The 576,716-nt window shown below is 41.4% G+C and overlaps 4 protein-coding genes and 1 long non-coding RNA gene across 36 annotated transcripts; 4 read left to right on the top strand and 1 right to left on the bottom strand.

Moving 5' to 3' along the window:
• The first annotated feature begins 34,147 nt into the window (after positions 1-34,147).
• SLC39A12 (solute carrier family 39 member 12) lies at positions 34,148-72,698 on the top strand. Of its 3 annotated transcripts, none has more exons than XM_005308123.5 (13): positions 34,153-34,328; positions 35,484-35,833; positions 40,523-40,804; positions 43,484-43,691; positions 49,391-49,593; positions 54,369-54,540; positions 56,999-57,171; positions 58,897-59,049; positions 60,315-60,422; positions 62,733-62,793; positions 66,833-66,991; positions 69,034-69,221; positions 70,498-72,698. In XM_005308123.5, the coding sequence occupies exons 2-13, from the start codon at positions 35,561-35,563 to the stop codon at positions 70,624-70,626; spliced, it is 2,109 nt and encodes a 702-aa protein (XP_005308180.2). In that variant the 5' UTR covers positions 34,153-34,328; positions 35,484-35,560; the 3' UTR covers positions 70,627-72,698. The 3 variants fall into 3 exon arrangements, with proteins under 3 accessions (XP_005308181.2, XP_005308180.2, XP_008161020.2); XM_008162798.4 differs by having other exon boundaries at positions 60,312-60,422; XM_005308124.4 differs by lacking the exon at positions 60,315-60,422 and having other exon boundaries at positions 34,148-34,328.
• Positions 72,699-115,192: 42,494 nt separating this feature from the next.
• Positions 115,193-497,330, top strand: CACNB2 (calcium voltage-gated channel auxiliary subunit beta 2). Of its 12 annotated transcripts, none has more exons than XM_005308116.5 (14): positions 115,193-115,569; positions 132,765-132,857; positions 373,202-373,321; positions 446,487-446,609; positions 449,274-449,410; positions 456,396-456,472; positions 462,146-462,279; positions 465,481-465,561; positions 465,922-465,980; positions 468,655-468,764; positions 486,440-486,591; positions 487,612-487,707; positions 490,417-490,602; positions 495,557-497,330. In XM_005308116.5, exons 1-14 carry the CDS (start codon positions 115,462-115,464, stop codon positions 496,046-496,048), a joined length of 1,968 nt encoding a protein of 655 aa, XP_005308173.2. In that variant the 5' UTR covers positions 115,193-115,461; the 3' UTR covers positions 496,049-497,330. The 12 variants fall into 12 exon arrangements, with proteins under 12 accessions (XP_005308173.2, XP_005308175.2, XP_065439070.1 ...); XM_005308118.5 differs by lacking the exon at positions 462,146-462,279 and adding an exon at positions 462,426-462,445 and having other exon boundaries at positions 115,218-115,569; XM_065582998.1 differs by lacking the exon at positions 462,146-462,279 and adding an exon at positions 462,426-462,445 and having other exon boundaries at positions 115,229-115,569; positions 132,765-132,848.
• Positions 247,423-255,162, top strand: LOC135981287 (uncharacterized). Its single transcript, XR_010598244.1, has 2 exons — positions 247,423-248,091; positions 252,316-255,162. It is a non-coding gene; the product is annotated as an uncharacterized LOC135981287 (long non-coding RNA).
• A 6,335-nt stretch (positions 497,331-503,665) lies between the features above and the next one.
• Positions 503,666-545,883, bottom strand: NSUN6 (NOP2/Sun RNA methyltransferase 6). Of its 12 annotated transcripts, none has more exons than XM_065583002.1 (13): positions 545,751-545,866; positions 542,700-542,799; positions 541,529-541,684; positions 539,327-539,406; positions 537,903-538,012; positions 534,911-535,064; positions 529,107-529,253; positions 528,910-528,991; positions 521,025-521,144; positions 514,811-514,955; positions 512,664-512,812; positions 510,241-510,366; positions 503,666-506,463 (listed from the first exon to the last, which is right to left on the bottom strand). In XM_065583002.1, the coding sequence occupies exons 2-13, from the start codon at positions 542,772-542,774 to the stop codon at positions 506,251-506,253; spliced, it is 1,557 nt and encodes a 518-aa protein (XP_065439074.1). In that variant the 5' UTR covers positions 542,775-542,799; positions 545,751-545,866; the 3' UTR covers positions 503,666-506,250. The 12 variants fall into 12 exon arrangements, 11 of the variants coding, with proteins under 11 accessions (XP_065439074.1, XP_042713446.2, XP_042713455.2 ...); XM_042857512.2 differs by having other exon boundaries at positions 545,548-545,807; XM_042857521.2 differs by lacking the exon at positions 545,751-545,866 and adding an exon at positions 545,548-545,633 and having other exon boundaries at positions 542,700-542,740.
• ARL5B (ADP ribosylation factor like GTPase 5B) lies at positions 544,968-563,560 on the top strand. Of its 8 annotated transcripts, none has more exons than XR_006176167.2 (7): positions 545,189-545,395; positions 552,958-553,018; positions 554,354-554,501; positions 559,073-559,156; positions 560,910-561,061; positions 561,191-561,283; positions 563,362-563,497. XR_006176167.2 is itself a non-coding variant. In XM_008162802.4 (6 exons), exons 3-6 carry the CDS (start codon positions 554,358-554,360, stop codon positions 563,408-563,410), a joined length of 429 nt encoding a protein of 142 aa, XP_008161024.1. In that variant the 5' UTR covers positions 544,968-545,102; positions 552,958-553,018; positions 554,354-554,357; the 3' UTR covers positions 563,411-563,560. The 8 variants fall into 8 exon arrangements, 6 of the variants coding, with proteins under 6 accessions (XP_008161024.1, XP_042713476.1, XP_008161025.1 ...); XR_010598243.1 differs by lacking the exon at positions 545,189-545,395 and adding an exon at positions 546,012-546,195; XM_008162802.4 differs by lacking the exons at positions 545,189-545,395; positions 561,191-561,283 and adding an exon at positions 544,968-545,102 and having other exon boundaries at positions 563,362-563,560.
• The last annotated feature ends 13,156 nt before the right edge of the window (positions 563,561-576,716 follow it).

Genomic DNA, 576,716 nt, shown 5'->3' with positions numbered 1-576,716 from the left:
AGGTGATAAAAATTGCAGATGATACAGGTGAGCCTGTCCTTAATTAACTCTCTCCAGCCTAAATCTCCCCTGCTTGCAGCCTAATTAGCTGATTGGGCCACCTGGCCTAATTCAGCTCTTCCAGGGCTAGTGTGGGGAAGTCCACTGCATTACATGTATCAAAACAAAAAAAGAGTGTAAAAGAAGTGCAATGGTTAGTTAAAGTTAGAGCTCAACATTCATTCGTCAACATACAACTTTTTTGTTTTTTATTTATTAATATATAGCGAAGGAAGACAGTGGAGCTGTGTTGCCATGAGAACTGTGCATACAGGGGATTAGGGAATGTACAGAACTGTAAAGAGAAAGCAAAATGTCTTTCCAAACAACTAGCTGAAACTCGTTGGAATTCAGCTGGAGCAAGTAGTGGTGGCAATGTGATCTGGGTCCCTCTCTCGCTGGCCTGGTCAGGGTATCTCTTAGGATTAGGATGAAGCATGCCCAGGGTCCTGGGAGACAGTGGGGGTGCCAGCCTTGATGGCGAAGGTCACTCCAGGAGACTCCATCTGTTCTTCCCTCTTTTCCTCCTGAAGTCTCTTTTTTTTAAGGGCCCAAAAGGGAGTGATGGGCGGAATGGTCCATCCCCTAATTATTTTATCTACCAATTAGGCCTAATATCTGACACACCAATTTTGGTTAATTAATTTCCGGTTCCACTTCTTCAGTTTTTACCAAGCATGATTTTGGCATAGTCCTTAGTCTTTCTGCCTGGCTCTCTTGCACCTGTTTATAAAATTAATTATTGAAAACAACTTGCCCTACTTAACATCAACATTTGTCTGTGAGTATCATAATGTAGGTGCTAGGCACCAGAGTATTAGGTTTAAAACCCTAAATGTTCCTTTACATCTCCACCATAGGTAAGATATTTTTATAGAGAGCCTTCAAAGTTGTTGATACGATGCAAGTCATAAAACTGATTGGTCCTGATTCTCATTTACACTGTTACCTCACAAACCTCTGGCAGCGTAAACCCCTTACTCTGCCAAAGTGGTGAAAAGGGGCCTCAGCTTGAATGAGTTGTGTGTGAAGACACATAGCCCTTGTCTATATTTATATATTATTCTATATAGAGACTTTTTTTTTTTTTAGGGAGAAAGGCCTGTCACTTCAGCCTCATTCCTTGAATATGTATGTTTGGAGTGATGGCTCTCCAGTGAGTATCTCATGTTTTATTTCACCATAGCTGTCTTTCTAAATTTATAATCCTTTTAGCAATCTTTTTTCTGTATATTTCTCCTTCCCTTCCCTCTTCAGTTACCCTAGTCTAGTTCTTTAACAACATTCATATTAAGGAACATGTGCGTCACTCACAGTTGCAAGCTTCTTTATAGTGAAATGTGATCAGTGTTCACTGCTGTTCTCAGCTGCATATTCATGAAAAGTTTTTATGTCTAGAAGGAATCACTATGATCACCTAGTATCACCTCCCTGCATCACAGAGGCAGAGCTCTCACGTTTCTGGATTTTGCAGGGCATTCTATACCTAGGTTGACACAGGTTCCCTGTTCTGCCGCAACACAGCCAGGCATTGTTCTATTGGGGAGAACTCAGAAAGGGAGGGAGGCCAGCCCTCCCTCATGCATTATCTTTTGACCTAAAGGAAGATGCACTGTGGTGGGAGCCAGGGGTCATGTGTTCTAGTCTCACTCTTTGGTGCTTTCTCAGTGCACTTCATAGTCTTATTATTCACCAAGGCCTCATACCCATACCATAAAAGGCAGCCAAGTACCAACCTCTACTTTTACAGATGATAAAGAAAATTGCACAATACTGGAGGTGAGGCTAGAACCCTGATCGCTAATATGACAGAGCCACGTCTCAGCCATGCTCTCCTTTGGAATGAATATACTAGTTTATGGTGTTTAACCACTAGACATACTCACCTCCCTGAGCCCAGAGTAGAGCCCAGGGATTCCGATCCTCAACATTCTACTACTGTCTAGCAAATAGTTTTGCAATCCACTTGAAAGGTGCTTTACTTCCACCTCAAGTGGCTTCTCCAGATAGAGATTTCATAGTGTTTCTTTTAGTTCAAATGACAATAGTCTGTGTTGTAGGGTCCAAGGGTTGAAGGTCCAAGGGTTGAACTCGGATTGTATTTGACAAATCATGTATGGGTCCTTTGGATTGTGGAATTTGGATTCTGGAATTTGGTTTTTCCTAGTTTTTTGTTTGTTTTTAATGGTTTAATAAAACCATTAAAGTGGGGGGAAAAAAACCTGCTAAGGTTGTTACATCTAAAAACCAATGTGAGCTGCCCATTATGATGCGATATGCAACAATGCACAGGTCTTCTATATTTCAGTCATTTGGCATACATTTTGATTGCTTGTGACACACACTGGCACATTTAAATGTTCAGGCCTTTAATTGCAGGCCATAGAATTTCATCCATGGATTCCTTCAGGGGAAAGAGAGAGTATTTTCTACTATGTAAATCAGCTTTGTAAAGTTCAATAATTTGTCATGGAGCTAGACCATATTTTTTAGGAAATTATAAGAGATTTTTCAGAAGCATCCGAGGGTCACAAATTCACAGAAGAAACTGGTGGTGCTCCTAAATCCTTATGCACCTTTGAAAGTCTCCCTTGCAATTTCTGTTGAAAGACACCAAGTGATAATTTACTGCTTCCCTTGGTAAGCTGTTCCAATGGATAACTATCCTCACTAGTAAGAATTTGTCTCTTTATTTACAATTCTAATTTTTCTACCTTCGATTTTCAGACATTGAATCTAGTTATGTCTTTGTGTGACCTCCTATTGTCAGATATTGTGTACCTTTGTTGGTACTTTTATACATTGTACTCAAGTTGCCTCTTTACTTTCTCATGAATAAGCAACATTTATAGAGCTTGTTGAGTATGGAAGGTTTGTTGAAAGGTCTTAGAATCCATGACGTTTATGATTTTTCTCAATGTGAAAAAACACTTGTGTTTTATTATGGAGAAAGTGGAAAAAAACTAAAATACCCACAAAGGTTTTATGAAATAAAATACAAAACAAAAACTACATGATTCATTTGGTAAGTATGTTTATTCCTTAAATATAAAAAGAAACATTTCATTTTGGACGATAAACATGCAATACTTCAAGTGAATCGCAAAAACATAATAATCAAGTCTGCAATTTACAAACTAGCTAAGAATTCCTCACTTGATGCCACAAGTGGTTGAGCAAAGTTACCTAGCATATCTAGAAATTACATCAGCAAGTTTGTCACCAGGTGAAAGACAACTAAAGGAGAGAGAATATTTGCACCTTTTTGCCCTGAGCACAGTGTCTGATATCTGTCACTGACTGAATCGCATGTCTGGAGCTGTAAAGTAGATAGAATACTCTTCAAATTAAAATACTGTACTTCATTCTGTTTCCAAGTAGAGGCAATTTGGATTTACCACCTGCAAACTTCCACTTGTCTAGACTTCACAAGTGCTGTACTTTGAGCAGGGGGTTGGACTAGATGACCTCCTGAGGTCCCTTCCAACCCTGATATTCTATGATATATATATATATAGTAGAAAAGAATAACTTGTCCTCCACCACATACATGGCAAAGGAATGTTTAAAAAAAAAAAAAAAAAAGAAGTATTCTTCATCACTTGCCAGTCCAGTATGTCATGATGTATGGAATCATGGAACCACAGTCCTCCTTAAAAAAAGACCTTTATTACACAGAACAGTTATACAAAGAGTTTAGACAAACTCAGGCTCTGTAGGTAATCTAGCTTTATATATAGGGGCCATTGTCTGGGATATATATTGTCTGGAACGCTGTACAGCTCACAGTGACATCTAGTGGTTTAATAAAATACTGCAAGTACATATAATTATAGAGCGTACAACTACTGTCCTTTAACAAGAAACAACAATTAAAGTTGTGTTTATACCATAGGCGAAGTATAAAAATTAGCAATATACCTCCAAAAATAAACTCTGTGGAGTGGTCAGAACAGCATTCCATAAAATGGGATGATATGGCACATAGATATTTTCTTAACTGGATTTCTCAAATAAGAAAGGTTGATAATGTTCTATTTTAAATTAGAATACTAACAAAAAGAAATCAATTAGCTGGACTAATTCAAACTAAAATAGGTGAGAACCTCAGAATCACTTTTTTTCATAAAGCGAGATGCAAAGGGAATGAAACACAATGGGGCATCACATGTAGTGAGAGTTGATTCAGACCTCATAATTAACTTCTGAGATTACAAACACAGGGGCATCTTGCTATTATATTTATGGTTAACACATTCTCTTTCTATAGCCTGATGAGAGGTATAGTCTTTTTCCAAAGCTCACATGCTTAATTTATGAATATAGTGAGTGTAACAAAACAGGCATCATCTTCATTTTGTGCTGTTTGCTAATTCTTTGCCTACCAGACTAACAGAATTATCACATACACATCCCTCTTTAGGTTGACATTTGTCCATCATATATACACAACATTACTTGGTATGCAAAACACTACTTTTCTCCAAAGGTGTTTAATGGGGGAAGCAAGTGTAGTTCCCTGCCCACCCTGACAGTTGATTCGCTATGTGACACTGGGCAAGTCACAAACTCCAGGTGCTTCAGTTTCCCCTCTATAATAAAGTGATAACACATATCTAGCTCACAGATGTACTGTGAAGATTAATTAACTGTTTGTAAATTGATTTGAAATCCTTGAATTACAAAACCTATAGAAATGCAAAGTACAGTATTACAATATTTTATTATTATTAATGATGTGGGACTCGCAGGAATTCTTCTAGCTTGATTTCTTAACTTTTTATACAAGCCATCTCCTTATCCCTTCTGAGGAGGTTTAATGGCTTCCAACTCTCAGTTTCTTTCTTACTATTAGGGGTAAAGGAGCTCCCCTGTGTCCTACTTTGCCACAGCGAAGTTAGTGCATAATTCACTAATTCTCCATTATTTAATCTTAGATTTTTACCCCTTTTCATTAGCTCTACTTTTCCCATGCAGTTTTTTCCAAAAGGTGAAATGACACTGTGAGCTCTGAGGCAGGCTGGTTTGGTGCATCACAGAGTTTTAGTTGCTAAAATTCCTTTAATCTCCCCCAGGTTTTCCTAAATCTTAATACTGGTATATATCATAGCCTTTATATTGCTTTGTTGGGTCTATTTTCCCCTCTCCTTGACTCTTCAGGATTTCAGCACGTAGAAAAAATTAGCTAGTGGCTTTTTAAAAATTGTCATGAGTGTGGTCACAAGATGTTTGTTATGAAAAACATGAGAGATGCCTTAAATGTTTCTGAAAGGATTGTGACTGTCTCAGCTGTAGCATCTGCGCCCAGATTTTGTGGGCTGTGTTCCCTACGCCAGAAAGCACTGTTGACTTCCACAGTGTTTCCAATAAGAGCAAGGGAGTTTTGTCTGTGTTACTGGGGTGTTAGCTCCCCAACACAGCTAGTCTGTCACTTAAGCACTTGCCTCTGCATACACCTGAGCATAGGGTCCCCCCCATCCACTGTTTACCTTGTCCTATTAGTTTCTTTAGGAAGTCTCCACCAGCTCTTCATTAACATTTGACTTAGAATGCTAAGAGACTGCTATTGTATATTACATACAATACACAGTGGAGATAAGTGTCTGGAGGAGTTTATCTCAAGGCATGCTACCTTCCGGTGACCTGTTTTTAACTACAGACCTAAAGAACATAATTTTGTGTGTGTGTGTGTGTGTGTATATATATACACACACACACACATATAAAAATCTTCACATATTTTCTGAACATACATCTTGCAAGAATTATGATAACCAGTGTGACACAGGATTTCATTAAAATCTTATATGACATACATTTGGCAAACCCAAGGGATCCGTCTAAGAACATCCGAATGAATGGCCATACTGGTCAGATCAATAGTCCATCTAGTCCAGAATTCTCTCGTGACAGTGGCTAGTGCCAGATGCTTCAGAGGGAATGGACAGAACAGGGCAAGCAGAAAGTGATCTAACCCGTCATCCCACACCAGCTTCTGGCAGAAAGAGCATGGGGTGTATCCTTGTCCACCTTGACTAATAGTCACTGATGGACCTATCCTCCATACACTTACCTAATTCTTTTTGAATCAAGTTATACTTTTGGCTTTCACAACATTCCCTGGCAATGAGCACCACGTGTTGACAATATGTTCTGTGAAGATGTACTTCCTTATGTTTGTTTCAAACCTGCTCCTATTAATTTCATTGGGTGACCCCTGTTTCTTGAGTTATGTGAAGGGGTAAATAACACTTCCCTATTCACCGCCTCCATATAAGTAATGATTTTATAGACTTCTATCAAATCCCCCCTTAGTCATCTCTTTTCTAAACTGAACGGTCCCAGTCTTTTTAGTTTCTCCTCCTATGGAAGCTGTTCCATTTCCTTAATCATTTTTGTTGCCCTTCTGTGTACCTTTTCTAATTCTGATATATCTTTTTGAGACAGGGCAACCAGAACTGCATGCAGTATTCAAGGTGTGGGCACACCATGGACTTAAAGAAAACATCATAATGCCACTATTTCTTATTTTCTATTCCTTTCCTAATGGTTCCTAGCATTTGGTTAGTGGTTTTTTTGTTTGTTTGTTTTGTTTTTTTGACTACCACTGCACATGGAACAGATGTTCTCAGAGAATAATCTATGATGACTCCAAGATCTCTTTCTTGAGTGTTAACAGCTAATTTAGACCCCATCATGTATAGTTGGGGTTATGTTTTCCAATGTGCATTACTTTGCATGTTCATTCTACAGTCATTTTTCACTTCCTTTTCACAACCCATGAATCTGAACAATTACAATATTCTGTGGAGAATATCAAGACTATTAAAGCATTTGTTTGGATGAAGCAATGTTTAGAGAGCTTCCTCAGCTGGCAGCAGCCCCAAGCAACTCCCACGATGAACTGGGAACTTTGGAAATGTAATACAGTCTTTTGCTAGATTTGAGGCTATCTAGCAAGTTCTAAAATCTTTCATAATTCTTCCATGCAACTTCTCTCTATTTTCCCTCTCAAGTCTCCCAAAGATGCATGTGAGTTTCCTCCCATGACACACATTTTATGACACAAATTTAGAAGAGACAAAGTGAGATAATTTTCTTTATTGGACCCACATCTGTTGGTGGGAGAGACAAGCTTTCGAACCACACAGAGCTCCTCTTCAGGTCTGGAAAAGGTGCTCCCAGTGCCACAGCAAAATGCAAGGTGGAACAGATTGTTTAGCATAAGTAGCTAGCACATATTGTAAGGGACCATTCAAGGCAGAGGCAGCATCAATTACACTGCATAAAAATTTAAAATTAAGTTATAATGTAGAACTATCATCCTACTTCTCTGAAAACATCATGCACATTAAGGAAGACTGCCAAAACATCCCGGATCCATCCTGCCAATACCCATCAACCAACAGCCAATCCACGGTCCCAGAGTTCAGTACATTACTCAATAACAGTAAATGAATCTCCACCTAAGACTTGTGAAACTGACCAATATCTGTCCTGGCTGATGAAGGAGTCATGAGCAACCAATGCCATTCATGAGTGAAATAGCCAATGCATCAAACATGCAATAATCTAATCAGCAATCCACCCTACATATATTGGTTCTAGCCAATTACCTCCTAGAAAGAAGCTTGCCAAACCCCAACGTCAAGCATATCTAAGATTATGCATTCCTTTATGGTAGCCTGTAGAGTATGCACACTGCATGCCCCCCAGCACAGGTATAAATAACAGTGTAGAGGGTGAGACACTGCATAGGTGAGTAAACACATACCAGAACCTTAGGGTATGCACCCTACATGGCTCCATACATGCCCATGCAGTGCCTCCCACATCTACACTGCTATTTTGTTCAATGTAGTGTCCTGCTGCCTACCCACTACCAGAGCCTTTCTGTATACAGGGAATGGCTCTAGCAGCAGAGAAAGGCTCTGGCAGTGGGGAGGCAGTGGAGAAAGGCTTTCCTCACTGCCTCCCCCGCCAGGGTCTTTCACTGCTGTGTGCAGATACACACCACAATATGGATGTAGCCTGCTTTTCACTGTGGCATGTGGGCAACATGTACTCTACATGCCACTACCAGTATAAACAAGGCCTAAGTGAAGCTCCACAATATGGATGTAGCCTGCTTTTCACTGTGGCATGTGGGCAACATGTACTCTACATGCCACTACCAGTATAAACAAGGCCTAAGTGAAGCTCATATTCTAGACTTGTCACAATCTTGATTCAGGCCAGGAGATGGAACTGAACCCATTTTAGTGTCACTAATGGATGATCTTCTGACATTAATGGATAGAAAGTGGACAGTCAATCTCAACCTCTTAGACCCCTCTGCAGCATTCAGCACTATTGGCCATGAGATACTGTTGTCTTGCATGAGGGAGGTAGCAGGATTTGAAGGTAACATGCTAAAATGATTTGAGTCCTTCCTAGAGGGACAGACCCAAAAAGTGGTGGGAAACTACACTTCCATTACTATACCCTTCACTTGTGGATCCTACAATAATTAATTCTCTCTCTAGTCTTATGTAACATCTACGTGCAGCCACGAGATGAGCTGGTCAGTTGTCATGGACTAAACTGCCAGTAATATCTATGACACACACATCTACCTATTCTTTACCACATATGACCCTAACACTACCAGTAACATAGTCCAATCCTTAGTTGAGATCAGTTTATGGATGAAGTACAGCTGATTGAAGCTGAACCTGAGCAAGACAGAGACTATGCTGGTCAGCATAGGACAGCATTTTGAAAAATTTGCAGTCACTTTGGTTGAAGCTACACATCCACAACTGGTCAGTTCAACCTGTAACTTGAGAATGATTCTAGATTTCTGGTTGACACTAGCTCTCACATAGCAGCATCTCACATAGATGGGCAAGCGTCGACCTGTCCCAGCTGCTCCTAGGCAGAGGCACAGCAGGCAGCTCTGCGTGCTGCCTCCATCCACAGGCGCCGCCCCCGCAGCTCCCATTGGCCATGGATCCTAGCCAATGGGAGCTGCAGAGCTAGCACTCGGAGCAGGGTGGGTAGCTCATGGAGCTGCCTGCTGCGCCTCTGCCTAGGAACAGCCAGGACAGGTTACTGCTTGTGGAGAGCTACCCAAAGTGAGCACCCCCAGCCCCACACCCCAACTCTGCACCCCACCCCCTGAACCCAAACGCCCTCTCTGTTAGTTAACTGGCATTTTTCACTTATCGGCAACCCCCATTCTCCCGACATGCCAGATAAAACAGCTTTTACTGTACTTACAGATTGTAATCAAGTCACCCCTTTACCTTTTCTTTCTTAAGCTAAGCAGATTGATCTCCTTATAAGGCAGGTTTTCTAATTCTTTAATAATTCTCCTGGCTCTTCTCTGAACCCACTCCAATTTATGAACATCCTTCTTGAATTGTGGGCACCAGAACTGGACACAGTATTGCAGCAGTGGTCACACCCATACCAAATGCAGAAGTAAGATAACCTCTCTACTTTTACTTGAGACTCCAAAGTAATTCCAAAGATTGCATTAGCCCTGGTGGCCACAGCATCTCACTGGGAGCTCATGTTCAGTGATGATGTGCTGTGGCCCACAAATATTTGTCAGAGTCACTGCTTCCCAGATAGAGCCCCTGCTATGCTGTAAGTATGGCCTATGTTCTTTGTTCTAGAGCAGTGGTGGGCAACCTGCAGCCCGTCAGGGTAATCCGTTGGTGGGCCGCGAGACAGTTTGTTTACATTCACCATCCACGGCACAACTGCCCGCAGCTCCCAGTGACTGCGGCTCACCGATCCCGGCAAATGGGGGCTGCGGAAAGTGGCATAGGCTGCAGGGACGTGCTGGCCGCCGCTTCTCGCAGCTCCCATTGGCTGAGAATGGTAAACCACGGCCACTGGGAGCTGCGGGGGACCGTGCCTGTGGACAGTCAATGTAAGCAAACTGTCTCGCGGCCCGCCAGCGGATTACCCTAACAGGCCATGTGCAGCCCGTGGACCGCAGGTTGCCCACCACTGTTCTAGAGGTATATGTTTTCATTTAACCATGTTAAAATGCATATTCTTTGTTTGTGCCCAGCTTACTAAACAATCCAGATTACTCTTTATTAGTGACCTGTCCGTTTCATTATTTACCACTCCCCAATGTTTGTGTCGTCTTAACACTTTTTCAGTGATGACTTTCTTTTCTTCTAGGTCACTGATAAAAATGTTAAATAAATAGTGTAGGTCCAAGAACCGGTAGGACACACTAGAAACACACCTGCTCAATGACAATTCCCCATTTACAGTTACTTTTTGAGATCTTTCAGTTAACTAATTTTTAATCCACTTAATGGGTGTCATGTTAATTTTATATTGTTCTAGTTTTTAATCAAAATGTTGCATGGCATTAAATCAAATGCGTTACAGAAATCTAAATACATTACACCAACACTATTACATTTATCAACCAAATTTGTAATCTCATCAAAAAAAGGTATCAAGTTAGTTTCACAGGATCTGTTTTTCATAAACACGTGTTGATTGATTATATTCTTCTCCTTTAATTCTTTACTAATTGAGTCCCTTATCAACTGTTCCATTATCTTGCCCAGAGAACAATGTAAGGTTTCAGGCCTATAATTACCCCAGTCATCCAGTTTACCCTTTTAAAAATTGGCACAACATTAGCTTTCTTCTGGTCTTCTGGAACTTTCCCAGTGCTTCAAGATTTATTGAACATCAACATTAATGATCCAGTGAACTCCTTGTCCAGGGAGCTCCTCTATCAGCTCTTTTAAAACTCTTGGAGACATGCAGTCTGGGCCTGCTGATTTAAACATTTCTAATTTTAGTAGCTGCTGTTTAGCATCCTCCCAAAATACTATGGATTAAAAAGAGTCTTGTCATCATCATATGATACGACCACATCATCTGTATTTTCCCCAAATAAATTATGTGAGGGTAGGGACTCCGTTATTTGTTCAGCACACGTCACCCATTGTGCAGTGCTATATGTCATACATGTATTATATAAATAATGTTAATAAATTTAAAAAGCTCATGTGGCATTATTTGTCTATTAATGATAGGAGAAAATTGTAGGCTACAAATTTAAAATTATATAGTGATGATTACTCAAAACTACCAGGTAAGGTATTTTAATTTATTTTGCTTTTATACAGATGGAAAGAACAAATGGCTTGATAAGTGGAGAATGAGGTATATTGCTAAACGGGCCAGAGAAGAGCCAAAACAAACCATAGATTGTGTCTATATGGACCTTGATGGAACCAGGAAGAAGGCATCTTGAGATGAAAATTATTTCTGTCTGCAAATCGTCTGATGGTAAGCAATTGGATTTAACAGTTTCAATTATGGGACATGGAATTTCTATAACTGTACTAAACACTGGATTTAATTATTGCTATATTAACAATCAGCTATAATATAAGCCTTTGGGGAAAAAATACTTATATTATGGTTTAGGACTGGGTTTTTTCAAGAGGGAGGTCATTAGTCCAGATTTCTGTTTTGAGATTTGAGGGCTATCTAGCAAGTTCTAAAATCTTTCATAATTCTTCCATGCAACCAATCAATGCATGCTCATTCTACAGTCATTTTTCACTTCCTTTTCACAACCTATGAATCTGAACACTTACAATATTCTGTGGAGAATAGCAAGACTATTAAAGCATTTGTTTGGACGAGAGAGAGCTTCCTTAGCTGGCAGCAGCCCCAAGCAACTCCCACGATGAAGTGGGAACTTTGGAAATGTAATACAGTCTCAAGCTGTATTCCTTCTTCTCCAGTAAGCTTTGCTGTGTATAGGGAAGGGGTTGCTGTGCATCTCCCCCAGCTTGTCCAAAGATTACCCATTTCCCTTGTGTGGATTTTTAAATGCAAGTGGCACCCAGTGCAAGGTCTGGGTGACATGGGGAACACTATCACAGAGGCCACTGCCCTCTTTCCAATTCATGGCACTATCAGGCCCAAAATTAGGACAACCAGGAATGAAATCAAGTATCAGAAGGGTAGCTGTGTTAGTCTGGATCTGTAAAAAGTGACAGAGTCTTGTGGCACCTTATAGACTAACAGACGTATTGGAGCATAAGCTTTCATGGGTGAATACAAAGTGGTTATTCACCCACGAAAGCTTATGCTCCAATACGTCTGTTAGTCTATAAGGTGCCACCGGACTCTGTCACTTTTTACAGGAATGAAATGTAATGATTCAATGAGCTACATATATTAAGGATGCCAGCTAAACTATACACCCAGAACATCACAAATGGAATGCACTACCTCCTGCTTAAAAACACACAAGGAGAAGATAGGTATCTGCTAGTTCTAATAACACAGAAGAGCTTATCTAGAAATATACGAAATGCTGCAGTTAACAGGTGTCTCTTTTGTTGTTGTCATTCACCTGTGAATTCATTGCCCATGGCACCCCAGAGGTCACTTGGCACTTGATGTATGAGCTAGCCAAAAATTCAGCGAAAAGCACCAAGCTTCATTCCTTTTGGGGGTAAAATTAGGCAAAGCCACCACATTGCGCATGGTTTCAAACAAAACCATACATTCTTTCTGGAGATGCATGGGAAGAGATGGGTTTTACTTAAAATTTGCAAACAATAAGTAAACTTTTGATAAACCCGGGACAAATTTTGGATTTCAAATCCAGAAACCATGCAAGTTTTCACATGGTGTAAGACTTCATAACAGAAAGTCCATACAGTTGTTTATAGCCTGTTTATAGGCAGCACACCAGAGAATGCCAATCACAAGCACCTAAGTAGGTCTGATTCATACCCAGTAGAGGGCAGTGGTACACATGCAAGCAGTACATTACATTACATTACATCACCACTATATCATCACACTTAACCTACAATGCAAGTTAAGTCTTTCCAGAAGATAGGTTTTGATTATTGTTGCTATTATATATTATAGTATGAATATAACCCCTGCTCCCAGCATATAAAATCTAAAGAATGGATATAATGGAGACAAAATGCACTGGGAGATCCAGAGAAGGATATTGATTCACAGTAGTGTTTTGTTTGGTTTTTCTTCTGATTTTACTCTCTCCTCATTTATGATATTGGATTAGAGAGGACATTTAACTTGGATTAGAGACTGTCGGCATTGCAACATGTTCAAGAGAGTTAAGATACCCGCTGAATATTCATTTAACTAAAAAGTCATTTTACCTTATAAAATAAATACATGAGAGTATTTTATCTTTCTTCTTCTATTTATCAAAACAAATACTTCCCTTTGGCAACTATTTTAATAACTGGTAGCCAAAAACATAGACAGCTTGGTTGTTAATTAAACCTCATGCATGAGTCTTGGGAATGAAGGCATGACTTTTTGCTTCAGAAACATAGGTAACTACTCTAGAGAAAATAATAAATCTCCTCTAGCTGTCGGTTGTATTAGACTTTCTTTTTTTTTAAATATCAAACCAGCTATAGCTAAAGAATGGGACTGTCACAAGCATTTGAACAAGTCTGATTCTACACAGCAGAGGCCAGTGGTGCCACATATTATAGTATATGAATAATATAAAAATCTACTTTCCTTTTTTTTTAAAGATGATCATACTATCAAAATAGAAAAATAAAACATAAAAATGTATCCCAAATTAGAACCTTTTCTCCCAGCTTTCACTCCAACAGTCATGGTGGTTCTCATCAAATTGGACTCCAGTTGCAAACTACTTTGTTTTAGCTTTCATTTCACAAAATCAAAATTTCATTGCTGAGGTTTTAGAGGAACCAGAACTATTCTGATTTTCGCCTTAGGTTGCTGGGATGAGATTCAATTCTGGACCCCTGACATATGCGTGCGTGCGTGTGGACGCACACACACATACCCTATCTCTCTTCTCCCTTCTTAACTAACTCATTACCCAGTGAACACCTTGCCAGACTAATCCTCTCATACACCATTTTATGAAGACTCCTGAAGAGCTTTTGAAAAATCCTAATCTGAAGATTCTGTGCCAAGGTGTTTGGGAGCTATGATGTGGCAAAAATAAAAAAGCATAAAGATTGCACCAAATGTGATTTGGACTTTTTAGATGCCCATAACTTAGAAGTAGCTTGCCGAAATCACCACAGACTTGGCCAAAATGTCCTGTTCTAGTCACATTGTAAGCTCACAAATTTTGAAGTGGAAAGAACCGTACTTATGTTTGATGTGGCTTGGGTGGGAAAATAGGCTTATAATGAAGAACCAATCGCATCTTTTAACTAATGAGAAGTTATTGCCTTTTCATAATCATTTAAAGTTGTCAGACGCTGGTCCTGCCAATAACACGTGTTTCTAAGAAGCACATAAGCATGTACTTAACTTTTAAGAATGTGCTTTGGTCACATTGCTTTCATACAAGTTTAAAGTTAAAGCAAGGGTTTTTGCTAGATTAGGGCCAGAGTGCTCAGCACCTTGCCAGATTTGAGCCCTTAATTTTTGGCCAATATGTTTCAGCTAAAGCAAAAGCGGAGAATGCCATTTCTGGTTTACTGTAAAATTTGAAGCTTGTTTTAATTTTAATCAACCTTTTTTTTCTATTGAAAGAGAGCCACTACGCACTTTATCTCAAACATCGAATTTAGATTAATAGAAACACGAAGAAGAAATTACATATGTCACTCTCTATGAGAGTGTATATCTCCCTATTACATGCTGCATGCATTCTGCCACACCGGCTACAGGAAAACGACTTTATCTTTTAATTCTTTCTGCAGTAAAATATCCAATGGGAATAAATCTGTAAGTGGTTTCTGTAGTTTTGATGCAGTTGGTCTGCTGTGAAATTAGTCTTGGTATGTATTACATTTGCATGTGGATCTGGAACTGGGCCTGGACTCAACTCTCTGTCCAAAGTTAATGTGTCTCAGCTGTATCCCCATTTTTCAAAGATTAACATTCAGTTTTTAATAAAAAAAAAATCTGAGTCAAAAGTAATGTAACATCCTGATACAGATTAAAAAAAAAAGTTTAACCTCCAGGTACTAAGGCAATTAATCCACTACTATGCTTTTCCTGTTAAGCTAATGGGTGCCAATTGATTTGTCCTGCTTTGTGTGGTTATTTTCTGTTTTTCATTTGGGCTATAGGTTGCATTCAAGTGCATCTATTTGCTTTTAAAATAAAAAAGAATGGTCATTGGAATAGGCAGTGAAAGCTATTAACGTTGATGTTTATAGCACTCTAACACAGGCTTTGCAGGCCTCTGAGCACAGTGCTGACTCCCATACAAGGGGGCCCAGGGATGGCTGGTAGCGAGAGGCTAATAGAGCTACGCCTCACAAATTTAATCTCCTCCCCTTTATTTCTTTAAAGCAAAAAAACCCTTTTGTTGCAGCTGCCTTTCTTTCCCTGTTCTTCCCAGCAGCACAATGGAGAGAGTAGCAGGGAGAGTGGAGGAGAGGCTGGTAGATTCTAGCCCCTTCTGTATTGCACAGAAAGTGTAGTCACAGTGAGAGGCTCGAAGTTCTTGGCACCATCCTTACATCAGAACCATAGAGAGCAATCTGGTAGCTGTACTGCAGATGGTGACTTCTAGGCCCAGCTCCACAAAGGTATTTATTCTCCTAAATACCTCTGTGGCTCTGAGCCCTAGTTCCTAAGGCCCAGCTATAGAAAGAATGCGCTGATTCAACTAAGTCCATTTCTAAATTGATTTTGTTAAATTGGTACAGCTCCTTTGTGTGGATCGTCGCATGGTGGACTGGGCCCTTTAAGTGGGACTGGGTTGAGCCGCTCTGTGCCTTATTAACAGCCTGTCAGTCAGGGCCGGCTTTAGGAACTGCGGGGCCCGATTCAAATAGTTTCAATGGGGCCCCAGCAGGGATGACTCACCCGGCGGCACTCCGGGTCTTCGCTCTGGGTCTTCCGCGGCACTGAAGGACCCGCCGCCGAAGTGCCGCTGAAAACCCGGAGCTGTCGGGTGAGTAAAAATTAAAAAGGCACCTAAGTTAGCATGGGGCCCTCTTAGGCGCAGGGCCCAATTTGGGGGAATCAACCTAAAGCCGGCCCTGCTCTCAGTGGGACCTCATAGATCACAGCTGGTCCCTATAAGAGATAACAGGAAGCTGCAAAGAGTATAGTGATACTCAGGGAGAGACAACCAGAGGAAGTTGTGGAGAGGCTGCAGAAGAGCTGCAGTGAGTAGGAGGATCTTTACTAGGGGAAGGAGTTTAGGCTGGAAGCCAGAGCCAGAAGGCTGACAAGGCTGAGAGCCAAGGAGAGCAAATTTCATGGGATTAGAAAAAAAAGACACCAGCCAGGTGGGCCTGGGCCTGGAAAGGAAAATTTTTGTTTGTGTGGACTTTTGCTGGATTTTAATTTGGGATTTGAAGTTGCATTTTGAGTTTAATAAACTTAGGCCCCAAAGAAGGGTAATTTTGGCCATAAAAAGCCTGTGTGGAGTTTGAGGAGAAAAGTGAAGGGGAAACTGAGGCAGGCTGCCCACAAAGCCACCCCTAGCAATGAGTGGGTGTTTGGAAGGTGGTTGGTCCTGTTACATGGACACATAAGTCAGTTTAAGAGTGGCTAATATCACTTTAGATTAAGCTAAAGTGCCAACTTCAAACTAAAGGTAGAATAAAAGTAAAGAATCAAGGAATGTAAACAGACAAAATTCTTCAGTTTCCTATTACCAATGCTAGAAGTCTGAGTAATAGACAAGGAATTTGAAAAACTCATGTATTGAAAAAATGTGATCTAACTGGCATTACTGAAACCTGATAGGATGATTCACTTATGGGAATGTTAAAGTCACAGGATACACCCTATTTAGGAAAGATAAAGTGGAAAGAAGGGGAGTAGAAGGGCCTTCTACATTCAGAAGGACAGGAGTTGCCATGCTTATAGATCAATGAAGCAACTGATAAATCACAAAACAAGATATTGGTGGGATCTGCTATAGACGAAATCAGAAAAGGAAACAGCTTCCTAAACATATATCTATAATATGTGGGGGAAATGTGTTACCGTAGTATGGGGAATTAAAATCTATGGGCACATGCTGCTACTATTAAAACATTCCATTTAAATAGATGATAACTTTCTAACACAAAAATTATTGCAACCAACTTGGGATACATCTATATTAGCCCAAATTCTGATGGATAAAGACGAATTGATCACTGAACTAAAAATTGACGGTAGCCTAGGTGCAAGTGATCACGTCCTAATTTAATTTTTTATGTGCAAACAGAATACAGTCGCAACCAGTAATATATATACACCGGTGCTTTTCAAAGGACAGTTTCCCAGAGCTGAAAACAATCATGAGCAAAACTAAATGTGAGTAAAAAGTTAAACATAGCATATGAATGACAATTTGGAATTGTTTGTTTTGTTAAATGCCCCAAACCTCCACAATTCTGCAATCACAAAAGAAGACTTGTTTGGTTAAAAATCAACCTGGGTAAGAGGGTCAGTGAAAGCAGCATTAAAAAAAATAATATATATAACATCTAAAAAGGAGGATTCTGGTAGCATTGAACACAAATCAGTAGTTATGAAATGCATAGCATGGGTAAAGGAAGCTAAATATATCAAAGCGAAAACTATGGTCAGTATGGTAAAGGACAACAATAAGGAATTCTTTAAATATACCAAGAACAAAGAAATCCTAGCCATAGCATAGGTCCTGTTGTAAAAATTGGGGGCTAACAGGCCTATTTTAAAAGTATTTTAGAAAAGATTTCAGAGACAGAAAGACTAAGTTAATTTAAATAGAGAAGGTCTAATGATACCACCAAGGACTGTGTTAAGATTATGACTAGTAAATAGGATTGCCAACTTTCTAATCGCAGAAAACCGAACACACTAGCCCCACCCCTTCCTCGAGGCCCCGCCCCTGCCGTGCCCCTTCCCTGAGGCCCTGCCCCCGTTCACTACATTCCCCCTCCCTCGGTGGCTCGCTCACTTTCACTGGGCTGGGGCAAGGGGTTGGGGGAGGGGAGGGGGGAGGGTTCTAACTGGGGGTGCAGGCTCCGGGGTGGGGCCAGAAATGAGGGGTTCAGGATGTGGGATCCAGGCTGAGGCAGGGAGTTGGGGTGCAGGAGGGGATGAGGGCTCCAGCTGGGGGTGGAGATAAGCCACTCGAGATAAGCCCACGACCCAACCCCCTACCCCAGCGGTGCTGACCGGAGCCTCCAGGGTCCCTTTTTGACTGGATGTTCCAGTCGAAAACCGGACACCTGGTCACCCTACTAATAAACAGGGAAAGGAGGAGACCAGAAATTAATGGACCAAAATTGGTGCTTCAGAAACTAGGCTTCGCTGGTGAACAAACTAGAGGATGGATTATTCTGCCCAATACCCCTTTCTGGGGTCCTTAAAAAGAGACTTTGAAAGGGGATTACTATCACTCCTGCAGCTGTGGTGGTCAGATATTCTTTGCGATATCCAGATCTTGGCACACCAGTGGGGATGCTTGACCAGTGAGGACCCCCAGGCTGCTAGATGTGACATCATGCTCTGTCTTCCTCACCATCATGTCCCCTTTTCTATCCCCCTCTATTTTTCTCCTGTCCTATCTCTCAACCTGAGAGGCCTGACCAGACCAACCACATGATGTCCCTGACCAGCAAGGCGAACTGGCATCCAGAGCCAAACCGGTATATGTGGCAGATTTTGCCTTTTTGCACAATTCAGGTGAAGGTTGTACCTAATGACACTTAAGGTGGGAAAAGATACTGATTTTTGTACTTGGTATAACACAAAGGTATTCCTCACCACTATTGCCTCTTCATACAGATTGGGATCAGGTTGCTGGGTAAGAGGATTTTTTCCCAATGAACTTCTCATGTCAGTTATTATTTTCCCTACTGTGCTGAATATAAGAATTGCTGTGGAGGATTAAACATATGGATTTTACAAGTTTTGAAAGCACAGACAATCTTGCCTGGCCATTGGGTCAGTCATATGAGATATTTTATGCCAAAATTAATCAATTTTCATAGTGCTCTCATATTCAGGAAGTGCATCACGGATTTGATAATTGCTAAATTCAGAAAGCAGAGAATCCATTTGTTGCACACTAGTCACATCAGGAAATTGATCAATTTCACCTATATATCATGGAAAGATGCTGATAAATGACTTAGCAGAAGCCAGGTTCTTAAGTACAGGGTCTTGTAAAGGTGTTGCCTCTTTCATGTAATCCAGTGCTTTGCAAAAAAAATTGCACAGCTTCAATCAAGAATGTTTTATATGCTCCTTGTATTGCTCATGTTTTTCCTTGCTGCGTAGTTACATGTCTCAAAGCCCACAAGCACTTCACATGTCAGTAACTGCACAGAAGAGTGTAATTTAGTCCCATAGCATTTTGACTTGCAGCTATCAAAGAGGGTTGCACAGATTTCAAAAGAATATCTTTGTATAGCGTCATCATTGCTGAGTGCAAAACGTTTGGAGGAGTAAGTAGAAATTTTTAAACATGGGCAACACTGCATTCAAAAGCTATAAATACACCTTTGTCAAAGGATTCTTGAAGCTCAGATGTATTATTAGTTCCCATGGTCCAGCAGTACCTCTTTGCTCTTCCTCATCCAAGATACTGACAAAGTAGGAATTTATCCATCCCAAGTAGCCAAGGTACATTCAGTAGTTCTCTCCAAAGACATCCAGTGCGTTTTCTCATGCTTCACAATTTTCTTTACACTGGTATTGCAAAATGCCATGTACTCATTCAGTGATGCCACTCCTTTGACAGTTCTCTGAAAGTCGTAGTAAATGTCAGTGATCAAATCCTCATCTGCAGTATTTCAATGAATGTTCTGCCATTAAGTACACTGAGGTAGAGGCATCTCACTGCATAGACTCCCTGGTTTGTTGTTTGGTTGGTTTTAATTCAAGACAATATACTGTTGTGCTTACTCTGCCTGTTTGCAGCATTGTCCCCCAAGTATGTAGCACATTTATTCCAGCTAACATTGTGTTTTGATAACACATTATTAGTTGCATCAAACAATTTCTGAGATGTATTCAATAAAGAAGAAGAAATTGTATCTAAAAAGTCAGTAACTGTAAGGCCAGTTTCTGGATAGTCATATGTAACCAAGATTGGAAAATACTTCTCGATCTCATCTGAACTAGCATCCAGTGCCAAACCAAAATATTGTTCATGGCCTTCAGTCACATTCTGTATGTTTTCAAGTACTTTAGGTGTGACTGCCCCTTTATAATATGTGTTGTTTTTGTGGAGGCACACGCATAGCTCTCAGTAATTTGGAGCCTGGGAACATTTCTTTGAATAAAGGTCTAACATGATCACTGCTACCAAGAGGAATGTTATTCTCCAAAATAAATCCTGTAAATAAAACTTCAGCTTTGATTATACTATCACTCATTTTGCTCCAGCGGGGGTGGAGGGGAAGCTGCCAATGATTTTGACTGTGTCACAGCCTTGGCACAGCTTGCCTGTTTCTCCATAACAATGTGTCTTGAAATATCATTGTATCCACCATGACTAACAGAAGAATCAGCTCCACATTACAGAAATCAAATGTTTGTCCTCGCCTTGACTTTTGTAGAAAATGATGCTCATGCTGTGCTCCCCAGAGCCCTTAAACTGACCGTCTTTTCCGATTTTTCCTTGGTGAAGCCTCAGGTGACTTATCAGTCGTTGCTCCTGTGGAGCCTTATCCAGGGCTAGATTAAGACATAGGCATGTGCCTGGGGCCTAACTTGAGCTCCAGCCGGTCTGGTTCAGATGCTGATGTAGGAGTCTCTGTATCTGGCACTGGTGTGACCACTGCTGGACTACTGTGATCACAATTCAAGAAGGATGTTGATAAATTGGCAAGGGCTCAAAGAAATCCACAAGAATGATTAAAGGATTGGAAAACATGCCTTATAGTGATAGATTCAAGGAGCTCAGTCTATTCAGCTTAACAAAGAACAGGTTAAGGGGTGACAGTCTATAATTACCTACATGGGGAGCAAATATATAATAATGATCTCTTCAGTCTAGCAAAACAAGGTATAACATGATCCAATGGCTGGAAGTTGAAGCCAGACTAATTCAGACTGGAAATAAGGCGTACATTTTTAATGGTGCGAGTAATTAACCATTGGAACAATTTACCAAATGTTGTAGTGGATCCTCCATCACTGACAATTTTGAAATCAAGATTAGATGTTTTTCTAAAAGATACATTCTAGGAATATTTGGGAAAAGTTCTATGGCCAATATCCTTTCTGAGATGGAGTGACCAGTGCAGTGCAAAGTACTCTAGATGAGGCCACACCATCAATTTATATAAAGTCACTACAGTATTATCCATATTATTCTCCATCCTATTCCCTACGCAGTCTAGCATTTTGTTTGTTCGTTTGTTTTAAATACAGCTGCCCATTGGGTCAAGGTCATCACTGAGCTATCTACAGTGATGTACAGGTCTCTTTCCTGAGTTGATATAGTTAATTTAGAACCCTGTACTCTGTATGGGTAGTTTCAGTTTTTCCTTCCAATGGGCATTACTTCACATTTATCAATACTGACTTTTATTTGTCCCCACACTTCCCTTTCACCTAGCTTCATTAGGTCCCTCGGAAGTTGGCTAACTTAAATAACTTTGTCACATCCACCACATGCTCTTCTCACTGCTAATCTGGCTTCCATTCTGGAATTTTAAATACTTTTAAGTCTTTGAACATTGTGTTTCATTCTCTACGGATAAATCATCATCTAATCTTCTATTATTCATAGAGTTCCCTTTAACACTAGGCAAGTGATGATGGATAGACAACACTGCAATGGATTTTGTCAACTGGAATGAAGGAGAGCCTTTTAAGCAGTGGGATGAGCTCTGTGCCCAAATGTATGCATCATCTGGATACTGGAATAATGCTTAGTATTCTCACAGTACAGGCTATATTTGGTTTAAAACAAAATTGATTACTATATACTGGATATATGATTATCAATGCCTATATAGGTATGCTATGAAATGTATGCTGTACAGTGTATATTGTGTATGTACCTATGTATTATTGATATTGTGTGTGAAGACAGAGTATATTTGACCATTATACTGTGTGTGTGTGTGTGTGTGTGTGTGTGTGTGTGTGTGTGTGTGTGTGTGTGTGTGTAAAAGCATACAAAATGTAGTACCTAAGACATTAAATGTTCTATTCTCAAACTAGGTCATCTAAGGCCAGCTTTTACCCATGTTAAACACAAAATATCCGAAGAACACATTGCAACCCTTAGGTGTTCCTTTAAGTTAAATAACTATCAGCTGCAGTTATATGGAGGACTGGAAACGTTTGGCTCACTTTCTTTTTTAAAATATTTCTGTGCATCTTTACATTAAGTGATGCTACTAGGAAACAGAGAAACCATAATACTGTGAGCAATGACATGCTTGTGGTAATTCTGACCTAATCGATACAAGAGATGAAAATCCTCCTGATTGCTTGCCCAACATCTCAACCAAAGAGGTTCAGGTACTTAGGAGAAAGAGACATCCAAACATTTGAAGTTCACAAGATCTTAGCCTCATCTCTCAAGGGAGGGCAGTGACAAGAGCAGCCCATGCAAAGGTTTCTGCTTTTCAGGCTTCAGTAGTGGCCACATCAACACCATTCACATGAGTGCTCCATTCACCCACACATATCAGAACAGCAACAGTTTCTGACTATTATGCAACACAGAAGGCTTCATTTTAGTTTCTGAATAGGTGGAAACACCCAGACAGTGATGAAATAGGTTTATCTCCTTTATATGTATGAAAGGGGAAGGAATCCCTCTGTTCACATTTGAAATATGCATTCAAGAAGACAGCCATCCAGTTGTCTCCCAGATGTTGGGGAGTGATGCTAGTCATTGTCCAGGCTAAGCAAATTGGGAAAAAAAGTAGAAACTAGTGAAAGTCATGCATTTGAGAATACCGCCCTGAAGGTCTAATTGCTGTTGGCTTCAAATATTGGAGGACATTTAAATTAAAAATCTGCTATTTCTTGAAGAGGCAGCAATATATAATGAGCTGGGATTGATGTTTTGTATGAAATTAACATTTATATCTTGTGTCATCTGCTTGGATTGGAATTACTTTCAGATTTGACTGATGTTGCATGTGTTTTTAGTAATTTCCATTTAAACTTGCCAGACAAACGTCAAAATATTTCTATATCTAGAAAAATAATTGTCTAAATATTATATAATTGGATTAGTTAAAAATGAAGGGGGGGTTCTCTTTGGTGTTTTGGCCCACTTTCACTGCCTATTAAGTTCAAGTTTTTGTCACATTGTTCATCTTCATTGGTTTCAGTTCATAAATGCACCTACACTATGAACAAATGATTAAGTCTGTATTTGTTGTTGTATAGTTTTCTGTACAATGAAAATATTTATAAACTCAGTATAAATGTATTTTTTTCCCTTTGAAAGTTAATGAAGTGGAACCAACTGAGAAGCCACCACAGGAGAAAGGTTGAGGTTATTTTATTCTAAATAAATTAAAGAGAAGTCTACCTAGAGTAAGTGTGATATGCATCCCTATTTGGAGGCCCAGAACACAAGCTATGCAACACCTAAGTCTTACTAAAGTCCTATTTTTGTGGCTGAGTTTCACCCTCGATGCACATATCTGAAGAATTAAGTGAGATTCAAGTGGAGTATAGGTCTCCCTTCAGGGTGACTTCCTTACATGGGTAAATTTCATCCTTCAAACAAAATCTTTTGATATTAAAATTATAAAAATCCTACAACATCTTTATGCCTCATTTGTTTCTGAATGCAGGAAATTAGATTTCATTTTTAATTAAGCTTAGTTTTATTTACATTTCATATTTCCCTTTATATGTTGCCTTATTTTAAAATGTTTCCATGGACTGGAAAAATACGAGCATACTAAACTGCTTTTATGTTAAGATGAGAGGTATTGCTTTCCATTGTCACTGTCAACATGTCTCCGTGTGTCACAACTGAGACTACCAAATTCAGGACAAACTGCTGAGAAATAGGGCAGACACACCCCAAAGCTGGTGGTTATTCTTCCATGAGATATACCAAACCAGCAACAAAAGTAAACTTCTGTCTCACCACACTGGCTAACAAGAAGACAGAAATGCAGCTTCCTTAGGTATTCCAGTCCTGGATTCAACACCTAGACACTAGATTTAAAGATGAGAAGTTATTTAAAACCAATTTCATCAAACAAAAGGGTTCTTCTGATCCCAAAGGACCAGCCACATACCCAGGTCAATATACAACTAAGATCTTCCCCAATAATCGCGTTGTTGCCAATCCTTTAGTATCTAAAATCTAGAGGTTTATTTATAGAAAGAGAGAGCGAGAGAGAGAGATGAGAGTTAAAATTGGCTAAAGGAATCAAATACATACAACAATTGCAAAGTTCTTGGATCAGGCTTGTAGCAATGATGGAATAAACTGGTGGCTTGTTAAGTCTCTGGTTGCTTCTAAATCATTGGAAGGTTCTCAGTCCCTTGGTTAGAATGCTCTCATTAGTATAAGTTCATAGTCCAGAGGTTTGAACAGGAAAGAGGCAAAATATAGATATTTCCAGGGCCTTTTATAGCTTCTGCCATGTGGAGGGAAATCCATTGTTTCAGACAAAACCCTCAGCACAGCTAATGGAAAATTACAGGTAGCAAGATGGTGTTTGGAGTCCCATGGACAAGTCACATGTCCACGCATGATTTCACTTAGTCACAGTAGAAGCCATTACCTATACTCCAGATTAGGGGTCGGCACCTTTGGCACGCGGCCCAGCATTGACTGTTCACAGACATGGCCTCCCGCAGCTCCCAGTGGCCGCAGTTTGCCATTCCCGGCCAATGGGAACTGCAGGAAGCAGCAGCCAGCACATCCCTGCAGTCCACGCCACTTCCCGCAGCTCCCATTGGCCGGGAATGGCAAACTGTGGCCACTGGGAGCTGCAAGGGGCCGTGCCTGTGAACGGTCAACGTAAACAAAATGTCTCGTGGCCTGCCAGCAGATTACCCTGATGGGCCGTGTGCCAAAGGTTGCTGACCCATGCTCCAGATGGAACATTCACAGGAAAGTCGATTAAGTGTAGATAGGCATCCCCCATGGTCCATTGTGAGTTAAGTGTTTCCTGATGAGCCACTTAACTTGAATAGCCCCTTCAAGCTGTGCAGACTAAATACCTTGTGGGTGCTACCCAGAAGCAAATATATTAGAAATACTGGTATAGAGCCAATACTCATAACTTCAAATACAAAAATGATACATGCATGTAAACAGCATAATCATATTCAGCAAATCATAACTTTTCTATTGACACCTTACTTGATACACTTTGTATAAGATCTGTTGCAATTATATAATAGTGGTAGCAACAATGAGCTACATGGCCATATTTTAATCAGATAACGTCACAGTCACATTCCTAGAATCTCCCATATTCTTTAGCAACTGCTTTGCACTGATTTACAGGAGGGAAAAAGCATGAAGAGGCTCCTGAATCTACTCATAGTATGATTTGGTTTGTAGATATTCTGGTCCTTTTTATTCTAGTAAGAGCTGGATTCAGTCTATTTCTTCTACAGAAAAAAAAGGACACAGCCATCTACAAACAGATGATAGATTCTCTGGCACACTGGTAAAATATGGCTTTGTTGTTCCAGGAGGTAGAAATGCAAAGAATTCTGTGTCCAACACTGAGTGGAATGGACAGTCTGTCCTCTAGTGTGATAAAATAAGAATTGTTCCTGAGCTTGATAAAATTATGCAACTACAAGACAATAAATTGTATTTCATCAGTTAAAATAGTAGCTGGTTTTGTGCCTTCTGTATATTTTTTTAAAAAATTTCAGCATAAACAGTTATTCTTTTTACAGTCATACTTATGAGGGGATATTTTATGGAACATTACATTCAGTCTGTCAAGTAGAGCAAATATATAAACAAGACTTAAAAACTAAAATGTAACCCAGTAATTCTTAAACTTTTTCATATTGTGGGACCATTTCGTAAAATTAATCAACTCCTCCTTGGCTTCCTCCTCTCCCAAATCTTCCAGCAGCAGCTATAATGCTTGGCTACATGAATAAGAAATATTAGCACAATATTGTGGAGAAAAAGTGTGTGTGGGGGGGGAAACCTTGCTTTAATGCAATGAGTTTGGCTGCTTGCAGTGCTTAATTTGTGCCAGGGCTTGCCAAATTACAAATTAAGCACTGGCTGCTTGGTTACATTTCCTTCACGTATAGGTGTTGTTTCTGTCATCTCCCTGACTGTAGGACTTTGCATTTATTATTTAATCTCTATTCATTGCCTGTAGCCCTATTGCTCTAAGCTTTTCAGGTCACTGTAATTTGGTTCTGTATGCTAAGTATCCAATTTAATATTATTTACAAAGTTGATCATGGGTAAAAGCCCTTGAGAAATGTAAGTTCTGCCTTGGGCAACAACTAGCAGCACACATCACTGTATAAAGACAGACTCCTTCCTGTTGTGATAGAGGTATCTTCTTAAATCACCTATAAGTGCTTCATGAGTCAGACTTTGAGAACAAGTGCTGTAAGGCAGAGCATTATGGATATCCTCAGTTTTTATTAGAGCTGATTATTTAGTACAAACGTGATTTATGAATGTTTTTGTGAAGTAGCATAGGCTGCACAAAGGAACTTTTGATTTGCTCTCAAACACATTATGATGGTTATCCCACAGCACTGACTTTCTGAAAATGTTGTGCACATTGCTTAAGTGGATTCCCTTTCAGGTGGGAGGGTGAATCATCGAAATATAGGGTTAACCATGGATTTTTCAAATGATATGTGATTTATTTTTCATTCAAAATACAACTCAAAGCTCTATAATGATATGCTAAATGGTATAATTTTGTATTTGGTATATTAAAACTCCCCTTTTCTGGAAATGTGCCATTAAGGTATAAATAACTTATGCTAGATAAAACATTGTTAATTAAATCAACTTTCTTTATTTGCTCATTAGAAATAAACTTGTTTGGAAACCTAAGGGGGCAGACACTTGTTTGATATTACCAATCAATCAAAACTATGGGACCAAAGTAAACCAAAACCGAGAAGGAGTATAAACTCATTTTGTACATCTATTTAACTTAAATGGCTTTGAGATGGTGCAACCAGCTGGCATGGTTGTTTAATGACCATAGTATAATATTTGGATCCCTTTCAAATAATTAACTAACTGTGCTGCCAAAGATGAGGCAATGAAGAGCATTAGAACATAATTACCCTAAAAAATGTTGTGTGAACTGAAGAATAAAAATGAGCAGCAACATCCACTTGCAAATGCATGATATTGTCCCCTGCTGGTATAAAAGGCTTTTCAAATAGATATGTGTATATATATTATGATGAGTTCATTACAGCTATAACAAAGGTAACTGAACAGTAGTCTCCACAGATAGATTGGGCCATGTTAACACTGGATGTATACCAGTTTTCACCAACATAAATCCTGATGCAAATGCTCATCAGTGGAAAGGCCATCAGAGAGGAAATTTCAGTGGCATCAATATGTCACAATGTATGTAACTGTAGATGATCTCACTATCCGTATACATGTTCAGTCCCTTTATTAGTCCCTTCTAGATTCTTGTTCCAATGATATCTTGTGGCAATGAGTTCTACAAGTTATTTTTTCTTAAAAAAAAAAAGTAATTGTGCCTACCCTTTCTGGGCATGAATCTCCCAGAGCATCAGAGGCCATGCTTACCTATGAAGGTATAATAAGGCTCTCTTCAGCAAGTTTAATGAATATGGTCTCTTGGCTTTATTTTCAGCAGGTCTTCCTCTTTGCCCTTGTTGTTTTGGAGGATATAGGTGACATCTATTCCTCTCCTCCCTTCTTGTTGTTCTGGCTGTGGGGAAATGTTGATGTTAATTACTTTGTAGTGAAGCCTATAATAGTGGGATTTGAGAGGAAGAAAGGTCTTGTGATTCATTCACTCTGGAAATTCGGGTCTAGTTCCCTGCTCTGTCACAGACTTACTGTTTGGCCTTGGGCAAATCATTCCTTCTCACTGTTCCTCAGTCTGAACAATGGAGATAATAATACTTCCCTTCTCTTCCTTGTTTATTTAGTTTGTAAGCTGCTTGGGACAGAGACTGTTTTGTACTATCTCTGTGTACAGTTACCTAGAGCAATAGGACTTTGATCTCAGTTAGGAACAACTGTAATACAAATAAATAACAACTTGCCTATTGATGAAAAGAAACTTCACTACAAGTGCAAAGTTAGTCACCTGAAGTTCACTGCAGTAAACGTATTTCTTTTCCACTTCAATATAAGTAGAGATTTCCTATACCTGGTCTGAAAAGCTCATCACCTGCTGACCAGAGGGATAGGGAATCTCTACTTATATTGAAGTGGAAAAGAAATACGTTTACTGCAGTGAACTTCAGGTGACTAACTTTGCACTTGTAGTGAAGTTTCTTTTCATCAATAGGCAAGTTGTCAAGAATCCTGGACTAATACAGGGTATGCTCCAGAACCATCCATAAATATGTACTTCCGATAAAATGCATGTCAATAGTATTAATTCATTTTAACTCACTGACAAACCTTAAAATATAACTAGGCTTGGTAAACTCTATGCACACAAACCAATGAAAAATATTTCAATTTATAGTCATCTTAATTTACAAACAGGCACAGTAAGAAAAATGGTGTTTGAGAACTTATTGGAGTTTGATGTTAGGATATTTACTTTGTGAATTTTGACATGGGATGTTGACAATTTGTGTTTTAATGATGATAAAGCATTAACTTTTTGAATCTCCATATCTGCTACCATTAAATAATTGTCTGACATGCACACACCCTGCATAACTTCCTGCAACTGTAAATGTTTAATAAAACCTGGAAACAATGTTTACAAATAAACATTGATATTATCTGTCAAAATTATAAAAAAAATAAAACTGGAATTCTGCGGAGCCTAAGTAAAACATATTGGTAGGACTGACTAAACAGGCCAATGAAGTGAATAGCCTAGGGTGATGTTAAAGCGCTGAAATCATTTATGGGAGCACTTCCAGATTAATTTATTGAAAAAGATGTGATTTGCATTGAAACACAACTTGTATTGTGCAGAGAATGAAATCCTTTCATATTACAATACACTCCCTATGGATCTAATTACAGCAGACGTTCACACATCACACTGATAACATGGAGGAAATCTGCAGTTCCACAGGGTTCTCTCTTCATTTGATGTAATTGCTGTGATTAGTAAGGGGGCTCATTTGCGTAGTCCATCAAAATACATTATTCAGTATTTAAGGAACAAGAGTTCAATATCAATAGCAGTTTTCATCAGTAAGCTGCAAGGTTTTTTTTTTTGCTAAGATGTTGCATAGATCCTCTCCCACTTTGCCATATAAATAAAATTAAGCTGTTTGCTAGGTTGGTGGCACTTACAGGAATGTTTCGGTTGTCTAAGAGCACAGTTCTATAAAGAGTTTTAATATTCCTACATTGTGCAATCATTGATCTTTTGACAACCATAAAATTGCAGAGTGCAGCTGTAAATGGCATTTAGAAATGGCTAACCTGCTTTTGTTCTGACAACAGATGTGTAGGTGGGAGAAGTCTTACTAGTTCACTTTTGCAAAAATGAGTTACAAAAAATAATTCTTTAGGAGAAGAGGGTAGCTGCAGGAGCTTGTCATGCCCCCTATCTGGTTACATTACTTTACATAACTATCCTCTCTCACATTCACTAAAAATAGAAGTTTTGATCATCTTATACAAACTCTTTGGGCCAAAAGGATGTGAGAGCAGAATTTAGCCCTTTACGCCTGAAACTGGATCCAAATTTCAAGGAATTGCTGGTTTTTGTCACTCTTCTTGAGTCACATGTTTCTGTTTGTGAACATCTATTAGATTAGTAAACTCCTGCACTTTCCAGACATTTTTCCATGATACCTGTCCAACACTGACTGTATTTTTCCAAGATAGAATATCCCACCTGCCTCATTCTCAACCCTGGTCCTTACCATGGCCTTGCTATCTAGAAAGATCTCTAGCTAAGTGTGGATCAACAGAATTAGAATAATATCTCATTTATTCATAACTTGTCTATCTTAGATCAGATATGATGATAACAATTCTTTATAAGAAGCGGCAAACACAACAATCTGATGCACACAGTCAACATCACATGCTATACTAGAAAGTCTCTTTGATTCAGAACATCTCAGTTCTCTAACATCAAAGTATTTAATACTTAAACATTTTAAATATAAAATACTATGTACAATGGAGCAGCAATTTACCCATTACCCAGAGGCTAATGGGTAAATTAGAAAACCATTTAAGAAACTAAAAGAGTTTGGAAGGCTGCAGGGTTAGCTATTACTACCAAAAAAAAGGGGGGGGGGGAACGTCCATTGCAGTTCTGAATTACAGAACTAATTTAAGAACAATTGTGCTAAAGTACAATCAATTAGGCAACAAAATTTCCTTCTCTAAAGTAAATTATAAACGTGACCTGTGACAAAAACAAGTGAAGTTTGGCGGGTGTTTAATGAGGGAGGAGGAGAAAGGAACGGGATGCAACGGGCTGTGATTTAAAGCCAAGTGGCTGCTTTATTACTGTTAATATGGGACGGTTTACAACTTGGATTGGCAGGGGACAAGTGGGAAAGATAATTCATCAATTAAAAATGGCATCTAACTTAAAACTTTTACAACTCTACTCGGGGAAGGGGGTAAAACATCAACTAGAAACAGTACTAGAACTTAAAACATACGTACCGCACTCCAGACGCAACTGACCAGCAGTATGGATACCGAGTACATAACAGAGATGTGGGACGTAGTTTAAAAAAAATAAAGTACAAAAGAAGAGAAGAAACACACGACACGAGCCGGCAAAATCCGGAGGAGACCCTGGCCGATAGGGTGATCAGTCCGTACGGCTAACACGCAGGCACTCCTCCCGATTTAGGTGCGGGCTTCTGGTTTTGTATGGGGACACTTAGCTCATATTGGTGTCGGATTGGTTCCTTGCTCCTTCACCTTCCGGGTTCCAGACTGGTGCCCTGTACGCAAAGCTAGGGACTGCACCCAGCACCTCTTTTTCCCCCGGCAGGCTTGTATCTTTGCACACGGTACACTTGTGACCGACAAGCGGCCAGAACTTGAACTCCGGGCTAAGGGTTGCGACAACCTGAAAGCTCTCTGCCATCCATAGCGCTATCCTACAGTAGCTACAGATTCACTAATTTATATGTATTTGCCATAGTGCCCAGAGTCCCTATCAAATTGGATTTAAAACACACGCAAGAGGTGGTTCCTGCCCATTGTTATCAGTTGGCACTTTCCAGTAGGCATGATGTTGATAGTGGGCCTTGATGAGGGATTTGAAGGAAGAGACAGTAGTGGTTTTAGAGTCTAGTTCACAGAGGACATTGTATGTGCACAGGGTGGGATGGTAGAAGACACAAAGAAACTGTGGGGAGAAATGAGCGATTGAGTGGCAGAGACTGGCATCAAAGCAGAAAGGGAAGCTCAGTATAATATTAATTTGATCCATAAGTGACATTGCCGCAACACTAGGGAAAAATTCATTTAATAAGCAGTATGACTTGCGATAGGAGTTGACTGTTCCTTTGAAAATCCCAGTCTCCATTGCCTATAACATTTATTATCCATTACTCTTTAACATATAGTAAATTTAGTCTTAGTAGCCCAATGCAAATGTTAATATAATATATTACCAATATCCACATTTCTCCACATCTCCTTTCAACACCTCTCTGCTGTTATAGTTTGTCAGATTTATACCTCTAAAAATACTGGTTTCTCTGAAAGAGTTAAAAAAAATCACCCTTTGTGTGTATACTCTTATCTGGACAAAACAAATTCTCAATTTTAGTTTTTAAAATAAGTTCAGAACATCTGAGATCACTGAGATTTCTATGGACAAATTTGACACCTTTTCCATGTTTACTCTCCATGTGAGACTTTCCTAATATTACATTATGCAGGCTATTTACTTGTTAGCTTGTTATAGGATAGAATCATAGAACTGGAAGGGATCTTGAGAGGTCATCTAGTCCAGTCCCCTGCACTCATGGCAGGACTAATTATCTAGACCATTCCTGACAGGTGTTTGCCTAACCTGTTCTTAAAAATCTCCAATGATGGAGATTCCACAACCTCCCTAGGCAATTTAGTCCATTGCTTAATCACCCTGACAGTTAGGAAGTTTATCCTAATGTCCAAACTAAACTTCCCTTGCTGCAATTTAAGCCCATTGCTTCTTGTCCTATCCTCAGTGGTTAAGAAAAACAATTTTTCTTCCTCCTCCTTGTAACAACCTTTTATATACTTGAAGACTGTTATCATGTCCCCTCTCAGTCTTCTCTTTTCCAGACTAAACAAACCCAATTTTTTCAATCTTCCCTCATAGGCCATGTTTTCTAGACCTTTAATCATTTTTGTTGCTTTTCTTGGACTCTCTCCAATTTGTCCACATCCTTCTTGAAATGTGGTGCCCAGAATTAGACACTACACTCCAGTTGAGGCCTAATCAGAGTTGAGTAGAGCAGAAAAAATACTTCTTGTGTCTTGCTTACAACACTCCTGCTAATACATCCCAGAATGATGTTCGCTTTTTTTGCAACAGCGTTACACTGTTGACTCATATTTAGCTTGTGGTCCATTATGACTCCAAGATCCCTTTCCGCACTACTCCTTCCTAGGCAGTCATTTCCCATTTTGTATGTGTGCAACTGATTGTTCCTTCCTAAATGGAGTATTTTCCTAAATGGAGCATCATAGTGATGATGCTGTAGGAAAGCACTGAAGGTAGAGGAAGCACTTAAAATTGTGAGTTCTTGTTTTCAATTACTTATAAATTTCTGAAAAAAAATCTCTTTGGGTTGAAATTTCCGTTTGTTCTGAGCACACAGATGAATGTTTGTGGGTGTATGGTATAAATCTGTTCATTCATTTGTGATTTATCAAGCTTAAAATAAAATGTACTTTAATAAAAATGTCAGATATCTTTGCATTTGAATAACTAAAAATTAGGTCTGTTTTTAAAATATTAAAATGTCTAGTGAGCACACAAGTATTTGTGCATGCTCTTGTTTGCCATTACTTTATCTTATTGAAGTGGTTTGTTTGTATTTTGCTTTTTTACTCAGGTTCAACTGGCCAGTTTCACTTTTGTTTATAGTTGATTTCACTTGCAGGTTCTCAGGAACTATCACAGTGCTGTTGTTAGCTGCTTAGATCCTATAGTGATAAGCACAGTATAAGAACCAATATAGAATAGAATAGAATTGTCTTTGTGTAGGAGAGGGTTTTCATTTAAAAACACATGCTTATCATTATTTATGGTAACATTTCTGTTCATATTAAGTTAAATCCATCCTCCTTCTCCAAAGGTTTTGGGGACCCTACTCAGGGAGTATAACTCACTCTGCATCCCCACACAGCAGGTTTGGGAGATAGGACAAGGATGAGCTTGGTAGCTCTGCCCCTATGAAGATCCATTAGTCATTGACTTCTACCCCTTTCTAGTGCAGGGACCCAGGAATGACTTGGGCTACTGAAACTGGAAGATTGCAGTTTCAGCCACAGAGCACTGTAAGAAGGCAGGGAGGGTTTCTTTCGCCTTTTTTTCCAATTCACCATCTGCACCAAGCGCAGCTGTTCAAGTTTGGTGCAGGTGAGAGTTTTGATGCTCTTTGATTTTGTTTGTTTATTTTACCACAGACTCTGTTTAGGGCCCATTCTCCATGGAGAGAGTCCCTTTAAGAAAAAATGTGAGTTTCTACAGAGGTGCCAGAAAATATTTCTACTCTGATTTCACATTTCTGACCAGAACAAAGATTTCAGTTAAAACAGAAATTCGGGTTTTCTTCAGATGTTATAAAACTGCTTACGTATTTTAATATTGTAGAGAAAATGTTGTTCTCATGTGTATTATCTACCATAATGAATATTGTTAAGCAGATACCATACATCCTGCCATCTGCTGATGTTAATTAGGGAATGTTTACATAAAATGATAACTACCAAAATAATTAGCTAAATACACTCAATAATGTGGTGCCTAAAACCTGCCAAGAAGAACATGTACTAATTCCTATCCACCTCCATTGTTACCTTAAGAACAGCTCTCTCCATAGCAACTGAAAACTTTTCAAGGCAGCAATAAACTAATCCTCTCCAGCTTCCAGAGCACCATCAAGGAATTTTAAAAACATCGGACTTTCCAGCAGCTAAATACTTTTGGGGATTCAAAAGGCCACAAAGCTAGAGATACACAATCATTCATTTTTTTCTGCTGAAGGTAAGAACACGGTGTTAGAAATGGTTGTGTCCCTATAACTGTGATGCTTTTAAATGCTAACCTATTTCTAAATGTTAACTTAAAGCTAAAATAAATTTTGAAACATCAAAACCTTTCAGAGTGTGCTATCCCACGCTAACTTTTATCTGAATGCATGCCAAGTTATAACTCAGCAAAAGTTTTTAGTTTACTCTACTTTAGCAATCTGTTAGCACAGCATTTTTAAAAAGGAAATCAGATCTGTATTATTTTACAGTGAAAAGAAGCAGATGTTGCGTGTGGCTATTTAACATATGTATGTATATTTCCAAAGGCCTGCTCCTCAGTAAAGGGAGAACTCTTTAGTGGAAAACTAAAGTTAAACTCCTTTACAACTGGCATGCTCCTATATCAAGATAGATTACAGTAAGGACAGATCCTAAAGTACGTTAGGAAAGATATGTCTAGGATCGTTTGCTTTTACTGTTCGGAACACTATCTTTGCATCTAGGATTATTAAAAGTGAGAACTAGTTACTTTTGAGACATTTCTACATTTTTCAAGTTGTATGAATGACATAATTACAGCAATTTTGCAGCTCTTTCCTCTGACCATAAAGCAGCATTAATTTCCAGTTAAAATGTTTTGGGTTTGTTTTTCCCCCTGCTTTATAGCTAATGTTAATTAATTAAGATGAAAACTACTGTAAGTCATTGCTAGGCATCAGTACTACTGAACATGTATGTCAGAATTCCTGCACAATGCTTTATTTGCTCCTCATATACAAGTACATCTACTAGCCCTTGGGAATCTGTTTCCTAATGGAGTAAAAGAGAAAGCAATTATATTTGTTCCTGTACTTACTAAAGGAGATTATAATCAAATATAGTAACATAATAGGGAAATGAAAAATGTGTATTATACTCAAAACTTTTAATGTGAAGGAAGGGCAGTCCGATTTAACCACTTACCAGTAATTCTACAGAATTTTTAAGGCCACTGTCATCTTAGTTTCCTGCTGTTTCAGGCTGTAAAGTCCCTACAAACCCCCTGTTGTTCAGAAACAGCTTGTCACTGCAAATCAGCTTAGCCAACCAATTAATAAATCCTTTCAAACATATTGCAGTCACTCTAATTAAATGGTTTTTGTTTTTCTTTACCATACAAATTCCTCAGGGTTCAACTTTAAGCTGTGAACTACGAACCACCATTCAACTCTCAACACGGACACGCACTTACAGGAAGAAGAGGAAATGTGTTTTCTGACCAAGCATCCAGCTTTTTGGGTGGCATTTTCAGCTTTCATATTTGGTGTGGTCACTGCAGAAGCACAGTCTGGGAAAGAGCACAAGCAGGAAAGCAGCTACGCTCCCGGCCAAGGCTATCTGACGGAAGTTTTACGCATTCTCTCAGCTGACAACTACACTGAGCTCCACAAGAATCACTCAAGAAAACTTATCAAAATGTTACTGGAGAGAGCTGAATGTCCACAGTGGATTTATGGGATGCAGGAGGATTGTAATCTGGTTAGTGTATCAATTAATGAAGGGTACATTTAAAAGATGAGTTCAGAAATCATTTATTCGGGTGAAGCCATCCTAATGCATATCATGGGCACACACGACATTCATTCTTTCAAACAAAAATGAACTGCCACAATTATTTAATTGCTAATGATTTATATTGCTTATTTATTTTTGTAAAGAGGGCCCCCAAGTACTTCAAGTATACCTTAAAAACTTAGATCAATTTATCTTTCACTTATTGCCAGATATTTCAGATATTTATTTTCAAACTAATGTTTTCCTCTTTACTTCTTCCTACAGTTATATCGTTAGCTTGAATTTGAAACACAAAAAGAAATGTCTATTGTAGTTAGAGATGGATGGGGAGAAATAGGAATGGTTTTGTGAAACCATTCTGATTGTTATTTTGCAAAACTCAAACCCAACCCATGGTTTGTTCAGCTCCATATGCCATTTCCCCCAAGCCTGCAAGGTTTAGGGGTGGTTTTGGAAAAAAATGTTCTGGTCAAGATAGCTCAAGAGCAGATAAAGGATTCTGCAAATCCAGACTCTGGGATTGGAAGAATTCCAGGGTATTAAAATGTTTGCAATCACAGCTCCATGCAGGGGCTCAATCCCCTAGTAAATTCAGACTACTGACTGGGCTATTTCTTCCCACTGGTTTGACCATGGAAGGAAAAGGGGAATAGGATGCCAGATTCAGGTACGAGGGAGACTATGCTGTGGTCGAGGGCCCAGATGGAAGGAAATGTAGATTTGGAAGATGCTCCAAGTTTGGATTGGGACCCCAGAAAACTGATGGATTCTGGCTCCAATTAAGATTAATCCAGCTTGTTCTAGGTCTGGCTTATCTCTAACAGCAGGGAATTATACAGAGAGTATTGTGGCTTCATGTCAGAATCAAGAAGCAGCAGGTGGTGAAGGCTAATGATGGGGAAAGCTGACGTTTACTGTGAAAGTAAAATGCTCCCTGTATTCAACAGGACCAATGTGTTGGAGAGGAGATTTCAGTCCTCTGCCGTAGAGTACCTACTCATTTAAATAGCCATAGTAACAAATGCTGACATTTTTTATAACTGCCCCAGGGTGAATGAGCACTGGTAAATAATGTAGGGCTCCATGCTCTCCTACAGGGGTTATTCCTGCATAGAGGAGTGGAAACTTCCTGGGAATTCTTCCATCATAGGCCAAGGTTTTCCTTGTGTTTTGTGACCTATTTATAGAAAGCACAGGGATGATGGCAAAGGAAAGATTTTCTGAACCCTTCTCACAGTTTCAGCTAGGCTAGCCTGGGCAAATAGTAAGTCCATGCAGTACAGTGGCTTTTTTATAAGCTTGAAATCCTGCAAGAGCTAACAAACACCCAAAATGGAGAAAAACTCATGACAGCAATTGTTCTTGAAACATCTGCAGTCTTTATAATCAGAAATTAGCTCTCCTTCTTAGCACTGGAGCTAACTTCCCAAACAGTGGGGATAAGGAAGCCCCAGATCCCTCCTCCCCACCAACAAAACCAAAAAAATGGATCAATCAGACTCACATTTCCCTTCTGAATCTGGGATCCCAGCCATCACAAACCATTGCTTTTTCAGATTATTTAATTTGCAAACAAGACTCCATCCTGCATTTAAACCATTGCCCTGAAGTTCTATACCTTTATTAGACCCTTTCTTTTTTCTTTACTAATTGACCCTCCAAATCCATGGCCATGGGTTTGATGCTCCTTAAGCAGTATCTGGCATTATTCTATCTCCCAAGTGCACAAAAAAGGCATACCTGCTTCTGTATTGATGGAATCCTTACTAATAATCATTAAAAAATAGGGAGTTCAGTAAAAAACATTCTGCTCCCATATTCAGAAAGGGACTTGTTTGTTTTAGAAAATAAGCATTCTGAAAGTAAGGTCATGCAGGTGTTTGTGACTCTAACATGCTGATAACAGCAAAATAACTAGTGATGAATCAATCTATATTCCCCTGACAACTTCTTTAAGTACTCCCGTGGAGGATCCCACATATTCTCCAATAACGGCAACTCTTTCAGTGCACCTGCTGCCCTCCCAGTAGCAATTTCTTTTTCAAACATCTTGCTTGCCAGCACCAACAACCTTAGTGATTTGAAGTTATCCTTACTAGACCTTGAGGTGTAATTATAGAAATCTCTGAAAAGCCTCCACCCCATATAGTATGTTTGTCTTATCACCCACTGGGTAAATTTAAAAGGATAGATTGGCTTAACATGAGGCCTTTAGGGAAATGAGCTAGAAGAGTTAAATGTATTCCTCCTAGTCCAAAACAATAATACACAAAGACAGTCATGTTAATACATGTTATCAATTCTTTGTACCCTTGGGAGATAGAGTAATGCCAGATGCTGCTTAAGGAGCATCAAGTACATGGCCATGGATTCTGAGGGTCAATTAGTAAAGGCTAGTATTGTAGATGTTGAGAGCCATATTAGACAGGAGACAGGGACCAGATCCTAATCTAATTTACTCACCAGTGTGAATGTTTAATTTGGCTATTGGCACCCACAGTGCATAACCTTTTCTAACATTCCTCTTGGTGTAGATTTAGGTTGGGAATATTTCTATTAAAATGTCTATGAAATGTCAACTCACTCACTTGCTTATAGTTGAGGGAGTATATGTAACCTGAGCTCCATAATCTGCATTTGATTCAAGTTTTTTAGGGGGTAAACATTCAAGGAATGGGTTTTGACATATACGGTGTACCAGATACACCAGTACACAATGTCTGTAGCCATAAACATAGTTTAACCCAGTAAACTAGTTTTTTTGGCTGCTTTGAATCATTGGAATGTGGCAAAATAGCTGAAGTGTGTTGGTGTCTTGCCTAGTGACTACGATTTAGGTGCTTTTTTCTATTTTAGAGTCATAGGTACTGGAACTAGGGGCACTGCCGCACCCCCTGGCTTAAAGTGGTTTCCATTACATACAGGGTTTAATGGCTCTCAGCACCCCCATTATGAAAATTGTTCCAGCACCACTGTTTATAGTCCTTATGATCTGCCAGGATAGTGGAGATCAACTCAAGTGCTCAAGATATGATTGGATTTAAACAGGAGGGAGCTATTAGCATCCTTCCAATGGGACCAGCTGAAATGGCCTACAAATCACAACAGGAACAGGATATTTTCAGGAAGGGGCTTTCTGTTCTGGAACTTGCTCACCCACTTACCCTAGTCTGAGAGCACTTGCTGGTTTTCTAGGCCTATCTGCTCATAAAGCCTTTTGCCTGAGATGACATTGGAAGGGGTCTGAGTGTGAGGAGAGATGGTGCCTTATTGGCATTGAGCTATTTTGTTTTTAAAATATTATACCTGCCCTTAGGGGGGGAATTCACCCCTCTGTAGAGAGCAACACAGACCCATGCATGACTTCTGTCTCTCTTGAGTCCCATTCTGACGACTTAATTGATGCAGAGGCTTTGTGCTGACCAAATGTTCTGACAGCACAATTAATAAATATAAGATACAGGGCCCAATTCTGCTCTGTTAGCTTGTAAATGTGGAGTAACTCTAGTGTTTCCTTTGACTGGGAGATGATCTAGATGACTTCTTGCAGTTCCTTCCAGCCCTACGTTTCTATGCTTTGTATGATTCTATTACTTACACTGGGACTTTTCAACCTGTGGTTCATGACCCAAAGTTGGGTCACCAGAATGTTTCAAAGGGTCATGTGGCAGCTCCTGTGGCTCTGGTCCCATGGGGCTTGCTAGGCTCAGTGCCCAGCTCCAGACATTGTGACCTCTGGGGTTGCAGTGCCAATCAGGTTTATTCCAAGTGCTCCTCCATCATGATGATGGGGGAACTGACCAGGCTCAATTTGAGTAAGTGAACAAGGTCGCAATGCTACTCAGACAGATTTGGCCCAGCTGGCTCCTCATCGGGGGCTGCAGCACCACAGGATGAAACGTCTGGAGTAGGGAGCCAAGCTGACCCCAGCCAGCCCCACAGGACCTAGCCTCTTCCAGGACTTCCCACTACCACCCCACACGGCCTATTTACTAGGTTGCAATAGGCCATCACCCACCTCCCCACAACCCTCTGGAGCAGGACCCAACCCTGACCCTTGGCCTATTTACTGGGTCGTGACAGGCCATCAATGTTTACAAATGGATCCTGACCAAGAAGGTTGAGAACCACTGCCTCACACTGATATAACTCAGGTCCAAATTTGGATTTTTCTGGCCTTCATTCTGCAAACCCACACAAATGCAAGTGGAAGCCTTGCAGCAGTTAAGGTAAGGTTAAGCACTAACTGTAGTCCTTTGAACTGAGGGCCAGAATTAATGTCTAGTGATGTCAATGGGGGTCTGTAAATGGACTACAACAGTCCTGAGTGGGAGTAAGTCTTAAATCCTTTGGGCATCTGCCCCCTTGCTCACAAGCAGGCACGGTTTATGAAAGGCAGCATGGAGAGTGATTTGTCAGCCATGCAGCAGCCCTCGTTACTGCAAGATTGGATTTCCATGTGCTTCCCTTGCTGTCCCTATTGCTCATCACATTTTACCGTATACACACCCCACTATGCATCTGTGTAGCCTCAAGACCAATCTCTTCAACATAAAGTTGAATTCTCCTATTCTGTTCTCTAATCCTATTTTCAGTAGAATAATAGTGACATGTAATTTGAAACTAATTTCCATTTGTTTTAATTATTTGCAGTGCCTTGAACCAGATGCTTTATTATTAATAGCTGGTGGAGATTTTGAAGACCATCTCAGTGAAGAAGTATTCCAGAGAATTTCCCTCATTCTTCTCTATTATATTATTCATCAAAGAGACATCTGTTCTTCAGAGCTCAGTCTGAGTAACAAGGATTATAAATTTTACCTACACAGTATGCTCAGTTTAAGGCGTGATGAAGACTGCTATTATTTCTCAAGGAATGAAACTGAAGACATTTTGGCTGCAATAAGGCAACATTTTAAAACTCCTGAAAGCCAGGTAAACACATACCCCCAGCACTCCAAAACACTTACCAAAGATCTAAAGGCTAAAACCTAGTTCTGCCATCAAATTGCAGTCAAATAATATGGTCCCTAGGGGACCAGACCCGCTTGGGACAAATAAGAGCAGCCCCTTTGTTGATCTAACCTGTGCTGGAGCTGAAGCTGGAGAAGAGAATCAAGTTTCTGTAACCAGTTCCCTGCTGGTCTTTCACTGTGCTACATCCAGCAGATACTGGATGTAGCAGGGAATCTGCCAAAAGATGTGGCTGTTTCTTTGACATGCCAGATACATCTGAAGCTAATCTACCTACCATAGTCAGTTCCTCCAGCAGAAAGAGTCATCCAAAGAAGACTAAACTTACGTTAGGAATGGCAAATAATGTATTCATTATATTTAGCTGTAAAGACCCTTTTAAAATCAGGAAATCCATGGCAGGTATAACTCACCTAGTATTTATTGTTATTTATCTATGTCAGTGCCTAGGGACCAACCAAGAATAGGGCTTCATTGTGCTAGGCACTGTACAAACACAGAATGATAGACAGTCCCTGCCCCAAAATGTTTACAATCTAAATACATCTATTCTCCCTACAATGTACAGTAGCCAAAACCGCTTACCAGATTTTCAAAGTTAGAGACTTGTTATAATATATATATTGACCTGCTGTGAAAAGTTCATCAGCCCTTTGGATGCTACAGGATCAGACTCTGTCCTGGTCTGATGCTGACTCTCCAATTCTTTTTTTCTTTTCCATCTCACTGCTCTTTAATTTACACCACACAGTGGTAGCAGCAATCAAGGCAAATGGAAGATTGCTAGAAGCCACTAGCTATGCAGCATAAAGCAGAAGGCCTGCAATTCCTCTTTCTCTTCATGTGCTTTGTGTAATCTTTTCCCGTCATAAATTATTTATTGACTAGTACAGTTGGTTCTAAATCTCACTGAAAGTGCCGATTTCCAGGAACTCAAACAGTATCTCGGCAGCTATAAAGAGGCATCGGTGGGTATTTGGCATGTCAACATGGAGTAACAATCCATACAGCGCTTTACAGTGTTGTCTATTTGTTTATACTGGCAGTGCACTCAGTATGTCTGTTTAGTGTCTGTGATTTCATCATTCACAGAGAGGAGAGTGGGGAGACTCTTTGTCATAGGTAGTGAAATCATTACAGCCTATCTAATGCTTTGAATCACAACATTTGTGGCTAGGAGAAAGGGTAGTGATCCAGGGGAAGAAAACCATTTTGGTCAGTTTTTAAATGTTATGATTGTTTAAAACTTGTTTCCTTCTCACCATAGCAACTAATATATTCAATTTGGTAGGAAAGAAAAGTCTTCAGCTTGTATGGAGATATATTGGCAGTGAATTTGACATCAGAAATACTTGCTTTTCTTCATGGTGCACAGCGGCGTCCTGGTTCAGGATTGGGGCTCCTAGGTGCTATGATGATACAAACAAATGATAATAATAATAATTAATAATTAATAATAATACATGAATAATTAACCAGATAGCCATTAGCCAAGGCGGGGTTACATGTGTATGTGTCTATGGCTGCTGTCTATGTAAAATGGACACGCCACTCAGAATGGTGCGCTTATGAGGCTGCAGCACATTTAAGGCAAAATGAAAAACTGGCCTTAAAGGTCTCTCATTCACAGCTGGACATGAAGACTTGAGCTTCATGCACAAAAATGCTCACACATTTACAGAACTATGTCTGTGCACATCTCTACTGCAATGACACATGCAATTACTAGGATATTTTGATGGCTAAGTACACTTTTACTCATGCAACTGTGATAATTACATGTGCAGCTGAACTAAATGGACATGGAAACATAGGCACACAAGTAGACACTGGAAATCAATTTCTTAAAATTGATCTCATACATTTCTTCCTTCTTCATCTTCTTCTTTGATTACAGTAACTTAGAGGTCCCAGGCCAAGATCAGGGCCTCACTGTGCAAGGCACCATATACAGTGCAAGGCACTGTAAGAAACAGTCTCTGCCCCCAAGAGACTGCAGTGTAACTAGATAAAAGAAACAAAATGTCAGAGAAAGTGAATGTTATCACCCCAATTCTACAGATGGGGAGCTGAAACACAAAGGTATTCGGGGAATTGCCCAAGGCTATACCTGAAAGCTGTGGCAGAGCTGGCAATTAAATCTAGATCTGCAGTGTTGCAGTCCAGTGCCTTAACCACAACATCCACTTCTCTTCTTCCTCTTCTGCCACTTTTTGGGATTGTACTGGCTACACTCTAGGCAGCAAAAATCTTGAAGAAAAAAATTAAGCCGAAATTGCATGAAAACAAAAATAAATAAAAATAACTTAAAGTAGCTAATTGAATGTGGTGTTTTTAACTGTTGCCTCAAGTTCCTTCTCCTCCTTCCCAAACTGGCTTCCTCCCCATTACATGGCTGAAACTGATCTCATGTTGGTCTCTAACCACCTCTTCATAGCATAATCTCAGGTCCTGCATTCCATTCTCATTCTCTTTGAGTCTCTTCTGCTTTTCATGCTGTTGATTATACACTCTGTCCTAACAACCTATCCACCCTCAGCGTCTGCAATACTGTGTTCTCTTGCTTCTTTTCCTGCCTATCTGATGATTTACACTAATGTGACCAAGAACTGCTTAACTAAATTTTTATTCTGTTTGCAGTGTGTTGATGTAACCGTTCTGGAGAAAGAAGCTGCCATATTGGACAGTGCCGGTGCTGATGAAAATACACTTCCTCGCCTGGCTGCTACAATCATTACTTTGGCTCTCCAAGGAGTCTGCCTCGGGAGAGCAAGTTTACCCACCCCAGAATTCTTTATAAAATATATTTTCAGTTCTCTAAACAGCACTAATGAACTCCAAGTAACAGGTAGGGCTCTGTATTTCAGGTTTGCCTTTTGTGTCAGTACATTTTAGGTACTTCTGAAATCAGGGTTTGAATCACTATTTCATCATTTGTATTTGATAGGTAGACCTCTTCTAAATGTAAAAAGAAGGCTGGGAGACAAGCTCCTTCTTTATTTTGAAAATCATTTTGGGCACTATAAAATAAATAATAATAATCATATATAAAGTGACCTCAGTTTGCCTTCGACAGCCATTTTCTGGAGATTGTATCAGTAGATGTAGACTGGGACACGGGGAGCTTCACAGGGCAGATGAAGTTTGTTCACCCTGTCTTGACTGGATGATTTCTGATCTTTACTCATAGCTCCTTTATGTATTATTTTTCCCTACCCACTTTCTGAAGTCACCACCCTCCAGTGAGACTGGGACATGTAAAGTCCATTTGGTATAGAAATTCCACTTCAGTTCTAAAAGATCTTTTGCCAGATGCAACTCAACTTAAGTACAAATAAGTAGGCCCAAGATTTGTTTAACTGGGCCTAAAATTAAATAATCTAAACAAGTAGCCTCATTTTCAACAGTGTTGAGCATCCATCTCCCATTATGTTCACTGGGGAGCTGCAGGATGCTCAGACCCTTTGAAAATCAAACCACTTATTTAAGTGCCTACCAGGGCTTTAGGAACTTAACTTTAGGCCCCTACTTTTCCTTGTTTGTGCTTCATTGACTAATGGTAGCTCTTTACAAGGATCTCAAAGTGCTTGAAAACATTAATTAATCTGTGTGATGCACCAGTGAGCTAAGTAAGAATTAATATCCCTATGATGTGTATATTGAGTCACAAGGGGCCAAGCGATCCCAGGTATGGTAACACAAAAAACAAGCTGCGTGCATAAAAGAATTCAAGCATCTTGACTCTTAGACCTGTTCTCTAATTCATAGATCACACTCACTCCCATTAACCCTGGTTATGTAACAAACACTTTCCCTTAAAAAATGTCAGTGTAGAACTCATAAAATAATTGATGCATGACAATGAACAGAGCCAGTTAGAATGCAGAGAGGCACTGTGCTATTTAAGTAGCTATCAAGAGTGAAATCCAGATCGGGGCCACGGATGTCAATCACAAAACTCCTGTTGACTTCAATGGAGTCAAAATTTCAACCACAGAATCCAGAGGATATATTTAACCAGATTGGAACAGTGCCAGCATATTTTAAACCAAAACTCATTGGCATTCCTCTTTTAAATATATTTACATTTCAAATATAAACTGGAGAAAAGGGCTAGAATTGGCAGCATATAGGAAAAAATGAAAATAAAGCTGATTACAGTGACAACTTTTAGAAAGAAGCTTTAGCTGACTTCAAAAGTATTTTTGCTCAAGAGAAAGGAAGTAAATAGAAATCTTAGCATACATTTTTCTTTAGGAAAAAGGTCTAAATTTCTTTTTTCAAGCACTGATGGGGACAATTGTTCTAAATAACAATTTTCAGAGTAGCAGCCATGTTAGTCTGTATCCGCAAAAAGAACAGGAGTACTTGTGGCACCTTAGAGACTAACAAATTTATTAGAGCATAAGCTTCGGATGCATCCGAAGAAGTGGGCTGTAGCCCACGAAAGCTTATGCTCTAATAAATTTGTTAGTCTCTAAGGTGCCACAAGTACTCCTGTTCTTTTTGCTAAATAACAATGAAAGTTATAAAACAGGGGTCGGCAACCTCTGGCACGCGGCTCACCAGGGTAAGCACCCTGGCGGGCTGGGCCAGTTTGTTTACCTGGCACATCCGCAGGTTCAGCCGATCGTGGCTCCCATTGGCCGCGGTTCGCCACTCCAAGCCAATGGGGGCGGCAGGAAGCAGCGCGGGCCAAGGGATGTGCTGGCCACAGCTTCCCACCACCCCCATTGGCCTGGAGCGGCGAACCGCGGCCAGTGGGAGCCACAATCGGCCAAAACTGCAGACGTAACAGGCAAACAAACTGGCCCGGGTTGCCAGGTTGCTTACCCTGGCGAGCCGTGTGCTAGAGGTTGCCGACCTCTGTCATAAAACAAAGTATTGCCATCATGTGGAAACATTCTTAACATCTGTTTGATAGTGTGTAGCGGGGCAGTAACCCCGCTCCTGCCCTGAAGGGCTTAAACAGCCCTGGGAGAGGACTGTGGTAGGGGAAAACCTGGGCTGATTGGGGAAGTAGCCACAGCTGGGCCATGCCCCAATCAGGCTGCAGCTGGCCCTTATAAGAGGGCAGTGGACCAGGGAGCAGTCAGTCTCTCGCTGCTTTCAGAGAGAGAGGGGTGCCTAGAGTAAGACAGGGCTGGGGAAAGGCCAGAGGGGCTAGGGAGCTCCAGGCTGGCAACTCCCCAGGTTGCAGGGCCTTGTCCAAGGCCCCATAGAGGTACTGGGTTGCAGAGAAAGGCAGGAGGTCCAAAACCCCCTTGCCTGTGATGAGTGGCTTATACTGCAGTCTGCCCCAGGGAGCAGTGGGTAGTTGGTGACTGGCAGTAGCCTACGACTGAGGCGAGGTGGGGATAGGGGGTGGAGGTTCCCCGGGGAGAGGAGACCCTAAGAGTGAGGGGTTACTGTCAGGAGCAGCACCCCAGATAGCGGGGCATCAGAGTCCAGGGAGGGATGCGGGGGCCAAGCGGCAGCGGGATACCGGGCTGCCAAGGGCACTCCGGAGGCTGGAGAGCTAATTCCCTGAGATGACCAGCAGGAGGTGCCGCCGGGGTGAGTCCCGCACTGCTACATAGTTAAATACCCTATCTAAAATTAATTGGTGGGCTCAGCCCAGTTCTTAATCGACAAAGTCTCCATTTCACAAAAATCACCACAATGACCCTAATTCTGCAAGTTATTCCATGTTGGCCCATGGCATCCATCCACATACAATAATTTGCAGGATCATGGACACTATTTATCAGTACCTTGTTGATGATTTCAGCAGAGCGATCAATGATTATATGGCCACAAAGGGTGAACTGCCTTCTTATCTCTTAGAGATCGTCAAGAGGAAAACATTAATGTGGCAGTGTGGAGAAGTAACTGCTTACTGTATAGGTGACTTCATACTCTAGAGCTGTCAAGATGGGATCTTCGCATTTACTAGAGAAAAAAGTTATTTAAAAAATATTGTTAAATAAATCCTCAGTGCTGATTTTCAATAAATATTACAGCACTGGGGAAGTTCAGAAGACTGGAAGAAAGCTAATGTTGTGCCAATTTTTTAAAAGGGTAAATGGAATGACCCAGATAATTACAGGCCTGTCAGCAAGACCTGGGCAAGATAATGAAGCAGCTAATATGGGACGCAATTGATAACAAATTAAAGGAGTGTAATGTAATTAATGCATATTAGCGTAGGTTTATGAAAAATAGATTCTGTCAAACTAACTTGATATCTTTTTTGATGAGATTACAAGTTTGGTTGATTCCTTACAGAACTCTTAGTATTTTATTTTGAGTTGGTACCACACAACATTTTTTATTAAAAAAATAAAATGTATGTTAGGCAATATTTTGATTGGACCAACTTCTGTTGGTAAGAGACAAACTTTCAAGCTTACACAGAGCTCTTCTTCAGGTCTGGGAACCCGTACTTAGCGTGTCACAGCTAAATACAAGGTGGAACAGATTGTTTAGCATAACATATTTCAAGGGACCAGTCAAGGTGAAGTGGCCCGTTAACACCCCTCCAGTCATAGGGTGGAAAGAAAGGGAGGGGGGGAAAGACAGCTCGGGGGATGGGATGGGGGCTACAAAAATAAACGAGCGTCTCCAAGCTCATCATTAGAAGCAAGCTCCCCAAAGACCCGGAGACACCACCTTAAAGCTGCACCAGACCCTGCCAGAATTACAGATGCAAAATCTGTAGACATATTTCCACTGCCATGATGATCAACACCCCCAACAACACACTTTCAAGATCCATGGCTCCTACACATGCCTATCATATATGGTGTACCTCATCCAGTGTGCTAAATGCCCCAATAACAACTATTTGGTCAAACCAGACAATCATATGCTCTTGAATGAACTCTCATAGGAAAATAATAAAAGACAAAAACTCCATCTCACCTGTGGGTGAACACTTTTCACAAAACATTCACTCTATATCTGACCTCTCAGTCCTCAATCTCGAAGGACCTCTGCATAAAACTTCAAATGATGAGCCTGGGAGTGTTGATTCATAACTTTGCTAGCCACTAAAAATCATGGAGTGAATAGAGCCACTGGATTTATGGCTTATTACAACAGTGTATAACCCACTAACAGCCCCCCTGCCCTGCCTCCCAAGCTGCCTCCCTCTTTCCTCCATCTTGACAGATCTTCACGTTGAATGGTCCCTTGAAATATGTGGTAACTGCTTACGCTAAACAATGTGTTCCACCTTGTATTAGGTGTGACACTTTGAGTACATTTGCCAGATCTGAAGAAGAGCTCCGCGTAAGCTTGACAGCTTGTTTCTCTCACCAACAGAAGTTGGTCCAATCAAAGATATTACCTCACTTACCTTGTCTTTCTAATATCCTGGGACCAACATGCCTGCAACAACAATGCATGCATAAAATTTACATGGCACACAACAAATGGATTAAAAACTGGCTAAATGATAGGTCTCAAAATATAATTGTAAATGGGGAATCATCATCAAGCAGATGTGTTTCCAATGCGGATCCACAGGAACTGATTCTTGGCACTACACTATTTAATATTTTTATCAATGACCTGGAAGAAAACACAAAATTGTCACTGACAAAAAGTGCAAATGACACAAAAATTGAGATAGTGGTAAAAATCACTCATTCAGAGCCATCTGGATTGCTAGGTAATCTGGGCACAAGCAAACAATATGTGTTTTAATATGGCTAAATAAATGTAAATGTATATATCTGGGAACAAAGAATGTATGCCCTATTTACAGAATGGTGGACTCTATCCCGGAAGCAGTGACTCTGAAAAAGATTTGAGCTGAACACAAACTCCCAATGTGATGCTGTGGCCAAAGAGGCTAACGTGACTCTGGTATATATAAACAGGGGAATCTTGAATAGGAGCAGAGCTATTATATTATCTCTGCATTTGGCACTGATGCAACCACTACTGTAAAACTGTGTCCAGTTCTGGTACCACAATTCAAGAAGGACGTTAATTAATTGAAGAGGGTTCAGAGAAGAACTACAAGAATAATTAAAGGGTTGAAAAATATGCCTCACAATGATAGACTCAAAGAGCTCAATCTATTTATTTTAACAAAGAGAAGGTTAAGGGGTGACTTGATTGCAGTCTGAAAGTATCTACATTGGGAACAAATATTTAATAATGAGCTCTTCAATCTGGCATAGGAAAGTATAACATGATCGAATGGTTGGAAGTTGAAGCTAGATAAATTCAGACTGGAAATAAGGTGTAAATTTTTGACAGTGAGGGTAATTAACCATTGGAACAATTCAGCAAGTGTCATGTTGGACTCTCCATCACTGACCATTTCTAAATCAAGATTGGTTTTTTTTTCTAAAAGATACACTCTAGGAATTTTTGGGGGAAAATTCTATGGCCTGCGTTATACAGGAGCTACAACTAGATGATCACAATGGTCCCTTCTGGCCTTGGAATCTATGAATAAGCTATATTTTGACATTTTGAACAATTGCTATTTCATCTTTCTCTTTAATTTGTGTTTATAATGAGGTAACAAAACATTTTCTAATAAATTCTTAGAAATAGACCAACTCCTAAGCATGCTGAGGGATGGAAAGACCTGCAACGCAAATGGACAAATGTACAGCCACAAAGAAAGACGTCATGGCATGACAATCAGAGATGTTGGATATTTAAATATTCCACTCACATCAAGACAAAAGAATGGGGAATATATAAGTGGTTATCATGAAGATAATGAAAACACTGCTGATTGGGATCAGGTTAATTTATTATTTACTATTCTTACCAACAGTTGGAATCGGATGTCAATTACAAAAGTTCAGGTTGGTTTGCAAATATATAGTACAAAGAATAAATCACTTCAACAGGTAACATTTATGAATTTTGTGAATTTCTAAAATTCCTGGCCTTTATGCTTTAGACTCCAGTCAAAGCAGCCAGGACATATCTGATGACTTATGACTGGCCTTTGTGCTTTAGACTCAAGTCAAAGCAGCCAGGACATATCTGATGACTTAGGCTTTTCTTCTTCTTCTTTGTAATCCAGACCTGAGGTATGGTTGCAGTCTTCTCCCTTTTCTCCTCTGGGGTTCCTGTGTTCACCTATAAGTCCACCGGGTGCCTCTACCCAAGGAAACCCCTCCTAGTGCAAAGAACACAGAGGGCCTGTTTGTTGGGAAAATTCCAACACCCAACTCACACAGAGCCATGTTAGTCACAGCACAATAAAATAAAATAGCTATCACAAATTCCACAGTAATAAAACAGTAACTGGGGCTTTGTTAGGTATGGGTAACTCAAGTGAGAGGAAAATGGAAAAGAGGAGTAGGATAATAAAAGATAAAAACAACAGTACATAAACTCTACCACCTTAACGTTTTTTGGACAATTTATTTAGGAAGTTTTAACAAGTTTATAAATCTTTGATATGTAAATATCAGAAACAAAATACCCCTCCTAACATTTACAGCCAATAAAAACCGCACTGTGCTCCCTCCTAGCACCTGCTTAGGCAAATAGTTTAGGCTCAGTCTTTTGGTGGGCAGTACAGCGCTGAAATCGGTGGCCGGCTTAAAATGCAATATCGAATTAAATAAAGTCTTCACGTCAAGGATGGTAAGATTGTTCTTGTGGCTCTCTGGTCCAGATTCAAATGTGCAGTTAGACAGACTCTTGGTAGTTTGGCCCCAACTCTCCTCAGCCTTTTGGGTTTCTGGTCTCTACTGAGATGACACTAATCAGTGTCCCAGAAATCCCAAAGTCTTTCCTTGGGAGGAATGTGGAGGGTCAAAGGGTCTTCCCTGGCTGTGTAGCTCCTTTCCCTACTACACTGTCTCCAAACAATACCAAAAGTAATATTTCCATACTGAACCCTTTGTCTCTGATTGGTTCTCACAGTGTTCCTTTTCAGTTCTGTCTCTGGCCTGGACCCCAGGCAATCTGGGAAACGGAGTCTGAGCCTCTGTAGCCATTGTTGCTGTAGTACAGCTGCAAATCCCCTATAGGCTTAATGTGGTATTTCAGGAGTAGCCCTTCCAAAGGGGTTACATTTTTTAATAATACATTTTAAGATGATTCAAAGCCTGGTGGTTTTACTATCTTGAGTGGATAAAAGATGTACATCTGGCTTTAATTTAGTGTTCATTTTATGATATGAAGATGACACAATTGCCTTTGGAGTCAATGCCATCCTGACAGTTGTTTAGCTGAATGATTTTATTTTTTTATTTTGAATTCATATCCCATCAGTATAATTATTTTCATTCTGCTGGACCTCAAAGGAGAGTCATGCCAATCAGCCAAGTAGATGTTTAAATCAAATGTGGCCCCAAAATAACTTAAATGAAGGTCATAGGACAGTAGTGATGCCAGGAATACAAGGAATATAATTCCCCTGGGCAGAAGGCCAATTTACAAAACTGAGCACTTTTTAGAACTTTTTGAACTTTTGGACTTCCAAGACTGTCCTTGAATCAAAGGCCATGCATTATTCCAGGCATGGCAGTCAAGCTGAGAGCCAAAATATTTTTGTGTAGCCTTTGAAAGGTTATAAAGATACGTTTGGAGAGAAGAGATTTGCCATCCTTTTCTGATATCTAGCTTCTATTTTTCATTCCATTTTTCTTCTTACTAACTATTTACATTTTCCTTGACAGATCGTTCCTTTAGAAGAATTTGTATTTGAATGTTATTGCTAATTTTATCTTCTGTTTTCCACACGTCCCTAAGATAGCCATTGTATTCCATTAGCAACAGATGCTGTTACGTGTCAGAAATGGACTGGTTTCTTGCTTGCTTCTGCCAGTTCAGTTAAGGGCTGTAATTTAGTTTTTCAGATATTAGCTTCATATTTTGATATATAATGCCAGAAAAGTAGGTCACTGCAGTCTTTTTAAAAATCAGCTTTGTCTTCAATGATTTTTAAAGTGCATATAAAACTTAAGTAAATAGTAAGATGAACTAATAAGAGCTATAAAATTTAGTCACTTAAAACTATGTAACTCATGTCTGTCTATATGTTAATGTATGGCTTCTCATTAAAGAAATCTATGTGAGGGGAAAGGAAAGTCATGCATCTATCTGGTGTTTCATAAGAGAAAATGTTAAGCTCTATTTATCTTTTTCTGTATTATTCCCCTCAAAGACAGTATAGATTTCTTTCATTAATAACAAAGGCCCTTATCTTTTCGTCCTCATGTTAAAAGGCACAGAGAAGCCAGGGTTTATGGTAGAAGATGCAAAGGTTCTAGTCACCTACATTCATTTGGAAGGGATATAAACCCTCATGCTTCAGGGCTTAAGACAACTTCTAATAAATAGGAGTTAATAAAAATTTCCCCATAGACAGGTTACGCCGGAACTGCCTGCTGCAAAGTTTCTTGTACCTTCCTCTGAAGCAGCTGGTGCTAATCACTGTCAGAGTCACCATACTAAACTAGATAGACCTCTGTTCACAGTGGGGCAGTTCCTGTGTTCTCCTGGTGGCAGGGCCACCTATGCTCATAGAAGACAAGGATCCTCAGGACTCATTGATTGATTGATAGTCCTTTATTCACTCAAACTGTCACTAAAGTCCAAAGAGAATGTTGCCTTCGTAAGGGATGAGCAAGGACAGAAGGATTTCTCCCATTATTTGTATTACTGAAGAATAACTAGAACCTTCTTTCATTTACATGGTAATTTTCTTCCTAAAAGAAGCCAAATAGTTTTATAAGTTTAACTTATAAGTTTTAATTAATAAAACTTATATATAGGGATCATTTCATCATTAGTGATATGCAGCCACCTTTGGGGTGAAAAGAACACGCATTTAACAATGCACAGCAATGGGGACAAGAAATGAAGAGTACCTTTACTCTCTTCAATTCAGGGTGTATATATGTAGTCAGAATATAATTTCTTGAGCTGGAATTTTGTCAAGATACTGGAATTAGCAACCATGTTCTTATGAAAAGTATCATGTGAACTTTAATAAGTACAAATGATCAGGACCTCCATTTAATATCTCATCTGACCAATGGTGCTGTTCCCCTAGCATTATACTGGGGGACTGGTTCAGTTCTTCTGCAAAATAAAGAGTGACATCAGCTAAGTAACGTTTCTGCAGCATCTAATTCCCTCCCTGCCACACACATACACAAAGTACTGACTCGGGCAGCAATATGGAAATCCATGTTGTACCTGAATTGATCCTTATTACTGTCATGTAATGAATGAGGATTAGAATGCAAAATCTTTAGTCATTGTATTAAAACATGCCCCTAAAAATAAATCTTAATACCAAAACTAGATTATCTCACTAATACTTGCCGGAGGTAAAAACAACAGGGCATTTTCTAAAAGTAGTAGTAAACTCTATGCAATGCTTAGTATATCTATGTTATGATTCAACTAGTAAAACTTTATAGCTTTAATTATCTCTATGTGTTATGAAGGGCACAGATATGCAGCACAAATACAGACTTCATTGCAATACTACCGCAAACTCTGGCTGCTAACTTCCAAACTTTGTTCCAAACATGCAAGTAGAAAGCCATAATGTAATGGGTGTGGTTTAATTAGGTTGCAATTTTACTCATGTAACCTATCTGGAAGTACCCAGCTATAAATCATACAGTGGGCAGGTCATCATTCCGGCCTCACTTGTTTCTACCTATCTGGGAGAGCTGCCATCAGCTCTCCCCCTTCCCAATTTGTCTCAGCCCGTTGCTGGGATCCTGCTGCCCTCCCCTCATATGAGGATAAAGGGAGGCTGGGGGGGGGGGGGAAGAGGGGACTATCTCCCTACTGTACCAGATGTTAGGAGCCCACACCCTTTTTCCAGCTTCTAAGTAAGGCTTTATAACTTCCATTAGCCCGATTTGTAGGGTGACCAGACAGCAAGTGTGAAAAATCGGGACAGAGGGTGGGGGGTAATAGGAGCCTATATAAGAAAAAGACCACAAAATCAGGACTGTCTCAATAAAATCTGGACATCTGGTCACCCTACCTATATGTTAAGAAGTACACAGACACACAGCACACATATAGACCTCACTGCAAATATCCGGCCTGCTAACTTCCTAATTTCTACTGACTCGTAAAGGGTCAGCAGGTGCCATCTTTGAATACTCAATAGCAGCAAATGCCAGCTGCTGTTAATAGTTTTAGCACTAAAAATAGTCTTGATTGAGAAATATGCTATACACATATTTAGATATAGTAATGGGCCAGACCCTCAGGTGATGCAAACTGGCTTCAGTGGAAACTACACTGACTCACAGCAGCTGAGGATCTGGCCATTGAAATGTGGAAGTGAAGATGATGTATAAGGTTTTCATCAATAAACACAAAATTCATTGTCTTGTATTTTAAAAGATGTAACCAGGAAGCAGAAATGGAAAATGCGACTTTTCTTTGGATCCACTTTTCGTTTTTTTTTTAAAGTTCATGATTCCATGTCATTTAAAAAGTCCTGCAAATCCGCATTTAACCTGATCATCAGACTCAGTTAATGGTATCTATATTTAGTAACCACATATCCTTTCCCACATAGGCTTGCTTCTCTGCCAGTGAGCTTGTGAAGATATTTTTACAAAAAAGTCCTTCGTCCATTTCTAAGGAACATTTCAAGCAAATCAGCCCAGCGATCATTCAGCAACTACTGAGCTGTTCTTGTCAGCTTACAGAATCCAAGCAAACAAAGCTGCCACCAACAACTCTGGAAAGTGAGTTATGTTGCCATTGTGCAGTATTGCATTGTGCTAATTCAGCTGAAGGGTTGCAGGAGTTTAGCTTTCTGGAGCTTTTGTATTCATTAGTAACTAAAAAACAAAACACCCAGATGTTTATACACCAAAGAATTTCATGGTGTGCATGCTACACAGTACTATACAATGAGAAGTTCAGGGATCCAGCTCCCAGTAACTATTTCACTCTCTTATCCAAAGAACTCTCATTTGGGCTGATTTTTCTTCCTTCTTAGATGCTTGTCAGAGATACAGACAGTAGGTATAATGGCTATGGTGCTATAAGAGGCCCTCCCAGTAGTAGAGAGGGGAGCCTACTTTGCCCCTGTTTCTCCAGTTTTACACTGGTATAACTTTATTGGTTTCAAGTGGGATGCTCTGGCATAAAACTGGAGTAACGCAATGATGAATCAGGCCTTGGTGCTGTAACATCTGTTATTTTATACCATGATATGCTGAATTAGTGGTGTTAAGATGCTCTCCAGAAAATAAATGTGTATGAAAAGTGCAGATTTTCACTTTGTGAAATTTTAACAGGAAAAGTAAAGGTTTTTGTGAGATGTTGTTGTGAAAATAAAAAATAGCAGCTTTTCAAGATCATCTACTGTCCTGTGCCAAGCAAAAATGAGCTCCGGACTTTGTACACCTTGGCCTGTAGAAATAAACCAGTTAGAAAAATTTCTCAGGGCACATATCAATCCATTCAGTGCCTATGTCTATTGTATTGTGCCTTACTCACCTGGTAGCTTGCCAGATCCATTGGGGGCTAATAAATGTTCCCCATGCATCCTTCCAGCCAGTCATCTGTCTGGGATAGAGCTTTAACTCCCTGGACTACAATTGTTGGTCAAGATGGTCAAGGATGCAACCCCATGCTGTGGGTGTCCCTAAAGCTTTCATTGCCAGAAACTGGGACTGTATGGCAGGGGATACATCACTCGATAATGGCCCTGTTCTGTTCATTCCCTTGAAGCACCTGGCACTGGCTGCTGTCGGAAGACAGGATACTGGCCTAGACGGATCGCTGGTCTGACCCAGTATGGCCATTCTTAGGTTCTTAAACTGGATTAATTAGGCTGCTGCTGGGAATGGACTGAACCACAGTTCCACATTGTACATTTGTACTATCAGTGTGCATTGATTAAACAACATGGTAGATCATTGGCTGGAAGGAGGTTTGTAGACATCCCACTAGTACTCAAAGGAGACAGGAACCTACAAAGTAGCAAGAGGTACTGAGACTCCCCAAAAAGAGTTATTTATTTTCTTCAAGCCCCTGTTACTATAGTGTCTCACACTCTTTCAAGTATTCATCCTCAAAACATCTCCATGAGGTAGTGAAGTACTATCATCCACATTTTACAGCTGGGATACCAAGGCACAGAGGGGCTAACTGACTTTCTAAGGCCACACAGGAAGTCTTTCGCACAGCTGGGAATTGAACAACAGTCTTTTACAGCTCAGGCGAGCATCTGAACCACCAGATCATCCTTCGTCCTCTAATGGTGATCTCTTTGGAGTGAAAGAGACCATGTGTGAGAGATGAAGGCCTTTATGAGCACATAGGTCTCTTTGCAGGATTAAGGCCTAAATTTGAGGAGTTTCCCAAAAGAGAAGACAGGCAAATGGCCTGATGTAAGACAAAAGTAGCCTAATGACCTGAACCTAAGACTGGGAGTTTCATTCCCAGATTTTCAGTTAGTTGCTGGTTAGTCTTGGGTAAGTCACTGAGGCCTAAGTTTTCAAAAGTGTCTGCTAATGTAGGGTGCCTTAGTGTTTGGGTATTTAACTGGCGTTACCTAGGATCCGATGTTCTGAGGTGCTGAGCACTCTCCGCTCCTGGTGTGTGGAAAAAAAACTTGATGCACCCAAATTAGTGGATACTTTTGAATATTTTGTCTTTAATTTCTTTGTGTCTGTTCCCCATCATGTGACTTACCTACCTCACAAGGGTGAAGGGTGTGGTATGGATTGGTTAGTTCATGTTGTACAGCAGCTTGAAAATGTAAGCGCATACATGTGAGTAACCTCCCAATCACTCTATTGAATTAGGAAAAAGAGGTTATCACTCCTGATTGCATCCCTAAAGGAAGTGTGTCCACACCGCACAACAAATACAATTTGGAACAGTAGGCATGGTGTGTTCACAGGAGGCCGATGACCTGTCTATTAAGAGCATATTTATCTCTTTAAGGCATGAAATCCAGTGGATTGGGCTTTTTTACCTGCAGGTCCTTGGCCAATGAATGCTTTGCAGACCTTGAACCCCCTCTTCCTTCTGTTATGCTGTCTGTCCCTTATATATAGCAAGAGAATGTGGTACAACTCAAGAATTTCCTTCCTGTTTATTCACACAGTTCAGAATAAAGGGCCTCAAGTAATTAGACACTGAATTGTTAAAGCTGGACTTGGTTTTATTTTGATTCCTTTTCCGCAGAGTATGGCTACAGCACTGTTGCCGTTTTACTTATTACTATTGGATCTATGTTTGGTACAACCCTCATTTTCTTCAGTTCCTGTCAAGAAATCTATACACTCATTTTACAGCTGTTTGTGGGTTTAGCTGTTGGGACGCTCTCTGGAGATGCTCTGCTACATCTTATTCCACAGGTAACACGCCAGTTTGTATTTTCAAAATGAAGTGTTCCTATATATATATAAAGAAATGCGTACCTAGTGAAGCTGCATTCCTTTGATTCTCCCACAACACTGATTGACAGGAGCTCAGGTGCTCTCATCTTTTTTTAAAAATAAAGCTGTCCATGAGATCTGAGAACCAGAGGGCCAGCACTCTAGTTATACTAGGAGCTGTGTAAAATCAGAAAGAGATTTCAGGTTGGGAAATAAAGAAGCAGAAGCCAAAGAATGATGAATGCTGAAGAAACTCAGGTACTGTTTTAATACATAAGTACTCAGTGATTAAAAGAAATGGCGGGGGTGGGGGGGAAGTATATGATAAACAGGTAAGACAGGGCTAGCTCTAGGTTTGTGTGGGGCTGTGTGTGAAGCCAATGGGTAAGGTCTCAGGCATGCTTTAGTAACCCACTCAACTGGGCTAGGGAACAATCAGGAGCAGGCTGGTAGATAGTTGGCTTGTGGTCACTTGTCAGTGGTAGGTGCCAGCGACTTTTCTCAGCGGGTGGAGTCAGGGAGGCTGGACTGTCAGGCCTCCCTCCTCCCGTCCCGGGTTTGTTGGAATGGAGTTCTGTAGCATAGAACCCATAGAAAATACAGGGCCTTATGCAAGCTGCACATTCCACATATGCTTAAGGCAGGTCATGTAAGGAGAACTGATTCAGGAGAATGCTGTTAAATGTTTTCCCTGAGCATCAGCAGCCCCACACCCAAGTTGTTCTAAAATTCCAGGGGCTTTCAGAGACATATAGTTCTGCTGTCATGAACTGCAATAAAAACACCTCAGTGGGAGGATTTTCTTTTAAATTCAAATATATATTTTACATACATGACAGTGTAAAAGAAAAGACAAGCCTTTGATTAGTATTCATTTGGTTTTGCTGCTTTTTCTCTGCATTGCACAACTCGAAATAAGTAACTGAAGGGTTCTAACAAAAGGGGGGTTAACAATTTCATTTACTTGGTAAGTTGGGCAAACACATTTCTGATGCTTCTCCATCTTAAAATGTTCATTCTGGTTTAAGAGATAGTAAAAGTTCTTTGAGGTATTCCATATAACTAAAAATGGGAAAAACCATCAAAACCAGTAATATTTCAGGAACTAGAGCTGGGAGAGATTTTCAAAAGCACCAAAAGGATTTAGGAGCACTAAGTCTCATTAAAAGTCGGTAGAATTTGTGCTCCTAAATCCCATGTGTGCTTCTGAAATTCTTCCCCTCAACTTTTAATGTGCTGTGTCCAGTATGTATCTCTTTTAAAGTGACAACTTTCAAATGAAGTCAGAACACTTCCAAGGAAGGTTTTTATGTTCTTTCACAGCATAGAAACTGAAGCAAAGACCATGAGCAAAAGGGTTAATTGATTATTTTCTGTATGAATTTGACTTTTGAAGATGATCCGAACAATTTTTTAAACTGTAAAAGTCTAAACAAATATACAAAGGAAAATCCTCTTGTCAATACAATTAAATCTGCCTCTAGAAATAATATTACTTTTACCGGCAAGAGATGACAGAAGCATAATGGAGGCCATTAATAATTAATTTCATTAATCTATACTGGTTTTCCAGCACAGCAATTTAAAATACAATTAAAGTCTTGAGAGTGGTAATAAAAGGAAAGTTGAGAGATAAAGCTATTATAGCTTACTCTAGCAAAAGTCAAAACTATTTTTCCCCTTTTATTTCACCTCTTTATCTAGATTCTTGGTTTACATAAACATGAAGCTCAGGAGATGGAACACATCTATGAAGGGAAAGAATATGTTTGGAAAATGTTGGGAATGATTGGAGGAATTCATGGATTTTTTCTGATAGAAAAATGTTTCTTTCTTTTAGTATCACCAAGTGATCAGGTAGAACTTTCTTTTTACCCCTTTTAAAATCCTTTTTGTTTTTGAGATTATAAACTGCACAGTAAATTTTAAAAAAGTTTTTGGAAAAATAATTGCCTTGCTTACAAGTGAAATGAAGCATAAACTGCCTCTTCCCAAATTGCTCCCATCAGACTGATTTTGCTTTGTACCGTTTTGTTTTGGTGCATAGGTTTGATGTGTTTAACTGTAAAAAGGCCAGTTATTTTAATTATTGTATTCTATAAGCAGACTTCCGTGGCTGGCATGGGAACAGGTAAAGAGCATGTCTCTCTCTGAAAGAGTAATGAGAGTTTCTTTACCTAGGCACTGTTTGAAGAGCTCAAAGACTCACATGTTATCCAGGCTTTTTAAAATGACACTTTAAAGAATTATACTTTAAAATTTACCAAATTGCTGATAATTTTCTACCCCAAAGGATTTTGAAAATTAGTATAAATGTTGAGCTCTGTAGACTCCTGCATTATATGGGTACTGTCTCCTTGTTGGCTGCTCTGCTCTCAGTAATTCTATTATTTTATCTCAGTGTGCCTTGTGTTTGAAAATGTCATTATGTACCAGATATAATGCAGTACAAAATGTGACGCTTCATTAAGTCTCTGAGCATGGGAGACTATCTTAATGCCACTTCAAATGGCATTTGCTGCTGCTGTTTTACAAAGGATGCTTAATCAGAGGCCTAATTTAGATATCTGGGTCCCAATCCTGTATTCTTCATGCACCCAAAATACCTACTACCTTTGAGGAATACAGGATTGAGCCATACAAATTATGTAAAATGAATGTAAAGTGAATATTTTGCTAACTATGATATTATGTGGGTTTGCTTTTAAGATGTTAAGAGCAAAGTTGAAATCTATTATATAAAGAATAATGAATAATGAGAAAGGGACTTTATAATTTTTTACAAGACTTTAATAAACCCATTCGGTTGGGGCCATCTGAACACTAAACATTAAATAATTTGTTTATCCCAGCTTGTAACTCTAAAATTCAGCTTTACAAAAATAATTTCCTATAATACCCTCTGGTTCTCACATACTTTTCTGGTTCAGTTTGCAGTTTTCTGAGCTGAAAAGGCATTAGCAAATGTTTATCACAGCTAGCATTCTTTTCAATTGTTTTTATTCTCAAGTCAACAACTTTCATAGGTCAAATAAAAGCTAAATCTGAACATGAAACTGACAGAGGCTGCACCTGTGTTCATCTGGCTTCAGAAATAATTGCAAAGCATCTTCATCCAGCAGGGCCTTTCATTAGTTAATGGGCACTTGGGGCATTCCCATGATCTTCCAGTGGAATCTGAATTAAATGACCATTCAGGCAGAGGCAAATCTACTTCAACCATACAGTTGGTAGGTTACTGATATGAAATGATTTACTGACTTGATTTCCTTCTTTCTCTGTCTCTCAAAAAATAAACCCAATTAACTTCATAACTGAATAATATTTTTCAGTGTTTATTGATTTTTTTCCTTACTCCATGACCTCAAAAAAGAATGTATTGTCAGAAATCTGTAGATTTGTTAGACCACAATAAGCATTTTCAGACATATTTTATTCACAAATATTTACAAAGCCAATCTATCGATATATGTCACGTTGATGTAATAAACCTCCTTATATGCCATTTCCCCAGAAGATCTTTAAAACATCTACTGTCTTCCTGGTTTTCCAATGTAAATCACATCTCTGAGGAGCCAGATCCTTCAGTCCTTATACCAGCAATACTCCCTTCAATCTTCAAGTTGGAGTAAGGACTGCAAGATAGTGTCCAAAGAGATTACAGTGTATAAATTAGTTACCAGCTGAAAACTTGGACTATATGCAGTCATTTTTCCATTAACATGAATAATATGTAAACAAATTCAGATGGGCTGAAAATAGTGCTTTCCCATTAGCAATTCTGTAGGTTCCCATTAGACCTATGGAGAGTGCCCAAGCAAGATGTTCGATAGATACACACACACACACACACATGCACACATACTCAACTACATAAATTGATAGGTTTTAGCATTTTTGCAAGCACAGTTTGTTCTTCATATTATATGTAGTTTCAGGATATGCTAATTGTAGTCTTGTTATTTTAGTCAGAGAATCTCAAACTTTCCCATATTATGGTCCACATTTAATGAAGAGATGGTTATCAACAAGAGCAATATGAGCCAGTATTGGTTCACAGAACACAGTTTGGGAACTGTTGACTGAATGCCTGTTAGCAGACCAGTGAAGATAATTTATTACATTTTGACCCATCTGGTCACTTCCTGTTTCTTCATTAAGTAATTAATCATTCCTTTCAGCTGGCAAACTGCAAGATCATCCTAAAGTTACATATTGATAATATGAACTAGTGTGGCTTGGCTTGTTTGGATGAGAACTACCCATTTTTTTCAGGATCATATGGGTAACAATGAGAGAAAACACTGGCTGACTATGAGGAGATATTAAAAAGACTGGCACTTTTTAGCTTGGAAAAGAGATGACTAAGGGGGGAGATAGAAGAGAAGTCTATAAATCATGAATGGTGTGGATAAGGAAGTCAAATCCTCTGTCTAGACAAAGGCTGACAAAGCAGAGGAGACACTATGCCACAGTGAAGGAGATATATATCACTTCTCACTAATCATTTTATCTCCGCTTTTATTGTTTTTTGGAAGGGGTCAGGATGCTCTAGCAGTGACTGTGAATTCTGATGAAATAAAACTTGCTGTACTACAATTCTGATGCAATTAATGAATTGGATACAGGGGAGTTTTCTATTTGCATCTCAAATAGGGTGACCAGATGTCCCGATTTTATAGGGACAGTCCCGATTTTTGGGTCTTTTTCCTATTTTTCACATTTGCTGTCTGGGCACCCTAATCTCAAATAGCCCTATTAGCACATTTTGAAGGATAGAAGGGGGAAATGGGAAGGGAAGAAGTATGTGAGGAAGGGCTGGAAGAGGGAATAGAGTACTAAAATCAGGGACCTTTGTTACCTGATCATATGTGCACATTTTTGCTACCTACTGTCTCAATATCCAGGTGGCCAAGCATCTTAATATCTGCCTGGTTGCTATGTATTTGTTTTCATCTCCTCAAGTCTTGCAATTTCACAGAGAAACTAATAAGAATATCTTAGGCCTGGCCTACACCTAAAACTTTCTATATCACTCAGGAGTGTGAAAAATTCATTTGCCTCATGTGATGCTGTAGCATCTGTAGTGTAGACAAGCCCTTAGTTATGGACTCCAATCTTCACCAGTTTTCTTTCAAGATCCTGTAGCTGCATACACAGTCGTGCAATACAACAAAACCCATTATCCCATGAGAAACTGTACCAAAATGCTGAATTATAACTTAATCATTTTTCAGCTCTGCATTTCCAGCTCAAAAGTTTGTTTCATCCCTGAAATGTATTTTTCTCAGGGCACCACATTGCTACTGAATTGTTTTTGTTTTGATCTGAATTAGACTGTAATCTCCTGGGGGCAAGGACAATCTCTCATGTGTGTGGAGTTCAGTAAATAACTCTAATGATAATAATGGTATATATTGTAGATGGCAGCAGCTAACTTTTCTTTAAAGAACAGTAAATCTATTTAAGTTGTCACTGTTTAATAACAGCAGATCAAAACAACCCCTCTATGCTGATCCAATATCTTTCCTTTTAATTAGAGAAGTCCCGAAGACTCTGAGTCTGAAGTTCCTCCAGACAGCAAGGCGACAAACAGAAAGAGTAAGTATTCATACAAAGATTAAACAAGCAGCATGAAAAACTGTAAGCCTGAGATGGGATTGAAAGTGTGAAACTGGCTCAGCTCTGTGTTTTCTATGTATTACGTCACCACATCTGATTCTGCCTGGCTACATAATTAAATCTCTGCTTAAAGACCTGTTTCCAGCCAACCAGACCCATAATTGTAAAGTTCATTAATCTTATACTGTCCTTGCTTCAACGTTTGTTTACCCACCCTTGCAAACTACTTTACTGAAGCCTTTTACTTAAAGGGAAACCCTCACATATTTACCACCAAACATCTTTTTATAATTGTAGACCTTGCTTGGGCCTTTCCTTATCGCAAAGATATTAAAATTGTCATCACTTCTCATTTTCTGGCTCTCTCGCCACACTATAATTTCCCCTCTGACTCTTTCTGTCTCCTTTATGGTAATGAAATCATGGTTATTAAAATCAGTGGTGACTTGTTCCTTATATGGGACTCTGGGCTCATAATACGTCTCAATCTATCAGTAGCTTTAGACTGAACTGATATCCCATTAAATAATTTTGAAATAGTTTTTACTTCTCTGCTCTGCTTTTCCTTATTTTAAAAAATAAGAAAAAATGGTGTGGACCTAATTCTGCTCTTGATTGCATGCATGTAACCCTGCTGAATTCAACAGAGCAGCAGGAATGCTACTGGGAAATAGCATTTTCCCTAAAATCTAGATATTTATCTTATTCTACTCCCTTTTGTCTAGTGACAATTAATTTCAGGACATGACCCTGAATTCTTGGTAGTCTCACTGTCTTCTGCCAGCCCTTTAGTGTTATTCTCTGCTATTGTGGAATTCATTTCCATTTCAGGGCATAGATCTCATTTTTGGAAAACTGGATTTCCATTGCTTGAATCTGACCTTCCCTTCAGCATACAATCTAGTCCCAGTTTCACTGTCACTATCTACTCCATCTGTCATTGGTTCAGTGCTGTTCAGTCATCACTCTCTACTAATCATCTAAAACATATTCCACACAAGGTCAAGATTATCTGCTTCAAGTACAGCATGCCTGTATTTGGGGAAATTTCCCAGTTATCTCTTTATCAGTATTCTCTGTTTGGTTTCATATTTTGGACATAACTATTAATTCTCCTCTGCATTAGAAGTTTAGGAGTAATAGTTGACTATAAGTATGTTTTGAAAAATAACTAACTTTCAAAGGTTTTGTACTGATTTTTTTTATCATGATCCCATCTGTTAATATCAATAACCAATATTATGACTTTGTAGTTGTATTTCCTGATTCACATTAGACTAATCAGAAGTCCTATAGGCACTTAGTGTTAGCCCGGAAAACATTGAACTAGATCCCTATGCATGAGCAAATGTAAGGTTTAAGCCATTACCTTGTTAGTCAGAACTTCAGAAGTGTGATCTATAGTAGAAATGCTACCCACCAGTAGCTCTATGAAAATTAAAGAGCAAAATTCCAATCCCTGGTTTTATGCAAAGAATCAATTGAAATTTGCAAGTTAAATGCAAGGTTGTACAAAGAAGAAGAATTTGAATCCAAATACTCATTTTCTAAGAGGTAGTATAAGAAGTTTTACAGTCACAGCAGTAAAGTGCATTGATATAATTGCTAATAACATGATTTAGATTTAAAATAGAACTAAAATAAATGAGGTTAAAAGCACTCCAATGTTTTCGTGTATGTATTTACTTAAATTTCAGTCAAGTGTGTTCACATAGGTTACATTTGCACAAGCTTTAAAATGCCTAGCACTTCATAAAGTTAACCTGACTCCCATTTTATATTATAGATAATAGGCTAGAATGAGTTCCAGACATTATAGTATGTTTTTTTCAACAACTGTTACTTAAATAAAACAGGCTAATAACATCTTGTGCCGAGCCACAATTTCACCCTAGCCAGTGCAAATTACAAATCACAAACTTAATGTAGTCCAGCAATCTGTTATTTCTATATAATTCTTGTCCTGTACTATTGAGTATAAACTGCCTATAGTGTTTAGAAAGAGCTATGCAAGATGGGGACAGCCACGTCTGGCTCTGTGAGCTGGCAGGAAAATCTACCAAGCCTGCCAATATTACTGAATCCACAGAGCTTCCAGGCAACTGGAGAGGATTTTCTGAATACAGTTGTAAGACTTTATTTTCTGTGTGTTTTCTTTTATAATAGTTTTGAAGGCTTCAGTTCTAGCCAGTTTACGTAAGAAAAACATCTCTCCCATCTCCTTAAAAACAGTCTCCTCTACAAAAATGCCACTGCAGTAAAACCTCATAATAACGACATTCAGCGGGGTCTGTGGAATGCCACATTACATCTCCAGGTTGTCATGTTGTAGCTAGGTGGGGGGAGGAAAAGTCAGGAAATAGATGAGTTTATGGGGGCAAACCCTGCCACTGCCTTGACAGCTACAGAGGCAGACCTTGGCAGTGGGACAGAATCAGTAGAGTTCCACTCTATGTGCGGAGTGGAGGGGCAGTAGGCAGGATTCCTTGGAGGCATGCAGGTAAGCATTGTAGTCAATTGGGTAAAATGGATGTACCAAGGGAGGTGCAGGATTTGGGGAGCCAAATATGGGTTGCAAAGTCCACTCAGTGTTGAGCTGGAGTAACCTCCATGGAGCAGTTCTGCAGCTGCTCTGCAGCTTGGGGAGATGGTTCCTTCCCTCATCCATCTGCTCAGCATGCAACCCAGCTACTTGGGTCAGGTGCTGGGAAGAGGATTTGCCCAACATTGCTTAACTGTATTTCAAATGCAAGCTACAAGATCACTCGTTTTCAGTGCCCCATCGCACACAAGCAATATGAGCTTCAATGCTAAAGGGAGGTCAGGGAAAAATAGTGGAAAGAAAAACAGCTATCTGTATTCATGAGTGATGTTACAGACAGCAGTGCTAGGGATGAACAAAACAGCTATTAATTGATTAGAACAAAGGTCAGAATTGAATATGATGTGACACTATATCAGTGATGATGATTTGAGGTTGATTACGTTTTGGATTCTATCTCCTGTGAAATACTATGCTTAAAGATGAGAACATGAAAACAAAATAATTTTTCCCTTATTCACGACGCTAAAAGTATCGTTTACATGAGGCCTGGCAGGGATAAGGCCATGCAGATGCACCTTCTCAGTCTGTTGATGGCCCACCTGATTGACTGAGGAAGCTAGCAGACCTGTCCTTAAGCTCAGTGGCAGCTCCCAGGCTGCTCAATTCACATGCCTGCAGATTCTCTGCCTCCCTGTGCTCACCTTGCTCCAAGATCTGCTTCTGCCCTGCCCATAGCCTTGACCCAGCCCTGCACCTGGCCTTGTTTCAGTCCTGTTCCCGCCTTGCACTCACCTTGGAACCAGCCTTGCTTGTGCCTTCCCTGACTCCAGGTAATCTGGTTCGGACCCTTGACTCTGATTTCTGGCTCTGACTCTGTCTTGGCCTTTGACTCTGGCATTGGGAGTCTGACTATGGTTCTGATCCTGATTCCGACTCTGTCTTGAACCTTGGTTCTGGCATTTTGGACTCCTACTCTTGCTCCAACCCTTCTGCTGGACTGCCTAAGATCTAGTCTCTTGACAAGGCCAAATTCTTCTCTTACTTATAGATGTGCAACTCTCTGACCCCCAGTGTATAAACGCCTACCTTTTAAGAAAGAAACTATTTGAGTTGGGAAGGGGAGGGAGAATATGAGCTTTAGCAGCCTAGGGTGAGGTTTATGAGATGCATTGAAGGTAAATTACTCAACTGGACTCAGACCAACCTTTTGTCTCAACAATCTACCTAGTAGAAAAGACCCAAAGGAAGCTACTTCCTAGTGTTTGCATCTCTGAACGATTCTATTAACTATTTTCTCATACTGAAAGTCTTTGAAACCTCTGTAATAAGAACAAATTGGGTAGGCTGTATAGTCCTCTGCTTGTCTTGGCTTTTGGCAACACAAAAACTAGTCCATTGAGAAAAAAATGTTTGTAGGAAGCCTAAAGCCTAGGAAGACATGTTTTTCTTTTTACTTTTGACTTTGTTCCCTAGGCAAAGGAATTAGTTTGTTGGCAATAATGGTGTTGGTGGGTGACAGTCTTCACAATTTTGCCGATGGCCTGGTAATAGGAGCAGCATTTTCATCCTCAACAGAAACGGGTGTTACCACGACGATTGCTATCTTATGCCATGAAATTCCCCATGAAATGGGTAAGCAAATATAAATACACATTTTTCCTAACTGGCTCAAGTAAAGGAGCTTATGGCTCGGTGTTTCTGGATTTACAGAGACATTTAAGGCTAGATCCTGCCCGGTTCTAACACAAATGCACTGAGCGGATGGGGTAAAGAGGGCATGTAGCTCCCTTCATCCCATCCCTGACATAAGCAGTAGAACAGGAGCTCTCCCTAGTGCTTGGTTACTACTCCAAGGCACATCCCCAAGCATGCATGGTCTGTCAGCTGGTGAGGATGGGGTTGGCACAGCCAGTGCATATGCTATGGTTTGTAGCACAATTTTTCCTGCATGTTATTTTTGATTAAAGAACTGCTGACATCACTCTGCTTCCTGTCCCTCACAGGATAGCTCCCTAATTGGGCACGGGATGTTCTTTCCACTACACGTTAAATTTGTTTCAGCCCAAAGGAAAGGAAAGAGTAAGTAAGGACAGCACAAGCCCTGATCTTTAAAGTCCTTTCAGAGTGCACAGCAGGAATCCCAACAATGCTGCGCTCTAGAGCAAGTGTGAATGGAGACTATGCAGGAGTACATAGGCATAATCCTCCACACAGTGGAATTGCCCTCTGTTCCCTTATTCTCGAGCACACAGGCAAAAAGAGTGGTGAGATGTGGATGCAGAATGGGCATGTCTAAGGAAATATGGGGTCAAATGAGACACTTACCAACTCCCCCCCACACACATTGGTCTTACTCCTGCCATTAGGAGTAACCTAATGTGACCAGACAGCAGTGCTCTCAGTATTGAGGATGGGTTCCTGGCACTGCTCCTCCTGCTTATTACCTTTGACATTGCATATGTATGCGCAACACTCCACTTATGCACTGTAAAGAATCAAATCCTTAGTGAACAAAATATCTGGTACCAGTGATGACAAATAAATGAACTGTTTTTCTAGCAGATAGCTCTTTTTCAGATCTTCTTTCTATGTTTAGTTCAAAAGCTTGTGTCTTTCACCAAGAGAAGTTGGTCCAATAACTGACATTACCTCACCCAGCTTCTCTTACTAGCAGACAGGCCAGCAAGATAAGATAGCAGTTTCACTGGAGATAAACGTTCCCTTTTTCTCCATTGTTTCCTCATACTACGTCTTTTCAGAAGTTTGAGGCTATGCCTGGCATTGCATTGACATACATATATATGGTGGTAGGTGGATCAGAATGTTGGATTTGTTTCCTTTCTTATGGATTTACAACACAAATGTTGGTTGTGTGAATAATTTACCAAAACCTGTGTGTGTAGCTGGGGATTCCTGGAAAACAGGCAGGTTTATAAAAACAAAAAAATCTGACAAAAATATTGAATGGCTGATACTGGTATCAGACCAACTGTCCCAGTGGAGTTACACCAGTGTAAAATTGGTGTGAGATCAGAATCTGGTGCTCAGATACTTGTGCTATGTATTTGTCACGAAGTGGGTTCTTCTGCAAGAGAAGCATCCTGAGGGCTGATTCTGATCCAACTTAGACCAAGGAAGAAAATTAGGAGTAACTCCACTGAAAACTAGGGAATTACACAAGTGTAAAACCTGTGCTGCTGAGATCAGAATCAGCCACTGTGTTTCTCTTTCTGACATAAAGACCCAAAGACCATGTTAAAGACATAATCACATGATTTCTACTGGCAAGTTCCCAATCAAGAAAGATTTAGAAACTCTGGGAAAGCATGTGACTTCGCGTTTGCATGTATCCAAGTTGGAAATGTCACAGAACATTGAGAACTAGTAGAGAGCCCTCCCTGTATACTGTATGCTATCTTTAGGAACAACTGAACAAATATGACTGGATATGTAACTTTCTGCTAGCTGCACGAATTTACAATAATTTCTACAGAAATGTAAGGGCAACCCTCCAGCATCCAATACTGTGTGTGTGTGTGTCTGTGTCTGTGTCTGTATCTGTGTGTAATTCTATCTAAACTATTATCATCGATGTCTTACTGCCTGCCATGCAATCTTGAAAATGCTTTATCAGATAAATAATATCTTTTTTCCCCTCTATTTTCTCTATGCAGGTGATTTTGCTGTGCTGTTAAGTACAGGGCTCTCCACAAAAATTGCATTATTAATGAATTTTATAAGTGCCCTAACTGCCTTCATAGGGCTTTACATTGGCCTTTCAGTATCAACTGACTCCTGTGTTCAGAACTGGATTTTTACTGTCACAGCCGGAATGTTCTTGTATTTATCATTAGCAGAAATGGTGAGCACTGCAGTTTCTTCTATTACATTTTCGTTTTGAGAACAGTCATATCATAAATGAATATAAGAAAGGACTGTGAGCTCTTTGGGCAGGGATGGTTTTCTACTCTGTGTTTGTACAGTGCCTTGCACAATAAGACCCCATTTATGGTTGGTGACTAGCCACTAATGTAATAAACATGATAAATAAGAAAAAGGGAAAAATAAAGGATATAAACTGTAAGAAATGAGATGAAATTGAGGGATCTACATTTTATAGTCCAGGAAAGAGTACAGAATAGTTCCAATTCTGGTTCAAAATTTGAACTGAAGTGTTTTAAGTATTAAGATCGCGGGCTTTTGGTTTTGCTCTTTATTGAGATTCAGAACTTTAATTTGGAGCCAGAATTTTGAGATAGGGTTTTGATTTTGGCCCATCTCTCGTTTAAATATTTTTATCAAGTTTTGAAGCATATAACAACAAATAAAAAACCAAGTAAATACAGTAAAATATCATGACTCTAGATTTATGTTCAAATGTTGATTTGGACCCACACATAAGAAGTTAACCAGAAGAGATTCATATGATACTGTTACATGAAAATAATAATAAAAAAGCTGAATGACATGCATCAGGCTCAGAGTCAAGTATTTTCACAGGCTATTGTCGGACATACAATTAAGATACACTATCCTCAATATTGTGATTTGAGAGGTTCTGTAGGGTGAAAAGTCAGTGTGTAAATAGCTTTTAATCTGATGCTAAACATTTGGTGCCTTTGTATCTGATCTAAACCTTATGGAGAAAAATATAAAAGGTAATTTTTAAAAGCATAGTTGAGGGGTTATGCTTTTAATTTATGTACCCACTAAAGGTCAAGTCAATAGGAATTTTTCCAATAATTTCAGTGGGAGAAGGATTGGTCCCTATATATAGTACAGAAACAAAATAATCAAAACTGCTTTATTCCCATAAAAAAGGAACACTAATTTTACCAAGTGTTTCCTTACATGAAGTTTCTTTAAAAATATTGAGAAGTTAACACATTTTGGATCCTCATTTGGTAATTCTCTCTAATGCTGGTAAAAGATTCACGATGATAGAATTAGATCAATTGAAATATTTCACTCTGAATAGTTATGATAACATACAGTGTGTGCTACAGATCTGCAACTATATTCAGAAACTCAGGATTTAAGTCTTTTTATATGAAGTTTGTCAAGTTTTCCCATAAGACTTTTTTTTCCCAGAGATGAATATATCTGGCTTTCATTCTGGTATCTTATTCTTTTTTTAGCTTCCTGAAATGACACACATTCAGACACGGCGACCCTGGTTGATGTTTCTCCTACAGAACCTTGGATTACTATTAGGTTGGCTTTGCCTCTTTCTTTTAGCTATATATGAACAGAAAATTAAGATATAATGTTTCTACTGGAAATCTCTAAATATCAGTCATGAATTTGTATAGCATTATTTCCATTTTTTCATGCCTGCTATAGTCATTTATAAATTAAGTCGGTGGGATTTTTGTATCTACAGTTAAGTAGGTAACAATTTCACTTTATTAACTTATTGTTCAGATTTTGTAATTTTTTTAAAACATGAATGTTTAGATCGATGTTTTATTTGTTATTGAGTTTACCAAAACTCTTATGATCAAACTCACAGGAGCTTCTCGTTAGTTTATTGAGTCCGTTCTAGTTAAATGCTTCAAGTGATCTCTGCTACTCTGATTGAAGAAAAGAATTATATACAGTAATCCAACTGAAAAGGAACATAGTTGAAGAGTTTGAAGCATAAAATCTTGTTACCTCTTAATGCCAAGAATAAATTTCTATGAAACTGAAAAGTATAGTCAAGCTGATTTACTGAGTTAAATACCACACAATCTCATTCTAATACAATGTGCATTATCTACCTTGCTGATGTACTGACAAAGTTTTGTCGTCTTGTCTTGCTGGCCCACTGTCATACAGAAAACACTGGCAAACAAGTGTTAAAACCTGTGACAGTATTAGAACACAGTTGAGCAATGTCAGAATATCCATTAGTGTCTGCATTGTATCATGTTAATGTTATGCATATTGGCATCTATGGAAGCCAATCAGATCATTAGATAATGTCATCAGTCAGAAAGTAGTTTATTCATACAAGTACAATATGCTTTTAATGAAAATCTGTTCCTACTGTCTGAAGTGTACATTGATCCAGCAACCCCTCTCTCACTCGAGTGGTTTTATGCAAGTAGCCCTTATTGACTTCAGTGGGATTATTCCTCTGAGTAGACCACTCAGTTAAGTAAGGACTGCAGAATCAGGCCCTAAACACATTTTGACAATAACAGCCTGACTCTGAGGTGCTGTGTGACTTCAGTGAGGTATTTTATAATTAAACTCTGTAACTTTGGCATAAGGATTCCCTCCCGCATTTAATTTCTTTTCTGTAAACTACGTAACAGACTTGCTTTTTGATTGAAAATGCTTATTTCTCTTATTTGCTGAAGAGGGAGAGCCAGTTACTGAACAAAATTGTATTCTGTGTACAACCAAATGCACATCTTTCTTCTTTTCTCTGTCTTCGGTACTCATACGGCCTGCATTACCATAGTATTGGAGTGTCCCCCAGTCTTTCATGTATTTGTTCTAACATCTCTGAAGTAGGAAAGTACTGTTATCCTCACTTTACAGATGAGGAACCGAAATACAGGGGGACTAAGGACAAGATTTGTAAAGGTATTTTAGGCTACTAGGGATGCAGACAGGCACCAAATGGGATTTTCAAAAGCACCCATGTGCCTAACTCTCATTGATTTCAATGGCTGTTAAGTATCTATGCACTTTTGAAAATCCTGCTGGGAATTTATCTACCTAAATATCTTTTAAAAACCTGGCCCTGAGTGACCTACACAAGTTCACACAGGAAGTCTTTGTCAGTGCAGGGAACAGCACCCAGGTGTCCTGACTCCCATGCTAGCCCTGAACCACTTGTGCTCAAGGGACATAAGATTCTGATGCTGCCTATTCTCTTACATTAACTTTGAGAGATTCTAGTTTCATTGAGAAGCTGTGACTGATGGCTCTCTGTCCCACTTCACATTTTCTAGGCGTTTGTGTTTAATTTTAGTAAGGTGAGATTTCAAAAAATGGATCTCCCAATATTTCATCTGCTGGTGATGGAGCTGAGTCACTTCATGACCTTCAACAGACAGTCAGTTCAAGCAGTTGCAGGACACCACTGGATGTAAGAAAATCTATTCTTGTGAATATTGGAAACATTTGTTATTTCAAAGAGCAGAGCTACTATTTTGAGTATGTGCATGCAGGCTGTTCAGTACCAAAGAAAGCAAAGCTACCAACTGAACAAGATTTTGCATCATGGTTTGAAGTTGAATAATGAAATGTTTTTCTACCTGTTGTCAAAAAGTTTCTGGAAAGAACAAGGTTTATATTTTTGTAGTATATTTTCCAAAATAAAATAATAATATTTGCTCAAGTACTTGTGTGTGCTAGCAAGATTTGTGCATATAAATGTACCTGCACTTGCTTAGAAAATATACTCTTTTGACTTAAATTAAAAAAAAAATCAAATACCCTGGTCTCACTGAATAACCAGCCATATTTACACACTCTCTACCAAACACAAAATCTGATTTGTCAGAATACTGGGTAGCCACCTGGTGTAGTCACTCAGATTCTATGACTGTGATATTTTCAGTAGATGAGCAATACATTCACCAATTTTCACAACTGCTGACTGTATCTCAAGCCTACAGAAGAGGATTTGGGTACCTGTAGTACCCAAGAGAGCTGATCTACCTCACCATTTCATTAAGACCGATCTTTCAACGATAATCTTTTTCTCACCAAAGGAGACTTCAGTGGATTTCAGGAAACACTGAAGATGAAATATTACTATGATGTAGAATGCTAAACTGTAGTTTTTTTAAAAAGGGTAAGTTTTCCTTGATCATGATTAATATACTGCGTAGATTGATAGGAATTTGTCACATAGACATCTACAATAAGTCAGTCTCATCAAAAAAAGAACCATTCACATTACTCTACTCTTATCTTTTTTTGTCAAGGTGACCTCCAAGAACTGAAAAAGAAATAAGAGAGTCCTGTTTCACTGTCCATTTAAGGGAGAGTATAAAACTACTGTGGAACTGAATTCATTCTTTTGATGGAGACTTTGTTTTGTCTGGCTCAAATTTTGCAGACCTTGCTCAAAGACAATGTTTATTGTCTTTAATGGGCTCAATACTGATGACCTTAGATAGTTCTTTCTCAAACAAAACTCCAATTGAATTCAAGGGGTGAGATTCTTCTCTCTTACTCCCACTTTATACTGACAGAGAGTAGATTTTTCCCCCCTTGACTTCTGTCAAAACATCTATCAAGGCAAATCCCAAGGAAATACTGCAGAACGTTATCATTTGTAGTCCTTAAATCAAGACTGCATAGTTTTCTAAAGGATACACAATTGCTCAAACAAAAATTATGGACTTGATTCAGAAATTACTGGATGAGGTTCTCTGGCCTGTGTTATGCAGGAGGTCAGACTAGATGATCAGAGTGATCATATCTGCCCTTAAAATTCAAGAGTCTATAAATCTACTAACTTTGTTAGCAGAAAGGGGTTAATATTTCTTTTGTTCTTCTATACATCCTCAGTTTTCAGCCATTCTTAGGATGAAACACAAGAGAGGCTCTTCCTCACATGCGCGTGCGCGCGCACGCGCGCGCACACACACACACGGAATATCTGTTTGGTAGAATTGTTTTTCCTGAAAGTTATATGGCAGAAGAACTCATAAAAAGTAGTTCTAGTTCCAAGATCTTGAGTCTTCTAAGTGTTGGAGGGTTGACCCTGTTCGTCCGTTCTTGTTTATGTTATGCATTACTCACTGGCTTCTAAGATAAATACTACCTTCCTTACAGCCAGCTTTCTTAATGCCTTTGGAACATTTCTGGAGTCTGTCCTTAAGTGTTAAACACAACTGTCTATTCCATCACTGAACTTTGTGCCTTAAACATGAACTTGGCATCTCTCCAGTGATAGAATAATGTACCAGCATGGCCTATAATGTAAGAAACAGGGTTAATTTTGATATTGTAATCCAGCAGTAATACATACAAATAGGCTGACATAACTCAGCTTTGTCACTCATTCTTAAGAAGACTGTCATGACTTCAATAGGGTTGAGTGTTCTTAGGCCTAGGAACCAATGTGCAGCAGTTTTATTTCAAAGGGCAGGGTAGAGCTGAGAACTTTATAATAAAGATGGGATGTACTTTTGTGCAGTGTCATTAGTTTTCATTGCTTTACTGTAACCTTCTCTCATCCCTTCCTCTCATCTTAAAAAGAACCTGCTTCCTATTTTGAATGTATTCTTGTGTTATCTATAGCCAGATGCCTAAGAAAAGATTACACAATGTTTTAAACCAAAACAAGAAAATGCAGTTTAGTTCAAAAGGAAAATTAATTGCCCTAGATCCTCAAAGTATTTAGGGACCTAATTTCCATTGAAATCAGTGGTAGTTGGGAGCTGAAATGCCTTTCAGGATCTAGACCTTTGCACCTAGCTCCTGTCTTGGGGCACAAAGGAGGACAAAGGTGTAAAAAGCGTCTTCCAAGATAAGTACGGTAAGAGGTGTAGCTAAGTATCTTACGTAGATAGATTTCATAAGATGTAGGGAAGTAGCCTAGATGACCTACTGTGAGATTCTTCCAGCCTTAATAATGAACTCCTCACCATACCAAATCCTGAGCACTCTCTCCAGGTGGATTCTGACACTTCAGTAAAGGCACATAGAAACCATAAATCAGATTTTATTCTCCAAAAGATCTTGCAGGAAACTACTTAGTGTGCTTATTTCAAGTATTTGGCTACTAGAGAATGCCTGAGACTCCTGAGTAGATCTATCCTTAGAAGCAGATGCTTGTTGATGTTGTGTGAGAAAGTGCTTGAATCTTCACTCTGGACAAAATATTACCAGAAAGTCAGGAACATTACTATTGTGTATGCTTACTGCTCTGAAAGCAAAGGTGTGTTTTACCAAATACCAACAAGCACCGGTGTCAGTATAACATTTAGGACCTGTTTATAGGATGATTTAATACTCAGCAAGCCTGTGTGCGAAGCTAGAACACACAAGCCTGCACAGTAAGTGACCTTGCCGCTACATGTTCAAAGCTCCATAGTACATTTTGATATGGTGTTGTTTCAAACACAGTTTAAAACAGCAGTAGAACAAAGCACACTATGGAACTTTTAGTGAACAGCAGCAGGGTCCACATGGCCACTTAGGCCTTGGCTACACTTGCAGATGTACAGCGCAGTGAGTTAAACCTGACTTCGTGCAGCTGAGTAGGGAAAGCGCTGCAGTCTGTCCACACTGACAGCTGCCCAGCGCACTGTCGTGGCCACATTTGCAGCAATTGCAGCGCTGTTGGGAGCGGAGTATTATGGGCAGCTATTCCACAGAGCACCTCTTTCCATTCTGGCGCCGTGGGTTGTGGGAAGGGGACATGGGTGCAGGGCATTCTGGGTCCTGTCCCAACATCCCGTGATGCATCACTTCACATCCCAGAAATCCCTTTGTTTCCGTCCACCTTTGGCACCAACTTTCAACGGTTTCTGTGCAGCGCGATCTGTCTGTGGGAAATGGGCCCGAACTGCTGAGGCGTATGCTGACTTATCTCGCCAGCATGTCACGTTTGGCTGTCGATCTATTCCTTAAGATCCAAAGTGACAGTGAGAGTGAGGGTGAGGAGTCCGATGATGCTATCGAGACGCATAACGCGTACGACACGAAATTGCTTGTGCCATTCACGGACATGCTCAGCACCGTGCAATGCCGCTCGGGAAACAAGCACCGAGAGGTGGGATCACATCATCATGGAAGTCTGGGATGATGAGCAGTGGCTGCAGAACTTTCGGATGAGAAAAGCCACTTTCATGGGACTGTGTGAGGAGCTCGCCCCCACCCTGTAGCACAAGGACACGAGATTGAGAGCTGCCCTGCCAGTGGAGAAGCGGGTGGCTATTGCAATCTGGAAGCTGGCAACTCCAGACAGCTACCAGTAGGTCGCAAACCAGTTTGGAGTGGGAAAGTCGACCGTTGGAATCATGTTGATGCAAGTTTGCAGGGCCATTAATCGCATCCTACTCAGAAGAACCGTGACTCTGGGTAACGTGCAGGACATAGTGGATAACTTTGCACAAATGGGGTTCCCTAACTGTGGAGGGGCGATCAATGGGACACACATTCCTATTCTGGCACCACCCCACCTAGGATCCGAGTACGTTAATCGGAAGGGGTATTTCTCTATGGTTCTCCAGGCGCTAGTGGATCACCATAGGCGTTTCATTGACATTAACACAGGCTGGCCCGGAAAGGTGCGTGATGCACGCATCTTTCAGAACACTTGGCTGTTCAGGAAGATGCAGGCCGGGACTTTTTTCCCAGAGCGGAAAATCACGGTAGGGGAAGTTGAAATGCCCATTGTGATCCTTGGAGACCCCGCTTACCCATTAATGCCGTGGCTCATGTAACCCTACACAGGGAGCCTTGACAGCAGCAAGGAATGGTTCAACTACAGGCTGAGCCAGTGCCGAATGAGTGTGGAGTGTGCCTTTGGCCGTTTAAAGGGCCGCTGGCGATCTCTGTATGGGAAGCTGGAATTGGCCGAAAACAGCATCCCTGTGGTTATATCCGCGAGCTGTGCCCTCCATAATATTTGTGAAGGGAAGGGTAAAAGCTTCTCTCAGGCATGGACCTCTGAGGTTCAACACCTGGAGGCTGAATTTGCTCTTCTGTTTGTCCTCCACCAAGTACTGACCGCTGCAACTGGCTACCTTCCTCCTAGCTTGAGAAGAGCTCCTGGCTGCATGGCTCCAGGGATTCCGCGGTGTCTCCATCCGGCCCACCACCTTCACTCCCATTTTCCTCCTTCTCCTCTCCCTCCCTCCCCACCGGCTCTGAAGTGTCCATGGTGGTGCTCGGAGTGGAGGTGGGGTTAACCCCAAGTATCGCATCCAGCTCTTTGTAGAATCGGCAGGTCACAGGGGGAGCACCCGAGCGGCTGTTTGCGTCGCAGGCTTTGCGGTAGGCACACTGCAGCTCCTTCACTTTAATCCTGCACTGCAGGGCATCCCGGTCATGGCCCCTTTCCATCATGTCCTTTGATACCTTCCCGAAGGTATCGTAATTCCTCAGCTGGAGCGCAGCTGGGACTGTACAGCTTCCTCCCCCCAAACACTGATGAGGTCCAGCAACTCGCCATTGCTCCATGCTGGGGCTCGCTTGGCGCGTGGAGGCATGGTCACCTGGAAAGATTCGCTGATAGCACTCCATGCCACGCCAGGCTGAGCAAACAGGAAGGAGATTTTTAAAATTCCCGGGGAATGTAAAGGGTGGGTCACATGGTTGGTTACCTGAGGCCAGGGCAGTAGAGTTTGAACTGATGACCAGAGTGGCTAGAACAGGCATTGTGGGATACTGCCGAATAATTCTGGAGGCCAGTCACAGCACATTGGGCGGCCACACTGGTGCCGAAGCGCTGCAGCGGCAGCGCAATACACGCTATTCCTCTCGGGGACGTGGAGTACATGCAGCGCTGCAAATGCCTTGCCAGTGTGGATGGGGAGTGAGTTACAGTGCTGGGGGCAGCTTTACAGCGCTGCAACTCGCAACTGTAGCCAAGGCCTGTGTGTGTGGCAGGCTAAGGTGCTGTAGATTAACACCCTGACTTGCTGGACACAAAATAGAAATGCCCAGTCTACTGTTATTTTCCTGGTGGTGCCAGTTACATACCTTGGGCTGGATTCCCCAATACATTGCAACTTGTGTAGTCATTTACATATTTGCAAACTGAATGCAGACTGTAAAGTACTACAAAATCATTTTGCACTAACTTTGCACAAGTGGAAATGGTTTCAAAAGGAGTGAGGCACTGGAGAATCAGGCCCTTTTTGAAAACTACTGGGACAATGAGTACAAGTGAAAATATATTCTAAATTGCACAGTTTTATCATTCTGTGATAGTGCAAAGGAAGTCTCATCCTACTTACAGGTAGAAAGGACAAAATCAGAGTATGGCAAGATAAGGTGTGTGACTAGCCAGAACAAAGGTGTGTCAAGGAAAAATCTTTAAACATATTGCAATAGTACAACGGGCCACAAAGAAAATAGCATGAATATGTAAAATAAAGCTGTCCCTCCTCATTTCATTCGTTCGCAGCAGCATACACAAAACCCACACACAACTTCTGCCAGTGCTGCTAAAAAAAATCTCCTGTCTGACCAAGCACCATTTCAATATTTTAATCATTATGAAACAGGCCCTTTTTATAACACTTAAATGAAAGACATATATTGACAATATGATCCACATGTTCATAGCCATGTATTTTGGAAAATACATATTCATGCCTGATGTAACCATAATTTTGTATATATTATTGGTATTTAGTAATTAAAGATGGAAAAGATCTTCTAGGAGATATAGTTCTTCCCCCAGCACCTCCTAATATTACTAAATAAATAAAACTACTTTTTAATATGCCATTTTGTACTTGCAATTAGTAAGAGAGAATATGCCATTTCTCTAGACAGCAGTGTTTTACTGTCTAGCATAATGGTGTCTGGCATTATAAAAGTGAAGTGAGAAAGTACATGACTAGCCATTGTAAATTATTTACTGGTGTGTGATATTTTAACATACCATGAAAATACTTGTGTTGGATTTTAAATTACTAACTGTCCCTCTTCAATTGCAGTTCTTTCCCACAGAGCTATGTCTTTTAGAATAAGATATGGTGGGATCCTCTTAAGGTGAAATCAAGTGGGTTTTCTTTTTCTTTCTGTTGTTTTTCTAACCCCAAAATTCACTATGTGTTGAGTTTCACTATAAGTGGGGAAAAACTATCCTGCAAAAGATCTCCTTCCACGTACTCCAGCAGTGGTGACAAGACCAGTCTTCCCCACTCTTCCCACCTTGAGTTTGCACTGACAGCTGTTGATGAGTTCGGGTAACATCTGAAAGAACAGTTCTTTGCTCCCACAGGAAAATAGTTATAGCAAGAGCAATTCCTGTTCACTTCTTGCAGGGAACACATGAAGTAAGCCCTTGTCTACACACAAAACATGCCCCAGTTTAACTAAAATTGAGTTAAAAAATTGGCACCCCTGTATTCACACCCTATACACGACTGCAATAATATTTGTACAAAATATGCTTGTGAGGTATCATAGGAAAGCTAATAATTATTTATATCATTGTAAAATGCATGTGTTAATGTTATATGTGACGTTATTAATTCTCTTTGTATCCTGTTACTAGAACATGCTTAAGACCAGACAGCCTAGCTTAGGTAAAGGTGATAAACAGGTTTGTCCTAGACAAAGGAATGTGGGTTTACCTCAATTTACATGTTTGCAGTAAAACACAACCATCAAGCTTAACTGTAGGGGTTTAGCCTGATCCTGAACTTGAGAGTCAGAGAATAAACATGGCTCCTGCACTCCAGAGATTGAATCCCCAGGAGGCCTTCTTGACTTGTAAAACAAAGGCAATGCCTTTGGGAATATGAGGAACAGAGAGAAACTCCATCTTTATCCTTACTTAGGGGACAAGGAAACCAAATGATCTGATCTCTGTGAGGGGTCCTGGCCAGGCGGGCCAGTAAAAATCTGGTAAGGAGACTGTGGATGAAAGAAACCATCTTGAAAAAAGACTATATCTTGCTAGATTAAGTTTTAGACTTTTAGGGGTGTGTTTTCACTTTTATTTACTTGTAACCATCTCTACCTTTATATCTTTTCCTTGGTATCATTTAATCCATGCCTTTTGTTAATAAACTTATTTTGCTTTAATTATAAATCATCAGTGCTGCGTAAATTCAGTAAACTATGTGCTTCTAGAAAGCTAACAGGTTGGAGTGTTTTACTGTCTCTGTAAAGGCAGTGAACCTAACACTTCCTTTGTGAGTGTCCAGTGAGAGGGACTGGTCCCTGCAGTAGGACAATTCTGGGGAGAATTTGGGGCTGGAAGGGTACTAAGGTCAGCCTACAAGGAGCAACCAGGTTGGACAAAGCCAGGTTGAGGTCAACTTGTGGGCTGCTGGCAAGCTGTTTGGATCAGAGTCCTGGACCAAACCTGCACAGCCACAAGACAACCAGGGTTACAAGGCAGACGGTGACTGACCCCCTTACTAGTCTGGATGAACCCCAAAAAGTCACAAAAGTGAGCTTGTGGAAACCTCTTTGTTGATGCTCTTAAATCAATTTAGTATTGTGTATAAAGACAAGGCTCAATACAAGAAGCAAGGGATTCTTTCTCTCCCACTCTAGACTCTAGCTTGGCGGGAAAGGTGCTTTTCAAAAATGAATTTGCTGTTTGATTTAGGTAACATTATCAAGCATGTTAATTATGGTCGAACCTAAGGGCCAGCTGAGAATGGGGCCTCGTTGTGCTAGGCCCTGTGCAAACACAGAGAAGTAGATGGTCCCTGCCCTGAGGAGCTTACAATCTAAATCGACAAGATGGACAGGGTGGGGGAAGGAGTAGAACACACAAGTAGAGTGAACAATGCTACGACACCAAATGTCCTGTTAAGTTCCATTTGGGGAGGGGATCAGCTCAGCGGGAAGAGAAGGTGGGTGAGGGGAACAGGGCAGGTGAGAAGAAGATAAGAGGGAGAAGAGACTGTGAAGAGGGAGGAGAAGGGTTGGAGGAAACAGTCAATCAACACAGAACAGTCTAACATTTTCACTGGAATGTCAAGAGGTCCCTGCTTTGGCTGTTTCTGGTCCTATTGGCTGGAGTCTCTGGCTGGCTGCTCTCTACAGCTCTCCCACAGGGTCACTTGGTGCAGGGAGTGGGGGAACCATCTCCCAGAGTCTGTGTATGGGGGTCTTCCCTACACAATTCTGGGTCCATGGGTGTGCTAGGGGGAGGGGTGTTCCCAGCTGGGCCTCATTTTACTCCCTCCCCCCCCCATGCACCAATCACTGCTTTGTTCTGTCAGCTACATAACCTGAAACACCCATTATACCTTGTGTGAATCCAGGTGAACACCTTTACAATTGTGTTAGCTGGCTGGGTTGCATATAGACTCCCTCCTATATTTTTATTCCTTCCTCCCTTTGTGCTCCCCCTCATCACTTCACATCCATTATGGGCACTGCAGATTCAAAACACTAAGAACGAGGCAGCAGGCTCCCGGGTTTCTCAAGAGTGACAACAGGAAAGGAAAAAAAGGCAGAATGTAGCATTACATTTGTGGTAGACTAACAAAAGTAACAGCTATAATATCCTTTTAGTATTATTTTTTTCTCATGCCACATTCCTGCATTATGCTAGTCACGTTCAGATAGGCCTGCCCCCACATTCACAGGGAGTACATTTCTGAAAAGTACATTTTAAATGGTTAATTGCACGGCAAAAGGACCCTTTACTCTTTCTGCATTCATTTATGCCACAGAAACTGCCAAATATGATGTCAGGTATTAAACTTGCCCTCCCCCATAATTCAGCTTGGTTGATGGAGTATGTTCTCCTGTGTTTAAAACCTGATGAGAAATAGACAGGTTTTGTGATGTAAACATATTCATGTTCATTTGATTATAGAACAGCATAAGATCAAGTGCCTGTTAGACTGCTCTCTACTGCTTATTTCAATCAGAAATGTTTACTTCTTAACATGTAAATGCATAAATCATGAGCCAGAGTCAATTTTTCCTCACAGTTTTTTTGCTGATGTAACTCTATTGACATCAGTGGAGTTAGTCCCAATTCACACCAGTTTAAGTGGAAGTAGAATCAGGCTCCTTCATGCCTTTGCAGAGGCTCCCATCTGCCTAGGGTGTCCATTACTTTGATCTATGCTATAAGAAATTCACTCCAGTTCTGTCACATAGCTGAAGACCAGCATTGCTTATGAAGTACTGAAGGTTCTCAGGCATCAATCTGATGAAAAACATATTGCATATTCATTTATCCCCAATGACTATTTAAAACATAAAATATAAACATCTCTGAGATTAATGTACTCAGTTTAGCAAACCTGTATCTGGTTTACATCCCTCAGTCACCACGCTGACATTTTGTTAGCTAATTCATTGAGCAACTGATTAGAAAGCAGCAGCAGAAACAAAAATCAGCACTTCACCATTTTCAGCAAAGTAGGAGCAAATTAAATTTGCCCAGTCTAACCGGATCATGTAATATCCCTCTGATAAGTATAACACTCCAGTTCTAGCTGCCTCATGTTATTGTTTTCTGATGACAGATAAGCTGGCTCAAATACTCCTGCCATAATTCATCTGTCGTAAGAGAAAAAAACAAACTGAAAGTAAACTTGCAAATCATACACAGCCACACCTTATTATACTGTAATGTAACTGAATCCTGGTGGGCTTCAGCTTTCAGCTTTGAGAAGGTCAAATGGAACAAAACAAATGCAGCCCCAAATAACAATAGAGACAGACTAATGTCCTTCTTAAATATTTGTGGATGCTAAGTAATGACCATTGGTGGCAACATAGCATATCTGGCATTACACTACTTCTCGATAGCACTGTCTGTTTGCTACAATAAGAATGGTACAAAAATGTACCCACCTGCTGAATCATTGTAATTGTCCAATAGTTCCACTTATACCAAGTTACAACCATAATGTATTTTAAATAAAAAAAGGGATTGATCATCATCTCCCACAGGAAATCCAGTGAGAAAGGAAGAGTTACTCACAAAATATTGTATCTTGCAATGACTTGTTCACCACATTACCCCATCGGTTATGCCTGATAGAAGGGGAAGCGGGTGGAGAGCCTCAGGTCAGGAAACAATGGGAAACCCAAACCCCATGGATGCCAGACCAGTTGCACAGAGCAGTTGTGCCCTCCAGGCACCCCTTATCCCTTGGCAACATAGCTAGCTCAAAGTTGCCTACTGTGGTTATACACTGCTACCCCTTTGGTCGATGGTTAGTGTCAAAATAGAAAGGTAAATGCTGGTCCAATCAGCATTAAAATTCACTGTAAATGCATTAGACTTTTGACAAAGGGACATGAGGCACAGAGCAATCTTTCCCTGGTTCTCTTTTAGCCAACCTTGATACACACAGAGCCCCCTAAATACACAATATTCATGTAGCAGAACTGCTGCAGACTCCATGGGAGGGGTGGCACATTGCATAGGGCTATTGTTTACCTCTTCAACGCAGGCCCAGCCAGCCACTTCCCAGCACATTATTGCTCCTCTTGGTATCAGAGTTGAGGAGCATTAGGACCATGTGGCCATTTACTTTTTAAATTTTAATCAAGTAAGTAAATGTTTATGTGTGTAAATCCTATAAAATCACAGTCCTGAAAAGGACATAGGAATAGAGCTGGTCAAAAAATCTGTTTAAACTGTTTTTTGATGGAAAATTGTTTTTTTGATGAACTTTTTTGCTAAAAGTGTCTGCCATGGAAAATTCTGACTTCTCATAGAAAAAACAAACACCTTAAAATATACCATTTTTGTATTCAGAAAAGGTGCATCATTCCTGCATGCTCCTCTGCGAGCTGGGGCTCCCCAGCCAGACTATATTTGTCATGATGCATGGCAGCCGTAGACCACCTATCCTGCACCCTGGAGGTTCAGCAACAGGGGCTGCCATGTTGTATCATGGGAGATGTAGTCTGGCCTGGAAGAGCAGCTCATAAAGAAGAATGGGGACATGAGGCACTCAAATTACAATTCCTATGAGATACTGTGGCAGCATTTCTGAATAGAAATTTTTAGTATTCAGCCACAAATTCACAAATTTTCAGTTTCTGGATGAATTTTTCAGTTTTTCTTTCTTTTTTTGGGGGGGGGACAAAAAATCAAAAATTTCTGTGGATGGGGGGAAGGGTCAGAAACATTTTCTGAACAGCTCTACACTGAAATTGTGTCTCTGTCTATTCACATCACGCAGGGATCAAGCAATAAATAATACTCCTGGTTATTTTAGGTTTTATTTCTAAGTATTGGTCGGACAATTACCAATAGTAATAGAATGATATACTAATCCAAGGGTGGCCAACCTGTGGCTCTGGAGCCGCATGTGGCTCTTCAGAGGTTAGGCTGAAGCTACAGATACTAACTTTCCAATGTGCTGTGGGGTGCTCACTGCTCAACCCCCTGCTCTACCCCAGGTCTTGCCACCACATCACCCTTCTCCGGCTCCGATGGCCACTCCTGTACTAATCAGATGCATATACTTAATTTCATTCCAAAGGAATATCGCAATATAGTGTGTGTATGATATATAATTAACATCTTATGTGGATTCAAGGCTCCCCCCAAAACTGACAGTTCTTACACCCTTCTCCGAATCTGCTATGGAACCTTCTGAAACATTCCCCTGCAAACTTTAATTCTCTCTCCCAGCTCCAGTTGACTCAGATTCAGAGTCTTCTTGCTGGATATGTATGGACATGTGAAGTAACTACACATCAGTTCACTAACAAAATTAATTGAAATTGTTAAATCCAAAGCATAAACGGTTCTCAAGGAAAATATCTGGCTTTTAAAAATAAACAATCACTGCAATTAGTAAGCTTCCTCACTTTCCTGCCTTCACCATATGCCTGCTACGCTTTTGTTAACCCCAAAATGTGCCCATCAGATAAAATTTTCTGCTTGAACAGGGTCGCTTCTCTTTCTAAAATTGTTCTCAGTGGAGCATGAGCTTAAAAATGCTCTGTTACTAAGATATCTGTTTATCTGAGTGACTTCTCCTTCAGTTCAAGCTGCAATACCCTCCAAGCCATAGACTGCTTCAGCTCTGATAAGAACAAAATATAAGTTATACAAATATAATTTATTACAGCCATGAAACAGAGAGTCCAGTGTATATAGAATATTATGCAATTAATACAGTTTAATGATACTTGATAAGGCAAAACCTTTACTATATTTGTACTCAGAGTGCTTGATTCACTTCTGTATTTACACCAGTTTTATACCTGTGAGACTCCATTGACGTCAGTGGGGTCACACCAACATAAAACATAATAGAGATTCTGTACTCCAGCATTGGCTCATAGGACCATTGTTAATAAAGGCACAAGCTAGGGCAGGCCATATTCTAGTCTTTGCCAATGGCCAAATGCAAGAAAGAGTCTGGCCCCCTCAAAGGGAGCTAATTGGGTATACATAGATTATATGCACAGGACAACAGTGCTAGTTAGCTGTAAGAGAACACCGGACAGGCTGCTGTGTTCTCAGGAAACAAACAAATTAGCTGTTGTATGTAGGATTTCAATTAAACTGTAATTATATAAACACTAACAGAAATGTACAATGAAAGAACTGGAGTGGACTGCAAAAGGGAAGCAGAGATAAAATCATGTTGGGATGTAGTTTTCCCAGTGGTCAAAACCTACCAAACTACTCTAACGTCAACAAACAACTTCTCTCGGCTAGCTTGGAAACTTTGTTTAAAATAAATTCCGATTTCTATTGTATGTTTTTATGCATCAGACTACCCACACTAAGGCACCTATAGCGCCTTAAATTAGCCACAGCTGGGCTGGCTGGGGTCTAATGAGAGCTAATTATCAGAAAGCTCCTGACAGAGTCAGGATCCTGCTGGCTCAAGCTAGAGTGAGAACTCCTACTATTTCTCTTCCTCAAAGAGGGGCTTGCATTTTATAAAGTGGAGACGAAAAGGACTAAACTAGATTTAGTTCTTTCTTTTATTAGGAGACAGTAGTCTCTTCTCTTAGCTCTAGCTTAACTGTCTCTCAGTCAACTCATAATTTTTTAAAGAAGGTAAAGAAAAATGTTTCTTGTTTTGCTCTAGAAAAGAGTTAGCACAATAAACTGGTGCCATAATTGAATAGGAAGAAGAGAAACTCTCTTGCTAATCTGCATCAAGTTCACTCATATGCATATCCCAAAACATGTGGAAGGTAGTTGAGGTGAATGAAAAAAGCTCCTAGTCTCTGCCTTCAGGAGTTTTGATCTCAAGTATCCCTTGACAGAGAGAGAGAAGGAAAAGATCACAGTGACAGCAAGAAGACTGAGGAGTACTTGTGGCACCTTAGAGACTAACAAATTTATTTGAGCATAAGCTTTCATGGGCTAAAACCCACTTCATCAGATGCATGCAGTGGAAAATACAGGAGGAAGATCTATATACACAGGAGACATGAAAAAAATGGGTGTTGCCATACTAACTATAATGAGAGTAATCAGTTAAGGTGGGATATTATCAGCAGGAGAAAAAAAACTTTTGTAGTGATAATCAGGATGGCACATTTCCAACAGTTGACAAGAAGGCGTGACTACCAGTAGGGGGAAAAATAGCATGGGGAAATAGGTTTTACTTTGTGTAATGACCCATCCACTCCCAGTCTTTATTCAAGCCTAATTTAATGGTGTCCAGTTTGCAAATTAATTCCAATTCTGCAGTTTCTTGTTGGAGTCTGGTTTTGAAGTTTTTTCTGTGGGAATATTGCGACTTTGAGGTCTGTAATCGAGTGACCAGGGAGGTTGAAGTGTTTGCCGACTAGTTTTTGAATGTTATAATTCTTGAAGTCTGATTTCTGTCCATTTATTCTTTTGCATAGAGACTGTCCGGTTTGGCCAATGTACATGGCAGAGGGGCATTGCTGGGAATGACAGCAATGCTGGGAGTGACAGAAAGGAATCTTGTTCTTTGCTCTGCAACTTACTGACAACCCTTCTTTTCCAGGTAAACAAAATAAAACATAAACAGTTACTTTAACAACCAGATGACTTGATTGGAGGCCTATAATGAAACCCTGGCTTGTACATCAATAAGTTTTCTTCCACTCTATTTTAGGTGTCTCTCATTTGGAGCACGTACTTCCCACAGGATTCCCAGGTGACTAAAGCCAGCCAGGCATGCTTTATGGGAATGGTAAAACAGAGAGGTGTGCTTATATTTCTATGTGCTCCTAATTACTCATCTGTTCAAAACTCAGAGTTACTGTCAGGAAAATCCATTTTTCATCTCAACATTGATCATGCTTTATTGTGGTATAAGAATAAAAGATGATCTCTCTCACGTGGTATAAACAGCTATTGAAGTGCAAACCATTCCAATCCAACCCTGGAATACTGTGTTATATTAATGTCTAAATCCCAAAGAAATATGTCAAAGGAATTGTTTAATATCAACCCTCTAATACATTTTCTCCTTAAGACTAGAACATTTTTCTTCCCCACAGTGTTTAGTGAGTTTAGCATAAAATGTATTATAATCACACCGACTTTCAGTTTACAGTGAAATTATTCAAACTTTGTTGCTTGAAATCTGTAAAATAATAACAAAATGAAAATTGGGACTACTAAAGATCTCCCTACCTTTTCAACATTGTTATTTCTTCTTCATTGTCAGCTACAAATTATTAATACTTTCAGTTAAAATATTTGATATATTTTAAGTATTTTGCATGGTTTATGTTTTCAAATGCACTTGCCCCTCACTAACAATACAAAGAGAGAGAGACCTCAAAACACATTTATGCTCAGAAAAATGCTGGAGGTAATAAAAATGCTAGTAAATGTGCACTTAGAAATACTGTACATGTTGTACTAGCTATTTATTTAAGTTATGGGTCAGCTCCAAGATAGTAGAATAGAAAATTAATAGCTATTTTCTGGCAGGAGAGTTAATGTCATTATTATATGCACTGGATAACACATCAAAGACAGATTGTTTCTTTTTGGGATCTCCCAATGAATTAGCGAGACATTTGGCTGTCATCCTCAGGATTTTTGGAATATACAGAACCCTCCTTTTCAGTAAATATTTACATTTGTTGTTTTATATAAAACACAGTGCCAAGCCCAAATGAGAAAAAGGATTCAGAGCTTCAGAAATACTGGAATAACATTTTACTATTTATCCCACTGTTAAACATTCTTTTCTTTTAACTGTATTTCTGTATCCCTTGTAAGTCTCAATCATCTCTGGCTCTTAAGATAATATCTTAGGACATCTGGAAGCTGTTGGGCTATTACCTAGTTAATTCATTTTCTACCTTTAATATATATTCAACTGCAGCTAAGATTTTAGGGCTAGAACCTTCAACTCGACCCTTGTAATAACTTCAGCGAGGTTCTGCATGGATGAAGATATCCAGTTACAGGCTCTGGCCCTTAAATAGGACCTGATCCAAAACCTATTGCCATCACTGGCAGTCTTTTCTGGACTTCAGTAGGCCTTGGCTCAGACTCATATTACTTAAGTTGCACCACGGATGGAGGTAAGTGCAGCTAGGAAATCTCCCACTTGGAAATGTTTTCAGCAGCATACAGTGCTGTCAAAGTAACCGAGAGTAGCATAGTGATAGTGCTGGACTTGAATGGGGGATCCACTCCTGGGAGATGTAGGGTTTCTTTCACAGACTTCAGAACCTTTCAACAGAAAGTTACATCTGGCCTGGAGTGAAATAAAGGCATGACTCCAAACTAGCTGCCTAAAAGCCACTTTGGGAGTCTATCAATGGGGTTAAGATATGAAACTATGAAGCATATGTGCCTGCAAACTATATGCACTCTGTGTTGTAATATACTTCCTGTGTTATATGAAGAGGGCTATTTAGCAACATTGTGCATGTATTAAGCATTATATTAAGCTCTCTGAAAAACAATACTTCAAACAAATTCAGACAATCATAATACACCAGCCACATTTTATTGCAGTTTTAATAAAGGTTTTTCTGCCTGATCGCCCAATAGCTGCCAAGAGCCTTAGAACAATAACACGGGAAACATCTAATCACCCTCTTGGGAGGCATACCTGGCCACACTCACGGTACCCTGAGCTATGTTCCGCTCCTCCCCTGTATACTCTCACCATTCTGAAATAGCACAAGACCATTCAAAAGCCACTCCTAATAAAGTCTTAGAAACAAAAGATGGTACAGAGCTGTATTCATCTCACCACCTTAGGGTAGAGTAAAATTGATATATTGATCCATATTTGCTTTAATCTAAGCAATCCCATTTCTTAAAGGCTGACTACAATATTCAGCACAGATTTAAAGTGTGCATAGTGTACTAATTCTAATGTTTTGCTGTGGTTGCTAAATATGAAGAGTGCTGTAAGTATAAAATTGTTTACACTCAATTCTTGCCAGTTTCTTATAGGAAAGAAAAAATATGGTATTTGACCCCAAAAATTCCCTTGGGAAAAAAATAAGTTATAAAAAAGAGCTGTGTCAGAAAAGGGTTAGCTGTTTAAATGGTCATTAAAACATAAATAACTACGGCTAGCTCGGTCTCCTCAATTCAAAGCTCCCAGGTTTATCCATCCAAGCAGTTAGCCCTAATTGTATCTTATTCAGCTTGACCATGTCGGTGACTAAGCCTTTTCTAATATGCCTGTTTTTAGTTAATTTTATAAAGATAGATAACACTGCTCTACAGCCAAAATGCTTCTGAAATAAATGTAGTCAAACTTTACAAATTCTGGGTCACAGAGAACGAAAATGATGCTTAAAATTGTTGATTGGCTCTAGTTTTCAAGATATGCTATTGGGTCAGTATATACAACCCTTGACTTGGGAATGGCGGAGGATAAGTGAGTTATAAAGGGAAGGGATCTCAATTTAAACCAGAAATGACTAAAATACATCTTTGACTGGATCTATGAATAAATCTATGACTGGGTTTGGACAGTACTTGCTTTTTAGGCAAAACAATGAATGATGCAATCTGAATCGAATTGTCTCACCCTCCACCCCTGCCCCGACTCCGCCCCCTCCCTGCCCCATTGGATCCCTCCCCAAATCCCCACCCTGGCCCCGCCTCTTCCCCAAGCACGTGCATTCCTCCTCCTCACCCCTCCCTCCCAGGCTTGCGCTGATCAGCTGTATGGCTGTGCAAGCACTGGAGGGAGGGGGGAGAAGAAGGACGCGGCTTTTTTTTTTTTTATTGTTCCGCCAGCAGCCCCAGACATTGCGGGGCCCTCTTAGGCGTGGGGCCCCATTCTGGGGAATCGGCTGAATTGGCTTAAAGCCAGCCCTGCCAGCAATTGTTACTTCTGCATGGTGCCTCCAGTTGGGAAAGGTGTGTCAAAGAAGAAAAAGTGGACTGTGCATTATCCAAACATTCCATCAGCTATACACCCAGTACCCCACGGAGAAGGACTGCCGGTTCCTGATGCACCAGAATCATGCTCACTTGAGTCAGATGAGGAAGAGGATGAAACTTCTGGTCCTGAACCATCAATGTCACAGGACCCACATTTTCTCCCATCCTCCTCCTCTGAACCACATCTAATAACACAAGGTGAACTGAATGACCTTGTCAGGGATTTGGAACTACCCAAGAGTAAGGCAGAGCTGTTGGGCTCCAGACTACAGCAGTGGAATCTCCTGGCAGGTGATGTTAGGGTTTCCATGTTCCGTGACCGTCAAAAGGATCTTGTCCCATTCTTCTTCATGGAAGGTGATCTTGTAGCCTGCAATAACATCGATGGTGTGATGGCAGCTCTCAACATCGTTCACGATCCAGATGAGTGGAGACTGTTCATCGATTCATCGAAGACGAGTCTTAAAGCTGTTTTACTGCATAATGGCAATGTTTTGCCATCAATTCCAGTTGGTCATGCAGTCCATATGAAGGAAACCTATGACAACATGAAACAACTTTTGAGGTGCATAAACTATGACCAACATCAGTGGCAGCTTTGTGGCGATTTGAAGGTTGTTGCTCTCTTGCTTGGTCTGCAGACTGGATACACAAAGTACTGCTGTTTTCTCTGCGAATGGGATAGTCGTGCAAGAGATTCCCACTACATCAAGAAAGATTGGCCACTCCGACAGTCATTGGAGCCTGGGAGGAAAAGTGTTCAGCATCCACCACTTGTTGAATCAAGGAAGATTTTGTTACCACCCTTACACATCAAGCCGGGTCTGATGAAGAACTTTGTCAAGGCCATTGACAAAACACAAGCAGCTTTCGAGTACCTCTGTGGAAAATTTCCAAGGTTAAGTGAAGCTAAGATAAAGGAAAGTGTCTTTGTTGGTCCTCAGATTCATGAACTTCTTCGAGATGATGCATTTGACCATGCACTGCGTGGCAAGGAAAAGACGGCATGGAAAGCCTTCAGTTAGTGGCAATAAATTTTCTCAGAAACAACAAGGCAGACAACTACAGGTTGTTGGTGGAAAACCTCCTCAAGGCATACAAAAGCCTTGGTTGCAACATGTCACTAAAGATACATTTTTTGCAATCTCATCTAGATTTTTTTCCACCAAACTGCGGAGCAGTGAGCGACGAGCACGGCGAGCGATTTCACCAGGACATTGCAACAATGGAGAAACGCTATCAGGGCAAATGGAGCCCATCAATGCTTGCAGACTATTGCTGGACTGTGACAAGAGATGCTCCATTTAATGAATACAAGAGACAAGCCAAGAAGCGCCGAGTAGACACTGAATAGGACTAAACTATGTACATAATAGTTTTTTGCCTTTTGTTTCATAATACATTTTATTTATATAACCCTTTTGCTGATTTTTAAAGTGTTACATAAACAGGACAGGTGAATTATTATCATGTAAAGCAACCATAAACACATGAAAAGACCTAGGTTTACAATTTATGATTAAAACTCTACTATCTACACAATATACATAGACATAAAATGGAAAAACTTAAATATCTTAGAAACAGTAGCCAATCAGTTGTTTTAATTGTCATATTTGAATTCAGCACATCAAAATACATAATAAATAGCACATTTTATCTCTGAAGCAGACGACTTCTCAAAAATTGTAGACCAGTGTTCATATAAAGGTCTTATTTTCTATTTTTTTTTGTACACTAGTATGTTGGATCAGATCTAATTCACTATATTCCTTTAGTATGAAGTTGCAAGAAATAGCCATACATTCAAGAATCTCAATATGATGAGTCTAGAATTGGTCTGGCCAGTGCCAATCCACCTCAAACCTTGTGGGAGGTTTGGAAATGTCATCACTGATAACATGGGCATATTGCTTCCTGGCCTCCTGGATAGTGTTTAGTTTCTCAGAAGTACTGATACTGAAATATTATTTCTGGGAATGGCATCACAAGTTCGGACAAATGTGATGCTGTGAACACCCTCCTTGAAGCACTATCACCAATCTGTAGATCCTCCAAGACAGCTACACTCCATAGGGATGCTAAGAAAGCTGCAACTCAAACCACATCAGGCTATATTGAATGAAGTCAATATGTTGAACCGCATCCTTAATCCAAATCAAAGTCAGTATAGACACTGGTACACATGTGTGTTGTATTCCCTGCAGGAAATGGCACTAAGCAAGAGAGCAGCTACATTCTGCTCTGGTGGAAGTTCACTTAGTCTTCAAACTTAGCCCAGCGAGCGCACCACTGCAGTAATCCAATCTTGAAATGATATTCAGACTAACTAGACATGAAACTATTCCATTTATTTTGCTTCCATTTACTTCAGTGGGAGTTGGAGAAGGCACTACGTTTCAAGGATAGACACTCTTGACTGGTTGTTACAGAAGCTTAAATATATCAACTGTTTCTTTCTTAGGCAGACACGATTTAAAACAACTAAAGGGGAAACCATACAGAAACCTGTCAGAGGACCATGGTCCTGTTCATGCTGCCACTGCTTATTTATCTAAGGTTCTTCTATAGCACCTGTCAGCACAGTATAGCTTTTCAACATTTTACCTTTCCTGTTAAGTAGACTTAAATCTCTAGTCTGTTTCTTCTTTTAAAGCTTGCATGAGGAATCTGGGGAACAGTAGAGGCAAAGATCTCTTGGCGAGTATACTATTTTACATTTTACAACAGTGAAAGAGAATTAGTTACTTCAGCCAACATTTTAAAATACTCCCCAAACTAAGATTAATTACCAGATCTTCCAGGAAGCTTATCATCATCATCCCCACTCAGTCCCATTGTCCTTGCCTTGCGGTACACATTGTAGTTGCCCTTTTGACATTTTATACAATTGCTTGGACCGTTTCAATGAGTAACACTTAGATTGCTCTTTGAATTAATTGGTTTTACAGTACAACAAAAAACTGAATACCGTTTCAGGCTGCAGGAAAGATGAGAACTCTGTATAGTTTCTCTTGATTACAGTGCAGATTCCCTCAATCTGGATTTCAGCTGGAAAGCAGCACCACAGGATTCTAATCTTCCTTTGCTCTCAATGCACAGGGATTAGTGTTAATGGAAATGATATGTGAGACTCTCTCACAATGTCCAGAGAATAGTTTCCTTTACAAACATCACCTCCCCTATTCATGAAATCCTTCTGTGTTTATCTTGGGACATTTTGAAACATACAGTTCCCATGAATATAGCCGTAGCCACATAAACAGGTTTTTAATTAAACCATCTTCCATCAGAAATAATAAGCAAATTAGAGAGTGGAAACTACAGGAATATTCTGCAACACTTATGTGTTGTGTAACTCATCTGTAAATTTCTCATTTAACTAAATAGCAACACCACAGGACAGTCACAGTGTCTGCCACACTGGGGTTCCAGTTACCTTGCCTCCACAAATGTGACTACTCTTGCACACATTTATGTGAAGACAGTATCCCATCCACCTTCATGAGTTACAAACTGCTTCTCCAAATTGCCCTTTAAAAATATACCTCAGACTCCCAGCTCTCTCAGCAACTTCAGCTAATGGTCAGCAACAAACCATTGATTGGCGAGCACTTGGCAATTCACGTTTTCTGTTCATGTGTGTCCCCTCATGCCCCTAATTATGTCTGTATACTGACACACACATCTCTTGGGGTATTTTAAAAGAAAACAATTTAAGTGAGTTTAGTGCTCATGAAAAATACCTGACTCATAGCTCTGTAAATTGAAATCCTCCCTAGGGCATATAATTTGGACAGTGGCACTACAAGTTTTCCCCCACTTCCTGGAATGACTGTGTCTAAGCTGAAAGGACACTTCACTCTCAAAATTAATTCAGTCCTTGGCCTGCCTGCTGAGAATGACATCAAGGGTGCAAGCTGTGATACTGGGTCACAATATTGTTAGAAGCACATCTTTCAGAAGGTAATGTTTTCAGTAATAATGTTATGTAACCTGTGAAGTTTGGACAATTCATTATCATGTCAGATCCATTGGGTATATGCTGTTGAGCCAGGAGACCAGTTCACATGTTCTCCCAGTGTTATCAGTGAAATATCCTGGGAACATATTGTTTCTACATTATTTCTGTTAATGGTCTGATACACAGCCTCTGCTGCTCAGGTACCTTTGGTAATTACTAGAGCTGGAAAAGAGCTGCTGACAGATATTATTACTTCTAATGTTCCATTGTTGTACAGATGATACAGACTTGCCTAGTGCTTGCATCCAATCATACCTGAGCTGTCTCAATCCTGATGGTTTGGTTGTATTAAGGTTTATGCAGCCAATCTCTTTCTCTCTTATATATAAAATAAGTTTATAAAAATTCAATCTTTATATATACATAAATATATATATAAAGATTGCATTTTTATAAACTTCTTTTAGACAGTTGTTGCCTATGACTCCCAATCTGGCAATTAACTTCAAGTATAATGCAGTTCTACCTTATTCAACTTTAAGGGCTTTGGAGGGTTAATATCTAATCTCAGTAAACTTTCATAATCATTTTGTATCTGTTACCTTGTCTACACTACCTAGGGTTTGCTGTTATAGCTATACCAGCAAAACCTCCTAGTGGAGACACAGCTTATACTGGCAAAAGAGCATTTTTGCTGGTACAACTTATATTAGTTCCTCAAGTGAAATAACCAGTGAAAGGATTTTTTTTCCTGGTATAACTGCATTTACACAGGGATTTTTCTGGCATATCTATGTTGATGGGTTGTTGTTGTTTTTTCACACTCTGACATACCTATAATGACAACAAAATTTTAAGTGTAGACCAAGTCATACTAAGCAGTTTTATTATGCTACACTACTTTAACCCAATGTTTTCAAATATGTTATTTTCTTATGAACCATGCCATCCTGGTTTGGAGAGAATGAATTGACGTTGACCTCTTGACACAAAACTTGGAGAAATACCAAGCTAAAGAAGGAGCTTTTCAGAGACAAAAATGGCAGTTAGGCATTCTACTCCTATTGGCTCACAGTGGGAAATTGGCCCCAAACTGACCTTTGTACTTTTGAACCTCTCCCCAAAATTGTCTAGTACCAAGGCTATTTGCTTCAAAAGCAAGACCTGCACACTAAATATATATATATTATAATTGGGAAGCAGGTTTTAAAACTGATGAGATTAATAAAACATATTATAGCATAAAGTTTGGTCACAAACTGCTAAAATGTTGGTCTATACCAACCATCTTCCTGTGGTTACCTGCCATTTTGGTTTCTTAGTTGTTGTTTTAAGATGGGTTTCTTTACCTTCCAGTCAAGGCCTTTTACTCTTTATACGAAGATGCTGGTACAATATAAATCAGTAGCAGAGTGAAAAGAAAAACTTGGGGTGGGGGGGAAGTGTGACAAAGTCACTAAGGGCAACATTGCAAACCTCTTGCTCACATTGGAAAAAGTAACTCATATTGGTACAAGTAACTCATATGAATAGTCCATGTGAAATCAGTGGTGCTGTACATATAAGTAGCTACTCACCAAAGTGAGCAATTGGTTTACAATCTGGTACTAAATATTTAAGCAGTTGTTAGGGTCTCTTATTTGAGCTAATAGAGAAAATATTTCTGTGTACATCTGTTTTTTATTTTACATATTTTGGGTCAGTCCATAGCCAGGAGTTTCTTCTTTTTGTTACATGGGTCCCTGCACATGTTTTAGGTTAAACTGTATTAGCAGATGGTCTTTCTGAAGGCCTCAGAATAGAACATGTTTACAATGGTATTTGTTAATGAATGTTTGATAAGTGCTTTGAGACCCTTGTATAAAAGGTAATATGGAAGTGAAAATTGCTTTATTGCAATAAATTAATGTTGAGGTGTACAGTTGAGGTGTATCTGATTTGAAAAAAGTGGCAGCTGTGTTTTGGGATGAGAACTATGGAGCTGAATACCATGGAACCTAATTAAAATTAGTTTAGAAAGTCTAATAACGTGCATGGGACTCATGTCTAAGGACTGAGCCCTATACTTGTAGCATTAATTTATTATAGACTTCATTCACTAATCCAGGACAAACACAACTGGAGAGATGTCATGTCAAACAGGAGAATATCTCTCTTGACAAAGTGTCTGGTCCTGCTTCCTTTACATCAGTCTTTACTGTGGATAGCCCTTACTTACACAAATAGTGCCATTGAATTCAAAGGGACTACTTACAAGGGTAAGGGTTTCAGGATTGGGTCCAAAGTCCTCATTCCTGGCAGTGAATGCAGTTTGCTCTTTTTTCCCTTTTCTCCACACAGTCTGGACAACAGGGCACAACAGTGGTCATGTGAAAATAGGACCCTGCTGAGATAATTCTACTCAAATTCTACTCAAAAGCTAACAATATTAAATATTTAGTTAGTTAGCAGTTAGAAGAACACCTGCTTTCATCAGCAATTTTTAGATATGCCTTTGATGTGATTTTACTAAGTGAATTTAAGTTAACAATTTCAATGAGATATTGTCAAGCACCTTAGGACTCAAACAAGATGCACCTTAAATTGCCTTTGACTAGTTAGAATGTCCCCTGGGTCCTTTTTTAAAAATCTACTGGTTTGAAGCCAAGTTGAAACAAAATAATAGCTGTGGTGTTGTGGGCTCTGCAATAGCTGTGTGACTGGGGAGCACCAATTACCAAATGCTGTTTTCAAAGCTGTGATAATTGCTTTAAAAGTGACTTTTCTCATGGCAAGTTTTACACAGTAGACAAGGTGTCAATGTAAAAATTGTAAAAGTTTTCAGAAATGAGGTAGTTTAAAAATTATTGGTGGCGGTTGGTACTCAACTAATCATTGATCCCCTTCCCACCAGTCTTTAGTGTATACATTAAGAACAATATATATGCACTGTAACAATAAATAGTTTTGAAAATAGGCTTCATTATGGCAACTGCTCTCTTAAGGACTTATTAAAATGTGTACTGATGGCCTGGCAGTTCTTACCCATATAAAAAGCAATTATGAAATCAGTGGGAGTTTTGCATGAATATGGGCTGCCAGATCTGACCCTGAATTTGTAAGAGGAGCTTGATAAAAATCAACCAGAATATGGAACAAACACTGGAAGTTCATCCCGCTCAGTGCTCCTGTCCAGGATCAGCATTATATTCTCCATTAGGTAAAACATTTCAAGCCTGGCCCATCCTGGCTATCTAAAATTTATATTTTTCTTGTCTTTCATGCTATAATGAGGGAAGTAATATATTATCTCCTTTGGAGAATTAAAGCTCTCACTGAGCGTCTGCTCTCCCTGTCCTTGTTGCCATGGAGCTCTTGCTCTCTAATAGCCTCACATGCAGCCCAGGATTTAGCTTTGCATTTCACATTCAACTTTATCCAATTTGTCACTAACACATGTACTTAGTGACCTGCTCATACATATAAATCCTCAAGTGTCAAACATGGATGTAAATAAAAAACAAACAAAACCCCTACTAGTAGACAGTCCTTGTTAAGAGTATCTTAAGATGCATGATAAGTTTTCAATTTGTTTTCCATTAAAAGTTTGTGCAAGAGCTGCAGTTCTAACATTCTTTCATTATGAGGTTGAACATTTTGGTTGAATTATTATTTTTTTGCACACCTATTCAGGAAATTGTGCTGAGGGTATCATATTATGGTTCACAGCACTGGCACCAATTCACGTGCTACCCAGTAGGTGTAGCACTGTATTATTTGGTTTTTATGTCTTACTTATGACAGCTGGGATGGCAAGGAAATAGGTGGTGTTCAAAGTCAACAAATAAATACATTTTTTTAAAATAGGAAAATAGGTAATCCATGCCAGAAGTTTGTTCTTATTTGTCCATTAGTGTAATCAAATAAGTTAGTAAACAAGTACTATACTTATTTTAAGCTTTGTTATAAGCAGTGAAAACACAAAACTTACAAAATGGACAAGGACAAAACTGGACAGCAAACACCTTTTTTCAAGCTTCTAAAAGAGGATTTTATGTAATGCAGACTTCAGAAATATGCTATAAAGAGTACTTGCCAGTGTAGTTTTAAGTACATGCAAGTCAAAATAATGCTAAGGAGCCCTTTTAACCTCCAAAAGAAAGGCAGTTCTGATTGAAGGTTAAGACAACTTCCTTACTGTGCATGTGCCTGGGTACATAATATATATCACTAATTTTATGATCCACAGAGAATCATACTGTATGTTTTGTTATAGGTAAAGCTAAGGTCTGAATCCAAACCATAACTCCCTACTGTTTGAGGGCAGGGTAACTGAGAAGTAAGTACAAGCATCCTAACCAAACAACTCTACTCATATTAAAGTCCAGGGGAGTTTTACCATTGACTTTAATATTACAAGGATAGACCACCACCCCTCCCCCCCATAGCTAATTAGCTCATGGCTGCAAGAATTTGTAGGGGAGGGAGGCAAAGAGCTGAACTAAATCTTCATGCACCAACTTTTTAATGTATCTAGAAGGCCAAACTTTCCTTTTTTTTTTTTTCTATTTTTTTTTCTAAAAGCTTTTTTTTTTTTATCTTGCAGGGACAGAGGTTTTTTTGTGGCATATAAGTAACTTTATGTCAGGGGTCATATTGGGCTATACACTAGTACCTCTCAACTGCTATCTTCTCCAGAATTTCAGTTATGATTTTTTTTTTTAAGTAAGTGTCTAACTGTTATGGTTGTGAAGAAAATCTCAAAAATGTGAACACAGAAGGTTGGTTGAAATTTGTCATCAAAACATTGTTTTAAATAAAAAATGGCATTCTGAACAACATTAAATTGTTCATTTTGGTCAAAATTTTCTATTTTTTGGTTAAAAAAAAATGAAACCAAAATCCAAACATCTTTCAGTCAGAATTATTGGTTTTTGAAAACTGAAAATGTTGACCAAAAACAGCTTTCAAAAATGTATGCAGAAAAACTAAACTTTTCCTAGGAAATTTGGGGGTTTTTTTTAAAAGAATGTTTTCTAAATTTCCTGCAGAAAAATAATTGACATTTCGTGAACTGCTCTAGAACTGAATGTAACTGATGCTCTTATAGATGAGAATTGTTCCATTCAGCTCAGCCAGGTGTTACCTGAGACACCCAGTGATGATGAGTTAAATGTCAACAGCATTAACTATTGCATTTCTCATGTAAGAAAGGAGAGCAAGGATCACCAATATATACAAATTATTGTGATTGAGGTCTCATTTTGGTTCCACAAGTGGGTAACATTTCGGAGATATCACCGCTTATTTTTTCTCCAGTCAAGAAGGAACTAAGCTGGGTATTTCTACACAGGCCACGGCAGGGAGTCTCAGAGCTTGGGTTGATAGACTCAGGCTCACAAGGCTTGTGCTACCACACTAAAAATAGCTGCATAGCATTGCCACTCAGGACGGAGCGCAGGCTCTGAAGCCCGCCCCCATCTCTAGGCTTCAGAGTCCAAGTCCCAGCCTGAGCCACAATGGTTACACAGCTATTTTTAGTGTACTAGTGTGAGCCCAGGTCTGTCGACCTGGGCTCTGAGACTCTGCTGTTCGCTATGTAGACATCCCCCCCGTGAGGGGGATCCAAGGTCAAGTCGTTGAGGAGAGTACACCGAGCATGCCTGACAACACTTTGAACATCTGGATAATCTACTGTGAGTTGTCTCTCATATTGGTGACTCACATGGGCAAAGCATATTTTGTGGGCAGATCATAGAAGAAAGCCATCAGTGTATTTTCCCCCCATTTGACTCCTGCTGTAAGCTTTTTGGGGGGCAGGAATCCCTTCTTAAGTTTGTACAGCACTTAGCACAATGACACCCAAGTCTGGCAGCACTGCACTATTGTGAATCAAATATTACTATAAATTGTTATATTATTACTCTAAATTGGAAGACCCGAGTCAGTAAGGACTGGGGCATACAAAGGGAAATGTTTAGGCTCAATTATGAAGAGAACAGAAATATACTGAGTCAAAATGTAAATCTCTGAATATAGTCAACCTAACAATTTAAAATTCCCTCTGGGCAACGTGAACTGTATGCAATCAGGAATATTCCCCCCATTTGAAAGGGGATGAAAAGGTGCTTAGTGCCTGCTATAGATTTGCGGTAACATCCACCTTTCTGTCTGCTAAAATTACGTTTTTTGTCAGTATTTTTGCCATCACATAGTATGCTTACTCTCTTAAACCCACCAGTCTCTCCTGCACAGAATCAGTCATAAGTCTAGGCCGGAACCCTTACTGTATCTCATCAATGCTCTGTAGATTAAAGTGAACAGAGGATACAATAAACAAAAGTTGAAAGTACAGATCAGTTTATTAAAAGCAGTCTGTGCTGCTTTCAATTTTACAGTGTGATAACAGATTTATAAGTAAGGTTGCCTGACTGTCTACAGAGTGTTTTTGTTCAGTTGTGTAATGTGAAAGATTAAGTAAGGAGAAAACTATTAAATACAAAAGTAAGGGAAACATCTCTTTACTTCTCACTTGTCAGCTAGTACAGAAACAGTAATCAAGGACGAAAATGTATTATCTGAAATCTGAGACACAAAACCCAGGTGACTATTAGTGATTTTTTTGTTTTTCACTGTATTGCATTTATTAGCTATAAAACATTTTAAGAGGTATTTGGCACAGCGACTTTGATAATTAGCCCTTCATTTCTGCAGACCTCCCAAGACCCTGATATAGCAAGGTCATTCATTAAGCTTTGGATTAATTTTAAGCATGATGTTAGTTCCATGGAAATCAATGGTTAAAGTTAGGCACATGTTTAATGGTCTTGTTCAACCGGAGCCCAAATGTTAAACTCTTGGCTTTATTCACATATGAAAATGAGTTGGGTATTCTCCTCCTCACCCTTTCTGCACAACAAAAACAGGTTGTAATAAATCCTGTACTTCTTCTTAGCATATTAGCAATGTGCCTCAGGTGGCATGTGACCAGGATTCATCACCGCATTTGGTCCACTGCTTGAATCATTAGCTTCCCTGGCTTGGGCTGGGTACTGACGGGGAGTGTGATGTGAACACTGATCCATGCCCCCCAATCCTGCACTGACCAGAAAAAGATGGAAGATTTACATATGCACAAAGGATCACATACTTTGCTGGACAAGAGATTCTCCACTGGCTGCCTTTGTTAACACTACCTGTCTTACTCCTCTAAGGATATGTCTACACTACAATGTAAGCATAGGGTTAGTGGGACTTGGGTCAGCTGACTTGTGTTAGGGAACCCTGGGCTTGAACATCTACATTGTATTTTAACCCTAGGTTAAGAATTTTCTGATCCATGCTCGAACCTAAGGCTCTGGCATCCACACTCCACTGCGGAGACCTGAGTCAAAGTAGCCATATCCCAGAGTCCCTAGTGCTCCCCTTCCTCTCCCCCTCCCCCAAATGTGGCCACTCTATACCTAGGAACGTGGTGCACTGTGCAAAAACTCTACTGCTCACTCTGCACATTACAGGAAGCTTGATCTGCCTGCCAACACAATCTGTTGAGCAGACATTTTGTTCTGTGCACTCCCAGACACCAGAGCCAGCAACATGGACAAGGTATGTCTTGATGAACTTCTGTTGCTTGCGCTTTCTCTCATGTGTCAGGAAACTAGCAGAGTATCCATGAGGCATTGGTGGACATTTTGGTGGCATTTTCTGTCCTACCAAAGGTACCTGACAGATTTCCTGATGGATCTGCAGGAGGAGGAGGAGGAGGCGGAGAAGGAGGAGTATCCTGGTATTGGAGACTCTCACTGGTAGATGCTGCTCAGTGTAATTGGAATACCTGCTGATGATTCCTAGATACACTGCTGCTTCTGGAGCAGAGCCACGAGCATAGACTGGTGGGACCACATTGTCATGCAGACCTGGGATGACCATCACTTGATTCAGAACTTTCACACGAAGAAAACAACATTTCTGGACCTTTGTGAGCAGCTTGCCCTGACCCTACAGGTTAAAGAGACACATCTGAGGTCACCTTTGCCAGTCCAGAAGAGGGTTGATATAGCTGTCTGGAAACTGGCTATCCTGAACTGCTCCAGGTCCATTGCTAACCAGTTTGGGGTTGGAAAGTCAACTGTGGGTGAAGTGGTGTCAGAAGTAGCTGAAGTAATCAGGCATGTGGTTTACCTGAATGTGGCAGACATTAAAGATATTCCAGAGATATTTTCAGATATTCCAATGTCTTTGAGAGAGTGGGGATTCCTAATTGTGGCAAGGCTATTGATGGGACTCATCTGCTCATAGTTTGCCCACCTCAAGGAGCAATGAGTACATAAACCACAAATGGTACTACTCCATAGTTATGCAGGCCCTTGTGGACTACAGAGGAAGATTTATGAATGTCAGTATTCGCTGTACAGGAAAAGTTCATGATGTCAGAGTTTTTTACTGCTTGGGAGTCTACATTCATGATAGTCTGGGAAACCATTCCCACCAAATTACATTGACATAAACTGAGTTACTATCCTCCACTGTTATTCTCAGAGACATCACATACCCCCTTTTGCCTTGGTTTATGAAACTATACCCTGATTTCAGAGGCCCTGGCCAAAAAAAAAAAAAAAAGGTTTAATTACGCTCTCAGCAGGTGTAGAATGGTTGTTGAATGTGCTTTTGGCAGATTGAAATCACTTTGGAAATGTCTACAAACCTCTTTGGATGTCAGAGAATCAATGCTGTCCACATTACTGTAGATTGCTGTGCTCTTCACAACATTTTTGAAGTCAGAAGTGAGCCATTTCCCCCTGAATGGACCTATGACAGTGAGGGGATGCTGGATTAGTACCCTCAGACAGAACATGCAGCAACCACCGTCGGGGCTGGTTGCACCCAGGCAACAGAAGTAAGGGATGCTCTCTATTCTGATGTTATGGACTTGCATGACCCAGTGGCAGATTAAGGTCTCCTGGGTCCCTGGGATAGAGCAAATTGGTGGACACCAGCGCCAGAACCATGGCCCTGCCCCACCCCTTCCACCTACAGTCCTGCCCCTGTTTTGCCCCTTCTGCCTGCGGCAATGCCCATGGCCCAACCCTGTTCTGCTCTTTCCCCCACAGCCCCGCCTCTGTTCCACCCACAGCCCTACCCCATTCTGCCCTATTCCCCTATGGCTCTGCCCCCGTTTCACCCATGGTCATGCCCCATTCCTTCCCACTCACTGCAGCCCCACTCTCTGTTCATTCTTTTCCACCCCCAACCCTGGCAGTCCCAAAACTGGAGAAGCTATATCCCCCAACCATGGCCCCAGGGCCACAGAGGGGATTGAGAGTTCCTCCAGCCCTGAGGCCACAGCAGGGAGCGAGAGCTCTGTCAGTGCTGGGGCCGCAGTGGAGGGTCCAGGCACTGGGGCTTCCCCCACCACCCTGCACTTCTGCCAGGGACTGGGGTCGGGCGCTGGGGCCCTGTCTGCCCTGCAACTTCTGCCAGAGCTCCAAGCTTCTGCCACTATGTGGCAGATTTCTGCTGTGGTGCCCATGTTTTTCTGTGTCCCCTGGGCATGGGCCCTGGGGCCCATTGGATAATCCACCACTGGCATGACCCAGTGGAAGAGGGGGAATAGTACCTCTATAAATGTGCTTCGGGGGGGAAGTGGCTCATTTATTTTGGGGGGCGGGCAGTGCTTGTGAGTGGGGTAGCCTTGATTGCCATGCAATTTAAGTTTGAATGACATGATGAAAAATGAATTTGGTTGTGGTTACGGGGTGGGAGGCTGTACAGATGGAATTTATTGACATTTGAATTGCTGTATCTAGGTAAATAGAGGAATACTGTTTGCTTTATAATGCTTAATTACTTCTTAACACGTTTTTAACTTTATTATCTCAAATCATGATTGTATGATGTGATGCACTGATAGCAACAAGCTTTCTTGAAAACATAACATGCTTTACTTGCAATCGGGTCTTAAAACTGTAAAGCACTCACACAAACTAGGGAAGGCCAGCTGCTATTACAAAACCACACACCCAAAAAGAAAGGGCAGGAAATAATTAATACCCAACACAATCCCCCTATTGCTGCATGTCCCCTGGGCTGAAGTTCTCCTTTCCCTTCTTTACACCTTTACCCCTCACTTGGCGGCAAGGGTGGGAGATTTACACCAGAAACGGGTGGAAGAAAAAAGGCTGCATTGTGTTTAGTTGCCATGCCCAGCCGCTCATCAGTCCTGAATGTATACGCTGCCCCGATATGGAGTTGCCCAAGCTACTGCTGGGCTGAGGGTACATCGCTGTGGTATGGGGGAGGCAGCAGGAGCCAGTGCTCTAGCAGCCATTATATTCAGGAGTTGCTAAAACAGTCCTATCTGTTGAACTCTCTCCTCCTCCCTTAGCCACCATTCCTGTTCCAGAAACTGCTTTGCAAGTGTCTCCCTTGCTGAAACACTGTCATCCACCCGGGCAGCGAATCTCAGCTTTTCCTCCTGCCTCTCAGCATGCTGTTATTCCAGGCTTTCATCCCTCTTCTTCTGGTTCTGAACATGCTGGTCTCAAGAACATTGACCAGAACTTCATCATGGAAATGCTTCCTTTTGGAATGATCCATGAGGGTACATCTGCTCAATGTGCAGCAGTAGTCAAAAAAGCAAACAGAAATAAATGTTGGGCATCATTAAGAAAGGGATAGATAATAAGACAGAAAATATCATATTGCTTCTATATTAATCCATGGTAGGCCCACATCTTGAGCACTGCATGCAGATGTGATCATTGCATCTCAAAAAAGATATATTAGAATTAGAAAAGGTTCAGTAAAGGGTGACAAAAATGATTAGGGGTATGGAACAGCTTGCATATAAAGAAGTGTTATTTACACCTTCTCATAACACAAGAACCAGGGGTCACCAAATGAAATTAATAGGTAGCAAGTTTAAAATAAACAAAATGAAGTATTTCTTTACACAATGCACAGTCAACCTGTAGACCTTTTTGCTAGAGGATTTTGTGAAGGCCAAGACTGTAACAGGGTTAAAAAAACCTAGATAAATTCATGGAGAATAGGTCCATCAATGGCTATTAGCCAGGATGGGCAGGGATGTGTCCCTACCCTCTGCTTGCCAGAAGCTGGGAATGAGTGATAATCACTTGATTATTACCTGTTCTGTTCATTCCCTCTGGGGCACCTGGCATTAGCCACTGCTGGAAGACAGTATACTGGGCTAGACAGACCTTTGGTCTGACCGAGTATGGCTGTTTTTATGTTCTTATGAATGTCAGGCCAGGGATCGAGTTCCAGAAGAACAGCAGGTGGTAGAGGTTGAAGGTCCTGAAATAGGACAAGAAACAGAGGGTTATTGTTTAAAGTAGCTCTGGGGGAGCATAGAATTAATTAATGTGGAATCTCAAGGACATAAAATGTAACAGTTCTAAAGTGAATCTACACATATTGTGAAGGGGATGCTTCAGTCCTCACACTGTCTCTTGCCATAGCCTTGTTCATCGTAGTTACCAAAGTGCAGAGGCAATGGTAAGTTTAAAATTAAAACCTTTATTCTGTTTCATAAAAAATTCAAAACTAATTGCCATATGGGGGCAGGAATGCGTGGGCCAGGTGTGTATAGTTGGTATGCATGGTCCTTCCTGGTGCTTTTGCTGAAGTCCACAGTTTTACTGGCCTTACGCCAGAGATTCACCAAAATCTGGCTGTGCTCATGTGACCAGGAAGCAGTTCACTTTGCAGAAGACTTGATAGGTTTAGTCTCCACTGCAGACCCTGGAGGATCTCTGATAGTGTGCTTGCAGATTGGTGATCAGAAGAGAATGGGTTAATGCTGACCTGAGCTGTTGCCATTTACAAAGGGGCGTGGTTTTCATTTTTAATAGAGTACACTGCAGATTGTTGGGATAGAGAGGACTAAGGAAGTTGGGCCAAGGAACTGTGGGATACATCTGGATGACTCCTGGGACCTGAGTCAAGCTGGCACCATGTTTACACTGTGAAGCAATAGGGCTCAGACCCTAGGTCCTGGCTCGACTTGAGCTTGGACTCAGCCCTGCAGGGTCCTGGGACTCTGAGTCCAAGCCCTGGGTTAGCGCAACTACAGTGTAGATGCAAGGTGAGGGGGTTGCCTTAAACCCAGGCTTACATTGGAGTGTAGACATACCCTCTTGTACATTGCTACAATGCCAGTGCTTTCAGTACCTCACTTTCATGACCACCAAATTTCTCATACATTTGTAGAAGGAGTGAAACTAGCTTTATATGGTCCCTGAACTGTTGTTTGAAAAAAACTAAATCTTGAAAGTGTTGTCTCTTCTGTTATTGTCTTCTACTAGCGCCCTGGCCATTTCACAAGATTAGAAATGTCCTTATATGAATACTCAACATTTGTCCATTATAAATATTAGATAATGTATTGAATGTAATTGGGTTGGCCCCTCTGCTGAGCAGTAGCAGATGTGGATCTGGCAGGTTGGCTTCCCAGCAAGGAAAAATCAATGGTGCAGAGTTTGTGTATATTGTAAGTGGGCCTTGGCTTATTTTCACACACAGCCTTATCCTGGAATGGAGGTAGTCACAGACAGCATGTAGGCAGTCCCTTCTTTCAGGAATCTCTGCCCATCATGCCTGGTTCCCACAGAGCAATTCACTGCAATCACAGAACAAAGCAGAAAGCATTCACACAGCTCCCTTTATACAGAACGTTGTATAACCAAAACTAACACAGCATGTCTTCTTAAGACTAAACATTTGCTTTCTTGCTAATAAATAGAACTTGGAAGACTTTGTGTAACAGTACGACTTCATGACACATACCATAATGCATAGTTTAAAAACGTTTATCTGTGTACAATTGTCTGGACTAATTCCATGTACAATGGACAAAGGATCTTGTATTTATATAACTTGTACATTTTCAGAGCTATTAATTTATTTATAAATATATTCTGCAGCTATAAGTATTAAAGGTTAGTCAAAAGAAAAGATATTTTGAGACTGACTAGAGGATAAATGCTAACAAATGTGATCTAGCACCAGCTGCATATGTTACTGTGTTTGATGGGTATAGTCCCCATCCTCACTTTACTACGATCTTAATAAGAGAACATCTTTACTCAAGATCCTTGTTCTGTTTCTCTTCTTCTGAGGTCCTGTGTTTTCTACAGAGCAGGCACCATCTGAAAAATGGCTGTACAGAGGACCAATAGAAAAGCTGCTAGCTCTTTTGGTGGAATTCAAAAAGCAAAGGGATAAAATTCTGAAATGCAAGAAGTTTGAAGTGAATGTTGAGCTTTCAGATAAACTTGGCTGAGAGATAGATCAAGCAGAATAACAGCCTAGGATCGGTGTGTGCAGGGTGGAAGAGGAGGAGAAGAAATAAAGATTGCCTACCACAATGAAGATTATGCAGTCTAATTTGCCTGATTAAACCAGCTTTTACTGAGTCTGAATGTGTGGTGCTCCCGATATATACACACTTAAAAGTGCCTACATAGAATGTTGCCCTCTGTGATTTTTTTTAAAAAAAAGGAAAACACAGCATGTGACTAACATGGTTAATTCTAAATCCTATTTCTTCAAACATGTAAAAGGCTTTAAGTCTTTGAACACTTAGGACTTTTTCTGGCAGTAGTGCACACCTGGAACTTCCATCAAGGCTGGGAGTTGCAGTGTGAGAACTTGCTGGGTCAGCCCTGAGCCCATGGCACGTTTGAAATTTTTAAAAAGAAACTATTTAAGTGATCCAAGATAATCAAAAGGTCTGAAAATATCTTCAATAGTGAAAGCACCCACTTTAGCATGGTTAGAGAGCTCAAAAATGGCTGAAGTTTGGTGGATGGGAAAGGGGGCTTTAATTACTTTTACATGCCTGTATACTCGCTCCACCACTGCCAGTAAAAAAAAGTCCTGGGGCCATATTTCAAATCCAGAACCCATAAGTGTTTGTATGGGAATCTGATTCTGAGAACTATGTTCATCCATTTAAAGCATAAAATATGACCAGTTTGTCCAATCAAACAGCTCAGATTTCAAATATAAAATATTTGAAATGAACTACCAACAAATAAGCTACAAGCTAAAAATAACCTGCAGAACTTTTCTGCTGAATCATTCTAAAAACTAAATTTAAGTTTATAGTGTTCTGTTCCTGGACAGTTAATGCACACAAAAAAGGGGGGAAATGAATTGAGTAAATTATTCATGCACTGTTCACCCAGATTAAGTCAGAACTTCCTCACTGCATCATTCTTCCGAGAATCTTTCTTTCAGTGGGGAAGACAGCTTTCCAAAGTCAAGAATCCCTCATAGAGAATGTTCTGCCAGGAGCTACCTCCAGTTCGTAGGGAAGATGCTTTAGCTCAAGCACCTCTATTTATCTCCACGAGAGTATTATGTTAGGGGGAGAGAGACTATTTCTCTGCTAATCAAATCACAAACCTATAAAGGCTTTATTGAAAGCCAACATCTTCTATGCAGCTGAAAAATCTATGGCAGCCAGTGTAGATCTTGGAGGACTGGTGTAATATGCTTCTGCTATGAAATGCCACTTAATACGTAGAGTGTGGTAATCTAGCTTCATTTTCACAGTGGTCTCAAGGAGTAACTCTATTGCAGAAATCTAATCTGGAAGTGAAAAATGAATAGATAATTGTTGCAAGGTTTGCACTGGAGAGAAAAGGATGGATTCTTCTCACCAAGCACATAGGTAAATAAATGCTCTTGATCATACCCACTACCAGAACATCTAGAAGCAGTCCAGGATCTAACAGCATACCTAAGTTGTGCACTTGTGTTACAAATAATGGTTATACTTCCTCACAGATTGTAGCTTGAAGCCACCTCAACCTCTTCACTTCTTCATTGACCAATACTGGATGAAACAAAATGACAGTGTTTTCTCCTCGAGACCACTGTTCTGTTTCCCCTGCAATAAGCAACTTGGTTCAGCTCCCAGCAACTTTTTTCTACAGAGTAACAAGAATATTCTTCGCAGTATGAAAAATCTGACTCCAGAGTGACGTAGATGCAGTAAGGATTCACTAAACGCCCAATCATTCAAAACTGTTCCACTGTGCAGGTGCAACGATAGAAGCAAAGAGACTTATCTTCACTTCCTTCATAGATAGAGCAAAAGCAACACAGTCTTAAATCTGTATGCCACAAGCAGCTGTACCCAGCAAGACACTTCTTTACTAGCATTGAACCATTTGGGAACCTCTAAGGACCAAGCCTACAGAGAGCGTGTTTAGGGATCACAGTATGAATAACGGAGGGCACAAGATTGTTAATTGTTTGATAGGAATTGGGAGAAAGTTTGAAGGTATATTCTTGGATGGTGAAAGGTCTTTTCTGCTGCTTTGATTTGTTAGCTGAGTTGATTTATTTCCTATATATCATTATTTTCATCCTGCTGGTTCGTTATCATTGTATCTATAATTTTAAGGAAGTTTTAGGGTGCTCGGCATTTTTGTGTGGTGCTTTTCATTGTCTAAAACTAAATACATTATTGATTATTTAATAGGATCTTTTAAGTGGGCAGTTGGAGTAACAACCTTCATGGACACCAGAGATCGGGGGGCAAAGGGCCATTGCTCTTAATTTTTTTAAACGGGGACAGTGTCCCCATCATGTACTTTTGTACCAGATATGGACTGGTCAAAGAGCTTGCTTATACACACCAGATGTGTTCATCGTAAGATCCTTTAATACTCTGCAAGGTATGACTGAGGTGTATTTAAATAAGATATTTTACACACAGTGCCACCTATTGGCTGAACAGTATAATTCAATTTAGCATGCCATTACATATCCCCCTTTAAGTTCTACATTCCTACCATTTATAATATTTATACTTTCACACAGTCTTTGAAATTCAGTATGTACCAGTCTATTAAGTGTCTCTAAATTGTACTGTTTTCTAATTACGCAACCTGAACGTGTAACAACTTGGTGATATGGCTGTCCATTAGTTGCAATGACTGGCTGTGGTCAGTTTGGAATCTTTGAGTCATCTTCTTTGTGTTCTACATCCGCCACCTGTAGCGTTTGCTCTGTTGATTGTTCTTTCTGAGGAACAAACTGTTGATGTCAATTATTTCTGTTGAACCTCCCGTTGGTCTTGATCACATGTGATCTGGATGCTGAATTATTTTTCCTTTAGGAGAGCTGGAGTGGTCCTTCTTTTTCTTTGTCCAGTTGGATACATACGTGGTCACCAGGTTCTAGATCCAGCAGTTCTCTGAGTGGTATCTGCTATAAAAGCGTTCATAGGCTTTTTTTGTCCTTTTATCCAATCTGGCTACTCTTTTTCACATCTGGACACTTTGCAAATAGATTCTTTTCCAAAGTTGGAACAGCAGTTCTGAGTTGTCTTAGCATCAGGATTTGTTCTGGACTATATCCAGTAGTAACTATTGGTGTTGATCTGTAACTCAAGAGCAAAGAATGGATCTTCCTGCTGTAGGATTTTCTTGGCTGTCTGTACTGCTCTCACAGCCTCTCCATTCACTTGTGGGTAATGTAAGCTGCTAGTAATATGATCAAAATCATATTTTGTTCAGAATGAATTCAATTCTGCCACAGTTAATTGTGGTCTGTTGTCTGTCACTAGTTGTTCTGGAATACAGAAGTGAGCAAAAGTGCACTTCAGTTTCTCAATAACATTGTGACATGTTATGTCCTTCATGTACATTATTTCTATATACCTGGAAAAATATTCCACTATGACTAAGTAATTATGTCCTCTGAATTCTCATAAAACTGCAGCTAGTCTCTTCCAAGGTCTCTCTGTTAGGAGTGTTTGTACATGGTTCAGTATTGTTTCTTAAGCTGATTTGTACTGGATCTCCTTTCAAAAGTCCAATACCATCGAATCCTCCATCGAGTTCTTCCACCTTTCTCATTAGGCTCATCATGGCTGCCACGCTGCAGCTGAGAAGGTTGTTAGGCTTTGATCCTGTGATCACATGTACTTTGAATGCACATCTTTTGTCTTTATAAGTTGTTTCTGTATAGTGAACTGGCCCATACAGTTCAGAATATCTGCTGGGATCATCAGAGTTGTGTCAGGTGATTTCCACTCTGGAGGGGGTGGGGACTGAATGTGATTGGCCCCTTCTGAGATGACTGTGATGTCAACTCCTGAGTCAATTTTAAAGTCAGTAGTCTTGCCATGAATATTAAATTTTACTTTCCAAGCAGGTTCTGTAGCTTCACATGCTATTGATCCCCAAAACAATGACTCTTGATTGTCAGTAATATCAGTCAACTCCCTGACTGCTTTAGTGTGGCAAACAACTGCAAAATGTCCACATTTCATGCATTTATTACACCATGCATCTCTGGCTGGTCATTTTCCCTGGTTGTTGAATTTTGTGATAGAAACATGCTCTTTCATAAACCACATTTCTCTGATGTATAAAGTATGCACCAAACATAGTCAGAACCCTTTCAGGGTCATTTTTGTGGCTGTTTTCAGTAAGGTCAAGGGATTTAAAGATATTCTCTGCCTGCTTCCCTATAACATAAATTAAAGAAGATACTTGTATATCTCCAGCTTCTCTGTGGAGTTTGTTTGCAATTCAAAATCTTGCAAAATATGCTTCCAGTCTGTCCATTGCAAAGATTTGTCAAAGCTGAAGTTCTCCGGGGCATTGAAGAGTGGCATGTTGCTAGATCTTGCGGTCTTTGTTGCTGTTTTCCTTCCATCTGCAACCTTTGTTGCTGTTTTCCTTCTGTTTCTGTTCTTAGTTTACTTCTGACACCATGTCATGTACTTCTGCATCAGTTATGGACTGGTCACAGAGCTTGCTTATACACACCAGATGTGTTCATCATAAGATCCATTAATGCTATGCAGGTATGTCTGTGGTTCATTTAAATAAGTGGCTGAACAGTATACAGTTTAGCATTTCATTACAACCCCCACTTTTGAAAACCTCCAATTGGCAGGGGCACAATAAGGGATCCAGGCCCTACCTTGGCCCTGAAAAAAGCTGGGCAGCATGATGGTGGGCTCAGTTGCTCCTTCATCAAGGCAGCAGGGCAGTCAGGCCACTTTTGAGTGGCATTGCACCTCCATACACCACATCACAGTGGCACTGATTCAAATTTGGCCCAGCTACCCCTCTGTCATGACTGAGGAGTGGCCAGGCCAACGTTGACCAGCCGCCCCCACACTTTTGCAATCTTTCCAGTGCCACTGACACCTTATCCATTGTGTTGTCTGTCTGGAACCTCACTAGTTCCATCAAAAAAGATCACTCATCCAGTCAGGATAGATATACCCCAAATCTCAAATCACATGAGACAATGGCTGGCACATGACACCAGTCATTTCTATCCCTCCAATCTCCACTTCTGTCCCAAAAGCTGGATCCAGAGTATGGCCAGCCTCATGCACGGATTACTGCAGGGGGTTGCAGACATCAACCATTGTCATGGCAGACATAAAATTCGGAGTTGGTCCATAAGAAGTGTCATACACAAGTGTCCATAAGAAGTGTCATACAAATTAAATCACCAATAATTTTATTCATCTTGGTGATTCCAGCACCACTATAGTGAGAAACCTGGTCAACCCTGATAGGGTTAATGTGTGTTATTGGTATATAGGTTGTCCCACTCCAAATCTTTTCCTTTCCCCATCCTCTGACGTATGTAGCATCCATGTTTCTGCTGGTGAGATGGCAGGGCGAGAAAAGTGACTTGTGTGAACTTTAAAAAAAACACAAAAATTATGGGATGGAGGAAAGGGAATCATGGGCTCTCATAATTCCCTGGATGCAGTGCATTGTGGGATATCAGCACTGCATCCAGGGAATTAAAAGGCCCACAAGGCATTGAGGTGGACTGTGCCTCAGGGGACATGGGGATGCTTAGCCACAGTGTACCATGTCTTCTATCTTGTGACAAATATGGCAATTTCCTACAATTGAACAATCTTACTGAATTAAGTTTAAGTATCTTTGGAGTCCATTGTATTAAATGCAAAAGTTATGTGTTGTTGTGGGCTAGAACTGCACGCAATTTCTCTAGTGGGTGGCTGGGTTGTGAATCCTGGGAAGTGTTATGAATTTCAAAGGACTATACTGAACAAAGTGCCAGACAAGAATGGACTTTTGGGACAAACAGTATTTGAGTGTCCACCCGGGGAATTTTTAGGGGGAGGTGAATGCAAATTCCCACCTTGGGTTATGCAAAAACCCAGGCTTTTGAAGCTACACACGAAGGAGAAACCCATTACCTGCTGATTAACTGTTCCTAGAGTGTGAAGATCAAAGGCCCAAGATGTATAAAAGACTGAACTATTTGTGGCTGTGCTTGTTCTGAGCTGAGGCTGTTATGAACTTGTAACTATAGAAAGCCCCCTTGGTAGAGTTTGAAGGACTGACTCCTACCAGAGCAGAGTCCTTGTGGAGTTGTCGGGGGGCGGGAGAGCGGGGTGTGTAAGCTTATTAATATGCATGTAGGTTCACTTACTGTTTTTAATGTTTCCTTTATAATGCTTTCATTTTAAGAATAAATGTACTTGCTTATAAAGGGCTGTGTAGTAAGTTATACCTGCTGGCAATTCACTATTTGTGAGCCTTTGGCAAGAAAGTGAAGCACAGATGTTGGCCTGTTTAGGCAGTCTGGATTGCTGGAAATATCACAGTGAAGGTGATGTAGGAATTGTGGGACCTGGAAAAAATTGAGGGAGAGAAATGCAGGAGAGGTAACAGAACTGGAAGCATAGAGTGGGTGCCGTTGGTAGACCATGGAGGGGGAATGCAGCTGCAGTTGCCCTGAACTTTGACATGCCAGACACAACCTCTGGCAGTGAGGATGCACAGCACCAGCAAAAGCAGCCAGGTGTGTACAGGCATAGCAATGATGATGGCTGCAAGCTGGCAAAAGTTCTAGTGGCGAAATTTTCTAGTGTATACATGGCCTGGGATGCCAGTTGCCTCTTAAAATCAGTATCACTGTGGAGAAGGAGTTATCTTCCTGTAGTTTCTATCACCTACAAACAGCCAGTACTCCCTGATCTTCCTTTTCCGTACTTTCAACTGTATAGCTGGCTAGAGATGGACTATGCCAACAAGAGTCCTGCATCATCATCCAGGTCTGCTGAGATATGTAGAAGTTTAGTTGGTGGGGGAAAGGAGGAGGACATACTGTGCTTCACGAGCTGCCTGGATACAAAACATTGAAAATGTATTTGGTCATTTGTATTCATCATTAAATAGAGGGAACATGTTTGTGGATAATGTTAAACAGGAGATTGGGGGAACCCGGGATACTGCGGTCACTCCCCCCACGAATCCAGCAATGGCCACGTTTTAAAAGTTGTGACATACAGCAAAGGAAACTCGACCTTTGGGTCCAGTGGCGTTTCGGAAGTGAGCTGTGCTGTCATTTAGAGAGGATGGAAATATAAGGAATGTTTTAAATTGCATCCTTTCCCCCCCCCCTTTTGTCAACAGTCGTGTCTTTAGACCGCAAACTCTTTGGAACAGGGGCACCCACGTCCTGTGCCGTGTGGGGCACAGGGGCTGCACTTCATAAATACCAGCAATGCCCATAAAAGGAAGCCCCGGTCGCAGCGAGGTGCTGCCTCTGTCCCGCAGCCGGAGTTTGCCCCCGCTTTGCAACCACTTTAGAGAGTCTCTGGCCTTTGGGAGGTGACAGATGTGGCTGGGTGTGGCGGGGACTGGGCTGCATCCAGCCCTTACCAACCTGCCTCAGCGTTAACGCCCCACCCTCCCGCCCGTCGGGAGAAACTTTGCTGGGAGGGGGTCAGTGATTGCCCCGCCGGACGCCGCGTTTGCAGCCAGCCTCCCCCGGCCGCTCGGCGCGGCTCGCCCCTTGCTGGGGAGCTCGCGTGGGGGGAGACGGTCATTGCCGCTTTCCCTCTTCCCAGCGCGCCTCCCCGTCTCCTCCCCCTCCGCCTGGCGGCGGCGGTGCCCGCTCCCCGCGCTCCAGTCTCCAGCAGCAGCTCGGGCGAGGCGAGCAGGGCAGCCGCGCGGAGTCCCAGGGACCCTCCCTCCCTTCGCTCCCGCCCGGCGGCCGCCGCCTCTTCCTGCTCCCAGCCAGGCGTTGAAGGCTTCGCGATGGCACGGCGCTGAGGGAGCTCCCCGGGCAAGCAGCGGCAGCGGGCGGTGCCGGCGCGGGGCTCTGCACTGATTCACTGCGGGGCTTGCGTGGGGCGAAGCCGGCTGGTACTTTTCTCCAATGGTCCAAAGCGACATGTCCAAATCGCCTCCCACTCCGGCGACGGCGGCGCAGGAGCTGCAGATGGAGCTGCTGGACAACCCCCCACCCGCCGCAACAGCAGCGCAGGTACCTGGTGGGGCGAGGGGCTTCTCCGGGCCTGGGGTCCCTGGCTGTGCCTTTGGTGTCTGCCGGCTCCCTTCAGCTAGTCTCTGGCTTCTATCTTCCTCCCCCCCATCAGGACCCTGCACTAATAAGGGGCAGGGGCAGCTCTGGGGGAGGGGGAGTCACTCGCCCCCGTTCCCGTAGGGACAAATCTGCAAAGGTAATCCCTAGCTCCTAAGAGTGGCCGTCTTGACTAGAACATCCATCCTCACCCTCGAAACAGAGTCCTCGCTGCAAAGAAACGGTTTGAGCCGTCGGATGTCCCAACCCTTCTGAGCTAATAGAAAAGCCTCAACGAGATTGGGAGGGGAACAGCTGGATTTCCCAAATTCCTTACCCTCTAACTTCAATTCCCATTTAGAAGGGAAGTTTGATAGCTCTTAGAAGAGATCTGAGATCCGTTCCCCCCCCCTTTAAATGTAATTTAATTAAAACATATTCATGCAAGGAAGTGTTCAGTGAAATAGATATTTTGTAAATCAATGTAGATGAATGTAAGAACACATTACTATGACTCTGTTCAGTGCCTTCCTTTCTAAAGCAAAGGGTTGTTTCCCCATCTCTAACAACCTGTTGTATCTGGTGCGAGGTTGTGAAGGCTAGGACTATAACAGCGTTTAAAAGAGAACTGGATAAATTCATGGAGGTTAAATCCATGAATGGCTATTAGCCAGGATGGGTAAGGAATGGTGTCCCTAGCCTCTGTTTGTCAGAGGGTGGAGATGGATGGCAGGAGAGAGATCACTTGATCATTACCTGTTAGGTTCACTCCCTCTGGGGCACCTGGCATTGGCCATTGTCGGTAGACAGGATACTGGGCTAGATGGACCTTTGGTCTGACCCAGTACGGCCGTTCTTATGTTCTTATGATATACATGTTGCTTACAATATTACTCTACAGCCTGTCTCCCCCCTCACATCCAATATGTGTCCATAGATTAGGAACCCCGCTTTATAGGGGAAGACAGAATTTATACCATATAAAGCAGCAGGAGTAAGGACTTCGGCTGGGCTAAAGGTGTTCCCGACCTTACAGATTCTAGCTTCTAGAATAAAATTAGGAAGCTGGGTCATGCACCATCTTGTCCCCCCAAGGATGCTGTTAAAGTATAATATATATTGTATACAGGTCGGCGAGTGTGCATGTTTGAGATAGAGCAATGGAGGTTAACACATCTATTGAAGATCTTGCATTTTGAGATAAAGCTTTGGTTTAGTATGTTAATGTTGTCTAATATCTCTCTTAGCTTTACCATACATGTCTGCATAGATTCATTTTGCTATTTTTAAACCCAGTGTGTGCACATATCTGATTGTGTGCATTTGAAATAATGAACACTCCAGTTCTCTTTGGGGTGATACCTTTTTGTTGTTATTGTCAAAACTGTTTCTGATCCTTTATTTTAGTTGAAAAGGTGGTCCATTAGTATCACAAAAATGTTGGATTAGAAATGTTGTCACATGAAAATGGTGTCAGTCTGTCAAATTGACCTTTATTGAAGATCACTAAAAACAAATAACAATTGAGCTATTGAGAAACCAGTTCATGTTTAAAAAAAGAAGAAAAGAAAAGAGAGTGTATTTTTTTTCTTTTTGCTTATGAATAGGGCCCTACCAAATTCACGGACATGAAAAACGCATCATGGACCGTGAAATCTGGTATCCCCCCATGAAATGTGGTCTCTTGTGTGCCTTTACTTTATACTATACTGATTTCACGGGGGAGACCAGCGTTTCTCAAATTGGGGGTCCTGACCAAAAAGGAAGTTGCAAGGGGGTCACAAGGTTATTTTAGGGGGGTCGTGGTATTGCCACCTTTACTTCTGTGCTGACTTCAGAGCTGGGCAGCTGGAGAGCAGTGGCTATTGGCCGGGTGCCCATATCTGAAGGCAGCGCCCTGCCAGCAGTAGCACAGAAGTAAGGGTGGCAATACCACAACCTCCTCTACAATAACCTTGTGACCCCCCCAAAACTCCTTTTTGGGTCAGGAGCCCTAAAATTACAATACCGTGAAATTTCAGATTTAAATAGCTGAAATAACGAAACTTAAAATTTTTAAAATCCTCTGACCATGAAGTTGACCAAAATGGACCGTGAATTTGGTAGGGCCCTACTTCTGAAACTACAGTTAGAAATATAGCAGTGTGGGCATATGCTTTGCAAGCCTTCCCACACAGTGGCGTCCTGGCACCTAATTCCTAACCTACAAAAACTTCTGCTTTCTGCCCTACCCTGAGCAGAGACTGACAACTGTACCAAATTCTGTAGTGGTTTTCTGATGTGGACAAATGACCATTATTGGTCACAAAATTCATTCTTATCTGTGGTCTTAACTAGGCACAAAAGAATCTCTCCTGCATTATTTGTCTCTCAGGTTCAGTACAGTACTTGTATTCTGTTTTATATAATTGGTTTCTGAATGGCTAGAACACAAATGGTGGCTTTTTGTGTGTGTGGTAAAGATAGTGAAGCTTTTTAGTAAATGCAAGGAGCAAATTGCACTTCTCTGTACCAAAGTCCATCAGACAAAACAGTCTCATCGCCTTTAGACACGTATCCTAATCATATGTAATCCTTTTATAGCAAAGAAATAACATTATTGGAATAGAACACCCCTTTGTCTGAATAGTAACATTCAATTAATTCTTTAGCATTTTATTGTATTGAGAGACCATTATCCTTTTGTTCCATTATTTCTGAAAAATTAATACAGTAAAAACTTGATGCTATTATGAGTAGTCACAGTGAGAAAGAGGCTGAATATAGGGTATGTGATCCATCACTTACTGTAGTACATATATTCTAGTAATGCCCATTTACCCACACATTTAAGGTACTTGGGGCTATCATGTTTTGTGATACTGCTAGAAGTATTCCATGCCAATATTCCCAGCGGTGAGGTCAGGAGAACCGTTCAAGTTTTATGCAGCAATGTCACTCCTTGAAGTACTTTCAGGAGTGTTACTTCCAGGAATGATGACTTCAGAAAATATCATTCTACAGCTTAGCTTAGCCTGTATGGATGTGACCAAACTTTGTAACCAGGTTTAAAACTGTGTCCTATTTTAGGATTTTACCTATGCTAGGCATATTTTTTTTTATTTTGGTTATATATCATGTTCCGTATCGTGGATCAACAAAGGCTGGCCAAACCATGTTATAGCAATTTTGAGGAACACTTATACTTAATCGTTTGTTTCCATATTGTTGAGCCACCAACATCCTCTGTAGTTAATCTGTCGCAAGATTTTTATATTATGGTTTTCCAACATGGTTTGCAAACAAAATAAAGTCCTTGGAGGCATTGATCAAGGAAATTATGCTTGAAACCTGCTAGTCCCTGTCCCAAATAGCGTGTTATGTCTTTGTTTGTGTTTGCACAGCACCTAGCATAATGGGGCTCTGATTCTGACTGGGACCTCTGGGTGAGTGCTACTTTAAAATAAATATTAAACATAGTAATAACTAGCACACTCTGATCCTAGTGTAGATAAGATTTTAGATAAAAGTTTAGGTCTCCAATCTATAAATGGAGATTCCCTATGTCCTAATAAGGAGGAGAGGATGGAAGATGAGAAAATACAGGTAGGATCTTATGAGAAACAGTCAAATGAAAAAAGTCCCATACAATTACATTATATAATGGCAGGCAGCTAAAAAGTGACAAGTTGTTAAAGTGCTTATATACCAAGGCTAGAAGTCTAAATAATAAGATGGGTGAACTACAGTGCCTCGTATTAAATGAGGATATTGCTATAATAGGCATCACAGAAACTTGGTGGAATGAGGATAATCAATGGGACACAGTAATACCGGGGTACAAAATATATCAGAAGGACAGAACAGGTCATGCTGGTAGGCTGAGGGGCATTATATGTGAAAGAAAGCATAGAATCAAATGAAGTAAAAATCTTAAATGAACCAAACTGTATCATAGAATCTCTATGATAGTAATTCCATGCTCGAATAATAAGAATATAGCAGTAGGGATATATTACAGACCACCTAACTAGGATGGTGATAGTGACTGTCAAATGCTCAGGGAGATTAGAGAGGCTATTAAAATAAAAAAACTCAGTAATAATGGGGGATTTCAACTATTCCCATATTGACTGGGTACATATCACCTCAGGCAGAGATGCAGAGATACAGTTCTTGATACCTTAAATGACTGCTTTCTGGAGCAGCTAGTCCTGGAACCCACAAGAGGAGAGGCAATTCTTGATTTAGTCCTAAGTGGAGCACAGGATCTGGTCCAAGAGGTGAATATAGCTGGACCGCTTGGTAATAGTGACCATAATATAATTAAATTTAACATACCTGTGGCAGGGAAAACACCACAGCAGTCCAACACTGTAGCATTTAATTTCAGAAAGGGGAACTACACAAAAATGAGGAGGTTAGTTAAACAGAAATTAAAAGGTACAGCACCAAAAGTAAAATCCCTGCAAGCCTCATGGAAACTTTTTAAAGACACCCTAATGAGGCTCAACTTAAATGTATACCCCAAATTAAAAAACATAGTAAGAGAACCAAAAAAGAGACACCATGGCTAAACAACAAAATAAAAGAAGCAGCGAGAGAGAAAAAGGAAGCCTTTAAAAACTGGAAGTTAAATCCTAGTGAGGAAAGTAGAAAGGAGCATAAACTCTGGCAAATGAATTGTAAAAATATAATTAGGAAGTGTACATATTGGGTTCCGGGAAGTGCTAAAGGATCCTCCCCCAGCCTAAGGGGAGGATCCACAGGGCCTGGAACTCAAATAATTACGGGGGACAACTAATGTAAAAACAGGGACAGGAGTGCGGTCAAAGGGTCAAAAGAAGGGAACCTGACGGGGACACCGAGCAGAGAACCCCGTAGGAAGTGTAGCAGGATAGGTACCTTGCTCCTAGGGAAAAAGGGTAGGCTGATTGGAAAGGCAGCTACAGCTATGGCCACACCCAGTCAGGCCACAGCTGGCATTGATATAAGGGCTAAGGGAGGCACTGGGTAGGTCTCACTCTAGCCTTGGAGTGGGAAGGAGCTAACTGTCTGAAGCAGCACAGGGTACCTAAAGCAGAGCAAAGCAATGCAATGCTGGGGAAGGGCAGGCAGAGCTGGGGAGCTCTGGCCTGGTGAGCCCCCAGGCTGAGACCTTGCTGAAGGCCCAAGGAAGTACTGGGGCTGCAGGGAGACAGCTGGGCCAAGAACGGTGGCAGGTCCAACTCTCTTGCCAGTGGTGAGTGGCCATTACAGACTGCAGTTTGCCCCAGAGAACGGGGGCTAGATGATGACTGATAGTAGCCACTGAGGCAAGGTGGGCATAGAGGGTTGGGGGTTCCCCTGGGAGGGGAGATCCAGAGTGGGGGGGTACTGCTGTGAGGCAGAACTCCAGGGTAAGGGGCACTGGGATCTGGGAAGGACCTGGGGCCTGAGGCAGGAGAGACACTGGTCAGCAGGAGGCACTTCAAGTGCTGGAATTGAGCTAATTCCCAGACTGACCAGCAAGAGGCGGTGAGTGCTCGATCTGCTACATGAAGGCCAAAAAGAATCTGAAGAACATTCTACCCAAAGACTCAAAAAGTAATAACAAAACATTAAGTAATCAGGAGCAGGAAGTCTGCTAAACAACCAGTGGGGCCACTGGACGATCTGATGCTAAAGGAACACTCAAGGATGATAAGGGCATTGCAGAGAAACTAAATTAATCAGGGCTTTGGCGCTGAGCTCCAGGCAAAAACCTGCAGCTCCAGAGCTGCTCTGCGTTCCAGTTCTGGGCTCTGCTCCAGAGCCCTGAAATTAATTCTGTGCATTGATCTTCACGGTTGAGGATGTGAGGGAGATTTCCAAACCTGAGCCGTTCTTTTTAGGGGACAAATCTGAGGAACTGTCCCAGACTGAGGTGTCTTTAGAGGAGGTTTTGCAACAAATTGATAAAATAAACAGTAATAAGTCACCAGGACCAGATGGTATTCTCCCAAGAGTTCTGAAGGAACTCAGATGTGAAATTGCAGGACTACTAACTGTTGTCTGTAACCTATCATTTAAATCAGCTTCTGTACCAAATGACTGGAGGATAGCTAATGTGTTGCCAATTTTTAAAAAGGGCTTCAGAGGTGACCTCAGCAATTACAGGCCAGTAAGTCTGACTTCAGTACTGGACAAACTGGTTGAATCTATAGTAAAGAACAAAATTGTCCGACACATAAATGAACATAATTTGTTGGGGAATAGTCAACATGGTTTTTGTAAAGGGGAAATCATAACTCACCAATCTACTAGAATTCTTTGAGCAGGTCAACTAGCATGTGGACAAGGGGAATCCAGTGGATGTAGTGTATTTTAGATTTTCAGAAAGCCTTTGACAAGGTCCCTCACCAAAGGCTCTTAAGGAAAATAAGCAGTCATGGGATAAGAGGGAAGGTTCTCTCATGGATTGGTAATTGGTTAAAAGATAGGAAACAAAAGGTAGGAATAAATGGCCAGTTTTCAGAATGGAGAGAGGTAAATAGTGCTGGGGTGCTGAATTATATGGGCCCGTGGTGCCCATGCTCCAGCAATATGCGTGGCCCAGGGCCCAGCTCCACCAATGTTTGTCAAGTCCCGCTTGCTGCCCTGGTGCGCCTCCCCCAAGCGCCCCTGCCTGGGCAGCGGGTAGCTGCCCCCTGCAGCTGTGCTCTGCTCTGCCAGCTTCTGGCATCAATTGCTCTCGCAGGGTCTTAGTGCCCCCAACCACTAGTGCCAGGGCAGGCTGACCTGACCCTGCCCTTCTGCCTGGACAGACATCACTGCCTGTGATGGACAGACCCTTCCTTTTTCTGATGGGACCCTCCACCAGAGCAGGGAGCCCCCCACCTGCAGTCACCGCTCCTGCCCCATGCTGGGCAAGGGGCAGCCCCATCCCCCCACCCCCCAGTGAGGCTACAGTGAGGGGCAGCGGCAGGGGAGGAGGCGCACACATGATGCTAGGCCCCCCCCCCTTGCACCTACCACAGGGGAGGTGAGGGGACTTCCAGGACCTGAGAGGGGCCCTAGGAGCATGTGCAATAACAGTGGTGCGAGGTGAGTGTGCTGCTGGGGAGGAGAGAGGGTCCCTCCCCTGGAGCTCACTGCTGCTGGTGAAGAGAGGGTGGGGGGAGTCCTCCTCTCTGGCCCCAGATGGGGGCAGCCTGCCTGCTCCCCAGACTCCTCATCCCTGGCCCTGCCCCACCCCAGAGCCTACATTCCCCAGCCAGAGCCCTCACATCCCAACCCTGAGCCCCCTACTGCACTGTATGGCCCTGAGGATGTCACATGGGTTGCAGCTCCGTTCTGATTGGGCCACAAGCAGACCGCAGGTTGAGAACCATTGACCTAGTACATTATCCTGTCTCTAGCAGAGGCCAGAGTGGGATACTTTTAGAGGAAGGTTCATGAAACCCTGTAATTGGCAATTATGAAATAACCTGCTGAGAGGGGAAATATCTTATCTGAAGTGAGTTCCTTCCTAATTATTTCCTTCTCATCTTGCCCTCTCTTTACCTCCTTCTATGTTATCTGTCAATTAATTTCCTAATGGCTTGACAAATTGTAAATGAAAACAAGTTCCTTCTTCCTTGTTTCCTTTTTTCTTAATCTCTTTCATATCCTTTTACAGAGCCTCAAACGTCTAGTCTTATTGTGATGGCTTTGTAGTGGCAATAGGTGCTCCCTTCTTTCTATTTCAAGGGACTTCGGTCTTCCACATTTCAGGAGTTCTTGCTTTTGTTTCTAATTTTTATACCTAGGTTATCCTCTAATACAGGGGTCGGCAACGTTTGGCATGCGGCTCGCCAGGGTAAGCACCCTGGCGGGCCAGGCCAGTTTATTTACCTGCTGACGCGGCAGGTTCGGCTGATCGCGGCCCCCACTGGCCGCGGTTCGCCGTCCCGGGCCAATGGGGGTGGCGGGAAGCCGCGGCCAGCACATCCCTCACCCGCGCCGCTTCCCGCCGCCCCCATTGGCCCGGGACGGCGAACCGCGGCCAGTGGGGGCCGCGATCGGCCGAACCTGCCACGTCAGCAGGTAAATAAACTGGCCCGGCCTGCCAGGGTGCTTACCCTGGCGAGCCGCATGCCAAACGTTGCCGACCCCTGCTCTAATATAAGAATTCTCTATGTGTGTGTGTGAATGTGTAATGTCACGAGGCTAATCACATTTGATTTCAGGTCCTTGCAGTAGTTCAGTTTCAATTTTTGGAGAGAAACTGATGTGGAGTGAGTATTGTGTAATTTGTTTTCGCACTTTGTGAAGATTATCTACAAATGTGTACGTACATCCTGTTATTCTTAAAGCAAGATAGATCCATTGGCACACATGGGCCAGAACCTCAGCTTAGTCACCTGAGCAGTCACCAGGAACCAGCTGCCCTCATTGTTTTCTCTCAGGTTTCTCACCCATCATCCATCTGCCACGCAATCTTCCCATCCTTATTGACGTATCACCCTCTAGTGAGGAATCAGAAGAGCAGCAGCAGATTTAACCCGCCCTGTACTGACAAGTTACAGTTGAGTCGATTTACCCCATATATACAAAACATACCCCATTTCACCTATTCTTTAAATATATTCTTCTATTGCAAAGCCTTAATTTGTTAATATTAACTCACAAACTAACTTTATAATTAATAGCCAAAGAGTTCCTATTACTCTTAATTTAATTAAATACAAACAATAATTCTATCACTGCTTACCATGGAGCTATTGAAGGCTTTATTCTCATCTATCAGTATTCCTCAACTGCCAACTCCAACATTGCAGTGCCTGAATAAAATAGATTAGAATTAGGAGGCGGTAAGACCAGATTACTTCCAGCACAATCACCAGCATGAGGCAGTGTTTTCGACCCTGATGGCTGGAAGTGGTAACCTCCTTCCCGTGTTGCACTCTTTTATGGTAGAAAAACATGTTAATAGCCTTAAATATAAGCCAGGGCAGATTTCAAGAATTATTTCTCTCTTGATTTCCCCCCAAACTGTTGAGGGGTTCAACCTGCATCACCCTGCTCTTTGTCAGCAGTAGGCATATTTTGAGTGCTCAGTCGCTACTGGAGGCATTTGTTTCTCAGTTGTATACAGTATGCCATCCGTTGTTGCCCTTGTTCTTTAGATTTTCCCCACTGTTGAGTCCATCTGAAGCTCTCTGGTGATTTCAATCCCTACTTTCCTTTAAAGCCTGCTGACTGCCTTCTAGAGGTCACATTCCTGGTTTTTATAATGCAAGCCATTTTGAATGGGAAGCTCCAGCAATATTTCACCCCTAAATTCCTAAGCGCTTCAGTGGCCTGGCTGTAAATTGGTGGGCTTCACCAGCTGGAGAAGATGGAAGCATGCTCCAAACAACTGCACCTTTCCAGTTCCTTTGCTTTAGGCTTTTCTGCATCAACATAGAGATAAGATTCAAAATTGTCTCACTGTCCCTATGGGTCTTGTCTTAGACTTGTCTTCGGGGCTCCACAGTCCTCCTTAGCTGAGGCTTCACCAGTTGGCTCCTGCTCTCTGCTGGTATCTCTTCCTCAGGCCTTCCATCTGACAGGTGCAGAGACTCTTCTCCTCCCTCTTGGGATTCCCCAGACCCTGGTTTCTCATTTCTGCTCTCCTGTTTGAGTCAGGAAGCCTTATATGCAAATTCCTATTGGGCACATGAGTAGGAGCAGGCAGGATCAGACCTCCAACAACAGCTCCCAGTCTTAAAGGGCCCAAGGGTTGTAAGAGGCTTGCTGGGATGAGCACATGTGCCCCAAGAACCACTCTTACACACTCCTTTCACTCAGACTGAAGGCAGAGAGGTCTTAATCTATGGTGGAATGAATCTAATGAGCAGCAGACTCATTCCATTCCATTGTCACCTCTGGAATGTAGTAAGTCAGCAGGAGGAAGAAGATTCCCTGGCAGTTAGGGAGACAGTTGGTTTGAGTGAGGAGAACAGGCCTAGTCCCCTCTCCTGGCTAAGAGGGTGAGGGTGGCAGAAACTCTTTGAAAGTGTCTGTTGTGGGAAGGGAACTGGCCCTCTTGAGATCCAGCAGCAGAGCAGAGGTAGCCTGAGATCTGGGAGACTGATGAGAAGCAAAGTGTCCCATAAGGGAGAGGCTGTTAGCAGTGGTAGTGGCAAAAGCATATTGCAGGCTGACACAAGGCCAGTGGGGAAGGAACAAAGACTTGACCCTGCATCCGGGTTTCTGAATAAAAGGGGGCTTGGAGGGGTCTGCCAGGGGCACTGAAGCAGCATCCTTCCAAGCGACTAGTAAAAGGGCAGGAGACTGTGGGGTGGGGCTCGCAGCCTAAACATTGTTACAGGGAAAGCAGTCTGCACAGCAACTGGACAACTGCATGGAGGAGCCCCCAAAGAGCTATCACTATGGAATTGAACCCTACCTAGCATGTTGGGAACTACTGACTGATACCCCATTGCACCTATTTGGGGCATTCCAGGTACTGGGCCTGAGTTGGCCTAATCCTCTTTCAGAATCCCTCCTATGGACTAAGGAAGAATTGGGATGTTTATCTTTTGTTGTCGTTTAAGCTGTTGTATGTGGGATATTTGTGACCTTCTTTTCTGCCTGCCCTACTAAACAATTGATTTTGTCTGAGCTGTGTGTCTGAGTGCTTATTGGGACTCACCAGATGCTAGAGTCTATAGAGTGTACTGACTGAAGTGCTTGTAGTACTTGCTTCTGAATCGTGATATGGCTAACATGCTACTGAATATCAGAGAGGGTTTGATATACCGCAGCACTGAACAACCCCGTTTGGTGGGGATGATTACAGTGGCAATGGATTATTCTTGAACGGAGTGGTAGGATTTGGTCAGTATGTCCTGAATTTTCCTTAGGTTTCTGTTCTTTATCTAGTGCATGTGCACATTTAAGTCTCTTGGTCTTGAATAGGGTTACCATTCGTCCGGATTTACCCAGACATGTCCTCCTTTTTGTGCTAAAAATAGCGTCCGGGGGGAATTTGTAAATAACTCAAAATGTCCGGGATTTCCCCCCTCCCCCGGCAGAGCAGAGCGAGCGGCTGGGAGGGCTGCAGGAAAGTCCCAGGCTGGACTCCAGAGCAGCTGTAGAGGAGCTCCTCCTCCCTCCCTGCATTCTGAGCCGGCAGCTCCTCCCCTGCAACCCGGCTCCGGCAGCACTGTGCAGGGCCAGGGACCGGGTTTTGTTGTGCTGGGGAGCGCAGCCACGTGTCTGGCTCGCACAGAGCCCAACACCCTGTTCTGAGCAGCAGGGTAAGGGGGCCAGGGGGCAGGAGAAGGGGCAGGGAGGTTCTGGAGGGGGCAGTCAAGAAACGGGGGGGGGCTTTTTGGGGGGAGTGGAGAAAGTTTTGGGCAGTCAGGGTACAGGTAGGGGGTAGGGTCCTGGGGGGCAGTTGGGGGGGGGTCCCAGGAGGGGGCAGTCAGGGGACAAGGAACAGGGAGTCTTAGGTAGGGGGTGGGGTTCTGGAGGGCAGTTAGGAGCAGGGGTCCCAGGAGGGGGCAGTCAGGGGACAAGGAGCGGGGGGGATGGGGGGCTGGGAGTTCTGGGGGGGGAGCTGTCAGGGGGCAGGAGTGGGGAGAGGGATCGGAGCAGTCAGGGGACAGGGAGCAGAGGGGTTTAGATGGGTTGGGAGTTCTGGGGGGGGCTGTCAGGGGGTGGGGAGTGGTTGGATGGGGCGTGGGAGTCCCAGGGGTCTGTCTGGGGGTGGGGGTGTGGATAAGGGTTAGGGCAGTCAGGGGACAAGAGGCAGGGAGGCTTAGATAGGGGGTGGAGTCCTGAGGGGCAGTTAGGGGCAGGGGTCCCAGGAGGGGGCAGTCAGGGGACAAGGAACGGGGGCAGGGTTGGGGGTTCTGGGGGGGCGGGAAGTGGGAGGGGCAGGGGCGGGGCTAGGGCGGGGCTCCTCCCGTCCTCTTTTTTGCTTGCTGAAATATGGTAACCCTAGTCTTGAATCCTTCTGCAGGGGGAGGAAAGATCACTTGATGTGTTCTGTCTGTTAGAATAGGAACATTCTCTTCTCACTCCAGCAATTCTCTATTAAGAGATTCTACAAATCTTTCAGGATTATGCTTCTCAATTACTTTAAGTACTCATTTGTTCCTTATGTTAGTCCTTCATTCCCAGATCTATCAGTCATCTAATCTGCATTCCAGCTCTTGATTTTTGTTTTCTTTCTGTTTCATTCTCTCCAGCTCATCATTTTTGTACTGAGATGTTATACTCCTGAGGGAATTCTGCACCAAAAAATTAAAAATTCTGTACACAATATTTTAAAATTCTGCAAATGTTATTTGTCAATACATAAATGTGGAGGCTCCAGCATGGCAGTGCGGAGCACAGGCCACTGACTGCACAGAGGTGGGAGATCACCCTGCAGTCCCCACCCCGGGACATGGACTCGGCAGTGAGGCTGCACCTGACCCTGACAGCGCAAGGGCCAGGCCTGCCCCTCCATGCCAAGCACACTAGATGTAGACAGGCATGCTCAACGCAGCAGGATCCAGGGGCTTAGTGTAGGGAGATCCAGGTGGGGGGTGATAGGGCTCTGTGTGGGGCAATCTGGGTGCAGGCAGCTTGGAGGGGCGGGATCCAGATGCTGGGAGGGATTGGTAGGGGGGTTCTGAGTGCACAGACAATGGGTCTCTGCAGGGGGGTCCAGTGGGTGGTTGGGGCTCAGCGGGGGTGGGGAGGTTGGGGGTGGAGGGCTCAGCAGGGTGGGGGTCTGGGTGCTGGCTTGATGGGGTGCAGGTGCTGGTTTGGTGGGATTCAGTGGGATGGGGGGGTCTAGTGCAGGGGGCTAGTGAGGGTGTTCCAGGTGCAGGTGGGGTAGGGGGTCTCAGTAGGAGGAGTCTGGGTGCAGGGGGTGAGGCTTGGTGGGGCAATGTAGGTATGAAGTGGGTTTGGGTGCATGGGGGTTGGGCAGATAGGGAGCAGCTCCCTGTACAGTGACCCCTCCCCTCCATGGCTGAGAAGCAATGGGGGCAGGAAGGAGGGGGTCCAGAGCTTCCTGCAGCCAGAGAGGTTTGGGGGGGTCTGACCCTGGCTGCTCCTTGCAGGGGAAGAGGAAATCCCATCCTCCCTAGCCCTGCTGGGGATTAGCAGCTGAGCCTAACACAGGGTAGGAGCCACTGGCTGGGGCGTCTGCATCCTAGCCCCTCTCCCCAGGACTTACCTCTTTGCTGGCTGCTCCAGATGCCCGAAACAATGCACCCGTGCTGCTGGGGAGCGGCGCATGACCCTTTTGCGGCTTCCCTTTGCTTCCCCATCAGAGAGTCATTTTTCTGCAGGGAAGCAAATAAATCTGTGAGGAACATGAATTCTGTGCACGTGCAGTGGTGCAGAATTCCCCTAGAAGTAAAGTTAGTGACTGCTGTCTGAATCCTCTGAATCTTTGAATGAGGCAAACATGTCTGGTTTTTTAAATTTTAGCTCTGCCTCTAACTCTTTAATATCAGTCTTAATGACTAGCACTGTATTCTCCATTATAGGTTGGGGATGAGCTGCTACTGAGAGCATTACACATGCTGCCCTTTTCTGCCTTGGTGTAAAATACAAATGAATGGTAGCTGATTGTTCATAGATATGCATTTAGGATTTACCATAGATTCAAAGGCCAGAAGGGACCATAGTGATCATCTAGTCTCACCTTCTACATAACACAGGCCATAGAACTTTCCCCAAAATAATTACCTGAGCATACATTTTAGAAAGACATCCAATCTTGATTTTAAAGTAGTGAGGGAGAATCCACCACAACTCTTGGTAAATTGTTCCAGTGGTTAATTATTGTCACTGTTAAAAATTTACACCTTATTTTCCATCCACACTGACTGGTTTTCTGGTTGCGGATTGAGTAATTTGATGCCATTAGGTCCACTTTTCCAGATGCAATTTAGCACAGCATTTTTCCTTTGGTGATCAACCATGTATTCTGTTTGTCATGTACGTTGGAGAATTAAGTATTGTGGATGCAGGCCTTCTGTGCATTGGACACAGCAGGGATCTTGTTAAAATCATAGGGTTTCATTGTGGAAAAATGAACACTCTTCAGCTCCTAATAACTTAGAAATAATTGTTCATATATGAAACAGTGTTAATTTTCAGGGAACCGCTGTGCATGTGTAAGATGATTAATATGATTTTCATGGTTTATTAGATACGGTGGATTTAAATAAAGGATGAGTGACTTATTTTTAGGTAAAAGTGAGACTGAAAAACATGTCTTCATCACTTTTCATCTACCACACTCTTTAAGAAGAACAATTTTTACAAAAATACTTGTAGTTAAAAAAAAAGTCTTACACAGCCTGACTGGTATTTTAGGAAGCAACAGAATTTAAACATGTGTGTGTTGTGTTTCTTTGTCTATAGCAACGCAGCCCATTTTAAAAGAACTTTACACACCTAAGTAACTAAGTAATAAAGCAAGCTAAGGTCCCCATTCTATATAAACACTTAAGAGCATGCATAACTTTACTTGTATTAGCAGTCCCATTGAGTCAATAAGACTGCTCCCATGATTGAAGTTATACCCATACTTAAGTGTTTGCAGGATTGGAGTCTTACTAATTGCAAAATGAATACAATTACTTTGTGCCAGATTGTTGCTGACCAGTATTGAGGAGCATTGCCTTTGTGCATATAGCATACAAGTCCAGACTACAGGGACTGTTCCCTGCATAAATACTACTGTGTACAAGCCTATGGAGCAGGCTGCCCCGGTGGGTGCATGCTGGAACATTCAGAAGTATGGTAAAGCATATGCAGTACCTTGGCGCATTGGGTTCAAGAAAGGCTGCCCACCTTGCCGCTTATTTAGGCCAATAGCCATGTGTCACAATTCAGACTGTTATTTGTAATTGTTCAGTTATAACCAACTGTTATACACTTCTTCCTGGAATATAAGCAAAATGTAGATAAATACCTAATTTTAATACTGAAATTTCCAGCCTAGTATTATGTACATTGTGAAAAATCAGTTTACTATTCTTCCAAAATTATAACTCCAGAAACAATTGTTCATGCAAATAAAGAGTTTGATCTTGCACAACACAGCTGTGAGGAAATGCACAGGAAGAGGCAAAATATAATAAGACCGAATCAGTGACCCCAAATCTCAAAATTTTATCATATTTGGTGTTTTTCTTAAATTCACAGCTCCTGGAGTCATATGATTATGTGAGAATCTCAGCTCTCATTTAAAAACAAAAGCAAGTTTCTAGCCTTCAAAGTTTGGAGAAAAGCTTGAAAATTTGAACCCTAACGGCTCAAATACCAGAGGGCAATTAAAAAGAACCCAAAATGTATTGACTTTAAAATCATGAGAATTTTAAAAATCTCGTGACTTTTTTTGTGGGGAGACTGACTCAGGATTTTTGAATGTTTGGGGTGGCAATGTTGCAGAATATTAGGAAATCCGATTTTTTTTGTTAAGATGTGCTGCCATGCAGTTACAAACATATACATGATTATTAGCAAGAATAAGTTTAAGAGGGGATTACGTGGCCCACCACTTCTTTAGCATGATGAGTTTACCTATCAACCTCCAGTTTCCTGAGATGCCAAAATCTTTCCTTCTTTTATTTTGTTTTGTTTTTTACTCTGTGCAGAGTTTACGGTATCAGACAAGAAACAAAGACAGATATAGATAAATATATGAGGGAGTAGAAGGAAACAATGAGACAATATTGGTCAACATGATAGGCAGTGGTATCCACACACCAGAGGCTGTTGTCACATTTTTGTAGGCATCACAGCAAAGGAGAGTTTTAAGGATAAAGAGGTAGCTTTTTGAATGTTTATGGGGAACTCTCAGGTGTGAGGGGTAGCATGGGAGAAAGAACTGAGGTGCTGGTTTGAAAATTTAACAAGTGGGAGATGGAGGTTGGCATTACTGGCTGATTGGAGGCAGGAGTTGACATCTTGATAGTGAATGAAAGATAATAGACTGGGTGAGGATTGACTGTGAAGGGCCTTGAAAGTGAGTACAAGCAGCATAAGTTTGATGTGATAGAGAAGAGGGAGCCAGTGGAGGGATTCAAAGAGAGGGGTGAAATCGTCAAAGTAATGGACTAGAAGAATAATCTTTGCAGCTGTACTCTAAATGGATCTGAGCAAGGCAAGATTGCATTTGTCAAGGCTAGAGAAAAGGATGTTGTTGTAATCAAGAGTGATATAGTGAGAACCTGGACAAGAGTTTAGCTGTGTGGATGGCTAGAAAAGGCTGTATATTAGTGGTGTTACGTAGGAAAATTTAGACATAGCCTAGATGTGAGGACCTAGAGAGAGGTCCAAGTCAACAATGATGCACAGGTTATGGGCTTGAGTGACAGGCAGGATAGTGGTGTTGTGTACAGTGACCAAGAGGGAGGTGGCTACTGAACAGAAATATTGATTGAATGTCTTCCTTTTGAGCATTATTATTGACAGTTCTATCATATCCAACTAGTAATGAATCAATACCATTGTTAGGAATCCTTTTGTTTCTGATGTATTTTAAAAAGCTCATTTTTATTATCTTTAACTCTGACTATAGATGTTACCTGGTGTTCTTTTGCTTCCATTATCAATTTTCTACAATTCCTTGCTTTTAATTTATGTTCATTATTATCAACTTCCCCTTTTTTCCATTAGTTATATTTATTATTTATTTATTATGGCTGCTTTCACTTCCCCTCTAAGTAAGGCTGGTTTATTGACCAGTGTAACCTTCTTTCTCAATTGTATGATTGTGGATTTTGTAGCATTTAGTAAACTGTTCTTAAACAATTATCATTCGCATTTTTCTGTTTCTTTCTCCCAGCTGATTTGGCTCATAATTAGGATGTACTGTAGACTTCTCCAGCATCTCTCTTATTAGGAAGTACATTTAAAGTAACTATAAAATAAAACCATGCTATTCTGACTTGTGAATATAATATGACATCGTATTAGTTTGTAAAACTGCTTCACTGAACCTGAAAGGAGAGAGAGAACCTTTCAGGGCTTGACTGTGCAAACCTTATTCATGTTGGTCAGCACTTACTTATGCAAGTGTCCCATCAATTACTTGCGTAATTGCTCACCAACTTGAGGAAGGTTGCCCAGTTGAGCTCCGAGCAGTCAAACATGTCATGTTACATCAGTAATGTTTGTATTTGAAGTTTCTGTGTAAGGGAAATTAACAGTATTCCTGTTTTATTTTTTTACAGTCTTACGGAAAAGGAGCTAGAAGAAAAAACCGATTTAAAGGATCAGATGGGAGTACGTCTTCTGACACTACCTCTAATAGTTTTGTACGTCAGGTATGTTATGCTTTTTTTAGTTTGTCATTCAGTTTTCAAAGGATATTGCAAACTTTTTGGTGTTCAGGACAGACTAGACAGACTTTTTCTTGCAGTATTAGTGATCAAGGCACAGTGTGGTGTTATTGGACACAGAACATAGTAGCTTTCAGTTAGTCTTATTTGCTGTTGCTGAGAGCAGTATTTACTTTCCTTTTATCACATAAATTCCATGAGGTGATTAAGTATGTAGGGGGATGGGGAGACTGGTGGGAGGGCCTCTGCTCTAGCAGAGACCTCATAGTCCCCCCATCCCCAGGGGGATTTCCTGCTTAAAATATTGCTTTTTTTCATTCTTCCCAGTGTTATTTCAGGAGCCCAGCTGGAAAGGAAATCCTTGGCAGCATGGGTCCCACCAGACTGCCATGGAGCTGGAGAGGGCTGTAAAGGACAGAGAACCAGTGCAGAGTCATTCACACTCTGTGAATCCACCAGATATGTGCAGATTTCGAGTGGATTCATTAGTTTTGATGGAATAATGCCAGGGAAATTCTGAGGGGGAGCCTGTAGTTAGATGTTGATAGATGTTTGGCTGCATGTGTGTTTGCTCTGTGTGCCGCTCCAGCGCAGACAAGCTGGCACGGCAGACCTCGAGCGAACCGCCCAATGACCACAAGGTCCGTTAAGGGACAAAGGTTCCTGGCCAGGTTTATTGTCAACGAAGTATGGTACTAGTATCCTGCAGACACTACTGGTCCACTAATACATGTATGCCCATAACAATGGATCAGCTCAGTGACTGGCGGGACTTTCTATTCCTCCCTAGGCTAGACAAAGATACTCCCTCTGAGATACATCTTTATACTCGATACAAACAAGTTAATACTGTAAAAGCAGCAAAGAGTCCGGTGGCACCTTATAGACTAACAGACGTTTTGGAGCATGAGCTTTCGTGGGTGAATACCCACTTATTCGGATGCATGGGTATTCACCCACGAAAGCTCATGTTCCAAAACGTCTGTTAGTCTATAAGGTGCCACAGGACTCTTTGCTGCTTTTACAGATTCAGACTAACACGGCTACCCCTTTGATAAGTTAATACTGCCCCTCTGACATAGTTACCGTAGTTACTGCCCCCGACGTGGCTAGTTATCACTCATCACCTTGTACATGTTGGTTCGATCAAAACATCTCCATTACGTACTGTCATCCTGACCTTATCTTTTAGGAGGGGTCAGTGTGTTCCTGTTATCCTTGGGGAATGTTTTTGTACCATCCTTGATATCAGGATGTTCTGGTACCACTTGATATCGGGATGTGTTTGCGTGAGTACTCTGTGACTAGCACTTCTTAGGAATGTGTATTTCTGCAATATCAGCCCTGTTCTTGCCAGATTCTGTCACGCCTCATACCAGATCTCTAATACAAGAGCTTAAGGTTCAGGCTCTCTTCCTACTACAGAGCCTTGTAAAGTTTGCAGTACTTATTGTGGGTTTATTGCGTATGGGTTGATTTGGCCCACAGAGTTAGTGAAAACCACAGTGACAAAGTATATCCAAGGCACAGTGTAGTCTGTGGCTGCAGAGTTTACCCTTTGTTGCAGAATTGTGCTCCAGAAACTCAGTGTCTTTAGATAAAAAGTAGCTGTTATGGTTGAGGACAGAATCTTGAAAATGTGAAGCAAATGTTAACAATGCAGTGACATGTGCCTGAGTCTGAAGAGAACCTGCAACAAAGCTCTGATAAATGAATTTTCCCATCCATTTCATTCAGGATTTTGCAGGTGCAGAATTTGACATTTTTTCTGCAGAATTCTGCATGCCTGTTTTACTACAACGAGGCATGCAACATTTTGTTTTGTCTCCTTTCCTTGCCAGATTCCCTTGCTTTTTCCTATACTTGAATGCAAAATCTTAACAGTGACCTCATATGCATTTATTTCAGTTATATCAACAGATCAGCTCATCAGACCGTCAACTATTCCGTTCATTTGGGAAGCTATTCTGCCTTAATACCATTGTGGTTATGTTAAAGTTTTGTGTCAGACTGCAAGTTTGATGAAATTAGAGTATATATTGAGATGGATGTGAAAGCCTTATGAAGCATTGGAGTGTGTTATCAACGGTGTTCTAGGCAGTGAAGGTGGAAAGATATGCAAAAGGAAGGGTTCCCCTTAATTTCCTGTGTCCCTAATGTTAAGATTTTGGGTTAATGGAGTGCGTCCTGCTGCATCCTTAACTGCCACTAAAACATAGTTTTTGTTTGTTCATTTCTTGGGGGATTTTTTTTTATACTGCTTTGGTGTACCTCAGTGTATGACTCGCCATAGTCAGGGAGAAAAGGAACTGCCCCTGCCTGAAAATCAGAGGGAAAAAAATGTGCTGCTGGAGCTGCTTCTGACTATGTCAACCCACCTGAAGAGTATGAGAGACTGTGATGTGTGTCGGTAAATTCTTTGTAACATTGTATCCTGTTTGGTTTTTTAAAAACCCCAAATGTTACAAGTAAACACACTAAGAGCAGTCCTCTGGTTAGTAGTGACAACATCATCTGTCAGCTAGAGGGAACCTTCATAAAGGAATCTGTCAGCACTCACTTCCCAAAACACTCTTTAGCCTCTCATGTACTTCTGGAAATTGGGTACAGCCAGGAGCAGCTTCAGCAGCAGGGTGCACATGCGTGCATTATATTAGCACATCTGCATATTAATCTCCTCCTTCCCTGCCAGTATGAGACGTAACTCTCAAATTTCAAAGATGCTAGTGTGATAGCTGTTATCTTGTCAACACCAGGGGTTGAATCAGTGACCTTCATAGCTAAAGGAATGAAGGTCTGCTTTACTGCTTGTGCTAAAGAGTCAGGTTGTCACAAATTCACATTACTGTGGATTGGACATCCGGGGTGGGAATCGGGTAAGACACATAACACACTAACTTTTGGGTTACTCGAGTAAATAAGTGACAAATGCATAAAATGTAAAACCTGTGTATTTTGATCCTTCACATCATAATTTACAGATTATCATAGTGTTTAAGTGGAAACCTGCTTTGAACTGTCTGTTTCACTGTGGATAGTATATTCCAGTAATAGTTATAGTATTATTCCAAAAAGATGCAGCAGCTCTGAATAACACAGAGAGGAATTGTTAGAGTCATAGCAGGTGTGTGGGAGAAGTGTTTCTGCATGAGTTTGCTCACTGCAGTTTCTTTCGGAGCTCAAGACTGCACCCTGGGCAAGCAGTTTTTCTCTGACTCTCTTTCCTACTTGGCTAGCTTGATACCCTAGCTCAAAGAGGAATCTCTAGCAGCATTACTGCCATTAGATGCAAAAGCATAGCAGACATTGGATGTCAAATGCTGATAGCACGTTCAGGCAATAGGTGCAACCGCTCTCCACTACTTACATTTGTGTGTGGTATTCCTAGAATATAACAGGATCTCTTTCTGTACTTGTGTCTTTTGTAGAAGACTGCCATTTTGGTATAAACTAACTATTGTTTCCCCTTCTGCAGCACTAGTTACTTTTTGGGGCACAATGAGATTAATTATCCTTATTCTAGCATATGAAGACCTGTCCCATTTGCAAAGAATGAGCAAAGGGCTAGCAGCCCAGCATTTCAAGGTGGCATTTGGACCTTGAGGCAGGTTAGGTGGACCTTAGGTTAAGTATATGGTTATGTATAAATTGTTTTAAAATATGCAAATTCGCTCTTTTAATGTCACACATGGAGTGCCTCAAAACTTGGCCTATAAACAAGTTCAGTGCTACAGGGGCTGGACAGCCATAAGGAAAGCTCCTCCTTTGGATATTAGATGGTATCTTCTCAATGGTTGTTTCTGCCTGTAATTGTCTCACACTCGGCCACAAGCAGAGAAGGACAGAATGAAGCAGTGGAGAAGGGCATTTTTAACATGAAGTAGCATTTGAAAATTGACTTTAGGACCCCCATGAGGCAGAAAAGGGCCATTGAAGAGTTTATGGAGACCAGTTGGATGGGATATACATTCTCCAGCCTTCTCCCCTCCAGTCAGTATAGCCCAGTGAGTTTCAAGTCACTTTCCCGTGTCCACAGAGCAAGTCAGTGGCTGAGCTGGGAAGTATATTCAGGAGTTCCTATATTCATCCACCACAACACTCTACTTCTAATTGCTTTATCCATTTTCCCACTGCAGATTTTTGTATAGTTTAGTCTATAGGTGATATTTTAACAATAGACATAAAAACCAGTATGTACAAAATATTCTTTTAATTGTGGTACTAACAGTACTTGTGTAAATTCTAGTCCTATGTTACACACATCAGATGCCACTGAATTTGGTCCCAAACTGGTTAATGTTGCCTGATTAATAGGATGTCTGAGCTGAAGACTGTACATTGCCATACACTTCCCTCAATCTGTGAGTTTGGCAACCCCCACTGATGGCAGTAGAATGTATGTGTACAGGAATCATTGCCTGTATGTGGACATTAATTTTAGGGGGGTTATTCAATTTTATTTATTAATTTGGGGTTGTTTTATTTATTTTAATGTGGTTATTCCCACTAAAAAGAATTGCTAAGGTTTAGAACAGTGGAAAATCTGTGAGAGTTTAAGACAATACAATTAAAGATACTCCAAAATATAATTTAATTTGTTTAAAATAATGAAATGTAAATATACATATTATATAATACTCCAACCCTACCATCTGATACTCAATGTGGGGTAAATGCATCCCTTGTATTGCTCCAGTGAACTCAATGGAGACATACCAGGAATGAATTTGGCCTAATACAATAACCCAGTAGTGGTAGCCTGATTGTGCGCCAAAAACTGAACACAATCAAGCTAAGCAAGCCAGCAATGATATTTTCCTATGCTATCCTGTTGAAATCAGTGCTAGCACACTGTACCTGAAAAATATTAAGACATTATTTTGAGATATGAAGAGTAAAAAGTTTAGCAGGGCTGAAAACTTCCTTTAATCTCTATAATCACCATGTAAGCTCTTAGGGGCCAGCAACATCTCTTTATTTTGTATTTGTAAGTGCCTAAAATAATGAGTACCTGATTAATGACTGGGCCTGTAGGCACTACTGTAATATAAATAATAAAGTATCAGAGGGGTAGCTGTGTTAGCCTGGATCTGTAAAAAGCAACAGAGAGTCCTGTGGCACCTTTAAGGACTAACAGATGTATTGGAGCATAAGCTTTCATGGGTGAATACCCACTTCGTCAGACACCGTGGGTATTCACCCACGAAAGTTTATGCTCCAATACATCTGTTAGTCTTAAAGGTGCTACAGGACTCTCTGTTGCTTTTTATAAATAATAAAGAACAATAATCATTTTTGTCTTTGACCTGAAGAAGGGAATTAAATTTTTATATTTTTATATATATATATATATATATATACACACACACACACACACACACACACAGTACAGATATATTATACACAAAAACTTCATTAAAAGTACATTATTAAGCTTGCAAAGTCAAGCACTGAAAAGTTGGGAATTGCCAGAAGTAAAGTTGATGCATAAGCAGAGTGAGGTATATGAACAAACATGATACAGTCTTTAATTACATGACTACATACTATTTTTTTCCACCGGATACCTCCTAATTCAGTGCCCAGAGTGGATGGTGTTCTCCTAATGAATAGCTATGAAGTATTTTTTCTTCTCATTATTCAATGTATGTCCTCACGTTCTATTTACTGCATACTATTCAAACCTGCTCTGAGAAATAATTATTAATTTTTTCATGGGCTTTTCTATGGCACTCATCTTTACAGTATCTGAGTGCTTCACAAACATTATCTTCACAACATCCTTATTAGATGAGATGATGCATCATCCCCATTTTATAGATGAGGAAATGATGCACACAGAAATTAAGGTAATAGATTTCCATTCATTTTGCGTGCCCAATATGAGAAGTATAGGACTGGATTATTCAGTGTAAAGTGCTATATAATGCCAAGTACATGTTTAAAGCACAGGTCCCACTGACTTCAGTTGCAGCTATAAGTGCTCAGAATTTCTGTAAATCACACAATTAGGTCTGGTATACACTAAAAAGTTAGGTTAACCCAGCTATGTCACTCAGAGGTGTGAAAAGTCCACAACCCTGAGCAGCGCAGTTAAGCCAACCTAAACATGGGGGTAAACAGTGGTAGGTTGATGGGAGAATTTTTCTGTCTACCTAGCTACTCCCTATCAGAGAGGTGGATTACCTATGCCAATAGGAGAACCCCTCCCATCGGCATAGGTAGCACTACATTGACGCGCTACAGCGACGCAGCTGCAGCACTGTCACTTGTAGCGTTTCAAGTGTAGACAAGCAATGAGTGATACGATTTGGTTTTTGAGAAAAGTTTGGTTTGAGTTATGTAATAATAGTAGGAGGGTTTTCAAGACTTGAGTCAAATGATCTATTATTATTTTAATATCCCTTTAAGGTTGTTTTTACCTCATCACCATTTGATCAGAGACCCAGTTTGCAGTATTTTTTGTAACTTTTATTTAAGAACAGAAAAAACTATAAGGTTAACTAATTTCTTATTCATACCTAAAGTACTAAAGAATATGAAAATTAGATTGATTACAGTGTAAATCAAGTTAGTCAAATCAGGCATTAGCAATACAAATAGTAAATTAAAAAAGCATAATTTAAGACCAACGATCGGTCAAGTCTTTACATGAGCACAATCAAGAATCAAATCACAAAGTTAACACCATCAATGATTGAATGTCTGACAGTCTTTCTGTCTCTGTACGTTTTTGTTTCTTTGCGAGGGGTGGTATTGCTGCTGTTGTAGTATGCATGTTGGTCCCAGGATATTAGGGCATATCTACACTACAATCATAAATTGACCTATGTTAGCCATGACATTGACAAGAATGACAGCCCACAGCCGATGTAAGGAATGCAGTGTCTACACAGACATTGCATCACTCTAAGTACACCAACATGAGTCCTACACCTGTCGGGGAGGTTGAGTTGTGATGACGGTGTAGTAGAGCACTTACATCAGTGGGAGCAAGGCTGTAGTGTAGATACTGACATACTTAGGTCGACATAAGATGCCGTATGTTGCCCTAACTGCAGTGTAGACCAAGCTTTAGAGAGTCACAGTGGGTCAGGTAATATCTTTTATTGGACCAACTTCTGTTCAGGGCCAGCTCCAGGCACCAGCCCAGCAAGCAGGTGCTTGGGGCGGCCAAGGGGAAGGGGTGGCACGTCGGGCTCTTCGGCGGCAATTCAGCGGCAGGTCCCTCGGTCCCTCTCCGAGGGAAGGACCTGCTGCTGAATTGCCGCCGAAGAAGAAAGCGGCGCGGTGGAGCTGCCGCCGATCGCGATCACGGCTTTTTTATTTTATTTTTTATTTATTTATTTTTTCGACGCTTGGGGCGGCAAAAACCCTGGAGCTGGCCCTGCTTCTGTTAGTAAATGAGACAAACTTTCAAGCTTACAGAGTTCTTCAGGTGTGGGAAAGGCACTCCGAACGTTGTAACTGAAAAAAAGAGATTAACATAAGGAGTTAACTCGCGTTGCAAACGACCATTCAAGGTGAAGTGGGCTGTTAACTCTTCTGCAGTCATAGGACAAAGGAAGGTTAGTTGGTTACAGATTGTTGTAATGAACCATATATTCAGTGTCTTTATGGTCTTACACTTGCTTATCACATGTGGCGTACCTAATGCACTAAATGCCACAATAACAGCTATGTGGATGAAACAAGAGAATCACTATGCTCTCAAATGAACTCACCCAGAAAAATGATAAAACACTTTTCACAAAATGATCACTCCATGTCTGACCTCTTAGTCCTCGCCCTCAAAGTAAAGCTGTACAACACCTTCAAAAGATGAGCCTGGGAGCTTAAATTCATAACTTTGCTAGACACAAAAAATCATAGATTCAATAAAAACACTGGATTCATGGCTCTTTACAACAATCTGTAACCCACTAACCCCCCTTTGTCCTATGATCTCAGAGGTGCTAAATACCCACTTCACCTTGAATGGTCTCTTACAGCATATTAATTCCATATATTTAATCTATTCCACCTTGTATTTAGGTGAGTACTTTTCCCAGGACTGAAGAAGAGCTCTGTAAGCTTGAAAGCTTATCCCTTTGACCAACAGAAGTTGGTCCAATAAAAGATATTACCTCACCCACTTTGTCTCTGTATCTCAATGCAGTTTATTTAGGAGCTTATACTTTCCTTTGTGTAAACAAGGGGTTAAAGTTTGCATCGTTATGTATCCGGGTTAATTTGTTCTATGATAATATCTGCTTTGAACCTAGGTTAATTAATGGCCAATGGTAATTTGTACTATGCTATTAATAGACATATACACATACAGCGGCACCTAAAAAAGGTTAGGACAAATTTTCCCAGGCAGGCATCCCTACAGGTATTCAGATGTCCTGTTAAGGAAACAAAAGGAAAAGGTACTCAGAAAAGAAAAAGGATCTGCTCTTCAGTTTGAGTCATTCAGGAACTGCAGTTTGAGAAACTAGGCAATGTCTTCTGGTTCAGGTACTGTCACTACCGGGCATCATCCTTTGATCAACTGGCAGGTCTGCAATGTTTGTCCCTACTTTCCTTAGAAGGGAAAGTAGGAATATCAGCCTCTGTTTGTCATCATGGTGACCTTGAGAGGAGCAGACACAGTTTCTTGTTTATCTGGTTTTTATGAGTAAAATTCAACCTGGCATCATACCAGCAATCTTCTGACCAAATCAGGAGACCACAGGTTTCTTACCTCAACCACACAGTCCAGTCCTGAAGTGAGGTCAGTCTGACTTTTGTTCTGCCATTGGGGCCCTCCTTCTTAGGGTACTGTTTCTTTGTCATACCCACGGGTGTGGTTTTTCCAAAAGCAATTGTAGTGACTAACAGGACACGAGGAATCCACCAAAATGGATTTCAACTCCCCTTATCTAGGTGAACAGCCCTGAATAAGAACGTAACATAACATAAGAATGGCCATACTGGGTCAGACCAAGGTCCATCCAGTCCAGTAGCCTGTCTGCTGACAGCGGCCAATGCCAGGTGCCCCAGAGGGAGTGAACCTAACAGGTAATGATCAAGTGATCTCTCTCCTGCCATCCATCTCTATCCTCTGACTGACAGACAGGCTAGGGACACCATTCCTTACCCATCCTGGCTAATAGCCATTAATGGCTTAACCTCCATGAATTTATCTATTTCTCTTTTAAACCCTGTTATAGTCCTAGCCTTCACAACCTCCTCAGGCAAGGAGTTCCACAGGTTGACTGTGCGCTGTGTGAAGAAGAACTTCTTTTTATTTGTTTTAAACCTGCTGCCCATTAATTTCATTTGGTGGCCCCTAGTTCTTATATTATGTGAGCAAGTAAATAACTTTTCCTTATCCTTATTTCCTTATTCCTTATTCACTTTCTCCAAACCACTCATGATTTTACATACCTCTATCATATCCCCCCAGAATGGCCTCCTGACTATTAGGGCCTGGTACCTTCCTGGTCATAATGTATGACTCTTTGTCCTTTGGCTTAGAAAAGTTGTTCCCCACCCATTCATGTCTCATGCTTACATTTTCCCAAGTCAGACAGGGCCTCATGAGCAAAGTAAGAAATTACAGAACTGTCACTCTATCGGGAACACTAGGGAACTAGGTGAAAGATTATTTTGCTTTATCAATCTCAAAGCCAAGCTGCTTGTTAAATTCATTAGCATAAATTTACTGAAAATATCATAAATTAAAGTTTATTCTTCATGTCCATACTACTATAGGCCTATATATCGTATATCTTCCCCACTTCACAGATGGAATGAGGAAGCTGCTTAAGAATTTTTTCTTACATCATTACACAATATGAACTTTAAGCATATCACATTCGTATTTGAAATTAAATTCATAACTAATTTCAATAGTCTAACACTTAAGTTTAAGCTTATTAGTAAAAATTAATTTTCTCTGTTATCACTTCCACCAAGTGATGTTGCTGTAGAATTTGTATCCAGTTCAGTACAGACATTTTCTTTCTGCATTAACTCATTTGTCTCTGGGTCTTCTGCCACCAGTAATGGCAGAGATCTCACTGTTCTTTGACTAAGATTTTGTAGGGCACAGATGAGGAGAAAGAGAACCTTGTAATTTTTCAAAACAATATAATATGAAGGAGAAGTGAGTGAGTAAACTGGATGCGAGGGCCAAATTTAGGGACAGGAATGCATGATAATCTTGCATTTCTCTGGGTTAGTATCTTTCTCTAAACCATATATGACCTTTATAGTGTTAACCTGTGCAAACCCAATGGATCTCTTTTATAGCATGACAGAGGTTCAAATGGGGAACTAGGTACTGTTCTGGGTCAGCAGCCCTATACGCCACAATAGGTCTCATTTTGCAAGTATTCCACATTTGAAACTGATTTACTCTTTTATGCATTTACAGTCTCTACAAAATGTAAATTCAGCAAAAATGTCTCTTCCATTCTTCCTACAGTCACATAAATAAGGACAGCACTCCCCAGATCATAATCTGCATGCACCTGGTTAGGTAGGATGCCTTCAGGATTAATTTGCTGGGGGGATTAAACCACCCCCCATTTTTGGAAACAGCATCACATAGGAACTCTGGCAGAGGCAGAGATAGCATTCAATTCTCCAGGGTGGCATTCAACTGCCTTAACCATGAGACCATCCCTTCTCTTCTTGCAATTCTGTCTCACACTTTCCAACTTGTGCAACAAATGAGGCAAGAGTCCTACAGACAGCAGCCCCCTTCACTACACAACCCTGATTCATCCCTGGAGCAGCTGCACTCTGTGCACTGAAAGAGGCGAGATTCTCTGTAAAAAATAGTATGTGATCATATAATTAAAAACGCTATCAGACTGCATATGCACAAGGGGGGGGCGCAAATTCAGGTTGCACTGGCAACCTTAATTCAGGCATTTGCTAGCTTTTGAGTGCTTGAATTTGCAACCTTAATGTTATATTATCATACTTCGTCTGTAATTTCCTAGGTTTTTAAAAAAGAAAACTGAAATCCGTCCCAGAAATTCCATTAATTGGCATCATTATTCCATTAACTGACACCTATATGGGTCATCAGCAGGATTGGAACCTTTATATCCACCACACAGACCTCTGTCACCTGAGCTAATAGCTTGTCAGTCTCTACATAGACAAGCACTAGAAGGGAATGAGAGAGTTTGCCAGTGGGTTTCGCAGATATTTTCTGCCAACAGAGGAATGTTGGGACTCAGAAATCTTGGGTTTCATTTCAGATTTTGGAGAGGGGCATGCTCTCATGAGGTCATAGAATCCTTCTGCCTATTCCTGCCAACCTTAACCCTTTCTGCCCTGTCCTTAACCACCTGTCCCTTTCCCCATTTCTAGCTCCTTATCCCAGTCCCGTTGTCCTGGCCTGCCTAGTCCCAGTCTCCACTCCCATGGCCAAGTGAGTACCAGTTTGCCCACTCCTAACTTCTTATTCAATCTGTCTCTTCCCTCCCCTCCCACTGTCTCCCAGTTCCAATCTCTTCCCCAGCTTCCTTATCCAATCTCTGCAACATATTAGCTCCATGAAGATGAGTATTGTAGTTCCCCTCCTGGCTACCTCGCTTGCCAAATACATGGAAAGGACAACCAGAATTTGGCCTTATGTCTGAATGTAGGAAGAACAATAATATTTTTGACAATCTTTGTCTCTGCTGTACATAAGGTTAAGTTGTCTGTTTACAAGCAAGAGTAATTAAAAACTTCTATACTCACAAGTTATTTTTTCTGTAGGTTTTGGTTTTACCATTCACAAAATTCAGTCAATAACTACAAACTAAGACAAATGTCTTTGAGGGAAGGCAGAAGGATAATAAATTCATTACATCATTATTTATAGTTATGTTTGTGACTGAAGACAGTGCAACAGGCATTGAGCCAGTATTTAAAGGCTGAAAACAGATTTATAAAACCTTCAGTATATCAGTCTAAGCAGGCCTGGAGTCTGCAGTCTATATCACAATTTAATCTGTCTTTGCAACACAATTAAAAAAAAAAATAGACTGTCTCTGTGGTTAATCATTAACATTTAAAATAAAATCTGAACAAAGATGGGTCCCGGAAATGCAACCACAAAATATGTGGTGCCAACTGAACATGGAATTTGTTTAAAAAATCATTGATTGAAAGTGCCATACCATTTTCTGACAAATATTTTGTTCATTCCAGTTTGCCTGATCTGTATTTTGCAAACTCTTGAAGTAAAAGTATTATTGTACTCCAGTCAAAACATTGGTCAGTACAGACCAGATCTTATAGACTCTCAGATTTTGAGGCCAGAAGGGACCAGAATGATCATCTAGTCTGACCACCTGCACATTGCACACCACAGAATCTCACCCACCCACTCCTGTAATAGACCCCTAACCTCTGGCTGAGTTACTGAAGTTCTGATATCATGATTTAAAGACTTCAAGTTACAGAGAATTCACCCTTTATACTAGTTTAAACCTGCAAGTGACCTGTGCCCTATGCTGCAGAGGAAGGCAAAAAGCCCCCAGGGTCTCTACCAATCTGATCTGGTGGATTCCTTCCCAACCCCAAATATGGCGATCAGTTAGACCTTGAGCATTTCAACAAGACCCAACAGCCAGACTCTTGGGAAATAATTCTCTGTATTAACTCAGAGCCCACCCCAACTAGTATCCCATCACCAGCCCTTTGGGTTATTTGCCACTAGCAGTCAAAAATCGGCTACATGCTGTTGTAGGCAGTCTCATCATACTTTCCCTCCATAAACTTATCAAGCTCAGTCTTGAAGCCAGTTGGGCTTTTTGTCCCCACTGTTCCTCTTGGAAGGCTGTTCCAGAACTTCACTTCTCTGATGTTTAGAAACCTTTGTCTAATTTCAAGCCTAAAATTGTTGATGGCCAGTTTATAGCCATTTGTTTTTGTGGCAATGTTGGTGCTTAACTTAAATAACTCTTCTCCCTCCCTGGTATTTATCCCTCTCAAGTATGTATATAGAGAAATCATATCTCCCCTCAACCATCTTTTGGTCAGGCTAAACAAGCCCAGCTGTTTGAGTCTCCTCGCATAAGATATGTTTTCCATTCCTCTGCACCCGTTCCAGTTTGAATTAACCTTTCTTAAACGTGGGAAACCAGAATTGCAGACAGTATTTGAGGTGTGGTCTCACCAGTGTATTATATAATGGTACTAACACTTTCCTCTCTCTACTGGAATTACCTCGCCTGATGCATCCTAAGACTGCATTAGCCTTTTTCATGACCATGTCACATTGGTGGCTCATAGTCATCTTGTGATCAACCATTACAGGTCTTTCTCCTCCTCTGTTGCTTCCAACTGATAAGTCCCCAGCTTATAGCAAAAATTCTTGTTGTTAGTCCCTAAGTGCATGATGTTGCAGTTTGCACTATTAAATTGTATCCCACTTCTATTACTCCAGTTTTCAAGGTCACCCAGATCTTGAATGATATTCTAGCCCTCCTCTGTATTGGCAATACCTCCAAACTTTGTGTCATTGGCAAATTTTCTTAGCGCACGCCCACTTTTTGTGTCAAGGTCATTAATAAAAATGATAAATAATATTGGTCCCAAGACCAATCTCCGAGGAACAACATTGCTCGTGTCTTTCATAGTTAATCTTTGAAACAAGGTGATTATATCCAAAACTCAAAAAAGCTGATGAAAACTATATATAATACAGTTTTCTTTAGCTCCCAAAAACCTAAAAGACTAACACTGGCTAATGGTATGGGCCGAAGTGTGTTTCTACTGTAAAAGTGAACTAAAATGGGATTGTAGGGTTCCATCTTTATTGCTGCTCAATGACTTCATATCTTTTGCTCAGTTTACAAGATGTTCCCTCTTTCCCCCTCCCCTGCCCAACTCCTCGCCCTGCAAATTATTTCGGGCACTGACATCACTAATAGTAAGGATCCTGAATATGGAACTTAGTTAACAATTCTGCTAATCCTCAGAAACTACAAAAGGATCCAACTCACTCACCCAGGGCTTTATATGCTCTGTAGCGTTAAAAAGAGTAAAAGGCAGAAAAACAAATTTGTCAATGAAGTCAACAGATAAGGTTCACAATACATTTGGGGAGTAGATCTGCTGAGTAAGAAACTCCAATTTTATACAACATTTTATTAAGCAATGGTTTCGATGTAATTGTATCTGAAGACCTAAAAGGGTCAACAAGTGGGAACATCATCCCACTCTGAACTTCTCTATTTGTGCACTCTAGATGAAGGGTTTAAATAGCACATACTATTTTCTGGGGCCCTCTGCACAAGGGTCAATTTCATCCCCAGTGTACAATAGCAGGGACTGTCACATAATTTGAATGAAATGTTACTAAGCTGCTATTTCATTCAAATAAAATGAAGTTGGCATTCTCTCCTTCCTACTGTAGTATTTGGTATGCATCTCAGGAAACTTTCCAGGTACATAGTGGAGCCAGGGGTGCATATGTCCTTAAGGACACAGACAAACTGAGGCACAGAAAACTGGGTCACACAAGTAAGCAACAGATATTAACATTCCCCTCTAAGCAGTTTTAATTTAACATGCATCTGTGGATCCATGTTGTTTTCACTGACTTTTGCAATACTAAAAAGCCCTATCTTCAGAGAGTTACGCTGTGTTTGACAGTGCCCCCCACAGTATCATGTACACACGTGCTTTCCTTCAACATTAGGCACATGCATCTTTTCTAACCAAACACATATTTATCCATTAAGTAAAATATCACTCTCCAATAGTGATTACATACAGAATTTGTATGCCTTTCCTAGACTATCTCATCTTAAGAACAAGAGACAGCTGGGTGGCTAAGTGGTGAGTAACAAGGACCTTTGTCACCCTTCTGCTAAACTTTTTAAGTTGTCACCTATAATTCTAGTACCTAAAGCCATTTACTAGCATTAGGTGCTAAAAGCACTATCCATATTATTACATTTCTTCAGCAGAGAGCATTTGGAGAGAGGTACATGAAGAAAGATTCACAAAATTAAAAAAGAAAATAAGAAGCCTGGCAGGAGATGGGGAGAAAAGAAAGAGATGAATAAGAGGTAAAAAGAAAAACAAAGAAGGCAAAGAAAATATAGCCTTCATGAAACAGGATATTTGCCCTGTAAAACACAGACAAGAACTGCCACCAGAATAGCCAGGTCAGGCGTTAGGAGCAATGGGACAAGGTTCAATCACCTAATTTAAGTCAAGAAAATGCATTAAAATTTGACTCTTAATTTTTACATTCATCCCCTGTTTTCCACACTCTATGCTTCTTCCAACCCCTCCTGCCCCTATTTTTTTCTGCACTAATTCTGTAAATTAACTTCAAAACTAAGTAGCTGTGAGGAGGAGGAGGGGGCTGTATATATGGGTGCATACTGGAGAGTTTGGGGTGTTGCTATGTAAGATGGGTGGATGGTACAAAGCATGTGTAGTCTACTAGCATGTGTGGGAGGGTGCCTCTGGGATAAAGTGGAGTGGAAGTTGGAGGCTGAGGGGGAAATTGGGATAGCTTTGGGAAAATGTTGCACCCCCTCACCTTCTGTCTCTGCTGCCTGTGCCTTTGCTGCCATTAGGTGCTTCTTCCGTCTGTTCCTTGATCCTTTGGATCCAGCAGAGAGCTCAGGGAGAGGGAAAGTAGAAAGGGCTGTCTGGATGCCTTACTCAACAGGCATCACAGCAGACCCTCGTGGCTGACAGCATTAACAATTTCAGGTATTTCTGCAGCCCAGATGGAGGTGTCACATCTCTGCTGAGCTATGGACTGTGACAAGCCTGCTGAATGCATGTGTTATGTGAGATTTGTGCCACTTGGCACCTGCTGCTGCCCTGCAATGGAAGAGGGGAGCCACTCTGGCTGGTCAGGGATCGGGATAGGTGTGGATTCTTTTAAACCATTGTCCTAAGTGATGAACTTTCTTCGCAGCTTTGTTTAATACATAATAAGAAATTGATCCTTAATCATCCTCCGTGGTCTAAAATGGGAGCAGAGGGGCTTTGTGCATCACGGTTGATGTGGAGAGACAATTTAGGTGTCCTATCCAAATATCTGCATGATGTGCAAAAACCCTCTGCAACACTTCATATACAGTTTAAGTTTGCATCATGTGTAAGGAGAAACAGAAGTGCACTGCAGAGGAGGGGGCTGGCTCATCGTTCAAGGTGGGAAGTAGCACTGACATTTTACTCCCTTGTTTATTTTATTCCCGTCACTGCAGGATCTGTCTTTCGTGTACAAGGGTTTCCTTACTTCTACTACCTTTACTGTCAGATAAATGAAAGGTTCCCTAAGATTAATTAAAATTCAAACTCACAGACTCTGTTAAAATCAGGAATGAAATAAGCTACATATATTTAATTGCAGCTAGTGCCAAAGCCATCAGCCTTGCAGAAATAGTTTTTTTCTGAGAAAAAGTAATGTAATCAGCCTTTTTTTTTTCAAGTGTCTATTTAGCAGCAGTGTTTTTATAATTTTTATTAAGACAGCCTAATAGAAAACAACATTTCCTTAAACCCTATAGGTTGAATTTTTCAAAAAGAACACATTTAAAAAGTTGTACTTAAATGGTTAAGATTGTAAGTCCCTAGCAAAATACAAGTTCAAATTTGAAGTTTACACACAAATACATTATAAATACAATTGTTTATTTAGTTCTTTCTGCAAAGATGTGAGTCTGAGATTCTTCGTTTTCCCTTTAAAATTATCTTTAACATTGAATTCAGGCCTAGTTTAATGAAAATGTAATGGTGTTCTGGGGCATGTGTTAATGTGGCATAGAAGATGACACCTAGATGATGGTCTAACACTGTTAATATTCTCATCTTTTTTTAAACAAAAGCTTAGGCCTTGTCTACACTACGAGAGTAGTTCGATTTTACTTGCATCGAATTTTTGGAATCGATATTGCAAAGTCGAACGTGTGTGTCCACACTAAGGACAGTAATTCGACTTTGTGCATCCACACTAACGGTGAAAGCGTCGACATTCGAAGCGGTGCACTGTGGTCAGCTATCCCACAGTTCCCGCAGTCCCCTCTGCCCATTGGAATTCTGGGTGTAGCCGGCAATGCCTTCTGGGTAACAAAATGTGTCGAGGGTGCTTTTGGGTAACTGTCGTCATCCGTCCATCACTCCCGCCCTCCCTCCCTGAAAGCGCCGGCGGGAAATCAGTTCGTGCACTTTTCCAGTCATTGACAGCGCGGACGCCACAGCACTGCGAGCATGGAGCACGCTGCGACCATCGCTGCAGTTGTGGCCGCTCTCAACGCCTCGCAGCTTATCATACAGCTTTCCCTGAGGCAGATGCAGAAAAGTCAGGCGAGGAGGCTACGGCACCGCGGTGATGTCCTGAAGTCTGAGAGTAGCACAGACCTCTCAGAAAGCAGGGGACCCAGCGCCGAGGACATCACGGTGGCAATGGGTCATGTTGATGCCGTGGAACGGCGATTCTGGGCACGGGAAACAAGCACTGAGTGGTGGGACCGCATAGTGCTGCAGGTCTGGGATGAATCCCAGTGGCTGCGAAACTTTCGCATGCGGAAGGGAACTTTCCTGGAACTTTGTGAGTTGCTGTCCCCTGCCCTGAAGCGCAGTGACACCCGGTTGCGAGCTGCACTGAGTGTACAGAAGCGAGTGGCCATAGCCCTCTGGAAGCTTGCAACGCCAGACAGCTACCGGTCAGTCGCGAACCAGTTTGGGGTGGGCAAATCTACCGTGGGGGTTGTTGTGATGCAAGTAGCAAAGGCAATCGTTGATGTACTGCTGCCAAAGGTAGTGACCCTGGGAAACGTGGAGGCGATCATAGATGGCTTCGCAGCGATGGGATTCCCAAACTGCGGTGGGGCCATAGATGGAACTCACATCCCTATCCTGGCACCGGACCACCAGGCCACCCAGTACATTAACCGAAAGGGCTACTTTTCCATGGTGCTGCAAGCACTGGTGGACCACAGGGGACGTTTTACCAACATCTACGTGGGATGGCCGGGCAAGGTTCATGACGCTCGTGTTTTCAGGAACTCTGGTCTGTTTAGACGGCTGCAACAAGGTATTTACTTCCCGGACCACAAAATAACTGTTGGGGATGTGGAGATGCCTACAGTCATCCTCGGGGACCCAGCCTACCCGCTAATGCCCTGGCTCATGAAGCCCTATACTGGCGCCCTGGACACTGAAAAAGAACTCTTCAACTACCGGCTGAGCAAGTGCAGAATGGTGGTGGAGTGTGCTTTTGGCCGTCTCAAGGGGAGATGGAGAAGCTTACTGACTCGCTGTGATCTCAGCGAAACCAATATCCCCATTGTTATAGCAGCTTGCTGTGTGCTCCACAATCTCTGTGAGAGCAAGGGGGAGACCTTTATGGCGGGGTGGGAGGTTAAGGAAAATAGCCTGGCTGCTGATTACGCACAGCCAGACAGCCGGGCGATTAGAAGAGACCAGCGGGAAGCGCTGTGCATCCGGGAGGCTTTGAAAGCAAAGTTCCTGAGTGAGCAGGGTAACCTGTGACTTTGTGTACAGAGAAGCTAAACCTGCCCCCGTTTCTTTACCCAGTTAATGTTGACTATCCTATCCAGTTACATACCCCCTTCACCCCCCTTCCAACACACGTTTCGAAATAAAAATAGTTCTACTTTGTTAATGCACACCGTTTTCTTTAATACTGTTTTCGCGGGAATTTTTTAAAACTGGGACGCAGACTGTGGTGCGGAGCGGGTGTAGTGTAGTGACGCGAATGCAGCTTCTAAACTCAAGGATTGACAGGCTCCGCTGCGGTGGGATGGTTGTTTCAACGGAGCCTGTCACCCCTCCTGATCGGGACTGTGTGTATGGGGGGTCTATGTGACTTTGTGGCAGGGGGAGGACGGTTACAGATCCCCTGCTGTGTGGCTCTGTGATCCTGCATAAGGACCGCCGCTTAAGATCTGTAACTGCCCTCCCCCGCCACAAAGTCACAGAGCAACCCACCCCCCACCACATAACATGAAAACAACCTCCCAGACTAACCAGGGTAACTAGTCACTGCATCACTGCACTGTGTATGTGCCCTGCTGCTGTGCCTGCCCCCGCGTATGTACCCTGCCAAAGGTGACTGTCCTGTCCAATTACCAACCCCCTTTCCCCTCCTCCTCCAAAAGAACATGATTGAAACAGTAGTTAACAGAAACGTATTTTTTATTATCAACTACACATGGAACTGGGAGGTGAAACTTGGACGGGGGCTTGTGTCAGGCGGGAAGGAAAGAACTTTTCAAATTTTGGGGAATGAGAGCCTTCTGCTACTAGAGCTCTCTGCAGGGGTGGAGTGAGAGTTAGCAGGGACTCTGCCGCCTCTCCTTCTTTGCAGTTTGGGTGAGGTGGGTATGGGACTTGGTGGCGGGGGAGGGCGGTTAGAGATGGACTGCAGCGGGGCTCTGTCCTCCTGCCTCCGTTCCTGCAGAACATCCACAAGGCGCCGGAGCGTGTCTGTTTGCTCCCTCAGTAGTCCAAGCAGCGTTTGAGTCGCCTGCTGGTCTTCCTGCCGCCACCTCTCCTCCCGATCCATGTTTGCTTGGTGCATTCGGGTCAAGTTCTCCCGCCACTGGGTCTGCTGTGCTGCCTGGGCTTGGGAACAGGCCATAAGCTCAGAGAACATGTCCTCCTGTGTCCTCTTCTTCCTACGCCTAATCCGCGCTAGCCTCTGGGAGTGTGATGCCAGGCTAGGTTGTGAGACAGTCGCAGATGGGGCTGTGGAAATGGGAAAAAGGGAGTGAATTCCTCAGAAAGATAAATGTAGTTGTGAACAAAGAACATAGTCTTTCTCTGTGAACAAGACCATGCACAGCACCTATCACATGCGCACTCAGCACAAGGTCGAATTCTCGGCCTTCGCATTCAGTGCCTGGGGTCTTGCACAGCACATTTGAGAAGCGGGGCAGCACAACGGAATTTCTGTTGCAGGCAGACATGGTAAGCCGTAGACTTGTGGCAGTTTAAAACTTTTATATTACCACTGGCCTCATTTCACATTTAAAGCAATGTCAGTTCCTGCTGCCAGCAATCCGGCAAGCGGGAACTCTGCCCCTGTCCCACCCCCTCGCGGCTGTCCCCGGGAACGATCCCTTTCGGCTGCCCCTCTCCCTCCTCCACCGCGTGGCTACAAACCAGCGGTTACAGTTCTGTAAAGGAACGGGCAAGCAGTCCCAACACTAACATTCCCCTACCTAATTCAAAGCAGGTCACCATGGGCGACATCACCCTGATGAGGATCTCTGAGAGCGAGAGAGAGAGAATGCTCCGGGAAAGCCTCCAAAGACCAGGGCCGTATGCCGCCCTGCTGTGCAGAGCAATGATTCCCGAGTACTTGATAGTCTCGTGGCGCGGCAACGTGTCGTACTTCGGAGGACCCAATAAGGCCGCTCTCCCCAGGAACCTCATGCAACGGCTTTCCAATTACCTCCAGGAGAGCTTCATCGAGCTGTCCCAGGAGGATTACTGCTCTATCCCCGGACATATAGACCGCATTTTACTGTAGCTGCAGTAGCAGGGAATAAACAGTAGAGCGGCTTGTGCAGGACAATCACGGAAAACCGGACATTGCTAGATTTTTTTTCAAAACTTGCACTGCCCATGACTAAACCGTTAAGCGCCTAGGGCACAGTAATCATGAACAACCCATTCTTTTAATTGTTAATATTCCTGTTCTGTTAAAAATAAATGTTTAGATGTTTACAACACTTACTGGCTGATCCTTCCCCAGATTCTGTGTCCGGGGTAACGGCTGGGGACGCTTCGTAGGGGATCTCTGTAAGGGTGATGAAGAGATTCTGGCTGTCGGGGAAATCAGCGTTGTGAGCGCTGCCGACTGCCTCGCCCTCCTCATCTCCTTCCTCATCTTCCCCGTCCCCTAACATGTCCGAGGAACCGGCCGTGGACACTATCCCATCCTCAGAGTCCACGGTCACTGGTGGGGTAGTGGTGGCGGCCGCACCGAGGATGGAATGCAGTGCCTCGTAGAAACGGGATGTCTGGGGATGGGATCCGGAGCGTCCGTTTGCCTCTTTGGTCTTCTGGTAGCCTTGTCTCAGCTCCTTGATTTTCACGCGGCACTGCGTTGCATCCCGGCTGTATCCTCTCTCTGACATGTCTTTAGAGATCTTCTCGTAGATCTTTGCATTCCGTTTCTTGGAGCGCAGCTCGGAAAGCACGGACTCATCGCCCCACACAGCGATGAGATCCAAGACTTCCCGATCAGTCCATGCTGGGGCCCTCTTTCTATTCACAGACTGCACGGCCATCACTGCTGGAGAGCTCTGCATCGTTGCCAGTGCTGCTGTGCTCGCCACGATGTCCAGACAGGAAATGAGATTCAAACTGGCCAGACAGGAAAAGGAATTCAAATTCAAATTTTCCCGGGGCTTTTCCTGTGTGGCTGGTCAGAGTATCCGAGCTCGCACTGCTGTCCAGAGCGTCAACAGAGTGGTGCACTGTGGGATAGCTCCCGGAGCTATTAGCGTCGATTTCCATCCACACCTAGCCTAATTCGACATGGCCATGTCGAATTTAGCGCTACTCCCCTCGTCGGGGAGGAGTACAGAAGTCGAATTAAAGAGACCTCTATGTCGAATTAAATAGCATCGCAGTGTGGACGGGTGCAGGGTTAATTCGATGTAACGGCGCTAACTTCGACATAAACGCCTAGTGTAGACCAGGCCTTAGATTCTGGATCGCATTATGGCAGATTCCAGAAAATATATACCAGTTTGCTGATCTCCCACAAGCCAGCCCTGTTTCACCCCTGCATGAAGTCTAGCCATTTTTGGCCACAGATACTATATTGGAAAGGAGGAAAGTGCATTGCAATTGGCCATATGGGTCCACTGGATCTCTTCCAAGCATCCCAGGCAAGTACACTCTTGCTCGAATGCAGGAGTGTTTGCTCTTAAGCATCAGTCATTGGAAATATTAGAGTATGTGCCAGGGCCATTTCATACCCAGTCTGCCATACAATTGCCAGTTTTACACTTACAGCACAGAGGCACCTTTCTGTACATTTATTTAACCTGTTGTTTCCAATCTCAATAATGTGTTCATGAAAATCTTAGCATTATTTTTCCTTTGATCCCATTCAGGCTTTTATGTAGTGGATTATGAGGTTCATTTAGAGCCTGTGTGTGCGTATAAATATATATATACACACATATATTATATATGTATATATATATATTATATATACCTAACGTGGAGATGTCAATTGGAGTGTTATTTTCCAGCAAACCTCATTACAGCTCTGGAGTACATATATACACACAATATTGTTCCATTTGTACCACATGTTGTTTTGTTTTTTACATCGGTATCTATGTTTTGTGTATAAGTTCAATTAATATTCCAGATAAGCAAATTAGATTGTGCTCTACTAATAAGTAAGTTGTAAATAAATTTAAAGCCATTATTGTTAATGAATTTGAAACTGCTCTGTTGCAGCTTGTTCTGTATAATGTTATCCTTTTTATATTATCTAGGTTTGTGTATTTAATCTACAACTGAAAGTGGTTTGTGTATTTAATTTGCAATTGAAAGTGTAGTAGGAATAAAAACATTCCACTTTTGAATGTAAGGACAGGTACAGAAAATCAGTGTGCATATTTTAAAAAAGTGAACATTTGCCAACTGCTATCTCATAATTAACATAAAATTTCCTGTTTCAAATATTACATAGGGAAATATTGTGGTTCGCAATGTGTGAGACTAGAATTCATGTTAAAATAACATTTCTCTGAACAAGGTTGTTAGATTAAAGGGAAGAAATCCAGGATGTGAGAACTTCAAAACACATTATTATAAAATTATTAGTACCCAACTGTGTGATTACTTAAATTTCTAGTGCCATTGAAATCAAAAGGGCCTTGTATATGAATAAGGTGATCACAGGCACATAGCAATTGTCTTATAAATAAACAATAACAATTAATGATGGTGATACTGCCCTTCATTTGAGCTCTCGCCGTTATCACCTTTCGGACAAGTAGTGGCCTTTACCACTGGTCCATTTTGGGGAAGGAGCAGAGCTGCACAAGCAACATAGGGAGAATTTGTGCCTCAGAGACCAGCAAATTGTGATTACTTTACATTGAAGGCATAGTTTTTATTCTAGCTACCTTGTTCAGATACATGTTGCATAATATGAATGATGATATCACATATTGGACTCTGAAGTGATTGGATACAGACTATCCTTAATTACAAGTGTCATTATTATTAATATTTATTTATTAGCTACCTACTTCTGTGCCAAGTTGTGGTCCCCTGACTTCAGTGGGACCTGGCATTTAAGATGATCACAATTTGGCTCCATATGCTCTATGTGTTGCATATTTTCTTTAATTCCCATATTCTTGAATACTTTCTCAGAGAAGCACTGTGCCCACAGGAGTCTGCGTATTCTTTGGATGGTGCAACAGCTCACCTTATGAGCCTGGGCAAGGTGGGTGGTGTGACATGGCCTTGCTTCCTCGACATCCATTCTTCCCTACTTTGTGACATAGCATGCTCTTGCGGAATGGTTCCTGTAGTTTCCTAAATGCAGGGATTGCAACTGGGACAAGCCTTTGTCCAGGGTGGGAGGAAAAGGAGATGAGTACCTAGTGAGTTTTGCCCCAGTCTTCATACTATAAAAGCCTGTCACATCTAACCCTTCTTTCACAAATAAAAAATCAATATTATGTATCATTATGTCATCTCAGCTGTTTCCTGGTTAACATGGCATAGTTTATCTGGAATTGGACATATCTATAGTTTGGGTGCAATTTGTTAATCCAGTAGACCCAAGTTACTGTTCTGACAACTATTTCTGGAATACCTTGCAGCAGATAATTTGCTCCTTTACCAAGCACGGTTCTGTGAAATTAAACAGGATCGTCTATTAACATTGCCTTGAGGAAAAGTCTGAACAACCAACATTGCCTTCATTCTCTCTCATCAACAAGCAATGTTTATTCTTAATTAATATTGTGTACAAGTCACCAGTGTTTCTAGGTGGAACCATGTTAAAAGAGACTCCATAAAATGTGTCCAAGAGAAATAACAATTATTCTTAAAGTTGGTGGGCTCAATGCTACTAGAGTAATGGCTGGCTAAAATATCTGAGTTTATTTATTAAACAGCAAAATTTCTTTATATTTTATAAACCATATACTGACTTCAGAATATCTTCAGTTTATATTTACAGAGAGAGCAGTAAAACCAAATTACAGATTGTTAGGCCGATACTGTCATTCTTTTTGTTATCGACATATGCGTTCTTAGCATCTTTGCGAGGGCAGGGGTGCCTGTGCGCAATACTCTTCCTGATATTATCCCCTGGTGACATCACTGTATGGTACCACTAACCGGTATCTATTCACTATATTTTTAATTTGTTGGTGGAAGGAAGCTTCTGTAATAAACATTTCATTCACACAGCTATTGAAAGTATTTTTCTTGAATAAAAATGACAACATATAAATCTTTGTTTAGTTGAATAAATGCTTTTAAATTATATTTAATTCCTCCTATTAATTTTAAGAATGCCAGTTGCCTGTACTGTCTTTACTTAAGCACATGTTCAACAAATGTATTTATTAAAATACTGTGCTTTCATAAATATATTTTAAAACAATGTAATGTACACGACTGAAATTAGATGAAGGAAATATAGCATAATGAAACAGAAATTTTAAACTTCAAAATTAAGTAGAATTACAGGATGTCCTCTTTTGTTCTCTGTCTGTTGGACTACATCGTTTAATTTATATAGCAGGGAACTCACACGTGTCTCTTATTTACTTTCAGTTTGTGCACTCAGTCTATAAAAATGAGCATGTACTCTTTGCGTAAGCACTTGTTTTAAAATATATCTGTACAAATAACTATACAAGGAAACACCTTCACTTAATAATTAATTTAAATATTTTTTAACCTACTGATAAGTCAGACTCTTTCTCTCTTTATCTTGGCCTGTTTGGCGGTCTATGAGCAAACTTCAGAGCTGTAATTCATCATCAGTGCAGCTCCACCAGTTGTTGCAGTGATGGAAGTTGTAGTGTGGACATGGCACAGATATTTTTACCCCAGTATCATTTAACATTAGGCTTAGATAATTTTAATAAAAATGTTTGAGCCCTGTCTAGATTAAAACTTCCACTATTGCTACCACCAGTGGAGCTGCACCAATGGTGAATTTTGGCTATGAACCTTACTAATGTTAAATGACCCTGTGATAAAAATGCCTGAGCCATGTCTATGTTGCATCTTTTCCACTGCTACCAGTGTAGAAGTGTAACTATGATGTTTTCTAGTACAGACTGGGCCTTTAACAGCAAGTCACTTTCCACTGTTTTGCTAGTTCTTTTCATGAGCATACATGCCATCCTTCACTTACTTACAGTTGTACCACACAGGAACAAACCCCAAAACAGGTTTGCAGAGAAATTAATCTTTGTCCTTAAAACCTCAAGAGAGTTCTATCCAGTATCCAGATTTTCTTGAACTGATATTACAGGTTAGTCAGGTTATATTTAGTTTTAACTGGCACTTCCTCAAGTTCAAACATTCTCCATCTATAGCTGATTTCAGAGTAGCAGCCGTCTGAAGTACTCCTGTTTTATCTATAGCTGAGTTTCACTTGTAAAGGTGTGGAATTCTGTCTGACCTTTGAAAAGGTGAAAGAAAAGTCAAAGAAATAATTTCTGATCTGATCTTTAAAACTAAATTTCCACCAGTCACTATATGTGAAGGGCAAATACATCCTCACTGATAGGAAATCGGTTTGGGAAAGTTAGCTTTGCTCCATATAGTTGAATGACTACATAATTGAATGCCAATGTACCACTTGGAAATTGGAGTGGGGAATTTGTTAATATGTTATGAATGAGAAAAGAAAGGTGAGATCAAAAGATCAAGGGGAAATTAGTAAAGAGTGAAAAACCAAAAAACCAAAAGGAACCCTTGTGTTAAAATCTTCTACCAGTAGTAAAAATAATATATAATACTTTATCATCTTACAATTAAAATGTTCAAAATGAATGCACTGATGACCACAGTGAAAATATACTTTGCTATCTGCTTTTCATATATAATTTTTTGTCAATTAAAGGAAAAACATGTCCTAGTTATTTTTAATTCTTCCTTCTCCCTAAGGACATATTATAGAATGAAATATATATATATATATATATATATATATATATATATATATATATATATATATATATATATATATATATATATATATGCATGCACATGTTTAGGTATTAAAATGTAAACTTCTAGACTGACATTCTTTCTATCATCATTTGAAGAGTAACTGTGGTTCCACTGTGTAACTTGTCCTTTCATTTCAACAACTGTTGTAGTTATTAAATATTAATAATATTTATAAAGTGCATTACAAAATAAGTTTAGCATAAGTAGTTAATACATATTCTGAGGGACTAGTCAACATGAAGTGGTCTGTTGACACCCTGTAGTCCTAGGACAAAAAGGGGGATTAATGGGTTCCAGATTGTTGTAATAAGCCATAAATGCAGTGTCTTTACGAAGACCATGATTTTTAGTGTCTAGCAAAGTTATGAATTTAAGGTTTCGGTCTTGTCTTTTTAAAGTTGGTGTAGGTTTCCTTTTGAGGATAAGGACTGATAGGTCAAATATAGAGTGATCATTTTGTGAAAAGTGTTCACCCACAGGTGATATGGTATTTTTGTCTTTTATCATTTTCCTGTGTGAGTTCATTGAGAGAATAGTGATTGTCTGGTTTCACCCACATAGTTGTTGTTGGGGCATTTAGTGCACTGGATGAAGTATACCACGTGTTGCGATAGGCATGTGTAGGACCCATGGCTCTTGAAAGGTGTGTTATGGGTAGTGTTGATCATTGTAGCAGTGGAGTATGTCTGTAGGTTTTGCATCTATTCTTCTGGCAGGGTCTGGTGCCACTTTGAGTTGCTGTGTCCTATCTTTGGGGAACTTGCAGAGATTGGGGGGTTGTTTGAAGGCCAGGAAAGGTGGTTTAGGAAAGCTTTCTTTCAGGAGAGGGTCCACATCGAGTATGGGTTGTAGTTGTTTGATATTATCTTGCAAGGGTTCCAGTGTGGGGTGGTAGGAGACAACTAGGCATACACCGTCGGAGAGAGTTTTATTTCTGTATTGAAACAGGTATTTTTCTTATGACATGCTGAAAATGAAACCCTCATCAGTATTATGCTGGAGGCATTGGTGGCTGCCGCAAATGTGTCTTTGATCTATGGGCAATCACGGACCTTGCTGGAATTGATGGGTGTGCTACCACTTTCCCTGCAGATTAAATGAGAGAGCAATTACATATCCTTTTGTTTAGCGATAGTTACAGGCACAGACCAGCATGGGAAGGCCTGAATAGAAGCTTAGCCATCTGGTATCGGCATTTCCCTGGAGACTGGTTGCAAATACAGGGGCTAGAGCAGTAGTTCTCAACCTATTTACCATTGTGGGTCACATATGCAGCTCTCTGTGTGTTTTGTGGGCCGCATCTACATAATATATGTATTACCTGTATGGCCCTGAGGCTGTCACATGGGCTGCAGCTGTGTGCTGATTGGACCAAAGGTTGAGAACCACTAGAGTGTTGATTTGGTGCAGCTGTGGCTCTGTGTGTGAAAGGAATCAGGAAGTAAGCATATAGCAGGAGAAGCAGTGTGAGGGTGGTCCTAGGAGGAAACCTAGAGAGAGTGTTTCTTTTGGGTACACCACTAGCTAGAAAGGTGGTCTTAGAAATTGTGAGCAAGGGAACTGCCTCCTGTTGTTTGTTCCTACTGTATTCAGGGAAACAAAACTTTGTGTACATTCTTTGTAAATAAACAGGTTTGTACCAAAGAAATACCTGACTCATATAATCAATTTCTTATCCTAATGGCAACAACCCTGTGAGGACCCGAATATTGGCTAGTTGCTCAGGCCAAGAGGCAACAATCTGTATTTTTTGTGCATGTTCCTTTTGAAAGACTCTGTAGCATATGTACAGGAAAATGGTTGCCATGGTAATATGTACCTATATTGGAAGCTGATAGCAATGAAAACGCCAGACAGCAAGTTAGATCTCCTTCAGACAGAATGAATTTAAGCACTGTTCTTTTTGAATCATGCTCTTTTAAAAAAAAAATCCATTGCTGCAACTAAAAAGTATATCACCAAACATTTACAGTGCTGTGCTGTTTGAAAGTTGTGCCTTTTGATTTAAGTGCAGCAGTATTGAAATATGCAGCATGGGTGGGCAAAATTTATGAATATATTTTTACTAAAATTAGTGCAGAATTTTTTACAGTTTTATCTTGTATGATTTAATCTGCAAAATATCAGTGGTTGAGAAACGTTAAGAGATTGGACATTGTTTATGTTGAAATATGTGAACAGTTGAAAATCTACTTGTCTTTGAAATTTTCTGATGTGATGTGTCCCCTAAAGATAGTCTACTTAATGTGTCTCTGAACTGTGAGGAAGGAATTTCTGAATTCTAATTCCACCTCTGCCTGCAGAGTCGTTAATAATGATTTGCACACACATAGTACTAGTTATAAACATGTAGTTAGAGTTCATCCTCTCTATGAGATAGGTAAAATCGTTACCCATAGTTTACAGATTGGGAAATCAAGTCTTAGAAAGAAAAGAGGCCTGATTTTTTTCAAAAGTATTGAGGACCTGCAGCTCCTGTTGTCTTCAGTGGTACTTTTGAATACCAAGCTCTTCTGAAAATAAGGCCAAAAGTGACTTGCCCAAAGTCAGGAAGCCTGTGACAGAGCCAGGATTAGATTTCAGTTCTCCAGACTCCCAGGCCCAGGCCTAACTGACTAGACTACAGAGTCTGTAGGCAATTTGGTTAGGGTAAGAATGTGGCTTTGAACCATAGCTCATGTTCTTGGAGGGGTTGAGCCAAAGGTAGCCACAGATACTTCAGGAGCACTGAGACAGGCTGGGCTTGACTGGCTCTTACTACATCTTTTGCAGGATACAGTGTGTGTTCATGACCCTTCGCCTTTTCAACATCTCTTAAAAAAAATGGTATTTTATGCACAGTTCTTTTGAAAGTAGGTCCCTGTTTACCTTCTCTGGTCATATTTTTCAATAATCCTACTGGACCTAATATACATATCAAAGAAACATTCCGTTAGAATAAGTTACTTAAAAAAAGGCAAAACTGCAATCTCAACATTTTTGCTAGAGATAATGTCAGAGTAAGTTAATAAAGAGTTAACTGTAGAGTATACATTTAATCAACAATTCATCTTTTTGAGGACTAGAATCCAAAACCAAAAATCAAATTCTCATCACTGTGTTCATCCATATTCAAATCTCTACTTGTTTAATCTTTTTATTTTCCCCATCAAATTTTCGGTTGTCTTACAGTCCAAAAGAATACATGCCTCTTGATTTGATGTAAGTCCAGTGTTTCAAATGTTGCTTTTATGGATCATTTTCTTCAAGAGTGAGTTCTGAGCACACAGAGGTGCTTGTGATGGGCTTATTTATGAGAGCATTGGTTGCATAGCTATGTGGGTTTGGAAAAACTCCAGTTTAGCTGTTTTGTCTTAATTGTGATGTATTATTGTTATTAATATCTTTTGCATAGTGTCATGGAGCAAATTTTCAAACTGTTCCCAATTCTTTAGTCTGTTGCATAGATTCCTAGATTAATAGATTCCAAGGCCAGAAGATATGATTGTGATCATCTAGTCTGACCTTTTGTATAACACAGGCCACAGAACTTCCCCAAAATAATTCCAAGAGCAGTGGTTCTCGACTTTTTTCATTTGCAGACCGCTAAAAAATTTTGAGGTGTGGACCCCTTTTGATATCTTGGACATAGTCTGTGGACCCCCACGGGTCTGCAAAACACTGGTTGAAAACTACTATTGTATGGTAACAACAACCTTTCGCAGATCCCTTAGACATAGTCTGCGAACTCCCGGGGTCCGTGGACCACAGGTTGTGAACCACAGGTTGTCTTAGAGCATTTCTTTTAGAAAAACATCCAGTCTTGATTTAAAAATTGTCAGTAACAGAGAATCCACCATGACCTTTGGTAAATTGTTCCAATAGTTAATCAATCTGACCATTAAAAATGAATGCCTTATTTCTGATCTGAATTTGTCTAGCTTCAACTTCTAGCCATTGGATTGTTATACCTTTCTCTGCTAGAATGAAGAGAATTATTATTAAATATTTGTTCCCCATTCAGGCACTTATGGACTGTAATCAAGTCACCCTTAACCTTCTCTTATGTTAAGATAAAAAGATTGAGCTCCTTGAGTCTCTCACTATAAGGCATGATTTCTAATCCTTTAGTCATTCTAGAGGCTCTTCTCTGAACCCTCTCCAATTTATCAACATCCTGCTTGAATCATGGATACCAGAACTGGACACAGTATTCCAGCATCAGTCATACCATTGCCAAATATGGAGGTAAAATAACCTTTCTATTCCTACTGGAGATTCCCCTGTTTATGCATGCCAGAATCACATTAGCTTTTTTGGCAACAATGTCCACTGGGAACTCACATTCACTGATGATCCAACATCGCCCCCAAATCTCTTTCAGAGTCACTGCTTCCCAGGATAGAATACCCCATCCTGTAAACCTGGCCTTCTTTCTTTGTTCCTAGATGTATACATTTATATTTATTTGTATTAAAATGCATAGTGTTTGCTTGCATTCACTTTACCACGTGATCCAGATCACTCTGTGTAAGTGATTTGTCCTCTTCATTATTTACCACTCCCCCAATTTTTGTTTCATCTGCAAACTTTATCAGTGATGATTTTTGTTTTATTCCAGGACACTGATAAAAATGTCAAATATAGATAGGGCCAGGAACCAATCCCTGCAGGACCCCACTAGAAACACATCCACTCAATTATGATTCTCTGTTTACAGTTACATTTTGAGATCTATCAGTTAGCCAGTTTTTAATCCATTTAATAGGTGGCATGTTAATTTTATATTCTAGTTTTTAATCAAAATGTTGTGCAGAACCAACTCAAATGCAATAACAGAAGTCCAAGTATATTATATCAACAATATTACTGTTATCAACCAAACCTGTAATGTCACCAAAAAAGGATGTCAAGTTAGCTTGCCAGGATCTATTTTCCATAAATCAGTGTTGAAGTGCATTAATTACATTACCCTCCTTTAATTTTTTTATAATTGAATCCTGTATATCAGCCACTCCATTATTTTGCCTGGGATCGATGTCAGGCTAACAGTTCTAGAATTACCTGGGTCATCCCATTTACCCTTTTTAAAAATTGGCACATTAGTTTTCTTTCAGTCTTCCGGAACTTCACCAGTGCTCCAGAACTTATTGAAAATCCACATTAATGGTCCTGCAGCTCCTCAATCAGCTCAATGAACTCCTGAGCTAGCATGGCACATAGTATACAAAAAGGCTCATGTGCCATTTATACATATCTCTCTGCTGGTGCTATTTCTGTGGCTTTACATTACTGCATGCTGATTACAAAGGGAAACAGACATTATTAGCTATATTTATTATCTTGGCCCATTTATTGTCTAATATGAATTGCATATGATAGATAAATGGCAGTGAATGCAACTTGTTTGTATAAAAAAGGCTTCTCAATTGATAAATCTGGAAGTGAAATAAATATCAGGAGGAGGATGTTAAAAAATATAACTAGACCTCATTCTTAAAGTGATTGCTTAAAATCCAGCCTGGGGTATATACCTTTGAGACTTTGGGGATGATTTCAAAGGGTATCTAGTACAAATTTAGTAATTGGATTTTGTGCATGAGATTTGTGTAATTAACTTTGAGGATTTTCTCTTGTACAGGTTGTTGATGCTTTGAATTAGGCAAACAATATTTAAAATGCTACCATGCATATTGTGAAGAAATTGAAGCAAATGAATGGATTTAACCACTTGTAGTGTAATTGCATATTGAAATTTGAATTGGAAGAATGACCTAATGTCTCAGCTGATACAGAACAGTAGTGAGATCTCAACCCAAAACCTCATAGAAGCATAAGCAGATGACTCATAAGCAAAGAGGAAGAGGCACATCCATCAGGTACAGGGTTGATGGAGGAAGTCATGAGCCATGGTCCCCTAGCCTTCCCTATTCCAGGACCCTGCACTACAGCTATGGACAAAATTGCCTGGGCCACTCAGCTCCCCTGCCCAGCGGCTGGCCAGGGGCCAGGCCCCGCTCTCTTACCCTAGTGGTGGCTCCTCCAGGCCCACGCAGCAGCCAAACTGGCCCCGCTCAGGGGCCAGGGCAAAGCGGAAACAAAAGCGCCTCCGACTGAGGGTGAGCCTGCCTCTCCCTGCGCTCCTTGCTCCGGTCCAGCAGGTGCTGCTATGCCCTGGGCTCTGGCAGATGCTGATGGGCCCGATCCTATGTGTGTGTGGGGTGTGTGTGATAGCACTGGGCCCAATCCTGCACCACCTCATTTTTGCATTCCCTCTGCCAGCTCTGTGCCTGGGGCAGATGCCCCTCTCACCCCACCCTACTTACAGCCCTGGAAAATTGTGGTAACTGGACTTTTGGTGTCCAGTCTATACTTCTGGCTGGAGACTGTATGGGTCCCCTTAAAACTAGACTTTCCAGTCAAAAACCGGACACCTGGCAACCAAAGCCTATAGGTATGTGGATCCATCATTGCTGACAGGTCCTATAGCATATAGACCCCCAACAGATACAGTGAGAAAAACGTAAGGATAACAATGGCACTTAGACTTCACAAAGGCTATGCAAAAATGCAGCTGCATCCTTAGAAAATCAAGTTTAGCTGATTCCTCTGGAGGAAGGTAGGATCAATGGAAATTTACCAGGAGTAGACAAAATACTCTACATGACCAAGAGGGGGTTAAATAAAGAAACACACAGGAACAGCCAGCCAGACAGGAAAAAGAAGTGTGGGATAGACAAGAGCAAGGTCACAGAAGCTAGATAAGGGGCTCCAGGAGTGAGAGGTAACCCAGCATGTACCAATGTCATGGGGCAGGAGGGCTTGCTTTCCTGAGTTCAGCTAGCCCCAAGGACTCCGGACAAGCCAAGCGTTATGGACCCCAGCCCAAAGAATGCCGTGGAATAGTGAGGAGCTGAAATAGGGACATGTGTTTAGTGTTTGTTTTCTATGATCCGAGCCTCATTACCGAGAAGGGATAACAGACTGGGAGTCAGTGCCTAGGAAATGTGCCAGCAAGGTAGTGCTGTGGCCTGCTGAGGCTCTAGAAGCTTGACACACCACAGGGGATCCAGAGCAGCAGAGGCTTGGATCCTCTCACAGCAGTCCTAGTGGGTGGCTGCAAAGGGGTGTCCACTGTGGCACACAGTATTAAGCCCCCTCGTGGCTTTATTTTGCTTACTTTTATTTATTTCTTTTTCATAAATCTTCATGTAATTTAAAATAATTTCAGTTTGCATTGTCAGGACAAGCACTGTTGTTTGTTTTCAAGGGAAGGAAGCTGACCTGAGATGCAAGGCTGAGTCAGGAGAGAGACGGGGAACTTTAGGGCTGACCCTAATAGGGACTGTTTCAACCTCAGGAAAGTTTAAAGACCTTAAGAACACGTGATTCTGGTTACATGGATACGCTTGGAAACAGCATACTGCTTATAGTGGGGGAACATGTTCTGCTAGAAAATTGGTAAACTGTTAAAATGGGAAAACTAGCAGAATCAATTTCCCAATGTAACAAGTAAAAACAACATTTTTTATTTTATAACTAATATAAAAGCTTCCCATAAGTTACTATTCAGCAAAGCACTTAAGCACACACTTAACTTTAAGCAAGTGCATAAAAGCCATTTACTTCAAGTTAAGCACATTTAAGTGTTTTGTGGCCAGTGGTTAGGGCATTAGCCGAGGACTTGAGACCTGAGTTCAACTCTCTGCTCTGCCACAGACTTCCCGTGTAACCTTGAGCAAATCACTTAGCTTCTCCATGTCTTAGTTTCCCAACTGTAAAATAGGAATAATAGTATTTCCTTATTTCACAGCGGCATCATGAGAATAAATTATAGGTTGTGAGAAGGCTCAGATACTTTGTTAGTGGAAGCCTTTTATAAGTACCTAACAGAGACAGATTGATAGAACTGGAGCCATAATCAATATATATGTACAGAGAGTATTTTAATTTTACCTTGTAACCAGTAAACTCAAAATACCCGTATGACAGATATGATGAACACAGGCATATCTTGAGACTATTATAAATGTTATCTCTATCTCTGTGAGCCAGGGTTTGCATGAAGGCTGGTTGTGGAGGGTTACTGACCTCTGTCCAGGAACTAAAATCAGTGAGGGGTAATCACTGCAGACCTTGGAACAGGTAAACAACTGCAGAGAAGTAACACCACTTGCGATAAATTGCTTGTACTGGTTCAGACTGGATTCAAGAGACCCAGAAGACAATGAGCTTGTGGTAGGGCCAGTGGTAGAGCTTGTGGTCGGGCCAGTGTGAACTCATTAGGGGTTAGTGTGGGGACTCGCTTTGGTCCAACAAACTGACAAGAACCTACAAGCAGACCCTGCTGAAGAGTTTGAAAGACTGGAACCTGTCAGGAGCTTCATAGGACAGATGGGGGACCTCTGGTAAGCTTGAGGATGCATTTATTATTTTATGATAAGTTTTCTCTGTAATGCTTTTCTACTACAATAAATGTACTGTGACCTGGGTAAGACTGTCTGGTCTCTGGTAAAACTGTTTTAGCCATTGACAGAGAGAGATCAAAACTATAGGTGCTGAGCTAGACTGCTGAGATAATTACAGTGAATTTCAGGAGGCTGCAGGTCCCTGCTCAGAGAGGTAACAGCTAGAAGCATGGGAGCATCCCCTGAGCAGACCACAGCAGAAAAGTGGGGTGTTGGGTCTTAGAGATCAGAGGCACAGTTCCCCGAAACTGTGACAACCAGGTTCTAAGTAAAACAATTTATTCTTTGTAACCAGATGAATTTTACCTCTGTACTTAGTATAGTAGGGATTTCTAACAAGAGCTGACTGATATTGTTACCAGCAATCTGTTGTTTGTTAGGTCTCTAGGCACCATAAATGAGAGTGATTTTGAAGCATTTGGGTAAACATTTCCTGTTCCTTTTTTGGAGCATCCTTACTGTCAGAAGGCACATCCACTAGTTACTGCTCACATTGCAAACATGCATACTTTTAATGGAAAGATAGCACAAATTGCATTCTATCCTATCTCGAAGTACCTTTTTCTCTTACTTGCTTTTCTGTGAGAAAAGGAGAAAATTGGGACAAATTTTGCCCTGATTTTCCTCTCGCACCCCCACAACCTCCCACTCAGGTCAGGAGGGATTCGTCCTGCAGAGCTGGGGTTGGGAGTTGCAGCTATCCGACATGGGTAGGAGACGGCCCTGGCTGAGTAGGGGCTGGCATGGGTGATGACCCAGCGCATCCCCGCCTCCCCCGCCCACAGTAACCGGACATTGGGTGTCCAGTCCCTTTTTTGACCAGACTTTCCATTGAAAACTGGTCACCTGGCCACCCAAAGTCTGTAATGCAACCACTTGTGGGTAGAACATTGCAGCATGTAATGTATTCTCTAATCTTATTCACATACTGAATTTATGGATCACTCACTGCTCTGGAGATTCAGCAGATAAAAACATTCACACCTCTCATTAATCTAATACTACAAATTCCAAGAAACATTGCTGTGTAAGGGCCTGTCATTCAGATGGTGTTAGGTGGGTTATTCCTTTACTGATAATACTGCAGTCCACATGGTAACAGTCCTGGATTTTATTTTCATACAGCAGAAAATACAATACAGGGACTCTGTTATGGAGTCAGAAAAGTGGGCTATTGGTTCTTAGAGCTCAGGAGTTTTGAAAGAATGCAGCTTAATTCTGTAAATCACACCATTCATTGCCATATTAAAACCAAGCTTGAGGCTCTTTTTAGTAATAAAATTTTTCCCTGCTCTTCCAAAACAAAGCTTGGAAATTGGCCACAGCCAGCTGTCTCAGGAAGATATCAGCTGGTCCATGGAAACATACTTTTTCTTAAAAGCTTTTATTTTATGCAATGCCATTCTATAGAGAGATGCAGAGTAATATGAGAAGTGGCAAACTCAGGAAATCCAGCTTTTGTACAATTCATTAATCCTTGTTCAGCAAGAGTTTTAATTTCCCTACAGTGCCATTCAACCACTTTTTAAATTTAAGGTGGTTGGAGTAATTTATCTTCTTGATTCACAGGCCATTTCAGCCAGGAAGCAATTTAAAAAAAAATAAAATAACACAGGGTGCATACTTTTGCTTTGTAGTAAAAAGGTGCAGAAAATTCAAAGATCCACAAAAAGTTACTAGAAAACTAAGCAGCCAAGGTTAACGTGTATCTTGCAATCCAGTCATTGAAAAAAATAATAGTAATGAGAAGTGGCTGTAGCTAGGAACAACTATGAATAGAGAAAAACAAAACCTTTGACTACTGCATTAGGAAAGATATGGGGAAAGGCTGCAGAAAGAGTTTTAGGGAGGAAGATGCTGTTGGAAATACCCATAGGCAAACCACACACGCTTCCCCTCAAGGACTGTAATATTAGAATAGGGTGACCAGATGTCCCGATTTTATAGGGACAGTCCCGTTTTTTGGGTCTTTTTCTTATATAGGCTCCTATTACCCCGCACCCTCGTCCTGATTTTTCACATTTGCTGTCTGGTCACTCTATATTAGAACATGCTCAGAAACTCATTGAGTTTCCTTGTCTCTATGCAACCTGTATCCACACAAGGGATGGATGTATCTATTTATCCAGAATAGTATAACTAGTACTTTCTGTTTGCTTTGCTTCTTCCCACACTACTTCAAAAAGTTTTGGAGTTTGCAGCTTTTGTACATTTTCTGTATGGGACCATTTTTGAGTTGTAAGTTGTATGGCAACATACAAGTGTAACCTCTCTTTCCTCTCTGGGCTACTCGGGAGCAGGCAACACTCACCTGTGTGCCTGAGCACCTGACATTGACATTAAAGAAGATCCTGAGTATCCCAGTGGTGGTGTTGGATAGGTGGGAATCCTCTATTCACCCTCTGCTGCAGTCCCTTTACTCCTAAAGGAATTTAAAATTGGCGGTGCCTCCACTTTGCTGGCCCCTGTACACACTCAATGGTGTGACTTGGGACCCACCAGGAATAAAGCTATAATAATAATAATAATATAATCTGTGGCATGGGTGATGAGTTTCAGAGGGGTAGCCATGTTAGTCTGTTTCAGTAAAAACAACGAGGAATCATAGAATATCAGGGTTGGAAGGGACCTCAGCAGGTCATCTAGTCCAACCGCTTGCTCAAAGCAGGACCAATCCCCAACTAAATCAGTACGCAGGCATAAATATACAGCACGAGAAAAGATGGGAGTTGCCTTATCAAGTGGGGAGTCAATGATTCAATGGCTGGGTCACTACAAGAAGTAATCTCCCATCAACTGAGTATGGGTCATCCACCCTTACAGAATTGGCATCATTAGCACTATGAAAAGTAATTTTTACTCTGTTGACATTCACACCTTCTTGTCAACTGTTGGGAATGGGACACATCCACCCTGATTGAATCATTGACCCCCCCCCCACTTGGTGAGGCAACTCCCATCTTTTCTTGTGCTGTATATTTATGCCCGCCGACTGTAATTTTCACTCCATACATCTGAAGAAGTGGGTCAGCCCACAAAAGCTTATGCTCTAATAAATTTGTTAGTATTTAAGGAGCCACAAGACTCCTCATTGTTGTAGCATGGGTGTAACTCAAAAATACCAATTATAAATAATATACATCCAATATACTTAAATTAGAGTTAACACACCTTTACTTAACAACTTAAAAAAATCAGGGTATAACAGTTTAAGATTATATGTCAATACTAATTTAAATCCACAGAGGGCAGTTGAATAAAATCGATTAACAAATATAATATACAGTAATAAATGAAATTTATCTAACTGGCATTTACAATGCTACCATTCACCCCACCCCGGAGTGTACACGACTCTGAATTTCAGAGTCCTAGACGCTTGCGTGGGTGCGCTTGAAAATCTGCAGCTGGAGACAGCACTCTTGGTTCTGTGTATCAGTCCAGCCAAGGCAACAAGCTGCACAACCCCTCTGACGACTGGAGTTGGCCCCACCAAATGTTAGCAGTTCTGGGTCCTGGTTCGGAGGGAAGATCACTTTTTGCCTTGACTCAGACTCGGTCTCTGTGCTGTGCCCCTTCCCTTGCAAGCACTTTCCCAAACAAGAGTGGGGGTTACTCACAGTCCCTTCACTGCAGGCTCACCTCAGTCAGCTCTAGGCACAGCAACAGTCTCTGCCCTGGCTCCAGTGAAGCCACCAATAGCTTCTGATGCTCCCTGCTTGATAAAAGCCCTTGCAGACTCTCAGCAGCAGCTTTTGGCTTCTGAGCAGCAGCTCCTGGTATGGACAGAGTTTCACAGCAGCAATCTCACTCCTTTTTCCAAAATGGAGTCCACCACCTCTCTCCTACAGGAGGCAGTCTCTACCTCTTTCCTCAAGGCATCATGGGAGTTGTAGTCTCTAAGGTTAGATTGCTGTACACAGGCTTTTCCCCTAGAACACTCCCAATAAAGTTCAGAGGCCCCTCTAGTAAAGGGGGCCTACACAAGCTAAAACCTGCTTGTTGCTATGTAGAATTTGCAGACAACTTTCATGTTAAGTCATGTAATTGTGAATCTTATTTCCTGTTAAATAGTGGTATAACTCCTAAGTTAGAAAGTCAAGTTCTTCTCTACATATTCTGGTTCATAATTTTTCTGCACATACTCTGCCATTAATTTTTTCTGTGTACTATGGATTTTCCTACAATAAGAATATATCACACTGAGGTGTGTATATACTGAAGTAAGGTTAATATTTACTTTTTTAGGTCGCCCATTGTATAAATTCTTTTCTGCAGACATACAAACAGTTCTTTGCAGAATTACTGTTGCCTTGAAAGTTCTGTGTAGACTCTCATGTCTGGTATATAAATTGCTACTTAACTCCTGGAGTAGAAAGATCTTTGAATCACAGCTATTTGGCTCATGCAAGTTATATAAACTACGGCTGTCTTCCTCAAGATCTTACAGATTCCACGGACCCAGCACATCACAAATTTAAGACCAGGCACAGAAACTCCAGCTGTGGAAATCTTCATTTAGGTCCAGACCTTCAAAGGTATTTAGGCACCTAGCTCCCATTGATTTTGGTGGAAATTAGGAGCCTAAGTACCCATGAGGATCTGAGCCTTAGCTCCCCAAATGTCAGAGTTCAGACTTTGCTGTCAAAGCTAATGTGGAAGTAGTTCCCACAGAAATGACCTTCTTCTTAAATCTGTCAGCTATTTGGTTTAAAATGGAGCAATGAATGTGGTACTTTTCCAGTGAAATAGTGAACTGCAGAAAAACCTTGAAATTACTTATGTTCAATTAGTGCAAACATAAGATGAAAGTCACACCTCCCTGCACACACTCTGATTAAACAGATTTTATATGGGTAAATAAATAGTGATTGGAAGGGAGAGATAGAGTTCATACACATGAAACCACAGTTGGCCCCTCCATGACTCCTTTCCTAGTTTATGAACTATAATAGCTTCTGCAGCCTCTCTACATTCTTTATTGTCAGTGAGCTGCATAAGTACAAATCCATTGTCCCCTTCCTTATTTGTGACTGTTCTGCCCAGAATCTCCCTCCCAGGCAGAGCCTTTTAGCAAGGCTTAAGTAGTGTGTAGGGCTGTTTGCTACTGAATTTCCTCTATAATGAATATTATTCTGGCAGTAGTTTTTTGTGACTGGAACAAAACGGGAAATTTATCAGAATTTGTGTCATGTCCCAAATGTTTGTGTGTTTGTAAATAAGTAGAAAAATTCTGCATTTAATACATTGCTGACATGTAATAGCTAAACATTATTCTGAGAAAAATAAGTCATTATAAACAAAATATTTATTTGAAGATTACATTTTTATCCAAAGCTTCGTTCTCCAAATTTTACCTTTGTATAGGCTGCTTTTGAAGTTTCTTTTATTATTGTACACTTGATTCAGTCTGTAAACAGTAGCATAACTTGTCATATAAGTATTCTTTGTAGCAATTTTCTAATTTAGGTAACACTTCTAAGATTTAATGGATGTGTACTCTCGTTATTCTCTTCACTAGTCCTATGAATTAAAGTAATAGCTCATTTGTAAAATTATTTTTACTGGAAGCGATTTTGTTTTACCTTTCTGGTTAGAATAGTCCAGGAGTTAAGTCTTAGCATTTACTTTAGATATGCTGGTACACAGATGTGTGAAATTGCATTAGGTGATTTTTACAATGTAGCTGAAGATTTGTCCCTGCAAATCCGAAGATGTTAAATAATATCAGTTTAGCTTTATATAGTGCCTTACATCCCAAAGTATCCAAACATCTTAGAAATTTTAAAAATATGCAAATTGTACAAAAATCATAAAACCACCCACATCATATTAAAGTGTGACAGCTATTTCAGTGAGTGCACATGCACACGTTTTAGGACAGGGTATGAAGGAGAGTTACATGCAATGCAAACTGCAAGAGGAATTGTAGGAAGGCAGGATGTAATTATGAGTTAGAGTTAGACTAGAAAACTGAGATTTTGTATATGAGATAAACATATGAGAAATAGAGCTGGTCCTAGGGAACATGCAAAATGTGTGGTCTTTTTTGGCATCTCCAGGCCAATCATTTGGCTGCGCGACATCAAAAAGGTAGAAAGAAGCAGCTGGTAACAAAATGCCTGTTCCCAGAGGGGAAGCAAGAACTGAGGAACTGCTGAGGTCACTCAGCGGTTTAAGGAAGAGGTTGTGGAAGGGAGGGGTAAAGATTTTCCAGCAACTCTTCCTTCCCAAAGCTCCCTGTGCCATCCTTTCACTGGTGATGGGGCTAGGGAGTGAAAATTCCTGTGGCCCAGCACTCCTGCTCCTACTCCTCCATTTTACTCTGAGGAAGAGAATAAGGGTCCTCCTAACTTCTCTTAGCAGTGAGTCTTTGGCCCTTACTCCATTAGCTGGGAGGAAGTCCTGCAGAAGGAGGAGTCCAGGAGGCGGTGGCTGGTGAGGACTGTACTGTAGTGTTGTGAAGAGTAGGGGAGGGAAGGAAGTTGGGGGATGGGAATGAGTGGTGCAAAGAAGGTTAATTCAGGGTGAGAATCACAAACAAGGGGGAACTGTGCAACCTGTGCAAGTCTTGCACATACTACAAAATTATGTAAATAACCAGGCATTTTCATTTCTAAATGATCAGGATAGCTAACATTTCTGCACCATGTCAACAGGAGAGCTCCTTGCAATGTGAGAAAGTCAAATGGGGTGACGCATGTTTGCCACAAACTGTCCACCATTTGTGTAGAGTAGAACTTTTTAAATGTAACCCTTTCTCTCACTACTAACAGGAAAAAAATATGGAGGATTTTGAGAGCTGCCAAGAAAGTTCAATACATAAGAGCCTTTTTATTTGCTTGGGAACTTGAACGTGATGGAAACACAATTTGGCAGTTAGCTATCTCCTGTCATGGAGCCGTCTTCTGGGCTGTATGTGCTGGACTATTTTGAGGGGTGGGGGGGGAATGGCTTGAAGATACATCCCAAACAAAGTATTTGTGTTGTTGCTTCTGTACCCTACATTTTGCCACATTTTGAATTCTTCATACCATGAGTAGTTCTTTGACTGGCTCTGCATACTCCCACTTTTGGCACCTAATGGTAGAATCTTCTCTAAGTAGGCCATTTAGAGTACACGTGCACCTCCTCCTCCTTTCGGAGTTTCCAAACATTAAAAGGGAAAGGCTATATAGGGTGATGCTGTGCCCTCTACTGTTTCAGTTCCTTCCAACCGCTGTGCCAGACAAAAATGAACCACTCCAGTCCTTCAGATCTGGGGTTTTATTCCATTTATAGTGCTGTGATAGTTTATAGTTGCTGTTCTTAATATAGTTTCTAAAATAAGGGTAGTTTTAAGAATAATGTGAAGCCAACCCCCAGCCAAACCAGGGCTGCTCACTCAGTTGCCCCTCCAACTCCTATGGCATCCGACTAATCCCATTCTTGGACCACCATCTAGTGGCTGTGATGGTCTTTCTTACCTCTGAGAGGCCAGGACTGGCTTAATGGCATTTCAACAACAGCTTGCTGGAGGATGTGGGCTTCGTGGCCTCCTTCTGGGAGTTCTGGCTGGCCTGGCAAGGGCAGAGGCACACCTTTCCCTAAGCGCAGCGGTGGAGGGATGTGGGGAAAGTCTGTACCCGGCTCTTCTGCCAGACTACAAACAGGAGGAGCTCCAGGCCTTGTTTGGCCACATCCACCTCCTTCAGTAGATGGATCATGGCTCCCACTTCTGCACCCTGGCAAAAAAGAGGTGTGGGGCAAGAAACACATCACCTGCTTCCTGGCAGAGGATGGCACTCCCCTCATGGATCTGGGAGAGATGCAACAGAGGGCCAGGGCCTTCTATGCCAGCCTTTTCTCCCTGGATCTGGCCGATGCCTGTGAGGTCCTCTGGGACGGGCTCCTGACTGTCAGCATGGGTGACCAGGACTAGCTGCAGCTGCCTCTCACTTTGGCCGAGTTCCCAGAAGCCCTCTATCTGATGCCCACCAGCAAATCCTGGGCATCGATGGACTGACCATGGAGTTCTAACGCATGTTCTGGGACGGCCTGGGCCTGGACCTCACCATCGTCTGGGTTGAGTCCTTAGAGATCTTTATCTGGTCTGGGACCACCTCCAGCTTGGGTGTAGAGATGGTCTGTCATTCACCTTCCTGGCCCTGGACCAGGAGAAGGCATTCTTCAGGGTGAAACCTGGTTATTTCCTGGGTACTTGGTGGGTGTTTGGCTTCAGGCCCTGGTTCATGGGCTTTATCCAGGTGCTGAACACCTCTGCAGAGTGTTTGGTCAAGCTCAACTGGACCCTTCCTGAACCTGTCTTCTTTGGTCGAGGGGTGCGTCAGTGCTGCCCACTGTCTGGCCAATTGTGCTCCTGGCCATTGAGCCCTTCCCCCGTCTCCTCCGCAATAGGTTGACCGGTTTGGTGCTCCACAAGCCAAAGTTGTGGGTGGTCCTGTCAGCATGTGCTAATGACATGCTCCTCGTGGTCCTGGACCCAGGCGACCTGGAAAAGATAGAGGCATGCCAAGCCATCTACTTGGCAGCCTCCTTCACCCAGGTCATCTGGATCAAGAGTTCTGGCCTGATGATCAGTGATGGATGGAAGGAGAGCTCCGTCCCACCTGCACTCCAGGCCATCCAGTGCAGCATGGGCCTGCTGCTCTATCTGGGCATCTACCTTTCTGCCATCCATCCCTTCTCACTGGAGAATTGACACGATTTGGAGGGCAGGGTGGCTGAGCGGCTGTGGAGGTGGATGGGACTCCTCCAGTGCCTCTCCTTGTGGGGGAGGGCACTGATGCTTAACCAGTTGGTCCTGTCCATGCTTTGGCAATGGCTCAACACACTGACCCTGCCATTGGTACCCTGGTCTGCCCCCAGGCAGAATTTTATTCTGGAATTCTTTTGGCCGGGGCTGTTCTGGGTCTCTGGGGGGGTCCTGAGTCACACCTTGGAGGAGGGTAGACAAGGCTTGCTCTGCCTCCGCAGTCAGGTCCACGTCTTCCACCCCTAGGCTCTGCAGAGACTCCTTTTTGGAGTCTGGCATGGAGTGTGCTAGCACACCTTCCTCCACTGCCTCCGAGGTCTCCGAGACGACTGGCAGCTTTTACCTCCATCTAAGGGGTCTTCCACGAGATCTCTCCTAGCTGCCGTTCTTCTACCAGGACCTCCTTGGTGACCAGACCTGTGACCAAGGGGGAGTAGCTCCTTGAAGAGCCTCTGCTACACAATCCCCATCTCGGTGTGCAGGTGTTGGAATCTCTCACAGTGCACCAGAGGTTGGTCCTGGCAGGTGCCACCAGGATCGGAGACCTCCTGGACTAAGACCATAGGGACTAGGTGGACCTCCTGGTGCTCGGCTGATACATAGGGCTTTCCATCCCTTGTGTCCCTCGGCGTATAATCCAGGAGGTGAGGGCAGCCTTACCACCTGCCTCTCAGACCTGCCTCAAGCAGGCCTTGCGGGAGGGTGCTCCCCACCCGCCCCTCACCCCTGGCCCTTTCGACCTTGCCATCGGGACAACACCTCCACACCACCTGAGCTGGCTATATGACCTCCAGCTGGTCTGTTTCTGAACCACACCTCGGAAACAGCTGTACATGCATGTTCTTCATACCCTTCACTTTCTCACCCTTGTGTCCTGCCATGACACTAGGTGACGGGACCTCCTACCATCTGTGAAGGGTGAGGAGCCCCAGTGGGCCAGTCTGTATTCAACCCTGGTCCCCTGGCTTGCCAGGGCTATTAGTTGGTGGCTCCTTCATGGAGCCATGAGCATGGGCATGTACCTGGCACAGTTCACCCCCCTCCCCGCCGCTTACCCTTTCTGTGGCGTGAGGGAGACCATGGCGCACATCTACCTCAACTGTACCAGGTTGCAGCCCCTTTTCTGGCTTCTCCAGAACCTTCTCCTCACGTTCTGGCTGCACTTCTCCCCACATCTACTGCACTTCTCCCCATATCTACTGCACTTCTCCACCCCATCCATGGCCCCATGAAGTCACAAGACTTCCTCGTCAACCTTCTCCTGGCACTGGCCAAGGTGAGCATCCACTATACCAAGAGGAGGATCCTGGATGGCAAAGTGTTCTGTGACTGTGGAGCCTATTTCCGCTCCTCCCTTCGGTCATGTATCCGGGCAGAGTTCCTCTGCACCACGTCCACTGACTCTCTGGATGCCTTCAAGAAGCAGTGGGTGCTGTCCGGGGCTCTCTGCTCTGTCTCCCGCTCTGGCTACCTGCTTTTGACCCTGTAACCCTCGCTCCCATCCCTGGTTTCTCATTTGTTGTCCCCCAACTTTAGTTGAGCCCTAGGTTCAGTGGCTCTTCCCCTTAGGCTTGGGTAGTGGCCTTTAGATGTGGGTGGGCTTATGCTCGCCCACCCCCTGGGAACTCCATTGGTGCACTGATTTACCCTTCCAACAAAGCCTGCAGTGACTCAGCCTTCAGGCATGCAGGAGCAGCCTGTCCCTCAGCAACGGCTGGGTCAGATGACCCCCAGGCTCAATATTTCACAACTCTGCAAGTCAGTCTGTGCAACAGCACTACCCAGCCAGGAACCTGCCTGCTGCTTTACAGTGTAACAGACTCTATAGACTGCCAGCCTGCTCTTGATCTGGTTCCTGTTCCTGCCCCAGCCTTGCCCAAACGTGCTCCCGTCTGCTCCAGCCTTGTCCTTGCCCTTCTCTGACCTTGCTCCAACCCTGCTACTGACCCCACTCCAGCCATTCCTCTGCCTCCTGATGCCCCTCAGACTCTGATCACCTGGCTTCAACCTTGGGCCTGTATCTGGACTTTGGCTACGGTACCGATTTGGCTTGTCTTTGGACTCTGATCTTGGTTTTGACCCAGTCTGTCCCCGGGCCCCAGTTCCAGTGCTGCCCTTGTCCCAACCTCAATCTGACCCTATGTTCAGCTTCGACCTCTGCTCCAACCACTAGGCCTGACTACTGTGAGGCAGTGCCTGACAAATAGTAATAAGTGTAGATAGTTTAGTATAGTTTGTAAAGTTGGTTCCGTATGATATCAGAACTGCAGAAGAAGAAGAAGCTGGGCTTTAAGAGATTTGCATCAGATGAACACGTTAGGTGCTTTAAGTGCCTGGAAAAAAGCCACTCTCCTTCTGGGTGCTCTAACTGCTGCACTTTCACTCCCAAAGCATGCAAGGACAGGCAGAACAGACTACAGGTGCCTCCACTTAAAGCTCTTTCTATTAAGCTGTCTGGTTCTGGAGGGTCTTTAGCTCCGAAGACTGAGGGGCTTGTTTTGGCTCCAGTGGCTTCCTCCAGCAAGGCTAAGTTGTCTGAGGATTCCAAGTCATTGAGATCTTTATTGGTGCTGGTTCATGATCCTTCAGTTAAGGCTTTGAAGGCAACTTTGGTAGAAAAAGGGCCGACTGCCTGCTAAGAAACATAGAGCCATTTTGATTCTGACTATATTGGTCCTAAAGAAGAAAGCTGAGGGAGAAGACAGCCACCGTTAGCAGTGCCAGATCCCATACATCAGACTTATCCAGGGCCAGCTCCAGGCACCAGCTTAACAAGCAGGTGCTTGGGGCGGCCAAGGGAGAGGGGCGGCACCTGCGGCAATTCGGGGGCGGCAGGTCCCTCACTCCCTCTAGGAGCGAAGGAACTGCCGCCGCGGATTGCGGCTTTTTTTTTTTTTAATTGCCGCCGCTGATCGCAATCGCGATCGCAGCTTTTTTTTTTTATTTTTTTTTTTTGCTTGGGGCTGCAGAAATGCTGGAGCCGGCCCTGGACTTACTGAATCCATCTGATTCTGACATAGCCTCTACAGCTCCACTTTGAAACTCAAATCCGTTCCGGTTTCCACTTAGAAGTCCAGTATTTCTCTGTATCCAGTACTCTTCAGGCCTCCCCTCCTGTTCTGGGACCATCCTCAGATCTAAAACGGGATGTTAACAGTGGGAGCTGATGTGCACTTTCCTTCACCGGAGCATTCTGAATGACAGGAAGTTGGCTATGAGGAAGAGACAGTCTGCTTGGGTTCTGCCATCTGCTTCTTCTTCACCTGAACAAAGGAGAAGAGCAGTGGAGATTGCTAATCTTTCTTCGGATCAATCTATGCCTTTTCCTTCAAAGAGTCCTATGGATCTTTAGGCAGATCTTTCACATCTTTTCTCTCTCTTCGCCTATGGTTCTGTTGCTGTCTCTGGTGCAGTCCACAGCGGATCCAAGGTCGGATCCTCCTTTCAAGGAGGCTAGAGGAAGAATTAAGAAAGCTGATTAGTTCCTGGGTTGTGCTTCTTTATCCTTTTGCTCCTCCTCTTATTGGCATGTTTCCAGATCTCAGCTACTGGTGAGACAGGTTTCATCTTATAAGGATCTGGTGGCTCAACAGTCCTTGGATCTGGTTCCTCTGGATCCATCGGCAGATCGTCATATCTGATACTTTTCTGAAAAAGAGGATGAGGAGATAGCTTCTTTTCTTTGAGTGATCCAATCCACCTTCAGTGCTCTAGGATTACTCATCAACAACATGGCTAATGTAACTCCATTAAAGGAGTACCACTGAGGGAAAAAACTCAGTACAACAGTACACTGGGCACACGCATACCTGAAGTGGAATGGACACGTGCAACACATCTTAAAGAACAACAGTTACAGGACAGATTAATAACAGTCTCTTTTTGAGCAGGAACAAATGGATACTAACTTTGATTCTGATTTATCACCTCATGAGCATGTTAGGTGTAGCTTCTGCTTCCTCCCTTTCTGAGGATGCTTTGCAGTTCCATGACCTTGTAGACCACATTTGGTAGCCACATTGAATTACCTTTGATGGCTCTGGAGGAAACCTCCCATCCAGTATTTAACATTCTTTGGGCTATCTCCATGAATAGGATGTTGCTCCCTATCCTGGATAGTCTTTTGCAGCCTGCTAACACTGTTTGGTCAACTCCTGCTTCCTGTCAACATATTTCCAAGAAACCAGACAAACTGCATGATTCCCCATGAAGGGTTTTCTTACTTTAATATATACATCATGTGCCAAATTCACTGCTTGTGGGTGCTGCAAATAACAGGTTTATGTCTGGCCAAACTCACTCCACTCCCGCTGATAGAGAGGGGAGAAAAATTGATGCACTTGGGAGAAAAGTTTTTTCTTCCTCTTCTGTGGAAATTAAAATGGCTAATTATCAGGCGGTGATGTCCCATTACCAATTCCACTTGTGGGAAAGGATGTCTTTCTTTGTCCAAGATTTGCCAGATGATAAAAGGTTAAAGCTATTTTGACAGAAGGTCAGAGTGTGGCAAAGCATGCCCTCCTCAGAGCATTGTTTGATGCTTCAAACTCTTCCACTGGAGCATTGTCATCCACAGCTATCTTGAAGAGGTATACTTGGCTTCATTCCTCTTCTCTGGCCATGGACACCAGAATTAAGGTGGACGATATCCCTGTCAAAAAGATGGTCTTTTCAGCAAATAAGACTGATGAATTTTTGGAAAAATTAAAGGAAACTAGATCCACTGCTTTTTCTTTAGGTCTTTATTCCTTGATCAGAAGGAGACCTTTTACTCCTCTTCAGCTTCAAATCTGCTTATTTTTGCTCAAATCAGAGATGTCAGAAACAGCACCAGTAATCTCCCTCTTCATTCTAGACCCAGCATAAAAAGAGGTCTTTCAGACCTAAGATTAAACAATCTGCTTCACTTTCCTGAATACCAGGTGTCAAGGCTCCTTCCCCACTCTGAACTTTAGGGTACAGATGTGGGGGCCTGCATGAAAACTTCTAAGCTTAACTACCAGCTTAGAACTGGTCCGCTGCCACCACTCCCAATGTGCTAATTCCCTTCCCTGGGTACCCTTGAGAAACTCTTCACCAATTTCTTGGTGAATACAGATCCAAACCCCTTGGATCTTAAAACAAGGAGAAATTAACCATCCCGCCGCCTCTCTCCCACCAACTCCTGGTGGATCAAGATCCAACCCCCTTGGATCTAAAAAACAGGGAAAATCAATCAGGGTCTTAAAAAGAAGGCTTTTAATTAAAGAAAAAGGTAAAAATCATCTCTGTAAAATCAGGATGGAAAATAACTTTACAGAGTAATCAAACTTAAAGAGCCCAGAGGACCCCCCTCTAGCCTTCGGTTCAAAGTTACAGCAAACAGAGGTAAACACCCTAGCAAAAGGTACATTTACAAGTTAAGAAAACAAAGATAAAACTAACACGCCTTGCCTGGCTGTACTTACAAGTTTGAAATAGCAGAGACTTGTTCAGAAAGATTTGGAGAGCCTGGATTGATCTCTGGTCCCTCTTAGTCCCAAGAGCGAACTCCCACAAAAACAAAGAGCACAAACAAAAGCCTTCCCCCCACCAAGATTTGAAAGTATCTTGTCCCCTTATTGATCCTTTGGATCAGGTGTCAGCCAGGTTCCCTGAGCTCCTTAACCCTTTACAGGTAAAAGGATTTTGGAGTCTCTGGCCAGGAGGGATTTTATAGTATTGTACACAGGAGGGCTGTTTCCCTTTCCTTTATAGTTATGACACCAGGCCTCAGGTTTGATGGGAGGTTTGAGAGTAATGGACCAATCAAACAGGATCCATCCCTTGTATTTGGGGACAGAATAGCCCAATTCCTCAACCCATAGAGGCTGATTACATTGGACTTGTGGGTACCAGAAATTATAAAGAAAGACTATGTCATTAAAAGACTGCCCCCTTTCAATCCCCCCTAGCCTTTCCTTTTCAGGAAACCTTCTCATGAGGTTATTCTTCTTATGTAAATACACAAGTTGCTTCAGATAGGAGCTGTCGAGGTGGAACCATAATGTCTATGTGGTTATAGGTTCTATTCAAGATTCTTCCTGGTACAGAAAAAAGATGGCGGTCTTCATCCAATTTTAGATTTAAGAAAATTGAACAGATACATCCAGAAGTTCTGGTTTCGTTTGTTAACCTCACTTGCATCTATGGATTGGTTCGCCACTCTCGATTTATAGCATGTTTATGTTCATATCTCTGTTCGATATGGTCATCGAAAATACCAGAGTTTAATGGTGGTGGGATGCCATTTCCAGAATAAGGTGCTCCCATTTGGCCTGCCTGCAGTGCCACGTGTCTTTTAAAATGCCTTTCTGAGCTGGTGGCACATCTGAGAAAACAGGGTGTTTTTGTTTACCCGTCTCCGGAGGGATGGTTGCTAAAAGCTCCTGCACGTGAGGTTCTGTAACTTCACAATGCATTTACAATCTTGCTTTTTTCAGGTCTGGATCTGCTTTTCAGTGTTAAAAAATAAATCAAATTTCTCTTCAATGGAGAGAATTTTTTATAGGTTCTATAGTACCAGGGAAATCTTTTCTTCCAGAGGACAGGTTTCTAAAAATAGGGAAAGTGGTTTTGCAAATTCAAGCTTGCCAATACTCTTCTTGGCATCTACAATTTATGTGACTTCATTTGCTTGTCTCAAAATGAAACCAATGCAGCACTGGATGTCTTTAATCTACAAACCCAATATGGATAATTTTCAAATGTTTGTCACCATGCCTCAGGGTGTTCTAAATTCATTGAGGTGGAGGACAGACAGATCAAATGTTCTCAGAGATATCCTGTTCAGTTCCCGTTCACCATAGATTAAAATGCTTCCAACAGTGAATGGGGAGCCCACTTAAATGGGTTTACAATCCAGGATCACTGGGCTTTTAAAGAAAAGTGTTTACACAAAAATGTGTTACAATTAAGAACCATTTATTTGGCCCTCAGACCCTTCCTTCCTCATATAAAAGGGATGGTTGTTCAAGTAGTAATGAACAATACAACCGCTGTTTATTACGTGAACAAACAGGGGGGGCCTCATTCTTTCCAGTTATGTGCCAAATTGGTCGAATTATGGGAGTGGTACATTCTTTCAGTGTCCCTGCATTTAGAAGGCACAGCACTGTACTAACAGATTGTCTCAGCAGGGACACTTCTCAGATTCACAAGTGGCCCCTGAAGAATCAAGTAGCACAATATGTTATCTCCTATTGGGGTTAGCCTTATGTAGACCTGTTTGCTACAAGGATCAACAAAAAGTGTGCTATCTTCTGTTCAACAAAGGGGAGGGTCCATCTCAGATGCCTTCCTTCTGTATGCCTTTCCTCCCATTCCATTAATTCAGAAAGTGGTGAAGAAGATGGGTGAGGACAGCACAAAATGATATTGATTGCTCCAGGTTGGTTGAGACAGCAATGACATATGGACCTCTGTCAGGTCAGATAGCCTTTACATGTTTCTGTGTCTCCAGATCGCTTGGCACAGCAATAAGGCAGGATCTTTGATCTGAAGTCTGTCTCTTCAGCTGACACCCTGGGCTATTAGACTTTGTGTAGTCTTGAACAGTCCTATTCCTTGTTGGTACAGAATATTGGTACTGGTTAATTATAGAAAACTGTCTCCTAGAAACTGTTACTATTTTAAATGGTCTAGATTTTTTTGCACGGATGCTTGGAAAATCTGATTCTCCAGTTTCAGCTTCCATACCATGTATTTTGGAATATTTAATGTACTTAAAATTTGAAGGGTGAACTAATACTTCTTTAAAAGTTCCCCCAGTGGCTATTTCAGCATATCATGTTTTGGTCAATGGTAGATCACTGTTCTTGTGTGATTCTGTTTAAAAGGTTTATGAAGGGGTTATCTAACATGTATCCTCCTTTAAAGGTCCAATCCCATCTTGGGTTCTCAGTCTGGTCTTATTGTGCTTATTAGGCCACCTTCTGAACCCCTGGCAGAGAGTTCCTTATTTTATTTGTCTATTTAAGCAGTCTTCATTATTGCTATAAGGTCAGCCAGAAGGGTGAGTGAATTGCACACATTGATGGCTAACCCACCGTTTATGGTTTTTCATAAAGATAAGGTGGATCTTAGACCTGATCCCAGGTTTTATCAAAAATAGTTTCTGAATTTCATATCAATCAGACAAGTAATTGGTCATTCCCACATTTAAGGCTTGTTTCTAATAGTACCTACTTCATTTGTATCTTAAGTGGCTGAAATGCTTTTTAAAATAGATTCAAATAATAGTTTGAGGCTAAACCGATAATAGAATATAGTATATAAGTAAAGTTACAGATTGCATGCTAAAAGAATATATTAAAAAAAATATTTCCTGTTTTGTTTACCTGCCAAGACCTGAGTTCAGGTTTCTGTGTTGTTGGGGTTTTTTTTTGCAAGAGCTGATGCTATCAATAACACTAAAGTCTTGTAAGGAACACAGCTCCTTGTGCTACTTTAAGTGTGAATGATGGAATCAACTCCTGCCGAAGAAACACAGGACTCTCAACCTGAGAATGGGCAGGTAAAACAAACTGAAATTTAAATTTACCTTTAAACTTTTATTTTAAAAATAAGGTTACCGTATCATATCTTTATTAATAATTTCAGATTTTAAATAGTTCTTGTTTTAACTTATATTTTTAGAAAAACATTTCACTTATGTTTTATGGATTCCGTACAGAGATTCCAGAGAGGTAAGATTGCTGATGACCTTTTTCAGGGTCCATCATTACACACTATATGACCCTCATTGCTATAGGGTGCATGAGGCTAGTATATATTTCCACATCCCTCTCTAGTTTTCACTTGGAGGAGCAGCGAGAGTGTAATAAAAGTAGCCTTATGCTCGCCAACATGGTGGTCTCATCATATTTGGCCAGAGGCTATCACTAGGGTTGCCATCCATTGTGGGTAAACTGGGTTCATCATAACTCCAGGCAGGATATGAAACACCAACATTCTCATTTACTGCAGACCTATACGCTCTGCCTCCCACAGTTATGCTAGCATTGAGATTGCCTCTTTCTCTCAGCTCTACCTCCTGCTGTCCCTGTAGCAGTTTGTGTGTGTTCCGGGGGGCTGTGCGGAGAGACATCTGGTACACATGCTAGGGGAGAAGGAAGTTAGAATACATGTCAGGGTCTTCAAGATCCTGCAAAAATGAGAAGCTCCTTCCCCACAGAATGTAGGAGTAACTGGGGCTCCATGAGACAGGGAACATTTATAATACAATAAGAACATCAGGAATGTTCACACTTTTGGAAGAAACAATGCAAGAGTCTTAGAGGTTTTGTTCAGCAGAATACCTTTAATCAGTATGTGAGCAAAAATTTTTTAAAAAATCTCATACTTTTTGCCTGCCTTGTTGAGCTTTTGTTTTTACTGTGTAGAGGGAAACAAAAGATACGGTAATAACTATAAACAGGGGGTACTTGCAACCATGACAGTCTGCAATTTAGAAACTCAGCAGCATCATTTGGATGTTACACTGGAGAAGAATAGTCCTATTCTAAGACAGGACTTTTCTTGCCCTTTTACTTAAAAAAAAATCACTAATAATACACAGATATTGTGGTAAATCAAATTCTATAACATTTGTTGAATTTCTCTGCTTGATAAATTATAGATACCTTGATCAAAGAGATGAATTTTATTATAATTTCATCTAAATTAGAACTGAGAAGAAATAGGTTTTAGCAATATGTCTGTTTATCTAGTTATTATTTCTATAGTGCTTTACAATTAGGCTTGCAGAATTCAATTTTTTTAAATAATTTCAACTGAATAATATATTTATTTTTAAATTTTGTTTATTGATTAAAATTCACAGTTTTGCTAAATTATGGTTTTAAGCATTTTTTTCATTTATAAATTTAAATTTTTACAGTTGCAGGAAATTATGGGCAGGTCAAATGATGGAACAGTCAGACAATTATTTAATGACAGTAGACATAAAAATTCAAAAAGTTATAAAAACTGTTAAGACACAAATTGTCAACATCACATGGCGAGTTATACAAAGTAAATATCCCTAAATCAAACTCTAATAAGTTCTCAAGCAGCATTTTTCCCCCTTTGCCTACCTGTCTAGTTTGATTATTATCAATGGAAATATTTTTTGTCCGTTTGCATGTGTACAGTGAAATCAACTTTTATTGACACTTACTGATAAAAATCTAATCCTTCCAAGCCTATTTAAGATGTAAAGTGCTATACAGTACAACTGCTTATTATTACAATGGTTTAGTCATTATTGTAATATTACACTCACTGGTTTTGTTGTTTACTGCAGTGTATTTGGGTTGTGATAGTTTTACACAGCTGTGCAATTTGTGCAGGTTACACCCTAATTTCTCCTCACTGACCTCACAAAAGCATATGTGCCATTGTTATAGCTCCCTTTTAGCAGAGCATATGGCAGTGTTCTGCTCCGAAGCTTGCCCTTACAATAGTGCAGAATGCAATAGTATGCTTGTTTAATGAGCAGAAGTGATCATATTACGTGTCCTATATTCTTTACACTAGTTTGCAAAGTGGCAATTGACATAAAGTTGGCTCTGTTGGTCCTTTCAATCCTTAATAGAATAGGACCTTGGCTATATTCAAGACCTGCTGGCTGAGTCTTGACTGCTTTCTTTGCTCTGTCACTACCAGGGCCGGCTCCAGGCACCAGCCCAGCAAGCAGGTGCTTGGGGCGGCATGTCTTGCTCTTTGGCGGCAATTTGGTGGTGGGTCCCTCGGTCCCTCTTAGAGGGAAGGACCTGCCGCCGAAGTGCCCCCGAAAAAGAAAGTGGTGCGGTGGAGCTGCCGCCGAAGTGCTGCCATTCGCAATCGTGGCTTTTTTTCCCCCCGCCGCTTGGGGCGGCATAAACCCTGGAGCCGGCCCTGGTCACTACCCACCACAGCCATAGGCGACAGAATGTTTACCCTGGTGGTCCATAGCATGCAAACTACCCTTATAGCATTCACCTCAATAAAGCACTTTCCACTTTTAAATAATATCTGGAAAAAGTCCCTTTCTTGATCAGAGTTTTATGATACTTTAATTATAGTTTTAAAGCCTATTATCAATGCTTCAGACTGTATGTGCAGCCATGCCCTGGTATATGTGCATATCATGATTTAAAATAAAGTTATCAATCTCTGAAAATATTACTGAAATATCAAAATTTTGATAAGAACTTATTTTTTGCTTCTTGTATATGTAAATCAAAATATTTATATTTCATATAGCTTTGAAACCCTTTTATTCTTATGATTTAAAATTCATCCAGAGGAGTGTTGAATACAGTAATGTGTTAACATGAGCATTCACACACAACCGATAGTCAAATGTACCTCAAAAAAGCATTAAAATATTAGATATTCATTATTATAATAATGAATAATCCATTCTATTTAATTTACCATAACAATTTAATCAGAGACTTGCTGATTTAAACCTTTGATATTTGTAACATTATCAGAAAGATGATTTGGTTTAATGATGCAGCATATTGAAAGTAAACAATAACAGATGTAAATAAGAGATGTGAAAATGAGAACTATGGGAGATTCTTAATTTACCTTCTTTACTAACCTGTCCTATTTAAAAGGTAAATTGCAAAGGTTTGCATAGAATTAGTTAATAGTATAGCTAAATGCTGAATGCCCCGAATAAAAAGGGTGGAGTAATATGTGCACTGAATGCAACTAATCTTTTAAAAATCTTTTTTGGTTATGCAAAAACCTGCTGACGAACTCCCAACTGCTGTGATATCTCAGCAACTAGAATCTTTGTTAGGAACAATGGAGTTAGATATCAATATTTAGGAAAAAAAATCAAAACCATTCTGATGTACTTTATCACTGCTACTTACCTTACAGCATGTTAGCCAGGTCTTTTGCTCCTGTAGCATTTCTGGTAATTCTCATGTCCCAAAATGCTGCATTCTGGAATGTGGTGGTGATTGGAATCAGTCTGAGGAATTACATCTTGGAAATGACAAAGAAATAATAAAAGAAAAGGTTAGCTGAAAATAAATTACGTCTAGTACTCTTCTGACCCTTGCTATTTAAAGCATTGAGCACATAATTGTGTGGTTAACTAACTTTCCAAAGAAAGCCTATGCAATTCACAATCAACTCAAACCATGTGGTTGAGAGTAAGAGATGGAATTTTTATTCAGACACTTAAACCAATTAAAGTGGCTACATAAATTCAGGATTTGGGCATGCAATGTGCACACAGATGGATTCTTAGCATGCCATTATCTATTTCATATGTGACAATGCAGAATTTGTGTCTATCATTTAGATGGCAGTTTGAAAATTGGGCTAAAATACTGAACTATATTTTTCTACTTTACATTTTTAAAAGTTAATTCTCAAGAATTGGAAAAGAATGTAGTATAATTCCTTCTGAGAAAAATAAAAAGGCCCTGAGCAGTCTCTTTATTCAGCAAAGTTAATTAAAAACAACATTATTTCTTCTGACATTTCCTAGCTTCAGTACTTTTCCTAGTCTGTCTTAAATACAGTGCAGTGATGTTTTTTTAGTGTTTTAGTGTGACATAAATAAAAGTAAAAAGCCCTTTATTAAGACTGAAGAAGGCTATTGTTATTAACAATGCAAAATGTTCAATCTATACTTTTAAAATATTTCTGCCTTTTTAGGAATGTCAAGAGGGAAACTTACAGCGTATTTTGGAAACTAAGCACTTCCATTATATGATGATGTGCGTGTAGTTTCTTGAACTTTAAATAATGTTTGGTTTATGAACTTTTCAAATTGATATAGAGCAGATTCTGCTTGATGCTAGAAAGTAAACAAAAGTTACAACCTGCAGTTTCATTAGATGTCTGGACTAAGTACAAATCACTATTAATGCCATTCATCTTTTGACCTTTATGTTCTAGGGGGACATATGATAGATTTACGGACCTACAAGGTCTTCGTTAGACACCATTGTGTAATGTGTTGTTTTGTCTTAAGTGAATGTAATGCTTATGAAAACCAGCAGATTAATAGACCTGGAAACTGAAGACTCTTATCTACAGAACAGATCCAGCATGGGCAGTGGCAATCCCAGTTTCCCACAGATGATAGTGATTTTGAGCACTAATAATCTAGTTTGCATTAACATTTGTAACTAAGAAGTGAAAGGGTTATCAAAGGTAAACAGAAACCCTACGGGCAGCACAACAAGGTGGTTTCATGGGGGGTCCAGACTGCAAAAAGGCGTGTGACCCAGATGGCAGGCAGATACTTTCCTGCAATGGACAGATTCAGAGGCCTACACAGAGAGACTTCTGACCCTATGCTGCATGGCCTTGTCTCCTAAAGTGCCATGAGCCTACATAAAGTGAGTGAGATCCTGTCTCTAGACTGAAGCAACTCTGTGCTGATTCTTGGGATAGACCTCTGTCTATCCCTAAACAACCCAACATGGTTGCCAGCTTATTCTTTGGTGCCGCTAGGCCTATTGGGTCTGCATTAGGTGCTGTAGATTTCCCTGGCTGTTTGGTCCCTGAATGGAGCTGCCTTACTCCTCACTTTCTGGCTCTTAAGATTTGTCTTGGATACTGCCTGGCAGCATTTCCCAGTTTGTTCTGCTTGGTTTGACTTTATGTCCCTCAAAAGGACCTTGCTAACTGCTATTCCACTAGCCAGTCCAAATAGGTCTCACACAAGGAAGCTAGTATTGGCTCCCCTTTGATGCACTGATTGATTCATTTACAACCTGGTGGAATGTTTCTTTTACTGCTCAAGTGGTTCGTGATCTCTGCTTCTTTCAGGCATTCACAAATAGAAATGACTCTTAGAAGGATCTCAGGTCTAAATCTCTTCAGGCTCATCCCCAATTTTGTAAAATTATCTTCTTCAAGGAACAAAACTCCATGTCCATGCCCACGTATATCTCCTTCACTATGAATTCCTGATACCTCTTAGAAGCTCCGTGTATTCTTTAGGAGCCTTTTTGTGATTGAGATAAAAGTTGAGGTTAATATTTTTTTTCTTGGGAGCAAAATTGTTTGCAGTGATGGACATCACCCATCTGAAACAGATGACTTTCTGTTCTCGCATCTTGAGGAGGACTCATACCTGTCAGAACTCCCAAAGTCCATTGAGACTGCCTGCCTCTGTTAGGTGCAGTGTTATTGTAGACATGTTGGTTCCAAGTTATTAGAGAGACAAAGAGGGTAAGGTTCTATCTTTTATTGGACCAACTTCTGTTGGGGAGAGATACAAGCCTTCAAGCTTACACAGAGCTCTTCTTCAGGCCTGCAAAACATATTCAGGGCAGGTCTACACTTAAAACGCTGCATGGGCGCAGCTGCACCACTGTAGTGCTTTAATAAAGACACTAAGCCAATGGGAGAGAGCTCTCCTGTTGGTGTAGTTAATCCACCTCCCTGAGAGGCAGTAGCTGTGTCAGTAGAAGAAGCTCTCCTGCCAACATAGGGATGTCTACATGAGGGTTAGGTTGGTATAACTATGTCACTCATGGGTGTGAATTTTTCACACCCCGGAGCAATGTAATTATACTGATATAGGTATGTAGTGTAGATCAGACCTCAGAGTGTCACAGATAACTACAAGGTGGAACAGATTGTTTAGCATCACAATTAACATAAGTTTCAAGGGACCTGTAACAGGTTGTGCACACCACCGTGGCACCTCCTGCTGGTTGCTCCAGGAATAAGAATTTATTGAGATATCCTATCTCCTAGAACTGGAAGGGACCCTGAAAGGTCATCCAATCCAATCCAGTCCAGCCCCCAGCCTTCACTAGCAGGACCAAGTACTGATTTTGCCCCAGATCCCTAAGTGGCCCTCTCAAGGATTGAACTCACAACCCTGGGTTTAGCAGGCCAATGCTCAAACCACTGAGCTATCCCTCCCCCCCGATAAGCGCTGTCCATCAGCAGGGCACCCTCCTCTTGTGGTGTCTCACTCTTTGCCACTGCTTCTCCATTTTCTCCGTTGTCTGTGGGCACCTGCGTCGCTCCCAGACCACGGTGTTCTCATCATGGCTGGCTCTCCGGCTGTGCCCCAACTTTCGCCATAGTGACAAACTGCAGCCCCTAGTCCAGCCCCTCACTCAGAAGCTAACTGCAGCCCTTTGGCTGGTCAATTCCCTCGGCGGGGCAGTGGGGCAAAGGGGGGGCCCAGGCCCACCTGCTACTCTGGACCCTGACATAGGCACCCTATAGTTGGCTCACTGCCTCTCCTTCCCCTCTGTCACTATCTGCTTTCCCTGGTCTACTTCCCCATAGCCCCCAGCACCGACTTGGCCCCTGTATCAAGGCCACAGTCTGGGAGCCAGCCAGGCTGGAGCTCAGCTTGCTCCCCTGGCCAGCACTGCTCTGTCCCAGGTATTTGGCCCTACAGCCAGTCCTCCTCCCTCAAGCTTCAGGGAGAGACTGAGCTCCTCTCTTCCCTGTAGCCTTCGTATAGGGCCCAGCGTGGCCTTGATTGGCTCCCAATAAGTCCTTCCAGGATTGACTGGGACTCTGCGCAACCTCTCTGGCTTGCTCAGTGAGGGATAGCTCAGTGGTTTGAGCATTGGCCTGCTAAACCCAGGGTTGTGAGTTCAATCCTTGAGGGGGCCACTTAGGGATCTGGGGCAAAATCAGTACTTAGTCCTGCTAGTGAAGGCAGGGGGCTGGACTCTATGACCTTTCAAGGTCCCTTCCAGTTCTAGGAGATGGGATATCTCCATTAATTAAAAAAAAAAATTAACCCTTTCCACGCCAGAGTGGGGCAGCTGCCCCACTATAGGACCATTCAAGGTCAGGTGGCCGGTTAACACCCCTCCAGTCATCGTGATTAAAAGAAGGCAGGGGGAGCCACTTCACCTAGAATAGTCCCTTGAAATACGTGTTAACTACTTCTGCTAAACAGTCTGTTCCATCTTATATTTATCTGTGACACTCAGAGTATGTTTCCCAGGTCTGAAGAAGAGCTCTGTGTGAACTTGACAGCTTGTCTTGCTCACCAGCAGAAGTTGGTCCAATCAAAGTTATTACCTCACCCATCTTGCTTCTGTTAGGGGAATTCATGTCCCAATTTTGTTGGGATGCCTCACCCTCTGAGGTTTCCTACTGTTTTTGAGGGAATGGTTCCTCTGATTAGGATACTGCTTCCATCTGGATTTCTAACTACTTGTGCTGGTATGTGTGGTAGGGTTACTGTACAGTAACTCCTCACTTAAAGTCATCCTGGTTAACGTTGTTTCATTGTTACGTTGCTGATCGATTAGAGAACATGCTTGTTTAAAGTTGCACAATGCTTCCTTATAACATCTTCTGCAGCTGCCTGCTTTGTCCACTGCTTGCAGGAAGAGCAGCACGTTGGAGCTAGCTGGTGGGGGCTTGGAACCAGGGTGGACCGGCAGCCCCCCTATCGGCTCCCCGTTCCCCTAAGTTCCCTGTGCAGCAGCCGCCCAGCAGGCTATCAATTGCCGGGCAGTTCAGCTGTCCCTCCCTCCACTGCCATGTGCTGCTCCTGCCCTCTGCGTTGGAGCTGCCTCCTGCTTGCTGTGCACGGGGGGGAGGGGGAGCTCAGGATGTCCCCCTCCCACCTGCTCCTGCACCCCGCTTACCCCATTTCCATAGAGCAGGGGGCGTGGGAGGGGGACACGACAGGGCTCAGGATGGAGGGAGCTTGCCGGTAGCAGCTGCTGTCTCAACTTGATGATCTACTTAAAAAGGCAGTGTACTTCGAGTGGGGTCAGCGTACTTAAGGGGGTAATGCATATCTCTCTCACACACATGGTGTGTGTCTCTGTCTCTGTCTGCCATGCTGTCTCCCCTCCCTCCATTTGTGCTGCCTTGTAGAGTGTGAGGCTACATTAACAACAATGGGATAACCCTTGAGGGCTCAGCCGATTAGTAGTTCATCATTTAGCAGTAAGGCATTCCCTGGGAAATATCCCACCCTCTGACTTAACCACCTCAACCAAGCTTCACAATCATCATCGCTGTGTTACAGTATTAAATTGTTTGTTTAAAACTTATTCTCTCTGTGTGTGTGTATATATATGTATATATACAAGAGAGTCTTTTATCTGGTGAAAAAAATTTCCCTGGAACCTAATCCCCCCCATTTATATTAATTCTTATGGGGAAATTGCATTCGCTTAACATCGTTTCGCTTAACGTCGCATTTTTCAGGAACATAACTACAGTGTTAAGCGAGAAGTTACTGTAGGTACCTGAAATGTAGAATCTCCTACTTATCCTGGTTGGGTTTTACAAAAGCAGCACTAGTTCCTATTTTTTGTAAACTACTTCCTCGTTGAGACTCAAGTAAGCTACTGAAGATGAGATCTGGAGCCTTATTGGCAGGGTGCTTTTGTTATCTGTGCATGAGCAGACTGCTGTGAGACAGAGTATTCCACCAATCAACTGTTACCTCTTCTAGACCAGATTTCCCCTCCTGTAGTCTGTACCAATAACTACTGCCAAAACAAATGCACACAGATGGCAAGGCCTCATCTTAAAATAATAATAAAAATGCTTTATTATTTCATCTGGGCATTGTGCTCGAAGCTCTGTGTGAGGCCGGAGTAAGTTGCTGGAGAGGTGTGAGTCATTACTGATAATGAGTGGTCATAGTTTAGGCAGATACAAGAGCTGTGACTCAACAAACCTTTTGAGTGGTGATCATGAAGAGAGCAGCAAACAGATTTCAGAGGGAAAGGTAGCAAGGTGCCTTAACACAGAGATCTCAATAGGTTAAGGAACATGAAATGAAATATAGATACCAAAGGATATAAAACATGCCAATGTGGATTATATGCATGGTTCCAGTTTCTGAATAAAAATTAGGAAAATTACATTTCAGTAAAGAGCAATCTTTTTGGAGAAGATGGAGAAACTTGAGCAGCAAGCAGGGGCTGCGCAAGCCTCTTCCCAGTGGGGGAGCTGGAGGTAGGCTAGACAGAAAATTGGGGGTGAAGGCTGCGCAGAACTGCAGAAGTAAGGGTGGCACTGCCATACCATGCCACCCTTACTTCTCCACTGCTGCGGGCAGCGGCTCTTCCTTCAGAGCTGGGCGCCTGCAGCTGGCTCTGCAGCTCTGAAGGCAGCACTACTGCTAGGCAGCAGTGGAGAAGTAAAGTTGGCAATACCATACCATGCCACCCTTACTTCTGCATAACTTTTTACCTTTGTACTGGGAGGGGTGTCTATGGGGAGGCAAAGGCAAATTTTGGGGTGGCTATAGCCCCTGCAAGCTCTCTCCCTCCCCCTCCTCCCCCAGCCATGCCCTTGGCAGCAAGTGAAGCTGCTGAGAGAAACTTGGGAAGCTAAAGTAAGTGGCATATAAATGGAGAGATACTTGCAGACAAACGATGGGTTAATTGTGGAGAAGCTGAAGGAAAATGGAAAAATGTGGAAACTAGAAAAAGAAATAAAGACAGCAGCAGGAAATAGTGTTAAATATGAGCTTTAGTTTTTCATTCATCAGTATTCTTATGCATTCACAATGATAGTGCTTCTAATTTTATACTACAAAAATGTCTCCAACTCTTTTTTGCACACATTTTTCTCTTGTGGGCCAAGTAACATATGCTGATAAATGCATACAGATTTTTACAGAAATGTAAATTTTTTCCATGTAAATTACTGAAGAAAGTGTATTATATAATATAATTGATGAATAAGGTAGATATATATAACTAATATACAGTATCCTTGTTTAATTTGATAAGAAATAGATTTTTGTCCATGTTAATAGCGGTTCTATATTACCTTTGAACTTAGAATATCTTCTTCAGCAGCGTCGGCCAGTTAATGTTCTTTTATAGAGAATTCCACAAAAAACAACTGTCTTTCAAAATTGGGTGCCATGTACCCGTCTTCTTAATGGGACTGAGGTAATAGGTGTGTTCTTTTAAGATGCCCTTTTTCATAATGTCCTCTAGTTTCCACTGTTCCCAGTGGGAGTAAAGGTCATGCTGCCCTCAAAAGAGATGGGTAGCCCTTGATTGAATAGTGGGTCAGATAATTTATTATACATTACCTTTCATATATTCATAGATTTTAAGGCCAGAAGGGACCATTATTGTCACTTGATTTGACCTGCATAAAACAGGCCATAACATCTCACTTGGTAATTTCTGCATCGAGCTCATAATTTCTGTTTGAGGTATAAGGTATCTTTTACAAAATATTCCATCTTGATTTAAAGACTTCAAATGATGGTGAATCTACTACATCCCTAGGTAAATTGTTCCAATAGTTAATTACCTTCACTGTTAAAAATTTGCATCTTTATTTCTAGTCTTAATTTATCTAGATTTAGCTTCCAAACATTTGGTCTTGTTATATCTTTTTCTGGTAGATTAATGAGACATCTACTGTCATAAACCTTTTTCCCATGTATGTATTTGTAGACCATGATCAAGTCACCTCTTAACCTTCTCTTGGGTAAAGTAAATAGATTGGGCTTCTTTAATCTCTCACTACAAGGCATATTTAGCAAATCTAAAAACATTATCATAGCACTTTTCTGCAACCTTTCCACTTTCCACAATTCAAAAAGGTTATAGTACACTAGAACTGGACATAGTATTTCACTAATGCCCTTACTCAAATCCATAATGCCACTTCCTACTTGATAATCTCCTGTTTATATATCCAAGGAGCACATTCAAATTCTTAACTACAGCATCTCACAGGGAGCCCATGTTCAATTGGTTATCTATCATGACCCCTAATTCTTTTTCAGAATTTCTGCTTTCCAGGATACATCCCCACCATTTTAGAAGTATGACCTATATTTGTTTTTCATAGATATGTAACCTTGTATTTGGCTGTATTAAAATATATATTGTTCAAATAAACCCGCTTTACTAAACGATCCAAGTTGCTCTGCGTAAATGACTTGTCACCATCATTATTTACCACTCCACAGGATTGTGTGAACATAAGTCACAAACAGGATGAGGATATCATGAGTGGTGATTATATATGCTGGTTTCTAATCATATGTACTATATAATGAATACATTTTTCAGATACTGCATTTTCTACTGAATGTTGTTTGTTTATCAAGGTAATATGCATCCAGAGCCATAGGAAAAATAGGCTTTAAAGGCAAAATTAAAATAAAAAACAAACAAAACCACAAGCTGTCTGCTTGTGTAACATGCCCCCTACTTGCGAGGGGAAAATAGTAATAAGCAATGAGCCTGGCTAGAGACGCCAACTCACTACTTCCAAAACATTTAGAAACATTGCTGGGGATGAAGTATGGCACTGTACTACTTCATAGTATATGGTAACATCTGGAATTGGGGCAGGGCATGTGTGACTACGGTGTGACTTTACAGTCTGAGATGCAGCATACATGCTCCAAATATTTCCGTATAGATCCCGTATGCTTAGGCTACTAATGAAAAATTTATATTATTACACAATAAGGTGTAGATTTTCTTGATAGCCAGTTATTGCTGCCTGTAGTAGCAATAAACTACAGTACTGGGTCTTTCCTGCAATAAATTGCCTTGGAAAAACATGAGAAGTACAGTGTACAAATATTGAACATTTTGGACATTGTCCTGTGCTGCTCAGGAGGCCACAGTGCTGTTAAATGCACAAAGTAAACAAATGGCAATAAGAGAGAAATCACTTTTTTCTTTCATCTTTCAATTATAGTAATTTTAAGTGATGCCTGTGCCATTTTATGTTAAAAAGAAAGAAAAATCAGACAAAGTTTAAGTTTACTGCGTCCCTTAAGAATATTCCAGATAAATTGTAAATAAAAAAAATTATTAAATGAAGTATGGTAAAATAGTCAGCTGTACTTGATCATATTTTACAAGAGGTTTTGAAAAAATGTTTTTGGGTCAGGTTATCTTTACATAACGTTTTGAACATTTTCATTGCTGATGCATCGTTGAATAATAGCTTCTAAATTTACATCCATATATATCATTATCTAGAAGTTAGCTTGTACTGGAAGTGCTCTCTAAATGATTTTTCCCCCTTTCTCCACTAAATACGCTCACCCAAAGCTGTCTGAATATAAATATTTTGCTGGTGTCAAAGCACTATTCAAATAAACTTTCTAATAATGTTTGTAGAGTTTTGACATCACAGAAGAGTTTGTTGTTACATCACAGAGGTGAGATTTGATCAGATTGACACTTTGGAGTCAAACTTCCTAAGAACAGGTTGAAATGTTTAGGGGTGTGTGTGTGTGTGCATGTGTGTGTATTACACTATTTAAAACATTACATTTTTGTAGTACATTTTGCTTGTTATTATAATGAAAATAATGTTAGAGTGAAGGTCATTTTGTAATGCATTATTATGTAGTAGACTGTGTTTCCCTTAAGGGCTACAGAAAATATCATTAGGACAACTATAGCATTTTTTTCCTGACCTATGAATTTACAATTATATGCAGTTGCCATTCTGTTGGTTTTTTAAATCCTTGCTTCTCAGCAGACAGCTAGCTGGTCTAGTAATGTTACCTGGAGAAGCACTGGGAATTCCCCGTGGGACATGTATTATCTTGTTTGTGTTTGTACAGCACCTAGCACAGTGATGTAGAAATCCCCACTGGGGCCTTTGTGTGTTATTGTAATATAAATGTTTACTACTACTAATCAGGTGGGAGTATGAACTCATACTTTCCCAATTTATTTAATTTCCTGGCCTGACTTTTACCCCACAAATATTGTGTGACCACTGCTTGGTTTGCAGGAGTTGACAAAGGAACCCTTCTATGTCAGTTTGGAGATCTAAGCAAGTGATCTCAGACCTTCAAGGGGAGGTTTCCACATCTTTCCCAATACAGGTACAGTGGCTAAACCGAGCTGGTTATCCTGTCTCTAACCACTATAAACCACATTCCTCTATCATAGGTAGGGAGAGAATCCAGGATTCCTGATCACCTGTGGTGTTCTGCTGACTAGTGAATAGTAGGGTTACCATATTTCAACAAGCAAAAAAGAGGACGGGAGGAGCCCCGCCCTAGCCCCGCCCACTTCCCGCCCCCCCAGAACCCCCAACCCTCCCCCCGTTCCTTGTCCCCTGACTGCCCCCTCCTGGGACCCCTGCCCCTAACTGCCCCCCGGGACTCCACTCCCTATCTAAGCCTCCTTGCCTCTTGTCCCCTGACTGCCCCAACCCTTATCCACACCCCCACCCCCAGACAGACCCCTGGGACTCCCACGCCCCATCCAACCACTCCCCACCCCCTGACAGCCCCCCCCAGAACTCCCAACCCATCTAAACCCCTCTGCTCCCTGTCCCCTGACTGCTCCAATCCCTCTCCACACTCCTGCCCCCTGACAGCCCCCCCAGAACTCCCAACCCATCTAAACCCCTCTGCTCCCTGTCCCCTGACTGCTCCGATCCCTCTCCCCACTCCTGCCCCCTGACAGCTCCCCCCCAGAACTCCCAGCCCCCTACCCCCCGCTCCTTGTCCCCTGACTGCCCCCTCCTGGGACCCCTGCTCCTAACTGCCCTCCAGAACCCCACCCCCTACCTAAGACTCCCTGTTCCTTGTCCCCAACTGCCCCTTCCTAAGACCCCCCCCCAACTGCCCCCCAGGACCCTACCCCCTACCTGTACCCTGACTGCCCAAAACTTTCTCCACTCCCCTCCAAAAGCCCCCCCCGTTTCTTGACTGCCCCCTCCAGAACCTCCCTGTCCCTTCTCCTGCCCCCCCTTACCCTGCTGCTCAGAACAGGGTGTTGGGCTCTGTGCCAGCCGGACACATGGCTGAGCTCCCCTGCAAAACACAAAACCCGGTCCCTGGCCCTGCACAGGGTTGCTGGAGCGGGCTGCAGGAGGAGGAGCTGCCGGCCAGCTCAGAATGCAGGGAGGGGGGGTGGGAGGAGGAAGCTGCTCCGGAGTCCAGCCCGGGACTTTCCTGCAGCCCTCCCAGCCGCCCTCCCAGCCGGGGGAGGGGGAAATCCCGGACATTGTGAGTGCTTTACAAATTCCCCCCGGACGCTATTTTTAGCACACAAAAGGAGGACATGTCCGGGTAAATCCGGACGAATGGTAACCCTAGTGAATAGTTGTGTAACCCACTAGGAAAATGTGTCAAGTCCTCTTCCAGTGGCTGGTCTACAGAGGGGCCAGCAATTGCTCCTGTAGTTTAAGTAATGGGGTCTAAAGAAGGAAGCTAAAGGTCAAGGGGTTCAAACCCTGCTTCTGATTTATATGTGGGGATGGTATGGTTGTCTGTGACTTATGCAATGAAAAAGACCACTTCAAAATAGTACTTTAAAAATGCTGATAATCTGTACATGATGATGTGAATCACCAAAATTCAGTTTCTTCTTCAAATGATTTCACACATTCATTCCACTTCAGATGTTCATGTGCACCCGGTATACTGCTGTTGGAGATTTTTCCCTCAGTGGTACCTGTTACTTGCTTGCCACTATGCATGAGGATATTGCTCCAGTGAATCTTTCCTTGGAGATAGCAGAGGAGGCTCCACCATAGCCAGCTTTGGCTTCATCCCCATATCACCTGATGAGGCAGTGGTGTCAGAAAGATCTTTGCTTCTGCCCAGTGATTATTGAGCCCATCATGACCTTTTAAAGAGGGAAGTTTCCACCTTGGATATCCAGGTGGAAGTTAGGGAGAGACCTCACAGGCTGGTTGACCTTTTAGTTGCTGTAGAACCTTTTTAAGTGGCACTTTCAATTAATGAAACTGTTCTGGAGCCCACCAAAGTGCTGTAGAAGACTCCATCTTCCCTTCCCCCCCCACAGCAAAATGGGATGAACACAGGTATTATGTCCCCTCACAGGGGAGCATATCTTTAGCCACCTCACTCCAGGCTCACTGATGGTCTCAGATGCCAATGAGAGAGAGCACCAGGGTCAGCATGCACCTGCCCTGAAAGCAAAGGACATAAAAATACTTGGTCTCTTTGTCAGAAAATTTTATTTAGTAGCTGGCCGGCAGGTTAGGATTGCTAATCTGCCGGCATTGCTGGAGTGTTATGATTTCCAATTCTTAAACAATATCCTAAAATTTAAGGACACATTGCCAGAGGAGGCAAGGCAAGAAGTCCTCACTGTCGTGGACGACGGTTAGTTGGTGGCTAGGCTCTCACTTCAGGCTGGTTTCGAAGCCATCAACTCTGCAGCCAGAAACATGCTTGGGTCATACCTATAGCTCCAGAAATAAGTTTCTATTTATTTTATAACTTATAAGTATATAAGTTTACATTGAGGAAAGTAATAATGCAGTATAAAACATTTCAAATGGATCGAGATACAAGCAGATAAAATTGTCTGCCTTCGAACACTCCTTTAGGAGATGCCCTGAAAATCATCCCCATCTTAATATTTAAGTTTTACTTCAGTGGCTTGTGAGAAGAAGAGTTCAGATACCAATTTAATTAATCATACATTTATCAAAATGTTTAAGTGTCAAATGCTAATAACTATGCATCTATGCTCAGGGATACCTGAATGATTTTGAATTATTACTGCCCTTTCAGGATGTGCATTGCTTGATAGAGTGAAAAAGTCTGACAAGTTTGAGTAACAAGTGTTATCAGTAATGAGGATCACATTGCCCTTATGCACATATTTCTAAAAACTTTTATACTTTTACTGGTATTCTGTACCTGTCTTGAGAATTCAACATTTTAATATAATCATAAATGTTACCAAGAGCCACTTACACAACTTCCCAGTGCAGCATGAATTTAAATTTTCAATGACTTTATTGAGAATGTTCTGTAAATTTTACAATGCAAAAGTTTTACTGCTGTTACACAACTTACAAATATTTCAAACATGACAGAAATTTTCTAATTATTTAAATTTTTTTCTTCCATGTTCAGGTTTTGAAATGGGTTTTCTTCCTTAGCTTCATTTTCATCTTCCTATAAAATAAACAAACAAAAAATTACTTGAGTTACTGAAAAGACACATTCTGCAGAGTTGTTCATATGTTCTAAAAAACATAAACAAAACCAAACCTGCCCATACCTTTCTTTGTGATTCTTTTTCATGACTGATAAACCCCAAAGTTACCATAAATGCACAATTTTAAAGATTAGAAATTTGATCTTAGTCAAAAGTTAAAACAGAAAATGGTAATAGATAGCTTCAAAGATTTTAAGGAGAGCTCATCACCAGGATTTATAGCAAAACAATTTATTGATAAGCCCAAATTTTTATCTGGAGGGTCGACTAATTTAGCTGCTTTGAGATTCATTATTAGGGCCCTACAAATTCCTGGTCTCTTTTTGTAAATTTCATGGTCATAGCGTTTTAAAAATCTTGAATTTCATGGTTTCATATATTTAAATAATAAATTTCACAGTGTTGTAACAAAGCATGAATATGTATTTAAAAACAGAAAAATATAAACACGCAAAGCCCTTAAGTTAACAAAAGCAGGTGAAAAACAACCTTCTGGTTTCAAATGTTATTAATTATATGACAGTAACTCAAAAACTATTGTGAAAAGTTGAGCATTAACAGGTCACACTCTTTATTTACTGAAGTCAATGGTTGAAGTCAATGGAGCATCCTGCAACTGTGTCTTTCTTTATTCCCATGTCTGCGCTGAAAACACCTGTCTGTCTTTAGACACAGCTCTTTCTGCATCTACAGAGTTCATCGGAATTGTCAAAGAATGGCTGAGCGAGCCTTGTGGGATGGGGGATTCTGCCTTCCACTGAGTTCCAAAACTGTACCACAGGCAAAATACAGTCCGCTTCTTTCGCGATATTTTTGTAAGCAGGAATCTCCAGCCTACAATTCTTGTCAAAGCCAGGACCTGCATTAAGCAAGGTTAAATCTACCATCAACAGGTACATTTGTGCAGGGTCAAAAATATGAACAGCTTTTAGGACCCTGCTGCAGGTTGTTGAAACTTTTGAGTTGTTTTTTGTGTGCGTTGTTTGACTCTTCCCCATAGCAGGAATATTGTCTGAGCTTCTTTGCCATGCGAGAAAACACCTGGTGAGTACTGGCATTTAACTCAGCGTTAGAGTGATTTTCATTTGACTGCGCTTCAGCCCAGAACAGTACATCCATTACTTTGTTGTAAGCTTCAAGGACTGTGACGTGTCGAGATTCGAACCAAGTGATTAAGTCCATCGGTCCTGTGGCATTCTTGGCAACAAACTGAACTTTCTCGTTCGGCTGAGCAACAGAAGGGTTGAAAGGTCTGTTAAAACCTGCATTTTTGGTGTCAGTGTGAGCTCTTCTGAGATGAACTCTGAATAGTACTTCAGGTGAGCTGCATGGTATTGTACAGCCCGAAACCAGGAATTCCAATGAGTAATTATTGGCTCTGGGGGAAGTACAATTTTTTGTTCCTCAATTTCAGTCATTTCAATCATGTTTGCGATGTTCTGCTTGTATTGAAATTTGCAGCTAGGGCAGTGTTTAAAGATCTTTTTATGTAGCTGACCAGGTTATCAGCTTTACCAAACTTGCACCTCCACAGCTCACTGACAAAAGAAATTACATGTGCATTACATGTGCTATGGACAGCATTTCGCATTAGACCTTGGAGAACAGATTTGAAAGATTTCATCATGTAAGTTGCATTGTCGCTTATGAATGCAGATCCTTTGTCAAAGTCCGCACCATATTTTGAAATGGCTTTAATTATCACTTGAGAAACTGTACTGTAATTAACAGCATCCAAGTGAATGTGGTTGGTGAGCACTGTTAGCTTTCCTGTCTGTACATCTTCAGCCTTGTCAGAAATAAAATCATATAGAACATGCAGAACATAATTGTCTTGCTTATCAATGGATTCAGCAGCAATAATTGCAAAAGACTCACATGTGTTAATTAGAGACTTTCTTTCCTCAAAATGTGTAGCAAAAACCTTTGGAAGCTAGCCCTGTCATAGCTTATTCACAGTTGGTAAGCAACCAGCATTTTGTACATTCTGTTGAATGAATTCACACAGCTTTGGGTGATCAAGTTTTTCCAATGGTATATTAGCACTTGCAAATGCAGCCACAAGTTCCATTGTAGCTAAATGATGGGTCTCAGAGCTCTCTGTCATCTTCTTAAAAAGAGATGAAATTGTTTTTTGTTTTGTTTTCCAGCCGTCTTTCTGCTTTGATGACTTTCAGAGTTTAAGCGGCGCTAAATTGTTGCCTGCCGTGTGATCCAACAAAACATTGCAGCTTGTACAAAACAGTTTGCCACCATCGGCATGTAGAATTTGGCTTCCAAATTCTTTCACAGTATCCACTGCAGTAACGATTGTTGAAGTCTTTTATTTACTCTGGATAGTCATTTTAAAATAATTTCACTTGTCTTATGGTAGGCTTCCAATTGATATCACTGTGATACAAAACCGTCCCAGTTGCCCATATCTACCAGTTAGTGAGTTGAGCTCCGAGTTTTATTTGCTGCTGTAAAGTGTCAGTCAATATATCCTGTCAAGTTCAGTACTTTCTATTTTTTATATTGAAACAAGTTAATAATCACATCTGGACCCTGTAATGGTACATATAACTGCACTGGATTTTACTTTAGGGTAAAAGTACACAATAGACCAGATTTCATGGTCCATGACACGTTTTTCATGGCTGTGAATTTAATAGGGTCCTACTCATCACAAAAAGAAAGAAGCTACTAAAACATAAAAGGTGAAATTTGATATTTAAATTTTTGTAGTGGATGCTATTTCATACCTCCCCATGGTTCTCGACTGAGGTTTCCACTAAATTGCTTTTAAAATTCAGTAACTTTCATCACTGTTCTAGTTACAGTTATTTCCTTTCTTGGTTGAAGGCTCACCTTAGATCCCTGCAGATGCAAGGTTTATGGTCAATCAAAGACTTAACTTTAAATATACGTGTCAGAGAATTGAAGGCCATTCTGCTAGCTTGTGAAGCCTTCATTCCTCATATCAAGGAAAGAAATCTGCTGCTTCTTACAGACAATGCAGCACCCATGTTCTATGTGAAGAGGCAAGGAGGAGCCCAGTCGTCTCTGCCATGCCAAGAAGCAATGAGCTGTGGGACTTCTGTATTGCCAGCTCAATCGACCTCAAAGCTTTTCACTTTCTTGGTGTCCAGAACAATCTGACAGACCAGTTGAGCAGATCTTTCACCATGAGTGGTCTCTCCACCCAGATGTTGCCAGATTCATTTTCCAACCAGAGGCTTGTTTGCAACAAAAGTCAATAGGAAGTATCACTAGTTTTGTTCTTGAGCAGGTCACAGGCCAGGGTCCTCATGGATGCTTTTCTGTTGCCCTGGGCATTCAGATTCCTGTATGCATTTCCTCCAGTTCCATTCCTGTCCAGAGTGTTATTGAAATGCGGGCTTGTGAGTTCCCTGAAGTGGAATGGACATGTACAATCACACAAAGAAAGAAGAAATGGTTACTAACCTGTTCTGTAACTGTTGTTCTTTGAGATACATGGCACATTGTCCATTCCATGATTCTGCCTCCTTCCCCTCTGTACTGTTGAGTAAGAAAGAACTATGTTGGGTTGGTGGCGGTGCTGCTGTGGCACAAGGCAGCAAGACATATGTCACTCCAATGGGTATTTCAAACCACAGTGCACTGGCATGCACACTTGAAGTGGAATGGACATGTGCAAGATATCTCAAAGAACAACAGTTACAGAACAGTAACCACTTCTTTCACATTTCAGTCATTGTCAAGCATTTTGCTGGTGCAACCTGCAGGTCCGTGTGGGTATGTTGTCTGTCCCCCACTGTTCCCAGTCTTTAGAGGATGTGGGGTTCAAAACATTAATAGTGACTTCAGCATTGTCAAGGCAGAATAATTTCTCAAATGCGTGGAATGTATGGCAGATGGATATGCTGTCTGTTTATATAATTGATGTATAAGCATATACAGTCACTATTAAAAGTTTTTTTGCACTAGAGTGCATGTTTGATGTAGAAGGAGTATATATTGCTTTTTGGTGTCTGTTGGAGGTGGAAGTGAAAGCCCTATGGAGCATTGGAGTGCATTATGGACAGCGTTCGAGGTAATATATGAAGGTGGAAAGACATTCACACAAGGTACAACCTAAGGTGTGTAAGGATGTCAGAATCTTGCCTTAAATGATGGAGTTGGGTAAAAATTCTTTCTTCTTGAATCAACCCATTTGAAAGGCCATGGAAGTAAGATAAAATACATCCTACAGAAAAAGGAAGAAAAATCATATAAATATTACTGTTTTGGTTCTAAAATGTGTTTATCTCATTTTCAGTGCAGGAGACTTCTTTTTTATTATTGTGGTCACAAAAAAACAAAGCTGAATTCATTACAAGGATTCAAGAGAAATATCAAGATAAAAAGAAAGAAAGAAGTGGTTACATAAATCACAACTTGAGTAGAGAGTACAGTGAACACATAATACAAAGGAAATGAGAATTCATAGGGTCATAATGAAGAGTGTTGGCTTTTCAGTTGAAGCCATTGTCTCAAAATTAGTGATGATATCTATCATATGAGTTGTTCTGTAGGGTGGTCATTTTTTCCGAGGATAAGATTTCCCACATTTTTATAAGCCACCAACAGAGTGAGGTAGCATTAGGATTTTTTCCAGCCCACAAGTATAGTCATCTGAGCACCTAACAACAAGAGATCAAGTACCATATCATGATTGCTCCTGAGATCCACAGGTGTCAAAGGGTAAATCTCCTGACACTTCAAAAGGGGATGGAGGGAGCAATTAGGTGCTTATATGTCCTTCATTGAAAGAAATATGATTTTAAATTACTGATGAGAAGTTAGAAATAACTTATCCTGTGTTGAAATATTTCTCTTTGTTCAAATTGGCTGTATTTAAATACACAGATATATAGCAAAAACAAACTTAGATTTAATAGTAAATATATGAGTAAGCAGACACGGCTTTGTGGTGTTATATTAGTTTGTAAAATTAAACTTCTGAAAAATATTTTGATTAATTCTAAAATTGTTAACATGCCAGCAGTCTATTAAAATTTTATTCTGTGCCTATTTTGCTAAAATAGTGTATTATAAGCGGTCTTTTTTCTTTGTTTCTTGATTTTGAACTTATTTTGAGACTATATGTTATCAAACCAAGCAGGAAATTAAATAGCAGACTGAAAACCTGTTATATGAGTTCAATATTCTATCAAAAGCTGCAGTTACTACATAGCTACTTTCCTTTGTTGCCATCACTGGCACTTTTATCTGTGTTGCTCTCAAGATTAAAAATATTGACTTTTAGAAAAGAGAATTGGCTTGCATTGCTGATGTCAAATTATCCTGACAACAATATGTAGGGTCCATTAATATAATGTTCTGTCCAGCATTCTAAGTGAGCAGCACAACTGGCCCCCTGTTAATAGAGAAACACTGTAATTGAAAGTGTATTTGCAGTTTTCTCTTCTTCTCATTTTCTCATCTTCAACATCTTTCTTTCACTATTAGGAGTAAACGATGAAGTGCTGGATGCATCTTTATATTTTAGAAAGAGATTGTTTAAGCATAATTCTGAAATGACATTTTACAGGAGCAGTTCTATGTAGGACTCATAAGAAGAAATACTTTTGTATCCATTTTGCAATGTTTGAATCTTGAGAATGAAAATAAAGTCACTAGTTAATTTATTAGCACTTGTTTTTATGAACATCCACTGAAGTAGAAAACACATTAGCTTTTATAAGGGTGACTGTTTATATATTTAGAGGTGATGAATTTTAATAGTAATTGAATCATTGAAAGACATTTTCGCTGAAGCTTATGTACCATAGCTAAATAGATATCTTGTGATATTACTTCAAAATCTAAATATTACACTACTTAAATGTTAAAGTCCTATATGTTTTAATACATAAATAATCATCCACTATGCATAATCGTCCATTTTGTGTCCCATGCTATGAATCCATTTGATTACAGATGGTCTATCTGATAGTTGCTATAGAAACTAAACCATTTTACTTCAGTCTCTTCCTGTTGCTATGGTGTATTGAGAGCTGCTATGTGTTAAGTGCCATTTAAATTTCTTGTGACAGTCTGTGTAAGAGAAAATATAGATTGCAGGTTAACTAACAATGTATAGCGTAATATGTCACACTAATTAATGCTATCTATTAACAACTGTTGGATACAACAGGTAGGCAGAAATTAATTGTTAGTTTATTGTAATTCCCCAGATAGTGCTTTTTTTTAATAGCTGGTGGCATTGTTTTTCTCTATAGAGAATAATTAAATTAATAATTAGAAAAACTTTACCTTTCAAGGACCAAATTTTTTTCCCTGACATGCCATATCTCCAAGCCTGAGTAAGCAGGTTTTGTATGGGAAACCTACCAAGAGACTCTGAAGAAAGAACCTTCCCCAGCCCCCAAAGGAGCCCTCCAGCAACCATGCAGCTGCTTCATGGTTGCTATTGTAGTCTGTAGCTTGTAGTAGCAGGTGTGGCCTACTATCCATTCCTGTGAGCAAAGCAGATGAGCCAGTGGATCTGTATAGTAGGGATGTAAAATATTAAAGGGTTAAATGGTTAACCAGTAAACATTAGTCTTACCGGTTAACCCACCCTAGCTGTTAACCCCAGCCCCAGGCTGGCTCACTGACCCCAGCCGCGCTGGTCTGCCGACCCCAGGCCCAGCTGCACCTCCCGGAGCAGCCTCAGCCACACTGGCCCACAGACCTCAGCCCCAGGCCAGCTGGAGCAAACCCAGCCACAACCCCGGGCTGGCCGGAGCAGCCCCAACCCCTCTCCCTGTAATCAGTTAATGATTAAACACTATGATTTTAATCGTTTAAACGGTTAACTTTTTAACGATATTTACATCCCTACTGTATAGTTTGTAGATGCATTGTCCATGCTCCAACCCATCTCCAACTTAGTTGTGCTCTGTGTCACACAAGATTTGTGGAGTTCTCATGTGGTGGTGTTTTGCATCCTATGTCCCTTACCTGGTTTGACACTGACTCAAAGAGTGGGGAAGCTTGTGTATAATTTCAGCATCTCAGTAACTTTTTTTTTAAATAAGTAAATAGCTGTGAGGAAATACTTTTTAAGATAATGTAAGGCCAAAGAGGCAGAGTGTAACAGTGAAAGTAAAGAAGCAGTTTTACATTTCTGAGATGTAGGTGCACGTGGTTTTCTATCACAGAACAGCCATGTGTCAGGACCAAAAGATGCGTTTTTGTGATTGCAGAAGGTGAGTGGCTGCATCCCGAGCAAATTGTAGATTCTTGGGGTTTAGCTGCCTGTAGTCTGACTTTTGATGAGTGGAATCTATTCAACATTCTATTTTGACTTAGACATAGAATGCATGAAGATAAAATGCATTTCATAGTGCTCTAGATTGTCTTCAAGTTTCAGCTCTACAAGAATTTCCATATTCTTCATTCCATTTTGTCCTGCACAAGGGGAAGGATGAATAGTAAACAGCATTTAGCCAGGTGTAGCATTATCCAGAAGTGTGGTCACACACTTGCTTTGGAGATACATTTCTCAAGTGGGGAAGTGATGCAGTCAGGGATACGTCTGAGCATGGTTTAGACAGGTGTGATTTCCAGTGAGAGACTTGAGTAATTTCTGAAGAAGGAGAATGAAATGATGGACCCCTTCTCAGTTACGTGTGAAATTCTTCTAATATTATATAAGTTCCGGTGGATGTGAATGACTTTCACGCCACAAGTGTAGCTTGTCCCAGAAAGAAAGATTTGGGGAAATCGTGTTTTGATAACATCGTTCTTTTTTGGATGATCAGCGAAGAAATCAATAATTGAGTCTTTTGAGTGGCTTATGCCAGCTTTATGTCACACATTGAATCCCATGTCGAGAGAATCCCTGGTTGCCCTGGCAGGGGGGCATCGTTTTGTCCCCATTGTTGTTCTCTGATGGCATAAGGGGACAATGCTGTGGGCTAGAATCTGGTCCTTAATGTCCCCATTTTCACATACTTTGGAGATGTAAGAAGAGAGATCATTGAGATTCTCTCAATTCTCTTGTCAGTTATCGGATTGTACAGTGGTGTAATTCCCTTGACTTAAGTAGAATTATTCTTGACTTACTTGGGTATAAGTGAGATCAAAACTATTCCCTGCTCAGTTTAAGTGAGAAGCCTAATGACAATTCACATTTACTGAATTATCTTTTTAAGTTTTGTAAAGCTCTTAGAGGCCTGATGAGACTCACATAATAAGTGCAGAGAACTTGGTATGGTAGATTGAATTGTCTTAGATAGCATTTCCAATGCTGAAATTAAGTAGGGCATGTCCAGTATTAGATACCATCTAAGTAACTGGAACAGGGGATAAAATGTTGCTCCTTTCACCTACACTTTCCGCTCTCATTTTTCCCTCTGCCCTTTTTGTCTTAGGTTCCATTATTTCTCTTTCTGCTTGTGACTGAGCTTGAAACTAATTATTGTCAAATTTTCATAATTATTTGCTTTTTAAATTTTGCATATGAAATTGAAGTTGGAGAACATGGGCCACGCTGGAGCATAGAACTCTCTTTATATAATAAATGCACCATAGAGCAATTTTGGTGATTTACATACAAACTGTACCCTTTCCAATGCACATACATGGAAATAACTTTTAAATGTGTTTAAATACACACACAGAAAGATATGCCCAGAAATACAAAGCCTTTGGGTACCTTCTGCTCAGTGAGAGGAGTCAGACCAGTCTAATTGAACCCAAAATGGAAACAGAATTTGTCCCAGACTTTAACTAGGATGTGAATGTTTTTCCTGTTTTATTCAAAGTAAGTTCTAATAGGATATGTGACTTTAGGATTTCAATGGGCCAAATTCTACTCTTGGTTTCACAGATATGAAGTAATTCCATTGAAATCAATAATCTCGTTGACTTTTTATTTCCAATTAGAACTTAGTTCATCCTGTCTCTAGCCCTTGAATACACATCTGCACCCACATTGCAAAGAACAACAGTTACAATACAGGTAAGTAACCATCTTTTCTTGCAAAAATCCTAAAATGGACTGTGGCCCTAGTTCTAGTTTTAAGCATGTGAGTAGTAGTCCCATGGATTACTTACATTTAAAGTTAGATGCATGGTTAAGTGCTTTGCTGAATCAGGGTCCAGATGAATATGGGCCTGATCCTACAGAGTGCAGACATAACTCATCATCCTGAAAGATCGGGTTCATAATAATCATTTCACTCTAAACTTGGTTTCATTATAAATGATCCTATAGAGAAGTTCTCCTTTCTGCGGCTGTCTATAGAGCTGTCTTCACAATCATTCTTTATGTTCTTCTTTGAGTATTTGTGCTTGTGGATCCCACTCTCGGTGCACATGTGCTACATGCATGCAAGATCGGAATATTTGAATACCCATGTTCATTCGGCTACGCCTAAGTGCTGCATATTTTTGTGCCTCTCTCCAGCCAAGAGCATAATGGGCAAAGTGACCGGAGCCATCCCTCAGTTTTCTCTTACTGCCAGTGGCAGTGAGACGGTACCAGGTTGTGTTGACCTGGCAATCTTTAACATTTATTCTTTTTGGTTAAAAACAACAACGCCCCCCTCCCGCCCCCCCCCCCCCCGCTTTCTGTTTTTGGCACTCTGTGCCACAACTGCTTCAAATGGCAGATTCAAACCCTGCCTGTTTGTCTGTTTCTGGACAGGCACGATCTTCAGAACCTCATCCTTCACGGAAGATACCAGAAAGAAGTCGATGATTTCTGATTCCTTGATTGGAAGGGAGAAGAGATAAATCTCTTCAAGAGACATGATTTTCATATCCTTGACTAGGTGACCAAGTTTGGTGACAGGAATCCATTCTTTGTCTTCAGCTTTGTCTTGTGACGGATTTATTCCCTTCACTGAAGAAGATCTACAAAACCCTGCCGTATGCAGATGTACGATAAATTGTCCACTAATTTCACCTTAGCCCCCTAAGACAGAGTGAGTTAAAACCTGAGGCATATGTTTTTATATCATTTCCAAAAAACGTTTTAAAATATAAATTATAACTCTTTTATGAAAGCCCATATACATTTTTTATTTTGTTTTTGGATTACCTACATTTGTCTTCCTTTCTATTGAATGACTGTTGTGTATAGTGTAAGTCTATTATCCCAGTCTAATTCTCTATAGGAAGAGTACAAACGCCATCTTACTATACCCCTTTTTGGGGGGAAAAAAAAAGAGATGAGTTTGATCCACAATATTTGTATTCAGACACACTCTTCCCTGCAGTTCAGGGATGTTTGTGTCCAGCAATTGATTCAGGTACATCTCTTCTTTGTTTAATTTTTAAATTATTTAAATTTACATCAAAGAGAAAAATAATCTTTGTTATGGACAAAACAGCAAAATAAAAAGTGATGCAAAGATAAAAAGCTCAGGGTAACTACATCTTGACTGTGAATGGTCTGGGGGCAGGGACTGTTATTTGTGTTGCAAGAGTGTACGGTGTGCAGTACAATGGGGCCTCAGTCCTTGGTTGGGGTTGGTAGGTGCTTCTTCAATATAAATAAAGAATGGAGCTTATTGGGAACTTTTCAGTGAAACAGTTTTCTGTTGAAAAATGTCAGTTCATCAAAATGCAAACTTTTTATGTGAACATGCAGGTTTTGATTAAACTTTTGTCAGGAAAGGTTTTCAGGTTGGGAGAAGGGGGGGGGACGGCGGGGAGGGAGAGAGAGAGAACGTGAACGTGCGCCTGTGCCTACCTGTTGGTCCACTAGCCAGGTGGTAACTGCACTAACAGGGGATGTGGGAGTCTCAGGTTCAAATTCTTGGCCTGACTTAGGCAAGCAGGGACGTCGGTCTGGGCCTCTCACAGCCCAGTGAATGCTCTCTGGGTTATTCTGGAGTGGCATCTCTCTCCCCTCCCTGATTTTTCATTAAAAATCAGAACGGTCTTGATTTTGTCTCAGTGCGAAACAGGAAATCAAGAATTGTTACAGGAGGGGAAAAACATTTCCTTCCCAGCTCTAATGAAGAATAACAATACTGAGAGAACTGCTGCATGGCCTCCCCTTGCACACTCCTGTCTGGCAGAGTCCTCGTAATCCCAACAAGGCTGGGCCCAGGATTCCTGGGGGGCTCGACCCCCAACCTTGCAGTGATCACCTAGGTCAGGGGCTAGGGTGTCCCCACTCTGGGGTACTCTCTCTGCACTGGATGCTTTCCTGACCCACTGATCATTACATACGATTTAAAGCAATACAGTTTATTTAATTAACAATTACAGTACTTTAAAAAGGAATAAGGAAGAATGGGAAAGATTAAAGGAAACACATCATCTTGCTCTGTGGCAGGGAACATCACAAACAGTGTCTCTGGAATGTCAGGGCAGTTCACATTCTGTTTCTTGTAGGTCCCAGGCCTCCTTCTCAGGCCCTGGCTGCGCTGCAGAGATGCTGTGGGTTGGACACTTGCTCTGGCGGTGGCCACACGCTCTCAGGCTCTAGGTGGCAGGACCCTTCTTCTCAGAGTCGCCCCCGCCCAGTCAGGGTTACTATCCCCCTCCAAATCTGGCCTGCCGAGCCTCTTGGCTGAGACGTCTCCCTGTGCTGGGCCCACTGCCCGGGGTCCCCCTCGCTCTTCCCAGCTGCTCACCATACCCGGCTGCGGACTGCTCCACTCTGCCTCAGCACGGCTGCTGCTGCTGCTCTGCCTCCAGCTCCCTGGGCTGCTTCTCTGGCCCCTCTAGTGCTGGTTGCTGCAGCTCTGCTCGCAGGGCAGGTCTGCTCTCTCTGGCTGTGCTCTGGCTTTGGGGCTGCAGCTCTGCTTCCAGCAGGTTAGCTTGGGCCCCTGTTCTCTCCTTAGCTCGGCCCCACTCTGTCTGACCCAGGCAATTCCAGCTCACATGGAGGACGGGACCCCTCTGGCCTCCTGACTCCTTGATTAGCCTGCCCGCCCTGTCAATCAGGCTGACCTGGAGCGTTGGCCTCTCCCCATTGCCCCTGGGGACTGTCAGTCTCAGGGTCCTGATTTTCCATTGACCCTTCCCCTTTTGGTATTGGGAGCTAGCCAACCAAAACACCCCCACTGAATGTTAGTAAAGGGATAACAGTCCCCTTATACCAGGAGTAGTAGTAAGGTCCAACAGGAGAAGACACATCTGACTTCCTCATTTGGATAAGGATTGGATTTCAGTTTGCACTCCTTAGATGTGTCCAATCTCTTCCCACGTCACCCATTGTACCCTGTGCATATTAGTAAAGAAACGGATGTGCTTGAGTCTTTCACCCAGTGCAGAGGATCACACCTAGTATGTAAACTTACTAGTAGTCCTGAGTAATCCCTGCTTACACTTATCTTGGAGCATAACAGCCTTTTATTGCATGAAGGCTTGCAGGACTAAGATCTAAGTAGGAACTGAGTACAGAAGCTGTTTTTACTTTACAGTGCAAAGTTGACTTTTCCCTTAACTTTTCGATATAGTGCAAACTGCCTTTCCTACTTCCTCAGTGCTTGGTCCTGCATTACCACAGCCTGCTGGTTATGAAGCACTGTGGAAGTGGGATATACCCTCCAATTTATTTCTAACCCCCACTCTTCCTTCTTCTCTTCTCTCTTCAGGGACTTCTCTTAGGAGGAGCTCTTAATCCAGAAGGTTCAGTATCTCTTTCAGGTGGGAGCCATAGAGGAGGTTCTGCAGTGTCTCAGAGGGAAGAAATTCTATTCCCATTATTTTCTAACCCTGAAAGCAAAGGGAAGTCACACATCTATTTTAGACCTGTATCAGCTCAACAAACATCTCAGAGAGATAATGTTTCTCATAGTCACCCTGGCTTCCATTATTCCCTCCCTGGAGACTGGTATGTCCCCCTTTACTTAAGAGAGACCTACTTTCACGTGTCAATATATGAAGGTCACAGAAAGTTTCTCAGGTTCATAGTGAAGCACTCTCATTACTAGTTCACTATGCTACCTTTTGGCCTGTCGGTGTATGTCTGCGGTAGCAACATTCCTAAGGAGACTAGCCGTGCAGGTCTACCCTATCCTTACCTGCATGACTGGCTAGTCAAGGGCAGGTCCAGGGCTCAGGTTCTCTCCACTGTTCAACTCATACAATCAACCTTCAAAGCTCTAGGTCTACTTATCAGTGTAGACAAATCTGCTCTTTGTCCAGTGCAGAGGATAGAGTTTATGGGAGCAGTGCTGGACTCTACTCGGGCCAGAGCTGTCCTTCCAGACACAAGATTCCAAACCAGTTTCTTGTCTGGAAGACCTCAAGGTTTATCCTATCACAACTGTATGAGGCTCCTGGGGCATATGGCCTCATGTACATATGTAATACAACATGCTGTACTGCATCTCAGGCCTCATCAAAGTTGGCTGCCTCTGTTTATTCACCAAATCACCATCGTTTGAACACTGTGCTCAAAGTGCCCTCACAGGTACTGTCTTCTCTAGCTTGGTGGATAAAACCTGGCCTTCGCGCCCTCGCCTCCCCCCACCCAGGGCAGTGGGCTCAGGCTTTGGCCCCCCAACCTGGGGCAGCGGGGCTCGGGCAGGCTCAGGCCATGGTTCCCCCTCCTGGGGTCATGTAGTAATTTTGGTTGTCAGAAGGGAATCACGGTGCAATGAAGTTTGAGAACCCCTGACCTAGCGACATGCTCCTAACTACACCTTTCTCTGGATGTGGCTTTCCTGGTAGCTATAACTTTGGCCAGGAATGTGGCTGCATTGTTGGCTCTGACATCTGAACTACCTTATACAATATTTTTAAGGGAAAAGTGTACTTACACCCTCGTCCAATGTTTCTCTCTAAAGCAATATCAAACTTTCATATTAACTAATCAGTTTACCTACCTGCATTTTACCCCAGACCACACACCAATACTACACTCATTAAATGTTAGAAGGGCATTGGGATACTACATAGGACTAAACAATTTTGATTATCAACCCAACTATTCATGGCCATAGTAGACAGAACGAAAGGTCTTCCTGTTTCTTCACAAAAATTTTCATCTTGGATAACTTTCTGTATTTGTTATGATCTGGCAGCATTTCCTTGTGGGCAAATTGACAGCATATTCCACAAGATTGCAAGAGGCCTCGGTGGCATTGCTTGTGCAAGTCTTTATCCAAGGCATTTTTAGAGCAGCAGCTTGGTCTTCAGTTTACACCTTCACATCTCATTATGCTATCACTCAGTACTCAAGAGATGATGCTAAATTTGGACGAGTTGTACTCCAGTCTGTGTGTGTATGAACTCCAATCCCTCCTCCTGCTTGTGAGTCACCAAAAGAGGAATGCATGTGTGCAATACTTGAATAAGAAAAAATGGTTACTAACCTTTTGTAACAGTTGTTCCTCGAGATGTGTTGCACATGTCCATTCCACAACCAAAATGAAGAGGACAGGTCATTGTTACAGAACAATCTGGATTGCTTGGTAGGATGGATGTAAGCAAATAATATGCATTTGAGTAAGGCCAAATGTAAAGTTACACATCTAAGAGCAGAGAACATAGGTCATTCTTACAAGATGGGGGACTTTATCCTGGGAAGAAATGACTCTGAAAAAGACATGGGTGTCATAGCAGATAATCAGCTGAACATGAGCTTCCAGTGTGATGCTGTGACCAAATGGGCTAATGCAACCCTTGGATGTATAAACAGAGGAATATTGAGTAGAAGTAGGGAGGTTATATTACCTCTGTATTCGGCACTGGTATGACTACTATAAGAATATTATGTCCAAAATTCAAGAAGGATGTTGATAAATTGGAGAGAGTTTAGAGAAGAGCCATAGGAATGATTTATGGATTGGAAAACATTCCTTTTAGTCATAGGCTCAGGAAGATTAAACTATTTAGCTTAACATAAACAAAATTAAGGAGTGATTTGATTACACTTCCTCTACATGGAGAACAAAAATCGATAATGGGCTCATTTAGCAGTGAAAGGTATAACATGATCTAATGGCTGGAAGTTGAAGCTAGACAACTTCAGAATGGAGATAAGGAGTGAACTTTTAACAGTGAGTGTAAGTAACTATTGGAACTATTTACCAAGGGTTGTGGTGAATTCTCCATCACCGGCTATTTGAAAATCAAGATTGGATTTTTTCTCTCTAAAAGGTATGCTCTAGTTCAAACAGAAATTAATTTGGTGAAGTTCTATAGCCTGTGTTATACATGAGTCAGACTAGCTGATCATAATGGTCCCTTCTAGCCTTGGGATCCATGAAAATCAGCCTGGAAACCAATAAGCAGGCAGTGCAGATGATAAAAAGCAAGACTAAACCACTGAATTCTGTACTAGCTGCATTGTCCAGATAAATTGAAGATGTAGCCTCATGTAGCGCACATTGCATAGTCTAATCTTGAGATTACAAAGATATGGATGACCGGTACAGGAGGGAAAAGAAGTGCAATCTCATAGCTGTACATGGAAAAGTGTTAACTTGGCTCTAGCTGCTTCCTGGACTCCTAGTAGGAACTGAAAGTCTAACCAGACCTGCCAACTTTGTTGTATTCCCTTCAATTTACCCCTGCCCGGTCCCACCCCACATCCTTGTGACCCTAGCCAATGAGGGCTGGATGCAGCTCCCTCCAAATAATTTTGCTCTGTTGCTTGAACTGAGTGGCTTTTAGGGCTGAGCATGCTGCTTGTACAGTATTCTTAACACCAGGTTTAGGACTCAGACTCGGAGTTCCTATGTAGCATCACTCACATTAGCACTGCCAGTTGCCCTAGTCCAGATATACATGTTGTTACTGGAAATATCAAAGTGTTGAGCAAAATACATCTCTAGCCTCCCACAAAGATACATGAAGGCAGGAATCCAAAATATGTGCAGATAGTCAAGAGAGACTATTTTTGTAAGTGAAGTACGGTACAGATTGAGTTGGCTATGGAAGAGAGGAAGTCAAAATGTCTTTAGATGGTACTTTTAAAAAATCTTTGTAGTGCATGTTTCTCATCCCAGAATCTGAGCTGGTTTAACGTTATTAAAAAGAAGTTTTAGGATTGAACACTGAATTGAAACACTGTTACTGAAATTTTGTTTTAAAATTTAAACCCTGAAAAAAAGCACTTGGATCAAAAAATTTGATTTTAGCTTGTTCAGTGCATATTGCAATTAATATCAAAGCCAAAAAATGATTTTCTTGTCTTCAGGGAAGAAGATAGATTGAAAGTGACAAGCTGTTTTGTTTTTTATTGTTGTACAGTCATTTATATTTCTACTTGCAATACATAATATCTAAAGGTATTTAGGATGATTACATGTTTTGAGGTGTCCTACAAAACATCTGAAGGATCTGTGGTGCCAACACTAAATGAGAAATGATAATTTCTATAATTAGTAAGGTTCTAAAATCCACCATTTAACAAAAAAAGTGCAAGTACAAAGGAAAACAGAGAGATCCAGATCAACATATCCGTTGTAAGGCATCAGATACCATAGGGATGGAGATAGTATAAATACCTGACATATAATAGATGAGACAGGGATGCTCTTCTGTGAAAAAGAGAGCCATCCATAAATAAAGCGATACAACTCCAGTATTAGTGACAGTTTAGATGATGGTACATGGTGAAAACTAGGTAAGAAATAACTGCTAAAATTAGCTATTAATTTTTTTTGTTCTCTTTCTATTCCTCAACCCTTTGTACTAGCATAGCACTTATTTATATAAAAAGTTGATTCTGTTTTTAGCTTTCACATAGCAGTAAATCTAGATACTGTGTTTCTGTTCCAAAGGCTCATGTACACCTTAGTAGTGTGAAAGAGAATGTATATTGGGCTGAATTAGTAGGAGCATTGCCAGCAGATCGAGGGAAGTGATTATTACCCTCTATTCGGCACTGGTGAGGCCACATCTGGAGTACTGCATCCAGTTTTGGGCCCTCCGCTGCAGAAAGAATATGGACAAATTGGAGAGAGTCCAGCGGTGGGCAACGAAAATGATTTGAGGGCTGGGGAACATGACTTATGAGGAGAGGCTGAGGGAACTGGGATTGTTTAGTCTCCAGAAGAGAAGAATGAGGGGGGATTTGATAGCTGCTTTCAACTACCTGAAGGGAGGTTCCATAGAGGATGGAGCTCGGCTGTTCTCAGTGGTGGCAGATGACAGAACAAGGAGCAATGGTCTCAAGTTGCAGTGGCGGAGGTCTAGGTTGGATATTAGGAAACACTATTTCACTAGGAGGGTGGTGAAGCACTGGAATGCATTACCTAGGGAGGTGGTGGAATCTCCTTCCTTGGAGGTTTTTAAGGCCCGGCTTGACAAAGCCCTGGCTGGGATGATTTAGTTGGGAATTGGTCCTGCTTAGAGCAGGGGGTTGGACTAGATGACCTCCTGAGGTCCCTTCCAACCCTGATATTTTATGATTCTATGATATAAATTAGATATCCTTAGACCAACTTATACCTTTTTCTAGCTGATTAGCATGTACATTAAATCATTTAGGTTAATCTAAAAGTTAATAAAGTGGGTGTAATGGAGTCTAACTAGTATCAACTTACACATGACCTCTGAGTTTGATCCCATGTGTGTTTTCATATGACACTGCATTTTGTCAATAATGCTAATGTTTATTTTTTTTAAATTAACAAAGCTATTGACCTTCAGAGGAAAGTTTAAAGCAATGTTTCCTTCTCCCCATCTCTGGTAGCTGGAGCAAATTAAAAGTCCGTGGGCATGTATCATAAAAAGTAGGCGTTAATCCTGATGTTCTGATTTCAGTAAGACTACATGCGCGATGACATACAGCTCAGTTTAAGGGAAAACTGTGAATTCTGCAGAACAGGAACATGTCTGTGTGTTATCTCAAGCACCTCACACACTTATGAGCATTATAAAATAATAAAGAATAACAACAGAGAGTCATGGGTCAGTGAGTATTTTATCTACATAATACGATTCCAGGATTGTCACTCTCTGTGTAGCTCTGAAGCCTGGAATGTCTGAAGAGTCATTGTGAAGATATAGAAACAGCTACAATATGGTTGAGAACTCTATTTGTTCACCAGGTTCAGTCTTCACTGGGATTCACGGTCTGTTACTGTCCAGTTTTTATAAGTTCTCAGCCATTCTGAATTTACAGATTATACCTGTGTGGCAGCACGGCATGCTATGCCAAGAGTGCTAGACCATTGTGATATCAGAGATAAGTCAACCAATCATCACCCATACTCCAGAGTTAATTTGCATGTAACAATTTCAGCAATTGTATAAGGGAGACTTCATAGTGTATTACTTGGTCCAACAAACACAGTTCTTAAAAACCATCCCCACAACAACACAACCAGCACCCTCAATAACCCTAAACACTCTCAGCCCTGCACAGCAGCACACATCTCTCATTCGCTGCCTGCACAAATTAACACAGATCTCCCAGCACAACCCCCTAGACAAAAATCAACACACCCAACAACACAACCAGCATACACAATAACCCTCAACAACACTCTGAAGCCTAGAATATCTGTTGAGTCAGCATGAAGTGATGTAAACAGATACAAGCATGGCTCAGAGTTTTCTTTTTATAGAATATCATCAGGTTCAACCATCAGTGGGCCCCATGAGAACCAGATGGAATCCAAGGGTTCTGTTGGGGTTGTAATGGCACAGTTGTTCAGAAAAATTAGGAGTAACAACTTCTTGGAGTAACAAAAATATGATTCTGCCTCTAGTGAGTGGACAACTCTGTGCATAAACATGGGGGAATGTACACAAAAAGGTACAACACAGTGCATGGAAACAAATGCCCCATTTCTGACCACACATGACTATATGAATTATACTTGTGTGACAGCATGGGCTTTCAGCTACTTATATACATAGTAGAATTTTAGACCCAGAGTTCTCCAATGTTTCATTTACAGCTATTTCTTATATGGTAAGTATCGATCAAGTAATTGTATCTGAGCGTCTCACAATCTTTAATGAATTTATCCTCACAACATCCATGTGATGTAGGGTAGTACTTTTATCCCCATTTTACAGATAGCCTATCTGTGCCTCAGTTCCCTAAAAAAACCAGGAGTACTTGTGGCACCTTAGAGACTAACAAATTTATTAGAGCATAAGCTTTCGTGGACTACAGCCCACTTCTTCGGATGCATCCGAAGAAGTGGGCTGTAGTCCACGAAAGCTTATCCGAAGAAGTGGGCTGTAGTCCACGAAAGCTTATGCTCTAATAAATTTGTTAGTCTCTAAGGTGCCACAAGTACTCCTGTTCTTTTTGCGGATACAGACTAACACGGCTGCTACTCTGAAACCTGTCAGTTCCCTAAGTGATTTGGCCAGGGTCACACAGGAAATCTGTGGAGGAGCAGGGAGTTGAATGCGGGTCTCCCAAATCATTGGCTAGAGCCCTAACCACTGGACCATCCTTATAGCTGTATAAATCCAAAGTAAATCTATTGTTGTTCGTAGAGTTATCCTGAATTTACAAGGATTTGTAACTTAGATCAGAATCTGGCCCTTGGCATTAGTATTTCCAGTAGGGTTAGTTACACAAGGTCAAGCAACCCACCCCTATCCACCAACACCAACAAACTCAACTGATGGACAGAAGAGGTTAAGAGGTTTTTTCTTCAATTATTTTTAATCTATATTTTGAACTTTCCTCTAAAAATGTGTCTTCATCTTAATTATTGTGCCTTATTCCTTCCTCAGAAGAAAATTATTATTCTACTGTTGCTATTTTTTGTTGCCACTTCATACCTAACTCAATTATAGTTTCAGGATTCAAAGCTGCAGCTTCATACCTAACTCAATTATAGTTTCAGGATTCAAAGCTGCAGCTTCTGAGGAATGTACAGATATCATGCAGTACAATATATTTTATCTATTGTACATGAATCTGGAAACAGCAAGCAATTTTAACTGAATTATTTCTCCTGGTGGGATGTATAGAGTATAACAAGTTAAACACAAAATGCAGTGAACCACACTAATTTTTTATATTATTAAAATCATTGTATATAAATGAAGCTGTTGTGAAATACTCAGTTCTTCTTCAAGTGCTTGCTCATGTCCATTCCATATTAGGTGTGTATGCTCGCCACATGCACCAGTGCTGGAAGTTTTTCCCTGAGCAGTATCAATAGGGGACTGGCTCTGGAGCCCTCTAGAGTGGCGCCCGCATGGTGCGGTATAAGGAGCGCTGCCGCCTCCCCCCACCCTCAGTTCCTTCTTGCTGCCAGCGACGGTGCTGGCACGTCTGATGCTTCAGCTAGCATTGTTTCGTTCTCTGTTCTTGCGAACTTTGAAATCCTGTAAAATAATTATATATAGTTAGTAATATCTTAGTTACCTTTAGCAGTAGTTCTTGAACTTTTCATTAGTCCTGGATGGGACCCAGCCGGGGGTCGGGGCATGGCCCGGTCCCCAGGCTTTAAGCCCTGTGTTTGCTGCTAACGGCCTATGCCCGTCAGTGATCCACATTCCACCTGCCTAAGGTGCTTAGGCGAGGGGCACATAAGTGACAAGTGCCATATCTGCAAGTCCTTCAAACCTAGGATGAAGAAGGAGCATGATATCCGTCTAAGAGTCCTCCTAATGGAGTCGGCACTCACTCCGGCACTGGAACAGCGGTCCAACTCCTCACTGAGCACCATGGCCTCCAGTGCTCCACGAGCTGGCACCGGTCTCCCTCCATGGCTCCGGTCGAAAAAGACTGCGAGGGGAAGATCTCCTACCTCCCGCAAGGGAAAGGAAAGGAAAGGGCAGGAGGAATGCTAAGATCCATGTCAGGCAGCCCAACGTCCCCAGCTCAAGTCGAGCGCTGCAGCCCATCCCATGCTTTGCCTGCGATTCCAGATAACGGTGCAGGCCCCAGCCAGCTTCAGGTGCCATTGATGCCTGAAGCCCTTCAAGCAGCTCAAGAGATCCTGACACGCCCGGTGCCACCCTCACTGGCTCCCGCAGTACCCCGGTCTCAGGAAAAACCTGCATTAGGGCCTTTGCATGTGTCCCCACCTCAGCGGTACCGTGCCCCATCGAGAGGGACGTCCCGTCAGCGTTCACCCGCTTGCAGAGATTACGCCTCGGGTCAGGCGAAGCAGGCTCAGCGGAGCCCTCTTCGGTCCCCACTGGCAGGACCTGCCCTTTGATGGCCGAACCCTATTTGTGGAGCAAACAGACAGCAAATTGCATGGCCTCAAGGACTCCTGCACCACCCTGAAGACCCTGGGTCTCTACATCCCAGCCCCAGCACATAAGCAGTTCAAACTGCAGTACCCACAGGGCCAGGGGAGCCAGCCTTGGCAGAACCAGCCCCATAAAGCGCCAAGGGCTACAAGCGCCATCGGAGCCACTCGCCTACACCCTCTGCCCAGAATAAGCAGGGGGCCAAACAGTTGTTTTGATGGTGTGCCCCAGCGCGATCTACCAGACAATTCCACGGATCCAACTTTCCCAGTGTTCTCCAACCGCCTTTCCCTCAGCACAGTGGAACAGGATTATATCTTCCAGTTCCTTTCTATGCCCCCGTCCCACCCGCATTCGCTTTTCCTCTTCAGGGACCCCTCTCACGAGAGTCTCCTCGCGCAGGAGGTAAATGGATTACTACAGGTGGGTGTGGTGGAAGAAGATTCTCTCGAGTACAGGAACAAGAGGTACTATTCCTGGTACTTTTTAATCACAAAGGCAAAGGGCAGTCTAACGCCCATCCTGGACTTGCGAGACCTCAACAAGTACCTAAAGAAGTTAAAATTCCATATGGTTTCCCTGGCTTCTATTTTCCCCTCCTTGGATCCAGGAGACTGGTATGCTGCCCTCGACTTGAAGGATGCATACTTCCACATAGCGATCTTTCAAGGCCACAGATGTTTCCTCCAGTTTACAGTGGGGCCTCACCAATACCAGTTTATGGTCCTTCCATTCAGCTTGGCGACAGCACTGACAGTGTTTACCAAGTGCATATCAGTGGTAGCGGCTTACTTCAGGTGCCGGGATTTCCAGATCTACCCGTACCTCGACCACTGGCTCGTCAAGGGCAGCTCCAGGTCTCAAGTTCAAAGGGATGTCATGGTAGTGCAAGCCACGTGCTGCTCCCTGGACTTATTGGTAAATGACAAAAAGTCTACGTTAGTGCCGGTGCAGAGGATAGAGTTCATCAAAGCGGTCTTTGACTCGACCTGCGACAGGGCCTTCCTGCTGCTGGAAAGGTTCCACACATTGACAAACGTCATTGTGGAAGTCTCCACGTTCCCTCTGACTACAGCCAGGGTCTGTCTCTGCCTACTGGGCCATGCGGCAGTGTACACTTAAGTGGTCCGTCATGCCAGGCTCCGGATGCAGCCCCTGCAACAATGGCTGAAGACGGTCTATTCCCAGTCCCGAGACCCCCTGGAAAAGTTCGTTACCATTCCCCAGGCGATACTTACCTCACTGCGGTGGTGAACCAACCGCAGAACAGTCCTGGAAGAGGTTCCATTCGATGACCCTCCGCACTCCATCGAGTTGGCGTTGGATGCCTCGGACCTTGGATGGGGGGCGCATATTGGCATCCCCCAAACTCGGGGGATGTGGTCCCTGGACGAAGCGCAGTTGCACATGAACGTCAAAGAGCTCCGAGCAGTCCGGCTGGCGTGCGCAGTCTTCTTTCCCCACCTGTCTGGAATGGTGGTATGAGTCCTGACTGACAACACAGCCTTGATGTTCTACATCAACAGGTAAGGGGGAGCGTGCTCATCAGCTCTCTGTCAAGAGGCACTCTGTCTGTGGGACTTCTGCATCAGTCACAAGATCCACCTGGAAGCTTGTCACCTCCCTGGTGTCAGAAATACACTGGTGGACCAGCTCATCAGGAACTTCTCCTCTCATCACGAGTGGTCGCTCCATCCAGAGGTAGCCTGCATGATCTTCCAAAGGTGGGGAACTCCCCAAGTGGACCTGTTTGCTACCAGACAGAACAGTAAATGCCACCAGTTTTGGTCTCGGCAAGGTCTGAGTAAGGGCTCCCTCTCCGATGCCTTCCTCCTGTTGTGGTCAGGGAACGTTCCCTCCGATTCCGTTCATCAGCAGGGTCCTGGCAAAGATCAAGAGAGACAAAGCGCAGGTCGTCATGATTGCCGTGACGTGGCCTCACCAGCACTGGTCCAGCACGCTCACAAGCCTGTCAGTAGCCCCTCCCTGGCCCCTGCCCAACCTACAGGACCTGCTCTCACAGGACCACAGTCGGCTCCTACACCCCAACCTCAGGTCCCTCCAGCTCTCAGCGTGGATGATGCACGGTTGAACCCGGAGGAGCAGACCTGTTCGGAAGGAGTCCAACAGGTCCTCTTGGAAAGTAGGAAGCCCTCAACTAGATTGACTTACCTGGCCAAGTGGACGAGGTTTTCCCGCTGGGTGTCCGAATGGGGCATCTCTCTCTCACGTTCCTCTATACGGGCTGTCCTGGACTACCTGCTCCATTTGAGGAACCAGGGCCTGGCACGCACTTCCATTAGAGTGCATCTCGCGGCCATCTCCACTTTTCATCTGCCGATCCAAGGACAGATGATGTTTTCCCATGACATGATGGTCAGATTCCTGTGGGGGCTTGAGAGATTCTTCCCGCAGGTACGGGCCCCTGTCCCGCAGTGGGATCTTAACTTGGCCCGCCTTTTGAGCCAGTAGGTTCCTGCTCCCTTTCCCACCTGTCGTGGAAGGTCACATTCCTGGTGGCGGTGATGTCAGCGAGACAGGTCTCTGAAATTAAAGCCTTGACCTCAGAACCGCCGTACATGGTCTTCTACAAAGATAAGATTCAGTTGTGGCCCCACCCAGCCTTCCTGCCAAAGGCGGTGTCTACCTTCCATATGAACCAGGACATCTTCTTCCCAGTGTTCTGTCCCAAACCGCACAAGACCAGAGAAGAGAGGCATCTTCACACGCTGGACGTCCAAAGGGCCTTGGCTTTTTACTTAGAATGTACCAAGCCTTTCCGTAAATCAACTCAGCTCTTCATCGCTACAGCGGATAAGGTGAAGGGCCTTCCGGTGTCCTCACAGAGGATTTCCAATTGGATTACCTTGTGCATAAGGACCTGTTACAACCTGGCGGGAGTTCCGCTGCCGCTGATTGTCAGAGACCACTCGACTAGAGCTCAGTCATCTTCGGCAGCCTTCCTGGCACACATCCCTCTCCAGGACATCTGTAGAACCGCAATGTGGTCCTATGTCCATATGTTTACTGCTCATTATGCCATCACTCAGCAGGCCAGGGACGACACTGGGTTCGTCAGAGCTGTGTTGCAATCTACACATCCGTGAACTCCTACCCACCTCCAGGGCTACTACTTGGGAGTCACCTAATATGGAATGGACATGAACAAGCACTCGAAGAAGAAAAGACAGTTACCTTTTCCGTAATTGGTGCTCTTCAAGATGTGTTGCTCATGTCCATTCCATCACCTGCCCTCTTTCCCCACTGTAGGAGTTTCTAGTAAGAAGGAATCAAGGGTTGGGGGAGCTGGCGGCGCCCCTTATACCGTGCCATGTGGGCGCCACTCCAGAGGGCACCAGAGCCAGTCCCCTACATAAGAACATAAGAACGGCCGTACCGGGTCAGACCAAAGGTCCATCTAGCCCAATATCCTGTCTACCAACAGTGGCCAATGCCAGGTGCTCCAGAGGGAGTGGACCAACAGGCAATGATCAAGTGATCTCTCTCCTGCCATCCATCTCCATCCTCTGACAAACAGAGGCTAGGGATACCATTCCTTACCCATCCTGGCTAATAGCCATTAATGGACTTAACCACCATGAATTTATCCAGTTATCTTTTAAACGCTGTTATAGTCCTAGCCTTCACAACCTCCTCAGGTAAGGAGTTCCACAAGTTGACTGTGTGCTGCATGAAGAAGAACTTCCTTGTATTTGTTTTAAACCTGCTGCCTATTAATTTCATTTGGTGACCCCTAGTTCTTGTATTATGGGAATAAGTAAATAACTTTTCCTTATCCACTTTCTCCACATCACTCATGATTTTATATACCTCTATCATACCCCCCCTTAGTCTCCTCTTTTCCAAGCTGAAGAGTCCTAGCCTCTTTAATCTCTCCTCATACGGGACCCGTTCCAGACCCCTAATCATTTTAGTTGCCCTTCTCTGAACCTTTTATAGTGCCAGTATATCTTTTTTTAGATGAGGAGACCACATCTGTATGCAGTATTCGAGATGTGGGCATACCATCGATTTATATAAGGGCAATAATATATTCTCAGTCTTATTCTCTATCCCCTTTTTAATGATCCCTAACATCCTGTTTGCTTTTTTGACCGTCTCTGCACACTGCGCGGACATCTTCAGAGAACTATCCACGATGACTCCAAGATCTTTTTCCTGACCTGTTGTAGCTAAATTAGCCCCCATCATATTGTATGTATAGTTGGGGTTATTTTTTCCAATGTGCATTACTTTACATTTATCCACATTAAATTTCATTTGCCATTTTGTTGCCCAAATACTTAGTTTTGTGAGATCTTTGTGAAGTTCATCACAGTCTGCTTTGGTCTTAACTATCATGAGCAGTTTAGTATCATCTGCAAACTTTGCCACCTCACCGTTTATCCCTTTCTCCAGATCATTTATAAATAAGTTGAATAGCATTGGTCCGAGGACTGACCCTTGGGGAACACTACTAGTTACCCCTCTCTATTCTGAGAATTTACCATTAATTCCTACCCTTTGTTCCCGGTCTTTTAACCAGTTCTCAATCCATGAAAGGACCTTCCCTTTTATCCCATGACAACTTACTTTACTTAAGAGCCTTTGGTAAGGGACCTTGTCAAAGGCTTTCTGGAAATCTAAGTGCACTATGTCTACTGGATCCCTCTTGTCCACATGTTTGTTGACCCCTTCAAAGAACTCTAATAGATTAGTAAGACACGATTTCCCTTTACAGAAACCATGTTGACTATTGCTCAACAGTTTATGTTTTTCTATGTGTCTGACCATTTTATTCTTAACTATTGTTTCGACTAATTTGCCCGGTACCGACGTTAGACTTACTGTAATTGCCGGGATCACCGCTAGAGCCCTTTTTAAATATTGGCGTTACATTAGCTATCTTCCAGTCATTGGGTACAGAAGCCGATTTAAAGGACAGGTTACAAACCTTAGTTAATAGTTCCGCAAACTTCACATTTGAGTTCTTTCAGAACTCTTGGGTGAATGCCATCTGGACCCGGTGACTTGTTAATGTTAAGTTTATCAATTAATTCCAAAACCTCCTCTAGTGACACTTCAATCTGTGACAGTTCCTCAGATTTGTCACCTACAAAAGCCGGCTCAGGTTTGGGAATCTGCCTAACATCCTCAGCCGTGAAGACTGAAGCAAAGACTCCATTTAGTTTCTCCGCAATGACTTTATCTTTAAGCGCTCCTTTTGTATCTCGATCATCAAGGTGCCCCACTGGTTGTTTAGCAGGCTTCCTGCTTCTGATATACTTAAAAAACATTTTGGTATTACCTTTGGAGTTTTTGGCTAGCTGATCTTCAAACTCCTCTTTGGCTTTTCTTATTACATTCTTGCACTTAATTTGGCAGCGTTTATACTCCTTTCTATCTGCCTCACTAGAATTTGACTTCCACTTTTTAAAGGAAGTCTTTTTATCTCTCACTGCTTCTTTTACATGATTGTTAAGCCCCAGTGGCTCTTTTAAAAACTGCTCTACAACCTTTTTAATGTTTAGTGCCAGCAGTCTGGTTCCACTTTGGTTTAGGTGGAGCCCATCTCTCCTGTATAGGCTCCCCCCATCCCAAAAGTTTCCCCAGTTCCTAATGAATGTAAACCCCTCCTCTCTACACCATCGTCTCATCTACGCATTGAGATTCTGAAGCTCTGCCTGCCTACCTGGCCCTGCGCGTGGAACTGGGAGCATTTCTGAGAATGCCACCATAGAGGTCCTGGATTTCAGTCTCTTCCCTAGCAGCCTAAATTTGGCCTCCAGGACATCTCTCCTACCCTTCCCTATGTCATTGGTACCTACATGTACCACGACCACCGGCTCCTCCCCAGCACTACACATAAGTCTGTCTAGATGCCTCGAGAGATCCGCAACCTACGGATACTGCTGAGGGAAAAACTTCCAGCACCAGTGCATGTGGCGAGCACACACACCTAATATGGAATGAACATGAGCAACACATCTCGAAGAACACCAGTTATGGAAAAGGTAACTGTCTTTTCTCATGTTCTACTATTAGATTTCTTCATTCGAGCCTTGTCAGAGAGTCTGTTTGAATTTCAGATGAATGTGTTATCAAAACAATACTGCATCCAAAACCTGGAAGCCAAGATTAGTCAGTCTTAAGTAATCATATATGCAATCTGTCTCAACAGACAAGAGCTTCCTGACATCAATATCAGGTCTAAAAGGAAATAGGACTGCAGAGGTTTGAAATGTTTTCATTTCAAATGAAGTACTTTGGCGCCATCTGAATTCCTACTGGCAAAGAGTGGGTGGAGGAAAGAGCTGGAGTTAGCAGGAAATAAGAATTTCATTACTAAATATGCCAGTGATGTCGTAATAGTGTTCATGAGAAGTGCCATCTGGAAATTCCTATTTATCCACATACTGTAGAATTTTCCTGGGTGTGTTGGGACTTTCCTGGCTGCACCAGGGTGCCCGGTTTGAGATACTCAGACAAGGAGGGAAATTTTCAACGCAGAGTGTCAGCAATGCTTTTTTTTTTTTAAATTGTCATCAATATAGGTTGCCCAAATTGTCTGCTTGCTCCTGCTCAGGTAGGAAACAAGCTCTGTGATTTTCAGATTCTTACTGCTGCATGATACTGTGCCCTTCAGGCACTGCTGCTCTCCCTCCCTCTAAACATCACTGCTTTCCCCACTGAGCCATGCACTAACGTTCTTCAAGGTACATCAGCAATCCCTCATGGGGCACTTGTGCAGGAATAGTACTGTATTCAAATTGCCTGATGACACAATACATACTGCTTAATGGAATTTTCAGAGTTCAGTGTGAATGGTCATTAGATATAATTAACATATGTAGAATGAGGCTTGGACACAGGGGTGAATGGTATAAAAGAAGGCTAATTTCCAGCATCGTAGGAGAGTGGCCAAACCACAGGATTTGGGGCAGGAAGAGGTGACGGGGAGTTGGCAGAGAGAATGAGAGGGACAAGAAGAAGTCTAATTACACAGACACATATGTTGACCCCATAATTACAGAAATAACACCCCCTCAGTGGTTGAGTGCCTGGCAATCACACTCAAACCCTCTCTGTACAAAGCAGAGAGTACGGGCTAGGGCTGGAAATCAGAGAAATGCTGTGGGGAGCAATGGCAGGATGACGTAGCTGTAGCACGATTCTTGGGAACTAGGCCTACAGCCTGTTCCAGTTTTTTTTCTCACATACAGCCCTCATATTCATGGTGTTGTCAGTTTCTGCAGGCTGCGTTTTCCCTCTTTGGTCTCCTCAGATGGAGATATATATATATATATATATATATATGCAATATATTTGATACAGATAGATAGTTCTCCATGGCATAAACTTCCTGCATTATTGGATGTTCAGTTGCCTGTCCATAGGGAAGCTGATGTGATCTGACCTTTGAAGATCATAGGATTTAGAAAATCCTATGGGCACACAGAGGCAGCAAACTGAGAGTCTGATGTCAATAGGGTCTCTGAGGGACCTTTGAAAAGACTCAGTGGCAAGGATGATATCTATCTGTCTCCCTAGGCTTTTATATAGCCCCATCAATGTAGTGTGCTGAGTACAGTGATAACCCTGGCTGGGATGAAGAGGATGTGGTTCCTCTGGATCAGCCTCTTTAGCACATCACAGAAGGGGTGTATGGCTTCAGAGGTGCATGCTCACCTGTGTGTGAACTGTGCCTCAGAGAGGTTAGGGAAGGTCCTCCTCTGAGTCTCGGTTTGCTGCCTCTTTTCCCTCTGTTGTCTCATGTGTAGGGAAATTCAGGTTAGATATTAGGAAAAACTTCCTAACTATAAGGCAAATTAAGCAGTGGAACATTTTCCCAAGGCATCTCAAGGTGCTTTCTAGCCCTGCAGTGATATGATACTCTGTGTACACATCCCTGGCATAGTTAAAAATTGTAGTAGGAAATTGTTTATTTGGGGGTGGGGGGTCCTGCAAAAAACTTCAGCAAGAACAAACAATTGTTTGTCAAAATTTTCAGTGTAAAAATGGACTTTTCATTGAAAAACACAAAACAAAACATTTTTCAGTTTTTGGTAACTGAAATATTTTGGGTGAAAACTGAAAATTTTCATTTTTCATAATTTTGGTTTTCTAGTAAAAAATCAAAAAAAAATTGAGGCAGTCATTTTGTGCAAAAATGTCATTCATCTGAAGTCCCTGTTTTCCACAGGTAAAAAGTTTCAATAGAAAAATTTCAATCAGTCCCACTGAGGCCTCCTTCAGCCCTGTGTGAGGGGGTCTTCTTCTTAGCATATGCGCAATGTGCCTCAGGTGAAACGTGACCAGGATTCATCACCGAATTTGGTCCACTGGTTGGGTCATTAGCTTTCCCCACCCGGGCTGGATACTGCCGGAAAGCGCGACGTGAATGCTGATCCATGCCTCCCTGTGAGGGGGTAAGGGATTGGTGATACTGACTCCATGGTACTCACTGTTTTTATCCTACACAGAATGCAGAGCAGGCAGTGAGGAGCTGCTGTTTGAGCACCTTAACTTGCAGCTCCTGCCTTAGGTGTGTCCCTGCCTTCTGAGCACCTTTAGTAACCCTGGGAACTCTGATAATACTGTTTTGGAACTCATCCTGCAGACCTCCACCCTGTCCCTTGAAGTGCTGAAGCCTCTGGCTTCTGACTATTTGGATCTGACCACACACCAGGTTTAAAACTCTCTGGGCACTCAACTCTCTTGAGCTTCTATATGGGGGATCCAAAACTATTAGCCATACTGTATTGCTTACTAGTGGGCTCCTTTTTCTTTTACATATTTTTTTTTAAACTGCTCATCAAATGGTGCAGCATATGTTAGAAGAATGAGCTAACACACCTGATTTCCAAACCTAGCTCTGCCACGGACTCACTATGTGCCCTTAAGGGAAGCTGTTTAAAATCCCAATATTGAGAAGTGCTATGTACCCTCAATCCCCACTGAAAGCATAAAGTCATCGGGAGTTGAGACCCCCTTGCTCAACACCTCACAGGAATGTCCTCTAATGATAATAATTCAGTGCTTTTTATTCACAGATTGCAAAGCACTTGCTAAAGACAGGAAAATATCATTATCTGCATTTTACAGAATGAAACTCTGAGATGCAGAGAAGTTATTTCTCTCCAAAATGATGGAACAAATTGGTGGCAGTGCTGGGAATAGATTCCTCAAGCCCAGCTACAATGAAGTAAACGCCAGCCAGAGTTGTGGACTGTTTTAACGTGCAGCTCCCTTAAATCTACTATACAGTATGTTGCAGGCTTGGTAGTCCTAGAGCATAGAAGTTTCAAAGACCACTGTCTTGATAGGCTGGCTCTCTCTCCAAGTGAACACCTGACTTTTCTAAGCTAAACTTTTGGATCAACCCCACCACCCTCAGAGAATGGGCTTTATATTGTATTGATGAGTTCATTTTACATACTGTACTAGGAAAATAATAGAAAGTTATAGATTGGATTTATTTACAAGAACAAGAAGCTGTGAGGTTTTTGTATACAAGAGAAATACTAAGGAATCTCTCTGAGTAGTCTGAATCACTAGAGAAATACTTGTTCTGCGTCAGAGTTGAACTTCTCTGTTCCTTACGGTATGGTTGCTTGCTAGCTAAAGAATGATTGGAGACAAAGTATATTAGATTACCTTTGCTCAAGAGTCCAACAAGCGTGGTGGTCATGGGAAGTATTTAAAACAAAACTTTGGTAGTTATTGAAACTTCTGTAAAAGGAAAGCTATTTTTAATTTTGTTAGATTACTTGTGTTTACTTTTTCATAACACATGGTAGAGGCTTCCCAGTATCTTTTTAATAGCTTTGGCAGATTGGCAAAACATTTTGTTAAGCCTCATGCATTTGATTTTGGAATAAATGTATTATTCATTTAGTAATGGTGCCATATTTAGAGTGGCAATTCTTTTTATTTATTTATTTTCATAAAATGAAGCTTTAATGTCCTTATATGTGTTTTGAAAAGACATAAGTACTAGAACACTGAAAATGTACATCTGCTTTTCTACTGCTTCCTGCACTAAGGAGAAAAAATATAATGCATAGAGCTGGATGCAAAATTGTCAGTGGAACAGTTTTCCAATGGAATATGCAATTTACTGTAGTTGAAATCAAAACATGGCACAGGAAAGTGTGCCAATGCAGACCCTGTACCACATTTATTTTATTTTCTACCACACTCCTTTGTGAGGTACAGCTTACCCCCAACCCTGCTGCTGGCCAGGTTTGCTGGATGGTGCATGAGAGAGTATAGTCAGGGTTCTGATTCCTTCCTGCCCCTTTTCAACACCATGCACCTGCAATGAAGTAGGCAAGGTCAGGGCAAGAAGCAGTGCCTACTCTTCTTTGAATTTCAGAAAAGGACTTTTGCCTGGTCATTATATGGGCAATGCAAGAAGAGAAGGCCACTTATATCCTTTCCTCTGCTATGAACACGTAAAGGCCAGGCAGAGTCTGGTCCACAATATACTTACAGTGAGTTTGAGGATCAGTTAGAATGGTATATGTCAAGTAATATAGTAAGCATTGCATTATTATGACTATTATTGTTATGGTTATTGCTTTATTTTTGTTGTGGTAGCCCCCAAAAACTCCAGTCAGGTTCATGGCCCCCTGTGCCTAGGCACTGTACAAACGAGTAGAAAGACATGGACTCTGCCCTGTAGAGTTTAGAACAGGGGTCAGCAACCTTTCAGAAGTGTCAAGTATCAGAGGGGTAGCCGTGTTAGTCTGAATCTGTAAAAAGCAACAAAGGGTCCTGTGGCACCTTTAAGACTAACAGAAGTATTGGGAGCATAAGCTTTCGTGGGTAAGAACCTCACTTCTTCAGATGCCACAGGACCCTCTGTTGCTTCTTTCAGAAGTGGTGTGCCAAGTTCACTGTAATGTAAGGTTTCCTGTGTCAGTAATACATTTGAACGTTTGTAGAAGGTCTCTCTCTATGTCTATATTATATAAATAAACTATTATTGTATTTAAAGTAAATAAGGTTTTTAAAATATTTAAGAAGCTTCATTTAAAATAAAATTAAAATGCACATCTTATCAATTTACTGTGATCCTTGCCTGGGATCCTTGTCTGGGGTTCCAGCCACCAGCCCCGCTCAGCCCACTGCCGGTCTGGGGTCCAGCCGCTGGCCCTGATTAGCCCGCTGCCGGGCTGGGGTTCCATTCACTCAGCCAGCAGTGGGCTGAATGGGCCAGTGATGGGCTGAGCAGGGCCGGCGGGGGGCTGAGTGGCTCAGTCCGCTGTCAGTCTGGGGTGCCGGCAGCACTCAGCCTGCTGCCGGTTTGGGGTTCCATCTGCCGGCCCCTTGCCAGTCAGGGTCCCAGCTGCCGGCCCCGCTCAGCCTCCTGCCGGCCTGGGTGAGCAGAACCCCAGACTGGTAGCGGGCTGAGGGGGGCCGGTGGCCGGGATCCTGGCTGGCAGGAGCTGGCGGACGGAACCCCAGACCGGCAGCGGGCTGCGTGGGGCTGGTGGCTGGAACCCCAGACAAGGATCCCAGGCTCTGCTCAGCCTGCTGCCGGTCTGGGCTGAGTGGGCTGAGTGGGGTCTGTGGTGGGCTGAGCGGGCCCAGTGGCTGGGACCTCAGACCAGCAGCAGGCTGAGCGGGCCCAGTGGCTGGGACCTCAGACCAGCAGCGGGCTGAGCGGCTCAGTCTGCTGCCGGTCTGAGGTCCCGGCCACTGGCACCACTCAGCCCGCTGCCAGCCTGGGGTTCCATTCACCCAGACCAGCAGTGGGCTGAGCAGGGCTGGTGGCCAGGACCCCAGACCGGCAGTGGGCTGAGCAGGGCTGGTGGCCGGGACCCCAGACTGGCAGCGGACTGAGCCGCTCAGCCCACTGCCGGTCTGGGGTTCCGTCCACCAGCTCCTCCAACCACGATCCCGGCCGCCAACCCCCCTCAGCCCGCTACTAGCCTGGGGTTCTGCTCACCCAGGCCGGCAGGAGGCTGAGTGGGGCCGGCGGCTGGGACCCCAACTGGCAAGGGGCCAGCAGCCGGAACCCCAAACCGGCAGCAGGCTGAGTGCTGCCGGCATCCCAGACTGGCAGCGGACTGAGCCACTTAGCCCCCTGCTGGACCCGCTCAGCCTGCTGCCGGCTGAGTGAATGGAACCTGACAGCCGGGGTCTCAGCTGCTGGCCTGCTCAGCCCGCTGCCAGCCTGGGGTTCCTTGGGGGTCCCCGGGCCAGCAGCGGGCGCTGAGTGGGGCTGGCAACAGGGCAACAGCCGGAACCCCAGAGCGGCGGAGGGCTGAGCCGCTCAGCCCGCCGCCCGGTGCCATCAAAAATCGGCTTGCATGCCACCTTTGGCCCGTGGGCTGGAGGTTGCCGACCCCAGTTTAGAATCTAGTTCAAAAGACAATGGAACAAGTGAATGTGACAAACAGTGAAGAGGGAAAAGGAGAAGAGAGAATGATGGTCACAATAATTAGATCACATGATTGATGTGTTTCTAAAATATATGCTATAATGCAATGACAGGTTATTGGGTTTGATTCTGCTGAGTTATGTAGTAAGGAAGAATAGTGCCCTCAACGTCAAGAATTACTAGGCAAAAGCCTATGGCTTGTATAATGCAGGACAGAATAGATGATTATAGTGGTTTGTTGTGGCCTTAAAATCTGTAAATCTATGTGATTATATAGGCTAACTATTGCACAGCTTTATGGGTCTTCTATGTCATTTAAAAGTTGCCCAACCTTGCTAAAAATTTCATAAAACTGAAAGAGAACTTTATATTATTTATATATTCTTGAAGTAAGGCTGTAGTCAATGTCACAAGTAACTTTTCAAGTTTTTTGAATTACAGTATATGGTTTAATTTTGCTGAATGTTTTTGGTGAAACTTTTTGAATTTCCCAAATGTATGCGTTTCAGCTCTAGTAAAGACAAAATTGTCTGTTAAAATTGGCTGTTGTTTTGTGGTCAACGTTGCCACCTAGTGGCAAAAAACAAATAGAACAGTTCATCCCCTCATAAAAGAGAACACTGCCAAGTGTCGTGTATTAGAATAATGCCTCTTTGCAGTGAATTTTCTATCATTACTCTCAGAAACATTAGAAAACAATGATAATACAAAAAAACTTTGGTCACTCAATTTTATCCTCTTTACATTTTATTTTGAACATTTTATGTATGAATTGTTGCATACAAAATTTAAGAATACTGGACAATTCAGATTTTTATGGAAGGCAATGGAGTTCTTATTTTGGCATGAAGAGATGGGAGGTGATGTACCCTAGCATGAAAGGAAAATGTACAAATCCTACTGGAACCAGCAAAGCAGAAAATAAGTAGTTTTAGGCAGCTACAAACCAAATTTGAAATAAGATTCACATTTATCCTGTAGTTCTCCTGTGACCTGTGTGTGGGGAGACCCATCCCTCTGTAGATCTGACTCTTAGTGTGTGGAAGGAGGGGTCCATTGCATCTGCAGTACCATCCCTTCTCCTCCTACTGCCCTTAGGAGACTCCTACATAGCCTACTAGATTTGTGCTTTGGGGAAAAGAGGAGCTGGGAACAGGAGGAGGAAGGTGGTTTCTCTCCCACCTCACTCCTGAAGTCTGGTATGGAATCTGTGCAAAATGGAATACAGCCCTAGGTTGTAAGTCTCTTTTGTGTGGTGATGACTTTATTCCTGGGAAACACCATTAAATAGGGATTCTGGGGCAGCTACCAACTTGTAATTAAACTTCCCACAAGCAAAAGAGAGAGGCAAGAAATCCCATGGCCAATGCAGAATCCTGGGACCTCTGTGTGCATGGTCCAGTTTCCTGCAGATCCTCCAAGTTTGGAGAAAGAGCGGCTGGCTCTTCCATGGGGAGAGCAATCTCCCTCAGTATAAAAGTAAGGAGGAAGTTCAGCAAGTGCTTCTTCAGGGAAGTGTTCTTCTTCCAGACTCCCTTCCATGGCTATCTTTACAGGAGGCAATGGAGCCAGAGCCTGAGTTTGTTTTTTCTTAGTTTCTGGACGTCTGATATTTTTGGCAATGTAGCCTATGAATAGGCGGAACAGGGAGAAGGAAATTTTACTTTTAAAACTTTAAAACTTTAAACTTTACTTTTAAAAGAATTGTTTTAACAGGAATGCTGAGATACTTCGTTTAAAAATGCAGGTCTACCCACCTTGTAAAAATTGAATTGTCTAATTTTTGTTACAATAAAGGTAGTGTCTTTTAATCTAGTATACTGTTGGAAATTTCATGTGAAATGTTGAGTGATGTTATGAGTCGGTGTTCTAGTCACTGGTTATCTGGTTTGTAGTTATTTTGGTTTGCAGTAAAAAAACACATGCACACCGTGCCTCTTGGAAAATTCCATCTTGCATTGCAACCAAAAAATTATACAGATAACAAGCCCAGTGACTTCCATTTGAAGGACATAATGCAGCATGTAAAGGTTTGCATAATAGCAGAAAGGTTTAATACAGAAAATTATGTAGCTGCTTGGGTGTGACCGATCAGGATAGTTCAAAGAACTTCTACGTGGGTCATGTATGTCATCTTTTTCCTTGTCTTTGTATTTTGTTTTGGTCTTCTATCTGAGACATAAACATGAGTTGTGATACAAAGAATATGAAATATTAAACTCACTGGAAAATGTAATTGCTTCTGTAGTGCATCACTGTGATGTAGAATTGTTCTGGAAATAAGCCTCAGGGCTTGAGTTTTAAAAGCTGACTATTTTGCCCATTTTGTAGCTATTGAGCCTGTTGTCTATTCTGCAAAAAGAAGAACAGGAGGACTTGTGGCACCTTAGAGACTAACAAATTTATTAGAGCATAAGCTTTCGTGGACTACAGCCCACTTCTTCGGATGCATATAGAATGGAACATATATTGAGGAGATATATATACACACATACAGAGAGCATAAACAGGTGGGAGTTGTCTTACCACCTCTGAGAGGCCAATTAATTAAGAGAAAAAAAACTTTTGAAGTGATAATCAAGCTAGCCTAGTACAGACAGACAGTTAGATAACAAGTGTGAGAATACTAACAAGGGGATCCGCCCAAGCCTTCTCCTTTCCTAGGGGCAGAGCCCAGCTCTGCTGCAATATTTGGCAAGTAGTTAATGGAAATGCACTGAAAAAGCTCATATCTTTCAATCTATGTTGGGTGACAGAACCTTTTGTTTGTTTTCTGTGTTATTCTCCAGCACTACACAACAAAGCAAAAAATACAAACATTTATCTGATAGGTAATGAGCCATTAACTATGCAACATGTGCCAGCAGTTCCACCCTCACTTGCTCCATCCCAATTTGAATTGCAACAAGCTGTCACTTATACAAAGTGTGTCTGAATCACCATGCATTTCAAACTATAAGCAAATTGCTCAAATGGAACATGTTAAATAAGCTGTCATTTATGCGAATGAAAAGCAAAGCAGGAAAAAAGTGATAGGCTGTAACAGTCTAGACTTCACACTGGCTCCAGCACTCAGTCATGTTTCTCATCCTTGCAGGAGTTGCCATGTTTCCTGATAAGTGTCAAACCAGACTTCCAATTCTTTCTTTCCACTGGACTCAGTATTAGCTGAAGGCACCTAATTTAGAAATTATTTCTCTTAGTGGTATTAGAATACCCACAACTGGTTTGAGATTTTAAAGAATTCTGTGTCTGGGTCATGAAGGGTTTTTCTGTGTTGTGAGAGACTGAAAAAAATGAATATCCATCTACATGTTCCATTGCACCTAATACCAGGAAAATGTGTCTGACCAGTCATCAGATGAGCTCTTAAACCTTCCAGCATAGCAATTATCATCTCTTCAGTTATTCATTCTGCACATATAGGGAGAGCTGACTTGCAGCTCTCTCAGCAGAATTTGTCCTCAGGCCAACGTTTGCAAAAGTGACCTGTGATTTTGGATGCCCAAATTGAAAACAACTTGGGCCTGATTTTCAGAGATGCTGAGTACTCAGAACTTCTTTTGACTCCGTTCATTGGAGTTGTGCTCAACAGCTCCCAAAAATCACATCCAAAAATTGAGATTCTCAAATCTGGGGCCACTTGGAAATTTTCGCCTCAGCAAATATGACAAACCAAGAAATGTCAGAGATGACAGCATATTTGATGTGACCTTTTTTTAAAAAAAAAAAAATGAAATCCATTCAGAATTTGTTACATTTTTAAACATTCTGACTTTTAAAAGACAATACACAACCACAGTTTGTTGAATTAGAGCAGAACACATTAATGATTGGGACACTTGTCAATTACTGAACTGTGAAAATTAGTAAGGAAGTGAAAAAGCACCAAAACTAAGCATATAAAATCCACTGTAATACACTTGATGCATTTATTTTGTCAGCCTTGTTTCTATGGGCAAAACTCAGCATTGATTAATGGCTCTTGTTGTTATGGGGTCTGTCCCAGCCATGTGAGCGTTATGTAACACAAATGTACAGCTCTTACTCTTAACATGAGTTTGTTGGAGTACACTAGGCCTTCATGGCCTCCTGCTGGAGGTCCCGCAGTCCTATACTACACCCTACCTGGGAAAGGAACAGCAAAGTGAGTTCTCCAGGCCTGCCTAGAGGGGCTGCCCTGAAGCAGCCAGCCAGAGCCCAGCTAGCTCAGATAAAAGGAGTTGCAGGACCAGTAGGACAAAGGAGGATGTGCTACTCTGGCCAAAGGAGCTTGAGGGACATCCAGAGTTTGGCTCTAGCTACATTTGCTTAAACTGGGAGAGCGAGGCCCTGAGCACTTTAGCCCTGAGATGAGGTGTGAAGATAAAGGGAGCAAGTAGGAGGAGGCCTGTGGAAGCAGCAGCAACAAATTGAAATGAGCGGTATGTGGCTGCTGTTTATGGAGGGCCTGGGCTGGAACCTGGAGTAGTGGGAGGGCCTGGGTTCCCCCACTGGCCACCAGTGAAGTGGTATAAACCCTGAGAATGGGACAAGACTCATTGGGAGCGTAAACCCCAAGAAGGGGACACGGCTTGTTGGGAAGACCAAGTGAAGGGCTGAATTTAAAGGGCCCAGAGTTGGGGCTGAAGACCCTGGTAAGGGTAGACAGATAGTTAGTTTGTTGGACTCTTTCTGACTGTGTGACCTAGCTCAAGGGCTGAACTACTGAAAATCCATTAAGTGAAGTTGACAACCTATAGGGTGTGCCAGGAGTGGAAAAAAGGACTATAGTACTGCATGCAGCAGCCAGAGGCACTTGAGGTGAGTGTCCCTCATTACAATGAGTAGTAGAGACTAGCACAAGAGTATTGCTGTCATCTGTTCATGGGCATTTAGGAAGGTTCAAACGCTACATATTTTACTGCATTTTTAATGACTTAATTTTAATAACATTCTACCAGCTTTAATCCTGACAGATTCTTACTTGACAGATAAGCCTAGAGTTTGTCTACATCCCCAGTGCCATACTTACCGCATGCACTATCTTCCTATTCACTCTTTGTTTGAATGTAGTACTGTCCCATGCTATGTGTTATGTTGTATGATGAGTCACATCTCATAACGAATGACATTTAGTGAGCTAAATTCAAATGCAAGAGGGCAACAGAGGGCATACAAGGCTTGTACAAGCTCCCACAAAATTCCCAATTTCTGTGATGCCTTCCTACTTTACTCCAGTGGTGGAGCCCCACAGATGTTTCTGTGGGGCTAAGTTTTCTTAGGCTCTTGGGCTGCTGCCAACCAGGACTCAGATCAATTGGTTATCTGCTTAATTGCCTACTGAAGACCCTGGGCAAAGAGTCAGATAAATGAAATTATATTTAAATGGATCTCCTCTCCAAGGGATCAGGAAGGTGGTAAGGAGTTATAACTCATTTTCCCAATGACTTTCTTGTGTGGTGCTTAGCAGGATTTTATCCTTTCACTCCTCTCATTCAGAATGTATGTGAGGCCATTAGGAAAGATAATTAAGTAGTTTGGGCTGTGGTGCTTTGAGTATGCTGGCATCCAGTATATCAATCCATCTCATCAGATCCAGACAGTTATTCAATCAGCTTACAGAATGTCTGGCTGGTACGAGGCCTTGGATGAGGGTGAGCTGGCTGAAATTATACCCAGATAATGCAGGTTGGCTGGAGGAGCTAATGTGAAGAAACAGCGAAGATAATACTGACTACCTCTAGTGGTGGTTTTGTTGTGTGTGAGATCTTGTTTTGTTTGTTTTTATTTACACAACTTCTAAAGTAAAGAAACCCAAAGAAGAGGAATACAGACCTCTACATCCACATATCTCATTCACTATCAAGATGTCAACTCCTATCTCTGACTGGCCCATGATGCCATCTGCCATCGTCCACTAATTAAATTTTCAAATAGCAGCTTTCTTCCATGCTGCTTCACATGGTTGGCTGGAGCTCCTTGAAAACATCTGCAAAGCTACCACATTATACTCCTTCAAAATCCTCCTTAAAACTTGATGGCAGTTAGGCAATGGTCTCGGGCTCAGCATACCAACAGCCAATCAGGGTTTTTTCTGTAAAATTATTGGATTTTGTTCTGGTAATGCTACCGGGAACCAAATGTACTGCCTTTGCAAATCCATTAATGCCAGCAGAGTTATAACCGAGATGAATTTGGCTTAGAGGGTTTTGTGTCCCCAAAAGTTGCTAAAAGCAAATGGTTTAGTGGAAGGCAGAGAAATATGTTTTTTTCAGTGTTTGGATTAAAGACACTTTTTCTGCTAAAGGATCTTATGGCATGAAGAGAAAAAAAGAAATAGATGAAACGAAGCTTAATATTCTTGGTAACGGTCAATGTACAGCTTTATTGCCTTACTCTAAATCCAGTGCTTATATGTGTAAATGCTCACTAATGAAAGGGTTGCACAACTTGGGCCTGTAATAGATTCTGTACCCCTTACTTGCAGACCTATTTGCCAAGTTTGAGAATGGTTTGTAGAAATGCAGAGAACTTTGTCTTCATTGTGGGGAATTTTAAACTTATTGCACTATTTTGTTTTCCATGGGACAATTAATTAATAATCTTGTAAGCACAATAGATATGAACCTATCTAATGGGTCTGTTACATTGAAATTACTGGCATTGACTACACTTTCTTAGTAAATTACATGAATGTTAAAAAAATATTTTTAAAAAGAGTGCATTAGACTTGAAGCATAATGTTCACAGAAACATTCACAGGGAACTGTTGTGTTTATACTTTTCCATCTTTAAATGGACAATTTATTGCATCTCATTAATTTATATATAATTTCGACAGTGAGATGTGCCCACCTTCTGAGTCCTTATTTTTCTTATTACTTAACACTGTTACTTCATTTATTAGTGATTTGACTATAATAGTTCTGGTCAGTTGTAACAGCTCTCTTTCAATATAGCAGATCAGAGGTAGAAGCGTAGGTGGTCACTTATTTGACAGAGACTGTGCGGACCCACTGTGAAATGATTGCCAGGAATTGAATAGCAGTCTGTATGATGTACCAAGTTCCCTGACTCGAGGCCTTTTCCACTACCTGGCAGGATAGAAAATAAACCTTGACCAAGTTTCAGAATGTAGGTGCCTAAAATTAGGTACCTAAATCCATATTTTCTTCCTAAATGTAAAAATGACCTGATTTTCAGAGATGTTGAGCACTTGCAGTTCCCATCGATATCAGTTATTCTCTATGCAACTCTATTAATATTGGTATTATACCCGGGATGAATTTGGCTGAGACACAGAACTGATCCCATTGATATCAGTGGGGTCTGTAGGTTCTCAGCTCTTTGGGAAATCCACTTATTTGCGTGCCTAAATATAGGATTAGGTGCCAAACTACAGGCACCCAATTTTCAAAATTGATCTGTTGGCTTCAGTACACACACCTACAAGTCCTCTTTATTAGTGTGGGGGAAATCTCCATTACTTGCAACCAGAAAGAGAACTTTCCCCAAACCACTCAGCCAATTCCTTTTTGTCTACTTGTGATAGACTGCTGAGAGCTGGTAGCTGAGCCAGCACACTGATCACTAAGCATTAATTAACTCCACCAGGAAAGGCCTGATAGAGAAGCAGAGTACTTAATGGCCGAAACAAAGTGGGGGTTGATGAGCCAAGAGCTAATTATCCCACCAGCTGGGGAGGCTAGTTAAAAGCACAGGAAGGCAGTACAAAGGGGAGGAGGTGCTAGCAGATCCCATGGGAAGCTAGGGCTCTGGCTGGTAAGATTGCTTCCTGTTCCTGGAGAAGGGGCTGAAGGACACTGTAGTTGGAAGTGCCCCACAGGGATTGTGATGGGGACTCAGTGCTGACAAGCAAGAGGCATCCGAGACTGTTGTGAGGTACCTCAGAGTGGGAGAGGAGCCTGCCCTGTCACACTACTCCTTAAGTGTTCCTGCTTCCCTGGAGTCCCCTTCTTTCAAGCCTCACAACTAAACCAATCTCTATGGGAAGGAAGTTTATTTTTCCTTACCTTGTGGAAACAGCTTATCCCTTTCTCTGATTGCCACAATTCAGTGCATCACAAGTATATACATATCTTATGCCTACACATGACTTTTGAACCCAAATTTTAGTAGTAACCTTTGTGTAAGATGGCTGGGTTGTAGGTAGTCAGGCCTAGTGGTGAGAGCAGGAGTCAGGTCTAGTGATTGGAGCTGAAGGTAAGAACCAGAGTCAGTCCAAATGTCAGGGTTGAGACAGTAATCAGAGCTGAGGGTCAGAACTAGAGTCAGTGAAGGAAGGAAGAGGCTAGAGCAAGGATGGGCACAGGGCAGCAGCAAGGCAGGAGCAGGGCTTGGAGTGTGGTGAGCATAGGGAGGCAGAGAATCCATGGGTGTGTGCTGAATAGACAGCTAGCTGCTGCTGGATTTAAGATCTGGCCTGCTAGCTTCCTCAGCTAATCAGGCAGGGTGGTCCATCAGGTCGATTAGTGTGTGTATGGTAGGCATAGGCACACCCTAATGCAGGGGTGGGCAAATGGCCCCACTTGCCTGGCGTGGCAAGCCACGGAGTCCGTGCTCCCGGGCCGGAGCACCTGGCTGAGCGCAGCAAGCCGCTGGCCCGTCCCCTGGAGCCATGCCGCTGCATGCGCAGCACTCTGGGGGCCGGGGCTGCGCGCTCCTGCGGGGCAGTGTTTGGCTCCGTGTGGAGGCAGACACGCTCCCTGCTCATCCGGAGCCATGCTGCCACGCGCGCAGCATTCTGAGGGACGGGGCTGCCTGCTCCCGCGGGGCACAACATGCTGCTAGGAGCCTCATGGTAAGGGGTCCGGGGCCAGGGGGTGGGGTGGGGGGGCTTGGATAAAGGGTGGGGGCAGTCAGGGGACAGGGAGCAGGGTGGGTTGGATAGGGGGTGGGATCCCGGGAGGGTGGTTCGGGCAGGGGGTCTCTGGACCCTTATGGGACAGGGAGGGCATCAACCTTCCCATTTCTTGCTCCTGGACGATACAATAGGTAACTGAAGTCAAACCAGCTAAAGAAGGGTGACCAGCAGATCTGTTGTTGGCTGAGGTGTCTGGCTGTTTGAAAATACTTCAGGTTCTTATGATCTGTGGACACTTGGACAGGGAATCTGGCACCCTCCATAGGTGATGCTATTTCTCGAATGATGCCTCGATAGCTATGAGTCCCTTGTCCCGTATACAATAAATCTTCTCTGCTGGGGCTAGCTCACAAGATTAATAGAGACATGGATGAACTCGACCATCAGCACCAGCTCGCTGGGACAGTACTACCCCAAGAGTGAAATTGGATGTGTCGGCCTCCATTGTGAATGGTTTTGTGGGATCTGCATGAACCAAGATAGGTGCTGTGGTAAACTTCTTTTAGCTGATTGAAGGCGGTTTGTCATCCAAGGACCAGGTGAGCTGGACTTCTTTTTATATAAATTCAGTCAGGGGAGCAACTGGGCTGGAAAAGCCCTCAATGAACTAGGTGTGGAAATTAGTGAAAGCTATGAACTGTTAGATCCTGCAGGTCCCCTTTGGTGTGGCCCAGTCAGAGATGGGTGCTACCTTGCATAGGTCCATGGTTAGCCCCTTTGGGGAGATAATGTAACCAAGAAATTCTTTTGTATCCCGATCAAACTCTCACATTTTGGGTTTTGCATATAGATGGTGTTAGCAAAGTCTTTCTAGGACGCTCTATGTATGTTGGCTGTGAGAAGCCTGATTGTTGGAAAAGATGAGGATGTCATCCAGATGAGGATGTCAGTGACTACATAATGGTCTAGCGCATCCCCAAAGATATAGTTTATGAAGTGCTGAAACATTGGTCATTGCACAGGCTAAACAACATGACTAGGTACTCCATTCATCTCCATCCCTAATTCAGAACCTGCAAAGGTCCAACTTATTAAAAAACTTGGTGGAGTGGAATCTTTCAAAAAGCTTATTAATGAGAGGTAGGGAGCATCGATTTCTAATCACAACCCTGTTTAATGCTCGATAATCAACATAAGGCATTAGAGATCCATCTTTTTTCTCTGCAGAGAAAATTGGAGCTTCAGTGAAGATGTGAAAGGACAGATAAACACATTTTGTAGGGTTTTCTAGAGGTAGTCATGGAAAGTCTGATGTTCCAGCTCTTAAAGAGAGTAGATGTGGCTAAAAGAGACTTCTGCTCTGGGCTGGAGGTTGATGGAACAATCTGTGATGGGGTGACAGTGTGTCTACATTCTCTTTGTTAAACACATAGGCAAAGAGGTAATATGGAGGCAGTGAACCAGGTTGTAGAAGGTAACAAGAATTCCTAGGAATTAGCCTGCTCAAACTCGGGATTTTGAGGAAGGCAGCCATAGAGGGCTGCCTATGTATGGTCCCCATAGGTGAGTGCCAACACTTCTGTCTCCTGAAAATGTGGGGAGCTGAACTATATAGTGCCTGCCCACCAACAAATGTATGAGTTGTGGGTGGTGAGCCAGGGCATGCCAAGGACTACTGGAGAGTGTGGTGCTCACATAAGTCTAGGCGGGAGGGTCTCATGCTGACCCTGGAGAGTAACAACTTCCAAGAGTGTGGTCCGGTAGATAACTGGGCAAACAAAAGGAGTGAGCTATTGATTTCACCAAGTTCAGAGAGTCCTTGTGTTGGGTGAGTCTTATGTACTCATGCGAAGTCATGAAACTTCCTGAGGCTCCCAAATCCACCAGTGCCTCCAGGTAGACCTCAGACATGGTGGGGTGTCAGACCTGCAGAGGGGGTTGGAGATATGTATGTACCAGGAGACAAAAGTATCAATGCTGGGTACTGATAATAGGAGGAGATGCCACCCCATCCTGGACCCCTCTGTTGGGGCTGGAATTTGGCGTTTCTGATTTTTCTCTGCATCAGAGAGGCGGGGCTGGGCTTGGTCAAGCTGCATGGATTCAGGCTGTGGGGAAGGCACTGAAGGTAGATGGGCCAAAGACAGTAGGACTAGCATGAGTCTGGAAGCTGACCTTCTTTCTTGGTGGCATTCCATCATATTGTCATTATGCATTATATTATGTTTAGTCTTTACGCCGAGGTCAATCAGGGTGTCCGGGGAACCAGGAGCTCACCTGTGCCAGCTCATCTTTGATGTCGTCATTTAAGTGGACGCAGAAATGATAGCGCTGCCTAGCTTCATTCCATTCAGTATCTGCTACCAAGTGATGGCACTCTGTGGCATACAACAGGCCAGTGTCCGTGCTGCAACACCCGAAGAGCAGTCTCATCTGTATGCTCAGAAGTAGATCTTTGAAGATCATAGCCATGACTTGAATGAAGTCTTCAGGCTGGCACATGAGTGGGTAGCTTTCTATAGGCGTGAGGATGTGCAGGACAGAGCCTCTCCAGTCAGCAGACTGACAATCAGTCCCACCCTAGATTGATCAATGGGGAATGTCTAAGGGCACAGCAGGAATAGGAGGCAGCACTGCCTGAGAAGCCCCCGAAATGTGCCCTGATCACCATTATACTGATCAGACAGGGGAATCTTTGGCTCATGGTGAGTGGGGGTTGGAGTCAGGGGCGGCGCTGCCTGTCTACACAGCACCATGTTCTGTGCCTGCAGCAACTTGTACCTGCAGAGTCTGTAAGGCACCCACTATCTCTGGCAGGGAAACATTGGCCTGGGGAAGAGATCCCTAATAGCTGCTGGGCTATGAGCCCCTTGTCAGCTCTTGTTCCGCTCTATTCTAGTTTTGGGCTGCTCAAACTGTCAGAAGACCAGGTCATAGGCGGTTTGGCCTAGTGGTCAGAGCCAAAGGTCAGAACTGGAATCAGAAGGCAGGAGCAAGGCCGGGACAGGACTGGAACAAGGCTGGGTGCAGGGCAGAGGCAAGGCAGGACCAAGGCTTGGAATGAGGTGAGCACAGGGAGGCAGAGAATCCATGAACTTGTGCGTTGCTGCTGCTGCTGGTCTTAAGCACTGGCTTACTAGCTGCTTCAGGCAGGGCAGTCCATCACGCAGCCTTATTGATTTGTTAGGCCATCAGGAGACTGAGCAGGTGCAGCTGCAGGGCCTTACTCCTGACACTTTGCCTCAATACTACAAAGATAAACTTGTACATTATTTAATCTGATTTTTTTTCTCTCTCTGCTGCTTAATAGTTTTATTTTAAATATACCTTGTACTCTGCATTTTACCATTCTAGTTTTTAACAGTGATTTTAGCAAGGTGATGGAAGAGTTAAATTTTTCTTCACTATTAAAAGGTATCTGAATCACTTGCCCATTTATTCAGAGATTGTGGTACTGAAGACATTTGAGAGTCACAGGATAGTGCCACAAAGTACTGAAGGACTTTTAATTTTCAGCCATGACATGCCTATTAAGCCTTTTCCATATTAGAATATTCAATCCACCTCTGAAGAATGATTCCTTAGAGATGGATAGTAATCACAGATAGGATAATTTAATCTGACAAGAGTTCACACATTCCCTATCTCTCTTGTTAATATATGGATAAAAACTGTTATTTCTCTATCTTCAAGATCAGTATCAAAAGGATGGATAATGAATTATCTAAATAGTTAATTAACTCAAACGTTTTAGGCAATGAAAAGTGCTAATATCTAAGTCTAAATGTATATACTAGGCTTGATGTTCTCTCCAATTCTTTTTGTCAGAATATCAACAGAAAAGATTGTGCAGCTGCAGTGCCCAAGGTAGTAAGGCCACTAAGCAATCCTGCCTACAATTCATGTGAAACACGTATTGCAAGACAAAGCATCTGACAACTTGGAGGGTGGTTCTGTGATCCAAAGAATCCAGAGTGAATTAAAGTCTAGACTTGGTAATTTTTCAGGATATAGGAGGAGGGATAAATAACAGATCAGATATGCCCAGTATGGTACAGAGGTAACATTGAATCAAGGATGCTCTTGGTAGTTTATGCATTGTGAGGAAGGCTATAATAGCAGCAGCAGCAATAACAGCAGTGGCAGCAAGAGACCTTCAAAAAGCAGGGTATTGCAGTAGCCTGAGATGTAAGGATCCTGTTAGATGTGAGTCTTCCTAAGTTCTGAATGGTTGATATGAACATTATGCCAACTGTAATAAGATTTATAGGACTATGGATGTGTTTGTCATGGAGGGATACTGAGGAAATGGATACAATTCTGTAAATATACATTCATCTAAAAAAGAGGAGTTTCATCTGCCTTCAGGACGAGTTAAAAAAATTGCTTTGGAGCTGGAGGCTGTATGTTTTCTCTACCTGTTCCTCTTACCTGGGGCAGGAAAGTGAGGAGAAATGGACCATGTCTTAGAGGAGTCGAGAAGACAGACTGAAGCTTGGTGAAACTATATACTGATTGTTTTCTGCTGTCCTCTTCATGCAGTGCTGTGGGCTTGTACACCGTCGGAGAGTACGGGTTTCCTATGTAAGTTTCAGATTGTTTTAGAATGACAATGACTAGGAGTGAACATATCATTAGTGTTTTTGATGGTGCAGTTTCCATCATTCAAATATTTTAATACATGTCTGAAGGACCATCCAGAACACTGCTCATCTGTGCAATGAGTTTTCTCAGCACAGAGGTACAAGAACAGTTCTAACAGGTACAGTTTTCCTAAATGTGTTATACATTTTGGGGGTCTACCTAGAGCGAGAATGATTACAATAATTTGCAATGTCAAAAGATTTGAAGTCTGACCTTTCTGACACTTTTATTGGGTAAAACCAAAGGCAGTTCTGTTTTTATTGGTGGCAGCTCTTTGTATGTGGGGACATTAGAAAGGGATGTCTGTATTTACCTATATATAAAATGTATATTAAAAGTCAATTTAAGGTTATAAGTAACAACTACAGACCAGTAAAAATTGTGTTTACACACAGGGGCTGGCATCAAAATATTCATGTAGAATAGATCTGTCTTTCAGCATTGTTCCACAGAGCAAACAGTAGCACAATGGCAAAAGCATGGCATGACAGTTTAATCAGTCTGGCGTTTTTCAAAACAGAATATTGTAATATTCTTGATTGACAAATCTGCTCTGTATTGCAAAATGGCTGGCTGAGTTTTAAATTCCACAAGCAAGACTATCGTGAAAGCTAAGGTATTAGTAATAAAAAAAATTTAATGATAATTGAAATGTGTCTGAACTACACTTAGCTGACATGATAGTCTCTTAAGTAATGCATTTATGCTTTAACATTCCTCTTCTAGCCTGCTATTCGGTTGTCAGAGAGATGTGATAAGAAACAGGAGGTTTATGCAATCTGACCAAGCTGCAGTACTGAATTGCTTAACATTTTCAGCAAGCAGCATGCATTATAGCTTGTCACACAAGAAAATAGAAAATATATCAGGAGAAATAGTTCTGCTGTTTCTCAAGTGTGGGCAATGTATTTCTCTGTGACATGAGAGGGTCTTGTATGAAATATTTTATTTATGATCACAGGACAAACAAGGTCAAAGGCAGTTTTGATCTAAATCAAAGTTGATATAGGGGATCAGGCAGAAAAAATAACAAATACATTAAACCCCCAAATCTATTTGTCTAATATATATCGCAGAGGTACAAAACATTGCAAATGTAAGTGTATTAGTAATTGTTTGCCATAATTGATTTGACTTCAAATGGTATTTTTGTTTTTGTTGGTGCAACAGTTGACATAATGAACTATACTAATGAAAGAGCAGACAGGTATTCTGAGTTCTTCTGCATTCACAGTCAGAATTAAAATAGCTTCATTTTCTTTGTTTGTTTAGAATAAATAAAGCAAATTCCCAATATAAACATTACTTCAAACATCTCTTTAATATTAAATAACATGAAATATAAAAACAAACACTAGAGCTTTTGTTATGCACATATTGATTTGATTGTTTATCCAAATAATCATAGATAAATCTAACTATTCTTACTCTTTAATGCAGAAGTTAAAATTTAAATTAAAAAAGTGCTAACACTATGGAGTCAGTTCTCCTTTTTCTGTTTAACTTCCTCCCACGTTAGTGGACGTTAGGCTCATATAAAAAGGAGAGGATCTAGAAAACTTCCCCCCAATATTATTGTCATTTAATACTGGCACACACTGTTTTGCATAATATTGTTTGGACAGAGAAGTAAAAGTACTCTACTTAAACTATATTTAAGAAGCTGGAACAACATGTTGGCTGAATAACAATTAAATTGACTCAGTTTTAGTTTTGAACTTCTGATTTCTGGCAGTCTAATATAGTAACACATTTACAACTCCCTTTAATCCATCATTGTTTTAGAATTTGGGGTTGGAGGAAGAAAGGTCTTTTGGGTGAAGTCCTTGAAGTCCTATTTCCTCTGCTTGGACCATACCTCATGGTACTTCTTGCCCCACTGTACTTAGCCAAAATACCTATCCTTACGGTACTGCAAGTACCCATGCACCAGTTGCCTACTATCCTTCACCTCCTGGGTGGATATGTCCTGGTGGTATAAGTGAAAGGCAACATGTCCTCCATCAATTACTTAAGCCAGTTCAGCCAAGGTCTCCTTCCCACTGGATTTACAGTAGTCAACTCTTTTAACCGACTTCCTGACTAATTTTATTAGCCCCAGGATATGATTAGCTCTCTTAACTACCTAACAGAACTCCTACACTTATGACAAACTGTATAGACTGAGCACAGTTCAGGAGGCTTGCACGTTTGCTCTTTTTATGTTTGTAACACATAGCACTCAAAGGCATTATGAAACCAGTAACTACGGTAGACACATACACAATCTTAGTTAAGTTTGTGTAACAATCATGATTGGAACCTGCTACAAAACAAGGACACCCACCCCAACTTTGGCAGTTATTAAAGCACATACTCAAGTACGTACACCTCCTTGCTAATTAGGTGCCCAGTTTCAGGAAATAGTCGATTGACTAATTTGGGTTGTCACCCAAGAAAAACTTATCAGCAAATCTTTGCTCAACCGTCAGCTTTCAACTCAGTTACTGTTCATGGCAGGAATTGACACTGCAAATACATATGGAGCGAAGGACAGACACATCTATAGTGTCTCCCTGGAGCACCAGAGCGCAACCCAAATTGCTTGAAAATAGAATGCGATAGTAAAAGGTGCCCATCCAAGATAGGTACTTGATATCACCAAAAGAGCTCCCAGGTGGCTCACTCTTCTGCCTTCCAGGTGTCTTTGACTTTTCGGAAGTAATGTGCTTAAGGAGGCAGGCCATTTAATCCCATTTCTTCTGGGTGCTCCAGCTTGTTTTCTCTTCTTGGAGTTGCTGGCATGGACCAATCAGATAGTGACCCATACTTCTACTGAAGATTCAAAATGAGAGTTGTCCTTTCTCTCCATCCAGTCAGGGAACAAGAACCTTTGAGTTCTTGCAACTGGGTCTAAAGTTTTCAGTCTTTTTGTGCAATGTGTCTTGTCACACCAATTTAGATAAGACAAATTAGGCATAGCTGTTGGTACAGCCAGGGCCAGCTCTAGCTTTTTTGCTGCCCCAGGCAAAAAAAAAAAAGGTGGACGGACTGCTGAAGCAAAAAAATGGCAGGGAGCGCATGGAAGGCGGTCAAGGCGGCTTGCTGGGGGGTGAAGGGCGGCACCCGCCCGGTCCCTCCGCCCGTGGGCAGCCCTCCGGCCTTGGGGTGCCTCTCCCAGCCGGGCAGGCCAAGCCCCCGGGGGCTGCAGGAGGTGCTGGCTCAGCCACTCCTTTAAAGGTGGCTCGGCCGGGCTGGGCTCAAAGCGGTGTGGGAGGCGGAGGCCGGTGCAGGCGGCGGGGAGTGGAGCGTCCCAGGGAGCCCGGCGGCACGGTGAGCGGCGAGGATCGCTAGTTCGTGCCCCTGCAGGGCTGGACTGGTCGCCCCAAAATTGGCCAGAATGCCACCCCTTACAATGTGCCGACCCAGACATGTGCTTTCTCGTCTGGTGCCTGGAGCTGGCCCTGGGTACAGCCATTTTAGGACACACATTGAATACTGTCTGGTTTGCTCCAGTAAGCAACTTACCTCTTTATATCACTTTCTGTGGGCCCCTCTGCGGTGCATCCTTTGGCCAACTTTGCACACTACTTACTCAAGTTGAAAGCTGCTAGCTGCTAAACTGTCCAGTTTAAAGGTCATAGTTTATAAAAAGTCCTCCACGTTATCTGATGGTCTTTAAACTTACTTTAACAGTCCATTGTACAATGCAAAGGCATGTCAAGAACTGGTTGATCAGATTTATAAATATTTCTTTATGTATCGCTGAGCTGTGTCTATGCATTATTGACCAAACAGTTACATTTCTGATTATTTCATTCTGTAATCAAGGGTCCTTATAGCACACTCTTTGGTTGCAGTTCCTCTTATTTGCTGCACAGCACAGGTGTTTTTCACAAACTTAATAAAGCATGTTTGATAGCAAATTTTAGCATTACTTCAATTTACCACTAAACGAAAAGACTGCAACCCCCTTCTTTCCATAACAGGATTGCCCATGAGGTAAACCCTGTCATTAAAGCTTACAATATTTGTTCAAAGCTGTATTGTTTATAGTTGAATTCCCTTTTACACATATCACTTCATTGAATGACTGTTGTTGAGTCAATCTGGTTTCCTGTTTTTGCCCACTATATCTGGAAACCTATCTTAATATTTGATATTTGTTTATTCATTTATTTACAGACAAGGAAAAGGAAGTCCCTTCAGCTGCACAAACAGTATGCTCTTCTGAAAGGCTGCAGAAACTCTGAGTTTACTCAGACCATTTGGAAAGTCTGAAGAAATTTTGCCAGTAGATTTTGAGGGCTTTTTTATTCTCTCAGCCTTCTGTCCTATCTTTTATAAAAGACCTTGATGCCTGGGCAGTTCTTTTGGGGCCTTAGTCATTACGTCAGGCGCAGGGAGCAGCATGACACAGAAAGGGGAGGAAAGAGTCATGATCCCAATTTTACCCTGTCCCTCTCCATTCCAGAGTTTGGGGGAATTACTGGTTTAAAACCGCAAACAGAATGAATGTTTGCTCTACTATGACAATTTCAAAGCACCAAGCTTGTTGCACTTCGCAGAATTGTGGTTAGTAAGGATATATAATCTAGACATTAATTTTTCTTTTAGAATGAGCAAAGTAAATTTCTACTTGTTTAAAACACTGCCATTCTAGAAAATGTTTGGCCTAATACATGGATTAATAACTAATCTGATGGTGGATAGATGGAAACATTCATTTTAATGAGCATATATTTCAAAAGAATACTACATTCTGAAAACTATTTAGAAAGTTTCAAATATGTCCAAAGCAGTCTTTACTCATTTGAGGCTAGGTCGTGTTTCAAAAGTGTAGTTGAATTACAAAGTGTGGTTTGCTTTTAAAGCAGTAAAAGAGCTCAAAATGATATTGCCTGGAGCCTGCCTCCTCACGACCCACAGGGACTGTGATTGGCAGCTCTGCCCATAGTAGAGGACCCTTCTTAGACAGCAGGGACATAGCAATTGTAACTAGTAAGGGGAGATTGAGCAAGTGGTGTGTGTGTGGGCGGGGGGGACGAAAGGGTGGGGAATGTGGAGCGAAAGGGCAAATGCATGTTATAATGCAGAAGAGGGCTGTGGTGAGAGCCATGCGTGAATGGCAAATGGACAAGATTACAGTTAAAAAGTAAAAATAAAAATGAGTACAGTCAGGAGCATCTCCGTAGTGGGGTTTCCTTGCTCCCCAGCTCCATCTCCCCTTCCTGGTTGCCCTCAATCCTGTATAGTTTCCACCAGCTCTATTTGCTTCTCTTCCCTTCTCTATCTTGATCTCCCCCTTACTTCTGCCAAGACAAATATAGGTCCTGCATCTGCATTCTCCATCTCACCTCTGATGACATTTGCCCTGGCCCTCTCTCCATCCCCACCTCTTCACCTTTCACACCTGTCCTCACCATCACTGACTGCAACATTGGCTGTGGCATAACAGACACAGTATCCCAGTAAGTAGTTCATAGTCTGTGATGTGATTGAGAAATCCTGGATGCGTGGTAACTTTTGTGTGTAATATATGGGTATGAAGGAGCAGAATCTGTTCACATCTGTATTGTACGTACTAAAAGTCATGCATGTTTCCTTTCTCCTGTTGTTCAGTCTTTTACTTTGGTATTCCAGAAAAACAATGACATGAAAAGTAAAACATACAGGATAAGATCCTCAGCTGGGGTAAACTGGCATATCTCCATGTACATCACTGTTGCTATTGTAAGTTACACTGGCAGAGGATCTGGCCCACAGAATATATTGTATAATTAGATGTGTTTTGTGGTATCATTGGAGGTAAACTATTGGAATTCCAGCCCTGATTCTTTCAAAGGAGACCCAACACTTTTGGCTGAGGTCATTTTGATTTAGTCAGTACCTTGTTGACTCTTCATATTTTGGACTGGCCATGAGTTTTTACTAACATTGACCCATATGTGATGGGATATATAGATCACACATTGGAATTGAAGGGATTAAGGAGCAACTCTGTTAACCAGCCCCATCTGCAGCGTATGCTCCAGCTGGCAGTAGAGCTTAAAAGGGAGCCAGACAACTCAGAAGGGGACTGATAGGGCAGGTAGAGAGACCCTGCTTGGGAGTTTCTGAAGAAGGGCACTTCAGAAATATTTCCAAGGTGAAAAAGCTTGTCTACTGAGCCCAGAGGAGCTGAAGTTTCAGTTTTTCTGTTTTTCTTTGTTACTTTGTCAAACTGTAAGACTTTGGCAGGGTAGTGAGTGGCAGGGAGGCAGCTTTAAGGCACTCTCAGGTGCTGGACATTGTTGCTTCTTTCAGGGCCCTGGGCTAGAGCCTAGTGGAGTGGAAGGGCCTGGACTCCCATACTAACCACCTTGTTCCAGAGAGCACAGAAACAATCACGACCAGACTCCCCCTTGGGGAAACGCGGACAGGGAAAGACTTTGCAAGCTCCACAGCCGGGATTGAGCACCTGTAGGAGTTGCTATACAGATTGAAGGTCCTACTTTCTCTCCCCCATTCCCTTTTGCAGGGGACGAGACCCAATTTCTTCCTTGGAACTCTGTTACCCCAGAAAGGGATACAGCTAATTGATGACCTGACTGGACAGTCATGTCAACACCCACCAAAAGGCAGACCACCACGGGAGGTGTCAGTGGCTATTGTGGGCGGGTGAGTAGAGACCTAGTACCCTAACCACTAGGTGTCACCACCAGAGCGCTGCCATCATACCATGGCCACTCTTAATAATTACTGTCCATTTTCAAAGTTTAAAGGTAGATAGCAAAGCTTTTGTAAAACATGAAGTAAAAAAAAAAAAATCTCCTTGCCTCTTGCCCTTTCTGTGTTCTTGATACTTTCCCAAGATGACAATTTAATCTTCTAATTTAATTAACTGGTGAAAGGAAACTTTTTTTTAAAGCTTTTACCGGCTTAACATAATTAAATTGAGCACGCTTTCTTTCTTTCTTGTATTTAATTGTGACTTTTCTTTTTGAAATAAGATTGTATAAATAAATGTTTAATAAATATTGTGATACTGTATGCTATGAAGTTCTCTGATCTTTATCTTTTTGTAATTAATTTTAAAAACTAATGGTTTGACACAGTGTTGAAGGTTCTTACATTCCAAATCAGTAGCAGTAGCCACAGCACATATTTTCTGAAGCAAAATACTTGAAAACTACTCTTCTCCCTCCCTACTTACTTTCCAGCTAAACACTGTGCTAAAGTTTCTATTCTATTACTATCCCCTAAATCAGTGCAGGGAGTGCAAAAATGCTCAACTAGTAATTAAATTAATTACATCATGTCTGGCACAAAAACTTAAAGATATGAATTCAGATCCCTTCAGGAAAATAAAGATTTTCAAATGTCATTTAAATAAAAAAATTGTGATTAGTTATGTACCTACAGGACTGTGTGTTCTGTTATTGTTCTGTTAGAAACAGCAATGTATGGGGTTGGCAGGGGTAATTATAAATTGTTGGATGCCAAGTAATTTTATTTTTAAAATGACTAAAAATATTTAGTTTAGAGAAGCAAGAAATGGTAGGCCGGCTCTTACTAATTGTTTCTGTTACTGCCAATTCACCCAGGTGGCTCCCACTATTCAGTCACACTTATTAACCATATCTATCATATTATTTAAAGAAAGAACAAGAAAACATTAAACAAAACAATATAAATGATAAATTAGTTACTCTGTTGTAATTTCTTTTGTATGTCTTTCTCTGGAGAGCTTTTAACAGAGATTACACCTTTGAGAGTGAATTGCCTCTGGGAGTACTTTTCTCTTAGTAAGTTAAGGCCCCAAAGTATGTTGCTGTTGTTCCAAAATAATTGTAAATTCTGTTTTAGTATCTTATTAGATAGTCAGTGGTTGATATATGGTTAAATAACTTGTTATTAATATCCTAAACAGTTTATAATTGGACAAAGTAAGCATTCATAACTAAATCCTATGAAATTGAAGAAAATAATTGCATAAATTACTTAGATTAAGCCATTTAAGGAGATGTCATAAGAAAGAAAGACCAATAATAAATATTAAGAATCTTAAATCCAAATAAGCCGACTGTTTATCTGGTTACCCAAGGTTTAGCCCTTATCGCCTCTCTAGCAAAATGTGGTCTTACCACTTGGTGATTAATAGGTTAAACTTAAATATTAAGTTACAATAGTATTTCAGTATCCCAATAAATTCATTATTCGAGTTTAAACCTAAACCCTTGACAATGCCTTAGTTGGCTTTCTCTCACTGATCCATCTTGAAGTTTTGGGGAGGATTTTCTTGAGTTAGATTTTTTTTTTTTGAGTCTTCTGTTTTCTTATCTGTCTATGGCAGCTTACATGTAGAGATGGAAAGGATGAGTTGTGGAATGCTTGCAGTCTAAGCAGAGTAGCAGAGTGTGTGTGGATGTGGGAGGTGCACACTTCAGAGTCTTTATGAGATTCAACAGTTTGTTCATTTGGTGGCTTCTATGGCTTTATGAACATAGAGGTCCTGGTGAAATCTCATGTCTGGGAACCTAAATCTTTTCAAATCATACCTAGTTGCTTCATTATTAGCCTTAGCCCTGCCTCTAATTGCAACTATCACCTCTCCACTCTGTAACTTTCATTTAACTGAAAAATGGCACGAGTATTCCAGAATGTTGATGATAATGATGAAACTCAGAAATTCTGTTTTCTGTCCAAATCGGCCAGAAAATTGTCTTAACATTGCCATAAGTGCTGGATTATTTTACAGAGCTCCTATACCTTGGAGTTTGAATGTTCTAGATTGGAGTGGCCAACCTGTGGGTCCGGCGCCACATGCAGATCTTCAGAAGCTAATATGCGGCTCCTTGTATAAGCACCAACTCTATGGCTGGAGCTACGGGCGCCAACTCTCCAATGTGCTGGGGGGTGCTCACTGCTCAACCCCTGGCTCTGCCATAGGCCCTGCCCCAACTCCACCCCTTCCCGCGCCCTCCCCTGAGCCCACCATGCCCTTGCTCCTCCCCCTCTTCCCCAGAGCCTCCTGCATGCCACAAAATAGCTGATCAGGAGGTGCGGGGAGGGAAGGGAGGCGCTGATAAGCGGGGCTGCCGGTGGGCGGGAGGTGCTGGGAGCAGGGGACGGGGAGCTGATGGGGGGGCTGCTGACATATTACTGTGGCTCTTTGGCAATGTACATTGGTAAATTCTGGCTCCTTTTCAGGCTCAGGTTGGCCACCCTATTCTAGATACTAAAAGCTTAGTATGTTGATCTTGCTGGATTGTTAGGGCTGTGCCTGCTCTTAGTTTAAAAACTAACTATCCCTCAATGTAGAAGGGAGTAGGTTTGACACACTTTTCCTCTAGGTGGAACCATACTGCTGTTCCACTTATGTTGACTTAAAAACATTATAGAGCTTGTTTAATAGTGGCAATAAATGATAAAGCTTGAAATTCAGAATTTAACTTGTGCATGCTTGGGTACACACATTTTCAAGTGCACACACATTTACAGACCATATCAGCAATAAGGAGGAGATTCTAATTTTTATATCCCTTCCGGAAAGACAGTTTTTGGAAGTGGTGCTTGGGAACTTGAACTATCAAAGCACTGAGAATATTAATACCATTCTTGGAGAGCTGCCCTATTGATTCTCACCACAGTGAAATGTCTATACAGGTATTTTGTCCCTTCATTAGCCCACTTGAAATCCCCCTGTGCTCTCTGTTTGAGAGTCTGTAGATGTCTGTATATAGAAACAGTAACACCGACTTGCTCCAGTATTATTCCACACAATATTAGTCCCTTCCTCAAAGAGCTCAGTCTAACGGCAGACAGGTGGGCAGGAGCTAGGTAGGGGAACATCAGTTAGGTTATTTTGAATATAAGTCAAATAGTTACAATTAGATATTATGCTAAATGCTTCAGTTAACTTAGAAAATATCCTATAACACATACAGAAGATCTGATACAAATAGAGTATCACCTTTGAACATAAATCTTTGGAATACCTCAGCCCAAATTTGAAGCCCTTAAATTTATCTTTTTTAGATATTGCTAGTGATAATGGCTTCATTAGAGCCCATGGCAGCATGGGGTGAACTCCTATGAATTTTAAATAGTTTGACCACTAAACCACTAGTGCATAGATATCTCTATGTAGTACTTGTATACACTTCTAGAACTTGTTGCAAAATCTAAATTTGCCACAAGTCAAAACGATGACAAAGAGAATTGCAATCAAATGCTTTTTCAGTATTGATTTATGATTTTTAAGAGTACTGTTTGTTTACTTCCAGTACAGTTTTAGTATCATTAGTAAGTTTAGTAAAGTTCAGTAATGTCAATCATATTCATCCCTGGGCTCACCCAGTATCTTCATTAAAGTTACATTTTGTGACATGCATCTGAAGAAGTGGGTATTCACCCATGAAAGCTCATGCTCCTATACATCTGTTAGTCTATAAGGTGCCACAGGACTCTTTGCTGCTTTTGTTACACTCGTTACAATAGTAGTTTTCCATGCTTCCTTCTCATGAACTATATCAGTTAAGATAGTTTCAACTTACTGCCAACATTTATTTTTCCCAATATTTTGCAACTAGCTTTGCCTGCATTACTGATAATCTTTCCTATTGCTACCTGTCTTTGAAATGGGTGAGATTATTTAACCTGTCATCTTTTTATTTGCAAATGCTGGTATAACACCTTGCCCTTGCCACCATGGGTTGAGATCTCATCAAAAATCATTAGCTAAGCAGTGTAAGACTGGTCAGAGTATGGATGGAAAATCTCCAAGGAAAGCCAGGGTTTTACAAGAAATGATATTGATGAATTCTTAGATATCTCTTCCCTCCAACTTGGTACTAAACCAGTGCTCCAACAAAGTCGGGGTAATCACTGAGATCCTGACCACTTGAGGTTATTAAAGATCCCATGGCACTTTTAATCTGCTGTCCTGACCAAATTCTATTTAGATAATTATGTTTTGTCTACATGCATAAAATTCCTCCTTCAGTTTCAAATGGATATGGCATTTCCCATAAATTCTTGTTTTGGTATTGCTGTTCACTCTGAACAGCACTCCAGAGATGACTGCATTACAGGGGTCATGGAAATGATCCATATAAATTTACACTATTTGTAAATGCTTGTATAAAGCACTTTAAATTAGTGAGTTGAATAAACCTCAAAAATGTGTGAAACGAGTGAACCAATAGTAAACGGCATTGCATTTAAAATAGAAAAAAAGACAGAGAAGGTGACAAAAAACAAAGAACCCATGAGTGGACAATAGTGCAATCCAAGGAAGATCACTAAGCACGAATCTACACTACAAGCTTATGTTGATATAACTCCGTTGTTCAGGGGTGTGGAAAATGCACACATCTGAGTGACACAGTTATACTGACTGAACTCCCAGTGTAGACAGCACTGTCGACGGGAGGGCTTCTCCCATCTACATAGCTACCACCTTTCGGGGAAGTGGAGTACTTATGCTGATCGGAGAAGCCTTCCCATCGGCATAGGTAGTGTCTTCACTGCAGTGCTCTAAGTGTAGACAAACCTTAAGGTATTGAATGCAATTTTTTTCTTTTCTCCTATAAACTGTGACTGGAGTGTGAGTGGATTCACAAGAAACCTCTCTTCTCTATGTGCAAAGTCTGGTAACAATAACAGTCCTTGGTCTATGGCACAGGAATACTGAATGAAAATGCTTGCCTTTCCATCAGAAAAATGACATGACTATAGAAAAAAATCTCAACTTTCCTAGGATGTCTGTAAAAGCAACATAGGACATCTCTAACATTAATAGAGACTTGCATTGAGCAGGTCATAAGAAATATATTTGCTAGCAAAAATATGGGTAGAGAGAAAACATGCATGACTGATGATAAAGACTAGTCAGAGAAAATTGTTCAAGAACAGTTCATCCATGTATAAATCTGAGTTCTGTAAAACTGCAAGGTCAGTGAGACCTAAAGTGATTTGCTGATTAAATGATGGTCACACATGTTAAACATAGTCCACGGGCACTTTAACTTATGCACTTGCATCCTCCAAGATTAAAAGCACATTAAAGAATTACATACATTCAACTTCACTACTTGGGGACAGCTTCTCTATTTGCAACAGTCTGTAGAGGACATTTGCTGTCTCACATACCTAAGAAGTGTCTAAGGTGCACACCAAATACAAAAGAGAGTCAGTAGTAACTTTGAAAAAAGAAGCTGCATCATGTTGGCATTTAAATGGAGCAAAAAAAATCTATAATATAAAGGAGAAATTATTTTACCACTAATTGCTTTCTGGATTCTGCCCATAAAAACAGATCAGTAACTCCTGATGTATAGGTTAAGCAGGATAGAAGCCAAAGAGAAAATGATTTTTGGCACCATTCAGCTAATCTAGGAGTGCCTCCTTGCATTGCTGTGTCCTCCAAGTATTTTCCAAACAGAAAAAATTGTTAACAACTAATGTAAAAAACTGCCCATATTTCTATATAATGGTTTGATTAGCCAGGAGGAAACGATCTGCATCAGTGGAATCCAGGATTCCAGTAAAACTTGGTTGTCAGAAAAAAATTCTTTTTAGTTCTTGGACGCTGTTATTGCCCATTAAGATTCAGAGAGGGGAAGGTGAAAGGTGCAACTACTAATATCTGAAGAGAAACGTGTCTCACCCAAAAAAAGAGAAATCACCTGGGTCCCAAACCAATTAACTGAACTAGGGCTTGAATAACCTCTAGTAGATTTCTGTGCAGAGGATGCATGTCCCACAGAAATGTTCACCCAAGCAAATATATTGTGTATGTGTAATGTGTGGAAAAGTTGTCAGGAGTATCTCTATAGCCTCCTGGCACAACTCTTCTACTGTAGTCTGTTTGTTCAGACAGGAAATTTGCAGTAGCTTGAGAAACATGGGCCGTAATGCAACCAAAACAGGACATAAGAGGTGCACAAATTTGCTGCTATGCAAGAGCAAATCCATTGTGATATTACATATCAATCTAAAAGCCATGAGGCCCTGCCTTTTTCCTCCTCAAAAAGAACAAAAAGCAGTTCATATTTACCCAGCATTTATATATTCTGCCTAAATAAAATGTTACCGTCTTGTACACATTTTGATTGCGCCATGGATTGCTTTTTTGCTTTAAGGTTCGGATAGAAGCCATTTCCGAAAGCAGGCTGGAGGTTGCATTACAGGCTGAGCGAAGGGAGCCTTCCACTACTGGGATGAACATTGCCTCTGCACTTACTGCATTGCCTTTCCCTGCCTCTTGTCTTCTGACTTAATGCCACTTCTAAAAATAAAAGAGACCTAAAGAAAAAAAGCAGGTTTTACTGCCCAAAAGGGGAAAGGCTCCCATAATGCTGCCTCTTCCCAATGAGGCAGGAGACTGGAGAGAGCAGAGCGAGGATAGGGTGCCAAAACAAGCTTCCCATTAGCTTGTATTCTTCCTTGTCTGCATATAAGAAGCAGTTACCCTCTGTTCTGCCCGAAGAAACTGGCACCCAGAAATCAGAATATAGTAGTCCTAACATCAGACAGATGTTGAGGCCTGTTGAGGATAATGAGGCTTCTGTTAAACCACTGAAGCTGTAGGAATTCTCCTATCCTACCATGTTTGCACTTCCAGCCTCCAAAAGTGTACTTTCCCTGTCCCCATACTTCCAACTGACGAGAGGCTGTGACTCCCTTCAGAGTCTTAACACTTCTTCCAAGGGCAGACAGATTGCTGCAGAGAGATAGACTGCACTTCCTTCTGGCATGTGCTATTCTCAGACAATATTATCCATCAAATCCAAAAGTAGTAGTACTAGCCAGGCCTGCTAAAAGAACATTTAATTCAGTGCACTAAAGATGATGTAACTTGCAGACCTTCTCCAATTCAATACCCCTGGTTAAATTGGATTGGTTTTGGCAGCCCAAGTGTTTATATATGTAAATAAAACACACTGAACTTTCTTACTTAATGGATTTTCATTATTTCCTATTGTACTGCGACAACTCCTTTCCTTCTCAAAACCTCACTGACCTCACTTAATTGGACACTTTAAACCAGCAGTTTTCAAGCTGTGGTCCATAGGGTTCTTCCTGTAGATCTGTTTAGAGCTGGCTGGTCATACTGTACTTTGTCGTCCTTGTTTGTAAGTGCTAAAACACAAGAAATGACATACATATATTTAATAACTTCCTTTAGCATATAATCAGTAGTTGAAGTTGTCATGGTAATGAGTGCTTATGGTGGGGTGAGGTAACCATTAGACAAATAATAACAGAAAAATGTAAGGATGAGAAGACAACATTCTCGCTATTATACCATTAAATACAAACCAATGCTAATGCAATTATTCAAAACAGTAGATACACAGAAATGCAACTTATCAAATTACTATGTAATTTATCAAAGGTAAAAACAAGTAGGAGGTGGCAGGTATACAAAAACAGCAGTAGAGAAGGCTTTATAGTGTAACTTATATTTTCTTTCCCCATATATTTTATAAAAGTTGTTCTTTAAACCTTGTATAAATTAATTTACCAACATTTCCCAAACTCACACCAATCATTGAGAGAGAAGAAAACATAGGGTTACCATACGTCCGGTTTTTCCCGGACATGTCCGGCTTTTCGGCAATCAAACCCCCGTCCGGGGGGAACTGCCAAAAAGCGGAACATGTCCGGAAAAATACTGTCCGGGCACTTCCTCTCCCGCAGCTGCTCTGCTCCTCCCCTGACTCAGACTTTGGCTCTGTTTAAGAGCCAAGCTGCCCGAGCCAGCGCTACCGGCTTCGGGCAGCCCCCGTGCCTCCGGACCCCAGCCGCCGGCCGGGCACTTCTCCTCCCCGGCTCCAGCTGCTCTGCTCCTCCCCTGACTCAGACTTCGGCTCTGCTTAAGAGCCAAGCTGCCCGAGCCAGTGCTACGGGCTTCGGGCAGCCCCCGTGCCTCCGGACCCTGCGCCACCGGAGCAGAGCAGCTGGAGCCTGGGAAGGGAAGTGCCCGGCCGGCGGCTGGGGTCCGGAGGCACGGGGTCTGCCCGAAGCCCGTAGCGCTGGTCGGGCAGCTTGGCTCTTAAACAGAGCCGAAGTCTGAGTCAGGGGAAGAGCAGAGCAACTGGAGCCGGGGAGGAGAAGTGCCCGGCTGGCGGCTGGGGTCCGGAGGCATGGGGGCTGCCCGAAGCCGGAGCGCTCAGGCAGCTCGGCTCTTAAACAGAGCCGAAGACTCAGGGGAGGAGCAGAGCAGCCGGAGCCCAGGAGGGGAAGTGCCCGGCCGGGGACGCAGGGTCCGGAGGCATGGGGGCTGCCCGAAGCCCTAGCGCTACCGGCTTCACAGGTTTGCCGGGCAGGCTCCAGACCCTGTGCCCCTGGCTGGGCGCTTCCCCTCCCAGGCTCCAGCTGCGCTGGGGAAGCACCGGCCGGGGGTGCAGGGTCTGGGGGCTGCCCAGCAAACTGTGAAGCCAGTAGCGCTTGGGGAGCCCTTTTCACGTGGCTGGGAGGGAGGAGGGGGAGTTAGGGCGGGGACTTTGGGGAATGGATGGAGTTGGGGCAGGGCTGGGGGTGGGAAAGGGGCGGGGGCAGGGCCCCGTGGAGTGTCCTTTTTTTTTATTTTTTAAATAGGGTAACCCTAAGAAAACACACATTTATTTTATGAATACCAGAGCCAGAAAATAGATAGCTGATGCTTTTTATTACTTTTACACCAAGACCTGATAAATTATTTAGGGCTTTCATTTGGGGCTGTCAGGATGTAAACTTTTCTAATTCTCTTATCTGTTTCCAAACTTGATTTATTAAGTGACACTGACAAGGTGAGTTTAAAATCTGTTTCTTCCTCACAGTCTCCTAAGCATTCTTCTGTACCTTTTGTTTACTTAGAGACATTATGGAGTTAAAATATCACTGAAATGTTAATTTAAATCAGCCATTTTTAATTTTTTCTTTTGAACTTAAGCTATCTGTAGTTTTCTACTTCTATTGGAATTCAGTGTTGATCTCAAAAGTTAGAAAATATCAGAATTAAGGTTGCTTGTGGAACTTAATAAGGCTGATGTCCTGTGGGAAAAAAAATGTGACCACGTAATTTAAAGATGGTGCATAATGCAAATGCACACAGGAAACCTTAATTCTGTTGTCTCATGATTTTTTGAGTGCTAGATTTTGCAGCCTTAATTTTTTATAATGTAGTGTTTTGGACTCTGGTGCATTGCAGAAAAAATCAACTAAAGTAAGGCTCAGTAGCTGTAAATTCGTGTGTATGTAAGAATGAATTTTATCTGTTACTTGAGCATGTATCTGGCGGACCTAAAGCAGCTGGTGCTCAGCGCTTCTGTGAACATTAGTTAATATTGCAGCAGCTCAGATGGAAAAAACTCAAATGCCAGCTGTTTTGTAGCTTGTTTGTATGAGACGGAGTTTAATAGAGTAAGCAGGGTCAGATTTTATCAGGTAATGGTTTAGGCTTCATGACAATATAGAAGTTGTAAAGCAGACGACTCTTAAATAGGTACTAACACAACAGTTCTGTTTTTACAATTGTGCTATCTAACCTTCAGACTAAATAATTAGTATTACCATCATCTTTATTTATGAACGTTATGGGTTTATTTAGCATATCTGGACAAAGCTTATTTGAATCAGATAAACTCTCTAACAGCTGAATGAGATTCTCTATCTCATTCTATAACTTGTGTTCATGAACACAGTTGCATTCCATGGTTCTAATAGAAAATTATATCTGACGTTGCTTCTCTTTCAGGAGCACCACCAACTTAGATATAATAGTTTCAATAGCGAGAAGATATTTATGGCTGACCATAGCAAGAACCGTTGTCTTTGATTCTTTGTTTCAAATCAAAATCCTTTTAAAATTAAGATAAATTACGTCATGACAATTCCTCATGAATACCTGGCTCTTGGACTCTCTAAATAGGGAGAACAACTGTCATCTGAGCACTGAGTAAACTTAATAAGAGTCACATACATGGCATATGCTACATTAACTCTATAGTGGATAGACGTTTTGGAGGTCTGTGGTTTTGGAAATGTCTTTAGAAATCCTTTATAAAATAAGGCAGTGGTGACCATTTTGAAGTTTATGAACCATCTATCTAGCTAGTCCCTATAAATAAGATGCTTAGGTCAGAAATAGGCCATTCTATTTGTATTAAAATTTTGCCTCATAGACATTCAATTGTGGCATGGAAATATAGATCTTTACCAGAGAATACAAATGTTCATTCCCAGGAAAGGCCATTTTATCTGTATAAGTACACAGCATGCAATCATGCAAGTACTTAGCTGCGGCTTTTTAGAGAAGAACAATAACTCTTCTCTTATTCACTTATTTGGACAGGATACTACTAAGTACAACCAGGACCTTCTACATTGAAAAAATAAAGTAAAGCCTCTGTTTTATGTGTTTTAATGTCTTGTCCCTTCCCTTTCCCAGCCCAGTATAAAGGTTTCATTTTATGGAGCTTTACCTTTGAAGAAGGGGAATTCAGTCATGAGTTGCCTCCTAGTGGTTCTTCTGCCACATAGAGTTTTCATATGATACAGGGCCATCAAAAGATTATATTCCCAAGAATCCACTTGTTTTCCATGTGTTTGAGGCTCCTTCCTAGGATGACCAGATGTCTCTATTTTATAGGGACAGTCCCGATTTTTGGGTCATTTTCTTATATAGGCTCCTATTACGCCCCACCCCCGTCCCGATTTTTCACATTTGCTGTCTGGTCACCCTACTCCTTCCTGCGACCATGAATTTGTGAGTTTTTCTCTCTTGTGAACTAGGGGGTTAGGGTGGGAAGCTAGTTATTATTTCCAGTCAATTAAACAAGTCTTGGCTGTGTAATATGTTTCCATTGGTGAGAGCCAACCACAGAAAATGAACAGGTAAAATTAATTTTCCATGTGTTCAGAGCTGGCCTCTTTATAAAGTAGCACTGAAGTTAACCCCTCTGAATTTTTTCTCTTCTCAGTGCAGAGGAATTCCTTTCATAATTACCAGTAGTCTCTGGGTCTTCTATTGATGGATATTTGAGTCTTATACCTGGACATTTGCTATCATTTTATGGCCAGATTCAGCCCCCAAAAGATTACATGATAATTGTAATGTTTAGTGTAATCTAATAAAAGGAAATAACGCTTAATTTGATACCAAAGTATGTAGTAACCCTACTGCAAAATTGTGTATGAATCAGGTACATGAGTGTGTGCTTTCATGTGCTCACATACACACTGTGCGTATTACAGACCACATGTTTTGTTGCCATCAAGATGAATGTCAATTCAACCCTTAACTTGATACTGCTAATTGACTAGTATGGGGATGGACAGTGCTGTATTTTTGTGAGGTGTAGTTTACAGATATATTATTGGAATATACACAGTAGTCCTATTTAACATAAAAACAGTACTGCCATATCAACATACAATGAACATGTATTCATAAGGTAAGTACTGATAATGATTTTCTGATATGAGGTGCATATATATAATGTGAACTATTCAATAGAAATTAACTGACAAATATACCAAAAACAATAAGCATACAGACACTTAGGTCCAAAATTTAGGTGCAGCTGAAATCCTCCAGTCCCCACTGAGCTGCTGCTTAACCCTACAGATGCCTAAAATCTCTAGGCAACTAAATTTTCCACTCTAAAAGTCCCCAAGATACCTAGATGATAATGTAACATATACAATAATAATGCAGAAGTGCTCAATACATATTTCTGTTCTGTATTTGGGAAAGGAGGAGGAGGAGGGAAACAGATGATGTAGTTATATTGTATGATAAGACTCTATCCTTTCCACTGGTATCTCAGGTGGATGTTAAACAGCAGCTATTAACATTAGATATTTTTAAATCAGCACATCCAGATAACTGGCATCCAAGAGTTTTAAAAGATCTGGCTGAGCAGCTTGTTGGAGCATTACTGTTGGTTTTCAATACATCTCGGAACACTAGGGAATTATCAGAATTCTGGAAGAAAGCTAATGTTGAGCCAGTTTTTTTTTTAAAGGACAAATGAGATGACTCGTTTATTATGTGTTTATAAGGCCTGTCAATCTGGCATTGATCCTGAGCAAGATAATGGAGACACTTATATGGGACTTGTTTAAAAAAAGAATTAAAGGAGGGTAATATAATTAATGCCAATCAACATGGGTTTATGGAAAATAGATCCTGTCAAACTAACTTGATATCTTTTTCGATAAGATTGTTAGGTTGATAAAGGTAATAGTGTTGACGTGACATACTTAGGCTTCTGTAAGGCAGTTATCGTGTGGTACCAAGTCCTCTGATTAAAAAAAACCTAACTAATATAAAAATAACCTGGCACACATTAAATCGATTAAAAGTTGGATAACTGATAGGTCTCAATATTTAATTGTAAATGTAGAATCATCATTGAGAGTGTTAACAAAAAGAAGGTTAAAGACTGACTTGATTGCAATCTGTAACTACCTACATGGGGAACAACAATTTGACAATGGCTCTTTTCTGTCTGGCAGAGAAAGGTATAACATGATCTAAAGGCTGCAAGTTAAAGCTAGACAAATTCAGACTGGAAATAAGGTATACATTTATAATAGTGAGAGTAATTAACCATTGGAACAATCAGGGCCGGCTCCTGGTTTCTTGCCACCACCGAAGCAAAAAAACAACAACCGGAATGCCGCCGCCGAAGCGCAAAAAAAAAAAAGCCTTGAAAAGTGCCGCCCCCAAAGGGCCGGAATGCCGCCCCTTGAAAAGCGCCGCCCCAAGCACATGCTTGGAATGCTGGTGCCTAGAGCCGGCCCTGGGAACAATTGATCATAGTGATAGTCTTCATCACTGACCATTTTAAAATCAAGTTTGGAAGTTTTACTAGGAATTATTTTGGGCAAGTTCTGTGGCCTGTGTTACACAGGAGATCAGAATAGATGGTCACAATGGTCCTTTCTGGCTTTGGAATCTATTAATCGTTGGCATCTGCTTGGGCTAGCTTAGGTGGCTCCCTGCCTAGCATCTGGCCTTTGTGCATCCTATCTCTTCCCATGCATTGTAAAAGGAAAGTAGGCACCTAACCTTTGTGGATTCCACTGGGATGCTAAAGGTTAGACAGTGTAAGGCTCAGTACTGCAATACCTAAGTCCCTTTTTGGAACTAGGCCTAAAAATATAATGTATCTGAATATGTACTTCAAACAGGAAAAAAGTATGCCCTAAGGATCTGGGCAAATGTCAGTTTTATAAGTGCTGATCAGTAAAAAAGCAGCTTCCATCAGTGGGCAGTGCTGAAGTGCTCAAAGTTTGCCTTATAGTTTAGGGTAAAAGTGCCTACATACAGTTTGGCCATGCTAGGATTTTTGTGCTGGTGTTTTTTTTTTACCTTGAAAGTTGTTGCCTATGTATCCTCTTTCGTGGGAAATACTGTGGAGAATGAAGTTCATTTCAGTGAGCAACAAAAGGCCTAAAGATATAATTTACATACCTGATTTTAAAAAAGCCTTGTAAGATTTGATTGCATGATCATTGATCCTTGTTTAAACAAGATATTCCTCCTCACCCAGGGACATTCTTAAGGACATGTAATGCCTCCATCTGGTAGCTACCCCATTCAGGACTGGCAATACATTGGCTCATGCAATCTCTTCTTCTGGAAATTAGAGGTACATAAAGCCTATTTTCCCCCCTTGACCAGTGGGACAAGGCCCACAATTTTGGGAGTCTGCAGAAGCTTACATCATATGTTATCAATTTTCCCTTCTGATAGGAAGACTAATAAAAGAAGAGGCATGCGATTGCCATACTCCTTTAACTTCCATCTGTGTGTGTACTCTTCCATCCACTTGTCACTAGACAAGGAAAAGCCTGATTCTGCTCTCACTTACACAGTTGTACATCCGAACTAACTTATCTGCAGTCAGTAGTGTTACACTTGTTTTTAACTGGTATGAGTGTAATCAGGTCTAATCATTTTAAGAGATGCTTTAAAGTAATTTTTATTATAATTAAGGTTCAGTTACCTAAAATATGGAGGGTATTTATTAATTAGGCAGTTTAGTTTGGTTGCATGTGGTCATTTTAATTGTACTGGCTTTTCCACAAAGATTTAGCTATTTCCACCCTTCATTGTAAATTTTAATCTTTATTGTCAAAGGGCGAATATTTACCATATTGTTTTCAGGACAAGTGCTATCCAGTTTCCCAATTCAAAATTATTAGTAGACTTCCATGGAAAGACCCATGATTATTATTATGACTTTGAGCAGAACAGAGAGAATTATCCCTTGGATTTGTTCCAATTAATGTATATCTTGACATGTAGTGGTCCCTCTGGACATGAGAGTGAGGGACCACTACACTCTCCCTGGTGGGTGGAGCCAAATCTGCACCACCCCTCTCTCTGGAAGTACAAGGGTAGGACAGGAAATATAAAAGGAGAGCTCTGGAACTCGGTGCTGGACCACTGGAAAGAGCAGATATCTCTTCCAGGGAGCTGAGCCTTCTGCAGGATTCTGGATCAGCCCCCGAGCAGAGCAGCGCCCTGCTGCTGGAGAAGACGGAAGACCCCGAGCAGTGGCTGAACTAGCTGCCGCCCAACTGCGAGGTGACAAGATGGCGCACCAGCTCAACAGAGCAACAGTAAGAAAGTGAACAGGAGTACTTGTGGCACCTTAGAGATTAACACATTTATTTCAGCATAAGCTTTCGTGGGCTACAGCCCACTTCATCGGATGCATAGAATGGAACACACGGAAGATATTTATACATACAGAGAACATGAAAAGGTGGAAGTAGCCATACCAACTGTAAGAGGCCAATCAATCGAGATGAGCTATCATCAGCAGGAGAAAAAAAACTTTTGAAGTGAAATTGAGATGATCCATAGAAGGTGTGAGGATACTTAACATGGGGTTAAGTATCCTCACACCTTCTATGGGTCATCTCGATTATCACTTCAAAAGTTTTTTTTTTCTATTGGCCTCTTACAGGGGATCCCACTGGTAAAAATCAGTGCTAGAGTTATGTCTTAGAACTTTATAGGATGAAGGTATTCTGTATGTCATATGCTGAGGAGCAATTAGAAGAAGAAGACGACGAAAGACCCGTCAAAGACCTCTGCATCCAATCTGAAGGCCTGTGTAAACAAGCAATGTGAATACAGGTCATGAGACTATATGTGTCTGTCAAAGATCCTACTTGATCAAGTTACATCACTTATTGCAAGCATCATTCAAGGCAGGTTGCACATTAGTTTTGATTTTGTAGTTCTGCTTGATGAAATATTGGGGTATAGTTCTGAAAGTCCAACTCAGATCTTTTTATAAGATGGAGGACAAAATGGACTTTTTCTTCATAAATTATATGTTCTTTTAAAGGATGCCTCCGCAGTAGTAAACACAGCTTACAGATATATTTGTCTGAGAGGTGCATTGAAGCAAACCACTTCAATTTGCTGCTTACTAAGAAAATGTCCTCTTCTGTAAAACACCTACAATCCCATGACACAGCCAAAGCTAACTATCAGTCAGCGAAAGTATAGTACTACATTTTATCTCTTTCTGCATTGCCCAAGTTACATTTTGGCTTAATCCTTCTCTAAAGATTAGAAATCTTTTTTTAATCTATGATACAATTGATAAGAGACAAAGTGGGTGAGGTAATATCTTGTATTGGACCAACATATGTTGGTGAGAGAGACAAGCTTTCAAGTTTACACAGAGCTCTTCAGCTAAATACAAGGTAGAACAGATTGTTTAGCATGAGTATTGAACACATATTTCAAGGAACCATTCAAGGTGAAATGGCCAGTTAACACCCCTTCAGTCACAGAGGAGAAAGGAAGGTGGAGGGGCGGGGGAAGGCTGCTGGGTGGGTGGGTTAAGTGTGTTATAGATTGTTGTAATCATAAATCCAGTGTCTCTATTCAATCTATTATTTTTAGTGGCTAGCACAGTTATGAATTTAAGCTCCAAGGCTTGTCTTTTGAAAGTGTGCATATTTCTCTTACGACTGAGTGATCATTTTGTTAAGTTTTCATCCACAGGTTATGTGGTCATTTTGTCTTCTATCATTTTCCTATGTGAGTTTATTCGAGAGCTTAGTGATTGTCTAGTTTCACCCACATAGATGATGTTGGGGCATTTAATGCACTGGATGAGGTACACCACATGTTGAGATAAGCATATGTAGGACCCATTGATCTTGAAATGTGTGTCTTGGATGTGTTGGTCATCGTAGCAATGGGGATATATCTACAGATTTTGCATCTGTTCTGGCAGTGCTTCTTTGAGTTAGTGTGTGGGGTGATTTATTTTTCTTCTGATGAGCTTTGATAGGCTGAGGATTGTTTGAAGGCCAGAAGAGGGGGTTCAGGAAAGATTTCTTTCAGGATGTTGTCCCCACTGAGTATGGGTTATAATTGTTAATGATACCCTGTATGGGTTCCAGTGTGTATTAGAGTGAATCATTTTAAAAACATCTAAGTGTGCAGGATACCATCCAGGTAAGCACAGTCTGTACATACAGAATTTTCCCTATCCTGTTTGGGCTAGAGTTCTAGAGAAGTTCAACATCATGATGAACATAAACTAAAAACTGCTCAAAACTCCTCTTGTGTCCTGGACAGTACAGCTCAACTTTTCTGGCTACCACGTACAGAGGACACATGGTTCTTTTGAGCTGCCTTAACAGCAACAAGGCTCATATTGGCGTCCTGGAAGGATACAACCTAAATAAATAAATTAAATTTAAAAATTAGCCTAGCAACAGCCTGTGGACATTTACGTGCTGGAATTAACCAAATGTGAAAGGCCTGTATTTGCACAGGTCAAGAAATGAATATGCTTGAAGCTACACGCATGATTAAATGCGTTGTGGAATCAAGGCCTAGATATATATGTTGAGTAAATATTAATGTGAAGTTATTTGGCAAATCCTATCAGATCTATATCTTCTACTCCATTACTGAATGTATCTATTGCATCTCCTTCGTGCATTTTCTAGATGTCAGTTAGCTGGTCTTAACTGAATCTTGCATAGTTGTGTCCTTGTTTTGGTTCTGAAATTCTTTCACCATCTCAGCTTGGTTGTGTGTTCCATTTCAGCAGTTTCTTTTTTACTTTAGATTTTGTTTCCTTCATTCCAGGATTTCACAGTGAACTCAAGAGAAATATTTCTATATCCTGTGACACTGTAATGTTATAATATGTTCTTAATTTTGTACTTAATAAGCATTCTATGTTCTCTATGCTTAATTACTGAAAATGTGTAATGCCACTGTATTTAAATAAGGCTCCATCAGCTTGCATAGTAACATATTTAATTAAGAATAATTTGAAATAATATACATCAATTCTTATGGCTTTATTATTTGTATAGACAGGCAATAAAATACTACACTTCTCACATTAGTTTTCAGGACTAATGCTTTACATAGTTATTCAGAAACTTTTAATAATTTTGGTTCCATATCCCATATGGGTAGTAGTGATCAGATATATGCAAAGTGTTAGCAACTTAATAATATTTTTGACATACTGTGCCTTCCTGTGAATCCCCAAAATCTCTAGCTAACTTGTCCATTTGGAAGTGATTTGAGACATCCTGCTATATATTCATATAGCTATTAAAACAGGGATTGCTGAAAAATTTGCCTCTCTTTTTAAAAGAAACTACAATCTGGGTTACCCATATTGCACTGTTTATCTTTAAATGGACTGTTCCTAATGCCGTGGTATTGTGAGGTGAAGCATAAATGGTTTTCAAATGGTACTGGCCTGCTTGCTGAGTGAGAAGGCAGAGGTCTTCCTGTATAATCCGATTTCAATCAACTCACACTAATCAGTACTGATAGTTGCAAAATTTAGCCTGAATCTGCCTTGGTAATCTAGATTGACAGGAGGTAAAAGTAAAGGGACAGAAGGGCAGATAAACAAAGAGAAATAAGCGGGGACACTGATTTTCAGCTCTTGCTTTCCCTTCTGGGGATTCTCTCTCATCTTCTAAACAAATGTTATTCGTTGTTAGGCTACCAGGCTTTCAGTGTGGAGTCACATCAACAACAGGTGCACTAAGAGTCTCTGAAGCAGCAGCAGCAGCAGCAGCAGCAGACGCTATGTAGTGAGAATGCGCAGAAGGTAGCAATAGGTATACTGTACCTGCTGGCATACATTATTTATTGAAACTGAGATCTAATTCTTATTATCCTTCCGAAGAGTCCTGGAGTCCTGGAAATATTCAAGCACAGTAGCTCTTAAATGATGCCACCAGCAACCAACCATCTCTTCAAGGTCCTCTAAATACTAGTTGCTTCCAGTATTTGTCTTAATTCTCTTGTAAGCTCTAGCTTCAAAGCTTTTATTAAAGCTTGGTGAGTAATCGGGCACTGTATTTTCACAGCAGAAGGAGGACTGCATTTGTGATATTAGATATTTGTGAATTTGCGTTTTTAGCTTTCTAACAGAAGAGTCAACTTTTGGACTTGATGGATGTACAAAAGTACACACATCTCTGCAGCTGAATATATATATTTGTATATCTCTATATATTACAGAGATATTTGTCTCTGTCTGACTGGATAATACCTTAAGAAGAAAAATGGCTTTTTTGATTGTTACTTTGCCTGATGCTCAGTGTGCTTGTATCATCCAGGCTAAGGGACTTTATACATTTGGGTAACAAAGATATTTGGAATATCCCTTCATCTGACTTTCCATGCTGGTGGGGCTGTTGTTGGTCATCTCAGCACTGCATGTTGCCATGCTAAAAACACCTAAGGGAAAAAATGTGTCCTGGGTAAGTACAAAAGATTTATCAAAACCTCTACAAATGTGCGTATATACATATATATGTGAAATGTAGACAAGGAACATTGAGAAATTGGATTGTTACAATAATTGTTCAATGGTTCTTTTAAGAAAGATACTAACACATTACATTAAAATGTTAAAAATACAGATATTTTTAAAGAAGTATGACCATGACCCAAATTCTAAATATTTTTACTGATTATTTTCTTCGTCTATGAGCTCTTCAGCAGAAAATACCTATCCATAGTACAGGGCTGGCGCTGCTTACATTGAAATCAATTGCAAAACTCCCATGGACTTCAGAGGGTAAAGGGACCAGGTCCTAAAAGTAAGAATTAAAAATAATCTTTGTAGAGTAACCATTTTAATTAATCATGTTTTCATTTCTATTTCTTACTTGGTGTATGGTTTGTAATTCTAGTTTTTTATTTGACATATATAAGCTCCGTATTTAAAATGCATTTTAAATAAATCATAGGAGTTTGTTCCAAACACATAAATAACTGATATGTTGTAGTGAAGACCTATATATGGAGATTGAGTTTGTTGGGTAAAAACTTTAGTGTTCAGGAACATCTTTCTGAAAAATTTTCCTTATTTAATTTTTATTAAAAAATAGAAACATTCTTTCCCTCACTCCTTGCAATTAATTTGTTTATCAAATACCAGGATTAGGCACTGAAAAATGTAACCTAAGAACAATATTTCTAGAGTAACAATGACCTTTTGTAAACCTAATCACATATGATTATATAATACTGTCAGTGCATAGCAAGCTGTACAGAATAAGCAGTACATAAAACTATTTGATTTCACACAAACCTTGCCAAGTCAACATCTATTCATTAGATGGTTTTAGGTTTTCTGCAGTTGGCTTGGTGAGGTTGATATCTAAAAAAAATCCCTAATCACTTGACTCATTTGTAAAGAGCATAGTCACTGAGAGGATACACCTCTGTATCTTTTATATAGCACCTACATGATGAAAATCAATGCTCCTTTAAGTTTCAGGTTATTTTGAAATGAACAAAATACATTTTAATGTACAAGATTATATTTAAACATGGTTGATATACTACTTTTGTTTGTGATCCATAGTATAGACATATGGTATAAGAACTGCTGAAATATATTTCTCTTTATTGAATAAATCAGTAAGTCTTATTGTCTAAGTTTTATAGGTATTTATAATACCTACTGCTGTTGATCAGGTTGAAGAGCTCCAAATTAGGCATCTGGGAGTGGGAGAAACTGTAGCAGATTATCTTCGTTTCTCAGAATATTTATCATACCAAAAGGAAAAATAGTGATTGGTGATTCTTTGCCTATTGGTTTTATTTCTAACCTATTTTCTTTGGATTTCTTGAAATAATACACAAAGTCACTGTAATTGTGAAGTTGTCTACAACTGGAAACTAAATGTTGTAAGCAATCACTTTAAGAGGACGAAAGCTTGAATACTCATTACAATTGTCCGATATGTAGGTGTTTTACCTTTTGAGGGGACTAGCCCTTTCAAACAAGTTTTATAGACCTTTATAACCTTTAATTGTTTTGGTTAAAATTCTTAGATTCATCTTATTATACAAATACCTAACCTGAAAATGGGAAAAATGGCATCATATGTGCTGCAAATAAGAGTAAAACAGATATGCAGTATCTAAGCTGCTTGGCTTCCATTCAGTATTATCTCTGGTTTCTGCATTCTTTTCACTCCTTCAAAAACATTCCCAAATTTTAGCTGGATTGATAAGTTAAGACAATACCTGCATAAACACCATTTAGAATAGAGCTTGTATGTGTGAAAGGGAAGAGAAAGAGATTCATAGGTCTGAAAAAGACTTAATCTGTGTATGTAACTCAACTGTATGTTCACCTCTTTTCCTTGTGGCATGCACATTCCCCTGCTCCTCATCACCTTCCTAATCAATGCTGAATAAACGAATTATACATTTATAGGTAAAGAGGCAGAGGTATATCTTGATGTCCTACTAAATATCAAATTATTTTAAAATCAATATTTTATGAGGATAAATATGCAATTACTAACACACTATTGCCAATACAGGCAAGTAATAACCTTTTAGCTCTGAAAATGTCTTGTCTTTTATGACACTCACACGTGTCTAAATCCTGCATTATTGTCAGTGGGAAATGAAGGCACCTAGCAAGATCAGACCCTCAGGCAAAGTTCTTATTAGGCTAAATCCTGACAGGTGCTGAGCACCTTCAGCTTGCAGTGAGTTTGGTATTTGTCCCAATAGACGTTTAGCCTACATTCAAGTCAATGTCAATTTTGGTGGCCCAAGGATTGAACCATGAGCAGAGTGTACAGAATTTAGGCCCTACTCCAGCAAAGCATGTTATCATATAGAACTTCATAGAAGATCAGGGTTGGAAGGGACCTCAGGAGGTCATCTAGTCCAACCCACTGCTCAAAGCAAGACCAATCTCCAGACAGATTTTTGTCCTAGATCCCTAAATAGCCTCCTCAACGATTGAACTCACAACTCTGGGTTTAGCAGGCCAATGCTCAAACCACTGAGCTATCCCTCCCCTGCTTAATTTTAAGCACATGGGACAATTCGTATGTTGAAATTTAAGCATATGTTTAAGCGCTTTGTTGAATCAAAATCTTAATGTGTTACTCCTTAAAATTTGCATTTGCCCTGTATTGTTTGATTTTTCCCAACGTCTCTAGACTACAAGTCCTGCAAAGCAGAGACCCTGTTATGCTTGTATATCTTCACGTTCATTCGAATGATTACTACTTCTACAATTAATATTTCCCCTTTTAAAGCTTGAAACTGTATGACTGGATGTCTGCTTCAATGGCAAATCTTCACTTACTACAGTGTTTTAGGGATCAAAAGTTACACAAGTCCTGATCTTGGAACCAATGTCAAACACTGCAGCACTGTTGGTCTGAGGGAGCAGTGACTGTTTTAAGACCATTATCTCAAAAATCTCAAGAGCTAGAAGTGAATTCTTTGCACCTTTCCTTGGAAAGTTGGGAATTTGTCAGCTTCCTAATAGTTTGAACAGCATTTTTGTCAAGCTTGGCAACCCTTGAGATACCATAAAACTGCTTTGTTCTGATACCATCTTTCCTTTTTCACTCCTCTGAAGTCCAAACTTGTTTTAGTGGTCTTGAGGATAGCTAGAGCTAGAGCTGTGAACCATCTGAAACTTGAAACCCCAGTTTTAACCTGTATAAGAATGTATTCATCTCTAACTCCTAGAGTTTATGAGAATGTTGCAGCAGAAATCTTGCTAGCACTGCAGTGTGAGTTTTGCGGAGCTTGTTGGGGAGGGGGGAAATCAAGGCTGATCATGGTGAAGTGAATGTAAAAGCATGGTTGTCATCTAATTTATTAATGATTCCATAAAGATGCTCTGTCAGTGATCTGCAGAATGTTTGCTTTTAATTAGCCCTGAAGAGTCATTCCCTTGAATTGAGTCCAGTGGACTTCCAGTGCACATTTTGAGAAGTCTGTCTGACATCCTCATTATTACTGCTCATCATCTTCCATATGTGAGCATGAAGGAGCTTTGTCTTTTTTGTGAGAGGTTGGGTTGGAGGCAGTTCTGGGGTCAAAGTCTCCATTACAGAGAAATGGGTGTGATTCTGTCAGTTGAGTCGGGATGAGGTGCTGCAGCAAGAGAACCTTGAAAGTCTTCTAACGTTTTTGTATTTGCCTTTCTGTGTTGATTCTAAAGGGACTTAGATTACAATTATGGAACAAGATATAGCACATTTACTGCGTGTGGCTGAAGTTTCTTAAAAATAGTGTGTTACCTGAGGGGGTTGGGGGATGGAGTGTGTGTGTGTGTGTGTGTGTGTGTGTGAGAGAGAGAGACTTTTTATAAGTTTAAAGATGCTGTTGAGTTCTGAATACTAATGCTAAATCTTATTAGTTTACAATAGGTCACTTATCCAGTTACAGTGAACACAAAATATGTAGCCTTTTTATTGTTCCTTGATATTTTTTAAAAAATAAACACCTTATACTTTTCCACAAGAGAAATGCAACTTTTGGAAACTCACATAGTCTCTAGGTATAAGATGATTTTCCAGTGTTCCATATTTAAATTCTCCTCCATCTAAAACTTCTCTGGCCTTGTGAGCCACACAAGCCCTCAGAAGGCTACAGTTCTTGGCTCTGTGTCAGGCCAACCTATTCCACCGAAAAGTATGTCTGACACAAAAATCCAAAAATAAATTCTCAGCTCTCTAGCTGAAAGCTGCGGAGCCTACTTGATGTTCTACTGCTAGTACTTGCGGACAACAGTCTCCATGTGTAGTCATAAAAAAGAGAAAAGTCAGTCTTCCTCCAGCTGGAATAACTCTTCTTCCTCTGAGGATAGGCAAAGGGTGGATGCAAAACCTGAAGCACTATTATTTCCAGAAGTGAGATGTACCTTAACAGAGGCACTTGGAAGTGTCTAAACAGAATTTTTCAATTTTGTGTAACAGTTAAATTGAGTTTTCAGTAGTTGCCAGTTACAAAGACAAATCCTCTTGACTAACAAAGTACATGTTCCCTTTACCCCTTTTTATTATTACTCTTTGTCATATATCTAATATCGTACAAACTCAAAGTGTTTGTGTGTGTTTATAGATGTAGGAATATATAATACTGCACTGTTACGGGAAGCAAACTATACAGGGATGGGGTCTGTTACTTGCTTCCTGACATTCGTAACATCTAAATGCATATAAAGTTAAAAAAAGAATACAAGACACCGTATATGATGGAATACAGTAATTGCAGTCAAAATATTTCAATGAGAAGATGGCGGTTTAGAAGATTTTTGAAAGAGGCAAGGGAGACATTTTGGATACATTGATTGATTGGGAACCTGTTACTAATGTATGGAGCAGTTTGAAAGAAAAATCCTGAAGTTTAAATTGGTTGAAGAAACTGGGAGAAGATGATGGGAAAGTATTAGGAGAGAAGGGAAGGGTGTAAGAGGAGATGTTGAAGACGTGTATGGCAAAAACAGTTATGGAGAGCTTTAAAAATAAGGGTGTTTGAATTTGATATGGAAGAAAAAAATGAGCAAATATAGAGATACAAGGAAAAGCAAATGGGGAACATGGTTAGAACAGGAGGATAGGAAGGTTCAGAGGATTTGCAATAACTTGACACAGAAGGCACAAAGTTCATCTGCTTATGTTCTAATCTATATCTTCCAGTTTTTCTCTGTGAACCTTACAATAATTTTCCTTTGAATTATACCACTGTGACTCTCTTTGTTTTCAGTGGGAGCTGCATGCACAGATCTGAGGGACATTTGGTCTTCCTTGGTGGATAGAACTTTGTTAAATAGCATGGCCTAATACGGATCTGGGATGAAATCAGGACCCTATTGAAGTCAATAGGAGTCTTGCCAATGACTTCCACAGAACCAGAATTTCAACCAGCCAGGATCTGCGGATTTTTGGCAGTGGTACTGATCAGCAGCCCACTGACGTTTTGGATAAGCTAATCCTTAGTATGTTGAGCTATCAACACCTGTGTAAGACCCTGATCCTACATTAAGTGGGTTAGCAAATGGGCCTTTGCACAGATTTAGCAATTCAGGCTTGTGGATAAAATTGCAGGATTGAGGTTTAAGGTTGGATCTTTAAAAATATGTAATTAGATTTTTTTTAAACCTCTAATACAGGAACAACAACAAAATTTAACTCTTCATTGTAAAACATCTCAGTGTTTGTTGTAACTGCTTACTCTTTATGTTTTTGTTTAAGAGCTTGTCAAGGCTGAATCCCCAGTCTGGCACTTCGAGTGCAGAAGATGGGGGCCTGCAAGGATTTTAAAAATTAATACTTGCCACTCCAGGCATGTATTAAACTCCCAAGGTTACAGCTTTTCTCTGACCTTGGCTTGGTAAATGCTGCCACCACCCAAATGCAAAAAGATCCCTTGGACTCAGGAAGGAGCATTTGGGAATTCCTCCCTGTGGGGTACCCTCAAGCCATTTCACCCCGCCCCCCCGGGAAGAGATGAGATCGAAAACAAAGGAAATTAGCTGTTGCTACAAACTAATCAAACAACATGCACAAGCCTCTTAGGACATCAAAAATCCAATCCCATTCTTAAAAAAGGTAATTTTTATTAAAAACAAAAAGGAAGAAAATACATCTGGAACTTAGGCTTTGGCTAGATTTTAAAAGAGCAACTCCAAAAATTAAGCACCCAAAATAGCTTTCTTGGGGGTTTAGCTTAAAGGTTACAAGCAAACAAAAGCATCTGGGGTTAGCACAGGAGAGATCCACAAGCCAAAATGAAGAAATAAATCTGATCACGTCTATCTAAACATTCCTAATTTACTTACATATTTGGGGGGGTTTCAAATAAGTAATTCTAGGTGTGATCTGATTATTTCTCATACCTGGCTTAAAGTTTTACACAGCATTCCTGCTGCCCTCTGTTCCCCTCTTTCCCAGAGAGAGACAACAGACACAAAGGGAAAGCTTCTTTTCCAATTTTAAAACATTTTAGCCTTCCCATTGGCTCTTTTGGTCAGGTGCCCACTCCTTTTCTTTTACCTGTGGGCTTGTTAACCCTTTACAGGTAAATCAAGCAGAGAACAGACACCAAGAGGGATTTTACAGCTAACTGGCTGGCTGGGAGTCCATAAAAGGGAGCCCCCCACTTCATTTATCACAGAGCTAAAAATGCTAACATTTATGTTTAGCAATGCTATCATATTTGTCTGACCCAGCTTTAGACAGGCTGGAGAGTAAATGAGGCTGAAGGTAGGTGTTATCATATGAGCACTGATTTCTTGAGGTGATGAAAAGGATATAACTTCCCCAGTATATTTTTACTATATAATAATATATATGACAAATAGTGGGACAATTCAAGGAAGCCCCTGTATTACAGTAAGGAGCTGTTTGCAGCTCCTGGGTCATATGGCAGCTTGCCCCTTCGTGAAGAAGCTGAGAGTGGTTCATCCACACAATCCTATATACCATCAGTGTGCAGCACAGACTGACCTGACACTGCTTAACAGAATCTCTTATCAAGTGATCAAGAAGCACACGTACACCTGAAGTGGTGCACCCAGAGGGACAGACATCTCAAAGAACAACAGTTACTGCACAAGGTAAGTATCCTCTTCTTCCAGTCTTTAATAAAGCAGGTCAAGTGGGTCGCCAGAACAGCTCTGCAGGTGGGTCATGATGCAGCAAATTCTGCAGCATACAGCGTGGCCTTTGCTGTCACAATGCGGTTCTCATCCTGGTGACACTCTTCTGGCCTCTGTCCAAAGATGAAATAGACAGTCCAGGACTTACCTTTAAAGAGCCATTGCTCTTCTCAGAAAAGATGGACAAGATCCTGTGTAGTCTCAAAGACTCTAGAGAAATCCCTGGACATTTACACCCCAGCAGTAAAGCAGAAGGCCTTCCATCCTCCTCAGTCCCAGTATTTTCTGGAGGTTGCTCCTTGATCCCAAATCCTTCCAAAGAACAGAGGTTACGGTGACGCCCACCATCACCTTCTGCTATCACAGCTGCCGGTTCATCAAGGCAGGCGACATCTTCCAGGAGCTCATTTTAATGGCAGGTCAAGAGCAATCTACCAGTTCCAAGAGTGACATCTTTTTCTTTTCCAATTTTTGCAAACCACCTGACCCAATTCTGTCATGCTTTGGCCAATATCCCAGCAGATTGGAGGGTTCTAAGCACCGTGGTGGTGGGATATATACTCCATTTTATTTCTACCCACACCCTATCCTCCTTCCCTGTTTCTTTTCAGGGACCCCTCTTATGAGACAGTATTACTGCAAGAGATACAATCTCTTCTCCTTGTAGGAGCTATAAAGGAGGTCCCTCCTTTGTTCAAGGAAGAGAGGTTTTACTCCAGATACTTCCTGATCCTGAAAGCAAAAGGGGGTGTCAGGCCTATTTTTAAATCTAAGGCAATTAAGCAAATTCCTAAAAAAAAAATCGAAATTCTGGATGGTCAGTCTAGCTTCCATTATTCCTTCCCTGGAGCTCGGGGACTGGCATGTTGCTCTCAACTTAAAGAATGCCTACTTTCACATGGCAATACATCAGCACCACAGAAAATTTCTGAGATTCACCATCAGTGGCCATTATTATCAGTTCACAGTCCTCGCCTTTTGTCTCTTGTCTGCCCCACGTGTTTTTTACAAAACATTTGGTGATGGTTGTAGCATTCCTCCGGTGGTCCATGTTTTCTTTTACTTGGAAAATTGGCTGATACAAAGTTGATCCAGGTCACAGGTGGTGTCTGCCATAAACATAATTCGATCCACCTTCAATGCGCAAGTCCTGATCAACTCAGACTCAGTCACAATACAGAAAATTGAATTTATTGGAGCAGTCCTGGACTCAACAGTAGTCAGGACCTTATTACCATAAGTGAGGTTTCATACAATGCAAAGCCTCATTCTGGATTTAAAAGCTTATCCCCTCACCATGATGAAAAACTGCTGCGGCACATGGCAGTGTGCACTTATGTGGTCCAGTTCACCAGACTGCACCTCAAACTCCTTCAGGACTGGGCGGCAGAGGTGTATTCTCCTGGAAGGCACCATGTAGACATGTTAGTATGAGTACCAAGTCACATCTTACCCTCCCTAGATTGGTCAGGTCTATCCACCTATGTCTACAAGTAGTTCCTGTCCCCCCACCTCAACAATTCTTACTTTAGTCACAGATGCCTCAGACATGAGGTGTAGGGGCTTCCTGGGATCCCTACAGATGCAGGGTCTTTGGTCTTCCCAGGACCTCAGACTGCACATAAACAGGGTATTGCAGGCTCTCTGTTTAGCTTGCTTGGAAATCCTTCCTCACATCAAGGGGAGAGGTGTTTTGGTGCTGATTGACACCAATCACGGAGGAGCCCATTCCTCACTACTCTGTCAGGAAGCAATCCTGCTCTGGGACTTCTGCATCAGCAAATATATACTTCTGAAAGTTGTCCACTTCCTGGAGGTGCAGAATATGTTGGCAGATTGCCTGAACAGGTTGTTTGTCCCTTTGCCCAGAGATAGCAAGGTGCATTTCCAGCACCTAGGGAACTCCACAAGTGTATCTGTTTGTAACAAAATACAACACAGAATATCACCAGTTCTGCTCCAGAGCAAGACACAGTCCCGGTTCATTGATGGATGCTTTTCTGTTGCTGTGATCAGAAGGTCTATTGTAAGCTTTCCCCCCAATCCCTCTTCTGCCTAGAGTTCTGTGCAAGGTCAAGCAGGACAAGGACCATCTTATACTGATTGTTCTGCTGTGATCCCATTAACACTGGTTTTCACAGCCGTTGGACCTCTCAATCAGTCCCCCACTATTACTCCTGCTTCACAAAGACCTAGTTTCACAGAATTGCAGCTGCCTCCTCCATCGCAACCTTCAGGCCCTTAATCAGGTCGCTGGAGAATTCATTGGCAGAGGAGTCCTGCTCCAGAGAGGTGCAGGCGTTAATGCTGAATAGTAGAAAACCATTAATGAGGTCAACTTACCTTGTTAAGTGGAAGAGGTTTTTCCATCTGGTTGAGGCTGAACAGAGTCTCCCCTACTCTAGCACATGCTGAGTAGAAGCAAGAATATTTTTTGTATCTGAAACATCAAGGATTGGAGATTTAGGGTACACTCAGCAGCTATATTGGCATTTCACCCTCCTATGGATAACTGCTCCCTTTTTTCCAACGTGATGGCCAAAATATTTTTAAAGGGTTTGGAGAGACTGTTTCCACATGTACAGAGCGCTATTCCACCATGGAGCCTGAACCTAATCTTAACAAAACTGATTGATCCCCCCTTCAAGCCTCTAGCAATGTGCTCTCTGTTGCATCTTTCAGTGAAGACCGCCTTTTCAGTATCCATTACATTTGCCAGGAAAGTAGGGTAGTTAAGGGCATTAGTATCAGATCCTTCATATGTTTTTGTATGCAGATAAAGTCTACCTTTGTCCCCATTCAAGTTGCTTATGAGAGTGTTCTCTGCTTTTCGTATCAACCAAGCAATTTTCTTAACAATCTTCTTCCCAAAGTCTCTCACTGCACACTATAGACATTATAGCAGAGTGTTAGCATTTTATCTGGAATGGACTAAATCTTTCAGGTCTTCATCTCAATTGTCTATTGAGTAAGTGGACAGAATGAAGGGCAGCCCAGTTTTCATGCAAAGATTTAGTCACGGATGTCTGTTTTTGTGTTTGTTCATGTCACCTGTTGATTGACATGAAGCCACGAGATAGAGCAATGTTTTTCAGTGATGAGCCCCTGAGAGCTCCTTGACACAGTTTAGGAAGGCATGAGGCCGGCCCTTGGTCTCAAAAAGGTTGAGAAACACTGAGATAGAATACTGGGTGATTTGACTAGATCCCATGCAGCCTCTGCAGCATTTCTGGCTCATGTGTTCATATTAGACATTTGCAAAGTGGCAACTTGGTCATTATGTCACATATTTTCCCCCCACTATGCAATCTCTCAACAATTTAGAGATGATGCTAAATTTAGACAAGAGGACTACTTGTAAGTTACCTACAGTGGAGTGGATATGTGCAATCACTCGAAGAAAAATCAGTTACTAACATTTCCATAACTGTTGCTCTTTGAGATGTGTTGTGCATTCCATGACCTATCCTCCTTCCCCTCTCTATCAGTCATTCTGATAGGAAGCAACTGAAGGGAGTCAGGGACAGCTTGGCCCTGTATGCCTGCACAGTGTGTGCAAGAGAGCAGAGTGCACTTGACACCCTGAAGGATACTGATAAGGGTAGAAACTCTCCAACAGTTGTACACTGAAGGGCACAAAAACCTACGGAAAATGGACATGTGCAACACATCTCAAAGAACAACAATTACAGAAGGCTTGGTAACCATTTTTTTACAGTGAAACCTGTGCTAAGTACCACCTCCAGTAGTTGGTATTAGTTTTTCAAGCAATGAGTTGGAAGGCCAAAGTTTCCAGTGTGATTTCATTTCGTCTTTAATATTTTTTTAGAATTTCCTTAAGTATACAAACAGTAGCTTAATGTTATGTGATATACAATTTCATGTTCAGAAAAGTAAACCAACTAAACCATGGAATGATAATATTTGCTATAATAAAACAAGCCAGTTACATATACGTTCCCACATGATAATCAGAAATACCAGGAAACATTTTTTTCCACTGCCCTTTTAAAAGTTCATCACTCAAAAACGAATCCCACATTTTATGGTGGAATGAGAACATATATAATGTATGCATGTATTTATTAGGATATTGCACTAACACTTGGTTACAGTTGGTTCTTACTGAAGTCCTTAAGAAATAATCTTTTAACAATAAATTCAAATATAGTATTTCCATATCACCACATGTAAATCTGCATATGGAAAAAAATCTTATATGGAACAGCAAATCACTACCTAGCACTATGTATTAACCACGTGGTATACCTTAACAAGGCATATCTATGTCTTCTTTATGACATACAACTACTAACTGCCTTCTATGGGAAGCAATCTCACAAAAATAAAAATTAGAAAGCACTGTGGACAAGAAAATTGAAGTCTGAAAAAATATAGACTATGATGTTGTGATCAGGTGCCCAAGATGGACCACACTGAGAATGCCACACTCAGGGCAGATACTCCCCAAAACCTGATGGTTTCGTCTATAATTAGATTCACCAAACCAGTAGCAAAAGAGCTAAACCACACTGGTTAACAAGAAGCTAAACACAGTCCTGTTTTGGCATTCCAGCCCTTGGTTCCCATCCAGACAAACTGGTCTAATATAGTGAGAGGTTACTGAAAACCCAATTCAACATATATGAGGTTCTACTAATTCCAAAGGATCAGACACTAACTCCCAGGTCAATATTTATCTCCTGTTTTACCCAGATATCACGCTGTCGGCCAATCCTTAGTAAATTATCTAAGAATTTATTAAGAAAAGAATAGAGTTTTAAAAGGTTAAAAGATCATATACATACAAATGATTGCAAAGTCCTTAGATCAGGTTTGTAGCAGTGATGGTGTCAAGGCTGCTCCCCCACTTTGAACTTCACGGTACAAATGTGGGGGCCTGCATGAAAACTTCTAAGCTTAACTACCAGCTTAGATCTGGTCCGCTGCCACCACTCCCAAAATGCTAATTCCCTTCCCTGGGTAGCCTTGAGAGACTCTTCACCAATTCCCTGGTGAATACAGATCCAAACCCCTGGGATCTTAAAACAAGGAGAAATTAACCATCCCCCTCCTTTCTCCCACCAACTCCTGGTGGATCAAGATCCAACCCCCTTGGATCTAAAAACAAGGAAAAAATCAATCAGCTTCTTAAAAAGAAGGCTTTTAATTAAAGAAAAAGGTAAAAATCATCTCTGTAAAATCAGGAGGGAAAATAACTTTACAGGGTAATCAAACTTTAAGAGCCCAGAGGAATCCCCTCTAGCCTTAGGTTCAAAGTTACAGCAAACAGAGATAAACACTCTAGCAAAAAGGTACATTTACAAGTTGAGAAAACAAAGATAAAAACTAACACGCCTTGCCTGGCTGTTTACTTACAAGTTGGAAATATGAGAGACTTGTTCAGAAAGATTTGGAGAGCTTGGATTGATGTCTGGTCCCTCTCAGTCCTAAGAGCGAACAACCCCCAAAACAAAGAGCACAAACAAAAGCCTTCCCCCCACCAAGATTTGAAAGTATCTTGTCCCCTTATTGGTCCTTTGGGTCAGGTGTCAGCCAGGTTACCTGAGCTTCTTAACCATTTACAGGTAAAAGGATTTTGGAGTCTCTGACCAGGAGGGATTTTATAGTACTGTACACAGGAGGGCTGTTACCCTTCCCTTTACAGTTATGACAGATGGAATAGTCTGCTTGCTTTTAAAAAGTCTCTCTGGTAACTTCCAGAAGATTGGAGGGTCCTCAATCCATTGTTTAAAATGTTCTTTTTAGTTGTAGTTTAGTCTAGGGAACTGGAGCAGTAATGAGGCAAAATGGAGATGCCTCAGGTGTCTTTTACATGCTGTGCCAAGTTCATGGAAATTTACGGTTGCAGCCAAAGCCCACAACCCCTGTATATAGAAAGTTACTGACAAAGATGGAGTCTGAGGTCACATGTCCACGTGCCCTTATGTGTTTTGCTGAATTACAGGGGTTACCATTGGCTTCTTGCTGTCTGAGGTGTCTTCAGGAAGAGCTAACTGGAGAGTTGATTCTTCTTAATGGCCCATAAAGCTTGAATAGTCCATCAACACTGGGCTGGTGAGACTGGATGTAAACTACCTTGTGGGTGTCCCTCCAAGTACAAACACATTTGAGGTACAAATACAGGGCCATTATTCATAACTTCAGATATAGTGATGATACATGGATTTAACCAGGATAATCATAGTTGACAGATTTTAACTTTTCCATTGACACCTTACACGATACACTTTGTATCAAATTTAGTGCAGTTGTGCAACAGCGGTAACAACAATGAAATAGATGGTCATCTCCAATCATACAGCATCAGAGAGGTACATCAAATTTATCTATCAGAAGAATTTTTTCTAATTCTTCATGAGTGAAAACCAAAAAGGTTTAGGTGCTGTAAATAAGAACAGATTCAAAATAGTTATTCCTGAAAAAGATGGAGAATAGATGTATCCTTAAAAAAAAACTACACACACACACACCATCAAGTTTGAATAAGTCAGAAATGCAGAATTTGATTCAAATCATATCAATGTGGTCTACGTGTAGATTATTCAGGAGTCTCCACTATTGAGACTTTTTCCATTTTCTCTGCCTTATGAATTCTTGTACTTCCTCAGGGCTTCAGTAAGTAAAAATTTGGCAACTGTAACAAATCAATTTTGTTAGATACAGCATTGTGAATTTCACTTTCCTCTCCAGAAGCTGTTGTTTCACTTCAGCAAATCCTTGGCCACTCTTCAGGGTAAATCCCAATTTTAGAGTAAGTAAACATTAAAGTTTCTATCTATCTGCCAGATGGTAGACTGATACTTGAGAGCAATAGATTCACAGACTCCAATATAATTTTAAGGATACTGAGGTTGGTTGGTAGGTTTTTTTCTAAGTAATTTTTCTGGTAGATATTATTGTAATAGCTGCCCCCCCGCCTTAAACCATTGAGCAAGGAAAAGCTCCAGTTTTAGGGCATTTTAAGTTTTTTAAGGCAGTCTCACCATTCTTAAGTTTTAGTTCATTTTTTTTATTGTTGGGCTCTCTACTTCAGCATTTGAGCTTTATTGTGCTGGAAGATACACAGCTAATTTGAAATCTAATTGGTTGAAAAGAATGAATTGAAAACAGCTTCAGATACAACTTCCCTCAAGCTTCTCAACGAATTTCTGTGGTTTTACAATCATGTTTTCCTATTTTCCTCTCCTCTGTTGCTGAGACCCATATATACAACAGGGGGAAAATGACTGACTCCGCAGAGAAAACAGTGGAAATACACACATTGCTGTCTAATGCACAGAGTAATCAAGTTGAAAAAATGAGAAGATACTTTTTGTTTAAGTTCACAGTTTTAGTACTATTAAGTGTTATTTGTAACAATTGTAGGTAAAGGCTTCTCAGACAGAAGTATGATTTTTAAGTTATCAGTCTCTCTTAAAACAAGAAGTGAGGATTTCGTTACAACTAGTATATTGCAGCTAATTTGATCTGTGTTTTATAACCTCTAGGAAAAGAATTACACTTTGTTCCTTATTGCAGTAGTATGCAGGGAAATCCAATATTTTTCATAGATTAATTCACTGCATTTATCAGAGATGCTAATTCAGTTTCCCATCAGGATCTGTAATGAATGCCCCATCTTTACTAACTCTCCCTTAGGCTAAAGAAGGAGTCCTTAGTAGGGAAAGGATTCTGATTTTAGGATAGTAGTGATCTCTGAAGTTCAACTCCCGCCCCTAATGTACAGTTACCTCCAGGGCAAACAAGGAAAAAGCCTTAGAAATCCAAATCAAAAAGCTCCCAGGGAACTGGGAGATCTGAGCTGTGTTTATCTGAGCTTGTGCATAGCTACCCACCTGTCTGATCTTCAATTAAAGTCAATCAATGAGCCAGATTATCTGGTAAATTGTGGCCTCTTTGCACTGCACCACCATCATAATCTGGTCCTAAAGATGGTCCAATTCAGCAGGGAAAAGGGGGACACTGTCATGGTGATGCCCCTGCACAATGACAATATTGGCTTCTTTTTGGCCTCCTGTAGCTAGTCTAGCTTGCCAGAAGTTAAAGCAATGCTAAGGGTGATCTAACATGGTATGGGGGACCAGCCTACACAAAGCAGAATCAGTGGAGTGCAATATTGAGCTTTAATGAACCTTTCCAGACAGCACTTTGATTTACATTCTGTATAGTTCGGTCATATACAAGTATCTGGTTCTATCAAGTAGATGACCAGTCTTTGGTGATTTCTTGGCTGATCATTTAAAACGGATTACACTGGGTTCTCTATCTATTTTATCACAATTTCTATTCTAAGTGAACCCACATTCATTTGATGATCCATACCTGTTCATTGGGATATATCCGGTTTTCATGGTAATGTTTTGATTCATTAACAATTGATTGAGAATAACAGCTAATGATAGGGAACACAACTAAAGCATGACTTCCATTCCCTTTAAATATGATCTGTTTAAGAGCACATTGTTCTTATGTTGTGGGGAGGGAGAAAAAATAAACTTCATCTTTGTTTGGCAGACAGACAAATTTGGGATTCAGCAACTTTTGTAAAAGGTGATAAAATTTATCTGCCATGTAAAGCAAATAAAACATATAATTTCTATTTGGAGTTGTACTAAATTGACACCATACGTTGTTAATGGGTTATCTATATAATTACAAAGATTCATCAATGTGCTTCTAAGTATAAAATGTATTGTCTCAGTACACTACGTGTATTAAAAAAGTGACTATGTTTACACTGTAAACAGAACTTCAGCAAGCACTTTGCCAGCTATTTCAGTGATGGCAATTGGGCTTCTCCAAGGTCACTTTCTAAAGCCCATAAACTTAATGAAGTCATTTTGTTAGCTTTGAAATGAAGAATAAGTTGAAAAGTATCAGCCTGCCAGAAAATTCAAACTGTTCCCAGCTCAGGAGCCAGCAGAGTTGGAGGAACTATAAGGTAGGGCTGTTTCCTTTGGCTTTTTACAAAATGATAAAAGGATAAAGCAGGGTCTGTAAGTGACTTTCCAGCTTTCATCTGAACAAACTGTCCTATCCATTTCAAGTATCAGCATCTATGGTATATGACGTTCTTATTGATGTCGTGTAAAGCATGAGGCATTATCTCAGAATGTTTGTCATTAAAAATAAATCAATTCACCTCTTTTTAAAGTCTGAATATGCTGTGGTTTTTCATTTAAAGATGGGACTTTTTAACAATGTCTGCATTTGTGGGACTTGTACAATAGGCACTGTTTTCTTCCAGCGGTAACAACTCTGTCAACAGGGTCTATGCCAGCACTAGGGAAGAACTGGAGATAATGTGGGTATACTGTATCTGAGATAATTTGGATAACTCCAAGCATGTGGCTACCTAGCCACAGTATCTCTTTTCTTACTTACACTTGAGATTGCCAAATGAGAAATGTAGGATTCTTTGGGATTCATTCATTCATATCATATTGGGCCCATCCATCCCACTATTAAAGCTCCTTTTGTAGGTAGCTTACAAACTGACATTTGGGAATGTGTTATACTTCCAAGCCAAGGAAATTTCTCAGAATTTCAAAGATGCAATCATAATTACACTATGCAAAAATAAAGGCAACAAATCTGACTGTTGTAACTACCACTGTTGTATCCCTGCTATTTGTAGGTGGTAAAATCTTAGCCTGTATTTTGCTCAAACAACTTGTGAAAATAGTATCAGAGAAGTTTCTATCAGAAGCCCAAAGTAGATTTAGATCAGGCTGGAGCACCACAGACATTTTTGTTATGAGACAGATTCAGGAAAAATAATTTGAACAAAACATGGAACTGCGTGCCATCTTCATTTGATCTGAGAAAAGCATTTGACACCTGTGAGCAGAAATGGCCTAGAAAATTCTAGATAGGTTTGGCTGCACCATCAAATTTGTTAATATCATAAGTCTGTTCCATGAAGACATATCTGGTCAAGCTCTCTCAGATAGTGGCCTTTCTAAACCATTTCCCATATCTAAAGGGGTGAAACAGTGTGTTGGCACTGCCCTTTATGGTCTCTTCTTTTGCAGCCATTCTGAATGGACAACCTTCAAAATGGAATATACATAAGGTACAGAACTGATGGAAAACTCTTCAGTCTCCAAAGACAAAACTTCTTGAGGAACTTGTGTGAAGCCCTTTTTGTGGATGATTATGCTCTACTTATGCATAGTGCAAATGACCTGTTTATTGTTGACAGGTTCTCAGAGGCAACTAAACCATTTCAACGCACCATCAGTCTGGAAAAAACTCAAGTCCTCTCCTAACCAGCTTCATTAACCATTATAACGGAGTCAAACGTCACCATTGATAGTACAGAACTGAAAAGTGTCAATCACTTCACATATCTTGGCAGTACCATCTCAAGAGATGGTTTCCTGGATAAAGAAATATCAAATAGAATACGAAAGTTTCTAGAAGATTTTGCCATAGGACACGCAACCAGCACACAATCAAACAGTCAGCAAAACTGATGATATACAATGCAGCAGTGATAGCACCCCTTTTATATAGGTGTGAAACCTGCACAGTTTACCACAGATACATTAAGCAACTTGAAAAATTTCACACCTGCTGTCTCTGCTCTATTTTGAAGGTCCACTGGTGAGACAGTCTCAAACATTAACATCCATAAAGAGCCAGCATGGAGGCAATGATTGTCAAAGCTCAGTTAGATGGACCGGTCATGTTATCAGAATGGGTGGTGATAGACCCCTGAAGAAAGTGTTCTCTGGTGAGCTGAAACTCAGAAAGCACAGGAGGGGCATGCAAGGCTTTTAAAATACCCTTAAGCAGAGTCTCCCCTGATGCAGCATATATATTGATAATTTCAAAGAGATAACTAAGGACACATCTGAAAGGAGAGTAATTATCAATAAAGTTTGTAAATACTTTGAGGAAGACAGATGTGGAAAACTGATCAGAAAAGAAGGCCAAGAGTCATGCAAAGTCTTCAGTGGGAGCCCAATGAGAATAGACATGATGTAGTGACATCATCATCAGATACGATAGACAGCCGTACATAATTCTGAGTCTCAGTAGGAAACTGTCCTTATCAACAGTCAATGAGGAGTCCTCAATATTTGAGAACAGTACAAGATGACACTTACAACAAAATAAGACTACTTCAGGACACCAAGGAATCCTTCGCTATGAGAGAGAATTTGATTTATAATTAAGTGAACATAACAAAATGTGCTTAATGTTGGTCTTGGCTTTTGAATAAGGCAGTGAAAATTGTGCAGAATAGACAAGTATAAGGTACTGAATACAAACAAAATAATACTACTTTGGGCTGCTCAGAGTATCACACCTAGAAACTCATGTTATATGCTCAATTTCAGTAAACAGCTCTAAGTACTATACTGTGTCCATCGAGCTGGTACGTATATGCTCTAGTTTTATGCTCAGGTATAAGTATTTCCGCCTAACCCTTTTACTACTACTATGTATTCTCTGTCTTTTCATTATTTTTATCCAGACTGCCCCAGTACAGTGAAGTGTATTGCAATGATGTCAGTAGCACAGGATGACTTAATGATGATCCCCCATTGCAATGCTTTAGAAGCCTTTTTTTCTTTGACTGCTCCCTGTTGAAGTGACATTTGGGAATTTTCTACTTCTATTATAATTCCTATGATAATATTGTTACGGGACTTGATTCTTCTCTCATATTGGTATGCTTCACGATTAACTCTCTTAAAGTCAGTGGGGTTACATTAGGTAAAACTAGAATAAGAAGGGAATAAGAGCTACAGATTATAAATTAACTGCTGAAGGTGCTGTGAAAAAAATAAAGAAGATCATGGGTGAAGTTCACTCCAGTCTCCAAATACTTAGGCATTAGGGTTCTACCTCAATGTAGTGGTGGCGGCAGGGTGCAATGCTGCCTCATAGCACATGTGTGGCTACTATTTCAGCCAATAGGGTGGAATAGTGACTGCAGCTTCTGTGCTATTTGCACAGGATATTGTGGACACTGAGGCCACATAATCCTGTTTCTGCAGCCCCTCTCATACTCCATTTCTAATGTTGCTTTATCCTGGCATAGAAATCCATCACATGATGGGTGCACAGGCAGACCTGTGCAGTGCTCAGCAGGTAGACTTCCTCACATAGCCCCTAAGTGGGGCTTTAGGCATTGAGGCCATCATTTGCCAACACTCCACTCCAGGGTGAATTTCCCTTCACAGTTGTAATGCTGGGATGAACTTAATGTAATGTAATGCTGGGATGATTTTAAATTAATACTGAAATATATTTCTAAAAGCTAGTTATTGCAGCATATTACTCACAAATAAACCAAAGTCCCCAAATACATGGTTTACTCTGCTGATCGGCAATTGTGGAGAGTTTAATGGAATTCAGCTCCTGCACCTCTGTGGAACTCTCTTTGCAAACTAACCCAGGAAAATTCATTCAAACAAAACTATACAAAATAGGGCCAAATCTGCCTGAATCTCTGCATCCTTGCACACCACAAATCCCACTAAGAGTGCACAGCTGAAGCAGCTATTTGGATTCTGCCTTCTGGACTCAAGTTTGATTTTAGTGATGCAATAGGCCTTTTTGCCGTGGGTCTGCACAGGGGCAAATTTCAGCCTCTGAGAGAAGATGTCCTTTGTATCATGGCTATGGTGTTTATGGGCATACCATTGCAGTCTCTAGGAGGCATGGTCCACGAATTTACGTGCATACAAATATGTTTTCATTTAAACCCCTACTCACAGCCCCATTTTTAAAAAAAAAAAAATCTTACTGCTGACAAGAAAAGTATCTTGAAGGTGGTTGTGCATTACAGTAGTCTAAGCCAGGATACAAGTGCACATTTAAACAGCTATTGCAGGTAAATTGAATGCTCATTTGAAGTGAATGAAACCTGTTTTAATGCTCTTGCCAGAATTTGGACATCAAAAAAAATTTAACATCAAAAATTCTCATGCAAAGAATCCCTGAAATTCTGAGTTTAATGTTCAAATAGCATCATCAAGACACTCACTTGTGCTGAGATGGTACAGCTGCTGTAGTCTTTTGTGTGTCTCTGTGTGTGTTAGATTTTCAATCACAGTCTTAACTGCAATTTCCTTTAACTTTTTGGATTTAAGACAAATATTTTGAGAGGCTTCTTTGTCTGAGATATATTTCTAAATGTTTTGAATGTTAGAGCAGCTGTATTTTTTTTAAGCTTATATTTTTCAGACTGGAGTGTCCTCTGGCATACTACTGAAAGAAAGTTTAAAAAAGGTGTACTTTGTCTATAAAACACAAATAATCTAGGTCAGTAATCTAAACCTGGAATGAATACTTTTGAGAAGTTACATTGCCATTCTCTACATGCTGAACCATGGTAAGTTAGTTAATGTTAATCAGAATTAAAAACTATTTTTTCATTTACATCTAAAACTTTCCATTTCCTCTTGCATTAATTTACTTCATTTTATTGTTGCTAAGGGAAATGCAGATTTAATCCTATGGGAAATGTGGTATGTTCCCACACTAATGGAAAAAACTGTATTCTTGTAGTAGCTGGTTTTCAAGGAACTTCTTCTGTTTGTGGTTACATCATGACTAATGAATACATTGGCTTGGGGAATTGGTGTCCTGTTAGTGATGATGTAAATTCTTCTCCTTTGTAAGTACTGAAGGTTTCAAGGAAAGAAATGAGAAGCTTCTTAATAATCAAATGTAGTAATTATAGGTGATACTTATATTGCCCCATACATTTCTGTAGACAAGTTAGTCTTGATAGACTATAGAGTACTGAGGTCTGTTTCAGTTTATGAATGGTTTTCAGAAGTCAGTGTAATTTAAACAAGGTTGTAGTCACACTAAGGTTGTGTTTTTTTAATTACTAAAAAATTGCATAGAAAATTGAATTGTTCTTGAAGAGTTATTCTTCCAAATCTGGAGACTACATTCTGTCATTAAAATGTGAAACAGAGGGCCTTTAGTAACGGAGTTGCAATTGATGCTTCCATAATACATACAAGTGATAAGATAAATGTTAGAAATTGTAATCATCTCACTGTATAGTGAATGAAAAAGATAAGTGTCTCTAAAATAATAAATTCTGTCAAGTTAGCTTCTTAGTGATGGAAAGCTATCTAATGGTGTTGGTTAATATTAAAATTATGTTTTAGGGCCAGCTTTCTCAACGGTTTTCTTAATCGCATCTGTAAATTCTGTAGAATTCTCCATTTCCAGACAGCAAGGTCCAGATTCTCAAAGGTATGTAGGCACCTGACTCCCATGGGAATTAGGTGCCTAATTGCCTTTGAGAATATGATCCCAAAAGCCTCTACCTGCAGGTCTCACTGAGGTCAGTATCTCTGAAAATCAGCCCCACCATGGATAATCCATTCCACATTTGTGCATAATTACCTATTTGACACAGGCATTTATGGGATTTTGCTCCTGCAAGCTCTGCTGATGTAATCAGTGAAGCCAACAACAACAAATACTGTTACAGAAGATTCTTGGTGGAAGAGAAACCAATGAACTGTAGCAATTTGGGAAGAAAACTGAAGACTGGTTTGGTGCCCACAATCTTCTCTTTTAGAGAGTTGGCCTATCCTAAATTTCAGTGAAATAAGGAGAAAGATGGTACTGGAGTCCAACTGATGGCATCACTAAATATTAGGAGAAGAAGATTTTGAATACATATGCTTTTGGTATCCCATCTGTTTTAAGAAGTGACTGTTTGGATTAAACAAACTCTAATTAAGTAAAAATGGCACCAAGCACCTGGGTTCAGAAATAGAAGAGCTTGATAGGCACCTTTCAGCTGGGTTGGAAGGAGAAGCAGACCTGTTGATAAATTTAAAACCCCCAAATTCAACTTGAATTATAGGATAACTGACAACAGAAAACAATAAGAATAAAAAATGTACTTTACATACCTCTAGTTAAACATAATTGTTACACATCGGTGTCACTGGCATACTGAATTTCATGACACCTTTATATTTATAAACTAATTTTCTAGGTTTGTCTACACGAACAATTAGACCACATGTGCACTGCTGGCACTTCACAGTTCTGTAAACCAGTTTGGTAGACCTCTTTATCTAGTCCTTTTTTGAAATGAGACTATCCCAAAGTGCTCTTCTGCAGGATGTACAGAGTTAGACTGTGGCAGGCTAGTGCGGATTAGACTTGCACCCCAGCTTGCTGTGGTCTAATTGTTTATGTGGAGTTAATAATTGAAGGACATTTGGGTTTTTTGGTTCATACTTTTTATTAAGGATGCATTTTATTACGGGTATGTCTACACTTCGAGCTTCAGAGGTGTGCACAGCTGCTCAGTGGTATCAGCTGGCAAAGCGTTTGTTGTTCTGTAACAGCAACTCCTAACAGGCTTGTCAAACTTATTACATCTAGTGTACCACTTTCATAGTATTTATTCATTTAAAATATCATGTGAGGTCTCTAATAAAACTTATGTAATACTGATCCTCATAGTCATTGCAATATGGATGGATGGATGGATGGATGGACGATTTTTAAGGAGTTGTGTATATGTACTGAAAATAAGCTTTAAAGTCTGTGTCCAAGGCAGAGCTGACAAACCGGTTTTGGGTCCGACAAAGGATGTTGGCTGACAGACAGGTGAACCATGTAGATTAAGCACTCTAAGCCAACACAATGGATGGGGAGGGGAAGCCAACAAGAAGGCAAGACACTGGAAACAGAACTGAACCACAGGGGATCATCCTGACTCTGGGGACGAAACAATGAACTTTGGGGATATATGGAGAAGACAAAGGACACTATTTTATCCTCCACTGAGGAAGCAAAAAGGCCAGCTCTTTTTTGCACTCATAAATGGGGGATTCTAGCCATGTTAGTTAGAGAAGCTGGGAGAGAAACTTTGACAAGGGCGTCAGCCTGTTCAAGTTAAGTTTGGACTCTAGGAAGCATGTTATACTTTTTGTTTTATGACCATTTGTAGATATTTCTGTTTCCATCATTATCCTTATTCACTGTCTCTTACAGCTGAGCCTTTGACAATAAACTAATGATGGTTTTCACTATATCTGTATCCCCCAGTGCTGTGATGTTATATTGGAGCTGATCCTCAGTTGAACCAAACAAGCTGGTGTGTGCATTGTTCCTTTGGGGACAGTTTACCTGGTAATTTCTGTGAGTGTCCAGTGGTTATGGGCTGGACACTGCAGGGGAACACATCAGTGGGCTCAGGGTTTGGGGTGCACCTATTGTTAACCTGCAAGGCAAAGTAAGGGCTGGCAGAGCCCTGAGGATATTGTTTGGGTGCCTACCAGACGGGTGGTGTCAGGGAACTGACATCTAGTTAAGCACCTCTTGCTAGAGGCAGGGGGCTAACTAGGTGACTCACAGTCCTGGTCACCCTGATAAAGCATCACAAGGTGTTACTTCCAGCGGAAGGAGACATACTAGCACTAGCTCTGATTGAATTAGCATGGCAAAAATTGAAGAGTAGCTGCCATAGGACAAGCAGCAGGAGGGGCTAGCCACCCAAATGCACACCTAGCATCTGAAATGGGATCATACTTCTGCTGCTCGCACTATGACAGCAACACTTCTATTTTTAGTGCTATAGTTTGATTGGAGTTATCACTGGTATGTCTCTTCGAGCTGGAAATTACTCCTCCAGTTTGAAGTTTAGATGTACCCAAAGGATTAATAGATGTTTTAATAGATGGTTAATTAATCTTTATAGATTTTTTATGGAGTCTAATAAGTTTATAGGTTCCTTATAATCTTGGCATACACAGTCTTTGTTACCTTATGCTTTTGTGCGTATAACCATTTATATGAATCACGGCTGTAATGTGTTTATAATGTCTATTAGTAATTTATTAAACCTTTGTACACTAGGTATAAATGTAGCCTTTATACAAAATGTGACTGTTATTTGTATTGAGGTAGCGCTCAAAACTCCAATCAGGAATGGGGTTTCTCTGCTGGGCACTACATTGATACATAAGTAGGAATTTGCCTCAGTCCTTTCCCCCCCCATGGCAGGTGGCATTCTGGGTTGAAAGACTGCAAGTGCTCCAGCCTGGTATAATGTTCTTATGTTCCATGTTGCAATAAACGTCTTATCCTTTGAGTTCATCACGTAATTCCCTGTTCTGCATGTTATGTTTGTGTTTGTTCTGATAGCATAATTTTTACCCCACTGCCGCGGTTTCTGAGTGGTGAACGTAGCCCTGAACATGACTTAGCTGGCATACTTTTCTTTCTCTTTCTATTCTTCATTCAGTTTTATGGTCTGATATTCACCAAGTGTTCGACCATGACTCTTTGGCTTTGTGATTGACCAACATAATCCATCTGCAACACTGCTCTAAGCTATCCACTAGTTTGCTACAGCACCATTTTTTCAATGTTACACTTCGCAAGTTGTTTTGTCAGCTTTGCCATAGAAAACTTTGTGCACCTGGAGAGCCAGACTTGCCCTTTCCATGCCAGTTATCACCACTAGCTACTCTGAGTAGGCACAGCATGCCAACCGAGGCAATGTCTCAGAATGAGGTCCTGCAGTGCACACACAGCTACTTCAAACTACTAGAGAGAGTTGAGTGAGTTGCCAGGACCAGCTGCAAGCAAACCACCCCATAGCTGTCTACTATGCAGAGGTACTACCTTTTGAGCTCACCCTGTATACTGTCAGTGGCAAATTCATAAGTGAGTGCAGATTTTGGTCATCAGTGTGTAATGTGCATGAATAAGTGCATCTTTAATCTGTTTACATATATCAATTTATAATGAGCCAAATGCTGTTCTCTTCCTAGCTAGGAGCCAATGCACATTGTTCATACAAATTTGTCACAAGAAATGCTGGAAGGGAATGGGGGCTTATACAGCATGCTCCAGCACTTTCCCCCTATTACCCAGTCCAGGGACAACCCTCTCTGTGAACAGCTCAGAAGATTTCTAGTGTGCAAGGCCTGCAAGAGTAATATGGATCAGTCACTCTAGTTAGTATATTCCTTTAACAAACCCTAAAGAAATATCAGTAGAGAGTAATGCTGCTAGCCTCATCTTGAAAATGGATCAAACCAAACTCCAGATTCAAATACTCCAGAACTTTTGGTACATTTGAATACAAATTAGTGGGTTCTGGCTTATCTCAATTTGAAAGGATGTAAGATCTCATAGCTCTATATGGAGAGACTCATCTAACCTTCCCCAATTATGTTTTCTGTTGTAAAAGCTAATACAGTTACAGAACTATATTTTAGCCAGCAATGCATTCTTGCAGCAGAGTATTTATTGCACTATGGTCTTAAAATGTAAATAATTTTAGCTTCCCTACTTCAACCACTGTGGATTACACTAGTGCCTCGAGGCTATTTTCCTGTGCTTTACAATTTGCCTTCCAGTATAAGACAGTAAACTGTAGTCAAAGCATCTACTGTACAGTGCTTAACCCCAAATACTGTTAGCTTTAGGGTATGGGTGAGAGGGTGGGTGGATGTACTGACATAATTTTTGGTTTTCTGGGATAGCTTCTGACTAAGCAATTATCTGAGTGTATCTGGAAACTCAAGAGATTACTGATCCAAAAATTTGCCAAGATTATTAGTTCACACATAAAGATAGATTTTTACAGTCTTTCTATGAAAATCTGAGATGGACACAGATGGAATTAAACTAAAAGGTTGTATACTGTATCTGATCATTCTGCAAAATTCCCATTTATTTCAGTGTGATTTGATTGAAAGAATACACTTTATTTATTTGGGGTTTTTATTAAAAGTGCCCATCTACATTTACTTACAGTCCTAAATGTTCAAGACTGAGCATGAGACACATCACCTTTTGTTTAAAGCTGGATTTTAGAAGTCAAGGATTTTTCACTAACAATTCTGTTACATGGAGCCCATACCACATTATTTATTATTTTTTAGCTCCAAGTGATGTGTGTGGCACTCTACAGGCAAATAAGAAAAGTCTCTGTCTTGAGCCGCTTATCTATCTAAATAAAGGCTGTACTGTTTTAAATAGGATATTTTAACAGAAGTATTTAAATGGTCTAGACCTGGAGAATGCAGGAAGGCAAAGGTCATCTGAGTCATTGTCTTCCTTAGTCAGTAGCAAAAGTTTTCAATGTTGATTTATTCTGAAGAAATTCTATCATTCAGAGAAAAGGGGCCTAATTCTCCATTGTCTTGCACCTTGTGTAGTCATTTACATCGCTGAAAAGAAAATGCAAATGGTGTAAAATATAGTAGATTGGAATTTTATTTCCAATAAATGTAGCATTTTATTTCCACTTGCACTCACTCTGCACTGAAAGCTACCCAAGAGGCAGGACAACAAAGAATCAGAACAAAGTAGTTTTAAGAGTGCCAATTGTTCATTCAATATTTTAAAATGCTGTAATTATTTACTGAAATTCTGAGTGCAATGTGATAAATATACCTGTAAATGATGAGGCCAGTTCAGCTTTGGTGTTAACAGGTGCAGCTCCCCTGTCATGTATGAATTTGACCCAATGAGCTTAACATCACTATGGTTGCCTTCTTCACTGATTCAGGACTTGCACTAGAGGTGGCTCTTCAACCCAGGCCCGTGAGGCACAGCCTAACCAAAATATTCAGAAACGAATTGCCAATCCCAGAAACTATAAAGCATGTATGTTAAATAAGTGAAAAGTCCACTACAAGAAGTGCTTGTGATCTGTCAGATTCTTCATTCTCTTTCCATCTCTGTAAATGCAGGGCCAGAAAATGGTGAGGTGAGGCTCAATTGGGGGTAAAGAGAATAGTGCCTCAGGAAGCTTGCTACCATGGCAATTTACCACACCTAGGAGTCACTGTATGAGCGTGTTGCTGTGGTAACCATGGTTTGATCAGGCTACAGAAGGATTGTAGCAATTAAAGCTTGTTCTGATATCCTACAGCACTATAGGAGATCCCTTCCACCACTGACAGTGGACCTGGAGAAGACTCCCTACGTGGCTGAGGGGTCCAGCTTCTGCTGCAGTTGTCCTGGCATGGTGAAGCAGAAACCCCCAGCCAGGTTTGCAAAGAGGAGAACGAGTCCCTGGCTGTGGAAGAGGCAACTGCCCTCCTGCGGATATTTCCTGCAGGGATAGCCCCCCACTCCTGACTCGCTGTCAGCAGCCCCTTGGCTGTGCAGGGAGTCTGAACATCTACCCTGCAATTAAATAGCCCCTTAGCCCAAGCCCTGTGAGCCTGAGTTAGCTGACACAGGCCGGCCATGGGTTTTAATTGTAGTATAGACATATCCTCTCTGTGCTGTTGCTTGCATTGCTGACCTGTGTGCACACTCCTGCATATAATGTGAAGCTTCTCTGCATGGAGGCTGAGCACATACTATGAAAGATCAAACCCTTAAATACACTGGGCCAACAGTGAACCATATCTGTCTGTAGATATTAAAACATATATAACATATGATGTTAAAAGAACGTTTATGGTTGCAAAGACAAGCATTCAACTTTAGGAAATGCCAGAACTAAGGTTGTCATGACTTGTGGCTGGTGTCCATTGTGGATAAAGCCTGACGAGCTTTCAGAGGTGAATGAGACCCAGGATCTGGCTGATGAATCTTTGGACATAAGGAAACTGGAAACCTGAAGTCTTCACAGATTGAGGTCCTCCTTGATGCCCTTTTCCCCCTAATGGGGGCCAGAGAGGCGGGAGAGAGGGTTTAGAAGTAAGTTGACGAGTAGGGGTTAGGCTGAAGAGGGTCTACCCAAAGTTATTGGTTATAAGGTGGGAGCCCTTAATGCCACACTAGACCCAGTATATGCCTGGTATATGACAAGGAATAGGTGTAGGTGGATAACTCCCCTTGCCATTGTTACATTAAAGTTGGGGCCTGCTGCTTGAATCTATCCCTGTGTCTATCTTTCATTCACTTTTGTGTCCTCATCAAAGCAAGAACTGTATATACTGAAGTTAGAGAGCAAGGCTTATGGTGTGAGTTTAGCTAATGTATCTGAAATGAAGTGAGTACTTTACTGAGTGTAGGATGAGTTAAGGACTTGAGGAAATTGACTCATTTTCAGAAACTTGTATCTCAACTAGCCCCCAGAAATAAAATCGTGGAAACTGGCAGTGCAGATGTGTATTCTCACTATTTGTATCAGTTGTTTTCCCAACCAATAAACAATTGATGAAAATGGCGAGAATTCATGTTTGCACTGCTGGTTTCCAATATTTTATTTTGGGGCGTTTGTTCCTGAAAATAAGTCATTTTCCTCATGTTCTTAACCTATCATACCACCATTAGTTCTATCAGGATTGAGCTACAGCCAGCTAGCCCTGGTCCAATCACCAATCTCTCATTTACAGCCTCCACTAACAATGTACAATATCTAACCATTGGTGTTAGTCAGCCAGAATGGACATGGATCCAACATCCAGATATTGTCCTGACGTGCTTCCAGGAACTTCAAAAACTTGTCAAACAATGCTGGCCAAAATTCAACCAGAAAAGATGTAGTTAGTCCCTCATGATATTACTCTGAATCCACAGTAGCAGGCAACTCTGTCTGAATCTGATCAACATAATCTGTAGTGACTGAAGATTATGCAGTTAAATTCGCTAGTATTGTCCATGGTTTATGCTTTTTTCAAGGTCAATATATTTCAGTCTGAAACTGCTGCTTAATAAAGGTTGGGATTACTATAACCTTAAAACCATTCCATCATGTCTTTTAAGGACTTCAAATCAAATGATAAGTATGTTTGTGAGGTCCCCATAGTATACTATATTAACAGAAAGATCTGTAGTGTTCCTCTTCTGATTTTCACAAATCTGTTTTATATGTCATTGAACAAGAGAAAAGCTGAGATCTTCAAATTTAATTAAAAATAAAAAGGCATATGTAAATGAAGGGCCTGGGTTAGTACAGTGATGGGCTGTAGAAAACCCTAAATATGGGATAAAGATAGATGAGATAGATTTGGGAATTTTAAGATCATGCATGCTGAAGAAAGATGTGCAATACTTTTCCAGTTTTGCTGTCTGATCCAGAAATGTGTTTGCGACATTCCCTCCTAACAGATGGCTTCAGTGACAGCAAACTATGTTTTCAGAAGAACACTAGGTGATCTCATGCTTTCAAGACCTGAATGATGGATTGCTCATTCTGAAATGTGAATTATGGGTAAAATTTTCAGTAGCGATTTAGGCAATTAGAAACCCAAGTCAATGAGAGATTGGCTCCTAAGTTCTCATGTTATTTTTGAAAATCGGACTTAAGTAATGTCTTCACTACCAAAAAGGTGTGGTGTTACGCTGAGATCCCTAACTCAAGACGGCTATCTTGCTGTACAATCCTAGTGGCGGCAAAGCACACGTAATTTTTACTACTGTGTAACATGGGGAGGTAAACATTATAACCCTGACCCATGTGTGACCTGACATAGTTACATTGAGGTTAAATACTAAAAAGCCTTGTCCCTGTTATGATTTTACAATGTGATAACTAATGCATGTTAATTATGTCACTGTAAAAACACACCTTTTTTAGCATTTAAAATATAACTTTAAGGTTCTGTGTCACTTAGGCATTTTTGAAAATGTTACCGTAGGTGCTTAACCATTAGTTACCACTGTTACCATAACTTTATAGTTCCTTGGTAATTTTGAGAGTTACTTCACCCTGCTCTTCTCTATAGACCTCAGTATATTGTGTTAAATCCCATGCAGCTCCCCTGAAAAAGTGCCTTTTACACATAATCCCCGCCCCCTCTCTCCCCCCCAAATAACCAATAGGGGCTTAAGAAGGTTGCATAAGGTTTTGGCGTAACGTAATGTTTTCTTTCCTGCTGTGGATAATTATAAAGACTTTACTTGTGATATGCTCAGAATCAAAAATGTATAGAACCACACCTGACAAACAGCACTAATGGTGCCAAAGAAAGTAGTATTCAAAAAGGCTTCCAGCAGAATATTACTTTCATCTTTATTAGTTCACAAATGAACAGGGAGAACATAGGTCACAGATGACAACGCTTTAGAATTAGTATTTCACTGTTACCTGTTTTGTATATTTCGATACGTTTTAATGTTTCAAACAAGTCAGAACTAATGAAAATGCAGGGTTTTTTTTGGTTCGTTTCTCTGCATGCATTCTCTTTGCATGTTGCTGTATTTTGGTTTCCTAGGAAACAGCTGTAGATGTAACAAGATTGACAAATGTCCAGGAATATAGCCAGAGTTGTGAGCAGTTTTGACTGATTGATTTTGTGTGTATGATAAATGCAATAGTTGAATACTCAACAGTATGTATTTGTCTGTTTGGCAGGTGAAAGAAATCTGGAACATTAGGTTATTGTACATTTAAAGAGTGAGTTAAACGTCTTTGACTTAGTTTAGTTGCCGTGCTGCAAACATAATTCTCTTTGCTGAGATCAAGGATTTTTAAGAAGTAATTTGTAAGCAAGTGTTGAATTAACATGATGAAAATAGACCACATGGTCCATATCCATCAGTGGTTGAAAATTAGGGACCTGCATCTCTTGGGAAGTGAAAGAAATGCAGCTGCAGCCTGATTCTCAGGCCAGTTATCACTTACTGCCTCTGGTGTATCTTCATTTACTGCTACAAATGGACAGGACTGCTGTTGCCCAAGCAGCTGTTGCATACTTAATATGAGCTTGAAGCATAAGTAGGCCCACTCATAGCCTCATCCACTGTCTGTCCATTCTATGACTTCTTCTCCACCTTATTGTCCATGACATGGTTCAAGAGTGTGCACATGTTTCAGAAATTTGTGCAGGACACAGGCTGATGGGGCCCCCTAGTGTGGTGTGAAAAGGCCACTCCATGCAGTCAGATGCAGAATCAGTCCCTTAAAATAGTGATTATTTTCACTTGTTGTGATATATGATTGTGGAAAGATAAGTTGTACCTTTTTAGAATCACTGGAAGCAGTGCATGCTTTTATCCTTCCATATTTTACACTGTCCCAGTTCCAAGATGAATTTCTAGTAATCTTACAGTAAAAATATGTTTGGATTTTTTGTTTGTTTGTTTGTTTAGTAAATTTAAATAGATTAGTATGAATTTTACTGTCATAAGAAAACTTAATAAAATCTCAAACTTGGGTAGGTTAAAATACCTAAGACACAATGTGGTCTTGAGTCTTTCTTAAAAGCTGCTTCTACCCCACCACTTTAAGCTTCGTATGCCCCATTTCTCCCTCACTTTAAAAAAATATTTTTTTCCTCTGCTACACATAAACACTTTCTGCTCTGATATCTCTCACCCCTTTGCAAGAGTGATACCTTATGTTCTTGATATGCTTCAAAAGTGTTTTTAATTTTCCTAGAGTGTGTTGTGATGTAACTGTATTTGTCTTAGTTTAATAATAACATATTGTATCTGTCAGAATTTAGAAAATAATGTTTCAATAGAATGTATTAATTAATTTACTTGAACAATTTAAAAATGTCTGTTTGATCTGTGGTAAAAATGAAATACTTGGGTATTGATCAATCTCTGCTATTCTGCTGCTCATGCAGATGTACCAGTGCTTACCCAGAAATCTCTGTAATTTCAAGAAGCTCATAGCATTGTAGTGCACATACATTACACTCAAATAAATTTCATTGTATGATATAATCATCTTGACCTTCTGTCTAAGTGATCCTAGCAGTGCACTAAAATCTGTGCAACCTTTAAAACTGAACAGGTTTAGTTATACAGCTGTGATTTAAGACATAGTTATTGCTATCTTGCTGAACAATAATACAGTGGGAATGAGTGGAAACATGGCTGTACAAAATAATTTTTAGGTATTTTTTGTCTAACTTATGAGTTTTCTTACCAAGGATTTGTATAAGGCAATTAGGGAGCATAATAAACTTATAAACCAGTTATAAATTTTATCATATAGTTTGCATGTTTTTCAAGAATTTCCAGACTCCTTTTTTTAGTTAACAAAAAGAAGCCAAAAACACATCATCTTAGTGATCAATAGAATAAGAAACTGACATTTCAGAATTCTGACAAGTCAGAAAGTTACATATGGGATTGTTTTATATAATACAGGACAGGTGACAACCAGGGGAGTTATTTCAGAAAAAATCAGGGGGGACAAAGCACAGTTGTGTCAGCATATAAAACATTATATGAGATTATATTATATCCGGCAAAACTGGGGCGGGGTAGCGGCAAAAAGGGGAGTATATAATAGAGCATATAGACCTATGAAAAGTTGAAGGGGGATAACTGCCCTGTGGTAACAACCCTTATTGATGTATGGAATTATGTGCAAACAAAACCATTTGGTTCTGAATGGCACTATTATGCTCTGGAGAGACCCGGATGAAAGGAAGTAACTGGCATGTAGGTCAAGATTTTGGGAGTCTAGCCCAAGCAATGTGTGTATAAATATAGTATAACTTACTTGTAAGAGACACAAATGAAGAGTAAGGAGAGCTATAAAAATAAGCCATCTGCGATTGTGTATAGTTTGTGATGACCCTGGCTATGCTCCCACTCAGAGGACTGAATCCCCTTAGTCCCCTGTGTGAGCTACTTGTATTGCAGGTACCAGTGTGGTGGGGTAGGGAGAAGAGCACCCACTGTAAGGTGAACTTCCCCTCCTATTTGGGGTAGGGAGAAGGTGGAACTGAGCCAGCAGAGAGGGGGAAGTAGGCAAAGGGCTAGCACAGCTTTATTCCCCCATGAAGCAAGGGGAAAGCAGGGCCTGAATTTTGACACTGAGAATCACAATTCTGTCCCTGCTTTGTCCCAAGACAATACAGCTACAAATTGCTTTATCAGAGTGGATTACAAAATGCAAAACCATCCCTAAAGTACCATGGGCCTAATCTTGCAAATACTTACAAAAGTAGTTTCTGTCAGTTCAGGGAAACTGTGCCTGTATTCCCACCTTGTGATCCACCAAGGACACCCACTCTCTGCTCCCAGCTCCTCAGTCATCACTTCTCTTGGATAGAGATCTGCGTCTCTTTCCCTCCTAAGTGTGGTGTTAAATTTGTACAGCTCCCTGATTAACACTGTGATATTCCCAGCAAGCCAAGCTGCTTATGCAGGCCAGCATCTGCTCTTGGCTTTCTCTGCGGAGGCTATGAACTGCATAATTGCCAGCAGGTACAAGTTACCGCACAGCTCCTCCTAAGCAAGCACATTTATTCTTAAGCTGAAAACACAACAGAGAAAAACATTAAAAACCATAAAAAACCTACCCACATGCTAAAAACCTAACCAGTTTGGGGTCACTGCAACCTTCGGCTGTGGTAGGTGTCAGTCTTTCAAAACCCACAATTGGTTTTCCCTGTGGATAAAAGTTCATAATTGTCTCAGATTCAGAACTGGAAGAGAGACTGGACAGATTAGCCTGTTTCTTCATATAGCTCAGGCCTTTGATCAGGGCCGGCGCTTCCACTAGGCGACCCTAGGCGGTCGCCTAGGGCGGCAGGATTTGGGGGGGTGGCATTTTGCTGCCCTCGGCGGAAATTTGGCGGTGGGGGGTCCTTCTGCTCCGGGTCTTCGGCGGAAATTCGGCGGCGGGTCTTTCACTCGCTCTGGGACCTGCCACCGAAGTGCCCCGAAGACATGGAGCGAAAGGACCCCCTGCCACTGAATGCTCAAAGGAGGAGCGCTGCCGCCTAGGGCGGCAAAAACCCTGGCGCCGCTCCTGCCTTTGATCTCTGCTCCAGCAACAAGTTATCAGCAGATGATGGTCCCCTCCTCAGGGCATAGCTTCAAAAGGCTGGGTTTTTGTGTAACTAGAGGTAGGGGAATTTGCTTTAACCCCTTCTTAGATATTCTTCAATGTCATGAGCTAGCATGCCTTTGAAGCCAGTTGGGATCAGCTGCTAAATCACGGGTAAGGCTATCAGTCAGCCTCTCTCCTGAGTTGGCAGCCTAAGAGCAAATTAGTGCCCCCAGTTGGGTGTAATGGGGCTTAATTAGAAACTGACCCCCAATTAGTCATGTTCTGCACCTGGGGTGTGATTAATTGCCTCCTGGCTTGAAGAGGTGGAGCTAGGCCTTAAATAGAGCTGAGAACTCAGTAGAGGGGAGGAGACCCTGGAGGGAAAAACAAGTGGAGTTTCTCCTCTGGAAAGAGCTGGAGGAAGATAGGCTGAGACACCTACTCGGAGCAGAGTAAGCGCCTGTGGTGGAGCCTTGGGCTAGGGCCTTGAGAGGAGAAGAAACTAGAAGAGCAGCATAGGAGTAGAGTTACCAGATATCTGGGTTTTCCTGGACTTGACCTCTTTTTTTGGTCCTTTGATCTCTGTCCAGGTGGATTTTTGAAATCTGAGTAAATGTCCATGATTTTTTATATGATACTGCCACCCTTACTTCTGTGCTGCTGCTGGCAGTGGCGCTGCTTTCAGTGCTGGGTAGCTGGAGAGTGGCAGTTGCTGTACCCTCTTCCCCTCCACCCCCCGAGCTTCCTCTCCCCTTGGCAGTGCCCTCTATTTGGAAACTTGAAATATGGTAACTCTACCCAGGAGGGGCAGAAGAGCTAGTTATTATGAGAGAAGCTTTGCAGCAGGGGGATCCGTAAGGAAAGCTGTTGGAATCTCTGGAGAAGGTAGGCAGTAGAGGAACGCAGCTGGAGAAGAAACAGGAATTTGGTGGAGCCCGACAGCAGAAGAAAGGACTCTTAGTTCGGAGTATTTGATTTTGAACTTGGAGTTGGACCCTTAAGTTAACCCCAAACGGGGACTGAACTGTGTGTGACTTGGCTGGAGGGTTGAGCCACAGAAGACCCGGGAAAAGAGTCCAGAGAAGGGACTGGCTGGGACTTATCCTTGAGAACCGAGCAAGTGGCCAGTAGAGGGAGTGTGGGAGGCAAAGTCCCCTGCAATGCTGTGTCTGGCACAGAGGGGTGCCCTAGAAGTAAGGATGTGCATCTACACCCAGGAAATCCACATCTAATTTATCATCCCAAAAGTGCATTCTTGTCTGGCACATTTTCATTGTGGTCCTTGAGCTCCTAGGCCTCCCATTACATCTCCCCCCTTGAGAGGTTACATGAAATCCTAACCCACAATAATGTATAAACTTTGTATTTAACAGTATGTACCCCAAAGATACTTAAAGTTAATTCAATAAGTTTCCCAAGGATATGCAGGAAATCACTATACCTGACATGGTGTCATTGAAGTCAATGAGATTATTCCCATGGGAGAATACTTGTGTAAGGGTTTGCAAGGTCATGTTTCACAATTCCACAAAACTTGGTTTCTACTCTCAGGGTCACTTCCTGAGAAGCAGATAAAGAGCACTCAGTGTTTCTCTGGATGGAAAGGGCAAAGATGCCTTTAAATCATCTGCATTGGGCTAATCCCATGAGGTAATTTAAAATTGCCCCAAGGCTGCTTTAAATTGTGCCATCTGCCTAGGGGATGCCCTAGCCATGCCACCTTTTCCTCCTCCACACACCTCCAGCCCCCCTTGCTTGGTAGCCAATAATCTGGTATCATACGAACTGCTGCAGCAGCTCTGGGCCATCCTCCAGTGGCTGAATCTACTCATTTAGGGCTGATTTGCACTGGGTGAGCAGCATAAAGCAAACTTAATGAACTGAAGAAAAGAGGCCAACATATTTTTTACTGGTCTGTCTCCATGACACTCTTTGTGAATGTGCTGCTTTCATATTAGAATTTGAAAGTCACATTTCAGATACAGAGGAAATTTAGGGAGATGCTGCCCTGGCAAAGGCCAGGAACAAATGTGTCTTGCTCTAAAGATGAAATATTTTGTCTATCTGGTAATTCCTTGCCCCAAAAGGTGTTACCACTTCCTTTTCCACATCGTAACATCACTTTCTTAAATGGCAAGCAGGAAAGGTGATAGTCAAATAAATTAAATTGCAGCACTGGAAAACCTGGCTCACTAGCATTGAAATGTCATTTCTCAAATTATCCAGCATATTGAAAGGGGTTTCTTCAGGAATAAACTCATGGCATGGCAATTACAGGACATGGATTACCCAGAGCTTGCACAGTGGGCCAAATTCTGCCCTTAGTTAATTGGGATTGTGTGAGTGTAGCTAAAGGCAGAAATTGTCCCACTGATTGGGTATTTTATTTTTAAATCTGTATTGCACAGTATATTTCTGGTAATGATTTTTTCCCCCAGCTAACAGGGCTCTACAGGTCTGTTTGGTTACTATGTGCAATTTTATTTGAAGTAAGACAGGCTAGCCAAATCAGATAAAAGAAAGACCATCCACAAACTTAGAAACATTTTCAGTTTCATTCTCATATTTATAAATAATCATGTTTAGAATCAGTCTCACACAAGAAGTCTGCCTGTATTTCTAATTTTTCATCTTGCTCCAAAGTATGTGTTTTCATTAAGTAGGTATCTTAGCTTGGTATTTTGCAGATGTTTGAAATTAGCTAGATGTGTAGCATCACCTCCAAGCTTGGGCTGCTGCTATCTGCACACCTTCTTTGGACAGGCAAATAGCTCCTGTGAAAGCCATGGAGAACAATGAGATACTTGGGCCTGAAGCATTTATTCCCTGGGAGGTTGATGGTATAGCTGATCTAGGAACCCTCTTCTGCCATGAGGAGGAGAGAAAGGAGGAAACATAGTAAATTACTGTATCCCACTACCAAAATTCTTTTGGGGGGAGGTGTGACTGCAGAGCGCCCCACTCAGAATACTACTGTGGGGCCTTTCCTACTTCTCAAAATGCTATTGGACAGTGACAGAATTAAATATCTGTATATGTTTTCAGTTCTTTGACAGAATGGAGCAGCCACTCTCCTTAATCTTTCCAGAGTAGTGTATGAGTATGTGGATGTCACCATGCTGATGCCTGTGTAAATAAATCCTCTTGTATAGGAAACTAGCAAATAGAAACAAATTGTAAAACAGGATAATCAAAAACTTGATCTGAATTGTACTTTACAGTTTCTAACTTATCTTAAGAAACATAACCAGAGGGAAACTATCTGTTTGGTTTAACAATGTTCATTTAACTTATTTGATGTTTGAAGTGGATGGTTAAAACTTTTTTCATTATTTCTCATTTCATATGCTTCTGTACTTCCTGGTAATGGCCAAGACTGGTATTAAGAAGCCAACATGTTATGAGAGATGTTATTAAATTCACAGCTCAACTAGAGTCAGGAAGTACCAGAAATCTAATGATAAGCCTATTTTCAAGAGCGATCCAAGTTACTTTTGCAGATTCAAAATGTGTAGCTGCGTGAAGCCCCTGAGCTTTAAGGTGATTATCAGAAATTTTCCTAAAAAGGATTATCACTGAACACTCCAATTTGAAATATGCTCTGAGAATAGCATGTTTTATTCTTCAGTTTTTCCTGTGGATTTTACATTTTTTTTCTGTGGGAATTTACTTTCAGATGTCAAGGCTATACAGTCAGCGCTCTCCATTTCCAATTGGCCTGCATGCAGAGTGAAATAATGTACTGGGGCTGTGACACGTGCTGGGGTGCAATCCAGAGCAGTGAATGGTTGTGTTACTGCCTGCCTTGTAGCTTTGGGTGCTTCAATGCTCTGTGGCTCACAGCCTGGGCACCAACAATCACAGACAAGCATGCACTGAGAGTCTGTGTGTTAGGCAGCTCTGGCTGAGTGCTCTGATTCCAGCAGTCTGTTTGTTACATCCCACCTCTACTCTAGTGGCCACCAATCTTGCTTACTATTAGACAAGTGACTCCAACACACTCCCAGTCCCGAATTTTCCCAAAACCATGTGCTCTGTAGTATCTAGCCCTTTCCTGCACCATTCAGATGAAAATACTAAGATTTCCTTTAAAGAGTCAGTACCCTGCAGTTTGCCACATTAACTGGAGTTAACAACCACTTCAATTCAAATACAGCGCTGGGTTGGTTTTGATTAAAATAAAGTTTATTAACAAGAGGATGTAGGTAAGTAAAACAAGGTAGAAAGGGTTACAAGCAAATAAAAGTGAAAACATGCATCTAAATGTCTAAAACTGAATCAAGCAGGCTACAGCCTTTGTATACGATGGCTCCTTTAATCAATCACTCTTTGTCCAGCATGGCTGATTGTCTCTCAGTCAGGACCTTCCACAGAAATGCAGGGTGCTGCTTTCTCTTGTCTTCCTAGGGGAAAGATAACTCGGGGTTCTTTGCCCCCTCTCTTTTATAGTCCAATAAATTTTTGAAATGGATTCTTCTGACGGTTACTCCCCAAAATAAAGTTCATTCAGGTAGCGTAGAAAGAGATATGGAGTGCGAAAGTGAAGAAAGTTCCATGTCGGTTTCTTCCCCCACTGGTGTTTGCTAAAATGCAAATTGATCCATTCTTGCCCTCTCCAATGCAAATGTATGGCCCCTTGACATAGGATTGCTAATAGACTCTGACAACACTGGAATGCGTTACCTAGGGAGGTGGTGGAGTCTCCTTCCTTGGAGGTTTTTAAGGCCCGGCTTGACAAAGCCCTGGCTGGGATGATTTAGTTGGGAATTGGTCCTGCTTTGAGCAGGGGGTTGGACTAGATGCCCTCTTGAGGTCCCTTCCAACCCTGATATTCTATGATTCTATGAACACCAGTCTGGAGGTGTTGGCTTGTCCTTTGTCTGGGAAAAACCTGTTTGCTCACTCCCAAGACTAGTCTGGTAAGCACATTTTAGTTGCACATGTCCTTCATATGTGTATGGTCCCTTGGGTGTTTGTTGTACACACATCACACAAGAATATTAATCAGTGTTTTGTTAGTTTTCCAATGATACCTTACCTGAGACATATCCTATGCAGTTTATGATGGTAATAAATTGGGGTATGCTGAACTGGTCAGGCCTGCTGAAACTCACTACCAGATACCAGTGAGCCCCTTGCATTGGGATGCTGTTAGGGTCATAGGCTATGCTTCAGAATGCTAGGGAATTTTGGAAATTATTGAAAATTACATTCAGATCATTCAATAATATTCTTTAGACCTGGGAATCTTTACTATTTTTGAAGAAATCAGAATGATCAATTGCTAACTTCTTACATTATTAACAGGACTCTTAGAAGTATCCCTAAAAAGATTAATGCGGCCGATTTAATGATGATCACAGGAAAGTCATGAATAGATTCTTTAAAGAAGAAACTAGGGTAAATGAGGTGCACTTAAATTTGTCATTTTACATTCCATCTACTTGCATTCTTTCTTACTAACAATTAGTTCATTAAATGGAAAGTTGATTTATCTGAATTTCAATTAGTTTTTTTTTTCTGAAGATATAGGGGAGCAGATGTGTTTGATTTATGACTTTATAATACTACAGAAACACAATATTCTTCTGAGTCTGTGATTCATTTGTTAACATGTTACAAATGTTACTATCAATAGTTAATAAATCCTTATAATAATGCATAATTATATACCTCTTTTCAATATTTTTTCTTTTTACATTCATTTATTTGTAAATTATTTGATTCAAAGAGATAGCTGTAGGGCATCGCAGAGACTATATCTAAGGGCACATAGATTCTGATTTCAACAGGTACTAAGAACATACATAAATTATTTGTTATTAACATAAAAACATAAGAGAGCCATACTGGGTCTGACCAGTGGTCCATCTAGCCCAGTATCCTGTCTTCCAACACTGGCCGGTGCCCGATGCTTCAGTGGGAGTGAACAGAACAGTGTAATGTAATGAGTGATACATTTCCTATTGTCCAGTCCTAGCTTCTAGCAGTCAGAGGTTTAGGGACACCCAGAGCATGGGGTTATGTCCCTGATCATGTTGGCTAATACCCATTGTTGGACCTATCCTCCACGAATTTATCTAATTCTTTTCTTAACCCAGTTATATTTGTGGCCTTCACAAAATCCCCTGGCAATGAGTTCCATAGGTTGACTGAGTGTTGTGTGAAGAAATATTTCCATTTGTTTGGGTGACTCCTGGTTTGTGTATTATGAGAAGTGGTAAATAATACTTTCTTGTTCACCGTGCATTCATGCAGGCATGATTTTATAGACCTCTATCATGTCCCCCCAAGTTGTCTCTTTTCTAAACTGAACAGTCCCACTCTTTTTTAATCTCTCCTCATATGGAAGCTGTTCTATACCCCTAATCATTTGTGTTGCCCTAGTCTGCCTACTCTATATTTTTTCCAATTCTAATGTATATATTTTTGAGATGGGGTTACCAGAATTACATGCAGTATTCAAGGTGTGGGAGTACCATGGATTTATAGAGTGACATTATGATATTTTGTCGTCTTATCGATCCCTTTCTTCTCTCATTAAGAAACATTCTGTTAGCTTTTTTTTTTACAGGTACTGCACATTGAGCAGATGTTTTTAGAGAACTGTCCACAATGACTCCAAGATATCTTTTTTGAGTGGTGACAGCTAATTTAAACCCCACCATTTTGTATGTATGTATAATTAGAATTATGTTTTCTAATGTGCATTACTTTGCATTTATCAACATTGAATTTCATCGCCATTTTGTTGCCCAGGCACCCAGTTTTGCGAGATCCCTTTGTAACTCTTTGCAGTCTGCTTTGGACTTAACGATCTTGAGTAATTTTGTGTCATCTGCAGACTTTGCCAATATGCTGTTTACCTCTTTTTCAAGATTATGTATTAACATGTTGAACAACACTGGTCCCAGTACATATCCAAGAGAAGACCTTCCCTCATATCCTATGACTTTTTATTGTGGTGAGGGACCTTGTCAAAGGCTTTCCGAAAATCCTAGTACATTCTATCACCTGGTTCACCCTTGTCCACATGTATGTTTGAATAATTCTAATAGATTGGTGAGGCATGATTTCCCTTTACAAAGTCATTCAGACAAATCATGTAAATAGAACATTCCAAAGTGATATTAGCAGTTTATTATTGCACTTGCAGTGGAAAATCAAGCTGGTTTGTGGTAAATCAATTTGTAGCTGGCAGACATACAAGTGAACTGATCTTACTACAGAGTTTAGTGTGACATCATTAAGCATGACTAGGCATAGATGACTTATGCTGTTGCTAAATCATATATTCCGAAAGTAGTATTTTGAGTTGGTATTTTAGTTTGAATCCAAGATCGTGTTACTTTTGACCTTTTTATTTTATACTATAAGTAGTTGATCTGAGTATGCTCATATTTCCTTGTTCCTGTTGCAGAAGAAAAACATGGAGTATACTATATATATTACTATATGTCTACTATACAATTTATCAAGGATTTTCATACCAATCTCATGCTATTTATGCCAGTTCTACTACCTTTTAGATGCCTTTTACCAGATAGTTCCTGTTAAATCTTGGCTTTTATTGGAAAAATATGAGGGCATGTGAATCAATTTTACAATGAAAATTTAATTTTTGTGCAGTAAATTAAAGAAATGCAGAGTATACAGAAATGACCAACATGAATAATTTTGCTTGTTGCCCATACCCCCTTAGAACATGGAGACAGGTTCTGGCAGCTGTTTGTGTGTGTTAAGAGGGGATGGCATTTATCTCTCTTGTTAAATCCTTGATTGACGCAAACTGCCTAAATCTCCTTACAAAGAAACAATCATTGTGAAGCATGCTAGGAAGGGCAGGCAGGAGGCAACTCATTCTGATAGAGAATGTCTCTCATATGTAGGAGGAAATCGGTACATATCTGTGATAATTGCTTGTATTTGTCATTCCACCTCATACCCTCCCCATCACCCCCACCCCAAATTGGAATATTAAATCAAGGCCTTATCCTACATTCCTTGCACACCCTCCCCCAATAACAACTGAATTTGATGACCTTTAAGATGTGCAAGGAATTCAGTTCCCTAAAGTATGATTATTTTTTTGCTTGCTTTCTGGCTGACAGAAAGATGAAGAATAAACTATGAAAATAAACAGTAAAATAAAATCCTTAAGTGTCCTGTTCTGCATTGGGAGGCCCAATAATTTTGAGCTAATTGATTTACCTTTGAAGGGAAATGTTATCATTCTGCAACATTTAAATCAGTCACCCACGTACAAACAAGGACAAAACAATTATGTTGAAATTGTATTGCATTACTTAACAACAAGAAAACCTTGCAGCCTCAGTTTAGGAAATGGTTAAATCTTGACATTTTTGCAGAGATAACATGACCTGTTTCATTATCTGGCTTGACCCAATTTGGCAGCCTTGAGTTTTGTCAGTCTTGTATGCATTTTTTCTCACTAAAACTGATGTAAAAGCTTGTCATTAAATCAAATACATGTAACAGAAAGGAAATATATATACATACACATACACATTTTGGAATACTCTGTCAAAGAGGCTTGTCACAAAATATCTTGTACATCAAATCAAATCTGAAGATATGAGAAGCACGATGGGCCCCAAACAACCTGATCTTTACAAGCACTTGAATAGATACTCATACAAACTCACCACTGCAATTTCACAAAAAATAAATTTCCCTTGACCAAATCTACTGTACATCACAATAAAAAGTAGAGGGGGGTTTTAAGAAAATTCAGTAGTGTTCCATGGAAGGCCTCATCTTAATGTGGAACTGGTACTGAAGATATAAAAAACTAAAAATGTATTGTTGTTAATTTACAGCTGCCCATCTGGTTTGATGCCATGCCAATGGGAACAAAGTTAAATTTGCATGATTCCTTATGTCCTGAGTACTTCAGAGAAATCAGGAATCTTGTGAAATTCCAGCTAGCTGACATAGGAAGAGGGCAGGTTAAGAGGAGGAAAGATGGATTGGAAGATTAATGAAAGGAAAAAAATAAAAAATGGGAGGAGGAAGTGGTGGGGGGAGACATTTGGTAAGGAAACACTAAAGTCAGCCTAAGTAAGGTTTACATAAAGAGAGCTAAGGAAAAAGGGGAGTCACAGACAGAAGGGAAATAAGTTGAGGAAGGCAAAGAAAAGAAAGAAAAAAATAGTTACAGAGAAAGAGAACACTTGGTTAAAAAGAGTTACATTTCAAAAAATGAATCTGAATAATTTATTTTTTCTTAAAAGTCCATTGGATTTTATTTATGTTCTTTTAAAGAAAATGGGTGAAATCTGTGATTTTGCCATTGACTTTAATAGATTCAACCCCTGGGTTCAAATCCTCAGTGATTACAAGTGTGAATGAGTTTGGTAGCCTCATCCTACATCCACTTGTCCCTGTTGTCAAACCACCATACAGTTCTGTAAATCTTTGCCTTTAATGGCAGCATAGTCTCAAGGCCTAAGAGCTGAAGTAGCAGGGTGTCACATGCAGTCACTGAGGTGAACAGGAGAAATATACGTTGTTCCTGAACAAACACTGGTGCAAAAAAAGGATGTTTGTCTCTGACTTTCATGTGATAAAAATGAAGAAAATGGATTAGATCTTTGAGCTGTGGTCAAGTGAAAAATTCTCTAAGTTTTATTTTAAATTTAAAACAAGCTTACAAAATTTCTTCAGCTGTTAATAATTTAGGGAAAGGATATAGAATACATTGTGGAGAGAGAGAGCTGAACTCTATTTTTCATTACAGTCCATGAACCAAAACATACATATTTCCTGTCATCTATCTTGCTGATGTTATAGCCTTTATGCAATAAATTACATATTTAGTTATTTTCATTATTATATGTTCATTATTTTATTGTCAAATTCAACATCAATCATGGAGACAATATACCTGTTTAGGCACAGGACTGTTTCTGCCTTTTGTTGTATTTGCTTTCCTGTTTCTGTTTTTCTCTCTCTTTTCCTAGTGTATGAAATTTGCGCAATTGCCTTTATAATTCACATTGTGTGTTTCTACAGTTTACTTAAGCCGCCTCCTCATGGATTAAATCTGTCCAAGGTCATGTCTGCTGTATACTAGAAATGGCGTACAGTAGCTGTGCTCTTCTGCAAGCTTCCTTCCAGCCCCCTCTTATCTAAATGCTGCCCATGCACCTAATCTGGGACACACAGTCATTGTCTTAATTACCTTCTCTGATTACTTTCTGATTTTTGACTTCTCACTGTGGCTAACGCATTTAGATTTAATATGCATGATTTATTCTGCCACTGAAATCTCTTATGTCAATAGAGGAGACTCATTTCAATGTTAGATAATAAACTAAGGAACAGATTCAAACCTGGTATAAAAGGGTGTATTTGACTCTACTCTAAGTTAATATGCTTTACTATGACTTTTTTAAAGGATGAGGTAATATCCATTTTTAGTGTAAGTCTATTGTGGAATCCAAATAATTTGAAATGTTAAATATATGACTCAAGATAAAGGCATACTTAATTTAATATTACTTAATTGTACTCTGAATACTGACTTTAAAACAGTTAATTTTAATATAGGAATATGACGGGAATGGAAATGGTGTTGGTCATAATGAGCCAGTCTTGACGTCTTTGGGAGTTTTGCCTGAGAGGATACTGCAGAAATAGCCCCAATTTGAGGGAAATAATTGTTTGCTTTCTTAGCCTAAAGATAAGTTAATGATAATGGATAACATCAATAATCTAGAATGTGCGTAACTGTGGAACAAATGGAAAGGGAAAGTCCTGCATTTAGCATGACCTCATTATGTAATCCAGCTCCACATGACTCATAAAATCAACTAGGAATATTTGTGATTTTTATTTCCATATATTGCCTGACTTTTACAGAAATAGATAACTAATAAAGGTGAGCTAAACTGAAGGAGAAAAGGGTTAGCCTGGAAATAAGCAAATATCAAAGGTGTTCAAATTTAATTTAAATGATTCAAATGCATAATTTGTACAAAAATCATATCTTAATAATATCTGGGCTGCCTAACTGGCCTAATTTATAACATGCAAGTGACTTGCTACACATTACATTAAGTTATTAAGTAGGAGAACCTTGCCCATAAGAGGCCAGAGAGGTTTACTCTTAATAAATTAACTTTGAACATTGAGGTCCCTGTCTGAACCAAAAGAATTTTGTTGTTTCTGAGAACAACACTAGGAAAAAATACCTTGTTTTGCCCATGTAGGAAAATTTCGGTGACCTCTTTAGGAAGCGCAAGATCTCGCCCATGGTTTGGACTTAAAATTTGGCAGGGGTGTGGCCTTTGTGTCAGGGATGTGACTTCTGCTGTCCCAACTGAAATTCATCAACATTTGGCCAAATTATAAATCTTTGAAAAATTGCATTTCACACATGCTTGGTAGAGATTTGCTGGAGATTCACAGCAAAATCTCCGAGGATTCCATCCTCGCTGAGCATACTCAAGCCTGGGGCTGCAGGCAGCTCAATAGCACTTTCCCTGCAATTGCAGCACTAGGTTTCTGCAGGCTGTGCCGGGGCCTGGCACTGGAATAGTGACCAGGGAGACTGTCTCTTCCATGTGCCCAATGTTCTACCCCCTCTGGGACCCAGACAGTAAGGAGGTGGAAGCTACCTAATTCAGGTAGAGAGGGGACAAGTGTTGGACTAGCGGGGATGGAGTAGATTGGGACAAGGAGCCTGGGGAGGAAAGGGGGACCGACACACAACTGAGACTGGAGGTTGGCGCAGAGTCGGGGGAGGGAAATTATGACTTGGAGTTGGGGTAGGGGGAGACTGGGATTGGCTGGGCAAGGAGCATGGGACTGGAAACTAGGGGAGAGCAAAGAATTAATAGATTCTAGATATTAACGTCAGAGGGACTGAGTAGATCATTTAGTCGGACCTCAGGGGAGACTGGGACTGAGAGATGGGGAAGGAAACATGGTGTATATATGGGGGTTGGAAGGGATAGGAGCCAGTGGTGGGGAGGGGGACACTGAGATTGAACAAGGAGCCAGAGATGGATATTGGGACTGACTGGGCAATGAGATTGGGACTAGGGATGACTGGAGTAGGCTGAAGGTACTGAGAGGAGAGGGGAGACAGATCTGACAAGGAGCTAGGTTACAGGGGTGAGCTGGGATTGGCAGGGCAAGGAGACAAAGAGCCAGGTATGTGTGAGGGAGGCCTGGGGGAAGGAGATTTAATGAGGAACACAGGGAGGGAGACTGGGACTGGGGTGCAGTGGAAAGGGATGGAGCAGAAGGGGTCAAGCACTGGCAACCTTAATTCTGCCATTTCCTAACCTTTCGGTGTTTGAACTGCAACCTTAATAGTGGTTTAACATAGAGTTTTTGTTTTTTGTAACATAGTGTAGCTTGTCTAAATTTGTTACACTCTCTTATCATTCTATGTGCTACAGATCTTTTCAGTATACATTTTAATTGGCAAGGAACTGCTTCAGTATCAACAGAGGAAGTGGTGTCAAACTGTAAACAACAAAACAATGCCTTTCAGATTAATATGAGAGGATTATTTCATTACTTCCATATCCTTATCTGATAAGAATAAATGGGAGTTGTGACTTGTCAACCTGTTAAAGGATGATTACTTTTATATTGTAAGATAAGATTTATCTGAAACTCATTATTCCCTGATAAATGATTTTCCAACAAAGGTTGTAAATAGAACACAGACAACCATGTCAGTAATCCATTTTTTATGGCATAGATGGAAGCACGATGAGAGAAAAATCACCTATTTTTAGTCATTTTAACCAAACTGCGATGTTGACCCTTTTTTATATGTATACTTTTAAAGGTTCTAATGTAATGAACACCTTGGAGGTTACCCCCACCTTTCCTGTAGGTCCTCATCTGGGCTAAATGTCCAGTGTCTGGATCTGGGACTGGTGAATCTAAGTGCACACAGCAAGGCAAATGGTTAGGGCTCAACTGGGTGGAAGAATCCTAATATGGGCCATCAAGCCCCAGGCGCCCGGTGAAGGCCCCCTTTGGACACCATATAGCTGAGTTAGCAGGTACTGTGAGGCAGACGCAGCACCCTCCAGCCATCGAGCCTCGGCTGTCCATTGGGTAAAGGTTGCCACATCCTAGAGCATGGATCCTGCTACTACGCACCGCAGGTTGCACATTAAACTATTTGCGTGGACAATCTACCGATATCAATAGCCTCCACCTTCCTGGAGCTCACCATCATCGTTCACCGACCCTTCACCAAAAGACTTGTGGCGTGAGTTTCCTAGGTGGTGCCAACAGGCCTGCGACGTTGGAAGCCAGTAGCCAATGATCTCCATGTGAACGGGCAAGGTGTGATGGACACATGACTCTTGCTCAGCAATGGGAATATGAGGTCCTACTTAGGCGAGCAGGCGGCACTATTCAGGGAAGCCCATCCTCCTTCAATTTGAGAAGCAGTGACAAAATCTTATTATTGGGTGACTTCAGTGCTCACTTTGGAGATGATTATATCACTTGGAACAGAGTCATGGGGAAATTCTGAAGTGGGTCTTTAAATACAAATGGAGAACTACTCCTAACACTCTGCACAGAGTTTGACCTTGCTGTTACAAACACCTTTTTCAACATGCCAGAAAAGTGGTTCTATTCCTGGCAGCACCCTCAGTCAAAATGATGGCACCTTCTGGGCTCTGTCATCACTCAGCGTAAAAGGCCTGAGGGATGTTTACATTACCAGGGCTATGTGAAGCATAGAATGCCTTATGGTTCGCCAACTTATCCATACTAAACTGAATATCAGGATTCATCATCCTAGATTGAAAATTGTTCCAAAACTGAACCGACATGTTGATGTTTCGAATCTTTGCAGAGAAGAGGGGAGAACCAGTTAGCAACTTCCATTCATGCTGCACTATTAAATAGTACCAATGCAAGAGTAAGCAGAACAGTCAATGAAAGGTGGTACACTTTTCAAATTTTCAGTACTATCAACAGCTAAAATAATCCTTGGTGTTCCAACTCAACAAAATGAGGACTGGTTTCATGCAAATGACAACAATATTCAAGCACTCTTTGTGGCCCATTGAGTCATACACCAAGTTGAACTGAACAACCCCTCCTCACTCATGGCTGCAGAAGCCTTCAGGAAATCAAAATCAAAAGTGCAGAAAAAGCTGTGGGAGATGGAGGACACTTGGAGAAATAAAGCAACAGAACTACAAGCTCTTGCTGATACTAATAACACCCGAGGTTTTTTCATGAGTTAAATTCCATTTATGGACCACAAAGAGCCAATAACTGTCCACTGATGGCACCCTTCTGACTGAGTACAGTATGATACCAGAAAGTTGGAAAGAACATTTTGTGACTCTACTCAGTCATGAGCTGAGCGCAAATGATCAAATAGTAGACTCAATCAAACGAATCATAGACTATCAGGGTTGGAAGGGACCTCAGGAGGTCATCTAGTCTATTGGTTCTCAAAGCCGGTCCGCTGCTTGTTCAGGGAAAGCCCCTAGTGGGCTGGGCCAGTTTGTTTACCTGCCGTGTCCGAAGGTTCGGACGATCGCGGCTCCCACTGGCCGCGGTTCACCGCTCCAGGCCAATGAGTGCGGCGGGAAGCAGCTGCCAGCACCTCTCTCGGCCTGCACTGCTTCCGGAAGCCCCCATTGGCCTGGAGCGGCGAACCGCAGCCAGTGGGAGCCGCGATCAGCCGAACCTGCGGACGTGGCAGGTAAACAAACCAGTCCAGCCCACCAAGGGCTTTCCCTGAACAAGCGGCGGACTGGCTTTGAGAACCACTGATCTAGTCCAACCCCTTGCTCAAAGCAGGACCAATCCCCAACTAAATCATCCCAGCCAGGGCTTTGTTAAGACTGACCTTAAAAACCTCTAAGGAAGGAGATTCCACCACCTCCCTAGGTAACCCATTTCAGTGCTTCACCACCCTCCTAGTGAAAAAGTTTTTCCTAATATCCAACCTAAACCTCCCACACTGCATCTTGAGACCATTATTACTTGTTCTGTCATCTGTTACCTCTGAGAACAGCCTAGATCCATCCTCTTTGGAACCCCCTTTCAGGTAGTTGAAAGCAGCTATCAAATCCCCCCTCATTCTTCTCTTCTGCAGACTAAACAATCCCAGTTCCCTCAGTCTCTCTTCATAAGTCATGTGCTCTAGCCCCCTAATCGTTTTTGTTGCCCTCCGCTGGACTCTTTCCAATTTTTCCTCATCCTTCTTGTAGTGTGGGCCCCAAAACCAGACACAGTACTCCAGATGAGGTCTCACCAATGTCAAATAGAGGGGAATGATCACGTCCCTCCATCTGCTGGCAATGCCCCTACTTATACAGCCCAAAATGCTGTTAGCCTTCTTGGCAACAAGGGCACACTGTTGACTCATATCCAGCTTCTCATCTACTGTAACCCCTAGGTCCTTTTCTGCAGAACTGCTGCCTAGCCAGTCGGTCCCTAGTCTGTAGCAGTGCATGGGATTCTTCCGTCCTAAGTGCAGGACTCTGCACTTGTCCTTGTTGAAGCTCATCAGATTTCTTTTGGCCCAATCCTCTAATTTGTCTAGGTCCCTCTGTATCCTATCCCTACCCTCCAGCGTATCTACCACTTCTCCCAGTTTAGTGTCATCTGCAAACTTGCTGAGGGTGCAGTCCACACCATCCTCTAGATCATTAATGAAGACATTGAACAAAACCGGCCCCAGGACCGACCCTTGAGGAACTCTGCTTGATACCAGCTGCCAACTAGACATGGAACCATTGATCACTACCCGCTGAGCCCAACAATCTAGCAGCTTTCTATCTACCCTATAGGCCATTCATCCAGCCCATACTTCTTTAACTTGCCGGCAAGAATACTGTGGGAGACCGTATCAAAAACTTTGCTAAAGTCAAGGAATAACACGTTCACTGCTTTCCCCTCATCCACAGAGCCAGTTATCTTGTCATAGAAGGCAATTAGGTTAGTCAGGCATGACTTGCTCTTGGTGAATCCATGCTGACTGTTCCTGATCACTTTCCTCTCCTCTAAGTGCTTCAGAATTGATTCCTTAAGGACCTGCTCCATGATTTTTCCAGGGACTGAGGTGAGGCTGACTGTCCTGTAGTTCCCTGGATCCTCCTCCTTCCTTTTTTAAAGATGAGCACTACTTTAGCCTTTTTCCAGTCATCCGGGACCTCCCCCGATCACCATGAGTTTTCAAAGATAATGGCCAATGGCTCTGCAATCACATCCACCAACTCTTTTAGCACTCTTGGATGCAGCGCATCTGGCCCCATGGACTTGTACTCGTCCAGCTTTTCTAAATAGTCCCGAACCACTTCTTTCTCCACAGAGGGCTGATCACCTCCTCATGATGCTGTGCTGCCCAGTGCAGCAGTCTGTGAGCTGACCTTGTTCGTGAAGACAGAGGCAAAAAAGTAGAAGCAGGGGCCCTAACCCTTGTGGTAGCTTCACCCACAGCAGTGGTCCCCTGCAGTTTCTATTGCCTAAATAGATATATGGACACAATCTGCTTTGTGTCCAATCAGCTAGTGTGTCTTCACCAGAAGCGCTAGAGCGTGCGCCATTGTAGATTTGTCCTGAGTGTCCCCTTGTAGACATGGCCTTAGAAAATTCTATAGCTATGTCTTCACTGAACTGTTAACTCAAATTATCTATACTCAAGTTAGTTAGCCTAGTTTGAGTGCGAGTAGCCACGTTGTGAAATAACACTCTAGCTACTGTGAAAAAGTCAGACTGGACAGCTATCAGAGAGTGGTGGAAGGCAAATATATCAGCCCTACCATAGTAAAGATTCTTATCCCCCTGAACTGAAAAGAGGTTACTTCAGGTCAACTAGGGACACCTGAGTCCAGTTAAGGGCTGCCTGTGACCTTCTGGTGAGAGAGAGGGAGAAGAGATAAGCTGCAGCAGAGCTAGTGGCAGCAAGGAGAAAAGGCTTCTCCTGGGTGGAAGGCTGCTTTCCTTAGAATAGAGCAGGGGTTCTCAAACTGGGGGTCGGGACCCCTTAGGGGGTCGCAAGGTTATTATATGGGAGGTCGTGAGCTGTCAGCCTCCACCCCAAACCCCGCTTTGCCTCCAGCATTTATACTGGTATTAAATATACAAAAAACTGTTTTTTAATTTATAACAGGGGTTGCACTCTGAGGCTTGCTATGTGAAAGGGGTCACCAGTACAAAAGTTTGAGAACCACTGGTATAGCAGAAGCAACTGAGCCAATGGACTGGAGAAGGACTGGCATCCAGAAGCCAGCATAACAAGGCAACACCCCAGAGACAGGGCAGGGAGAGAGATTCCCTTTTTGTGTTTGGCAGGAGAATACTGCTAGGGCTTACCCTGAGGTCCACCTTGTAAATATTCAAAAATAGAACCTGAGTGAGGAATACCAACTCTCTCGAGTGGGTCTGATTTATTTCAGGCCCCACCACCAGAGGGGGAAACGCTGAGGCCGGTGAGTCAAAGGAGATGCCTTGCCGCACTATATAGTCATTATTAGCAGCACAGAGTGATGGTGTTACCAGCTGATGAGTTGTGCTAACTCCAGCTGGAGTTTGTCCCCTGACAGGCCTGCCAATCTGAGTTAAAAGAACCACCACAGTTGAGCTATAGGCTTTTGTGTGTGGATGGGACGTAGTGTTGCCCCCAATTTATTTTTACAAGGAAGACAAACCCTTAAATTATATATAGTAGTCCTTTATTGTGAGCCTCAGAATTAATGATTTATATGTGGAGTAAAGGCTGTTGGAGCCTAAGCTCTGCTATGCCACTGACTCAGTGTGTGATCTCAAACTGATAGGTTAGAGACTGCGTCTGGTTGCTAACGGTTTGGGGTCTATGGTTGGAGCAGGAAGCTCAACTGTGTATCAATGTCCTTGAGCTTTGCACCATTTACAATGCCTGTCTCACTTTCCTAGACTGCATTAAGGGTTTGGTACTTCACATACTTTCTGACAAAACCACCCTGATGTATTGTGTGAACAAGCAAGGGTGAGCACACACCAGAGTGCTCTGTCAAGAGGCAATCAAGCTGTGGCAGTTCTGCATCAATGAGAGTATCACTCCTTTAACCAAACACTTGCCCGGGATCCAGAATCATCTCTCAGATCATCTCAGCGTGAATTTTTTTCCTTAAGCCCAGTATTCTGAGAGTTATTTTTGGCATCCCAACAATTGACCTGTTCACTACAAGGGACAACAGGAAATGCTGTCTGTTATGCTCTCGAGGGGGCTTCAGTTCAGGTTCCCTAATCCACTCCTTCCATCTCAGCTGGCAGTTGGCTCTCCTGTACACTTTCCCTCCAACCCCGATCATTCCACAAGTCATACTCAAACTGAAAGCAGATCAGGCCAAGTTTATCCTCGTCACCCAGCATAGCCAAGGTAGTGCTGGTTTTCTGACCACCTTGCTTGATTCAGCCTCCCATATCCCTTCCTTTCCATCCCAACCCACTCAAGCAGAATCATGGTCACACTCTGCATTCCCTGCTCAGCTCTCTGCATCTCTCAGCATGGCTGCTCCAAAGTTGAATGAGGAGGAAGAGCAATGTTCAGTGGCTGTTTTACAGGTCCTACTCAGTAGTAGAAAACCTTCTACTAAGATGGCCTGTTCGGGAAAGTGGAAGCATTATTCAGTGTGGTCATTGGCCCATGGAGTTCAGCCCACGCTGGCTAGTATCTGAGACAGCTTGAAGTATTTGATGCATCTTCAGTTGCTGGGCCTTATGCTTAGCTCGTTGAGGGTGTATCCAGTGGTGATCTCAGCCTGTCATCCTCCCATTCATGGAAGATAAGAGTTTTTTCCAATGCCATGATGGTGAGATTCTTGAAAGAAATCCTTCATCTCCATCCACTGGTGTGGGAACTGGTTCCCTTATGGAACCTTAACAGAGTCTTAGTAATTCTCATGGTACCTCCATTCAAGTCTCTGGCATCCTGCCCTTTTCCTCTCTTATGTCTCTGTCATAACTATAAAGGGAAGGGTAATAGCTGTCCTGTGTACAGTACTATAAACCCCTCCTGGCCAGAGACTCCAAAATCCTTTTCCCTGTAAAGGGTTAAGAAGCTCAGGTAACCTGGCTGGCATCTGACCTAAAGGACCAATAAGGGGACAAGATACTTTCAAATCTTGGGGGGGGGGGGGAAGGCTATTGTTTGTGTTCTTTGTTTGGGAGTGTGTTCGTTCTCGGGACTGAGCGGGACCAGACATCAATCCAGGTTCTCCACATCTTTCTAAGCAAGTCTCTCCTATTTCAAACTTGTAAGTAAATAGCCAGGCAAGGCGTGTTAGTTTTCCTTTGTTTTTCTCAACTTGTAAATGTACCTTTTACTAGAGTGTTTATCTTTGTTTGCTGTACTTTGAACCTGAGACTAGAGGGGAGTCCTCTGAGCTCTTTAAGTTTGATTACCCTGTAAGGTTAATTTCCATACTGATTTTACAGAGATGATTTTTACCTTTTTCTTTAATTAAAAGCCTTCTTTTTAAGAACCTGATTGATTTTTCCTTGTTTGAAGATCCAAGGGTTTTGGATCTTGATTTACCTGGAGTTGGTGGGAGGAAGGAGGGGGAATGGTTAATTTCTCCTTGTTTTAAGATCCAAGGAGTTTGGATTTGTTTTCACCAGGGATTTGGTGAAGGTTTTTCAAGGCTTCCCAGGAAGGGAATCCATTGAAATGGTGGCAGCCGAACCAGAGCTAAGCTGGTAGTTAAGCTTAGAAGTTTTTCATGCAGGCCCCTACATTTGTACCCTAAAGTTCAAAGTGGGGATCCAGCCTTGACAGTCTCCTAGAAAGAGTGAGGGAATACAAACTCCCGCTGTGCATTGCTTTCGTCGACTATGAAAAGGCCTTCGATAGCATCGAGTTTAATGCAATATTAAAGGCGCTCACAGAGCAGGGTATTAACACGCAGTACATCAATTTGTTGAAGGAAGTGAATACTGGATGTACAACAGACATTACTCTCCTCGAAACTCTCCTCTGCATCCCAATCGAGAAAGGTGTAAAGCAAGGAGATACGATTTCACCAAAACTATTCACCACCTGCCTCGAAATGGTTATGAACAAGATCAATTGGAGGAGTGGTGTCAACATAAACAGAGAATGATTATCTCATCTCTGATTCATAGACGACATTGTACTAATTGCTGAAAGCACCAACCAACTGCAGAGCATGCTACGAAGACTCAACAAGAAAAGCATTCAGGTCAGCCTGAAGATGAACTGCTGCAAAACAAAATACATGCGATCGGATGTCTTACAAAAAGCCAGAATAATGGTAACAGGAGAAGAAATCGAAGAAGTGGAACAGTACATATATTTGGGCCAAGAAGTTAATATGCGCCAAGACCTAAACGGAGAACTCTAGCGAAGGATTCGGGCAGGATGGTGTGCATTTAATTCCATCAAGGACATCCTCAAAGGAAAAATCGACAAGACCACACTACAAATATCTTCAATTCAACAGTACTGCCAGCCATGCTGTATGGCAGTGAAACATGGGCACTGACGAAGAGAGAAGAGCAGCGGCTGTTGGTAGCTGAAAGGGCAATGGAATGAGCTATGTTGGGAATTTCCTTTCTGGATCGCATCCCACATGAAATGATCAGAGAATGCAGCGGTGTGAAAGATATTGTCGTGGAAAGCAGATATAACAAGATGCGATGAGTGGGCCACATAGCACAGCTCACGGACAATCATTGCTGAGTGGTATCCGCAAGAACAGAAAAGATCACCCAGTCGGCCTCCAAGAAGATGAGAAGATCACATTGTTAAACGTTTCTGACGAACGTTTGGAGAAGAAAGGCGGATATGTTGTGATCGGCGCAGTCTTTACAACAGCTGAAGACCGATCGATCCAGGTGATCCAGGTGATGTCAAAACACTGCATTCCTCATGGTGATAACATCTGCGAGGAGAGTATGTGAGTTGCAGGTACTGATGGCAGAGCCTCCTTACATGCAATTCTCCAAAGAAAAAGTGGTGATGTGGCCGCACCCAAACTTTGTGTCCAAATTGATTTCTCAATTTCATTTAAACCATGCAGTATATTTGCCTGTGTCTTTTCCTAAGTCACATTCATCTACGGAGCAGCAGTGTCTTCACATGTTGGACATCAGATGATATCTGGCCTTTTATCTGGACAAGATTAAACTCTTTTGGGCTTCGCCTCATCTGTTTGTGTCATATGCAGACCATATGAAGGGACAGGCAGTCTCCTTACAGACCATCTCTAGGTGCATCACTTTCTGCATCAAGACTGCATACCAACAGCTTCGGTTACACCTCCTCTCCAGGCGTGAGCTCATTCTAGGAGAGTGCAAGCTATGTCAATAGCATTCTTAAGTGACATCTCAATACTGGATATTTGCAGGGCTGCCACATGGTTGTCGACACATACGTCGACAACCATTATGCCGTTACGGTGGTCTCCTGAGCAGATGCAAACTTTGGGAAGGCAGTCCTGCAGTTCATGTTGTTTAAATAGATTCAGAGCCCCACTCCTTGGGGATGCTGCTTGTTTGTCACGTAAGTGGAATACTCAGCTGCATCTACTCAAAGAGGAAGAAATGGTTACTTACTGTAACTGTGCTCTTTGAGATATGATGCAGACATGTATTCCATGACCCATCCTCTGACCCCTCTGCATCAGAGTCTAATATCTGGGCATTCTGTGTGAATGAACTGAGAGAGGTTGGGGCAGCACTGTCTCTTATACCCAGTGGATGGGCTGTGTGCCACCGCCCCTCTAAGGCAAAATTCTCTGGCTCCAGTACACTAGGTGCGTACACACCCAAGTAGAATACGTGTTTGCATCACATCTCAAAAAATCACAGTTACATTAAGTAACCATTGCTTCTGTAAAAGTTACTAATACTAATACAGAGGAAAACTGTAGGTTGATGCAGAGCTGTGTGATGCCACTTTCACAAACAGATCACATTTTCAGAGATAGTGAAAAAAGAAAAACATTAACATCTTTCATTTCTATTGACCTTGACACATATCAGAATTGATTGCACTGTATAAAAGCATTTATTTAAACCAACTGACCATGACAATTGAAGCCAATAATCTCAGTTTAAAAAAAAAACTCGTCATAAAATTTTTCTTATGGCCCCAAATTGGATCTAAACCCCAAACAAATATTATTATTTTTTGTGTTACTGAAGTGCCTAGGAGGGTCATGGACCAGGATCCTACTCCTACTCTGCTGTACAAACACAGAAGAAAAAGATTGTCCCTCAATGTCCTGGACTTCTGAAAGTTTGGATCTGCATTTAAACTTTGTAGCTCATCCCAGTTTGACTTGTGTAAAGAAGTACACATTAGGAGTTTGATCTTTAGAGGTGCTGTGTGCATTCAGCTCCAATTGACTTCGGCTAGAGCTGCAAGTGCATAGTCCTCTGACTTTGGGGGACATTTTGCTTTGATGGTTATGTATCCAACATACCATGATAAATACTACATTCTTTTTTACACTTAATCCACATAGTCATTTAAAGAGTAGGGCTCCAATCCTGCAAACACTTAAGCACATGAGTACCTTTGTGTACATGAGTATTCCCATTGAGTTCATTGGGACTACTCACATGTGTAAAAGTCCTCACACATAAATATTGGCAGGATTGGGTCCTTTGTTTGAAAAAACAGTGAATTTTTTGAAGTAGCTGTTTTCACAAGCAAAATAGTATGGTTGATACTCTTTGTAAAATCTTATAATTTAAAAATAACCACAGAATGAGATTTTCAACCTAATTTGAGTTGATGTTTGTACACACAACCCCTCTTAATATATCAACTTCTAATAACTGTGCATAGGAAACAATAAGTCTGCTCGCCTATATATATGTAGGAATACTTTTCAATTATTGTTTCCTTCTTAAAAAACAAACAAACTATGTTACTTCTGGACGGATAACCAATTGTTATATATTTACAGGAGGTCAGGCAACAAGTCTGTCATTATTTAGCATTCTGGCCTAAGCCTGCTCCCAGGCATGCACCTGAAAATAAAATTTTAGATCACTCCAACAAGCATGCAAGCTCCTTTTCTAAGATGATAACGGAGAAAACCCTCCTCCACCCTAACTTGTTAATTGATGTTGATGGGGTTCACTGCTGAGCTGTTACCTAGTATAGGAACTGAATTAGATCAACAGCTGAGAGAAATCTCTGAAGAACAGTAAAGCTCTGTGTAGGCAAAATTAGAACTTTAAATCAGGCCTTAGAAGGAAAAAGAACTCAGCTGATGGTTAACAAACCAGACTTGGTTGTCTTTAGTTTTTACTGGTGTGTTTGTTTTGTTTCTGAGATTTTGCTCCTGTGAGAAGTACTCCTGCTGGAGGGTCTAGTCCACATTGAAGTAGTCTGACATGCATGACAGATGTATGATGTCTCCTCAAACTAAGCACATTATTCTGGGGGTAAGCAAATGGTGAAGGAATGAAGGCCAAATGCTCAGTGTGCTTTCATTTTGAAAATGTTGCTTGTTAACAAAATTAAGTTAATTGCAATTAAACTGTTACACTTTTCTGTAATGGTTTCTCTTATCTAGCTGTGCTGAAATCTTGTTTATTAAAAATGGTACTCTTTTTACTAACAGTCCTAATTCTCTTTTTAACGTTCACTTTGCTAAATAGTGCTGAATCTTTGTTATTATGAGAAACTGCAAATACTAGGAGGATGCAGGAGCTTACAAGAGGCTGTTGCTGAGAGCACTTCTGTCTGGAACTGTAAGAAGTGTAGTCATAACAATTTAGCCTGTGTGCGTTCTACATTTTTTAGCATTGGTCTTACTTAAACACTTTACTGTATATCTCCTTCCATGTGAGAGCAATGGGACTCTCTACTGGCAATAACCTTGAAGTACACATTTTCTTTATAGACACAAGTTGCACTTTGTATCTTTTTCGTTCAGATTAGATTAGTTTATAATAGGATCATGAGTGTTTATTTTATCTATAGTTAAGGAGAGCTTTGTCCCAGAGTGGCAGATCCAAGCCAGAGCTGTGCTCTGAAATAAAAGATAACAAGATATCAAATATTTTTACAGAATTACTGTTTGTTCTGTATTGTAGTCTTTCAGCATAGAAAAGAGAGGATAGATTAAAAAAAAAGCAGGCTGAGATGAGTGACTAACATTAAATGAAATAGGAACTTGAAGCCTTTTTTTAATTAGAGATTTAAATAATGTTGGCAGTGAAGATTTGTAACATAAGCATCAGAATAGTTTTTCAGGCTCCAGTGTTTTTCTTCTAAAGCCCAGTAATGCTTTGTCTTGTGTAATGGCTGCATGGTTATGTCTCTTTCCTCAGTGAAGAAACCAAGATTGCTTTTAGTGGATTATTTAAGAATAGCTATACAAAAGATGATTTGTTGTTTAATTTTCACACCATTATCTTACTGTCCATTACTATTCTTTATCAAAGATTAAATGTGTTTGCATTGGCCAGAGTAGAGAAATGATGGTGTGCTATAACTAGGGAGATGGGAGATCTGAGGACATATTGCCCCTGAAATTGTTTTACGTATAGATGTAAAGGAGTGCACTTACATGAAAATCAGCTATTATACTTGTAGTTTTAGCCACCTTTAGAAAATGCTTGCAAAGTTTATAAAGCTACTTGAAAAATACTTTTGTTTTGGTTGAGAGGAAAATTTAAGACAAAAATATGATTATTCAAATGTGAGAATTTAAACAGTGTGCTCACAGATATACTCATTTCTGGATATAAAGATTCAGGGCCTACATCTCCATTGCTTTGCTCCTGGCCTAGTGATGATCTTGTGTGCTTCCCCCTTCACACAGGTCTAAATGATTTCACAAATTGCAAGGCAGTAGAGAACCAGACCAACAGAATATGCCAAATAGAATGAATCTTTTGAGTGCAACCCAGGCATCCAACATTTGCCAGTGTGACTCAAAAAATGCCATCTTTTGCCAAATGCCAAAAGATGCTACTATCAGAAGTAGTTATTCCACATCTTTCCATTTTAAAAAAACAAACAGTATTCATTGAAAGTAACAAGGTATGAATATGTTTCAGTGGTTTTTATTATAGTCTGTCCTATCCTCACTTCAGTTCTTAAAAATCTTTGTGTGTCATAGAAAATGAAGTGTTACTTCTAAGCTAGAACAATGAGAAATTCAAGTTTGTTTTATATTCTGTGGGTCAGTTGACCTTTATTAAAGTATTCTTAAATTCAATGCTCATTAATACAATATTTCACTACATGTCTTGTCAGAGCATTTTTTTTTCTTTTTATGATTCTGATTTTGTACTGCGCCTATTTGGAGATCTGATAACCTAAGTAAAATTAGGGATGGGGAGAGGTTTGAGGAAAATTTATAGGAGTTTCATGAAAGAGTTGCCGTGGGGGGCTGCCTCAGGGCAGAGGGGAGGGGGAGCTGCTGCGGGGGGGGGCATCTCAGGGTGGAGGGGGGGCAGGGAGCTGCTGCAGGGCAGGGGGGGGTGCAAGGTGTGGTGCAGGGCCTTGTCTCCCCCACACTTTGTGACAATTAATGATAACTTTTGAAAAACTGGCACTTATGTTGCAGCACAATTAGACAGAATACATAATTCCACACAAATTCCAATTGACCATTTCATGCATGTGAGTACCTATTCTGCATGTGAATTTGCATATATGCATCCACATCTATATATTTTGTGTCCCTAATTTAGGACATCCTTTGTAAAAAAAAAAAAAAAATTGACTATTAAAGTCAATTGAAAACTTACATATTGCACAACCACCAACATACTAAATATTGAGATACATAGGATTATGTAGTTGTAAGAATCTGTAACAGCAGACTCAGTAGTTGGTCACAGTATACTGAAGCTGTCATTCTGTCCTTAACTTACCCACTGTGGATAGGAATTGCAGAGGATTCCAGGCAGAGTGGTATCCCATGTATATACTGCCACAATATTTATCCTTGCTTTTGCCAGTTTACATAAGACCTTTCGAGAATTTAACACACTTTCCCTTATTTATACTTGTGTAAGCGGGGGAATGGTCCCGCTATTGTGGGGAACTTTCCTGGCTTCTGCACTCCCCCAGTGAAGTGGGCTAGTGAAAGGATCTGAGTCCTTGCTCCCACTTCCTTTACCCAGAGGCCTCCCTGCCCTTGAGGACTCCCCTTCCACTCTCCTGTCTGGCAGAGTCCTCGTAACCCCGACAACGCTGGGCCCAGGATCCCTGGGGGGCTCGACCCCCAACCCTGCTGTGGTCACCCAGGACAGGGGCTAGGGTTTCCCCACTCCGGGATACTCTCTCTGCACTGGGCACCTCGCTGACCCACTGATCATTTCATACAATTTAAAGCAAATACAAGTTGTTTAATAAACAATTAATTTAAAAAAAGAATAAGGAAAAATGGGAAAGGTTAAAGGAAAACACATCACCCCACTCTGTGGCAGGGAACATCACAAACAGTGTCTCTGGAATGTCAGGGCAGTTCACAGTCTGTTCCTTGTAGGTCCCAGACTCCTTCTCAGGCCCTGGCTGTGCTGCAGAGACGCTGCGGGTTGGACACTTGCTCTGGCCACACACTCTCAGGCTCTAGATGGCAGGACCCTTCTTCCCAGCATTGCCCCTGCCCGGTCGGGGTTATGATCCCCCTCCAAGTCTGGCCTGCAGAGCCTCTTGGCTGAGGCGTCTCCCTGTGCTGGGCCCACTGCCCGGGGTCCCCCCTCGCTTTTCCCAGCTGCTCACCATACCTGGCTGCAGCTGCTCCAGCTCCAGCTCCACACTGCCTCAGCACGGCTGCTGCTCTGCCGTCAGCTCCCTGGGCTGCTTCTCTGGCCCCTCTGGCTCTGGTTGCTGCAGCTCTGCTCCCAGGACAGGTCTGCTCTGCAGGCTGCTTCTGTGACTCTGCTCCCAGCTCTGACCTGCTTCCTGGGCTGCTTGTCTGGCCTCTCTGGGCTGTGCTCTGGCTTTGGGGGCTGCAGCTCTGCTTCCAGCAACTTAGCTTGGGCCCCTGCTCTCTCCTTAGCTCAGCCCCACTCTGTCTGACTCAGGCAATTCTAGTTCACATGGAGGAAGGGACCCCCCTGGCCTGCTGACTCCCTGATTAGCCTGCCCGACCTGTCAATCAGGCTGATCTGGAGCATTGGCCTCTCCCCATTGTTCCTGGGGACTGTCAGTCTCAGGCTCCTGATTTGCCATCGACCCTTCCTCTTTTAGTGCTGGGAGCTAGCCAACCATAACACCCCCACTGAATGTTAGTAAGGGGGCAACAGTCCCCTTACACTTGTATCATTTAGTGGAACTTATTATTGTAGTTGACTATCTTTTATTTATTTTGCAATCTGCTACAAGCAAGGCTAGGAATTCTTAAAGAACAATGGGATGAAGTCTGTTCTGTGCCTTTCAAGATGCACAGCCCAGGAGGAGAGAAGACCAAGGTGGATCTAAGTCACTTTTGTGCTGCCTGGATTTTCCCTGTGTCAGGAGACAGTGCAGCTCTGCTGTAAGTTAGTTTAGCCACTGGGCTGCTCTAACTTACAGCAATTGTCTTCACTGCAGGGGAGAGTTACTGAAGACATCAAAATCACTATAATGCTCATTCCAACTACACTAGGGTTACCATTCGTCCGGATTCCCCCGGACATGTCCGGCTTTTTCGGGTTAAAAATAGCGTCCGGGGGGAATTTGTCAATGTCCGGACTTCCCCTCCTCCCCCCTCCCATGCAGAGCGTGCGCGCGCTTACAAAGCAGCCGGTGCTCCAAAAGCCAGAGCCAGAGCCCTGCTTGCACTTCCCCCTCCTCCCTCCTGAAACTTGACACCACTCCCCTCCTCTCCCTCCCTCCCCTGCACTCACAGATCGCCGGCTGTTCGTCTGGAGCTCCGAGCCTGCTGCCCTCCCCCGCTGTCGAGCGTGCTAGGGGGCCGGGGGCCAGAGAAGCGGCAGGGAGGTTCGGGGGGGGGTAATCAAGAGACAGGGAGCAGGGGGGAGGGTTGAATGGGTCAGGGAGTTCGGGGGGGGCTGTCTGGGGGTTGGGGGTGTAAGGTTTTGGGTAGTCAGGGTATAGGTGGGGGGGTCTCAGGAGGGGGCAGTTAGGGGACAAGGAGCGGGGGGGGTGTTTGGGAGTTCGGGGGGGGCTGTCTGGGGGTTGGGGGTGTAAGGTTTTGGGTAGTCAGGGTATAGGTGGGGGGGTCTCAGGAGGGGGCAGTTAGGGGACAAGGAGCGGGGGGGGTGTTTGGGAGTTCTGGGGGGGGCTGTCTGGGGGTTGGGGGTGTAAGGTTTTGGGCAGTCAGGGTACAGGTGTGGGGGGGTGTGTCTCAGGAGGGGGCAGTTAGGGGACAAGGAACAGGGAGGCTTAGGTAGGGGGTGGGGTTCTGGGGGGCAGTTAGGAGCAGGGGTCCCAGGAGGGGGCAGTCAGGGGACAAGGAGCGGGGGGGGGAGTTCGGGGCGGACTTTCTGGGGGAGGGTGGATAAGGTTTTGGGCAGTGAGGGTACAGGTAGGGGGTAGGGTCCTGGGGGGCAGTTAGGGAGAGGGGTCTTAGGAAGGGGCAGTTAGGGGATAAGGAACAGGGAGGCTTAGGTAGGGGGTGGGGTTCTGGAGGGCAGTTAGGAGCAGGGGTCCCAGGAGGGGGCAGTCAGGGGACAGGGAGCAGAGGGGTTTAGATGGGTCAGGAGTTCTGGGGGGGGCTGTCAGGGGGTGGGGGTGTGGATAAGGGTTGGGGCAGTCAGGGGACAGGTAGGGGGGTAGGGTACTAGGGGGCCAGTTAGGATGTGGGGAAGGTCTCAGGAGGAGGCAGTCAGGGGACAAGAGGCAGGGAGGCTTAGGGAGGGTGTGGAGTCCTGGGGGGCAGTCAGGGGACAAGGAGTGGGGGGGAGGGTTGGAGGTTCTGAGGGGGCAGGAAGTGGGAGGGAGTGGAAGGGGCAGGGGCGGGGCTAGGACAGGACGGGGGCGGGGCTAGGACAGGGGCGGGGCTAGGGCAGGGCTCCTCCCGTCCTCTTTTTTGATTGTTGAAATATGGTAACCCTAAACTACACAGACATTTGTAACTTTTGTTACTCAATAAAATTCCTTCAACTTCTGATCCTAAGAGTCCATTCTTTACTATTTCTCTGAGTGGCTTCATACACAGGTGGCTTATAATGTGCATTTCAGGGAAACTTGTGTTTATATTACAGTACTGACTGCATGGATACTATAGCGATGGTGGTTTTGTGGAAAAAGTCACATGAAAACTATTAGGGCTGTCTATTAATCGCAGTTAACTCACGTGATTAACTAAATAAAATTAATTGCAATTAAAAAAAATCATGATTATTCGCACTGTTAAACAATAGAATACCAATTGAAATTTATTAAATATTGTGGATGTTTTTCTACATTTTCATATATATTGTATTCTGTGTTGTAATTGAAATCAAAGTGTACATTATTTTTATTACAAATATTTGCACTGTAAAAATGATAAAAGAAATAGTATTTTTCAATTCACCTCATACAAGTACTGTAGTGCAATCTATTTGTCATGAAAGTGCAACTTACAAATCTAGATTTTTTTCATTTCATAACTGCACTCAAAAACAAAACAATATAAAACTTCAGAGCCTACAAGTCTGCTCAGTCCTATTTCTTGTTCAGCCAATCGCTAAGACAAACAAGTTTGTTTACTTTTACAGGAGATAATGCTGCCTGCTTCTTATTTACCATGTCACCAGAAAGTGAGAACAGGCATTTGTATGACACTTTTCATAGCCGGCATTGGAAGGTATTTACATTCCAAATATGCTAAACATTCGTATGCCCCTTTATGTTTCGGTCACCATTCCAGAGGACATGCTTCCATGCTGATGATTTAATGTTATAGCAGTCTTATCATCTGAGACTGCTATAACATTAAATACATGGCAGAATGTGGATAAAACAGAGCAGGGGACACAATTCTCCCCCTAGGAGTTCAGTCACAAATTTAATTAATTCATTATTTTTTAATGAGCATCATCAGCATGGAAGTATGTCCTCTGGAACTGTGACCTAAACATGAAGGGGCATACGAATGTTTAGCATATTTGGAATGTAAATACCTTCCAATGCCGTCTATGAAAGTGTCATGCAAATGCCTGTTCTTACTTTCAGGTGACATTGTAAACAAGAAGCAGGCAGCATTATCTCCTGCAAATGTAAACACACTTTTTTTGTCTGAGCAATTGGTTGAACAAGAAGTAGGACTGAGTGGACTTGCAGGCTCTAACATTTTGTGTTTTATTTTTGAATGCAGTTCTTTTGTACATAATTCTACACTTGCAAGTTCAACTTTCGTGATAAAGAGATTGCACCACAGTACTTCTATTAGGTATTGTATTTCTTTTGGGGTTTTTTACAGTGCAAATATTTGTAATAAAAAATATAGTGAGGACTGTACACTTTGTATTCTGTGTTGTAACGGAAATACATATATTTGAAAATGTAGAAAACATCCAAAATTATGTAAATAAATGGTATTCTATTATTGTTTAACAGTGCGATTAATCACAATTAAATTTTTAAGCACGTGATTAATTTTTTTAAGTGTGCGATTAATACATTTTTTAAGCATGTGACAACCCTAAAAACTATGCATTTAATGACAGGCTAACTAGACAGATGGCTGCATCTATTGTTGGTGCTATTATTATTATTTAAAACAAGCTACTGGGCATAAAAATAGTTGACTGAATTTGTCTAAATTTTATTTTCTCTTGAGCTGATCATTAATATGACGCATGTGCCATATTTTAGTCCAGTTTGTCTTGTTTAATTTTCAGCACATTTTGGGGCTGAAATGATGCTGAGAGTTTGACAGTCTAGAGTGCTCTTCACTTAAAACTTATTAGCTGTCTGGTAATAAGACATAGTAGGTTCCCAGCATTGGAGAATAAATCCTCTTTGCAGCTTTGCTAATAATTCCAGTCAAAGACAAGTTTTCCTTTGAATGTGTTCCTACTGACCAAAGGACATTAATAGTAAATGTTTTAACAATAATGGTACATATAATTACTTTTTCATTTTCAGACTTCATAACCTTGGATATTGGCTCTCAGCCCAACCAACCTCTTTGCTTCCCTCCTCCATTGCTTTGACTTCTAGGATAACTTGTTTATATCAATAGCAACTTTTAAATATCAAAGTAGAAGGTGTTTTTAAACTGTATTTGAATGGATCTTTTAAAAACCATTGCATGCTCAAACATTGTCAGACATTTTACAGATTGCTGGAGAACCAGTTCTGCATAAATAACTTAAGGAATTTCAGTCTCTCATTTAAGATCACATTTAAACCTCATTTGCCCAAATTAAGTAGAGGGAGGGTCATATTAAAACAATGACATACTTATTCCTGGGTAATAATAAATACAGATGATATTATGGTAGTCCAATAAGTAATACTACTATACAGTTGATTGTATGATAGGATTTGAGTATCACATGCATGAAAATATGTTTTCAGACAAACTACATTGTACGCACATAAAAGTCAGGAAATAGTTTATAAACTTCTCAAATATCTTTCACTTTGAGGGACGTCAGTCAGTTTAGACCCAGTTACCTATTTTCCACACACATCTGATGCCCTATCACTTCCTCTGTTCAAAAATGTTTACATCAGAAATATGAAAGCAAAAATGATAATTACTAACAGTATGAAACACACAGCACGTTAAGCTTCCTATATTAATAATATTGTGTTCCTCATCATGGGCTTTGTCACACATTGTGGTATCACATTTGGGGCTTGGCAATTTGTGAGGAATTAACTCTTTCCTCTGAATTACATGATCACATACTATTTCTCAAACAATATAAGCACTGCACAGCATATTGTTTATATATCTAAATGTCAAACATGTTTGGATTTTTTTCATGGCTTCCAATTCTGGTACACTTGCACTATTTTAATCGTCATAATGGTTGAGTGTAAATGTTCTGTATTTGACGTATGTAATAAGATCTCTGCTTTAGAAGGTATGTGTTTAAATTATTTAAATACCATCCATGTACAGTACACTTCCTGTTTAGCCATCAGCACAGCCTTCCTAGGATGCAATTCAACAGCTCAGTCAGCTCACTGTGAAGGTAATTTAGATGCAAACTTAAATAAGTCAGGAAAACTTTCACTATTACTCTGCTAAGATGGTGTTTTCTTAATTTATTTAACTACTGTTCACTGATTACTTGTCATATGACAGATTTTTGTGAATTCTGTCTTACACATATAGACTAATACACATTCTTATTAGAATATTTTATACATGCATATGCAACCATAACCTCCTTTTCTGACTTTTGAGTGCTTATCAGTGCAATTGTAGTATTTTCATAATGTAATTTTATATAAAGGATAATATACAGTAATATACATGAAGAGCTATAGTATAATAATATTTGGTCTATTAATAATTCATTTTTAAAAACCTCCTGAGTTTTGATAGTGATGTCTGTGAGTCTATTTTTGTCTTCCGACTTCTGAGAGGATGCAATTAGAACTGTTTTGAAACTGAATTTATAGTCCATAGGGAATTCCATCATTTTAAAAATTTCTTTTGTCCCAAACTGGAACAAAAAGTCAAAGTTTCCTGCAGAATTAAATTTCTAAAAAAAATAAAAGGATTTTAGAAATAGCAAAATGACCGTATCAAAGTGCTTCATTTTGTTATATTAGTTTATAACAGAATATGAGATTTGTATATTATAAATTATAATAGTCAAAATGAAGCACTTTGATATTTTTTTATTGAAAATGTCAACAAAATTGATGTTTCTGCAAAGCGTTTCAATTTTTTTAATCAGAATTTGTTTTCAAATAGAAAAACTGTTCAGTTGGAAAATGTTACATCATCTTCAATTGTAATGTTTCCACACAATATGCCAGCTTCTGTGTAATGAGTAAACTTATATTTATAGTCATCACAAATAATGCAAAGTTTCATAGAGTAAAACACAGCAACTTGCTCTCCAGTTCCAGAAAGTACTAGTTTAAGATGATCAAGTTGATGGTTTGAGTTAGAAAATAAATCTCTGTCAGTGTATTTTAAATACAAAAGTAGCTTTACAGTTTGTACTATAGATTGGTATGAGCAGCATGATATACTATTTAGGTACAGCGGTTGTGATTATTTCCTTTCTAATTATGAGATGGCTCAAAATCCAAACTCTTGATAAATATTGACGTGTTAAAGGTGATCATTGTATTAAGACTGCCTCAGTCTCTCTTGTTGAAGCTGTTCCATTTTGTATAAATAATTACATATTCCTTGGGCTAGAGAGTGAGAGAGAGAGTGACTCTCCTGCCCAGTGGTTAGGGCACCCATCTGGGATGTGAGAGAATCAAGCTTAAGTCCTGCTCCAGTGAATATTTATTTATACAAAATGGAACAGCTCAAACAGGAGAGACTGAGAGCACCCAGCATCACATACCAAGTAGTCTGGTGGTGAGGGCACTCACCTGGGATATGAGAGATGTGAGTTAAGGTCCCTACTCCCCCATCCCAAAGGGGTGCCCTAACTACCAGGCTACTTCCTATAATCTCACTCTCTCTTTTTGAGAGAGATGTAGGTTTCATCTGGTAGGGGCTGGGCTGACCTGGCTTAGATGCCTCACTTCAGGGGATGTTTCACAGCTGCCAGTCCCAGGTGGAGACAGGTGCCTCCCTCTAGCCCATTAGTCAGGAGCCCTAAGTACCTTTTGAGGGTTGGCTGACTGAAAGCCCTTTCCTCTGCATTTCGCTTCTGGATAGCTTAGGCAGCTTCCTGTTTAATTTGCTGGCTTTTGATGATCCTTTCCTTAGGCACTGAACTCTCCCATACAATGCATGTGGAGCCTGGGCACATAACTCGGGACTGAGCATTCCAATAGGTGGCAGGGTATCTAGAGGTCAGGTGTTGCAGTGCCTAAGTACCTTTAGCATGGTATGGCTGACCCTGAAATTTGAAAATCTTTCCCGAGAGGAGAGAGGGATTTTGTGTAATATCCAGATCTTTCTATTGGAAATTTCTTGGTGGCAATAACCAGGCAGCTTGCGATCGAAAAAAATAAATACAAAATAAACTGGATACAGGGACCTACACACCAGTTCCCACCTTGCCTACTTATAGTCTTTCCTGCATTTCTGATTACTAACAGAAATCTAACAATTTTGGGACAAAGGTGGTAGCGTTTGTCATCATCCCATATCACTTTTCAGCAAAAGAGCTCTGCTAGTGGCTTGCAACATACTGCATTAGTTCTATAGAAGAAGGATTACTTGTTGATCATGGTATATCTATTATGCCACAAACTGTGTAATGCTAAGGATAAATGACACCAGTTAGCAAAAACACTTATTTTCTTAAGAGTATGTTTTCACCATAATGTATGGAGAATTATGTTCACTAGTCCTGTTGTTGTTGAGAGTTATGTATTTGGCTCCCTATTGACTGTTGAAAATGTATGCCCAGTGCCAGGTGGCACTCATAAGCACAGAGAGTGAATAGGGCCATTACAAAGGATATGCACTGCTAAGTCCCACTTAATCTCTATTCTGAGGTCTGAAGTGGGACTTAAGTGGTAGATAGGCCTCTCTGCACAGGAGTGAATTTTACCCAGAGTTCACATTTCAGCAGTGTCTTTAAAAACAGGCAAAACTGTGTTATCCAAGAATTTTTTAAAAATAAATGCCTACAAGGCAGCCAACATTACTCCACGTTGTCAAATGTTCAAGCCTCAGCATTGCTCGGGGGGTTAAAAGCATGCTGTGAATGGGAAATAAGATAGGAAGCTATAATGAGGCCAAAGGCACTACAACATTTAGTGAGAATCATCTTAAATGAAAAAATTATTGTCCAGAAATATGCAATGCTAATTTGTGCCAAAATTACATACATGAATAAAAGGAAGAGAGAGACAGAATTCCTTCTGGGACCTGCTTCATTGCCATCCTCATCAGATAACCTTTTGTTTCTGGAATGAGGAGAACAGAATGCAGGGCTATTATAACTAAAGTTTACAAACACTTTTAAAATATGAGTTGATCCCAGTCATTCCTCACAATTTGGGACTTGGTACTTAAATCATTACCTAATTTTATAAACACAAATGTTTTTATAAAGGTTGGGGATTAAAGCCTTTTCCTTGTGAGAAAGAGAAACAGCACTGAGTTTAATGTCTCAAATATGGAGCTTGCTAGAAGTCTGCAAAGAAACTAGGTTACCTGCAACTCTAGTGCACTCCTTAACAAATGAACACAGGCCAGAAATCCTGGTTGCTCACATTGGCTGGTGTTCCCAGCTATACTTCTAAGGAATCCCCACAATTTATTTGGAGCAGTCCACCCAAGGACATTGGGAACTAGGGATCCCCATCACAATCCATTACTCTCAAAATTTGGGGAACTTTTGTGGATGGGTGGGTGGATGTGATTAAAAACAGTTGACTAAACTTCACTAAGACTTGTAAATTTAACCTCTGTATTGCAAGCTAATACAGTACAGCAGCTCAGCCACAATATGGTACGACAAAAAGGGTCAAACCATTGTACTATCCTGTCACAGACTATTTTTTCCCAGATAACTTTTTAATTTAAAGAGCCTGTGGTGTTTGTGTAACACCGACAGACCCCAGTTGTCAGCGGGTGGGATTGAATCTGGGATCTCGGGAGCTTGGTGCATGAGCCTCTACCACATGAGCTGAAAGCCAACTGGCTGTTAGCTAAGGCTGTAGAGCAGACTCATTAATTGCTCTAGATGGGATAGAACATCACACCCAGAAGGTGTGTGGGTTACATATGCAAAGATTGGTTCCAGTATTGCAGTTTCTGGGTTCAAAAGTTCATGTGCTATTTGTAATATAACCTTTTGCTTGGATACAAAATTATGCCTATGTTTGCAACGACAGTCTCTACAAATCTTCATGGTGTTAGCTTTTATTGGTTTAGGAATGGGGGTGGTGGCACTCTTGCAACTCTTGTGTTTTGGGCCCTGACAAAAGGCCTTAGGGGTACTCCAATTTACACTCAGCTGCCTATGTCGCAAGAGGCAGTGTCAGCAGCCTGGACTCAATCCTTTTTCTATCACCACATCCTGTATGCTACTTGCTGCTGGGGTATGACATAGAGTTGCACAAGAGTAGTTTTACAGCACAAATAATATGGGGCTAATCCCCTGCGGCCCAATCTGTCATATTTATAGCCCCTTTATGCTGTCCAAGTGCTGCAAAGTGGCCACAATAAAACAGGCATTTAGGCCCCACATCCTTGCAGAAGGTGTCAAATCTGTTTGTGACATGTTATCTTTTGGATTGAATGTATTAGCATCTTGCTGTAAGGAGAATGGCAGCCACTTACAGTATGTGACTTCCCATGACATTGCAAGAACACTATCATGTTATCTCCTCCTGCACTACAAGATAACATGTGTCCCCAGTGTATGTATATTTTAAAGCTGTGAAACTTCTGTAGTTAACGTTATCACTGAAGTATCCTGAAATAGAAAACTCCAGGCAGGTTGGATTGTGTTGGAGAATGGTTACCATAATAACCAACCCCCTCCTCCCCCCCCCCCCAAAAAAAAATCTGTGCATGATAAGCAGATTCAGTGTTTAAAAATAAAGTTTAAATAGTATTCCAGCAGCTCCACAGGGATATATTACATTTAATTCTATTCATTACTTTGAGATCTTCTTTGTCATTTAAAAATGTGTTCAGTCCAAGAATTTTATATCTAATACATTTCAAATTACAATAATTCTCATCACTCTCAGCAACCATCTTTGAGGCATATACCATTCCTAAAATACATTTACAAACTGGCCAAATTGTGTGTGGACTTGTATTGCAGATGATGGCCTTTGTACATAAAGCCAGATATAATCTCAGTGCTAACGGAGCACAAAGAGTGCTTGAAATCAGTGCAGAATACCTCTGTGAGCCCCTTTGGGAGTAATGCTCTCTGCATGCCATGGAATGGGATTGTGTCTTAAAGGCACTGCCTAGTTCCATTTTTTCTGAAACAAACTCTGCATCCACAACTGTGGTGAAGGGGAAAGGAGGCTATAAGTGAGAATGATTTGCAACATGGTCACTAGTGAGGACTGCTACAATGGGGGCAAATTATGTACAACTTAATGGCTGCAGTTTAACTCTGCACCTTTTAACATGCTGTGTGAGTTTGCTGAGGGGTGGAAGGCAGGCTGTCTGGAATGACAGAAAAATAATGCAGAAAAGAACAAAAAGGGGGAAAATATTGTTGTAGTGGAGCAACAGGTGACAAGTGAAACACAGTTTCCAGGGCCTGCATTTTCCTATAGAAACTGCTATCGCAAAGTTACATCATGTAACACTCAGGCTACGATTCCCAGCTTGTAAAGATACTCACCCTAGCTCTTATCAAGGTAGCATGCTAAAAATAGTGGCATAGCTGTGGAATCACGGGAATTAGCAGTGGCGGCATGGACTAGCTGCCCCAAATACAAATCCACCTGAACGCCATGGGTACATGTAATACCAAAAGACCCCGGTTGTTGGCGGGCAGGATTGAACCTGGGACCTCTGGAGCTTAGTGTATGAGCCTCTACTGCATGAGCTAAAAGCCACATGGCTGTTAGCAAAGGCTGGAGCAGACTCATTAATCTCTAAGTGGTCTTGGTGCCACTAGAGGGGACAGAACATATTCAGGGCAGCTTGCCCATGCTGCTGCTGCTGCCTGTGCTATCATGGCTACACTATTTTTAGCAAGCTGGGAATCACAACCTTAGCTTGTAGGGTAGACGTAGCCTCAGTTGATATGGAGTTAGTAACAAAGAAATATATTTACATAAAGTATAATTTTGAATCAAGTTTATATTTTTCATTCAGTTTTTAACCTTATTCATTAGTATAGACTTGTATGGCAATGCCAAAAGCCTGTTACTAGATATATTTTAATGTCAAGTGTATGTTTGTTCATATTAAAAAAAAAAAAAGAATATTAGTCTTAAAGTTCATTTTCTTGTTCCCTTATATAGAAGTTTCCTTTATTTCTTCCTGCAATGCAGTCTTATAGAGCTTTCAATGATTCTGCAGTTGTGGTAGCAGTGAAAGTGATATTGAATAGAGACTCCGGGTAAGCTTCATAGAAAAAAGTTCTTAAGCCCTGATATTTGTTCTGATTTATTTAGTCAGGAGTTTACAATTTGCCGATTTAAAAAAAATTAAATGTACTTGCAATCAATTTTATCTGTCCAAATAATAGAGAAATTCCAGGGTGTGGTGACACTGGTGTTGATAAGTTGGTTGGAGGTGGTTGAGTGGAGGAGGCAAGTCATCCAAGAGGAAAAACAAGGGCTCCTCAGATTCCCATTTTGGGGTGAGATAAGTTCTCATGAGTTCTCTACTGCAGGTAAATGAAAAGTCGTCAAATTGTAAATAACGTTGCTGAAGTTCTGTTCTTAGGAGAAGTAAAAGATGTTTACAGGAAACAAATCTTGTTGCTAACTACACAAGTGAGAGTTACGAACTGTTGACATTCTTCACTAACTTGAATCTGGTTTAGGTACTAGAGCTTCAATTGCTTTCCATTCGAGTTCCTGTAGGAAAAAATAGCATGTGCTGTTGAATACAAGTTGAGCACTTCATGTTTATTGAGCAGCGTCTGTTTAGTCTATTAACCTTGACAACCATGTCAGCAATTTTTCAGTTTGTTTTTCCCAAAGGCACTATGTTGCAGTATTATGATATACAAAGTTATTTATAGTGTAGGGAATTCGTAGCCATGCTACGTAGACATTGGCCAGGGCTTAAATACCAGATCCTTCTGCTAATCCAGCTACATTATTAGGTAATTTGGAAAGTCAACATGAGATGGGGAATGGAGATTGGTACACATGGCATAATCTAAAAAATGACAGCCTGGGTTTTGAGCCAAATATTTTTAATATCATTTGACATTTTTTTTTTGTTATGAAGGGAACAAAATCTACAGGAACATAGAGAGGAGACAAAGGTAGTGTGTGCACATATGGAGGTGGGGAATGTTCAACTGTTCATGGATTTTCGTTCTCTAGAAGTGCCATTAGCAACCAACCTTCAATTAAGTTATTGTCCTTGTCCCAGTCCTATTATCCTTGTCCAGCCAGTCCCAGTTCTCCCCTTACAACCCAGCTCCTTGTCAGAGCTATCTCCTTTGCCTTATTCCTCCACTCCCCACATTGGTACCTCCAATCTCCTTGTCCAGGCAGTCTCTGTCTTCTCCTCTTTCCCCCAGGTCCTTGTCTAATCTAATTTTCCCCTCTCCCCCCCCCCCCAAGCAAATGGGCTTCTAGTCTCCCACCAATGTTTCCCTCACCAGCACCCACCCATACCAGATCTCCTTGCCCGCCCAGGCTGCCAATCCCAGTTTTTCCACTTTCTCATCCATCTTTGGTCCCAGTTTCATCAGACTCCTTGTCCCTTTCCCTCTCTTCAATCTGGCTTTGGTCCTCTCTGCATTCAAATGAGACGGCTTCCTCTTCCAGGCTGCCTGGGCTTTGGAGGAGAGACCAGAGGAGAGACAGGTTCCCTGATCTTTACTTCTGGTACCCTGCCCCATCCCAATCCAGAGCTGCTGGGAGCGAGCAGCGATCACAAGAAAAGTCTGGCTTTGTCCCTATAGCCCTGGGATGGGCACGCTGAGTTGCTCTGTGGGGATGGTGCATGTGCAGTGTGGTCAGCACAAGGAGCTGTGAGAAGCTCAAGCATGGTCAGTGAGGATAGCTCTAGTAAGTCTCTACTGAACATGTGTGAATATGACATACTTTTCAAACTCGGGGTATGTCCTTTGAAGGCACAGGATTCTTTATTACTTCAGATAGTACAAACACCTGCAATGCACAGTGCAGAGAGATGCAGGGGTCTGTTTGAAACAGGGTTGCACCTTAAATGTCTCAAACAATTAAACACTGATGGACAATTAGATTCTGTAGTCCAATAACAGTAAGCCACCTGGCTTAAGTATTTTTTCTCCTTTAAAGTACATAGTATCCACGGCGTGGTCTAACATGGAGTAAAACAACAAACTGCGCCTGATTTTCCTACCATATTCCTAGTACATTGAACCATTTTAAATGGGACTCAAACTAAATTGTCTGTCTCTATACCACAACAAACCCAGCCGGCAAGTGTAGGGAATGTCTAGAAATCACCACCTCTGAGGAGCACAGTGGGGTAGTGTCCAGAAAGTTCAACCACTGCAAAAACTTGTTATCAATGTAAAATCAGAGCATTCCTTTTGTGTATGACTTACATGAACTATGATTTTTTCTTCTCCGCCGTCTCAAAAAAATACGGCTTATAACTTGGACAAATTTGAAAAGGTTTTCTCCTGTGAAACTTTAAGCCCCTGCTCCAGAGCATGGGAGTGCTAGCCCTTTTCTCACCGCAATTTTTTAAACACACTTAACACACAATTTTTTTAAAAACTATTTTTCTAAAGGACATATCTTCACCATTCATGAGAACAAGGATAGGGGAACTGCTTTGGCTAAAATTTTCAAACAAATCAGCTCGAGGCAGACACCCAGCATGGAAAATTTCAACCCAAATGATTAAAATTTGATAGTTATAAGCAACTGAAATTAGGGTTTTATAATGGGAAGTGTCAGAAAACCTTTATTGGCAGTGGTCCCAGTTTAGCCATGAAGAGAGTAAAGAAAGTTCATCTTTTCAGGCATAAAATATATACAGTACTACCTGAACAATATTTTTCATGAATATGTTCAGAAGTTTCACTATGGGTTCTTTATGCCCAAATATGCTGCAGTGTCACAGTCACACTATGTATCAGGTTACAGTATCATTGACCCTGCCAATCAGTAGACCATTTTAGTTCATATGACCTTGTCTCTCTTCATTGCGTTGTGTAGAATGGTATCTCCAAAAGAAAGAAGGGCAAGGAGAGAGAAGCAGCTGAGCTGTTTTAGGTTGTATTGATTTCATATCAAAATAAAAGTGGAAGGGCAAACTCTTGATATCAGATTACAAGAGAACATCAGTGAATTGGCGCATCACATACTGTATTAGTCAACTGCCTAGAGATTCAGGTTGCTGTGTTTTCTTTATAAAATCCTTTATAGGACTTGCTAGACATGTACACTAATTAATTGGGATTCACACTATTTTTTTTAAAAGTCCTCTGCTCCAGTAACCAGGCTCAATCAAAAAACAGACAAAATTATAAACTGGGGAGACGTATTGCTTCTAGGATACTGATGTTTGGTCCACCAGGGTTATATGTAGAAATAGTCTTTTCTTAGTCTGGAGAGAGTGCAGGCAAATCAAAGAACAGGCTGTCCTGCTAAGTAATGTAAGAAAAAATGTATTAGTAAATGTTACGTATATATCTACAAAAGTGGAATTAAATAAAATACAGCTGCTACAGCGAGGATTTGCAGAGAATATTTACAAGCTGTGGCCTAGCTGAGGCCCACCATTTGAAACATCCCTGGAAAAGAACGGCCTTTTTCCTTTTAGAACTAAGAGGATATGAAAGTTGATAAACCCACCAAATAAAAGAGATAGGCCAAACATCTTATTTGTATGAACTAATACTTGATATATGCTTTAACAAGTGTTTCCTCTTTCAGTGGTTATTCATTCACTACATAAGTCTACTTCAAGGGCCTCTGTGCATTCCCACTAGTGGCATGGACAGATAAAGGAAACTAATCTAAACAGGGGGCTAAGATCTGTCAAACAGAGGGCATGAGGTTCCTAATGCTCTTTGCCTTGTGTGGGTAAGGGTTGCACTCCTTTATATGTACTCAGCCATTGACATCAATAGTAGGGTTACCATATCTAACAAATAAAAAAAGAGGACCCTCCACGGGCCCTGGCCCCGCCCATTTCCCCAACTCCACCCCTTCCCCGCCCTGACTCCACCCCCTCCTCCCTCCCACTCCCAGCCACGCGGAAAGGGCTGCCCGAGCGCTACCGGCTTCACGGTTTGCCGGGCAGCCCCCAGACCCTGTGCCCCCGGTCGGCGCTTCCCCAGCGCAGCTGGAGCCCGGGAGGGGAAGCGCCCAGCCGGGGGCGCAGGGTCTGGAGGCTGCCCGGCAAACTGTGAAGCCGGTGGCGCTTGGGCTTCGGGCAGCCCCCTTGCCTCCGGACCCTGCGCCCCCAGCCGGGCACTTCCCCTCCCGGGCTCTGGCGGCGCAGGGTCCGGAGGCATGGGGGCTGCCCGAAGCCGGTAGCGCTCAGGCAGCCCGGCTCTTAAACAGAGCCGAAGAGTCAGGGGAGGAGCAGAGCCGCCGCGGCCGGAGGCTCTGCCCCTCCCCTGACTCTTCGGCTCTGCTTAAGAGCCGGGCTGCCCGAGCGCTACCGGCTTCGGGCAGCCCCCATGCCTCCGGACCCTGCGCCCCCGGCCGGGCACTTCCCCTCCCGGGCTCCGGCGGCGCAGGGTCCGGAGGTATGGGGGCTGCCCAAAGCCCGTAGCGCTCGGCTCTTAAACAGAGCCGAAGAGTCGGGGAGGAGCAGAGCCGCCGCGGCTGGAGGCTCTGCTCCTCCCCTGACTCTTCGGCTCTGTTTAAGAGCCGAGCTGCCCCAGCGCTACCAGCTTCGGGCAGCCCCCATGCCTCCGGACCCTGCGCCGCCGGAGCCCGGGAGGGGAAGTGCCCGGACGGCGGTTGGGGTCCGGAGGCAAGGGGGCTGCCTGAAGCCCATAGCGCTCGGGCAGCTCGGCTCTTAAATAGAGCCGAAGAGTCAGGGGAGGAGCAGAGTCGCCATTTTCCCGGACATGTTCGGCTTTTTGGCAATTCCCCCCGGACGGGGGTTTGAGTGCCGAAAAGCCGGACATGTCCGGGAAAAAGAGGATGTATGGTAACCCTAATCAGTAGGTGGCATTTGTGCAACTCTAACAGATGCTGCTTTGGTAGTGGTTCTGTGACTTGACACCAGGGGGTGCCATCTCCCACAAGTGCAAAAGCACAGAGGTGACTCTAAAGAACAAGAGTTACCAGTAAGTAGCCTGTATATCTCTTTTATACTGTGCTTGTAAAGGATATTTAATAAGACTTTACAAAAAATAATCCCACCCTTTTTTTTTAGTATTAGCTATGGAATGATTTCAGTGGGTCAAACTCTGAAGTCCATATTCATTTGTTTCTCAGTTCTTACTTAGACAAACTGTAACTTTAATGAGTTTGCCTAATGAAAGTTTCACTGTAACAAGTGAAGTGAATGGCTTTAGGCCAATCCCAGTGTTGTAGATTGGGACACTTTCCCTTGATGTTGAGGCAGTAGGTGTGATTTTCTGTTATGATGTGATGGCATTTTGATAAAGATAAGTCACACTGTTTGTATTTCTCTAGCAGACCACTGTAGAATCAACCTACATTTGAATCATGAACTTTGAATGTAAGTAATAGAAACCACCCTAGTAAGGAAGAAATGGTGCTGGGGGGTGAATTTGGCTTTCATATACATTGGTGTAGGTCCCCTGAAGTCAACGAAGGGCTGAATTTTGGCTAGCTCAGTTAGTTTGAAAATTGAAAAGTGTCTACTACTCTTGATTCCTTAAAGTTAAATTTTTTTTTCTCAATAATATTTTGAGTGCTTCATCTGAGTCCAGTATTTACTGCATGTATAGACTCGCTTATTGCAAACAAACCAATTAAGTGTCTGTTCATAATAAAAGAAATAGAAACGGTACATCATTGATATCACCGAGCTCTCTCTCATCACAATACGTCACTAGAGTTCTAGTTTTCACTACACTGGCTCCTTTTGCAACCAATCAATACAAGGCCAGCGACATGTGATTAAGAGCAGAACCCTAAATGAATACCCCAGCTCACCCCCTGCATTGCTCTGCTTGTAGTAATGGATTAACATAACACATCCTAGCTGCTGCTGCTGCTGCTTTTCTTTGTGGAATTTTTTTACTGGTGTAGCTTGCCAGACCATTTCCTTAACTGCTTACAGCAAGAGGTTTTGTTTTTGACTCTGAGAACAATACTTAAAGAGCATTTTGAGCGTGGGAAACAAGTACTGGAACTCTATTCCAGCTGTAGAAGCTGTATCGCTTAGACAGACACTAAAGAGACGCTTCGCTCTTACTTTAGGACTTTATGGACATGTAAGATCCTGAAGGTGCAGATATGTATCTTTATGGCAGTGAAGATTATGAAGTGGTAAGATGTGAATTAAATGTGCTTTTCTTGTGTTGAGTATCTTTCAAAAGTTAATATACAGCTTTGAATTTCTGATCAATGCCATTTTAAAGGAATTAATTTGATTATTTAATATGCATTGTTTTTCCTTTTTCTTAATTCTAAGTAGATACAAAAATAAATTACTGTAATTTTATTCATAATTCTTCCATGGTCTAGCAGTTACAAAAATTAGATTTTGCATAAATATTGAAATAGTTAAGTACAAATTGGTAGATTAAAATTAAATTGACTTTATTTCTGTCATATTGTGGTGATGTGTGTTAGTACAACTATACATATAGATTTGAATCCTTTGACTAATATGGGCCAAATTCAGCACTCTGCTCAACAGCACTGTACACATGAATAAGTGGAGCAGGATTTGGCCCATAGCATAACTCGATGCAGCTCCACTGACTTCCAAGTATTTGTACCCACTTCCAGCAGGTCTGGATTTGGCTATATATGTGTAGAAACACTGGGAAACTGTTTTGTAGAAAACTTCAAAACATTTCAGTTTAATGCCTAAATCTACCTTTATAACAGTTTAATTGAAAAATTGTATGAGATCTGGCACCCTCTCTGCCTAAATCTTCGTGTGAAATAAAATCTACATAAAGACGTAGTAAGAGGAACTTGGAGGGGTGGGGGGGATGAAAAGAGTCTCTCCTATGTCATCTGCTACTTTTATGGGATAAGAAGTCTGCGTATTTTACAGACTGAGGCCTTGATGCTGCATTGTATTCAGCATTGATGGACACCTGTACACCCACAGAACTCACTGCAGGATCAGGACATAACAGGTTTTAGAGGAAGATGATACAACCAAAATCCTTTAATCAAGAAAGCTATCCTACAGTACATCCAAATAAAGTTCTGCATTACAAGTGGCAGGGCAGATGCTTATGGTTTTGATTACTCAAGTTTCTTAAGTGTACTGTTCTTCTGAAGTCTGAAAGCTCCATTTATTGTGCTCTGGATACTTCCACAATCTCAAGGAATTAATTTGATTATTTAATATGCATTGTTTTTCCTTTTTCTTAATTCTAAGTAGATACGCTTTTGTTTTTTGTGATGGTTATATTTTAATTTATTCAATCATTACAGGAAGACAGGTGAGAAGATCATTTAAAAGCAGGGGTTAACATATTGATTTGCTTTAAGTTGCACAAAGATTCACAAATTCTAACAAAATAGATTGAAAAGAACTTGTAGCAGACAAATCAATTATAGAGGAAGCTGTTGTCTCATAGTTTGAAGTAATATTGTGCCCAGTTATAACTAGGATGGGCACAATTAGATTTGTTTTTTTGTTTGTAATTTTGATGGGTAATATCGAATGTTTATTTTTAAGCATTTTCTATTTTTATCTATTTGAAGTTTTACAGTTGCTGGAAATTTTGGGGGTGGGGATCAGACAATGACATCAGACATTACATTTTGTGTCAAAACAAGCAAAATAAATATTCGTACATAAAACTCTAAAGTAGCATTTTTCTTATTTTGCCTATCTGTAAATTTTGATTATAAATGGAAATATTGTTCCATCAGTTTGCGGATACTCGGGGAAATCAACTTTTACCAGTATGTACCAGAAAAATCTAATCCTTCCAAGCCTAGTTATAGCATGCAATACTCTTGGCTAAATTGTTAATTTTGCAAATATTTTTGAAAAGTTGCAGCATTTAATTTTAGCAATTATGTTGTTGATCCGTTAATAAATAAGAAATTGAACAAGTAACCTCTAGTTCTAGTTGCAAGACATTAAAGAGACTGACTTTCCACTCTCTTGCATTTTGTGTAGTCATTTACACCAGTACAAAGTGGGTACAACATGATATGATTTTGGTAGCATTTTACACCCTCTTTGTACTCTTTTTGTACAAGAGTAAATTACTATACAAAGTGCCAGGTAGTGAAGAAGGAGGCCCAAAATGAATGAGCCATTTTCCGGCTATACTGAAAGGACAGGAGACATTTGATATGATTTTAATCATGCTGCAACTTTTATTATTAGCTATGTGGGACAACCCGGCAGATAAAAGTGTACAGTGCAGGTAACCCCATGTTTATTCAATAACTTCCCAGGGGGCTTCCACCAGCCCCTCTCTTTTTACATCCAGGTCCCCCAGCCAATCCATTGCTGGGCCCTTACCATCCACCCTTCCTCGTAGGAGGGTTAAGGTGGGCTATAAGAAAGGAAGGTTGGCTCCCTACCGTACCAAGCATAAGAGCCCCAAGCCCCAACATGCACACCCCATTCCATTCCTATAACCAACATCTCCTTTTTAAGTCCTTTTGCTAGGCCATTTATCCGGTCACTGTATACCTTTCCTATGAGGTATACAGTGGACATCTGCCCCACACTTATAATCACATATAGCCTAACTCCCTTCATGCCACATGTCAACAAATCCTTTCCCGAACCTGCTGTGGGGAAAGCGAAAAAACCTCAACTCCACCTAGGCCAGGGGTGACCAACCTGTGGCTCCGGAGCCACATGCGGCTCTTCAGACTTTAATATGCGGCTGGAGCTACAGGCGCAAACTTTCCAGTGTGCTGGGGGGTGCTCACTGGTCAACCCCTGGCTCCGCCACAGGCCTTGACCCCACTCCACCCCTTCCAGCCACTTCCCCTGAACCTGCCATGCCCTTGCTCCTCCCCCTCCAGAGCCTCCTGCACGCCACAAAACAGCTAATTGGGAGGTGCAGGGAGGGAGGAGGAGGCACTGATCAGCGGGGCAGGGAGGCGTGGGAGATTGGGAGCGGGGTGCTGATTGATGTATTACTGTGACTCTTTGGAAATTTACATTGGTAAATTCTGGTTCCTTCTCAGGCTCAGGTTGGCCACCCCTGACCTAGGCCAATCTGGTGGTAAGGGAAAAATTCCTTCCCAGTCCCCCTGAAACGGGGCTAGTGCAATGCCCACAGCAGGTCTAAACCAAACCTGGTATTTCACCACCTAAAGAGGAGGGAGGGTGGGTGCTGCCTCAGCCGGCTCCATGTGAAAAGGCATTTCACCACATGGGCTGCCCCTTTTAAACTCTTCTGCCCATTCATATTCCACGAGATGAGTCAGTGTCACCCCTTGTCCCCTTTTGCATCAGTTTGACCTCTCTCCATCCCAGCCCCCAGCCGTAAAACACTGTTCCCTTCATTCAGCCACACAGACAAATTGCCTCCTCCCTCTCAGCCCCGCTTATAGGTGCAGTGCTGGTGCGGTCATTGTAAGGGAATCCTGGAATTTTCTTACTGTTAAGTAAGGATTTAGGAATACAGTTGAAATTTTGGACCCTAACCTAATGAAAGACAAGTATCCTCTTTAGGTGTATGTAGGAGGATGAGGGAAGGAAAGCTATTTAATTCCCTGAGATTTGGCAAGGGAGAGAGACGAAAGTCATAAAAAGCAACTACGTTTCAATATTTACAGTGGGCTATTGCTTGAAGGAAGTTTGAAATGTTACAGAAATAGTAAGTTGCTATTATCCTCAGAGATTTGTTGTGGAAAAGTGAGCAAGCTCATGTCTGAAAGATTGAGTTCTTCAGTTCCAGAACCTAAGTTACAAATTGTTGCTGAGTTTACATGGGCAAACATATTTTTGACAAACCTATATGCTTTCAGAACTGTAAATTTAAAATTATTTCATGCATGACTTTATCATTCCACTGGTATTTAGGCAGAACTCCTAATTGGTTCTGACTTTATAATTGGGTGTTCTGCTTAAAAATCATGAAGTAATTTGAAATCGCACACAGAAAATTTTTAGAACATGATGTACTGAGTCAGGATTCTTAATAGGCAAGTGAGTATCTAGTTTTCTGTATGAATCTGTAGTTTAAGAAGCCATATGTTCTGCATTGAGGAAAAGACACTCATATTGTCATCCCACACAAACAATTACCTATGAGTCGTTACACAACAAACTATAGCCAAAAATGTGACAGCACAGAATCTGTAGATTTTCTTTTAAGTTTAAGTTTGGTGTTTATTTCAAATAATGTTAAAAAATGAATCTGAGGTATTCTGGTAGTACATGTAAAATTTGATTCTAACATACAAGACCTGAGATTAATGATAAAATTAAAGACAATAAGCTTGAAAACATTAAGAACATAAGAACGGCCATACTGGGTCAGACCAAAGGCCTGTCTAGCCCAGTATCCTGTTTTCTGACAGTGGCCTATGCCAGGTGCCCCAGAGGGAATGAACAGGTAGTAAAGTGATCCATTCCCTGTCACTCATTCCCAGCTTCTGGCAAATAGAGGCTAGGGACACCATCCCTGCCCATCCTGGCTAATAGCCATTGATGGACCTATCCTCCATGAATTTATCTAGTTCTTTTTTGAACCCTGTTATAGTCATGGCATTCACAACATCCTCTGACAAAGAGTTCCACAGGTTGACTGTGTGTTGTTGGTTTTAAACCTGCTTAGTGTAGCTAAATTTGAGTAACAACTTTTCAGTAAAATGAAGTTTGTATAGCTTTTATAGTGTATCTTTAAGATAACTTTACCTGAAATCACCATAGATAAATGTGTTGTCTGTTCTTGCAGAAATGGAAACTTCTGGGGTGCAATTCTGATTCCAATGGCAAAACTCACATCAACTTTAATGTGGCAGGATTTCACCCCTGTAATTCTATTCTTTCCCTTAGAACAGGAGCTCTGTTCTTTCCCTATATATTATTAAAATCTGAGTCTTTTTAAATCTCTTTCCCTGTCTCTTTCTGACTGACTTTCTCTTTTTCCCCTTTCCCTCAACTTTTCTTGGAGCCCTTCTTGTTTAATCTATGCAGAAAAAGTCTCAGATACCTGATGGGATTTTTCTTTCTGTTGTCAGCCAACATGTTTTTGTGCTTAGAAGGACAGAATATTGCTTCAGGATCATTTTCAAAAGATAAATCAGGAGATTATGGCCACTCTCACTATTCAGGAAAATTAAATGTATCACCTCATGCCACACTTGACGAATGATACATTGTTAAAATCCTCAATAATACTGTACGAGCATTCATTCCTCACTTGAGTTACTATGTCCTGACTGTAACATCCTATATTGGGAAAGAAAATGTAACCACTGAAAATGCGCCTGTTTGCTCCAGAATGCAGCAGCCTATTTACTAAGCAGCACCAGAGGCTGGAGGCATCTCTTTCCCTTGCTCCAATCCCAAATTAATACAAATTTGAGTTCACAAGGGCATGGTACTAATCTTCACATATCTGAACAAGTGAGTCCAAACTACCTGAAGGACCACTTCTTTCTTAATGACCAGGGACAGTTGAGTTGTCCACAACAAAGGTAAGTTTCATAAGAGTTGACATGAAGACAGAGCTCTTCTGTGATTGACCTTTAGCTATGAAACTCCTTCAAGAGATAAGAATGATCACAAAAATCTCCCGTTGTCTTCTCTCTCCCAAAACATCAGTGAGATGCAAAACCTAATACTAAATGCCAAACATTCTTCTCTAGCTTACAACAGACTACCTGTGTCTGTTTTCTTGTAAGGTGATCAGAGGCAATGGAGATAGGGATTTCTTTTAAAAAAAAACATGTAAATGTTGGAGAGGTGTCTCAGAGCTGCTTCTGATTGTTGTGTTTTGTTTTTAGGAAAATCATTGTGTTATATTCCCTCTGGTGTTTTCGGTTATCAGATATGCTTCTCTTAAGGTCAGCCAGGATAAGGTATATATGACAATTTGTTATTTGCCTCTAACTTTTCATTAATTTCAGAACAGAGAGAGGCAAATGAGAAAAGCCCACTGTATATGCCAGTTCAGAAACAGATGTAAGGAAAGAAAATAATTTACTTCCTAAAACTTGAAGTGATGCTCATTACCTTTGTAAAGCTTCCACAGTCTAAATAAAGAACAGGTAATTGAATTTGGATTGTACTAGTCAGAGATATGGTACTACATTTTACCACAGAATATTACTATTCATTTTAGAGACTAACAAATTTATTAGAGCATAAGCTTTCATGGGCTACAGCCCACTTCTTCGGATGCATCCAAAGAAGTGGGCTGTAGCCCACGAAAGCTTATGCTCTAATAAATTTGTTAGTCTCTAAGGTGCCACAAGTACTCCTGTTCTTTTTGCGGATACAGACTAACACGGCTGCTACTCTGAAAACTATTCATTTTGTAACTTACAATTTGTGTGGGTAGTTTGAAATGAGAGGTTAAAATTGAATATATTTAGTTTTCTAGATAAATAATTTGCTTAACAAATATCCGTTTCCCTTCAGATATTTTACGTGTCAGGGCAAGTGTATTGTTAGCATTTTTCATTTTAAATGCACATCTGCAAACTCTGTTGCCACCTCCGTATGATAGAAATTTGGCTCCTTTTATGTCTGAATGAGGTCTAATTAGATAATATTAGAACGTTCCAAAATAACAGTTTTTCATCAGAAAATGCTGAGTTGACTAAATCAAAATGTTATATGTGAACATATCAGTTTAGTCAAAAATTTCAGTTGGAAATTATCACATTTCATTTTTCCTGCATTGTTTCCACTTTCATATTCCATTAGCCCATATTGTAAATACCTTAAAAAAACCCTACCAGCCTCCTAAGTCCGTGACAATGCAGTATTGTGCCATTTTTGTTGTGTCCAGTCCGATTTTAAATGTGCTAGTTGATGGGGCTTCTGCCACTTTTCTTGGGAGATTATTGTGTAGGCCAAAGGATCTCACTCTCAGGAAGTTACACGTGATATTCAGTATAATTTTTCCCTTTACTTCTAGTTACATTTGCTAACTATTTCCTCTCCCTCCTTGGTGTTTAAAGACTGTAAATGTTTGTAGCCAAGCTATATCTTTTGAACTCTCTCTTTTTAAAATAATTCCTCAAATTGTTGAAGTTATTCTAGATTTACACTGGCATATCTGACAGTAGAATTTGTCCCTCTCATTTTTGTTCAAATTGTCCTTAAAAAGGAATAGTACAAACATCTTTATCATTTCAGTGTTAACTTTGATTCATGTATTCAAAATTGTATTTTATGGGGCATGTTAGCTTCAGTCATATTTTTCCCAAGGTTAGTGTATATATTATCTGCTTTGTAAATTCAGATTTTGTAATTTACAACTCTCCTGAGACAGGTTTAACTGTAGTCTCCATAGTTTTCAAAATCCTTCTAACTTATCTGTATTAACAAGTTGGCCTGATTTTGTTTGAAGATAGATAGATTCTTTCTTTTTTCTAGACTCTTCAATTCTCTGCAATTTGCACATATTCCTCTCATATGTCAGAAAGTTTCTCACACAACAGCAAGTAAACTATGCTGATGGATGCCAATTTCATGTTCTTTAAGCCACACTGGAGAAATTGCTATGTGTGTGTGTGTGTGTGTGTGTGTGTGTGTGTGTGTGTGTGTGTGTAAATGTATGAAAATCCACCCAATGCATTTCAAAACCGATCCTAAAATAAGAACTTGGATGTGACAATTTGCAGCAGTCGAATTATATGCCACTTTCAAACCCCTGCCTTTTGAACCCCCTTAATTATCCAGCAGTACAAGTGACAAGAAAGTAATAATTCCATTCTTACTTTGCTGAGATGTGACAATTTATAGGGCATATTTTGCCATGAGAAAAGAAAGATTCACATCTCTTTTTTTGCTATTGAAGAAGTCTAGAGGTCAGATATTGTAGCACTTAATACATTTTAGTTCTCATGTTGAGTCAACCTCTAATTAACAAATTAATATGTTAAGTGAAAACAGGGCAAAGAGGTTAGAAATAATAAAGTCTAAAAATGGGAAATACAGGGAAAAGAAGAGTGATCCACCCCTCTGTTCATCAGAGGTAATCTGTCATTATCATGCAGATTAAAAAAAACTGTAAATCAACTGAATTAGAATTCAGGATTGTTCCTTTTTAGCCTAATAAATGAGCCTGCTCTTTTGGATTGCAGGTTTCATTTTAATAGCACAAATCTGTTTATTACCTGAGGCAGAAAATCTATAAATATCTAAGCTTAAAATTTTGGAATGACTTTTCCATGTGCATCTTATTGTATAACCTAAGGCAATGACCTCTAATAATATATTATATGATGCAGCTGAAAATAGGTGTGTGGAGTATGTAAGGGACACGTGAAAGTAATTTGAATGGCACAGCATGTTCCGGTGAATTAAGCATAGAATTGGGATCCAGGAGCATCAGAGTTAAAATCCTAGCTTTACTACTGAATAACTGTGTGGTTTTAGACTGGTCACTTACACACACTGTGCACTTCCCCATCTGTAAAATGGGGGTGGTATTTGGTCATCTCGGAGAGGATGTGAGATTTAATTAGTTAATGGAAATACAAATCTGTATACACAGCAGGTGCTGAATACTATTTTTTGGAAGCTGGGTTTTCTCCAAAAAAAGTTCTATAAGTTTTTGGGATATGTACAAAGTAAGATTCTTAAAACAGGATGTATTGAGCAAAGGAACTATGTTTGAAAGACAGATACATTCTAACATGTGGAGATGATTCTATAGAGATGTGACTCCTACACCCATGGCAATTCCTTGCGCTATCTTACATGGCATCCAAGTGTTGGATTCTGCCCTGTCGACTCCTGCTGCCATTGGACAAAAGTGGGGGGAGGAAGCATGATGGGTTAAATGACTGGCTCTCTCCTGCCAGGTTGTGGGCTGCTTCTCTTTGTTGCTGTTTTATCCCCATATGACAACAGGATGTGTGGTTGTTTTCCACCTTCCATCTGATATCCAGAGGTCTTGTTTGGGGATTTAAATTACCCTTATTGCAGTATTGTTGTGGTTGGTGTATTAAAAATGATCCAATGCAAGGTCACTGTAACTCAATTGTCTCTTTGGGCATGGGCCTCCAAGACACATGTTTCAAGGTCCCGTCATTTCATCTCTTCTACCTTAGGAAGCAACAAGTTTGGTCTCTGGCTTCCAGGTAGGGCCCCTATGAAGGCCTGAGGGCATAGCAGGGACAGTGCCCATATACCTACCCTCACATTTGTGGAATGCAGGGCCATTGATGCCCAGATGAAATCCACATGCTAACAGCCCTACAGGGTAGTTGAGGGGAATGGTTCCCATTGGTTAAGGGTTTTAATACAGTTTCAGACTCTGCATTTAACTGTACTATGGCTGTGTGCATCTAATTTTTTTCTGTGTCCACATAAACAAGCATTTATAGAGGATCTCATTTTATCCCAAAACAAAATGGGCCAGTTTCTTCTACCTTCATCCAGTTGTAAGCTGTGGAGGCCCAGATATCTACACTCAAAACTCCCACTGACATCAATAGATTTTAAGCTCTGGTAGCGTTTATATGAGTAGGCCCAGTATATTTCTTCCAAAACAGTCTCTGAACCTAAGCAAGAAGTGTCCTAAACTTGATATCAATCAAAAATATGATGTCAGTAAACAGCTATATAAATATAAATTCTTAAGCTAGGTCACAGAGCCCTTGCTCTGTAAAGTAACTTCCCAGCTCTGGAATTTCCTGGAAACAGACTGTAATTCTACTTTTCACTGAAATGAGAATGTGCCAGAATCCTGCTAGGTGACAAAGGGACATGTCATCCCACTCCATCCCAATGGAAAACCAGGGACAAAGAACAAACATCATTGAGAACTCTGCTGTTCACCTCACAAGATTTACCTCCCAACAGAGAAGGTAGGGGGTTTGGCTCTCTGAACCTGTGGATATCCCAAGACCAGGTGGCAATCCAGCACCTCCTGGAGTATCAGCAAAAGCCCAGTGCCTCTGTTTTGTTCCCTAACCCTGCTCTACATTACCTGGGTTATCCTTGGGAGCTATGCTGCTACACCCTTTCAGCCAGTGGCTCCTCCAGAACATTCTTTAGGGGGCTTCCTGAGGTAATAAAGATGCAGATCTTATTTTTAGAAGTATGAGAATTATTTTGTCACCAGTTGTTTTCAACCATTTCCCCCCCCCACCGCACTGACCCCTCCCCATGAGGCTCCCACTGTTCTCACCCTATCTATGGGAGGTTTTCTTCACAACAATAAAATCTACAGGCTTTATTTAAAAAAAAAAAAACAAGCTTTGAAGAACAATTGAGGGGTATATCTCTGCACTCCCATTTTCACCCCATCTCTCCAGCTAGTTCTTTGCATCCTACACCATCCTCTGGTTTGGGAAACACTGATCTAGAGAAATCAGCACAGGATTAGGAGTCAAGAACTCTTGGCTATTAATTCTACCTATATCAATGACTACCTGTGTGGCCTTGCAAAAATCATTTGATCTCTGTTTCTGTTTCTCCATCTGAAAAAAAGAATAATAATTTATAAACTATCTGACAGGCTGAGATGATTAATCAGTAAAATACTTTGAACTTGTTAAGTGCTATAACAAGATGTCTGTTGCTTAAACCATGGATCTAATGGTAGGACTACATTTGTGAATTTTTCCCCTCTATTTAATTACTTTGACCCAGAATTTGTCAATAATTAGATATTAGATACTTAATCAGGTACATGTGTGGATTTTATTATCCTATACAATACATTATACACAGTTGGGAGGGGGGATATTTTTTTTCATAAGAAACCTTAAATGCCACCATCATATAATATTTTCAGTGACATAAAAATCATCATGCCGTGTATCTGATCTTACAAAGAATAAAATACTTCTATGTGGTGCACATGCCAGTATTCTCTTAACAGGTAAGAATTTATTTTACAAGGGCGCAAAAAAAAAAAAAAAAAAAAAAAAAACCACACACACACAACAACCCAGAACCAGTTGGCAATGTCCTGTATCTTTGTGAGTCAAGTCAAGCTATCTTGGCCAAAACCAAAGATGGTTGGGCTCTACATAATAATAAGTTTGCCTTAGAAAATATAGTGGTATTCAAGATGAGTATTAAAAAGAGTATGTTTGGATTTGATTGGATAGACTTTACGTGTTTTTGAAACTATATCATTTGCTTACTTATCAAAACAGAAATGAATGGTTTGATCAGGTGGGAAATGGCTGTCTTTTTAAGGCAAATATTTCTATTCATGATTCACTAATTAGTTCCAAATTAATTCACAGTTTTAAGTACAGTGCTAATGGAATCTTATTGCTGGGTGAACTGATTCAGTAAAATAGGAACCAACCTGAACCTTCACTTAAAAAATATATTTGGTCAATTTTCTCTGATTTTATCCGCTCCATTTTCAGTCACCTCTGACCAGGACTGAGAGCAGAACTGTGGAAAAGACCTTTATGAAGGCACAAGTACAACTTAGATTTGTGGTTGCAGCTTCAATTTATAGTGCAGTTGTACCATGTGGGTTAAGGCCAGACAAAAAATTGTTGTGGATGAGAGAGCCCTTTTTCTGCAAATAAATAATGAGGAGCTAACTAGATGTCAAAATTCATTGTGACTTCTTACATCACATTTGTCAAATCAGTACATTATATGGGACACTCTAGGAGGTTATTGGTAAATAATTGGATTAAAATTATTTTAATTTACATGAAAGGAGAATAAACCAAACAACTTTTTTCTGATAGCGAATTTTTGAAACCAGTATGTACTCAGAATATTTACTTTGTATCTTTTCTCAACTTGCCTTGATATGGGATTTTTTGTTTGTTCCTTCGACTTTCTCTTGCTCAAAGACAAGTGACTTAGTGATAGGGCATACTTCTTTGTCTTGTGAGTTGTATGTAGTTTCATTTATCTTGGTTACCTTCAAAGTGATAATTTCCAATTGTGCAGAACATTATCTACTTTAAATAACGTAAAGTTTGCTTTCCTTTATTCCAAAAAAACATAGAGACCAAGTGAAGATAAAGATAATAGTCCTTGTCTTACTTTTAATTGCTGGGTATGATTTATTTCCTAAAATGATACGTATCAGTTGTGCTAACCATGGGGAATTATTAAGTGGACAAAAAGTATGTGATTGAAAATGCTTCCTCTGATGGTCCATGTATCTGCCAAGAAAGTAGATTGGTTTCTTTTTTGTGTAACAAAGCTCCATTTGAGAGTCAGTGTATTTTCTATTGCACAGCTGCATCTATTTTCACTCCTAATTCCAAAACCCTCACAGTCAATGATTTAGGGAGGTTATATTAAGAACAGGGTTCTGACTTCCAGGGATGCATGCATTTATCAGACCAAAACCAACCCGGGATCGCCCGGCCGCTATGCCTAGGGTTACCATACTTAACAAATAAAAAAAAAAAGAGGACCCTCCCACCCCCAGCCCCGCTCCGACTCCGCCCCTTCCCCGTCCCAACCCCGCCCTAACTCTGCCCCTCCTCCCTCCCACTCCCAGCCACACAGAAAGGGCTGCCCGAGCGCTACCGGCTTCACGGTTTGCCGGGCAGCCCCCAGACCCTGCGCCCCCGGCTGGCGCTTCCCCAGTGCAGCTGGAGCCTGGGAGGGGAAGCGCCCAGCCGGGGGCGCAGAGTCTGGAGGCTGCCCGGCAAACCGTGAAGCCGGTAGCGCTTGGGCTTCGGGCAGCCCCCTTGCCTCCGGACCCTGCGCCCCCAGCCAGGCACTTCCCCTCCTGGGCTCCGGCGGTGCAGGGTCCGGAGGCATGGGGGCTGCCCGAAGCTGGTAGCGCTCAGGCAGCCCGGCTCTTAAACAGAGCCGAAGAGTCAGGGGAGGAGCAGAGCAGCCGCGGGAGGGGAAGTGCCCGGCCGGCATTTTCCCGGACATGTTTGGCTTTTTGGCAATTCCCCCCGGACGGGGGTTTGATTGCCGAAAAGCCGGACATGTCCGGGAAAAACCAGACGTATGGTAACCCTAGCTATGCCCAAATAAATTTGTTAGTCTTTAAGGTGCCACAAGGACTCCTTGTTTTTGCTGATACAGACTAACATGGCTACCCCTCTGAAAAGGGTTCTGTCAGTAGCAGAGGGTGCAGAGATAGTATCAAGTTTATGCAAAAGGGAAAAGTAAGGCAATGATTTGTATGTAGAAAAATAAATTCTTTCCAGGCTTTTGTGAACTTCTTAGGACTTGGGATCTGGTTTTGCCTTCAGATACTTTGACTTAACTTTCTTTGAATTGAGTGGGAACTGGACCTGCGTAACTAAGGCAGTGTTATGGCAAAAAGGTACTACTAATGTCCTGAATGTTTTGACTCCTCAGTGTATGAGCTCTCAGGATGAAACTCTCCATAGAAAGAGTTAGTTATGCCATGCAGTAGCCATGCATACAGTCAATAAAGGGATTGTGTGGATTAAAGTGCTCTCCTTTGTCTGGATGGACAGTCAAACCTTTGTGTGTGTATGTGTGTATCTTCTCTTTTGTTGTGGAGCAACTGTATTGCTAGGCCACCTTTTGAGACCTTGTGTGCAGTTTTGCAGTAAGGGATTTCCAGGGATAAAACCCATGGGTTGAGTTAGGAAAAACAAAACAGTGTGTCAAGAATAAGAATCCTGGAAAGACAAAGTATAGGAAATAGCTGCTTCTTGGTGACTGAGCAATGGAGCCTTAATTGAGGTTTCTGCAAGAAAGTGGTTTATGACCACCTTAGTTCAAATAAACAAGACTAGGGTACAAGTTTACTAGAAAATACATTGATTCTGTCACTGATTTCTGCTCCAACCAGAAAGTGACTTACAAGGCCCCAAAATCTACACCGCTTCAATAACCCAATTTTGCTATTGCCTTATCTTAGTGATAGTTTCTATTTTTAAAAGAACAAGGTGTTCAGATTCTGCATATGTAGAAGGCCATGTACGTAGATTGATGTGAGTTAGCTGTAAGGATAGATAGCAAAGCTTTTAGGGAATTTTCTATCTGAATGATTTTCTGATAGAAAATTTTCCATTGCAAAATTTTGATTTTTGCAAAAAGGAAATTAAAAAAAAAATCAGTTTCTGGTCTTCTAAATACAGACCCCACCCCAACCCTCAACCTCAAGAATCACTTGTCACAAAATATTTTGTGTTTTTTTACTTTGTCCCAATTTGGGATGAATTTTTTCCCCCAAAACCACAATTTTTCCCCTTGAAAGAATTTCCCGTTTTCCAGCCAGCTCTAATAAATAGGTCTGCTAAACCTTGTTTTTGATGTGTTTACAAGACCTAAACTATAGGGCTGTTGTCACTCAACATTGACCTTTAGAAAAGATGTGTTCATCTATCTTATATATTTAGCAAGACTACCTGCATCTTATATTGTGCAGAGTTCTCTACTGTGGATTTTAAACTAACTCTGTTGGGCAGTTGGCATTCCCTGAGGCCTTGGCAGTTGCTATGCACTATTAACTTGTTTTAAATTACGTATGCTATATGTTACTTTCAGATCCAAATAGAACTGACTGGAAATGAGTACACCTCTACCCCAATATAACGCTGTCCTTGGGAGCCAAAAAATCTTACCGCCTTATAGGTGAAACTGCGTTATATCGAACTGCTTTGATCTGTCGGAGTGTGCAGCCCCGCCTTCCGCCCCCCCCCCCCCCCCCCCCCCCCGGAGCACTGCTTTATCACGTTATATTCGAATTCGTGTTATATTGGGTCGCGTTATATCGGGGTAGAGGTGTACTATGAAATACCAAAAGGGAGAGTGGGGAATTTTAGTGATTTTTTTCCCATAAGAACTCTGAATTCCTCTTTTAGCAAACAAAGGTCTTGTTGTTATGTCTTATTAACAATTTCCATGCAATGTTAGATTCTTTTTGGTAAGTATTCTTCACAGATTAATGTTCTAATGAAGAGTTTGTAGGGAGGAAAAATGAGGAAATTTGGGTGTAATGACTGGTGAAATTACAGGAACATAGGAACCTACAATTATAGAAACTTCTTACTGAGAAATGAGTGAAAGCCTTGAGGGGTTTCACTTATCATGTTGAAGTGTTTGTACACTGTCATTTACAACACAACATGTTTCTGATCTGAATGCATACATTGTAATGCTAAATTAACATTAACACGAGTGGTTAGCACTGGAATTATTTGGCATTTTAAATACTGATGCAATCTATTGTTTTATGATGTACAATATCTGTTTATTGTGGTGGTTAATATTTAAACATCAGCAAGCCAAATAGTCTTTAATAAGCATCTTTCTTGGTAGGATTTCAACCTTTCTTTTCAAATAATTTCTTCCATTTAGGGGAGAGTCATGTTCAAAAGTTGCCAATGCACTTGGGGTAATGAGTGATTCATGAAGCCTATTCAGAAGAAATTGTTAAACAAATATTTTAAATTATGATAGCAAGCACAATGAGCTAGATGCAGATATCCAAGAAAGGACAGTCCCTGCACAGATGAGGACAAATATCTAAAATACCAAATGTAGTGCCAAATACAAAGATGAAAACCTCTCCACTTCTATTCAATAGTCCCCTGTTTCTACATCAATGGATTACATTAGCCCTTTTGGCTCCTGCATCACTCTGTGAGCTCAAGGTCAGCTGATTAACTACCAAGATCCCCATGCCTTTTTTGGAGTCACTACTTCTTAGAATAGAGTCCTCCTTCCTGTAAGTGTGGTCTACCTTCTTCATTACTAGCTATATAACTTCACACTTGACCTCATGAAATGGCATATTGTTAGCTTGTGCCCAGCTTTCCAAGTTGTCCAGATCGCTCTGTATCCGTGACTTGTCCTCTTCATTTATCATTAAGGCTCCGTGTTTGTCACAGAGGTCATAGATTCTGTGCCTTTCTGAAATATCCATGACTTCTGCAGCGGCTGGTGTGCCTGGCTGGGGGCCGCCTGAGCAGCTTGGGCAGCCCCTGGGCCAGTTGCATCAGCTGCTGCTGGGGGGAGTCAATGGGAGCTGCAACCAATGGGAGCTGCAGAACTGAGGTTTGGGGTGGAGCGGAGGCAGCACATGGAGCTCAGGAGCCAAGTAGGAAGCCTGCCCCGGCCCCACCAACCCCACCCAGCACCTGTCGCTCTGCCCCGGGCCGCACCCCTGCTCCTGAGCACCCACGGTGCCCCTCCTGGGCCACACCCATGCCCCCCAAGGAACTGAGAGGGACATTGTGACTAGGCTTTGTGGTTGCCAAGCTACGGAGAATTAATGGCCAGTACCAAAGGAGCCAAGAATTTTTGATGAATAGCCCTTTAATGAATATAGGATCTCTCTTTTCTTTTTAACTTCAGTTTAGTTTACTTCACAAATTCAAAATGGCACTACTGAAATAAATGACTTGGTATTTTTTCCATAAACATTGATCCCTGATTATTTAGTTCTAATATAAATAGAATGTATAATTTCAAAATAATATCCTATTAATGAAGATGTTAATGGGGCATTCCTTCAAATAGTCATTCAAATAAGTTATAGTTCCTAGATCTCTAGAAGAAAATATCGCATATACAGAGTTCACACATTCACCATCTGTAGCTTCTTTGCCCAACAGTGAGACTGATTGACAGCTTATCTTCAGAATTCCAAGCATTGCCCCTGATTTTCCATATAATGAAGCAAATTGCAGCTACCATCAACTTTAATAAGGAGTTTTGTGGCCCACAGATTTCAGCTTGCAATGTTGCAACTTAATCTGACTGGCTGGAATTGAATGTTGGCACAAGTAATCTCTAAGGGACATACATCTATGTTAAAGATGAATATGACTGAAGGTCCATGTTTAGTACTCTCTGGATTATATTTTGGTCATTGCTGATCTATGGGGAGTTAGCTGAGACACAGCATTTCATTTTGCAGCAACTGAGGACTTGAATAAATGTATCCTTTTGGGTTTAATATTGTTTTTCAACATTAAATGAATAAAGACATAAGGAAACATACTACAACATGCTATTTTATGATGAATAAATATGTTTAAATGCCATATGTATTATATCTGAGTAGGGGAGATGGGAAGAATATATCTAAAACCTTCCTCAGACCTCCAAAGTTTCTCTTTCATCAACAGAAGTTGGTCCAATAAAATATATTACCTTGCCCACCGTGTGTGTGTGTGTCGCTCTCTCAAATTATATATATATTCTGATGTTCTGTACCTCATGGGAACACCCTACACCCCCATGTTCATCTTTATAAATGCATTGGATACCATTCAATCATAAGTTTGTCAAGTTGGGTGTCTGCAAGACAAAGGTTCCTAAGGTTGTGTCTGGGACCGGAGATATTGTCTAGTGTCATTCGGCTGCACAATCCAAGAAGCATCTTACATGCCAGAGGCTGTGCGTGAACAGACCAGGAGTGGGGGTTCTCACAGCAGAGCAGGGTAAGGCTGGCTCCCAGAGTCGAAGATTGGAGTGACCTAGCGGATCACCGGTCCAGATATCACCAGACGGGAACGTCCCATATATATTTGAGAGACACTCTCTCTCTCTAACTGGCAACTCTATATCCAGGGCGTACTAGGGTATCAGAAGACATAAGAAAAATGAAAAAGACCTACTCTCAAAAAATCATCTAATCAAGGAGTTTCTACGTGCAAGTAAAGCACATAGAAATTCAGCAACAGGATGAAACACTTCAAACATGAAGGTATTTAATAAGACAGCCATAGCCTGCAGGCAGAGGGGAAGTACCTACTCCAATGTAGTCACATTGGAACTACAAATACTTTAAATGCATGGGTTCATACTCCAAAATAATACCTTAGATCTGAAATAAACAATACTGTGTTTAAGTGAAGATCTAAGGAAAGGGAGCATGAGTCAGTGTAATGATGATGAATAAGGGAAGCACTGATTTTACCTGTGATGTGGGGGGGGGGGGGGGAGGAAACAGGATTTGGCCTTGAGATCTGCCCAATACCAGATGGATTCCTGTAAATGCTGATGCTAATAACATCTGAGCAGCCAAAGAGACCATGGTAACATCTAGCACTAGAGCTATTCTATATTCCAGGAGAATGGAATGTAAACCTTCTGAACCAGGACAAAACCTGGGTGGCTGGGCTCAAGAGGAGCTAGGGGAAGGATCCAGCCTGCACCCAGCTTTAATAACCCCCGAGGACAGTATACTTCTCTCTGCTGTGATGAATAGCTTCTTGGCCTGCATAGGTACAGATCCAACTGACCTTAGGCCCACCATTTTCCTGGCTTGCCCTGCCCTTTGGCCTCTGTCCTCATGTGCTGGGGGCACAGAAGTTGTTCTGTGCAGAGTTCCAAAGTCCTGTCTGTAGCAACCTTGAGGTTCATTAAATAACAAACCAGTGAATGAGAAAGGAATATAACTTTAATAAAACAAACTGGAGAGCATCTTTGGTGAACTGCTGCACACAGCCTTTTCCTGTGTTCATAATACTGTCCCTTATGACAGAGTGTCTCTAAATTATAATCTTCTACAGACATATCTCTACATTGTTCTCCACCTTTTTACAGCAAATCTACATCTCTCTGTGTTTGCCGTTAGCAAAATAATCTTGTTTAGCAGTGTGATTTGTACATGCAGCACGAAATTAAGCTGGATCATTGTAACATTTTAGGAGTGTGGAGGGATTATGGCCAACCTTGGACACAGCCAGCGCATTACACGGACTCACTGGGCCGCGCCTCCTCCCCCCCCCCCAGTTTACCTGCTGCCTACTTCAGGCTTCCCGCGAATCAAATGTTCGCGGGAAGCAGGGGAGGGGGCGGAGTTGGGGCAGGGACTTTGGGGAAGGGGTGGAGTTGGGCGGGGCCCCGTGGAGTGTCCTCTTTTTGGACACTCAAAATATGGTAACCCTAAGTTAAAACCTCTCTTGTTGTACTACTCTTCTGCCATTGTAGCCACTAGTGAAGCTGTATCAGTAGTAGCAATGGTGAGAAATTTTAAGAAAATAAACTAATGTAGACAAGGACTTTAAGATGTACAGAACCTCTGGTACTTCTCCTAACAGACAAGACTATCTAAAATATTCAAGATAGAAATGTGTGTTTTATTTTATTTTTACTTCCTTGTGTGGGTGCTTTTTTGTGCCTTTCCTTAGCATAGTAAGTGTTTTGGTTGTGAAGTCTCCCCTGCCTCCACCCCATTGTTAATTAGAAAAATTAGCCTAATATATGTATTGCATTCACAGTAAGCAAAACATTTATTGAAGAGTAGTTTCCTGGATGTCAGTTCAAAGGCAGCTTCATCAGAATTCAAAATTATAACTATTATAACTTCTAGAGAAAAGTTTTTGAAAGTTAAGAATTCTCCCTTTCTTTTAAACTACTAATATAGGGCCAAAGTACGTTAGCAGTTACACGGGTAGTGTAAATCCAGAGTATTCCAATGGCTGTAGGGGAGTTACTTCTGTTTTTCACAGACATAAATAAGAGCAGAATTTGGTCCTTAGACATTCCCAGCCACATGCCTCTAATTCTTTAAGAAGGTCTGACTTACAATACCAGATTTTTTGTGACTGCTGCTCTCAGCTAGAATTTCCTATTATCCTGCCTTTTTCATGTAACTGAATTTATATAAAAGGCAGACACTCTAAAGTCAGCTAGAGTGTGATTTTCTTTTGCACTTAGATTGTGCATAGCTGCCTGTGAATTTGTGTCATGAATGTCCTAGTTGAACACACAGAGCTATGTCAATCACTTACCATTTTGGGCAATGATTATAGGTTATGACTGACTAAACCAAATTAAAACTAAATGCACAAAACTAAATATATTTTTGACCTTTAGCATCCAGTATTTGTGTGTGTATGTGTGTGTTGCAATTATTCACTGCTTTTCTTACCTACTGGTTTCTAGTGTGGGAAAAAATGACACAATTAGTAGGTCAAACTCTTCTTGTACATCAGAGTAAACAGAATAAATTGGTTTTATTCGAGATTTACATTGTAACTGAGATCAGAATCTGACTCAGTGTTTTAAATTGGGACTGAGGAGCATATATGACAGAACTGGATTTTCCGAGAGAGAAATGTAGTTTGATAAGTGATAAAAATAAGACACTGTACCAGCTATTCCAGATTTGGAGGGACCTTGCTATTTTCCAGCTGTTTACCCTTGAGATGTAAAATGGCAATTTGACATAGACTAACAACACAGTGTGATGTGAGCATCTGCGTAAAAGGCTGTACATATGGAGCATGCCCAGTGATGTGAAAAGCCTCTTACCCCACCCCCATCCAATCTCTGAAGAGATGAAATGAACTTTGTACTTGTAAATATCACTGAATACATTTTGCACCGGATTTTAAAAGGTTCTCCTATAAATACTATTTTTAACAGGCAAAAAAAAAAAAAAAATAACAACAAAGACCTTTTCCTGTATGATCTCCTGCATTGAGTTGAAACATCTCTTACAATATACTTGAACCAATATACTGGGCTTTTTTTTCATTATTAAAGTCTTTTTTACTGGCATTGGAAAATTTAAGTATTTACTTGCACTAAATACTTCAGAACAGGGTGTCTGAAAGCTTGAAGGGCAGAGGAAAGAGAAGGAAGGAGCTTGCAGCAGAGCATGGATAGGAAAGGAGCAGTGATTCTGCGGTGCTCAGTGTGCACATGTTTTGTGAGAATCAGTGCCGGGCGCTGCAGCTGCGGACAATAACTGAGCTGTCTGGCTAATGAAGGCCACCTGGATCAGGCTTCTGAAAAGAGCCAAAGGAGGACGGCTGAAGAATTCTGATATCTGTGTAAGCCCTATGTTTTCATTGTTAGCATATTTATTTATTAATTGTACAGTAAGGGAAGACAGTTGCTTTCATTCTGTTTGAATTAGCAGAATTCTCTTCTTGTGATTGTAAGATGAGACAAAAATCAGAGCTGGAACTATTCTGGTATTCTGACTAGTTCCATTGTAACAATACTTGCACACAGGTGTTGAGCTGAGACACATTTAATCAGTTGGAACTTGATTTGTGGTCATTTGCATGTTTTTGCTAAAGGGCTGAGATGGATTTGAGCCATGTTCATTTCTGATGGGAAGAGTGTTAGGTGCCCTAAAATTAAAATGGAAGGCATGGGTTAAAGCTCTCTGCAGTGATCTTGTGTAATAGTAATTGTTAATACTGACTTTGCATTTTTTTATTCAATCTGTTCTGTCACTGGCATTAAAATATCCTTGTTTATGGTTTTGATTTTTATGGAGCTATCCTTGAAACTGTTATATGTCCTTCAGCCCTGCACTGCACCACTGCCGTTGCTCTACACAGAAACCAGCTCTGCTTACCAAAAAGCATACTAATTAGAATGTGGGGACAAGGCAGGAAATAAACCACCGGAGAGAGACCTGACTTTTGGATGGTCTCCAGATTTGAAACCCTTACTTAATATTATTTTTCTAACTGATTGTCTCTGCTGCTGTATTTTTCTTTTTTCTTTTCAAGGTATTTCTACAAACGTACAATTAGGGAAGAGGTACGGGAACACTTCATCCTTTTATTGCAAATGCTGCATCTATTTGTAACATTATTTCTCCTTTTCCTGTGCAGGGTTCGGCGGATTCCTACACTAGCCGTCCATCTGATTCAGATGTATCTCTGGAGGAAGACAGGGAGGCAGTGCGGAGAGAGGCAGAGCGGCAGGCCCAGGCACAGCTGGAAAAAGCAAAGGTAAGGCACTTCTTCACATCACAGGTTCATGAACCTGTTCTTTTTCTAAGAGCTTGTTTCATTTGCTTACCGGTAGAAATGTTTTTCTAAATATTTTTTTAAAAAATACCTCCTAAGATCTCTTGTAAGGAAATTACATAAGTTTTTGGAAATTGCACTTATCAAATAAACTGATTAAAGACAAAAGTTGCCATTCTTGATTGCCCTGTCTGTATTAGGAGACTCAGTTGGCTTAAAAAATAGTTTAGTTACTTAAAGAACTGAACTAACTTTTGTATTTTGTTATATAACCTATCAATTCCTAGTACACAGGGACAAGTCATGAAGTCTCTTTTTATGGGGGTCTTGTCGGAGCATGATTTGGCCCCATAAATCATGTATATCATTCAATCATAGAAGTTCGGCATTGGAAGTCCAGTTTTTATCCGTCATGTACAGGATTGTTCCCTACATGGCATGTATAAGTAAAGACAGGCAGTTACACTGGCCCATTTTCTTTAAGAGGATTGTATTGGGTTTCTTGTTAAGGAAACCAAATTTCACTTACCTACTAAAGTAGGGGCAATCAGGATTTCAAAACCCCTTGTGAGAAGTTTGAGACCCTCACATAAATTCTACTGTACTTCCATGCTCCTGGCAGGTAGTGGCAGATTAATAAACACTAAATGAGGCTTAGGTCTCACCAACATGCTTATGTATTTTCCATTAGATGCATATGCAAGTGCGAAGTTATATAGTCACAATACTACAAAAGTATGTGTGTATGTTTCTCTCTGCTACGCATTTTAGTTCTTTGCATCAGTTGTACTTATGATTAAGTACTTATGATATATATGCATCCCTTGTTTGTTTTTCCTCATTCTTTTATCTTTTTTTCTTTCCTTTTGCTGTGTCTCAGATCTTGGTGTGCCATTTCCAATGTATTTTTTTTCCAAGGTCTCTTTTTCCTGAGTTTTAATTTTTTTTCTGTTGTATTCATATGTGGTTTTAAGAAGTTTACTGGAATCTAGTCTTTCTCATCTACTTTCTCTCTGTTCCCTCTCTCACGTCCTTTTTCCATTTACTTCTCTCCTCCATTTCTCTGTGCCTTCTTTCCTGTGATCTTTCTGTACCCATTCCTTCCTCTCCCACTTTATCAGTTTCCTTATAGCTTCACCTCTATTCATTTATGGTACCTCAGTTTTACAATGTTCTTGGGGTCACCTAAACCTTCATCACAGCAGGAATTCAGATTATTGAGATACACTTGATTAGAGAGAACTGGCCAGTTCAGACAGTCACCAGGGTGCACAGAGAGACAGCTTTCTGAAGGCCAGAAGGCTTAGACAAAGAGGGAAGGAGGGGATTATCAAGTCTTTTTTGAGAATTATAATTTTAACAGATATCTGATAAGAATTCCCAAACCACCTTTTTCAAGAGGTGCTGGAGCCTGCTGGTCATTCAGTATTCCTGGATATCTCTCTGCAGCCTCACTCCTGCTGCACTTCTATGCTATGCAAATGGAGTTTCATTTCCATAACAGAAACAGTAAATCTCGTTTTCCCCCTCCTTCTCTTACTCTTTAAAAGATGCTAGCTGATCTTTGGATAACAGGAGTTTTGGTTAACCCCAGTTTAGTAATGTCAGGGTTGCTCTAGTTTGATTGCTTAGTTTTAGGAGCTGCAAAGCAGCTATTGCTAGAAAAAGTAAAAAAAAAAAATCAGGATTATTAGTAAAATAATTTTAGCTTTTAAAGAAGAGTTCAAGCAATAACATCTTCTAGAATAATAAGAGTAGCATTAGAGCACTTCCTGAGCTGATGCATCTTTTAGCGATGAGTAGATCTATGTGAATGTTGCTATGGGAATTTTGCTTAGCGATGCTGGCTTGACTGCATGGACAGCCCTTATGAAATATTCATGACCTCTAGCACAGCTGCCATAGTAGTTTACAGAGAAACTGCCAGGAGACCTTCACTTTTAAAAACTGTATTTCTGTACATCAAAACAATATTCTCACTTCAGTTGGCAGAGGAATAGTCACCAGGTCTGACTCTGTCTCTGGCTGTGAGACAGCTTGTAAACAGTTGAAATGTGAGGGGATTGCTGCAATCAAGCTGTTATAACAATGGTGTTTCAGTAATATGTAAAACACACACAAACTGATGTTTTAAATCATCTGTGCATTAAAAGGGATTAAAGCACGCAATGGAGGAACAGTTTGTAATGGCTACGTGGTTATAGGATATACATTGTTGTATACACGTGTTGGCTAATATTTAAAGTAATCTACGTTTTATGATGTTCATCACATTCATTTAAAAAACTGTTTCTAAAAACAAATACCAGAATAGCTTAAATCTAGTTGCATATCTCTGAAATACTACAGGAAATATTTTGCTACTTCCATTTATGGATGAGTTGTTCACCTCCTTGATGAATAATGAAATTATTGAAACAGTAAGTTAGGTTCACATTATTTCACTGTTCACTGCACCAGGCTGCAAACACTGGGTATAGATTCCTCATTTCCAAGTGTGCCTGTCTTTTCTTTGTCTTTATGTGCTATCAGTTGGGAGCAAGTGACGCAGCTGCTTTTAACTTTTTTTCTTTTTCACATTGTGAGTGGAAATGTTGATCCTAAATAAAGTCATTAGAATTCTATTTGTCATAGGAATTAGAAATGGATGACATTCATGAATAATGCAGAGGTTGAAGGGAAAATGATGGAGAATTAAGAATAGATATAAAACTGTCAAAGTGTTTCATGCACTTTAGGAAAACAGTTTAATGAACATCCATGTTTCTTCCTTACAGAGAGGAGAAACACCTTAAAATTGTAGAAAGAGATGTACCAATGAGGCATATGAGGACAATTGGGTAGTAGCTTTGGACTTTGAGTAAGATAGACTAGAACTTTGAGCCCAGTTAAGATGAAGCAAGTATGTCGGGTGGGGTAGCTCAGTGGTTTGAGCATTGTGCTGCTAAACCCAGGGTTGTGAGTTCAATCCTTCAGGGGGCCATTTAGGGATCTGGGGCAAAAATCTGTCTGGGGATTGGTCCTGCTTTGAGCAGGGGGTTGGACTAGATGACCTCCTGAGGTCCCTTCCAACCCTGATATTTTATGATTCTATGTACAAGATCTGATTGTAGTACTGATTGCAGACTGAAACAATGTCTAAGGAGAAAGTGTGACAGGCCAGGAGTCTTTGCCCTAAACACTCTGTTAACCTTTTATTAGTAGGATCAATATTTGTTAAGTGGATCACTGTGACAGGTTGTTTGTTACCTAATTTTGACATAAGGAAGGTGAGAGTAGCTATTTAGGTGAGAGATGATCTAGGATGTTGGCTGAGCAATCCTGAAGGAAGAACCCTAGTAGTAGCTGAGTCTGAGCAAAAAGTTTGTGCTGAACTTTGTTACTTTATTCTTTTCATTGTTGTTTGAAAATATGAACCCAAAAGACTCCAAAGTCAGAAGGTAAATTATAAAAAATCAGTCTAATTTTTAAAATTTCATGATTTTCATGAAGTTAATCATTATTTTTGAAGGCTTGGGGTTGACAGTACTGAGAGAAACAAAACATTGTAAATGATGAGACATTTTCGTCTTGGCTTTTGCCAATACAAGAGGAATTATTATGTATACAGAAAGCAAGTGTGATGAGATGGAAAACTGAGGTGAAAATGGAGAGGTCCTCCTAACTTTAGTGTCATATATGGGCTAGGGTATATTTAAGAAGAAGAAACATTTATCATATAGCTCCCTGTCCTTTCCCAGTGCCAATGAAGTCAGCCGCAATGCTCCGTTTAGTGTCTCTGTTATTTTGCATGAAGCCCTTGGAATAATGCACTTCCTGAACTGGTCCATATAACTACTACCCTTTTTCTCATTTGTCTTCAATAAGTAGATCAAATTTTTCTGTGATGGTGGTGATGTTTTTAAGATTATAAACTCTATAGGGCATGGACTATTCCTTTCAAATGTTTTTATAGTTCCTAGCATATCTTTAGCATTACCTCAGTTGAAATTATTAGTATCAACTTTTTGTAATAGAGTAGTACCTAGATGTCCTGGTCAAGGATCATGACCCCATTGTGCTAGGCTAGGGTTACCATTCGTCCGGATTTACCCGGACATGTCCTCCTTTTTGTGCTAAAAATAGCGTCCGGGGGGAATTTGTAAAGCACTCACAATGTCCGGGATTTCCCCCCTCCCCCAGCAGAGCAGAGCGAGCGGCTGGGAGGGCTGCAGGAAAGTCCCGGGCTGGACTCCGGAGCAGCTGTAGAGGAGCCGGATCCGCCCTGCATTCTGAGCAAGTGTATCAGCACAAAGTGCAGCCCTCCTCTTTTGCAACTGGGAGCGGTTTCTGCCATGCAGCGTAGCAAAACGGGAGCGAGAGCACTTTGTGCTGATACAAGGGCAGCTCTCCCCTGCAGCCCGGTCCGGCAGCACTGTGCAGGGCCAGGGACCGGGTTTTGTTGTGCTGGGGAGCTTAGCCACGTGTCCGGCTCGGCTCGCACAGAGCCCAACACCCTGTTCTGAGCAGCAGGGTAAGGGGGCCAGGAAGGTTCTGGAGGGGGCAGTCAAGAAACGGGGGGGGCTTTTTGGGGGGAGTGGAGAAAGTTTTGGGCAGTCAGGGTACAGGTAGGGGGTAGGGTCCTGGGGGGCAGTTGGGGGAGGTCTTAGGAGGGGGCAGTTAGGGGACAAGGAACAGGGAGTCTTAGGTAGGGGGTGGGGTTCTGGAGGGCAGTTAGGAGCAGGGGTCCCAGGAGGGGGCAGTCAGGGGACAAGGAGCGGGGGGGTGGGGGGCTGGGAGTTCTGGGGGGGAGCTGTCAGGGGGCAGGAGTGGGGAAAGGGATCGGAGCAGTCAGGGGACAGGGAGCAGAGGGGTTTAGATGGGTTGGGAGTTCTGGGGGGGGCTGTCAGGGGGCAGGAGTGTGGAGAGGGATCGGAGCAGTCAGGGGACAGGGAGCAGAGGGGTTTAGATGGGTTGGGAGTTCTGGGGGGGGGCTGTCAGGGGGGTGGGGAGTGGTTGGATGGGGCGTGGGAGTCCCAGGGGTCTGTCTGGGGGTGGGGGTGTGGATAAGGGTTGGGGCAGTCAGGGGACAAGAGGCAGGGAGGCTTAGATAGGGAGTGGAGTCCTGGGGGGCAGTTAGGGGCAGGGGTCCCAGGAGGGGGCAGTCAGGGGACAAGGAACGGGGGGGAGGGTTGGGGGTTCTGGGGGGGGCGGGAAGTAGGAGGGGCAGGGGCGGGGCTAGGGCGGGGCTCCTCCCGTCCTCTTTTTTGCTTGCTGAAATATGGTAACCCTATGCTAGGCACTATACACACACACACAAGAAAAAATTGGCCCTTTCTCAAAGAACAGACAGTCTAAATAATAAGATTTTTGCACCATGACCTCTATTTTTAACATTGCTCTGTATGAGATTGTATCAATGTTCTTTTTAGCTGCTACCTAGACTGGAAAGCAAATACTTAAAATCCAATTAAACTCTTCACTAATTTTGTGTATGAACTATGTATCACTTTGTATTAAATAACTTATTTTAAACCATATTCTTTATTTTTCAAGTGTCTACACCTCAGAATCATAGCTCTCAAACTTACATCTTGCATATCTCAGACCTTAAAAAATAAAATAAAATAAAATAAAATAAAGTCATGGCTCTGAATGTCTCCAAATGGAAGTTTTTCTTTCTTTTCTTTTTTTTAAAAACATGAAAGAGTTTTTGTTTCTTTAAATATATATTTGGGCTAAGTCTCGATCCCACTGAAGGGGTTGTAAAATTATCATTGACTTGAATGGGACCTGGATTTGGCCTTTATGCTGTAACATTAAGAACTCAAAGGAAGAGAAACTGAGATGTCAGTTCCGTGCACAGGAGAACCTAATTTAATGTGTATGTATGAAAAGTTTAGAGCAGGGGTCGACAACGTTTGGCACGCGGCTTGGGCACGTGGCGTGGGTGAGCGATGTGCTGGCCGCGGCTTCTCGCCGCCCCCATTGTCTCGGGACGGTGAACCGCGGCCAGTGGGGGCTGTGATCGGCCGAACCTGCCGCGTCAGCAGGTAAATAAAACTGGCCCGGCCCGCCAGGGTGCTTACCCTGGCGAGCCGCGTGCCGAACGTTGCCGACCCCTGGTTTAGAGGCTTGTATATAATTTTCATACCAAAATGTATTAACTCAAATAAGGCTTTGAAATTTGTTGCTTCTGGGTGAATTATGTTAAAATATCACATATAGTGCTAAGAAAAATGATTTATAGTTCTGACTGTACATAGCCTGTTGTAGAAATATGTGCCTGCCTTTGAAGACATGGAGAAAAAGCAGAAACTTAAAAAAAAAATCTTCTGTAATTATTGTACAAAAGGAGTTACAGGAAGCATTTGATATACTGGGACAAATTCTTGCTTACATATGCCAAAAGGTTCTGTCAGTGAAATAAAATGAAACCTTCCCCAACAATGCATCTGCATTTTAGCCTATAATCAGGATGTACCAAATACTTATTTCTGCGGGGTACAGTATCTTCAGAGATAAGGTGCCACCAGACTCTTTGTTGTTTTTTCAGAGATAATAGAGCTCAGTAGTACAACAAAGCCTCTCAATCCTCTCAGGCAAACTCTACAGAGTAGGATGCCTTGTTCTTCCTCCTCTTGCTCTCTCACTATCTGTTTGTCTGCCTCGCCTTGCTGGAGATGTTCATCTATACTGGCAGGTTTTGAGAATAAGGCGACCAGTCACATGCTATGTGTTGTCTTTCAACAGCTTTCTGATGGAATACGTTCTTTTTATGTGATGCATAGTCATTATGCCAGACTAGACATTTCTGTGGGGGAAGTGTAATGTCAGTGTATGCAAAACTGAACTGGACATAACACATCCACTCTTTGTATGATCATGACGTTTATTGTGCTAGCGCACCCCATAGCTGTTTAAAATGTGAGGATATGCACATCCACCTTTTTTAAAGTCTGTGTGAATTTCATCAGATATACATGGGTATTACAGATGAGGTTAGTTCCAGACTTCTCCATGTATCTGTGTGTCATCTATCGGCTTTTCTAAAGAGTAAAGCACTGTAATATTTAAGCACTTTTGATCTGTTCCAAGCCTCTTGACTTAAATGGGATTTATACCTGGCCCTGAGTTATTTACTTTTGTTAATCTCTGCAAGAGTGTACTGCAACCCAGAATTTGTCTCACTGCTTTCAGCAGTTGGCCCTGCTGTCCTAAAGACACTGTACTTTAACGGGTTATAAAAATAAAACAGTGAAGCTTGTCGTTTGCCTTTATCTAGGAGCTATATGGTGGAAGTAAGCATACCAATTGTAAGAGGCCAATCAATTGAAATGAGCTATCAGTAGCAGTAGAAGAAAAAACTTTGAAGTGATAATCGAGATGACCCATAGAAGGTGTGAGGAGAACTTAACATGGGGGGGGGGAATTCAATTAGTGTAATGACCCAACCATTCCCAGTCTCTGTTTAGACCTAAGTTAATTGTGTCTAATTTGCATATTAATTCGAGTTCAGCAGTCTCTCTTTGGAATCTGTTTTTGAAGTTTTTTTGTTGCAAAACTGACACCTTCAAGTCTGTCACTGAGTGATTAGAGAGGTTGAAGTGTTCTCCCACTGGTTTTTGAATGTTATGATTCCTGATGTCAGATTTGTGTCCATTTATTCTTTTGCGTAGAGACTGTCCAGTTTGGCCAATGTACATGGCAGAGGGGCATTGCTGGCACATGATGGCATATTTCACGTTGGTAGATGTACAGGTGAATGAGCCCCTGATGGTGTGGCTGATGTGGTTAGGTCCTATGATGGTGTCACTTGAATAGATATGTGGACAGAGCTGGCATCGGACTTTGTTGCAAGGATAGGTTCCTGGGTTAGTGTTTTTGTTGTGTGGTGTGCGGTTGCTGGTGAGTATTTGCTTAAGGTTGGGAGGCTGTCTGTAAGCGAGGACTGGTCTGTCTCCCAAGATCTGTGAGAGTGAGGGATCATCTTTCAGGATAGGTTGTAGATCTTTGATGATGCGCTGGAGTGGTTTCAGTTGGGGGCTGAAGGTGGCGGCTAGTAGGGTGACTAGACGTCCCGATTTTATCGGGACTGTCCCGATATTTGCTTCTTTGTCCCGCGTCCCGACCAATGTTTGGTCGGGACACTGCACAAAGAAGAAATTTTCCCTTCCGCTCCGGCGCTCGGGCCCCCCCACCCCGGCTCCGCCCTCTCCTTCCCCCATTGGCTCCCTCCCCAAATCCTCGCCTCTTCCCCAGCATTCCTCCTCCCTCCCAGGCTTGCAGCATGGCGGTGCAAGCCTGGAGGGACGGGGTGGCGGCGGCGGTGCCTGGATCCTGGAGCTGGTGAGTCAGCTCCAGCACCCGGGCACTGGGCGGGCAAAGGGGGGCGGGCAAGGGAGGGAGACAGGGGGGCTCAGCTGTGAGCCCCCCTGCCGCGCCAGAGGGCTTCTGCCCGGGCTGCTGCACCCGGGGCCGGGAGCGCAGCCTGAAGGCTGCTCCAGCCCTGCAGCCCGCGGGGCAGCGCGGTGGGTCCGGTCGGGGGGCAGCGCGGAGCGGGCAGGGGCCAGGTGGGCGGCGCGGGGGCCTGGGCCGAATCCCTGCTGCTGCCGGGGAGCCCCGCGCCTCTCCGTCCCGCTCGCGGCTGCGGCTCCTTCCCGGCGGGATGCGCCCCCCGACCTGCCCCACTCACATGCGGCGCGTGTCCAGCTGCTCCTTCCCGGCGGGAGGGAGACTAGGCACGGGGGACATGCGCCGCATGTGCCCGGGGCAGCGGGAGGCGCGTCCCGCCGGGAAGGAGCCACAGCCGCAAGCGGGAGGGAGAGGCGCGGGGCTCCCTGGCAGCAGCGGGGATTTGGCCCCTGCCGCCCCCCCCCAGCTCCTGCCCGCTCCGTGCTGCCCCCGCCCAGACCCACTGCGCCCCGCATATGCCCGTGGCGGGCCAGGGGGCGGGAGGCTCCGCGGGGACTCAGGGAGGGCAGCGTGCGGGGCCTGCTAATGCCCCAGGCCCCTTAAAACTTTTTTTTTTGCTCCGTCCCCACCCCCCTTTTTTGCTCCGCCCCCTTTTTTGGCTCCGCCCCCGTCCCGATATTTTATACTGGTAATCTGGTCACCCTAGCGGCTAGTGGCATTCTGTTATTTTCTTTGTTGGGCCTGTCCTGTAGTAGATGGCTTCTGGGTATTCTTTTGGCTCTGTCAATCTGTTTTTTCTCTTCAGCAGGTGGGTATTGTAGTTTTAAGAATGCTTGATAGAGATCTTGTAGGTGTTTATCTCTGTCTGAGGGATTGGAGCAAATGCGGTTGTATCTTAGAGCTTAGCTGTAGACAGTGGATCTGTGTGGTGTGTCCTGGATGGAAGCTGGAGGCATGTAGGTAAGTATAGCGGTCAGTGGGTTTCCGGTATAGGGTGGTGTTTATGTGACCATTGCTTATTAGCACAGTAGTGTCTAGGAAATGGACCGCTTGTGTGGATTGGTCTAGGCTGAGGTTGATGGTGGGGTGGAAATTGTTAAAATCATGGTGGAATTCATCAAGGGCTTCTTTTCCATGGGTTCAGATGATGAAGATATCATCAATGTAGCGCAAGTAGAGTAGGGGACGAGAGCTAAGGAAGCGTTGTTCTAAGTCAGCCATAAAGATGTTGGCATACTGTGGGGCCATGCAGGTACCCATAGCAGTGCCGTTGACTTGAAGGTATATATTGTCCCCAAATGTGAAATAGTTGTGGGTGAGGACAAAGTCACAAAGTTCAGTCACCAGGTTTGCCGTGATGGTATTGGGATGCTATTCCTGATGGCTTGTAGTCCATCTTTGTGTGGAATGTTGGTGTAGAGGGCTTCTACATCCATAGTGGCCAGGATGGTGTTTTCTGGAAGATCACCAATGGATTGTAGTTTCCTCAGGAAGTCAGTGGTGTTGTGAAGATAGCTGGGAGTGCTGATAGCATAGGGCCTGAGGAGAGAGTCCACATAGCCAGACAATCCTGCTGTTAAGGTGCCAATGCTTGAGATGATGGGGCATCCAGGATTTCCAGGTTTATGGATCTTGGGTAGCAAATTCTTTTTTGGAGAATCTGGGCTGACGTGGGTTTGTAAAGACACCAGAAAGCGGGTAGGTTTCATGTAGTTTGGGTTTTTAATATAAACATTTTACCTTTAGCACTGAATGCTAAATAATACACTTACAAAATGCTGTGATAAAGATTAATTAATTTGTGCGGAGCTTTGAAGATGTAAAGTGGTAATAGGAAATAGAAATGGCAACTTTTTGTTATGTAAAATTTTGCAGTACCCAAGCATCCAGGGACTCCTCCGGATGTTGCTTAAAAAGGCGTGAGAGATGTCAAGCAGTCCTCTATTTTCAACCACTGTAACAAAAACAGGGGGGGAAATGGTCTTCAAAAGCAGGGCTACGAATCTCACCATAGCTGCTTTGATTATTCTGACTGGAGGAGTCAGAGTGCTCAAGTGGAAGACAAGGTTCCCAGGCTGCTTTCCGGTTCCATCAATGCACTATAAACTGACATGTATGCAAATGGACTCTTAAAAAATCTTATTAGATTTTAACACCGAGCTTCAGATAACATTTACTAATGCAAAGTACATGGGGCTAAAATCTAGCTTCTTCTATTTTGCTTCTGGCTTGCCCGTGAGGGTTTTCACTTAGATTTTCCAATTAAACTAAAAATGAAAGGAAGCATTTACAAGTGTGCCATTCTAAGAATCAACTGCACAGGTTGCTCTTGGGAAATGCAAGTACACTAGTAAAAGACAGTATTCTGGAAGACATAAATTATAGTGCTGTAGTTATGAAGTCAAATTTGAACTGAAAGTATTACTACTTGAAGAGTTGTTATAAAGAAACATATATGAAATTAATCCCAATTATTTCATTATTTAGATTCCCTCCCCACATTTTTTGCACTGAGTCCCATGAGCATACACTATTGTGGGTCTCCCCGGCTCCCTTAAGGTTTCTTATACTTTTATTCCAGCTCAGACACCATACAGAGCCACTTCACACTATGGAAATGTAGTATTGTATGTAGGAGTCTGAGGCTTGCTTTTTTAGAATCTTTAGATTTTTACACTGAATAATTCAAAATTAAATCTGAAAGTATACATAATCTTCCCTTTTTAATCTGCAAATTTCAGAGACTGACATTAAGCCTAGAGTTGGGTGAAGCTTTCAGGCCAAACTAGCAGAAAGTCCATGATTGAGGATTAGGTCAGATGGTTATTCCATGCAGATGAAGGGAGACTGGGGACTAGGGCAAATATAATGAGTTTTTTAATAAACAGACTAAATTTGAGATGGTTCACACAGCTTTATTCAGTGCTTTGCTTTGAGATTTTTTTGTTTTGTTTGAACTTTGCAGGTTCTAGATCATATTCCAGGTTTGGAAGCTTTAATTCTGTTTTGATATGCCTTAGCCCTGAATTGTGATACTCCGCTCTTTTGATCCCTCTGAGTTTCTGACTGCAAAACGCCTTCGACACCCACTTCCAGTGACAGGCACTGAGCCTCTCTCTTCTTTGAGATGAAATCCCCGCAGTTCTCCCACTCTTTGGATTAGGTCCCTGGTTGCAGGCCCCCTGTGTAACAGCTATGGTTGCTCAGCATTTCTGACTGGATTTGGCTTTCCTGCAAAACTTTCCTGTGATCAGTGAACATAGTGACGTAAAGCAGCCAAGTCAAAACAAAGTATAGTTTAATCTCAACAGAAGGAACACAGCATAAGGAGAGCTAAGAGGTATTTAACACAAGCAACAGTCTACATGCATAACTGCCTTACCCAAAATTTAGGTTTGCCCAATATATCCATGCATTCCCACTCCTGGGGGGAGACAATGCACCCCTTCAGCCTCAGCTTCCCTCTTTATCCCCAAGCTCAGGGGCTCAGGTTTTTATTTATTCCAGAGGTCTTTGTTCCAATTTTCCCACCAGAAGGCTCCTTGAACTTACAACTTGGGACCTTTCCCTGGTAGTAATAGACAAACTCTGCATGGTCAGAGGTAAACTTCAAAGGAATTGACACCTGCATTGTCTCTTTAGTTTAGTTTAGAATTGGAAGCTTATTGTCTCCTTTTAGTGCTTTCATGCTGTCTGCTCCTGTTGGTAGCAACACCTTTTTAGTCATACAGCAACCAACACAAACAGATGGAACATGTAATATTCATACAATATTACAGGTATCTTCCATGTCCTTCACAAGGAGATCTTCTAATATATTTTTATATTTAATTAATACATGGGTTCTCCGATACACGATGAATAAATAACACTAGGCATGGTAAATGTGACCTTGTGCAAGTCTTCCCTGTGTACCTTAATCCTAACCTAAAATTGTTCTAATATGACTAAGTCTTTTTCAGAAAATCATACCAAATGTACTATATCACTGGGGAGAGCTCATGTTGGGGAGATGTTATGTCCATTAGGACTAACCCATGTATGTGAATCCATAATTGCAGAGATGTAAGCCTACTGCATAAACCTACTGTTGCACCTTATTCTCAAATGTATGAATGACATTAGAATTTGATACTGCATATTAATGATATTTAGCATAAATGTAACCCTTTATATCTTCAAAGCATTGTACAAACATTAATTAGAAGTATGAAAAAGTTGACTGCTTTATTAAATGGAATGCTTGATATGTTTCTGTTACATGTGTATTCACAATAAAATAAACATTTTTTAAAAAAACATCCTTAGTCATAATTTCTTTGAATTTATATTGAGCTATTATAGAAAACAGTGCCCTGTTTTTGCAATGGATAGTTCTTAAAAGCTCAGATACAGTACTGTGTTAAAAGGATATAGTTAGATTTCTGTGTCCTACAAACTTACATGTACTCATTGCCATAGTATCCGAATCCAGATCTCCTAAATCTCTTGTTTTTTAGCTGCTTTCTGAAATTTTCCTGCCTAGAACCTTAAAGCTCCTAAGTGCTTTGCTCAACATTGCAAAGAAAAACTGTGGCAGAGCTGGGAATTGAAACTAGGTGTCCATGGACCCTATCAAATGCCTTAACCATACAAGATCATCCTCCCTTAGTTCAATTAGTTTGAATAATGAACTATCTTGATAGGTTTTGAGAGAGAGAGAGAGGTTCAAAGGATTTCAACATCATTGTGCCTCTTTAACTAATCTGTGCAACAAGATAATAAATGTCCAGCTTTCTTTATACACATGCTTAAATTTTAGCATACCCAATGTGATAGATGGATACTTACGTGCTATGTCTCGTTTGCTTAATCACACAATTACTAGTGTGTTTACTTGTCTTCATTTTGTGTTTTTGTATTTCCTGCCAGCTTTAGGAGCTACTGGAGGAAAAAACAGAATGGAGCAGATGAATTGATCAGTATTTGTTGAGCACATTACTGTACCTCTGTCTGGTTCGGTTTGTCTTGTGTACCCCAAGTTTCATCTCACTTAAAAACTACTTGCTTACAAAATCAGACATAAAAATACAGAAGTGACACAGCACACTATTACTGAGAAATTGCTTACTTTCTCATTTTTACCATAGAATTATAAAATATATCAATTGGAATATAAATATTGTTACTTACATTGAGAGAATAGTTTATAGACCAGTATAAACAAGTCATTGTATGAAATTTTAGTTTGTACTGACTTCGCGAGTGTTTTTTATGTAGTTTGTTGTAAAACTAGGCAAATATCTCGATGAGTTGATGTACTCTGTGTAAGAACTCTGGGTACACTCAGGGGTATGTGTACTCCTGGTTGAGAATCACTGAGATAGACCATCAAATTTAAATCACTGAAGTTGGTGCCAGAGAAAAGGCATACGAACAGAGACAGGTAAACCCACAGCTCTTTGTTTGTAATAGTGTCATGTATCACTGAAATGTGTATCCCACTGTTCAATAGAGCATTGCTTTATTGAGTGGTGTATTAGAGGAAAAAATAAAATGCACAAAATCAGTGGTATCGGTCCTACTAAGTAACTGAGATCTGTTTAAGTTTTTTTTTTTTTGTGGAAGTCTTTTAGTTTTGTTTTATTATCTTTTATAATGTTATCATTTAAGAGGGAACAAAATGATGAAAAATAAATTGTTACTGAGCCTGAAGTAATAAATGAAAGGGTTACATAAGCACAAGTTTACCTTAATTTAAGGAGTATAAACTTCATGCATCAGTTGTTGAATACTCAGTTTGGTTTAAACAAAAATATAATTTTAAAGATGGCGTCCGAGATTGCATGTTATGCAGAGATGTGTACTTTCTGTAGGCAGTTACTTGTTTTGGGTGCACAAATGCAGGCTTTTGGCAAGCAATAATTTTTCAAGGACAACATAAGCCTGGAAAATAGGCCCTGAAACTCTTTGTTTTGGTAACATTTTATAATTATATCTCAATAGCATCGTCCAATGATGCTGTGTAAGACGTAAATGTAGGGACCTAAATAGGTTAACAGCATTCCTTTTATAGCAAATCTTGCATTAATTTGATTTTGACACGTCTTGCAATGCTGAGGTCAATGCCAAAAAGGAAAAATACAAAATGTTTTTGCAGTCCAGAATAGAAAGTGTTTGTATTAGACATTTTTTGTCATATTGCAGAATTCTTGAACTTTAACAGCATATATCGTAGGTTATATTGATAATGTAGATTTTTCTTTGATAAAAAGGTTTAAAACTTTTCACAATAGGAGCTTGTCATTATCTTCCCTTTTACATAAATCTAGTGTTCCCAATAGCTTTGGTGGTGGTTATTGTATATAAGGTTTGTTATTTTTAGTGTTCTTCACCTAAGGACCCTACTTTGTTGAAGACCTCAGAAAATTAACCACACCATTCCTGTTAGCAACCAATGAATAGCTTAAATGTGCTGCTGAAAGTATCTTAAGGGATTTTTTTTTAATCACAAGAAAGTGCACATTTAAAGTGTAGCATGAATTCTTTATGTAACCCTGGTTTTAGTTATTGTTTTGTTTAAAGTGGAAGCTGGGCAGGTACACACAATTTTAAATACAGGCATCTGTTACTGCTGCTAATGTTTTTTAGTTAAACAATTCAAAATAATTTGCAGTCAATCAAAGCAATTTTTAAAATTATTCTATATACGGGTATTTATGTATTCGATAAGGAAGAGTAAATCCAGTTTTAAAGAATTAAGACCAAAAAAACAAAATTTGGTATCACTTCTGATATTCTGATGGTGGTTGGTTTGTTTCGTTAACAAAGAGTCTGATGTGAAAAATAGAATGTTTATTTCTTAATCCCTGGAGCAGATTATCATATTATTTGTCTAATGAAATTCATTCTACTTTGTGTAAATCAGAATTTAGTTTCTCCAAGGAGTTCCAATAAAGTAAAATTTAACTGTCATAAAACACTTGATATACAGAGTGATGCAAATCAGAGGGGAAACTTCAAAGGAGGCATGGAAGTACAATACTGGAAAAGTCAAAAATACAAAATATATCACTTTAATTTCAAAAATAGTTTTTAAGAGCTAAGTAATATTATTCATAAATATTTATCTACCCACATTAGCATTCTCCTATCATTTTGAAGGTCATTATAGTTTATGAATGTTAGATGGCATTACTAACTTCAGATTAAAACAGTATGCTATGGGGTGATAGATGCTTCTAAAGTGATGTTATTTTCACTTCATTCCAAAAGAACCTAGTTGTGATTACTTGTGATTGCCAAACTTCTGAAAAAGGTTCCACTTTATCTGCACAAAGTTCAGATGCTGATCCAGATGCCACTTATCTCACTTAACCACATTTTTCGGTCCCACATTCTTACTGAGGGTCAAAATCCAACTTGTATTACATAACTGATATAGAAACCACCAGGTCCAATTTTCTAAAATATGAGGAACTATCGGTGGGTGGCGGTGTCCAAGCCTGGTTGTGTCGCCCAGCAGCGAGAGTATACGGCCAGCAGAAGGGGAACCCAGGCCCTCACAGCTCCATTGGGTTCCAATGAGGGCCCTATGACTGGCTAGGCAGATATGCGGTAGTATGGGGAGTAGCTGCCCCCAAGCTTGCTCCCTGGGTCACTTCCTACCTTGTTCAGCCCCTTCCAAAGTCACAAGGATAGGGGTATGACCTTATGGCGGGGGGCTCTCATTGACAGCTATCTGGAGGCTCTTCTTCACTCATAGCCCCCTGTTCCTGCCAAAGGCCCCGTTTCCTCACGGGGGCCTTGGGTAGCTCTGCAGTGGTGTCTAGTCCAGATGGTGTGAATAGGGTTGCCAGGTGTCTGGTTTTCAACTGGAAAGTCTGGTTTTAAGGGGACCTGTACAATCTCTGTTCAGAAGTATTGACTGGACACCAAAAGTCAATTTTCCAGGACCATAACTAGGGCAGGGTGAGAGGGGCAGCTGCCCCAGGCACAGAACTGGTGGGAGGATGCAAAAATGGGTGACACAGGATCGGGTCTAGTGGTATCAGTTGGCACCCAGGGCAGAGCAACAACTATCAGGCAGGAGCGGGGAGTGCAGGGAGGGGCCTGCCCACCCCCAGCCAGAGGTGTTTAGTTCCGCTTTGCCCTGACCCCCGTGTGGGACTGGCTCAGTTTCTGCCATGGGCCCAGAGTAGCCTCTGCCAAATAAAAGAGTGGGGCCTGACCCCTTGCCAGCTGCTGAGCAGAGGAGGATCCCTGGGGGGAGCTGAGCAGCCCAAGCTATTTTGACCATAGCTATAGTGCAGGTGCACGGGGTGGGGCGCTTCACTTTTTACCTGCCTTAAGGGCAAGCATGTGGGAGGGGATGGTGCCAGGTCATCAACCCGCGCCAGCCCCTGCTCAGCCAAGGCCATCTCCTACCTGCATCTTGTGGGCAGGCAGAGAGCAATCTCCAGGTCAGGCTGCAGCTCCCAGTCCTGACGACAGGAAAGAGGGAAGGGGGAAAGCAGTGAGCGAGAGGAGGAGGGAGAAGATGAGTGAGCAGGGGTGGGGCCTTGTGGGGAAGAGGCAGAGCAGGGGTGGGGGAGGTTTCGGTGCTCCTGCTGTAGTGTCCAGTTTTGAGAAATTGGGAAGTTGGCAACCCTAGGTGTGGAGTTCCTGCAGTCTCTCTGCAGGAACTATCCACATAGGACTACTCCCTTGCTCTGTCTGAGCAGGGCCACTCCCTTTTGAACTCCGCTTCCATTGTGAGCATGCCCAGTAGGTGTGGCTAGATGGGGCCTTCTGGGCCCAGAGTGGCTCGTTAACCCTTGGCTCCCCCATGTGGGGCTTGTACACCCCATCACAGGAAATTATCTTGATTTCACTACAGAAAAAGTAAGGGCCATGTTGAGATTACAGCAATGTTTATGGGCTGATTGCAACACTTCAGGTTTTCTCCAAAATACTCTTGTAAGCAGTCAAAGTTATATATTTTGGGTGGATTCACATTTTAAGTATTACCCTATTATGTTTTTTCCTCTTTCATTTCTTCCCTCCACCGATTCTTTTTTTTTTTTTTTTTTTTTTGGCTTACAAGTTCTTCATACATATCAGTCTTTTCTCCCCTTCCCACAAGTGTCTTCTCCTCCACACTAGCTTCTTCCCTTCCATACAGAATTCCTTTTTTATTCTCTTCTCTCACAGTTAGTTACTAAGTAGCACCACCCCCTTGCTTCCTGATACCCTTCTTCCCTAAACCCATTTCAACCATCCTCTTATCCTTTTCAGACTGCTTCTCTTCTCCAAGTTTCTTCTTGTCAGGTTGGGTTGGGAGATACACTCAACCCTCTAATGTCACTGCAAGTCCTGCTCTGCTATTCCGTTGTCCAGGCTCATGAGCTCAGCTTCTAGCATTGCAGTCTGTCTCTATGGTAACAGACAGGCAGTAGTGCAGAGAGAGGTGGGGGAGCTGCTGTACAGTGAGTCTGCCAAGTATAGAGAACAGACAGCAGGCTTTGCAGGGAGAGGACCTAGTCTGTGCAAGGCCCAAGAGTCGTCCCTGTTCTTGTGCTCAGAGCGGGGTGTGGGCAGGGCCGACTCCAGCGTTTTTGCCACCCCAAGCGGTGCAAAAAGAAAAAAAAAAAGAGCCGCGATCGGTGGCAGCTCTACCGCCGCCGCTTCATTCTTAGGCGGCAATTCGGAAGCAGGTCCTTCCCTCTGAGAGGAACTGAGGGACCCGCTGCCGAATTGCCGCCAAAGAGCCAGACGTGCCGCCCCTTTCCGTTGGCCGCCCCAGGCAGTTGCTTGCTACGCTGGTGCCTAGAGCCGGCCCTGGGCGTGGGGGCTTTGCGGTAGCAAAAGTCCTTGAGTAGCAAAGATGCCAGCACTACAAATGTGTAGCTGCTTCCAAGCTATGGAAGAGGTCCTGTCCCTCAAGTCCCAAAGCTAGCTGTGAAGACAACACTTTTAAAGTCATCCTCTAGTCCATTTATCCTTGTTTCACTGCAATCCAATCAGTGGGTTACTGCTTAACTCTGGCCTTGCTCAGTTCTTCTGCCAAGTTACCATATTTTGGGAAAAAATCACATTTTAAGTTTTAACTTAAAGTGGGGTAGAGTTGATATTGAGTAGGAACTTCCCTTTTGGACAATGGTGAAAATGGGGCAAGGAGATTGTGGGATGGCATTAAATGTGCAATCTTCATAATTCTACATTTATACAATTTAAAGTCCTGTTCAGTTCCTCACATTTTACTTAGTGTTCTTCATTTTTCTTTTCAATCTTTTTTCCTCTTTGCACTTTTACATCATTTACCTATTCTGTTTGTCTTTGTTTACTATGCCATTCATCTAAGTTCAAGATGGTCTTTGTCTACAGTGTATTCCTTTACTAGTATAATCATGTTTAGACTCCGTATACGGTACATGTTTCAAAGAGATGGGCATTTATGATTCCCTAAAGCATTAGATGGATGATAGAGGTTTTTATTTTGCTATTATCAATATAAAAATGAAATGTGAACATATGCATTGAGAAAGATTTAATATAAATAATGCATTTTTTAAATTACACATTGAGTGGACTGTGTTTCAGTTGTCATATATGGAGAAGAAACCAATACATTTAAGTGAATGAAAGGAAAGCACTGTATTGCAAAAGAAAGATGGACTAAATTAGCCAGCAAACGTCTCTGGTGGAAGGCAAGACCTTGCTTACTATCTAGATTTTTTTCCCTCTGGGTTTGGTCCATTTTTGAGTGCTTTTTTTTTTTCTTGTCTCTGCCTCTAAGAGGGGGCTGATCTAGTTTCGCTTGACTTTATGATGCACTGAGTTCTGTGACAACAATAATAAAGGGTTTCCATTTAAGAAAGCTGTTCCACTGTGGCTCATAATGGGGTAGACTTAAGAACCATACTCTCCTCAATATTTTTGTAAAGTATGTATTTGGCGATTGCTACCTCTTGATTAAGAATACATTGAATCCTGTAGCAAACAGACCTTCCCTTGTTGAATGTTTTCTTGAAGTGGAAGGTTTATGTATTTCATTGAATTTTGGCAAGACTCTCAAAAGGTTTAGCAAACCGATCAAAATAGGCACAAAGATTCTGTCTGTCTGTCACAGAATTAGGACCCTGAATCAGTAGCTAGTACAGTGTTCATTATTAAAATGTCATCATTTGTCAAAGTTATAGCATAGTAATTCCTGATGTACCTAAAGAATGAAATAAATGTGGCACTATTACTTTTTAGTAGCTCTCACAATGTGCTGGACACTTCCCAAATGTTTGAGAAGGGATGGTCTCTTTTCCAAAGTTAAGTGTGTGTAAGTTTTTTGCTGGTGGGTGTGGGAGTGAGAATGGTATGGTCTGTTACAACTGAAACCACTGTGTATGGGGTGAGAGAGAGGGGTCAATTTGTCCCACCAAGTGTGCATGTGAGAAAAATTTACTCCTGGGGGAATTCTGTGCCACTGTGCGAGCACAGAATTAATGTTGTCCACAGATTTCTTTGCTTCCCTGCAGAAAAATGACTTCTTCTTAGTCCCTAAGTGCATGACTTTGCACTTTGCACTATTAAATTTCTTCCCACTTCTATTACTCCGGTTTTCAAGGTCTTCCAGATCATCTTGTGTCATATTCCGATTCTCCTCTGTATTGGCAATACCTCCCAACTTTGTGTCATCCACAGATTTATTAGCACAATCCCTCTTTTTGTGCCAAGATCATTAATAAAAATGTTAAATAAGCTTAGTCCCAAGACCGATCCCTGAGGAACTCCACTAGTAACCTCCCTCCAGCCTGACAATTCACCTTTCAGTATGACCCATTGTAGTCTCCCCTTTAACCAGTTCCTTACCCACCTTTTAATTATCATATTAATCCCCATCTTCTCCATCTTAACTAATAATTTCCTGTGTGGAACTGTATCAAGGGCCTTACTGAAATTCAGGTAGATCAGATCTACTGCATTTCCTTTGTCTAGAAAATCAGTTATCTTCTCAAAGAAAGAGATCAGATTGGTTGGCACTATCATCTTTTGTAAAACCATGTTGTATTCAGTCTCAATTACCATTCACCTCTATATCCTTAACTACTTTCCTCTTTCAAAATTTGTTCCAAGAACTTGCATACAACTGAGGTCAAAGTAACAGGCCAGTAGTCTCCTAGATCACTCTCCCCCCCACCCCCACACATTTTTTAAAAAAATAGGTACTATGTTAGCAATTCTCCAGTCAGAGGGTACGACCACCAAGTTTATGGATTCATTAAAAGCCCTTGTTATTGGGCTTGCTATTTCATATGCCAATTCTTTTAATATTCGGATGAAGATTATCCACTTCTTTCCATGTTTTCCTTTCATTTATATGACTACAGTACAGTTTACTATTGGTTTTAATTTCCTTTGCAAAGTCCAACTGTCTTTGGCTTTTGGTGATTCACACTTTCCCCCTACATTTTCTGACCTCCAAGAGGTAGCTTTTCTTGCTGAGCCTTGTAGACTTTCTGTTTTCTTTCAATAATCTGTTTGAGATGCTTGTTCATCCAGTTTGATCTGCAACCCTTCCCTATGACTTTTTTTCCTCTTGGTTGGGATGCAGGCTTCAGATAGTTTCTGCAGCTTTGATTTAAAGTCATTCCAAGCCTCCGCCACATTCAGATCCTTGATTTCTTCAGTACAGTCCACTACTCTAAATGCTTCCCTTAATATTTTTTTTGAAGTTTGCCTATTTGAAATCAAGGAAACTTGCTGCAGATCTATTTTTGTTTATCCTTCCATTTAGTTTAAACTGAATTAACTCATGATCACTCAAACCAAGGTTCTCTTCTACAATCAGTTCTTGTATGAGAGCCTTGCTACGTAGCAATACTAAATCTAAAATGGCAGCACCTCTTGTTGCCTTGGTGACTATTTGTCGAAGAAATCTGTCAGCTGTCACATCCAGGAATATCTATTATTAGTAGCACTTGTCCTCCATATATCTGGGAAATGAAAGTATCCCATACTCTAATATTTGTAATGAAATATGTACTATTGGAAATTGAGAGAGGTCTCTATCCATATCCAAATTGGGTCCTGGGGGTCTCTAGCGTACTCCAAGCACTATCCCAGAGGAGCCTCTCTTAGCCTTCTTCCCCAAAGTGATTTTGGCCCAAACAGATTCTGTTTAATCCATTCCATCCCTTCTAATTTCTTTACAGTCTATCTTGTTAATAACATACAATGCTACTGCTATATGTAAATAACTTTACCATTATTTCTGTCTTTCCTGAACTGCACATATCCTTCAATGCCTGTACTCCAGTCATGACTACTATTCCACCATGTTTCTGTTATTCCTATTATTTCTGGTTTCACTTCCTGCACCAGAAGTTCTTGTTACTCCACTTTCTTACCCAGACTCCTTGCATTAGTGTACGGATGTCTTAATTGTTTCTGCTTGTCTTTGCCCATATTTCCCGCCTGATTAAGTATAGTCTTTCTACTACCAGCATTGACACTATCTGTCCTCTTGGTGTCCATTCTTCTACTCTTGGTTGTTCCTTTCTCTGTTGCTGTATCCTTTCTTACTTGATGTTCCTCCCACTCAATATTAGAATCAGACATGGAAATTACATGAGCACCGTCCAAACGTCTTCCCCCAAATCCCTAGTTTAAAGCTCTTTTAATCAGTTGTGCCAGCCTCCATCCCAGAAGTCTATTTCCCTCCCTACTCAGGTGGAGTCCATCCCATGAAAACAGTCCTCTGTCCATTAATGCCTCCCAGAGGTTGAACACCCCAAAGCCCTCCTTATAGAATCACTGCCTGGGCCATCTCTTGATCATCATAATCTTGTCTTGCCTTAGCTCTCCTCCTATAGGAACAGGTAGAATCCCACTGAAGATCACCTAAGCCTCCATTTCCTTAAGGCTTTTCCTAAGCCTGGCATTGTCTCCCTTGATATGTTCCAGTGAGAATCTAGCAGTATCATTTGTTTCCACATGAAGGATAATTAGTGAATTCTTTCCTGCTCTTCAGCCTCAGGTCCACATCTCATATCTTGGCTCCCAGACACAGCACACCCTTCTGTTCTTCAGATCAGCTCTAGTGACAGGCCTGTCTGTTCTTCTTAGCAGAGTCCCCAGTCACCTTAACCTGCCTTTTCCTGGTGTTCGTGTGATTCTCCAACCTTCCTCCTCCTGTCCTTTCTGGCTGCAAGTCCTCTTGTCTTTTGTTCTCACTTGCAATCTTCTGAGCCCTCCTCTACCATCCTGGGACCCTAGATTCTGGCTATCTTCATTGTCTCTTCCATCCTTTTTATAGGACTAGCCACTCTTCTCTCTTCCTTTTCCCTCCCATCTTCTGCTACTGCCTGCTGTGCCCCCATCTTCATTTTCCAACTCAGCAAACCTGTTTCTGAGCTCTCTTTCTCCTTCACTAGCTGATCTTTTCCTCTGCCTGGGTCTCATAGTGACATGTTTCCACTGGCCAGCAGCCTACCCTCACAGTTCTCCTGTCCAGCATCTGCAAGTCGAGTTTTCTCTTCAGCCTCCTCTCACCTTCCCTCCATCATCCATTCAAATCCCCTTCAAAACTCAGCCATAGTTTCTATGTGCATATCCAAACCTCGGACCTTCTCTTCCATCAGATCCATCAGGCAGCACTTCATACAAACAAAGAACCTTTCAGGATAATATACATCCCACAGCTTCCACACACAGTCATTGTCATTGTCTCTTTCAGTCGTTGGGTCACTGCCACTGCTGCCTCTATAACTGTAATAGCCTTCCCTCCTAAGTTCCTGTCGGAGAAAAAAACCCACACACAGAACAGAAACAGAATACCGCCTACTCCACCCCTTACAAACTCCCCTGTTTTCACCTCTGGCTGGCTCCTGTGCTGCTGGCTGGGTGGCTGCTTGGCTGCCTTCGTAGGCCCCCTAGTCAGGGTGTCCCCCCTCCAATCAGGGCTCCAATGTGATCAGAGACTCTGCTTCTCTCCCAGTGCACTGCCCCCACCAGCCTCTGCAAACTGAAAACAGAAAACAAACCAACAAGCAAATCAACTCTCAAGAACTTACTCTGCCCTAAGTAAGGGCTTCCCTCCTTTCCCCTTCAACAGATCTCTGCTCGAGCTTCCTGGTCTTCAGTTTGGTTGCTGGCTGCCATGCTACTGCTCTGGCATAATTTCAGAAATATTAATATATATTTATTTGAAGAATGGAGTATTTTGTATTGTAGTGGATAAGATCAGGTTGTGGGGTGCATTATTGACATCTGAGGGCTTTGAAAAATATAAGTCATTCATATAATATGCACCATTACTAGTTTTTTCACTGTGTATCTCATCATGCACAGGCTGACATTCATAAACAATCTCATCACCAAATGAATGCCAATTGTATAAAGGGTGATTTTTTTGTAGTACTGTCTGAGGATTTCTAGGAACTCCTTGAAGGACCTACTCGACAAGTACATGTTACAAAGGATGTGCCACCATGGTGCTGCCACTTCGAGCTTTGACTGACTTTATTGTGATTTTTGCTTTCTTGGCAGTCAGTTTCTTCTCAGTCTGTTTCCATTTTTGGAGACTTACTCTTCCTTTATTCTTATTTGAAAAGAGGGCAGGATATTTTCTCCCTACATCCTCACCCACACACACACAGGAACTTTCAGTGAAGGAATCTGCTTCTTTCATGTTTTGCTTTACAGAAAACTAGTGGAAACTCACATTGATTAGTTAGACTGAGCTGCATTAAGCTCTGTGGATAATGCTGATTAAGAGTACTTTCTATAAATACATATTTACAGATAAGCCCTTCACCATATTTGCTTGGGGGGCGGGGTGACGTGTTTTTTTCTTTCTTGTTCTGGTTTATATTTGATGTGTTTGACCACGCAATGAACACAACCCATCTAACCAAATCTTCGGTAAAAGTGGATCCTTCTGATCTTTTAACACTGCTTCTCTTTCTTACTTCAATTTCCTTCCCAGAAATAAGAGCTAGCAGAGGGGGAAAAAACAAACAAACAAAAAACAAACCCACCACCTAAAAAACCTGTTCACCATCCTACCAAGCTTTTTTTTTGGGGGGGGGGTCAGGCTCTTCCTGGCAGAGGTATGTGGTGAAGATGGAAAAGATATGGGGAGAAACATATGGGAGGAAAGGGAGGAGGGAGAGAGAAAAAGTGTGTGGAGAAACATAGGGAAAGTGGATGGAGAAGGAAGCAGGGGAGAGAGAGCATGCAGAAAAAGAAAATCCAAGGAGGAGGTCAAAGTATAGAGCAGAATACGGAGAGGTCTAAATAAAAATAATGGAGGTCTGTTAAGGATGGAGTAGAAAATATGTTGAAGGGGATGAGACTAGGGCCTGATCTACACTAGGAAATTAGGTCGGCATATCTACACTGCTCAGGGATGTGAAAAGTCCACACCCGTGAGCAATGCAGTTAAACCAACCTAACCTCCAGAATAAACAGTGCTAGGTCGGCGGGAGAATTCACCCATCAATCTAGCTACTGCCTCTCAGGGAAGTGGAGTACCTTCACTGAAGCGCTACAGCACTGCTGCTTCAGAGTTAAAGTGTAAGCAAGCCCTAGAAGAAACAGTAGAAGAGATTCAAAGGAGTAAATACTGCTTTCTCCCAGCTGGTATTGCTAGCATCAGGAATCCAAAGATCATGAGTTTGGCCCAAAAATTGAGATTTTTTTTTTAAACTGGTTTCTTTTTCCTTTTTTTTTTTTTTAGCCTTTATGGTACAGTTGGGGCACATTCTCAAGCTCTTCTCAGTGACTATGAAAATTAGAACTGTACCTTTTTTCATTTTTCTTAAATGAAAGCTTGAAATTCTCGCATAATGGTATGACTCCAGGAACTGGGACTTTAAGGAAAACACCAAATGCTGCAAGACTCATAATAAAATTGCAAGCATTGGCTGTACTGCCCACCTACCTGCCAATTTGTGTACTGTTCTCCATTTAGAAAGTGGTGATGGAGGGGGAGGAGCCCTGGACATTCCCATTCACTTCAACAGCAAAAGCCCTTCAGTGCACACCACCACATTTACATCCACCTTTGTCCCTGTGTTTTCACCTTAAAAAATCATATCATTTGAATAAATTCAGGTTTAATAATTTCTGAGATGGGCTGTCTTTAGCACACAGCTAAATTATTGGAGTTTAAGGTTTATAGGAATTGAAGATGCTGGATGACACATTACATCGTGTCTAACATTTAGAATGATGACTATATGAGGTTCCATTTTATGGCAGAGCTCTCATTGTTCCTGTTGCAAGTTAGTTTCTTCACAAAGGTGCTGGAAATGGAAGTTTTTGTTCTACAAAACAGATTTAGTCAGCACAGGAAGCAGAAGTGCACTTGAACTACTTGACCTCTGATTTAAATGGAAGGGGATTGGTGGCTTTGTATTTTAAGTGAAGCATTTTTTTGAGTCCAGATTTGTTGACATTTAGGGCATGTTGCAAGGTCTGCCTATTTTTTCTCAATTTTCTCTGAATGAACAGGCTGAACAGGATGTGAGTTGTTTCAGGGTTGGGGAAAACTTTTGTTGATGGTTCAGGAGTTCTGATGGAGACATTTTTTTCAAGTTTTGTATGTATTTTCATAAAAAAAAACTCCAGGTATTTAGAGATTTTGATAGATTTTAAATAAATGAATTCACACAGTAGGAAGATTTTGTTCAGAGAAAGCCTATTGCTATATGTGATGTAATGATGTAAATGAGGAATTGAATATGCTGACATGTGTGCAGACTCTTACATAACACAAGTGTAACACTGCTCGGATTTAGTCATTGCTATCAGTTTCTCTTTCATAAATAATAAAATCACAATAGTTAATCGAAAGGTATTATAGAAGGTATCATTCTGTTTTAAATGATAAAAGAAGAGCAGGAGTACTTGTGGCACCTAAATGTAACCCTTCTGCCCATCTAAGTTGGCAGCAACAAGGGCCGAGTTCTGTATCTAGGGGTTCCGTTTCAATAACACAATGCAAAACCGGCTCGAGCCCCCAGCCAGTGACCTGGGACAATTACATACCACCCCCTGGGCGCCTCTAAGAGGCAATACTTCCCCTCTCGCAAGCACGGAGTCTGAGTGTAACAGAAAATGTTTAATAACATGAGGTAAACAACATCAGCATTAAATTGGAAAAAAACACCACAAACAGGCTTCATGAGCAAAAAACCCACCCCAGCAAATTGGGCTGTGTCCTTTCCCTTTGGTTCTTGAAACCAGCAACCCAAGAATCACCACAGTCCCAAAAGTCCAACAACCCCAAAGTCTCTTGGGTCCAGCAACACAAGGATCGCCAAAGTCCCAAAAGTCCAACAACCCCCCAAAGTCTCTTGGGTCCAGCAACCCAAGGATCACCAAAGTCCCAAAAGTCCAACAACCCCCCAAAGTCTCTGTCCCTGGTCAGTGCAGCCCCAGAGTTCAAGCTGGGGGAGGGGGGGTAGGCACGCAGGGTGTTAAGGGGCACCTTACGTGATCCGAGGCCGACCGACTGCCTCTCCGTGGGGTTCCGCCGCAGCCTTCTCCACGAGCCACTCCACTCCACCAGCTGTCCCGTGAGCCGCTCCCGCCGTCCACGAACTGCTCTGGCAGCTGCTCCACTCTGCTCACCAACCTGTGAGCCGCTCAGCTCTGCTCCACCTCAGCCGTTCCTTGGGCCACTCCCACAGGGCTCTGCTCTGCTCGCTGCTTCTCCAGCCACTCCGCCCTGCTCACTGACCTGGGAGTCGCTCAGCTCCAACCGTCCCGTGAGGCTCCACTCTGCTAGCAGCTCCGCCAGCCGCTTAGCAATATAGCTTCAGGCTCCCCCACTAGTTAACACAGTCTCAGTGATCTCAGCTCTTAATAACTTTAGCTCTTTTGTGATTTCAGCTCTTAGCAATTTCAGCTCATAGTAGGGGAGCCCCAGTGCTAGTGCACCATTGGCCCAAAGTGAATTCAGCTCAGCAGCCTGTAAGGTGCCACAAGTACTCCTGTTCTTCTTTTTGCGGATACAGACTAACACGGCTGCTACTCTGAAACCTTTTAAATGATACTGTAACAATGGTTGTCACAAGAGGACCACCTTGAAGAACTGTCTGTTTACATCTCTTGTGGCTGTGACCTGAATAACTTATGCTTAGATTATGGCATAGATTTCAGTATCTGTGGTATAGTGGCTTCCACTGTGAACTTCCAGGTTGATTCAGTTATCAACATATGCAGGTATTTACATATTCTTCATTACTTTGGCCTTTACTTTAAACTCTCCAGCCCCTTAACATCTGATGGGATGTTTCTTCTTTAAAATGGTCAAATTTGAAAGATTTCATTAAAAATACAAAACAGTTGCTCCTTGTTTGTCATGGCTCTGTTTTTTGGGTGTTTGCTTTGTTTTGTTTTCCCCTCACTGCCTCACATAATTTGTATGATTGTTCATCTTAGTATGGGACTCTGGTGATGAAGGTAAATTTTTCCATTTTAAAGAGGGGAAAGTTTCATCTCGTACCTTATGTGATTCTCAGAAGAGATCACAGAAGATTCTCATTCACCAACCTCTCCTCTGGGATCTGGCCTTGAACATGATATTTTTGCATTTAAAGCTGTGTATGTGACTTCTTAATTATCCTTATGAGTTTGGTCATATTTGACCAGACAGTATGATGACTTCAGGTAATGTTCAGTTTTCTCAGTATTGGATGTTCACACATGAAGTAATTTATGACTGTTATAGAATATTATAGAGTCATAGGGTTAGAACTGACCACAAGGGTCATCTAGTCTAACTCTCTGCTAAAATGCAGGATTTGTTGTGTCTAAACCATCCAAGACAGATGGCTATACAGCCTCCTTTTGAAAACCTTAAATGAAGAAGCTTCCACAAACTCCTGAGGCATTCTGTTCCGTTGTCCTAATGTTCTTACAGTTAAGAAGTTTTTCCTGAGATTTAATCTAAACCTGCCATGCTGTACTTTGAAGAACCCATTGCCTCTTGTCCTGCCTTCTGTGGCAAAAGAGAACAACTTTTCTCCATTTTTTTTATGGCAGCCTTTCAAGGATCTGAATACCACTATCATGCCCCCCCACTTAATCTCCTCTTTTCCAAACTAAATATACCCAGTTCCTTCAGCCTTTGCTCATATGGTTTGCATTCCATCCCTTTGATCATCTTTGTCGCTCGCCTCTGGATCCTTTCCACTTTCTCTACATCCTTTCTATACATGGTGACCAAAATTGGACACAGTACTCCAGCTGGGGCCTAACCAGCGCCGAGTAGAGGTGTACTATCACCTCCTGTGACTTGCATGCTATGCCTCTGTTAATGCAACCTAAAATTGCATTTGCTTTTTTTGCAACAGCATTTCATTGCTGAGTCATGTTGAGGTTGTGATCCACCAAAACTCCCAGATCCTTCTCAGCAGTACTATTGCCAAGCCAGTTTTCCCCCATTCTGTAGTTGTGCATTTGGTTTTTCTTCCCTAAGTGTTGCACCTCACATTTGTCTTTGTTGTTTCATTTTGTTCTCTATAGCCCAGTTCTCCAACTTATCAAGATCCCTCTGAATTTTAGCTCTATCCTCCAAAGCGTTGGCAACCCCCCTAGCTTTGTGTCATCTGCAAACTTCATCAGAATGCTCTCTATACCTACATCCAGGCCATTAATAAAGATGTTAAACAACACTGGACCCAGAACTGATCCTTGTGGAACCCCACTTGAGACCTCCCTCCAATCCGGCATCCATTCCATTAATAGTTACTCTTTGTTTGTGGTTATTTGACGAATTATGTATCCACTTAATGATAATTCCACTAAGTCCATATTTCTCCAGTTTACTTATCAGAATGTCATGTGGGCCTGTGTCAAAAGCCTTGCTGAAGTCCAGGTATATTATGTCCACCACATTCCTCCTGTTCACCAAATCAGTTACCCTGGTTTGGCATGATTTATTCTTAGTAAATCCATGCTGGCTGCTAGTGATCACCCCTTCATCCTTCAGATATTTGCAAATTGAATGTTTTATACATTGCTCTAGTAGCTTCCCAGGTATTGAAGTCAGGCTGACTGGTCTATAGTTTCCCGGCTCCTCCTTTTCCCCTCTTTTAAAGGTGGGCACTATCTTAGCCCTTCTCCTGTCTTCCAAGACTTCTCCTGTCATCCATGAGTTTGTAAATATTATTGCCAGTGCCTGCAAAATTTCTTCAGTTAAGTCCTTCAGTCTCTTCGGGTGAATAGCATCCGGCCCCATAGATTTGAATTCATTCAAATTGGTCAGAAGCTCTCTGGTGTGTTCTTTACTTATCCCATTCTGCATCCCTTTCCCTTTATTAGTTATGACTCTGATTATTATTACTGTTCATAGCATGGTAGTTACAAAGATTAGTAGTGGAGGATACCAATCTTGAATTGAAGACATTAATCCTGCTGGGATGGAATTAATTCTATTGATATATACTTGATTGGAACAATACTTACTATAGAAAGTTAAACAATAGTACTAAACATATTTATTGACTCCAAGATTAATTTACTTCATATCTTAAAGGAAGATGAACAGACCAACTTCTTTCATTTTGAACTCTAGACTGCTACAATAAGTATAACTGAACATCTTCTCACTTGATTATCAGATCTATTTACAGTACAGTTGTGAGGGTTTATAAATTAATCATGTTTCAAAGCTGAGTGCCTGTTCTGTTTCTAAAACTGAAGGTTAGTCATTCACCAAGCTGCTGTCAAATGAGACCTTTAAAGAATAGTTCTTAACTAATAGTGCTTTCACCATAGATTATTGCATTTTAATGATTTGTGCGTAGTGCTTCCACTGTACTTGGAATTTTCTGATCTATAGTGGAAAGTATCTGCCAGTTGTATGTCCAAAGTAGCAATCTAATTAGATCCTATTTTCCTAGTGGATCAGAATGAAGCTACTTAAAGAATCTGGAAGAAGTTTTAAAAGGGTGTTCTCAGCAAAGCTGAGAAGAACAACAAAGTTTGAAAAATTGTATTTCACTGTAAATAATCAATCCTAATAAACTGACTATAAGAAAACAAACAATTAATTCTAAAACATATTGTAACAAAACATACGTATGTGTTCTTCCATTGGTCTACACAGGTATTCCATACAGGTTTTCCAAGTTCTATGGAGAGTTTTCCATAGCGGTACCCATTGGGGTAGTGCATGCACCTTAGCCTTCTCATGGCCATTTTTGAAGCAATTTAAGGGCGGCACTGTGCTGACGCCTTCCCTCAGTTCCTTCTCACTGCCCGAGGCCTGAGTCGCAGCTCTCATATGCAGTTAGCTTTTGTCCCATATTTGTTTTGCTGTTATTTTTTTAAGGGTAGTTGTAGTTTCATAGTACAGTAAAAGCTGTGTTATCTGGCACTTTACCAAGCGGAAAGCTCTATAAACCGGCATTTCTGATCTTCATTGAAAGTCTGGTTTATAGTCCGCTTGGTGCGGGGCTGGCAGGCTATCTACCTGGCTCTGTGTGGCTCCCCAGAAGCAGTGACATGTCTCTGCTGCTCCTAGGCAGAGGAATGGCCACGAGGGGTTTGTAGTGCAGGAGGGGGTTGTAGTGTAGGGCAGGAGGTTGGGGGGTGGGAGGGAGGGGGATGGGTGCTGGATCCGGGTGGTGCTCACCTTGAGTGGCTCCCGGCAAGCGGCGACATGTCCCTGCTGCTCCTAGGCGGAGGCGCAGCTAGGTGACTGAGTGCTGCCCCCACCCTGCCCCGAGTGCTGGCTCCGCATCTCCCATTTTGTCCGGGAACCAGTAATAGTCTATTCCAAGTGCAAAAGAGACTCCCCCGCTCCATCAAGGAGGGACTCCAAACATTGCTGGCATTCCTCCAGTGCACCTGGTAGAGCTGGGCTTTTGTACCTAGTCTCCCCGATAGTGAGACAGGACTGTAGTGGTATTGTCTTATCAACCCCAGCACGGTCACAACAACAGCTGTTGAGTCCAGTACCAACAGATTCAACTTCAGCACTGGTCCTGTCAGTTCCATTAATGGCATAGGCTTTTCAAGTAGTGTCTGACCTGCTTAACCTTTCTGTCCTGGGTTCTCTGGTGGCTCAAGACTCTTTAATTGAAGATATGCCTTCAGCCATTTCAGGTCCCTCCAGGTCTGCAGCCTCTGTAAGGAATCCACCGATGGTACCGGTATGGACTTCAGCTCAGAGAGACAATAAAGATGCTTCCTTGGCACCAACTTCGGTATTGCTGTTTACCAGATTGGTACGGTCAATTACTTCAATTTCTGTGTCAATGGTTGGCTGGCACCTCCAGCTTTGGCACTGAATCATTCCATTATTAGGACAGTGGCACTGGAAGAAAGTTCTCCATTACATCCTTGTCATCACCCATCTCTGATTGTCTCCACCCCAGAGTGAACAAAGAAATCCACATTACTTCCAACACAGAAAATTAACCAGGGTTCCCCCAATGGTAGTAAGGTCCCTGGATTTCTGGACAGATCAAAACAAAGTATGCAGAGGTGTTCCCTTTGCTCATCCATCTCCAGTAATCACCGTAGTTTGGAAACAGGTTGAGGAGCATATTTGAGAGCCAGAGAGTTATGGATGGAGTAGGAGGCTTTTCTGCATATTGATGTGCTAGAGGTCTGAGCATTTTTCAATGCCTGCCAGGCTCTGCACATGGGATGGGGAATTACCTAATTGCCTCTTAGCTGGAGGAGACAGAGCTAGGCCTTGTAAGTAGACTGAGGGAGCTCAGTTGGGGAGAGACTGTAGAGGAGAGAGACCCCTCTGGTGGAGAGAAGCCCTGGGATAGGGTTTAACAGGCAGGAAACAATGGAGAAAGAAAACTACAGGAGCAGGTTAGGCTCCTGCGGGGGAAGCCCTGAGACAGAGCCAACACAGGAACTACAGTGAAGCCTGTGTGGGTTGGAAGAGCTATTAGTTTGAAGATTTGTTTAGACTTTCATTTGGACTTGTTCATGCTACCTTGGAAAGGATATAGATTTTTATATGATTTGGCCAGAGGGCCGAGCCACAGAACACCTGTGGGGGTGAGGGGGAGTTGGGAGAAGATGCAGGCTGAAGAAGGCCATTGCAGGTCTGAGGCAGAGTCCAGTGGAAAGAGAGGGGGTGGAGGGGAGGACCTCATGCAATGCTGCAGCCAGGACAAGGGGGCACCCACCAGCGGAAGACGCATTACTACAGAGCAATATAGATCTCTCTTTTAATTTGTCAACTACAGCTTTTTGGAGACCAAATTGTTACAATTACTGGATTTACAAAAGTGTCACAGAAGACACATTTCATAAGTCTGTAGTCATTGAAAAATCAATTCCATTATCCTTTCCTGAAACTTGCAATTCATTTGCCAGTGGATTTATCAGAAAAAACAATTGGCAATTTGAAGCCACACTAGGAACTGAGAGCAGAACATAAGTCTCTATGTGAACATACGTCTCTATGTGTACTCTATTTTATCTTTAAGAGCTATGCCAGAGGTCCCCAAACAGTGGGTTGTGCCCCCTAGGGGAGTGCAGAGGAATGTTTGGGGGGTCCCAAGCCAGCCCCCATGGCAGGCAGGGAACGAATGCCACCCAGCCCTACTCCACTCCCAACTCTGTTGTGGCACCACCTCTAGCTGCGGACCTGGCTCCCGCCCCCAGCCCCAGCCCCTGACTGCGGCCTGGCCGCAACTCCGTCCCCAGGCTCACTCCCAGCCCCAGCCTCAGCCCCCTTACCCCTGTCTGCATCTCTGTCCCCCACGGAGCCATGGCCCCACTCCCGGCTCCTTGGGGGGTGCGGACAGGGGTAAGGGGGAACGACCCTAAAAAGTTTGAGAATCACTGAGCTATACCTACTTCTGTGTAGGAAAGCATATCCTCTTGCCTCATTCGCTAGTATCATCAAAGGTTTGCTGTTTCAGACTGCAGGAATAATAATTTCAGAGTGGTAGCCGTGTTAGTCTGTATCTGCAAAAAGAACAGGAGTACTTGTGGCACCTTAGAGACTAACAAATTTATTTGAGTATAAGCTTTCGTGGGCTAATAATTGTTTCTATTAGGCTAGGATGAAGGAAACTTGGGGAGACTCTTTTTATTCTGTATACTGAAAAATGATTCTATAATGACACAGTAGTGGCAATGTGGGATTCCATGTTTCAATGTGGGATTCCATGTTTGTGTCTCAATGGCCTCTTATCAAATGCACTTAGTTTACGAATAAGTGTTCCCCCCCCCCCAACTTTAATAAGATGATGTTAAAAAAATAGTGAACAGAGTTTGAGCATAGAAGTTTCTGGTTATCAGGGAATAATGTACAGATTATTGAGGGTGCAAAGTTTGGTTTAAGATCAGGTGGCATAAGGAATACATAATCTGCAATATCCCTGATTTGGGGTAAAAGGTTGATGGGTCAAAGTACAGGCATTGAGATATGAGGGTATGAAGTTCATATAGTGGCTATGTTCGGGTGTGGAGTATAATGAGTAGATATGATGATGAGGATGGATTGACCCTCATTTGGTGAGATTTAATGTTCAGGGAGTTATGGTTCCAGTTCATATGATCCAATGGAGAAAGTCTCTTGGTCCTTTCTCGTAGTCGAAGAACGATGTCACCTCTGGCTCACGCCTCCGTTGTACTGTCGTTGGCCAGTAATGTGCTCGATGTAGATGTCCCTGAACCATCGGATGGTGTCTGAGACCATGAGGCGCCGCATGTGCCGTGCATCCGCAGGTCCGCAGCACACGCTCGTTGCAGGGGTCCAAGGCGCCCAAGGCTCCGACAGTCAGGGCATCCATCTGCACCTCGTAGCCCTTCGCTCTAGTTCAGAAAGTCAAGCTAGTTTTTTCTCTGCTTTTGTATCACCTAAAATAAAGATTCTGCGGCTGGAATTTAACTACCAATACTTTTGATGAATGAATAATCCAGAAAAAACCCACTCTGTCATAGCATGCTGCCTCTGTAGTGTTAACAAGACTAAAATATTATAAACACTTATTTTTGTCACGAAAGTAAGTAGATATGACTGAGTAAACCCAGGGAGCATATCTATTGAATTGGAAGAGTCCTATTTACTTTAGGTACTTCGGTAACCATGATCACACTTAGAATGGGGTTATTTTTAATCTCTTAAAGTGTGATTAATGTGATTTATTGAAAGCTTGTGTGTGTGCACGCATGTGTGATTGTGTGGATTTTTGTGATAAACTGCTGAAAATTTACTGTTGCAGACTTTGGGGCTTGCAAATACATTTTAAACTGTACAAAATTAGAAGACACGGAACTATTAATTGAATCCTTTAAGTACTTTTAAAGTACTTATTTATTCAGATGTATTTGCAATCTGCCTATCAAAATTCTTTACATGACATCCAACCATTAAAATCGCAAACGTTTCTGAAATGTCTTTTTGCTTGTTTTTTAAACATGCATGTTTTAAGAAACTTCTCTGAAATGACAGACACTTCCAACTTTTAGCCTTGATCAGAGTCAAACATTGTTCTGTGTTTGACAAAATATTCCACGTACACAGACTTGTTCAAGAAATGTGTTTTTCACCACCAAAATATTTTATAGTCTAAAAATGGCTTCACTTAAAATTTAAGTTCAGATTTCCTAATGTGATATTCCAGAATTTACTGGACAGTCAGGCTCACTGATACTTCAAATTATTATTTTTTCCCCGACTTAGTACTTTTATTCATTACTAATTTAAGACTTAAAGATAAGGGTGACCTTCTCAGATCCCAGCTAAACTAGTAGCATGTGTTTAAAACATCTACTAGTTTAAGCTCTAAAATTGATGTAACTTAATATGGGGTTAACTTTAAATGCCTATTTAGTGCAGCAGTGGCAATGATTGTACTATATTACTTAACTGATTGAATTTAACTGTGTGATGTTTCTGTCTGAGAAATAAATCTGTCACCGAGTGACTTTTCAGAATTAACTGAAAGCTTGTTTTAGGGAACTCTTGATTGAAACGTGTGATTTCCTTTGGCTCCAGCTTGTCTGTAATGTTTCATACTTTTTACACTAGGCTATGAATCTCCTAGTTGTTCAGAGATTCATTGAGCTGTTTCATACCCTATTGTGATGGTAATCATTTGAGTTCCTTGACTGAAGTGGAAATTTTAAGTTTGTATGGTAGTATATGCATTTACAATAGGTTAAATATAGTTATGCTCATCTAAGAGACTGTGATTGTTCTGTAGGGGCTATCCAGTTTTGTCAACTTTCTTCTTGAGGAGTGAGTAGTATAGCAAATGAAATTGGTATTAGCCATACAAATATTTGGGTGTAAACCTATTTTAATTTTCACCTGGAACCAGATCATGCCCTCATGTGCTAAACCCCCTGGCAGGAGGGGAGAGTTAGCAAAAACAACCTCTGTGAGGTTCTTCCATCGGGATGATAGGATTTGCCCCCTTCATAGAAGAAACATTTATCATGGGGGATCTGCCAAATGGTGGCTGCCTGGGCTTCTTCCATTGGTGGCTGGCCCTGGATTGCCATAAAGGTGGATTCCACTGTATGGGGAATTGGTTGAGAAGGTTAAATGGCCTGAGGTTTAGTCCAGATCAGTGTGAAATGGATGAAAGCTGCATGCAGAGAGGGAACTAGGGTAATGCTTCCTCACCTGTTTAAAGATTATAATTTTGGGGGGCCTATTTAGTGAGACTAGATTTTTTCCGGCTGTTGCCTTCTGGAGAATTCACTAGTCAGGTCTAATACTTATGGTTTTGATCTGCCATAATGTACAAATTTGGTGAAGTAAAATATACTCTGCTGCTTGCTATCTCAAGCCTGGAAAGCCTTATCACACACTATTTAAAGGAACAAAATATTGTTGATGCAAGTATATTGACATTCCCTCTGAATGCAAATCAGATGAAATATTGGACTTGGTAAAGTCTAAATGCTGAGTAGTTACAGAGTTGGTCTCAGACTGAGGATACTAACATAGAACCATGTTTTGTAGGCAGAAAGCTTAGGTATTCAAAATGGATATCTGTGGGTGAGGCAACGTATTATTGTATAGTCTGTTAGGGAGACTGCTCCCACTTCCCACAAAAGCAAGAGTATTTTATTTCAAATTTAGCTTTTGAGGCAGTACATAAAGTAAGAGTAAAGAGAGAAGGAGATGCAATTTATGATCAGACCAAATGAGGCATGTTTATTTTCTTGGTACACTCGAAACTCAAAATTTTAAGCAATGGGGTTGGGATTTATATGGAAGTTGTATAAAAAAGACCCTTGTCCTGCTTCAGGATCTGCTAGCACAGCCCACTGTGCCCATGCTGAATCTCATTCAGTGAAATTTGGGGGGCCCTGAAGTCAAAGGGCTATTGCACTGTACAATAGTTGGCATTTCTAAGGGCTGACAATTTCATGCTCAGCCAAATTGTGGTGTTGTAGTCCAGCTGGGAGGTGATGAAGGGATGTATTACTGAGGCCAGATTATTGTCCATCAGTCTCAGTATGCACACATCTGTCAAGTGCGCCATTTCATGTAGAGACCATGAGTTATTGACTTCTGAGAGAGTACCATCACTTTTCCTCTCTTTATGAGCCATGCAGCCAAAACACCCCAGGGGGCACTTGAGCCCATCCAAAAGAGAGCCAATCCTAAGGCCCCATGTAATAAAAGGGACAGTCCCCTTTTCTTAGATAATGTCTAGACTCAACAGGTAGAGGAAAACAAATGCATGGGAAAGAGAGGAGTTGGAAAGGATGATGTAACAGTAAACAAGCAGGCAATGAACGATAAACTCTAGATTAATTTTGCCACCTGCCAACCTAATGTCAGCTGGTGGGGTCTTGTAGTAATCATTCCAGAGGTAAGTCTTAAGGACAAATCTCCTAGTCCTATGTATTACAATTGAGTTCAAAGGTGTTCCACTGTTTTCTTCCAAAATATCCCTATTTATAATTTTTAAATGGTGCCAGCATGCATTCCATTGGCCTTGTAGTGATGTGACATTTAAACTCTTGCTTTGTATTTATACTATTTTAACGTGTTTATACACTACTTATTTAACAAATTATACAGTACAGAGAATTCACCAAGCAGCATGTTAAACAAGTAGAGAAATAAGATTTTTCTTTTTTTTACAAAACTATGTGCTGACAAACATGTAGAACATATTCTGTAGCTTTTTAAAATGCAACAGTCTTTGCTTCCTTACATTCTTTTAATCTATGACCTTAGTAATACACACACAGTTTTCTTGTTTAGCACTTGTAGAAATTATATATTCCATTTTAGTGCATGTTTGCATGTGTAACAGTTTGAGTTTCTTTAAATATGGAAAACTCTTTGATCCACTTGGAAAGCATATTCACTGTGAGGATTTACTATAGATAACTGTGACAGCAGATGATAATTTCAATGACTCTTCAATATCTACATATTCAAAGAGCATTTTCACTAAATAGTTAATATTGATGTAAATATATGTTCTGAAGAAAAATGTTTGCGTCACATGATTCTTAGGCAACCCTAAGGAAATGATTGGCAAATCCAATTATCTTACCTTTTAGAGGGTGCTTTTTTCAAGGGGGTCAGAAATCTGTATCTATCTATCTATCTATCTATCTATCTATCTATCTATCTATCATCAAAATGTGCATACTGTAACACAAATAAAATATTTACATTGCATCGTTGTTCAAGAATGCATACATTCAGTAGCAATGGTCAGGCAAAATATGTTCAATGACTGATTGAGAGCTGGAGCCCACAATTAAATGGAGACATTACTAGTCAGAGAACCCAACAGAACAGTTCTCCATAAGGGTGTTCGCTGAGGTGTGTAGGGAAGAAGGTATTATTTGATCAAACAGGAAGTTTTCTGTATCTGGCACAACAGATTTTAGTTTGTCAGTCAAGGGTGTGATTTTTATAACCTCCTGTGTACAGAGGAAATATCAGAGCTCTGGGACAATTCTAAGGTTCTTTGGGCTCAGATGCCAGTAATATGCAGATGAACCAAAGCTATCTCACTTCCTTCTGGAGTAGATAGTGCTATCACATAGCTGATCAATATCTGAAGGAAATAAGTTCCTGACTGAAAAGCATTTGGGCTAAATTCAACATCAGAAGTACAGATTGATACTGATGGTGGTGCTGGGGAATCCTTGATTGCACTTTCCACTGAAGATGTCTGCCCTCTGTTCATCCAAATACTAACCTGTCTTGAATTCTGCCAGGCTCATTGCTAGTCCTAGACACACAGGTAACAAAAGTAGCAAGAAATGTCTACTCCTGACTTCTGCTAAGAGGAAGACTTACACCCCTCATTCATGCTCATTGCCCTAGCCACAATAATCTTTGTCTTTGCCATTTCAAGCCTGGACTTAGCAATGCTCTCTGTCTGGGTCTGACTGTGAAGGCCAAAAGAAAAAAAGCTGTTACAACATGCAGCAGGCCATCTTCTAAGCAAGACAAGTAGATGACAATGCATCATGCTAGAACAAATAACAGAAATATCCAAATGCAAGACTTGATAGGAATGGGGGATTTTAACAACCCAGACATCTGTTAGAAAAGTAATACAGCAAAACACAAAATGTCCTCAGTACATTCCAATAGCTTATTGGACAACTTCTTGTTTCAGAACGTGGAGGAAGTAACCAGGGGAACAGCCATTTTAAACTTTATTCTGATTAATGGAGGAACTGGTTGCAGGCCTGAAGGTTGAAGGTAACTGGGTGAAAGTTATCATGAAATGATAGATTCCACCCTTTACCAGAGGGCGGGGATACTCAGGAAGACCAGGGCTTTAAAAAGCCTGCTCTTAAGCAACCAGAGGAGCTAGTGAACAGGAGCGGCTAACGGGAGTTTTGCGAGGGAGTTCTCCAGGTGAAGGAGGAGCGAGTACATGACCTTTTGGGGTAAGTTTGTTGTCTGTTGTGTGTGTGTTTGTGTTTGTTGTTGTGTGCTTGCTGATGGACGGAAATATACAGTGTGGTCTGTTTGGGTACCGGGTGCTGACCGTGTGTGTGCTGAACATAGCGGCCTGCTAGGCAAGGCTGAAAGCTTCTTAACGAGGCTTTGATCCCTAAGGCCTTTAACACCCATCAACCCTTAACCAAGGGGCGGGGCTACTCAGAAAGACCAGGGCTTTAAAAAGCCTGCTCCTAAGCGACCAGAGGAGCTAGTTAACAGGAGCGGTGAACAACTTGGAAAAGATTCAGAAAAGGGCAACAAAAATGATTAGGGGTATGGAATGGCTGCTATATGAGGAGAGATTAATAAGACTGGGACTTTTCAGCTTGGAAAAGAGATGACTAAGAGGGGATATGATAGAGGTCTATAAAATCATGACTGGTGTGGAGAAAGTAAATAAGTTTACTCCTTCTCATAACACAAGAACTAGGGACCACCAAATGAAATTAATAGGCAGCAGGTTTAAAACAAACAAAAGGAAGTATTTTTTCACTCAACCCACAGTCAACCTGTGGAAGATAAGTTTATAACTTTGCTAGACATTAAAAATTATGGAGTGAATAGTAACACTGGATTTATGGTTATTACCACAATCTGTAACCCACTAACTGCCCCCCCAGCTGTTTTTCCCCCTTTATGACTGGAGGGGTGTTAACAGGCCATTTTCCCTTGAATGGTCCCTTGAAATATGTGTTATATGTGTTAACTACTTATGCTAAACAATCTGTTCCACCTTGTATTTAGCTGAGTTATTTTCCCAGACCTGAAGAAGAGCTCTGTATAAGCTCAAAAGATTGTCTCTCTGACCAACAGAAGTTGGTCCAATAAAAGATATTACCTGACCCACCATGACTCTCTAATACTCAGAGAGTAGTTATGAATGGTTTACTGTCAAACAAGGAAGATAGGTCTAGTTGGGGTCCCACAAGGGTCTGTCCTGGTTCTAGTACTAATGAATACTTTCATAACTGACCTGGATAATGGGGTGGAGAGTAAGCTTATAAAATTTGTGGATGACACCATGTTGGGAGGGGTTGCAAGCACTTTGGAGGACAGGATTAGAATTCAGAGTGATCTTGATTAAATTGGAGAATTGGCCTGAAATCAACAAGATGAAATTCAGTAAAGACAAGTGCAAAGTGCCTCACTGAAAAAGGAAAAATCAAATGCACAAATACACAACAGGAAATGACTGACCAGCCAGCAGTATTGCAGAAAAGGATTTGGGGGTTATAGTGAATCATGAGTTGAATATGAGTCAAAAATGTGATGCAATTCTGAAAAAGGCTAATGTCATTCCTGAGTGTGTTAACAAGAGTGCCTTATGTGAGACACGGGAGGTAATTGTTCTGCTCTGCTCAGCCCTCGTAAGGCCTCAGCTGGAGTACTGTGTACTCTTTTGGGCACCACACCACATTTTAAGGAATATGTGGACAAATTGGAGAGAGTCCAGAGGAGAGCAACAAAAATGATAAAAGGTTTAGAAAACCTGACTTATGACAAAAGGCTAAAAAACAAACTGGACATGTGTAGTCTTGAGAAAAGAAGACTAAGTGGGGACCTGATAAGTCTTCAAATGTGTAAAGGCCTGTTATAAAGAGGACAGTGACCAATTGTTCTCAGTGTCCACTGAAGGTAGGACAAGGTTAATCTGCAGCAAAGGAGATTTAGGTTAGATATTATGAAAAGCTTTCTAAGTATTAGGGTAGTTTAAGTACTGGAATAGGTTACCAAGAGAGATTGTGAAATGCCTGTCATTGGAAGTTTTTAAGAACAGATTAGAAAAAAAACCGGTCGGGATGGTCTAGGTAGAGCTGGTTTTGCCTCAGAGCAGGGAAATGGACTAGATGACTTCTTGAAGTTCTTTCCTGTCCTCTATTTCTGTGATTTCATCAACCAATTCCCATTTGCCCTGTGTTCAAATTATTTTATAGTGTTAATTTAAATCTTTTGTTTATTAATTTAAAGTTTTGGCATCGCTTTCTTCACTCAACATATTATAGCCATGTGTATTATGACATAAATGCATAAATTGCAGTTTGAAATCTCACTGTCCAACTGCTAAATGTTCAGAAAGGATTGGAGCTCTGATCCTTGGAAGGCAGCCAAGGACTTTGTATAATAATTATAGAGCCAGTGGGAAGATATAAAAATGGTAAAACTGCCCTTTTAAATGCTTTAACATGTATAGTTTTAGATCTTGATCAACAATTCCCATCTGCCAGCCATTAATCCTTTGCTTAATGACTACTTGCAGAGGCCTAGTTGTGTGTGTGTGTGTGTGTGTGTATGTGTGTGTGTGTGTGTGTGTGTATAAATACACACACACACACATATACACACATACATGTGTGTATAGTCTGTGTGTTTGTGTATAATATAGAAATAGCTATGTCATACAACGATATAATGTCATTCAGCCAAATTCTCTGCTGGTGTGCGTGCTTTGTTTTAAGTCTGTGATGCTGCACCCATTTACACCAGCAGAAAATTTGGCCCGCTGATTTTTGGGGATAAAATCATCAAGAAAAACTCTGGAATTATACCAATTTTGACCATTTGATGCTTTCCCTCTCCATTTCTTAGAGTGCAAACTAATGTAGTTTCACCATTGTTCTATTCCTTGCTGTCATAATAACTCTCGTTGCATACATCCAGGAATTAATTTGAATGAACTAGTCATTGAATTGAACTATCTGAATAAACTGAAATGAAGAAAATGTTCTTTCTGTACCTGCAGAAGAAGCTTCTGTTGTCAAAAGCAGTATTAACACTTCAACAAAATATGGTTCCAGATGCTTTGCCAGTGCCTTCCACGTGCCTTCCACCAGGGCCGCCGGGGGGGGGGGGTGCAAGTGGTGCAATTTGCCCCAGGCCCCGCAGGGGCCCCCATGAGAGTTTTTGCCCCGGGCCCCTGGAGCTTCTTCCGCGGCAATTCGGGGGGGGGGGGGGGGGTCCTTCCGCCCTGGGACCCGCCGCCGAAGACCCCAGGCCTCCTGAATCCTCTGGGTGGCCCTGCCTTCCACTAGTTCAGAGTTTTGATTCTCTTTAAAGCTTTGTAGTAAACATGTACTGCTTAATATTTTTAGATTTAATGTAAATGATGTTAATAGATTATAATAAATGTAGGCCTCAACATAGGTTGTCAATTTGAAATTTAATTTTAAATACGTTTATATTTAGAATATTAAAATTCTTGAGTTAAAGCCATCATTCTGCTGCCCTTCCACAGTCAATGATCATGGCCCAATGGCAAATTCTGATATCACTTAGAATGCTATAAAATCTTAGTTACTCTGCATTTACACTAACATAAATTAATTCAGAATCTAGTTCTATTCCTACTGTGAAGAAAATGTAGAAAACTCGAGAACTGATGTGGAAAATAGTATCAGTCACTGTTTTGACAATGTGCCCATAACAAGTTGGTGGTTGTGTTGGAGCTAAGAGAATTTTTCATAAATCAGTTTTCCTTTCTTGCTGTTTGCACACAAGCCTGCACACCATCCATCGGATCCACTTTTCAAATACACCTGTAACTTTATACTGACCGTAAGGAATTTTTTCCCCCTTGTGGAATGGCTGTATGTTTTCTCTCCAAACATTCCCAGTTCATACTCAATGTAAAAGAAAGCAGAAAGAAATAATCTGACAAGCTACAAAGCTTAAAACAGCAGACAATATATTTTAAACAAAGCAAGATGATACTACTCTTGAGCCTTTAATTATTACTTCCTCTGGTGAGCATACATATCTAATGATGGCACACAAAATGCATACCTCCCACAGGGGCTTACCACAAACTAGAGCCAATGATGCCGCTACTGTAATAGAATGAGGCTTATTAGCTAGTGCTTCATCTGCTGGGTGTAAGAGTGTGTAGCATCTGTAAATCATATTATTTAAGATAGCATCATTTCAGGATTTTCACTCTTGAGTCTCATGTTGCTAGCATGAAAGCTTCTCTGTCTCATGCTTGGAGCAGGGGATCCAAGAGTGAGACATAATGAAGCAGGGGTACAGGTAAGTAATTTTCACCTTCTGGAAAAGTAGCTATTAAACATTCCATTCTCTGTTGTTCTCCTCCCCCCCGCCCAAGCTGGGGGAAGGAACTCTTCATAAATATCTAGGCCCAGATCATGGGCTTCATTTGGCACAGCTCAGGAGGAGGGTGGCTAAAGAGGTGGCTTTTAGTCACTTTTATGTTCACCCCTCTTTTCTCGACCTTGTGAACACACTGGTTCCTGGCTTGAGTCAGAGCACCCTTAGGACCACTCTAACTTAATTCTGATTCTCCAGGTGACTTTCAGGCAGCCAGGGTTCATTAGGACATAGAACACTCTGACCTCATAACAGCTCTCCTCTAATGGAGCCAGGAGAACATTAGTGTAGGAGATGCTATTCTGGTTTTAGGCCTTCTGGGCAGTGCTCCACACTGGGGAACTCTTCAGGGGGGCTGGATCTGTTAGCCTTCCAGCTCCCTTGCAGAGCCAGAGTTGAGCAAAGCAGCCCAAGTAATGACCAGGCTCTAGAACCAAGAAAGCAGTGGGCACTTCCCAACGAGTTATAAAAGTGTTAAAGTTCAATTGGCATGCAGTGTTGTTGTAGCTGTATCAGTCCCAGGATATTAGAGAGACAAAGTGGGTGAGGTAATCTTTTATTAGACCAACTTCTGTTGATCCATCCTTTCAAAGATGAGCCCAAGAAGTTAAATTCATAATTTTATTAGACACTAAAAATCTTGGACTGAATAGAGACACTGGATATATGGCTTATTACAACAATCTATAACCCACTAGCACTGCCTGGTTCCCCCCTCCCCGTATTCCTTTCCTCCCTATGACTGGAGGGGTGTTAATAGGCCACTTTACCTTGAATGTTTTCTTGAAATATGTGTTAACTACTTATGCTAAACAATCTGTTCCATCTTGTATTTAGCTGTAACACTCTGAGTAAGGCTATGTCTACACTAGCACTTTTGTCGGTAAAACTTTTGTCAGTCTGGGTGTGAAAAAACCAAAAGTGATATTAACAAACATACAAATATCACTTTTCACAGCAGAGTTAGTGCCCCATCTCCACCTTTACTTCTGCTCTGCTGCTGCTGGTGGTGGCGCTGTTTCAGAGCTGGACGGTCTGAAGTCAGCGCTGCCACCAGCAGCAGCACAGAAATAAGGGTGGCACTGGGATGCTAAGTCGGCTGTGGAAAGTGATATTTGTATGTTCGTTAATATCACTTTTCACAGCCTCTCAGCTCTGAAGGCAGCACTGTGGCCAGCAGCTGGCAGCAAGCGCTGCCTTCAGAGCTGCGCAGCCGGGAAGTGGCAGCTGCTGGCCAGACACCCAATTCTGAAACAGTGCCGCTTCCAGCAGCAGCAGCACAGAACTACAAAAATAAGTGTGGCAATGTCATACTATGCCACTTTTATTTCTGCATAATGTTTGACCTTTGCACTTGGAGGGGTGGCTATGGGTGGGATAAGGCAAATTTTGGGATGGCTATAACTCCACAGGGCTCCCCCAGCACTTCCCCATCTATGTGTCTGACTGTTAAATGATGAATTACCTTTTTTTTGTGCTGATCTCAGTATTCTGATTGGTCTGTGGTTTAATGCAGCTCTACAGCTACTGGACAATCAAGCCCTCTAATGTTGTCTAAGTCCCACCTTTGTAGTCTCAAGAAACAAACCTGCATGCACAATATTACAATCCCCAGAGTCCAATTTCCTTAAAGTGGTGATAATTATATATATATTAGGAACAACGATCACTCTATCATAGATTTACAATAGTTTCTGAAGTAAATACACTACATTGTAACAGAAAGGTATGTGTAATTTTCTAAAATGTTACATTTAAATTATATATTTTATAGCAGTTGCTCTCTGTTTCGTGCATGTACTCGCAACCCACATGTAATAAGCTCAGGGGGTCGCAACCCCCAGTTTGAGAACCCCTGGTTTAAAAGAAGTGGAGAGAGGCTGGGAGATAGGGAAATTGGACTCAGAGGGGAGACTAGGACAGGCTGAGCAGAGGAGACTGGGCGTGGGATGAGAGGAGTGGAGACTGGGAGTGGGTCGGCAAGGAAAACGGGACTGAGTCAGGAGCCGGGGTGGATGATGGACTGGAGAGGGACATGTTGGTGAGGATGGGACAGAAGGAGTCAAGGTTGGGGGGAACAAGCAGAAGAGCCTGTGCCCATTAGAGAACTCTTCCTTCTAGAACCTGGAGTGGAAACACAGGTTGCTGAGTCTCACCATTCCTCTGCTGTCAGCAAATATCTTTGAAAACCATTGACAAAGTGTGTATGTCTTAACAAAACATGGCTCAGTAAGTGAATACCACTGAATGAGGCAGGGATCCTGTGGAAAAACCTGTATGTGATTATGTAACTAATGACTGTATCATAATTCATATGAGAAAGGGAGCCAAATTAAGGTTACACAGAAAATCTTAATATTGCCATTTCCTAACTTTTGAGTGTTTGACTTTGCAACCTTAACATTCTTTTAATTGGTGAGTGTGTGTGTAATACAAATGTAATTGGGTCAGGGACCACATCTTCTTTCACTTTTGGGAAGTGCCTCACATACCAGAAACAAATAAATCAATAATTATTAATAATATTGTACTACTATGATTGTAGGATGTCTCATTTGAGCTTGTACAATGCCATCAATTGAAAAATGAAGTAGATACATTGTCCTATGTTTAGAATTTAGTGTTCTCTCAAATGACCTGCCATTTACTGGCCACTCTTATGGATTAGGAGATAATTTAACATCTGTCTTTTGAAATATACATATATATTCACATAACAGCTGCAAAGTGGTAGAGTGATCTTGTAGCAAAATGTAAAACTTTTACCAAGCAAAGGTTTTGCAGTACAAAACTCATTGTGCTATTCCATTATTATTTCTTAACAGTAATGCATCACATATTAGAAAAATGTGGAAAAATTGTAAGAACATGAGTCTTTGACTCTAGCAGCTGTCTAGACCAGGCTGGGTTAATTACTGAAAATATAGTGGAAAAGGGGATTGAAAATATGGAATCACATATAAACCCAATAGGCATCATGTTGAAATTAAGAAACATTCATATAACACTGTACTGTAGCATTTTTCATTGTGTTGATAATCTTATCCTCATTTATAATCACAGATAAACTACTGCCCTCTTTTTTTAAATTTAAATAAAAGCTTCCCTGAATTATGTTTGTGGTTTGGATTTATGTCCTTTTTTCAGAATTTTCTCCCCATGAAAAATCTAAAAATATGTTATTGTAAATCTTTTTTGTGTGTGAACATCATTCTTAGCCAAAAAAAAAGTTATGAACCAGTGAACTGCTATCTCATAAGCATAAAATGTCCTCACTTGTGACATTGAAAAGTGAACTTGAAATCCCAGCAGATTATTTTTGTTACAGATGACAGCTTTCATCTGCTGGTTTTTTGCTGCTAGAATAAGCATGTTTTCAGTAAGCACAAAGAGACTTCAAAGGAGACCTCTATTCTTCAACCTTGCTGTTTCAAATAGTTTCTGTTAATTCCCCAAATAATTGATATAGGAAGACACACCTTTTTGGCATACTTATTACAAATAGACCGCTGCTGCAGATGAGTATTGGCTGATGGTATTATACTCTAATAAAAAACAGACCCTGCTAGTATGAGGCTGCTTTGTGTGCGTCACTAAAGCTATTTCAATCCTTGCTGCCTCCTGAGCTGAATGTAAACCAACACTTTTGACTCTGTTTTCACATTGTTGTATGCAGTGTTTTTGTAGCTGTGTTGGTTTCAGAATATTATAGAGACAAGGCGGATGAAATAATATCTTTTTATTGGACGAACTTCTGTTGGTGAAAGAGAGAAGCTTTCAAGCTTGCACGGAACTCTTTGGGTCTGGGAAAGGTACCCAGAGTGTCACAGCTAAATACAAGATAGAACAGATGAGGAGTTAACTTGTTGCAAGAAATGGTCTTTGTTAATGTATATGTAAAGTTGATGCTATTGCAAAGGAGACTAGAAACTGCTATTAAATGACTGAAAAGATATAGCAATGGAAGCTTCCCTATTCCATCTTACCAATGTGCCTCAATCATGGGAAAACAACAGCTAGGTTTAATAAAATGTCAGTTCAGTTTCCATGACTGTTTAGTTTATGGCCTCTCTGCTCAGGATACCAACAAGGAGGCTAACTGTGGTGGGGTCTCCCACAGTTTTCTTGCCAGCAAGTTTAAAAAGTATGTATGATGTTGCACTCTATATGATTTTATGAAAATATGCTAATATAACTGGAATATGCTTCATGCAAAAGGTCTCTTGTAAGGTATCATTACAAAGCTTATAATCTACTGAGTGTGATCATCCTATTTGTATAAATGTTCCACTCTTGTATCTGAAACTAGAAATATGAAATATAACTCTGATGGCCTATTGTAATTATGCAAAGTATGGGCCATTAATGGTGGTTTGGAATCTTGACTACTCCCATTAACCAGGACAATTGACTGCAGATGGCTCTATTTTAGCTGTAAGTTTTCCTGTATATGTGTGTGCTGGCAAGTGGGCAATGAAGTCTTACAGTGACATGTGATCATGTCACCTGAACTGGAATCTATCTTTAACCTGGTGTTTTTCCATTGAGAAGGAGGGTGGGGGGGATGGGAACCCAGAGGAACAAAGGATTCCCACCTCATGCAAAAAGATATATAAAGGGGTGGAACAGAACAAAGAGGAGAGCCATCATGAGGAATCCCCTAGCTATCACCTGAGCTGGAACAAGGGCTGAACTGGGGAAAGGATTGTGCCCACACTAGGAAGGCATCTAGTCTGTGAAAGTAACGTATTGAAACATCTTTCATGGTGAGATATTATCTGTACTCAATTGTATTACTGTATTAGGCTTAGATTTGCGTGTGCTATTTTATTTTGCTTGGTAATTCACTTTGTTCTGTCTGTTATTACTTGAAACCACTTAAATCCTGCTTTCTGTATTTAATAAAATCACTTTTTACTTAGCGAGAAAGAGTCCTGTGGCACCTTATCCTAGAAGCATAGAATATCAGGGTTGGAAGGGACCTCAGGAGGTCATCTAGTCCAACCCCCTGCTCAAAGCAGGACTAATTCCCAACTATCACACTCAGGGTACATCAACACTACAGGGGGGAGTCGATTTAAGATACGCAAATTCAGCTATGTGAATAGCGTAGCTGAATTCGACGTATCGCAGCCGACTTACCCCGCTGTGAGGACGGCGGCAAAATCGACTTCTGCGGCTTTCTGTCGGCGGCGCTTACTCCCACCTCCGCTGGTGGTGTAGACCTAGCCTCAGTCTATAAGGTGCCACAGGACTCTTTCTCGCTTTTTACAGATCCAGACTAACACGGCTCCCCTCTGATACTTTTTACTTATTAATTAACCCACAGTATGTATTAATACCTGGGGAGGGGGGGAGCAAAGAGTTGTGCATATCTCTTGATCAGTGTTATAGAGGGCGAGCAATTTATGAGTTTACCCTGTATAAGCATTAAACAGGGATTTATTTGGGTTTTAGACCCCATTGGGAGTTGGACATCTGAGTGTTAAAGACGAGAACACTTCTGTAAGCTGCTTTCAGGTTAAGCCTGCAGCTGTGGGGCAATTCAGATCCCGGGTCTGTGTTGGACCAGACAGGTGTGTCTGGCTCAACAAGATAGGGTGCTGGAGTCCCGAGCTGGCAGGGCAGGAAAGCAGGAGCGGACGTAGTCTTGGCACATCAGTTGGCCATTCCCAAGGGGGGTTCTGTGGTCCAACCTGTTACAGTATGGATTGGATGAATGGACTGTAAGGTGGATAGAAAGCTGGCTAGATTGTCGGGCTCAACAGGTAGTGATCAATGGCTTGATATCTAGTTGGCAGCTAGTATCAAGCTGGGGCACATGACTTACGAGGAGAGGCTGAGGGAACTGGGCTTGTTTAGTCTGTAGTAGAGAAGAGTGAGGGGGGATTTGATAGCAGCCTTCAACTACCTGAAGGGGGGTTCCAAAGAGGCTGGAGCTCTGCTGTTCTCAGTGGTGGCAGATGACAGAATGAGGAGCAAATGTCTCAAGTTGCAGTGGGGGAGGTCTAGGTTGGATATTAAGAAACACTATTTCACTAGGAGGGTGGTGAGAAGCACTGGAATGGGTTACCTAGGGAGGTGATGGAATCTCCATCCTTAGGGGTTTTTAAGGCCCAGCTTGACAAAGCCCTGGCTGGGATGATTTAGTTGAGGTTGGTCCTGCTTTGAGCAGGAGGTTGGACTAGATGACCTCCTGAGGTCTCTTCCAACCCTAATGTTCTATGATTCTATGTTTGCTATAATGTGGACATCATCTCACTGGCAACTGTAACATATACACTTATGAGCAACCATCAGATGGTGATGCTTTCTGGTCATTACCAGCCTACGTCTACTCTAAATTGATACCAACAGTCCTCTGAGCTATCCTGTTACCCTACAAAGTTCCATTAACCAGAAATATGAATGGCTCGGAATGATTAGCATTTTTCCCTATTTTTGGAAGTACATAGTAAAAAAATAGAGGTGGACCCAAAGCAAGTCCCTTGGTTCAAACACCACAAAACTTAGCAGTTTGACTCCAGAACCAAACCCTCTGGCCGATCTCTGTTTCTCTAATCATCATCCCAAAGGGCTGTAGCCTCATTGCAGATTGAGCACCACCTGGATCAGTGCCTAGCTAGGTCCCTGTGGTAGTCTGGCTGGATATTCAGTTTATGTCCAGCATTGTCAATATTATCATGTCACTGAAGCTTTTGGCAACCATGTGTTTGCCAACCACATTGTGGCATTCCTTGGTAATCAAGACTCGGAATTTGTTGGTCTTCTGTCCTAATAACATCTGTACCTAGAAAGCGATCAAACCAGTGCCGATGGAGGTGGCTGCTGGGTTTGGCTTTGAGTATCTTCATCATAGACCGTGCTAGAGGATGCTCGAAAGATGTGGATACTTAGATAGCCACAATTGCTGCCATGTTTCGGGCCTTTCAGTGGCCTCCACGGGGATGTCGTGACATCAAGCTTGTTGTGAATCTATAGACCCAGTTATACTGAATTGAACAGCAGTGAAACGTGTGCGTATTAAATGGCAGCATAAGATTAAGACCAGATCTATTTCTATAATGGGCCAAACCAAATCCTTGAATCCAAGTACCCTGCTATTCTGGAAGAGTGTGAATCAGGCTAGGCAGTTTGTTGAGCTGAAACTGCTGCTTATTATGCTAAGCATGATTGTTTCACTGTTCTCTTGTCCTCCCTACTGTTTGTTTAATCCAAGCACAAGTCTTGCAGAAAGGGTTACTGATACAAGACTGGGGCCTCAGGAGCTATTGCAATACAAAATAAATTAGTATGGATGTACTAGTGGTTTTAGCATAGTTAAAACTAAGTTGTGTTGACTTTTGCAACAACTTTGTTATGTCTGAAGAATTCAGTGCATTTTCCAAAAAAATTACAGTAGGCACTGAATAATAATGAACTACTTCAGAGAAACTCACAAAGAATTGTATTATTTTTAAATGGCTGCCTGGTAGTAATGACACCATGAGGGGGGGAAATGAAATATTCTAACGTGTTTAAAAATCAATCTAATCTGGAACCACAAATACTGACATTCCTTAATCATATGATTACTGAATGAGGTCACTATAGAGTTAAGGCTGTTTGGGCGCACTGACTTGATTTCCATATCTTGGTACACCTCTACCTCGATATAATGCTGTCATCGGGAGCCAAAAAAATCTTACCGCGTTATAGGTGAAACCGGGTTATATTGAACTTGCTTTGATCCACAAGAGTGTGCAGCCCTGCCCCCCACCCCCTCGGAGCACTGTTTTACTGCGTTATATCCGAATTCGTGTTATATCGGGTAGCGTTATATCGAGGTAGAGGTGTATATGTAGATTTTTTTTTTAATGTATCCTTTACTCTTAATTTCCTGGGTTTAAAATGCTTATTTAGGGAATAATTACAACATCCCTGTAATCCTTTTTTATTCTAAATTAATATGTCCTATCAATCTTAATATGGATATAAATTTTGCTGCTGAGGTCTGTGTAGTGGCATATTGTCATTTCTTTGTAGTTTGGCTCACATCCTTCAGCCTCATGCCTAACAGCTAGGGTGACCACCTGTCCATATTTGGGTGGGACAGTCCCAAAATGTACATTTAAGTCCTGATCCTAGGTTGAATGACTGCAGGACAGCATTTGTCCCGGATTCCCTGTGGCACTGCTTTGTGCTTGCCTGAGGCTCAGGGTGGCGCCAGCCTCTTTCCAGTGGGGAGGGCTGAGGTGGGCCTTAGTCTCCCCTCGCCACAAGGCCACTCCCCCGCTCCTCTTCTTTCCCTTGACACCCCACCCCTGGCCAAGCCAGAGCTGAGCATTAGTAAGAGTCGCCCAGGGAGCCCAGATCATTGTGGGGAGCCACGGACCTTCCATCTGCCCTGGGCGGCACACCCTGGGGGACAGAGACACGGCCAGGGGCTGTTATTGGGCACCCCAGCACCCCGTCCAGGGCAGGTGTAGGGTAGGGTGACCAGGTGTCCGGTTTTCGACTGGAACACCTAGTTGAAAAGGGATCCTGGCGATACTATCTGGGCCGCTGACTGTCTGGTTGGTGGCACCGCGCAGCAGGGCTGGCAGGCTCCCTGCTAGCCTCCGTGCCACGCGGCTCCCTGGAAGCAGCCAGTATATACCCACTCCGGGTCCTACACATAAGAGCAGCTAGGGAGCTATGCAGGCTGTCCCCACCCCAAACGCCGCCCCTGCAGCTCCCATTGGCCAGGAACCATGGCCAATGGGAGCTGCAGGAGTGGCGCCTGCAAACGGGGTAGCGTGCAGAGCCGTCTGGCCGCACCTCCGCATAGGAGCTGGAGGGCGGACATGCCGCTGCTTCCTAGAGCTGCCCCCGCCCCACATCCCAACCTCCTGCCCCAGCCCCAATCCCCCTCCTGCCCTCCGAACCACTCAGCCCCAGCCCAGAGCCCCCTCTTAGACCCCAAACTCCTCATCCCCAGTGCCACCGCAGAATCTGCACACCTAGCCAGAGCCCTCACACCCCCCACGCCCCAACCCTCTGCACCAGCCCAGAGCCCGTCCTGCACTCCAAACCTCTCAGCCCCAGCCCGGAGCCCCATCTTGCATCCCTAATCCCTCATCTCCAGCCCCACATCAGAACCCTCACGTCCTGTACCCCATCCCCATGCCCCAGCCTGGAGCCCCCTCCCACACCCTGAACCCCTCATTTCTGGCCCCACCCTGGAACCTATACCCTCAGCCCAGATCCCATACCTCCTCCCACACCCCAACCCCCTGCCTCAGCCTGGAGCCTCCTCCCATACTCCAAACCCATCAGCTCCACTTCCCAGCACGGAGCACCCTTCTACACCCCAAACCCCCTCATCCCTGGCCCCGCCCCAAAGCCCACACCCCCAGCCGGAGTCCTCACCCCCTCTCGCATCCCAATCCACTGCCTCAGCCTGGAGCCCCCTCCCACACTCTGAACTCCTCATTTCTGGCCCTACCCCAGAGCCCGCACCCCCAGCCAGAGCCTTCACCCCCTCCCACATCCCAGCCCCCTGAGCCAGCCCGGTGAAAATGCGCGAGTGAGTGAGGGTGGGGAGAGCAAGCGATAGAGGGAGGAGGGATGGAGTGAGCAGGGGTGGGGCCTTGGAAAAGGAGCGGGGGATGGAGTGAGTGTGGGGGTGGATTAGGGGCAGGAGCAGGGCAAGGGTGTTCAGTTTTGAGCGAGTAGAAAGTTGGCAACCCTAGTGTAGAGTCAAGGGCTCCTCACAGTGGGCTGGGCTCTCTGGGCAGCTTTTAGCACTGCCCGGCTCTGGCTTCTGGCCTGGCCAGGGTCTGGCGGGGAAGAGGAGGAGCAGGGGGAGGGATGCAGGGCTCCTGCATGTATCCCGGTTTTGCATTTTGAAAATACAGTCACCATACTAACAGCTACACCTAGCATGGTGATAGCCCAGTATTGTTGTTAATTTCATGTTTGTATTGCAGGAATATATAAAAACTCCAATCATGATCAAGGTCTCATTGTGCTAGGTGCTTTGCTAATATATATAAAGTCCTGATCCTTGCTCTGAAATTATTGATTTTTACTGCTGCATATCACAAATTTACTCTTCTTTTCTTTGGGACAGACCTCAAGCTTCATCTTACTCTCCAAGAGTGAGATTCCTTCACAGATGCTATCTTTAGATAAAAGGCAATTATTTATCTGTAATTCTGCTTCTGTGAAGATATGTTGCAGGATTCTCACTCACTGCACACCTCCTCCCAGAGTTTAAAGGTGTTTTTTGTTTGAGAGTTGTTGTTTTTTTGCTTGCACCTTATTTCTTTTTTTAATTGATTTGAGGCATGTTTTGGATCACTTGTTGGTCATTTTAAATGCATCAAAGAAACTAACTGGAGCCTTTGGGGGGAAGGCATGCTACAGTCAGTAAGTCCCTGGCTTTTGCTCTACCTGCTATCACTGCCCTCCAGGATCAAAAAAGTTTTAAGAGCTAGGGGAGTCCCACTAGTGTCATGCTAAAGACTCAAGATGCAGAAGTGAGATCTTGCAATAGGAGATCTTCAGAAAAGCAGAATTACAGATAAGTAATTGTATCCTTTTGTGGGAGCTCAGCTGATTTTATATGCTGGTTTGAGTTTTGTTTCAGGGCCCCTAGATAGACTGTTCAGGTCTATCAGTGATGCAAGAGTCCTGCTGTAAATTTCCTGTGGATATTTTTGTATATTAAGGTACTCTTGCTGTATATTGAACAATCAAAGTATAAACCAATGAACCAAAATGATGGATTTAAATTTTAGCCTTTAAGATTTCCTTGATTTATTTTGGTTTTGGTTTTGGTTTCACGGCATTTGGCAAATAGGAGGGCAAGAATTAAGATAAGTAAAATCATGTGGAATATGATTAGCTGCCTTTTTATGTTCATATTATTTCTGGAATACCAAGTCCTACTGCATATACATGAGCTTCGGAGTTCTTTTTCCCAGTAGGCAATTGTTTGAAGTAAATGATTCTCAATGGTACTGACTTTACTAAAAGTGCTGATTGAAGAGGCTGACAAATTAACTAGTATTTTTAAGATAAACACCTATTATCTACTGCTACATAAAGTGTGCGTGTGTGGGGTGGAGGGTGTTAAAAATAGCTTTGACCACTGGATATACACAAATCTGGTTAGGGTACTATACTGCATCAATTTTATGTACCGGTTTCTCAGTCATCAACAAGGTTAAAATAAGGTAATATACCTTAGTCCAGTGGTTCTCAACCAGGGGTCCGGGGCCCCCTGGGAGGCCGCAAGCAGGTTTCAGGGGGTCCACCAAGCAGGAACAGTGTTAGACTCACTGGGGCCCAGCTCAGAAAGCTAAGCCCTGCTGCGCAGGGCTGAAGCCCAGGGCCCTGAGCCCCGCCACTCGTTCTGAAACAACTTCACTTCGCGGGGCACCCTGTGGCATGGAGCCCTGGGCAATTGCACTGCTTGCTACCCCTTAGTGCCAGCCCTGGCTTTTATATGCAGAAAACAAGTTGTTGTGGCACAGGTGGGCTGTGGAGTTTTTATAGCATGTTGGGAGGGGCCTCAGAAAGAGAGAGGCTGAGAACCCCTGCCTTAGTCTGTGGCTACTCTCATGGGGCACTAATATTATTATTGTTTTCTGTCACATCTTTGTGTGAGCCATTCATCACAGTGCTATACCTACTCTAACTTGTGGTAAGCCCCTGTGGGAGGTATGCATTTTGTGTGCCATCATTAGATATGTATGCTCACCAGAGGAAGTAGTAATTAAAGGCTCAAGAGTACTATCATCTTGCTTTGTTTAAAATATATTGTCTGTTTTAAGCTTTGTAGCTTGTCAGATTATTTCTTTCTGCTTTCCTCTACATTGAGTATGAACTGGGAATGTTTGGAGAGAAATAGTCATTCCACGGGGGGGGGGGGGGGGAATTCCTTGCTGTCACTATAAAGTTACAGGTATATTTGAAACGTGGATGTGATGGATGGTGTGCAAACAGCAAGAAAGGAAAGCTGATTTATGAAAAATTCTCTTAGCTCCAACACAACCACCAACTTTTACAGGTACATTGTCAAAACAGTGACCGATGCTATCTTCCGCATCAGTTCTAGAGTTTTCTACATTTTCTTCACAGTAGGAATAGAACTAGATTTTGACTTCATTTATCCCTGTAAAAGCAGAGTAACTGCAAGATTTTACAGCATTCTACGTGATATCTGAATTTGGCATTGGGCCATGATCATTGACTGTGGATGGGCAGCAGAAAGATGGCTTTAATTCAAGGTGGATAAAAAAACATAATTTTTTTTCAAATCAGGATTTTTGTTCAAATTACATTCAAATTTTAATTGAATTTTGTATTTAAATTTTAATATTTTTAAATATAAACCTTTTTGAAATTGACAACCCATGTTGAGGCCTTCATTTATTATAATCTATTAAAATCATTTACATGAAATTAAAAAAACATTAAGCAGTACATGTTTGCTAGAAAGCTTTAAAGACAGTCAAACCTCTGAACTAGTGGAAGGCACTGGCAAAGCATCTGGAACCATATTTTGTTGAAGTGTTAATACTGCTTTTGACAACAGAAGCCTCTTCTGCAGGTGCAGAAAGAACATTTTCCTCATTTCAGTTTATTCAGAAAGTTCAGTTCAATGACTAATTCATTCAAAGTAAAGAAACTAGTTAGGTTTTGAAAAAGCAAGAAGCTTGTTTTCCTCTTCCAATCTATGAATAAAAACTAGGTGTGAGAAGGTGAGAGCTACTAATTCTAAAATCTTGACGGACATGGTTATGAGAAACAGTTCAATTCACTAGCTATAGGTAATACTTTGTTGAATACATCAATTAGTTTTAAATGCAAAACATGTACTGATAAACTTAGAAGCTGCTCAAGCCGATCTGCCCCCCCAGGCAAAACTTCAGTGTGCTCCCCTTCCTGCCCTCTAAGAAGTTTGTGGCAGGGATCTGCTCTCAATCTGCCCCTCCCCACCCAGCGACCCTCTCCTGGACTCCACCACCACCATCCCTTGCCAGGGATCACCATAACCATTCCCGTGGAGCTACTCAGCTCGTCCACAGTGGGATGCAGGCACCCCCGCCTGCCTCCCTGCACATCCAACCAATCCCAGATCACAATCTCTGTACCCCCCCAGTCTGCCCCCTACACTTTTCCAGATGAGCTCCTCGCTGTTGGGCTCAAAGTGCGGGGCAGCCACAGTGAAAATCCAAGGCAGTGGTCCCCAGCAGCCTGGCAGGGAACTACTTTCTGCTCCTCAGAGCCTTGGCTGGTGGCCACCCCCTTCCTGGGACAGCCCTGCCAGCCTCATCCCCCACCATGGCCCATGGAAGGAACCTGGAAAGGTCCTGAAATCTGCTAACCTCAGAAATGTGTCACCCTTTCTAGCTGCTCAGCTTGCTCATACTCAGAGCAGCCTCTGAATAACCTTTTGATAAACTATTTTCCTTATTTATCAATCATATTTAAGATAATTGTATTTAACTAATAAAAATACCATTTAAAAATGCATTTGTGTATCTTCAATTGAATTTTAATTTCCATCCAAAATAAAATAATCATCATTCAGTAAAAATAAATGCATCATCAACCACTTTCTAACAGTAAAAATGTATAAAATAAGAATCTGAATAAATGTAAATCAAGCTATAATTGCTTAAATAAATGAATATAGAGATAGTGTATCTTTCTGGTACAAAAAACCCCCACCAAATGTAGTATAAAGTCTTTTTTTAGGTGCAAATCTACAGATTTTAATGGTTACCAACCAATGAGAATCAACCTTTCTTAGGACGATAACTAGAAATTACAAATGCAAAACAAGATTAAAATTGAAGACTTAAATCAGGGTTCGGCAACCTTTGGCACACGGCTCGCCAGGGTAAGCACCGTAGCGGGCGGGGCCGGTTTGTTTACCTGCCGCGTCCGTAGTTTCGGCCAATCGCGGCTCCCACTGCCCGCGGTTCGCCGCTCCAGGCCAATGGGGGCTGCGGGAAGCGGCACGGGCTGAGGGATGTGTTGGCCACCGCTTCCAGCCACCCCCATTGGCCTGGAGCGGCGAACCGCGGGCAGTGGCCGGTAAACAAACTGGCCCCGCCCGCCAGGGTGCTTACCCTGGCGAGCCGCATGCCAAAGGTTGCCGATCCCTGATTTAAATCAAAGTTTCCTCCTTGCTGATTTAAATCATGACTGAAATAAGTTATTTAAATCAATGCACTCCTCTGTAGCTTATTTGTGTATTCCCCCATTCCTGAGGTCATACTGGAATGGGGGCAGTCTGATGTAAAAGCACTGTAAAAATGCTGCATCCAACACAGAGGGATTCTATATTAGATCTTGTCTTGACAGACTAAGAGGAAGTGATCACAGAACTAAAAATACTGGTAATTTGGGTACAATCATAACTTGATCACATTTCTAATGTGAAAACAGAATAAAGTCAGATCAGTGATATATATATTATACACATACACTTGATGCTGTAAAAGGACCAATTTAACAAAGCTGAAAGCAATTATGAGCCAGATCAGCAACAATTTAATCAGAAAAATGTGAATGATCAGAGGGAATGGCTTAAGATCATTTTACTAGATGCCTCAAAAGCCACAATTGAAGAAGAAGGCTATATTGGTTTAAAAAATGACCAGGTTTAGAAAGGATAGGAAGGCTGCTATACATTTTAAAAAATGTATAACAAATGGAAGAAAGAGGAAGTTAGAAGCTAGATATTGTAGAAAGTTGATAAGGGAAGCAAAAGGACACAAGGCCATCAGAGTTATGGACAATATGGAGTTTTTAAAATAAAGTAGGAACAAAAAGGACCATTGTGATTGTTAGGATTCATTACTGGATGGAAATGGTAGAATTATCAATAATAATGCAGAAAAGGCAGACGTGCTCAATAAATATTTTGTTCTGTTTTTGGGGCAAAAAACATGATGTAATCATATCATAGGATAACGCTTTCCATTCCACTAAATTTTTTTTAAAATAATTTATCTCCTAGAACTGGAAGGGACCTTGAAAGGTCATTGAGTCCAGCCTCCTGCCTTCACTAGCAGGACCAAGTACTGATTTTGCCCCAGATCCCTAAGTGGTTCCCTCAAGGATTGAACTCATAACCCTGGGTTTAGTAGGTCAATGCTCAAACCACTGAGCTATCCCTCCCCCAGTATCTCAGGACATTGTTAAACAGCAGCTGCTAAAGTTAAACATTTTTAAAGCAGCAGGCCTGGATAACTTGCATCCAGGAGTTTTAAAGAGCTGGCTGAGGAGCTTGATGGATCATTAATGTTGATTTTCAATAATTATAGGATCACTGGGGGAGTTGCAGAAGACTGGAAGAAAACTAATGTTGTGTCAATGTGTAGGGTAAATGAAAACCTGGATAAACAGTCTGACATTGATCCCAGAGAAGCTAATGGAGCAGCTGATGTGGGATTTGATTAATAAAGAAATTAAAAGAGGATAGTGTAATTAATGCAAATCAACATGGGTTTATGGAAAATAGATCCTGTTAAACTAACATACACACACACACACATATATATAATTTATGAGATTACAAGTTTGGCTGTATAGGTAATAGTATTGGAGTAATAGACTTAGACTTCGGTAAGGCATTTGACTTGGTATATCACATGACATTTTGGTTAAAACAACTTAAAAAATATAAAATTAACATGGCACACATTAACTGGATTAAAACTGGCTAATGGGCAGGACTCAAATGTAATTGTAAATGGGGAATCATCAAGTGAACAAGTGTTTTTTATAGTGCTTTGTAGTGTCTCTGTGTTATTTAACATTTTTATTAATGAACTGGAAAAAAACATAAAATGATTACTCATAGTTTGCAGATGACCAAAGTAAATGGTAAATAATGAAGAGGACAGGTCACTTATATAGAGCAATCTGGATCACTTGGTAAGATGGGTGCAAGCAAACAGTATGTGTTTTAATATGGCTAAATATAAATGTCTATATCTAAGGAAAAAAGAGTGTAGGCCATACTTACAAGATGGAGAATCTGTCCTGGGAAGCAGTTACTCTGAAAAAGGTTTGGAGATCATAGTGGATAATCAGCTGAATATAAGCTTCCACGGTGATGTTGTGACCAAAAGGGCTAATGCAATTCTTGGATGCATGAACCGGGGAATCTCATGTAGGAGCAAAAGGTTGTTTTAACTCTATACTTGGCACTGGTGTGACTACTGCTGAAATCTTGTGTGTCCAGTTCTGGTGTCCACAATTCAAGAAGGATGTTGATAAATTGGAGGGGTTCAGAGAAGATCTGCAAGAATGATTAAAGTATTAGAAAACATGCCTTACAGTGGTAGATTCAAAGAGTTCAATCTATTTAGCTTAACAAATGGAAAGTTAAGGGGTAACTTGATTACAGTCTGAAAGTACCTACATGGGGAACAAATATTTAATAAAGGGCTCTTCAGTCTATCAGAGAAAGGGATAACATGATCCAATGTTTGGAAATTGAAACTAGGTATGTTCAGACTGGAAATAAGGCATACATTTTTAAGAGTGAGGAAAATTAATCATTGGAACAACTTACCAAAGGTCATGGTGGATTCTCCATCACTGACAATTTTTAAATCAAGATAGGAAGTGTTTCTAAAAGATATGTTGTAATAATTACAGTATTTTGAAAGTGCTATTACATGAGGTCAGACTAGATGATCACAATGGTCCCTTACATGATTTTTTCCCCCACTTACACCCATGGTATGGTAATTGCTCACCCATTTTGTGCATAGACCTCTCTATTTAAAAATCTGACTTTTAGTGTTGTTTTCTGATGTGATTTTTTTTTTGTTAGAATATATACATTCTAAAGATAAGGAGGTGCCTGGTCAAATGACAGCATTTCTCTTAGAAAGATAAAATGTAAAACTGTTTAACATCTGGTAGCATCTGTCCTTGTAGTCCAAACTATGGATTAACTGAGTGCTAAACTGTCATCACATTTTCAGAGAGATTTAGAAAATGAACAGAAAGTACTTAACTTCTTTGACCCTTTCTAATTTTAGAATTGTAGAATACAGAGTGAAATGCTAGATGTGTGTTTAAATTATATATGGATTAAAAGAAAGAGTGAAAGACAGTTATTTGGCATGATATTTTGGCATACTATTTTTACCCTAGTGAGGTAAGCAATTGCATGAAAATGTGACATATTGTACTTTATCCTGTTAGTATCATGAATTGCAAAAAGCAACAATGTTGCATATCATGGGTCTATTTATCTTGTAAAATGTTAAATTCAGGGACTTACGTTTTATCTATGTGAAGAAATCAGTGTTTGACCTTCATCAGTGAATTAGAGTTTTGAATTTTGATCACATAAAATATTCAATTAAATGAATTTCTGCAGTCAGATTTTGCTTTATTTACTATACTACTCAAAGTTCCACAGCTATTCCATGGATGGAGAAGTAAATTGAAGAGAATTTATAGCTGCTGCATTTATCTCCTTTGGAATTACTTTTCATTTTCTCCTCTGTCTGAGAAGTGAGATGTTGCCCTTTAATAAGAAATCTTTAGAGCATTGCTAAGAAGTATTGACTTATTGCTAAGATTTTTGAAGATTCCTATTGGTGATAGTGCAGTATGAGTTAGTGGTTAGTCAGTCTATAGTACTCTTTCACTATTACAATATGAGTAAGCAGGACACTCATCTGAGCATTTTTGTACCAGAGAATAAATGTTTTAGAAAGGCAGGCATGCATGTTATCTCTTGTGTCAGTGCTTGGTTTTGATTGCTCCTTAGTATTTCTATGCTTGCTTTCAGATCCTTTCTTACAATGACTGTTAAGTAGAACTTCTTTTGAAAAACTAATTTTTAACAGAAGCGAATGACATATTGTGTGCTGTGCTATTTAATGATGAATTATTACTCAGGATTTGGCAGTGTAATTGTAGTTATTTCTCTATTTTCTGCTGCAAAATGGATAATGGTGTATAAAAAGTCACTTCCTCAGCTAGTCTACATAAAGAGACCATTTGTAAATTCAAGACAGTCAGAGTTTTATGTATTTATTTTTTTACAAAATGGTAATTTATAACTTAATCAGAATGTTACTATTACTGTGAGGTTTTTTACAATAGCTACTGAATATTATGAATTGCTAAATTCATTGCATATATGACTGCTTTTGCTCCTATACATAGCTCCATGTTAAATAACTTGCTTTTTTAGCAAATATCAACTACAATCTAGAGGATAATTAGAGTAGTAGTATCATATACTTGGTTTGATCTCTATGAAGAGGACACACATTTTTTTCTCGCTCTAGAAACATGGTGGCACTGACACTGTGACTCATGCAAGCAGAGACTCTGGAATGTTCCTTCCCATAAAGGCCATTTGGAAGCATACCTGTGAATATATGGATATTGATTGGTAGTCTAATAATGATTAGCAAGTATTTTTATTCTACCCCATTTTAATGCTCAATCTGAGTAACATGGCCATTTTTATAGTAAATATTTTTTATTATAGAGCCAGTCAGTCTCTCCTCAATGTGTGTCAGTTTAGGATGTTCAGTGCATGAGACGGTGTAAATACATGGCCTCGCCTCCTTCTGTCCCATTGAAGTATACTGAAAGACCAGATCTTGCATCTCCTGGGCACAGAGACTGCTATCACCTCTGGCCCTTGAGTGAGTAGAGTTGCCAGGCATCCGGTTTTCGATCAGAATGCCCAGTCGAAAAGGGACCCTGGTGGCTCTGGTTGGCACTGCCAAGGGAACGGGGGGCTAAGGCAGGCTCCCTGCCTGCCCTAGCTCTGTGTGGTTCCTGGAAGCGGCTGCCAGGTCCTTGCGGCCCCTAAGCAGAGGCATGGCCAGGGAAGCTCCGCGTGCTGCCCACACCCCGAGTGCCGCTCCGCAGCTCCTCATTTCTGGCCCCACCTGGAGCCCACACCCCGAACCCAGAGCACTCTCCCACACCCCAAACCCCTCATCCCAGCCCCATCCCAGAGCCCACACCCCCAGATGGAGCCCTTATCCCACTCCCTTAACCCCAACCCCCCACCCTAGCCTGGTAAAAGTGAGTGAGAGTGGGGGAGAGCAAGCAATGGAGAGAGTGGGGGATGGAGCGAGCAGGGGCAGGCCCTCGGAGAAGGGGCAGAGCAGGACAGGGCCTCAGGGAAGGGGCAGGGCAGGATGTTCGGTTATGTGCCATTAGAAAGTTGGCACCCTATGCAGGGCCGGCTCTACTGTTTTTGCCGGCCCAAGCAGCGCGCCAAATTGACGCTGCAGATGGCGGGGGCAGTCCGTGTGCCGTTAGGGCAGCACGCACGTTTCCCCGGCGGCAGCTTTTGTCTTCAGCTGGAAGACAGAAGCCGCCGAATTGCCACCGTGGGCAGCTGAACGTAGAAGCTGCCCCCGAATTGCCGCCGCTGCGGAAACGCGCATGCCGCCCTAATTGCAGACAGACTGCCCCCGCCGTCCGCGGAGGCAATTCGGCGCGCTGCTTGGAGCGGCAAAAACACATGGACTGCCGCCCCTTACAGATTGCTGCCCCAAGCACCTGCTTGGAATACAGGTGCCTGGAGCCGGCCCTGACCCCTATGAGTGGGTTGTGCTCATATGCAATAGAACCAGGGACCATGTGGCTCTCTGATAGGCCTGGCAAGCCAGAAAGCATGAAAGTAGAGCCAAGCTAAAGATCATGCTTCACTTTAGTAGTGGGGTGCTGTGTAGACATAGCCATAGAGTGAACCTCTGAGGACTTTGGGAACTGCAATACAGTGGAGGTGCACACCTCTGTTTGGGCATGTGAAATCTAGCCTCCTTGCTGCCTGTAAAGTGGAACCAAAACAGCTTTACTTTGGGCAGGACCTTCTGCACTTTTGGTCGTGGGGCAAGATTTTATGCTCATTTTGTGCCAGTATTAATCCAGTTTAGACTCTGGATTTACATATGTATAATGGAAAGTAGAATTTGGCCATCTGTCTTATTCTGTGTTGCTGTAATACAGAGCCAAAAAGAATTCAGCTAATATTTTGAATATTTTTCTGTTAATAAAGAAATAATCCAAGACATCTTTGTAGTGTGTGGTTTAAAACAAAATAAAAGTTTGAGAAGAGAGATTATTGTGGTGGTATAACCTACAGAGCACAAACAATTTTACCTCCGATTCTGAAAATGACTGATTGGGAGGACACCAAGAAAACAACTATTTTATGTTTAATGGAAGCCCTTTTCCTAGAGGTCATGATGATGTCAAAATTAAACTTGCAAAGTTAAACCTGGGTGTTTAGCCAGCTGTGGTGAACATGGGGCTTAATGCAATGTGTTATGTGCACACGCTATATGGGGAGGAAGAAAGGAAGGAAGGATAGCTCAGTGATTTGAGCATTGGCTTGCTAAATCCAGGGTTGTGAGTTTAATCCTTGAGGGGACTATTTAGGGATCTGGGGCAAAAATCTGATCTGTCTGGGGATTGGTCATCCTTTGAGCAGGGGGTTGGACTAGATGACCTCCTGAGGTCCCTTCCTCATATTCTATGATCAGCTGTTACTTTTTGTGCATCTGGCAAACAGTGTAATATCCTTTTTACAAATACAGTGCTGAAAAATGAAAAGTGAAGTAACAACATTTTTTCATGTTAAAAGTGTTATATTAACAGAGTACCTAATGTTATGAATTAATGTTGTTCTTAAATTAGATGCAAGTAAATAATTCTAAATGTACTGTGCAACGCTTAGTCACTGATGTGGTACCAAGGAGGTTAGTGTCATAAAGATATTTTACTGTACTTGAATCACGTGTAAGAAAACATTTCTAATAGCTCAAAGTACTTAGACATCTTAGACAATAGCTTGTGAAACTGATCCTATAGATACAAGTGGCTATTTCAACAAGCATATTGGGTTTTAAGAAACAGACTATTTGTTTGCATTTCATTCCAAACTGATCTTTGAGTGCCGAGGGCTTATCTTAAATTCCTTTTTCTTTTGTGACACACAAAGGAATGCAAAAGATATGTTTAATGATTTTATAGTTGTATGATTGTCAAGTTAATTAGTGATTTCTGACAGCTTGTTGACAGAGAAGATAAAAGAGAAAAAAGGCATGTGAACAAGGATGTTGTACATAATTCTTTAAATGCTCAGCATCAGAAAAGGTATGTGTATATATATTAGCCCTTTGCTGTTGGATATCTCTTCCTATGTTTGTCATTTTAGGAATGAGATTCCTTCAAAAGATCTACAGGTTCCATTCTGTAGAGTAGAAAGGATATAGACTGGGAATGATAAGTTATATTGGATATAGCAGTTCAGACTTACTCCAGGAAAGAAAAGATAAACGAATGAACTGGGTTAGTCTCCAGTCATTTCACAGTAGTAAGGTCAGGCACTTTCTGGGGCACGTGGCCTTGAAAACCATTAATTGAAAGTACAATTTTAGTTTTACATCATTAGCTGTGATTGAAAGAATAACTGAGGAACACTTTGGATTCTTCGAATCTACCATTATAAAAGTTGGCACATTTATGTCAAATTGGAGTGACATGGAAAATAACAGGTGTTAGGTAGTTCTGACCTAACAGCTTTTTTTTTCCATCTCACTCCAATTTGACCTAAACGTGCCAACTTTTATAATGGTAGATTCGAAGATTCCAAAGTGTTCCTCAGTTATTAACAGACTTGTTACTTGGAAGGTGCAGGGCAACAAAAGAATCATACAGATAAGTAGAGCTAGAGAAAGAGAGATATGGATTGAGAAGGTGAGGTGGCAGGAATTAATACAATAAGAGGCTCTGAATTAGTCATCTGAGTTATAAAAATAGATCATGAAAGTGCAAAAGATCAGAATTTCATAGTGTTTTTGTGCACTTCTTTGAACGCATGTCTGTTTTCAAATCTCATATGAATGTTTCTTGTTTGACTTTTACATTGAATCCAGTGAAGCAAGTGTAAGTTACATAAAGAACTTTTCCCCAATTAAGTGAAACCTGAAGTTTCAACCAATTATTTTCACCTCTACTCATGCATAACTTCACAACTTTCTTTTACAACATAGGGAAAGACAATGGAATCTCTTTACCCTAGCTGTCTTGTCCCCACATTGGGACTTGTCTTCCCAAGTCAACTAGTTGAAATATTTTCAAATATCTGATAAGGAGAAATAATTCCTAAATGATAGAGTAAAAGGGAATATCATTTGCCAGTCTTTTGCTCCATCTGGCTGGTTTAACCATAAGAGTGAGGACTTGTGACTACACAAGAGTTGATGCATTATTCATTTGTTGCTATTGTGGAAGGTTATCATTTGTTTTAACATCAGAATGAACTATTTTGGGCAACTGTGGCAACTACTTTCACATACTGTTGGCATGAGTAAGAAAGAACTGTAACTGGTGTGGGTAGGAGAAAGGCTGATACTGTCCTTAGATGGTAAATTCTGATCTTCATAGAGTGCTAATGGGTCTGTAAAAATGGGCTAAGTATTCTTGTCTTTGGCTAAGGTCCCATCATTTGTAAAGTCTGTTCCAAAGAAAACGTAAGTTAGTTTCACAATGAATATGAGTACATGCCAATAGGCTGTGTTGTCTAGACTGTATTTTCAGTCTAGACTGTGGCTTTGTGTTATAGCCTCATGAAAATGACTAATATGAGGATTATGTTCTAATAATCGTTCACTGTCTTCACTCAGATGATTGAAATAGCTGATTTTTAAAACTTCAAACTTGGCATATAGCTAAGTCATCTGTGATTAGATGATGGGGGGGAGGAATAGCTCAGTGGTTTGAGCATTGGCCAGCTAAACCCAGGATTGTGAGTTCAATCCTTCAGGGAGCCATTTAGGGATCTGGGACAAACATCTGTCTAGGGATTGGTCCTGCTTTGAGCAGGGGCTTGGACTAGATGACCTCCTGAGGTCCCTTCCAACCCTGATATTCTATGATTTATAGTCACTTTGTGAAGTTTGGGGGAAAATGTGTGAAGAAATTATTACAGGTCAGGTATCATAACCCTTAACTATGTTGAGTAGTACTTATTCAAGCAGCCCTATCCGATAACTCCGCTTCCTATATTTACCGCCAGTGGAACTCCCTATTCAAACCCAGCTATAGAAACGATCCTGACAGCCCACCCCCGCATCCCTGAAAAGAAGCTCACAGTTTCAACCTTCCAACTGCAAAACTCTTTCCAGGTTGCCCATTTAGATAAGTTGTGCTATTGCATAGGGTTACCATATTTCAGCAAGCAAAAAAGAGGACGGGCGGAGCCCCGCCCCTGTCCTGCCCTGGCCCCGCCCCTGCCCCACCCACTTCCCGCCCCCCTCAGAACTCCCAACCCTCTCCCCCGCTCCTTGTCCCCTGACTGCCCCCTCCTGGGACCCCTGCCCCTAACTGCCCCCCCCAAGACTTCACCCCCTATTTATGTACAGGCGTGACTACCTGCCCTTTCCTGGTTACTATACGCGGCCAGTCCGCATCCACATCCAGTAGTTAAAATAAATAAATAAACTAATGATTTAAATTGGAATTTCATCCATTAATAAGTATTTATTATATAGTTAAAACCATTCTATTGAAGGGCAGATATTAAATAACACTAAATATGTTAATGTTCAAAACAATATTAAAAATTTGAAAATTTAGAGCATGGAAACCAAAATAGCTAAAATTTAGTTTTGGCAAGATACACGGAATGGAAACTCCGGGATCTTTACCTGTCACTGAATATAGCCATCATACCAATAGTGGAATATAAAACAAGTCTACATATACTCTCCTTAAAATTTTTACTTCTGTCCATTCCCAATAATTGTAACAAATCATTATTACCTTCACTCCACTTGCCACGTGCCCCAAGCACAAAACCAAAGAAGTGGATATTTTTACCTCCCGTTAAGTTTTTAATTTCTTCCTCTAACTCAAGATAATAAGCCACCTTCTCACTGTGGGCTTGTTCCAAACTTCCGGCATTATCCTCCCATCGCACTGTAACATCAACCACCACTGCTGTATCTCCTTTTATAAATATAATATCCGGCTTTCTTAACTCACCCTTACTATTTCTCAAATGGGGCTCTATCATTGCCTTCCACCCTAATTTACCAACCTTATCCACAACTGCAGACACTACTCTATTATGCCTTTTTATCCTAGCATTCTTAGTCTTATAACATTGTCCTGAGATATGGGGAACAGTCTCCCGCACTTTACCGCACCATGTACAAAGAGCATTCACACCTCCTCTTCCTCTTGCTAATGTCTCCCTAGTAGGATAAATATTTGCCCTAAGCTGCAATGCTGCGATATACGCTGACGATTTAACTTTACTAGAGTTTCTAAAAATCGAATTACTAATTAAATCATTTTTAAAATATTTTATCCCTATTCCCTGACATCTCAGTTCCGACCATCTTAAAAATTCCTCTTCCCTCCATTTCTTGGGATGAGATGTTACTGCACTAAATGACAATATTTTATCCACAAGATTTTCTCCTGCATATAGATAAGATAGGTCCATCCAATCATCTCTCGAGACAATATGTCTCCTCCATTTACGAATTAACATATTTGGGATTTGCACACTAAACTTAGTGAGAGCTAAACCACCATCCCTACCTCTAGAATAAAATATCCCATCTGTGGTACACTGAGGTAAATGTAAAATCTCTTTAACTATTTTTCTAACTAACACATCAAGATCGTCTAAAAGATTAAAAGGGGGTTCTATTAAAAGAAGATTATAAAATAGCTTCGGTAAAATGTATGTCTGTAAAATTAATATTTTTTGGGCCGGTTTTAATGGGGCCTTAATTAAATTCTCACTCCAATCTTTCAATTTTTCTTTAAGTACCGGTCCCCCTACACCTATCCAGGGATCTATTCTAGCCCCTAAATATTTTTCAAAATCCCCTGGTTGAACATATTCAATCTTCTCTGACCCTATCTGCCAATTATCCTTAGGATTAACTACATAGGTTTTATGTTTAGTTAAAATATGAAAGCCTTTCGTTTTCTTCACATTAACAGAGAGATTAGTATTTAAGCCTCCCTGCCTCTTGTCCCCTGACTGCCCCCTCCTGAGACCCTCCCCCCATCCTAACTGGCCACCTAGGACCCTACCCCCTGACTGCCCCAACCCTTATCCACACCCCCACCCCCAGACAGACCCCTGGGACTCCCATGCCCCATCCAACCACTCCCCACCCCCTGACAGCCCCCCCCAGAACTCCCGACCCATCTAAACCCCTCTGCTCCCTGTCCCATTGACTGCTCCGATCCCTCTCCCCACTCCTGCCCCCTGACAGCCCCCCCCCAGAACTCCCAACCTTGTCTCCCGCTTCTTGTCCCCTGACTGCCTCCTCCTGGGACCCCTGCTCCTAACTGCCCTCCAGAATCCCACCCCCTACCTAAGCCTCCCTGCCTCTTGTCCCCTAACTGCCCCCTCCTAAGACCCCCCCCAAACTGCCCCCCAGGACCCTACCCGTACCCTGACTGCCCAAAACCTTATCCACCCCCCCCAGAAAGTCCCCCCCAAAACTCCTGACCCCCCCGTCTCTTGACTGCCCCCTCCAGAACCTCCCTGCCCCTTCTCCGACCCCCTGGCCCCCTTGTTGTTGGCCTTTGGTTCGCCTAAGGGCTCTCTGGGAGCTTGCTGAGTCTGAGCCGTTCTCCCGGCACGCTGGCCAGCAGCGGGGGAGGAGCTCCAGATTGCCGGAGGCGAATGCAGGGAGGGACGGAGGGAGGGAGTGAGTGAGCAATGCTGCAGGGGGGGGAGGGGGAAGTGGAGGAGGGTCTCTCTCGCTGTCGGAGCCACATGTAAGTGGCACCATCCGGCTGCCCTGTTAGCCGCGCGTGCTCTGCATGGTGGGAGGGAGGGAAGTCCGGACATTAACAAATTCCCCCCGGACGCTATTTTTACTTCAAAAATCCGGACATGTCCGGGGGAATCCGGATGAATGGTAACCCTACTATTGCAAGTACATTAAGATCACATAAAGGTGCCATTTTTTTTCCTTTGGAAAATTAAGTTTAAAAAACCTACATTACTGCAACAGTACGACTGAGGTCTTAAATGTACAAGACCTAAAATAAAGTTTCCACAGTAACTCAGCTACCTTGCACTTTTACATTTAATAGAATAAATAATTGAAAATACTACATAAATACAGTACAGTCCCCCTAATTGCCACTTTGCAGATGTGCAAACCAGTAATTCTCACAAAAATAAACATCTGTTTTATTCCACTTCTCAGCAAAGATATCATAGCTAAGGCCTGCAGTGAACCATTATAGTACTGAGACTCCATTACTCTTGCAAAACATAATGTATCCCACAGCCTATGCAGCACATTCGGCCTAAATTAAGCAGCAGAGACCCTTCTCCCCCTCAGGGCCCACTTCCCTTTCCAATCCAAACAACACCGAATAATAGCTATACCGAGTATTGTTTGTTTGTTTATTTTTATATTAAATCCTATTATTTTATACTGCTGCAATGCCAGTATTAATAAGTAATGTGATAGTACAATATGTCAGGGGAAACCTGAATATGGCACTAGGGGCTTTTTGGTATCCAGGTAAATGTATCAGATGATTTTGGTTTGAGGCAGCTGTCGCTTTTGCTGTGGGGTTAGGATGCTTTGCCTTTTTTCCCTTCTCTTTTTTGGGCAGAGACAGTGGTGTCTTTATACTTGGGATGCAGTGTGTTGAATTGTTCATCCATCACCCTAGCAACACTTTACAGCAATTAGCTACTTGCTTTAACACACCCCAATTTCTGTCTCCAAATCTAGAAGTGTCTATACCATAATCACGTTTACTTTGTGCGTCTGCTAAAACAATCAGCAGTGAGATAGTTAACGATGACATTGAAACTGTCACAAAGATGTGTTAATACTCTATTAAGTTGGATAGGGCATCAGTTATCTCCAGTTCACACTTTGAAACTATTTTAGCAACCATAAGGACTTGGGAGTTTGAGGCAGATCTGCAGCACTAAGGGAACAGATTGTTGGCCTATCAGGGCTTCTGGGGACTCCTGATATCAGGGGAATTTCTGAGTGGCCCAAAAGCATGGCCTGAAGCAGCAGGAGGTGGACTCCAAAGTACCCTGCACTACAAGGATTCTAAGCCAGCAGAACAGGCCCTCGGGGACTGCTGTAGGTGGCATAATTTAGGCTGTTCTAAATTATTCAGGGATCTGGTTAGGGCTCTGGTTGGGTCAAGGATCAAGGCAGAATCACCCTGGGTCTTGCAACAAACATAGTTTGACCCATCCCCAAGGATCTGGCTCTTTTTCCCTCCCTTTGTTAGATTAAAGCTTAGATTTTGGATAATAATTTGGAGAAATTTAAATGAAATCCACAATTATTATTCAGCAAATTACACAGCAGCCTACAGAATATTTATTAGTAAACTATGTATTATCAAAAATAATCAAAAGTAAGCTGCATCTGTAAAATTAAATAAACTAATTATTTTATTATGCCATATCTTTGATTGTATAAGCTATTTGTTCATTTACTTAAATCAGAAAAGTCTGTACTTTGTGTTGAGTTGTACTTCTGGGGGAATTCTGCACCAAAAAAATAAAAATTCTACAAAATTCTACATATTTTATTTATCAAAATAATGCAGTATAATCATGCTGGTTTCAATTACTTAGGTAATTTATTTAAACAACAATACAGTGGATGGAGAATGGGAGTGGGGAGCACTGGAGGAAATCCCTAAATCCCCTTTGTCTAATAGTAATGTAGCTAAGTTTGGCCCTTTATTTCTAGTTGTTAGTCAACAAATATATGCAGCCATATGCTCAGTGTTACATCATAGGCAACTGAAGAGCAAGTGAGGGCTTGGGAATAAATTCACAGTTTATATTGGCTACTGACCATCTCCAGAAAAGTCAGTAGCAAACAGTTCATGGGCCACATTTTGATAGGAAACTTTTTCAGTCCAAAAATTTAGACCAGTTCTAATCACTAAAGCACCATAAGCATTTATAAGGCCATAATGTCCTTTACACCAGTCTGGCAATGTAAAGGAGGCTTAAAACTTTTACACCTATTTTATACTCCTGGGGGAATTCACAAAGACAATGGGAACAATTCACTAAGCAGGCAGCCTGCTACATTCTGCTCTGCCTGAGAGGACAGAGCCTGTCCCAAGCCTAAGCTCTGCTCCTCCATCCCAGGCATGCCACAATGGCAAGCGAGAGGGACAGAGTGTCTCTCTCTCTCTCTCTCTCACACACACACGCATGACTGCCCAGCCCCTCCCCCCCATGATTTATGTCTCTACCAGCTGGTCTGGATGCCTGAAATGACCTGCCTATGCTGCCAGGGAGGGATGTGTGACCACTCTTGCAGCTTCCCTTTGCTTCCCCATCAGAAGTCATTTTTCTATGGGGAAGCAAAGAAAACTGTGGGGGACATGAATTCTGCACACGCACAGAGACACAGAACTCCCCCAGGAGTAGTCATTATTGCAAATGAGTGAGACTTTACTACCTGGACAATGTTTGCTTTAATATTGCTTTGGGAATCCACATTTTTTACTTTCATGATTTGGGTTTTTAAAATGTGTACATTAATGTTGCATTTACATAGGTTTTCTTACATTTAATTGTTTGTTAACAATGGTTATTATATTTTGTAACTTAGTCTTACTGTACCACTAACCTTAAAGTACGGTTTTCCTCTGAGAAGTGACTGGGTAAAGTTGGCATCTTCTTACTCAACAGATATGCTTTCTAGGCCCGATACTGTACCATTGACTTAAATGAGTGTAGAATCAAACCCTCTATGCATATTTAAGGGCATTTCCTCTCAAAAATATTTTAATGCATAATATTATACATAAGCATAACACATAATCACATAAGCGTAGACTTCAGATCTGCTTACTTTAAAATAAGCTTTCTCTAGTATTTTCTCCTTTTTGCACTGCAAAGCCAACACAGCTATGAGAGAGTTCCAATTGCAATCAACTTCTGATCATGGTTAAATTTGCAACCCTCTTGTAAGGGAGGGCAGAATTGGACTGAAGAATGTTTTAGTGGTATTCAGTGGTATTAATGCATTAGCTAAAATGAACTTTGAGATCCAGAGTGAGTCTGCAGTGCTAAAATACATTCTTACATTCATAAAATGAGAAAATATGATATGGAACAATTGAGATAAAATAAACATGGAACTTCAGAATGTCATTTTTATACACGTATTTTTCAGTGTAGGAAACACTTTAAGCACCAAGAGAAGAGAGCTGGGCTATTTAACAGATGGAAAACTCTTGGGATCGTCAAATTTTCAATGTAATACTGTGATGGTGAGCTTTTAAGGACATGTTGTACCTAATGTATGCTGTAAATGGACATTTTGACCTAAGATTTCAGTAGCAACAAGCTACTTTGGGTGCTTCCGTTTCTGGATGCCCCAAATCACTAGTCATTTTTGAAAATTTAGACCTTCAAATTATATTTCTACATGAACATTACTGACAATTCTATTGCTTTGAAACTAAATGTCAGCTGTTTTTCTCAAGTGAAATGGTTAGAATATACCTGGTATGTTCACATTGTGAACAAAAATATTTTGAGTAGAACAGTTCGTATATTTCATAAGTTTTATGACATGTGGTTTTTGCTATGTTAATTGGGAGAACATTAGGTAGATTACTTCCTGGAAGGGTTGTATCAAGTTTACATCAGTATCTCTATATCTGACTCTGTAGGTCTGAGAGAGAAAAATGTTCAAATTCTGTTTACCTTTTGCCCTGCAGACAAAACCTGTTGCATTTGCAGTCCGGACCAATGTCGGCTATAGTGCAGGACATGATGATGACGTCCCAGTTCCAGGCATGGCCATTTCATTTGAAGCGAAAGATTTTCTTCATGTTAAAGAAGTAAGTAAAACTTGCAGCTGTTTTCACTATTTTAATAATAATAATAATAGCACTTAACATTAACATAGCACTTTACATTTTCAAAGCACTGTACAAATGTTACGAAAATGTAACAATGCAACAGGATTTGTAGCTTCCTGGAAATATTGTGCTCATGATCTCTTGTACATTCTGCCTTCAAATACATAACATTTGAAAAGAAAATGATGATGTTCTCTAATGATTGTATCACTTTTGTAGGCTTTAAAACAAATCTAGTTCTGCATTCTGCATGTTCAATGATGTAATCTCTACAGGGATTCACTGTCCTCACACTATAGGGATTTGTTCTGATTCAGCAGCCAACGGTTACTTCTCTCGAATGCTTCTGACTCAGTCTGAAAAAAATTCCTTGGCCCTGTTCTTTTTCCTGGAATAACTTAATTGGTTTCAGTTAATTATATTATATCATAGACAACATTTAAATATATTGCTACAAGAAATTAGACAGTAAATAAACAATGTAATAACTATCAATATGCTTATGCTAGCCTCCCAAGTGACTGTCTGTCCATGTTGTCTGTGCCATTGGTCTATCCTTTCTCCCAATCAGTTCTTGGAAAAATTTTACACGGGCACAAAGGAAGTTTCGTACCACAAATCTTCCTTCTTTCTCCCCTACTTGCAAGAAAAAAATGTGGAAGGTCAACGTCTGAAGTAAATAATTTTAAAATTTTATCTGGGAAGCTGCCTGGTACAGCCTTCTGTTGCTCACTTCTGAATCTATTTCCTGAATCTAAGTCCCCAGGTCCCTGGCAGAGTGTCCCAGGGTGTTTTTTGCCCCAAAGTGATCTTCCCAAGAGCCCCCAAAATTGGAGGCACCACAGGGCACCACAACTCCTATTACTCACTGATGCAGTAGTCTTAATAAACACATTTCTGTTTATTGAGGCTGCAGGATAGCAGTAAATAGGAGGTATTTATGCATTCTTGTTATTGTGTAATGATTTTTTGTCCCGGCTAGTTGTAAGCATAACTGCTATGCTTTTGCAAAATTGCTTCTTTGGTCGCATGGTTGACTGTTGAAGTGATCTGCCTCCTGTGCAATTGTCATTAACTGTGGAAGAGGCAGAAAAGCTGGGAGTCAGCATAAAAACTATTGGAACAATTCATCTGTACATGTGTAAAAACATCTGGCGCTTCTTTGAAATCATCCAAATTTTTGCTCCTGCAGAGAGACAAGGAATGGTAGTATCCATGAGGTGGGTAGGTGCTTTTCCCAGTATTCATGGAACAGTCATTCCCAAAGGAATGCTCAATGGATGGACAAAAACATAGACAGAGATTAGGGAAAGGGAACAATAAATAGAGATTTTTAGTCCATTTTACATTGGTGATTAATGGTTGATTTTTCCCATGAGCATGAAGCACACAAAAAAGGGAATAATTCAGATTCAAAGGGTGCACGATGAAGAAAAAAAAACCTTGTCTGAAATCCTTTATAATCTATCCTATATAATATCTTCAGTGACACAAAGGGATTTGCATTAAGAATTCTGAGGAACAGAATCATGTCAACACTATCTGTTCTCTCATTCGCAAAGACAGGAGCCAGTGGCATGAATGCAGCATTATACAGTCAGGCTAATTACCGAGCATCAGACTTGTGTTCACTTATTTAACTAGCAAGTAAACTTAAAATTTGTCTCAGGCATCACAAAAATTCCACAGAAGTGACCAAATTTGAACACAAATAAACGGTGTGTGTCATTGTCCCATTGCCATTATATTCTGAATTACCTTTATTTCCTTTTTAAAGGTACCCAGGCATCCTGTTTGCTCTTCTAACTACTGCACATTGGTTAATATTACAAGCTGTGTGGTAGTGGAAGCTGATATAAATATTTAAATATGAATGAAGCGTGGCTCTAACTGATCTGTTCACTGTTACATGTATGCATAAAGTGACATTCTGTTAACTGGGATATCTTGTATGCTAAACCTACTTGTAACTTTTCCATTCATACAAAAATATCATAAAATATTTCTCAATTTTTGTCTGTTCATGTGGATGTGGATATGTTACCGTTGATCAGAATATACCATATAGATAGCATGTGTAGATGTGATATATCAGGAATAAGGAGGAAGGGAATGGCAAAGTCTCAGAGCACATGATGGAGCATAAGGTGATTTTTACAGAGTAGAGTTTTATATGCCAGGTGAAGAGTTGGAAGGCATGGGCTACTTCCAGGAAGAATAAGCCTCTAGAGACAGGCTTTGAAGTGTTTGGAGGTTAGGGAGGGTGTTACAGGTGATAGGAGCAGAATGGAAGAAGTATCTACTGTCCACTGTAGAGAGAGACAAGATGGGAGAAAAGGAGGAATGCTGATATTTGAAAAGCATAGAGAACAACCTGTAAAATGGAAAGGGTTGAAGTTGGAGAGGTGGAAGGGAACTCAGATTCCTGGAGAATCATGAAGACTAGGAGAGAGAGTTTGTGCATACATGCAATGGTATTTTAATTGTTTGCAAATTATGATTATTCTTCATAGTCATAATAATTTAGTGCAGTGACTAACTGGAGAGGAATTATACAAAAAAAGAACTGACTGCAAATTGGGGGCGGGGGAGGGAAGAATAAAATGAGCCAATAATATTATTTTCATTTCTTTGTATGTTTAGAAGTTTAACAATGACTGGTGGATAGGACGGTTGGTAAAAGAAGGCTGTGAAATAGGATTCATACCAAGTCCAGTCAAATTAGAAAACATGAGGATACAGCATGAACAAAGGGCAAAGCAAGGAAAATTCTATTCCAGGTAATAAAAATAAAGATAAATTTTAAAATATCTTTGAGTGTGATGTATAATTTAGGAATCATAACTGTAGATTCAAGGTATCCAATATTTCTTTATTGTTTTCAATTAATATAATTGTTAACTCTGAATATTTTGGATTAATTAAGAAACACCTGTCATAAATTAATATTTTTAGTGGTCTGGTTTCACTGCTACTGTTGAGAAAAAGGAGGGAATACTGGTCTAAATGAGGACAATGTGCCATTCTCATTTCATAGTGATAGAATTGTGCATTAGCCACACAGTAATTCTAACTAGTTTGTGTCAGCATTTCCAGTGTGAATCCTTAATTTCAGGAGTGTTCAAGTCATGTAAAGATATCACTGGTGCTGAATCTTAGCTAACAAGGTCTTAACCTAAAAGTTCACAAAAAGTTTTAAAATATGAATTCATCCAAAACTCATTCTGTAATTTACCTTTCCTTAAAAGTTAATACAGTGATGGGCACTTTTGAAATACATAAAATAGATAAACACAGGCAAACAAACTATGACATTAAACAATCAAGAATATTCAATTAATATGCATCAAATATATGTAAGGAAAATTGTTGTTATGGTGTGAGTTAAAAATATTATCAGCCTTAACTTTGCATGTTTGATTTTCAGAGATGAGTTTTCACAATTGTATGCATCCAATTTGTATGCACATATACAATTGTGTGTGCAAACTGGGTACTTGCACATAGATAGGGCCAACAAGATACCTAACTGTTCACATATATCACCACTGCAAATGCAAATTGGTATCTGTGTATGCAAATATGGTGTGCAAAAGTGCAGTTTACTTGCGATTGAAAATCAGACTCTCTGAATTTCTTAGCATTTTGTAATTTGCTGTCACAAATTTATAGTTATAGTTATTTAATAATTTCCAACACTAGTTTTAGAATTCACAAAGAATGATGAGAAGAGTTATGAACTGAAACCAGAATCTGCACTTCTGGAAATACTTTTTTTCTCAAGGAAAATGCTTTCCTATCTCAGATTATACATACTTGCCCATTTGTTTTCCAAAATGTTTTTCTCCATCAGTACAACTTTTACAGTACATTTTATGTTGGATGTTGTGTGCCTATTGTTTATCATTGAGGTCTGACTATATGTTCAGCATTGCCTAAAATTAAACATACAGTACCTCCAAGTATACCTTGGTATCTTGCTGCCGCAAAATACAGTATCTACTGTAGTATATCTAGAGCAGTGTTTATCCTCCATAAGTATGTCAACAGATTTGGGGGCAAATACCACTCATCCCTTCTCAGGTATAAAGGGCCCTAATTGCAGTAAAATTTGTGTGTTGTCACTAGTTGTGGGTGGGTTTGAAGAGACCATGGAGGGAAGCAGAATGCCACAGAAGCCCTTTGTGCTCTATTATAAAGGGAAGCATTATTGAGGATCAGGAATGCAGTGAGAGCACAGGCAACTGTAGACGTAAGGTAGCAGCAGTGGCCATGGAATAACTGTTGTGTAATTCCACAGTCTTGAGTGGGGAGAATTCATTTCCCTCAAAACCTCATAGAGCTCTTCAGCACACCAGCCTGGTGTTGACCAAAGGATTTGTCCCTTCCTGATTTTAAAGCTCTTCATTCTCCTGACGTTGTGACTGGCATTGCTGCTATCTTAGAGTGGTATACTTATTTTATTCTTCATATATGAAAAAAATACCAGTGATAAAGTCAGTCTCTGGTAAGAGGACACTGCATTAATATTTGCAGTGGAAATGTAACCTCTTTCACCTACATTTTCAGATGCAGGTTAAAAAGTTAATGGGAGTCAAATGGTTAAAATACTGTATGGTTCTTAAGAAATTTCAGGATTTAAACATACAAACTAGCCTTTATCTGAATCTCACTTCATCTGGAGGCAGCCAATCAATAGTGCAGCAGGAGGAAGAAAATATAGAAAAGGCTCTTCCAGAGGTACATGCTAGAACCGATCATCTCTTTGTAGCGCTTATGTCCCTGAACATGGCAAATTGGAATTTGCATTGCATAAAGTTCTGAGTGCATTGAACAGCCTCCGCAGTAGAGGGTGAGCCAACCTACTCAGCTGTTCCAGTGGCCCGTAGCTGCCATTCTTCCCTTTTCTTCTCTCTGCAGGCAGGATTCTAAACTTCTCTCAGATAATGCTGTGTGCCAGATTTGCAGCTGTTAAATTCACCTTCGATTGCTTTGTTGCATGTACTTTTTCAGGTCTAGTAGCAGTGCTGAATTTACCTTGTTACTTTATTTAAATTAAAAAAGATATTTCTTGAAAGGGTCTGACGTCACACCAAGGTTTCAAAGAACCAAGCAGTGGTGATAAACTTCTTACTGTTGTCTCTCTTCCCTTTTTCTTGAGTTCATTGAGGAAAGTAGAGTTACTCTGGATTTACCTTGGTTTAACTAAAATCAGGATGTGGTGGTCCATTGCAATATGTTTGCAGTAACATGGCACACTGCCACAGAAGATTGTTAATTCTATTACCCCGAGGCTTCCATAGTTTCAGGCCGGACAGTGAGGAGGTGTCTGCTCATATCTGTCTGTCATGCCATCCAAGACTAACTTAATGATGGTTCAAGGACAGTTTGTGACACCCAGGTGGCATATGTAAGTCCTTTGTGCAAATTATAGTGAACATTGATATGTTCACTTCTACATGAGGTGGCCACATTGTCATCTAATGGTCAAGTTAGATTTAGTTACCTTTCCTGTCTGAGATGGTGGAGGCCAATCCTATGAGGCTGAAAGTCTTGCCATTACTGACCAAGTCTCTGAATTTCATATCTTGATCTCTTTTGGCATGGCTCCTAGAGGGCACAAACTAGTTAGCTAGATATCTCAGATGAGACTTCTGAAGTCCTAATTTCTCAGGAGGAATCTACCAGAAAGATCTACAAACCCAAATGGACCAGTTTTGTGGTTTAGTGTAAACAGGACCAAATAAACCCTTTATTTGCTGTACTCAAAAACTGTCTTATCTTCTAACACTTTCTCAGTCTAGGTTAGAGACATCTTCTCTTTGAGAATTCTTAGCTTTTATTTGGACTTTTCATAAACATGTTTAAAGTCCATTTATTTCTGTTCAGACCCTGCTGAGTTACTGTGCTTGTCACTTAAAACATGACTGTAACCACTTACAGTTTTACTATAGCTACTGAATGTGAATGTTTAGAATGGATTAAGAATAGTTTATCAGAAAGTCTATTGCATTTTAGAGTTGTAGCCCCTCCCCCAAAGTGCTCAAACCTCCTCCCTGGTGCTTCCTACTTGGAGTGTCTTCTCTCCTGTCCTCCGATGGAGTGGGTCCTGGGTTCTTTGTCTGATGCCCGGTGCCTCCACCCAAGATGCCTCCTTATTATGCCTGAGGGTGTTGTCCCTTGGGAAAATGAATAATCTTGCTAATGGCCAAGAAGTATAAAATCCAGTACACAAGAAACAATGAAGTACATCAACCCAAACTCCAGCAATGAAATTCCACACCGAAAAGTAACAGTATAACACAGGGGGCTTTATAGGGAGCAGGAAAATAGGATCTGGGGAAGGAAAGGGTTAGGGTTAACTAAAAAGTTTCAACACTAACCAACAAATTCCCCACCGCCCAACACTCACAGCTCTTCCCAACCCCTGGCTCCCTCCCTGGCACCTTCCCAGGAAAATGATATGCTGAGATTGAGTCCTGAGCTGTGAGCTACAAAGCTGTGAATGGTAGCCAGCCTAAACAAAGTGAGTTCCCTTAATGTGTCTTCACACTCGGTGGGGCAGGGTCCTCCTCTCCTGACTCCTACCAGGCTCACATGCTGCCTGGCCTAGTGTCCTGTGGAGGTCTCAGATGGCTCTATGTAGTTGGCACTGGATCGGAGCTCTGCCACGCTGGACACAAGTCTCCACAGAGCTGGAACTGCCTGACCCATGCAACTTTCCCACTGCAGTTCAAAAAGACTCCCCCTGTGAGGAGTGGGAGTGTAGAGAGGCTAGCTGGGGCTCGCCTCTCTCTGGGGTGGCAGGGAACCACACCGCCTCACTACAGGGAGATAATCAGAGATTCGCTGAGCTGTTCTGCTTCTTTCTTTTGCAGCTCCCAGCCAGGAAAATCACCCAAAACCAAGCCTGCTTAGTCCTAAAACAGCACCAAAAAAGGGGAAGAAGGGTGGCTGGCAGTGTGTGAGTCATGGCGTCATGATGATGGGGGGGTTGCGTTATGACACTGAGTGGGGCATAGTTCGGGGGGGGGGAGGGAAGCAGCTCCAGAGTCAAGCGGAATAAAAAAAACCCAGATGTAACTGCATGAAAACGGTGGCCCAATGTCAAATATAAAAAAGCCCAAAGTCGCTTGCTATACACTAGTTTGTCTCACTGTCTCTCTGAGTTAGGTTGGCCCCCTCCCACTGAGCAGCCCTAGCTCATCATTTCCCCCATAAACTGCTTGTCCAGATCACACCATGTAAAAGCCTCTGTATTGGCCTCAGCAGATGTTTCTACTCCAATCCCTCCCTACCCGTGACTCCAAGTGTGCCAGGAAATGGTGTCAGAGGGATCTGGCAGCCATTGCAGTTGTTGTCCCTTGGGTAGGATCACCTACAATCTGGCACTCCAGCTGACAAACTCGAAGTGGGGGTTACAGAGTGCCAGGCTTTAGTTGCTGATCCACCTCATGCTAAATTTAAAAAAGATAAGCTGATATTGCAGATTAACCCTTGATTCCCAACAAAGGTTATCTTAAAGTCCTATTTTAACCAGTCAGTTGTTCTGCACATATTATTTTCATGTCCATCTTGGAAAAGTTCTTCTCTACAAGCTTTATGCTGGAGAAGACTAAAGCCCTAAGAAAATGTAGCCATCTTTTTTCTTTTACATAAACATTTAGGAATTGCCTTGGACTATTAGTCCATCTAATCCAGTATCTTGTCTCCGATACTATTCACTACCAGATTCTTCATAAGAAGATGCAAGAAATCCTATACTAAATATAGGACAAACTGCTAATTAACACAAACTGCTAATAGGGGAATGTTCTTCCTAATCTCTGTCAATTAGTGGGGTTGTGCCATGAATCATAAACCAGTTATCCAGTTAGCTCTATTTTTCTAGGTAAATAAAATTAATTTTCTTGATATTGTTACTGAGTGAATCTAGTTTCTATTTGAGGCAAGTGTTTGTTTTGTTAATAATTAACAAGCTTCCAGAAGCATCTCTGGAGATTCTTAGTTTCTGTATAATTGGAATACTATTGTAATTTACACTGTTTTGGAGAAAAGGAACATTTCTCACGTGTAATGCACTCTCTCTCTCTCTCTCTCTCTCTCTCACACACACACACACACACACACACACACACACACACACCCCTTTCCATCAGAGTTTTGAATGATTTTGTTTTGATTATTAGCTTATTTGAACATTTTAAAAAGAAGTGAGAAGTAACAGGTATTGACCATTGGAAAGCCCAAGCAAATACTGTAAGAGGTGTACATCTGGTGAAGAGGCATTTCCATTCAGAACTTTGAGCTGTGCATAGGGTGACCAGATCACCACACTAAAATATCGGGACACATTGGGGTGCCATCAGCCCCACCCAGAGCCCACCCCACTCCGCCCCAACTCTGCCCCAGGGCCCACCCCCTCCCTGCTCGCCCCCCCCCCCCACCGCGTCCTTCCGCATCCCCCAGCCTGCCGCTGGCTTGTTGTGTCTCTCCTCAGTCCCCCACCCACTGCTCTCCTCCTCACCCAGCCCGCCCTACCCGCCGCTCGCCTCTTCACCCCCCCGCCCGCCACTCACCCCTACGGCGCCGACTTCCCCTCTGCTGGGTGGATGCTTTCCCACCCCCCGCCTCTGCACCACTCTCGCCCCGCGCCCATTCCACCCCCTTCCCCCAAGTCCCCACCCCTGCCCTGCCTCTTCTCCGCTTCCTCCCCTGAGCGCGCCCTGTCCCCGCTCCTCCCCCCTCCCTCCTGGAAAGTGCTAAGTGCCGCCAAACAGCTGTTAGGCAGTGGGAAGTGCTGGATGGAGGGAGGAGCGGGGACACGGCACACTGGGGAGTGGGGGGAGAAGGAGGAGGGAGCTTGGCTGCAATTTTTCCCCGTGGGTGCTCGAGCTCCGGAGCACCCACGGGTCAGTGCCTCCCTCCCGCTCGCCTCCTTACCTGAATATCAGGACAAACAGCATCCTAATCGTACATTGATCGGAACACGGGACAAAGGGTTAAATATCAGGACAGTGCTGATTTATCAGGACACCTGGTCACCCTAGCTGTGCATATTCCAACCTTGCATTTGCCAAAGTTACTAGTTCCACATAGTGATGATCAATTGTTGTGTGTGCTTTTGAAGACAATATTTTTCCTTCCTTGAGTACTACTATCAGCAGTTCTGAGAGAAAGTATATGAAGGCAAAAATTGTAATCTGTATGTCCAATGGATTTACTGAAAAAGTGTTCATATTAAGATAACAATGAAAGTAGGTATATCTTCCTAGTAGATATAACTACCAGCAGAATAAATCATTAGGCATTAAAACTGGACCAATATGGAAACAAATTGACATGTGCAATCCCTCAGTCCCCAAAGTATGCATACATTTTGTTAAAGTGTAAATTTAAACTGAGACCAGGAATACTGCCTGCAGGGCCGGCTCCAGGGTTTTGGCCTCCCCAAGCAGCCAAAACAAAACAAACAAACAAACAAAAAGTTGCAATCTGCGGCGGCAATTCGGCAGGAGGTCCTTCACTCCCAGGCGGAGTGAGGGACCATCCGCCGAATTGCCGCCAAATACCAGGACGTGCCGCCCCTCTCCGGAGCGGCCGCCCCAAGCACCTGCTTGAGAAGCTGGTGCCTGGAGCCGGCTCTGACTGCCTGTCTTTGTTAGTGACCCATTTGAAAGTTTGAAAGAGAGATAATGAATACATTCTTGATTTACTACTGATAAGACTCTAAGGTTTTAACACTGATTTCTTGCTGTACTCTAGTAAATCAGGAGGAAATTCATCATCCAGTTTGGGTGACATAGTCCCTAGTTCCAGAAAATCAACGCCTCCATCATCTGGTAAGTAGGTCACTAGCCTTTAGACAACCTGTTTATAGAATTGTGTGTTTAATCCTTTAAGATTGACACTACTTTGTGTTATACTTTTTAAACTGAGTTGGAAAAAAGGTCTTCCTAACTTTTAGTCGTCTTTGGCACAGTGGCAGGTGGTTGTGTTGTCATGTGAGACTGGTTTGCGTCTGTGCTGGAGATGAGGGAATTGGACAAATTCATTATTGCCTCTGCCTGGCTATTTCATACAGTGATATGGTTGTTATCAGATCTGTTCAACTGCTGTCTTGATTTCACTATGATTTATGTTATAAAATCATGGTGTGTGTGTGTGGGGGGGGATTAGGCTGGAAAAATAAGGTGAAATTAAACCTTTCCAGAACTTGTGCCCTTCTAAAAATGTGTGATTTGTCAGCTGTTGCTGTTTTATACTAAGGCTTGGTCTACACTAACCCCCCAAATCGAACTAAGGTACGCAACTTCAGCTACGTGAATAACGTAGCTGAAGTTCGAAGTACCTTAGTTCGATCTTACCTTGGTCCACACGCAGCAGGCAGGCTCCCCCGTTGACTCCATGGTACTCCTCTCGTCTAGCTGGAGTACCGCAGTCGACGGCGAGCATTTCCGGGTTCGACTTATCGCGTCCAGACAAGACGCGATAAGTCGAACCCAGAAGTTCGATTGCCAGCCGCCGAACTAGCGGCTGGGTATAGACGTACCCTAAGGCAGTCAAACTTTTCTCCTGAGCAATTCCTGATGAGTAAGGATAGTCTTCTAGTACCGGAAGGAAGATGGTGCTGAGATGAATCAGGAATATGTTTAGAGTCCTACAAACCTACCAGAAACTACATAATTTTGTAACATCAGGAGCTTTTATTTGCAGAATTTTATTAGGTTTTACAAAGCAGATCATGACTCAATTCTTGTAGATTTGTTTTACTTTTTTGATGCAGAATTATTTTTAATAAATGCTTCTTTGCATTTAGAGCACCAACAGGCACATTTGAACTTAGTTTAGGTTAGGTTCAAGAGGCATTAAGCAATTGCACTTGTGAGTTGCACCAGCATGCTAAGAATAGCTTGTTTAATTAAAGGAAACTGGGACATGACCGGTTATCTTGAACAGAATCCTAAGGAGTATGTGTGCCAAAAAAAAAAAAAAAAAGAGAGAGAGGGAGTTTTCATTGTTATGTCAGTTGGTGGAAAAGAAATATTTCCTTTATATTCAAATACCTAAACTTCCTAAAATATTTTTGTATAATTTTAACTACTAAATTAAGCAATTAGAAATTTATTAAAGCCCTACCACTGTGTTAAGGGATACTGTATTGCTGGATGTTTCATCTTTTGGATGAGTGAAAAAAGAGAGGTACATAGTACTTGCAATCAATAAGAACCTCATATCACTCTTTAGTCTTGTCTACACAAGCAGAGTTTGTTTTCCAATCAAGTTAGCTTCACTGGACCCTAGACTACACTACAACCAGCTTAAATGATCAAATTATGAAATAAGATAATTTATTGAAAAACACACTTTTCTTTTATGTGTAGACATGGCTTTGTAATAGTAGTAGTGTTAAGCCTGGTGTTTTAGCTAATTTCACTTCAGTTCCCTACTTTGACGTTTCAACTGAAAAAGTTGTTCAACAGAGTATTTAAGTACATACTTAAGTGCTTTGCTGTATGAGGACACTAAACTGAATCAATGTGTGTTGTTAAGGCTTCCACTTTCCACCCCGAGCAGTGTGATCTGTGTGTAGTTTTATAGCACTTGGGCTTTGTCTGTAGTGGTAAGTGATATTTCAGGATGAAACACTTTGTATACTAAAAATATTTGCACAGCAGATCAGCAAATGTATTTCCATTTATTTGACATATCTTATTTAATGCTCACAGAATGTTTTACAGAATTTGGTGGTAAGAGAACTGAAAATGTAGCCAGAAAATTGAATGATTACTTGAGATATAATTTGAGACAGAGATGAGCCAACCTGGTTATCCAAAACATGCATGGGTGTGTGGAGGAGCCCCAACTTAGCCGTACTGAGCCTTCTGAGCACATGGTCCCCTCCCCTGTATTTAAGCATTCCTATAAACAGAGCTTTTCGGAAGCCATATTTCCAAGAAATTAATTTTTCTATGTTTGACGCCTTCATATCGAGGCTTGGGGAACATAGTCATGAATAGTGAATATTTGCTTGCTAGTGTATCTCAATATTTTTGTTTTTGCATATTTTTGTCTAAAATATACTAAGAGGAGAACTGATAGTAGTGCGTTAGTTAGGCATAGCAGTGGACAAGCACCATGTATATCACCCCATTCCACTCTCATAACGCACCTGAGTTCTGACCTGCAACACTACTGCTATTCTGGTGCCAGGCGTTCTGCTTGGGAGAGACTGACAACTGTACCAAAGTATGGACTAATTGTGCAGAAATGGGAACTAGGATGAGTTAATTTCACTTTTCAATTTTGAAAAAAAACCAGTATGTTACCAGGCTGACTAATTTAAACCTACAGTGCAAAAAACAAACACCAAACAAAATGACCAAATACTGAAAAACGAGATACTGTGTCTTTCTGGACCAGTCCAATCAGTCCATGAAAGCCTCATAGCCTACATAATAAATGTGATGGCAACTGAATATAATGACCAAACATAAAGACCCAAAATCACAATATGACCAAGTATATTAGAACAGCAATAATAACTACTATTGACGAAGGGGGATTAACATGAGGAAGATCAAAGAAGAAAAATGAAAGCAAAGAACACAACCTTAAAATGACAAATACAAAACCAACAAACTAATTTGTCAGATTAAAAAAATCAAATTATTTTGCAAAACTGAAAAAGACTTTTGAGGGGAGGGGAGTTTTTAAGCTTGAAATATTTCATCCATCTATGGTAATACCCTTGCTTTTCCTGAAGAGTCTTGGAACATCAAAGCCTGTATGTTGTTTGAGATGGCCATTGCATTTACTTATGCAGTAAGAAGTATATTTTACTACTTACTCACTGGCTATTCAGTTACTGCAGGTGCCTTGTATTATAGAAAAAATTCATCTTAGTTCTCTTTGAAAATGTCTTTATCGGAATGATGTAGGTGATTTAGTTAAACACACTCAGAGTAATTTGCATAAGAGTGGGTGTAGCAGCTGGTGGTATCTTCTTTCCTCGCCCAACTCAAGACTAGGGTCTGGGCAGCTCCACAGCCAAAGGGGGTGGGGACGGATAGCTCAGTGGTTTGAGCATTGGCCTGCTAAACCCAGTGTTGTGAGTTCAATCCTTGAGGGGGGCCACTTAGGGATCTGGGGCAAAATCAGTACTTGGTCCTGCTAGTGAAGGCAGGGGGCTGGGCTGGGCTGGGCTGGACTTGATGACCTTTCAGTTCTATGAGATAGGTATATCTGTGGTTAGTCCCCAGTTTGGCTTCCTGCTCTATAGTATTGTGGTGAATCCTATTTAAACTCTCCTGTTCAGCATTTATTACACTTTTTTTAGTGTTCAAGTTTTGGTTCTTATGTATAGTTGGATTTTTTTTTTTTTGGTCCAGAGGGTGAAAATGTGAGGTGCAGAGCTGGAAAGTGCAGAAGCTCAGGACCTGTCATCTGGGCCTCCAATCCATGCCACTTGAACCAGTTAATCAAAATATCTCCTGTTGCAAATATGTTCATAGTAACACAGTAACTGAGAGATAATTGCCCTTGTTTCTACTGAGTTACTCCATTTTATTCTTATTGATTTTTATACTACGTAGCACACTGATTGTATTATACAAATAATAATTGCTGTTTATAATTTGGGAGGGAAAATGTTGGAGGAAAATGTTGTTTTTTTCTGTGGCTGTTATAGTGGAATAAGAGTGATGTCAGAATGGAGATCTGGCCAAATGATCTTCTCGGGAGGCCATGTTTAAAGTGCCTATTGAGGAAGATGTACCTCAATAAGACTCTTGGAGATAATTGCATGAGAACTATACATAGTCAGAGATGCAATTCCATGCTTGGGTATCCCTAAGCCTCTGAATGACAGAAGGTGGGACTGGACAACAGGGAATGGATCACTCAGTAATTGCCCTATTCTGAAGCACCTGGGAGTGGCCACTGTCAGAAGACTGGATACTGGGCTACATGGATCAGGAGAAAATGTGTGTTACTCAAATAGAAGAGATGACTGTCCCAAGTAACTCTTAAATCAGAAGCTGCACGTAGACTGGCTGATCCCGTTGTTTACTAGTCACATAACTTGGTGGCTAATACTGGTGCATGGATCAGTCCTGTCCCACCCACAAAACAGCAGCATGGAGATCACCTAGGTAGATTTATAATACTCAAGGTGATCGTTTATAGTTTTAGCTAAAGTCTTCTTCTACCACTAATGGACCTTGTAGGCCTTGGATTAATTCAATTCCGTGTACTGCCTTATACAAGTGTTTCCGAAGTTTGTTTGTTTGTTTTAGAGAGAGACAGAATCTCGAGGTATCTGTCAGAGGGTAGGTAAGATCTTCCCAGGATAGGGATACACAATTTTTGTGGCTTAATTCCCTGTGTCCATTTGTCAGCAGTGGAGGGTGCTCATTGGAGACAAGTTTAACACAATACCCAAGATTGGGGTAGACTGCTCTATGTGAGGGTGCCTGAAAAAGCCTAGGATACTTTGTTTCAGATATAGCTAGCAGACCTCTGTTGGCCATACACTGAGGAGAGCTCAGTTTTTCATTCTCCTTTGCTTTCTAGAAACCATTTAGCACTGAGTCCATTAATGTTGTTATTGTTTACATTGTCATTAATCACTAACTTGCTGTAGGATGCACCATATATTTATGCTGCCCCCTCTGTCTGATGGATATGATTTTCTTTTGGAGAAGGGGGTGGAGTAGCAATGGTTTATTGTTGCCACGTCCATCTTGCCCTCCCCACTTCCTCACTTGATCTTTTCAGCAGAATTCAGCATGCCTCCACGATAACTAGGCTAGGTTTTCTTTCTTCCCCTTGCCATTCATTTAAGTGTTCATTAACATTAGATGTGTTTTATTATTTCTAATGAATGTATCTTGTGCCTACTGTACATTTTTGATTTAAATAATGTGATTTTAAAAGGTAGTGCCAATTATATTCTGCTCTTAGATAATTGTGTGTAACTAAGTATCTGACGCAGATTTTGACTCATGGAATTAAAAACTTCAGACAGAAAAATTTTCTGTGTTTAGTATCCTAAATACATAATACTAAAATCTTAGTTCAAGATAGCACATTTTGAACTAGAATTCTGTAAAATAAATATATAAATAAATAATCCAGATACTGTAGGTCAGATTCTGTTCTTTTACACTGATGTAAATGCAGAATAACTCCACTGAAGAACTCCAGATTTGCATCGACCATTTAACAGTTTTGTGAGAGTAGACCTGTGGATGTCTGATTTAAACCTGATTTAATTCTGTAAAAGAGAATTTGAAGAAAATGTTACAGTAGTTGTTACAGATATTGCCTTGTGTGTTTTCTAATCCTAATGTTTTGCACCTTTAAATTTTTCCCTTTAAGTTTTTACTGTGTTCTGTAGTCATGGTTGATTTTTTTACTTCAAGTAGTTTAATTTTCTTTTGTTTTTCTTTTTTAACCTATTTCTCCTCTCTCTTATCCGATCTGATAATTTTGAATTGTTTGTCTGTATATAGCTATAGACATAGATGCCACTGGCTTAGATGCAGAAGAAAATGATATTCCAGCAAACCATCGCTCCCCCAAACCCAGTGCAAACAGTGTAACATCACCCCACTCCAAAGAGAAAAGAATGCCCTTCTTTAAGAAGGTAACACCAACTTCCAAGCTCCTATCTGTCCACCTGCTCACCTGCACTGCGTCACATTTCTAGTCCTGTTAACTGTCTGCGTCCTTTGACAAGCCAATAACGTGCATGCTTTTGTTATTCTTTGTTTCTTTTCCATGCTGCTGTAGCTAAGCAGAAGCAGAAATCGGTAAGTTTACATTGACATGAGCTGTGTTTATCCTGCCACTGGCATCATTAGCATTATTACCCATAATCTATACAAGACAATCATTTTAGAACTAAGGAAGACACAGCTCAACTGATGATTGATTCCATGCATTAAAACAAACATGCTAGGTACAGTCAGTGACTCAGTGAAACACTGTTACAGTACTTATCCTTTTTGATGGAATAATAGGCACAATGGGAATTTCTTTAAACATTCAAGGAAGTAAAACATTGACAACTCCATATAATGCACCTTTCTAGTGCATGCTTATTCTATCTGTCTGTCTCTTTTTTCAAGCTTTTTAACTTATAATTCAGTCTATTAAAACTATTATTAAAATCTAATCAAATACTCAACTTGTACTTACAAAAAAAAAACCCTTCAATTTTAAATTTAGTCAGTATTTAAACTTCTAATCCACTAGGTGCCAAATCTGCAGATGAGCAAGACCAGTGGAAAACTGCAGACTTGTTTTGGCGGTCTACTGTGAGTTTTTCCTATTGTCATATATAAATTCTCTCCCAATGTTCTTGCCTTCCCCTCCATCAATCAGCTTGTAGCATCTTAACTATTGGAAATGGGACTGGTGGTCCTCTCTAGATCCAGTGCCTGTCCAAAAACTGGCCAACAAAGGTGCTACTGAATTATGCTGTTGACATCCCTTGACTGGGACTCTAAGGTGTGCCTATGAACCCAGCTTGGATACGTTGTCTATCAGCAAAATATTTAGCAGCTGCGATACTAGGCTAGCTACTATATTTCTACTTTATTTTTTTAATCCTCAAATTTTTCTTAACGTCTCTTCCTTAGTTTTTAATTACAACCCTCTATCCATAGATAAGACTGTCATACTGCTTATAAGTACTGCCAATACGCAGTGTTGCCAATTGTGTGGATACATCCAAGCTTAGTGGTGCAAAAATTCCTCCTCTATCTTCCCTCTTCAAAAAATAGTGTATTCTTCTCCTCATTTCCAGCTGTGGTGGATATTTTCTGTAACATGTGGACAGTTGTCTATTAGAAACTGGATGGACACCCCCAACTAATTTCAGACAGTAAAAACCACTTAACAACAACCTGATGGTAAAATCTCTGCCAACACCAGTCTGGGACAGATTTCAACTAGAGACCTAGAGGGGAAAATTTCTGTAGCTTGTTACCTGATATTGTAGGGGATTGATCCCCTAAACTCTTTATTAATTTTAATGACGGATGCTTTCATCAAATAATTTTGTATAGTTTTTTCACTAATTTTCTGCTGACAAAATAGTTAATTTTAGTTGGTAAAGGCAAAAATAAACTGAGTTGCTGTGATACAGATTTTAAACACCAGTATTCCATCAAACAAGGTAATTTCTGTACCTTCCCTAATTTTTAGGTAGCGTGTTGACTAATAGCATCAGTGTTAAGTTTTTGTGGATAGTCAACCGCCTTATAAGAAAGCTCTACTGCATTTTAACCTTGACCTCATAAACATTTACAGACCTATTATGGATTTTTCTTAGGGATTGTCACTGTAATGCATGCATCAGATTATTTACATTCCTAGTAACAAAAGTTGAAAGGGTATATTTTCATAATTACACAACATAGTTACAGGGCTTTTCTTCAAAACATCTTAAGTAAGATCCTGCACTGTGTAAGTAAGTTCTCTTCACATGCTTATGATGCCTCGGGCACTGGTATTCATTCTTCTTATGTTACCAATTATGTGGTGAACCTAGATATAACAAAACAAAACAAAAAAAAGATTCAGCCACAAGATTGTTTTCCATGTTTTAGACTGCTTTAGTCTGCTGCTTCTGTGGCATTTTGTGCTGTTGCTGTATTCATGTTTGTCTCTGTTTTTTGTGTTTGAAAATGTTTTTACCTTGGTTTTTTATTGTGATTAACCTTGGGACATGTTGAGTCCTGAAATAATTAACAATGACAATATCCCATGATGGCGACTGATGTATTTGTACTATGTACTAGGCCTTTGAAAAATAGATCTGGCATACTCCCTTTTAAAATTTTTCCAAGTTGGTGGATTTGAAATATGTTTCCCCCCCCCTAAAACAAACAAAAAGCAGCCAAAACTTTATTTTTAAAGTTGCCTGATAAGCCAACTTTGGTAGTCTTGGGGATGTCTTGTGCAAACAGTTTAGTTCAAAACTGTTTGATTCCTCTTCTTTACCATGAATATTAATTTATATGATTTTGGCAGTCTTCTGACATGCATTATGTATACCAACATATCGTAAAGAAAAATTACGCAAACATTCATAAATTGTGCATGATACATCAGTAAGTAGTTTATTAAATAGTATGTAACTAACATAACCCGTCTCCTTGAGAGCAGATAGGAGCTTCCTACAGAAGGAGCATTGCTGTTCTCAGCTGTGTTTATTTAAACTTTCTGTAAATACTAACGTGACCAGTCATTACTGTGATTTCATTTGCTAATGATAGTAATACATATTTTAGAATTTGTGGGTGTGACTATGGAAGTTAGAATATATGCACTTCCATGGGAATTTACAGTGATGTCACTATGATTTATTAAGCAGGAGACAGATATAAAAGAAGAGCTAGGCAATCCTTCTCCCCTTTTTTTTTGGTTTTGGTTTTCTTCCTCCCCTTAGTAATAATAGTTTTATTAGATTTTATAATGGACTTAATAGGGTCTGTCCTTACTCAGATGTCACAGCCCTACTGTTGGTCATGCCAAATAACTTTCAGAAACAGCACATACCATTAACCAATTCCGATTGTGTGTGGCTGTTTCGAAAAGGGCCAGTTCCCAATTGTATAGGGAGAGAGGGAAGGGATAAAAATGGAAGTTTTTTCAACAGAAATCCTCAAACCACACTTCTTATACTACATGTCTATTTGCAGGAAGAGGCAACGAAAAATCAGTGAATCCCCAAGTCTCCCTTTGGTGACACTGCTGGAAATTCAGAGTTACTTGTATTGTAAATTAATACCATTCTCTATGCATGCTGAGATTCTTAAAGTGTTTTCCCTTTATACAGACAGAGCACATCCCTCCCTATGATGTAGTGCCTTCTATGCGACCAGTAGTTTTAGTGGGGCCTTCCTTGAAGGGATATGAGGTAAGTAATTGTCCGTGACTATTTTCAGGATGTGTAAAAGACAGTCTGTCTTTAGTTTCCAATTTCAGATTAAGAGGGAATGATGTTGAACAGCATCGATTAATGTCATAGGAAGATTAGGCAAAAATATAAGAGACTATGGGATAAATGCTTTCTTATTTTATATTTTTGCTTATCAGAATTCAGACAAGGGAAGTTAAAATATTCAGATTGTAAATGTGCTTTTCACACCATGCCACCAGGAGTCACAAGTTTTTAATAATCCTTAAAACACCAATTAACCAATTTTTCGAAGTAATTAATACCATGTAGTATTTATTTCATAAGCAGAGTTTTAATTTGTTGCTTATTTGCTTTTAGGTGACAGATATGATGCAAAAAGCATTATTTGATTTTTTAAAACACAGATTTGAAGGGCGGTAAGTATTATGGAATGTCTATTTACTTGAATATGGTTCTTATTTTGAAATTACCGGGTTTCTGAGAAATAGCATTCTAACCAGGATACCAATGGAAAAGAATGTTGATAATAGGGTGCAATTTATGTTAGAGCACCTCTTGTATGCAGTAAATTGTGGTAGGGAATGAAAGCTTCATGAGCAGAGAGCATTATTGCTGTATGGGGATGGGAAAAATCCAAGAGACACACATGCATATTATTGAAAGTAAGGTGAAGATGGCGGTTTGTGGCCAGAGGTGGCAACTGAAATCCAAGTGACTAACCACTTGCTCAAAGTTTTATATGCGTGGTAAAGGCATGAACAATTATCTTGTTTAAATTAAACATTGTTTAGTTTAAGTTGCATGAGTGATACCTGCTCTCCTGGACAGATATGTTTGTATAGCCAGTAGTACAAGGGGGTCCTGATCCTGATTGGGGCCTCAAGGCACCAGTGTAATACAAGGATTAAATAACAATTCACTTTTTTAGCAGTGAGACATTCTATTCTTTGAATGTTAAGCATCCAGTGTTCAGTGAAGTCAATTGGAATCTTTATATTAACTTGATTTGTTGTTGAGTCAGGCCCCAAATGAATATATATATACCAAGACAGCTGCCTTCTGAACAAATAAAGTGGAGGAAACCAGAAGGGAGGCTTGTCTGTATTCTTTGATAAATGCTTTATCTGAACAGAGGTTGAAGTAAAAGTATGCCATCTCTCCAAGTGCTGCCAAATTGTCTGGAGAAAACTTGACATTTTCAATTAAGAGCTTCGGCTTTGTGAGATGCTGGACAATACAGAAAATTGTAATGATACTGTCTCCTAGGATCAGTCATCTGGCATACCATAGTAGTCATCCTTTATAGTAATGAAGTCATCAAATAATGGATATGTATCGTTCAGAAATTGTAGTGGCAAAATTTTGAGTATTGCAAGTAGAAAGAAGAGTTGGAACATCTTTCCTTTTTTGTTAAGTTCCTTGTGTTCTGTAAGGTTTGAGACCAGATTCTTCATGGTGTGATACATTCTCTTTAAAAAAAATCATAGTGGATGAAACAAGAGGTTTTAAAATAATATAGAAATCTGACTTTATTCACTGTTACATAATTACATTTGGGAAAGAAAAGGGAGAATGTATTCTCTATAGCACATAGAAAGGAAACTGACAAACATAAAATGGAAAACTTGTTTTGCAAGATATAAAAATCTAACTTTTAGCAAATGGGTATAACAAATCCAGTGTGCAAAGTAGATTTATGTTTTCCATAACTACATGGAATAATCTGTACAATGTTATGCCAAGAATCATGGCATTTGGCTTTGATTTTAGCTGTTAAGCAGACCATGGATATGTTTTTAAAAAGTCTCTAATTTGTACTGTAAAAAATAATTCTGTTTTCATGTGTAAACTCTGGTTTGCTGCATTTGGGAGTTCAGGATTTTACACAGATACATACACATATCAAAGTAAATTGAACTATTTGGTGAGATTTTTACTTAACTGCATATGACGTATCCTCCAAGGGAATATGCCTTTTAGTTCTTAGCAAATCCATTTCCTCCCTTTTAAATGGCAAATAAAATTATAAATGGGGGGTGAGAGAGAAATGGGATCAGCCTGATTTAAATCTCATCTTTGGAAGAATGTGACCTCTATTTAGACCTGGATAGTCCAGAAAGTTTGAAGGTGGAACCAAGCCAAGGGATGTCGGTTGACTGTAGAAACCAGAAGAAGCTGAGCTGTTTTCATAGGAAAAAGAAAATACCAAAGGTTATATAGTAGGTCACCAACTGGAAGTAATCATTTCTAATTGGATCATCCTCACTCATAGTCCCAAAACGGAGTCTGCCAGGCACTCAACCCATTGGCTTTTCTACCATACTTTAATTTCTCTACAGTTAGATCCCAAGCATTTGAAATTGATAACGTATTGCGGACTCGGTTTTGACAGTGAAATGTAAAGCTTGCTCCCGGTTACAGACTTACACAAGAAAACGGAACCATTTGATTAAAAAAAAATTACAGTCTTGGGCTGCAGCATACACTAGTCTAGGTACTAAGTCTTCTTATCACTTTTGTAACTGTATAGACACTGCTATTTATGTTACACACGAGAATCAATATTCCAAACAAAGATTAGGGAAAATCTTGTTTTCTATGTGGCAGATTTTACATTCCCATGGAGATATCTGTAGGAGGGAGCTTGAGGGGCCACAAAACTCTGCAGAGGTTATCTTGCTGTATTTCTTTCTAGCCATCTCATCTTGGAGTGTGGAGCAAGCACGAGGTGTAACCTGCTAACTGTGTAAATCCTAGGATCCCAAGGGAAAGACAACTGTATGTTCCACAAAATTCTGGTTCCTACTCCCTTGGCAGTGTGGCTCCTGTAGATGGTAACCAGGCTGCCGTTAGGTGTGCAATCATACTGTGTAAACAAAGAAAGGGATGCAGGTGCAGCACTTCCATCAGTACTGCTTGAAGCAGTATTAATTAAGGTGTAGATAATCCACTCTTCATCCACTTCCTACAAAGAGGACAGTGCCTCCTCTCCTCTCCTTCTGGTCCTCGCCACCTTTTAATATTAATTGTCTGACTTTTGTCCCCACTTTCCTGCATGATGAGTAACATACAGGTTTGTTTGTTTTACAGTATATCAATCACACGGGTCACAGCAGACATCTCGCTTGCCAAACGCTCCGTATTAAATAATCCTAGTAAGCATGCGATAATAGAACGGTCCAACACAAGATCAAGCTTAGGTAAGTAGCGTATGTAGTGATAATAACCAGAGATTGGCACTATAGTACAGTACTCCCAGTTCATGCCTATAACAAAAATCATCTACCTTCTCTGCTGTGACAGGAGCACTGTTCACAATAATTTCAGGCACAAAGCCAACAAATCAGAAGTCCTAGAAATGTGAAGTCATTTCTGAGAGCACTGCCTGAGAAAATACTTACAGGTACTGGTACTGGGCTATCCTTCTCCCATTGGGATTAATATTAGCTTTGATACTGGTCTCATTGGGAGTAAGAACTAGCCCATAATGCAGATAAAATGTGGGGATATCCCTTTGGATAAGTAAAGATACAGTTTCACAATACCAGCAATTAGGTGGATTCTTCAAGGTTAGTAAAAGAGTCTGACCTTTGCTGGGATACCTGTAATATATACTTATATTTTTGAAGTTTTTGTTTTCAATATTGAATTATCTTGGATCTGCGCAACTTAATTAAAAATTAAAATTAAATGCAAAAAGATACTTTTTTGTATTGTTATGGCAGATATAAAAACTGAAATAACCATAATTCATATTCAGCCAGATTCTCAGCATGCCAATTGGTGTATCTTCTTTTACTTTAATTTCATCAATATACACTAGCTTGGGATCTGGCCAATAGCACTTCTATATGGAGTAGGGCTAAGATGGAAGATCAGCCTTAAGTCTGACTTTCCTGATTTTGATTTGTTTGTGTCACAAATTTAATTATATTTACAATAAATCTAGTTTATTTTATTTATTTTCCGAAAAGCTTAAATCAAGATTGGATGTTTTTCTAAAAGATAGCCTCTAGGAATTATTTGGGAAAGTTCTATGGCCTGTGTTATACAGGAGGGTAAACTAGACGATCATGATGGTCCCTTCTGTCCTTGGAATCTATGAAACTGTGCATAAACAATAGAAAATGTGTTAGTTATTAGAGACTAGAATGGCTTTTGAAACCGTTCTGGTGTTTTGGGTGAATATACTTTTAATAATCAGTTTTGTAAACAAAGAGTCTGAGTAAATATGTATTTTGCTGGATATCTTAACATTTATAGTTGTGTAGCAGTTGGACTTTTTAGAATATATTCCTGTAATTAAGAAATGGCTACATGAATTGCTTGAAAATTTGCTTTTGAAAACCCATTCTTTGAAATCTTGGATGACAAGTAGAGCTGGGTGTATAGTAAGAAAACTTATTTACACATTGTGTTAATTTCTAAATAAATTTAATTTTGACTGTGTTCACATGCCTTCATATTTGCTTTGTGCAAAGTTTTGTTCATGTGAACGTTCCTGTGATGGAATTTCAGGCCTGTATCCAAAATTGCTTTTATCATTTAATGAAAAGATGAAGTTAAATTTGTTTGGAGCCAAAGTGAAAGTTGATTATATAGATTCGGTCATTCAATCATGGAATGCAAATAATATCATGATGATCAGTTGAACAAATTGAATATCATAGAATTAATATCTAATACTTGAAGAATAATCACAGTAGTCAAAAGAGTACCAAGTTGAATAGTCTAAAATGTGTTTGAACACGAAAACATCCATCAAAGAATTTCACAAGTGAAAGTCTGTAAAAATTTCAGTCTATTTTTTAAGAGGAAAAGGGATAAATTTGTTGAATAAATAGTTCATGGTGAATTGTTCACCCAGCTCTAATGACAGACTTCAGCATGTAGCACCTCAGCATCTCTTCTTGCTACTTACTGTGGAAGTGCTGACATAATCTCAGGGTACATCTACACTACAGGGGGGAGTCGATTTAAGATACGCAAATTCAGCTACGTGAATAGCGTAGCTGAATTCGACGTATCGCAGCCGACTTACCCCGCTGTGAGGACGGCGGCAAAATCGACTTCTGCGGCTTTCTGTCGATGGCACTTACTCCCACCTCCGCTGGTGGAGTAAGAGCATCGATTCGGGGATCGATTGTCGCGTCCCGACGGGACGCAATAAATCGATCCCCGAGAGGTCGATTTCTACCCGCCGATTCAGGCGGGTAGTGTAGACCTAGCCTCAGTTGCAGTAGCACAAATGGGGTGTGTGTGTGTGTGTTATATATAGGATGGGCTGGTAGCTCCATCTATTATTAAGGTTGCCTAACACTTCTAAGTTGTATCCAGTTGCTTATAACTTTGCCAAACTTTAACCATTTGGGATGAAATTTTCCATTCAGGGTATCTGCCTCACGCTAAATTTCAGTCAAAACAGTTCAGCTGTTTCTAAGAATGAAGCTAGGGAAAGATACGTTTTTCTTCCCTGTTAAAAATTTTTTGGTAACCTTTCCTTTGAAATGCTCTAGAGTCCCATGCCTTGGAGCAGGGTTTTGAAATTTGGCAGAGAGGGCCTTTGTGTCACGGATGTTCCTTTTGCCATTCCTTGCAAAATCTGCCCAAATTTGGCCAAGTTATAAACCTGTGAAAAATCACAGTTCATACATGCCAAATAAAGACTCACTAGAGCTTTGCTGCTAAATTCTACAAAGATTGCCAGAACTGAGTATGCTCCATCCCACGGCCAAGCAGGACATTCCCTGTAGTTGCAGCCATGAGTTGCTGCAGGGCAGACCGGTCTGGACACTGGAACTGAAAACAGGAGTCTGTCTCTCATGTACTTGCAGTACTGGGCCCAGGCAGTGTGGAAAAGGAAGATGCCTGATTGAATTATTGGAATTCAGAGGGGACAAAGAGCTGGACTTGGGGTTGTTGGGTGGAAGACTGAGACAAGGAGCCAAGGGAGTGGGAGAGAGACTAGGGCTGGAGGATGGTGGAGGAAGATGGAAGCTCTAACTAAGATCTGAGGTAAGGTCTGAGACTGGGAGCCAGGGAAGGAAATGATGGGGGGACTAAGAGCCTCTGGGTTGGGTTGGTGGGGCAATGAGATCAGATGATGATTCAGGGGAGGAGACTGGGACTGGCTGGGCAAGGACACTGGGAAGGGGAGATGGGTCTGAGGTGAGAAGTCTAGAGGAGTGAGACTAACCTGCTGGACAAGGAGAGTGGGACTTGGATGAGAACCCTGTGGAGAGGAGACTGGGGCTGCTTAGATGAGAATAGGAGAATGCAGACGAGGAGCCCAGTTTGGGGAAGAGAGAGGACTGGGACAGGTTGGAGGGATCTGGGCAGATGGGCTTAAGTTTGGAGGAATGGTCAGAAGAGCCATGCCTGCTAGAACACACTACCCTCCAAGGCCTGGAATAGAACCCAAGATTCCTGAGTCTCACCATTCATCTGCTGGCAGCAAATATCTGGAATATGTGAAAACCCACTGACAAAATATGTCTCATTCCCCTCTAAAGTGTTGGTCCACCTAGAGGATGACAAGCTGCTACAGCTATCATTTACTCTGTTTTCTCAAGTGTCAGAGATCTGTGCGTGATCCTAAGGTTCCAGTCCTGCTGATGACCCATGTGGGTATCAATATGATGCCACATGATGGAATTTCTGTTTTTTCCAGTTTGCTTAAAAAATAAATCTAGGAAATTGCACATAGATTTTATATTAAAAGAACATTATTAAGGTTGCAAAGTCAAGCACTCAAAAGTTAGGAAATGCCGGAGTTAAGATTGTGTGTGCAATTTAAATTTAGCTTCCTTGGTCGTTCTGCTGATGCTTGGTACTGCTACAGTTGTAATAGCAGAACTGCATCAGCCACTGAATCCATTCTTGATCTCCTTTCTATGGCAGGGCTACAATTATTTGTATTTGGTCATTCCGCAGATATAAAGAGATTACTTTCACTAGACTTAATTGCAATTAATTTGATTTTTTAAATTAAAACAGCAGCATTTTTAAATTTTAATGTCCTGTATTTTAATCATGTTAAACAGCTATATATGCAAAATGATGAACAGTATATTAAGGGGTGAATTTTCAAAAAAGCAGACCCATTTTAACAGGTTCAATTTACACCAGTAAAATTTGCAGTCACACCTGGCTCCTGAAACTCAATTAAGTACATAATTTGCATCTGTAAAACTGCACTGTGGGAGTATATAAAGTAGTTAGATGGAGAAGGGACTCTGATCTGTGCCCAAATTAACATTTAGGGTATAAATTGCACCTGCACCAAGTCCTCTGAAAATGTACCACTAATTTTAATATAAATATTACTCAATTACATCATGGAATCAGCCACCAAAGTACCCTCAGAGAATCTGCTTCAATATGGGCCGGAGAGACCTTTTGACCACACATCCTTAGTTGTCTTCTACAACCCCACACTGGAACCCTTACAGGGTATCATTAAACATTTACAAGCCATACCTGCAGACATATCTCCATTGCTGTGATGATCAATGCCCCCCACAACACACTTTCCAAGATCCCTGGATCCTACACATGCCTATAACAACAGGTGGTATACCTTATCCAGGGCACTAAATGCCCCAACAACAATTATGTGGGTGAAATGAGACAATCACTATACTCTCAAATGAACTCACACATAAAAAAGATAAGACAAAAACACCATATCACACATGAGCAAACACTTTTCCCAAAACAAGCACTCCATATCTCAGTTCTCATTCTCGAAGGAAACCTACACATTCCAACGATAAGAGTTAGAGTTTAAATTCATAACTTTATTAGACATTAAAAATCCTGGACTCAATAAAGACACTGTATTTATAGTTCACTACAACAACCTATAATACACTAACCCTCTTTTGTCCTATGACTGCCGAGGTTTTAACTGCCTGCTTCACCTTGAGTGGTGAACTCCTTATGCAAAACCAGTGTCTCTCAACCTTTCCCAACTACTGTTCCCCTTTCAGGAGGCTGATTTGTCTTGCGTACCTCCAAGTTTCACTTCACTTAAAAACTACTTGCTTACAAAATCAGACATAAAAATACAAAGTGTCACAGCACACTTGCGTCACAACACACTAGTACTGAAAAGGTGCTTAGTTCTTCATTTTTACCATATAGTTATAAAATAAATCAATTGGAATATAAATATTGTACTTACATTTCAGTGTATAGTATATAGAGCAGTATAAACAAGTAATTGTCTATATGAAATTTTAGTTTGTACTGACTTCATAGTGCTTTTTATGTAGCCTATTGTAAAAATTAGGCAAATATATGAATGAGTTGATGTTCCCCCTGGAAGACCTCTGCATACCCCCACAGGTACACATACCCCTGGTTGATAACCACTGTTCTAAGCAGGGTCGGCTCCAGGCACCAGCTTAACAAGCAGGTGCTTGGGGTGGCCAAGGGAGAGGGGCGGCACCTGCGGCAATTCGGGGCAGCAGGTCCCTCACTCCCTCTAGGAGCGAAAGACCTGCTGCTGAACTGCCGCCGCCAATTGCAGCTTTTTTTTTTCCAATTGCCGCCGCCGATCGCGATCGCGGCTTTTTATTTTATTTTATTTTTTGCTTGGGGTGGCAGAAATGCTGGAGCCGGCCCTGGTGCTAAGCAATCTGATCTGTCTTGTATTTAGCTGTGACACTCTGAGTACCTTTCCCAGACTTGAAGAAGAGCTCTGCGTAAGATTGAACCCTCGTATCTTTCACCAACAAAAGTTGGTCCAATAAAAGATATTATCTCACCCGCCTTATTATTCAATTAGTCACATTGTTTTTTTCCTTCCTAAAAACATCAATCTTACAATAAAGATTTACATTATTGTCTCTTAAAAGAAAAGAAAAATATGAATAAATATGAATAAAGAGGGGAAAAGCTGCTATACTTGCAATCTCAATAAAAATCTGTTTCCACTGGGGAAATAAATCAGCCTTTTGTAAGAATGATTTTTACCAGACCACAGAGTATAGGGCTGCATAGCAGTTAAGTATATAATAGAAGTATATTAGCTTTGCTATGAGACCCACAGAAGATTTAACATGTTGAGCAGAGAGAACCACTCCCACCCCTTCCAAATAAAACACGTGGGGGTAAAGAACTGCATTTGAGGGGTTACAAAGATGTTCATTTTAGACCTAATATAGTTCAGTCTTCCTTGGAAACTGCCTGAGTAAGGGGTTTGTAAAAATAAAGATTTGAGGATTTGACTTGTTGGAAACCAAAGTGACAGCTAAAAAATCTCTGTTTCTGAGTATTTTAATGCAAAACTAATCTATCCAAGAATGTTAGCAAAATACTAACTAGTGCCAACATTTATGCAAAATGATTCTGAGGGAAAAATAAAGTTTTACTCAGCTCTTGTATGAAAGCTTGCTTTTGCATGTTAAAACAGCTGCATACAGAAGGGAAATATTTGCTTGCCAGTAATGTCTATATGTTTATGTGAAATGTCAATAGTTAGTCACATTTATACTAAAACAAAAGGGCAGTTCATTTGCTAATTGCTTGAAATGCCTAAAAACAAGTTTATCTTTTTGAAAAAAATACTCTTCTCACAAAGGAGGTAAAGTACATGGTAAAAACTCACCAATCTGAAATTCAGTCCAAAATTGGCATATACGTGGCTATTTGTTTCTACATGTGTATATGGCATCTGCAGAAGCTGCGGAGTTAGCTTTGCATTTTTTGCTGCTTTTCTTTGTTAGTATTAAGCTTCCAAACCTTTTTCTTGGTTGTTCCTATGTATGTGACATTTCTAGCTGCTCTTGTTATAACCTTATCTCATGCTGTATGCTTTGTACAAGAACCTGATTGTCTTGGCTTTTTCCATTCTTTGCTTCATTAATGCCCTCCCTTTCCAGATGTTTTGGGTATGTATATAAGCTTGCAAATTATGTTTCCTGCTGTTTTTGTGTTCTATGATTCAGTGTGCCTTACAAAACCACTGTTTCCAATAACTGGTTTTATAATGGTAGACAGAAGTCTTAGCTGTATTATGCACTGATTTTTTTTGGGGTGGGGGGAAGGTCATTTTCTTTCTTTATTTAAAAATGTTAAAAATAAACTTGAGGGTGACAAGTGAACTATAAGGGTTAGAATTTTCAAATGTAGGTGTCTAAATTGTATGCACAAGATCTGCATACACTAGTTCAAACTGTAGAATGTTCGTGTAAAAAATACAATTCTGAATATGATTAATTGATCGCACATATGATTGTGAACCCATTTATCTGATTCGCAACAACCTGTCTGTGCTTATATGCACACAATTTGCATATATAATTTAAGTGCCTAACTTTGAAAATTTGACCCTAGAAACTTTATGGTATTTTGCTAGTATCCTGTAGATTGTATTCTAAATAGTGAAACATAAATGCTTATAGAAGCACAAAATGAAACCGTTAGGGAAATTCAGTCCAAAATTCAACCACCATTTTTTTAATCTATATGCAAAGCCAACAGAATGATTTGAACAGTCATATCCATTAAATTCTTTGCAATTATGCTATTGGAAGAAGATGTTAGTGTGGTATTCAGTGTGCTTAATAATTTAATTATGTCCTCTTTATATGGTTTCTGTTCCAAAATAAATGCTTCACTGCTCTTAAAATAAATTTAAACCAAAATGAAAAAGGAATGTTGGATGTCCAACACACTCACCAAGCACCTTGGCCTAGCTATTGAGTGCATGTAATAGGGACTGGGAAACAGGATTTAAGGTTTGTCTGCACTTGAAACTCTACAGCAACACAGCTGCAGCTGCACCACTGTAGGGCTTCAGTGTAGACACTGCATACACCAATGTGAAGGATTCTCCTGTTGGCGAGAAACAGTAGCTAGATGAACAGAAAACATTTGTAAACCTAGTGCTGTCTACATGGGGACTTAGGTCAGCTTAACTATGCCACTCAGCGGTGTGGATTTTTCACATCCCTGAATGGCATAGTTAAGACGACCTAATTCTCTAGTGTAGACCAGACTTTAGACAGAAAATATATTTTGGTTTCAAGCTACCAAAGTTTTCTTATAGTCCAGAGAAAAAACATGGATTTAAAGGTAGGAAAATACCTTGACCACCTCCTTTTAAATTAAGACTTTTTGAAAGATATTGGCCCAGACCCTAAGTAGTAGCCAAGGAAGTCTCAGCATAACTCAGATTTTGAGGGTGCTCTCCCAATTCTGGGGCTGCCTTAAGCCAGAAGAATGCTCTTACCTCTAGCAGTTTTCCCAAGGAGCCAATCTGGCAGCCAGCAATTGCTGAGGTATAACAAAGCCCTGGTCACACCCCTGTAGAGGAGAGATAGCTTAGAGATCTCTAAGGCCTGGGATCTCTACATTTCTAGCCCCCACTCAACATCAGAATCCCCAAGTCTCCCATTAAACTGCACCAAGCACAGCTCAGGATCATGATCTGTGTATAAGTGTTACTTGTGTGCACATATTAAAGGTGAGTTAGAGCAGCCTGTTGCAGCTAGCTGGTGGGGGCTTGGAACCAGGGTAGACCGGCAGCCCCCCTATCAGCTTCCCGCTCACCTAAATTCCCTATGCAGCAGCTGCCCAGCAGGCTATCAATTGCCGGCAGTTCAGCTGTCCCTCCCACCCACTGCCATGTGCTGCCCCTGCCCTCTGCCTTGGAGCTGCTCCCTGAGACTCCTGCTTGCTGTGCGGGGGGGAGGGGAGGAAGAGAGGGGCTAATGTCAGGGTGTCCCCCTGCTCCTGCACCCCGCTTACCCCATCTTCCATAGGGCAGGGGGGGACACACAACAAGGCTCAGGATGGAGGGAGCTTGCTGACAGCAGCTGCAGTCTCAGCAAGCTGATCTAATTAACAAGGCAGTGTACTTAAGAGTAGGGTCAGCATACTTAAAGGGGAAATGTGCATCTCTCTCTCACACACAGGGTGCGTGTCTCTGTCTGCGATGCTGTCTCCCCTCCCTCCATTCCTGCTGCCTTGTAGAGTTAACCCTTGAGGGCTCAGCCAATTGCTAGTTCATCATTTAGCAGTAAGGCATACCCTGGGAAATATCCCACCTTCTGACTCTTCCACCTCAACCAAGCTTCACAATCATCATCACTGTGTGCCAATATTAAATTGTTTGTTTAAAACTTATACTCTGTGTGTGTGTGTATGTGTGTGTGTGTGTGTATATATATATATATATATATATATATATATATATATATATATATATATATATATATATATATATATATATAGTCTTGTCTGGTGAAAAAAATTTCCCTGGAACCTAACCCCCTCATTTACATGAATTCTTATGGGGAAATTGGATTCGCTTAACATCGTTTCGCTTCAAGTCACATTTTTCAGGAACATAACTACAACGTTAAGTGAGGAGTTACTGTACACATTTCTAAATGCCCACTCCAGTAGTTACGCTATATAGCTGGACAAGCTTTCAGTTTAACTGTTTTAGAACCAGATTCTGCTACCTTTACTCATGTTGAACCTCACTCAATGGGACTGTTTGTGGAATAAGGTATAAGTGGAGGTGAGTAAGGATATCACCATCTAGCCTGTGAGGAATAATTTACAAAAACGTCCTCACTTTCCTTACTGTTCTATGTAACATGCTTGATCATTGTGTTAAACAATAAAGTTTGTGTTTTAGCCACTTAAATACTGTAATGATATGGTATAAGTAATTTCAAAGTCATGACTACTTACAGAAAATAAGTAGCCACTTATTTAGGTGCCTAGATATGGATTTCTGAGCCTAATTTTAGGTGTTCATGTTTCTATATTAATCCACTGTTTCTAGGATTTGCTAAACTAGACTATTAACATTCACTTGGGTTCAAACTAGGACGTCTCATCCAAAGTGGATTTTTATTATTTTGTTTAAAAAAAAACAAAGGGGGAAAGGTAGGTATTTTCCTGTGCTACTTAACATTTTTAAATAAACATTTGCTGGTGGTTAATACATATTGTTCACTGAACCCTTTGTATTCTGATGTTACACCAATTATGATGGCTGAATTTCTGTGGCAGAAGTTATTCGATTATAACCAGGACTTGGCAGAAGTTATTCGATTATAACCAGGACTTGATTTTGTAGTTACATCTTATGCAGAACGCCCAAAATGTACTGTTAGTTTTAAATTTATAGATATTCCCGTTATATCTGACTGTTTAAAAAATCATTTTAATAGGACAATCTTAGTAAAATTTACTGTCTCTGAAACTGATTTGCTGTTTAGTCAGTATACGTGTTGAACAAAAGTCAAATGGTCATCCCTCTCCTTTTGTCCTGTAGAGGTTGCTACTCTTCTCAATACAGGCCCGGCTCCAGGGTTTTGCCACCCCAAGCGGCGCAAAAAAAAAAAAAAAAAAAAAGCCGCGATCGCGATTTGCGGCAGCAATTCAGCGGGAGGTCCTTCGCTCCGAGCTGGAGTGAGGAACCGTCCACCGAATTGCTGCCGAATAATTGGACGTGCCGCCCCTCTCCAGAGTGGCCGCCCCAAGTACCTGCTTGGCAAGCTGGAGCCAGCCCTGTCTCAATAAATGCTATCAATTTGGTGCAGCTACCCTTTTTCTAAGCCACACTCTGGCTAGGACTAGTTTGATTGTGGTCTTTCACCAGTAGAATGCTAGCTTTCAATTTTTTTCATAATTCATTAGAAACCAATGGCCTTGATTCTCTCTGTTATTTATACTGTTGTAAATCAAGGAGTAACTCGTGTGAAGTCAGTGTGGTTACACGGTGTAAAACCTGTGTGAGAGCAGAATCGGGCTTCCAGTGTCTCCTCTCTTTCTGAGTCAATTTTAAAAATATTATTGTTGAAAGTCACTTGTATGAGATGTTACTGATCATTCTAACATGCCATTTATGCTTGCGCATAAGCTATGAGTCTGTTCATACTGTTTTCTCTGCAGTATAAACAGCATTGGTAAGATGTGACTGTCTGTTTTTTTCCAGAAAAATAGGGCTGATTTGATTGTATAGCTGATGAAGTTAGGATAGTAACTTAAAGACCTGATGCTTCTAAAAGAGGGTATTATGAATATCAGCAGAAGACAAAAATGGTAATAGTTAAAAATATGTCAACATTTAGTAAGTCAGAAAATATAAATGGTTGCAAGAGAGAGGTCAAATAGAGCCTGGTATTTGGATGTTGGATGATTTATGGTTGGTTACTGTAAATTGACATTTAAACGCGCACACACCAGTATGGTCAAAGTAGCCCTATTCTTTCTGTCATTGGTTAATTCTTGGCAACACATGCCATCCTTAGTTGTTGTTGCTGAAAATCAAAATACTTTGTTTCACCTAAACAACAGCTTTAGGTTTGTAATTCAATATTCATGGCCCAGATCCTGCACAGTGGTAAGGTCACTCAGGGTATATTTACACTGCAGCAGGGAAGTTAATTCTCAGCTCAGGTAGACATACACATGCCAGCTTTGCTGGAGTTAGCACTCTACAAATAGCATGTGGCCACAGCAGCTCAAGCTAGCTGCCTGATGCATGCCTGGTGGCTGGGTGAGCTTGTATTTAGGAAGCTAACCTGAGCTGCCTCCCTTTCCACTGTGGCCACACCTTTATTTTTAGTGTAATAGCTTGAGCCAAGCTAATGCATGTAAGGCTGGGTCTACACTACCCGCCTGAATCGGCGGGTAGAAATCGACCTCTCGGGGATCGATTTATCGTGTCCCATCGGGACGCAACAATCGATCCCCGAATCGATGCTCTTACTCCACCAGCGGAGGTGGGAGTAAGCGCCGTCGACGGGAAGCCGCAGAGGTCGATTTTGCCACCGTCCTCACAGCGGGGTAAGTCGGCTGCGATACGTCGAATTCAGCTACGCTATTCACGTAGCTGAATTTGCGTATCTTAAATCGACTCCCCCCTGTAGTGTAGATGTAGCCTAAGTCTACCTGAGCTGGGACTTACACCTCCCAGCTGCTGTGTAGACACACCCTTTATGCCCACTCCCTTCACAGAGGAGCCTGAAAGCTTCTCTTGCCATCCACAGAAGGATCCTCCTGAAACATAGTGCCAGTGTAGCAACTCCTATGTCAACCCCCCTTCATGGTGCAAGTGTAGGTGGCATTACTGGGATTTCGTTACATCCCCAAAATACTCCTGGCAGCCGTATTGGCCTCTTGGGGCTGTTAGCAGCCAGAGTAACTTAGTGCAGATTTCAAGGACTTATTCAGACTTATGGGAATGCAGTGGTTACCTTTGCACCCCTCCTCCATATCTGAGTCTATACATTTAAAATGTCTTTAATAATTCCTTTTTTTCCTATTACTTTTGCTGGATTTTCTACTTTGTGTCAATATATAAATAAATGGCTCAAAGATTTTGATTACCATTTTTGAAGTAGAGGTAAAGCTTATGAAATAAAAAGAGGGAGAGACAAAAGTCTCTCATGCTGGAGTTAAGGCTATATGCACAAGTACATAACCTCACATAATGTGGCTTTGAAATCCCCTAGTTAAAAGCCAGGGCCAACATTTTCAGATATGGATTCTTAAATGTAGGAATTTAAATCTATTTTAGACACATAATTAGCTGGCCTGATGTTCAGAGGTGTTGAGCGAATGCAGATCCCATTGACTTGAGTGGGAGTGGTGGAAGCCCAGAACCTCTGAAAATAATGTCAATTGCATAGATATCTAAATAAATACTTAGGTGTCTAGTTGTAAGTACTCACCTGAAAATTTTGGCCCAAGTGTTATCAAGAGTTACAGAGTACCCACACTCATAAGAAAACAGCAGCCATCCTGTTCAGACTGTGAAATCAGCAGAGCCTCAGATCTTGTTTCCAAAATGTTAAGATTTCAGAAAGTTCCTTTATAGACTCCAGGACTAATTTAATTTACATTGTTGCTAGTATAGCAATGTTGATTAGTGATATTTTTTTAAAGATATTTCTATACTGGCAATATCCCCTAGTGTAGCTGAAGTTATATCAGCAAAAACATGTTGTTAGTATGGCTTATTTTGTTTAGGGAATGTTTATAAGCTATACTGGCAAAAAGCACTTTGTTGCTGGCATAAGCTATACTGGCAAATGTTTCCCTAGTGTAGCCTAGGGTCAGGGTCTACTAAAGTTCTCTGATATGAGACATGCCAAGACACTGTAACTACTGCTAGTTACAGTCTTAAGAACCACCAAGTGTGGCATGGTCTGAGCTGTCACCTGCTGGCTCACACTTTACCTTCCTGCCTGACAAGTGAAGTCTTGGATCTTCTCCTTAGATAGAAAGCCTTTAATTGAACAGTGATTAGCTGGGATGCTTTGTACTTTGGTTGGCCGCTGGAAACAAATTGGGATTTGAGGTAATTTATGAACCCTAGTGACTCTAACAGTGACACATATTGATCTTTTGACACCCTCCAAAGTAATGTCCGTCAGCGCAGAATTATCCAAGTAGAGGAATGTGTGCACTCCTAGGCCATGCAGACTGGCTACATTTCTCAAAGCATTTAGTGACAACTCATGCTGCTAACCCACCTCAAAAGGCAAACACAAATTTGATAACATAACACTATATTTAGTGTTTGAAAAGTCCCTTTGTGTTCATGTAAGCATCCACTAGTTTCTTACCCTTTTGGAGCAACAGAGGGTCCTGTGGCACCTTTGAGACTAACAGAAGTACTGGGAGCATAAGCTTTCGTGGGTAAGAACCTCACTTCTTCAGATGCAAGTCTTCTGTTAGTCTCAAAGGTGCCACAGGACCCTCTGTTGCTTTTTACAGATTCAGACTAACACGGCTACCCCTCTGATACTTACCCTTTTGGATTTACCTTACCTTATTCTATAAAAAGCAACAGAGTGGCACCTTTGAGACTAACAGAAGTATTGGGAGCATAAGCTTTCGTGGGTAAGAACCTCACTCCTTCAGATGCAAGTAATGGAAATCTCCAGAGGCAGGTATAAATCAGTGTGGAGATAACGAGGTTAGTTCAATCAGGGAGGGTGAGGTGCTCTGCTAGCAGTTGAGGTGTGAACACCAAGGGAGGAGAAACTGCTTCTGTAGTTGGATAGCCATTCACAGTCTTTGCTTAATCCTGATCTGATGGTGTCAAATTTGCAAATGAACTGGAGCTCAGCAGTTTCTCTTTGGAGTCTGGTCCTGAAGTGTTTTTGCTGTAAGATGGCTCCCTTTACATCTGCTATTGTGTGGCCAGGGAGGTTGAAGTGTTCTCCTACAGGTTTTTGTGTATTGCCATTCCTGATATCTGACTTGTGTCCATTTATCCTCTTGCGTAGTGACTGTCCAGTTTGGCCAATGTACATAGCAGAGGGGCATTGCTGGCATATGATGGCATATATAACATTGGTGGACGTGCAGGTGAATGAGCCGGTGATGTTGTAGCTGATCTGGTTAGGTCCTGTGATGGTGTTGCTGGTGTAGATATGTGGGCAGAGTTGGCATCGAGGTTTGTTGCATGGGTTGGTTCCTGAGTTAGAGTTGTTATGGTGCGGTGCGTGGTTGCTGGTGAGAATATGCTTAAGGTTGGCAGGTTGTCTGTGGGCAAGGACTGGCCTGCCTCCCAAGGTCTGTGAAAGTGAGGGATCATTGTCCAGGATGGGTTGTAGATCACTGATGATGCGTTGGAGAGGTTTAAGCTGAGGACTGTAGGTGATGGCCAGTGGAGTTCTGTTGGTTTCTCTTCTGGGCCTGTCTTGTAGCAGGAGGCTTCTGGGTACACGTCTGGCTCTGTTGATTTGTTTCTTTATTTCCTTGTGTGGAAATAAACTGCACCATCTACTCAGGACAGTCCCCACACTAACACAGGAACAAATCAACATACCCTTAGAGCCCCGACCGGGGTTATTCTATCTACTACCTAAGATCCACAAACCTGGAAATCCTGGACGCCCCATCATCTCGGGCATTGGCACTCTCACTGAAGGACTGTCTGGATATGTGGACTCCCTACTCAGACCCTACGCCACCAGCACTCCCAGCTATCTCCATGACACCACAGATTTCCTGAGAAAACTACAATGCATTGGTGACCTCCCAGAAAACACCATCCTAGCCACCATGGATGTAGAGACTCTCTACACAAACATCCCACATACAGATGGAATACAAGCTGTCAGGAACAGTATCCCTGATGATGACACAGCACAACTTATTGCTGAGCTCTGTGACTTTATCCTCACGCACAATTATTTCAAATTTGGTGACAATATATACCTCCAGACCAGTGGCACCGCTATGGGCACCCGCATGGCCCCACAATATGCCAACATTTTTATGGCTGACCTGGAACAACGCTTCCTCAGCTCTCGTCCACTCATGCCCCTTCTCTACCTACGCTATATTGATGACATCTTCATCATCTGGACCCATGGGAAGGAGACCCTGGAAGAATTCCACCATCATTTCAACAGCTTCCACCCCACCATCAACCTCAGCCTGGACCAATCTACACGGGAAGTCCACTTCCTAGACACCACCGTACAAATAAGCGATGGCCACATTAACACCACCCTATACCGAAAACCCACCGACCGCTACGCCTACCTTCATGCCTCCAGCTTCCACCCCAGTCACACCACACGATCCATCGTCTACAGCCAAGCACTGAGGTACAATCGCATCTGCTCCAACCCCTCAGACAGAGACCAACACCTACAAGATTTTCACCAAGCATTCTCAAAACTACGATACCCACACAAGGAAATAAAGAAACAAATCAACAGAGCCAGACGTGTACCCAGAAGCCTCCTGCTACAAGACAGGCCCAGAAGAGAAACCAACAGAACTCCACTGGCCATCACCTACAGTCCTCAGCTTAAACCTCTCCAACGCATCATCAGTGATCTACAACCCATCCTGGACAATGATCCCTCACTTTCACAGACCTTGGGAGGCAGGCCAGTCCTCGCCCACAGACAACCTTAAGCATATTCTCACCAGCAACCACGCACCGCACCATAACAACTCTAACTCAAGAACCAACCCATGCAACAAACCTCGATGCCAACTCTGCCCACATATCTACACCAGCAACACCATCACAGGACCTAACCAGATCAGCTACAACATCACCGGCTCATTCACCTGCACGTCCACCAATGTTATATATGCCATCATATGCCAGCAATGCCCCTCTGCTATGTACATTGGCCAAACTGGACAGTCACTACGCAAGAGGATAAATGGACACAAGTCAGATATCAGGAATGGCAATACACAAAAACCTGTAGGAGAACACTTCAACCTCCCTGGCCACACAATAGCAGATGTAAAGGGAGCCATCTTACAGCAAAAAAACTTCAGGACCAGACTCCAAAGAGAAACTGCTGAGCTCCAGTTCATTTGCAAATTTGACACCATCAGATCAGGATTAAGCAAAGACTGTGAATGGCTATCCAACTACAGAAGCAGTTTCTCCTCCCTTGGTGTTCACACCTCAACTGCTAGCAGAGCACCTCACCCTCCCTGATTGAACTAACCTCGTTATCTCCACACTGATTTATACCTGCCTCTGGAGATTTCTATTACTTGCATCTGAAGGAGTGAGGTTCTTACCCACGAAAGCTTATGCTCCCAATACTTCTGTTAGTCTCAAAGGTGCCACAGGACCCTCTGTTGCTTTTTACAGATTCAGACTAACACGGCTACCCCTCTGATACTTACCTTATTCTAGTTAGTTATCTTAAGAGAGTGGTGTGGAATGAGCACAGAACTAGAATTCCCATTTGAGTTATGATGTTGGCTCCGACATTGACTTCATCTGTAGGTTAAGTAAATCATTTAGCCTCTGGCTCAGTTTCTCTGTCTGTGAAATAGCAATAATAATTAGAACTTGGCAGAGAATAGTTATTGTGTTTCTCAGAGGATTTCACTATTTTGAAATTTGGTTTCGTTCAAAAAATTTTGAAATTCTCCATGAAAAGGGATGGAGACCCAGCTCTGGAGCAGTCCTCCTAGGGGCTGCCTTGGAATCATGGACCTGTGAAGCCCTTGGTCCCCAGAAGCCTGTATATGGGTGAACTGGTAAGAAACCAGACAGGTTTCTGTCGGAAACCTGCTTGTTTCCATAGGAACTGCATTGAAATGAACTATTTCCATGGACTGTACTGATTCTGATGAATCGACAAATTCCAATGAAAAACTGTTTTGTCAGATTTTTTTCTGACCAGCTCTGATAATAATCCTTACCTACCTCAAGGGCTATTGGGGGGATTATTAGCATTATTTTTAATTTTTTGTTTTTAAAGTACTTTACAAATATTGACGAAAATTTTCAGACCTAGTGCCATATTACATATAGGGCCCAATTTTGAGAGATGGTAAGCATTGATAACTCATATTGAAGCAAATAGAAATTATAGGTGCTTAGTAACTTATGAAAAACAAGTCTCTTTCAGGCACCTCAGTATAAATTTAATGCATAGTTTCAGGCACTCAGGTTTGAAAATTATGGTCATTAAGTATAATTAGAGTCTGCACTGCAATAACTTACAAATAACGAATCCACTGAGATACTGTAGTAAAATTGAAGGATTCCTATTTCAAACAGGAGATCATAATGCTGCATACACCTCTTTGCTATACACACATGGATTCGGTCTTATAAGAAGGTGTTAAAAATGTTTCTGCATATTAGTAGTATACAAAAGCATGAAGGTGAGACTGGTAAAAAGTACGACCTTCAAAGAACATAAACTGTAGGCGGAATGTTCTTGCTAAAGATATGTTTGCTTCAGTAGAATGCCAGTGACATTAACAATTAACAGCTCCTGCCAATCTACTCATCTGTTGTGGGAGCTGCTTGCCAATCTACCTCATTTTTACATTTGTTAGAATTAATTTCTGTTAAATATTTTCATAACTCTAATTTTCTACTTATCTGCAGCTGAAGTTCAGAGTGAAATTGAACGGATATTTGAATTAGCAAGGACATTGCAGCTGGTAGTACTTGATGCCGATACCATTAATCATCCAGCTCAACTAAGTAAAACCTCTCTGGCTCCCATTATAGTATATGTAAAGATTTCTTCTCCCAAGGTAACTATCTTACTGCTGTTAATTCTGATTCAATCCACCCATTCTTTGAGACCTGAGCCACAGGTACAAAGAGACACACATTCTCCACTGGATGTCATTAAATATCAATGAATTGCACTTTTTAATTATTTCCCTGTGGATGGGAAGATACCATTAAAAGGATATCATCTCAGTCAGTGGGTTACAAAATCACTTTTTTGCAAAAGAGAGATAGCTGTAGTTCGAATGGTTACTTAAGTTAGAACTAAGGGAAACAGTTCATTTGTTTATTATTATTTACATAATATTGTTTTGCAGAGTGTCAACAGTTTGTTAAAAACTTTGCAGAAACATGAGCTAAGATCCTTGTCCCAAAAACTTTATAATCCAAGTAGACAGTATAGAAATGAAGATAAGGGAGGAGATGTTATGAGCAGCAGGACAACTGTTCAGTGCAGTTCAGCACACACGGTGTTTATTTCTGTAATTTTTGTTCAGTTTATTCTTAAAATGTTCAGTCATTTAATTTACCACCATTTCACTGTGTGGGGATGTCTACATTTATAGTCTTCTTGGAACAAATACATCCTGAAGAGACGTTGGAAGGAGAAAGTGGAGGCCTGGCAAAGTGGGTCTGGAAGAGCATTCTCAAGAGTCTCAGTATAAATGGCTACGTGGAAGAAGGCACACAGGAGAATAGGAGGACCGGAAGGGGTCAGTTAGTGCAACTTGGGCAGAAAAGGAGGGAGAAAGAGAATAAAGAGAATAAGAGCAGAGAGGTAGGTAGGAGTGAGGTTGTGCAGGGCCTAAAAGGCAAGACAGAAATTGAGAAATTATTAGATATGTTAAAAATTATACAAGAGTTACTTTTTTGAAGAGTACACAAATACATTGGGCCTAATCCTGCAAACAATCAAGTCCTTGGCAAATCTCCCATTGAACAGAATGGTTTGATCCTATTCCCACTATCTGACTACTACTTGCTTCTGAATTCTTTCTTTTCCCATCCACTGTGTATTTTAACTGTCTTATTTTCCACAGGTTTTACAGAGGCTAATAAAATCTCGAGGGAAATCTCAGGCTAAACACCTTAATGTTCAAATGGTGGCAGCTGATAAACTGGCTCAATGTCCTCCAGTGAGTTACTGTTGATACATTACTGATGTGGAAATGTAGACTCCTGTTCAAAGGGACTAAGTCTGCCCTTTGTTTCCAAGTAATAGGCTAATTGTGTAACATTTGTTGCTGCTTGCCACTATCTGTTCATATTTCACTTGTCATTTTGTACAAAACTCCATTTGAGATCTCTGCATGGCATAATGGTCAAATATATTTCTTTTTCAGCAACATAATTAATCCTGGAGATATATAGGTATTAAGCCACCAATATTTTTACATGATGCATAGCTGAGGAACTAGATTACTTCAGTAACTCTTTATAGGTTATTGATCCAAAACTAAACTGATTTGGTTTATGACCAAAAGTTGCCTCTGGCAGTGTTCCCTCTAATTTTTCCCACACGTGTGTGGAATGAATTTTGGTATGTGCAGCAATATGGAGGTGATGTGACATACATCACCTTCATATGCTGCACATAACAAAATTCATGTGGTGGGGTGGGGCTGAGGGGTTCGGAGTGTGGGGGGGAGGAATAGCTCAGTGGTTTGAGCATTGGCCTGCTAAACCAGTGTTGTGAGTTCACTCCTTGAGGGGGTCATTTAGGGAACTGGGGTAAAAATCTGTCTGGGGATTGGTCCTGCTTTGAGCAGGGGGTTGGACTAGATGACCTCCTGAGGTCCCTTCCAACCCTGATATTCTATGATTCTATGACTCAGGGTTGGGGCAGAGGGTTGGGGTGCAGGGGTGTGAGGGCTCTGGTTGGGGGTGCGGACTCTGGGGTGGGGCCGGGAGAGGTTCGGACTGAACCCAACCCAGCTCCAGACCTGCCATGGCCAGGGGAGGGGCACCTATCCCATGGCCCCAGACCCAGAGCTGCTGCGGCGGGGAGAGGTGTCTCTCCCCCACAGCTCTCTCTCCCCACAGCAGTTTCTGGGCTGGGGGGAAGAGGCACCTCTCCCCGCCACAGCAGCTCTAGGGCTGGAGCCGTGGGATAGGCGCCCCTCCCCCGGCAACGGCAGGTCTGGGGCTGAGTTGGGTTCGGGCCACACCTCCCCTAGCTGCGGCAGGTTGGGGGATGGTCTGAGTTGGGACCAGGGAAGGGGACTGAAGGGAACTGTAGTCCTTGCTTAGTCAAGAGGACGGGGATGTACAATTGGGAAGAGCTGATGGAAGCTCTAGTACCCTGCTTTGCAGATCCATCACTATACCATAATATCAAGAGTTTGCTAGGCACTGTACAGGCACGTACAAAGACAAGGGCCCTGCCTCAAAGAGTTTAGAGTCTATATCGGTCCAGTCCAACTGCAATTGAAGCTGATAGAAGTCATTCATTAGGCTTTAAGTGGGAATGGGATATAGTGGTAAATTAAGAGTGAGTTAGTTAATACCTGTGCAGCTTTTTAAAGATGAAAATCACCACATAAGTGCTAAGTATTATTAGTTTTGTCTATTGTTATCAGTTTTGTCTAGCTTTGTTTGAAGTAGGTATAGGGATAGTATCACTAGGTATAGGGATTCCACAATTTTCTTTGGTAGCTTGTTCCACCATCTCTTTATTCCAACAATTAAAAAGTTCTTCTACTGTTTAACTTCTGTTCCCATATATGAGTTTTAAAATATATTTACAATACCAATTCTGCCTTCCCAGATTACATACATCTTTCCAAGTTTCAGAGTAGCAGCCGTGTTAGTCTGTATCTGCAAAAAGAACAGGAGTACTTGTGGCACCTTAGAGACTAACAAATTTATTAGAGCATAAGCTTTCGTGGGCTACAGCCCACTTCTTCGGATGCATATAGAATGGAACATATATTGAGGAGATATATATACACACATACAGAGAGCATGAACAGGTGGGAGTTGTCTTACCAACTCTGAGAGGCCAATTAAGTAAGAGAAAAAAAACTTTTGAAGTGATAATCAAGATAGCCCAGTACAGACAGTTTGATAGTAAGTGTGAGACTACTTACTAGGGGAGATAGATTCAATGTTTGTAATGGCTCAGCCATTCCCAGTCCTTATTCAATCCTAAATTGATTGTATCTAGTTTGCATATCAATTCCAGCTCAGCAGTCTCTCGTTGGAGTCTGTTTTTGAAGCTTTTCTGTTGTAAAATAGCTACCCGCAGATCTGTCATTGAATGACTGGACAGGTTAAAGTGTTCTCCCATTGGTTTTTGAGTATTATGATTCCTGATGTCAGATTTGTGTCCATTAATTCTTTTGCGGAGAGACTGTCCGGTTTGGCCAATGTACATGGCAGAGGGGCATTGCTGGGTTTTTTTCTCTTACTTAATTGGCCTCTCAGAGTTGGTAAGACAACTCCCACCTGTTCATGCTCTCTGTATATGTGTATATATATCTCTCCTCAATATATGTTCTATTCTATATGCACCCGAAGAAGTGTGCTGTAGCCCATGAAAGCTTATGCTCTAATACATTTATTAGTCTCTAAGGTGCCATAAGTACTCCTATCTTTTCAAGTCTCGATCATTCTGTCTTGCCCTGGAAAGTATAATCTCACTGTTATGTACAGATTACTTTTAAGTCAATTGTTGTTTATTTAAAGTTCAATCACAAAATATTCAGGACATGAATATTATGCATCTGATTTATTTGTGGTGCAATAGTAAAAGCATTTTCTAATGTGGTCTATCATCAGCACCTTCTTTGGTTTTATATTGGCTCCGACGGTGGCTGTTCTCACTAAAATGTCTCCCTTCACAGGAAATGTTTGATGTAATTCTGGATGAGAACCAGCTTGAAGATGCCTGTGAGCACCTGGCTGACTATCTGGAAGCCTATTGGAAGGCCACCCATCCTCCTTGCAGCAATCCTCCCAACCAGCTTCTCACTCGCACACTTGCAACAGCCACTCTTCCTATCAGCCCAGGTCCAAACATAAATTTACAGGTATAGTTTCCTCTCTCTCTCTTTTCTCTCAACCCATTCATATCTGCAAAGGGAGGGAGACTTGCCAGGGCACACAGTGTGAATTCTGGTAACAGAAGTTGCTAAATGTGCTTCACTGGGAGCCGTAAGTTGATAGAGCAGAAGAGCTCTGCACTTTTATAATGTAAATACTTGAAGACAGACACTTTTCTTGTGATCTTCATTGTATTCACACTAGCATTTGTTTCCTTACTTGCTGACTTGCAAGACATCTTTGGATTCCAAAGAGTGAAAGGGCCTGGCTGGAAATGTATGGTGATGGGAAGTGGAATTTCCTCATGCCCAGAACAACCACTGCTGCAGTAACATACTTACCAGCTACCAGTATTTTTATAACTTGTCATATGTGATTCAGTCATAGTTATATAACAGGATTAACAGTAATGCCATGCATGTTACTGCCTCTGGTAACTTTCAAAGTAACTAATATCCCAGAGCCCTGCCTGAGTGACTGGGCTGTGTATGAGAGAGTTCCACAGGGACAAGCTGGGGAGGAATCCATCCATCCACCTCCACAGGCAATGGAGTGGTAATGGAGTCACTTCATAGCCACTACACTACTGCAGTCATGAGGTTGAAGTGGCCCCTCCATGGCTCCCTTATCCACTGGCCCTCAGATCACACGCTTCTCTCATTGTATCTTCCTCATATGCTAGCATATTATGCAAGTGGGAAATTGAGATGCAGTGTTGCTAGCCAATGGGGCATTGGATGGGGAATCGGGATGTAACCCACACACCTTCTGGGTGTGGTGTTCTGTCCCCTCTAGTAGCACTGAGACCACTTAGGAGAGAAGGATCAATGAGTCTTCTCTATAGCCTTAGCTAATAGCTATATGGCTTTTAGGTCATACAGTAGAGGCTCATGCATTTAACTCCAAAGGTCCCAGGTTCAATCCCACCTGCCAACCCCCAGGCTCTGTTGGCATTATAAAGAGACACGGGTTCTGTTCCCAGCTCTGTCACTGACCCGCTGTGTGACCTTAAAAAGTCACTTCATCTCTGTTTCCGCTCCCACCCTTTGTCTGCCTTGCCTAATTCGGAACTCTTTCTGCCTATTGTACCAAGCACAATAGGGCTCTGATTTTGGTTGGGGACTTCAGATGCTTCTGCTGTATGAATGATAAGTGGCATCCTGATGTCCTGTGTCTTTGGAACCACACTGGATCTGCTGAGGTCCTGGAGAGGATTAGGTCACATTTGCCTCAACTAAAATAGCCAATTGTTCCATCCCAATTTCAGACTAAGATTTACTTATGATCAGCTTCTTCATTTTCGAGTCCGTCCCTACGACTGACATTTCACTGGGTCTGGCTACACAGTGATATTAAAATGCTGCCGCGGCAGCACTTTAATGCGGCTGTGTAGTCACGGCTCCAGCGGTGGGGGAGCGCTCTCCCAGCGCTGTAATAGAACCACCTCCACAAGAGTAATAGCTCCCAGCGCTGGGAGTGCGGCTCCCAGCTCTGTTGCACTGTCTACACTGCCATTTTGCAGCGCTCACGGGGATGTTTTTTCACACCCCTGAGCGAATAAAGTTTCAGCACTGTAAAGTGCCTGTGTAGACAAGGCCTTAGAAAAAATGGTCCCTGCATTTAAAATTTCAACTGCTGACGTGTTTTGTTTTTTGTGGATCTTGCAAATATTTTCCCTGCAGTGAAGGCTTTATTTCCCTGTGGAATTGCAGACTTGGCAGGCTCTTCCCTGCAAGGAAAATCACTTTAGTGCAGTCTGTAGGATATGTCTCTCTTCACAGAGCATCCTGGGAAAAGAGAGTGCATGCCCCAGCTAGCTCCTGCCTTTGTTTGTCGCCAGGGCTGAAAAAACTGCCATGAATTAACTGTGTGCTGGAAGAGCAGTGTAGGTACTGAAGTTAGCCAGCAGGGTTATGTAGTGTGCTAGATACAATTGTATAGATATAGTATTGCTCAAGCCTTTGTATGCCCTTGAATAGATATTTATATGTTCTACCAACCTATGTTAGTGTATATTGATTTTTAACCACACTGTTCAAGGACCATAATGGGTTATTAATTTCACCTTTCTGAACACTGTAAAACTATCTTTTATGCTTTCACGGTTTTGACAGTTTAATAAGGGGAGGGATAGCTCAGTGGTTTGAGCATTGGCCTGCTTAAACCCAGGGTTATAAGTTCAATCCTTGAGGGGTCCACTTAGGGATCTGGAGCAAAATCAGTACTTGGTCCTGCTAGTGAAGGCAGGGAGCTGGACTTGATTACCTTTCAGGGTCCCTTCCAGCTCTATGGTATAGGTATATATCTCCATATTAATCCTGAAATGCTGAGCAAAGGTGGTCTGGTTTAAAATCTAGAACCTTAACTTCCTTCTGCTTCATCATATGAAGATATATTTTAAACAGAGGTGGGCCAAATCTGGAACCTCAAATCTGAGCCTCTTCAAAGTTTAGGAATGGAGTGAACTTGCACTGAACCCACTGTTAGGATACAAAACTAGGAGTGCCTGTCTTCCATTTCTTGTTTTGATGCAGTAAAATCTCACAAGAACTGAAAGATTTCAGCCTGAAATCTCTGAAAAGATCTGATTTCATAATATTTCCATCTTTTTAGACCAAACTCTTCTTAGAACAGTTCATAAAACTTCAGCACTCCTGAAACCAAACCCAAATCCTCGTCCTAATTCGACTTTGATCCACAACCCCAAAATTTAACCTAAATGTTAATCTGGATCCAAATGCTGCCTCCTCAGTCCATCTGTAATATTAGGGGCCAGTTCTCGCTATGGAGGTGCCCATGGCTTCTATTAGATTTTTTTTTGCCCTAACAATTTCTGAAGTTGGAGGAGGGGGAAAGTATAATTTGCTTAGCCCTTTGTTTCCGGTCAAAGCAGACCAACTAGATCTGAATTCATAAAACATTCTTTTCTTCAGAGCACTAGAAGTTTTGCACTTGCTCTTAAACCACAGCAAACTGCTCTCTTTGGATTTTACTGGTCAAAATTCTGTAACATTGAGTGTATTTGACATTTTGACCATTTGGGAATTAAAATATCCCATATAACTGTTCTTATTTTGTGTGCTTTAAAATCCATCCTTGTGACAAACTTTATTTTTTTTCATAAATTTAAAGCAGATCATTAATTTAGACTATTTTCTTTACATTTTACTTTATTCTAACAGAACATAATAAATATGTATGTTTTATTCAGAAACCAACTCTGGGCATTTCTTTCCACCCACTTTGCTGAATAGTACTAACTATTCAAGTTCATATTTAATACACTTCCCTCCCAAAATGCCAACATCAGCTAAATAATGACCAAAACTGAAACAAAAGACTTCCACAGTAGAGCCTAGAGTCTTGTGTTGACAGAGACATAATGTCAGAAACTCATGAATCTGAACAGCACACGTGATATAACTTCTAATGTAATTTGGCAAAGCAGATGCAATTATAGCTTTTTACTGTGCTCGGATAAACAGATGTACTACTCTGTTAAATTCTACCTATATAATAATAATCCAGAATTGTTACACTGTGTGTCACCCTGAAGCCAAGAATGTTTGTTGAGTCAGTGTGAAGCCACTGGAAACAGTTACAAGCATGGTTGAGAGCTCTTTTTGTTCAGAATACCACTGGGTTCAATCATCACTGAGGTTCATAGTCTGTTACCATCCAATTTTCAAATTCTCAGCAATTTGTACTTTACAAATTATACCTGTGCATATAGTAAGGCATGTATCTATGCCATGCCAAGAGTCCCAGACCATTGTGATGTCAAAGGTCACTCAATCACCAGCCTTATTCTACAGCTAATTTGCATACAACAGTTTCATTGCTTGTATGAGGAAGACTGCTGAGAAGGTAGGTGGATTACTTAGCCCAACTGCCACATCCCGGCAACAACAAGGGCTTTGAACTACTAGTTTGATTTAACTTTGTACCAGCAGTGATAGCTTCGTGTTGAAGTTCCTGCCAAAGGTGGTCAGGACTATTCCTTTTGGCAGGACACTGTTTCTTTCTTAATTCTGAAATTAAATCTCAGCAATCATTTGGCTGTTGTTTTGGGACAAATGCAGGTAAATGTAACGGAACCCCAAAACTGAGCTAAATAATCATAATTGTTCATTTTGCAGTGATTTCAAACACTGTGCTGATGAAGACTAGGTTTGATTGTACTTGGTAATTCTTATTTCAATCTTTAGGTAGTAGCAATATGTTAGGAAATTGTTTGTGATGATATCATTGTCCCTCCATTTTCCTTGGCAATAATCATTTAACTATAAGGTCAAAGTCCAAGTGTCTTATCACAGTGAGAGAAATTGAATTATTACCAAAAAAACAGAGGGGCAATGATATTATTAGTATTATAATACAAGTATGAGCGGTACCAGGTCAAGCCATAGCTTAATTCTTAAAATAAAACCAGAGGCCAAAATCTTGGCCCTCCACTGCTATCTCCACCCCTTCAGCATTCACCCAGCTGTGTTTTAAAGACTGTCTCCAGTGATACCTGTCCTCAAAGAGGTTTCTGAATAGCCTCTAATGATCCCTACTCTCTCTGAAGCTGACGTATCCTCTCTAGCTCTTCTGAATTCCCAGTTCTGCTCCTGCATCCTCCATGTTGATCTGGAGTGCGACTGCAGTTGTTGCTAACTGGAATGTTCAGAAAGTAAAGATGTTGCACAAGCTATGGACCTACCACCGAACAAACTGGTTGCTGCCCGCATCCTGCTAGGGAGGGAAGGGCTCACTTGTATTACAATACAATATTTTCAGTTCAAGTTTAATTCTAACAATTTGTGGATTAGATTCACAGTGCATTGTCATGTATGTAAATTACCGCTGTTATTGTTTTTAGCTTAATTTGTATTGAGGAAATGTCTTTAAATATGTGCCCATGATTGCAAACTTACTGTCTATTGTGACACTAACCAGGGCTCTCAAGGAGATCAGAGGAATGACCATTCAGCCCCAGAACGAACTGGCTCACAAGTTGAAGAGGAAGCACGGATTGAACCCACGAAGAAATTTCCACATCGTTCATCTTCCTCAGCACAACACCATAACCATCGCAGTGGTGTTAGCCGAGGCCTGTCTAGGCAAGAAACGTTTGACTCAGAAACCCAAGACAGCAGAGATTCAGCTTACATAGAACCAAAGGAAGAGTACTCACATGAGCATGGTGACCACAATGATTCTCACAGGGATCACAGTCATAGAGACGAGTCACATGGGAGCAGTGATCACAGACATAGGGAATCAAGGCATCGCTCAAAGGAAAGGGACCGAGAACAGGACCACAATGAATGCAACAAACAACGCAGTCGTCATAAATCAAGGGACCAATATTGTGACAAGGATGGGGAAGTGATATCTAGAAAACGCAATGACACAGGAGACTGGAACAGGGATGTATACATCCGCTAGTAACTTTGGCCTCTGGCAGTTTTGTGTTTCTTTGAAGTCTTGTATAACAACGCCCCTTGAAAATATCTTTGGGTTCTTCATTGCAGAACATATGGTATCCTTCTGTATGCTGATTTGTATTGCTGTTGCTTGCATAGCAATAGCATGAAATAGAATATTCATATACTTATTTTTTGATTAGTGCTATATAAATTGGCATAGTACAACTGCAGAGCTCCTCATGTTGTACTGTGCTTTTTTTCAAGCTGTTTTTGGTAGCAGCCACTTGAACAATATCTGTTGCCATCAAGGTGGTGTTAGTGTTTTAAAACAAGGTACAGTTGATGTTTAATAACCTCCCGTGTATTCAGCAAGCCAGAATCAGCACATACAAAACTGAAACTCATCTGTTTTGATTTTTAATTTGTATGCACTTGATTTGCATATTGATTTAAGAGCCACTATCTGTTGCTTGTACCTCTGGTGGACTCCATTTGGGGACAGAATTCAGTCTTGCCTTACACATAGGGAATCATAAAGTCAAAATCTATTTTCTATGTACTGGTACTGTGTACTGTATATACAGTTTATAAATGTTATTTCTGCAGACACCTTCTTACTATATAAGTTTGACCACACTGTTTTAGAGTCCTAATGCCAAGTCAGCAGATTTGCTTTTGAATTACTGGCAACTGGAACTAGCCTCATTCAGGAAATTGGTAAGTGTGTTCAATCTAGACATTTTTTTCTTCTGTAGCTGAAAGCTTGTACTACTGTAAATATGAATGAATGCTTGAGATAAAAGGTTTGATTCCTATATTTTATGCTGTCCTTGCAAACTTATAATTTTGCATTTTAAATTGATAACAATAACTAACCTAGCACTATAAATTGTTCTACACACGTCACACAAATTGTAATGGACACACTCTATTTTTTGTCTTCTTGTCAGAATGGTGGAGCATACATCATAGGGTATGTGTGTGCGGATCTAGTGAAGGAAATAAGCGATTACTCAAAATTCCAACCAGTCAGTTTCTTTATTCTATCTGTTATTTTCAAAATCTGAATTGCAGTCAGGGAACATGAGGCAGTTTACTGCTACACGTAATTGGGAAAGCATAAATCTGCTGGCTGTTTGTTGAGACTCCAGGAGAGTAAAAACACAGGCAAATGTTACTGTAAGTGTTTCACTGGAAATGTAAAATCTTTGTGTTTTAGAGTATTTGTTTTAGTAAGAAAAGTTTACACAGCTTGTGGAGAGTTATTTTGTTGGAAAATAAATTTTTTTGTAGCTTCTCCACTTTTTTCTCCACTTGCCACTTACTCCGTAGTCCTACTTTGCAGCCAGGTCTGTGCTCGTCCTTCAGCTAAAAGCTTGTCTGCCAGTAAGAGCCCAGAAAAAGGACTGTTATAACCAAAGGTTCCATCTGTTCTGAACTCACTAGAGAAACGTGTTGAAATCAAATGGAATGGCAACTCACTATGTTGTGCACCGAGTACCTGTTTTACTGGTAAGTGGGACACAATGTATTACTTTTTGGCTTCAGATCCCATGCCCCTGCCTAGATTAAATTCTGTTCTGTGTCACAGATAATGATTTTAGTAGTTTTAAGACTCAAACACTCCCCGTGCTTGTAAGTAGCACACATTATATAAAGAATACAGAATTGGGGTCGTACTCATTTATAACTGTGCATGTTTTTATAGTTTATATATTTTCTTGCAAAAAAGTGGATATTTGAATTGCCTGACCAAGTATTTTATATCATTATAGTGAAATGTATAAGAAATACATGAGATTCATTTAAAAAGATTCCATTCCTTTATTCCAGGGTCTAGATAATTATGTTTCCACCCTTTGGGAAATATTTTTTCTCTAAAAAAGGCTTTGGAGTATTTTTTTTATTTTATTTTATAAATAGAGGGTGAAATTTTCCTGTCAGGTATCTGATCATAACTCCCATTGCTGTCACTCATAGGCATCCAAGAACAGCGTTTGACTGAATGTGTGCGCTGTGGGAAGGGACGGTAAAGGTCTCTTTCTAGAAACAAAGTTCTAAGCCAGGGGTGGCCAACCTGAGCCTGAGAGGAGACAGAATTTACCATTGTGCATTGCCAAAGAGCCACAGTAATACGTCAGCAGCCCCCATCAGCTCCCGCACCCCCCGTGACTCCCACCCACCGCAACCCCACCAATCAGTGCCTCTCCCTCCTTCCCTGATCAGTTGTTTCGTGGTGTACAGGAGGCTCTGGGGGTGGGGTGCGGGAGGAGCGAGGGCACTGCAGGCTCAGGGGTGGGGGTGGGAAGGGGTGGAGTGAGGGCAGGGCCTGTGGCAGAGCCAGGGGTTGAGCAGTGAGCACCTCCCCCCCCCCCCCCGACATATTGGAAAGTTGGCGCCTATAGCTCCAGCCCTGGAGTCAGTGCCTATAGAAGGAGCTGCATATTAACTTCTGAAGAGCCGCATGTGGCTCTGGAGCCACAGGTTGGCCACCCCGTTCTAAGCATTTGTATACACTGTAACTACCTTTCTAGCAAAATGAAGATAGTTTGTAGACCTGTTACACTACTAAATGGATTTGTACAAATGGTTGCTGTATATGTACATGTTGGGGTCTCTTGGATCTGTATCAGTTCAGCAGTGGGAACCCATGTTGCAAGTATATTCGCTGTTTGAAATGTTTCAGATCATTTTTTAACTGAAAGAGATTGTTATATATCCTTGCTCGCTACACTCCTACTCTAGCTATTTTACCAGCTTGAAGTTACTGAGCTGTGAATGGTAATTCTCTAACCTACTCCAATTATTATGTCAGTTAGTTCCTCCACAGAAACTACCTGTGGATTCCACCCTTGGCAGTCAAAACCTAGCCTTTTATTTTTACTTTCATTCCAGATAGGTGTTTTTCCTCAAAATATTTCTTAGGGAAAGTTATGCAGTATTTGAAATCTCTAAGCAGCTATAAATGGAAACTTTGCCAGTTTGTTCATCTCTTTATATGGATGTCCACTGTAAACAAAGAACATAAATGGAATCCTGGCATGGGATAAATGGAGTATTTATTGGTTCACGGAACATACATTCTCTTTTCACAAAGGAAAGCATATGCCCTAAACCAGGTCAATGACAATATCCTGCTTTGTGTTGAACATCTATTGCCTATTGGGAATGTACCGGTACTTAAACTGCATTCCTTGAACTAGTAATTTCATTTTCTTATAATTCTACGCATGACATTTCTTCCCCAATTAAAGTGAGAAACTAGTTGTAGTACTGCTTTGTCAGTATACCTTTTGCAATATAAGTTGCTCTATATGTTCTATTGTTGAAAAGCATTTGGCACGTAGAAGTGTTGACCAGCATGTTTTAAAATACTTCAACTGGAGGACATATGAAAGGCTGTAGTGACGTACTTTTCCCTCAATGGTTAGCTGCTTGGAAAGTTTGGTAATATTTATTTATATTGTGATAGTGCCAGAGGTCCCAGTCTGCATCAGGTCCTTCGTGTATCGGCCCTGCACAAACCCACAGTAAGAAACAGCCGCTCTACCCTGCCAAACTAAAAAGATCAAGGGATGGTAGCATGCTATAACATGAAGCAACCTGCTCAGGAGCGGTGATACGTGTATCTTGCTAGTTCTATATTGTTTTTGCCCTCAGGACAATCAGCATAGGAAGGGTGAAGGGAGAGGGATACAATTGAATATATACAGTGTATATGCACATTTTATTATATACCTTTTTGTATGTCTTTTTTAATACACATCAATGCTAGCCAACAGCCCAGTTCAATCTAACCGCTATCAGTTGTTCAGTTTCTTGTAGACACCATGGAATAAGGCGCCCTTGAGGAGCGATTTGAAGGTGGAATGAGTAGTGGTCATACCGATCAGATCAGGGAGGATGTTCTGTGTATACAGGACAGTGTGTAAGGAAAGAGCAAATACGTGTATGCAGGAAGATAGCCTCAGGATGGGGTGGGGGTGCAGAATGACAGGAGGTAAAAAATCATTTTGCAGTCAATTAATCGACTAATCATTATCCAGGAAAAGATTGTAAAACAACAACACACAAGTGACATACTTCATCCTGGGGTTTTAACAGATTCATATACAGTACTGTCTCTGGAGTTTGGAAGTGGGGAAGAGGTTTTGGTTTTAATGTTTATGTTCATTAAACTGTAGTATGTAACTACTCAGTTTCACTTCTTGATTTGGCCCTATTTAACCAAAGCAAACTTGGGCAGTGGTTTACACCATGAGATGTAGAAAAATTTGCAAAATGCAGTGGGAGCTCATTTTTCCCCACACAACCAGAGTGTTTGGCTTTTTTTGTAGGTGGAGCATGAGGAAGTGAAATCCTCTTCCCCTCCCCCCAACCCAGGGTCAAAGTGCACAGCAGTTGTAACCTCTTCTCTCCCCCTCCAATGTGGCTACTGGTTTACAAACCATGTGGTGTCAGAGTCTTCCCCAGCCATACTCATCAGAAGTGAATGTCACCCTGTTGAACAGCTGTGGAACAGTATGGATTTTGCTGCTAATCATTTCTAAGCTGTGTTGGTTTGTTAATCACTGAAACTGGCTTTCAGAACATGCCACTCCTGCTCATTAGCCAAATTCAGTAGATAATCTGATTTCACTGTAATGCATTTTTTGTTAACGTATCTTTTTTATTGCTTAATATTAATCATTTGTCATAGTGTCTTTGCATCTTTCATGAAGCAACATTCTTTAGTTTTCCCTTTTCTGTAAGTTCTCAAATATCTTTTTACCATTCCTGATTGTGGTCTGAGCCCCCAGTAATTCAGATTGTCTGGATTATTTCCCAGATACCCATTGCCATATTCCTCTGAATCTTTTACAATCTTCACTTTACTCTGCTCCGTTCCTTCCCCTCAGGAGAAAAGCACATCATAAGCAGCTCTACCAAGGTAGGCAAGGAATGCAGAAGTTGCTTTTTACAATGTGAACTAACATTCTTCTATTATACATTGTGCCTGTAAATCTCACATCTTTCACAAAATGTTTCATTCCCTCACAATTAGGTGGATGTAATATGCATATGCCATTTTCTTGTGAATACTCTTAATACCTACTAATATTGCTTTGATTCTCGCAGTCAAATTCCCAGAATGTCTCTTCTAAATTACCTTCCAATTTTTATATAAGAACTGGATTGCATAGGCACATAAGGTCACCATTTCTTTCTATAACACAGCATTCTAATCGTGTGTTCCTAGGCAGCAAACAAATCTTTAAAAAGCCAATGGGTTACACAAGGTGTAATATCTGATCAAAATTTTGTTCCTTTAAATAATACATATTTTGTTAATCTGATCACCCCTGGATATATTTATATATATGTGTGCATGTGTGTGTATAATCTTTCAACAAATTATAATAATCCGAAACCAAATTTGGTGCTAAATTATGTAATGAAGGTTAGAAAAATTGTCATTCTTTAACGGTTGTTCTAGAAGTCTCAATAAATAACCTAGAACAGTGGTGGGTAACCTGTGGCCCATCAGGGTAAACCATGGCCACTGGGAGCTGCGGGCGACCATGCCTGCGGACGGTCAATGTAAACAAATAGTCTTGTGGCCCACCAGCAGATTACCTTGACAGGCTACAGGTTGCCTACCACTGACATAGAATGTTTAATGTTAACAACAAAACAAAGTACTTAGAAATAAAGAACAGAAATAATGTGCTGAAATAAGCAGAGTACTGAATGTTATTAATGAGAAAAGATGCTAATCATTGTGACAAATTGTCTTTATAAATCAGATTAAGTACTAAAATTTAACAAATTACACCAGCCTTTATGATATTTTAGGTACTTACCTTTACATTGACGAAGATAAATATCTAGAGTTGGTACTGTTGTAAGGTTCCCCCCCTCCCCCCCCACACTTATCTCTAAGCATTTCTACAAACAGGTAAAACTGCTTTTGAGACTTTGTTGTTTTTAAAGGGACATGGTCAGGTAGTTTAGACACATGATCTAGGTTGTGTAGCAAGAATCCTTATTCATTCAATGTTTAACATCTTCATTTGGGATTTTAACATTCTGCACTAGGTAGTGCATAAGCACTAGAAAGTGAAACCTACTATAACAAGGCCAACCTGTCACCATACAGCGAGTGACTGATTAAAAGGGAGAACGTTTTATAAATTTATATTCTCTCATTCTCTGTCTAGTAATACTGGAAAGGAAAAACAAGTATCCAATATAATTTTGAGCCTAAATGTCCCCTTAATGTCTTTTGCAACAAAGCAGAAACAGTTACAATAGTATAACTTCAAAGCTCAGCACTCATTTTTCATGACAAAATTACTCAACCAGCATCATGCAACCGTTTTACTTTTTTTTTTGTCAGCCCCAAAAAATTAAATGAAGTTAATTTTTTTAAAAAATTAATTACTAAACAACACTATTTTGTTATTTGTTTGATTAATCAGGATGTTTTAAAGCGCTTGATAATGCTTACAAAAAATTCAAAGTTGCTTTTAATACAGTTTCAGTATAGCAAACTTAAGAAAAAAAAGTACAGGTTGAGTCAACTGATCACACTCATCCATCCCACATCCCCACACAGTAGAAAAGTCAGGGTAATCAAATCCCTTTTGGTAGATTATTTTTCTCTTATAATACAAAGAGTCACTATATAGGAATAATGCTGTGTCAGAGCAGCTGGGAGAGGCAGGCCAGGTGGATAACTGCTGGGGGATCAGAAGCTCGATGTTTACACTACACTTCTGTAGTTCAAAGCAGAAGGGAAAATGGTCTACAATTTTCACTAATCCCTTTGGGTCAGAAACAACTTGTAGATGGATATGAGCGGTAAAGAAATTTGGCCCTTGGCATTACATGGTGGGGTGGCAGTGGAAACAACTGAAGCTGGGGTTGTTTATAATTTAGTTACAAAAAAAGGTTTGTTTCTTCCCGAGAACTCCTCAGATATAGGTCAGTTGAGCTCAGCTTCGGCACAGTCCGATCTCTGCTTTAGAACAGAGGTTTGTGATTTTTTAAAAAAAATCCATGTAGGAAAGATCACAACAGGCCTGACACAATTCAACACTGTTGACTTTTTCAAATTTGCTCTTGCACAACTCCTGCTATTAGTTGCTGCTTTCAATTTGCACTAAGAAGTTCCCTACTCTTCTCAATGTACAGGTGTGTTAGAATACAGCCCATAGGGTCATAATTGACCTTTACAGGATTTAATTCTGGCATTCCCCTCAAAAGATTATGGTGTCTTTTACTAGCATTAACATAGAGTGCAACTGCGAGCTAATAAATGCTATTACTAAGTAGTCAGTGTGGCCATGTCTAGGGTAGGAAAACAGGTTGTATTTTTAAAATGTGTTTGCTAGCTAACACATTTTAAGTAACAGGACTTCACAGAGGACTTTGCATATAGTGTACTTAGGGCTAATCAAAGCATTGGTTTGGCTAGTTATGGTTAATCCTAGGGGTAGCCATTTAAATAAAGAGCTTTCAAACTGATTCCTTCCCCCTGTGAGGAATGGCTATCGCTTACAGATGACGTATGAGATGATAAACATATACTATAAACAACCTTAGCTAAAAGCAGAAGCTAAATTTAAGAACAAACCACAGTGACATTTGAGTAACAAAATTATATAGCTTGTACTAGGTTGTTTTAATTGCAAATCAAGCAGTAGCATCTCAAACTATTTTACTTTTACAGAAGGAAATACCATTCATGCTGTTCACTCAAATCAAATATAATTTTACTTCAATACTCAAACTTTATGTAAGTAATAGTTTTAAACAAAAGTTGTCAGTCAAAAACAAGGAAAAAACTCCCCCATCAATCCCTGAACATAGGTTGTTTGAACTGCACCCACCTTTTTCATTCCTTCACCCTGCAAGTTCCAACATTATTCCTTGTATTGGAAATGAGGAAGACTACATGACCCAGCAAGCCCTAACACTGTCTACATACACCAATAGCCGGCAGCATTCAGGATTAGTATACATTTTTGCAGGTTTATTAAAGTTAACCGTTCTCATTGCCATCTTTTTTAATTCCCTTCTCAATTCGGACCCGATGTCTCCTGATGAGCTAGCGTTTAAGCCACTTGCAAGGTGGATTGTGACGTTTTTTCAGATGGCACTAAGCACTGAGTGCTGTCTCTAGCAGTTTGTGATATATTAACCACCACATTAATGTTTCAAAGGAGAGAGGAAGCAGCAAGTTACCATGATGTCATTGATGACTTGGAGTGGAGCATATGCTTACAAAAGTTGCAGATAACACCAAGATAGGAAGACATTGCAGGCACTTTGGGGAAAAGGATTAGAATTCAAAATTAGCTTGTAGAATTGGTCAGAAATCAAAGTACTTCACTTAAGGAAGAGAGAGAAAAAAAAAGGACTAATTGGGTTGGTGGTAGTCCTGCTGAAAAGGAGTTGGGGGTTATAGTGGATTAGAAACTGAATATGAGCCAACAATGTGGTGCATTGTGAAAAAGGATAATATTCTGGCGTGTATTAACATTAACGTATATGGAAGACAAGGAAGATAACAGTCCTGCGCTACTCCATAGTAATCAGCCTTCAGCTGGAGTCCTGTGTCCAATTGTGGGTGCCAAACTTGAGGAAAGACATGGATAAATTAGAGAAAGTCCAAACAAGAGCAACCACAATAATAAAAGGTTTAGTGCACTGGTCCCCAAACGGTGGGGCACACATTCGGGGCAGGGAGAGCCTGGCAGGGCCCAGGTCAACCTCAACAGGCAAAGAGACAGTGCTACCCAGTCCTGCCCCAGCCTCAGCAACGGCTTCGCACCTGGCCGCCAGCCCCAGCCTTGACCCCTGTGCACCCCAGGTGAGTTGCAGCCATGCTCCCGGTGCCAGGGGGGCAGGACAGGGGTAAGGTCATGACCCTGAAAAGTTTGAGGACCACTGATTTAGAGACTCCGACCTGCGAGAAAAGATTTAAAAAAACCCAGAGCCTGTTTAGTCTTGAAGACTGAGGGGGGAACCTGGTAACAGTCTTAAAATATGTGAAGGGTTGTTATAAAGAGGATGGTGTTCAATTGTTCTTGTACTTTCCATGAACATGGTGACGGAGTGGGACTAGGTAGATGGAACATTTTCCCTAATAGCTATAAAGCTAGTTAAATACTGGAACAGGCTTTCAAGGAATGTTATGGAGTCCTGTCATTGGAGGTTTTTAAGAACAGAGTGGACAAACACCTATCAGGGATGGTCAAGGTTTAATTGGTTCTGCCTCAGCGCAGGGACCTTGATGACCGTGAGGTCCTTTCCAGCTCTATATTTCTATGATTCTGCCAGATAGAGACAGGAATGTGATACTCTGTGCCATGAAAAAGCTGAGATTTTCACCATCCCAACGGCATAGATTATTAGACTGTAGCCCTCATGGTGCAAGTGATATTGGACTTTAAAACTGCCCCTAGTCAATCAGTCCAGCAGTGCTGTTTCTGAACTGATCCAGGCTTACAAATGGCAAGTTTGACCTTGAAGCACTGTATCTTTCAGTCCCTGAAGGGAGAGGGGCAGTATACATATGCTGCTGTAAAATACATGCTACAAAGCCTATTATATTGTGTGTCTACAATATGAATAGAGAATCTCGCTTATAGTAAAATAAAGGAGATGAGATGTTATAATTATTAATTTCTAAAACAGCTCTTTGTGAAATGCGACTATTTCACATCACTATTTATTTAATGATGCAGTAATTTCTAAATTCCCTATAGAAACTATCATTCTTTACAAAATTTGACTTTATATTTTTTATGTATTTAATCTGGATTTTTTTGCATTTTATAAAATTTAAATTCCCACAGCAAAATCTGTTCCTATGCAATACTGTACACATTAAACCAACAAGTTAAAACAGAAAACAAGCAGTAATCTAAATGTGCAATACTGTACACTAAGTCAACAAACAGTAATCTGAATTTACCTTTCCTTCCGCCACTGACCTACTATAAATACAAAAGCTAATGGAGACATAAAAATGAATCACCACCTCCTGCAACTGTGACTTTCTTGTTCCAAATCTGTGGCTCTGTCCCAGTAGAACAGCTGGGAGATTTTACTGCTTCTATAGCAACCATGTCATCAGCCTGTTGGCTTGACAACAATGCATGAGAAGAAACAGTTAAGAATGGTCCAACTGTTAGCTCAAAAGGTGCTTTTTCAGGTTGTGTTGCTAAATGTCTATTTGCTGTTCAATTTAATAAATTTTGCAATAAAAAATCCTATACAGTCTTTATTTGCCAGCAAGATCAGGTCTTCTTCCCTGGAATCCTGCAAAGAGTTAATATCCATTCCACGTGACGTCACACTGGATGGATCAAACCTCTGCAACAGCTTCAGCTGATCAAGTGATAATCCAGCTCCCATCATGCCTTCCCCTCCAATACGTGGTTCCTTTTTTAAGTGAGAAAGTAAAGCAGTTTATTTACATTAATCTGCAATTACTGTTGTTTTGATTAATTAAAAATACACATTAAAATATGAACTCAAGAAATTATGTATAGAAGGATGTAGTGTAACATACTGGTAGAATAATTTTAATTGAACATCTTTGGTATATTTATTATACAATTTCTATATGAGCCAAAACCAAGCTGATTCTAGCTGCTGGAGTTTGTTTTGTTGTATCCGTTTCATAAGGAAAAGGAAAGAGCATTTTAGCTCATGCTACTGGAGATCTATTTACAAGAAATCATAAAATGTCTATGGAAATATTGTGGGAATGCACCGTTTAATGTCACTCCCTAATCTGAAAAATTAGACCCAAAAGACCAGTACTTCATACACATAATACAGGTGGTGACCAAAAAAATCTATACACTATACAACAGGTACAAGAAGGTAGCACATTTAGTCTTAAAGCGGCAGAAATGTAATCCTAACTCTAGATCAGTTGGTAGCAGAATTAGATAAAACCGTTTGTCATTCAGCTGAAATATCAAGTATTTACACTCAGTATGTGCCTGCTACATATATAGCTCCATGGGAAACGATAGTGAGTCAAAGTTGTTCAGCTTCATGAGTGAAATCCCAACAATACTGAAGTCAATGGAAATTTGCCATTTACTTCAATGAGAATTTTGCTTTATAATTTATCAGGATTTTTTTTCCCCAGGAAGTGGATGGCAAAGATGACTGTATTCATATCAACAGGCAATAGAGGAAATATGGGCATATGATAATCTTCAGCACAAGCCCCAGCACTGTTAAATGTTGGATAGTACATCTTTTATTTTCTTCTACTGCTAAACACAAGCAGCCACTCTTCTTGTCATACCCCTATCCCAAACTTGCTTTTTAAAAAAAATTTCAATTAAAAGATGCACCAATTACTCGATCTAGGCACATTAACTAAGTGCACAATTACAATATTTACATGCTAAACCAAAAGTCAAATTGACTTTTCCTCAACCATATAATACAGTAAAATTAACAATTAATCCCCTTAACATCCTGCCTAAGTGGAAGCCTAGGAGAACAGAACTATAGCTGGCCTGATGATCAAATCTCTCAAAGTACTAGTATAAACAGCGAGAGAGGGATCTTAGAATAGCTGCATTCAAAGATCACACGTATTTTCATACCCCTACTATCTGCAGATATTGGCTCTGAAATGAACTAGATATTGTAACAGAACTATTTCAGCTGACATGTCTATGATTCTGTGGATAGATGTCATACACCTCTGGCAAAATGACAATGCCTTTGAAAAAGGCAACAGAGGGTCCTGTGGCACCTTTGAGACTAACAGAAGTACTGGGAGCATAAGCTTTCGTGGGTCAGAACCTCACTTCTTCAGATGCAAGTAATGGAAATCTCCAGAGGCAGGTATATATCAGTGTGGAGATAACGAGGTTAGTTCAATCAGGGAGGGTGAGGTGCTCTGCTAGCAGTTGAGGTGTGAACACCAAGGGAGGAGAAACTGTTTCTGTAGTTGGATAGCCATTCACAGTCTTTGTTTAATCCTGATCTGATGGTGTCAAATTTGCAGATGAACTGAAGCTCAGCAGTTTCTCTTTGGAGTCTGGTCCTGAAGTTTTTTTGCTGTAAGATGGCTACCTTAACATCTGCTATTGTGTGGCCAGGGAGGTTGAAGTGTTCTCCTACAGGTTTTTGTCTATTGCCATTCCTGATATCTGACTTGTGTCCATTTATCCTCTTGCGTAGTGACTGTCCAGTTTGGCCAATGTACATAGCAGAGGGGCATTGCTGGCATATGATGGCATATATAACATTGGTGGACGTGCAGGTGAATGAGCCGGTGATGTTGTAGCTGATCTGGTTAGGTCCAGTGATGGTGTCGCTGGTGTAGATATGTGGGCAGAGTTGGCATTGAGGTTTGTTGCATGGGTTGGTTCCTGAGTTAGAGTTGTTATGGTGCGATGCGTGGTTGCTGGTGAGAATATGCTTAAGGTTGGCAGGTTGTCTGTGGGCGAGGACTGGCCTGCCTCCCAAGGTCTGTGAAAGTGAGGGATCATTGTCCAGGATGGGTTGTAGATCACTGATGATGCGTTGGAGAGGTTTAAGCTGAGGACTGTAGGTGATGGCCAGTGGAGTTCTGTTGGTTTCTCTTCTGGGCCTGTCTTGTAGCAGGAGGCTTCTGGGTACACGTCTGGCTCTGTTGATTTGTTTCTTTATTTCCTTGTGTGGGTATCGTAGTTTTGAGAATGCTTGGTGAAGATCTTGTAGGTGTTGGTCTCTGTCTGAGGGGTTGGAGCAGATGCGATTGTACCTCAGTGCTTGGCTGTAGACGATGGATCGTGTGGTGTGACCGGGGTGGAAGCTGCAGGCATGAAGGTAGGCATAGCGGTCGGTGGGTTTTCGGTATAGGGTGGTGTTAATGTGGCCATCGCTTATTTGTACGGTGGTGTCCAGGAAGTGGACCTCCCGTGTAGATTGGTCCAGACTGAGGTTGATGGTGGGGTGGAAGCTGTTGAAAGCATGGTGGAATTCTTCCAGGGCCTCCTTCCCATGGGTCCAGATGATGAAGATGTCATCAATATAGCGTAGGTAGAGAAGGGGCATGAGTGGACGAGAGCTGAGGAAGCGTTTGACTTTGACTAATCGTGGTTTTCACCTGCGGCCCCTGTGACATCCTCAGGGCCATACAGGTAGTATTGGATGAAGCCCACATAACACATTGTGGGCCATATATGCGTCCCACAACGGTAATTAGGTTGAAAACCACTGCTGTGGAAGGGTGACTTGCATACACAGTATTAACAACCATCTTTGAATTCTTCCCTCCTACCCCACCCCACCCCACCAGCAGTTTTTTACGTTTTCTTCCATCCTTAACATGATTCTTATAGCTATTTCAATAGCATTAATTGAATTTATTTTGCCCTTCCTGTGAGGTACTGAAATAAAAGAACAACAAGTATAAATATGCATTAAGAACAAGAGCTACAAGGAAAATGCTAGCCTGTCTTGAACTATCTATGATCCCACTCTGTTTTAATGACTGACTGGTGTACAGATACATGAAACCACTGCAATACACTGGTCGGGGTATGAATGTAAAGCCATTTAATCTCCCTTCAGTGAATTGCAATTAGATATGTGCTGATTCACTATGAAAATCACCATGTGTCCTATAGCCCTCAACCTCTCATGTTACCTAAGGTGAAATTGGCTCGTTGTTACAAAGCACATTGCTGCAGCAGCATACAGCATCTAGAATGCTAACAGAAGACCTCATGAAAGACCATTTTCCTTGGTCAACCCTGTGTTGTCGCTTACTGGTGACAAGACTTTCCTGTTCCTCAAATACTTTTACTTGCAAGTCCATTTCTATCTATGGATGTTACATACCAGGAGTTTCAGTATTTGCTACTTAGTGGATTTACATTTATTTTATTGTATTCTTCTGAGAAATATCTTACCACACAACAGAAAGGAGTACTTGAAGTGTCATGGCACAGCCATTATTGTAATGACACAGATCAAACAGATGTAAAAAAAAAAAAAAAAAAATCCACGTGCTGTTCAGATCTGCAGCAACTAAAAGTGCCTGCAATGAGCGAAATGTGTTTTATGAAATCACATACACCATTTCTTCACTGTTTCCAGAGTAGCATCCTACAGCAGAATTCTTCACCATATTGCTTAAAATTCCAGTGCTGATACTTGCATACTGAGTTGCATGTAGTAAACTGAAACTATTCCTACCTGTGACTGAAGCTGGAGGCAGGGAAAATTTTCCAGGGCCCAGGCGACCTGCTCCTCATTTTCAGACAGTGTAATTGTACATGTACTATACACCAAAGTGCCCCCTGGCTTCAGCAATTTCACTGCCTAAAAAGAGATAGTGGTTCAGCTTGTATGGTATAAACATCTTAAATGCAGAATTATTTTGAACACTATAGTAGTATATTAAGTTTTCTTAAGGGTTAATTATGATTTGCATATGTATCTGGAACCATTATGGTACAGTAGGTAAATGTAACACATATTTAGGCCAGAATCTTTCTGTCTAAGACTCAGGCATACTGCTAATTGTATAGACATTTTGTCCCTTTCAAGAGATGCCATATAAGTTCTGTATCAGAGGGGTAGCCGTGTAGTCTGAATCTGTAAAAAGCAACAGAGGGTCCTGTGGCACCTTTGAGACTAACAGAAGTATTGGGAGCATAAGCTTTCGTGGGCATCTGAAGAAGTGAGGTTCTTACCCACGAAAGCTTATGCTCCCAATACTTCTGTTAGTCTCAAAGGTGCCACAGGACCCTCTGCTGCTTTTTACATATAAGTTCTAACATTTCCAAGTTCACTTCTGGAAGAAGGATCAGAGTTTGTATTACAGAAGCCTACCAATTAGAAAGCTTTTCCTGCCCTATTAGCATTAGAGCTTGCACATCTTTCTGGGCTGAGGGAAGTGACCTCTCCCCTCAAGATCTATAAAACAGCTGTCTAGAAAGCTCTGTGTAACTCATCCAGATGTAGGTTAGATTTGTTTTCATCAGCTGAAGCCAAATGTGGACATAGAGTCCTATTACTTTACTTTAATTACACAAGTTCAAAGACACACTGAAGAATCTTTACATATTTACATATGTTTTAAGGCTGAAAGATTAATAGTACCTGATACCATCTCCTTTGAAAGTCATTTGAAAGAGAGGAAAACAACTGATCTTGTTTTATAAATATCTGAAGAGTTCTAGGCAAGGATTTAAATTTTCCTTCCTCTCTTTGACTCAGTCAGCTATGAATATGGAAAAACTGAGCTGAACACAACTTCTTTTCTTTTGCCATCTTGTTCTGAGCAAGACAATATGCAATGGAGAGATCTAAAAGAAGAGATGTCTTGGAAGTAGGAACCAGAGCACCAAGACTTCTTAGTATTCAGTTGGTTCTGCTGATGGTCTATCCAAGAGATGAACATCCCTCATGTGTAGACTAGTGTAAGATAAGGATACAAAAATGGGAAATCCCCAAACCAATTTGATGATACAGGAAATAGTACAGTTCTCTTCAACTTAAGAAGAGATGGGTGGGTAAATCCATTGCAGTAGGGGGAATATCAACTGGAGCTTGAAATTTTTATCAGTGAGGTGTACTTGTCTACCAGAGGGTGAGCTGGCCTTTTAGGGGAAAGTCTGGGCCAAACACATTCCTACTCCAATCCCACCCCTTTTAGGTCAGGTATTCTGGGAACGATGGCTAGAAGCAAAGCCTACTGGAAAACAGGGCAGGATATATAGGCAGAAAGATTATTCCTGCTCTCTCTCTCTCTCTCTCATTTGGGAAATGCAAGACCTACTATAGGTCTCTCTATGATAAGGAGGGAGCTGGAGAAGTGCACCAGCTTACTGATGGGGCTCACCCAGGATGAGGGAAGGCCTGGTGTGGGTCTCTCTCTGGTGGGGAGGAGCTAGAAGGAACAGAAGCTTGTCAAGGAGGGCTCTCCAGGGCCTGTACCAAGCTTGGTGATGCTTCCCTGCTGAGAGGGAGCTAGCAAATGATCCCAAACAGAGCAATGTGAGTCAAGAAGCCTGTGACAGGACCTGAAAGGAGTCTTACAGACTATGCAGAAGACTCCTGGGGAGAGGTGAAAGAAGGTGTAAGACAAGTCCTGGGGCAACAAAGCAGCAGCATAGTCTTGAGACCTAGTTATTTAGAGGCCTAGGCTTGGCTTACACAGAAGATGTGAGGAAAGACTCTGCACTTTCATTCTCTGATCAAGAAGAATGACCAGGGAAGACCCTGGACAAAAACAATGTCTAGCTCAGGCTGAGTCCTGCACTAAGAGCTGGGGGAAGGCAAAGGTCCATCAGCAGTGCCAGTGACCAGGACTCAAAGCCTGTGACCCAGGGAGCAGCAAAGAACTGGTGTAGACCCTACAATCAAAGGGAAGGAGTCAGCCCAGGAACAGGGAAGCATTATTTTATAGAAGCCCTTCATTTCAGGCTTTTATTTGCTCTGGATGGAAGACTTTTGTTCCTCTGGACAATACACCATACCATCCAAGTACCGGAGAGCCAGAGAGAAACTGAGGGACGACTGCGTTCAGATGAGGTAAGCTGCACCCATGTAATCCTTAACTGTAAAACTATTTATGTGCAGTTTTCTTTAGCTGCTTAATGAGTCATACATACCATGCTGAAAAGCTTGCGTTGCAATGGCTGATAAGACATCACTTCTTTTAGAGTCCAGAAATAGGCCATATTTGGTCTCTGTCCCATCCCACTACAAGGAACATCAAGAAGAATTCGATCAAATGACTCTGCTGAGAATGGAGGGCCTTCTGCAAAAGGCAATTGACATTTTTAAAAACTGCAGCACAACCAGTTAGTTATACATTACACACAGCCTTTGTTTCTCTTCTTGAGCCTTCACCTGTAGATACAGATGCTCCCCAAGTTACAAAAGACCCGACTTACGCAAATTCATACTTACGGAAAAAGTTCCATAAGCCAGAAATAGGATTTTTGAGTTGCGGAAATTTTTGCGTAACATACAGATATACGTTTCTGACTTACACAAAATTCGAGTTACACAAGGCTTTCCGGAATGGAACGATTGCATAAGTCGGGGGGCATCTGTAATGACAAGCTGTCACTGAATGCCCGACATGAAGTGTTTGAGGGTTTGTGCTCTATAAACTGTGTCTGCAAAAGTGACCTAATCTACAGGTAAGGAGCAGCACAGCTAGTAATGACTGTGTAGATTTCATTTCTGAGAAGAAAGCATTTTTTATGACTATCTTTACAACACTGTGAACTTAAACAACTTGAGATCAATTTAGGCTTAGCATTTCTCAACCCTAATTTTTAATGTACTGAAAGTACAATATTAAAAAAAAGTGCCAATGAAAACAGAACTTGGGTGGTAAGTTCTGGAATGTGACATAAGGTGGCTCCAAAAATTACAGTAAGAACTATTCAGAATTGCTTGTGTGGAGGAAGGGAATTTGTAGTTATCCTGAATCTGTCCCTTCTCCTGAATCCTGCTGGGCTGTACAACCCAGAAGTTCTTACAATACCAAGAATAGGGTGACTCCTCAGTTCAGGATCTCAGAGGCAAGAGAAACTGGTTCCCCACATACATCTGGAAGTAGACAGCGAGGGAGAAAGTTGTATCTACTCATGCCTACCAAAAATTCAATTTAGATCACAAGTGAAAATGAGTTGGTGGCTTCATCCTACAGCTACCCAGCAATATGCCAGCATTCCCCAAACAACTATATTTTGCAACTATCTGACATGACTAGCAGCTGTTGCCCAAGAGAGACTGTGGACTAGAATACAGAGCATTTTGTGAGACTTAAGTGCAGAGATGTATAGTAAAGCCTGAATAGATTTTACCTGTACTATGCCTGGCTCTTTCCAGGGCTGCTGCTTCCTCACCTGCATAAGCACTAAATACCACCTATTATAAAATACATATATATTTGTTGAAAAAAATTACGAAAACGCTACATTTGACCTTGGAAATCAATCTGACTGTAAGCTATGGGGCATTAACAAGGACTGCCCCACATGTGGAAAGTGCATGAATTATACAACCAAACTCTTAGTTTTGCTAGCTACTGACCTTGCTGAACTAGCAGGGAAAGGCCATTAACAGTTCCTTTTGGAAAAGATACAATTTAGTTTGCATAGCAAATGAAAAAGAATCAAAGACAAAATATACCGTTTAAAAATTTCCATCCTGGGAACATAACCAGAGTCATCAATACAGCACCGCAGAAAAGCAAATGAAATGAACCTAAAATAAAAGTAATGCTCTATGCTTCTATAGCAACTCCCATCTGTCTCTGTTAAATAGCTATACAAACATTAACAAACTAAGCTTCACAGTACTCCTGGGAATTAAATATTAATATCCCCATTCTACAGATGGGAATTCAGAGACACACAGAAGCTAAGAGATCTGCCAAAGTCACTTATGTGACAGAATTAACAAAACCCCAAAAATTCAGAGTGTGGGCTTAAACACTATCATGAAGAAAGGCTTAACAGGCAGTCTCTCTGATATTATCTGGAGAAGGAATGAATGCCTCCTTAAGCACATTAGGCTGCAATAAGGACAGACACTTAAGAATTTTGCATGTGTGGTTCTGAGAAACTGATAATTGCAGAAGAGTAGAAAGTAAAATATCCACAGTGTTGAAGCACCCTGGGTATATGCCAATGTTTCAAGGACTTTGAATATTGTGGCAGGTTTAACAGCACTAGCAAAAATATGATTATCATTTTTTTCTAAAAGACAGTATCAAAATTCTTAAAATCATTTACTTTACCTTGTCCATCTTCTTTCTTCCCAATGGCAAGTGCCTTAGTTCCATCACAGCAAAATGCTTTAATACAATTCAGCTGCAACAATGCTGCATTCTGCTTGATTTTTTTGACTTTGTTAGCTATCTTGTCCATGGCTATCACTTCACCCTGAAAAAGTGAAGTGTGCACCAAGGTAGTGGTTAAAATGATGAGTAGCAGCAATACCTGTTACCTTTCATTTAAGCTCCAATTCATAACACACACATTTTTCTCTACTTTAAAAATAAATTCTGATAAGAAAATGTTAATCTAAATTTTGTGGGGTTATTTAAATTGGAAGAAAAAATGTAATTAATACATTCATAATTTTTTTTCCTTTTTTCTGATCATCTCTACAACTGGTCAGAAAATGTTCATTGAATATTTGACTAAAAATGGGGCAGAAGGAAATCAGTAATGTTTTCATATTTATCAACCAGCTTTAATTAATATTTTAATGGACTCCCTCCCCAAAAGTGTCTACATTATCTGATGTACTAATGTAATATACTGATATTATAATATTAGAGTAATGTCTCAAAAGTACATCACAAGATTTCACACAAACATTTTAGAAATATTATTTATTAAATGCAACATGGAAAATGATAAATGTAGGGGGGAAATGGACTTTACAAGCAGAAAAGCAAAGCAAAGCAGACAAATTAGAGGAGCCTTATTTTATACATGTTCAGGAAGTACATTAATTTATATAATTCCAATTCAACAACTGCATTCTCCTGAAACTTTACTCCTGTGGTCTGAGGTTGGTAGAGTCTCTGGATGGAATTACAGTTACACATAATAAGAGGAATACTTTTTTCCTTATAAATCAAAAATATTTAATGTCTAAAAGTTGCAGATGCAGCACCAAACTATGAAAAATGTGTCTCATGTAAAAACTATAGATGGAAGTAAATCAATGGCAAAGGCACATTGCTATATAGAAGCTCTTCATCACCACACTGAAGCTCTTCATTTGTAAATTTCATGGCTCTACCTACTGAATGCCTATGCATGTTTGCAATTTTCCTGTATTGAAGGGCTGGCCACTTCCCTAAGCACCACAATGATTATTTCAAGCAGACTGTCACATACAGCAAATTGTATGGCTTTTTAAAGTACTCACAACTAACCATTGCAAAGTCCTACTGTGAATGCATGGATAACTACTGAAGTGCATTCTGTTGCAAACTGTAAGATCTCTCTAACTCACCTCACATTGTATACATTCCAGTCAAAAATGACAATTCAGCTAATAAATGTTACATTTTCTTGAAATGACTAAAATAGACACCCCCCCCCCCATGTAAAAGAACAACCTCATAGCCCTTTCCTTCAGACTGAACATGCCTTGATATGGGCAAGTCCTTACACCTCTCTCCCTATACTTTTTTTGGAAGGACATAGTGCTTGTGTGTGTTTTCTCCTTTGTCTTCCTCCAACTGTTAAATTTCATGCATCCCTTTCACGTGTAATAGACTTTCTCCCTTTGTCAAACATACAACTTTCACTAAGCCTTCCAATATTAAGCACTCACAATGCCTCCACGGCCTGCTGCAGCTGATCCATTTTCCCACATCAATTACTAACCTTTTGTAATTGCTGTTCTTTAAGATGTGTTGCACATGTCCATTCCACTTTTGGCGTGCATGCACCCTGTGCACAGTCATTGGAAATTTTTCCCTTAGTGGTACCTGTTTGGGCAGCTTGAGCACCCTCTGCTGCTGTGTGCCCCTGCGTGCCGGTAAAGGGCCCAACTACCCCCGAATGCCCTCAGTTCCTTCTTGCCAGACAACTCCAATGCAGAGGGGTAAGTTAGTTGACTGGGTAATACGAAAATTAAATACCACTTTAGAGAGAAATCTCAGATAACAGCACAAGTACACCTTTATCCTTAAAAAAGCTTGTATAAGGTGATTCAGATGTCAGAGCATGCATTTCGACCACCCTCCTGGCTGAAGCTATCGCTATCAGGAAAGCCACTTTTAGAGACAGGTATAGTAAGAAGCACATTGCTGAAGGGTCAAACAGTGGCCCTATGATCTTTCACAAAACTAGGTTCAAGTCCTAGGAGGGACAGGTTCTCTTATTTGAGGGTACAACTTTTTCTGGCTCTTCACAAATCTGAATGTCATATCACCAAAAAATACAGAAAGGTTATCCACATGGAGATGGAAAGCTGATATTGTTGCCAGCTGATAAGAGATCTGAGCTACCAAAGCTGCTTACATTCATAATGGAGGCATTTTTCTATTTGGTCTTGTCAATCTGGGGTCTCGTCAAAGCAGTCCTCTATCCAGCATGTCCTGGACTATCTATTGCACCTAAAACAGCAGGGGTTAGCGATTTCTTGAAGTAACTTTTCTCCTCCTCCTCCTCCTTCTCCATCTTCTCCTTGGAAATGCAGACGTCTTCCAAACAGATGACTAGGCCCTTGAGCTCCTGCTGGGAAGCAGGGCTTGGGGCTTGCCCCACTCTGGCGCTCCAGCCGGGAAGCAGGGTCGGGGGCCACTCTGCACAGTTCCCGGAAGCAACGGCATCTCCCCTCTCCAGCTCCTACGCTTAGGGGCAGCTAGGGGGCTCTGCTCCACATGCTGCCCGCATCCCAAGTGCCACGCCCACAGCTCCCATTGGCTGCACCTCTGCGTAGGAACCAGAGGGGGGACATGCCGCTGCTTCCAGGAGCCTGCATCTCTGAGCCACCCCCCTGCCCTGATCCCCCTCCCACCCTCCAAACCCCTCAGACCCAGCCCAGAGCATCCTTCTACACCCCAAACCCCTCATCCCCAGCCCCACCGCAGAGCCCTCACTCCCCCCTGCACTCCTCCCTCCCTGCCCCAGCCCGGAGCTTCCTCCCGTACTCTGAACTCCTCATTTCTGGCCCCATCCTGGAGCCACACCCCCAGCCAGAGCCCTCACCCCCTCCTGCACTCCAACCCCAATTTCGTGAGCATTCATAGCTCACCATACAATTTTCATACCCAGATGTAGCCCTCGGGGCAAAAAGTTTGCCCACCCCGGCCTAAGTTATCCCTCTGGTGTGAAAAAGTAGCAAAAGGAACAATAGAAATGTTCCCTTTGGCAAATGCAGCAGATCCTGCTGGCAGTATTTTGGTCAACATTGTTTGTGAACATTTGGAAAGTCTGGAAGAAAATGTTATTTAATATTTTCCTTCAATTAATAGAGAAGATTTCGACTGGGTCGAAGATCCTTGAAGTTCCTCTGCGATGCAAAGCACTAAGAATGTGGCAATAATGGCTCAAGATCAGCTTGCCAAATTAAAATGGTTCACACTTTGAAAATAAAGGTTGATGACACGCTATTGGACTCTTTCTGGTTGAAGTGGGAGGCGAATATCCTGTAATCTCAAGAGTTCAGGGTGGCACTGTCAACATTTGCTCCCAGGATTAAATGAGTCTGTGCACCAAGACAAGCTCAGCTGTCTCATTAAAAGTTTTTTTTGTTATTTGTATTTTTTTTTATATAATTTGTAGTCACTCATCACAGACTGTGAATCTTAGCATGCATCACTGCTCTATTCATTGAATTCAGAGCAGCATTTGATACGGTCTCGCATGATATTCTTATCGATAAACTAGGCAAATACAAATTAGATGGGGCTACTATAAGGTGGGTGCATAACTGGCTGGATAACCGTACTCAGAGAGTTGTTATTAATGGTTCCCAATCCTGCTGGAAAGGCGTAACGAGTGGGGTTCCGCAGGGGTCTGTTTTGGGACCGGCTCTGTTCAATATCTTCATCAACGACTTAGATATTGGCATAGAAAGTACGCTTATTAAGTTTGCGGATGATACCAAACTGGGAGGGATTGCAACTACTTTGGAGGACAGGGTCATAATTCAAAATGATCTGGACAAATTGGAGAAATGGTCTGAGTTAAACAGGATGAAGTTTAACAAAGACAAATGCAAAGTGCTCCACTTAGGAAGGAAAAATCAATTTCACACATACAGAATGGGAAAAGACTGTCTAGGAAGGAGTACAGCAGAAAGGGATCTAGGGGTTATAGTGGACCACAAGCTAAATATGAGTCAACAGTGTGATGCTGTTGCAAAAAAAGCAAACATGATTCTGGGATGCATTAACAGGTGTGTTGTGAGCAAGACACGAGAAGTCATTCTTCCGCTCTACTCTGCTCTGGTTAGGCCTCAGCTGGAGTATTGTGTCCAGTTCTGGGCGCCGCATTTTAAAAAAGATGTGGAGAAATTGGAAAGGGTCCAAAGAAGAGCAACAAGAATGATTAAAGGTCTTGAGAACATGACCTATGAAGGAAGGCTGAAAGAACTGGGTTTGTTTAGTTTGGAGAAGAGAAGACTGAGAGGGGACATGATAGCAGTTTACAGGTATCTAAAAGGGTGTCATGAGGAGGAGGGAGAGAACTTGTTCACCTTAGCCTCTAAGGATAGAACCAGAAACAATGAGTTTAAACTGCAGCAAGGGAGGTCTAGGTTGGACATTAGGAAAAAGTTCCTAACTGTCAGGGTGGTTAAACACTGGAATAAATTGCCTAGGGAGGTTGTGGAATCTCCGTCTCTGGAGATATTTAAGAGTAGGTTAGATAAATGTCTATCAGGGATGGTCTAGACAGTATTTGGTCCTGCCATGCGGGCAGGGGACTGGACTCGATGACCTCTCGAGGTCCCTTCCAGTCCTATAATCTATGATTCTATGATTTTGGAGTTCCATTCCACATCAGATAGTGCTAGGCTTGGATCTCTGACCTGGAGTTAGGCATTTGATGATGCTTACTTCCAAAGCCATACAAAAAAAGAAGTGCCTCAAAGATGAAAAGGTAATACCATAAATCTTGATATATAATATTGTTACTTGAGGTTTCTTGAATGGTACAACTTTTGTATTATTTGTTGTTCATCATATAATAAAGCAAGTTTTTTATTTGGCATCTTGTTGGTGTGAATGTGTGAGTCAACTGAAAATACTTGTCACAGTCTGTACAAGATAGTTATTGATGTTAGACTGTAACATAATTAACAGTATTGTACAAACTGTGAATGCCAAGGGTGGTAAACAGCTTAAACTGAGACAATAAGAGGCAGAGTTCATTTGGAGACAATATGGTGGTGTGCCTCAAAATAATTAAAGGTGTGCCACAGCAGAGAAAAGATTGCAAACCACTTATCTAGAAAACTATCTACGATTAATTTACAATGAACACAAATATTAAGAGCACTTGCTAAGGCAAGCCAAGTGATTCCAACGACCCTCACGAGAGGAAGAAGGAACTGAGGGAGCTATCGGGCAGTTGGGCCTTTTATACCAGTGCACAGTGGTGCGCAGCAGCAGAGGGTGCTCAAGTCGCCCAAAAGGAAAAATTTTCAATGACTGTGCACGGGATGCACACATACCAAAAGGGGAATGCACATGTGCGATCACTCAAAGAACAATGAGTGTGCTTTAATACAGTATCGTTTCAAACTGCATTATACATTAAAGCTCACCAGGGAATCTTTAGTGCATGCCAGCAGGGTTTACATAGACCAATTAATGCACAACACATTAGTACGCTTTAGAAATCACACCCCTCTACTCAGCATTACTGATCTGTGTAGACGAGCCATTAGATACAAGTAGCCATTTCCAGTGTCTATTGGATAAACAGTGATTTATTGATTTATTTATTTGCATTGGGGTGTTTTAACAGTGTTAATCTGTTAAAATCAGAAGCCCTATTTATATTGTATTTTACTTGTCTCCTAGACTGAAAAACTCCTTAGGGCAAGGACTTTGTCTTTCTGTGTTTTTTAAAAAGTTGTGGAGTCTTATGGCACTTTAGAAATAACTCATTATGCTTCCCATACATCCTCCTCTTGTACATTCCTCAACACTGCCCTACACATTATTAATGCTTCTGCTAAACAAAGATTTGAACACTTTGTAAAAAAACTTTGGTCACAAATGTCCACTAAAACCAGATCAGTTAGTTTGAGGCAAATAAAGTTCTATTTGTAATAAGTGACTATGTGAAAAGACAGACCTGTATTTATTTCAATAATTCTGACATGCTGCAAAGTAAGCAGCATATTCAAATATTAATGGTTTTCTATTTTGTGTTATCGTTGGATATCAATAGATAAGCGAAGTGAGCCATGCTAATGAAATGCAGGTCAAACCTTCCTTACTGAGATAAAAAATGCTCAATGACTTTTCTTACCTGGTCATGCATTAATGTTGCAAGATGGGTTGTTTTTCCCCCAGGTGCAGCACACATGTCCAGAATTCTCTCTCCTGGCTGAGGGTTTAAAACATGGCTTACAACTGCAGAGGGCAAGTTCTATCATTAAAACAAAAAGGTTGAAATAGTGCTTTAAAACAGTCTTGTTTCAGGGATGACAAAAGTAGGGAATATATACTGAAAACCGTCTCATCAAGCAGTGAAGGCACTTATATTTTTGTTGCTCTCTCCATTACAGAGCTTAAATAATTTCAATTTAAATACTTCATATTAAGTGTATATCTTTCACTTTCACTTTACATCTCTGGTTGCTTTTCTCCTAAACTTAAACATTAACAATTGAGACGCTGGGCATTTCCTGGGGATTCATGACTGACTAAGGCAACTATAAAGCTAAATAAAACAGGATGATACTGTGACTGACGTGGAGCTGCCCTGTAATACCATGTTGACCTGGTCATTAGGAGATTTACTGTATGAATTTGTTTGTTTAGCTTAATGAAGGGCTGTAAAGAAAGCAACTAGGAAGCAGAATAATGGCTCAAAATAAACCATCCCTCAGCAAACATTTGAGGGTTGGTATGGGACAATGGCAGAGTCCTTAGCTCTGGAGTCTGCCTCAATCTCCTGTAGAGCCTACTGATCTGATTTGAGAAGCAGGGCTGAAGCCCAGGATCTGACAGAAACAAAGGAACTCTGACTGGATAAAAAGTGCCATGGACTATGTCTACACTACAGCTTATGTGAGCATAATTTATGTTGCTCAAGGGGTGTAAATAAACCACCCCCCTGAACAACATAAATTACACTGACATAAGCGCCGGAGTAAACCATGGAACGCAGAGGTGGTTTTATTACGCCGACAGGAGAGCTCTCTCCCATCAGCATAGAGCGTCTTCACCAGAAGTGCTGTAGTGGCACAGTTGCATCAGTGCAGCTGCAGCGCTGCATGTGTAGAAAACTCCCTCTCTCTAGTGGGGAGGCTAATTGAGGAGCTGTTCAGCCACCCAGCTGACACCCAGCACCCACTGGAGTGCCTGAAGAAGTTAGATCTGCCTAGGCCACCCTCAGGAATGGCAAGCCTATGGACAAGATAGATTTGTGTGTATACTGTTTGTTTTAAAATCCCTTTTCTCTAAAAGCTTTGTTCCAACTGGTAAAATAAACAATCCTTTGGGTTTAAGGTGGCTCTCTGGTCACTATATATACCACTGATCACAAGGGAAGAACCAGAGTCAGAGCTTCTGAACAAGCACAGTTGATACACAAGGTATGGTAGCCCAGGGCCTGGTATGGAGTGGGAGAACTGTGGAATTCCACCTGAAGACAGGGGAAGGCAAGAAGCCTGACATGAGGGGGCATGCTGAGAGAGACCAGGAAGGCGACAGAGATGCAGATTGTTTTGGTAGAGACAAGGTGTTTGTAGATTAGCTAATCACGTTCCTTAATCTGAATACTAACGGAAATTTAATTTTTTACAAATGTAAACTACAGCTCCAAAGCTAGAGCTCCAATGCTAACATATTAGATCTCAAACACATGATTTAAGGCACTTGCAAGCAAGCTTTGCACTGTATTAACAGAGCACATGTACTGGGGAGAAGAGAGGGTTACTCACCTTGTGCAGTAACTGAGGTTCTTCGAGATGTGTGTCCCGTGGTGCTCCACTTTAGGTGATTGAGCACTCTGCATCTCTAGTCAGAGAATGTGCTCTCTCCGGCTTGCACCTGTTGTGGCAGTTGATTAGCGCTGAGCAGCACCTGCTCAGTTCCCTCTCTACGGCAGAGGACTAATTAGAACTCCAAAAGTAGAGGGGAGGGGGGAAGGATAGAGGAGCACTCACTGGGACACACATCTTGAAGAACCTCAGTTACTGCACAAGGTGAGTAACCCTCTCTTCTTCCAGTGATGTCCCTGTGGGTGCTCTACTTTAGGTGACCGTAGAGCAGTGCACCTCAGGTGGAAGGAGGGGATTGGAGTTAAATCTGAATGGACGATAGGACCCTGTGACCCAGCCGAGTGTCAGATGCATAGTGTTGTATGAATGCGTGGGGTGATGCCCAAGTACCTGCTTTGCATATGACATTAAAAGGCACGTCATTCAAGAAGGCTACTGATGTGGCTACTGCTCTTGTGGAGTGTGTTCTGACCTGTGAAGGGGGCTGTAGCCATGTTGACAGTAGCAGAGCTGGATGCAGTCCGAAATCCATTTGAAAAGTCTGCTTAGAAATGGGTTTGCCTTTGGAGCGTTCCTGGTGGAGAGGAACAGCTTAGAAGTTTTTCTGAACAGCTGGGTCCATTCTAGATAAAAGACTAGTGCCCTTCTAACATCCAGAATGTGGAATGTCACCTCTTGCCTATCCTTATGAGGTTTAGGGAAGAATGTGGGAAGATGGATGGGTCAGTTGAGGTGAAATGAAGAAGAGACTTCAGGCAAGAATTTAGGGTGGGGTTTCAGAGTGACCTTATTCTTAAGAAAAATTGTATATGGTGTGTCTGCCATTAAGGCCCCTATTTCTCCAACATGCCTCACTGATGTGATGACTACTAGAAAGGCTACTTTCATGGAAAGATGTAGTAGTGAACACGTAGCCAGAGGTTCGAATGGGGTAGTCGTCAGAGATCAAAGCACTAAGGTGAGGTCCCACGGAGCAGTTGGGGCTCTAGGTTCTGGGTAGAGGTTACAAACGCCCTGCAGGATTCTTTTAGTAGTTGAGTGTGCAAAGATCAAAAAGTCATCCACCTTGTGGTGGAAGGTTGTAATTGCTGCCAGATGTACTTGTAATTAATTCATTGAGACTTGATTTCCTAAGGTAAAGTATGTAGCCCAAGACTATGGGCAGGGTAGAATTGGTGGCTTCCATTTGTTTGTTTAGGCACCACATGCAGAATCTCTTCATTTGTGGAGGTATGTCGAGCGTGTAATTGTCCGTCTGCTGTTTAGCAAGATGTCCTTAACTTCTTTGGAGCAGATCATCTCCTCACCTGGGAATCACTGAGGAGCCAGACTCTCGGATGGACCATCTCCATGTTTGCAGAGTTTGGTATGCATCATAAGAGAGGAGATTTGGAAAAAGTGGAAGGACTTATAGTGGGCATGCTGACATCTGTTGTAGGTATAGATACCATGTTTGCCTGGGGATGCTGGAGCTAATCAGAATGACTTTGGCTTGATCAGATCTGATCTTGTGTCACTCTGGGCAGTAGTGGGATGGGAGGGAAGGCGTACAGGAGAGGTATGTCCCATTGGATGAAAAATGCATCTCCTCTGGATTTTGGTTCCAGACCCACTCTGGAGCAAAACGTTGGACATTTGCTGTTCCAGCTTCTGGCAAATTGGGAAACCCACATCTTTGAAATATGTTCTGGATCAGGGAGGTATTTATTTCCCACTCGTGGTCATGCGTGAACTTTCAGATTAGAGCGTCCGCTGTGATGTTCTGAGATCCCGGTAGGTGGCTGATATGTTAATGTTGTGTCGGATGCACAATGTCCACAACTTTTTGGCCTCTGTGCATAGGGAGTACATTCTCGCTCCTCCCACATTGTCCGTCATGACCTGTATGGCTTTGTTTTCAACTAGAGGCATGAAGTGCGCACAGGCATTATGAACTGTTTGCAGATCCAGAATGTTCATGTAGAGTGTTGATTCCAAAGGAGACCACCTGCCCTGTGCTGTGAGACTGTCTAAACGGGCACCCCATCCCAGTAGGGAGGCATCAGTTGTAATGATCATTTCGGGGTGGGGGGACAGAGGTGTAGAAAGGGGACACCTGCGCACATGTTGTACAGGTGGGTCCATCACTGTAACGAGTCCTTAACGGGGGAGGGATAGCTCAGTGGTTTGAGCATTGGCCCGCTAAACCCAGGGTTGTGAGTTCAATCCTTGAGGGGGCCACTTAGGGATCTGGGGCAAAATCAGTACTTGGTCCTGCTAGTAAAGGCAGGGGGCTGGACTCGATGACCTTTCAAGGTCCCTTCCAGTTCTAGGAGATGGGATAACCTTAACTGGCATGCTTAGGGGAGTTTGTTCAGTCTGTGTTTGTGTGAGATGTATACTGTCCTGAGCCAAGCTTGCAGGCAGCGCATGCATAGTCTGGCATGATTTATGACAGAGGTTCTCAAACTGGGGGTTGCAAGCTTATTACATGGGGGTTGCGATCTGTCAGCCTCCACCCGAAACCCTGCTTTGCCTCCACCATTTATAAGTGTTAAAGAAAAAAAAAGTGTTTTTAATTTACAAGGGGGGGGTCACACTTAGAGACTTGCCGTGTGAAAGGTGTCACCAGTACAAAAGTTTGAAAACCACTGACTTATGACATATGTGGTCGCCGCCATGTGACCTAGTAGATGAAGGCAGGTCCTAGCGGATACTTGTAGACTGTGTATCGTGGTATCGATCAAGTTTGTCAAGGCAACGACTCTCTGAGGTGATAGTGATGCTTTTGCCTCTATAGAGTTTAGGTGGGCCCCAATAAAGTCCAGTTGTTGAACTCGTGTTAGCGTTGACTTTTGAAGGTTTATTTGTAGACTGAGATCTATGAAAAGTGACATTGTCTTTTGCATGGCTTCGACGGCTTCTTCTCGAGTGTGAGCCTTGATTAGACAATAGTCTAAATATGGGTAGATCATGACCTCTTGCTTGCTCAGGTGGGCTGCCACCACTGCTAGAATTTTGGAAAACACTCAACGGGCCATGGAGAGACTAAAGGGTAGTACCGTGTATTGGAAGTGGTCCTGTCCCAATACAAATCGGAGGAACCGCCTGTGTGTTGTGTGCACGATGATGTGAAAATATGCATCTTGCAGGTCGAGGGCTACAAACCAATCCCCTCATTCCACAGAAGGAAATGCTGTTGCTAAAGTTACTATCCTGAAATGTTGTGTTTTGATAAATTTGTTTAGTTTCCTGAGGTCGAGAATGGGTCTCCATTCCCCAGACTTCTTCTGTGTTAAAAAATAATGGGAATAGAAGTCTTTCCCGCTGTGTTGTACTGGCACTGGTTCTACCATGCCTAATTGCAGAAGGTGTTCTATTTCCCGCCTCAAGAGTGACTCGTGAGAGGGGTCTCCTGAAGAGGGGCGGGGAGGGAGGATGGAGAGGAACTGGATGGAATAGCTGGTTTTGCTGATCTCTAGTACCCATTTGTCAGAAGTGATAAATACGCGAGAATGGATAGAGTGGTACCAGATGGTCTGTAAACAGATGATTGGTGGAGTGTGGAGTTAGCAACAATAGTTGGGGGAGGTCTGTCAATCCCACAACCAAATCTTCAAATTTGTTGTTTGGAGGTGGGTTGCTGTGATGTGGACAGCTGTGAAGAATTTGATCTTCGTTTGGGTGGTCTTTGCCTACATCTTTTAGGATCATACTGTTTCTGGTTGTGTGTGTACAGAGCCTAAGATGTTATGACGTATAATACTTGCCCTGTTTGCATTTTGTTGCAGGTGTATAGATGCCTAGAGATCTAAGAGTGACTCTCAAGTCCTTTAAGGAAACTTGTCAATCTTGCTGGCACACAGCTTCGGACCTTCGAAAGGAAGGTCATCTGCTGCTGATTGCACCTCCCTTGGAAACCCCAACAGGTGCAGCTAGAAGGCCCGGCATATTAAGATGGCCGTTGTGATTGTCCTCGCCACAGTGTTAGCAGAATCCAGTGTTGCCTGAAGGGCTGTTCGACATAGAAGGTGGCCTTCAGAAATGAGCAATGTAAACTGCTCTCTCTTTTCCTCTGGTATAAGTTCAATACAGTCTGCTAATTTTGAATATGTTGTATGGTCATATTTTGCCAAGAGAGCTTCATAATTGGCAATTCTAAACAGTAATGTTGCTGAAGAGTAGGCCTTGTGGCCAAGTAAATCCAGCCTTTTCCACTCCTTATGATGAGGTGTGGACCTGGAATAATGTTGCCTTATGAGGAGAGATTAATAAGACTGGGACTTTTCAGCTTGGATAAGAGATGACTAAGGGGAGTGTAGCGGGGTGGATACCCGCTCCTGCCCTGAGGGGTTTAAAAAGTGTCCTGGGAGGGCTTGAAAGCTGTAGCTCTAAAAGCTGGGCTAATTGGGGAAGTGGCTGCAGCTGGGCCATGCCCCAATCAGAACCCAGCTGGCCTGTATAAAGAGGCTGGGAGCCAGGAGCTCAGGAGTCTCTCTCTGCACTCAGAGAGAGAAGGGTCTGGCTGCCGGGAGCTGGAGACAGGGTACCTGAGTGGAGCAGGGCTGGGGAAAGGCTGAGGAGCTGGGGAGCTCCAACCTGGAAAGCCCCAGGCTGTGGCCTAGCATTGGGCCAAGGGGTACTGGGGGTTGCAGAGGGCAGCCCAGAGGTGGGCCAAGACAGCAGGTCCAAACCCTCCTTACCAGTGATGAGTAGGCTGATACTGCAGTCTGTCCCAGGCGTGGGGCTAGACGATGACTGGCAGTAGCCTTACACTGAGGCGAAGTGGGGTTAGTGGGTGGGGGTTCCTCTGGGAGGGGAGACCCAGCATGTGTGGGTACTGCCAGGGGGCAGCACCCAGAGCAAGGAGTACCGGGGTCCTGGGAGGTATATGGGGGCCAGCGCTAACGACAAGGTGGATCACTGGCCTGCAGAGGGCGCTCCAGGCTGGAGTGAGCTAACTCCCAGGATAACCAGCAGGAGGCGCCGCAGGGGTGAGTCTGACCTCTTACAGGGGGATATGATAGAGGTTTATAAAATCATGACTGGTGTGGAGAAAGTAAATAAAGAAGTGTTATTTACTCCTTCTCATAACACAAGAGCTAGGGGCCACCAAATGAAATTAATAGGCAGCAGGTTTAAAACAAACAAAAAGGAAGTATTTTTTCCACACGACACACTGTCAACCTGTGGAACTCTTTGCCAGAGGATGTGGTGAAGGCCAAGATTCTAACAAGGTTCAAAAAAGAACTAGATAAATTCATGGAGGATAGGTCCATCAATAGCTATTAGCCAAGATAAGCAGGGATGGTATCCCTAGCCTGTTTGCCAGAAGCTGGGAATGGGCGACAAGAGAATAGATCACTTGATGATTATGTGTTCTGTTCATTCCCTCTGGGGCACCTGGCATTGGCCACTGTCGGAAGACAGGATACTGGGCTAGATAGACCTTTGGTCTGACCCAGTACGGCCGTTCTTATGTTCTTTCATTAACAGTGTCCACCACAAGAGAATTTGATCAGGGGTGGGAAAATAAAAATTCTAGCCCCTTCAAAGGGACACAATATTTTTTGTCCGCTCTCTTACATGTAGGTGGGATTGTGGCCCGGGTTTTCCAGATGGTTGTGGCGGGCTCCATAATGGTCTTGTTTATGGGCAAGGCAATCTTGGAAGATGTCAGTGTGGAGTATGTGCATGAGCTTATGCTGAGATTCGGTAACCTCTTTAAGAGAGATTTGAAGCGTGTCAGTTATTCTTTTAAACAGTTCCTGAAACTGTTTGAAATCTTCTCCGGTAGTAGGGGGCAGAGCATGATGGTCTTGTCAGATGAGGAAGATGATTTGGTTGCAAGAAAAGCCTCCTGCTCTAATTACTGCTCTGTTTCCTCAAAAGTCTGTTCCTGGGAGATGTTGGATGGCTCTACTGGCTTTGGTGACGAGTGTCTATATATTTCTCCTTGCTGCTTGGTGACTTGGGAAAATATTGCCTGTATGCTGCCTGCAGGATGTAGAATGACCACTATGGTGGGAAAGGCACAGGTGGGGGCATTATCTATATTCTATCTATATCCAACGTCCGTGAAGAAAGTATTGAAATGGGTGTTATGGAAGCACTCTGAAAATGGAAACCCTTTAGAGTTCTAATGAACCACTTGAAGGATATTCATTCTTCTGAAAATTGTACAGCCCTATTTAGTAATGCACTTACCTGCAAAAACAAGTAACTGGACAGCACATTGTCCAACGAAGGACTAAGGTAAACTGGGTCTGTCATTCTTACACCTATTCCTCTGAAAAGCAAGAAACTCACATTAAATCTGAATCCACTAAATTATCTGCTCTGTTCTAAAGTTCTTAAAATTACATTTTGTCATCGAAATATTCCTTTGTTCTCTTAATAATCACCTTTTCACAAGACATTCAGAAAATTTCTGAGTGACACAATTGATACTACTTTGGCTGGTGATGGTCTGCTTTTTGTTTTTCAGCAATATTGATATTAATGATAAAGGGGCACATTCCTCTTTAGACATCAGGGTTATACTTATGTAACTGTGAACAGAATTTTGCATAAGTGAAAATACATAAAAATCAACTCAAATAAAATAAACCTTTTACAATTTTTATAACCCAAGCTAATGAATACTCTTTGAAATGTCATCACATTGGATTCACTAAATGGCTGATCTGAAAAGTAAAGAAAATATTCCTTTGTATTTTGCACATTTAAAAAATAGCCAAGAAAGAATGGTTTCCTCGTGTGTAAAACTGGCATACTACTAATTTACTTACTTTGTAGCAGTGTTGTGAGGATTAATTAATATCTGATCAATGACTTAAAAATGTAAAGTGCTGTACAAATGTTAGGTTTTACTACTATTTATTAATATGCAAATCTGAGAAACTCTAAAAAGCTGAAAGAAGAATGTGAGTAGGAGAATCATAGGACTGGAAGGGACATTGAGAGGTCATCTAGTCCAGTCCCCTGCACTCATGGCAGGACTAAATATTATGTAGACCTGAGCTCCTGGCCTGGGAGGCTAGCCCCCGACTCCTCCCCTGCTGTTCCCCCTCCCCTGCAGCCTCAGCTCGCTCCACCGCCGGCGCAATCTTCTGGGCGGCGTGGCTGCAAGCTTCTGGGACAGCGCAGCTGCAGAGCTCGGCCTGACCCGGTGCTCTGTGCTACGCGGTGGCGATGGCGTGGCTGGCTCCAGCGGGGCGGTGCGGCTGTAGCACTGCCAGCCAACGATGCTCCAGGCAGGGTGGTAAGGGGGAAGGGAGCGGGGGTTTGGATAGAGGGCAGAGGAGTTTGGGGTGGTGGTGATCAGGGGGCGGGGGTGTGGATAGGGGGCGGGGCAGTCAGAGGGCAGGGAACAGGGGGGTTGAATGGGGCAAGAGTCCCGGGGGGGGAGGGGGCCACGACTCCCGCCCCTAACCGGCTCTCCATGCAATTTCCGAAACCCGATGAGGCCCTCAGGCCAAAAAGTTTGTCTGCCCCGATCTAGACCATCCCTGACAGGTGTTTGTCTAACCTGCTCTTAAAAATCTCCAGTGATGGAGATTCCACAACCTCCCTAGGCAATTTATTCCAGTGCTTAGCCACCCTTACAGTTAGGGAGTTTTTCTTAATGTCCAACCTAAACTGCCCTTGCTGCAATGAAAGCCGCTTACTTGTCCTATCCTCAGAGGTTAAGGAGAACAATTTTTCCTCCTTATAACAACCTTTTATGTACTTGAAAACTGTTATGTCCCCTCTGAGTCTTCTTTTCTCCAGACTAAACAAACCCAGTATTTTCAATCTTCTCTCATAGGTCAAGTTTCTAGACCTAGAGGGAAAAAACCCAAATCACTTTCTTTGACAGCAAAAATGGAGAAGCCAAGCATGCTTGAAGATAACAAATACTTTGGCAAATAGTGTTATAACAGATTTCATTAAAGATAGTCAACCTAAAATACAGCTCCTTTAAAACTGAAAACATCTGTGTTGGAAAGCGGTGGAAAAGGGTGAGGCTGCATTTCTGGCCAAACTGAAGTAAACTTTGTTGTTGCAGTAGGACAGTTTATCAAAGCTGCATCCTGCTTATTAACTTGGCAAAACTCAATGTGACACTGTCAAATGCTAGTTAAAATAAATCCATTTGTTTCCCAACCAATAATGTCTTCAGAATTCACTAAATCAGTATCTACAACTCATCCTGCAACTGGTTGTTGTTGTTGTTAATTATTATCATTAATAAATATTTATACTATGGTAGCACCTACAAACCCTGGTCAGCATCAAGGCTCCTTTGGGCTAGCTGCTACAAAAGCATTAACATAGCACGATTTAGGATCAGGACGGTGGCTATCTTAGCTCTGCACAGATATGCAAGTGGAAGAAAGGACACAAGGAGCTTTCCATGCCTCTTGTGCCTCTCTTGAGGGCAGGGCACAATCCCACTGGCAAACCAGAAGCATTAGCTTCCCAAAAACTGGAGTGGTGGGAAGGGCCATGGCAGGGCTGACCCAGTGTAAGGCTGGAAGGGATCTTGAGAAGTAATTTAGTAGAGTCCCCTGAGCTGAGGCAGAACCAAGTACTGTATACCTAGACAATGTTTGTCTAATCCAGAGTTTCTCAAACTGGGGTCTGCGAACCCCTGGGGGTCCATGAGGGTACTCCAGGGGTCTATGGGCCCTGTTGATCAACTCAACTCCTCCCCCTCCCTCCCAGTGCCTCCTGCATGCCAGGAAACAGCTGTTCAGCAGCATGCAGGAGATGCTGGAAGAGAAAGGGAGAAGCAGGGACGGGGCGCACTCAGGGCAGGGGGCGGAATCATGTCCAGGGCCGCTGGCCCTACTGATCAACTTCTTCCCCCTCCCTCCCAGTGCCTCCTTCACACCAGGGAACAGCTGTTCAGTGGGGTGCAGGAGGCACTGGGAGGGAGGAAGAGGAGCGGGGACGGGGCGCGCTCAGGGGAGAGGGCAGAAAGAGGCGGGAAAGAGGAGGGGCAGGGGTACAGCAGGGGCAGGAAGAGATGGGGTGGGACTTTGGGGGAAGGGGGAAGGCCTGAGGCTGAGCGGGGATCTTGGGGTCCACAAAAAATTTTAAATCAAAATGGGGGTCCTCGGGTTGCTAAAAAGTTTGAGAACCACTGGTCTAACCTGTTCTTAAAAACCAACAATCATGGTAATTCCACAATCTCCCTTAGTATTCTATTCCAGTACTTACCTATCTTTATAGTTAGAAACTTTCCCCTAATATCTAACCTAAATCTCCCTTGCTGCAAATTAAGCCATACTTCTTGCCCTACCTTCAATGGACACAGAGGACATCTGATCACAATCCTCTTTATAGAACCCCTTAACATATCTGAAGACTTATCAGCTCCCACCTCAGTTGTCTTTTCTCAAGACTAAACACACCCAATTTTTTTAAAATCTTTCCTCATAGATCAGGTTTTCTAACCCTTTGATCATTTTCATTGCTCTTTTCTGGACTCTTTCCAGTTTGTTCATACTGGACACAATACTTCAATTGAGGCCTTACCAGAGCCATATAGAGAAGAACAATTAACTTCTGTTTCTTAGATATGACACTCCTGTTAATACACCCCAGAATTATATTAGCTTTCTTTGCAACTGCATCACATTGTTGGCTCATATTCAATTTGTGATCTACTATAACCCTCAGATATCCTTTTGAGCAGTACTACCGCCTAACTAGTTATTCCCCATTTTGTAGTTATTCATTTGATTTTTTCCTTCTGAAGTGCAATACTTTGCACTTCTTTATTGAATTTCCTCTTGTTGATTTTCAGACCAATTCTCTAATTTGCCCTGATCATTTTGAATTCTAATCCTGTTCTCCAAAGTGCTATGGACCAATCCCAGCTGCAAATTTTATAATACCCTCCACTCCAACTCATTAATAAAAATACTGAATAGTATGAGTACCAGGCCAAGGACAGACCCCTGTGGGACCCCATTAGATATGTACTTTCAATTTGACAACAAGCCATTGATAACTACTCTTTGAGTACAGTTTTTCCGATCAGTTGTTCACCCACTTTATAGTAACTTCATCTAGACCACATTTCTCTAGGTCGCTTATGAGAATGTCACGTAGGACAGTGTCAAAAAAATCAAGATATATCATGTCTACTATTTCTCCCATCCCTCTAGCCCTCTCAAAAAAGGGAAATTAGATTGGTTGGCAAGATTTTTTCCCAACAAATCCAAATTGGTTATTACTTATAACTCTATTATCCTCTAGGTGTTTACAAATTGATTAATATTATGTTCTAGTATCTTTCCAAATATCAAAGTTATACTGACTATTCTATAATGCCCCGAGTCATCTTTGTTCCTCTTCTGAAAGCAGGCAAACAGTACCTTTCTCCTGTCCTCTGAAACATCGCCCCTCCTCCAACTGTTCTCAAAGATGATCACTAATTGTTCTGAGATTACTTCAGCTAGTACTGGGTGAATTTCATCAAGACTAACTTATCTAAATATTCTTTAACCTATTCTTTCTTTATTCTAGAGTGTGTTCTGTCTCCCTGGTTGTTAATATTTTGTTAAGCATCTGGTCACAATTAACTATTTTAGACAAAACAAGCAAAATAGACGCTAAACACCTCAACCTTCTTAATGTTGTCCATTACTAGCTCTCCTTTGCTAAATAGAGGACCTACTTGTTCCTTCATCTTTCTCTTGTTGCTAATATATTTATAGAACCTCTTTTTATTGCCTTTTATGTCCTTTGTTAGGTGTAACTCATTTTGTGCCTTAGCCTTTATGATTTTTGTCCCCACATGCTTGTGCTATTATTTCATATTCCCCCTTAGCAATTTGTCCATTTCCACTTTTTGTAGGATTCCTTTTTGATTTTCAGGTCATTAAAGAGCTGATGCAGCCATATGAACCTCTTTTCTTCTATATTTCCTTTTCATTGGGACAGTTTGCTGTTGTGTCTTTAATATTGTGTCTTTTTAAGAAACTGCCTGCTCTCCCGGACTGTTTTGCCTTAGATTTGCTTTGCATGGGACCTTATCTACTAGTTTTCCGAGTTTGCTAAAGTCTGCTTTTTTTAAACTAATTGTCCTTATTCTGTGGCTCTCACTCACTTCCTTTCCTAAGAATCAGGAAGCCTATCACATCATGATCACTTTCACCTAAGTTGCCTTTCACCTTCACAACTAATACTCCGTTTGTCAAAATCAATGACAATCAATCTAAAATGACAGTGCTCCTGCTTACTTACCCACCATCTAAAACAGGTTGTCCCCAACACATTCCAAGAACTTACTGGACATTGTGTTTTGCCATATTACTTTTCCAAAGGATATCTGGGTAGTAAAAGTCCTCATTAATACCAGATCTTGTTTTTTGGATCTTTCTGTTTGTTCTAGAAATACCTCATCCACCTCCTCCCCCTGATTTGTTGGACTGTTTTCCCCCTCTTTTATCTTCACTTAGAAACTTCCCACTGGCCTGCCTTTAACCTCCTTTTGGACCTCAGAACAAGTGGGTACATTCTTGATGGGTACAATGCAATGCGTCCTCCCTCCCCCCCGCCAGCCTGTCTTTCCTGAACAAGTTATACTCTTTTTTTCCCCAATATTCCAGTCATGAGATTTATCCCACCAAGTCTCTTTCGCTTGTGTATTAAGACTTCCAGTTTTTCCTGTTTATTCCCCATAGCGCTGGCATTTATGTATAGTCATCTAAGATGTGCAGACTCCCCCACTGTTTTCCCTCTTGTTACTCCTATGACCCTATTGTAATTTGCCATTCCCCCCCATCCCTCCTAACTTTCAGCCCTCTGTTAAGGTCACCTTCTTTTATACCTAACCTGAAGCCTTTTGTCACCTGCCCCTTTGGAATCTAGATTACAGCCCTCTTTACTAGGGTGGTGAGTCAGTGTTCCAAGATGCTCTTTCTCTTCTTCATCAGGTGGAGGAAGTGCATGCTGCACCCTTTCAAGGGGTCATAGAGCAGCTGTTGTAATGTACACTCCTGTTAAGCCCAGAAGGAACTTTTACAGAGTCAGCCAAAATTCTTCCCAAACTCCCACTCCCTTAATGTCCCTTCTCACATGCCTCCAATGTAGCATCTCATTCAAAGCCACAATCTGCCTTTATGTGTATTACAGAATATTTCTACATTCCTACCTTTTTTAATAAATAAATGCAGTTTCTTAATCCTCATTGCAGTTACTATGGACTTACTTGAGTGAGCCATTTGAACTGAAGATTTCACTGCGACTCAATTCAGAAATCCCATTTCCAATAAAAACTTTGGTTCCCAGAAATTCTTTGGCTCCTCTTTTACACTTTCCTTCAATATCAGAGTATACAGAGACCACATCTCCAGCTTTCATAACTAGGGAAAGAAAGAGATTTTTTTAAAATGCATTATTTGGCAAGAGAACAGTGCTCAACTCATCTGGGACTTCTGATGGGCCATGTACTTCAACCCCTTGCATCACAGCAATATTCATTTAGGGTCAAGACGAGCTTCGAGTTTCTCCAGTGTTGGCTAGTCCACGAAGTCACCTGGCAGTTTTCCCATTGCCTAATTATTTTCTGCACACAAAATACAACAGAGAAGCCAGCTCTGTGTAAAGGACTTAGTTGAGCAAGGTACTTAAGCATGTGCCTAATCATAAGAATACAAGTAGTCCCACTGTCTTCAATATCTTGCTGCACTGCTGCCTAGAAGAGCTTGAAGAACATTTTGGTTTCTGGTACAGGAGATTCTGTTAAGCCTGCTTGGAATAAAGCAGTAAGAAAGCATGGTCCACATGTGGACTTGCTGAGCTCTGCCTCTACTTGTAAAAGCTTCATTCTGAGAGCAACTATTATTCAAACCACGCTTAGAGATTTCTCCCTAGATGCTTTTCTAGGATCTCTTTATTGAAGGGCCTGGCTGGTTGTACTAGAGGAAAACTACAGAGGCAAAACTAAGCTTTTGAACTGGGAATGAATGTGGCAGTTTAAAGCTCCTCAAAAGAGTTAGAGTTTGTGTTTCAGAGATCTTTCCTATGACCAAGAGGCTAGATTAAATGTGCCCGAGGGAAAGGATCATTTTATTATAGACACATGCTTTTAGAACTTTTCAAAACTGTATTATATTTATGATCAATTCTTGTAGCCAGAAATAAATTCTACACTAGATAATTTTCTTCTTGGGATATCTACAATACCCAAAACACTGACACTCCATGTTGCTATCATCTACCTAGTATTTGTAAAATTTGCAGATATTTAACTTTACCTCCCATCAAATTATTTGTCCATCCTCACTTGTAAAGCCAAAAGATTTTTCCCCTTGTTGTCTATCTCTTTAGAATACAGCAGCAATCTGTCGAATTTTTAGTTATAACTTGCAATAATTGTGTTTTCTCTCCATTCAGGCAGCTATATTGGTTAACCCAAAGCTTAAAATTAAGATTTGTCAAACTAAGCTTAAAGACCTTCGATCACTGATTCCTTATCTGTTTAACTTGATCAATGATTAAGAGGCCCACTTATGCACTACCATTCATGTCTTGTTATACCATCTGTGCTGAGTGCAATTTCTAGGGGTTTATTGTACCTGACTTCAGGCTGACAGCATACTCTCCTACTTCATTTTCCTATCTGCAATTCCTCTAAAATATTTTTAAAGTCCTATTGAAGTATGTTTCCCTTTTATTTGATGCTGTTTGCTAATGTACGCAATGATGATAAATCACTTGCTCACCCAGTAAGTATTTTGAATATTTATGAGTAGAACTGTACAAAATGAAAGCTGTTTCAACAATAGTTGAAGCAACTTACTTGTTTTCTCATAAATGCCTAGATTCAGGAAAACATACATATTAAGTCAGGGGTTCTCAAACTGGTGGTCGGGACCCCTGAGGGGGTCACGAGGTTATTATACGGAAGGCCGTGAGCTGTCAGCCTCCACCCCAAACCCTGCTTTGCCTCCAGCGTTTATAATGGTGTTAAATATATGAAAAAGTGTTTTTAAGTTAGAAGGGGCGTCACACTCAGAGGCTTGCTATGTGAAAGAGTCACCAGTAAAAAAAGTTTGAGAGCCACTGTATTAATTCAATGGGACTTCAGCTCATGCTTAAAGTTAAGCATGAGTTTAAGTACTTTTCTGAATAGGACTAAATTTAAGCACATGTATAAGTGCTTTTTTTATTCAGGGCCAAAATTTGCTTTCATCCTCATCAGCGGTTCTCAAACTTTAGCAACCCGAGGACCCCCATTTTGATTTAAAAATTTTTGCGGACCCCAAAGCCCCCCTCAGGCCCCACTCCCACTCCACCCCTTCCCCCAAGGCCCCACCCTACCCCTCCTCTTCCCTGCCTCTTTCCGCCCCCTCCCCCGAACATGCCCCATCCCCGCTCCTCCCCCTCCCTCCCAGTGCCTCCTGCACTACACTGAACAGCTGTTCCCCAACGTGCAGGAGGTGCTGGGAGAGTGGGGGAGGAATTGAGGGAGGGAGGGAGGGGGAGGAGTTGATCAGCGGGGCCCCCGGACCTCCTGGAGTACCCTCGTGGACACCAGTTTGTGAAACGCTGATCTAGATGGAAAAAAAAAGAGCTGTGGTTAACACAGCCATAGTCACTACCACTATAATAACAAAGTGAATCATCCACAATTATATTATAAAAGTTAGTTTGACCTTTAAATAATAAATAGCACAAATTGTTTCAATATGAAGCTGAAAACTAAGCACTGTTCAAGAGCATATGTAAAAGACTATTTTCTAGCTCACTGGCACTGGAAGAGAGACACAAGACAGTACTGAGGGTAAATATTGACTTTAATAGCAACTACTGTAGCTTATTAGAAAATCTACAAAATTAATCTCTCTGGTATACACCAAAATGGCTTAACTTTTCAGTTTTGTCAGGTTATGTATCACTTGAAAACATCTGATGTTTGTAAAAAAACCCTTTTTCAAGTCAAAAGAAGAAGAATGTAAAAATATCAAAGACAGACAATCCTGCTGTTAAGAAACTGAAGTCTCTAAAAAGGAGAGAGAACTCAAAGCAGCACAGAAGAGGAGAGGTAGCACTCACCATTTTGGTATATGTATTGTGCAAGAAAAATCATGCAAACAAAACCAAACAAAACCAAAGTAAAACAGATACTAGATGTCAACTGGAATGCATGGTCGTTTCCCGCCTCTAAATTCTATTGGAATATATTAACTAACTCTTACATTTTGAAGCAGATATGATTCCTGGAACAAAGACGTGCGCTCCTCGTAGCACTGAATTCCCACACTGGGCTCCAACAATGACTTCAGATGATTGCTTTTGTAGATCCTTCCTGAGGATACAAAGTGTAATTTCATTACAAAAACCTGCTGACATCAGTCTATTTCAGGAAAAAAGTGTCAGTTCATACATGCTGTTTGAGAAAGGGTGGTGGAGAAATATGCACCTACTGTATATCAAACTTACAAGATGTAGTTCAGTCCTGAAAAAAGTAAAGAATAAAACCAAGTGACAGTCCTTGGAAAAATGCAGATTCAGCCCCAAAACTGCTACTGCCAAAAATCTGATACCAATATACAAAATCAAGTTGTTAACAAGTGTGAAAATCATTCTTCTCCACTTTCTCTGCCAGTAACAACTTAGTGTTCAAGCAGGATACTCAAAAAGTGACCTTTTAAATTTAATAACTGCCATAAATCTTTATTACAACAAACATTTTAACAGGATGCAGGGAATTTTGCTAATAGCAACTGTGTGCAGATTGGTAATAAGGAAGGTAATGACTCAGACTTGTCAAGGACAAGTACAAATAGTGGACTATTTAGAGATTGGTACTTCAAAGAAGGATTTAAGGTCTGTGCAGGACAACAAATAATGAAGTACTGTCCAACACTGTAAAAGAGAAATAGCAAATACCATAATGTGCAGTTTGTACACACTAGTATTGTTTATGACCCCTATAGTTTACAAGCCCACTTGACATAGTCTTGGTAAACTCAAAATTGACAATTGTGTGTAATTTTGAAGCCTCATTATAAGAAAGATCACTTAGATTATCCTTCTAACTGTAAACTCAAATTAAGCAATAGAAAAATTCAAAGAGGGCAAACAATGAGGGAACTCTAAAGTTGTCTAAATGAAAACTAGAAAAAAAAACAGCTTAAATGTGAATAGTAAGGAGATAAATGTAACTCTGGAATTCCTGTTCAACATTATCATTTATGCCACCTTCCCTAAATACACTCATGTGAGTCTTGTACATACAAGTTTTCTAACAAAGGAATACTGTGCACTACTGCAAGATCCTATACTTTGGAGCCCTGCCAAACAGTCCCTAGCTCTTCAGCAGAGATAATCTACCTCCTCCTAACATACTCTGCTACAGGGCAATTGCTGTAGGGAAAACTAATATGAAGTCCATTATCATAAATGGAGAAAGAAGATTATGGTCTTTTAAAATATAACAAAATTCTGGGGGAGTTTGAAAGATCAAAAATTGATGTTATCTAGGACAAGACTGCATATTTTGGCTTTATAAACACTTGCAACATTTTAATGGTGTCTAAGTTATCAAAAATGGTTAATGTAAAACCTATCGTGAAACTCAGTAACACAAATTAGTTGTTAAAGTCTTAAAATTACAAACCTGGGTCCAATGACAGGAATGAGTAAGATGTCCTGGAGTTGTGGGTGCTGAAGAACTGGCACACTAAGACCTTTATATTGCTGTTGAATTTTTAAAAAAATAAAAGAATATTAACAACAATGCTTTAAAAAGTACTTTATTGTTCTTGGAATTAATTTATTTTTCAATTCACACTTTATACCTGTGAATGGTAGAACAGTCTCTTTAAGTGATGAGAAGCTGAGAAATCCTACATTAGGAAATGCTGTATATTATAAATACTCAAGCTAAAACACAGAGATAAATTAGTACATTCAGAAATGCTAAGACCACAATAGGAGTCATTGACAGGATTCATTACAGAGCACAGGAGTGAATCCTGAACATTCATATGCTCCTGGAGCCTATTTTTTCTGGCACTAGAAGTCTGGGCCATGCTACAAACAGCCAGACACACTATCACTAATAACAGCCAAAGAAAGGCTCAAATTAGATGAAGACTTGCTCAATGTATTCATGTGGAGATCTTTCCTATTTGACATCTCAGATGATGCTCATTTTGATGGCTCATTTCAACTGAGAGGGATGTGAGAAGCTGTGGTTGAGTGTTAGGGACCTGATTTCATATTAATTTGAAAAGGCTCTAAACTGAGTTGCCATTTTAAAACTGTTCCTAGACTTTCATAAGCGGTGTCTTTCCACACATCCCAATAACTGGAAATCAGTGCGCATCTTATAAAGAGGTATTTTCTCCTTTAAATTGTATGCTTTGTGATGTTATTAAAACAGGCATTAATGTTATAGTTTTTTTTTTTTTTTTTGGAGTATACTTCGAATTAAAACTGTTTATCATCATGAAAAAGCTAGCTATATTTCTGTTTTTAGCAAAGCATTTTCCCTTACAAAGCAAAATATTTGACTAAAATACCAGTTCCAGATTCCTAGAATGAGTTGTATGATAAAACAAGCATAACTCATTACCCTCCTAGGAAATAGTTAGAGTAGCGTCAACTGCTTTCGCATATCAGAAACGTCTTGGCTCCTGTCATGCAGTTGCTGTCTGTAAACCCACAAATATCAATATTTTATTTATTGACTAACCAGATCTTCTCAGAAAGACTGAAGAGATATGGTAGGATTTCTAAACAATTTATTTTCGGACCTTCTGGCTTACAATTAATTATCTCTGTCAGATAAAGACAGTCATGAAATAAATAGAACAAAAAAAAATCCAAAAATTTACTAAACATCAAAGCATTTTCTAACAAGTTACACCAGCAGGGGGGAATCGCTCAAATTATTTGGATACTTGGTTTCATTCAATTTCACACACTTTTTAAATAAGACAATGCAACATCAGTTCATTTTGCTGTCACCTTTTATTAAAAGCAAGCTCTATACTTGTTGCATATATCTTCTCGGACTACCAGTTTCTATTTCTGTTGTCTTGTCTAGATTGCAGTGCCTTCCTTCTACATTTGTAAAGCATTTAGCACAAAGGGGCCCAAATCCTAATTAGGGTCTACAGGTGCTACTATAATACAAATAATCCACAAGTATAATATGATCCTTATTTATAGATTTTAAATTTCTGAAGGAATGTGCACGTTTTGAAAATGCAAAGGGAGAAATTATGTTTCTCTGAATCAATTGCTGGTATTTTTTATTAGACCTTATCTACAATTAAACTCAAGTTCTTTAGAACTTTGCAAAAAAAAAAAAAAAAATGTGTCTTTTCTCCTGTTGTTGAAAGCACCTTTGTTCTAGGGTACTATGGGTATTTTTAACTTCCTTTGATCAATCAGATATTGACTAGTATTGGACTTAACTGACAGACAGGGGCGGCTCTAGCTTTTTTGCCACCCCAAGCATGGCAGGCAGAATTCGTGGGACTGGCAGACCTCCTGCAGGCAAGTCGTCGAAGGCTGCCTGACTGCCGCCCTCGCAGGGACCGGCAGGGTGTCCCCCGCAGCTTGCCGCCACAGGCACGCGCTTGGAGTGCTGGTGCCTGGAGCCGCCGCTGCTCACAGACTCTACCTATGTTTCCATGTGACTCTGAAAATGCTAACAGGATTTTAATCCCAGCACCAAACTGAAAGTAGACATATCCACCAAGTTTAGGAATTGTTTCCATTATTTGAAAAAAGGCATTTGCAATCAGCTACAAAACCAGAAATCATGTAGCTATCTTTAGTGATAACCAGGAAACAAAACTGCACAAACCTTGTGGATCTCTTCAAACAGCAGATTTTTCACTTGTTTCACTGAAGCCAAGTGAGTGTTAACTCTAACAGTTGTGAAAGCTGGAGGATGAGATAGACTATTTAACAGAGATTCATATTTCCTCTCTGCTTCCAGAGTGCCTAAAGCACTTATGAGCTAAAAGAAAAAAAGATATATATTAATAATAAATGGCTTCATGCAGTAGTGCTTGTTGTACTCAAAAAGTTTAAATCAACTATTACTTTGTATACGTCATGTAATAGACACTCAGATGCATGTGCAGCTCCCACTGACTTCAGTGAGAATCACATACGCATACTTGAGGGCAGAATCTGGCTGCTGAAAAGACCAGTCTATTTATTGAACAAGAGTATTCTAAACAATCTGATATTGGAACAGGCATCAGAATTCATCTTCATTGATTTGATATTGCTCTATTAAGTGGTATGCCTAGCTTGCTGTACAAAGCAAACAGAGACAAAAAAAGCAGACTACAATTCAAAGTTGTGATGAGTTTGTGTGATGGATGAAGAAGGCTTGAAAAATTGTTTCTTTTTTTTTTTTTTACAGTAGAAATTCAGGTAGTTTGTTTACTCTGTGGGAAGTGGTGGGTGTTTGTTTTTTTCCTTTTTGATGGGGGGATGGTGGTAGTGATGATTGATCTTGGAAGACTTTAAAGAAGACTAGAATTAGTAGATTGTGATACCTCAATATGAGTTTTCTTGGAACTTTTTAACTAAACATTTATTAACAGTATATTCAGTTTATTAAAAATCCCAAAAATTTTAAACAAAATTTCTTCTTATATCTATATTCATACTTTTAGAAATCACACATTAGACTAGTCCTTGTAACTTCTAGATGGAATTAACAATCCTAGGCCCCAATCCTTCAATGAGCAGTGTACAGTCAGACTCCTGAATCCACACAGGACCATTGAAGTCAATGATGCTCTGCATGGAGGTCATTACAGGATCAGAACCCTTTGCTGAAAAGATCTCTCTAACTCTAAATACTAAAGATATACTTTTATTGTGCGAGGCATTTATCAGTAACTTCATACAAAAAATAAAGTTAAAAGATTGTAAATGTCTGCATAGTTCAGCATTCAACCAGTGAAAGGCAAATTTGTTTACACAGGCTGACTGGTTGAGTAATCTTTATCACATACCTCCTTATTTCTAAACACGTTCCCAAGGTAATCTTCAACTTCTGGTTGCAGTAATATTTTTGAAAAAAAAGACATTTTCCTTTATAGTGCAATAGCCTTCCTGGTAAACAACAGCAATAAACGCATTAATGTTTTCTTTATTAAAGATATGTAATTTGCATAATTCATAATTAAATACCCAAATGAAAAGGGCTGCAAAAAATTCAGGATGTGTTGTGTATGATAGTTATTCAACAGTACCATAAGAAAATATATGGGACATTCTGAGGCACATAATTAGGTGTGTCATGACATTATCTCCTCCAGGTGTCTCACCAATGTGAATTTCATCAAAACAATAAGAAATTTTTTCAAAACACTGATTTTTTTTTTTTTGATTTTTTAAGTATTACGGCTCACAGTAAAGTGAATGGACTTGCATAACTTACTAAAACCCAATGCAACTTTTTACAAGATGTATCCCTAAGTTATGAGTTACTGGCTAGTTTGTACTGGCTAGATGATGCAGTTGTACTTTTATTCAGAATTGTAAACATAGCTCAGGACACACCTACAGTGCAACTATTAATTGTATTTTAACATGTGCTAATTAACTATTAGAAATTGCATTTTACACAAAGAATTAATTCTAACAATCTGATTATTCCATTAATAAATTGCTTGCCACCATAAAGGGACCAATGATAATAAAAAAACCAACATCACATTCATGTAAATTGTTTTATCACAACTATAAAGATACAGCCTTTAATTTGTGGGGAGGACTGTACACAGTGAATGGTTTTAAGATACAATTGTGTGATCTTTCGTTCTTTCTGAACAAAGCATTTAATGTCTTCTCAATGCAAATAAATGAACATAATGATACATAACTTATCTATCTGGTATAGTGTAATAAATGGTAAATAACTATTATATTTGATATTTTTCAAATGTTCTTTCCAAAGGTGTTTGCCAAATGTTAACTAGAAGATCTACCTTCCATTTTCCTGTGCAGTACATTTGCCCTAAATTATGCATCAGGGACCCTCCACAATATTCTCCCCTCCCTACCCAAAGTCCAATCCAATCATCCTAGTATGTGCTTAATATATTTATATTAACTTTTCTCAAATTTAAAAATTCCAGTATACTATGTATCATTTATAACAATGAGTAACTGCACTGCAGATGTCAGGAGAAAGCAGCTAAGAAAGGAATGCTTGGGACTTTTGGCACTTAGGAAAGCATCTGAGATGTCTTGGGTTTTTGTTCGTGTCAAGGAAGCAGTCGAGGTTTTTGGTACAAGAAAGGTGATATCACTTTTGGGCATGGGCAGAGACTAGGTTGGTGTAAGAGGGGGGTTGAATTGCTCATTCCCAACTTTAGCAACCCTTGAAACAAATGACCTGCCCCACTGCACCCTGTCCCTGTATTTAGCACTATGTCCCAGGGCCAATAAGCACACTGCCTTGATATTTCTACTAAATTTAACCACCACTTAAAGTTAATGTTTCCATTTAAAGTGTCATCAAATGTTAGCATTAATATCTTAGGAACTGTCACATTGTCTCATCTCCAAGCTAGTGTTTCAGAATGTTTACAAGTCAGTAAAGATAGGGGACTTTTTTTTTTTTAAAAGAAGTCTATTCATCATGCTTCAAAACTGAAACATGATGAATAGACTTCTTTTAAAAAAAAGAACATCTTTTTAAAAAACAGATTCTCAAAACACAATTAAGCACCAATTTAAATCAAATCTGCAAACATTACTTGTAGAACTCAGGTCTCCACTTAATAGCGTTACAGTATGAACACTGTACATAAAGATGCTGATATGAATATTTTCATGGTATAAGTGACCTAAAACTTCCAGACACGTCTCCACAAAAAAGTGGTAATAAGTCTGATCTGGTTTAGCATTAGGTATAGTATTTCATGATGATATTCCATTGGCAAAATGGTTTGCTTTCATCCCCTGTATGTATGGTATGGAATGCATAAACTCCTTCCAAGAACAGGCCAAAAAAGTAACCAAAGGTTCACTGAATTAATACTAAAATGTGCAGCTATAATGAAACTGCTGAGCTCTGTGACAAGATAGAAGTGTTTGTATTGCCATGTAACTAGTTACATCGATATTTTTATTTTTGTAATCCCTTACAGGCTCTTTGTTCAATGGCCACGTTTTCAGGTACCTGAAGATGCAGACAGGCAACAAGTGGAATTTTCAGAAAAGCCTTGGTGCGCAACTCCCATTTAAATCAAAGGGTGGGGGGGGGGGAGTCTCGGTGTTTAGCTGCCTCTTTAAGTGCCTATTTAGGCCTCGGAAAAGCCCAGTGAAGAGGAAGTGACCGGGGCAGCTCCTCCCGGCCAGACTACGCACAGCAGGGCCCTCCCTACAGCGAGCAGGCGTGACTGCAGGTGGGGCACACGCATCCGGGCCGGTACTGCTAAAGCAGCAAGGATTTTCGGTGCCCAGGCTCCGGGATCGGTTGCACCGGGTAACACTAGCGAACGGCAGCACGGAGCGCCATCCCCCGCCCCGGAGATGGCGCTTGGTCACGTCCATACTCCGGCAGCTCCGGGGACAGCTACTCCACACCGGGCCCCGCGCACTGCAACGCCCGTCCTGCGGACAGGGAGCCGTTCGCGCGGAGCCACTGGGCTCCGCACCGCGGAAAATCTGGGGCCCGCGGGGGAAGCGCGTCTCCCCGGTAAGAGGGGGGGGGGCTCCAGCCTCCCGACCGCGCTGGCCCCACTCCAGTGTCGGGGGGGGGGGGGGGAGTCCTACTGCCCCTTCGCCAACAGCGACTACGGAGCCCCCACCACCACCAGCAGCGCTGCACGGCCTCTCACTCCCGCCTACCTTCCGCCTCTTCCGGAGCACGGGGAAAACTCCGCCCGAGCCTCGCTAGGGACTGGTCAGCTGCCAGCGCTTCTCTAGCGTGATGCCAACTTTTCCCAACCCAGCGCTAAACATTTCCCCCATCTGGTGAAACCCTGGGGATCTGTGAGTAACACGTCTCCACTTGGGAAACCGGGAATTTTCATTCAAAACGTGTTACTCACAAATTCCCAGGTTTGGGGACTTTCCCGGGATACCGAAGCACTGCTTGCCGGGGCACTAGGACCGCGGGCAGGAGGCGAACGCAACACCGAGCCCCACGGCTGAGGGTGACGCCACGTACTATTTTTTTCACGTGAGGGAGGAGGTAATGTGCGTAATGACGTTGCTATTGGGCCACGCAGTGACGCAAGGCGGGCGGGGAGGGCATTGGCTGCAGCGGCGGGCTGGGGAGGCGGGTTAGAGGGTGGCTCCGCCTACTTGGCTTTCTGGGCTCTGTCCCTTGGCCGGGCCCAGCCGTAGCCGCCGCCGTCGAGTTACTAGCGCCGGCCGGTGGCGTCCGTGCCCCTTTGTGTCGTGGGGACGCTCGGAGCGTGACGGGCCCGGCCGAGCCTAGTCTAGCCATGGGCCTGATATTTGCTAAGCTGTGGAGTTTCTTCTGTGACCAGGGTGAGCAGCGTCCGCCGGGGGCGGGGCTTTGCCGGCTTGCGGGAGCCGCTGGGAAGCGGCCGGGGGGAGACCTGGGGTCCCGGCTGTGATGGGGAAGGGTCGGGACGCCCCTCGAGTGTTGAGGGAGCAGGTGGGGGGTTATCTCTGGGAGTTGGGGGGAGGGGAGTGCCTGGAGTGTGTGTGTGTGAAGGGGGGGTCGTAGGCTGGCAGTCAAGGGGGGGGTCGCAAGGAGTGGGGGAGGTTGTTGGCTGGCATTGAAGGGGAGGAACACACAGGGTTGGGGGGGGGTCGTAGGCTGGCATTGAAGGGGGGAACGCTCAGCCTTGGGTGTGGGGGTCGTAGGCTGGCCTTGAGGGGAGAAGAACACATGGGGTTGCGGGGGTCAGAGGCTGGCATTGAAGGGGGGGACGCCCAGGGTGAGAGGGTATTGTAGGCTGGCACTGAAGGTGGGAGGTTGAGTTCAGTAGAGGGTGGGCTAATGCACCCTATTCTTTCAAACTTATTTTCTTATCACTGTAACAGCAGAGGCTTTCAAGGTCTCACTAGCTAGGGTTCCCCAATCCTTCTGAGTCCTATTCTGTGAAGCTGTGCATCCAAACTGCGATCAGCTGGGAAACAGTGCTGTTAAAATAATGTAATGTTGGCTGTGTCAAATTGAAAGGGTCGAACTTTCAAAGTCTGTGTCTTTGCAAAGTAAGCTGTCATGGGATAAGAGGGAAGGTTCTCTCATGGATTGGTAACTGGTTAAAAGATAGGAAACAAAGGGTAGGAATAAATGGTCAGTTTTCTGAATGGAGAGAGGTAAATAGAGGTGTCCCCCAGGGGTCTGTACTGGGACCAGTCCTATTCAACATATTCATAAATAACCTGGATAAAGGGGTAAACAGTGAGGTGGCAAAATTTGCAGATGATACAAAACTACTCAAGATAGTTAAGTTCAAAGCAGACTACGAAGAGCTACAGAAGGATCTTTCAAAACTGGGTGACTGGGCAACAAAATCATCATTAGAGATGTTGAAATGCCAATATTGATCCTGGGACATCCAGCCTGCCCCTTACTCCTATGGCTTGTGAAGCCATACGTCGGACACCTGGACAGGAGCACTTCAACAATAGGCTCAGCAAGTCCGAATGGCAGTTGAATGTGCTTTTGGCTGTTTGAAGGGTCATTGGCACAGTTTGCTCACTAGGTTAAACTTCAGTGACAAAAATGTTCCCATGATGGTAGCTGCCTGCTGCATGCTTCATAATAGGTGTGAAGCAAAGGGAGAGAAGTTTCCACAGGGTTGGGGCGTGGAGGTGAATAAGCCGTCTGCTAATTTTGAGCAGCCGGATACCAGGGTTACAAGAGCTCAGCATGGAGCAGTGCGTCTAAGGGAGTTTTTGAAAACCCATTTTATTAATGACACACAGTGACGTGTTGCTTTTCTATTTTGTGCGTGTCAATAGTCTGAACATTGCTGTGGCTGCTGTGTGTATAGTAATGTAACATTGGAAATACACTTCTTGCTTTCCTCTGTCAATGACTCCCAACACTCACCAACTAGAACTTCTAGAGCTGCCTTCCAACCTACTGCTGGAGAGACAACCCCACACTCCATTCAGCTCCTGGCCCCTCCAAAGGCAGTACCGCGGGGAGGAGGGGGATGTGCACTTGATGCCCGGGGAATGGGCTACAACCCACCAACTCATCCTTCATGGAGAGCCACCACAGTGGTTGTCATGACTGAGGGAGTGTGGCCTACTGCTTACAATGTGGAGGGGATGGGAGCCAGGGCTCCTGGGATCTAGCCACAACGCCGGCTCTTGCGAATTCATTCACGCCCCCCCAATGCTGCAGTTTCCCTATCCCTCTCTATTCCCCCCCATGCTTTGAATTAGTAAAGATTTCATTTTTAAGAAATGGACTTTTATTGCACACACCTGTAAACAAAAATATGTGACACAGAATTAAACCTTGGAAATAAGATAAATGTGTTTCTCCCCTTTCTGTTCCGAAACACACCGGCCTTGCCTGTCACGCATCAGTGTATGTGCGGCTGTGATTCTGTGCACCCCCTCTCCCCCCCCCCCCCCAGGGTTGAGTGGAAAGGATATTGCACTGGCCCCCCATGCCTAGTGGAATGTGTGTGTGGGGGAATGGGAGTACAGTGATGTTGCGACCGTAGAGCTTCAAGGTGTGTCCCCTGGAGGTCAGCCAGGCACTTTAATATGTCTGATTGTTCCTTCAGAATCCCCCAACATCTGCTGCTGCATGCCACACTTATTCTCCTGGGCTTTTGTCCTGCTCATAATGTCCTTTTTTTTTTTTTCTTCCCTGTAAGAGTAATCCTCCACACCCTCTGGTCAGTGTCCCAGAGGCATTCATTATCTCATTAAACATGTCATCGCGCGTTCTCTTTTGCCTTCGTCTTATCTGGGAGAGGCTCTCTGACGGTGTGGAGGAAGAGTTGAAGGCCCCACTTTCAGCTGTAAAACATGCAAAGCACAAAGGAACAATTGTCAGTGCAGATCCAGTATCCAGTGCAGATTTGCTATATAAAAATCACTCCCCAGAATCCACGCAAGTGTGAAGCAGAACATTTTCATTTCTACAAGATATTCATTGAACCGGTTTGCTGTCCCAGCCGTGATGAGTACAGCTGGGGGACAAGGGCACTGGAACGTCTGCAGAAGTGGGGGGCAACCCACAATGGGATCATAGTGGCCCAGGGGCCATGCCCCTACCCTTGTTAACATGGGCATAGTGTGGAAGTCAGGGACCAACGTTCCCCCTCCCAGACTGCGTGCCTTGACGGGCATCATTGGGGATTGCTTGCTATAGCCACCACAACATATTTGTTAACCTCCCCCCATAGCTGCTGCTGCTCTCTGGCACCCAAGGTACCACCCTATGCCCAGTCCAAAAGCTGGATCCAGGCAGAGGTAAGCGCCTACCATGGAGCCCGGGCCACTGTGCGGAGGCCCAGACACTCCACCTGCCCCGGGCAGAGGTATGGGGTGCATGAGAGCAACCCCCGGCCCATATCCCTGCACCCCGCCTGCCTGAGGCTTGCAGTTTGTGGGGGAAATGTTGACCCCTGCCACCCAAACCACAGCCATGTGAAAAGTGGGCAGTGATGGCCCACCCGATTCCAGTGCCCCTGTCCCATTGTCACCCCAGGTTCTGGAGCTATGGGGAGGAAGGGAAGAGGTGAAAAATGACTGGGCGAGGGCACACAGACACTAGTGTTTGCGGCTTGAGCAATTGAAATGAATACTACCACAGTCTCCTGTAGGTCACCCTAGCTGATATTATGTTCTTGAGGGTAACAGAGGTGACAAGGGAACAGCTGCTGCCTGCGTCCAGGTACAGGTCCTTATGCTCCTGTGCTATGTACTGTGATGATGCCTACCAAATTAATACTGGAGTGGCTTGGGAAAGTGTCCTACTACAGTGGAAGAAATAAGGCAGCCCTTCAGAGGAACCTTCCACAAAATATTGAGATCTCTATGAAGGATTCCCGGGACATCCCTGTGTACCTAATTCTTAGGGTACCCTCTGCTTTGCTGGTCCAGACAATGAGAATCTGATAGCTGCTTTACCTCCACTGGTTATTTAAATAAAAAATAGCAAATAAGAATGTGATCCCACAATATTAATGCTAAGTGCATACTCAATAGAGATTCCTTCTCTGGCATCACACTCGGCCACACTGCATTGCGGCGACTGGCTGGACTGCTCTGGGGTTACAAACAGTTCCTGACTCTCCAGGACAGTGGATCCCCTGCTTGCCTAGAATCATAGACTATCAGGGTTGGAAGGGACCTCAGGCCTGTCTCCCATCTTCCTCCTCCTCCTTCCTCGTCCAGCACCACCTCCTCAATCTTTTCTGCAATGGCCTAAGACTCCGACTCTGAGGTATCCATGTGGCTCTTGGGGGTCATGGTGAGGTCACCGCAGAGCATAGCATGCTGCAGCTTGTAAAAGTGGCATGTCTGCGGTGCTGCACCAGGGTGACTGTTCGTCTCCCTTGCCTTCTAGTAAGCCTTATGCAGCTCCTTTACTTTCTCTCGGAACTGCTGCCGATCCCTTTGGTAGCCCTTCTCCATTATACTCCCAAGAGATCTCACAGATGTCCATATTTCTACAACTTGATCTGAGCTGTGCCTGGACAGCTCTTCTCCCCATACACTCAGGGAATCCACCACCTCCTGTGTATTCCAGGCCAGGAGTGCTTTTGGAGCATGGAGCTGGTGTGCTTAGCTGGGCAGACAAGCTTTCCACCACAAACAAACAGAAAATGGGAATTCAGAGCTCCCGGTCCTTTAACAGGGGAGTGGCTTTTCCTGTGTACCTGGCTGCTGGGCAGGTGAGTTAAGAACGGTGACCAGAGCAGTCACAGTAGAGCATTGTGGGACACCTCCTGGAGATGAGTTAAGTTGACATAAGCAACGCAGTGTCTACACTGCCACTACGTCAACTTAATTATATCGACTTAACTTATGCATACACCTCTGGCGAAGGTGGAGTAATTAAGTTGACCTAGCAGGCGAGTTACGTCGGCCGGAGGGACCTGGTAGTGTAGACACAGACATTATTAGGTCTACTTAAGCTGCCTTATGTCAACCCAACTCTGTAGCGTAGACCAGGCCTCAAAGATGGCAAACTTAAAGTGGCTCAAAGGAAATAATTTTTCACACTGCATAATTGGACTATGTAACTCATTGCCACAGGATGGCCTCTTATTAAGTCTAATGAAGTACTATTCTATTATGGTTCTATGACGGGCTGCATCTATTTGTTCCTTATACAGTAGATGTAATAAATATTTAATAGTCCTAGTTGAGTATTTTTAAGAAAAAATATTTAACTTTTTCATAACTAAAATTCCAAGGCATATCAAAGATTATAATACTTTGTTATAAATCTAATGAGTATGTACCATTTTTTCAGAGTAAGCTGTAGCTTTCCATCCATGTGATGTTCTGAATACATGGACTAAAATTTTAGATATGACTTGTTGAATCACATGTTGGTACCCCATAGTTAAGTTTGAGTTTTAATTCTATTGTAACTCTTCATCTGTTCATGGTTCTGCTTTGTTTTGAACAGAGTAAAGATACCCTTTACTGTATTTTCCAATCCAACTTTGCACATGCATAGCGGAAAAATCAAAACAGAAGACTTGTGGTAACTTAACCTGCTTTGTAGCTCCCTTTGTTGTTGTATAGTGGTTCTCAAAGTTTTGTACTGGTGACCCCCTATCACATAGCAAGTCTCTGAGTGCGACCCCCCCCCCCCCCTTATTACAAACACTTTTAAATATATTTAATACCATTATAAATGCTAGAGGCAAAGTTGGGTTTGGAGTAGAGGCTGACAACTTGTGACCCCCCCCCATGTAATAACCTCGCGGGGTCCTGACCCCCAGTTTGAAAACCCCTGTCGTTGTGGATTTTTTTCTTAGTGTGAAGAAAATAGTTGCCATTTTAAGGCTACGAATAGTCTTATATATGTACAGTAGCATGCAAAAGTATTAATGCAGCATTTGGCATATCACTGTTTACTCCTGGGGGAATTTTGCGCCATAGTGTGTGCGCAGAATTCATGACCCCCTGCTGAACTTCCCCACACCCAGACCCCTCTGGGGCACGCCCAGGCCTTATGCTGTGTCAGGATCGGGTGCAGCCTCACCACTGAGTCCGTGTCCCCAGGGTGGGAAGGCTGGAGGGTGATTTCCCACCTTTGCGCAGCCAGTAGATTGTGCTCCCCACTGCCATGCTGTATTTATTTATTGACAAATAAAACTTACAGAATTTTGAATTATTGTGTGCAGAGTTTTTAATTTTTTGGCGCAGAATGCCCTCAGGAGTAACTGTTAAGTAGTCAAGCGCTTGGGGTTCAGGAGTTGCAGTGCTAAGAGTAGAAAGTTCAAACTGAACTCTTCTCTCCCTTATACTTACCCATTTAAATATGGTATCTTCATAGTCTTAAATAAGTTATCGATATATGCAATCAATAAACTGAGGCATCTTGTTCAGCCTTATATGGTGGGTTAACATAATATTATATGCAGTATTTAGATTTGATTGAGTTGCAAGAAAATTAGTTGAGTTGCCAACTTCTTCAGTTTGCCAGCTGTAAATATTCAGCTTTAGTTTTTGATCTATTTTTAGATATTACTAAAATACTAGTCATTCTGTAATTGTGTTCTTAACTTGAAGTACTGATATTCTCACACACACACCATTTCTTTTTGTCTTGCTTTGTAGATCTAAGTCTTAAATTACATACAGTCTTCAGATTTGGTTTAACTTCTGAATATAAAATGTATAAGATATTTCACTTTGTGACACATATTCTAATCATTTTCATGCAAACTGAACATATCTAAAAAAAGTACATTGGCAGAACCAAGTTTGCAAGTCAACGTGCAGTTTCCATGTTCTTATGACTACTTTATTTCTCAAGCTTAATTTTGTATTAATGCTACTCTTTTGCATGAAACAATTTGTTTTTTTTATCAATAATCATTCCTTTAAAATAAAACTTTACCATGGACTTAATTTATGTCCCTTGTAAGTATAACAACTCTTTCTGGAGATACTGATTTGTGGTTTTTTTAGTCGGGAATCTTCCATACTCTGTGCAGGCTGTTCACCTAAAACAGACAAGGCGTCTTTGCTTTTTTTTAATATCAGAAAAGTGGTTAATATTTGGCTAATGGTATCTTTGGCTGCTCACAACAGCTCACCTTTTTTTGTTTTTTTGTTTTGCAGAACACAAAGTAATAATAGTGGGACTTGACAATGCAGGAAAGACCACCATTCTTTACCAGTTGTAAGTATATGAGCTATTTAAAACTTCTGTTTGTTTGATACTTTCATTCACAATTAATGTATGGGACCTGACTGAAAACTGTGGGGAACCCAGCTTAGCTTGTCTAAGGAAGGTATTTGTCATTCAATAATATTTAAGTTTTGTGTATACAGTAATAAAATAGATACAGGTGTTGAATTGTTTAGAGTTGAGCTTCATGTTAATCAGATTCTCAGCACAGAGTGTTCTCGAGGACAAAGAATGAATCAGTAATTCTTCTGCAATTGAGATCTTTGGTAATTGATGGGTGGTGAAATCCTTTCACACATTGGTGAAAGCTTCCAGAAAGAAACTTAATTTAAAATCCATATCTGCCTTTATTTTTAGTTAGTTTGCAAAACCCGCATACAGACCACTATTTCCAAAAGAAAAAAAAATTGTTATCTCCTAGTCAGTCATGTCACTGGTGGAACTAACAGTTCCTTCAGAATATTTCATCATGCTTCTATGGCTCCTGCAATAGAGAGCTATGGGTCTGGTGATGTCATTGTAGTTAAAATCAAAACAAACTCTTCCTTACCTCGCAAGAGGGTATAGGATAAATCTGTAAATACTTGGGAAGTGCACAATTACTACGATGATGGAAGTGGTATATACATTTAGATAGAAAGAAATAAAGAGTGTTTCCCTGAAACCTTTTCTTCTGTACTCTACATTGACAAAACAAACCATTGTTTTAAAGTTGGTACTGAGGTATTTTCAGCTGCAGATACAGAATTTCTTTCAGAAGCTATTGTGAAATCAGACAACCTTTACATTTCCAGGTGCTTTGACAACTTTATCTTCAGATTATTCTAGCAAGATTCAAAAATACTGTCTTTAGTGATGGTGACTTGTTGGATCATGGCAGCTTTTGTTTTGTTTTTGTTTTGAGTACATTTTTTAGATGGCTACTAATATTAACAAAGTGTTAGTCAGATTTAAGCTTTACTTTTCTGTACCGGACGTTCATGTATAATAGGGATAAATAGGGTATACAATCTACATTATGTACTACTACAAATGCAGATAAAAGGGCAGACTCTTCACTCATTGATTGTAACTCATAAAATGCACCCAAACTGAATAAATCTTTCACACCAAAGATGTCTTTATATATCTTTAATAAAATAATAATGTTTCTTTAATAAAAAGTTAGATGAAAAAGACTGTTTTTAAATCATTGCGTTACGTGAACAAAAAGGATTTACTTTTGTTATAACAAACTTGTCACAATACACAACTGATACACCAGGAAGTTTCAAGATATTGCTAATTTTTGTTGTTGTTGTTGTGGTGTGATGTTGTTTCCATTAGCTTAATGAATGAAGTGGTCCACACATCTCCAACCATAGGAAGCAATGTTGAAGAAATAGTAGTAAAAAATACCCATTTCCTTATGTGGGATATTGGAGGACAGGAGTCATTACGGTCATCATGGAATACCTATTATTCAAATACAGAGGTATGTGAAGTTGCCCCCAAACTATAAAATAAAGCAAATAAATGTAAATTTCAGTCCTGATAGCTTGGGTGGAGATTACATTAATGGGATATGGAAGAATTTACTCATATGCAAGGACAGAATTTAGGCTCAAATGCAGTAAATGATATAAGGCAGTGGTTCCCAAATTTTAACAACCTGTGAACCCCTTTCACTAAAATGTCAAGTCTTGTGAACCCCCTCCTAAAAATGAATATTCCCCGGGATTTTCTTCTTTACCTGAGTATAAATTATAAAAGTGATCTTGGAAATATAAAATTTGTTTTTATGACATGCTTCTTACACACTACTTATTATTCATTACTATTTATCATTACAGTATTTTTATTATATTATGAAAATGGCAGCACTCTTCCAAGATCTCACTTTTGTAGCTTGTATCACTTTGAATAAGTATGTTATAAGACAAGGCTCCTATGTTTCATCAAGGAGTATCAGATGTGAAACGGCTTCTTAAATACCTTCATGCTAACTCAAAAGAGTTCCTCCTACACAGTCATTCAGGTCTTGAGCAGTCCAGGGAAGCAACGTATGTTACAACAAAGCTTAAACTTGTTCTTTATAATAATTTTAAAAGCAATACAAGCTGCCTATTTAATTTTAAAAACAGCAAAAAATATCCACCTCCCTTTCAATTTCTTATAAGGAGTCTTGAAGTTTAAATCTCCTTAGTGTGATAGATATGCTTGCTTTGATCTGCTTAGCTCTTGGAAGTCCAGGGGTTCCAGGCTGCTTGACCCGTGCTGCCTGCAGACCCTAGCGACAGCTCTGTCCGCCATTAGGGATTTTTTTCCCGAGAACCCCCTGTAACATTTCGTGAACACCAGTTTGGGAACCACTGTTATAAGGTCATGGCTCTGTATTTTCATTAAATCAAGCTTTTAGTGGTTCTCAGCCAGGGGTCCGCATACTCCTGTGGGTACACAGAGGTCTTCAACTCATCTAGGTATTTGCCTAGTTTTATAACAAGCTACATAAAAAGCACTGGCAAAGTCAGTACAAACTAAAATTTCATACCGACAATGACTTGTTTATACTGCTCTATATGCTATACACTGAAATGCAAGTACAATATTTGTATTCCAATTGATTTATTTTGTAATTATATGGTAAAAATGAGAAAGTAAGCAATTTTTCAGTAATAGCATGTGGTGATACTTGCTTACAAAATCAGAAATAAAAGTAAAAAAGTAATTTTTAAGTGAGGTGAAACTTGGGGGTATGCAAGACAAATTGGACTCCTGAAAGGGGTACAGTAGGTTGAGCGCCACTGGAAAGGTTGAGCGCCAGTGTTTTAGTGGAACAAAAGTTGTGTGTCAAGTGAACAGAGTAGTTCTTAATGTATTTTAACTAGAGAGTTAGATCTGCATGTCTAAATATGTGTATTAGCATAGATACTTCAGGATCAGGAGATTTATTTATTCTGAAATTTGTCACCTGCTGCTAAGGCACTTTGTAATTGATTACTATGATAGAAACAAAGATACATTATGTATGTGTTTCAAATGCCTTGTAATAAACCTTTACATGAGGGGATGCTGGACTTGATGGTTCTGAAGCAAAAAATGGGATCCTTTGGCACACAGCCAGTTTCCTGGTAATACTTAGAATACTCTTTCATCCTATTCTAGACAAATGATATTATTTGTCCTCTGGGATTAAACAGTGCAGTTGGGCCTGTCAGTCTGTGTACAGCTTGTATTTTAGATTTCACTGATTTTACAAGAGTTTTGTTTAGCTCAACACAGTTTTTAAGTGAAACTGTTTTCTAACTTGTTTGAGGAAAAATAAGAGCAATACACACCACATTTCTCCAAGTGAATGCAAAACTTAGGTAGGGATGGAGACCACTAGTGAATGGTTTAGCTTCTGTTCTCATGCGTAGTAATGTTTTTTTGAAACAGTGACAGTAGTGGAAAGAGAACAAAAGTTTTGCTAGGCAGCACTGTATAGAAATGGTCAGCAGCTGCTGCTGCATTTATTCAGGGGACAAAAGTAACCCCAGCTGAGGTGGGAGGAATGATATAGCGATAAAGCTGCCATTGACAGAAAGGTCAGAGGTGACTTCAGCTGACCAATGTATTGTTTCCACTTTGGTTTATAACACCTCAAAGATCAACATGTTCGGGTTTTTTTTTTTAATTGCTGACACCTAATAGAGCTGTGCAGGATGTATTAAATCTCCATAATTTCAGTTTGCATGTGCAAACTTCTGTCATTTGTCGTAAAGATCTTCAGACATGTTGATTTTTAATACCTTTAATAAAAATAGACAAAATAGTTTAGAAAAGAACAAAAACATACACTACCTTATTGTTGAATAGCCATTCCACTTTCCAATAGGCTGCCTCCCTGCTACCTAAATTTGTTTCTATGCTAGTCCCTGCAGCAGGAGCTCTTACACATCACTTCCCTCAGGCTAGCACTGGAATCCTGCTTCACCCAGAAAGACAGCCCCAGAGCTTTGAGTGCTGCCTGTCTTGCTTCAACAGTCAACTGGTGCTGCTAACAAAGTAGTATAGATTGCTCTCTTCCCTTTCAAGAAATTGCAATCATTGCACAACACTCCAAGACTTACAGTGGTTGGAATTTGGGGAAAGAGCCTGAATCTGTTAAAGACTATCCCAAATGGTAGCATGAAGTCACTTAGCCAGCTTGCCTTCTACCAACAGCTTCACACAGGGGAGACACTATGAGGCATTGTTTCTTTTGTGTTCAAATGGAACCTTTTCCCAAATGTTCGTCGTTTATACCAGATATGACAGTTTAACTTATTATGATGGCTGGTAATCACAGTGCGAAGGTCCGATATAATAGGACACAATGAGGAGGTGCCATTGTGATAGTTGCATTTTTCATTCACATTTTGAAGAATTATGTGTAGAAGATTTTTTTTTTTTTAATTGTGGTCCATGTCTACAGATAAGTAGTTTATCAAACAGACATTCTGATCTTCAGTATTATAATTACATATATTAGTATTATGTCCACTGCAGTTTTACTTTTTTTTGTACAGCCCTAAATTAATCTATGAATCTATAGCCATATATAACCACAGTTTTAATGTGTAGCTAAAACTAAATGTAATCTTAATGAAACAGTTTTAAAAATAGTCCCAGTTTAAGGCTTTTCTAGCTAGTTTCTCTGGGTAAAAACTATGATTTTGCTTGGTAAAAGTCAGCTCTGGTAAATACTGTCATCCCTGTTTCAGAGCCCGGGTCAGCTGACTTGGACTTGTGCTGTGGAGCTAAATAACATTGTAAATGCTCTGGAGCCCAGGCTCTGAGACTGAGCAAGGTGGGAGGGTCTGAGAGCCCAGGCTCCAACCAGAGCAGAAAAGTCTATACTGCTATTTTTAGTCCTGTAGTGTGAGTCCAAGTCAGTTGACCTGGGTTCTGAAACTGCTGCCATTTTTTTTGCTATGTAGAAGCACCCTGAGTTTTCTGTCATAAGCAATAGCAAGCAAAAGGGACTGAGAGTCTCACATGCACTATTGTCCATCCTCCCCTCCTCCTCCCAGCGGTGATTTACATTTCTACTAGCTACTCTGGGTGCCCAGGCCAACCTGCCTGCCTGCCAGGGAGTGGCACGTGATCACTCTTGCGGCTTTCCTTTGCTTCTCCATCAGAAGTCATTTTTCTGCAGGGAAGCAAAGAAATCTGCAGGGGACATGAATTCTGTGCATGCGCAGTGACACAGAATTCCCCCACGAGTAAAATACCATAGTGCAATCTCTTTATCGTGAAAGCGCAACTTACAAATGTAGATTTATTTTTTTATTATTTTTTGGTTACATAACTGCACTCAAAAACAAAACTGTAAAACTTTAGAGCCTACAAATCCACTCAGTCCTACTTCTTGTTCAGCCAATCGCGAAGAGAAATAAGTTTATTTACATTTACAGGATATAATGCTGCATGCTTCTTATTTACAATGTCACCTGAAAGTGAGAACAGACATTTGCATGGCACTTTTGTAGTTGGCATTGTAACGTATTTACATGCCAGATCTGCTAAACATTCATATGCCCCTTGATGCTTTGGCCACCATTCCAGAGGATATGCTTCCATGCTGATGACACTCGTTAAAAAAAGTAATGCATTAATTAAATTTGTAACTGAGCAACGTGGGGGAGAATTGTATGTCCCCTGCTCTGTGTTTTACCCGCATTCTGCCATATATTTCATGTTATAGCTGTCTTGTATGATGACCCAGCATGTTGTTCATTTTAAGAACACTTTCACTGCAGATTTGACAAAATGAAAAGAAGGTACCAATGTGAGATTTCTAAAGATAGCTACCGCACTCGACCCAAGATTTAAGCATCTGAAATGCCTTCCAAAATCTGATTGGGACAGAGTGTGGAGTATGCTTTCAGAAGTCAGATGTGTTGGTTAGAAAAGACCAAGTCTGTTATGCATAAAGAACATTTACTAACCAATGAGTCTCTCTTGCAAAGGTCAGACTACAGAAAATACATAGGTGAAACCTTGTTTACGTGTAATCTGAGAAAAACTTTCTTTTATTTTCAGTTCATCATTCTCGTTGTTGACAGCATTGACAGAGAACGACTTTCTATCACAAAAGAAGAACTTTACAGAATGTTGGCTCATGAGGTATATTTAAAAACTCAGCATTCCAATACTTTTGGATTGTAGGCTTACTTTTTTGTTAGCACCCAAATAATTATAAACATGAAGACTTAACCTTTTAAAAAACAAAGTTGTTTCATTAGCATAGGTATTGATGTACATTAACTGTGCTTTTTAAAATTTTAGATTGTCGGTGTCTAGACAAGAACAGTCAGGATATCATGAAAAATACATGCTCCATGTTCTAACACTCTTAGGAGGGTCATTCTATTGTAACAAGGTAGCAGTTTCTTTTATAAAAGTTATACAGATTATAAAAAAATTTCTATGTTTAACTTCATGCTGTCTGACTTGTACTGTTTTTCCTTCTCTGTCTTACAACTACAGCTAAAAATGAAATTTTGAAGAAGCTTGAAAGCTTCTAAACAAGTTTTGAGATTAGTTTTCACTATTGCTTGCATCCTATTAATGTAAAGAATCATAAATAGTGTTATAAATGGTTAATCTTTGGATTATGCCTTCTTCCTTTCTGATCTAAAATGAAGTTTTGCTATTAGCAGTACTCAGTGTTATCTGAGTGATTCATAATCTGTTTCTAAAAATGAAAGGAAATTGTCTCTAAATGGCTCGGGTCAATAAAAATAGTTTTTGCTCTGGGGTTGGGGTGAAAAATAAATTCTAAAATAGATGGGAAGAAGCCTTTTATTCAAATCTTCCCCATGATTTCAAAATGGATCCCAATATTGCAAACACCTATTCAAATACTGCCTCAGCATTGGTGGGGGGGAAGGACTACATGACCTATCAGGGTGCCTTTCAGCTCTACATTTCCATGATTCTAAGAAGTCTTAATTCATGTGAGTTGTCCTGATGACTGACTTCAGTCAAACTAGTCTATAAATTAGGACTACTTGTGAGAGTATGGATTTGCAGCACTGGACCTTAACTTTGCTTTTGTTTCTTTAAAGCATCCAGATATAGAAATGGATCTCCACTAATCCTAGCAGATTAATCGGTATTGAACTCTTAAAATTTGACCTAATGGTTTCTTGATTATGAAATGTCTTTCTCTCTCCTGCCGTGCTCCAAAAAAATCTGCTGCTCCTATTTTTGTTGCCTTAGTTACATGGAAAGTTTAGACAATTTTTTAAATGTCTCACATCTAACTTAAACTATTCAAACATTACTAGTAAGAACTGCCCTTTAGGCAAAAGTGACAAAGCTCTTAAGGTATGAGGTGGATTTGTTAAATTATGAAGTATAGTTTCTTCCTTTCCTGTCCTAATAAATTTCTAACATTTAAATTTATTATTTAAAAAAAAAAAAAGCGCCTAGTGTTGGAAGTAATTTCAACGGAATGATGGCATGTTAACTCTTCGACTCTGTCATTATCTCACTTAAAGATTTCCAGAATGTTCCTCCAATAGTAATCTAATTTGCTGAACGTACTGAGCTGCTTTAGAAAATATATCATTTGTGTCTTTAGATTAGTCATCAGTGAAGTGTGGCAAGACCAAAGGACCAAGAAGTGAAGCAAACCCTAATTTGATGCCTGAGGAATGTTAGTTAGAACAGCTTTCTAAATGAATCATTAAGTTTGTCTTCCACTATAATTTATTGTTGCAATAAGCCTCTCAAATTAAATGTTACTGCATAATTTTAATGTAGAATGACTTTACTGTAACTGTGGGAAAATATATTTAACATTATATAACCTTTAGATTTTTATCATAACATTGGCATCATAAGTACTATAAATATTCTGTCTTGCTTTCAGGATTTACGGAAGGCTGCAGTTCTCATCTTTGCAAATAAGCAGGACATGAAAGGTTGTATGACAGCTGCTGAAATATCTAAATACCTCACCCTTAGTTCCATAAAGGATCACCCATGGCACATTCAGTCCTGCTGTGCTTTGACTGGAGAAGGGTAGGTGTCCAGTAATGTGTGTCTAAGTTCAATAATGTAAAATAAATGGAAAACTGTGTGTGATTTAAAAGCCATTGGCACTGGTCTAGGTCTTCTGAAATAGGATTTTTCCTATTCTCACCTTTGCAGATATAATGACACCTTAAGTGTATCTTCCCCTTGACTGACTTCTGGATCTTCCTTACAGCTGAGTCCACCAGCTTTAGTGTCTGTAATACCCAGGTGACTGCTTCAACTCTATACACTAGGGCAGCAACTCTGACTTGACCAGAGGGTAAAGAATATAAATAGGGTGTGGCTTTCAGCCTCACTGTGATGATCACTTATGAACCCCATTTTCTCTTGTGTAGGAGCCAACAAATATTTTAGTGCTCCTGGAAATTCCTACCAGTAGACTTCCATCCCTTCATCCTGGAACGTCTTTTTAATGTGCAGTCCTATCAGACCTTATTTTGACTTTTCAGATGTATACTCAGAGACATGTATGTCAACATTCAGTATGACATGAAGACCTACTTTGTTACTGGTGTAAAACCCATTACCTATATGCAGTTGATGTAATTGACTTATTAACTTCTATCTCAGTTATGCCAGCAAAGTTACTAAAATTTAAAACTGAGCTTTCCTCAGACCCCTGGAATTCACAGATCAGACATTCTTGGTGTCTGACAGGAGCTGGCCATTGGTTTTTCTTTCAGATTCAGTTTTCTTAGGTGCCCTAAACATATGCCTTGATTTTCAAACAGCCTCATCATTTGTAGAATTCATTTTGTTTCAGCAGTAAAATAGTAGAAGAATATTCTGTGATAATACTGCCTCAGGGTTTCAAAAGCAGTGGATATAACAGATCATTCAGAAATTAAAAAAAAAAAAAATCTTCCCCACAATGATGAAATGTGAAGTTTACTTTTCAGATACAGCTGGGACTGTCCTGTGAAGTAAGTATCTGCCTGTACCTCCATCACTTTCCCTGACCTCTCATAATGGGAGGTACTGACCCACTTTTGGTCTATTAATTTTGGGTATTTATTTCCAAAAATTAAGCCACTGACTTGTCCAACTAGCTATTATTATTTTTGCTAAAGGCAACTTGGATAGGTAACTCATGAGGATCTGGCTTTGTGTAAACAGATCTACATTTTCAGGTCAAATTATTTCCTTTCATATTTAAATTGGTGATGTACTTACTGTAACTTTGTTCTTAATATGGATATTCTATGTAATTCCACATTCTCATTTCAAAATTTATTGTAGGGAAGCATTAATTAAGCCAGTGCCTTTTTCTTTAATGTACGCAAAATATAATTTTATTTGTTCATTTAATTTGAATCATTTGAATATTACTTAAAAAGGCTTTCTTTAATGAAAAAGTGGGATCACTCTCTCCTTGGCCCTATTGCGTTACCAAAATTCAGTGTGTTAATGGATAATATAGGGTCTGACCGTATACCACAACCAAAAGAGAAATGTCGCTGGCAGTTGTTTTAATCCATCGATATACAACTTTGGTGCTTCTTGGCAGTCAGTTTTGAGTTTCAACCAGACATGATTTTGTGTTAGCCTCACCCTGGCATTGAATGAAGATCTAATGTAAGCAGCATTTGAAATGTTATATTTGTGTTAGCCCTAAGGAAACAGTTATCAAACTGTTGGTCGGGACCCCAAAGTGGATCAAGACCCCGTACCCCGTTTTAATGGCGTCACCAGGGTTGGCGTTAGACTTGCTGGGGCCTGGGGCCAAAGCCCGAGCCCTGCTGCCCCAGGTGAAAGCCGAAGCCCAAGGGCATCAGCCCTGGGTGGCGGGGCTCATGTTACAGGCCCCTGGCTGGGGCTAAAGCCCTTGGGCTTTCGCTTTGCCCCCCTACCCCCCCCCCCCACACACACACACACACACGGGGCAGCAGGACTCGGGGGCTCAGGCTTCAATCCCTCTTTTTGGGGTCGTGTAGTCACTTTTGTTGTCAGAAGTGGGTCGCAATGCAATGAAATTTGAGAACCGCTGCCCTGAGGCATTGTGGAAGTATTCTGTACTGCCATGTGGGAAACCCATAAAGATTTTTATATCTTTCCTTTCACTCCTTAGATGATATGTATTGAGAGTAACATGTTTTGGCTCTAGAAGGGAAATTGAAGATTAACTTTCTTTCATGTGATTGGAGCTTTTGGCTCCTTTAAAAGAAATCCTACCGAGGCCACGTGCACCTGTAATTGATGGCAAAAGATGGTGCTTTTTGGTAGGATGACTTGTATGAGAGCAAATGGTTAAAAACTTCATTGCGACTTCTCTTATTAATTTTCAGATTATGCCAAGGTCTGGAATGGATGACCTCCCATATTGGAGTGAGATAACTTGTTGCAAAAGAGACTGCATCTGTTTATTCTGTGAACATGAACATTTTCCTGGTACTTCTGGTTGCTACGGTAGCGACCATGTTTAATTTATAATGACAGAAACCTCTGAGCAGCACTTGAATCAAGTGCAACTGAACTGAAACACAAAGTATTTTTAACTTTTTTAATGCACTGCTCTTCCACAGGATGAACATGTGAATCTGTTTCAGTATCAAAGTTCTCCTGGCTATTCTAATTTTTCAGTGGTTGCCTTGTAAGATATCTTTCATCATGGAAAATCTTTCACACTTGATTTTTGTAATGATGCAAACTATTTCTGTAATTTACTACCATAGATAAATTTCTTCATTAACACTGGGGAAAAAAGGTGAATAGATTGATGTTAACCTAGGATAGCTTTAATGATTTCAAAAGATTGGGCTATGGCTATCTCCAAAGCAGGTTTTAGGTATGTTAAGAATTGTAATAGTCAGCATTGAAACAGTTATTTATGGTTGATATGCTCTTTTCCCCCCCTTCACACCCCCCCCCCCCCCCAATATGTGTAACTGAATTTCTGCCTTAAAAGAAAACATGCCCTTTTTTATTCCCATGTAAGGTAAGTAGTTCTGGGTCATTTTTTTACCTGAAAACACAACTTTGCCGGGTGGATAAAAATTGAGTTTTTATTTAATTAAAATGCATTTTTCTTTTTAAAAATGAACCAGTTTAAAAATTTGAAATTGACAACATATTAAGTGCTAAATTTAATGTAATCTTTTTAAAAACAACAAGGAGTCTGGTGGCACCTTAAAGACTAACAGGTTTATTTGGGCATAAGCTTTCGTGGGTAAAAAAACCACTGAAGTGGTGGGTTTTTTAACCGACGAAAGCTTATGCCCAAATAAACCTGTTGGTCTTTAAGGTGCAACAGGACTCCTTGTTGTTTTTGTGGATACAGACTAACATGGCTACCCCCTCATACTTGTAATCTTTTAAAATCGCTTAAAGAAAAAAATTCTGCATCCTATATCCAATAAACGTAAATAGTTTTATTTAACTAAGAAACAACTTTAAAATGCTGTTTTTTATATTTGTAATTTAATTCCAGTTTCCAAATACAGCTTGACACAAATCCAGAGCAAAAAACATCTAGTAAATAAATACTTCATTCATCATTTTCTAACAATGTACAAATTAAGAATCTGAGTAAATGTACGTTAAGCGATATAATTGTTTAAATGAATGTGTATATCCTCCTGATTTAGCAAAAAAGTACCAAATTTAGTGTTGACTATATTTGATTAAACATGTTTTAATGGTTATACCAACCAATAAGAATGAACCTTTCTTTAGGGAAGAAAACTAAAAGTACAAATACAAAACAAGATTGAATTCCTGCTGGCTGATTAAAATAAGGGACTTAAATCACTTCGATTTAAATCAGTGCACCCTACAGCTTTATAAACTACGACTGTGGTAAAACTACAGTGACTATACTGAATGTGAAATGTACTGATACGTTGCACTATATTTTAACAATGCAAATGTATAGTGAAAATATTACACACTATTTCCCACAGAGACACTTATCAAATCTGAGCTGGTTCTTGTTTAGCTGCGTGCGTTAGAAGATAGTAGTCCTGTGCTGAAGCATAGCATACTAGAATGAAACATTTTAGCATCCCTACAGGACAGACTTAATTTTCTCAGCCAGAGAGAAAATTAATAGTAAGCATTCTTGACAATAGAAATAGAAAATCCACTGCTTCGTTTCCTACATCAATTTTCATATTGTTTTCCATAATAGCCATTGTCACCCTCACAATGTTACTTTAGAAATGAAGTGTTTGGTCTGGCAAACACGCTCAGGTATAGTGCTTTGCTACCTGAGTTGTCCATTTGGGTTTAAAAAAATATCAGTTGAAAGCCCTACAGCAAGTTAGAATATCTCAACCATCTTCTATTTATGCTGTTCATAATGATACCATTCAGTACATTACAATTCACCTATCTGTAGTGAATGTAATGCTGGTAATGTTTGCAGTTTAAAAATATTTCTTAGCAGTTAATACATTGGCTGTAAGGAATCCTCATTCAGCATTTCAGTGACATACTAAACTGTACAACAGTCATATCTAAGAAATGGCATTATAGGTGTTTCCACATAATCACTTAAATTTTAGCTAAAAATGATTAAAGTACAGTTTGTTGTGATGCAGTATATTACCTAACGTATGGTACATGCAACAGTATTTTGCTTTTCTCAGACTAAAATCCATTATTTAACAAATAATGGACCTGATTTTTAAGAGAAGCATCAGTGGTGCTTTGTTCACCAACACTTTTGAATGTGCTCATGCAAAATGTATGCAGTGACCAGAAATGACCAGTATCTGAAAATCAGGCCATATTTTAAAATAGTTCTTATGAATCTTAAGCTTTTCTGTTATGTATAAATAAAACTAAGTTGGTTAAGATTAAATTTTACATTTCTACTCAAAATACTGGGTTTCCTTCTGTGAGGCGTTCCCAAGATTTTTACACTGTTACAGCTAGTATTAAATCTCACCTACTTTTTTTTTTTTTTTTAAATTTTTATCAGAACTTTTTTCTTAAAGAGTGTAATGGAAAATGGGCCTGTCACCAAGCAGGGCTTCTCTCCAACTCCCAAATGTACGTTGTCATGCCCAGTCTCTTTCAAGGGGGTTTATTTTCTTAATAGAAGCAAGGAAACGAACAGAAAAACAGTCTTTTAAGTCAGTCCTCACTTTCAGGTTTCAGCTGTGCCCCTCTCGGGCCTCTGGCAGCTTCCCAGTTCTGACCAGCTCTGTTCCCAGTCTAGGACAGCAGCCTCAGGGCTGTCTCTCTGAGCACCTGGTCCCTTGCTACAGGGGACCTACCACCAGAGTTAGCTCAACTCCAGTGTGTGTCTCTCCCCTGAGGCACAGCCTGTCCTAATCAGTCACCACCTTCCTGCCCAATGGCAGTGCTTTATAGGCTGATGTGTAGCTCAGCCCCCTTTAACTGGCTGATTGGACTCACCTGCCCTGATCCAGGGGAGCTGGGCCTAGTCTATCTACAGGGGCCAGCTACCCTATGACAGAGCCCTTCTTACATAATTAGTACTAGATAAAGCAAGAAATATGTAAATTGCCATCGGCATAAAGTATACTCCCCGTCTTCCTCCAAAGTAACTTTTTCTCTTTTCAATAATGTAGGGGCAAATGAACGTCTCTGTATTAGGGGAAAACATTACTTTTTTCTAGAAAAAAGAAGGCATTCACCATTTCTGTCACACCATTTATCATACCAAGAGAAGTTAGAAAAGTAGGTCATTTTTGGTTGAGAGAATGGAAAGGCTTCATTTCACCCGTCCCCATAGTGCACATGCAATATAGTCTATTTGAATGTAAGTGTTTTATATCAAAATGATGTATTGGCATCACTGGATTTTTTTAAGTAGTTCATTAGCTTTTGGTAAACTAAACTGTTCAGGCAGACTAAAAAATGTGTATTTTGACCTTATCTTTATCTCCGGTCTTGAAAATAAAATTCCATGCCCAAATTAGTGTCCTTTCCGTGTTAGATTTATGATGGAAGCTTAAATACATTCTGGGGTAGAAAGGCTGTTGGACTTTAAGAAGGTCACTTTTCCTTGTTAAGTGTTCAGTTTTGAAGTTTTACTTTTTAAGAAAATATTTGTACAGATAACTTCCGCTAGTAGTTTTTTTCCCCCTGCAAAACAGGTTTACTGTGACCTATTGTACTTTACTTTAGAATAGTTGCTACTTAAGAAAATATGGATACTATCTAAACCATTAATTCGTTATAAATGTACATGAATGTTCATTGGCATGAGCTTTGTAAATACAGAATTGCTGAATGCCTTGCAATTTGTGATCTGTTTTTTTTTTTTTTTTTTTTTTATCTTCTCTTTAATTCTAACACTGCTTCATCAGGACAGATTCCAAATTGCAGATGATAGATTTTTTTTCAAGCTATAAGTAACTTTTTATTTTGCATTTATTTTTAACTTCTAAATATCACAGTTATCACCCACAAGTTCAGGTACAGATTCCAAAACTCCTTCCTATGAGTCTTAGTGCTACAATGACCATCCTTGTTATCTTCCAGCCTTAAAGTAGAAGAGATGCATGTATAAATAAATACATGCCCACATAGAGCACTGACCGTTGGCATTCTAGAGACATATATACAGCCTTTTGAGTAAGAGTACTCATGATATATACAACCCTTTGCATAAGAGTTCATATGTATCAGCAGCTGACTAATGTTAGTCTCTAGCAATTTTTTTTGCAGGTTTAAAATATGACCTTCACTTCTTGACATCTGAGTGTCTTTGTCTATGCTGGAAGAAGGACAGGAGATGCTGAATGTGGCTTAATTAGGCTGCAACTTTATTCCTAGATGTCTGGGAGTACCTGGCAGATAGAATTGTACAGTGCAGATAATTCCATAATCACTTATATATGCTTCGGGAGCCTGCTGTCAGGCCTCCCCTTTTACCCATCTGGGTCCCCAGCCAACTCACTGCTGGAACCTTGCCGCCTTTCCCCTCAAATGATGGTTAAAAAGGATGACCTGTAAGGGAAGAAGGAGACCTGACACACTCTCTCTTCCCCACCCTCTTTTCTGCTTCTTTAAAGAATACCTCCTTTAAATCCTTTACTTGCAGGTATTTTATTGGATCACTGTATTTAAGATCATTTTGCTACACCAGCACAACTAACACACAGGCAGACTGGAAAGAGAACTTGGTGGATACAAGATTATAAATAATGGAGTTCTTAGTGTATACACACTTTAGTTCCAGCCCTTGGAATGTGAAGTATAAACAAAACAAAGTGGTCTAGTTCTTAAGGAGACTGGTCAAAAATCAAAGTTAAGCTTTTAGCTTTTTACAGTATTCTGAAAACATAAAAGCTGTAGATATCCAGGGACTTGCTCTCTCTCTACAGCTCCACCAGTGTTAGTTAAGTAACAACCTGAAAAAAGGAAATTGGTTTAGCTTTGTTTTTCTTTGCGACACTAAAAACAGTGACAAGCAAGAATATATTTCATATTGACTTGTGTGGTGACAGTCTAAGGTTGATATTTTATTTGCCAGTTAACCTGAAGCTCTGGTACCAGTATTAGACTCATGTTGACAGCAGCGACCTGATAAATAGGAACCATTGCCTATGGCTATATTTAACTTGGCAAAGTACGTTCTAAAATATTTCTAACCTTTTCAACCAACAGAATGTTCCTTTTCAGTTAATATTTTTCTTGTTTTCTCTGACACTAGTGCTGATATAATGCTGCAAGCTTGGGAGCCAAAGAAAAGGACTGAGCAAAAGCAATTGTAATGCTTATATTGTAAGCTATTTGGGACAATGTAGGATTATAGGCCAATATTAGGCCTGAATGAAACTATCATCTTAAATTCAGTTTGGATGTTAGCATAAGTAATAGGCCCAAAGCACATAACCAAAATGAATGAACTTATGAGAGAGAAGGATTGTTTGTGTAGTGATGCTTTGCAATATCGGCATTGCATTTCTTACTGAGAAATTGGGAAATAAAGAGAACATGATTAATTGGGCATCAGGTGCAACAAATAATTGGTTAGAAATGGTTAGTCCAGTAGTTGAGGGAAAATATGGCAATGGAGAGATAAGGGGGAAAATAACTTGGAGAGCAGAGTGCAGTCCTCAACTGCTTCAGCTGACATTAGCTGAGGTCCAATAACCAGCATTGACATCCCTTGTTTGCTATAGTATATTTAAAAAAAAAAAAAGAGAGAGAGAGAGCAAAGTTTTCTAGGGGTTCTTCATCAGAGCTTTTCCTTACCCCTGTAGAGTCATACCATGATGAGATGGAGTCTTCCAGTCCTGATCTGGTTGAGAGTATTTGGCCAATGCTTGTAACTGTATTGTTGCTAGTGTATATAACGGGGGTCGGCAACCTTTCAGAAGTGGTGTGCCGAGTCTTCATTTATTCACTTTAATTTAAGGTTTCGCGTGCCAGTAATACATTTTTACGTTTTTTAAAAGGTCTCTCTCTGTCTATATATTATATAACTAAACTATTGTCGTATGTAAAGTAAACAAGGTTTTCAAAATGTTTAAGAAGCTTCATTTAAAATTAAATTAAAATGCTGATCTTATGCCGCCAGCCCGCTCTGCCATCCTGGGGTTCCATTCACCTAGGCCAGCAGTGGGCTGAGCGGGACCAGCGGCCAGGACCCCAGACTGGCAGTGGGCTGAGTGGCTCAGCCCGCTGCTGGTCTGGGGTTCCATCCACCAGCTCCTCCCAGCCAGGGCCCTGGCTGGCAGCCCCGCTCAGCCCACTGCCGGTCTGGGGTCCCGGCCCTGCCCACATAAAGTGAGTACCTACCTTCTTCCTGGTTTTAGCCCATTCTCTTCCTCTCTCTCTGCACTGAGCTGAGAGTGGGAGTGCACTGAGCACAGGGCTAGGGCTGAAGGATCAGGCTGGGGGTTGGGGTGTAGGGTCTGGCCAGGAGCTAGAATGAGGGAGGCGGCTCAGGGTTGGGGCAGGAGGGTTGGATGTGGAGTGCTTACCTGGGAATTTGTTGTGAGGGGTGCAGGTGGGAATGTGGGGTGTGTGTGCAGGAGCTTCCGTTTGGTGCTCAGGGTGGGGATGTGGGGGGTGCAAGAGTCAGGGCATGGGGTGTGGGGGTGCAGGAGTCAGGGCAGGGGGCTGGGTGTGTGTGAGGGGGGTGCAGGGCTCAGGGCTGGGGGATGCAGGGCTCAGGGCAGGGGATCGGGGGGGGGTGGGCTGGAGTCATGGGGATGTTCCCAGCCCCCTGCCCTGAGCAGCTCACGGCAGGGGGCTGGAGGAGATATGCCCGATTCCACCCTCCTTCCCCAAGGCCCCGTCCCCGCCTCTTCTCCAGAGCAGCGAGCACACTACAGCTGCAGTTCCGGCTCCGCTTCTCCCCCTCCCTCTCCATTAGCCGCAGGGAGGGAGAGGAGGAGGGGCAGGAACCCAGCACGCTGGGGCAAGAGACAGGGGAGGAGGGAGCTTGGCTGCCGGTGGAGGCTGCCCTGCAGCAGCAGCCGGAAGGACCAAGCTTCTGCCCCCTGCCCCCGCAGGAGAGAGCAGTGGGCAGAGAAGAGCAGGCTGGGCAGGATTTTTAATGGCACGCTGCTGCCTGCCGGGGTCCCGGCCCCACCCAGCCCGCTGTTGGCCTGGGTTCGGCAGCGGGTTGAGCAGGGCTGGCCGCGGGGTCCCCGGCAGACAGCAGTGTGCCATTAAAAATCAGCTCGCATGCCGTCCTTGGTACACGTGCCATAGGTTGCTGACCCCTGGTATATAATATAAGGGTGTTGTGATAGACCCAGGCCAGTTGGGTACAACAAAGTAGTAGAAGGCAGATATACTGGCCACTGGATTAGCAGTTTTCTGTTCCCTGACTGACCAGAGCAGGGGCTGCTCTAGACTAATGAGAACACCTGACTCCAATTAACCTGCAAAGAGTCAGGTAAGTCCATTAAGGTAATGTGAACACCTGACTCTAGTTAAGGCCCTTTTGATGCTATAAAAGGGCTCATTCAAGTCAGGCTGAAGAGACCCAGGGAGCCAGAGGAGAGGAAGTGCAGCTGAGGGGCTGGTTAATGAAGACACCCTCAAACCGTCGGTAAGGGAACCCTAAGGTAAGGGAGAAGCAGGAGAGCTGTGGGGAAGTGGCCTAGGGAAATGTAAAAAGAAGAACAGGAGGACTTGTGGCACCTTAGAGACTAACAAATTTATTAGAGCATAAGCTTTCGTGGACTACAGCCCACTTCTTCGGATGCATATAGAATGGAACATATATTGAGGAGATATATATACACACATACAGAGAGCATGAACAGGTGGGAGTTGTCTTACCACCTCTGAGAGGCCAATTAATTAAGAGAAAAAAAACTTTTGAAGTGATAATCAAGCTTGCCATCTGCTAAAAAAACTCCCTGACAAAGCACAGGAACAAATCTGTACAGACACATGCCTAGAACCCCGACCAGGGGTATTCTATTTGCTACCCAAGATCCATAAACCTGGATATCCTGGACGCCCCATCATCTCAGGCATTGGCACCCTAACATCAGGCTTGTCTGGTTATGTAGACTCTCTCCTCAGACCCTACGCTACCAGCACTCCCAGCTATCTTCGAGACACCACTGACTTCCTGAGGAAACTACAATCCATCGGTGATCTTCCAGAAAACACCATCCTGGCCACTATGGACGTAGAAGCCCTCTACACCAATATTCCACACAAAGATGGACTACAAGCTATCAGGAACAGTATCCCTGATAATGTCACAGCTAACCTGGTGACTGAACTTTGTGATTTTGTCCTCACCCACAACTATTTCACATTTGGGGACAATATATACCTTCAAGTCAGCGGCACTGCTATGGGTACCCGCATGGCCCCACAATATGCCAACATTTTTATGGCTGACTTAGAACAACGCTTCCTTAGCTCTCGTCCCCTAACGCCCCTACTCTACTTGCGCTACATTGATGACATCTTCATCATCTGGACCCATGGAAAAGAAGCCCTTGAGGAATTCCACCATGATTTCAATAATTTCCATCCCACCATCAACCTCAGCCTAGATCAATCCACACAAGCGGTCCATTTCCTGGACACTACTGTGATAATAAGCGATGGTCACATAAATACCACCCTATACTGGAAACCTACTGACCGCTACACTTACCTACATGCCTCCAGCTTCCATCCAGGACACACCACACGATCCATTGTCTACAGCCAAGCTCTAAGATATAACCGCATTTGCTCCAATCCCTCGGATAGAGACAAGCACCTACAAGATCTCTATCAAGCATTCTTAAAACTACAATACCCACCTGCTGAAGTGAAAAAACAGATTGACAGAGCCAGACGAGTACCCAGAAGTCACCTCCTACAAGACAGGCCCAACAAAGAAAATAACAGAACACCACTAGCTGTCACCTTCAGCCCCCAACTAAAACCTCTCCAGCGCATCATCAGAGATCTACAACCTATCCTGAAAGATGATCCTTTACTCTCACAGATCTTGGGAGACAGACCTGTCCTCGCTTACAGACAACCCCCCAACCTAAAGCAAATACTCACCAGCAACCACACATCACTGAACAAAACCACTAACCCAGGAACCTATCCTTGTAACAAACCCCGATGCCAACTCTGTCCACATATCTATTCCAGTGACATCATCATAGGACCTAATCACATCAGCCATACCATCAGGGGCTCGTTCACCTGCACATCTACCAATGTGATATATGCCATCACATGTGCCAGCAATGCCCCTCTGCCATGTACATTGGCCAAACCGGACAGTCTCTACGCAAAAGAATTAATGGACACAAATCTGACATCAGGAATCAAAATACTCAAAAACCAGTGGGAGAACACTTTAACCTGTCTGGTCATTCAGTGACAGACCTGCGGGTGGCTATATTACAACAGAAAAACTTCAAAAACAGACTCCAATGAGAAACTGCTGAGCTAGAATTGATATGCAAACTAGACACAATCAACTCCGGTTTGAATAAGGACTGGGAATGGCTGAGCCATTACAGACATTGAATCTGTCTCCCCTTGTAAGTATTCTCACACTTGTTATCTAACTGTCTGTTTGTACTGGGCAAGCTTGATTATCACTTCAAAAGTTTTTTTTCTCTTAATTAATTGGCCTCTCAGAGGTGGTAAGACAACTCCCACCTGTTCATGCTCTCTGTATGTGTGTATATATATCTCCTCAATATATGTTCCATTCTATATGCATCCGAAGAAGTGGGCTGTAGTCCACGAAAGCTTATGCTCTAATAAATTTGTTAGTCTCTAAGGTGCCACAAGTCCTCCTGTTCTTCTTTTTGCGGATACAGACTAACACGGCTGCTACTCTGAAACCTTTCATTATGCTAGGGAAATGTAGCATCTCTGGCAATGAAAGGTTGGCTGCCAACAGCTGCTACCATTAGGGTCCCTGGGCCGGAACCCGGAAATAGAGGGCGGGCCCGGGTCCCCTCCAACCTGCCACTACAGAAACACCTCCTGGGAAGGGAAGACAGGCCCCTATCAGGACAGGAGGCTAAACTGTTTTGAAATAAGCCCTAGAGACAACAGAGACTGGGAGTTCTCTCACCAACCTCCTTGCTGGCTTATGATGAAAAGGGCTCAGTAGACTGTAACCCTGGCCCTAGAGAGAGAAGGGCTACGTGGAGGGTCGCAGTGAGCTACTGAGGCTAGCATAAACCGCCTAGAAGCATGGAACCCACGGGGACAAGGTCAGAGTTCTGCCACCGTGTATATGCATATATTGATACTTAGGATGTAATACCAAGTGGCCTTTGGACTAGTAAAGGAATGCTTGTGTGGAAATTGAGTTGTTGAAAACATTAATAAAGTATTAGGAAAATTTTTAACAAATAGGGATAGTGTCTACCTTGGATGCTACCTAATGTGACAGTAGAAATTGATAGCGTTAGATAACTACAAGAAGACTGGGTAAGCTTCGTCCTGGCGTCTCTGTTTCAAAGCAAAAGAGAGACACTAGATATTTCCTACCATGAGGGTCTCTGTTTACTATGCTCAGCAGAGCCAATTAACCTTTCAGGGCATTTCACCTCCATACCAGCTCTAACTTACAGTCTATTAATTCACATATGTTTAGAGAAGGCAACAGACAAGCTTGTAGAAAGCAATCTAATTTCCAAACTTAAATGAACTCCTTTCTCTTTCACTCTTTCTAAGCATCTTGAATAGCTGTTTTATCTCTAGAAGGAAACTGGGCTAAAGGAATTACACCTCTACCCTGATATAACGCTGTCCTCGGGAGCCAAAAAATCTTACCACATTATAGGTGAAACCGCGTTATATCGAACTTGCTTTGATCCGCTGGAGTGCGCAGCCCTGCCCTCCCGGAGCACTGTTTTACCGTATTATATCCAAATTTGTGTTATATCAGGTCGCGTTATATTGAGGTAGAGGTGTATTTGTAATGGACCAACAGTATCCAGCATAAGAAAAATACACTCCAAAACTCATCTTGGAATTCCAGCATGTATACCTGAAGAGTTTAGTGAATAATCTGTTGGTTTAATTCAGTTGGCAAAGGAAATGTAACTCCAGATAACCTGCAATTTCTGATTAAATCATTAATATCCTTTTCTCAAATCCCAGGAGCCATAGTCTTACATTTTTGACAAGTTTTCCTTTAATAGAAAAAAAGTAAGATTAAGCCAAAATGTCCTCAGCACTTCTGTGTGGCTTTGCAAAGAAAACTACTCATTTGTCCTAGGAGGACAAGACAAGCCCATTAAACTCATAGGCATAAAAGTAATATGGGTGACCAAATGTAAAAAATATCACTGCTTCTCTCCCCCCACCCCCACCCCCAACATACAAGGCAATGCTTAGTCTGATGTTTGGTAAGAGATGTTGTACTGTCATAAACTGACTTTCACTATCATATGTATGTTTACCTAATGCTCAGTTTGCACAATTGGAACTGTCTGTTCCCTTTTAGAATATCAGGGTTGGAAGGGCCCTTAGGAGGTCATCTAATCCAACTCCCTGCTCAAAGCAGGGCCAATCCCCAGAGAGACTTTTACCCCAGTTCCCTAAATGGCCCCCTCAAGGATTGAGCTCACAACCCTGGGTTTAGCAGGCCAATACTCAAACCACTGAGCCTTTTCTCCCTTTACTTCCTAGGTACGCCATAAGGTCAAGATAGAGGCCAACCTTGTAGCTCACAGGTGGACACAGGCTGTGATTCTTCCTCTCCATCTAGGGGTTTTTTTTTTTTTTTTTGGTCAGGGTCCTTCGCCCTTTCTGCACTGTATTGGTATTCCTGTTTATATTCTGGTAGCACCTAAAGGCTTCACCCAGGGTTGAAGCCCCATTATGCTAGGCAGCCCCTACCCCAAGGGCTTACAATTGAAAAGACAAAATAGACAAACAGAAAAGCAACTTCCCAAAAATACCGTTTCTTCTCAATTTTCCATCAACCTCTGCTGCGTCTGCCTTTTCTGATCCTCCTGGCCTGCAAACAGAGGAGTTTCGGTTCCTAGCAAAGGGATCCTCCCCTAAAATTGTTAGATTCTTGGGTAGCAGATATAAAGCAACAAATGAGATTTACTCCAGTATGTGGGCAACCATTTCCAGTTTGTGTGGTAAGAGAGATTTCTTCTTCAAGTGCTTGCTCATGTTGATTCCATTCTAGGCATATGCGCGCCCATGTGCACAGTTGTCGGAGACTTTTGTCTTAGCGGTATCCGTAGGGTCTGCTGCGGCATCCCTGTGAGTGCCATGCTCGTGTGGTGGTATATTTGGTGCCACCGAACCTATGCCACTCAGTTCCTTCTTACCACCCATGACAGTTGGTCAGAGCACCTCGTCTTGCATTGCAAGAGCATTAGTGGTTCTTTACAGCCCATTGTCTTCCTCTTTGTATATAGTTTGTAGGTACTTAGCCATTAAGGTAAGTGTTAATTTAGTTTGGTAGTTAGAGTCCCGGCTAGGAATTCGCCCTGGATGCCCTATCATGGCACCGGTCTCCAGCCCCCTGGTACCGCTCGATGGGCAAGCACTGATCCTCACCTCACTGGTTGCCGACCAGGGTCAGTTGGCAGACTCAAGCCTCAACGGCTCCGCCCTGGTTGCCAGAAGGGCAATGGTCTGAGTCCACTTGGCTGCTATCTTGGCCTTCCATCTGCCGCTTGAGGGTAGGTCAGTTTTAGCCCAGGACATGCTTGCCAGGTACCTCGAGTGCCTCTACCCGCATGTCAGGGACCCCGTTCCTCTGTGGGACCCACATCCCCCCTTTGAGCCTCTGGCTTCCTGCTCTGTCCTTCCTCTTTCCTGGAAAGTCGCATTCTTGGTGGCAATAACATCTGCCTGCCAGGTCTCTGAGATTAGAGTGCTCACCTTGGAACCGCCCTATACAACCTTTTACAAGGTCCAGCTACAGCCACACCCAGCTTTCCTGCCCAAGGTGGTCTCACAGTTTCATACAGGCCAGGACATTTACTTACCGGTACTTTTTCCAAACTACATAAGTCGGAGGAGGAGCGTAGGTTGCATTCGCTAGACATCAGGAGGTGCTAGCCTTGTACACTGAAAGAACCAAGCCATTCCACAGGTCGACGCAATTGTTCGTCGTGGTGGCCAACAGGATGAAAAGTCGTCCAGTAGCCGCACAAAGAATTTCTTCTTTGATCACTGGCTGCATTCGCTGCTGCTACGATCAGGCAAAGGTGCCACCTCCAATGATTGTAATCGCCCACTCAACTAG

The sequence above is a fragment of the Chrysemys picta genome, chromosome 2 (genome assembly GCF_011386835.1).
Source record: "Chrysemys picta bellii isolate R12L10 chromosome 2, ASM1138683v2, whole genome shotgun sequence".
Taxonomy (NCBI): Eukaryota; Metazoa; Chordata; order Testudines; family Emydidae; genus Chrysemys; species Chrysemys picta.
The sequence above is the reverse complement of the archived record's forward strand: the minus strand, read 5'-3'. Positions and strand labels throughout refer to the sequence as shown.

What these genes read in the sequence shown, in the direction of transcription:
- CACNB2 (XM_005308116.5), top strand. Translation starts at nt 115,462, where the DNA reads ATGGTCCAAAGCGACATGTCCAAATCGCCTCCCACTCCGGCGACGGCG. An exon ending in ATCAACGCCTCCATCATCTG is followed by an intron (nt 456,473 to 462,145) that starts GTAAGTAGGTCA and finishes GTCTGTATATAG; the next exon opens with CTATAGACATAGATGCCACT. An exon ending in CTTCCTTGAAGGGATATGAG is followed by an intron (nt 465,562 to 465,921) that starts GTAAGTAATTGT and finishes ATTTGCTTTTAG; the next exon opens with GTGACAGATATGATGCAAAA.
- ARL5B (XM_008162800.3), top strand. Translation starts at nt 545,230, where the DNA reads ATGGCGCTTGGTCACGTCCATACTCCGGCAGCTCCGGGGACAGCTACT. An exon ending in ACAGAATGTTGGCTCATGAG is followed by an intron (nt 559,157 to 560,909) that starts GTATATTTAAAA and finishes TCTTGCTTTCAG; the next exon opens with GATTTACGGAAGGCTGCAGT. An exon ending in TGTGCTTTGACTGGAGAAGG is followed by an intron (nt 561,062 to 563,361) that starts GTAGGTGTCCAG and finishes ATTAATTTTCAG; the next exon opens with ATTATGCCAAGGTCTGGAAT.
- SLC39A12 (XM_008162798.4), top strand. Translation starts at nt 35,561, where the DNA reads ATGTGTTTTCTGACCAAGCATCCAGCTTTTTGGGTGGCATTTTCAGCT. An exon ending in TTAAAACTCCTGAAAGCCAG is followed by an intron (nt 40,805 to 43,483) that starts GTAAACACATAC and finishes TTCTGTTTGCAG; the next exon opens with TGTGTTGATGTAACCGTTCT. An exon ending in TGCTACATCTTATTCCACAG is followed by an intron (nt 57,172 to 58,896) that starts GTAACACGCCAG and finishes CTCTTTATCTAG; the next exon opens with ATTCTTGGTTTACATAAACA.
- NSUN6 (XM_065583002.1), bottom strand. Translation starts at nt 542,774, where the DNA reads ATGTCTTTTTTTTCAAAAATATTACTGCAACCAGAAGTTGAAGATTAC. An exon ending in AACGCAAGCTTTTCAGCATG is followed by an intron (nt 510,367 to 512,663) that starts GTATGTATGACT and finishes ATCTCTTTTTAG; the next exon opens with GCAGTGAAATTGCTGAAGCC. An exon ending in GCCTCCAGCTTCAGTCACAG is followed by an intron (nt 506,464 to 510,240) that starts GTAGGAATAGTT and finishes CACTTAAAAAAG; the next exon opens with GAACCACGTATTGGAGGGGA.